The 576,716-nt window shown below is 38.6% G+C and overlaps 4 protein-coding genes, 1 long non-coding RNA gene and 1 pseudogene across 6 annotated transcripts; 4 read left to right on the top strand and 2 right to left on the bottom strand.

Annotated features, from left to right (window-relative positions):
• Window positions 1–26,755: 26,755 nt before the first annotated feature.
• On the top strand, window positions 26,756–27,910 carry LOC125228095. The gene has a single exon (XM_048132543.1). It carries the CDS (start codon window positions 26,756–26,758, stop codon window positions 27,908–27,910), a length of 1,155 nt encoding a protein of 384 aa, XP_047988500.1.
• Window positions 27,911–109,368: 81,458 nt separating this feature from the next.
• LOC125228147 (somatostatin receptor type 2) lies at window positions 109,369–410,298 on the bottom strand. Of its 2 annotated transcripts, XM_048132603.1 has the most exons (6): window positions 410,182–410,298; window positions 341,634–341,652; window positions 193,761–193,813; window positions 165,414–165,454; window positions 132,131–132,159; window positions 109,369–110,982 (listed from the first exon to the last, which is right to left on the bottom strand). In XM_048132603.1, the coding sequence occupies exon 6, from the start codon at window positions 110,939–110,941 to the stop codon at window positions 109,691–109,693; it is 1,251 nt and encodes a 416-aa protein (XP_047988560.1). In that variant the 5' UTR covers window positions 110,942–110,982; window positions 132,131–132,159; window positions 165,414–165,454; window positions 193,761–193,813; window positions 341,634–341,652; window positions 410,182–410,298; the 3' UTR covers window positions 109,369–109,690. The 2 variants fall into 2 exon arrangements, with proteins under 2 accessions (XP_047988560.1, XP_047988559.1); XM_048132602.1 differs by lacking the exon at window positions 193,761–193,813.
• LOC125228148 lies at window positions 113,992–117,351 on the top strand. The gene is made up of 7 exons (XR_007177255.1): window positions 113,992–114,126; window positions 114,529–114,643; window positions 114,844–115,012; window positions 115,521–115,664; window positions 116,253–116,330; window positions 116,464–116,590; window positions 116,970–117,351. It is a non-coding gene; the product is annotated as an uncharacterized LOC125228148 (long non-coding RNA).
• On the top strand, window positions 137,020–201,072 carry LOC125228094. Its single transcript, XM_048132542.1, has 2 exons — window positions 137,020–138,433; window positions 200,882–201,072. The coding sequence occupies exons 1-2, from the start codon at window positions 137,020–137,022 to the stop codon at window positions 201,070–201,072; spliced, it is 1,605 nt and encodes a 534-aa protein (XP_047988499.1).
• A 29,806-nt stretch (window positions 410,299–440,104) lies between the features above and the next one.
• Window positions 440,105–449,323, bottom strand: LOC125228090. The gene is made up of 4 exons (XM_048132538.1): window positions 449,306–449,323; window positions 447,167–447,244; window positions 441,877–442,033; window positions 440,105–440,286 (listed from the first exon to the last, which is right to left on the bottom strand). Exons 2-4 carry the CDS (start codon window positions 447,236–447,238, stop codon window positions 440,105–440,107), a joined length of 411 nt encoding a protein of 136 aa, XP_047988495.1. The 5' UTR covers window positions 447,239–447,244; window positions 449,306–449,323.
• Window positions 449,324–519,498: 70,175 nt separating this feature from the next.
• Window positions 519,499–520,225, top strand: LOC125228088 (annotated as a pseudogene).
• Window positions 520,226–576,716: the final 56,491 nt, after the last annotated feature.

Below are 576,716 nucleotides of genomic sequence, written 5' to 3'. Positions count from 1 at the left end.
CTGTCTGTCGAAACTTTTTGTCTCGGGAACTCGTGGAGGTATCGAGTTGAAATTACATAAAACCATATACACTTTTTTAGAGCTTTTTACAACCTGCTAAGCCGCGGTCCTTGGGTTTGAATCGCGATAAGGACATTTATTTGTGTAATGAGCACTGCAGATATTTATCCCTGTCAAGTATGTTTTCTATGTATATAAGTAGGTATTTGATTATTATTTATATCGTTATCCGAGTGCCCATAACACAAGCCTTCTTGAGCTTACCGTGGGACTGTCAATCTGTGTAAAAGTATATTATTATGAACCATGTAAGTTATCTGAATATAAATTGTTAATTTCAGCACTAGAGATAATCAAAATTAAGGAAACTAAGGGAGTGATGATGATTGAATCAAATCAAAGAGAATCGAGTATTATAGAGAGTTACTGGTCGAAGTAAAATGTGTAATCACAGTGCATAGACTGCCATGTCTTGAGACAGGCTTAAAACTTTTGAACCTCAGTTTTGACAATTTGGCCCATATTCTTAGCTTGATATATGTGTTAAAATGTCAAATATCAATATTAGCGCCATCTAGCCGAGCGTACCCCAAAGGACAGGTGTAACGCCATCTAGGCCACCATACCTTTTTCTGTATGGTACTGAGGTACGTTTTTTTCTTAGGCTTTCTCTGTCTATACGCAGTTAAATATGTCTTTGGTTATCATTAAAGTGAGGAAATATTGTTGCGTTCCCGTAAATTTTATTCCCCTGTCAGGAATATTCCCATCACTACTATTCCCAGAAACGAGGATCATACACGTGTATTATTGCGAGTTAGTCACGTAATCTAGCGTTGGTTGTGGAAGTTAATGAGACATGTAGGTACTATTAATGTCCTTATTTCTAACATTAGAAGGGTTATGTAATTTTATTCTTTCCTCGTTTCAAAACAAAAGAGGTTTTACGTGTAGTTAAGCTAGGTTTACACGGGCTTAGTATTTGTTATTAGTATTAGCGATTAGGGGCTCTCAGCAAAGTGACAAGTGGCAAGTATAGCCGTCTACACATGGGTATTAAGATAATAGTATTAGTTACAAGATATTGCCATGGCAACGAAGTGAACTAATCACTGGAGTAGTTGAACTTCACTTGTCAGTAATGTTTACACCACTTGTAATACCTCGCCACACACTCGACGAGCTTCGTGAGAAGTAGCGAGGGAAGTAGGCAGAGGCATAGTGTAGCCGCGCTACTCGTCATGCCACTCGTCATGCTCCTCGTAATGCCCACCGCTCCCTATTTTGTCAGTTTTTTGCGCGAGTCAAAGGGCCGGCAACAATCTAGTGCGTTAATTGCGCGAGTAGGGCAGTGTGTGGAAGGAGAGGTCAACATCGCGGCAGCGCGTGAAGCAGCGCGAGGGGCAGCGCGAGGAGCATAGTGTAGCAGAGGTATAATTAGTATTTTTTGCCGGGGCGATAGATACTTGTCGCTTAGGCGGCACTCGCAAGTAAGCGAGCCAAGCGTTATCAGCGCGATACCTCTTCGCCACGGGTACACTACACCTGCCAGAGTTGTGGTCATGTTTGCCGCCCGTATTGGCTTACACAGCCACGAAAAACGTTGTCGCCCCACCTGACACTGCTTGAATAGGCTATTACGGCCTAGCCACGACAATGGTCTAAGGCGTTTTGCGGCAGCGGCAAGCGGTAAGTCACAAAAACAAAAACGCAACGCGCGCGAGGCATGCCACGACTCGCGCCGCTGTTCGAAAACGCGCGCGGGTTTCACGGGCCTACCCGCGGGAGCGGCGCGCGGGGCGGCGCGCGACTCGAACAACTGTTATGTAGCGCGCCGCGCGGGCGGTGCCACGACATTGGAGCGGCGCGGCCGGCCTAGGCGGCTAGATGGGTCTAGCGATTCCACGCGAAACAAAAGATTTTGTTTTTATTATGAGCGTCTTGAACCCGAAACCATTATTTACTAAAAATTGAAATGTACTTTCGCGTGTGTAGTATGTAATAATGTTTTCAAACATATTTTTGCATAGTATTTATTCGTATTTACTCTTAATTTTTTTCTGATTGGTTATTTATATTAAGTATCATTTAACTAGCCATAAAATAATTGTCCTGTATTTAGTTATCACACATATTTTCTTGTACAAGACGTAATTGACTAATTAAAGCATTCTATGCACTTTAGAGTCATATTAGACAGTAAAAAACATGTTTTTAAATATGAAATCGTCCTGGCCGCTACTAGGCCCTGCCGCCGCTTCTAAAAGTACGTGGCATGGCTAGCGCCCGCGCGCGTTTCCCGCGCAGCCCAGCCGCCCCGCTCGCCGCCTTAGACCATTGTCGTGGCTAGGCCGTTAGAACTTCAAAGCCGAAGATGAAGAAGATGAGTAAATAAAACCGACTGCTATTCACTTGCACTCGCAGTTCCACAAATACTAAGCACTTGTACAATGTGTTTACACGTATGTGACAAGTGATAGTGACACGCACTAAGCAATACCTACTAAGCCTGTGTAAACCCAGCACTAGGGGCGGCTCACTCCGCGATTCTTTCGCCGAGCTATTATATGTACCTATATGCCGGCGGCGCACTCGCGTCCCATTCAGTGGTTACAAATGTCAAAAATTACAAAATTCACGCACGTAAGCCGCGATAGCTGGAAACCCGGGTTCGATTCCCGGCCTCGCTTCCCGGTTCGATGGCTTTTTATTTAGTGTGTGATATCTATTTCATTTTATAAGAAATTATTTTCTAATTTATATCCAACTTACCCGGGCATCCCCTAACGTCATTAAAGCCACTCAATGCTGCTCAGAAGGTTCTAGATCTAGGCGCTTTGTAAAATGTTAATGTTATATACAGTTAATAGTTCACAGATTACACAATCGAAGGAGATATGCCAAGTGTACTTGGACACTAGCTGGAAACAAAGCAAACACATTTAAAAACGATATTTTGCTTACATTTACAATTTAATGTTTATTAACAGAATGCAAGTCTATGTTTACGGTTAGGTAACCAAGTTTTCTGATAATAAATAAATAATAAATACATATTATAGGACATTCTTACACAGATTGACTGAGTCCCACGGTAAGCTAAAGAAGGCTTGTGTTGCAGGTACTCAGACAACGATATATATAATAAACAAATACTTATATACATAGAAAACATCCATGACTTAGGAATAAATATGTGTGCTCATCCGACAAATAAATGCCCTTACCGGAATTCGAACCCGGGACCGCGGCGTATAGTCCTGCGGCGCTGGCTATATTTTGGGTCCTAAGTTAAAAAAATATTAAAGTTGATTTTGTTTTCGTTTATAAATACTTTGCTAACATATAAAATTAAATATTTCGTTTTGGGTCACATTCCTAGGGTGCTTTTTCAGTAATTTGGTAATTTGTGGTTATAATTTTTAATTTCACCTAATGTGGTCAAAAAAATATTCGAGAGAAAAAATGTAACTGTAATGCATTTAGTATGACATTTTTAGCGTGTATACGTAGTTTGTGTTAATTTCCTCGAATGCTATATGACAATTTGTCATACCTAGCACAACAGACGCAAAAAAATATTCATGTTAAAAAAAATTAGTAAAGCCGCATTACCTCTTTTAAATATATCAATAAACTGAAATTGTGTTTTTCTACTCCAATGCTTTATAAAATTTGCGATAATTTAGCTAAAATAGGTTCTTACCATTACAAAAAAATATTAAAGTTACTAGAGTTCACATCTCAATAACTAAAAAGACAGGGTAAATAAGATACATGAATTTGGGTCAGTTTAATAGAATGCTTCGAAAAATAATACGGTATTAATATTTGCGTTCGATCAAGTCAAGCGGGCGCGTCCGCGCGGCCTTGGCGCGGGAGCAGGGAAGGGCAATGACCTCTCTCGACATTCGACAAACCGCACGTTGCGTACAAAACGCAAATTTATTTCAACTGTGCGCCCGAATCACGCTATTTAATGCTAAGCCTGAAAAGGTTGTATTTGATAAGACCACTAGAGTAGCAATTTTAATTAAATATACCTATTTTCCACATGCATCAATAAAATAATTTCATTTCTAAATAATAAATTTAGTATGCAACGTGGAATCTACTACTACTACTGCCAAATAATTAGTTGATTTATCTTCTAAGTACTTTAAAATTATACTTATATTAAGCGTGTCACTCACTATGCTGATTGAAGAGCGCTTTATCTTTCAATATGAATCCACATATATAAAATAATATATAATTCAATGAGCTAACACACGCACCGCCGATTATTTATATTTTATATTGAAGTACATGTGGGCATCGACGTAGGTACGTCTATGCCCACATGTACAGTCGCCATCAGATATATAAGAGCGCCCGAGGTACTCAAAAATATCTGAACACCCCTGTATTGCCTAGGCGTTAGAGGCGTGTTTAGATATTTTTGAGTACCTCGGGCGCTCTTATATATCTGATGGCGACTGTACTTCAAAATATTATATCATAAAACGGTGAGGAATTTATCTGTATAAAATACAGGATTATAAAGCAAAATACAGGATGTACTTTTTATAACCGGCAATACTTAAGGAGGTGAAGTCATATAACTGTTACCGAATACAAAACACTAAGTAAAACTCCATCACAGTAAAAAAAAAACGCCCAATGGACTTGCCTCGCGTGACGTCACGCAGTGTTTTTAACCGTCGCCTCAAATCTCTCAAGTAGGACGGTTCTCAAGTCGTCTGTATGTTTTTTATTTCATGTTTGATCCTCGATATCTCCGTCGTTACTGGACCGATTTCGAAAAAATTTTTTTTGATTGAATGAATATGCATACAGATTGGTCCCACTTTTCTCAGAACCCAGTTCTGATGATGCGATCCTGGAGAAATCGAGGGAACTCCTCAAATCTGAAAGGTGTACATATGGTGATTTTTGTGTTTTTAAAGGAACAGCATGCATTTACGTACGGAACAGTGACATTTGGTGCAGTGGAACTGCTGATGATGGCCAGAACGGAACTCTTCAAATCTGAACGGCACGCTTATAGTGACTTTGGTATTTTTCTAAGAACAGCATGCACTTACATCCAGAACAGTGACATTTGGTGCAGTGGAACTGCTGATGATGGTCAGAACCGGACTCCTCAAATCTGAACGGCACGTTTATAGTGACTTTGGTATTTTTACAAGAACAGCGTGCACTTTCGTCCAGAACAGTGACATTTGGTGTAGTGGAACTGCTGATGACGGCCAGAACCAAACTCCTCAAATCTGAACGGCACGCTTATAGTGACTTTAGTATTTTTACAAGAACAGCGTGCACTTTCGTCCAGAACAGTGACATTTGGTGCAGTGGAACTGCTGATGATGGCCAGAACCTAACTCCTCAAATCTGAACGGCACGCTTATAGTGACTTTGGTATTTTTATAAGAACAGCGTGTACTCTCGTCCAGAACAGTGACGTTTGGTGCAGTGGAGCTGCTGATGATGGTCAGAAGCAAACTCCTCAAATCTGAACATTGAGAAATAATACATAGATTACAAAACGACGTTTAAATAAGACAATTTTTAATCATGTTTCTTATATTTAAAAAAGAAACAACCCCAATGAAAGATCGATTAACGTTGCAAATCATCGTCTAAAACAACAAAGTTTTCATAATTATATTATTACTCATTTCAAAAACAATATCAGTATTCAGTCCTTTCTGAAATATGAAGAACTTCCACAACTTCCATTTTGCATTTTTGAGAAAATTTGGCCACAATAAACAGATAACGTTATTAAAAACGGTAGGCACACTGTTCAAAACTAGTCACTCGTGTATATGAAGTGTACATACACTCGTATATATTAATAAATAATTATCACAACAATACACCATTCATTCATTCTAAATATGATTTCAGAATAATTATCAAAAGTTCTAAAAATATTATTATTTATAATCTAAGTACTAATAATTATTTATGTATTTACATATTTTAATCACAGTCTTAGCTTTCCTACATCACAAAAATATATAGAGGTACCTCAATTTGTTTCATTCGCAATAATTATAAATTATTTTAGAAATATTATTATTTATTTACAATGTTTTAATAATTGTTTATATATTAATTTGTTTCATTCGAAATATGATTTTCATATTTTTTTATTTACCAATTTAAATCACAGTCTTAGTTTTCTACATCACAACAATATAGAGATATAGTATGAATTTTCTGAGATGCACTATTTGCTTCTGCCGTAATCTGTCTAACAAAGGCCGTTGTTTCTATTATTCACTGCGGCTAGATACCGTTTAAACGGCACGTGCCATAGTCTCAGTGTAGTTAAAAACAACTATCATGATAGCAATAAGGTTCAAATTTATTAAACAGTTTGCAGGTAACTTTTTTTGAAGATGACAAAACTTATTATCTCCGAAAGGACTTTTTATGGATTTGAACCTTATTGCTATCATGATAGTTGTTTTTTTAACTACACTGAGACTATGGCACGTACCGTTTCAACGGGAGCTAGCCGCAGTGAATAATAGAAACAAACGCCGTTGTTAAACAGATTACGGCAGAAGCGAAAAGTGCATCTCAGAAAATTCATACTACTCGTATACCACAATTTGTTTCATTCGAATTATTATTTCACGATAATTATTGGTTATTCTAGAAATACTATTATTTCTCTACAATGTTTTCATAATTGTTTATTTGCCAATTTAAATCACAGTCTTAGCTTTCCCTCATCACAACACAACAATATATTATATCTACTTATAATTATTACGAATGAATATTTTACAATAATTATTAATTATGAATATCTATTGGACTTCACTTTACAAGATTTAGGTATTTATGCAAAATGCTAAGCGAGCCAAAATGGCTGATTGGCTTAATTACTATTAAGCCAATCTTTATCCTATCCTACCTGTCGTTAAAACAAAGATGAAATAAAATAACTTAATTCTTTGCATGTTAATTTGGTTAAATATAACTTATATATTTTCTTTAAGAATATCATATACTTTTAAATGAGCAATTCTTGTATATTCATTTTTTTATCTTTTCTATATTCTATTTTTTCAATTTTTTCTATTTTTCTATTTCTTTTTCTATCTATTTCTATATGATATAAAGCTGCAACCCGACTGACATTTTTCCAAAAATAGCCAGAAGGAGATTTTGCAAGTGGCAGTATTTGGTGTGGCTGTGGTAGTATAGAGGTTGATCTAGCGACCCCGGAAGAATCCGACCGTCGGTCTACCGGTTCCGGGTAAAAAAATGTTGGACGGCCTGGCCAAACGGCAGGAGATAGCCTGGGGGTGCTCGACCAAAATGTCATAGAGGACCCTGGGCAGTTTTTGACTCCGCCATTTTTTTTTAAAATGGCCGACTTTTTTTTTGAAGATTTTTCAAGTTTGTCGTAGTGCTCAAATTTTGGTTGTAGAATCTCCAAGAGGCCTTGATTGGAATAAAATAAAAAAAATTGAAAAATACTACAAATGTGAGAAAACTGGCCACTTTTGTTTTGTATGGCAACTTTTAAACGGTAAGAGATAGCGGGGGTGCTCGACCAAATGTCATACAGGTATTTAAGTAGAAAAAAGTTGCATTAAAAAAATCAATATGGCAGACTTTTTTTTTGAAAAATTTTAAAATGGTCCTAGCGCGCTGAGATTTGTCACACGGGTGGACGGCCACCCGAAGATTAGCTTCTCTGAAATTTGTTATGTAGGGGTTCTCGGGGTTGGAAAATCGATCTAGCGTAGCCTTAGGTCCCGGAAAACGGCGAATTATGGAGTTTTAATGAGTTTTTCTTTCGCGTTAGTAAACGTAAAATATGGTCGCTAATTTCGCCGCGCGCGCATCGGCTCCGCTTAGCTCAGTCGTACGAGGTCGGTCTAATGTTCGCAGACAGATTGCAGGTGTCAGGGTTTCGAATCCCGGCCAGAAACTAAGTTTTAATTTTTTGTTTTGTTTTTTTTTTGTTCTTGTATTTATAAGTTTTTTTTCTAAAGACGTGATATAATAAAATAGAATCGTCCAGCTATTTTAGGATATTATTTATTGATTGGCTGCAAGGAATGCCTAGGATTATTGGCCGAACGGTAATGAACAAAAATTACGCAGTCAAAAGGTTAATTGTCGTTAACCATTAAAAATTAATGAACGCCAATTGTCATTAAAGTTAATGTATTTCAAAAAATAACAAACAAGTTATCATCGTAATTGAAGAAATCGTCACGGTGAGCGCTTGGGAAAGTAGTACCTAAGCTTTAGCTCATGCTGAACCCTGCCTCCTCTTAGCGTAGCGAGCGTATTTGGGTATCTCTTTATGATATCACTGCATGATTTGTTTTGTTGATTTTTACGGCCGAGCGTGTCAAATTTTGTACTGAAGTTGATTCTTGCCTGTAATTTTAAATATGTCTCAGGCTCTTGATTGTTCATAATTTTTGTGTTGTTGCAAATGAATATCACGTAACGAGGCATTTTTTATGTTTTGGTTGACTTCAACTTACAAAAATTGACGCCCGAAAGCTGCAAGCTGCGAGTAAAGACGGACAACTCAGTGGATTTCACTGAGTTCATTTGACACGCTAAGTAGATACGTTTGCTTGGTCTATGGTATATATGACATCAGTGGCAAAAACCATCGTTTTGAACTATGATTCTAATATATATCCATAATTTTAAACAGGCCTATCGCAGCTCTCGTTAAATATTACTTAGATACGAGAGACTAATACGATTGGTCGGCCGAATTGTGATTGATGATGATTGATGATTGAATGATGAATGATTCGCTGAGACGCTGCTGCAAAAGAATACAAATAGATAAACCTTTTCATTAAACTTAACTATCTTATAATTTAATCCGGGGGCACGGCAGTACCCCCGCCAAGTCGAGCACGAAGCCAACACTGCCGTACCATCCTTTTCTGGAACCATTTCGCCGCATTTTCAGGCCCCTATTTGAGAACCTCTGGATAAGACCAGAACGCAGAAATTTTCGTCGTCTAGTAAGCTATAATTACATACTTAAAACCCAAAATTGCAAGTCTGTACGTCGCAACACGAGTGGATAGCCGCCCCAAGATTAGTATACAAAAAGAAAATTTCGAAAAATTCAAAATGGCTGCCTTTGAAGGCCAATTGAAATTTGTAAGGAGGTTTTTTTTAATCGCCATAGCTCCGTAACGGTAGGAAAAAGGTTAAAAGTGCTTGAACTAATGTTGTACAGTTATCTTAGGTCCATCGACTGGCATTTACAAAATTTCAAAATGGTCGACTTTGAATAATTTTTTTTTTATCTTCGGTCCGAGCGCGGTAAAATTTGGCACGTGGTAAAAACGGGGGTCAAAAATAGGAATGAGATTTTTTTTTTGGAAAACTCAAAAACGGTGGCGAGAGGGGACAAAGTCATATTTCCCAAAATCAAAGTCGGCCATTTTGAAATTGTGTAGTTCAAGCTTTTTTGACCTTTTTCCTACCGTTACGGAGATATGGTTATTAAAAAAAAACTTCCATACAAATTTCAATTTGCCTTCAAAGACCGCCATTTTAAATTTTTCGAAATTTTCTTTTTGTATACTAATTCTGGGGCGGCTGTCCACCCGTGTGCCGAATTTCAGCGCGCTCGGACCATTTTGAGATTTAAAAAAAGTCGACCATTTTTTTTTTAAATGTCATTCGATGGATCTCAGATGTCTCTACAACATTTGTTCAAGCACTTTTGACTTATTTGTTCTATTAACGGAACCATGGCGACTAAAAAAAATCTCCACACAAATTTAAATTGGCCTTCAGAGGTCGCCATTTGAAAATTTTCAAAAATATTCTTTTTGAATACTAATCCGTCGGCCGTCCACTCGTGTGCCAAATCTCAGCGCGCTAGGACCATTTAGAAATTTTAAAAAAAGTCGGCCATATTGAATTTTTTTTAATACAACTTTTTTCTACTCCGAGATCTGTATGACATTTGGTCGAGCACCCCCTATTTAAAAGTTGCCATACAAAACAAAAGTAGCCAGTTTTCTCACATTTGTCGCATTTTTATTTATTTTTTTAATTTCATTCTAATCAAGGCTGCTTGGAGATTCTACGACCAAAATTTGAGTGCTCCACGACAAACTTGAAAAGTCGTCAAAAAAAGTCGGCCATTTTGAAAAAAAAAATGGCGGCGTCAAAAACAACCCAGGGTCCTCTATGACATTTGGTCGAACACCCCTCGACTATCTCCCGCCGTTTGGTCAGGCCGCCCAACATTTTTTTACCTGGAACAGGTAGACCGACGGTCGGATTTTTACAGGGTTGCAGGACAAACCTTTATATGGCCACACCAAACACTGCCACCGGCGGAACCTTCTTATGGCTGTTTTTTGAAAAATGTCAGTCGTGTTGCAGATTTATATTAGCTACTACTAGCTTTTGCGCGCGGCGTAGCTCGCGTTAGAAAGAGACAAAAAGTAGCCTATGTCACTTTAAAAAAATCACGTCAATTCGTCGCTCCGTTTTTCCGTGAAAGACGGACAAACAAACAGACATACTTTCGCATTTATAATATTAGTATGGATAGATAAATGTAAGTAAAAAAATTACATACGTATTTTGATTACCATTTTTCTAAGGTAGGGTTAAATTCGAAACCAATTGGGGTAATGTCGAAAGTCTGTAAAAAGGATTCTTATGCCATATAATGAGAATAATAACAATAATGGCTACCGCAGTCTCACCACCTGTGTTTGCACACACGCGCGCGCACACAGACACACGCGGCGGGGGACTTTGTTTTATAAGGTGTACAGATATATTATGCCGCCGTGCGCTTCGTGTCCATTATAAATGAAAATTAAGGAAAATATAGGAAATAATATTCAAGTTACAATTTATTGTTTTTGGGTTTTGTATCCAGTTGCATCCATAAATATTTCCCGTCATAAAAATTACACCATGTATTGTGTAACTAAAAACTGAAATCAATAGTTACAATAATATAATCACGGTGTATAAATAGGAGCGCCGGATCAAATACTTCAATATCGGGACAAAAGGTTCTGGAGTTTCGAGGATTTCGTAGGGAAATGTAAAATAATAGTGCATTAGGGTAATTCCGAAAGTCGTCTAATTACGAAAGTCACATAAAAATCACCATTATTTCCATCATATCAAGATTCCATTTTCGGAATTACCAGATCATTTTTGTCATTCGGAATTACCCTAATGCACCATAATAAAAATTTACGATAGTTTAGCTAGTTTACTTCGTTTATTTTAGATAGTAAACCTTTACGTGTTTTCGACATTTATAATTGGTCTGTTTTCGTTACGAATGTAATAAAGTTCTTAAGGTTACTATGTATAAGTTTTAATTGGGAAGACTTACAAAAAAATCGGGAGAATTCCGCCAAAGCCCGACCCTCTGGCAATCTTAAATTATGTATGACTGCGCACGAGATGTAGGTACCTACGCCTCGGGTCACAGCGCGGCGTCGCGCCAGCGGCATGCGCCAACCTGATTGGCTATCGGTTGCGCGCCACACAGCGCAAAAATTTAAAATACTACTCTATTGCGTTGCGTTTTATTCTGCCAAATATTGAAAACCCATGGATGAAAGTGACCCAAATTAAAAATGATGACTTGATATCATATTATAATAATATAGACGTCAACTTATTAACATGAAAATTTTTTCAGGCTTTGACAGGGTTTTTATTTAAAAAAAAAATTTTTTTTACATAAGCATTGGATGAATGCGACACACTTTAAGAATATATATATATAATAATGTCCTGAATGGTATAAGACTTCACTAACCAACTCTAATATTTTGTTAGGTGTTTTAGGGCCAATATTAGACATTTTTTAAATATCATTAAACCCATGGATGAAAATGACTCAAACTGCATATGTACATCGGCAACCATGTTGCTTATACATAGATACAAATAATTTCTTCTCGAATATTTCTTTGACTGAACACTGCTTAAAAATAGAAATACCTAAATTTCGAGCTAAGCAGGTACCTAGGACGACCCAAAATATTATTTTTATATTTGATCAATAGTCTAAAAACTATATGCAAAAAAGAAGCAACATGAATATTATCGAAACCTCAAAAGTTATCGCTACCCGACTAGTAGCAGGCGGGGTCACTATGCGCTAGGCCGGACCGGTCGTCTAATAATATCAAATAAGTATCTGGCTTTTGCAGGTCGCATTTCGTTCTTGCTTGCCCTTATCCCAAAGCCTTGTTGGCATAGCACGTGTTCTTCTCTTCCACACTGTTCTATCACCGCCATATCACCGCATTTTTAGGGTTCCGTAGTCAACTAGGAACCCTTATAGTTTCGCCATGTCTGTCCGTCCGTCCGCGGATAATCTCAGTGACCGTTGGTACTAGAAAGCTGAAATTTGGTACCAATATGTATATCAATCACGCCGACAAAGTGGTAAAATAAAAAGTGGGAAAAAATGTTTTGTTAGGGTACCCCCCCTACATGTAAAGTGGAACTGCATTTTTTAAATTACAACCCCAACGTGTGATATATTGATGGATAGGTATTTAAAAATAAATAAGGGTTTACTAAAATCTTTTTTTGAGAGGTACTGATTCTGAAGCAGTTTCACGTGCTCTGTCTACCTCTTTTTGAAGGTTGCCGGGTTATTTATGAGCTCGGAAATATAGCCGCTGACAAGGGATTCCACTCCTTGGCAGTGCGCATAAGAAAATACGAAGTAAAGCGCTTCTTGCGAATGTATATTGGGTATTTTTGTATGCGTTTCAACGATGAGTGTCACATCTGCACCAGTATTACTTAATCTGTGCCCACTGCAGGAACTCTAGATTAAAAGCAACTCCCCAGCGAGAAAATAAGCGAAGTATTAAAAAACTAATTATGGAATATGGGGGATGGTTGATGCAATACTTCGCCTGGGAAATGAGTTTTCATAATGAAAAGTAAGTTAAATTAAAAACTAAAAGCGGGTCAAATGTGGTTGAAATGTTATCAATAAGTTTTGAACTATCACGAATTATATTATAACTTTGACGTTTTAAAATAGATACGTTACTCAATGCAAGGACGGTATAATACCGGGAAAGACAAAGCCCATATAATAACCTAACCACAAAATGAAAAAATTTAAAAGACCCCCGAAATAGTGGACCGATTTTCATGAAACATGGCTCAGAACACTCCCGACTAACTCAGCTTTCAAACAAAAAAACTTAATCTAAATCGGTTTATCCGTTCGGGAGCTACGATGCCACAGACAGACATACACACATAGAGACAGACAAACAGACATACAGATACATAGACAGACAGACGGACATACAGACATACAGACAGACAGAGAGACAGGCAGGCAGACAGGCAGACAGGCAGACAGACAGACAGGCAGACAGACAGACAGATAGACAGACAGACAGACAGCGTCGGGGGTTTAAAAAGCGCCACTGTGAAAATCAAACCATGAAATAAAAAGGCATTGAAACAAAATCTTCAGCTAGCTTTTAGTTTTGTTGATCTAATTAATCTATTTATTCGAAAACCTATATAATATATGTATATACCACGTTCAAACAAAACACATTCATTACCAGCGATACATTAATCGAATCGCCTTAACGAGGCCGGACTAGCCAAAGTGACAAACATTGACGCTCCGTGGCCATCGAAACACTGTCTAGCTCTGTCGCGCCACTACTTAAGACAATACAGGAGCGAAAATGCTAAAATGGAAAGGAGCCCCCCCTTTCAACTTGGGAATTTTAGTTATATACAAGTGTTATTAACTAAATTTATCGAAAAAAAAATGTCCATTGAGAACAACTCACTTATAAGATATTTCAAAAAATCTTTGTTTTTCGAAATTTTCATTGGCTCTAGCGTCTTTAAAAATAAAAATATGAAAAAAAATCAAACAAAACAAAACGGTCCGACACATAAAAATTGGCATTTCTGCAATGCGAAACGAAAACGAAACGCCGCTAAAGGTAGTCTAGCTCTGTCGCTTCAATACGCACGAGCGACAGAGATAGATATCTACGAGTGTTTCGTGAGCGTTTGTGCCATTCGGCTACGTACATTATATAATCAGCATAATCGCATCTACTTAGCGTCCTAAACGAACTCAGTCAAAACGTCTAGGTAGTCCGTCCCTATACAAATTTTTAACCCCCGACGCAAAAACGAAGTTTTACGTGTCTGTCTGTCTGTCTGTCTGTCTGTCTGTCCGTCTGTCCGTCTGTCTGTCTGTCTGTCTGTCTGTCTGTCTGTTTGTCTGTTTGTCTGTCTGTCTGTGTGTGTGTCTGTCTGTGGCATCGTAGCTCCCGAACAGATGAACCGATTTAGATTTAGTTTCTTTTGTCTGAAAGCTGAGTTAGTCGGGAGTGTTCTTAGCCATGTTTCATGAAAATCGGTCAACTATGTCGCAGTCGGGGGTTTTTTTTTTAATTTTGTGCTGGCGACCGCGTGCCGGAAGGCGCAGCGTGGGTAAGCCCTCCACAAGCTGGACTGATGACCTGGTGAAGGTCGCAGGAGTCCGCTGGATGCGGGTGGCTCGGACAGATCATTGTGGCAATCTTTGGGGAGGCCTACCTACGTCCAGCAGGACGTCTTTCGGCTGATATGATGATGATGATGATGATGAAATAATTAATAGTTCTGTGACTGCAACGTTGGCTAGGCATCCAGCACAACAATTATCATTAGACTCGTATTTACACATGCACAAGCTTGCAGCTTACATCTCCTTATCTCCCTAATTTAAGGTCCAATTTACGTCACATCAGTTGTAGATACGAATCTCTGCGATTTGTACAATTATCCAGATAAATGGAAGCGGACAAAGTGCTCAAAAATATCGGAACACATCTTTAAGACTTTAGAACAGTATAAATAATAAAGAGTAAGGTCTGTCGGTGTTTTACAGGTTGCACTTCGGGGAGTGTGCTCAAGAGCTACAAGAGCTACACGAGCTTGTTCCACCGTCCCCCATTCTACCATCAGACTCTTAGACGCACGGCCGGTTTCCATCCTTACTTGGTAGATATTCCGCGAATTCGCACGAAGCGCTTTGCTTCTTCTTTTATGCGCACTGCCAAGGAGTGGAATTCCTTGCCGGCAGCTATATTTCCGAGCTCATATAACCCAGCAACCTTCAAATCAAGAGTGAACAGGCATCTTCTGGGCGAGCTCACTTCATCGTAGGCCACGTCTTTGCCTTTGGCTAGTCTGTGGACAAGAGTAAGCCCATTTTATAATAATAATAAAAAAGTGAAAAACTAAAAACTAAACTAAAGAAAACTAAGTAAATTAAGTAAACTACAGACCCATCACGTGCTTGCCTACACTCTACAAGCTCCTTACATCCATTTTGAGAGCAAAAATTAACGCGCATATTGTCGCTAACAACATTCTGGCCCCCGCTCAAAATGGATGTAGGGTTGGGTCCCGTGGTACTAAAGAGCTCCTCCTCATAGACATGACCATTTGCCAACAAGTTCGGCGGAACAAGGGGGCCATCTCGGCCGCTTGGATTGACTATAAGAAGGCCTATGATTCAGTGCCTCATTCATGGCTGGGAAGGGTATTGGAGCTGTATAAACTTGATGCAGCTTTAATATCCTTCCTGGCTGCATGTATGAGGCAGTGGACCACAGTCCTTCGTCAACCAGGAGGCAGAGATGACCCCACTGGTCCGCAGGACTTCATAAGGATTGAGCGAGGAATATTCCAGGGTGACAGTCTGAGTCCATTATGGTTCTGCCTAGCTCTGAATCCCCTCAGCACGCTGCTGAAGGATTCAGGGCTAGGTTGCCGGCTTCGGAGAGAGGGTGAAGTCATCTCTCACCTTCTGTACATGGACGATCTCAAACTATTTGCACCGAACACCCAAGACCTGATGGTGCTATTGAAAACCACAGAAGTTTTCAGTACCGCCATCAGAATGGAGTTTGGTGTCGATAAGTGTGCGGTTATGCATGTACAGCGGGGGAGGTTGTAAATTCAGAAAATTTACAACTTTCTGAGACGATGTCGTTCAGATCTATCTCTGAATCAGAAACCTATAAGTACCTTGGTATGTCACAGTCGTTGGGTATTGAGGATGTTGGCATTAGACGGTCGGTGAAGGAGCGCTTTTTCAGTCGGCTGACAAAAGTCCTTAACAGTCTTTTGTCAGGAGGCAACAAAGTGCGCGCCTTTAACGCCTGGGTAATGCCTCTACTCACATACTCCTTTGGCATACTAAGGTGGACACAGACCGAGCTGGACGCCCTGGATCGGAGGGTCCGGTCACTGCTTACCACACACCGTATGTTACACCCGCGCTCGTCTGTTATGAGATTGTACATCCCACGGAAGTGCGGAGGTCGAGGCTTCCTAAACGCCAAAAATCTCCACAACCGTGAGGTGTACAATCTCAGGAATTACTTCCTTAACAACGAGTGTGGGATGCATCGTGATGTGGTGGCAGTGGACGGAAACCTCACGCCGCTCTCCTTGGCGAAAGAGAACTGGCGCAAACCTGTGGTACTAAGTGCTGCGGACCGCAAGGCGGTATGGGAGAGCAAGCAGCTACACGGGCGGTTCTACAAGGCCCTCACGGGACCCGATGTAGACCTGCTCGCATCGGTGAACTGGTTACGATTCGGGGACCTCTTCGGAGAAACTGAGGGTTTTGCCTGTGCAATTGCGGACGAAGTTATGATGACGAACAACTACCGGAAATATATCCTGAAGGACGGCACGGTCGACATTTGTCGGGCATGCCGCCGTCCCGGAGAATCACTCAGGCATATCATTTCCGGTTGTTCTCATCTTGCTAACGGTGAGTACTTGCACAGGCATAATCTCGTAGCCCGGATCATTCACCAGCAGCTTGCTCTTCAATACGGCCTTGTGGACCGCGAAGTACCGTACTACAAGTACTTACCTGCGCCAGTTCTTGAAAATGGCCGTGCCACGCTCTATTGGGATCGATCTATTATCACTGACAGGACTATTGTAGCCAATAAGCCTGACATTGTGATAATAGATCGACCGCAACGCCGGGCCGTGCTCGTTGACATCACCATCCCCCATGATGAGAATCTCGTGAAAGCCGAGAAGGACAAGTCCAGTAAGTACCTAGACTTGGCTCACGAGATAACCACCATGTGGGATGTTGATTCAACGATCATTGTCCCGATAGTCGTTTCAGCGAACGGTCTCATAGCGAAGAGTCTCGACCAACATCTTAAGAGACTCTCGCTCGGTGGTTGGATCAAGGGTCAGATGCAGAAGGCGGTGATCTTGGACACGGCGCGGATAGTCCGACGGTTCCTCTCTCTGCAGCCCTAACCACCGGCAGCTTGGGCCCTGCCCCGCTGCTGGCGGCACCCTAGGTTAGGTTTTTTATAATATGTTTATATTTTTTTATTGTTTTGTAAGTGGTTTTGTATTTTACTTTTATATTCGTATTATAAATAACCTAGCCTAAGATTTGAAAGAAATAAAGAGGAATAAAAAAGTCATGTACCAGTGAAAAAAATATTTTAAGTTTACAGTATCTGAAAACGTCGAGCTAAAAATACAAATGGTAAGTTATCTTTAAATGAAAGTTATATTATGTTAAGCTGTATGTAACATTTCAAGAACGCAATACAATGTAAATTTCTGGTTTAATAAACTGGCAGCTCGTCATTTTCATACTTATATGAGACTGCATAATAAATGAAAAGTTTCGGTGTGTCTAGACGATGTTTGGTCTCGTACGTTATTCTATTAATAAAAGTATACAGCGTGTGAAGCTAGTACGGCCAAATTTATCAACGATGGTAAGTATAGGACGTAAAAAATGCTTTAAAAGTGGAAAATGTCTAGTGCCTAGTGCATCGATCGCAGACGTTTCAAATCATAAGTTAATAATAAGAAATTTAGGTGGATAACCCTGGCGGGTGTTGCCTCTGCGTGTGTTTCATGATACGGGCAAGGACAACACCCGCTCGGTGTACCCCTTACATTTCATTAAAGTGTCAAAAGGGACTCTAAGCGTTGGCTTCGGCCCCGCGCACGCCTACCGAAGGTCCAGAACACCATTGTTCCGTGATGGGAAAGACATACAAATAGAAATTTAGGTAATAACTTTTACTTAAAATAAAAATAAAAACGTGATCCATACAAAATAATTCGGCCCGCAATGTATTGCAGGAAACCGGGCTAATTCCAATAAGGCCTAGTTACCCTTCGGGTTGGAAGGTCAGATGGCAGTCGCTTTCGTAGAAACTAGTGCTTGCGCCAAATTTTGGGATTCGTTGTCAAAGCGGACCCAAGACCCCCATGAGCCGTGGAAAATGCCGGGATAACGCAAGGAGGATGATGATGATTGTATTGCAAACACACTCGCGTTAAACGTTCGTTGACGTTGACAGTTGTCATTGACTGTCCTCGCAACCATGTTTACAGTAACATTGCTGCATTAAAAAAAAATTAACTATGGAATGAAAGTTAAAAGTAATTTAAAACACCTCTCTATTAATAACAAAACGAATTCGTTGCCTAATTTAATATTTATCGCCCGCATAAACTTTACACGCTGTATACTGTTTGAAGTTGGAAACAAACAAATAACAATTAGTTTTACAATGTTAGAAGTTTACAACGCCCGGCTCATACTCCTACCAAAGGTATAGAGGATTTTTGTCAATATTCATTTTTTATTGGAACTAACGATTTTCTGTCATTTATTTTAATAAAAACGGGACCAAATCTCGTAAAACTCACATTTATATAATAAACACATATTAGTTTTTTTTTTCGTAGGAAATATTTTATTCTAACACAGATGTTCTCTGCAGTTTTGCCGTTTTAAGGATTCGTAATTTCGTATGAGTTTGCAATAAGTATTGATCGCGCACCCAATTTCTCCAACTCTAGAAGTTGGAGAAATTGAGTCGGGTACCCTGTGTCCCGGTGACCTTATGGTAAGAGAAGACGCGGGTTATAGTTTTAATATTTCTAGGTAGATTAGAGTACGCACGCACCCCCGCTACAATAGTTATTTTACACTCGGCCAGGCCTACCTCGCTCTTGGTCTCGATTTAAGTAAGGTAAACTTGCCTGATTCGATGACACGTCTAATTCGGTGAAACAACCAATAATCGTCTTTCGGAATATTCATATTCATATTATTCATATTCATTTATTTGTGTTAATTATACATCGTCAGTCTTACAATTAGGTACATAGGTATATTATTTACAAAGGAATACAAAATGTCAAAATGATGGGTGTCATAAAAAATATAGCGATGACTAAATTAGCAAGTCATCTCAATTAAAACTTTGAAACAATTTTTGTGTTCTATTATTATATTCATCCAAGAATTCAGCTACTGAATAATAGGCCTTTTGGATTAAATGGGATTTTAGTTTTAGAACAAACCCTAAGTTAATTAATTGAAATACGGTTGAATTAATTATTTGAATATGTCTCACGGAAGTTTAACGTGTATAAACCCTAAGTTGGTGCGTGCAGCTTTAATACATATTGGGATCTTATTATAAAGTTTAGGTCCCAATACATGTAAGGAAAGGGCGGTTTTTTTTAAGTCTATGTATTGGCAATTCTAAATCGTATTGCCTCTGGTCACGGAAGCGATTGCTGGTCCAATTTTTTCTTGGAAACATACTTAGATTATGCCTCACATATTTGCCTACCTCCAAAATCAGTATACAGGGTAAAGTAAGGATACGGAGGTCAATAAATAACTGACAAGCCGGCGCATCAGGGGCGGCTCGCGCCATTTTTCTAATAATTTTCTTTTGTATTAGGAATGGCCTGTCCCTGTCAGCAGCCAAGCCCCACAAATCCAAACCATACGACAACACAGAATGACAGTATGCATGGTAGGCTATCATAATAGTACTTCAAAGCTTATATCACCGAATGAGGCGAGTTTACCCTACCTACCCGCTAGTAGTTGCCTCGAGGTAACAAGTGGCCCAAAGGTGCCACGCGCCCACTGGTGTAGTCACGTAGCACGTACCTATTATCTTTCTGAGTTTTACGAAGTAAGTTATTAGTATTAAGGCATGCTGCCAGGCAGAGTGATGGCTGGACCAAAATGTTGACCGAATGGTGGCCGCTATCGGATGTAAGAAGCTCCTGGCATCCGTCGGCTCGTTGGGTGGACGACATTCGAAAAACTGCGGGGCAATTCTGGATGAGATTAGCCCAGGACCGGGATAAGTGGCCTACAGCCGTACACGAAGGGAGGCCTAATGCTCAGCAGTGGGCAATTAATGGCTGAAATGATGATGATTAGTTAAATAAAACGTAGGCATTTGTCGTTGTGGGCAAGTGAACAATCTGTTACGTCAGTAACTTATTAATAAACTGTGACTCGGCGTTAAAATACATCTGCACTCTTGTATAACACAAAACTTTTCCCCGCACTATAGCTAGGAAAGTGCAGCGCAAAAAATGCGTTTATCACAGATTCCAGTAGTTCCACAGGTGGTAAATCATCTTCGTTACTAGATTCACCCACTTTTATCAATTTTAATGCAGAAGACTTATTTTCAAGGTCACTAGTAGATAAAATGCATTTTTACCCGCTGACATCAAAGGATAAAACAAGTGTTTCGGAGATAGTGAGGGGAAAATGTAATTTTGTGTATTGGTAATTTTGTCATCACTTTGTGAAAAAAATTTGGACTGTTTCTTACATTTTGGTTATATGATCAAATTGATCATGACATTTTCTACTTATATAATTTTTAAGAAAAAAAAAACCGCCTTCCTTTGGGGTTCTGGTGATAAATACTTCCAAATGTTGGATTATGTTATCAATTCGTCTGTATATTTTTTAATGTTTGTTATTCGATATCTCCGTCATTTCTCCTCTGCACCAAATGTCACTGTTCTGGACGTAAGTGCATGCTGTTCTTATAAAAATACCAAAGTCACTATAAGTGTGCCGTTCAGATTTGAGGAGTTCCATTCTGACCATCATTAGGAGTTCCACTGCACCAAATGTCACTGTTCCGTACGTAAATGCATGCTGTTCCTTTAAAAACACAAAAATCACCATATGTATGCCTTTCATATTTGAGGAGTTCCCTAGATTTCTCCAGGATCCCACCACCAGAACTGGGTTCTGAGAAAAATGGGACCAATCTGTATGCATATACATTCAATCAAAAAAAAATTCAAAATCGGTCCAGTAACGACGGGGATATCGAGGAACAAACATTAAAAAAAATACAGACGAATTGAGAACCCCTTCCCTTGAGATTTGGAAGGCGGTTAAAAATATTTGTTTTTCCGATTAAAATGACGCGATTAACATAAACTTTACTATGGCTTATATAAAACTCTGTTTATTTATATGTATGATTCTGTAGCACAGCGAAACTTTATTTACTTACTCCTTCAATTTCCGGATTACTAAATGCAGACGTCTTCAAAACATTACCAAAGACAAGAAATCTCCATTTTAAGTGAGGTCTAAAACGTTTTTGGTGAGTGACAGAAAATAAATTGAATATCTTCAATATTCGTTCTTGAATCTTTAAACGGAATCGAAAACCATTTCCGTTACTTAAATAAATGGTGGGAGTAAATATTTGAGGCTACCTAATACCATCCTAATATGCATAAACCAATATTTAAGGTACTCTCATACTATTCCGTCTTCATTAGACTTATATTGACCGGGATATAAACCACGATTACCTTTTTAGGGTTCCGTAGTCAACTAGGAACCCTTATAGTTTCGCCATGTCTGTCTGTCCGTCCGTCCGTCCGTTCGTCCGTCTGCGGATAATCTTATCAGTGACCATTAGCACTAGAAAGTTCAAATTTGGTACCAATATGTATATCAATCACGCCGATAAAGTGCAAAAATAAAAAGTAAAAAAAAAATGTTTAATTACGGTACCTCCCTACACGTGAAGTGGGGATTGTTTTTTTTTTTTCATTTCAACTCCAACGTGTGATATATTGTTGGATAGGTATTTAAAAATGAATAGGGGTTTACTAAAATAGTTTTTTGATAATATTAATATTTTCGGAAATAATCGCTCCTAAAGGAAAAAAGAGTGTCCCCCCACCCCTCTAACTTTTGAACCATAAGTTTAAAAAATATGAAAAAATCACAAAAGTAGAATTTTATAAATACTTTCTAGGAAAATTGTTTTGAACTTGATAGGTTCAGTAGTTTTTGAGAAAAATACGGGAAACTGCGGAACCTTACACTGAGCGTGGCCCGACACGCTCTTGGCCGGTTTTTGATTTTTATTGAGGTCCCGATATTTAGACGCAGTTGCATGCATTATGATCACGGAAATCTGTAAGACGACGGGTGGCGACTAAAACTTTCCTATACCTACACATAATATATTTATACAGATTAAAAACAATGATTTCTCCCAACTTGTCTTATTTTTTAAATAATAAACATTTTTTTCTATTTGCTACTTAATACTCTTTGAAAGTAATTCTAAAATCTTGTCTATGAATGAGTACTTTTATGTACTTTTAAATTATGCATTTCTCCGACGCGAAACGAAAACGAATCGCCGCGAAAGGTAGTCTGGCTCTGTCGCGCCAACGCAAGAGCGATAGAGATAGATATCTACAAGCGTTTCGTTTCGTGAGCGTTTTGTGCCATTCGGCTACGCACGCAGAAGTTTCAATTGAAAACAAAAAAAAAAACTAAGGAATACAAAAGTGTATTTCATATTAGATATTTTTTACCATATTCTTAATAAATATACCTCTAAAATTTTGTCGAAACTGTAAATTAAGCTTACACTTTTACAAACTAAATGCAGAAAAATATTTTTGCCGCACGTGTCATAAAAATACATTTTACTGAAACCGCGTCACCAAGTTCACAAAAAACATACTATCATTGCATAGATTCGCCATAACATGTTACGGAACCAGCTTTATAGCATGTATACACGTCACCACAAATTCTTACTACACCTATGCATAAACCTTCAAAATAAACACACTCCTCACTGCCCACCGTACCACGGTGTTTTCAGTTAAAGGAAATAGTAAATCCGATACGATCCGATACTTAGAAAATTATGTTTAGGAAAATCAACGATAGAGGGCAAACACAATTATATGCCGTAGTGCAAGTTGTTCGCTAGATGTCACTGTTACCCCCGCAAACTGGCTAACGACTTGTCGTAAAACGTATATATTATGTATTTTTTGATGTCCAAATTTTTCGCTAGATGTCGCTGTACCACCTGCAAACTAGCGAACGACATTCTATGGTTAATTATATGTAATTAAATTGTAAATTCTTTTATTGTCATCGTTTTTGGCAAATAAGTCCGTGTAAACCTAGTTATTTATGTGACTGTTTGATGAATGATTACATCAAACCTATTTAAAATGCCGCCATAAATAAGTGGCGTTCCATGTTTTAAGGGCCCATATGCTTTATGTGCTATAAGGAACATTGAAGAATGGAAAGTCACATGAAAAGTTGTCGTAACTTAATAATTGATGGCGCTGCATTCGAAAATATTGACTGATAAGTCTATACCATACTATTCAACATAGAGTATGTTGCAAACTTTCCAAATAAATACACTCCTTGCTGCCCACCGTACACCTGATATATTAGTAGCATAAACCTCTACCGAACACTCGCCGGGAAAGGTACTAAGTGTAAAGGAAAATACCGGCGCTTAGGACGTTTCCTAATTGTTTGTGCAGATTGAAGTGCCATGAACTTAGCATTTGTTTGATGCGAGGAATAAAATGGAACGTTCTAGAAAATTGCTATTTCAGGAAGTTGTTTTAGCTGATAGGATCGTTGTGTGTAGCGCATTGTTATTTATGCGCGGTTATCACGATTTTTTTAACCCTTAAATGCATGAGTTTTTCTTTTAACGACATATGAATATATGTGATAGACAATGGTTTTCTGACTCTGGGAAAAATAATAAAAAAAATATTTAAGATCGATTTTTATACTAAATTAGTGTTTGAAGTTAAATAGGCCAAATCTTATTTATATAAATATATATCGCAATTGGTAAGTTTTATAAAAAAAATGACTGCTATTAAAAAGGTACACTATTTGTGAAACCCCTATGATAAAATGTTTAAACATAAACTAATTACTAACTTCGAAAAAATCAGCCTAACTCACAATACTAATAAAAATCGCAATTATCCTGTTTTTTTACACTTTTCCGCCATCTCATCTTAATCCTTAAATAATAAATAGTAAATCATTATATTATTTAATTTATTTAATTGTTTATTAAATAGTAATAAATAATGAATAATAATTAAGCAATAAATGTGATTGTGGATAGCTACATATCGAGCCACGAGCCATTAAATATATGATGCATATACTATACATCACCATGCATTAAAGGGTTAAGGATTATAACATAGATAGATAAAAAAGGGGAGAAAATAATAGGGGCCCCACTGTCTAAATTGTCTATGTAATCCATTTTGGATGTGGCAACTATTGAGTCACTTTTCTATTAAGCTAGGAACATATTACGCGGACGTCCGCCGTCGCGCGACTGCGGACGCGGGTCTAGACAATGAATATACACTTAACCGTGCAAACTATCGGTCTTCGGTCGTGGATGTGACCTTGAACGCACGGACGTCCGATTAAAATCTGGCTCGCTGGATGTTTTGGTCAGCCGAAGCCACGCTCCGAAGACCGTGCACACTGATCGGTCGTGGTCGCGCGACCGCGGACGTCTGCGTAGTATTTTCCTAGCTTTAAGCTAGCTAGATTTCGATCGGACGTCCGTGCGCTCAAGGCCACGTCCACGACCGAGTTGTTTATTTTATAATAGTAGGTATCGACTTGTATATAATCGTTACAATCTCATACTGGCTTTATAATCTTGTGCAACAAACTAACTATCTCTGTTTTGCCCAATGGTTGACTGGTAGAGAATGCCTTAAGGCGTTTAGTCCGCCATTTGTACTTTTTATTGATAATTTGTGCAATAAAGTTTAAATAAATAAATAAATAAATATATTTACCTATTTATTTTAATAGTTGGCATGGTATGGTTCAATTTTAATATTTAATATTATTCCCCTCGGCTCGGAAACACGTGTTTTGTCCTTTAATACCAGAGGGTAAAAACGCATTTTATCCACTAGTGGGTAAAGTAATTTAAACTTGAATAAAGTCAAATTAACTGCTTTAAAATTTATAAAAGTAGGCGAATCTAGTAATAAAGATGATTTACCATCTGTGGAACTACTGGAAGCAGTGATAAACGCATTTTTTGCGTTGTAGTTTCCTTGCTATAGTAAGGGGAAAAGTTTTCTGTTACACTCGGGTGCAAATGTATTTTACTTCTCGCGTGTAAAAAACTCGCACGTTCAGGATTCTATTCTCGAACCACTCGCTTCGCTCGTGGTTCAACTATAGACTCCTTTCACTTGCTCGTTTTTCAATTCCACACTCGGCGTTAAAATACAACTTTGCCCCATTGTATAACAAATAACAATTAGACATTACTTAGCTAGCTTTTAAGTTGTCTTAGTTTCACAATTATGTAAATAAAGGTGTTTTCCCCTCACTAGCTCGGAAACACGTGTTTTGTCCTTTAATACCAGCGGGTAAAAACGCATTTTATCCACTAGTGGGTAAAGTAATTTGACCTTGAATAAAGTCAAATTAACTGCTTTAAAATTGATAAAAGTAGGTGAATCTAGTAATAAAGATGATTTACCACCTGTGGAACTACTAGAAGCAGTGATAAACGCATTTTTTGCGTTGTTGTTTCCTCGCTATAGTGAGGGGAAAAGTTTTGTGTTACACTCGGGTGCAAATGTATTTTACTTCTCGTGTGTTAAAAAACTCGCAAGTTCAGGATTCTATTCTCGAACCACTCGCTTCGCTCGTGGTTCAACTATAGAATCCTTTCACTTGCTCGTTTTTCAATTCGACACTCGGCGTTAAAATACAACTTTGCCCCCTTGTATAACAAATAACTATTATTTTAGGTTGTCTATTAATTAATTGAAATACGGTTGTACTCACGTTATTATATCGCTATTGCTGCGACATGTTTCGGGCCAATCGGAGGCCCCTCTTCAGGCGTATAGGAGTTCACGCGACGGCTAGACTCCGCAGACTGAACGCGCCGCTCGCCGCTCCGCCCGCTGCGCGCGCGCTGATAGGACGGGGAGGGGGCGCAGAGCAGTCTGCTGCTGTAGTTGTTGTGTAGAGTTCTGGTAGCGCGGCTGTGTCGACCGATGGAGGTAAGCACACTGCACTCACTGTGTCCACACGATTGTCAAAACACATTTTCCGCTTCACATTAGGTATTACCGGTTTCCATGCTGGTGGCAACATCCAGCCTCCGTCCCGATTGAAATTAGGGCGGCGTCCGATTTCAATGGCCTCGAGAACTTTGCGTGGTACAAAACATTTCTCCCGTACCAACAACCTTGCTCTATCGAAGCGTATAAAATGGGACGCGCCGGTATCGTACGCGTGCTCTGCCACTGCGGAATTCCTGGTGTCCATGTTCTTCACGCTTCGTATGTGTTCCGACAACCTCGCGGAGACATTCCTTCCAGTCTCGCCGACATACGCTCTACCACAGTCACAAGGTATCTCGTATACCCCCGGGCTACCCAGTGGGTCCTTATCTTTAGGAGAGCGCAGCACCTGCCTTACCTTTGTGTGGGGGCGGAAAATTGTCCTCATGCTAAACCTACGGCGTAATAGATGTATGGGCTGCCCAAGATCCATAAAAATGACTGGCCCCTGAGACCCATTGTTAGCCAGATAGACTCACCCACCTACAAGGCGTCCCGTTTTTTGTCGAGTCTCCTGCAACCTCTAACTGGTAATACGTTTAGCTTCGTACGAGACTCTACGCACTTTGTGCAATTACTTGAGGGAGTTATGTTGCAGGAAGATGAGGTAATGGTGAGCTTTGATGTAACCTCCTTATTTACTAATGTACCGGTAGCGGAAACTATAGAGTTGATAAAACGAATGGCCGAACACGACGACTCTCTCACCGAGTACATGAAGATGATAGAGTTTTGCCTCACTAGTGGATATTTTGTGTGGCGGGGTGAATACTACTTGCAGATAGAAGGAGTCGCAATGGGTTCTCCGATAGCTCCAGTGGTGGCTAACCTTTTTATGGAAAATTTTGAGCAGAGAGCGTTGGAGAGCTGCCCACATAAGCCTAGGCTATGGTGGCGATATGTCGACGACGTGTTTGCCGTAGTGACAGGCAGAGATCTAGACCCGTTACTTGCCCACCTGAACGCGCAGCATCCCAAGATTACGTTCACTATAGAGAAAGAGTGTAATGGGGCTCTACCTTTTCTGGATGTCTTAGTGCAGCGGGACGAACGTGGCCTTTTGACTCATAAGGTGCATAGAAAGGCTACACACACCGACAGGTACCTGCAAGCTGACTCGCACCATCACCCTGCGCATTTGTCTTCGGTGCCACGCGCTCTCATCAACAGGGCTTTACGGCTCTGTGACCCGCAGTACGTGCAAGGCGAGCTGCAGCATGTAAGGCAGGTGTTAGAGAAGAATGGGTACAGTTGGAGACAGAGTCAGCGGGCGGCAAGTGCGAGCACGTTACGGCGAACACATACGGTCGAGAGAGCGCCTGTTTTCTTGCCTTTCATTAAAGGGGTAACGGATACCATTGGACGCCTATTACGCCGTAGGTTTAGCATGAGGACAATTTTCCGCCCCCACACAAAGGTAAGGCAGGTGCTGCGCTCTCCTAAAGATAAGGACCCACTGGGTAGCCCGGGGTATACGAGATACCTTGTGACTGTGGTAGAGCGTATGTCGGCGAGACTGGAAGGAATGTCTCCGCGAGGTTGTCGGAACACATACGAAGCGTGAAGAACATGGACACCAGGAATTCCGCAGTGGCAGAGCACGCGTACGATACCGGCGCGTCCCATTTTATACGCTTCGATAGAGCAAGGTTGTTGGTACGGGAGAAATGTTTTGTACCACGCAAAGTTCTCGAGGCCATTGAAATCGGACGCCGCCCTAATTTCAATCGGGACGGAGGCTGGATGTTGCCACCAGCATGGAAACCGGTAATACCTAATGTGAAGCGGAAAATGTGTTTTGACAATCGTGTGGACACAGTGAGTGCAGTGTGCTTACCTCCATCGGTCGACACAGCCGCGCTACCAGAACTCTACACAACAACTACAGCAGCAGACTGCTCTGCGCCCCCCTCCCCCGTCCTATCAGCGCGCGCGCAGCGGGCGGAGCGGCGAGCGGCGCGTTCAGTCTGCGGAGTCTAGCCGTCGCGTGAACTCCTATACGCCTGAAGAGGGGCCTCCGATTGGCCCGAAACATGTCGCAGCAATAGCGATATAATAACGTGAGTACAACCGTATTTCAATTAATTATTTGAATATGTCTCACGGAAGTTTAACGTGTATAGGTTGTCTATTGTTTGCCCGACAGTCATTTAACATAATATTCATTTGCCCGAATCTAACTTGCCTGAATTTCATTTGCCCGAATGATTTGTTTACCATAAAAATCATATGACATACTCGTTGTTTATCCGAATATTACCTTCCATAATCATACAATGCCATACTATTTGTTAGCCATATTATTAAGTGCAATAATATGGTTTCATAGAATATTCAAACGCCATAAGCAATTATTGCCATATTAATTGTTGCCCATATTATTACCTAACCTAACCTACTTTCTGATAGCAGTTTCATTTTCCAGGAGTCACAGTTCTAACCTAACCTAACCTACTTTTCCAGCAGTTTCATTCTCCAGGGGGTCACAGTTCTAACCTAACCTAACCTACTTTCTGATAGCAGTTTCATTTTCCAGGGGTCGCAGTTCTAACCTAACCTAACCTACTGTCTGATAGTATTTTCATTTTCCGGGGGTCACAGTTCTAACCTAACCTAACCTACTTTTCAAGCAGTTTCCTTTTCCAGAGGTTCACAGTTCTAACCTAACCTAACCTACTTTCTGATAGCAGTTTCATTTTCCAGGGGGTCACAGTTCTAACCTAACCTAACCTACTTTCTGATAGCAGTTTCATTCTCTAGTCTTTCTAGTACCACAGTATAAAGCAGTAATAACTCTTCTAACAAACTTCACTCCGCGCGTCGTGTCGAAAACTACTCTCCATATGCACCGAATACATGCGAAACTGGTAAGTATTGGGCTGGACAGTCGGGGCCGCGTTCGCGCGCTGTGTTGACGTGTTGAGTTCGGGAGAAAATGACGTCAGCACCGAAGACATATTTTCGTTACTGTAGTGTTTATGGGTGTATGGAGAACAGTTCTCAAAATGCGGAAATGTCAGAATGTTCTTTAGAATTCCTAGACACCCAGAAAAGTAAGTGGTTGTTATATTTTTGCAGTGTTAGGTACATTGCTTACGTAAATGGCGTAAAAGTGAGATTTAAAGCTAGAATGGCACATTAAAATCAATAAGGATTTATCTGTAACGACATTTAGGTAGATGCTGCGATCTATCTAGCTCGAAAGTTTGGTACCTACTTAAATATTGTGCAAACATCTATTCAAACATTTTATGTAAATACGATTTCGTCAGTATTTAAGAAACAAACACGTATTTGAATCTTTATTAGATAAAAAGGTAGAAAGAGCGTTGGTACTAGCATAGCGCCATACACAGTTACTACGAGTAGGACAGTAGCACAGGTACAACCCTGCGTGACCTTGCGCAGTAGTAACGACCGCGTCGCCGCTGCCGGAGATTAACTACTGATTTATCCTTATACTGTGCTAGTACCTATTATAGTAGTTTTCGATTCTGCCAAAGCACATTATGGAAATTGACTTTTCTGGACGCTAATTTGTATGACAAATGATGGTATGGAATGTGGTAATTACGGATTTCGATGATTCTGACAAATGACATTATGGAAACTGACTTTATGGGAAACAAAGTTTCTGGCACTAGATTAATATAGTAAACAATGATTATGGCATAAGATGTTATGAGAAACAATATTATGATTGTTGAATAGGATGGCAAATAAAATTATGGCAAATGAAATTCTGGCAAATGGGGGTATCCCATTATTTTAATGTTAAATTGCACCTAAACAATAATGTAATATTAATAAATGACTCATCATCCTCCTCGCGTTATCCCGGCACTTGCCACGGCTCATGGGAGCCTAGGGTCCGCTTTGACAACTAATCCCAAGATTTAGCGTAGGCACTAGTTTTAAGAAAGCGACTGCCATCTGACCTTTCAACCCGAAGGATAACTAGGCCTTATTGGAACTAGCCCGGTTTCCTCACGATGTTTTCCTTCACCGAAAAGCGACTGGCGAATATCAAATAATATTTCGCACATTAGTTCCGAAAAACTCATTGGGTGCGAGCCGAGATTGAAAGTCGCACGCACTTACCGCTACATAAATATAAGTAAATGACTATGACTATTAAAACAATAATTTACAGTAGATTGGACATACATTTTAGTTTTCAATATCTTCCAAGAGAATAGACTTTTTCATTACACTGAACCTAAACAAAGCCTTAAAATTCATCTACTTTGAAATTATATATTACTTTGAAACGCCTTTCATTTCAGCAACAATAAAGTTATTTGATAACGTCTATCGTAAAAGAATATTAAATAAAAAATTGCTGGTTATTAAATAAAAGGAAATGACGCAATAAAACTGCCTCACAATAAAACCTGTTATTTTCCCCTTTTTAGAAAAAAAGTAGGAAACAACATTAAAGAAAGAGGTTAAAAATGTACGCAATTTTGTTAAGTGGTAAATTGGTGAAATATGCTAAGAATTTTTTTATACTTTAATTTTTGATGGATGCAGTATCTGTTTCGGCAGTTTTAGGGGATATACCGTTTTTAAGGTTCCGTACCAAAAAGGTACAAAAGGAACCCTCATGGCGCCACTCTGTCCGTCTGTCTGTCTGTCACATTCCTAAATATCTCGAAAACTACTTATGGTATGAGTTTTGAATGATTCACGGTTATTTTCATTAGACTTATATTGACCGGGATATAGACCGTTATCGAATATCGGGAGCTCGACAAAAATCAAAAAGGTAATCACGGTCTATATCCCGGTCAATGTAACTACTTATGGTATCATACTAATATTAAAAATGGGAAAGTGTGTGTGTCTGTTTGTTTGTCCGTCTTTTACGGAAAAACGGAGCGACAAATTGACGTGATTTTCAAGTGGATATAGTTGAAGGGATGGAAAGTGACATAGGCTACTTTTTGTCTCTTTCTAACGCGAGGGAAGGCCTGGGAAAAAGCTAGTATGGCATGGTTATGAACATTGTTAACCTCTACAAGTTGAAAATATTATTTTTATACATTAATTTTGCACGTATAATGTTTTATTTTCAGTATTATAGTCAATTCCCTTAATTTATGTTGATGTTATGTCTTAATGTAATATTGTAAAATCCGGGTTCGAATCCCGGTAAGGGCATTTATTTGTGTGATGAGCCCAGATATTTGTTCCTGAGTCATGGATGTTTTCTATGTATATAAGTATTTATATATTGTATACTTATATCGTTGTCTGAGTACCCCAACACAAGCCTTCTTGAGCTTACCGTGGGCCTCAGTCAATCTGTGTAAGAATGCCCTATAATATTTATTTATTTAATTGCCTGTCAGTTTTAATTATTTTATAATTAATTTCAAATATATACAATGTCATATTGTTTCATGAATAAATAACTATCAACTAAAAATTTTGGTATATTTGCTTTGATGTGTTGAGTGATATCCAACAAATCTTTAGAAACTCTTTACCAACATACCTCTCTCTCTCTTTCTTTCTCTCTCTGTCTTTGCCTTTGGCTAGTCTGTGGCCAAGAATAAGCCCATTTTAATTTTAAAATAAAAACAACTATAGCCTGACAAGATTTTACTTGACCCTGAAAGAGTGTCGCTACAAACCGCTTTCATATGGCAATAATGTTCGGAAGTCATGTATAATGGGGACAGCGTGTACTGGTTTCGCGTAAATATTTGTAGAAAATGAAAACAGGGTTTTAGAGAATCAAAGTTTAATAAGCATGGTTTAAATACTCGCTACTTGTTTCCGTACAGCCTAAAATCCATGAATCTTGTGCCTTTATCCAAGTCGTCGATGTTTATTTTGTTTTTGCGTGGGACCTTGTTCTATACTGGTGTCAATGATGTAACGGCTTCCTTATTTCTATAAATCATTTTCACGGCTGAGCTACAGACACCTTAAATAAGAACAAAAAATATATTAAGCTAAATCGAAATTAAATAATCAGTACAGGAGAACTGCACTATACATTGTCAGTACCGGACATGTCAACAACCGATTTCGGAACATTGTTATCGAAATACTGTGAAATCCTTCATCCTTCTTTGTTGTTAGTAATTTATCTCGTTAAGTATAATTATTTTCACTTTTTTAAATATTATTTTGGGCATATTTGCGATGAAACCGTGAGAAAATCTAAAATATTTACTTCTCGTTTACATCACTGACATTCAATGACTTTCGACGACGGGTGTCAAATATTAATCCTTGCCAGTAAAAGAAATTAGTTCAGCTGAAAATCCGCAACGTGGCGAGGGTCAAATAAAAACTTGTCAGGCTATAATATAACTTACCTTCCTAAATGAAAGTGATGTAATTTCGTTAACAATTCATTCACACACGTGTACAGTAAATTGATTAGGGGAGTTACGTCCTATCAAATACGTCATATCAAATGAAATGAGAGCCAAGTTCAATATGAAGAATGTTGAATGAACGAATATGGTTGTTTTTTCCTCAGTGTACCTTTTCTTAATATTGAACTATTTTAACCAAATTTTTTAATTTTAACCAAAAACTTTGTTGAATGAACGAACATGGTTGTTTTTTCCTCATTCTTCCTGCTCTTTGGTTTTTAAACAAGTTAGATATTGTTAAGTGTAACTAGTACATTCTACAAGTTACTCGTCATTTGAATCAACAAGTAGATTTAAAAAAAGCAAACATGACACATATTGTTTTAAACGTATGTTTGGCTGATTCAATCTAATATTTTTTAACAAGTTTGACTTTTTTTTTAATACTACGTCGGTGGCAAACAAGCGTACGGCCCGCCTGATGGAAAGCGGTCACCGTAACCTATGGACGCTTGCAACTCAAAGAGTGTCACATGCGCGTTGCCACCCCATTAGAAACTTGTAGATTCCCTTTTGCTGTGTTAAATACACAGTAAAAAGGAGTGCACAAGTTCCAAGGAGGGTTCGGGTTGCCGACGACTCAAAGGACAATAGACGGAATAAGTCAGTTCCGTAAGTCCTCCCGTCATCAGCACACCGTACCCACGTTGACCTCTGGCAGCTTTACTCACCGGCAGGAACACAACACTATGAGTAGGGTCTAGTGCTATTTGGCTGCGGTCTTCTGTAAAGCGGAGGTACAGTCAGCAGCAGAAGTTGCTATACACCCAGGGTGCTCAAAGAGCGGTTAGCGTTTAAATTGTCAAAAAGTTGTTGACTGTCATGGTAGCATTTATTTGTGAGCGCTCAGCATGGCACAAATATCTTAACAGTCGCTATTCATTAATTGCTATACTTACAACAAGTCATTCTTACCTGAGCTGTCAAAAAACCATTGGTATCTAAGCGGTTAACGTGTCAAATATACCTAAACAATCTGGCAAAATAGACGTTTAGCGCATACAAATATGGTCAAATATTGAATGAATAATAGTTCCGGGCAAGCGTTTTGACAGCCATCGAAAGCAGTGCAGTCTTGTCATGCGATACATCCGTCTCACGTTTTTCTCTTCAATAATTTGACAGGTGCAATTTACTAACGTAAGTATTTAATTTACTTTTCAGCATGAACATTGAAACGCCTGACATATAGCGAAAGCTAAATGATGCCGAATTTCGGGACAGTTGTCAAGGCACGTTATGGTCTCATTTAAAGTTCGTTTGCTTTTCAAACCTGAGGTCACTGGTTCAAGGTGTCGGTGGAGACACACGTAAAGATAATAGTCTTTTTGGGTTTTATTTTTATTTTGTTTTTTTATTTGTTTTGAGTTTTTTTTTTGCATAAGTTTTAACGATAATTCTAAATTATCTTGAACGTACATTCCAGAACCAGAATAGGCAAAATATGCTACATGAAATATTACCGATATCAAATGAATATAGGTACGGCTGTCGGTATCGGTCCTACATCGGATATCGGATCGGATAATGTGAAAACGCACTAAGACGGAAGTATTACTTTCAGATTATTTTATTTTTTATTAGTTTAAAAATGTTTTACCACAAACAGCTAAGGTACAGCGGGACAAATCTCGACTGAGGGGTTAATGTAACTGGTCCATGTTTTACAATGTTTGCATTATTAAATAGAGTGTCCATCGGTTATAGGCGTGTTCAGTGTTTTACCGACATAGTAATTAAGACTCCAAAGCGGGTTCTTCGTGCTATTTATTATTATTTTACGAAGCGTCACAGAAACAAAGCTCACTTCTTCACAATAATTTGTGAAGTTATGAGATTCTTAATACTACGATGTTGAGCTCTACATGTATCCACTTGTGGATACATGTAGAGCTCAACATCGTAGTGTAATAATAAAAAAATGGATTAGTTACAATTGCCCCCCAGTCGAAATTTGCCCCGCTGTACCTTACATATATATCAGCACGACAGATTCATATGGCACTATGATCAGAATGAGACAAAAGTTGTCAAACGATTTACGGCTAAACTTAACCCCACACTCAGCTTGGATTTTTTAAAATATCGTATATTCTTAATGGGGAATAAAACAATAAATTTATAGGCCAATTTTATTCATCAAATTCTTTGAAAAGTTTCTTGATTATCATGCTAAGCGTTGGTACCTCCTGCCAATTGCAAAGTATGCGTTATAGCAAAATAGTTTAATGTTTTGTGAAGATTATAGGAAATATTGTTTGTTGATAACTATGACGGGAACTATTCCTTTCACTTCTTGTCACCAATAAAATTATCACTGCATTTAGTTTTCGGTGCCTTGGCGAGCTATCAATACTGAAACAGAAACGAAAAGAGATAATTCGAATTGCATTTTGATTTAGATTACTATAAAATACATTATTTAAATAAGGCTTTGTTCTTACTTTCTTTTGACTGCAACTATCTATTTTTTTATTTCCTGCAATTTTCAACTAACTTCTGGAAAGCAATAAATAAATAAATATTCGAAATATTGCTATTTACAGCACAATAACTATCGTGAACCGTTTTTATTAAAGAATACGGCGATTGATGAAAATGGTAAAATAATATGTATAATGTGTGAATATTTATCATATTTGTCAATTTTGACATTTTTGGGATTTTTTTTTAATTAAGTTGGAGCATAAGCAACTAGGCTATCGTCCACGAGCTCGAAAGTAAATAAATAATTATACGCAATATAAACGCACTACGCTCAAATAAAATTATTACATCAACTCGCTAGCAAACCGCAGCAGCTAATAAACGGCTGCAGTATTTTTTTGGTTAATCACATGAAATGTTGATGCTTAGTTACCACTGAAATAACAACTGCTTAGCAACTGGTGGCACCCTGGCTGCTGACGTGCGTGATTGACAGGGCGTGTAGGTATTAATGACAGCGGCTTGTATTCGACTGCTTAGTTACCACTGACATTCTAACCGTTATTGTCATTGTGATTAAAGAAGAGTGTATGTGTTAAAGAAAAACTCAGGTGGTAAGATATATGTGACGAACTGAAAGCCTACGTGAAAATGACAACTTAGAAGTCACTATTTTTGTGACGATTGAAAAGTATAGGTTTTCTTGAACACCCTGCCCGCTCAGGTATATCTGCTGCTGACTGTACTACCCTAGTTGGTCACTGCTCTAGATTCGAGCAAGATGATATCCGCTGTGCTGTGCCCTACCACACAACGCGGAATATCATTCGCTATACCCTACCCTCCACAACACACCTTGTTGTGCGAACAAAAATTCGACTTGTATCAATAATATTGTTATTTATTCCGTTTAAGGAGGGGCGGCTCATTCAGCGATTCTATTGTCGCGCTACAAGTACATGCTGGCGGCCGCGAGTTTGCGGCCTACTCAGGGGTGGCGCGCGTTCTCACGGAACGCACGTTCGCACTTTCTACATATTGTTACTTAACGTCGCGAGTTTTTTTTAAGGTTCATATGCGATGTCCGCGTGTGGAATGGCTAATAATGCATAGTTAAATAGACATCATGAATAAAATAAATACCATAAGTCATTTCTACACATAGGTATGTGGTTGATATTATGATAGTTTTTGAAGTCTACGTCTCATATTAACAGCATCATCTTTAAGCAAAATAGTATTTAATAATTACTTCAGAGCTCATCTATTCGTCATCTATTCTTATTTTATTTATTTAAAAGTTCCATAAGGTTTGTGATGTTGGAACTTAAACAAAAAAATATAAATATTGTATAGGTATATACCTAGAAAGTACCCAAGACATGAATATAATAATACAACATTTTATCTGAGTATTAATTCGTTTTAATCCATAGGCAACCCTATCGCCGAACGCCGCGCACGTGCGGCTCGTTTCTTTGTAAGAATTTTGTAGGCATTTAAAAAGGCGGTATTTCGTGAACATCAAAGCAGTGGGCCTTCTGTACTTGTACTATTATATATTCTGTGGTTTAAGTACTAAAATACTTTCGTTTCAAACGGATAAACCTGCAACAAGTCGACCTTTTGGCGTTGGTTTTAGAAACAGCTGGTAATGGATACTGTATCTGTTGTCCTTTTTGAACTTGGCTTGACGCACTGGTGTGCGGCTAGGTACCTAATACATCAAACGTGTCCGCCTAATTTCAAATGAAAACAGACAGGTCCGGGACTCCGGGTTGATTTAATTATACAGGGTGGATGGCGGATCTAAGCAATAAAGTTTGCTTTAGTTATTAATACTGTTGTGTTTATTAGTTATTTGTTTTACAAGGGGGCAAAGTTATTAAGGGGCTCCACACGGTTTTCGTCGATTTTTGACAATTTTTGGGTAGAAACTCCTAAAGTTGCATTACAGATAGAATTATGAAACAAATGGCCATCGGTTCTTCAAAGCTAAATTATGAAAAAAAAATTAAGAATTTATTCAACATGGTCTAAAAAAGCACTTTTATCGAAATTTGATTTTAGGGAAGGGTCTGAAAAATATGAAATCGACATGCTTGGATAAACCTTTGTCTTTTCTAAAAATTCAAAAGAAATTTTAATTTCAAACTAATTAAAACAAAATGTATGATCAAAAAACCAATTTTTGGCCCTAAAATTGTTTAACTTTGTTGCCAAATATCCCAGAAACAATCAACTGTGAAGTAATAATGAGATACTATTTTGCTCAAAGACGATGCAGTTAATATGATGCTTTAAAACTGTCACAATATCAATAAGCTAAGCCACCAAAGACGATGTACCGGCACCACAGAATAAAATCACTGCAACAATCATCTGCTAATATGTGGCAAATGATGATGTCATTGGATTCGAAGGTTTTTGGCGCAGAGAAACCCCTTAACCGCACGTGCCAATATTGATACCCGAGGAAAGACTTCAACATTGAACGAATTGAGTGGTTCGAAAGTGGAATCTTGATCGTTACGAGGGGTGTTGGAAGTTGACAACTTTAGTGTAGAAGTTACATTAGACGATAAGATAAAAGATAAAAATTCGTTTATTGCACATAAACATAAAAACAATTGTTGAAGGATAAGGTTACATCCATTTGTGCATATCCTAATTATTATTAACACAATTTTCCAGGGGTCCCCGCACTAGGCTAGGCCTGTACCGCGGGAGACCAGTATTGCATTTATTTGTGTCATGTAAGTTAGAGAAACATATTAGCTATATAATTAAAGTACAGTGTGGACAATTATTAAACATTGATTCTATTGCCTAAAATATTACAGTTTATAGAAGTTATTTTAAACTATATTTATAATTAGATATAGACATATATTATATTGACCGAGATAAAAATCATAAAGGTAATCACGATGTCAAGCTCCAGATATTTCGACTTAGTTGCATGCATCATGATCACGGAAAACTGAAGAAGGCCAGACCATCGAGTATGAATGCGACAAGAGGTAACGCTGAAAGTGAACGCGGCAAGGAGGGTAGATCGCGCGCTGTCTACGCAACTTTAACATCCACCCGCCTTTTTCAGTTTTCCGTGATCATGATGCATGCAACTGCGTCGAAATATCGGGAGCTTAACTAAAATCAAAAAGGAAATTACGGTCTATATAGGGATATAGACCGTAATTTCCTTTTTGATTTTAGTTAAGCTCCCGAGTTAAGATTTTAGTTAAACATAGGGATGTTGACCAAATGGTGGCCGCTATCGGATGTAAGAAGCGCCTGGCATCCGTTGGCTCGTTTGCTGGACGACATTCGAAAAACTGTGGAGCTCTTTTGGATGAGATTAGCCCAGGACCGGAATAAGTGGCGTTCACGAAGGGAGGCCTATGATCAGCAGTGGGCGATTAATGGCTGAAATGATGATTATGATGATATTCCGGTCAATATAAGTCTGATGAAAATAACCGTGAATCATTCAAAACTCTCAAGGGGGTTACTACAGTCAAGCTAGATGTAGATGTAGATGTAGTGTAGGGACGCCTGGCCGGATACAGGCAGGCTGTCGATCGCTGGTGCATTCATTCAGCCCAATTCCCTGGAGTTGGAGCTGCAGGTTAAAGTCCCGGCTGGCCTCCCACACTTCTCTCCTCAAATCGTCTTGTTTTCCTGCAGAACAGAAGGACATCTTTAAGTTCGACATCCTTGAGTTCATCTTCTCTCAAATTGTCTCTGCCGAATGTATCATATCGCGGTGCCACATACATGATACATTCTGCTAGTAAGTGCAAGCTAGTCTCCTCCTTACCACAATGTGGACAGGATTCGTCGCTACTGATACCTATTAACTTCATATGTCTGTTGAGAGTGTTGTGTCCCGTTACGATGCCGGTCAACATTCTTAGACTATTCTTACCTAGTTTCAAAAGATACCTAGTTCTCCTTTGGTCTCTACATTCTATCATCATCTTCGTTTGTCTACAACTGGTCTCTTTTTCCCAGTCTCTTTGTGCTTCCATCTCTTTTATCTTCTCAATGACTCCTTTCGTGACGTCAGCTGACATCGGCAGAGCCGGTTCCGGATCCAAGAATTCCGTCTCCGCCCCCGCCCTTGCCAACTCGTCCGCTTTCTCATTACCTGTAACTCCCTGGTGTTCCGGTACCCACGCAACCGTTACACTTCTATCCTTGCTTATCGAGTTGAGCTCTTCCCTACATTCTTTCACCAGGGACGAGGTCACCGATATTCTCTTCAGAGCCTTTAGCGCCGCTTGGCTATCGGTGTATATTACCACAGCTCCATCTTGTATGTCACTTTCTTTTATTATACGTGCACAGCGCGCTATGGCACATACCTCTGCTTGAAACACGCTAGTGTATCTCCCTAGTGGTATTGATACCTTTTCTCCTAGTTTTGGGATTACTATTCCCGCCCCTGCTAACTTTGTAGAGCTTCTCCTAGAGCCATCTGTGAAGCATATAGTCGTTGGGTGCACGACCCCTACCTTCCAGTTGTCTCTTTCTCCTATATGTACCCTGTACTTCTTATCGAAAATCTCCTCCCTCTTTATGAGGTCATTATTGGCCATCAGCATTTCTAGTTTTGATAGTGTCTCTCTTTGTATCAGTGCATGTCTCTTGTCCACACAACTTCCTCTCCATTCCTTACATGCTTTCATTCTGTACCACTGTTCCATGGCTCTCTTCTCTGCCTCAATCCAAAGGGGCTTTAAGCCTATCAGCACCTCCATAGCATGTGTCGGGGTGGTTCTCATAGCCCCCGTCGTCATGAGGCAGGCTAGTCTTTGTACTTTTGTCAGATTCTTCCGATATTCTCCAATATGGGTCCTGTGCAAGCTAAATACAGGGTGTAACAAAAATGGTGGTGATCCGTTTAAGGGCGTATTCAGTATCGTATTCTCATCAGGAAAAAGTAGGATAAAAATTTTTTTCGCAAAAATTTTTTTATCTTTGTATGGAGATTCGACCGATTCGCGCGGCATGGCTCATACAAAAGTGAAAATTTTTTTAGCGAAAAAAAAATTTTCTTCTACTTTTTAGGGTTCCGTAGTCAACTAGGAACCCTTATAGTTTCGCCATGTCTGTCTGTCTGTCCGTCCGTCCGTCCGTCCGTCCGTCCGTCCGTCCGTCCGTCCGTCCGCGGATAATCTCAGTAACCGTTAGCACTAGAAAGCTGAAATTTGGTACCAATATGTATATCAATCACGCCAACAAAGTGCAAAAATAAAAAATGGAAAAAAATATTTTATTAGGGTACCTCCCCTACATGTAAAGTGGGGGCTGATATTTTTTTTCATTCCAACCCCAACGTGTGATATATTGTTGGATAGGTATTTAAAAATGAATAAGGGTTTACTCAGATCGTTTTTTGATATTATTAATATTTTCGGAAATAATCGCTCCTAAAGGAAAAAAATGTGCGTCCCCCCCCTCTAACTTTTGAACCATATGTTTAAAAAATATGAAAAAACTCACAAAAGTAGAACTTTATAAAGACTTTCTAGGAAAATTATTTTAAACTTGATAGGTTCAGTAGTTTTTGAGAAAAATACGGAAAACTACGGAACCCTACACTGAGCGTGGCCCGACACGCTCTTGGCCGGTTTTTCCTGATAAGAATACGATACTGAGTACTGCCCTTAAACGGATCACCACCATTTTTGTTACACTCTGTATATGAAAAGGAGGTTATGAATAGCTAGTAAAAGTGGAACCGGATTGATTTGCCATATTTAGGGAACTTAATTTAATGAAAAGACCGGAACGCCTCTCTTAATGATTTTATACGAGACCCAATTATACAGTAGTATAATAAAACCTTCTCAACCCTTTGAGTTGGTCGTTATTGAGTTGGTCGTCATAGCGATCCTTTTGATAACCACTAATTTAATTTAGTATTATGCTTCTCCGTGTACAATAAACATGCGGAAAGTGTCAAGGGGTAAATCTGATATACAGTGTGTCTTTTCGGGAATTTTATACTTAAAAAATAATTGGTCATCTATGTAAGAAAACATTGACGATACAAAGAGGAAACGCCGCCAGCGTCATGGGGTCCATGCCGCAGTCCGACCTATTAGAAGGGGTTTTCTTTTTATAACAGGGGTATTTTTGTAGGTAAGTTTTAGTTTGTTATTTAGTTTTATTTATAGGTTTAATTTTATTCATAGGTTTAGTTTAGTTTTCATGTTATTGTTTTAGGTATTACTAGTTTATATGGTTTTGTGATTAATAAATTATTACTACTCAAACAAAAAAAAAAAGAAAACATTCGCGTTAATCCTTAAAGGCATAGGATAGTGATTTGCATAATATACCCTGTTTTTATTGAATTCCGATAACTTTAAGGGAAGGCTTTTTAGATCAAATACAATTAATTCCTCTAAGAAACAAGCGTCTTAACTTTTACGGTTACCGAGCTATAAAAAATAAAGATAATTACTGAGCACGTGTGTGACAGCCTTTACCAATTCCTAATGTTATTTGTTTTGACATGTGCCGTCAACCACTTGACGCTAACTTGAATGTTTAAACATCGACGTGTTCCTAAATGGGCGTAAACTTTTGCCTTAGCTGGTTTTTGAACCTGATTATAATATAAAGACTCATAACTCTAATTTGCATGAATTCATCAAGTTGGCCGACCAACATATCTAAAGATTATTTTCATCTTTTTTCAGTTCGCTTTAAAACTGCAGTCGCTTCTTTAATTTTTTAATTTATGTTATTTATGCCTGTGTGGTGACGGGTTAAGAATTTCACCGCCCCCTTTCTTCCCGTGGGTGTCGTAGAAGGCGACTGTGGGATATGGGTTAAATTGTGGCGTAGGCGAGAGGCTGGCAACCTGTCACTGCAATGTCACAGTTTCGTTTTCTTTCAACCCCTTATTTGCCAAGAGTGGCACTGAAACTTTAGTAGTTTCATGTGCTCTGCCTACCCCTTTATGGGATACAGGCGTGATTGTATGTATGTTGTATGTATGTATATTATTTATCAACGATAATATCTCTTTCGTAGCTATCTACACGGTGTTTCCGTTATCACTCAAAACCTCAGACACCCCAACCGATTTAATTTTTTTTAAACTTATCTAGAGTATTCATTTTTTAATCTGATGTTTATTTATTTTTTAAATTGAATGTTTAAATTTCTGTGCAGCTCTACTCGACTTTTAACTCTACACTCAAAAAAATAGTTGCTAGCTACCATCATAAACCTTAAAACTACTTATTTGTGTACGTTACTGCAACGACATAAGGTTTACCATAATGTCACTGTAAAACACTTTAAAGCTTTGTCACAGCAAACTTCAAATTGGACAGATAATCTCAGTAAGCAAATTTAAACCCAACATTTAAAATAACAAGGTTGTAATTAGGTAAGAGTTCAATTTGTTATGACTTATGACTTATTAGAGGTAAACATTAAAATTAAACTGACAAACAACGTCAAACTCGTAGCGGAAAAAATAGTCGTCCAAGTAACCAGCCAGTATGAATACCCCTAAATACTGAAAAAGGTATACAACCTCTAGCAATGCGATATGCACACTGTTGTATTACGAATTTGTAGAATGGGCACGTAAAAAATAAGTAATAATACAAATTAAAAAATATATATATTACCCCCATCAAGATATAGCTCAATCGATTCTACTCTCGACACTGATCAAACGATTTTCAGGTTTTGAGTGTTAAGTGAAACACGGTGTATATCTATTGCTCTTGCGTATTGGCACCACAGAGCCAGACTACCTTTCTGTGGCGTTTCGGTGGCGTTTCGCGTCGCAAAAATGCCATTCAGTTTACGGGGCCTGACAAGAACTGAACCACTTCTCGCACTATTAGTACGTAAAAAAGCACCATCTGTACTGAAAATACTGTACTACTCGTTGCTAAGATTGGCACAGTAACTTGAGCCGTTTCTTGTGATCTGCTCATTTTGTGAACAAGGGTGTGAGTTTATGTAATGTGTATCTAAGCGTCTTGAGAAATTCACTTGTGATTTTAGCTAGAAGGTAACGAAATGGAAGCATGGAAGTGTTCTTATATTGTTACAGTAATAACAAGCTATTACTTAAATTGCCTTGTATTCAATGTATTATCTTATTCGATGATTAAGACAATATGTGACATATGTAGGCATCTACGTCAATATCAATGTCATTGAGTGAAGAAAAGTCGCTGTTGACAGACACTGATGGACCATTTTTTTATTTGTCCCCTCCACTTTTTTTGGATTTGGAAATGTTTAATGTGGTTTCTAATCAGAATCGCGAGCTCTTAATTTTTTTTATTTCATTTCTATTAGGATAGGAGAAAAAGTGTCTCAAGGTTGTTTCCCGTTCCGTTGCCATTTTTTCATACATTTTGTATGGCGGTAAAGGTTTGAAAAACTTATGAAACCGGCCGGTTTCCATCCTTACTTGGTAGATGTTCCGCGAATCCGCACGAAGCGCTTTGCTTCTTCTTTTCTTATGCGCATCACTGCCAAGTAGTGGAATTCCTTGCCGGCGGCTATATTTCCGAGCTCATATAACCCGGCAACCTTCAAATCAAGAGTGAACAGGCATCTACTGGGCGAGCTCACTCCATCGTAGGCCACGTCTTTGCCTTCGGCTAGTCTGTGGCCAAGAGTAAGCCCATTTATAATAAAAAAAAAGTCTTGGGACATTTTTTTCCTCCTATCCGGATCGAAAGACCTCGCGATTCTGAGTGTGAATCGCGTAAAAAATATCCATGTTACAAAAAAGTGGGGTGGACAACTTTGGAAAAAAACCGGCCAAGAGCGTGTCGGGCCACGCTCAGTGTAGGGTTCCGTAGTTTTCCGTATTTTTCTCAAAAACTACTAAACCTATCAAGTTCAAAACAATTTTCCTGGAAAGTCTTTATAAAGTTCTACTTTTGTGATTTTTTTCATATTTTTTAAACATATAGTTCAAAAGTTAGAGGGGGGGGACGCACTTTTTTTTCCTTTAGGAGCGATTATTTCCGAAAATATTAATATTATCAAAAAACCATCTTAGTAAACCCTTATTCATTCTTAAATACCTATCCAACAATATATCACACGTTGGGGTTGAAATGAAAAAAAATATCAGCCCCCACTTTACATGTAGGGGGGGTACCCTAATAAAACATTTTTTTCCATTTTTTATTTTTGCACTTTGTTGGCGTGATTGATATACATATTAGTACCAAATTTCAGCTTTCTAGCGCTAACGGTTACTGAGATTATCCGCGGACGGACGGACGGACGGACGGACAGACAGACATGGCGAAACTATAAGGGTTCCTAGTTGACTACGGAACCCTAAAAATGACCCTGATATGGAGATATGGCTGATCCAATTGATCCATATGGATATTGATTCATGCTGGAATAGCGCAAGGAGGATGTTGATGAATATTTAATTTTGCTCCACTTTGAAACCGTAAACCACTGAAATTGTGTCGCTTAATTTCAAACAAGGGTAAAACCATTCTGCTTTAAGGTTGAATATTTGAAAAAACCCCCGACCGCGACATACTAGACCATTTTCATGAAACAAATGAAAATGAAAATGAAATATTTATTTTTCAAGTAGGCATATTACAATGCGCATATGAACGTCAAATAAAGCTACATGGCTAAGAACACACCCGACTAATTTAGCTTTCAGACAAAATAAACTAAATCTAAATCGGTTCATTCATTCGGGAACTACGATGCCACAGACAGAAACACACAGAGACAGACAGACAAACAGACAGACAGACAGACACGTCAAACTTATAACACCCCGCCGTTTTTGCGTCGGGGGTAAAAAAATATAATATTGATTAGAAAGATAATAAACCTTATGGCAGAATGGATTTACCCAAGTTTGAAGTTAAGCGACACACTTATAACTTAAATCTAACCTAACTGCTATAAATAAAGTTGCCAATTTTGAGACAGTTTGCTATGTATCCAATAAATCGGTTCCATTTCCAATATTATGCTACGTTGAGTTTAGTTAACAGCGCTTTGAGCTGGACAGGGCCATTCGAACACTATCAGTGTTAGACATATCAGTGACATGATTGTCATACGAACCTTCAAAATGTCTGAGTCATGGGATATGCGTTATCCAGAGTTTGAGAACTCTAAATACCATAGAGGAATAAGTAAGGGAAGAATTGAATAAAGTAAAATAAAATAAAATAAATTGTAACTCCATACATCAGTAAATACGGGTTATTTGTATAGGCATAGTTAAGTGACATCTAGCGACAATCACGCGTCAAATATCGTGAATAATCAGTACCACTACTCGATACTAGGTGGCAACTGTGTCTCGTCTGCCAAAAATTGAATATTAGAACAGTTTACTTATATTACAAGCAGAAGGAATTGAAACAGAATACTGATTAATACTACCTATATTGTAAATATTAGCTAAAAATTGGTGAGCATTTACACTCTTCGTTCGTCGCGACATCTATTAACAAGTAGCAGTACTGGTAATTTACGCTAGTTGACGCGTGATTGTCGCTAGATGTCACTATAACTATAATAATAAATAATAAATATTACAATAAATATTATAGGACATTCTTACACAGATTGACTGAGGTCCACGGTAAGCTCAGGAAGGCTTGTGTTGTGGGTACTCAGACAACGATATATATATAATATATAAATACTTATATACATAGAAAACATCCATGACTCAGGAACAAATATCTGTGCTTATCACACAAATAAATGCCCTTACCGGGGTTCGAACCCGGGACCGCGGCGCAGCAGGTAGGGTCACTACCGACTGCGCCAGACCGGTCGTGAATACGAAATCAAACCTTATCGATTTGGAAGTAGACGATGCGATGAGACGCGACGGCGACGGTCGCGCGACGGTCGCGCGACTGCCGCCCACGCAAGACACGGCGTTAGACTCTTCGTTCGTCGCGACATCTATTGACAAATAGCAGTACTGATAATTTACGCTAGTTGACGCGTGATTGTCGCTAGATGTCACTATAACTATGCCTATACAAATAACTTGCATTTACTGATGAATGGTTACAACTCTTCCCATACTTATTCCTCTTTGATATAATATAACCGAATACAATCCCACGCGTTGCGACTTGCGACGTAGCTCTAATGTAACCCCGGCTTTAGAGCCATGATCCTCTTTCAGAACACGAGTAATCAAGTATTAAATTATGTATATTGGTAAACTGTTTTCTACATGTAGAAATATATGTATAACACAAACGGAACTATAGTAGGTAATGTAAACTATTTTTTTTTTAATAGCCTATAATGGGTCCCACTGCTGGGCAAAGGCCTCCCCTGTTTTCCGCTACTCGTCACGGCTCTGTGCATGCTCTCGCCAGCCGCCACAAAATGAGTCCAGGTCTTTCCGCCATCTCATCTTTGGTCTACCTCGGCCTCTGGTAATTTGTGGCGCCCATTCGGTCGCTACCTTGGCCCAACCCTTGGCAAACTAATTAAATACTTAAAACTACAAATTACTGTTTTCACTGTTTATTTACTGTTGTGTGTTTGTTTGTTTTTTTTTTGTTTCATGACGCATTGGATTTATCTGTAATGTCATTGAAATATGTTTTCAAATAAAATAAAAATAAAATAAATGTAGTTTTGATATTTTGTACATTCGAATTGGCTAGTAACTCATTATTAGAACGTTTCAGTTAAATCGTTGGCTCGTACAGTTAATTACTGCATTTCACTTTGATGGTTAATTGATAACATGGTAAATACATAAACAAGTATTATGCAAGTAATAAATATTTTTTTTTAACCCCCGACGCAAAAACGAAGGGGTGTTATAAGTTTGACGTGTCTGTCTGTCTGTCTGTCTGTCTGTCTGTCTGTCTGTTTGTCTGTCTGTGTGTGTGTCTGTCTGTGGCATCGTAGCTCCCGAACGGATGAACCGATTTTGATTTAGTTTTTTTTTTCATACAATAGTTATTTGTTATGCAAAGGGTATTTGCAAAGTTGTATTTTAACGCCGAAGCGAGTGGTTCGAGAATAGAATCCTGAACTTAGCGAGTGTTTCAATATACGAGAAGTAAAATGCATTTGCACCTGAGTGTAACACAAAACTTTTCCCCTCACTATAGCCGCGAGGAAACTACAACGCAAAAAATGCGTTTATCACTGCTTCCAGTAGTTCCACAGGAAATCATCTTTATGTTACTATAGATTGGTAGTAGATTGGTATAGATTAGTTGATTGGAAGTAGGTGTACTTTTATAAATTTTAAAGCAGTTAATTTGACTATATTCACGGTACTTTACCCACTAGTGGATAAAATGGGTTTTTACCCGCTGGCATTAAAGGATAAACAAGTGTTTCCGAGGTAGTGAGGGGAAAACGTATTTAAAAAAAATAGATAAAAAATCTCCTACATTTTCACGAACCGCTGCTAAACGATATTACAACCAAAAAGAATAATTTTCACAATGAACATGGTATCCTGAACACGTCAAGTGTGATCATTACTTATCCTTTCATTCGAATCAGTCACGCGAACAGTCGTCAAGGCAAACTGGGCCTTATAGCCATGAGAAGTAGGTATTTTTGAGTGGTAACGTAAAATGTTCTGCGAAATATAAGTAATTTTTTTACTTTATGATATTATACGTGTTTTTTGTACGTGGAAGCGATGCAAGCCAAGTTCAAAAGAGCTGGCGAGGCAGCGGCCGTGTGTTATAAGAATAGAATATAATAGAATAGAAAATATTGATTTGGCATAGAGATACATAATAAAAACAACAAGTAGTACTATACAACTAAGTCTTATAACTTAAGAGAACGTGCGTGCGTGCGTGCGTGCGTGCGTGCGTGCGTGCGTGCGTGCGTGCGTGCGTGCGTGCGTGTGTGCGTGCGTGTGTGTGTGTGTACAACATATTATTTATAAATGTAAATAAATGCCAATGTGGCCAATTAAAGCTAATAACTTTGTAGATACTGTTTAAGATTGTGCTTGAAAGAGGTAATGGATTATACATTATACATAATATGGTGCTACCGTACTGGCTGTTATAATTGTTATCACAGTGTGACAAGGACAGCGCGATGGCATTGATATTAGTAGGAGAAAAAATTAATAGCTTTTTTGGCTCTTGGCTAGCTATCTATTGAACTAACATGATATTTTGTTTATTTATTAGACCTCTACTTTCATCAATATCATTTATTCATCGAAAATAGTTTTTTTTTAAATATTAGTAAGTATTTACTAACGTCAAATCCACTTCTTGACCCAAGATACGAGTAGAGTGACTTTAAACGAGTTTTTAAATTTTCCAAAAAGTTTTTACTGAAGTTTCTCAGCATAGGTATATTGTTAGAGTCCACTTCTGAAAATACGCCAATTACCCTTTCAGGGATGTCAATTCATTTCAATTTATAATGCGTCGGTTCTCTGCTAGTTTACTCGTACCTCTGTTGTCTTTTAAATGTCGTCATTTGTCTTACTAACTAGATCTCAATTTTTTGTTCGTGTAATTTTGAACTTGGCTCTCATTTTGCATTTATGCTTTTGATCGGATTGACATTTACTCAGAAGGGAGTGCACGATCTATTTCCAGTTCAGTTGCCCTTTTCAATGGGCCCTAATGACAGCTTGATATCCTCCAAAGAAATATCGGCATAATAACGAATTGGTAAAATAAGTAATCCCTTTTTTTATTTAACCTCCGACGCAAAAACGAAGGGGTGTTATAAGTTTGACGTGTCTGTCTGTGTGTATGTCTGTCTGTTTGTCTGTCTGTGTGTGTCTGTCTGTGGCATCGTAGCTCCCGAACGGATGAACCGATTTTGATTTAGTTTTTTTTGTCTGAAAGCTGAGTTAGTCGGGAGTGTTCTTAGCCATGTTTCATGAAAATCGGTCCACTAGGTCGCGGTCGGGGGTTTTTTCAAAATTTAAATTTTGTGGTTAGGTTATTAATAAAAATGTTTAACCCTTTCGAGCAAGGTAGATCCATACTTATATAATACTAGCTTTTGCCCGCTCGCGTTAGAAAGAGACAAAAACTAGCCTATGTCACTCTCCATCCCTTCAACTATCTCCAATTAAAAAATCACGTCAATTCGTCGCTACGCTTTGCCGTGAAAGACGGACAAACTTAACAAACAGACACACACACTTTCCCATTTATAATATAAGTATTAAAGTATTAAGTATTAAGTATAATATTATGGATTATACATGGAAAAGTGTGTGTGTCTGTTTGTTTATCCGTCTGTCACGGTAAAACGGAGCGACGAAATGACGTGATTTTTTAAGTGGAGATAGCTGAAAGGATGGAGATTGACATAAGCTACTTTTTGTCTCTTTATAACCCCCTACTTCTCTAAAATGAGTGGGGGGGGGGGGACTAGGAAGTTGGTATGGAGCAATTTCATAGTTAAATATTGCTAACGAGAGTAAATTAAATCGCGACGGCTTGCCCTCTGAGTATTTTCCATCACACTTGCAACACAAAAAAAATTGAAAATACTAGTATGTTAGTATTTAGAATAGGTTAGTTTCTAGTGAAATTTCATTTAAAAAAATATTTATATATATTTATTTATTTTATTTATATTTTAATATTTTACCGTGGAACTCAAGTCAGTCAATCTGTGTAAGAATGTCCCAAATATTAGAGTTCCACGGTAAGCTCAAGAAGGCTTGTGTTGCAGGTAATATAATTTTGCATGCCATTTGTGGCTAAACATGTATTGCTACTCAAAAATAATAATGTACCACCTAATGTATACCATGTTTATCGCAATAAAGTATTTCATCCATTCATTCATTCATTCAGGTACTTATCATTGATTGGACAAAGAAGAAGAGCTTCAGAGGTCAAGCCCGACCAGTAGCCCGTTTCTCGAAAGGTACAAGCCTTGTATTACAAGTGTGTTTCCATGACAACATGATTTGACAGTTCGCGCACTTGTAATACAAGGCTTGTACCTTTCGAGAAACGGGCCCCAGAAACATTATGAATATTGTCAGGAGTCTGATGTATGGGGTGACAGTTCAGTATAATATGATGAAAATAGTTCTAATGAAATTCTGCGACATGGCGCATAGTCATATATTTCTGGGTAGCTAGCCGAATGGCACAAACGCTCACGAAACGAAACGCACGTAGATATCTATCTCTATCGCTCTTGCGTATTAGCGCGACAGAGTCAGACTATAACAGAACTTTGTTCTGACCAGTAGGCCTAGCACATGATGGCCGCGGGAGTATGTCGCCGCGAGATAGATGACACGTCTTTGTCTAATTGTATTAATGACATAAGGACAGGTAGTCTATCTCGCGGCGACATACTCTCGCGGCCATCATGTGCTAGGCCTGCTGGTGCCGTAGCCGAATGGCAGTTCTGCGACGCGAAACGAAAACGAAACGCCGCGAAAGGTAGTCTGGCTCTGTCGCGCCAATACGCAAGAGCGCCAGTACCCCTTTTACTAGAAATTTTATAACTGCCTAAGGGAGAATGAACTCCCGCTCGGCTGCAATTGCACATTTACTGTGGTAGTGTAATGAAAAATATTTCGCTCGCAAAGCCAAAGGCTCCGTCAACAATCGAAGGCCGCGCTCGTAAAACCTTGACGGCCTCATAACGCGAACCAATAAATAAGATTCCGTTTAGTGTCCCGCAAATCGCGACACAGAAACACCTGTCACATTAGGAATTATTTAATAACTAGACCATTTTCGTCTACCCTGAACATTTATAAAAAACGAATATCGCTTACTTAGTTTGTACACAGTAAAACACATACAAATATGTGAGTGTGCACGGGAAAACGTCCCACTTTGTCGGTTGCTGTAAAGCCGCTTTGTCAGTTTATGCATATAAATGTACAAGTAAATCTCGCCTTAATGGTAACCGCCAAAGTATAGGACGTTTCTCTAAATACACTTATATTTGGGTACCTACACCTACATACATTCCGGCGGCAATAATTCCGAGCTCATATAACCCGGCAACCTTCAAATCAAGAGTGAACAGGCATCTTCTGGGCGAGCTCACTCCATCGTAGGCCACGTCTTTGCCTTTGGCTAGTCTGTGGCCAAGAGTAAGCCCAATTATAATTAAAAAAATCACGCCTTTTTCCCAGAGGGGTAGGCAGATATCACGGATTTCCATTTGCTACGATTCTGAAAAACCACTTTCGCTTCACGATCTTTTATAAGGTTCCTAGTCGGTTCGAGTACCTGACCAGTGTGCGTAGCCGAATTCACAATCGCTCACGAAACGCTCACGATAATATCTCTTTCATAGCTATCTGTCTCTATAGCTCTTGCGTATTGGCGCGACAGAGCCAGACTACGAGTACCTTTCTATGGAGTTTCGCGTCGCAGAATTTTGCAATATTTCCCCGATTTGGTCGAGAAAAGTTCGCCTAGGTCACTTCCAATTGACCTTTCCATTGTTTTTAATTTCATACAATTTCGTTAATCTGTTCGTTCCATCCGTTAGTTTGGAAATGTAATTTGGTATTTTTGTCAGTCGCTTCTCGGTGAAGGAAAGCATCGTGAGGAAACCGGACTAATCCCGGTAAGGCCTGTTACCTTTCGGGTTGGAAGGTCAGATAGCAGTCTCTTTAAAGCTAGTGCCTACGTCCAATCTTGGGGTAAGTTGTCAAAGCGGACCCCAGGCTTCCATGAACCGTGGCGAATGCCGGGATAACGCAAGGAGGATGATGATGACCGTATTTAAGTTTAAGTTTTTAAGTTTCAGAACATAATTCTCTATCAAGGAAGTTACAGAATCCTTAAAAATATTTCGGGTTTGTTATTGACCATTTATTTTTATGATAGCACTTAAACGATAGTTAAAGTTTCATAGCCATAAGAAGCGATATTTTGTAGGCGTGGAAGTAGGTAGAAGAAAACCGATTTCTTGTTTACACCGTATTTTATGATTTTTTGATATTTTTACGCTCAGTTACCTAAAGATAATAAGGTTGATGAGAAAATAACGGTATTTGTTCAGGAAAGAAAATATTAATAAATATTGTAGGACAAAAAATTACAGTATGTTCCAAAAATGTTCCACTTTCATCCCTCCGCATCCCTCCGTATTCATATAGATGATCATCTGACATGGAATAATCATATCGATATGTTATGCAAGAAAATACATAAATTTATTTATGCTTTAAAAATTGTTAAAAAGACCAGTTCAGTAGAAACAGCTATCTCAGTGTATCATGCCTACGTGTGCTCTCAAATACGTTATGGGATCGTATTGTGGGGGAACTGTTCTGAAGCTGATAGGGCATTTTCCGCACAAAAAAATGCTTGAAAGAAATCTGGGGTCATGCTACCCAATCTTCATAAAAAATAAATTGATGACGTTACCGGGCAGGTACATCTTGGAAATAAATAGCAAAATTAGTAAAGGCTAATATGTCTCTATTTAAGCCAAACGATAACCTTAACCGAAGAGCTGAAACACAGGTTAATATAACAATGCCCGCTCCAAGACTAAAATTGTACCGCAAAAATTACTACTACATGGCATGTTTAATTTATAACTCTTTACCAAAAAAAATAACGAACATGGAATTTATACAATTTTGTAAAAAACTGAATTTATGGTTGAAAGAACAGTGCTTTTATTCGGTTAAGGAATTCTTAAAAGAAACTAAGGCCTGATTTAGACGGCGTGCGAACTCGCATGCGATTTTAGTTACATTGCGGGCTGTTGAGGTTACATACAATTTTGCACCGCTATCAAATACCGCAATGTAATAAAACTCGTATGCGAGTACTCGTACCGTCTAAATGGGCTCTAACTGTAGATTTAATAACTATGGACAATAAAATTATTGACATCACAATCGAATGAATATAATGTAAAAAAAATCTATAGGACACTTATAAATTTAAAGTAGGTACATATTCATCAAATCCATGATTGTAAATATTTGTAGAATAGATGCATGTTAGAATATAAGTAATTATTGTAGAATTTGCACGCCACAAGTCAGCAGAATTGTGCTGGACCTAATAATTTTTATATACACAAAATCTGTAATAGCTGTACCATGATTCTAGCAAATAAAGAATACATACATGACCGTACCACTGTAAAGTATAGGTAATATAATATTATTGTATAATAGTACTTGTCAGTGTAGTATATTATGCCTAATTTACACTTCAACGGTCACTTGCACCATCCGATTAAATCAAGGTTAATGGGCTGTCAACTATCAAATTCCATATAAAATGGTGGGTTAACCTCTGGTTAACCCTTCATTTTCGGTGATGCAAGTGACCCTTACAGTAATTTTGCGTTACTGTCAGTAACATACATGTGATACAAGTGATGAAATAATGTGAGCAATGATTTACTATGGTATGTGTAGTTTTACTTAACCTCGATTCATGGCGACCCTGCCATAATATTATGATATCTCATCGGTTTAAAGCGTAATAATACGAGATTACTTCCCAATTTTTTTATACTACGTCGGTGGCAAACAAGCATACGGTCCGCCTGATGGATGAAGCAGTCGTCGTAACCTATGGACGCCTGCAACTCAAGGAGTGTATTAAGTGTAATAACCGTGAAAGTTTAAACCAGTATAACCTGTATAATGTGTAACATATTGTAAATATCCTAGCTTAGTAAACCCATCAATAAAGTTAGCCCAGTATTCCGTGAAGTTAACGGACCTGTGTAACTTAGCTCCGTTAAGCCACATCTGGCACAGTTGTATCACAATCATTATTGAGGCAGTATTTTATCTTAAATATTTCTGTGTAAAGGCCACTGATCTAGGCAACGTCACAATCGCTTACGGTCCGAAGCGTAGGTATTGTAGCTAGCTAGCTCTTTCTATCATTCTTTGTAGTGGTGTGATAGAGCCAGTGGGCTATTTCACAGAGCTTTTCGCCTGTGGTCCATTTCACCACAGTGACATTGTCACTTGACACTATCTCTGAGTTGATGGATAGGCAATGAACGTTGTAGTGTCACTGTCGGGCGACAAATTGTTACAGAGTTGTGAAATAGGCCACAGATTTCGTTTCGATCGCCAACGATTGTCCCTTCTACTAGGCCGACAGGTCAGGAGCCCCTAAATCCGACGAGCGTGTATAAGAAATGTTACGAAAGTAAGAGAAGCTAAAGATGTACTTAAGATGTGTAAAGATGTTTTTTTTTAAATATATTTATCTAAAAACACTTATATACTATTTTTTTTTACATTTGAACAGCGAACAAAAACCGCTAAGGGTTTATTAATATTCATATTCATATTTATTGATATTGCACATTTATACATTACACGTCAGAAACATAAACATTCATTATTACTAAGTAATTCTTATTACTCTAAGAATTAAATTATAAAATTTATAAATGTGTTCTATATAATTTAAATAATTTAAATACATTATCGCGCTAAATATTACATTTCAAGGAATTCATTGATGTCATAGAAGGCATTATCAATAAGCCATTTTTTAATTTATTGTAAAATACATTATCATTGGATATAGCGGTTATTTGTTCGGGGATACAATATATTTGGGGATATCTGCCGCCGTTGTCGCCCGTTTACATTGTATATGTAGATGTATGTGAGGATTGTCGTAATTACATAATAATTCGTGGTCCACAACAAACAAGCCCCTGACCCTCATTATGTTTTTATGAAGTTTCATAACTCTGCCTACCACCATTCGCGGATACAGACTGGAGTTAATGTAATGTACTTGTTATAATATATTAACTGTGTAATACCCGGGTGTAAAGTATAAACTAGCCGATACTCCCGGGTATTCCAGTTACTCTGGCCGGCTTCCTCAACACATTGAGGAGATTTGTCTCTCTTCCTAATCACTTTAGTTTGCGAAGTTGACATTAAATAAACATTAAATAAATGTCATATACCAAGAAAAAGTGACCAAGGCCTCCAAGTGTTCCGAGCTGGAATCGAACCAGCGTACTCCGTTAACCGGACGGATGCCTGTAAAACCACTCGGCCATCGGATCACGAAAGCAAGGGTCGAAATTTCCAAGTATATGACACAATTACCGAAGGCTTGGCGCCCCCCGCCATCTCTGAGGTAGAACCCAAACTAGTTCGACCTCCTAACTGAATCAACACATGTGATTACGAGCTAGCGAAGAGAATTAATGAGATTTAATGTTTATAGTATAATAGTAGTGTTACTACTTAAAAATACAAATAAAAATATTTTCAAATGAGAATAATTTTGCGATAGATTTGCGATTTGCGAAGTTGGTTTATATACTAGGTCAAACAAGTACACAAAAAAACAAAAAAGTACTACAAGGTTAAATTTATTATTCTCCGCTACCTAGGTTGTCTGGAAGAGACCGCTCTTTAGCGATAAGACCGCCTGTCTTAAGGGGCTCCACAAGGTTTTCATCGATTTTTGGCAAGTTTTGATCTGAAACTCCAAAATTTTTACTACAGATAGAATTATAAGACTAACGGCTATCGGTTCTTCAATAACTAAATTAAGGGCATGGTTAAGTTACATAAATAAATAAATATTGGGGACACCTTACACAGATCAACTTAGCCCCAAACTAAGCAAATAATAATAAATAAATAAATATTGTAGGACATTCTTACACAGATTGACTGAGGCCCACGGTAAGCTCAAGAAGGCTTGTGTTGTGGGTACTCAGCAACGATATATATAATATATAAATACTTATATACATAGAAAACATCCATGACTCAGGAACAAATATCTGTGCTCAAAGCTTGTAATATGGATGCTAAGCGACGACATACATAGTTAAATAGATAAAGACATACTTATATACATAGAAAACATCCATGACTCAGGAACAAATATCTGTGCTCATCACACAAATAAATGCCCTTACCGGGATTCGAACCCAGGACCGCGGCTTAGCAGGCAGGGTCACTACCGACTGAGCCAGACTGGTCGTCAAACTATGTAAGATTACATTCCTTGTGTAATTGTGTTTGATTATTGTCAAATGCGTGTAACGAAACGCAAGTACAGGCTATTATGAATGTTCCAATACTCTTTCATGTAGTGTCAATAAACTGTCAGTGATAGTGAGTGCATTTGTTTTAGTACAGACGATTATGTTATTCATATTTGGAATGAACTGAGGAACTTCTAGAACATCGATAGAGAGGCAGCCAGTGCATTGCGAGACTGACTGTGATCACAGGCAGCTGATACAAATGTAAACACTTTTTAATTCATAATAATACACGAAGTGCCCCTAAACTATTGTTTTATTCATAAACATTACACCTTGTATAATTTCGTCGTTAACTGCCCATAGAAATTATGAAAAACCTGAACACTAACTTATTATGTAGAAACCACTTTCAGAAATTCGCCGACTATCGATATGTGCCAATATTTTGACAGTCACCTGTTGTCCAACCGATCCATCATTGCCCATATCCTAATAGAATATCTACCGATCACTAACCGAAATATGTCTTTTGAAAATTGATATCACTTATATAAGAAACTAGCTTTGGCCCGCGGCTTCGCTCGCGATAAATTCGAAAATAGCTGAATGCTCCATACAAGCTTCCACCCCCCATTTTAGGGAAGTGAGGGGTTAGAAAGAGATAAAAAGTAGCCAATGTTACTCTACATACCTTCAAATATCTCCACTTTAAAATCACATATAAGGTACAGGGGGGGGGGGGGGGGGGGGGGGGGGGGCAAATCGCGACTGGGGGCAAATGTAACTGATCCAGTTTTTTCATGTTTTATAATGTTTGCAATATTATATAGAGTGTCCACGTGGTAGGCGTTTTCAGTGGATACATGTAGAACTCAACATCATAGTGTAATAATAGAAAAATAGATCAGTTACATTTGTCCCCTAGTCGAGATTTTCCCCGCTGTACCTTATATCAAATTATATTTAAAAGCAATCAGGAGTTACGATGTTTAGATCTTCATAGATCTAAAACTGAAGGACAATTGTTGGCATCTCAAAGCAAAAAAAAAATTTATACTCTTTTCAGGTCTTCAATATTTTTAACAAAAAAAAAAGGTGAAAGCCTAAAAATATCACTCTAAATGAAAAGTCCTAATTATAATTATTAAAAGAATCGCCTCAAAGACATCTTTTTGCTGGCAATTATGAATATGGGAGGGGAGACCAAGCCCCAGATTAAACAAAAGAGTTTTTAAGATCGTCTATTGTTCTAAATGATACAATGGTGGCAAAAGAGCAAGCACGGACCATTTTTTTGGCACCGATTCTATATACAAAGTTGCGTACAAAATATACATGAATGCAAGCCACATAAGATTTCTTGTTTGGCTACTGAATGCCAAAAAAAGAAGACCCAAGCGAATTAATTAAGCAAAACATACACAAGTTAAGTTTAAGTTTTTAAAATTAAATGGCTTCAGTTCAGTAGGTTGGGACTATTTTGCCAGCGTCAAGGTAATATGAGCTAATTGTTATTAAATTTGGTACGATAAGTACGACAGTGTACGGCGAGTTAGCACTTGTTAACTGATAGCTAGCTATTTTACAAGAGCACGTGGACTACCGGCCGTTGACGACAAAAAATGAATTCTTCATGGAATTCAGGAGATGAATTCTTCATCAGCTTCTCGCTAGAACATTAGTTTACTGCATAATAAGCTATCGATATTACACTTTAAACAACATTAATGAGCAAAAGAAAAACAAATTATTCACGACACGAGACCGTTAAGATGGCGCTCGAACCGGAAGTCCTTACACAAGTTATTTTATTAACCGTCGCTACTTTGTGTTATTTTAAGACGTCAATTTTTTATTATTGATAATTCAAATTTTGTACTAAATTTAGGTCTCAGAAAAAAAATGTATTAAGGGCAAAAAACTTAAATTAAAAAAATTCCGGTACCAAAGGCGATGTTTAATATATAAATAATAATAATAATAATAAAATACTTTATTGCACACTACAGTAGAAAAAGAAACATAATTCAGAACAGATACAACGTGGTAGGTAACAACAGGCGGTCTTATCGCTAAAACAGCGGTCTCTTACAGACAACCTTCAGATAGTCGAGTGGCGATCGGAATAAAATTTACGGGTGGTGCAAAGAAGAACAGAAGGCTAGTACCTAAATGTACAATATAATAAAATACATATACTACAAATATAAAAACTATGATAGACTACATATACTAATAAATACAACATGATGAGATATAACTATGGAGACCATTTCAACGACATGAAATTTCTTGGAAAACAGAAAGTTTATGAAGTAGACAAATAATGATCCTTCAACATTTTTTTAAAAATGGGTAATAAAGTTGTACGTCAAAATAATAAATAAAATAATAAATGTAATAAAAAAATGTAAAAAAAAAATTTTTCCTCGTAATTTATTCAATTGCATATTTCCAAAATTTTGAAATTCGCTCCGTCCTACTATACATTTGATTACAATCCAGTATTACTTGACCACAGATAATTTATGATTTTCCACTAACGTTGTTCTAAAGTCTAAACTAAAGCCCAGAACTTATCGCGTTACAAAAATCATGTTCCACTTCATTAGTTCCCATCTGCTTCACTGGTCCTAGTCTTATCGCCCGGCAATATTTCACTCACTTCGAAACATACATCATAAAGCCAGATGTGCCTATGATGGATAGAATTAAAAACAAGATAAAGCGACTTATCACTTTCTTACGCAGCGCGAAAGCATGAGACAGAAGCTGTTGGTATTAAGTTGGTATGATGAAAGTGCGACCATCATGTGGAGAGCGCGAGTCATTAGTTTTCATTTCGTTGGAGAAACTGTCAAGTCGGTTCGCGTTTATAATGTTATAAGCTTTTGCTTTTAAAAAGTGCTGAATTTTTAGGGTTCCGTAATCAACTAGGAACCCTTATAGTTTCGCCATGTCTGTCTGTCCGTCCGTCCGTCCGTCCGTCCGCGGATAATCTCAGTGACCGTTAGCACTAAGAAAGGTAAAATTTGGTATCAATATGTAATATGTATATCAATCACGCCGATAAAGTAGTAAAATAAAAAATGGAAAAAAATGTTTTATTAGGGTACCCCCCCTACATGTAAAGTGGGGACTGTTTTTTTTTTTTTCATTCCAACCCCAACGTGTGATATATTGTTGGATAGGTATTTAAAAATGGATACGGGTTTACTAAAATCGTTTTTTGATAATATTAATATTTTGCCCGTGTGGTGACGGGTTAAGAATCTCACCACCCCCTTTCTTCCCTTGGGTGTCGTAGAAGGCGACTATGGGATATGGGTTAAATTGTGGCGTAGGCGAGAGGCTGGCAACCTGTCACTGCAATGTCACAGTTTCGTTTTCTTTCAACCCCTTATTTGCCAAGAGTGGCACTGAAACTTGAGTAGTTTCATGTGCTCTGCCTACCCCTTCATGGGATACAGGCGTAATTGTATGTATGTATTAATATTTTTCGCCCCCCTTATTTGCCAAGAGTGGCACTGAAACTTGAGTAGTTTCATGTGCTCTGCCTACCCCTTCATGGGATACAGGCGTGATTGTATGTATGTATGTATGTATTAATATTTTTGGAAATATCGCTCCTAAAGGAAAAAAAAAGGTCTCCCCCATCTAACGTTTAAACCTTATTTTTAAAAAATAGGAAAAGAATCACAAAAGTAGAACTTTATAAAGACTTTCTAGGAAAATTGTTTTGAACTTGATAGGTTTAGTAGTTTTTGTGAAAAATACGGAAAACTACGGAACCCTACACTGAGCGTGGCCCGACACGCTCTTGGCCAGTTTTTTTAATGTAACTGTAATTTGAAGCGCTTGCCTAGGAGGGATGTTGGTCTTTTAATCTGGAGGTTGCGGGTTCAAACCCTAGTTCGTATTTTTAGTTGTTATTTACGACCGGTCTGGCGCAGTCGGTAGTGACCCTGCCTGCTACGCCGCGGTCCCGGGTTCGAATTCCGGTAAGGGCATTTATTTGTGGGATGAGCACAGATAAATTTGTTCCTGAGTCATGGGTGTTTTCTATGTATATAAATATTTATATATTATATATATCTTGTCTGAGTACCCACAACACAAGCCTTCTTGAGCTTACCGTGGGCCTCAGTCAATCTGTGTAAGAATGTCCTATAATATTTATTTATTTATTTTATTTGTTTACCGAATCCAAATAACGCCTAGTTTACCTTAGACGAGGTTGGAGGACTGCTCCGGCAAAGCAGTAGGTCGCAGCTTCGAGTCCTGCCGGAGGTGTTAATTTTTTATTTTTTCCTTTAACTTAAGTTAGTTACTTATAGTTTTTAAGTTTGTCTGTTCAGTTCTCTTTATTAGGCACTGGTCCCACCGCGAGCTAGTAAGCTATGAGCTAACGGCTATAAAAACGAACAAAAGATAAGCACTCCCGTACAAATAAAAGAGACACGGCGATATTGATAGCTCACCGCTGGGTGAGTAACTATAAACATCGCCGTGTCTCTTTTTTTTACGCGGGAGTGATTATATTTTGTTCGTTTTTATAGCCGATAGCTCATAGTTTACTAGCTCGCGGTGGGACCAGTGCCTTAGAGTGCACATAATTTCAAAGTAGTTGAAGATATGAAGTGATCTGTCACTGTCGATAATTCAAACAACTTTCTTGTCGTGTTTTAAAGTTTGCTGTCTCATTCAATATCTTGTGTTTGTATCTTGGGTGTTATTCACAATTACTGTGAACATAATCGTCTCAGTTCAGACCAAAGACTTATATAACTCCGTATAGACGGATAAAGTCTAAGAAAAAAACGTACCTCAAAACCCTAGAGAAAAAGGTACGGTGGCCTAGATGGCGTTACACCTTTAGGGAACGCTCGGCTAGATGGCGCTAATATTAATATTTGACATTTTAACACATATCAAGCAAACAATATGGGCCAAATTGTCAAAACTGAGGTTCAAAAGTTTTAAGCTTGTGTCGAGAGATGGCAGTCTATGCACTGTGAATACACATTTTACTTTGACAGTAACTCTCTATAATACTCGATCCTCTTTGGTTCAGACTCTCATCCGTTTGGGAGCTACGATGCAACAGACAGACACGCACAGACAGACAGACAGACAGACAGACAAACAGACAGATAGACAAACAGACAGACAGACAAACAGACAGACAGACAAACAGACAAATAGACAGACACGTCAAACTTATAACACCCGGTCGTTTTTGCGTTGGGGGTTAAAAATAACATGTATTTCTTGGTTGATGAGTAACATTGTTACTCAGCGTTAATATTTTCTTGTTGAACAGGCAATGAACAGCGAAGTGTCACTGTCAGGCGACAATTGTCACTATTGAGAAATTAGCGTTTATTTTTTTTGCCAATAAAAAAAAATGTTTGTTTTAGATAATTTTAGGTCAATTGTACTCAGAATCACGAGTACTTTCAATCTCACTGGGAGACAAAAAGTGTCCCAGAATTTCCATAAATTTTTGTTACTTTCCTCTTTTGTGACCCCATAAAAAATGTACTGAAAATGGTAACAAAATAAGAAAAAATCGTATGGGACAATTTTTTTAACTACTAGGATTGAAAAAGCTAGTAATTCTGAGTAGAAATAGCATTTTTTTTTTTCAAAAATATCACACTTCATAAAAGTGGCAAGAAAAAAATGCTCAAATAAGCAACAGCGATAAGCTCTGTACACAGACCTATCAATTCGCTTACGCTTAAAGACTGCTGAAGTGTGCAAAAGAGAAGCTGTCACGTATATGATCATTCTGTAAGTGGAAAAGAGGCAGACTACAAATGAATTAAAATTTTGATAAACCCCCGACTGCGACATAGTAGACCGATTTTCATGTAACATGGCTAAGAACACTCCCGATTAACCTAGCTTTCAGACAAAAAAAACTAAATATAAATCGGTTCATCCGTTCGGGAGCTATGATACCACAGACAGACAGACAGACAGACAGACAGACAGATAGACAGACAGACAGACAGACAGACAGACAGAGACGGACAGACAGACAAACAGACACGTCAAACTTATACTAAATATCTGGGCGACCGAGCTTCGCTCGGTTCTGTTTCGTATCCTTGACCTGTGTCGCCATCTAGTTCAAAAATAAATAGTACCTACATCGAGCGAAAGAATTCTCAGTCTTAACAACACAACTACTCTACACGAGATGGCGCGCGTTTCGCCACAAAAGCTCAAATAGTGTATTTTTCTATTCGTGTTAGCCTTGACCTGTGTCGCCATCTAGTCTTTGCAATAAATAGTACTTACATCGACCGAAAGAATTCTGTCTTAATAGTACAACTACTGAACACGAGATGGCGCGCGAAGAAAAACGCATGAAAACTCGAAAATTCGCGTTTTCCGGGACCTAAGGATAAGTTAGATCGATTTTTCACCCCCGAAAACCCCCACATAACAAATTTCAGCGAAATCGTTAGAGCGGTTTCCGAGATCGTCGGTATATAAATAAATAAATAAATATACAAGAATTGCTCGTTTAAAAGTATAAAATATCTGGGCAACCGAGCTTCGCTCGGTTCTGTCGTATCCTTGATATGTGTCGCCATCTAGTTCAAAAATGAATAGTACCTACATCGAGCGAAAGAATTCTCAGCCTTAACAACACAACTACTCCACACGAGATGGCGCGCATTTCGCCACAAAAACTCAAATAGTGTATTTTCTATTCGTTTTAGCCTTGACCTGTGTCGCCATCTAGTGTTTGCAATAAATAGTACTTACATCGACCGAAAGAATTCTGTCTTAACAGTACAACTACTGCACACGAGATGGCGCGCGAAGAAAAACGCATGAAAACTCGAAAATTCGCGTTTTCCGGGACCTAAGGATAAGTTAGATCGATTTTTCACCCCCGAAAACCCCCACATAACAAATTTCAGCGAAATCGTTAGAGCGGTTTCCGAGATCGTCGGTATATAAATAAATAAATAAATATACAAGAATTGCTCGTTTAAAAGTATAATAATAAATATACTAATATTAACTCAACACCCCTTCGTTTTTGCGTCGGGGGTTAAAAACGTGACCATTTTTGATGACAGGCAGCGACCGCTAGCGGCCTACTCAATTTAAATTAACGGATTAATCGGACTTTCCAGTACAAATAGTTGTAGGTATTTAGAGTATTTTAGAGGATACAGTGGGTGATTTCTGTTTCGACTAAACAGTTAGAAAAGCAAATTATTCATGTTATCATACAATAATTTCTGAATTTAATACTCCCAATGACACTTGACATTAAATAAATAAATAAATATTGGGGGACACCTTACACAGATCAACTTAACCCCAAACTAAGCAAAGCTTGTACTATGGGTGCTAAGCGACGATATACATACTTGAATAAATCATTGGTCCAGTTTTGGCCTCACTTTTTATATCCGACAGTTATTCTTTGTCATCCTACTTCTATGGCTCTGTAAGTCACATGAATAATAACCTAAGGGGCAGTTCTTGCAAAACTACTTCATATGATAACGTCTAGCTCCTAGAAACTTTTATGAAGTCTTCTAACTTCTCGTTTGTAGATACGAGCCCATAGTAATACAAGTGTATGAAGAATATAAATGTTGAGAAGTTTTAAGTGAGTTCATGAGTTCATACGGGTGTATTTTTATAACCGGCAATACCTATTTGAGGAGATGATTACATAGCTGATGATACAGAACCAAAAACAATAAAGTGTACCTTATTTTTTCCTAAGTTTCCATGAACATCAAGATCTTTAATTATTTGTAGCTGAAAAAGCTTGAAATCGCCTTAAAATTGATAGTTTAATTTATGGAAGACTTATCAATTCAGAGAGATAGATAAAGGTTCGCCAAACTGTAAAACAGTTGTGTATATTATATTATGGCTATCTATATTATGCTATGGTTATCTATATTTTGACGACCGGTCTGGCCTAATAGCGCGTAGTGACCCTGCCTGCCTCTGCGGTAATGGGTTCGAATCCCGGTGAGGGAATTTATTTGTGTATGAGCGTAGATACTTGTTCCTGAGTCATGGATGTTTTCTATGTATATAAGTATTTGTATATTATATAATTATATCGCTGTCCGAGTACCCGCAACACAAGCCTTCTTGAGCTTACTGTGGGGCTCAGTCAATCTGTGTAAGAATGTCCTATAATATTTATTTATTTTATGGCTTATACATACATAAGTTGTTGACAAAAAAAAAGTGATAACAAAAATTATGCCGAATTACGAGAAAAACTCACTTGACGACCGGTCTGGCTCAGTCGGTAGTGACCCTGCCTGCTAAGCCGCGGTCCTGGGTTCGAATCCCGGTAAGGGCATTTATTTGTGTGATGAGCACAGATATTTGTTCCTGAGTCATGGATGTTTTCTATGTACTTATATACATATGTATTTATCTATTTAAGCATGTATATCGTCGCTTAGCACCCATAGTACAGGCTTTGCTTAGTTTAGGGCTAAGTTGATCTGTGTAAGGTGTCCCCAATATTTATTTATTTTAAACTAACAACTAAGTACATATACTAAAGTATGTCGGCTTATATTTAAACTTATTGCATCTTTAATCTGTATCTCCTAGAAATCATTATAGTTCGCAGTGAGCGTGTAACCACAGCTTCACATGATAATACGAACGTGCATACTCAGCTTAATATAATAAAAGCGAGGAGCTTGCCAAAGTGAAAACATGGACGGGTTGAAGATGGAGCCAATTCTAGATAGGTTGCTTCATCACACCTCAACCAAGGCACATCGTCTCCGCTGGCTTGGCCATCTTATAAGGATGGGTGAGGATCGGGCAGTCAAGAGAGCCTATCTGGGTTGTCCAACTGGACGCCGTCCCGCTGGCCATCCTAAATATCGTTGGGCAGATAGAGTGGAAGCAGATCTCCGTGAACTCGGCGTTAACGAGGGCTGGCGAGAGGTCGCTCTGGACCGCGAAAAGTGGCGTGCTCTTGTGTTGGAGGCCAAGACTCACTTTGGGTCGTCGCGCCAACAAAGTAAGTAAGTAAGTAAGTATCACACCTCGAACAATGGCGGTCAAATATATGAAAGAGGCGCGTTCCAACGCACACAGTTTAAGCTCGTGTTGGTGAACGCGTACCATGCTTGTATTAGTGAGATAAGACAAGTTTGACTGGTCGCGTTTTTGACAGACGGTAACTATGAGAGCGGGTGGCAATTTTAGCGGGGACCCGGAGTGGTCATACTGGACGATAGCAAAAAACAGCTACAGCACAGTATAATAAAGAGGACTATCGTACAGTATGGCTACTCCCGCTCCCCGCTAAAAGCGTCGCCCACCCTCTCTCGGTTACCTCACAGTTACCGCCTGTCAAAAACACGAACAGTTGACCTGTCATATGTCACTCATACAAGCATGATACGCGTTCACCTACACGAGCTTATAATGTGTGCTAGGAACGCGCCTCTTTCATATATTTGATCGCTAGTGTCCGAGGTGTGGCTACAGTCTAAGAAAAAAACGTACCTCAAAACCATACAGAAAAAGGTACGGTGACCTAGATGGCGATACACCTTTGGGGGTGCTCGGCTAGAATATGGCGGGGCGCTAATGCTAATATTAATATTTGACATTTTAAAACATATCAAGGTAAGAATATGGGCCAAATTGTCAAAACTGAAGTTCAAAAGTTTTAAGCCTGTGTCGAGAGATGACAGTCTATGCGATGTGATTACAAATTTTACTTTGACAGTAACTCTATACCTCTATAATACTCGATCCTCTTTGGTGTCACACAGATCGACCGCGCGGATAAATCCTTACCGGACTAACACTATTAAATCATCATCCTCCTTGCGTTATCCCGGCATTTGCCACGGCTCATGGTCCGCTGGGGTCCGCTTTGACAATTAATCCCAAGATTTGGCGTAGGCACTAGTTTTTACGAAAGCGACTGCCATCTGACCTTCCAACCGTCACGGGTAACTAGGCCTTATTGGACTAACACTATTAAATATTCTGTGCTAATAGCTTTAATTGTTGATCCACTTCTAGCTCATTTTATACTGGACATTACAGAGTTAAGCATACTTAAGCTGTGACGTTCCAGTATAAAATGAGCTAGAAGTGGATCAACAATTAAAGTCCGTGATACCTAACTGTGTAACTGTGTCGCCCGTGTGGTGACGGATTAAGAATTTCACCACCCCCTTTCTTCCCGTGGGTGTCGTAGAAGGCGACTGTGGGATATGGGGTAAATTGTGGCGTAGGCGAGAGGCTGGCAACCTGTCACTGCAATGTCACAGTTTTGTTTTCTGTCAACCCCTTATTTGCCAAGAGTGGCATTGAAACTTGAGTAGTTTCATGTGCTCTGCCTACCCCTTCATGGGATACAGGCGTGATTGTATGTTTATGTATGTTATGTGTGTATGTAACTGTGTAAATTCAGGGAGCATTTTAGAGTGTGTAATTGCGTTTTCACATTATCCGATCCGATATCGGCTGTCGTACCGATATCCCATGCATTACAGGCGCTATCTTGGATTTTTTCTATTGAAATCATTCCGACATCCGATATATGTGTGTGTGTGTGTGATAATGTGAAAACGGACTAACGCCTGAGTGGACGGCTTCTAGGACGATTGCAGCGTCGACTCAGGACACTTAGTCGAGCTTCAATTGTTTGACATGCACGCCGCAAGCCCCGCCACGCTGCACGCCCGATATGAGCGTGGTATACTATTCATAAACGTTCACTAAAGTTATCAAGTCGATAAAGTTTATGGGATAGGAGGCAAACGAGCAGACAGGTCACCTGATGGTAAGGGATCACTGCCGCCCACGGACACCCGAAATACCAGATGTGTTGGAGGTGCGTTGCCAGCCCTTACGGCCTAGCCACGACAATGGTCTAAGGCGTTTTGCGGCAGCGGCAAGCGGTAAGTCACAAAAACAAAAACGCAGCGCGCGCGAGGCATGCCACGACTCGCGCCGCTGTTTGAAATCGCGCGCGGGTTTCACGGGCCTACCCGCGGGAGCGGCGCGCGGGGCGGCGCGCGACTCGAACAACTGTTGCGCGCCGCGCCCGCACCGCCACGACATTGGAGCGGCGCGGCCGGCCTAGGCGGCTAGATGGGTCTAGCGATTCCACGCGAAACAAAAGATTTTGTTTTTATTATGAGCGTCTTGAACCCGAAACCATTATTTACTAAAAATTGAAATGTACTTTCGCGTGTGTAGTATGTAATAATGTTTTCAAACATATTTTTGCATAGTATTTATTCGTATTTACTCTTAATTTTTTTCTGATTGGTTATTTATATTAAGTATCATTTAACTAGCCATAAAATAAATGTCCTGTATTTAGTTATCACACATATTTTCTTGTACAAGACGTAATTGACTAATTAAAGCATTCTATGCACTTTAGAGTCATATTAGACAGTAAAAAACATGTTTTTAAATATGAAATCGTCCTGGCCGCTACTAGGCCCTGCCGCTGCTTCTAAAAGTACGTGGCATGGCTAGCGCCCGCGCGCGTTTCCCGCGCAGCCCAGCCGCCCCGCTCGCCGCCTTAGACCATTGTCGTGGCTAGGCCGTTAAGATCGAAGGTTTGAAGGTCGTATCGGTCCGGAAGTATCGCTGGCGACAATTCATTCCACAGTTTAAAAAAAAAGTGTGAGGCCTGAGTGCACTACATACACACACTTAGACCCTATATCGCATCTATCATTTAGTTGATCGCCCGTTACCGAACATATTTCACTCGCGAGTCCCGTAATCCCGGACTTACCCGTCCCGTTTATCCCGCTGCTTATCCCGGGACAGAATCCCGCGATTCTATATTCACTTGCATTGTAGGAGTATACAAATATGGATTACTTTTTAACAATTCTCGACCAATACTAAACATAAGTGAAATAAAACCCCAATCAGGTTCTTTTCTGTAATATGAGTACTACCTAAAACATTCTGTAAAAACCGACCAAGAGCGTGTCGGGCCACGCTCAGTGTAGTCAAAAACTACTGAACCTAATCAAGTTCAAAACAATTTTCCTGTCTTTATAAAGTTCTAATTTTTTTCATATTTTTTAAACATATGGTTCAAAAGTTAGAGGGCACACTTTTTTTCCTTTAAGAGCGATTATTTCCGAAAATATTAATATTATCAAAAAACGATTTTAGTAAACAGTTCCCAATTTACATGTAGAGGGGGTTGGGGGGGGGGGGTACCCTAACAAAACGTTTTTTTCCACTTTTTATTTTACCACTTTGTCGGCGTGATTGATATACATATTGGTATCAAATTTCAGCTTTCTAGTGCTAACGGTCACTGAGATTATCCGCGGACGCGCGGACGGACGGACAGACAGACAGACATGGCGAAACTATAAGGGTCACTAGTTGACTACGGAACCCTAAAAACTAGCCAAGTTTCGATGGAGCTGCTTGTTTATCTCTAAAAAGTAATGAAATCTAGACAATGTCGTGCCAAGTCTAAGGTTCCTTACTGCGATTTCTTTATTATAATAGTTAATATTGTGTGATTTGGCCTAATTAAAATGTCAGCGGGTAAAAACGCATTTTTAATCACATTTGCTGTTTAAAGGTCTCATTGCATCTACGTGTACGGAAGAATAATGTACTATTTTATTCCCAAGGGAGTAATGGATTTAGTTTTAAAAATTAATACAATCCGTACAATACTTCAGGCAAAGGATGTTTCAATCAGCCAAGAATTTTATTTTGCACAACTAAAATTTGACTATTAAGCTATATAAAAATGTATACGGTATGAAAAATGCATTTTATTTATGTTTTAGAATTATTTCAGTGTATTTTACATTTATTTGGTAAATTTCACGTAGATAAATCGCTATAATTGGCAATCTGTCAGGAAATTGTGACGGCCATCTCGATTTGCGCTTGACCGCGGGCAACGTACAACACCGCCATTAATTGAAGGTTTTGCCTTATGTTTTTTTTTCTCTGTGCTTTCCTCTCAAATGTGATGAAAAATATTAAGTGTAACTCAGGAGGTAAGGATTTTGTAAACTCGTGTCTATAACTCTCCCCAGCTTGCGGCTGTCGCGAGTTATTAACACTCGTTGGCAAAATCCCCCTTACCTCCCTTGTTGCACAGTATATTATGCACTAGTGGATAAAGTAATTTGACCTTGAATATAGTCAAATTTTCTGCTTTAAAACTGATAACAGTGGGTGAATCTATAGTCTTGTGATGAAGATGATTTACCACCTGTGGAACTACTGAAAGCAGTGATAAATGTGTTTTTTCCATTGTAATTTCTTTGCTATAGTGAGGGGAAAGTTTTGTGTTACATAAGGGTGAAAAAGTATTAATTTTACTTCTCGTGTGTTGAAAAACACGCCAAGTTCAGGATTCTATTCTCGAACCACTAGCTTCGCTCGTGGTTTAACTATAGAGTCCTTTCACTTGATCGTTTTTCAATTCCACACTCGGCGTTAAAATACAACTTTGACCCCATGTGTAACAAATAACTACGTATTTAAAATTAAGATTCCGCGGAGCCCTAGTCTGTATTGTATAAGGTACAGCGGGGCAAATCTCGACTGGGGGGCAATTATATGAATTGTAACTAATCCGTTTTTTCCATTATGATGTTGAGTTCTACATGTATCCACTAAACACGCCTACAATAATTATATAACTGGTGGACACTTTATTTAATAATGCAAACATTGAAATAATGGTAAAAATCGACCAGTCACATTTTGTCACCCAGTCGAGATTTTCCCCGCTGTACCGCAGTATAATAAAGAGTACTATCGTACAGTATGGCCGCTCCCGCTCCCCGCTGAAAGTACCGCCCACCCCGTCTCGGTTACCTTACAGTTATCGCCTGTCAAAAACGCGAACAGTCGGCCTGTCATATTTCACTCATACTAGCATAGCACGCGTTCACCTACACGAGCTTAGACTGTGTGCTAGGAACGCGCCTCTTTCATATTTATTTGATCGCCAGTGTCCGAGGTGTGGCTGTACCTTAATAATCTATTCCTGCCGGCGTATCATGCTTCTAATTTTATCACTTATCCACGTCGATAAGACATCTGTCACGCTTTAGCAAGTATGTCAGTGTGAGAGTGACAGATGTCTTATCCACGTGGATAAGTGATAAAATTGGAAGCATGGTACGCCGGCTGTTGTTGTTATTGAAAAAATTTTCTAACAATTCTACACGTGTTCAGACATTTTTCTGATAAACACCGCGACTTTGTATCAAAAACTAGCTTAAGCCCGCGGCTTCGCTCACGTTAAATTCTAAAATTGCGAAATCCTCCATACACACTTCCCCCTAATTTAGGGAAGTGGGGGTAATAAAGAGACAAAAAGTAGCCTATGTCACTCTGCGTCCTAAACTGTCTCCACTAAAAAAAATCAATTCGTCACTCCGTTTTGTCGTGAAAGACGAACAAACAAACACACACACTTCCATTTATAATTATTACTATAGATGTAAGTTTAATATAAGTGCGTTTTTCACATTATCCGATCCGATATCGGATGTAGGAAGGATTTCAAAGGCAGACTTCCGGTTCGAACGCCACCTTAGCGGTCTCGTGTCGTGAATTTATTTTTCTTTTACTCATTAAATGTTGTTTAAAGTTAATATCGATAGCTTATTATGCAGTAAACTGTGATGCTTTTACAGTGAGAAGCTGATGAAGAATTAATCTCGAAACGCGTTTAGCCTTTTTGTCGTCAACGGCCGGTAGTCCACGTGCATGCTCTTGTAAAATCTAGCTATCAATTTACAAGTGCCAACTACCGTACACTGTCGTACTTACCGTACCAAAATCAATAACAATTAGCTTATTATCACCTTGACACTGGCAAAATAGTCCCAATGGACTGAGGACATTTAATTTTAAAACCTTAACTTCTCCGAGACCACGGGGACGACACCGTCCCTGAAACATTAGAGGTCAATTTAATAACTATGTAGTCACAGATGACTAAGTCCTGATTTTAATAGTTATTTGTTATACAAGAGTGCAAAGTTGTATTTTAACGCCGAGTGTGGAATTGAAAAACGAGCAAGCGTAAGGATTCTATAGGTTCGAGAATAGAATCCTGAGCTTGCGAGTTTTTCAATACACGAGAAGTAAAATACATTTGCACTCGTGTGTAACACAAAACTTTTCCTTATAGCGAGGAAAGTACAACGCAAAAAATGTCTTTAGCACTGCTTCCAGTAGTTACACAGGTAGTAAAACATCTTCGTCACTAGATTAACCCACTTTTATCAATTTTAAAGCAGAAAATTTGCCTCTATTCAAGGTCAAATTACTTTATCCACTAGTGGATAAAATGCGTTTTTACCCGCTGGTATTAAAGGACAAAACACGTGTTTCCGAGCTAGTAAGGGGAAAAAATAATTACGTAACCTTTTCGCAGAATAGCAAAGGAATGCTCTAGATTTTAATAGATAAGTAATAGATATCTCTCCAAATTCCTACAAGCCGTTTGAGAAAAGCAACGGCAATGATAGGTTTACACAAAGCTGTTTCGCCACACCTTCCATAATGGAACTTTTGACGTCAAGTAGGGAAACCGGGTTATGTTTTCGTGAGTTTGACGTAGATGATCGAAAACTGTAATAGTACTTCTAGCAATCGCTGAGACGTCATATTCCTCATGATTCGTAATGTATCCGTAAAAGCACCCGCAGAGATTTTTTTTTTGTATGAATAGGTAGACGTTTGACCACGATCACACCTTAAGGTAAGTGATGATGCGGTCTACGGCGGTGGAGCACGGCACCTATTTAGTTAAATTTGTTACAAGGGGGCAAGGGTTGTATTTTAACGCCGAGTGTGGAATTGAAAAACGAGCAACTGAAAGGATTCTATAGTTGAACCACGAGCGAAGCGAGTGGCTCGAGAATAGAATCCTGAACTTGCGAGTTTTTTAACACACGAGAAGTAAAATACATTTGCACCCGAGTGTAACACAAAACTTTTCCCCTCACTATAGCGAGGAAACTACAACGCAAAAAATGCGTTTATCATTGCTTCCAAATCATCTTTATTATACTAGTTTCACCTACTTTTATCAATTTTAAAGCAGTTAATTTGACTTTATTAAAGGTCAAATTACTTTACCCACTAGTTGATAAAATGCGTTTTTACCCGCTGGTATTAAAGAACAAAACACGTGTTTCCGAGCTAGTGAGGATAAATAGTTATTTGTTATACAAGGGGGCAAGGGTTGTATTTTAACGCCGAGTGTGGTTTTTTAGCACACGAGAAGTAAAATACATTTGCACTCGAGTGTAACACAAAACTTTTCCCCTCACTATAGCGAGGAAACTACAACGCAAAAAATGCGTTTATCACTGCTTTCAGTAGTTCCACGGGTGGTAAATCATCTTTATTACTAGATTCACCTACTTTTATCAATTTTAAAGCAGTTAATTTGACTCTATTCAAGGTCCAATTACTTTACCCACTAGTGGATAAAATGCGTTTTTACCCGCTGGTGTTAAAGAAAAAAACACGTGTTTCCGAGCTAGTGAGGATAAAATAATATTTCAACATTTCTTTTGCGAACCGCCAAGAAGTGGAAATAGTGGAATGCTCTGCCTGAGTCTGTGTTTCCTCATGAGTACAATCGAGGTCTCTTTAAAGCAAGAGTAAATCCACCGTAAACCGCATCATCACTCACCATCAGGTGTGATCGTGGTCAAACGCCTACCTATCATACTAAAAAAAAATATATAAGATAGCTATTAATAAAAACAACAATATTTTTTATGATTCCTTCTGGCAACGCAAACTCAATCGTAATCGGCGCCAAAGTTATGAATTAAAACTTTGGCGCCGATTACGATTGAGTTTGCGTTGCCAGAAGGAATCATCAATTTGTCTCGATTCAGTTTGATTATTCCCAGATCACGTTCTCTAGATATCTTTTAATTTTTCAATCTCTTTTTTATTTGACATGCAGTCAATTTTTTAAACAGTCAACCATATCTTGGCACTAAAATAGGCGGCAAAATTGAAAACAGTAGGTAGGGTTCACTGGTTTGTAAAAAACGCGTGACGCGTGCCTTTCTAAACCTTGACGTTGGCGGAATCATCGACGAGCACAAAAGGACGAAGGTTTAATTCACTTATCTATGTAGATATCTACCCGTCACCCTTTGATAAGTATGTCAGTGTGAGAGTGATTATCTTACGCCGTGTCTTGCGTCGCGCGACCGTCGCCGTCGCGTCTCATACTTCCTTATCGATAAGGTTTGTTTTTGTATGCGTCGCATCGCCGTCGCGCGACCATCGCGCGACCGTCGCCCACGCAAGCCACGGCGTTAGTCTTATCCACGTGGATATGTGATAAAATTGGAAGCATAATACGCCGGCAGGACAAATTTCTCAGCAACTGGACGGATGGCAGCTCTCAATCGGAAAGATTTTAAGTCTAGGGAGGCTTTAAAAAAACTGTATTTTGTACGAAATCTACTGGGTGCAGTCTTGTCTCGACCGTCGTCGGGTGTCAGCCAATCAAGTCAACATTGTCCCATGTTTTCCGCTCGTGCTTCCGACTCGATTTGGGAAGGAAATTGGTCTCTGGCGGTTGTTTTTAACTTTTCCTCGTTACATGGTAACACTGTATACTGACAAATTGGTCACTAGCGGGTGTTTTATAGGTTTTTTTACTGGTCAAGGCCCAACGGATTGCATTTCATCCACATGAGTGCAAAGTAAGTTCATAGATATTTTAACATATTTTTTTTTATGTCTTGTGTGAGAGTAAGTTTAACATAAGTAGTTTTGTGTTTAGTTTTGTCTAAAATTCAGTTTTATATTTATTATTTTCTCTATACATTGAAATAAGTTGTTAAAAAGTAGTCATTATTGTAAAATCATTTCAGGATGATATCTTAGCTATAAATCCACACTAATATTAATATGAGTGGAAAAGTGTGTTGTCTGTTTGTTTGTCCGTCTTCTACGGCAAAACGGAGCGACGAATTGACGTGATTTTTTAAGTGGAGATACTGGAGATAGTTGAAGGGATGGAGAGTGACATAGGCTACTTTTTGTCTCTTTCTAACGCGTACAAAGCCGCGGGCAAAAGCTAGTGTTTAATAAATCGATGCGTTTGATATAGTTTGATGTTTTACAGTTACTGAACTTTTACATATTAATAACACCGTAAGATTATTTGAAAATATTACATTGTACGTCCAGCGAGATCGTTGCGCACTCGCTGCGTACTCGCTGCACACACGTAGATTGGTCGCTCGCTCGCAACTTGATATTCTGCCATGTCATGACTAACTGATGTAACTATAGATACATCAATTAGTGGTGACAAGGCTATATCGTATTTTTGGTCATAATCTACCCATGTACAAAAATATATTAAAAACTTTTACTTTTCAAGAAAATGAAAATGTCAAATTGATATGAAAATTTTCCCTGTTCATGTCATGAATATTTGCTGTATCTCATAGAAAGTTATATTAGTTAAAAACTCTAGTGCAGCAAAACGAAAGCGGCACCTTATATCTAATCTGGCCCCGTAGCCGAATGGCATTTCTCCGACGCCAAACGAAAGCGATACGCCGCTGGCTCTGTCGCGCCAATACGCAAGCGCGATAGAGATAGATATCTACTAGCGCTTCGTTTCGTGAGCGTTTCGTGAGCGATTGTGCCATTCGGCTAGCCACCCTGTGCATTATATCCTCAGTCTTGTTACTTAAAAAAAAATGCAGGGAAAAAATTGCGGTAACTACAGTTACAATAGTTTGTTATGACACGGTTTGTACTATACAGTTGTCATGACTAACTGCTGTAACCGATTTACATCAGTTAAATAGTAATTAAACGGTATAAAAAACATACGGTCCTATAAAACTATATATTCGCCAAAATGTTTGTAGTAAAATCCATACTATCCATACTAATATTATAAATGGGAAAGTGTGTGTGTGTCTGTTTGTTTGTCCGTCTTTCACGGCAAAACGGAGCCTCGAATTGATGTGATTTTTTAAGGAGATAGTGGAAGGTATGGAGAGTGACATAGGGTAATTTTTGTCTCTTTCTAACGCGAGCGAAGCCGCGGGCAAAAGGTAGTATTTTATATTCATGAATAAGGTGCCGATATAACACTAAAAACGAATCAAAACTTCAAAGTCGATTTCCCACAAACTGGGTTTGTGGGAAATCGACTGTTAGAGATGTACAGCTTATAGTCGTGACACGTCAGTATTGTGATAGGGACTAAATAGCCCTAACATGATCAAACAAGTCCGCGCCGTTGTTGGCGTTGCTGATTACAGTGACGCTTTGTGTGCGGACTTGTTTGATCACGTTCCTGATCGTAGTCGTAGCTCAATTTATCTACGAGCGTTTGACACGTTTAAGCCTGTCTTATGGTGCTCTCACACCATGTTGTATGACGTTATATAACTGCCAGAGAAGTAGATATATGATTCTATGTTTTAATATCATGATATCACGTCAATACACATTAAAAAGTATGTATTTAATAGGTGTCATTAAAAAAATGAGGTACGATTCTTAAGTCTATGGAGACTGTTTAAATCCTATATAAATTATCCTTGGTTTAGTTAAAGTAAGAATCGTACGTACACGGCTAACACAAAAGAAACTTACAAAAATCTACAAAACTTGTTACAACCTTGTAAATAAATACACCTAGAAAATGTTGCCCCCACAGCATTTTATAACAAGTTCAAACACAAAGAACAAGCAGGGAAGTAAACCGTGAACGGTAAAGTAGCATAAGTTACATTTTGCATTTTAAGCGGCGGGTACAAACACCTGACTCAGACGGTAGGGTGGCCATGATTGTGTTCAAACAAGGACCCGGTCCTTAAAAGGGCAAAGCAAACGTTAAAGACCAATCCTAACGGGAATTTAAACAAAATAATATTAACATATTACAATAATATTAATATTATAGGACGTTCTGACATAAATTGACTGAGTCCCGATAAGCTCAAGAAGGTTTGTGTTGCAGGTAATCGGTCAATTATATTTATAACATACAATTATTTATAATTTTATATACCTACATAGAAAACATCCATGACTCAGAAATATTTTATAATTATTTGTGTGATGAACGCAGATATTTATCTGCGTTCATCACACAAATAAATGCCCTTACCGGGATTCGAAGCCGGGACCGCGGCATCGCAGGCAGCGTCACTACCGTGAATTTGAAATTTAAAGGTTTTTACTTTTTAAATATTTTAATTTTATAAAATAAGACCCCATACACCGTGTTTTTTTTTGTTTTCCGTTAAATTCGACATGTATGTCGTTAGGTTCGGAGTCAGGAACCACCTGTATATCACTTTTAGTTAAATTCGCAAAAAAAAATCATCGTTTTTATACATAATAAATTAATTAATTAGTGTGAGAGACCCTTAAGCATAATATTCAAGTTAGTGTCAAGTCATTGACAGCACATGTCAAAACAAGTAACATTGGAAAATGGTAAAGGCTGTCACACACGTGCTCAGTAATTATTTTTATTTTTTTTAATAACTCGATAACCGTAAGAGTGTAGACGCTAGTTTCTTAGAGAAATTAATTGTATTTGGTCCAAAGAACCATCCCTTAAAGATAACGGAATTCAATAAAAACAAGGTGTACATCTCCATGGATTTATTAATTTTATTAGGTATAATAATATATTTACGTGTGACAGACTTTACAGAGTCATTTACACCTCTAAATTATTAAAGATTTTTTTCTTTCTATTTGTTTGTGCTTTCTTTATGTATTAAGTATAATTAGTACTAATATGACATTTAGAGACCTTATACATATCTAATTAATTATATCAATGTATACCTACTTTGCATAGAATGAATATTTTCAATTGTTAATATTTCTATAATTTAATTTTAATCAACTTTTGTGTTGTCCCTATTGTCACTACTGTCACTAGTTTACGAGAAATAGGTTAATAAGATACTTTCACTTGTCATAATGAAAAATCCTTGTACATGCGGGTATCGCAATAAGAAGGTATATTAAGACCAAAGTGGCGGTGGCGCCACCCATTTCCCTGAATACTTACATGACTGTTTTCAATATCACTTGGGCACAGTAATTAGAAAAACTTACGTAATCTCCATACAAGACTTCAACCGAAATCCAGAGATAAGCACAGTATAAGGATATATCAGTAGTTAATCTCCGGCAGCGGCGGCGCGGTCGTTACTACTGCGCAAGGTCACGCAGGGTTGTACAACGTTACTATAATCGACTTCGTACAATGTAAGTTGTTGTAAATCTAATAGGTACTATTAACTGTAAGTAGGTTTTAGTATAACAATACCACGTCATGACACCACATTAGTCAGTATTGAAGATACAAAAAATCATTATAAATATATTACTCTCATACGCGCAATAGTAGATTGTGTAACAATAATTGCAAAAGCGTTAATTTAAGTGTTCATTTTATATGTTTTCTCTAGAATACACCCAATCCATCACAATAAAAAAGATTCGTTTGAACTAGAAACGTAGGTACCTACTGTCCTACTCGTATTAGTAACTGTGTATGGCGCTATGCTAGTACCAACGCTCTTTCTACCTTTTTATCTAATAAAGATTCAAGTACGTATTTGTTTCTTAAATACTGACGAAATCATATTTACATAAAATGTTTGAATAGATGTTTGCACAATATTTAAGTAGGTACCAAACTTTCGAGCTAGATAGATCGCAGCATCTACCTAAATGTCGTTACAGATAAATCCTTATTGATTTTAATGTGTCATTCTAGCTTTAAATCTCACTTTTACGCCATTTACGTAAGCAATAATGTACCTAACACTGCAAATATATAACAACCACTTACTTTTCTGGGTGTCTAGGAATTCTAAAGAATGACATTTCCGCATTTTGAGAACTTTCCATACACCCATAAACACTACAGTAACGAAAATATGTCTTCGGTGCTGACGTCATTTTCTCCCGAACTCAACACGTCAACACAGCGCGCAAACGCGGCCCCGACTGTCCAGCCCAATAATCACCAGTTTCGCATGTTTTCGCCGCATGCGAGGGGAGGGAGGGGGACACACCGCGCGGCGTGAAGTTTGTAAGAAGAGTTATTACTGGTTTTATACTGTGGTTACGGCTCTTCGATCGGGGGTATTGAATAAATGCATTTCGACATTTGAGTGTTAGGTGCTTTACAAGTTGGAACCTGGGTTCTGTCAAGTAGTTAATATAAATACGGACAAAGTGCCAAAAATATGTATACACGACTTTATTGCTTATACGGGCCATTTTTTTTTTCAGAGTTGTCCACCCCACTTTTTTTTGGATTTGGAATTTTTTATGTTATTTCCACTCAGAATCGCGAGCTCTTTCAATCCTAATAGGAGAAAAAAAGTGTCCCAAGGTTTTTTTCCCATTCCGTTACCAGTTTTTCATACATTTTGTATGGCGGTAACGGAATGGAAGGTCTGAAAAATGTATAGAAATCTAGGGACATATTTTTTCTCCTATCAAGATCGAAAGACCTCGCGATTCTGACTATGAATCACGTAAAAAATACCCATGTTACAAAAAAAAGTGGGGTGGACCACTTTGAAAAAAATGGCCCATACCACCTTATACTTATGTTACGGTTGTGGTAGCATATTTTAGACACTGTCAGCATCGCAGTCGCTTCGTAAGCGTTTCGTTGGTATCTGTCCCTCTCGCTCTTCTGTAGTAATTTTTAGTCAGAATTACAAACTTTTTCCATCAATATTATACATATATTTTAGCTTGATAAGTGTATGGGAGCCTCGTCTGCCAACAAACCACAAAGTGGTTTGGCAGAAGATATGTTATAGGGTTAAGCTTTACGTTCTGAATAAACGTTTTATTTATTTATTTATTTTTTTTTTTATCACAATAGGTAAAAAAGTGCCTCATAATATTTTTTGCTGTTGTTACGTACCTATGTGTTACCGTTTTCCATATAGTTTGTATGGGGTAACGAAAGGTGAAGTAACAAAAATGTATGAACATTCTGGGATACTTTTTTAGGTAGGAAATGTACGAGATTCCCAGTAGAACTTAACCTAAAATTCAATAAAAAGAAAAAAATATTTAGATAAAAAAACTAACAATCTTCTCTCTCTATCGTTCTTCTGTGGTGCGACAGAGCCATACTGCGTCGCCCCGTAGCGTCAACGGTTGCCACACTTGCCACTTAGGCTAGGAAAGCTGGGACAGTCGTAGAATAGAACTGAGGTGAAATAAGGGTGCAAGTCTGTGGCAGTTTTTGTACCGTTTATCGTTTCTGTCTACGACAAACAAACAGAGGAGAGTGAAACGGAACGCAACCGTGACAACAACAGTTATATACATATCGTGAAGTTTTTATTAGTTATTTTGAAAGTTACGCTTCTAATTTGTGATAATCGGACGGAATAAGTGCAATAACAAATAAATTCGCTTAATCCAACGAAATAGTGAAGTTTTTGGCACACAAAACTACATATCCGAACTCTAACCTCAAAATTTGCAGTGACTTGACATTTAGTGCCTCTACCGCGGCCGATTATAATAATAGCGAACGTTTGCCTGCCGTGTAAACTTATTAAAACATCTGATGGCTGACGGTTTAGTAATGGGCGTACAGCATTCGCCAAAGAAAAATGAAAACAAAGACGCAGGCTCGAGCGACGGCAGCGGTACAACAGATATGCAGCCAGTGCAGCATTCGCCGAGAAAGACCGATTCTTCTTTTATCAGCGGCGGCGGACATTGTCTTTCCCAACCAGATTTGTATTCCTTGTCACGCGAACGCGATGATAGATTTGTTAGCCAAAGAAAGAGGAAACTACCTGACTCAGACTATGCCTGCAAATCTGATTTCGACTCATTTCGTGATGAAATAACTTCATATTTTCAGGATCTGTCAAAAGGTCAGAAAGAACTAACTACTGAAATACGACAGAGCTTCAGTGACATTAGAGATGAAATCAGGACAATGAAGGTCGCAAATGAGGAATTAAGTGCAAAGTACGGGCAAATACATCAAGAATTAGTAGATCTCAAAAGTGAAAATGTGGAGATCCAGGAAAAACTACATAATTTAGAAGAAAATGTACATCAACTTCAAATTACTCAAACAGAAACCGACTCGACAGGCTCATCCTCACGGATTCCAGCCGACCACCTGCCTGCCTGCCGGGAGGACATCATCACAGAGTCATACAATCGATATATGCGCATGCACAACATCCTGGTGGCCGGCGTCACTGAAACAAATGACAAAGATCAGGATACCAGACAGCGGCATGACCTGGACCTAATAATGAATGTATTAAAATTAGCCTACAAAGACTGCCCTGTACCTTCAAAAACAGTAAGGCTAGGAAAGTATGACCCGAAAAGGAACCGGCTAATCAAATTGTCTTTCGAGTCACCAGACACTGTGAAATATTTATTAAAAAACAAGTCAAAGATTGGTAAAGAATATCGCTTCTACAGTGATCAGACGGCGTGTCAGAAGGCGTACCTCAAAAACTTAAGGGAAGAGCTACAGCAGCGCAGCACAAGCGGAGAACCAAATTTGACTATAAAATATGTTATGGGTGTGCCGAAGATTGTTAGTACAAAAAGTGATACAAAAAACTCCAACAACTAAACAACAGAAAACAATATAATGTCAGCGACACTAACTGTAACTATAATAGGATATTGTACTATCGTTTATTAAATTCTTGTTATTACATATATATGTGTTATTTATTTATTTATCTATTTAGACTATATTGGAAGAACCTATTGCATACAAAATGGGATCCTTTATGTTATATTATTTTACCTAAGGCTACTTTTATTTCTGGTGAGTATTATTTCCACAATGTCAAAACTGTGTTACTACTGTTGTTCTGGTCTCTAAATTGGCGTCATGCAACCTATCTAAGGATGTATATTATAAATAACAAGTATACAGAACTGAGATTTTCTTTTATTATAAAATTTAAACCGGGCAAGAAACCTCTATTATCTATCGGTCTTTTGAATCCAGGATCTCTTGGCACACGGCATGACGAATTCTTGGTAGCCATGGAACGTTATCCAGTAGACATAATGGCGATAAACGAGACGTGGCTCCGGAATGGTGAGGAGGGCCGCGCGCCTGCGCCGCCTGGGTACCGGCTGCGCCACACGCCGCGCCCGGCGGGTGAGCGTGTGCGCGGCGGTGGTGTGGGATTCTACCTCAGGCGTGGCGTAAACGCGCGCTTGCTCGCACACCCGACGGCTCCTTCCGTAGAACAAATGTGGCTGAGCTTGTGTAACAACGGTATTAAGTTGGCTATTGGTACCGCGTACAGACCGCCATGGCAAAATCCTGACATTTTTATAAACTCTATTAGCGACTCGGTTTCCTATTTTTCATCATTTGATCAGGTAATTATCATGGGAGACTTTAATATTGATATGTTGAAAACACAAGACCCAGCTAGAAAAAAACTAAATGATTTTTTATATTGTCATAATCTTACCCAATATGTAGATAAAGCCACTCATTTTACAGATCATAGCCAAACGCTAATTGATGTCATTTGTTCGTCCGCAAATCTTTCCGATATATGTGTCAATATCATTCCAGATCTTAGCAGCCATGCATTTATAACGTGTAAAGTAAACGTAACTAAAACAAAATCGCCACCGCAGCATATTATTTACCGCCCACTCAAAGACATAGACTTAGATTGCTTCAATTCTGACGTGGATCATATTGAATGGGAAAAAGTTATTTCCTTTGACGTCAATACATCTGTAATTACATTTAACGCATTTATACTAAATCTGTTTGATAGGCACGCACCCACTAAATTTAATGTAATTAGAGAGCGCTCGTCTCCGTGGATTACCTATAATATCAAAAAACTTATGGCTAAACGCGATGAGGCCCACGAAAAATATAGGCAAGGTGGACTAGACACTCAAAAAATGTACTATAAGGATCTAAAGAAAACAGTAATTAGTGCTATAAATAGGGAAAAAACGGCATATTTCGATAAATATATTGTATCTCAGATAAAAAACCCACGGGCCCTATGGAAACATGTCAAACAAAATGTAGCTAATTTTAAAAAAAGTGAGTCTGACATACCACACCATTTATTAGACCCAAACGCCATTAACAATTTTTTTCTTAATGTACCAGGTGGAGACGAACTTAGCATATCTGATTTAACACGTTTTGAGTTCAGTAGATACAGTGATGCACGTTTCGGGCTCCAGTTGGTAACAGAGGTCACTGTCAGTAAAATAATTAGCTCGATCCGTACTCAGGCCCAGGGAACGGACGGTATCTCTCTCAATATGTTGTTAATGACCCTGCCGCGCACGTTGCCTATTATTACAGCCATTATAAACCAGTCAATCACCACCGGCGTCTTCCCCGAGCCCTGGAAAAACGCTGCGGTCAGGCCAATCCCTAAGCAAACGACTCCTACCCACTTTAAAGATTTACGACCAATCAGCATTCTCCCTATGATGTCAAAGATCCTAGAGAAAGCTGTGTGCCTGCAATTAGTGGAATATTTGGACAAAAACAATATTTTACCTCCTAAACAGTCGGGCTTCAGGAAAAGTCGTAGCACATCAACTGCTCTTCTTGATGTTGTCGACGAGATTCTTGCTGCACAGGATGATGGAAATTCCACAATCCTAGTTCTTTTAGATTTTTCACGTGCATTTGATACCATCAACCCATTGTTATTATTATCCAAACTAACGTACTACGGATTCGACCCTAAGACAGTAAACTGGTTCGCTTCATACCTCGGAGAGCGCACCCAGCAAGTTGAAATACGAAACTCGGAGGGCATATCGTTGGTCTCCGAACGGACAACAGTCACCAGGGGCGTCCCCAAGGATCCATCTTAGGGCCGATTCTTTTCATTTTATACAGTGCGGACATAATAAGGCACATCAACAATTGTAAATATCACTTATATGCGGACGACTTACAAATGTACATTTCGTTTAAGCCTGAACATACTAGCATAGCTGTATCAAAATTAAATCAAGACCTAAATAGTGTTGCAAACTGGTCTAAGACAAATTGCTTGGTTCTGAATCCCTTGAAATCAAAATTCTTAGTATTAGGTACGAAACAGCAAGTGGCAAGTACAATAATGCACAACCCACAGGTCCGTATCCTGGATGAAAGCATTTCTCGTGTGTCAGAAGCCAGAAACCTGGGAGTAATTATGGACGAGAGACTGCAATTTGAAAATCACGTTCTAGAAACTGTTCGTAACTGTTTCTACCGTCTCAAAGTCCTGTATAATATTCGAAACTATTTAAGTGTAGACATGCGAATAAAGCTCTGTGATACCCTCGTATTGTCCAAATTAAACTACGCTGACACTGTAATTGGAAACTGCTTGTTATCCCGTACAAAAATCCAACTACAGAGGCTTCAAAATGCCTGTGCCAGATTCTGCTTTCCGATTCCACCAAGAACACACGTGACACCGTTTTTGAATAGTGGGAATATGCTCAAGATGGAGGCCCGTAGAAAACTACATTTTGCTTCATTGTTGTTCGGGATCATAGTTACCAAACAGCCATCTTACCTTTACGAAAAACTAACTTTTTCCAGTAAACATGTAAGGCACGCCTCCCGCCTAATCTGTCCAAGACATAGGTCGGCTAGTTTCCGTGGCAGCTTCCGTTACGCAGCCACGCGCTGCTGGAACAATCTCCCTCCACCAATTAGAAATGCCAGTTCCTTATACGTCTACCTATGCATATTTTTAATTTTATAAGTGTCAAGTAACATATCAGTCATGGTCACTTATGTTATTAGGTATAAATAATAAAATAATAATAAATATTATAGGACATTCTTACACAGATTGACTGAGACCCACGGTAAGCTCAAGAAGGCTTGTGTTGTGGGTACTTAGGCAACGATATATATAATATATAAATACTTATATACATAGAAAACATCCATGACTCAGGAACAAATATCTGTGCTCATCACACAAATAAATGCCCTTACCGGGATTCGAACCCGGGACCGCGGCGTAGCAGGCAGGGTCACTACCGACTGCGCCAGACCGGTCGTCATGTAGGAATCAATACATTATTTATTAATCAAACCTTTTAATGATTTTTCTACTCCCGAACTGTTATTCGTCATTTACAGGATTGTGCGTATCGAAAAAACTGAAAACGCATTGTTTGGTTCTGTAATCATGGCAACGCATTGCATTAACGATACTGCGTGCGTGCGCGGGAAGGCTTTGGGCAGCTGAGCTGACAGTGCAAACCTTTGCAATACAGGAAACAGTGTGAATTTCGCGAGAATTATTTAAAAAAAAACTACCTATTAAAAACTAAGTGCATGGTCTTTATAAAAGTATTGTATGCAATGGTGTTTAACTGACTCCAAAATACTCGTGGAAAGTACGCCACTCATATTTCTTGACCTCCTTTAAACGCCTGTTGAATAAAATACTATAAATTAACTATTAGAGTAATGATCATTTCTAGACACATATTTAAATTATCTGTGCTTTTTCAACAAATAATCGTTACAAAAACCAAATAATCATCTTTAAAAAAAACTACTTATCTAAAAAATACAACAAAATATTTTTTTACGCTAAGAAATAGACTAAGTCATTGAAATTAATAACTCATGACTTGTACAAGAACAAAACATAAAATATCTTTAATAAAATAATAAACTACCATTCAGGTAAGTATTCAAAAATCAAACAATATTTTTATGCATACATTAACACGTCTTAATGTAATTAGTAATTATAAAAAAAATAGTAGCTTATATTAGATTTTTTTTATATAAACACGTACTTGTAAAAAATGTTTGGAAATTATAATAACGAATATGTATATTCATGACTTAAAATGTTCAATTTCGTACTGAATTTACCATTCATGTGCAAAAATATACTAATGGACTAAGTCATAACTTATTCAAACATAAATTAATATGAACAGTTATATTTTACAATATAGTGTCATGGTACTTATACCAAAAACGAACAATTTATGACCCGAATATAATTTAACAATAATGACTTATGTTTTATATCACGGGTCGTAGCATAAAACAACGAATAAAATATCATTTTGCAATAATCATTCAAGTCTCATAGTGGGTAACTATGTCATTTTTTGCGTTTTGCAAGAATGAGTCAAGTGTAAAAAAATCGTTGAGTCAACCCTCATAACACATTATTGTAATTTAAATATGTCTTCTGCCAATTACTATAATAAGTTAAGGTTCTTGACACATTAATGCAAAACAGGCAACACACGATAAAGGATTTGTGTTAACCTTTTTTTTACTTTTGGGATAGTAAAAATTTTCAAAATGAAAAAGTCAATTTTGCAAATAGAAGTTTAAAAATCCAGCTATAACATGGCATTAAAATCTCATTTTTTTAGTTTTTGTGGGTTGACACATTATTGCTTATCACCATCCACGTTTTCAAATGTAAGCTAAAACTGCACTTACTCAAGGAACAAGCTGACTCGGCCTAGCCGACCGACCTGTATCTACATATATCTTCGCCACCAGTTTTTGTAACTCCTTAGTTTTAGAGTGTATGTAATATATTATATTATTTAACTATATATGTATTTATTAGTAATAATATATATAAATATGTATATATATCAGTTTTCATACAACTATCAGCTGTTCATTATAATGTATACTGTTTCTGTTTTGCTCTGCTTTTTACGTTTTGTGTTGTTATGTGTTTGTTCTAAGTGTCACTGGGTACACTGAAAATCAGCGTCGTAACACTATCAATGTGCCGCGACAAATGCTGAGTGTTATCCTTTTCCGAAACCACCCTCAGCACTGTAACTTCATTCATTTTCCTAGATTTAAGCCTACTTTGATGTTGTTGTAAATGTGTTTCGAATAAAGTCTCATTCATTCTCATTCATTCAGTCTCATTCATTTGTAATATGTCGAATGCTTACTCAGGAATATCACAAATGTTCCATAAAGGACACGGTAGATGGATGAACTAATATGAGCTTTTGTCGACCGTAACTTATATTTTACCTATTTGGGAAGCGAAAAGAGAGGTTACAGATATGGGTGCCGTACCTACCTAATAGTACATTACGATACAAGTGCGTAAAAAAGGAAGTTCGAAACGAGTGGCGATAAATTAAAACACGACCGAAGGGAGTGTTTTGAATCGACACGAGTTACGAATTTCCTTTTCGCACGTGTATCGTACGACGTTTTTCAGTACAGATGAGCCTCCGAAGTTTCGACCTGGCATATAATGAACCACTTCTCGCACTAGTGCGTAAAAAAAACACCATCTGTACTGAAAAATATTTTTTTTTTTTTTTTTTTTTTTTTAAATCTTTATTAAAGAGCTTTATCGCTTAGCGATTATGTCGCTCCATATAACCCACATAGTTACATTTACTTACGATTAATAAGGCCTATATTAACTAGCTTGAATAGTGCTCGGGCTTCGTCCGACAATGGAAAAGCCAGGGCACTATTACAGCCACCAACATTTGTAAAAGTATTACAGGATATTTTAAGTTGGCTTCTAAAAGGCTCATTCCGCACACATTCCATTAATATGTGGTACACATCCTCAATAACATCACAATCTGAACATAGTGGTGAGGCAACTTTACGCATCATAAATCCAAACTTATTTAACGGAATGTGCCCCGAACGAACTCTTAGAGCTGTTACAATCTCTTGACGATTAAGTGAGCAATCTATCCATGGTGTGTTTATGAGTTCTGGTTGAATCGTTCTGTACCAAATGCCTTTTTCTTTTGATCTAGCATCAAAGTACTCTTTCCATAATTGGCGACAACGTTTTTTCACTATTTTAATACACTCGGAAAAGAAAGGTAAAATGTTACATGTGGTATCACAATGACAGGCTTGCTTAGCGAACCAATCTACTTTTTCGTTTCCAGTAATGCCTATGTGCGAAGGAATCCATTGCAAGATTAACGATTTTCCTATAGATTCCAGATTATAAATGCTTTTAAGTATGCTATAGGCAATCGGCAGTCCTCGATAGCTCGAGGTACAGCGAGCCAAATGTTGTAATGCACTTTTAGAGTCGGTGAAAATAACAAATTTATCGTAATCGGTTGTTGTAATATAGGATATTGCCTCCGCAATGGCTACTAATTCCCCGTGCATGATGGATAGGTCAGACGTTATTTTTAATTGTAAATTTATTTCGGACTGAGGGTCATAAAATGCGGCACCCATTGTGTTTTCTTCCTTAGAGCTGTCAGTGAATATTTGATAGTAGTTATGATAGGTATTGCTAATGGACTGGATAATTGTGGATTTGGTTGTTTGATTATAGCTGCGCTTTGGTTCATCAACTGTATTTATATTTAGTTTAACTACTTCTATAAGATTAATGTTGTTAACCCACAATGGTAATGAAAACATTTCTAATTGGCTACTAGATTGGACAGACACTGTTTTGAATGAATTGTAAATTAAGGCTAACAATGGTAGTTTTTTCCGGAATCGCTTATAAGTTGAACTTACTTCTGATAACTCTTGTAGTTGTTGAATATTATTATTGGTATTTAATGAAATTGACTTAAACCAAAATTTACCTCCCAAAAAAAAACGACGTACGTGTAGTGGGGGCAGGGAAAGTTCATTTTCCATCACATGAATGGGCGTCGATTTAATAAAGCCGCCAATGGTACGTAAAGCCTGATTTTGTACCTTTTCTAATTTGTATAGATGTTTAGTACAACTATGATCATATAAAAAGGATGCGTAATCTATTCTACTCCGTATGATAGCTATAAATAGTTTTCTCAAATGTTTAGGATGCACGCCCCATCTTGGGCCCACTAGTACCTTGAAAATATTAAGATATTTTTGAACTTTTTGAGTAATTTCATTTATATGTTTGGACCAGGTAAGGGAACGATCCAACCAGACTCCAAGATATTTTACAGTTTCTAATACTTCTAAGTTATGATTATTCAAACTCAAGCTTATTATATCTCGACATGGACCTCTTTTAAATATACATACTTTAGATTTGCGGATTGAAATATTTAAGCCCAAGCTACTTATACATTCATTAAAAATCTGCAGGGAATTTTGCAACTCTGTTTCAGCCTCTCTAATGTTCTTACTAGTAAAATATAACACGTAATCGTCCGCGTACTGACAAATGGAAACCCTTTGAACCTGATCCTGGACAAATATTGTAGCAACATTGAATAACAAAGGAGATAAGGGATCTCCTTGAGCCAGCCCGCGATCCGTTTTACGACTCAAAACCACTCCACTGTCTGTTTTAATTGTAAGAGTCCTTTCTGACAAGAAGTTCCAGAGATATTTAGAAATACCTGAACTAATATCCAGACGGTCCAAGTTTCGTAGTAAGCTAATTACGTCAATATTATTATAGGCGTTATCGATATCTATAAAACATCCTAACGTAACCATGTTTTTTGCTAAACCTATTTGTATCGCAGTGACTAATCGGACTACACCATCTAAGCATGATTTGGTCTTTCGGAAACCGACTGTTTCTTCTGAAAACATTTTGTTTTTTTCTAAATACCACTCTAATCGTTTATTAAGAATGGAATGAAATATTTTGCATACACATGAAATTAAAGATATAGGCCGCATTGCTGAATTTGAGTTTGGATCTGTTCCCAATTTAGGAATTGGTATAATACGAATTTCCTTCCATTGACTAGGAACAAATCCTAAAATTAACATTTTATTGTATAAATCTAATAGTATTGCCTTCCCGTTACTAGGAAGTCTTTTAATCATAGAGTATGAAATTTCATCACAACCAGGGGCAGTGTCTTTAGATTTGATACACGAGTTAAGTTCCTGAATAGTAATTGGAACTGTTATCTCTGGATTTTGTGAGCTAAACGCAGGTTCCGGAGAAGCGACTGAGTCAGGAGTCAGAGTGGAAAGCAGAGCTAAAGCCTTACTCTCATCTACATGTGGTCTTGAAGCCTTGTATCCTTTGAGCCATCTCATTCGATTCCACATGTCAGACGGGGACGTCACATCACCTAAAGAGCTACAAAATTCCTGCCAGCTTTTACTCTTACTATTTCTAATTAGTTTTTGTGCTAATCTTATTTTATCCTGAAGATCCTGAAGGTTCTGTGGGGTACAATTACGTCTAAACTTGGCCAACGCTAAACGACGTTCGGCTACGGCACGGGATAAATCTGAATTCCAATAGGGTTTTGGAGTAAAAACATTTGTTGGGTTATTATTAATCTTGTACATTGGTATGTTATCATCAGCAGCTTTATTTAAGCTATTAATAAATGCATTGTAAGCCTCTTGAGGATCTTCAGGTAAAACAAAACTATTAAAATGATTATCAAGTTGCGACGTATATTTTTCCCAATTAGCCATTTTATAGTTCCTGCGACAAGTAGGACTCATGTAGGTTTTAAGCTCAGTGGAAATTTTAATTATTAAATGGTCACTACCTAGAGATTCATTTAAAACCACCCATTTCATGACTAAAGATATGTCGCTAGATGCTACAGATAAATCAGGCGAAGATAACTGCAATACACCATTCACCAGTCTCGATCGAGTGGGACTACCATCATTAATTGATATATAATTATTATCTAATAAGGAGTCGTGAATTTTAGTACCTCTACTCTCTGTCTTGTATGACCAATTAGTATGGTGTCCGTTAAAATCTCCGAGTACAAGTGTTTTTTGATGAAACTGAGAAAATAGCGAATCCCAATCATTTTGCGATGTTGAAATAGTAGACGGGCAGTATACTCCGATTATATTTTCTACTTGATCACAATTGAACAGCTTAACAGATACAGTTTCAATTCCAGCATTGCGGCAAACAAATTGATATTGTTGAGCTTTAATGGACTTGTGTGTCAAGATTGCTACACCTCCGTAACCGTCCAACCTATCTGTGCGAAACAAATTGTAATTACTTATTTTTAAATAGCTTTCAGGCTCAAGCCATGTCTCGCTTATGACGGCAATGTGGACCTTTTCCTGTATAAGTAGCTGTTCAAATGCAACCAACTTTGGCCTAAGGCTTTGCGAATTCCACTGTAAAATATTTAGTCGAATCGGACACTTCCTATTGACCTTTAAATCCATTAAAAATTGTTTTAAAGAATGATACATCACATAGATATTTCGATACATATGATATAACGCACTCGCAACATACTTGAATCGCCGATTTGATCTTCTCCACTATCGAATCTCTCTTTGAAAATATAATGTCTTTTAACTTCTTTAATAAAGTACTTATTGTATTTTCATCTTTGGTTTCGTCAGTTCTGTCTTTATTGTCAATATTGTGTTTGAGCGCTGGTGCGTCGCTCTCCACAGCAGTTGGCTGATCATTCGACACATGCCCGGTGTCTGGAAGGTCCTCCTGAGTCAGACTTTTATCCTGTTTGCTTAAACGCCGCCGCACTCGTCGTGGTTTTCGCTGATCTTGATTAGCGGGAGACAATGATGGTGGATTATGAATTTCAGCTGTAGTTATTTCCTCCGTTTCAGAAAGTAATGCGTGAAAGCGTGTGGTCTGGTCTCGTTTTTGTGATTGTTGAGTGTTTGTGATCTGAGCGAAACTAAAAACCGTGGGTACAGGAGTAGGAGGCAAAAAATCAGCGCGAGGTGGTTTATTGACAACAGGAGATCCAAGCGATTCATACATTTCGGCTGCTCTTTTATAAGTCACATTTGATTCAGACATTATTTCGCGAATTCTTTTTTCTTTCTGATATATAGGACATATTTTAGCCAATGCCATATGATTCCCGGCACAATTACGACATGTATACATAGTCGTTTCACAGTTGGCATGGTTACCCGTACATTTTGGACATGTTATTTTCTTTGGGCACAGCTTATGTGTATGGCCAAATCTCCAGCACTTCGAGCACTGAGAAACTGGGAAAATATATGGTTCCACCTTAGCCCTAATTTCAAATAAGTAAATGTATGAAGGTAAACTATCTCCTTGAAACATATCCTTATCACCTCACTCTCGACCCATCCAGACTCCTCTGTATTCCTCTTATTTAATCTCTTAATAGATACTATTTCAACATCGCTTATCATATTCTCCATTATTTCTTTTTCCTCAAGGCCAAGGTCAATGTCTCGCACGATACCGTATGATAAACCAACTTCGTAGGTACGCAAGCTCCTCCATCCATACTTCTCGACAAACACTTTGTTTAATAGAAACCGTTCCGCGCTTTCCTCTTTGTCAAATTGTACCAACACTTTGAATGGATTAATATATTTGACCTTGGACACGTTCGCAACATCGTGGTCACGAAATAACTTAGATAATGCAAAACGTTTAGGTAATGCGTTCTTGCACGTTATGCATATTTCCGTGAGACTTTTTGCTTGTCCAGATGTTGAATCCATGTTAGGTATATTCCGTTTCTTAGATTTTTTAACAGCTTTCTCCCATTTTTCGGTTTGTTCTTCTTCATGTCTAATCCTCTTATTTGTACATTCCTCCTGGTCCATGGAAGTGTTAGAAACACTAGCTTTCGTTTGGTCATCTAAGGATGTTTGCATCTCTAAATTGTTATCATCTTCTGAATTTAACTCGTGCTCGGGAATGTCTCCATTCAATAAATCACTCTCCGCCATAGTGCACAAGGCGCATTATTACACACTTGAACCGATACGCCGGCCCGCGCACAGCTGGGCCGCCTCGAGATAAGAACCGGCCAGAGATAACTAATAGGTAATAAACTCAGGTAAACTATTTGTTCTGCACAACACAATAGACGCGTCTTAACCGTACGATGTGCCCGGCAAAACTGAAAAAAAAAAAAAAAAAAAAAAAAAAAAAAAAAAAAAAAAATATTATTTCAGTACAGAGATGGTGCTTTTTGCCCGCACGTGCACATAGTCATTTTTGGTCAGATTGAAACTTTAGAGTGCCATCTGTACTGAAAAACGTCGCACGATACACATGCGGAAAGGAAATTCGTAACACCTCTTTTCCGCACTTGTATAGTAATGTACTTACCTACATTCATAGAATAAATAAAGCATTAAGTGACCCCAAAAATATTGAATTGTATTTACCAAAGACTAAGCGGAAACATAACTAGTAACGATTTCCGGCGAAGGAATGAAACATTAAAAGAATACGAATAATATTAAGCGAGCTGCGTACCTAGCCAACGTCACAACCGCTTACGAAGCGTAGTATAGCTAGCTCTCTCTATCGCTCTTATGTAGTGGGGCGACAGAGACAGACTGAGTTTCGATCGTATAGCGTCAACGATTGTTACTTCGCTAGTTCGCATCTAGGACGACAGGAAAAGATGCAAATTCGGAAAATATGATAGGCTTTTTGTTGTTGATTAAGGTCATTTATTATTTATGAAACGTTCATTTAGGCACTTTTTTTATACTACGTCGGTGGCAAACAAGCACTTGTCCCATCAAAGCGAGTAAGTGATGACACAGTAGTACAGCGGTTCTCAAACTTATTTTCCCATGGAACCCTTTTAGAAAGTAAAACATCTGACGGAACCCTTAAATTATTTTTTTTTATTGCAATCTTTATTTTAATTTAACAAGCAATCATGATAGTAAAATCTAATCACTAGATTCTAATGTGAGGTATTACATGAAACTGTTTTTTATTTTTTAACAATTGGTGAATATTTGGTTTTATGAAAGAGAGTTGTAGTTGCATATCAGGTACCCAAAATTCACACGGAGCCCCCAGAGAGGCTTTGCGGAGCCCTAGGGGTCCGCGGAGCACACTTTGAGAATGGCTGCAGTAGTATAAAGACGACCCAGTAGTGAATCTCCCGCGATCGGTGCTTGCTCTCTCGCATGCGCCGCGCGCGACCTTGGCATGTACTCTCTGCACCTCGCTGCGTGCGAGCGCTGCTCAAGGACAAACCGCGCGACGCAAAATTTGTTAGAAGAATTATTACTGGTTTTATACTGTGACGATGAGCTATCGGCTAAACGAACACGTTTGTTTCGGTGTAAATAAAAGAGACGCGATAATGTTTTCAGCGATTTATAGTTCTACGCCCAGCGATGTCCCAACAAATGCGGAGTAAGTGATGAGCGAGGTGTCTTCGATAGAAACAAGAAGACTTGTGTTGTGGAAATATTGTGGGTACTCAGGCAACGATATATTACCTATATAGTATACAAATACTACATAGAAAACATCCATGACTCAGGATTCCTGGTTCCTGAGTCAGGATCAAAATATAAATGTGATCATCACACAAAAAAGCCCTTACCGGGATTCGAACCCAAGACCGCGGATTAGGCAGGCACAGGCAGGGTCACTATCACTACGCGCCTGGTCAGACCGGTAGTCTATGGCAACGGCAAATTTTAAAGGCAAAAATCAAAGATGGCTGCTAAATAGGTAACTACGGAATATCGGTCTAACATCCGATATCGGATTGGATAACCTGCGCGGGAAGCATGGTCGCGCGATAGACCATAAAATATCAGGCCGTCCCTATCGCACTTACAAATAGTGCGATAGGGACGGCCTGCTATTTTATCACTTATCGCGCGACCATAATTGCCTGCCTGAAAACGCACTTACGCCACCAGCGCTCCCGTGAGGCTAAATCAATGTGTAAGAAACACCATTTTAATTGCTATGAATGCGAAATCATTGTGATCTAGGTTAAAAGCGTATTACAGAACCAATTTCAAAGGTCCGTCCCCTAATTTGGGGCAGTAACACGATTTATTGGCACCGTGAGTGAGGGAGTGGCTCTGGTCACAAACGTGTATTTGATAAAGACACACACGCCGGGTCGAACGCGATAAAATAACATTCTGATTCATTTTAAGCGTGGCGAGACGTCAGTCATCTTTAATTTTTGCCTTTGAAATACTTCGTCGGAAACAGATGCCTCAACCTCACCGTCCAAGGCCCTAGGTCACGCGGCCGCGGTGGGCCTAAGAAGCGCTGGCTGTACGTCGTGACAGCGGACATGGAAGAGAACAATCTCTCACCTCAGGATGCCGAAGACCGGGCAAAGTGGAGAAGGCTGAGCAGGAAAGCGGACCCTGGCGCTAGGCCGGGAAAGCGCTAGGTTGAAGAAGAAGAAGAAATACTTCCGACATCCGATATCGGATCGAATAACGTGAAAACGCACATAGCTTCAAGGGAGCGCTGGTGACCTAATGGTAAGAGAGTATGACTTTCAATCTGGAGGTCTCGGGTTTGAACCCCGGCTCGTACCGATGAGTTGGTTCTTTGAAACTTAATTGCGAAATGTCATTTGATAATTTCCACTCGCTTTTCGGTGAAGGAAAACACCGTGAAGAAACCGGACTAATTCTAATAAGACCTAGAGATTACCGTGGGACTCAGTCAATCTGTGTAAGATTGTCTATAATATTTAGTATTTATTTATATGTTATCTTATCTCTCGTCTACACAACCAAAAACCTAATATAAGACCCTCTTTGAACTTTTAGCTCCACTTTTCTTTTAATTGGTCCTAAAATGAAGGATTTGGCGGCTTTTCTTCCAAGTTCCCCTTCCTGGCCTTGTTTAGTTAATTCCGTACAAATTGCTGCCCTGTCCAGTTTAAAATTTCAATGAGTTTTCAAATTGTTGTTTAGTGAATTAAAAGTTTTTAATCAAAAATAATGAGTGGTTAGGAGTTGCTAAAATTAATGAGTGGAACACTAGATCAAGCAAACGTATCTACTTATCGTCTTTATTCGCAGCTTGCAGCTTTTGGGCGTCAATTTTTGTAAGTTGAAGTCAACAAAAACATAAAAAATGCCTCGTTACGTGAAATTGCAATTACACAAAAATTATGAACATTCAAGGACCTGACACATATTTAAAATCACAGGCGAGTAACAAATTCGATGAACTTGTTTCTTCTATGTAAACCTAGTTCTGTGGAGTGGAAGATGGTGGAAGTTAGTACAATATACCTATAAGGCAGTTTACACAAATTATATACACCCTGTTTTTATTGAATTCCGTTAACTTCAAGGGAAGATTCCTTACTTCAAATACAATCAATTTCTCTAAGAGACTAGCTTCTTAACTCTTACGGTTATCGAATTATTAAAAAAAAATTACTGAACACGTGTGTAGCATCCCTTACCACTTCTTAATTTTATTTGTTTTGACATGTGCCGTCAAACACTTTATTGTTATGATTAAGGTCCTCTCACACTAATTAATCCATTTATTATGTATGGAAACGAAAAAAAAAATTGTTTTCGAATTTAACAAAAAGCGATATACAGGTTGGTTCCTGATGATGAACTTAACTTCGTGTCGAACTTAACGGAAAACAAAAAAAACACGGTGTATGAATGAAGGTTTACATAAATAATATATTTTTCAGTAGAGATGGTGTTTTTTTTACGCACTAGTGCGAGAAGTGGTTCATTATATGATAGGTCGAAACTTCGGTAGGTCATCTGTACTGAAAAACGTCGTACGATACACGTGCGAAAAGGAAATTCGTAACTCGTGTCGATTTAAAACACTCCCTTCGGTCGTGTTTTAATTTATCGCCACTCGTTTCGAACTTCCTTTTTTACGCACTTGTATCGTAATGTACTATTATGTCCTTGCAATAACAAACAGAAGGTTTGTTGTCTTTTTTCATTTTTTTGTTTCAGTCCAACCCTTCAGGGAGAGTGAACTCCACTTCTAACCTCCAACCCTTCTGGTGCTTCGGGTGTCCATGGGTGGATGAGGTTACTTACAATCAGGCGACCTACCTGCGAAAAAAAAATGAGTTTTTTTATTCCTGTTTTTGTTTTGTAGTTATATTTTTTATTGAATGTACAAAATATTTTTCCAGGTAAATCAATATTTTAACCATGGAAAAAAACCGGCCAAGTGCGAGTCGGACTCGCGCACCGAGGGTTCCGTACAAACCTGCAAGGTTTACAATTATTAAAAAAATATATATTATGTGATGTAACTAAAAATTTATGGTTTTCGTAATTTTTCCTTTATCTATGCTATAAGACGTAGCTTCGTACCAAATTTCAAGATTCTGAGTTCACGGGAAGCACCCTGTAGGTTTTGATTCCCTTGCAAGTGTCGAAAATTTGCGGCATAAACGGCTGTATCTTTTGATTGCGTTGGCTTAGAAGTTTGATTTTTTCACAGCTTCAAGGGACAGTAGACCTGAGTAATTGATATAAATTTCAGCTTCATACCTCCACGCGTTCCTGAGAAAAAGGGTCTTGACAGACGGACGGACGGACGGACAGACGGACAACAAAGTGATCCTATAAGGGTTCCGTTTTTTCCTTTTGAGGTACGGAACCCTAAAAATGAGGAACTTTTCTTATTAAAAAAAAAATCGTCTTAAAGATTTTACTTTTCATTTTATCTTAAAAATATCGACAAAAATGTTTACTAAAGCATTTCATACGTGTCAAGACCAGTCAAGAGTACTTTAGTAATGTATTTCTTCCAAATGTTCACGAAAATCAACCATAACAAAACGTTACAAGGTATAAGAAAACAAAATAAGATAAGAAAAAAAAAAACAATTTTCGTCTTGACAACTTGACATGGACTGGCGGAATCAGTAGAGCAAAATGGCAAATGAAATCTTATTATTTTTGGACGAAAATAGTTAACCTAAAGGCGGTTACAGACTGCGACTGTCTACTTGCGAGTACTGTTGCTAGACCCCCTTTTTTAACCCCCGACGCAAAAACAACGGTATGTTATAAAATTGACGCGTCTGTCTGTTTTTTTTTCTGTGTATGTGTCTGTCTGTGGAATCGTAGCTCCCGAACGGATGAACCGATTTGGATCTAGTTTATTTTTTTGTTGGAAAGTTGAATTAGTCGGGAGTGTTCGTAGCCATGTTTGATGGAAATCGGTCTACTATACTCTGTCAACCAAGTTTGTCAGTAAATAAGAACAAAGAAAACTATATGCATCCTTTTCTTTAGGGTGCTAGAGAAAAGGATACCTATAGTTTTCTTAGTTTTTATTTACTGACAGACTTGTTTGACAGAATATAAGTCGGGGGTTTTGCAAATTTTTTTGTGGTTAGTTTATCCATACTAATATTATAAATGGGAAAGTGTGTGTGTCTGTTTGTTTGTCTTTCACGGCGAAACGGAGCGACAAATTGACGTGATTTTTTAAGTGGAGGTAGTTGAAGGGATGGAGAGTGACATAGGCCACTTTTTGTCTCTTTCTAACGCGGGCGAAGCCGCGGGCAAAAGCTAGTACAGAATAAATGTTTGGCACATGACCCGACAACCTTTCTTGGGGGGTTCGTTATGTCATTTCCCTTCTTCTCGTCCTTGGGACTTTGGTCCTAGATGCCACGGTTTGGGAGATGCGATATTTTTCCTAAATCATCCAAAATCTGATATTCGAAGCCGAAATTGATTCCAATAAATACCCGCGTGGTGGTAACATACGATCGTGTAAAACATCAGTCTGAAACTACCCTAAAGAACTATGTAGTTGACGTCAGACACCAAAACATGTATTTGAAGGGTACAGAAACATTAGTTACATAAAAACTTACTAATTTATAAATTGTGTCTGTTTGTTTGTCCGTTTTTCACGGCAAAACGGAGCGACGAATTGACGTGATTTTTTAAGTGGAGCTAGTTGAAGGGATAGAGAGTGATATAGGCTACTTTTTGTCTCTTTCTAACGCGATCGAAGCCGCGGGAAAAAGCTAGTGTATAATATTTTCTCTTGAATCTCTCTTAAACCTATTTTAGTACATAATTCAGTATAAGTCTATTCAGTATAGTACGTATACTACGTACAGCCTAGGTACCTACTAAATTATATATACGGACAAAGTGCCTAAAATAAGTATACATGACTTTATTATTACATTTTCAGAATGTGCATGTGCATACATGTTTTTGGCGCTTTTTCCGCATCTATATTTAATACTTTCACAATTCTAATATTACATAACGATAAAAGTGCGATAAATAAGAAATTCGAAACGAGCGCCGATTTAAACACGAACGTAGTGTTTTAAACCGACACGAGTTTTGAATCCATACTACTCGTAATATTATAAATGGGAAAGTGTGTGTGTCTGTTTGTTTGTCCGTCCTTCACGGCAAAACGGAGCGACGGATTGTCGTGGTTTTTCAAGTGGAGATAGCTGAAGGGATGGAGAGTGACATAGGCTACTTTTTGTCTCTTTCTAACGCGAGTGAAGCCGCGGGCAAAAGCTAGTTACTTATAATCGTAAAACGTTTTACAGTATATTATGGCCATTTATTTTTAATTTTTGACATAGTTGCGTGATGAGCACATTACCTAACAAGTGCGGTAAGTAGGTAATATAGCGAGATATCGTCACTACTTTTAAAAAATCTCGTATCTCACGCTGTTCCTCAAAGTTAAAACGCAGTAAGTCTACATGCATTCCATACATACTTACTACAATTTTCTTTTCATTGACAGACGAAGATACAAGTTTTTTTAAAAGTAGTGACGATATGTACAAAATATTTATCAAGATTTCGAACAAAATATTGGCTCACCCTTTTTAATTAAAAAAAAACTAGTAACCCCGGTTATAATAGGCCCCCGATTTACGTTCTCGAATCTTCCGCCTGAAAACAAACGGTGTAGCGGAATATGATTTATTATACACCAAGAGCTAGTTCAGGGTAACCTACATATTTCGAGAGGGATTGTGATAAACCTTAGTATCTACACGCAAAGCGATAATAAGATGTTAGATACTAAGATAGCGATATATCACCTCCACTCGTGAAGCAAGTCACTCAACCGGCACGAAGATTAATTACATATAATAAAATGTAAACTAGTATCGGAGAGATTGTTCGGAGAATAGTACGAGGTTACACATAACCCGCAACCACTATCTACCGTGTTTCCATCAACCTCCTTCCCGGCGCTACCCATACTTCATGGCGACCGTGACAGGACGTTTCTGATCCCCCTCCTCATGCGGGTGCCTTGGCTGTAAACCCGGGCAATGCCGGAGGGCGCCGTAGTGAATGACATAATGACATACATCGATCCCAGCGCGCCCTCACGAACGGCAAAGAGGATGAAACGCCGAAGTAGGTTTAGTGGGTAGGGCCAAGTTTGCCCCCTCTAGCTAAGGGGAGGGGAAAGAAACGGCGAGTTGCACACAGGTTACGTAACTGCATTCCCATTGCGTCAAAGGGGTAACCTACATATTATATCATCATTCGCTTACCCTTATCCCAGTCATTTGGGGTCGGCGCAGCATTGCATGTCCTCCTCGTCCATATCTAATGGCAATCGGCCGCCCGTACTCCTAGCGAGGGCCGATTGACCCTCACTAAACACCGAATTAAAAAAAAAAAACCTCTCCATCGTCCGTCATCTCATCATTCGCTTGATTTCGTTTAATATTATCTTTCCTTTTCCTCGGTTTTCCTTCCCCGTCACTTCCTTCCACATTCGTGCGTAACATTTAAATGTAATCACAGAACATGTGAAATCGCAAGCAGGCGGAGCGGGAGTTAAAGAAAAAAAAAAAGCTCTGGAAAGCCGTCACGATTTAATTTACTCTAATTTGCAATATTTAACTACGTTTCACAATGTACTAAAATACATTCGTCAGGACCAACATGGCTAGGTGGCGCTAATATTAAAATTTTACAATTTTAACATCAACATTAAGTTGACTAAGTGGAATATGGACCAAATTGTCAAAATGGAGGTTGAAAAGTCTTGTGTCGAGAGATAGCAATCTATGCACTGTGACTACACATTTTTACTTTGACAGTATTCCATCCACACATCTATCCATCCAAACTAATATAAATGGGAAAGTGTGTGTGTCTGTTTGTTTGTCCGTCTTTCACGGCAAAACGGAGCGACAAATTGTCGTGATTTTTTAAGGGGAGATAGATGAAGAGATAGAGAGTGACATAGGCTACTTTTTGTCTCTTTCTAACGCGAGCGAAGCCGCGGGCAAAAGCTAGTTCTCTATACTCGATCCTCTTTGATTTAAGGATAGGTACTCGTACGTATTTTTTAACCGACTTCAAAAAAGGAGGAGGTTCTCAATTCGACTGAATTTTTTTTTATTTTTTTTTGTATTATGTATGTTACTCGATATCTCCGAGAATCGTGGACCGATTTTCAAAATTTTTTTTTTTGATCGAACGGGTATAACCCCGAGATGGTCCCATTGGCACCAAGTCGGGGTCTGATGATAGGATCTTGGAGAAATCGAGGGAACTCTTCAAATGTTATAGGCACATGTAATGTTTTTAGTGTATTTTTCAAAGTATTTACGCCTGATGGTAATAATTTTATGTGGCTGAGCTGATGATGGAAGGTCAACTCCTCAATGGTTAGGAGTTAAAGGATAATTCTTTCACTACTGTACAAATATTCGGACTGATACATATAATATCACTAGGAACCACTAAAAATCAACAAATAAATTAACTTTTTAACAAAAAATAAAACCGCCTTCAAAAAAAGCGTGTTACAAAACACGGAGAAACTAAAAAGCCAAAAATAATAAACCTTTCAATTCAGATTTCTTATCGGATTGCAATAATCTAAACATCCAAATTATAAACAAATCAATTATTTTTGGAGTCGGGGCCAGCCTGCGTATGGTTGGGTGGGGCAAACAGGAAATAGCAAGGCGACGAACAGGTCTGGTACCGACTACAAAAATAATTGATTTGTTTATAATTTGGATGTTTAGATTATTGCAATCCGATAAGAAATCTGAATTGAAAGGTTTATTATTTTTGGCTTTTTAGTTTCTCCGTGTTTTGTAACACGCTTTTTTTGAAGGCGGTTTTATTTTTGTTGCGTACATTTAATCAAAATTACCGCGGATACCTCTTTGCCTATCTAGTGTTTGTTGTGCCTTTCCGCCTAGAAAGGGACTTATCCAATCATAAAAGAAGTAAATCGTGGATAAAGAATATAAGGATGTGCAATATTTCTCACCTCACGTCACAGATATGCTCTAAATCTCTCGGAGAGGTCGAAAAAATAAGGAAATTCATAACTGTCACTTTTCTTGTAAATCCGGGGTAAACAGGAAAAATGCCCGATAAGTAGTTTACAGATAAAGTTTTTCTTGGATGAATTAATGGTGCGTGTAGACCTAATTTGAATAAGATTTGAATATATTCACGCTGATCTTTGAGTTACACTGAGAGAAATTTGCATTGTGAATTTAGCAACTTCGACTTGTTGTGGGTTTGTTACACTTAACAAAATTTAACTTGTTGTTTGAACCAAAGCGCATAGGCGCTATTTTAACCAAAAAACTTGTTGAACGAACATGAAAAGTACATTTAATAATTGCGGATAAATAAATAAAATAAATAAATAAATAAATATTGGGGACACCTTACACAGATCAACTTAGCCCCAAACTAAGCAAAGCTTGTACTATGGGTGCTAGGCGACGATATACATACTTAAATAGATAAATACATACTTATATACATAGAAAACATCCATGACTCAGGAACAAATATCTGTGCTCATCACACAAATAAATGCCCTTACCGGGATTCGAACCCAGGACCGCGGCTTAGCAGGCAGGGTCACTACCGAGTGAGCCAGACCGGTCGTCCAGATCAGATGAAAGTTTTTAAAGCCTGACTATATTATGGCTATTGTCAAAAGGGCGCTGTTGTTCTGATGTATGTGGTAACAGTTCAGTATAGTATGAAGAAAATAGTTCTAAAGAAAATCCGCAACATGGCGCGTAGGCGCCCGGCATGTCTGATCTCCTTCCTTCCTATATCTGTGGATGTGACATTCTATTCTATTCTTATATCTATTCTATTCTATATAATATAAAGCTACAACCCGACTGACATATTTCAAAAAATGGGCAGAAGGAGTTTTTGCAGGTGGCAGTGTTTGGTGTGGTCGTATAGAGTTTGGTCCTGCGACCCCGGATAGATCAGACCGTCGGTCTACCGGTTCCGGGTAAAAAAATGTCGGACGGCCCGGCCAAACGGCTGGAGTTAGCCGGGGAGTGTTCGACCAAATGTCATAGAGGACCCTGGGCAGTTTTTGACGCCGCCATTTTTTTTTCAAAATGGCCGACTTTTTTTTTTGACGATTTTTCAAGTTTGTCGTAGAGAGCTCAAATTTTGGTCATAGAATCTCCAAGCGGCCTTGATTCGAATGAAATAAAAAAAAATTGAAAAATGCTACAAATGTGGGAAAACTGGCCACTTTTATTTTGTATGGCAACTTTTAAACCGTAAGAGATAGCCGGGGGGTGCTCGACCAAATGTCATACAGGTATCCGAGTAGAAAAAAATTGCATTAAAAAAAATTCAAAATGGCCGACTTTTTTTTTTGAAAAATTTCAAAATGGTCCTAGCGCGCTGAGATTTGGCACACTAGTGGAAGGTGGCCTCAAGATTTATATTCAAAAAGAAAATTTTGAAAAATTCAAAATGGCGGCCTTTGAGGGCCAATTGAAATTTGAATGGAGGTTTTTCTTTTAATTACCATAGCTCCGTAACGGTACAAAGAAGTGAAAAGTGCTCAAACAAATGTTATACAGTCACCCGAGGTCCATCGAATGGCATTAAAAAAAAATCAAAATGGCCGACTTTTTTTTTTTGAAAAATTTCAAAATGGTCCGAGCGCGCTGAAATTTTGCACACGGGTAGACAGCCACCCCAAGATTAGTATACAAAAAGAAAATTTTGAAAAATTTAAAATGGCGCCCTTTGAAGGCCAATTGAAATTTGTATGGAGGTCCTTTTTTTAAATCCCCATAGCTCCGTAACGGTAGGGAAAAGGTTAATAGTGCTTGAACTAATTTTGTACAGTTATCTGAGGTCCATCGAATGGCATTTACAAAATTTCAAAATGGCCGACTTTGAAATTTTATTTTTTTATTTTCGGTCCGAGCGCGTTCAAATTTGGCACGTGGTAAGAACGGGGGCCAAAACTAGAAATGAGAAAAAAAAAATTTGGAAAAGTCAAAAACGGTGGCGAGAGGGGACAAAGTCAAATTTCCCTACCAGTTTGTATGGAGGTTTTTTTTTTAAATTCCCATAGCTCCGTAACGGTAGGAAAAAGGTTAATAGTGCTTAAACTAATGTTGTACAGTTATCTGAGGTCCATCGAATGGCATTTACAAAATTCCAAAATGGCCGACTTTGAAATTTTTTTTTTTATTTTCGGTCCGAGCGCGTTCAAATTTGGCACGTGGTAAGAACGGGGGCCAAAAATAGAAATGAGAAAAAAAAATTTTTGGAAAAGTCAAAAACGGCGGCGAGAGGGGACAAAGTCAAATTTCCCTACCAGCCTGAGGGAGCGTTCTACAGCCCGACGGTCATTGCTCCGGTCCAAGTTTCGAGCTGCGTACAGACAGTGCTCCCAAGCAAGAAAATATAAGTAAAAGTGTCTAAAAAGCGACGCGGCGGGCCGGAGGCCGCAGGCCGGAGGTCCAACTTCCCTACAAATCCTACAATCCCCACAGTAACTACTGTCTGACACTGTCTGACAGGCTCCCAAGTACGCGAAGGCCGCAGGCCGAGCTGCGGGCAGAGTGCTCCCAAGCACGCGAAGGCCGCAGGCCGAGCTGCGTGCAGACTGTGCTCCCAAGAAAACAATAACAAAAAGTATCTAAATAAGCGAAGCGGCGGGCCAAAGGCCCGACGCGGAGCTTCGAAACCCAGCGAAGGCCGAAGGCCGAGCTCCGCGTAGGGCCGAAGGCCCGGAGCGTCCCTGATCGGCTCGCCGGCGGACCGGGAAGTTGGAGCTTAAACACGACCCAATAGTAAAAGTGTCTTAGAGAAGCGAAACGACGGGCCGGAGGCCGCAGGCCGTAGGCCAGTCGTGAGCTTCTCAAGACACTTTTACTATTGGGTCGTGTTTAAGCTCCAACTTCCCTACAACCCCCACAGTAACTACGCGGAGGGCCGAAGGCCCGGAGCGTGTCTGAGAGGCTCCCAAGCACGCGAAGGCCGTAGGCCGAGCTGCGGGCTGAGTGCTCCCAAGCACGCGAAGGCCGCAGGCCGAGCTGCGTACAGACTGTGCTCCCAAGCAAAACAATAACAAAAAGTATCTTAACAAGCGAAGCGGCGGGCCGAAGGCCCGACGCGGAGCTTCGAAACCCAGCGAAGGCCGAAGGCCGAGCTCCGCGTAGGGCCGAAGGCCCGGAGCGTCCCTGATCGGCTCGCGGATCGGGAAGTTGGAGTTTAAACACGACCCAATAGTAAAAGTGTCTTAGAGAAGCGAAACGACGGGCCGGAGGCCGCAGGCCGCAGGCCCGTCGTGAGCTTCTCAAGACACTTTTAATATTGGGTCGTGTTTAAGCTCCAACTTACCTACAACTCTTACAGTAACTACGCGGAGGGCCGAAGGCCCGGAGCGTGCCTGAGAGGCTTCCAAGCACGCGAAGGCCGCAGGCCGAGCTGCGGGCAGAGTGTTCCCAAGCACGCGAAGGCCGCAGGCCGAGCTGCGTACAGACTGTGCTCCCAAGCAGAACGATAAACAAAGTGTCTAAAAAGCGACGCGGCGGGCCGAAGGCCCGATGCGGAGCTTCGAAACGAAACCCAGCGAAGGCCCGGAGCGTCCCTGATCGGCTCTCTGGCGGACCGGGAAGCTTCTCAAGACACTTTTACTATTGGGTCGTGTTTAAGCTCCAACTTCCCTACAACGCCCACAGTAACTACGCGGAGGGCCGAAGGCCCGGAGCGTGTCTGACAGGCTCCCAAGCACGCGAGGCCGCAGGCCGAGCTGCGGGCAGAGAGTGCTCCCAAGCACGCAAAGGCTAAAGCAAAAAAGCAAACAAGCAAAGCAATAAATCAAACAAGCAAAGCAAAAAACGTAAAGCAAAGCAATAAACAATAAAGCAAAGCACAAAAGAACACCGCGGGGCCCTCGGGCCCCGCGCACCTTTAAAAAACTAGTACAATTATATATAACCACAAAATTAAAATTTTGAATAAACCCCGACATAGTGGACCGCTTTTTATGAAACACGGCTGAGAACACTCCCGGCTAATTCAGCTTTCAAACAAAAAAAAATCTAAATCAGTTCATCCGTTCGGGAGCTGCGATACCACAGACAAACAAACAAACAGATAGACAGACAGACAGACACGTCTAACTTATAACACCCCGTCGTTTTTTTATCGAAGGTTAAAAACTACTATTTACTGACAAATCGTAATCTTTAGAAATACGATTCGTTTTCGGACAAACAAAACTTTAATTACTTGTAAATTTCATCTTTCTCCCAAGCCTGGAAAGTCTGTTTTACGTCAGCAATGAATTAAGGAATGTATTAGCGGATATCCAGCTTTGATTTGGATTAATTGGAAGATTATTCTGTCTTGATTAATGGCCAGTTCTGTTATGAGTTATAAATCTATTTGGGTTAAGATTAATTTGTTTGTGCGAAAATCTGCTTCGTTACGCAATCAAGGAGTTAATGGGAGTTACAAAATACAGATGGCCAAAATGGAAAGTGCTGGTGGCCTAGCGGTTAGAAAGTACGACTTTCAATCCAGAAATCATATATCACATGCTATCGCGTAAAGTTTTAGATATACTCATAAATGCAGCGAGGCTCTCGATGCTTCCCGGTCTGAATCTACTGAAGGTCACCCAAGGAAGAAGTGTGCCAAGACACTGGATATATCTCTGAAGTTCTGTGAGAGGATGGATGCAAGGCCTATACAGTTTAGATAATCTTTAATAATTTGTTGTTGTTTACTGTTGTTGTATTGTGTGTTTTATTTTATGTAGTTAGCAGTGATTTAGTTTCGTCTGTTATACTGTTAACATGTTTAGTAAATAAATAAATATCTCATAGCTCTCAATTAGTAGACATAATTTTTTACCTTACTAAGAAAAAAAAAGTTTTTTTTTGGATTCTTCTTTCGAAAATGCCTAGTCAGCAGGAAAAATAGCGGATCAGACAAAGCTTCAGATATTTGTCTCTAGATTCCAAACCCTATGCAATATATTTATGACATGGCCCCAGGAGGTTAAGACGAGGGGAAAAATTTCTACTGCATACTAAAGTAATCTTTTTTCTTCCTGGTTATTATGGGGAGGATTCTTTTATATGTAGTATCACTCATTCCTTTTCCTCTTTTGCATACACAACCCCCCTTATTCATAAACGTCCACTAAAGTTATCAAGCCGATAAAGTTCGTTTGTCCCTTTCTATCACACCAATACGGAAAGGGACGAACAAACTTTATCGGCTTGATAACTTTAGAGTACGTTTATGAATAAGGGGGTATAACTGGACATACCAACATCAACTCGCAGCCTATCAGGTCATCGCCCTAAATACGCAGTGGAGTCCAATTCTGATTTTAAAATTTGTTCGACCTAGATTTTCATACAATGTCGGCCGCCGTTAGTCCGTTTTCACATTATCCGATCCGATAACGGATGTCGGAAGGATTTCAATGGAAAAAATCCAAGATGGCGCCTGTAATGTATGGGATATCGGTTGATCGCCTCGCACCGCCTTGTGTTGCCTGCCGTCGCCTCCCGTTGCCTCGCGTCGCCTTTTGCTGCCTTACTTATTCATTGTGAATAATACGACAAAATATACCTACTTATTCACTTATTATTACTCGCATTATTATATTTGGACGTAGTTACGCAGAAACGTTCCAATCCATCTGAAATTGTCATTGAAATTAAAGGGTTTTGTTTTTCATACAAGGTCTAAAACTTATTTAATGACAATTTCATGTGGAATGGAACGTTTCTGCGTAACTACGTCCATTTAGAAGCGTGATTGGGAAACTACCGTACTCAAAACGAAATGAAATGTATATTTTATCTTTTACTAATAATTACTGTATCATTGTATTAAATAGTTCCTTATGGAGTGAACCTTACTTATCATCTACACACCCCTGTTTTTCATTTAACGCGTTATGAATTGATAATCATAACCATTTGTGCCGGCTGTAGCTTGAGAAATTAGGGTAAGATAGAGAGACTTTCAAGCGTCTGGTAAATATTACGGCCGGCCGAAATGGTCAGGTAACGATGATTATCAAATCTTCAAATTGTTTTTTAACACATAGATAAAAATCAGCCTTGAGAATTTAACGCCTGTATCCCATAAGGGGTAGGCAGAACACATGAACTGTTCAAGTTCCAGTGCCACTCTTGGCAAAAAGGGGTTGAAAGAAAACGACATTGTGACATTGCAGTGACAGGTTGCCAGCCTCTCGCCTACGCCACAATTTAACCCATATCCCACAGTCGACTTCTACGACATCCACGGGAAGAAAGGAGGTGGTGAAATTCTTAACCCGTCACCACACGGAAAAAGTGTGTGTGTAAGGAAATTTAGTGTTCAAAAAAATGCCCGACGGGCCGAACTAGGTAATATGCAGACAATAAATGTCGATACGACCTCTACATTATCTCAAAGTTTCATCCTTGAAAAAATGAGGAAGGTCTGGCGGTTCTGGGCTCTTAGTCCATCATTTTTGGTGACGTTGGCGCTCGTCTTCTTAACACATGGTAGTCACAGTCTTTTGGTTTCATACTTACTTACCTACTTACTTACTCCTCTGGCGCAGCAACCCAACTGTGTCATGTCATGGCCTCCAACACGATTCGCAGTTTCCATACGTATGTGCACAATTTCAGCTCAATCGATTAAAGCTATTTGCTTCAAAATTGACTCGCAAGATTTCACCTGAACATACATACATACATACTTACTTACATTGAAAGTTTAAAAAAAAAATGAAAAAAGCTTGTAATAAAAACCGCTTCACGACTTGTGATTTGGGTATTTTCGCGAGAACAATCAGCGTTTTTTTGTCTAAGATAGGTAAATTTTATGTTTCTCCTACTCACAATCACGAGAGCTCTTTCGATCTAGGGCAAAAAACAGAGACAAAAAAATGGTCCCAAAAAAATTGTAATGAAGTGGAAAAATAATTTGGGACGCTTTTTTTTACCTAGTATTTTACCTAGTAGGATCGAAAGGGCTCGTGATTCTGAGTAGGAAAAACATTAAATTTACTTATTTTGGAAAAAAAAGTTTTTTAATCTTTTTTCGCCAAAAGGCCTTTTTTGAATTTTAGGCCATATCACGCAATCGAGTTTATATCTCGAGTTTGGATTCTTGAATCCGAATCGGACTATCACATTCCTAGTTATGCAGAGTCATGGTGTAATCATGTGTCTGTCGCCCGTCTGCCGTGATTGATCGTCTCGTGTCGCCTCGCGTCGCCTCCTGTCGCCTTTTGCTGCCTTGATTTTGCCTTTGAATAAGTGTTACTATTTTGATAGGGCGAATTCAGGGTTGAAAGGTTCTTCAACATGTACTTAGTTTAATCATTTTAGATGTACGTTTTTGAGAAATTAAATTACATAAGGTCAATACGGATAAGTGTGTTAGAAGGGAAGTGTGTCTAGCCTTCACATTTCACTGATTTACGGTTTGTCACTGGTGGTTTTGCGAGTTCATTCTTTTGCATCTTGCCACTTACGATTAGTGGTAAACGTATTGAACTCTTAATAAACACTGATCATCGTTTAAATACGAAATACGTGACTTAGGACTATACTTGGACAAACAACTCGACTTCAGACTTCATAATTATAACCACTATATGCAAAAAAGTTTCCAAAACACTAGGCTTTATATTTAGAATATAATTACCACATAAGTGTTTTGGTGTAAGACTGTTAACTTTGTGTAAATTTTAATAAATAAATAATGATAAATAATAAATAAATAGGCCAAATGAGAAGGCCAGACACACTTCTCCTTATGACACACTTATCCGTATTGACATTATAGAATTTTTACTTACCTACTCTTGTTTATAAGTTTCGGTATACCAACTAACTACTTCTACTAGGTTTCAGGTAGGTCATAAAATGTTCTTAAGCTCACTATATATTTCAATCCATGTAGTTATGCTAATGACATGTCCAAAGAAACTTGGCTTAATTTGAAAATTTTGCTTAATTTGAAAATTAGGATAAGGAATGGTACCTATTACAATTTCAGGTAATTGATTACAGCCTAGAATAGCCAATTATGCACGTATACCACCTCTTGCTTTCAATTCAAGGTTACTATAAAGGGGAAAAAAACAAACACAACAAATTCACAAATGTAATTTTATTACAACAGACATGTGACAAATATGAATATTTACACGATATGTACATTTTTACATCCCCACTTACGATGACATACAAAACTACACTTTAATAAATTCATCGTTACAACCCTAGGCCGAAACACCTTTTTACACGATAATGACACTAGAATTAGAGGAACAATTCGTATATAGCGGCGGTGCGCGACGGGGCTCGCGTCACGCACCCCCGCTCAATGAGTCCATCTCTCTACCACTCTAGTCTAAGGACACTATGAGTGTGTCCTCCTCCACACACACGCTCGAGGCTTCGCGGTCGCGCCGCGGCCGCACTCACATGCGCGAGGTGACCCCGTTGGGCGCCAGCAGGGGCGCGCTCTGCCCCGGCGGAGGCTCCAGCGCGAACGCCTCACTCGGCACCGCTGACCTAGTAGTCACTGCCGTCGACGCGTCAGAACGCGACGGACCTCCAACAGGCACGCAAAGACTTGCACGAGTCTCATTCAAAGCTCTCGCTTGCGCTCGCGCTGCAGCACCACCCCGCTTCCTCGGAAACACACTGTTCTCCACGTGCAGAGTCGCGTTCACATCCTTCCCTGCCGCACACGTGCACGCCTTTAGAAAACTCTTCTTAAAATTATCCGACAGAAATGCGTAGAGGATCGGATTCATAGCAGAATTACTGTAGCTAAAGCAAGCGGCTACCAAGAAAACTGTCACTGTTATGCGACTAGCGCATTCCGTGGGTGGCGAGTAGATTAAAGCCACCTGAAACGCCCAATATGGCAACCAGCAAAGCACATACACGGCAATCACCGTTAGAACCAACTTCGTCACTTTCCTGTGACTTCGTTTCTTCTCTTTAGACTTATTCTTTGGTCCGACAGTTTTTAATTTTCTGATGACGAGACAGTAGAAGACGAAAATGAGAGTCAGCGGTGCTGCAAAGCCGAGAGCGAAAGAGTAAAGAGTGAACGATGTTTGTCCTTTGTTGAACTCTCGCTCTGGCCAGACGATGTTGCATGATAGTCCGTTTTCAGTCGGTATCAGAGTTGTGTACATGAAGATAGGAGTCATAACGAGAGCAGAAGCAGTCCAAGCGGCAGCGGAGACTACTCTAGAAACGAACGGTGTTCTTAAACGCGGCGCAGCTATTGGATGGCAGACTGCTATATATCTATCGGCGCTCATGATACATAGGAAGATGCTGCTGGTGAACTGATTGATTCCAGTGGAGATCATGTAAGCTTTGCACATGAATCTGCCGAAAGGCCAGGCTCGGAGGGACATAGTTGTGATTAAAAAGGGTATGCCGATGAGGAAGCATTCGTCGGCGATGGCTAGGTTGACGATGTACATGTTGGTGACGGTTTGCATTTTGGAGTATCGTAGGACGACGTAGATGACGAGGGTGTTTCCGAGGAGGCCGACGATGCAGACGAGGGCATAGAGGACCTGGGTGACGACGTAGACGACGGGGATGTTGATGTTGGGGCAGTTCTCGAAGGCGGTGCCGTTGTAGGTGCCGTTTTCGTCGTAAGTGAAGTTGCCGTTGCCGTAGTTTTCGACGTCTTCGAGCTCCATGTTGATAGGAGTGGGTCGAGAAGTGATGAAGGAGATTTTACCTGGAAATAAAAGACAAACTGTTAGTACATGCATTGAAGTATGTATTGAAGTATTATGGATCAAATTGAGACTCTGACATTTTAAGAATGGGTCACTCACGTATCAAAAGTCGGATTGCTCGACATGTTCCTTTAGAGCATGAGAGCTGAAGATGTTATGGATAATAGGGAGCATTTTGATTGAGCGTGGGCAATGCTAGGTGGCCTGATTTTATACGTAAGCCGGTTTTAATATGATTCTTCTACATATGTTATTCATTTTGAATCTCATGGCCTAATAAAAATGGTACCTACACTCTAAAAAATGAAGGCCAACTAAGAGCAGTTTTCTCTTAGTTGACGTTAAGTTAATCACTACAATTACGATCTTATACAATTCAAATAAAGCTGATTACTAAAACAATAAAGGAATGTATGATTGAACTAATAACTTAGGTGTTTTGTTATTCCTAACCAATGAACACCTTGAATCAATTATTAACTTGTTAGGCAAAACTATGTAACATAGGTTGATTCAATCCTGAACTAGTTCATTAAAACAGATAAGTATGTTAATAGTTCTGAACATTTTTATAGTAAATTTGATTATTTTATCTTTGTTGATTCAAATAAGATTAGGTATTTGAAACAACTAAACATAGGTAGATTCAATCCTGATCGAATTCATTAAAACAGATAAGTATGTTAATGGTTTTAAACATTTTCATAGTTGATTTGATTATTTTGTCTGTTGGTTCAAATAAGATTAGGTATTTGAAACAACTAAACGTGTAGGTACATTCAATCCTGAACTAATTCATTAAAACAAATAAGTATGTTAATGGTTTTAAGCATTTTCATGCTTAATTTGATTATTTTGTCTTTGTTGATTCAAATAAGACTTGGTATTTGACATAAACTAAATCTAGGTTGCTTCAATCCTCAACTAATTCTTTAAGACAGATAAGTATGTCAATAGTTCTAGACATACAAAATTTTGAAACAACGAAGATACATTTCTCAATCCCATTATGATCAAATTGTTGTATCAATTACGAAATGAATTGAGTTCTACTAAGAATGAATTGTTAAATCTATTATCATAATAAACAAATTAAATAATTGGTAATCTGATCAATCAAGTGAATAGTAGGGGTAAGCGTTTGTACATCCGCCTTCCGCCCGCGCCCCTCCTGCAGCGCGTGCGAGTGTTGCCAACTCGGAATAAAATATACCAGATCTGGGATATTTTCACGGCTCTTTCATCGAAAATTTTTATTTAGCATTGGGCACATATTTTTACATATTTGGTCTAAGGCATCAACTTGAAAGCAACCATATTTGTCATCGCCATATGGTATTCAATTTTATTATGAATTTTCGTGTGTGGCGGACGTCGATGTAATATAACAATTTTCAAAATAAATGGAAGGGTGAGTTATTTACGGATTGCCATGCTGATCCTATTAAGCTAACCATGCTTTTCATATTTGATAGCCCACTATGAAAGTGTTGTCAGAATCGTTAAAGTTATTTAATAATCGCAATAACGCTTGCACACTGTTATCAAAAACGCTGCAGCGTTAGCATAGCCGGACTCGATATGGGTTCAGTTTTGTATTCTTCATGAGTATCCAAGTCAGGAACGGATCCACCCCTTCCCAGAAAAAATGCTATAATTGGCTCAGCTCAGACGCAGTGCCGGATAAAGCAGCGCAGAGCCTGTAGCAAGTTCTATCTAGAAGCCCTAAAGGGTGAAGCCACACTAGAGCAATTTCGGTTACGCTATATATATACGCGTGATCACGTGACTCGGCGTGGCGCGTGAGGCTTCATCTTAAAGTGCAAGGATTTTAAGCATATAATTATATAGGTACATGTTAAGGCAGAAAATTCAAGCATTCCAAGGCTAAGATTGCTTTAGTATATTTATTTAATTTGTCCTAATTTGCGAGGAAATGAGGAGAAATAATCAATAAATTATGACTTATAATATACATACATACATACATACAATCACGCCTGTATCCCATGAAGGGGTAGCACATGAATCTACTCGTTTCAGTGCCACTCTTGGCAAATAAGGGATTGAAAGAAAACGAAACTGTGACATTGCAGTGACAGGTTGCCAGCCTCTCGCCTACGCCACAATTTAACCCATAGGTATCCCACAGTCGCCTTCTACGACACCCAAGGGAAGAAAGGGGGTTGTGAAATTCTTAACCCGTCACCACACGGGCAACATATAATATATTACTTACAATATATTGACACTGGGGCTAATATATATTTTTATTGACTTATAATATAGTTTTCAGTACAGATGTTGCGTTTTTTACGCACTAGTGTGAAAAGTGATTCATTTCTTGTCAGGTCGAAACTTCGGAGGACCATCTGTACTGAAAAACGTCGTACCATACACGTGCGAAAAGGAAATTCGTAACTCGTGTTGATTTAGAACACTCCCTTCTGTTGTGTTTTAATTTATTGCCACTCGTTTCGAACTTCCACCTTTTCGCACTTGTATCGTAATGTACTATTACATAATTATGGTATGTATTGTAAAACGTTGTACGATACATGTACGAATAGAATAAGTATTATAGGTAATTCACTACTCCTGTCGATTTAAAAAACTCTCTTCGTTCGTGTTTTAATCACAACTCGTTTCAAATTTCCCACTTGTATCGTAATTTACTATTGATTACTTTACTATTGATTACTATCTATTAGTTAAAATAAAAATTCCATCAAATATATTGCTAAAAAACAACAGACTCGTAACCAAATAACAAAGGTGAATTTTACTGCACATTAGGTATCATTTGACGGCATTTCAATTTTAGATAGGTACTGAATTATTTTTAATCATTTATGAATTATTTTTAATCATTTATTTTAAGTACCTTTATGCCTTTAATTCGAGGTAGACTCATTTAAAAAAAAATGTTAACGTATTTTAGACATCTTCTATACATTAGCCTAGCGTTTTTCAAAATCGGAGTTGGCAACACTGACGCCGAAGTGATTTGTCAACGAGTCTTGTGTTAATTTTTTTGCGGTTATCTATCACATCACAGATCTAACAACTTACAAGTTCAATGGAGTAAGTGATCGAATCTTTAAAAACATGGGAGTTGGAGAACTTAATACGAAAATTCACCAGTAAGTACAATGTATTTTTTTCATTATTTAGTCAAGTTGCTAATGACACGAGGCCAATAGCTTGCTGGGCTGCGGCCCCGGCCGATAATGGATGCAATCTCGTAATAATACACATTTAAATTTCTTGTCTATAAAATACACATTTAAGTTGGCTCAATTTTCGTTGAACGTCCGGCATGTGCTGTTCGCGGCGCGAGCCGATTTAGACTTGGTATGGTAACTATAGTTCCGTCAAAATGAGAGAGACCGGAATTATTTTTGCCAGGGAGAGAATTGCGAGGGGATCTTTAGCCCGAGTCAAAATCGGGCGCAATCGCCCGTTTGAGTGAGTTTTGATAGTGATTCTGTTGTGTATTTTCTTATAGTTGGATAGTTTCTAACAAAGCGTTGCATATTTTCCAGCCCCGGAATCGGACGCTAATAAAACCATGTTCCGATGGTAATAGGCGACGCCCAGCGTGCCCGGGTGTTGAAATAAGTGCAAAACTGCTCTCCGCTCGCCTTTTGTCCACCAACGGTAAATTGTACATTCTTTAAAAACCTTGTCAAATTGTCACTTAGGTTATGTGTAATTCCAAATTAGCAGTAGGTCGTTTCACAGAACGCGTTGACGTTCGGAATTCGAATTCCGGGGCAATTCCCCTGTCCTACGGGCGATCCAAGTCTCACGGACGCCGTCTTTGGAATTTTACTTAAAGACTGGTATACACATTTCAGGGTTCACGCCGCGTCGCCTAATCCTCGCGCCGGTCGCCAGCATTCCCCGCTGTGTTCCGGTAACCTACAGGCGGCAAGCTGACGCTGCCGTCATCCACACGACACCATCTCTGAGGCGGCTGACGTGGCAGTCGTGGTGGTCTGAGGCGGCTGACGTAGCACGTTTGAGGTTAGACCTTTCCAATCACTCTTATCTACATCATCGAACCGGCATAATTATGGTTCTGGCACCCTCCGTGTTACTATACCTTTTATTTTAATATCCGCCGTACACCGTTTCTACCCGTAGTTTTAACTCAAGAGTTCGCTGATCCACGTTTGTTCCCTTAAATAATTTAAAACCTTAGTCTCATGTTCAAGTGTAGCTAGCCCTCGGCTCTGTAAACTTAGTAAATTAGAGAGTAATTTCATAATATAAGGCAAGGCTCAGTGGAGTCCTTTGTAATAGATTAATTAACAGAGAAATAATTACCTTTTGCCCTTAAGAGTTGTTTCAATTTTAAATCTTGTCTGCTAGCATAATGGCCCCCAATTATAGATATTGTAGCAATATTGAAAAATATTAACTTTGAGTTAAAAAAAGATGTAATACGGTTCCTCTAGGGCCAAATATTTTTCCACGCTGTTCATAATTTTGTAGTATGGTATGTGATATTAATTGTATCATTCATTTCCAGACCCTGATGGATTTTTCTGAGTTTAACATAAGCACAGACCTAATAGTTATAGAAACTTCAGAAAAGGAAAACTTGTCCTCGGAAAAGGAAAATGTGCCATCTGCAATTGCTGAGAAGAAAGCAGAGCCCAGTTATAATTCCAGGGTAAGCAGTTTCTAACAGACTTCTTTACCTAGAAGGAGGAGGTTCTGTATTTTATTGTAAAAAACATTATAAGAATTACAATTCAATAAATGAATACTGCATAGGCAGACCAACATACCAGAGAGAGATTTTATTCCAACCATTTTTGAAGTAACATACTCATCTTATCACAATAATATTTTTAATATAACTGCATTGTTAGGCAAGATACCGGGCTGGCCTAGCGAGTAGTGACTAAGTGACCGTCCCTACTAAGCCGCAGTTCTGGGTTCGAATCCCGGTAAGGACATTTATTTGTGTGATGAGCACAGGTATGTTCCTGAGAATCCTGAGTCATGGATGTTTTTTATTTATATAATTATTTGTTTATTAATTATATCGTTGTCTGAGTACCCACATCACAAGCCTTCTTGAGCTTACTGTGGGACCCAGTCAATCTGTGTAAGAATGTCCTATTACATTAATTAATTTATTTATTATTATGATACATTATACTGTGAGTGTATAGGTTATGACTGTAATTAATTGTATTATAATTATATTAATTAAAGAGGCAAATGAAAAGTAAAGTTTCTAAATATTTTTCAGATTGTGGAAAAGTCATTGGACTCTGCATCACTATTTTGAAAATATTCTGCTCTCAAAAAACCACAAGGATATTCTTTGGTAAATATAATAACATTAACTAGCTAAGTCACTTTTTACTATGTAACTTTAAAATAATTATTATATGTATAACTGAATACTGCATTCGTTTCTTTTTACTTTTTGTTTTTAATTGTTTGTTTTATCATTCCAGCGGCTTAACGACTTCAAAAGCACATGAAATTTACTAGGACAATTTGTTTATAAATTTTCCATCAATGAAAATAAATCTTCAGGAACAGCTGAAATACAAAAAGTCGAACTTACTGCACTTACCAATTGTAAGTATATGATAAAATTGATAAAGCAGATGTTGTCTATGTTAAAATAGTTAGTTTCACCACACCGACTGGCAAAGGCTCTCTTTAGTCTTCAAAAACAGATAGCAAAACTGCATTTTGTCCACAAGAGTGCAAAGAAATTTCATACAAATTTTAACTGGATGTCTCAAGCTTGATAGATTTGATTTAGTTAGATGTTTTACAGTTAATATTTTGTTTGTGTCGGTGTAGTGTAAAATTTTGTATTTCACTCGGTGGCAAAGTTTGTTTAACCTTCGTGGCTCGTTTCAGTTGCCCCACTGTTCACTTACCCGCATTGATCTTTCCTTATATTATATCGTTTGTAATAATATTTTACTAACTAGTCCCATTTTTATAGCGCCCTATGAGGAAACAACGAATATAGCCGGATTTCTCACCATTCCATTTTTGCTGAACACTGCGGCAGACCGCCAAAAGAAGAAGCGAGGTTCCGGTGCAAGTCAAAATTGGAAGCCCAGTAAAATGGAAGTAAGGGAAGGTTTCATAAAGCATATCCGCTCTAGTGTAGAAATTAGCCAGACCATCGAACTTCGCATAGCCACACTTCAAAAAATAGGATTGTCATGCCAGCCATACATAATTGTTGTGGGTGAGTCTCTTGAAAAAATCGAATCATTTCTAGTTGTTGTCAGCAGATCGATAATCTATGAAAGACAGTCCATTATGAACGCAGTAGATACGTGCTACAAAATATATAATACAATGAAAATATAATACATTGTACTTACTGGTGAACTCTGGTATTAAGACGATACAGGAGTGATCTATTCTCCATACAAACGCTCTCGACTATTTCCTCCCTGGTTTTTCAAGATACAGCAATGATTTTTTTCAAGACAGATTATAATAATTTTTATCTGTGTCGGACCGTTTTGATTTTTTGAGATTCTTATTTTTAAAGACGCTAGAGCCCATCGAAAATTTTCAAAAACGGTGTTATTGATTATGGCGTAAAAAAGGTGTGGTATTCAAAATTGGTAACAATTAGCCACAAAAACTGAACGGTCCGACACTGATTATTTCATTGTTATTCAGATTCTCAAATTTAGTTACGATTGACTTAATTTTGAAGGGGGAAACAGTCGAGAGCGGAACCTCGATTTTAAAGATTTTTTTCGCAATATTTTTTAACTGAGTTCTTAATGGACATTTTTTTCGATAAATCTAGTTAATAACACTTGTATATTAAATTTGAATTCTCAAATTGAAAGGGGGCTCCTTTCCATTTTAGCATTTTCGCTCCTGTAGCGTCTTAAGTTCTCCAACTCCCATGTTTTTAAAATTTCGATTTCTTCCTCCATTGAACTTGTAAGTTGTTAGGTTAGCTGTGATGTGATAACCGCCGCAAGAAAAAAACTATTTATTCTAAGTAGGTAGTAGTAGTAGGTGCCAAGTATATTATGAATAAATGTCATTTTTTTATAACTTTTGTTTTATTTATGGCGTTATTCATAAACGCATCACCAGCCTGAATTAGATATGAATCGTTTTATGTTATCTGTCAAGTTAACGTATGTATTTGTAAATAGGTATAAAACATAATTTGTCTAATTCAGTCCCGTGGTGTTTTATGACAATTATCAATAAGGGGTTGTTGTCTTAGTAAATGAGACAAAGTAAGTCATAGTACAATTGAACATGAATGATAGTACTGAACAAGCTTCTCAGTTGAAATGTATAACAAAACAAAGATTCAAATTGAACAATATCATAGTTCACTCTCACAAAGTGTGTATATCGATGTAATCATGTCCTTAATTGAACTTATTTGGTTTTAATGGTTACTACAGTAATGCCTCATGTTAATATTGACCTACATCTTGGTTGAATCGATTAAACAATTCATGTTCAAATAGAAAAATATCTTAGTTCAGTCTCACAAGGTGCGTAAGTAGATGTAATCATGTTCTTAGTTGAACTTATTCGGATTAAATAGTTAATACAGTAATGCTTCATGTTAATATTGACAGATGTCTTAGTTGAATTGATTAAACAATTAATATTCAAATTGACCAATATCTTAGTTCAGACTCACAAGGTTCGTAAGTAGATGTAATCATGTTCTTAGTTGAATTTATTTAGGTCAAATAATTAATACAATCATTCTCCATGTTAATATTGAGCAACGTCATAGTTGAACTAACTGGTTTGCGTTAGTTGATACAGTTACGTATCATGATAATAATTATCAAGTGCTTAGTTGAACTTACTAAGGTAATTTAGTTCGCCTAATTATTTTTCATGTAATTATTGAACAAGATCTTAATTGTCTCAGTTACGTTGCAAAAGTAAGAGCAATCAAAATTACCTTATTCCATTTGTCTAAGATCTTATCAGGCTCGTATGGAATCAAGATGCTTGACTACGACGATCAAAATATTGATAGGAGCAAACAAATTTTTTTTAGAGTGTAAGTACAAACGACCTAAATAATAGTTACCGACGCAGAAACGACGGGTTATATAAGTTTGACGTATCTGTCTGTGGCATCGAAGCTCCCGAACGGATGAACCGATTTAGATTTAGTTTTTTTTTTGAAAGCTGAATTATCTTAAGACCAGTTAAAAATGGTCATACCCCCTAAAATATTTGAATTTTAGATTAGTTAACTTTAATTCATCCGTATTCGTTACAAAAAAAAAACAGTTTAACTAGATTTCGTTTGCTAAGAATAAATAGAGAGAGATTTACCAACAGCTATGTTAAACTATCTGTACATTCTTCATAAAAAATGCATACAATTTAATATTGTCTTCGGTTACCGCGATAGTTACTCATAAAATAAAACTATGGAAACGGATTAAATCGCGTATAATGAATTTAAAATACATCCCGACGTTTCGAACTCTTTACAGCGTTCGTGGTCAACGGGTGACTGAGGAAAAATTAAAATGTGCAAAAGCTACCCACTTACAAGAAATATTAACGAACCATGACCACAAATAATATAGATTTCTAAGGCCAAGGGTAGGATAAGGATTTCTTGAAATATCCAAACTTTAATAGAGAGGATGGCTTTACTTTACCACCGGCTTGGGATCCAGTAGTACATCTGATAATGGAACAAGCACGACGTAGGCTGTGAGGCATTTGTGTTGTATGGTGTTGGACATTTGCAGTTTGTTTCTTTGTCAATTTTGTGTAGATTAATTGGTTAATTATTTTTTAACAGAGTAATGGTAAATTTTTTGAATATTGTATAACTAGCTTTATTAATAGTGTGTGAACCTGCCTTAGAAATCTATATTATTTGTGGTCATGGTTCGTTAATATTTCTTGTAAGTGGGTAGCTTTTGCACATTTTAATTTTTCCTCAGTCACCCGTTGACCACGAACGCTGTAAAGAGTTCGAAACGTCGGGATGTATTTTAAATTCATTATACGCGATTTAATCCGTTTCCATAGTTTTATTTTATGCATACAATTTTTCAACTTAATGCATAGCGCAGGTACTTCTCAACAAAGTGGAAAACTTGCATACTCAAAGCCATAATCATAAAATATGTTATGCATATTAACGTTGCAGCACAAGGTGTAAACATATTTATGACTTTAATAAGATGACCATCTTCGTTACGCTTGCAAGAAATTTAATTATCATCCAAGAAGGTGTTCCATTTTTCATGCAAGTTTTCTTTCAGACGGGTACCTATAGTAGTTGACCTAGAAAGAGCTAAAAAGTTTTTTACCTGTAGGTATGTTTTTGTTAGAGGTGGATGGACTGTGTGAGACATGATATGGAACTAAAACAAGTTAATGATGAGATGACGAGTGATAGAGATGTATGGAAGAGAAAGACATGCTGCGCCGACCCCAAGTGACTGGGAGAAGGGCAAGAGAATGATGATGAGGTATGTTTTAAATAATGTATAGTAACTATAGATAGCCTGGTTCTAGTGTGTAACTGGGGGCGATGTTTACTCTCTCCACACTATGAGTTTTTAGTATTGCCAGTCTTCGAAGAAATAGGGAATATTTACGGCAGTTTTGCCTCCAGAGTGCAGCACTTATTACACATACCAAACCATAGAGTAACTCATAAAATTAATACAAAAACATTTTTTTTAGTAATATTCACTATGCACTATGATATTGTTGAACTTTTCTCGACTAAATCGGGGGAATATTGCAAAAAGGCCAGGCCCCGTAGCCGAATGGCATTTCTGCGACGCGAAACGAAAACGAAACGCCGCGAAAGATAGTCTGTCGCGCCAATACGCAAGAGCGACAGAGATAGAAAGCTACGAAAGAGATATTATCGTGAGCGTTTCGTGAGCGTTTGTACATTCAGCTACGTACCCAGGGTGGCTAGCCGAATGGCACAATCGCTCACGAAACGCTCACGAAACGAAGCGCTAGTAGATATCTATCTCTATCGCGCTTGCGTATTGGCGCGACAGAGCCAGCGGCGTATCGCTTTCGTTTGGCGTCGGAGAAATGCCATTCGGCTACGGGGCCTGGTCAGAAGTACTCGAAACCGACGTTATGAAAGTGTGTGAAGCGAAAATGGGTTGTCAGGATCGTAGCAAATGAAAATCCGTGATCTCTGTATATCCCTTTGGTGAACAGGCGTGATTGTATGTTATTTAGTATGTATGTATATTGTTGAATTAAAGCTGACCGACGTTATGCGGTAGTGGGAGAAAGTAGCACCATATGTGTACTGTAAAACTATTTAAAAAAAGTTTAACTACACATTCTCATATGCAAAGGCTAACTACGAAAACGTTGTAGCCATCTCGACCTCAAAAGTGTTTACTGCAATTTTATTAGTGTTTATGCATATACCAGAATTCACGTACAGTTAATATTGGACTAAGAGCCCAGAGCCACCAGACCTTTCTCATTTTCTCAAGGATGAAACTTCGGGACGATGTAGATAGAGTTCATATCGACGTTTAATGTGCATATTACCTAGTTCGGCCCGTCGGCCATTTTTTTGCTATAAGGTTTCTTTTTAAAAACACTAACTTTCCTTAAATCCTCAAGGCTGATTTTTACATATGTAATATAAAAGACTGTAAGGATTTGATAATCATTATTTCCTGACCATTTCTACCGACCGTAACTTTTACCAGACGCTTGAAAGTCTCTCTAAGTTACCCTAATTTCTCAAGCTACGGCCGGCGCAAATGTTTAGGAAATGATGATTGTCAATTCCTTGATTTTGATCCTTGAGAATTTGAGGAAGGTCTGGCGGCTCTGGGCTAGTCCATTATGCATACCAGAATTCACGTACAGTTATAAGTGTAGGCTAGCTTTTTAGCTAGCTTGCAACCAACTTTTTAGGACAAAATTTGACGACTTCTTTCCTATTCTATAGTTACTCCCTACGTATCGCTTGCGCTAGCTCGGATGTATAATACACTTACGTGGCCAAAAATCCTCATTTTTTCGGCCTCTGGTGTAATAGGAGGTAGAGCATAGTGAATGATATTCCGCTTTGTGTGATAGCGCACAGCATAGCGGATATCATCTCGCTCGAATCTAGAGCAGAGCCCAACTGGGGTAGTACCTCCGCCTTACAGAAGACCGCAGCCAACTAGCACTAGACCCTACTCATAGTGTTGTGTTCCTGCCGATGAGTAATGCTGCCAGAGCTCAACGAGGGTGCGGTGTGCTGGTAACGGAAGGACCTACGGAACTAATTTGTTCCGTGTATTGTCCTTTGAGTCGTCGGCAACCCGAGCCCTCCTTAGAACTTTTTGCTGTGCGTTTTAACACCGAAAAAGGGAGTATAGGTACAAGTTTGTAATGGGTTGGCAACGCGCATGTGACACTCCTCGAGTTGCAGGCGTCCATAGGTTACGGTGACCGCTTTTCATCAGGCGGACCGTATACTTGTTTCCCACCGATATATAAAAAAAAATTATATATACTATTGATTATTGCATATTTGTATCTAACTAAATCGATAGTCCTCAATTGCTTGTTAACACATATTTTTATAAAGCGCTTGTGAATTTGCTCCTCCAAACCACCACGTAGTATAACGTAGTTGTGCCAAGCTCGTAAACGTAAATCTAACGTGCCGTTAACTTGTACTCGTCGCTCCGTTGTTTATTTTATGGATTCTTGCTCGCAAATGTTGTTATGATTATTATTCTGAAACTGATGACTTTATTGTGTTTATACACGGTGTAACATTAGGAAACCGAATAATTTTAACAGCGTCTTCTTCATCATATTAGATGAGTAAAATATGGTACCTATACCTAAGGTACCTAAATTTTCTGGCCTACTTTCAGAGTTATAAGTATAAAAAAAATAACAATTACTTATTATTTCTCAGAACAAAACGCTGTTTTGATGGCGATTAGGCCGTTATCGGACAAATGTAATCTATCGTCGTTGATAGATATCAAAAAGTAACAAGTGACACATTGAAAAAAAAAAGGTTTTTTTTTAGAAAAATATTTAAGTTTTTGTTTTAAGTGCCAGTTTTACGACTAACATTTACATTTTATGTAAATATACCTACATTTAAAAAAATAAAAAAAAATCAGAAAAACATTCTTTTTTAGTTAAATTTGCTTGACGTTTTAACATTTTATTTTGCCCTCAGAAGTTCGTAGTTCGTAGTAAAAGAAAGAAAGAAATAATTATTTATTTGCAAGAATATGTGCAGAAAAGGTGTGACATTGGTATAAATAGTAACAATATTCAGCCATGCGGCATGCAAATGTTTGCAGTAATCCTAAATTAAAATTAGGTAGGTAGGTAACTATATACAAATAAATCCCTGAATTCTTAGGTAATAATGAAATATTTACATGTCAAGGTACTCCTTAACAGAGTAGAAACAATGTTCCTGAAGCCATTTCGTTAATTTTGTCTTAAACTCTAAATCATGCAATAATTTAATACAGTCAGGAAGCTTATTATAAATTTCAATGCTTTTATAACATACGTTCCGTTTATAGATATCAGCACGGCAACGAGGCTGATAGAGGAGGTTTTGATATTGGGTTCTTAAGTTCCCTCTGATAACGTCTGACCGTAATCTAAAATACTCCTACTTAAATTTCTTGAAAAGAGGTCTGCATTTATCTCTTATCCAAGCGTTTGCAACAGCTCGCACATACTTTTTTTGAACTTTAAACACATCACTAAAATGAACAGAATTTCCCCAAAGAAGAAGACCATAGTTTAGTGCAGTTATAATCTTTCTGTTTCCTTATGATACACTGTGTATGTATTTATATTTAGAGCACTATCATAAATCTGTGATGCGTTTGAAAACCGCACATCAAAATGTTTCCACACAACATGGTTGCAGTTTTAAAACAATGTCGCCGGGTGAAGACATTAAAAAACTGGCAACTTTGTAGTATCATCCCGTTTTTTTAGGGTTCCGTAGTCAACTAGGAACCCTTATAGTTTCGCCATGTCTGTCTGTCCGTCCGTCCGTCCGCGGATAATCTCAGTAACCGTTAGCACTACAAAGCTGAAATTTGGTACCAATATGTATATCAATCACGGCAACAAAGTGCAAAAATATTAAATGGAAAAAAATGTTTTATTAGGGTACCCCCCCTACATGTAAAGTAGAGGCTGATATTTTTTTTCATTCCAACCCCAACGTCTGATATATTGTTAGATAGGTATTTAAAAATGAATAAGGGTTTACTAAGATCGTTTTTTGATAATATTAATATTTTCGGAAATAATCGCTCCTAAAGGAAAAAAAAGTGCTTCCCCCCCCCTCTAACTTTTGAACCATATGTTTAAAAAATATGAAAAAAATCACAAAAGTAGAACTTTATAAAGACTTTCTAGGAAAATTGTTCTGAACTTGATAGGTTTAGTAGTTTTTGAGAAAAATATGGAAAACTACGGAACCCTATACTGAGCGTGGCCCGACACGCTCTTGGCCGGTTTTTAATACTCATTTGAAGAGAACGAAAATGTTTAATTCCTAGTGAAAACTTTATTTTAATTCTTTTGGAATTTAGTGCACTACAGTATCACATCTCGGACACTGGCGATCAAATATATGAAAGAGGCGCGTTCCTAGCACACGCACACAGTGTAAGCTCGTGTAGGTGAACGCGTACTATGCTTGTATGAGTGAGATATGACAGGTCGACTGTTCGCGTTTTTGACAGGCGGTAACTGTGAGGTAATCTAGAGGGGATGCGCGACACTTTCCGCGGGGAGCGAGAGTGGCCATACTGTACGATAGTACTCTTTACTATACTGTGATAGTAATAGTTCCAGTAGATTAGGTAAGCGTAAGAAAAATACTGAACTATTCAAATGCGTAATAAAGATGTTCAAAATATTGCGCAACTAGTAGATTACATAATTCAGTAAAGTAAAAAAAAATATCTCACAACACATGTAAATTGTCGGCCGAGGCGAAACTGGGGTCACCAGCGCTCTAGCGTATTGGCGCAACAGAGCCAGACTACCTTTCGCGGCGTTCGTTTTCGTTTAGCGTCATAGAAATGCCATTCGGCTACGGGGCCAGCTTTTTTAACCGACTTCAAAAAAATGAGGAGGTTCTCAATTCGCCGGTTTTTTTTTGTATGTACGTTACTCGATATCTCCGAGAATCGTGGCCCGATTTTCAAATATTTTTTTATTAACTACCCAAGGTGTTCTATACTATTTCTCTGTTCGACAGAGCCATGAGGCGGTAGGGTAAACTCGCCTCGGTGGTGGTGAATCTTCGTTAGACACTTCCGCGCTGGACGCTGTGGGGGCTGTGTCGGGGCGCGCCCCGTCCTCGTGGAGCGGTCTCACGCCGTCTTTTTGGGGACGACTGGGCGATCCGGTGATTACTAGCCCTACCGCTACCGGCCGTTATCCAATCCCGCGGCTCATTCAGTGACACGCCTAATTCGGTGATACAAGCTTTGAAGCACTATTCCGAAAGACGATTTTTGGTTGTTTCACCGAATTAGGCGAGTTTACCCTAACTTCTATTAGCGTAGCTGCCTGAAATTTGACGATTTCCGGCAGGACAGGAAAGGATTTTGTTTTGACCTAATTCTATTTTCAGTTTTTTTTTTTTTTTCGGTCTACCCTCAGTTGAATACACTTGTGTTTATGAACTTGCTCCTTATATTTCGTTTATTTAATCCAAAATTAGTTGTTTTTGTGTAAATTCAGTGTTAATTGTGTTGTTTGAGTGTGAAACACTTGGGACATTATTATCTCCACGAGATAATAAGTGAACTATTAGATAGTGTTAAACTAAAACTTAACCTAAAAACTTGTTCCATTTAAAGTTACTTCTCGAAATGGCATCCTGTTTCCAGTGTAGTCTAAGTGTGACTGTTGATGAGAAGAACCCTAAAATAATTTGCCACGGTTGTGAGAGACAAATATGCGTCAAGTGTAGTGGGTTACTAGCTACTGAGTTGAGAGTCATACAGTTGCAGTCTCCTACCCTGAAATACTTGTGCCCGGATTGTGTCTTGGGGGTGCGTCAGCTCCCTGCATTGAGGAAATTAGTGTCTGAGTTGAAAAGTGAAGTTGAGGAGCTCAAAAAGAGCCGGAATGGTGGTGCCAATATTGAATCAGTCTTGCAAGAAATGGGAGACAGGAAAAGGAGAAGTTGTAATGTAATAGTGTTTGGAGTGCCAGAGTCTGAGAGTGCCGACGTGCAGACGCGTAAGCAGTATGATCACAATGAGGTTGAGAAGGCTTTATCATCTCTGCCCGCTAGTGACTCCAGCGGCGTGAACTTGACCCCGGTAGCTGTGCTCCGTCTGGGGAAGGCTCGATCTAACATGCCTTCGGCCTCTAACTCCGGTGTGGTTGCACCAGCTCCCCGGCCCATAAAATTAGTGTTGACGAGCAAGCAGAGTGCTGTACATATTTTAAAAAATTGGAATAGGTTGCCGAGGAGCATTAAAGTTCAAAACGACCAGACTCCATACCAGCGTGAGTACTATAAGCAACTTAAGGGAGAATTGGATCTGCGCATAAGGAACGGTGAGACAGATTTAAAAATTAAATATATTAACAACTCGCCCAGGATTATGAAAGTGGATTCAATAGCAAAAAAGTAGTAAGCGGAATTATCGAACTTACTTTCTTTTATACGAACTTGGCATCCCTAATGGCAAAACGAGATTTATTACTTGTGGAAATAGATAAATTGAAACCTACATTTATTATTATAACTGAAACGCATCTCAAACCGCAAATTACTGATAGTTTAGTGAATATTAATGGCTATGTACTATTCAGACGAGATAGAGCAGATGGGAGTGGGTGGGGAGGGGTCGCTATTTTTATAAGCTGCTCACATCTTCAGATTCCAATTCATGCAAATCCTCATCCCACTTTTAACAATGTGCCTGGAATTGAAGCTTTATGGATAAATGTAACTTATGGAGCTTTTGAACTGTTGATTGCTGGAATATATCGACCCCCGCACTATAACTATGAAGATTCAGATAAATTATTATTCGACACAATTAAAGAAGCGGCTAATGGAAGTAAAACCTTATTTATTATGGGTGACTTTAACCTACCTGATATAGAATGGCCATTAGCAAAATTTGATGGATATAACTTGCTGCATGAGAAATTTGTAGATATGTTTACAGACACCAGTCTACATCAAATTGTAACAGGAATAACAAGAAAAAGGAATGATCAAGAATCCCTTCTAGACTTGATTATGTGTAACGAGGAGGAATTATGTACAAAGGTTGATTACCATGCTAACATAGGTAAAAGTGATCACTTAGTATTGTTAGCTACTATACAAATCCAGCTTCAGGATAGAAAATGTAAAGTGATCAAACCTCCAAGGAGAGACTATTTGGCAGCAGATTACGAACAAATTATGCAAACTTTGATAGCAGATAGTAGTCAATTAAGTAATCTGGATGCGGCTTCCGCCTGGCGTGACTTTACGCATAATGTTAATAGAGCTGTAAGTTTGCATGTGCCACTAAGGCCTTCTAAAACTGCTAAAAACAATAGAAAACCATGGATCGGTCCTGCCATATTAAAAATGATAAAAGAAAAAACAAAGTTGTGGGATGCATATATGCTCAATAAAACTAATGAGAACTATAGTCGATATCGGGTAATTAATAACAGTATTACCTCAGCTATGCGACATGCCAGACGGAGTTATGAAAAAGGAGTTCTAGACCGGGGACCTAAGTCACTGTACAGTTATGTCAGAAAGCAACTTTCATCTAAAGTAGCCGTCCCACCTTCGCTTAGAGATGATCTTACCCAGCAGGTAATAAATAACTGTCATGAAGTAGCAAATATATTTGCCAAACAATTTGAGAAGTCGTATGTTCGCGAACCGCTGAATGGACTAATGCCTGAAGTAAATGTAGCCAGAGTTAACAACTCTATTGAAAATGTTGAGTTCACACCGGATTTAGTTAGTAAAGCGATCTTGAGTTTCGACGAAAGTTCATCAATGGGACCTGATGAAATACCTGCAGTTTTGTTAAAGAGATGTATAAAGTGCCTTGCACCTCAATTATCCCATATAATGACATTATCACTTAGAGAACAGAGATTGCCCCCTGATTGGAAAAATGCCAACGTAACGCCTATTTATAAGAAAGGAGACAAACTGGTGGCAGGAAATTACCGACCAATAAGCCTCACTTGTATAGCCTGTAAAGCAATGGAAAAAATTATAACATGTGAATTGAGAAACTTCATTGCAAGAGAGCAGATCATTGTCGACGAACAACATGGTTTTACGCCAAAGAGATCAACAGTAACTAACCTGTTATGTTGTGTTGACAAGTGGACAAGCAGCTGGAATGAAAAGATACCGACGGATGTTATATACCTGGATTATGAAAAAGCATTCGACCGCGTCCCGATAAACCGACTGCTCGTCAAGTTGGACCACTTTGGAATTCGCGGAAAATTGCTCAACTGGATAAAAGACTTTTTGACGGGCAGGAAGTTTCGGGTACGAGTTGGAGAGCACCTCTCGGACCCGCATGACGTCCACAGTGGGGTTCCGCAAGGTTCAGTGCTTGGACCAATGCTGTTTGGGATTTTCTTGACAGATCTCAGACAAGTTGTAGAGTCAGATTTGTTTTTGTTTGCTGATGATACAAAGATCATGGGAAACCCGCTTATCAGCCACAACATCATACAGCAGGACTTAGACCGTATTGTACAATGGACTAAAGATTGGCTAATAACTCTCAATGCGGAAAAGTGCACTGTACTCCACATAGGTAAAAACAACCCTGAGCATACGTATTGTATTGACTCTAAAAGTTTGGAGAGAGTTACTTCTCAGCGAGATCTTGGTGTCATTATAACTAATAACTTAAAATGGGAAGAACACATATTACAGCTTACCAAAAAGGCCAACTCTATGTTATACATGATTAGAAAAGCCTTTCGCTATATGGACAAGAAGCTCTTTATTAGAATCTACAAGACGTACGTAAGACCATTGCTGGAATATGCGTTCCAAATTTGGAATCCATATTTTCGAAAAGATATTAGTCTGATTGAAAAAATCCAAAGAAGGGCAACAAAACTGGTACCATCTCTTCGCAACCAACCTTATGAAGACAGGTTAAAAGAATTGGGTCTGACAACCTTGGAGCAACGAAGACAACGCGGCGACTTAATAGAAACGTACAAAATACTCACAGGACACTATAATGTACCTTCATTAAGTGACATTTTCACTCGGAGTGTGTGTGACAGATTGAGAGGACATTCCCTGAAGTTGACACGGACACAGAGTAGTAGCAACCCTAGACGTCACTTCTTATCTAACCGCGTAGTGAGAGTGTGGAACAGTTTGCCCGAAACCGTAATCAGTGCACCTACAGTGAACTCTTTTAAAAACAGACTCGACAAATATTTATTGAATGGACAAAACACAAGTGCATCAGGACATTGACGTGCACGTATCAGCTTTAAGCTGCCTGTGCATTAGCAAATAATAATAAATAATAATAATAATAAGCGGTTTTTGGTTTGATTGTGGAGAGGATAAATTATACATTCACAAAGCTTATGTACATAAGGTACCTATATATAATAATATGTATTAAATAACGACACGAGAGCGGAAGAAAGGAAGTTCAAAACGAGTGGCGATAAATTAAAACACAACCGAAAGGAGAGAGGGTTATTCATTACATATGGTCCTTTGAAAATTCTTCGAGTTTTCTAACCCTTAAATCATCATCATCATTTCAGTCATTAATCGACCACTGCTGAGCATAGGCCTCCCTTCGTGTACGCCACTTATCCCGGTCCTGGGCTAATCTCATCCAGAAGTGCCCCGCAGTTTTTCGAATGTCATCCACCCATTGATATGAAATCATATCATGGTACTTATGTATACACAAATATGTATGCGCGAAGGAGAACTAATTTACGTGTTTAAATTAAATTATGTTGTCTGAAATAAAACTATGGAAACGGATTATATCGCGTATAATGAATTTACAATTCATCCCGAGCATTCGTTCAGTGTTCGAAACGTCAGGATGAATCGTAAATTCATTTTACGCGATGTAATCAGTTTCCATAGTTTTATTTCATGAGTAATTATCGCGGTAACCGAAGAGGTAAACGTTTCCTCTACCTCGGCCCAGTCAGAGCTATCAAAATCGCTGCCAACGTAGCTTAGTCCAACTTTAATCTTAAATCTTGCACTAATTTACGACAGAACATTGTATACAAAGGTCTTGAGCGCTTTGAATTGTTGAACAGATTTCAGTGTAATCAATTGTTTGTTAACCCCAACAGTGTAGCTTTATAACCGACATTCTACCGTTGATTTACAGTTTAGCGCTTACTACGAAAACCAGAACCAGAAACTATAAGGGGAAGGGGAGTAAGGGGAGAATAGAATTAACATCTAGCTTGCCCTAATGTCAACCTCACCTGCACTGAGAGAAATTTGCATTGTGAATTTAACAAGTTCGACTTGTTGCGGTTTATCCGTTTGAATCAGCCAAACGTATGTTTAAAACAATATGTGTCAGGTTGTTTTTATAAAATCGACTTGTTGATTCAAATATATTGCCGATTCAAATGACAAGTAGCTTGTTGTTTGAACCAAAGAGCACGTAGGCGCTATTTTAACCAAAAAAACTTGTTGAACGAACATGAAAACTGGTTGTATTTTCTCTCAGTGTGCACACGCCAGTTGGCGGCGGAGGCAAACCTGCTTCCGTGGTGCTCCCTGCTGGATAACAGACGAGGCTCTGGCGACCGAGCCATGGCGGTATAACCATACACCCAGCCCGCTGGAAGAGGCATTCATCGGCCTTTCGGTTCAAATAACCGATAAATGAATGAGAGGAGAGTAAACTGGTACAAATCAAGCGTGGCGGTACGCTTTGAGGCAGCAGCCCTGCCATCAGCCTAGGGCACTATGGGCTAATAACCTGTATGCCTGAAACTGCACTATTACTGAAACTCGTACCAAAAGAAAATATGATTCGAGTCCTACACCCCAGCAGAGGGTAACAGGATGTAAAGAAGAAGAAGAAGAAACTATGGATCTCGACTGCACTTCATGATTGTAAGGCCTGAGTGCATGCTCCACAGAGAACCTCCTATAGAGTGGCAAATTTGTATATTTTGTTCGCGATACGAGTCACCAGTGTTTGGGGTGCGAGGAGCGGGCGGGGAATGTGTTAAGCGCGCTGTGATTGGCCGTTTCAAGGACGGCGGGCAGTCGCGCCAGATGAAAAGGGACAGAAGTATGACTGTCCCTCTACTGACGCGAAAGTGGCCAATGTAAGTTGACCTATGCCGGCTCTGAATAAATTATAAATATGACTTATTTGTGGAATCTAATGCCGTCTGTTTTTAAATTTGAGCTTCTTGTTACCTTTCCACACCATTTCACACTACAGGTGGACATCTTTAAGGCATCAAAATACCCTTTTCCAATTTTTTAGTGCGAAAAACACGCGCTGCTTTCGGGTCTGTTAGTTGGTCGATACTGATCGGGCACGGCGAGCGCCCGCGCTTATATCAGTGCAAATACTAGGAAGGCTGGCGACCGCGAGTCGTCTTGTAATGGATGTCTATAGGGGTTGGTCTGTGGCATGCTCATATCGGGCGTGCAACGTGGCCGGGCGTGTGGCGTGCATGTCAAACAAAATTGAAGCTCATACAAGTGGCCGAATGGTACAAACGCTCACGAAACGAAACGCTCGTAGATATCTATCTCTATCGCTCTTGCGTATTGGCGTGACAGAGCCAGACCTTTCACAGCGTTTCGTTTTCGTTTCGCGTCGTAGAAATGCCATTCGGCTACGGCATTGAGCTGAGTCGACGCTGCATAGGGTAGACGCACGCACGCCCGCCCCGCCGAACGGTTCGCTCCTGCAAGCGTCCACTGAGGGTAGTCCCAAATGCAGTAACGTTCACGATAATTCTGCGATATAGATAGATAGCTACTGTGTCGTAGCTATCTATCTCTTTCGCTCTTGTGTATTGGCGTGTTGAAATAGGCCACTGGTGTTTCGACCCAGAATGACATACGAAGGCGAAGGTACTTACATTGTGTTTATAGCGCGAACCCTCAGACCCTGAAACAAGAGAGACAATTTGTTATTCTTTTGTTATTTCGCTTTCAAGTACGGATGATTGACATCGGTCCCTAATGATAGTCGTTTAGTGAGAGCTTTTCTAGCCCCAAACTATAGACATAATGTTACGTATGTTAATAGGCATTGTAAGATACGAATTACGAATCGTTTTTGTGAAAAGTCACGTACAAACAACCATTTGGAACCCTAGGCCACTCTACAACCATGACAAAATGACCAGCAGTAAGAGATTTCTCACAATCTGATTTATAACGTCACTATGACATAGTTCTACAGTGGCCTAGGGTTCCAATTGGTTGACTGTACCTACTAAAGTTATCAAAGACGAGACTTTTTTGGTAGAAATTCATATCGATAGATATATTATCATATTTAATTTTATTTGTTTGTAAGGCTGACGTATCTAAAATCATATTTACAATTGTATGTTGTATTGTTTTGAGATCAGGAGGGCGAGATTTGAATCTTGCATACGGGATTTTGTCACTAAAATACCGGTTGAAAACGGTGTCTTGCTTATTATTTTCAGTGACATTTTTCTGAATTTGAACGCGTGAGAGTCAAAAATCGGCCCGTCGAAGGCTACAGCGGGGCAAATCTCGACTGGGGGACAAATGTAACTGGTCCATTTTTTCCATGGTTTACAATGTTTGCATTATTAAATAGAGTGTCCATCGGTTATATAATATATATGTGTTCAGTGGATATGTAGAACTTAACATCATCGTGTAATAATGGAAAAAAAGGGTTCAGTTACAATGGCCCCCCAGTCGACATTTGCCCCACTACTATGTTCTAAAATATATATCAAAGTCTTAGAATATTTTAAATATTGACAGCAAATTTTGTCAAAGCGTTGTCACTACCTAGAGAGGTCAATTAGGACTACCAACGTTTTGTTTAAATAAATAAATATTATAAACAGATTAACTAAGCCCCACGGTAAGTCAAGAAGGCTAAGTGTTGTGGGTACTTCTATACATTTCGAGTGTCATGATGCCGCTCGTTTCTATGGAACAGCCAATTTTTTTCTTCGCTATTTCAGCATTGGTCCCTTTAAAGTTGTTCAATATGACCCCAAAAGTCACTACGCAAAGTTTGAACGGTCCTTTTTATCATTCTGTATAGGGTACCTCCACCGAGGCGAATCGGATCAATTTTGGTTTAATGTCAAATATAACCTAACCACAAAATTAAAATTTTTATAAACCCGCGACCGCGACATAGTAGACCGATTTTCATGAAACATGGCTAAGAACACGCGACTTACTCAGCTTTTAGACAAAAAAAAACTAAATCCAAATCGGTTCATCCGTTCGGGAGCTACGATGCCACAGACAGACACACACACAGACAGACAGGCAGACAAACAGACAGACAGACAGACTGACAGACAGACACACACACACACAGACAGACACGTCAAACTTATAACACCCCGTCGTTTTTGCGTCGGGGGTTAAAAAAGAACATTTCTAAGCGATATGTCGTGTATTAATATTTTCTAGATTATCGAGAACGGTTATCGATTTATCAAATCAATTATTCAAAACAAATATCCGACCTTTAATAAAATTTTAACAATTAAAATACAAAAGCATTAAAAATATCCGATTCGCCCCATTGGGGGAAGGTCAGACCCAACTAGGGACGCTAATTAGCTGCCCGTGGCTAACAGCTATGATTTGAATTTCACAGAAATGCTTAACTTGATCCGATTCGCCGTGTTATCCGATTCGCCTCGGTCGACCCTATAAATACTTAAATATATAGAAAACGTCCGTGACTCAGGAACAAAGAACAGAATATCTGTGTTCATCTGTGTATGAAAAAGCAATTTCGCGCTCTACTTTCGTCTTAAGACCACCGTCTTAAGTCTAATAGTTTTTCTAAAAACAACTAAGAGGAAATCAGTTTTGCAATTTTGTATTTAAATTGGAAAAGGGCAGGTATTCTTTCTAAAACAATTATTTTGAAAATAACCTAACCACAAAATTACAATTTCGAAAAAACCCCGACATTGTGGACCGATTTTCATGAAACTAGCTAAGAACACTCCCGACTAATTCAGCTTTTGAACAAAACAAACTAAATCGAAATCGGTTCATCCGTTCGGGAACTACGATTCCACAGACAGGCAGACAAACAGACACGTTAAACTTATAACACCCCGTCGTTTTTGCGTCGGGAATTTAGACTGTCGCTTAAAGTTTATGTAATTAACACAAAAGAAATACTTTTATTGAAATTTCATGCTTAATGATCGTTACAAAACTGACAGTGAGTTAATTTTTGTTAACGACTGTTAATGCTGTTTAAAATATATATCTATGTGTGTATAGCTCACGCACACATGCATATTGTCTCAAATGCGTATTTCCCTAAACATAAGTCAGTCTTCAATAAATCGTAGAACAAGCAACACATTTTGTATTATTTAAGAAAAATTGCAAGATCCAAAATCAACCTTATTACATCAACATATGGTCCAAACTGAACCGGATAGTGACAAGCAAGTCTGGAGCTCGCCGGGCACCGAGAACAAAAGGACTGCATACCAGAGCGATAAGGCGGCCGGCAACTGTTTTTCATTGAACATTTTGTGATCTTTGCAATAACTTTGCATTATCTTTGCATTTAAATTGCAAAGCTTTGTGTTAAAAAACAACAAAGTGAATAACAAAGTAACATTTGAGTGCAACTAAATAACATTTAGCGTTTTCGTCGTATATAGAAGGATATTTAAGTGAAATTAAGTGATACAAAATGTCAAATACGGAACAATTAATAAGTGTGCTACAAGATACGGCTACTATATTACAAAAAACGCAAACAAATCTCAAGAAATGTCCTAAAGCACGACTTACAAAGGGTTACCTCGAGTCTCGATTAAAAAGCATAGAAGATTACTGGAATATATTTCAAAGCGCACATCAAGACCTGCTTAAGTGTACACCAACAGAAAAGCGGATGGACATTCCTTATTTGATTAATGAGGATTACTACGTTTATGAAGACTTGTACTTCTGCTTAAGTGGCGATATAAAGGATATGTTATCGTCATTTTCGAGTGTTAAATGCAATCATACTGTCGCTGACAGTTCTATAACCGGAGACAAAGTGAAGTTACCCCGCGTGCAACCACCAGTTTTCAGCGGCAATTATGAAGATTGGCCAACGTTTCAAGACATATTTGAGTCACTTATACACAACAACAGCTCGTTGACCGACGTCGTGAAGTTGCATTTTTTGAAGAATAGTGTCAGTGGCGAAGCACAAGCTTTACTTAAGAATATAACTGTAACAGACGCTAATTACGAAGAAGCTTGGAAGACTTTAAAAAATCGTTATGGAAACAAAAGAATAATTGTTAATGCTGTAATGAAAAGATTATTTTCACAGAAAAAGATATACTCACAAACTGCTAATCAAATCAAATCACTTTTGGACACAACAACAGAGTGCTTGAACAGTCTCAGCAACCTTAAGGTATCAGTTGATTCGTGGGATCCCATGATAGTACATTTGATTGTGCTGAAACTTGATACGGAGACGCATAAGGATTGGGAAGAATATTCCTTTAAAATCTCACCTGATGACTTACCGAAGTGGGCTGAATTGAAGACGTTTCTTGAAACCAAATTCCGTACTTTGGAATTTATACACCACACTACTTCGGCTGCTCCTGTAGTATCTCGATCAACGACGCAGAAAAACTTCCATTTAACTTCGCCAGCTTCTTCTGATGTTCAAACACCAACAACTTCAAATAGAACCTGCATCAAGTGTAATGATAATCACACGCTCAGTCACTGTAAGGATTTTGCAAATATGGACGTAACGGAAAGAACTGACTACGTGAAAACAAACAATCTATGCTATAACTGCCTACTCAGCGGCCACTCCGTGTTCAAGTGTCGTCTACCAACATCTTGCCAAATCTGTCACAAACGTCATCATTCTCTACTTCACCACACAAAGAACGAGAACATAAAGACACATCTTAGTCACGTGGAAGAAAATAGTGAAGATGACGTACCTAAGGAAGAAGTAGAAGATGACATCACTATAGCTACGCACTTCATTACTAAAAAGTCCGATGCTCTATTAGCTACAGCACTAGTCCTAGTCAAGGGTGAAAAAGGGCAAGTGCTCACACTGCGGGCTTTGATCGATCAAGGTTCTGAAGCCAACTTCATCACGGAGAGAGCCGTGCAGATGATGAAATTACACAAGACACCTGTCAGGGGTTCAGCCACAGGCCTGGAGGAAATGAAGACGTCCGTCAATAGTATGGTACACTGTGAGCTTCAGTCAAGATATGACCCCGATTTCCACCTAAATATCAATGCATATGTCTTATCTACTCGAGTAACCACTGAGCTCCCATCAAAGGCACTCACAACGACGCATCAAGCTTGGCAGCACCTTAATGGACTCGATCTGGCAGACCCAAATTATCACCAACCAGGTCGAGTAGACATGCTTCTAGGCGTTAAGATTTATGCACAAATTTTAATGAACGGCTTAATTAAAGGTCCTCCAGGCTCACCATGTACACAAAATACAAGCCTTGGATGGATTGTGTTTGGAGACGCCGAAGGCAATTCTTCAAAAAATATTGTTGTCATGCATCACAAATTAGACTTAGACCTTCTGGTAAAAAACATGTGGGAACTGGATTCAGCCGAGAAACCAGAACTTACAGCAGAGGAGAAACTTTGTGAAACTATTTATTCAAATACAACTACCAGAACAAACGAAGGAAGATATGTAGTGAAACTCCCTACAAAGGCCGATAAAATAAAGTCAATAGAAGGACAAACAAGGGACATAGCAATGAGAAGATTCAAACAACTAGAACGAAAATTTGAGAAAGACGAAGAATTCAAAACTGAATACACCAAGGTTATTGAAGAATATTCAACATTGAAGCACATGGAAGAAGTTCCAGAGACCGAAATAGAAAACTCGTCGGTATATCTACCACATCATGCAGTGATTAGGACTGACAAGGACACGTCCAAGGTTAGAGCTGTTTTTGACGCTTCATCTAAAGGCACGAACAACATTTCACTTAATGAAGAGTTACTGGTGGGTCCACAGCTTCAAGAAGATTTAAGGAACATAATCATGAGATGGCGTATGAAGAAAATCTGCTTCGTTGCAGACATACAGAAAATGTATCGCCAAATTTTAGTTACAAAAGAAGATGCAGATCTGCAACGTATACTTTGGCGTAAATGTGCAGCAGACCCTATAAAAGACTACCGACTGCTGCGTGTCACGTTTGGTACAGCATCTGCACCCTACTTAGCTGTTAAAACGCTACAAAGGGTCGCAGAAGACGAGGGACAGCAGCATCCAGTAGCTACGAAAACAATCAAAGAAGATTTCTACATGGATGACCTCATGTCGGGTCAAGATAATGAAGAAGACGCTATAGATGTTGCAAAAAATGTTCAAATGATCCTGAAAAACGGAGGATTTGATTTGCAGAAATGGTCGTCTAATAGCACCAGCTTCCTAAAACAATTTTCCCAGGAGGAGAGAAACAGTAACGTAAACATGGATATCAACCTGGATGGAACAGTACGTGCCCTGGGAATCACTTGGAACATGGGTGATGACAGTTTTAAGTACAAAATTGAACTTCCCGAGCAGCCTATCACTATTACAAAGAGAAACATACTAGCAGAAACGCAAAAACTGTTTGATCCTTTAGGATGGCTGGCACCAAGCATAGTTCAGGCCAAGATGATTATCCAGAAACTTTGGTTACACCGATCAAGCTGGGATGATGAAGTTGAACCTGAAATAAAAGAAGAATGGTTAAACATAAGACACAATTTTGAAAACTTGAAGGACATCAAAATACCAAGATGGCTGCACACAACAAATCAAAGACTGGACAAAACTACAATACATGGATTTTCTGATGCATCTACAAAAGCTTATGCCGCCGTCGCGTATTTAAGAGTAGAAACTGAAGAAGGTGAAATTGAGACGAACCTTATAGCTGCCAAAGTTCGCGTAAGTCCAGTGAAGCCCGTCTCATTGCCCCGATTAGAATTGTGTGGCGCTGCCCTACTAGCAAAGCTGCTTAAACAAGTTAGAGAAGCCATGAGAATACCTGAAAGTCAAGTGGTGGCATGGACTGACTCAACAATAGTTTTGTCATGGTTAAGAGGAGACCCTAACCGCTGGCAGACCTTCGTCAGGAATCGCGTGGTGTCCATACTGGATGACATTGGTGACAAATGGTATCATGTCCCATCCCAATCGAACCCCGCAGACATTGCGTCACGTGGCTCACCGCTCCCAGAACTAATCTCACATCGTCTATGGTGGACCGGGCCAGAATGGCTAAAAACTCATGATATCCCATTCCATACGCCAGACACCACGACAGACTTGGAAATGAAACGAACCTTTCATACTAACCTGAATGTACAAGAAGAAGATAATTCTTCAATTATAGACAAGTTTGACGATTTTGACAATTTACAAGAACTTGTTAAGACAATTACATATTGCAAGCGTTTTTTAAACTATAAGAAGCTTACTCCAGAACCTACATTCACTACAGAAGAATTACAAAATTCATTGATGATTTGCATTAAATTGGCTCAAGAACAAACATTTAAAGACGATATAACCAGACTACAAAATAATAAAAACGTAAGACGTGACAGTAAATTAAAATCATTGAATCCTTACCTGGATGAAGGTAATATACTCAGGGTGGGCGGACGTCTTAAACACGCAAATTTGGACGAAGAGAGCAAGAATCCTATAATTCTGGATAACAAGAACCGACTTACCTTTTTACTCGTGGCTGATGCTCATCAAAGAACCCTTCATGGCGGACAACAGGTGATGATGTGCTACCTAAAAAGTAAATACTGGATCCTAAAAATGAAGCAAAAGGTTAGATCGTACATCCACAAATGTCTGATATGTGCAAGACAAAACGCCACTGCCAAGAAGCAATTAATGGGAGATCTGCCCAAGGAAAGGGTTACCCCAGCACGTCCATTCCTGAACAGTGGCGTCGACTTCGCTGGTCCATATCAAACACTTATGTCAAAGGGAAGAGGATTAAGAACAATGAAATCATACATAGCTATATTTGTATGCATGGTTACGAAAGCCATACACTTAGAACTTGTCGGAGATTTAAGCTCAGAAGCCTTCATTGGAGCATTCAGACGTTTTGTTGCACGAAGAGGCAGGTGCACACATCTCTGGAGTGACCAAGGGAGGAACTTCATTGGTGCAAACAAGGCCTTGGCAGATGCATTTGAAGAGGCAAAGTTGGATTTTAATGGAGATATAGCTACGAAGCTAGCACTAGATGGTACTCAGTGGCATTTTGTACCAGTATACAGCCCAAATTTTGGTGGATTGTGGGAGAGTGGAGTAAAATCCATGAAGTTCCATTTAAAGAGAGTCCTTACTTCGCACCTTACATTTGAGGAGTTTTCAACTCTGATATGCCAGGTAGAATCGTGCCTCAATTCACGACCTTACGTTCCGATAGACGACGATGACAAAGCCGATCCTTTAACCCCAGGACACTTTTTAATTGGAGAGGCACCGATAACCATACCATCACCAACATTCAAGGATATGAAGACAAACGTTTTGTCCCGCTGGCAACACTTGCAGAAAATGTTAAATGATTTTTGGCACACGTGGCAACAAGATTATTTAACAAGACTTCAACAAAGAACGAAATGGACAAAGAGAGAACCAGAATTCGATATAGGCCAAATCGTATTAATAAAAAACGAAAATTTACCTCCTGGAAAGTGGTTACTGGGACGCATTGTCGAGAAACATCCTGGAAATGATGGGCTAACGCGAGTGTACAGTGTCAAGAGCGGTGAAAATATTGTTAAACGTTCTATTAGTAAACTTTGTTTATTTCCTGTTGATGTCTCAGCATGATTACTTTGTTTAGATATTATGCAATCATAATTTATTTAATGATAATGTTATACTTTTTATAACGTATAAAAAGTTATTTATTTTTATCATTGTTCCTAATTGTAAAGTTCTTTCCAATTTTGATGTTTAGGCAAACCTGGTTAAGAATTGTTACAAGTAGTGATAATTGTATTTTCAAATTTACATTTTGTTATAAATTTTGCATGATTATTTGATTTTGAAAAGGATAATCAATATCCTTTTGGTGGGCGGTATGTTAATGCTGTTTAAAATATATATCTATGTGTGTATAGCTCACGCACACATGCATATTGTCTCAAATGCGTATTTCCCTAAACATAAGTCAGTCTTCAATAAATCGTAGAACAAGCAACACATTTTGTATTATTTAAGAAAAATTGCAAGATCCAAAATCAACCTTATTACATCAACAACGACTTTCGCTAATTGGGGGGTCCCAATTTCTGAAAATGCTCAGAAATGCCATTCGGCTACGGAGCCAGATAATAATAAAAGATAAAGGTAGACCTACCCGTATTTGCCTTAACCAAATTACTCCTTTCAAATAACAGTTTCAGTAGCTTTTGAGATCACTTAGATTTTTGTTGGACTTCAACGTATTTACAAAAGGCGATCTCTAATAGAATCAGAGCTTTTAAATGTCTCTGGGACTATTGTGTCAATTATGGAACCTTTTTTATTGGGATTTTTTGATATATTGGACGAAATTCGGATTGATTTTAGATAAAAAGTGAGTAAAGTATGAGCTCTTAAGCGATAAGACCGTCTGTTGTTACCTCTGTTTAATTTGTTTTGTTTCTTGCGCATTACTTGTAAACTATGTGAGGTATTGTAAAGTAAAGAAAATATGCATTTTTTCATGGTCTCGAGGTATTGACGTTTAGGCACTGGTTTTACCAAAAGCACAGTATAATAGAGACTATCGTACAGTATGGTCACTGCCGCTCCACGCTGAAAGTGCCACCCACTCGGTTACCTCACAGTTACCGCCTGTCGAAAACGCCACCAGTCGACCTGTCATATCTCATACAAGCATGGTACGCGTTCACCTACACGAGCTTAGACTGTGTGCTAGGAACGCGCCTCTTTCATATATTTGATCGCCAGTGTCCGAGGTGTGCCAAAAGCGTGTAAGCGATCAGTTATCGGCGATAGACAGGAACAAAAGGTAGTCACTCCCGTGTAAAATAACCTAACCACAAAATTAAAATTTTGAAAAAAACCCCGACCGCGACATAGTAGACCGATTTTCATGAAACTTAATTGACAACGTTTCAAAATTTTCAATGTCCCTAAATCGAAAACCATTTCGAGATATACGCTTGTAGATCATATAAATCATTTTTTTAATTTTTTTTCCGCATTTTTAGTATAAACAATCTTAAAAATAGTTTAAAGGGGAAGTGACGTCAAATAGCTGATTTAGAGCTGCCACTATATCAAAAAAATCTTCCAGTTGGGATGTCACTTGAGTTTGACAGTGACACTTATCACAGTTCGTAGCAAAGATATTAAAAAAATCATGGCTTAGTCTATGATTCGTAGTCATTCACTAGTGGTTGACAGTGACACTTGACAGTCAGACATACCGGACTGTTTAAGCTGACTGTTAAAACTTTTTTTTGGGAATGATTTTGTCGTTTTCTTAGGTGTATGAAACAACATATGTGACGTCACGAAGCTGTGTCTTGACGTTTGTAACTTACGCTCTTTCTGCTCGAAGCAGTAATAAAAAGGGAATTTCTCATTAAAATAGCAGTTTTTGGAAAAATAAAAAAATACGTGTATCTTTTAGTATTGAGTTCTTTCAAACCAAACAATAAAAAGTAGTACTCAAAAATATGAAATGTTGTCAATTGGCTAAGAACACTCCCGACTAACTCAACTTTTAGACAAAAATAAATAAATCGGTTCATCCGTTCGGGAGCTACGACGCCACAGACAGACACACACACAGACAGACACGTCAAACTTATAACACCCCCTCATTTTTGCGCCGGGGTTTAAAAAAGCGCTAGCGAGTTATATTTACGTACCTCTATAGTTCGTCGCCGAGCGATCGCCCTCTATTTTATTTCTCTCTATTGTTCGTTTTCTTGGTTTCAAAGTATTATGAGAGCTACATATTATATATTATACCTGTAAACGAGCAATTCTTGTACATTTTTATTTACTTAATATATTTATTTATTCATATATATGTATGTATACCAGCGATCTCGGAAACCGCTCTAACGATTTCGCTGTTTGTTATGTGGGGGTTTTCGGGGGTGAAAAATCGATCTAGCGTAGCCTTAGATCCCGGAAAACGCGAATGCTCGAGTTGTCATGCGTTTTTATGTTGCGTCAGCAAACGTAAAATATAGTCGTTAATTTCGCCGACCGCGCATCGGCTCCGCGTAGCTCAGTCGTAAGAGGTCAGTCTAATGTTCGCAGGCAGATCACAGGTGTCAGGGTTTCCCGGTCAGAAATTTAGATTTTTTTTGTATTTATAAGAGTTTCTTGTGCAATTCCCGTTAAGCTTGTACATTTGGATCACGTCTCCGTTTTGGATAAAAATTGGTAGGCCGATAGAGCCCATGATGCTGAGCAAGATCCACTAGGTTTCCCAAAATGTCCTATGTAGTTTGTATGAAACCATCCTTTTTACCAGATTTCTATACATTTTCGGTAACAAAAAAGGAAAGTTTCATACAATCAACCTAGGACATTTGGATCTTGCTCAGCATCATGGACTCTAGCAGCCTACCAATTTTTATCTAAATCGGAGACGTGATCCAAATGTACAAACTAAACGGGAATTGCTGTTTTTATCTAAAGACATGATATAATAAAATAGAACCGAAAGAAGCTCGGTCACCCAGATATTGTATGTATATACTTACATAATATATACCTCTATAACGAATAACGGCACGTGTAAGATACATAAACCTTCATCCCCTTAGGTATATTTATAACTAACAATCTCCGACGGAAAGGTAAAGATCTTTATATCCCAATATATCCAAATCCCTGATTCCCAATCAAATACTAACTCAATCTATTCTGAGCCTCTCCATCTATACCTAGCCAACATTACAATTGCTTACTTTTCGTAAGCGTATCGTAGGTATATAGCAGCTATCTATCTCAAGTGTCATTGAGAGTACATACTAAATTCAGAAATTTTTTAAACATATTTTTTTTGCGATTTCAATTTTACACGTTAAACTTTCGTGAGACATATTCAAATAATTAATGAATCTACGGTTGTACTCACGTTATTATATTGCTATTGCTGCGACATGTTTCGAGCCAATTCGGAGGCCCCTCTTCAGGCATATAGGAGTTCACGCGACGGCTAAACTCCGTGAACTGGCCGCGCCGCCCGCCGCTCCGTCCGTCCCCGTCCTATCAGCGCGCGCGCAGCGGGCGGAGCGGCGGGCGGCGCGGCCAGTTCACGGAGTTTAGCCGTCGCGTGAACTCCTATATGCCTGTAGAGGGGCCTCCGAATTGGCCCGAAACATGTCGCAGCAATAGCGATATAATAACGTGAGTACAACCGTAAATTCATTGATTTCAATTTTGGTACCATAATAAAAGTTGTTCATTATGACCTCAGAAGTCAACATGTAAAGTTTGAATGGTCCTATTTATTTCACCGTGTACCATTATGTGAATAATTTGCATTTATAACTGTTATTCGAAACATTAATCACCCACTGGTTCTATCTTCTAAATACAACTTTTTGTAATAAAAAGTCCGATTAATGCGTTAACTTAAATTGAGTAGGCCGCTAGCGGCCTCTGCCTGTCGTCAAGAATGGTCACGTTTTTTCATTTCTAGTCTGCCTCTTTTGCACTCATAGGATGATCATATACGTGGCAGCTTCTCTTTTGCACATTCTAGAAGCAAATTGATAGATCTGTGGGTGCGACAGAGCCAGACTGTGCCATCGCCACGTAGCAAAGATTGTCACACTCCCTGCCAAGTGAACGTAGCCAAATGTACAAGCACTAACGATAATATCGTTATCGTATCACTATCACTCTTCCGTATTGGCGCGACAGAGCCAGACTGCGCGATCGGCGTCAGCGTCAACCAGTGTCATTTCGGCTAGGCGCCGGCTTAGCCTTCAGGGAAATTTAGTGCTTCACGCCAATCAAACGCTTCCACATAATTCATGACATGGCCGAGAGGCTTTGGAACTAACAATAATCGGTTCTATCCTCCTGACGATATTTCTCATACACACACATAAATAAACTCGGGCCTGGGTGGCTAGCCGAATGGCACAATCGCTCACGAAACGCTCACGAAACGAAGCGCTAGTAGATATCTATCTCTATCGCGCTTGCGTATTGGCGCGACAGAGCCAGCGGCGTATCGCTTTCGTTTGGCGTCGGAGAAATGCCATTTGGCTACGGGGCCAGGTGCCGTAGCCGAATGGCATTTCTGCGACGCGAAACGAAAACGAAACGCCGCGAATTGTAGTCTGGCTCTGTCGCACCAATACGCAAGAGCGATAGAGATAGATATCTACGAGCGTTTCGTTTCGTGAGCGTTTGTGCCCTTCGGCAGTGCTGTATTCCCAAGGTAGGCAAGCCACATGAAATTGCTGAAATTGCTAGTTACCAATGAATGACTTGACATAATACGAAACTGTGACATTGCAGACAGGCCAGCATTTCGCCAATTGAACACATAATATCCCAACTTCTACGGCACCCACGGGAGGAAATTCTTAACCTGTCAACAAATCTTTGTTATAGTCATATTAGCATAAGAATCGACAGCCTCGGAATCCGTGATGTAGCGGATAAGCTGCAGGCCATATGTTACGCTGCAAACCGGAAACAGATGCCTTAATCTCACTGTCCAAGGCCCTAAGTCAAGCGGCCCCGGTAGACCTAAGAAGCGCTGGCTGGACGTCGTGACGGACGCGGTCATGCAAGAGCAATCTCAAGCTTCAGGATGCCGAAGACCGGGCGAAGTGAAGAAGACTGTACTGACTGTGACTGTTTGTAGGAGGTAGGGCATAGCGAATGATATTCCGCTTTGTGTGGTAGGGCACAGCACAGCGGATATCGTCTCGCTCGAATCTAGAGCAGAGCCCAACTGTGGTAGTACCTCCGCCTTACAGAAGACCGCAGCCAAATAGCACTAGACCCTACTCATAGTGTTGTGTTCCTGCCGGTGAGTAAGGCTGCCAGAGCTCAACGAGGGTGTGGTGTGCTGATGACGGGAGGACTTACGGAACTAACTTGTTCCATCTATTGTCCTTTGAGTCGTCTGCAACCCGAACCCTCCATAGAACTTGTGGAACACTCCTTTTTGCTGTGTACTTAACACAGCAAAAGGGAATGTACAAGTTTCTAATGGGGTGGCAACGCGCATGTGACACTGATTGAGTTGCAGGCGTCCATAGGTTGCGGTGACCGCTTTACATCAGGCGGGCCGTATGCTTGTTTGCCACCGACGTAGTATAAAAAAAAAAGACTGAGCAGGAAAGCGAACCTTGGCGCTAGGCCGGGAAAACCCTAGATTGAAGAAAAAATTATACCAGCATAAAAAATCTGTTTTAAAGTTTCAACCAAGTCATGTTTGTATTATCTAATGTTCTCGTTAAAAGCACAGTGCGAAGGGCTTCTGTTTATCGTTAGCTGTCATTTTTTAATACGAACACGAACACATTACATTAGGTGCAAAATACACGTAACACTTACCACGAGTTTGGTTTGTGCCCGTATAAACTCTTACCATAATCTTTAATCTATTTCTTTAATAATATGAATACATACATACAATCAAGCCTGTATCCCATAAAAGGGTAGGTAGAACACATGAACGAATACTCAAGCTTCAGTGTCACTCTTGGCAAAAAGGGGTTGAAAGTAAACGAAATTGTGACATTGCAGTGACAGGTTGCCAGCCTCTCGCCTACGCCACAATTTAACCCACATCTCACAGTCGACTTCTACGACACCCACGGGAATAAAGGTAGTGACATTCTTAACACGTCACCACACGGGCATAATAATATTAAGTGTTAGTACCACGTTAGTACAGTGGCTTAACGGCCACTGGGCAGAAAGCGGTGTACACCACTCGACACCCTTAAGTTCTCACACCGGTGTTGCACTTGAGCCATCTTGGATGTCGCTTTTTGTGGGGGCTCGAGTCACAGTCTGCCGGAAATAAAATTGAATACCGTTTCATTAGGCAGGCGTCCGGTTTTTTATCCCATAGCCCAGTATTTAGTCCATCACATTCATCCAATAGCCCAGTTCATTTTAGATTCCATTAACTCTCAAATAGTCCTTACACTCTGGCGGGTGCTCTCACCTCTGCGTGTGTCCCATGATACGGGCAAGGGCAACATTCGCTCGGTGTACCCCTTTACACTTCATTAAAGTATCAAAAGGGCCTAGCTCTACGCGTTGGCTTTGGCTCCACGCACGCCTCCCAAAGGTCCGGAACACAATTGTTCCGTGATGGGAAAGACATATTAAGTGTTATATATCTCGTAAATTTGTCCTTCTGCTTAGACTTCTAATCTCGGCAGTCTTCGGTCATCTACTCAAAAGTTAAGATCCTCTACATATTTATAGAAGTTCGCCCTTCAAAACCCATTTCGCTACTGGTTTTCCCGAAATGAAAACGCTTGTGCGTCGTCGTCGTTGGCTCGTTGACATTCGAAAAACTGATGGTCACCTTTGGACGAGACTATCCGAGGACCGAGATAAGTGGGGACAAAGAGAGAGAGGCCTATGCTCAGCAGTAGCCTTTTCACAACACTGACAATCATCGCCCGACAGTCACACTTCGCCGTTCATTGCCTGTAAGGAATATTGACGCTGAGTAACAATGTTAGTTTTTTTTTCTTTAAATGGCTTCAGTCTATCATTGGGACTATTTTGCCAGTGTCAAGATGATATGAGCTAATATTTATTAGTGATTTTGGTACGATAAGTACGACAGTGTACGGTGAGTTAGCACTTGTAAATTGATAGCCAGATTTTACAAGAGCACGTGGACTACCGGCCGTTGACGACAAAAAAGATGCTAAACGCGTTTCGAATTTAATTCTTCATCAGCTTCTCACTACAATATTAGTTTACTGCATACTAAGCTATCGATATTACACTTTAAACAATATTAATGAGCAAAAGAAAAATAAATTATTCACGACACGAGACCGCTAAGATGGCGCTCGAACCGGAAGTCAACAATGTTAGTTATCAAACCAGAAATAGGCACAGAGTTGTCAGTGTCATCTGTCAATGTCAGTATGGTCAATAGCTCACAGGTGGACCAAAATATTGACATCCGTTGGTGGACGACATTTGGAAAACTGCGGGGTACGGATGAGACTCGAGAGAATGCACAAACGCCCACGAAACGCTCACGATATCTCTTTCGTAGCTATCTTTCTCTATCGCTCTTGCGTATTGGCGCGACAGAGACAGACTACCCTTTCTGCGGCGTTTCGGTGGCGTTGCCATTCGGCTACGGGGTCAGGACTCAGGACCGGGATAAGTGGAGTACACGAGAGGCCTATGTTCGGCACTGGACGATTAACGGCTGAAGATGAAACCCTTGGTAGGGGTATTATAGATTAGATTAGATTAGATTAGATTTCTTTATTTCATGATAAAAATTACACTATAAATTTGCTACATGTCAAAATTATGTTTATCTTCTCATCATGATCGTCAAAAATTACATAATAAATTCCAAATAAAAATAATTGTGTCTCCCAAATGAGGATCGTCATTTACAAAGAAAGAAAATACACATGCCAAGCTAAATAAAATTAATAAATTAAGTTACAATATCATGAAATTATCACGAAGCAAGAAAATATTATATAACAGAGAAATATAGGTATAATTATATCATCGGTCATTAAAAATTCAAATCCATGTACTCATTTACAGAGTACATGGGGTTATCTAACAAAAGGTTTCTCAATTTGCGCTTAAATGCTTCGTCACATGGCTCATTTCTCAGATCGGCAGGTAAGTGCTCATAGTAAGTAGGGCCGATGACTCGAGGGTTCTTTCTTGAAAGTGCCATGCGACGGGGGACTGTTCTCAGACGGCCTGTAGATCGAAGCTGTTTGCCCGGAAAGTCTATGCGTGCAAATTGGGATATATTATGTCTAACATACAGCAGTACGTCGAACAGATATTGTGAGTAGTGCGTCATTATACGTTGAGAACCGAAGAGTATAGTAAACCGTGTGTAGCCGAGACGAGTGATGAAACATTACTGTTTTAAAGTCGTTAAAATCACCATTAACGCGCGTAAACAAACATGGCGGGAAGGCGCCACAGATCGCATAATCAATGGATGTGGATATTTAAAACAATCGTCGCCCCCGTGCGGCGACGAATACGAAGAATTACACTCTGAATGGCTAGCAGTCCTCAAATGTGCGTTTCTCCAGAAACTTCCAATACCCCTTCAAGTGGCAGAGTTAGGGTAAACTTGCCTAAAACGTACCTGTTCCTAAATCGTACCCTACCAAGTTCTTGTGTATGGATACAACACTGGCGATTCGCCATGTCTGTCTGTCCGTCCGTCCGTCCGTCCGTCCGTCCGTCCGCGGATAATCTCAGTAACCGTTTGCACTAGAAAGCTGAAATTTGGTACCAATATGTATATCAATTACGCCAACAAAGTGCAAAAATAAAAAATGGAAAAAAATGTTTTATTAGGGTACCCCCCCTACATATAAAGTGGGGGCTGACATTTTTTTTCATTCCAACCCCAACGTGTGATATATTGTTGGATAGGTATTTAAAAATGAATAGGGGTTTACTAAGATCGTTTTTTAATAATATTAATATTTTTGGAAATAATCGCTCCTAAATGAAAAAAAAGTGCGTCCCCCCCCCTCTAACTTTTGAACCATAAGTTTAAAAAATATGAAAAAAATCACAAAAGTAGAACTTTATAAACACTTTCTAGGAAAATTATTTTGAACTTGATAGGTTCAGTAGTTTTTGAGAAAAATACGGAAAACTACGGAACCCTACACTGAGCGTGGCCCGATACGCTCTTGACCGGTTTTTTTAAATGTTAACAATCTAGCCGCAAAATATCTAATCTCATACCGGTTTAGATTGAAAATGAAATGAAAATGAAAATGAAATGAAAATGAAATATTTATTTTTCAAGTAGGCATATTACAATGCGCATATGAACGTCAAATAAAGCTACGCCGGCTCTAACCCTACGCCTCAGCCTCGAGAAGATTTCAGTCCCCCCTCAGTTGGGAGGGGGGTATCCACTATGGGACCGGCAAGAAACTCGGCGGGCAACTTCTTTTCAAAACATTACATCTTATAACTAACATGCATTAAATAACAAGATACAATTTAACATGCAAAAGTATTCATCAAAGAATATGAACAGACTAGGTACTCTATGGCAATTAATTTCAATAAATTATATTATTGCTTAATAATACGTCGTTCTTCTTCAGAGAAAACATATCAAATTGTCACAGAAGAAAAAGATAATATGAATCTCAATATCATTAAATATGTAATTTACCTACACAACATAAAATATAAAATATTTGATGTGCTTTCTTATCTGAACTGTGTCCTCTATACATAATACAATTATTTTAATTGCTATTCGTTTTTTGTAGTTTCTGGTTCGGGCCATGCATGTTTGTCTGTCAAATAGTCCTCGACTCTGTAATAAGCCTTTAACATCAATGATTTTTTTAAGTAGTTCTTAAGAGCTGGGAGGGGTAATCTCAAAGCAGTGTCAGGTAACTTATTATAAAAATGAATGCATTGCCCAACAAATGACTTCTGTACTTCACGGACACGAAACTTCTTTATGGCAAGCTTATTTTTGTTTCTAGTGTTATAATTATGGATATCAGAATTCTTAGTGAAACAGTCTAAATTCTTAACAACATAAATTATACTATCATAAATGTATTGGGAAGCTACAGTTAAGATATTAATTTCTTTGAAGAGTTCTCTTACTGATTCACGTGTTCCTAAGTTGTAAATAGAACGAATGGCTCTCTTTTGTAATACAAAGATAGTCTGTATGTCAGCTGCTTTGCCCCAAACCAGAATACCGTATGACATTACACTGTGAAAATAACTATGATACACTAGGCGAGCTGTCTCAACATTAGTCAGTTGCCTGATTCTCCTAACGGCGTATGCGGCTGAACTTAATTTGCTTGCTAGTTTCCTTATATGAGGACTCCATTGTAGATTTTTGTCCAATGTTAAGCCAAGGAACAGTGTTGTATCTACCATCTCTAAGCATTCATCATTCAAAAGTATTTTTGTATCGATTGGTTTAACATTCGGCAGAGAGAATCGAATACATTTGGTTTTCTTAGAATTAAGAAGTAAATTGTTGACAGTAAACAACTGCAGTACATCAGCTAACGTGCTATTAATTACATTGTAATCCGTAGATTTTCGGTCAACATTAAAAAGCAGTGATTTATCATCAGCAAAAAGTACTATTTCACAAAAGTTTTTTACTATACATGGCAAATCATTTATATAAACCAAAAACAGGAATGGACCTAAAATTGAGCCTTGTGGCACTCCTAATTGGACAACAGTCCCGCTAGAGCGAGTTTTGTTAACAACTACTGTTTGTGTTCTATTGCTAAGGTAAGAAGACATAAAGTTTAGGGCATTTATAGACAAACCATAATGTTCTAATTTCAAAATGAGCGTTCCATGATCCACACAATCAAAGGCTTTTGAAAGATCACAAAATATGCCAATTGCATCACAAGAATTTTCCCAAATATTATATATATGTTTAATGAGTACCGAAGCAGCATCGGTCGTGGAACGGCCCCTTGTGAAACCGAACTGTTTGCTTGTAAGTAATCTATGTCTGTTGAAGTGTCCCAGTAGATCATTTAACATTAGCTTCTCAAAGACTTTACTTAGAACAGGAAGTATTGATATTGGACGGAAATTGGTTATATCACTCGAATCACCCGATTTAAAAAGCGGTATGACTTTGCTACATTTCATAAGATCTGGAAAGGTGCCTTGTGAAATTGAAATATTATATATTACGGCCAAGTAAGGTGCTATTATATCTATGACATGACTAATTACTTTAACTGATGTTCCCCATAAGTCTTCCGTTTTCTTTAAATTGAGTGACTTGAATGTTTTAACAATATTTACAGAGTCTACTTGACTAAATTCAAATGAATTATTACATTTCTTAACATTAGCACAAAGTAATGAATGGGCTTGAGCCGCAGAAGAATGTAAACATTTTGTGGTGTTAACGGCTATGTTTGAGAAATAATCTTCGAATGCCGAGGCAACATCGCTGTTCGACATTATTTGTTGATTATCTGATACAATGTTGACTTGACAATCGCGTGATTTACATTTACCAGCTTCTTTATTTATAATACTCCAAGTTGTTTTCACTTTGTTGTCCGACACTTTCAATTTATAACTAATAAAGTTTTTCTTGGCAGTTAAACACACTTTCTTGAAGATTCTTGAGTAGTTTCTTACATAGTCCAGGAATTCTGAATTCTTGTTCAGCTCTCTCTCACCATAAAGTTCATAAAGTCTTTTTCTACTTTTGTGAATACCTACAGTAGCCCATTCACTAAACTTTGTTTTAACTTTTGACCCACTAATAGATTTCACTTTGAAATTGTTATTAAATTGATTAAGAATTACATTGAAAACTTCTTGATACAAATGATTACAGTCATAATGCGAAAATGGTATTATAGACAAACTATGTTGAATTTCATTTTTGAATGATTCCAAGCGAGATCCAGTAATGGGTCTATATGTTATTGTTTGTGGAGTATCATGAATAACGTTTAAGAAAGCTGCCCTTTGGCCGCTGTGATCGGAATGAAAACAGTTAAATAATTTCTTATCTATACATTCACAGTTACAAAAAATATTATCTAGGCATGTTGCACTAGTCACACCTACCCGGGTAGGTTCAAGAAATAAATTAAATAAATTAAATGATTTAAACAAACAGAGCATTTTAACAGTATTACTAGATGACTCGAGCAAGTTAACATTAAAATCTCCACATACAATAACATGTTTTTGGCCCTTGCACACTAACTTCAGAACATTTTCCATTGTAGATTCAAATATGCTGAAGTCAGCTGATGGTGGTCTATAAACACATACAATAATATATCTGTCTAATTCAGCACATGAAATTTCTATAGTTCTTTCTATGGAATATTTTACAACATCTTTGCGCTCTTTACACTTCATACAATTTTTAACAATAATAAGGGAGCCACCATGAACAGCAGATTTTCTGGCAAAAAAACTAGCTAATTTAAAATTAACATAATCAAATATCAACTGTTCTTGTTTCAACCAATGTTCAGTAATACACATAACTTCAACATTATTACTATCTAAAAATAATCCTACTTCTAATTCTTTGCTGGAAAAACCCTGAATATTCTGGTGAACAACGTTCATACTCAGGTGTTTTTCCGCTGTCTTACAATCTAGTTTAAATGAGGCATGGGGTCCTTGGCTTTGTCAGCTGACTGAGACTTATATATAACACTATTACATCTATTTGGCTCAATATTGAAGGCCAATAACTCCACTAAATATACAAAAAATTTCTTTGGCAAAAATACCTTCCGTGGAGCTAGCATGAAGCGCTCAATGAATTTATTTAAGTCAAAGAAATGGTACTTTTTATTAACAGCTATGGCATGGTACATTAAAGAATTGTAGTAAGCTATCTTACAATTATAGTCATATGATACATTTTCTGCATAAGGTAGTGCACATAATATAATTTTCCCCACACCAGATTTTTCAATAACATTTAGAGTGGACATCAATTTATCTATGCTAAGCTTATCTACATTAAGACTATTTCCTAATAAAATTACTAATGTAGTACTGCTATCATAACATCCCTTTGAAATAAGGTCACATAAATGAGACAAAGTAATGTTTTGATAACAGTAATTTGTCACTTGTTGCTCTAACTGGTAGCTTAATAATGGGCCCATTCCTAACCCAATCTGATCTGAAAAAACAACAGTCTTACTGACTGCTCTAGGGGGCTGTTTAACTACTGCCGCATGCCTAGTTGTGTCGTGGGCCACATCGGCTTGAATAATCTTTGCTGGTGGCATTTGGCCACAATTACAATGTTTTCCATTTAATAATGCCTTACACCGCTCCTCCAAATCTCTATTTTCTAGCAGCAATTTATTAAAAGCCTGTATGTGCTCCTCAACTTGTTTTTTAGTGGTCTCATACATGGTGGATACTGCCAAAAGCTCATCTTTCAGCCTGTTAATGTCGGCATTTAATTTCAGAAAATTTGATTCCTTGACTTCCAGGTCTGAATGACAGTCTTGAACCCTGTTTTTCATAACTGTTAATGTGTGTTTTAATTTACTATATTTTTTAATACATGCCTGGCCTTTGATCAGCTTTTGGGTTCTCCTAATATACCTATTAATCTTAATGTACTTTTTTAACTTATTACTACTATTAAAGAATACTATGTGTTTGGAGTCCCTACTCAATTGTGTTTCACCGCTTACCAACTCTTGGTACACATTCTGTAACTGCGAAGCATCATAGTGCTCCCGCTCTTTCCTAAACAGATTAAGTTCCTCATTTGCCGCACCCAGTTCTTCTTCTAACTGTGTGATGCGGGCCAAGGCCACTTCATGTGTCGAAGCGCACTGGTTGAAGGTGTCTATTGTGCCTTGCAAACGGTCCACTTCTCCGCGGGCATCAGTCAGCTGCACATCATTGTCCGCCAGCTCCCTTCTCAATTCTGAGTTTTTGTTAATTACCTTCTGGAGCTCCACTTCGCTTTCCTCCCTTTCCTCCAACAACTGCTTCGACAAGGCCCTCGACTCGTGTAGGTCCTGTGCTGTTGTTTTTAGCTGCATCTCTAGTTGTCGTGCCGTTGCCTTGCGAGTTTCGGTCGCAATTTCGGTGTCCATTGTCACTCGTCTGGCTTTCTGAAAGATGTAATAAAAAAGGATGAGTACTTATCTCAATAGAGATTGAAAGATTTGACAAGATGACGACAGAGATGAGAGCTGTAGGAATGAATAAAGTGTGCAGTGTGTCAGTAGTCGGCAGTGTCTGTGGCGAATGTGTCTTGTCTCGTCTTGTGCTTCCACTAGTTCGTCAAGCAAAGGGAAACTGCACGGTGCCAATGTTGTTTGTTTGACGTTGCTCACGGCCGCAGCAATGAGCTTTGTTTGGGTGTAGAAATAAATGATAAATAAAACGGAATACTCTCCCCGTTTCAAACGCAGATTCCAACGGCTGCGATCACTCGTTGACAGTTGGGTAGTCCTGCCTCAAAGTTCAATAAATACTCGGTGTAACGTTGCCAATTTCACCAAAACTGTATCACTGATAATACTTTACTACTTAAATTAACTAACAATGAGTAGAAGTCCTATTTAAAGCTAAAAATAGAATTAAATTTCAATATTTGAAATCAGCTGGTCACAGAGTCAACTTGACAGCTCGGCGACCGTTCGGAAACCTCACCGATGCGTAGTCTAGTTACTATAATATATGTCTGTTGGCTAACAATAGACGCACTGTAAACAATGCTATTGTTTCGCTCGACCTGTTTTAAAATAGAAACACCGACCGTACGTCATTGTCATCATCATCCTCCTTGCGTTATCCCGGCATTTGCCGCGGCTCATGGGAGCCTGGGGTCCACTTTGACAACTAATCCCAAGATTTGGCGTAGGCACTAGGTTTTACGAAAGCGACTGCCATCTTATTATTTATTTATTTATTTAATCTTTATTGCACAACAAAATAAGGTACAAATGGCGGACTTAATGCCTCAAGGCATTCTCTACCAGTCAACCAATGGGCTAAACCAGAAAGATTAAGTAGGTGCAGTGTCTTAATAAAAAGAAGGAAAAGGAAACTGTAACCTAAACTATGGATAGATGAATATTAAACTATACATATTCAAGATAAACTTACATATATACGTAATAAAAATAAACATACATATATATTTACATTGATATACCTATACTATACCTAGTGTGAATCATTAAGATGACGATGAAGAAACCTTGTCAAGGAAATACTTGCGCAACATGCGCTTGAATGCGAATTTGGTCTGTGCTTGTCTAATTGAGAGAGGAAGAGAGTTCCAAAGTCTAATTGCCTGGACAGTAAAAGAGTTGGACATAAAACCGGTACGATGTTGAGGGACAATAAGCCTTAAACTACGAGAGTCCGGAAAGTCCGGTTTCCTCACGATGTTTTCCTTCACCGAAAAGCGACTGGCAAATATCAAATGACATTTCGCACATAAATTCCGAAAAACTCATTGGTGCGAGCCGGGGTTCGAACCTGCGCCCTCCGGAACGAAAGTCGCACGTACTTACCGCTAGGCTACCAGCGCTACCGTACCGTACGTCATTGTATAGGTTAATAATAAAACGACACTAAACTGTAATTTTCTTTTCCCCTCACTAGCTCGGAAACACGTGTTTTGTCCTTTAATACCAGCGGGTAAAAACGCATTTTATCCACTAGCAGGTAAAGTAATTTGACCTTGAATAACTGCTTTAAAATTGACTAAAGTAGGTGAATCTAGTAATAAAGATGATTTAACACCTGTGGACCTACTGGAATCAGTTATAAACGGATATTTTGCGATGTAGTTTCCTCGCTATAGTGAGGGGAAAAGTTTTGTGTTACACTCGGGTGCAATAGTACATTACATCAGAGGCCGGGAAAATGAGGATTTCCGGCCAAGTGGGTATATATAGGATAGGGATACGAGGCCGGGAATCCGTTTTCACGCCGAGGCATGTATAGTGCTTTTCTCAAACATACAATGAAATAAAAAAAAAATGCTCTAAAGTACAATATTTTATAAAAAAAGTTACTTTGCAGGCCTATGCCTAAAAAATAATATGAAATCCCTTTACAGTCCTCTCGAGTTGTTGCGCCCAAAAAGCGATACTTCCCAGCCCATTTTAAGGAACGAAGGAAATTTTACTTCTCGTGTATTGAAAAACTCGGATAAGTTCAGGATTCTATCACTTCGCTCGTGGTTCAACTATAGAATCCTTTCACTTGCTCGTTTTTAATTCCACACTCGGCGTTAAAATACAACTTTGCCCTCTTGTCTAACAAATAACTATTTCAATACAGATGGTGCTTTTTATACGCACTTAGTGTGAGAAGTGGTTCATTATTTTATTGTGATCGTTTTAATTTTAGACATTTTTCTATGAAATAAATTTTATCTTATCTTATCTTATCTTATCTTATCTTATCTTATCTTATCTTATCTTTATTTTATGTCAGGTTCAGGTCGAAACTTCGAAGGGTCATCTGTACTGAAAAACGTCGTACGATACACGTGCGAAAGGGAAATTCGTAACGCGTGTCGATTTAAAACACTCCCTTCGGTCGTGTTTTAATTTTTATCGTCAGTCGTTTCGAATTTTCTCTTTTACAGGGTCTACTGTTCGCGTTTTTGACAGGCGGTAACTGTGAGGTAACCGAGAGGGGGTGGGTGGCACTATCAGCGGGGAGCGGGAGTGGCCATACTGTAGGATAGTACTCTTTATTATACTGTGGTGGCACTCAGTCAATCTGTGTAAAAATGTTCCAAGATAATATTTATTGATTAATTATTTAGTTACGCGTTATTACGTTAAGTACCTAAGTAATACTAATAAATATTTTGTTCAGATAACAAATAATAGAATAACATTCCATTGGAAGCTGAAGCCATACAAATAATTAGTTGTTTTATAATTTAAATTATTTATCTCTTGATATCATCGCATCGGTATCAATTTTCAATAGGTATTGTTAGGGAATATTTTGATTATAATTTTTTTAGGTTTTATTAGAACAAGAAATACATATATATATACTGCAAGATTTAAATTTTTGATTACGTTACTCGACAGTATTAAAAGTCGAAATTGTTTGCATGGGTTTAGTAGCATAATTTTGCATAAAACCAGCGTGACTCAGGGGACCGTAACCATGGCAAAAACAGGCAAGAAAAAGTTGATTCATCCATATATTATTATGTACTGTTTTTTATACACTGTGTTTTTTTTTTGTTTTCCTTTAAATTCGACACGTAGCTAGGTTCATTATCAGGAACCTACCTGTATATTACTTTTAATTAAATTCGCAAAAACTATTTTTTTATCGTTTTCATACATAATAAATGAATTTATTAGTGTGAGAGACCCTTAAGACATTCAAGTTAGTGTCAAGTGATTGACGGCACATGTCAAAACAAATAACATTAGGAATTGGTAAATGCTGCCATACACGTGTTGAGTAATTATCTTTATTTTTTTTTTAGGGTTCCGTAGCCAAAATGGCAAAAACGGAACCCTTATAGTTTCGTCATGTCCGTCTGTCCGTCTGTCCGTCTGTCCGTCTGTCCGTCTGTCACAGCCGATTTACTCGGAAACTATAAGTACTACAGTGATGAAATTTGATGGGAATATGTGTTGTATGAACCGCTACAAAATTATGACACTAAATAGTAAAAAAAAGAATTGGGGGTGGGGCCCCCATACATGTAACTGAGGGATGAAAATTTTTTTTTCGATGTACATACCCGTGTGGGGTATCAATGGAAAGGTCTTTTAAAATGATATAAAGTTTTCTAAAAACATTTTTCTTAAAGTGAACGGTTTTTGAGATATCAGCTCTCAAAGTCGTAAAAAGTATGTCCCCCCCCTCTATTTTTATAACTACGGGGTATAAAATTCTAAAAAAAATAGAGGTGATGCATGCTAATTAACTCTTTCAACGATTTTTGGTTTGATCAAAGTATCTCTTATAGTTTTTGAGATAGGTTGATTTAACTGTAATTTTGGTTAAGTTATTGGTTTATTATATTTGCTGCTACGGAACCCTTTGTGCGCGAGCCCGACTCGCACTTGGCCGGTTTTTTTTATAACTCGATAATCATAAAAGTTAAGACGCTAGATTCTTAGAGAAATGAATTGTATTTTCTCTAAAGAACCTTCCCTTAAAGTTAACGAAATTCAATAAAAACAGGGTGTATAATAAATACTTAGTTCTGTAATTTTCGAAGTTACTTTTTGTATCGTCATGTTCTATTTCAGTAAGTAGGTACTCGATAATATTTTCTAACGAATTCAGTCAGTTTGCGTGCTACCATTTCACTTTAATTAATCCACAAGTAATATAACAATACAGACCATCCCTCACCCCTGTTACCCCTCTTTGTTTCTGTGATTAATTACTATTAAGTCTCCTGGCGTTTTATCAAAACGATATTAATTATATACATGCAAGTATTTGGGTTCTTCAAACACGTTATAATAACCTAACCACAAAATTAAAATTTTGAAAAAACCCCCGACCGCGTCATGGTAGACCGATTTTCATGAAACATGGCTAAGAACACTCCCGACTTACTCAGCTTTCAGACAAAAAATACTAAATCTAAATCGGTTCATACGTTCGGGAGCTACGATGCCACAGACAGACACACAGACAGACAGACAAACAGACAGACACGTCAAACTTATAACACCCCGTCGTTTTTGCGTCGGGGGTTAAAAACGGACGTCAGGCGAAAGCCTGCGTGCGTAGCCGAATGCACAAACGCTCACGAAACGAAACGCTCGTAGCTATCTATATCTATCGCTCTTGCGTATTGGCGCGACAGAGCCAGACTACCTTTCGCGGCGTTTCGTTTTCGTTTCGCGTCGCAGAAATGCCATTCGGCTACGGGGCCTGGTCAGAAATAATTATAATAGGCTATTTTCCTATAATTAAAATATAACTACTTACTGTCCATATTTTTCTTCTAATTATGTGGTGTCTTACTTCGTGCACTGTATAAAATATTTTATTTTACCACACCAACTGGTAAAGGCTTACTTTGCTATTCGAAAACAGATAGCAATATTGATTAGATTGATAGATTTGGTTTAGTTTGATGTTTTATAGTCAGAATTTTGTTCGTGTTGGTGTGGTGAAAAATTTTGTGTTTCACTCGGTGGCTGTTCAACGTTCCTTGAAACCCTCGCAATGCTCAAGATTCCACTTTTTGAACCACTCGCTACGCTCGCGGTTCAATATTGGAATCTTTCGCTTGCTCGGGTATCAATATTGGCACGTGCGGTTAAACAACAACTTTGCCCCCTTGTAAAACAATAGTTATTTGTTATACAAGGGGGCAAAGTTGTATTTTAACGCCGAGTGTGGAATTTAAAAACGAGTAAGTGAAAGGATTCTATAGTTGAACCATGAGCGAAGCGAGTGGTTCGAGAATAGAATCCTGAACTTGCGAGTTTTTTAAGACACGAGAAGTAAAATACATTTGCACCCGAGTGTAACACAAAACTTTTCCCCTCACTATAGCGAGGAAACTATAACGCAAAAAATGCGTTTATCACTGCTTCCAGTAGTTCCACAGGTGGTAAGTCATCTTTATTACTAGATTCACCTACTTTTATCAATTTTAAAGCAGTTAATTTGACTTTATTCAAGGTCAAATTACTTTACCCACTAGTGGATAAAATGCGTTTTTACCCGCTGGTATTAAAGGACAAAACACGTGTTTCCGAGCTAGTGAGGGGAAAAACAAATAACTATTAAAGCATAGGAAACTAGCCTATTGTAACTCCGCACTACACACACTTAAAGTGAAACCTTTTGAAGTGAAATATTGAACTCTATCACTTTCCAGTAAATTTCAAAATCTTTAAAACAGTTTTAAGTTCTCCAGTTTAAAAGGGCGGATACATTTAATAGCCGGGGGCACGGAAGTGTAGAGCCAAGTCACTGCGGAAACGGGCGATCTTCCTCTTTGAACGAGACTTACAGGATGTAACATGTTTGAGTTTCTAGTATGAGGTAGGGTACACCGTGGCAAATCTCGACTGGGGGACAATTGTGGAGCCTGGGGTCCGCTTTGACATCCCAATCCCAAGATTTGGCGTAGGCACTAGTTTTTTACGAAAGCGACTGCCATCTGACCTTCCAACCCGAAGGGTACACTAGTCCTTATTGGAATTAGTCCGGTTTCCTCACGATGTTTTCCTTCACCGAAAAGCGACTAGCAAATATCAAATGACATTTTTTCCATTCTTTTCTTTTATTTATCTTTTCTCTTATGCTAGGTTTTTAACAATATGAGTAGGTATAAAAGTAAAATAAAAAAAAACACTTACAAAACAATATAAAAGATATAAACACATTATATATAGGGCTGCAGAGAGAGGAACCGTTGGACTATCCACGCTGCGTCTACCCTTGATCCAGCCACCTAGCGAGAGTCTCTTAAGATTTTGGTCGAGTCTCATCGCTATGAGACCGTTCGCTGAAGCGACTATCGGGACAATGATCGTCGAATCAACATCCCACATGGCGGTTATCTCGTAAGCTAAGTCTAGGTACTTACTGGATTTGTCCTTCTTGGCTTTGATTATTATTATTAAGTTAAGTTCCACGTGAATCCACTCAACACGCGTGCCATACGTATATAACCAGTGGACACTAATTAAATAATGCAAACATTGTAAAACATGGAAAAAACGGACCAGTTACATTTGCTCCCCAGTCGAAATTGTCCCGATGTACCTTATAGATAAATAGGTAAACACACACACATACGAAACACACACACACACAGAACACAGATACACGAAAGAAGGAGATCGGACCTGCCCGGCGATTTGTATTTAATATGCCTGTCGCGACTCGCGAGTTCTTGAACCTACACACACATGTAGATGGACGCTCCTAATTGGGCTAATGCGCAAAACACGCGCGTAATTTCCATGTAGGTGTCCCCAATATTTATATTTTTATATTTATGTGTACATGCGAACGACTACCGAGTCGTGTCGTCACGCACGCACACCAGGGTGCGTAGCCGAATGGCACAAACGCTCACGAAACGAAACGCTGGTAGATATCTATCTCTATCGCTCTTGCGTATTGGCCCGACAGAGCCAGACTACCTTTCGCGGCGTTTCGTTTTCGTTTCGCGTCGGAGAAATGCCATTCGGCTACGGGGCCAGGCAGTTCTCAAAAAGTTTGTACATAGCCACGTCAGCAAATTTTAATTGATCCTATTTTGACACCAACATTTAGTAATATAAGTCGACTTTCTTAAGATATATACAAGATAATTGTCATAATTAAGAAAATATAGATACTACAGAACCTTAATGACGAAATAAAACTTGCTACAATCTCAATTCATCAAAAAAAATTTGGTAACAAAATAGATTTTTTTTTTCACAATACTTTTTGAGAACTGCTGACACAACGACAACTGTATGCTCAATGAGCTAACAACTACGTCACAACCTACTAGGTCAGCCAGGTTATCAATAATCTTCCTAGATCTAAACTATGCATATTTGTAAGTAATACATTTATTTTATAAATACGATGGAGACTAGAAAAGTCTTATACTGATTATAGATACTAAAGTACATAAAAAATATAACCATGGCTACCAACCGATATACACCCTGTTTTTATTGAATTCCGTTAACTTTAAGAGAAGGTTCTTTAGATCAAGTACAATTAATTTATCTAACAAACTAGCGTCTTAATTCTTATGGTTATTGAGTTATTACAAAAATAAAAATAATTACTGAACACGTCGTGTGTGACAGCCTTTACCACTTCCTAATGTTATTTGTTTTGACAAGTGCCGTCAATCACTTGACATTGACACTAACTTGAATATTATTTTTAAGGGTCTCTCACACTAATTAATTCATTTATTATGTATGAAAACGATGAAAAAAATTTTTTGGCGAATTTAACTGAAAGTGATATACAGGATGGTTCCTGATAACGAACCTAACGACGTGTCGAATTTAACGGAAAACAAAAAAACACGGTGTATTTTACGCTTTTTTTATCACAAAATTCGTGCATATCGAATTATTTCCGCAGATTTTACGATGGTCAAATATATTCATTCATCACAATAAGGAACGCAAACAAACCCACGTTACACCCTTGTCACGTTAATTACGCTCGATAAATTAAATAATTCGGCCGACCAATCACCGTCAAGCTGAAGTGTACCGTATGCACGTACAAAATAATACAATACAAATAGTTTCTTTTCCAAAATAAATATAAATTAAAATACATATTATTAAGTATAGGACATTCTTACAAAAAGTGACTAAGCCCCACCCCACTGTAAAGTGTAAACTCAAGAAGGCTTGTGCTGTGGGTATTCAGCAAGGCTCGGAAATGGTTTATTTTTTACCGGTTAAAACCGGTTTACTTCGATTTTACTCCGAACTTTCTAAAGAACGCGAACGTTATGAGAACTTTATTTTAACCGAAATAAACCAGTTTATTCGACGAGCGGCAAGACGCACTGGCGCTGCGTAAATACCTACGTTCACGCAGTGACTTTTTTGTTTGGTTAGAACAGTATTACCTATCATACTGCGGAATAAACCGGTTTATTTTGTTCTAAACCGGTTAATCGAACGAAACCTAAGCGTTCCCCTAAAACCCGGTTTAAAAATAGCGGTTATTCGAGCGGAAACGAAATTCAAAGGTTTTGCCGCAAGTACAAATGTTCGAAAATTTTACCGGCATTCGAGCCCTGGGACCCGTTTCTCGAAAGGTACAAGCCTTGTATTACAAGTGCGCGAACTGTCAAATCGTATGGGATGTCATGGAAACACACTTTTAATTCTAGGCTTGTACCTTTCGAGAAACGGGCCCCTGGTATTCAGACAACGATTTTGGTGGGCAACCTTGAGTTAAGCGGGTGGTGCAAGTAGCCCTTAAATAATAAATAAATAAATAAATATTATAGGACATTCTTACACAGATTGACTGACTGAGGCCCACGGTAAGCTCAAGAAGGCCTGTGTTGTTAGTACTCAGATAACGATATAATATATAAAATATAAATACTTATATACGTAGAAAACATCCATGATTCAGGAACAAATATTTTGTGTGCTCATCACACAAATAAATGCCCTTACCAGGATTCAAACCCGGGACCGCGGCGTAGCAGGCAGGGTCACTACCGACTGCGCCAGACCGGTCGTCTATAAGTACAAAGAAAACATCCATGACTCAGGAACAAATCTGTGCTCATCACACAAACATAAAATGTGAATATTCGAGCTTAAACGACACGGGAAATGAATGTACATTTCAGTTCTAGTAAGTAATCGTTTGGGGTTCTTTCTCCATACAATGAATACCGTTTTCCGTGACGTATTCTCAAACTTCAAAAACTCATTATTCTAGGCTCAAGCATCAAACTCATAACAAATATTATTGAATACAAAACAAACCCCGGTTGAACCCATGTCACATTAATTATGCTAGATCGGCCAATCAGCGTCGAGCTGACATTTGTGTGTCGATTGTGATCGAAAAGTCATTATCTGTAATGTAATAAATGAACAAGGAACTAAACATGTGAGCTTATTTTTGATGAATCTGTACAGTCAACCAATTGGAACCCTAGGCCACTCTACAACCATGTCAAAATGACAAATAGTAAGAGATATCTTACAATCTGATTTATAACGTCACTGTGACATAGTTCTACAGTGGCCTAGGGTTCCAATTGGTTGACTGTACATGGTGAAATAAAAAAAACCGTTCAAACTTTGCATACTAAACTACTTTTATTTTATTATTTTATATTGGTCCCATAATAAATCGGATAACCCGGTTCGTTAGTGTCATGCATGTATGATCAAGATATGACAAGTCGACTGGTCGCGTTTTTGACAGGCGGTAACTGTGAGAGGTAACCGAGAACGGAGTTTGTGACATCTTCAGCGGGGAGTGGGAGTGGCCATACTGTACGATAGTACTCTTTATTATACTGTGGCAGTATCGTCTAAACGAACAACGAACCTAGACGGTATTTATCCCAAGCAGACGATCTTATCACTACATCCTAGATACGGCGGCGAGATAACAAAGCAATGGATAAGTACGTGCTTTTAAAGTAAAAAAGAGTCTTAGTTTAGCATTTGCTTAAAAATACGAATTTTATTGTTCCAAAGATAATATTCTATTTAAAATTGTGTTTTCTAACAATGGAGCCAAAATTGATGTTTATAGTAATATATAGTAATACCGTAAATTTAATTATAAGCAGCGATTAGTTCACGAAACGGCTAAGCATATCATATAGTTTTCACCACATTAATATGAATAAACTGCTAACTGAAAAACATCAACTTATCAATTCTTCAATGTTTATGAATCAAAATTATTATTTTATAGGTAAATTCTTTATAAAGACTTTCTAGGAAAATTGTTTTGAACTTGATAGGTTCAGTAGTTTTTGAGAAAATACGGAAAACTACGGAACCCTACACTGAGCATGGCCCGACACGCTCTTGGCCGGTTTTTGAATTATCAAGAGAGCCTTTACCAGTTAGCGGTTTAGCGCTCTCGCGCGCAAGTCCATAGGTATTAATTAAATAGGTACTAGACGTCGCGTTAGATGTATGTACTTGCTAGTGAGAACGCAAGCTGTGCCAGACCGCCTGGTGCGGTGCAAATAACTATTTAGGTTCACTATTGTCTTGCAGACACTTTATTCGCATATTTTTAATTCATATAATAGTTATCGACAGAAGTAACGTTTGGCAGAAACACCTTACGCAGAATATGCTTTGGCATAAATCATTTCCCAGATTTTTATAATACCGGATCGTATGTTGTCATAATGTTGATTAGCATAATAGTCTTCTAGTCGAATAGTACTTTTGCAGATAATATTTGTGCATAACATTTAGGCGGAATAAAGTTGCAATTTGCTTTTTCATATCGCGTCGGATGTGTTAGGGATGCCTAACACTCCTCCTCGCTTTGCTCGTCGTCGTACCTAACGGTGGCTCTGGGACAGTATTTCCTTTTTGATGTTGTATCATAATTCTGCTCTTGTAATAGTATTCTATACAATTATTATGGTACATAAAATTATGCTAAGTTAAAGTCGACCAATGTAATGTTTTGTAGAACAATATTCTGTTAAATGTGTCGTATGCGTGGTAGTAATAATGGCAATTAAGTTTTCTGCAAAATTACCATTCGAGTGTTTCTGCGGAACATGTTATGCGAAGTGTGGTTCTGATCAAAATTATTCTGCCAGATGAGGGTAACCCAACTGTTTACACATTAACACAGAACAAAGAAAGTTGTGTTGAAACGAAATGGAATCAATAAACAATTACCTCAGTGGCGAGCATCTGGTGTTCACCGGCAGCTGGAACACCTGTAACAAAAAAGCTGGTTTTAAAACGTTTGCCGTAGAGTATTTCTTGTGAAGACATGTCCTTAGTACCTATTGGTTAGAGTTTATTGATTTTAAGTTCTTACTCTTACTCAATTTAATTCTTACACACAATTCTTAAAGTCCTTTTCTGGTTTTAATTTAAAACAAATTTTAGAAATGGGAAAGTGTGTGTCTGTTTTTTTATCCTTCTTTCACGACAAAACGGGGCGACGAATTTACGCGATTTTTTTAAGTGGAGATAGTTGAAGAGATGAAGATTGACAAAGGCTACGTTTTGTCTCTTTCTAACCCCCCAACTTCTCTAAAAGGGGGAGGGGGACGGGTTACTTTGTATGGAGCATTTCAAAATTTACAAATTTAACGCGAGCGAAGCCGCCGGTAAAATCTAGTTAAAAAAACAAAAAAGTCATGGACACCTGCCTATTACCATGTCTCAGCTATGGATGCCAAACCTGGACCTACACAAAAGACATAAAACAAAAAATTAGAACCTGCCAGAGAGCACAAGAACGTACAATACTAAATATTAAAAAACTAGATAAAATTAAGAGCTCAAAAATAAGAGAAACAACTATGCTTGTAGACGCCCTCGAACATTGCATACACATGAAGTGGAAATGGGCATTAGATGGACCAAAAGAAGCACAACCTGGAAAGGACCACCTGGTAAACGAAACAGAGGACGACCACAGGTTAGATGGATAGATGACATAATAAAGCATGTCCCGAGAAATTGGCACACTGAAGCCCAAGATAGAGAGAGATGGCGCAAACTGGGAGGACTCACGAAGAGGTCCGCTCGTTTAAATAAAGTATAACATATAGATGTAAGTAGTAATAAGTTAAAAGTGAGTCGGAATAAAAGACTTTTTTATTTTTTTATTTTTATTTATTAAAAAACAAAATAAATGTTAAGTACTCAATTATCAGATTTATCAGATTTTTTTCCAGAGAGACAAATTTAATCAGCATGAACGCGAATCAAAGGTATAAAAAAATGTCACCAAATTGTTTAATGAAAACTGTCTTGAAGAAATTTGTTGTTTTGAATGAATAACTTTTGATTAACTTAGGAATTAATGTAATTAGGAAATCAAACAAAGGGCGAGTAAATTAAAATTTACTCGTGCCTGAGAACTGGGTTATTTCTATTGTGCCATTATTAAATTACTATTGGGCCTTTCCACGAGTATTTAGATTAAGTTAAAAGCGAAAGCGTCATGAAAATTTTCATTTTAAATAAATAATTATTATAGGATATACTTATTAGACAGATTTAGTCCCACTCAAGAAGGCTTATGTCGTGGGTACTCATACAACGATATTATATATTTGTAAGGTGACGGACCCAATCATGGACAGTTTAAAATGTTTGTTTTTTGCCTATTTTTTATATTTTACTGATACATGTAAAAATTCTACCGCTAAGCGTGTTAAATCCTTCTTTCTATCGTTCTAATGTCTATCCTTCTTTTATATTGCAAGCATATCGCCGAATAGGATACTGCTATTGGTTTCCTCACAGTTAACAAATTAAAACGAAGTGTTTTTTCTCCAGTCATGGACGTCAGTTCTCCGTGGATCCCCCGTTATGGATAGCGAAATATGTAAAAATTTGTACTTTTGAAGCCATTGATACTCAATGAGTCAATTCTATATACCCCAAATAAAATTAGTTTGCGTTATTTTAACATAGAATTGCTTCTTGTAAATTTTGGTATCGTAAATTGTTCCTTGTCCATCAAAGGATGTATGCAATTTTTCGGTTTCTGTTATGGATATTCGCAAAATAACACTATTTCTTTATATCTTTGGATCTTCTTATCTTTAATGCAGTAAGTAAAACTCATTCAAGCTTACACCGAGTATTATTTATTTATTATTTTATACATGAACTCAATTCTCTTAGCAATGTTACTAAAAATTCGCCCTGATGATTTTTTCAGTAAACTAATGACTTATCTTGCCGCCAAATCCTTCAGAAATAACCGAATTTAATGAAACTTCAAAATTAAGCAGCTCTATGACTTTTATTTGTGGTACAATGCCGTCAGTTTTTAGAAACTTATTTTAGATACTTATTTTTAAGGATTTGTGTTTTTTTTGTCCATAATGGCATCACTGTCCATTATAGGGTATTTTACATTATAATAATATAAGTATTAACTTGTTAGAAGTTATTTATTAGACTCGGCGCGGGCGCGGCCTTTTATTTGATCCGGTCGGCGGCGCTCGGAGTTCTTCGGGCGCGGTCGATGGCTCGACCCTGTGATACACTGAAGCCCGGTTATAATTTGTCTTGTTACAGAATACTCCGAACGAACGCTCCGGCTGTGGAATGAGCTCCCTGTCAAGGTATTCCCGATGAACTACAGTATGGGGTTCTTCAAAAAAGGAGTGTACAAGTTTGTAATGGGTCGGCAACGCGAATGTGACACCCCTTGAGTTGCAGGCGTCCATAGCTTACGGTGACCGATCTCCATCAGGCGGGCCGTATACCTATTTGCCACCGACGTGGTATTAAAAAGAATACAATTATTTACTGAGATAATGGGTTCTATGATAAATCGAATGTCCATTTGTTTGTTGAAGGAGGTTGATACTCGATATCTTGTAGCTAATATTTTCTATATCACAATATCATAAATTCCTCATCAACCCCTCAATTGCAAAGAGCATCTTTAAATTTTTTTTATACTACGTCGGTAGCAAACAAGCACACGGTCTACCTGATGGAAAGCAGTCACCATAACCTATGGACGCTTGCAACTAAAGGAGTGTCACATGCGCGTTGCCGACCCATTAGAAACTTGTACCTACACTCCTTTTTGATGTGACTGTGTACTTAACACGGGCTTAATTTCCAAGGTGGGTTCGGGTTCCGACGACTCCAAGGACAATACTTAGACGGAACAAATCAGTTCCGTAGATCCCTCCGTCACCAGCACACCGCACCCTCGTTGAGCTCTGGCAGCCTTACTCACCGGCAGGAACACAACACTATGAGTAGGGTCTAGTGCTATTTGACTGTGGTCTTCTGTAAGGCGGAGGTACTTCCCCAGTTGGGCTCTGCTCTAGATTCGAGCGAGATGATATCCGCTGTGAGGTGCCCTACCACACAAAGCGGAATATCATTCGCTATGGCCTACCTCGTAGGTTTAAATAAATGTAAAGAAAATATACCTTTAAAAGACTCCTTAAAACACTTGAATGTAAGTGAAAACATTACAACCGTTTTTCGGAATACACGTATTAGTTTATGCCTGTATATGTGTAGTACTTTTATAAGAAATTTTCGCGACATTTTCTGTGTTAACAAGAAAGCCTTGATATATTAAGGGAAAATATATTGTGACAACTGCCGGCCGCCAGTTAATGAATGTCGAGCAATTTTTCTTGACAGTTCTATGTGGCTACCATAAGTTTTAAATATGCTACTCTATATCTAAAATTCCGGTACTTTTATTTTGTGTATATATTATTAAGGTACAGCGGGACAAATCTCGACTGGGGGGGGGGGGGCAAATGTAACTAGTCCATTTTTCCATGTTTTACAATGTTTGCATTATTAAATAGAGTGTCCACCGGTTATGTGTGGTAGGTGTTCAGTGGATACATGTAGAACTGAACATCATATTGTAATAATGGAAAAAATGGATTAGTTACAACTGCCCTCCAGTCGAGATTTTCCCCGCTGCACCTTATGTCAATTTACCTATAAGTAGTGTAATTATTTGAAAAAATCAAAAAGAATATTCACAACAGTACATTACGATACAAGTGCGGAATTATTTGTATACTCATGTACTGTTGTGAATGGGTGCGCCAAAGTTCTAAAATTGTTATATAGATTATTGGTAGTCCGAAAATGTTTCTCATACAATTTTACATTATAACGATCATTATTTATAACAATTTTATGTTAATAACTATCGTAACTTCGAATGACTTATGTTCATAATGTCATTCATCATAAATACGTTTTATACTAATGTTTATGTTTATATACTTATTGATCATAACGATTGCGAGTAATATAATTTATCATTATATTATTGTTAACAGATCAGACTTTACATGTGACAGTCCAGTTAGGTGCGACAACGAGCGTAGCGAGGAGGAGCGTGTTAGGTTGACCGTGAGAATTTATGATTAAAAAATTTCGACTCAATGATTATTATGAACAGTGATAGTAGTACTATTGATAATAATGAAACAAAATTATGATAAGTAAAATTATGAGAAATGATCATTCGGAGCACAAATCGGTATAAACAATAATTTTATAACAAATAATTTTATATGAGCCAATATGGACCCGTTGTGAATATTGCTTAAACTAGTGCGGAATTCTTTACGTTGCCATCAACAATAAGAGTAGGATTGTTTTAAATGGACACGAGCTTCGAATTTCCTCTTCGTACGTGTATGGTACGACATTTTAGTTCATATGACCCTATGAGATCGAGACTCACAAGAAATGAATTACTTTGCGAAGTAGTGCGGGAAAAATTCACCCTCTGTACTGAAATATAACATTATTTGATGTTCTTTTTGTACGTCTTTCACAATGGGAACGTTACCTGCAGAATTTCCGTTCTTTCTAGCTAACCTTCTGGATAAATTCGTCCAATCATTGTTGCCAAATCATCGATAAACGAATATCGGTCCTATTATTGCCGCTAAAGGCCGATATTTGTAGGAATTCTCGTAGTAATTTATTACCCGTATATTTGACCGCCGGCCCTTAAAAGCCTGTCAAAGAAATATAATAAATCCAGGTCCGATGGCTGTCAAATGTAATGCGTTTAGACTTTCGGCATTAGTGACGGTTCGGGGTATTTACATTTAACATCTTTATTGGACTATTTTAGGCTTTATTTGACGACCGGTCTGGCTCAGTCGGTAGTGACCCTGCCTGGCTAAGCCGCGGTCCTGGGTTCGAATCCCGGTAAGGGCTTTATTTGTGTGATGAGCACAGATATTTGTTCCTTAGTTATGGATGTTTTCTATGCATAAAGTATGTATTTATCTATTTAAGTATGTATATCGTCGCTTAGCACCCATAGTACAAGCTTTGCTTAGTTTGGGGCTAAGTTGATCTGTGTAAGATGTCCCCACCACCTATTTTAGCCTCCCCAAGTTGCCCACGGCTGAAATCGAACCAGTTAGCGGGCGCCACAAGTTTTCAGTAACAGAAATGCATATGGTGTTTTACCGCCATTTATGTAATTAAGGTAGCCTCAATGACTGCCGGACAGGAAATGAGGCAAAAGTCTTTCCGTCGTGATTTTCCGGTTTTTATTTATTTATTTAAACTTTATTGCACAGTAAAAATATACAGTTACAAAAGGCGGACTTAATGCTACATGGTATTCTCTACCAGTCAACCTTTAGGCCAAACAGAGAAGACCAAAAAAGGTGCGGGATATGTAAAGAACACTAAAGACTTGATTTTATTGGACTACGTTATAGAAAAAATAGGGACTTATATAAATATAAATACCTAACTATTTAAGGTTTTTGTAGAATTAGGACCTCCTATTCCACCTGGAAGAAAGCGTCCCGCGGTAGCACCATTCTTAGAGAGCTTCGCACTTTTGCGCAGAACATCAAGTTTTTGCACTTTACCATAGTTTTCATACGGGAAATGCGGATAATTTTGATATGAGAATATTGTTGAGAAAATCACGTGATGTCTACTCGGATAAATTCCGAAAAACTCATTGGTGCGAGCCGGGGTTCGAACCCGCGACCTCCGGAACGAAATTCGCACGTACTTACCGCTAGGCTACCAGCGCTTCGCTAATATAAATATATAACCAACTCAATTATGAAACAGCCCAAAATAATGAGGAAACCATAATTTAATATAAACGACCTATTCCCCAAATATAAATCCTCATTATCCCTATATCACGTCCTTCATGCCTTGTATGCCGTATTAACTTAAGCACCTACTCAAAGAGATTCCTTAATGAGTACCACGCTGATTGGTAGACAATCGTGTTGTTATGGCAACCGAGAATGTTTGAATGCGATTCAAGTGCGGAAAAAAGGGAACTAGAGACGAGAGGAGATGAATTAAGAATCGAAATAAGATGCCATATATTAGAGAAAAAATGACGGACACCACCAGTGGCGAAGACCGGATTCGAACCGTCTTTACCGTCACAGGGGAAGCCGTCGAAATTTCTCTTCTATATGTCATCTTTGTAAGACTAGACGCCTTTAATCAAGTCTAAGGACAAGCAGTAGGTGCTTGCACCTCCTACATGAAACCTTTACAGGTTTACGATATAGATATAGTATGAATTTTCTGAGATGCACTTTTCGCTTTTGCCTTAATCTGTTAAACAAAGGCCTTTATTTCTATTATTCGCTGCGGTTAGCTCCCGTTTAAACGGCACGTGCTATAGTCTCAGTGTAGTTAAAAAGCAACTATATATATAGCAATAAGGTTCAAATCCATAAAAAGCCATTTCGGAGATAACACGTTTTGTCATCTTCAAAAAAAGTTACCTGCACACTGCAAACTGTTTAATAAATTTGAACCTTATTGCTATCATGATAGTTGCTTTTTAACTACACTGAGGCTTTAGCACGTGCTGTGGAAACGGGAGCTAACCACCGCGAATAATAGAAACAAAGGCATTTGTTTAACAGATTAGGGCAAAACCGAAAAGTTCATCTCAGAAAATTCATACTATACAGGTTTACGAAGTAGATACATGTGCTGCCATCTTTACGCAACTATAGCAACAAATCAAATTCCTATTAGTTGAGAGGAGAGAAATTGAAACACGTCGTCTGTCGAAGATTGTCGTCGTCGATGCTACAAAGACAACCAAATCTTGGCACTAAAAAAACAATCAGTCGAATTGAGAACCTCCTCCTTTTTTTGAAGTCGGTTAAAACGGCTCCGCAGCCAATTGTATTCATAAAACGAGTGCCTTCCTAATCCTAAACCTTGACGGCGGAATCATCGACGACGACCGGTCTGGCGCAGTTGGTAGTGACCCTGCCTGCTACGCTGCGGTCCCGGGTTCGAATCCCGGTAAGGGCATTTATTTGTGTGATAAGCACAGATATTTGTTCCTGAGTCATGGATGTTTTCTACGTATATAAGTATTTATATATTATATATATCGTTGTCTGAGTACCCACAACACAAGCCTTCTTGAGCTTACCGTGGGCCTCAGTCAATCTGTGTAAGAATGTCCTATACCTATAATATAAAAAAAAAAAAAAAAAAAAAAAATCGACGAGCCCACTCTCTTCCACTTAAAATTTGATTGCAATAAAAGTGTAGGGGAGAATATTTAATTCTCATAAGGTACAGCGGGTCAAATCTCGACTGGGAGGCAAATGTAACTGGTCCATTTTTCCATGTTTTACAATGTTTGCATTATTAAATAGAGTGTCCACCTGTTATATTATATGGTAGGCGTGTTCAGTGCATGTAGAACTCAACATCATAGTGTGATAATGGAAAAAATGGATCAGTTACAATTGCCCCCCGGTCGAGATTTGCCCCGCTGTATCACAGTATAATAAAGAGTACTATCGTACAGTATGGCCCCTCCCGCTCCAAGCTGAAAGTGCCGCCCACCCCCTCTCGGTTGCCTCACAGTTACCGCCTGTCAAAAACGCGAATAGTCGACCTGCCATATTCACGTCATGCTCCCCGGCAGAACCATACTGTCTTTCGGAAACATAAACATATCAGAAAATATCTATAAGATATCTATAAAATTCTAGGACCATTTGGAAAAATTCTATATGCCTAGTTTTTGTGTAAATCTAATGTCAAAGTGGTTCTGCGATAGATTTTCCTCCCAGCAGAACCACCAAGATATTCTTCCAACTACACATGCTATTTACACGTATACCACATCAAATAATTATATATTAATTCTATATTTATCTAGTTAACAATATCACTCTTTTGATTCTGAATACACAGATTTACTACATGTCAACACAACACTCAGGTGTGTTCTGATAGCTTCGATCAGACGTATGTTGATTTATGTGAGCATTTGAACTATTCCCACGACTGAACAGTTCCACGTGTGTGTTGAAACGAAACTATTATTCTTGACGATTGATTTGAGTCGTTTATTTATAATATGATCTGGGAAGTACCTTAGTTGATGGAAAGAAAAGATACTAACATGCGTTGATGGAAAGAAAAGATACTAGCCTTTCCCGCGGCTTCGCACGCGTTAAAATCGAAAATTGCGGAATTCTCCATACAAACTCCACCCTCTATGGGAAGTGGAGAGAGGGGGGGGGGAGATTATACGTTTTCTCCTCGCATACAAAAAAAAAATCAGTCCAATTGAGACACTTCTTTTTTTTTTCTTTTTTTCGGTCGATTAAAAGAAGGTAGTGCCCTTGAGCTTCGATCACATAACAGTGATTAAGAAAAACAACAGAAAAAAATGTTTTAATCAGAAACATTCATTTTGTTATTGTTATTGATGATTGATATAACAATAAAAATGGATCGGTAAATAAAAATCAATAGAAAAAAATGTGTACGCCATTTTTTTTTGTTAATTTGAACCCGAAGTCCCGATAGTCCTATAAATTGTCACGGCCACGCAAGGAAAACATGCAAAGGTTTGTTGTGGGTCATCGCGCGATGCGCGCGGGGGTTGGGGGGGGGGGGGGGGGGGTAGAAAGAGTTAGATAGTAGCTAAGTTTTATTGATATGGGTATATAACTGTACGTGTTGCCTGAAATAAAACTTTTTTTTTATGTTCCTCTCCATCACTTCAACTACGTCCATTCAAACAATCGTATTCGTACTATGTCCATTCAAACAATCACGTCTATTCGTCGCTCCGTTTTTCCGTGAATGACGGACAAACAAACAGACACACACACTTTCCCATTTATAATATTAGTATGGATGATTAAAAATGGCGAATAGTGAGTTAGAACATTAACTTTTTCAAACATTATACATACTTACTTACTAATATTATAAATGGGAAAGTGTGTGTCTGTTTGTTTGTCCGTCGTTCACGGTAAAACGGAGCGACGAATCGACGTGATTTTTTAGGTGGAGATAGTTGAAGGGATGGAGAGTGACATAGGCTACTTTTCGTCTCTTTCTAACGCGAGCGAAGCCGCGGGCAAAAGCTAGTTATTTATAACTAACCAGTCTTACAACCTAAGAAGAAAACTTTTCAACTTAATACATACAACGAACTCCTGTCATGAATTTATTCATTGAGTGAACTCAAACTTCTAACACAAACTTCGAAACACTATACTGGCGACTGAAGTCATATTGCCATCTCTATCATGCTGATAGAGACCCAGTAAGAGAGAGAGGGATAGTACTATAACATCAGTCGCCACTTGAAATTGCGGCAAGTACAAACATCTTATTCTTTGTATAGAAAACTTCTAAGAGACACTGGCTTATCCAAAAACGCGTAAGTTAATAATAAGTTGCGGAAAACTTGTCGACCAAAAAATATTCCAAAGTTTTTGTGAGTCAAAGAGTCGAACGGTTAAGAATATAAGAATATGCTACTGGACTCATATCGAATTGCCATTTTTTATTTCGATTTTTTTAGGGAATTTTAGGTCATTTGTACTCAGAATCACGAGTACTTTCAATCTCACTGGGAGACAAAAAGTGCCCCAGAATTTCCATTCATTTTTGTTACTTTCCTCTTTTGTTACCCCACACAACATGTACGGAAAATTATAACAAAATAAGAAAAAATCGTATGGGACAATCGCGGGGGGCGGTTTTTTTATCTTTATAGATTTTGGATATTAAAAGTGTATGATGACTACGTATTTTCGATTAAAAATGTGTGTATATTTTATTTTATTGTGACAAAGACCACTTTGCAGGCTAGCATGCACCGGGCCCAGGATCGAGTGGCGTGGAGACTACTGGTGAAGAGTGTCCACATTCGTCACGTCTCATTTTACACATTTTCATACCTTACCAGAGGGATTACTCGTACTAATAGAGGGATAGGCAGAGATCACGGATTTGTATATGCCGCGATTGAGATTACTTCGCCAGGAAAATTAACATTTCCATGCACAGGCATTTTGAAAGAACGATCATGATTTATAGTAATTATGATTGTTTAACAAAATGTATATTTGGCTCCAAAATAAAGTAACAGAAAAACCATAAGATTCTCATGACATTTTGTAACTAGGTTATTTCTAATATGTGAATTAATATGTATGTATCTATATAAAATAAATAAAAATGTATGTTTATAATACAACGTGTTTCCGGTAACACTCAAACCCTCAGACACCCCAACTGATTTTTATTTTTTTTAACTCTTCTTTTAATCTGATGATTTTTTTTAAATGAATTTTTAATTTTATGTACAGCCCTACTTGACTTTTAGCTCTACACTCAATAAAATAATTGCTAACTTCCACCATAAACCATAAAACTATTTATTTGTGTACGTTACTGCAACGACATAAGGTTTACTAATAGACAGCTAAGATGTCACTGTAAAACACTTTAAAGCTTTGTCACAGTAAACTTCAAATTGGACAGGTAATCGCAGTAAGCAAATTTAAACCCCATATTCAAAATGACAAGGTTGTAATTAGGTACGAGTTCAATTTGTTATGACTTATGATAAACATTAAGATTAAACTGACAAACAACGTCAAACTCGTAGCGGAAAAAATAATCGTCCAAGTAACCAGCCAGTATTAATACCCCTAAATACTGAAAAAGGTAAACAACCTCTAGCAATGCGATGTACACAATGTTGTCTTACGAGTACAATAGAATAGGCACGTAAAAAATAATTTAAATAAAAATATTACCCCCATCAAGATATAGCTCAATCGATTCTACTCTCGATTCTGAACAAACTGTTTTCAGGTTTTTAGTGTTAAGTGAAACACGGTGTATATTATTTGTATGTATATTTGTATTTATATTTGTGTATAAGTATACTTGTAATGATATGAATGTATTATATTTATGTATTATATTTATGTATTATATTGATTGTATGTAAATAATATTGCTATACTTGTCAATAGTTGTCATGCTTTCTAAATTTATATTTCTCACTGCATCCACATTCGCGAATTTCTGTTTGGCCCTATGGTTGACTGGTAGAGAATGCCTCAAGGCATTAAGTCCGCCATTTGTACTTTTTTTCCAATTGTGCAATAAAGTTTAAATAAATAAATAAATAAATATAAGTATATCGTCGCCTAGCACCCATAGTACAAGGTTTGCTGAGTTTGGGGCTAGCTTGATTTGTTTAAGGCGTCTCCATCTATTTATATTAGAGCATTTCTTTTGTTTTTGCCAATATTTTTTTTTTATTGACAATTTTTTTAACTACTAGGATTGAAAAGGCTAGTAATTCTGAGTAGAAACATCATTTTTTTTTTTCAAAAATATCACACTTCATAAATGTGGCAAAAAAAAGAAATGCTCATTAACACTAGCTTTTGCCCGCGTCTTCACTCGCGTTAAATTCGAAAATTGTGCAATGTTCCATACAAACTTCCACCACTCATTTTATAAGTGGGGGGTTAGAAAGAGACAAAAAGTAGCCTATGTCACTTTCCATCTCTTCAACTATCTTCACTTAAAAAATCACGTCAATTCGTCGCTCCGTTTTGCCGTGAAAGACGGACAAACAAACAGACACACACACTTTCCCATTTATAATATTAGTATGGAAGTATGGATTAATATTTTAATATTATTTCAGTGGCAAATCTTTTGATACGACTCAATAAGCGATCGGAACACGCTTTCAAACTTTTCGGCGACGATCCAGACAGGTCAATGACCCCTACCTATTCTATTTGTCACAGTTTCATAACTACATATAGGTCCCAAATATTGGACGAATTCTCATTTGAATGCGCGCCAAGCGAATTGTACATTTAAAATTAATGTCTTAAAACCCAATTTCCCGTGAAAATGCTGATAGAATTAATGAAACGAGAATTGCGGATCGATGCCATTGAAATTTGAGACTTAAGCTGTTTGGATAAGTTGTAGTTTTGCGTGGTGTATAAACTAGGGTTGCCACTAGTATGATTTCAATAAAAGTAGTGTATCTTGAAAACGTAGCGGATCGCTGAGACGTCGGTTGTGCTCCTTATTGAATACAGCTAGGGTTGTCACTATACAGGTTAAACTTTCGTGAGACATATTCAAATAATTAATGAATCTACGGTTGTACTCACGTTATTATATCGCTATTGCTGCGACATGTTTCGGGCCAATTCGGGGGCCCCTCTTCAGGCATATAGGAGTTCACGCGGCGGATAAACTCTGTGGACCTATTGGTATATTTTGAGACTTTCTTTTGTTATTCACAAATAGCAACCGTAATTATGATTGTTGAAACCATAGCGTGCAGTATTACATCGCAAATATGAAAATTGACAAGAATAAGGGCCAGGTTGCATCAACCACAGACACATGATTGTCACGCAGCAGATGTATATGGAACTTCCCATACAATAAAATTTGACGAACGCTTTAACAGTGACGGGCTTTTTCAGAATTTGGGACCCCCCAATTAGCGTAAGTTGTTAACAAAAATTAACTCACTGTCAGTTTTGTGATGATAACTAAGCATGTCGATAAAAATATTGTTTTTGTGTTAGTTACATTTTTTTTTTTTTTTTTTTTATGAAAATAGGCAGCAAACGAGCAGACGAGCCGCCTGATGGTAAGCAGTCATCGCCGCCCATGGACATAAGCAACATCAGGGGAGCCACTTATGCGTTGCCGACCTTTGAGAACCCTAAATACCTGCTTAAATAAACTTACATAAACTTTAAGCGATAATCTACATTCAGAATGTGAAAAAAGTAAATTTTTAGATATTATTTTATGATAATTTGTCGTCACAAAACTGACGGCGAATAAATTTTTGTTAACGACTTGCGCTAATTGGGGACACCTTATTCTTCCTACCCTTATCCCACGTTATGTGGGGTCTCTTCCATTCTCCTCTATCTTTCGTCATCTCAACACTCACATCTTTCTTGCAATAAACGATTTGATGCAACCGGCCCTAAGTCTGAAAATACACATACATTATGATACATATACTTTCACCGAAAAATAAAAACAATGAATAACACGACCTTCCAATTTCCCTTAATTTAAAGCATGACTGATTTCATTTCTGGCCTGAAGTTTGATTGATGATGATTGGTTGTTTATTTTGGTATTTCAAAGCAAATAAACACCGTATACATCATATTGGTCTCAATCAGTTCATATAAATGCGCATAACATTATGTTTTCGGACGCGGTAGGATTATTGCAATTTATTTGTGGAAAGTGGGATTAGATAGGAGATGTGTGGCGAGGTTAATCTGTTTTCAAGTGGGATATGAAATAGTACACTACGATACCATCGCCACTCGTTTCGAATTCCCTGCGCACATGTATCGTACCACGTTTTTCAGTACGGATGACAAGAAATGAACTACTTCTTGCTAAAAAAATACCATCTGTGTAGAAAAAAATGCGTGTCAGTCCCTTGAGTGTTTATGATTCTTGTGCTGTTACAATTAAATATCACGTAACGAGGCATAATTAATGTTTTTGTTGACTTACAAAAAATGACACCCGAAAGCTGCAAGCTGCGATTAAAGACGGACAACTCAGTGGATTTTACTGAGTTCATTTGACACACTACCTACATACGTTTGCTTGATCTATAGTGTATATGACATCTACGGGCGTCATGTATGTATGTATTGTAAGTATTTTTTTATGTTTTTTAAATGTCGAAAAGTATAGAATATTTTGACAACCCTATCCAGTTTTACGAGAATCGTTTTTATGCTGATTGCGTTATGGAAAACACACTCGTTGAACGAAACTCGCCAGGGACAGACGAATGCAATACTTTACGAACTTATTGACCTATTGAGAACTTTAGTGCAATGAGATTGGGGTTATTTTTGGTTAAGTTGCTGAGTTCAATGACAGATAACTTCTGTTAGACAAAAGAAATCCATACTATAAATAATATTATAAATGAGAAAGTGTGTGTGTCTGTTTGTTGTTGCTAGCAGTAAAGTTAGAAGGGAGAGGTGTGGGATTTAAGTTAGCCAGGTTTATCCATCATAGCGTTCCTACATCTAGATTTCTAGACCACAATTCATAACATTCGACCTTCTCTAGATATTTAATCAAGCAACAAAAACTAGGACACATAAATGAAACCAACTCATAAGGGACTTCTTTTACGAACAAACAAAATTAAACCTTACTATGCTTAAAATATACAGCATTATACTAACCGGGAAATGTGGGTAGTTGAAACTTTATGTGTAAAAGTTGTTCTGTTATTAAACTGCTGCAACTGAGTTTATATCAAAGAGGATCGAATATAAGAATTACTGTTAAAATAAAATGTGTAGTCTGAGTGCATAAACTGCCATCTATCGACACAGGCTTGAAACTTTTAAACCTCAGTTTTGACAATTTGGCCGATATTCTTAACTTAAAATGTGTTAAAATTGTCAAAATATTAGCGCATCTAGACGTCCTCTTGATGGTTCGGAGCTACGTTTCTGTCAACTTAGACATCTATACAGGGTGTAAACCTAATACGGGCGAACCTCTTAACGGTGGTGAGTATAGGACGTATAAAATGTAATTAGATAACTTTTACTTAAAATTGAAATATTTTTTTTATCCATACAAATTAATTCGGCCCGCAACGTAATGCAAACATACTCCCGTTAAACGCTCGTTGACAGTTGTCATTGATTGTCATCGCAACCACGTTTACAGTACATTGCTGCTGAGATTTTTTTCAAAAATTCATTATGGGGTGAAAATTAAGAGTAAATCAAAAACACCTCTTAATTAATGATAACAGTATTGAATAATACGCCTGGTTTCATTTATCGCCCTTATTACGTTTACGCACTGTATGTACAAGCCATACTTTGCTTGCAAGGCTTATTACAAAGTCGAGGACTATTTGACAGACAAACGTGCACGGCCCGAACCAGGAACTACAAAAAACGAATAGCAATTAAAATAATTGTATTATGTATAGAGGACACAGTTCAGATAAGAAAGCACATCAAATATTTTATATTTTATGTTGTGTAGGTAAATTACATATTTAATGATATTGAGGTTCATATTATCTTTTTCTTCTGTGACAATTTGATATGTTTTCTCTGAAGAAGAACGACGTATATAATATAATTTATAATATAATTAATAATAAATTATATTATAAGCAATAATATAATTTATTGAAACTAATTTCCATAGAGTACCTAGTCTGTTCATATTCTTTGATGAATACTTTTGCATGTTAAATTGTATCTTGTTATTTAATGCATGTTAATTATAAGATGTAATGTTTTGAAAAGAAGTTGCCCGCCGAGTTTCTTGCCGGTCCCATAGTGGATACCCCCCTCCCAACTGAGGGGGACTGAAATCTTCTCGAGGCTGAGGCGTAGGGTTAGAGCCGGCGTAGCTTTATTTGATGTTCATATGCGCATTGTAATATGCCTACTTGAAAAATAAATATTTCATTTTCATTTTCATTTCATTTTCATTTGCATATTGACTTGAAGGTTAACTACTAACAGCGCCATCTGTTGTCTATATTGTGTAACCTATACGGTCATGTCACTATCCGTCGAGTATTTAAAAAAAATTGTCATTGCAACGGCTTCTCGTTTTATTTCGTCATTTATATGTCTTTGGCTCATACCAAAACGCGAGTTTTAGTTAGAAACAGTGTGGTTTTTATTTATCCCGCTTGGGTCAGCTGGAAACTAGCCTTGTGGAAACTTTGAAGGTTTATTGTACAGTGAATTCTGGAATTATGTTGCAAAACTTTGTGACATATGCTGCAGGCTCTAGTTATTACCTACATTGTGTATTAAGGGCGGAAAGTGAAGGATTACGAACGAGAGGCTGTTTGAAGCCCGACGCCGAAGGGTTTTAATAACTCGAATTTGTAATCCGTCAGCCGCCCGTGATATACACAATGTTATTTATTACACTCGCAAAGTAATAACCAAATTTGAAACTAAATGTCTTGAAATACCCACGCTGACATTTCGGACATTCTTCCGCCATCTTGTAATTTTTGACAGGTCTTGGAATGCAGGTATTCACTTTACCGCCCTAGGGCGGTAAAATAGCGGCATGTAAAACACTGTTTACGAGCGAGTATAATGAAAAATAATTCTTTAAGCCATTAAACTAAAAATTTCAAAAAGTATCTCGTGTTCTTTTAATTAGAGCAAACCTTTTAGCTCTAAAAATAGGTGTCAAATTTTCCGGAAAAATGTAATTCCTAACACGAGTATCGAATTTTCGCTTATTTAATCTAAAAAATGTTGTGAGTTGAAAAATGTGTCCTTTATTTTTAATTTTCCTGAAATTTAAAATATGGCTGGATTTATTTAAAATATTGTCTTCGGTTAGCGCGATAGTCAGTCATGAAATAAAACTGTGAAAACGCTTATATCGCGTATCATTAATTTATAATACATCCCGACGTTTCGAACTCTTTACAGTGTTCGTGGTCAACGGGTGATTGATGAAAATTAAAATGTGCAAAACTAACCCACATACAAGGAAACCGAATGGAACATAAATAATATAGAATTTTAAGACTAGTTTACACAATCAGATCATAACGCTAGTTGTACAACAAATGAAAATTTTTAATTTATTAAAATATTAGAAAACTAGAAATTCGAAAATTACGGAATGCTCCATACAAACGTCCACCCCCCATTTTAGGGGAGTGGGGGGTCAAAAAGAAACAAAAAATAGCCTATGTCACTCTCCTTCCCTTCAACTATCTCCACATAAAAAATCACATCAATTCGTCGCTCCGTTTTGCTGTGAAAGACAGACAAACAAATAGACACACACACACTTTCCTTTTAACTACACTGAGACTTTAGCACATGCTGTGGAAACGGGAGCTAACCGCCGCGAATAATAGAAACAAAGGCCTTTGTTTAACAGATTAGGGCAAAAGCGAAAAGTTCATCTCAGAAAATTCATACTATAACTTTTTCCGCAACTTAAGTGTAAGTTTTATTGAGGCTGACAACCTGTCGCTGTAATGGCACAATTTCAATTGAGACTTGAGTAGTTTCATGTGCTCTGCCTCTTAGACCTTTATAGGATACAATTGATTGTATGCACGTACACTTTTGCCACCGTGACCTTGCCAGTAGAATATCAAAATACATTATTTTCTAAAGTAAGACTAACATAACCCCGTTAAATTTTGCCAAGTGTACAGCGACAAAATTGACTTTGGTAAAACGGGGCCGAGTTTTATAAAGTTTAATGAGATTCGCTCGTGCGGTACTTATTCAATAACTTTGACATCTGAGAAATCGAATTAGGAACGAACTTTTTTTAGGTTGATCATCGATTTATTTTCTTTTTATCGTTTGAGATAAAATGTGGGCCTTATTAAGATACGAATAGTTTATTATTTGGCTTCATATTTAATGGAAGACCGTTTTCAAGACGACAAGCATTTATAACACTTTAAATTCTCGCGTTTTGTGCACATAATCTCCATCATGTAGATGGATGACAGCCCTCAAACACAGTGTAATAAAGAGTACTATCGTACAGTATGACCACTCCCGCTCCCCGCTGGAAGTGCCGCCCACCCCCTCTCGGGTACATCACAATTACCGCCTGTCAAAAACGCGAACAGTCGACCTGTCATATCTCACTCAATACAGGCATGGTACGTACGCGTTCACCTACACGAGCTTAGACTGTGTGCTAGGAACGCACTTCTTTCATATATTAGATCACCGTGCGTTTCTCCAGAAACTTCCTGCCCCGCACAGCTAAACTATGGAGTGAACTATCGGAACGATACGACATTCAAACCTTCAAGGGAAGATGGGTGTACCATCTTAAAGGCCGGCAACGCACCTCCAACACTTCTGGTGTTTCGGGTGTCCATGGGCGGCAGTGATCGCTTACCATCGGCCGACCTGTCTGCTCGTTTGCCTCAAATGTGACAGTTCTAAGTACTTTTGGCGGAATTCAAAGTGTGTCTATAACTAATAAATCCGACTTCTAATGAACAAAGTTTCAGTTTATTGAATTTAACATTTGTCGAAAAGTAAAATCTGCTTACAGATTTGGGCCGGTCAAAAAGTTCATTCCCCCCCCCCTATGATAGAATAGCCTTAGCCCTAGATTCTAACTAAACCGAAATCGATCCTATTGTACAAACAGTAAATATTGTCCCAAGTGACAAACTGTCTGGACACCCTACAGGCCTTCTGTCCGTCCGAGACAAGAACAAATGAAGCATGGTCACTCTACCACAGTATAATAAAGAGTACTATCGTACAGCGTATATGGCCACACCCTGCTTCCCGATGAGGGTCCCCTACCCCGCTTTCGGTTACCTCACAGTTACCGCCTGTCAAGAACGCGACCAGTCAACCTGTCTTATCTCACTCATATAAGCATAGTACGCGTTCGCCTACAAGAGCTTAGACTGTGTGCGTAGGAACGCGCTTCTTTCATATATTTGATCGCCATTGTCCGAGGTGTTTTCAAGCCTTAGATTCTCACCATAGAGTAAATTGAACAGTTTTTCGAATGCAGCGCCATCTATTATTAAGTTACGACAACTTTTCATGTGACTTTCCATGCCTAAAAGTTCCTTAAAAGCATGTGGACCCTTTAAACTTGGAACGTCATATATTAATGGCAGAATCTTTAATTAAGTTTGATGTAATCATCCATCAACCAATCACATAAGTCCGTGTAGAAATAAGTTATTTGACTTATAATCAGCCAAAAAAGATGACAATAATAAAATTACCATTTAATTACATATCATTAACCGTAGAATGCCGTTCGCTAGTTTGCGGGTGGTACAGCGACATCTAACGAAAAATTTGGACATCAAAAAATACTTACAGAAGACCGCAGCCAAATAGCACTAGACCCTACTCATAGTGTTGTGTTTCTGTCGGTGAGTAAGGCTGCCAGAGCTCAACGAGGGTGCGGTGAGCTGATGACGGGCGGACTTGCGGAACTAACTTGTTCCGTCTATTGTGCTTTGAGTCGTCGGCAACCCGAACCCTCCTTGGAACTTGTACACTCCTTTTTGCTGTGTACTTAACACCCCATTAGAAACTTGTGTACAAGTAACTTGTGTACAAGTTTCTAATGGGGTGGCAACGCGCATGTGACACTGTTTGAGTTGCAGGCGTCCATAGGTTACGGTGACCGCTTTACATCAGGCGGGCCGTATGCTTGTTTGCCACCGACGTAGTATTAAAAAAAAAAAAAAAACTTATACATTTTACGACAACAAGTCATTACCCAGTTTGCGGGGGTAACAGTGACATCTAGCGAACAACTTGCACTACGGCATATAATTGTTTTTCACGCCCTCTATCGTTGATTATCCTTAACATATCCTAAGTACATCGGATTTACTATTTCCTTTGACTGAAAACACCGTGATCCTCACTAAACCGAAATCGATTCTATCGTAGACAGTAAATATTGTCCCAAGTGACAAACAGTCTGGACACCCTACGGCGTGCCATTTGTCCGAGACAAGAACAAATGACGCGTGGTCACTCTACTGTAACATATCTCGGAAATGTGGACGGGGACTGTCTTGCGGGATACTAGAGTGTGGTCACTGTTAGGGTGTCATTTGTCGTTGTCTGCGAGTCTTATCGTTTAAAATACAGGTAGGTTACAGGTTTTGTTGGTAGAAAATCAGTATACAGGATGATTTACGAGACGTGATCAGAATCTCTGAGATAAATTGACGTTTTAGAATTAAAAAAAAATATTATAAGGACATTCTTATACACATTGAGTGAGTCCCACGGTAAGCTCAAGAAGGCTTGTGTTGCAGGTACTCAGACACCGATATATATTCCCAAAACTGCTTAACAAACGCGACGCGTGATCATCGATCACTCCCGTGCGACATCAAAACTGTCACACATATGTGTTGTGTTGTGCGTGTGTCTGTTTGGTAACGGATTATTTTTTGTATATAATATACAAAATACATACATAGAAAACATCCATGACGGAACAAATATCCATGCTCATCACACAAATAAATGCCCTTATTATCAACAAATTTTTATGTCTTTTCCATCACGGAACAATAGTGTTCCGGAGATTTGGGAGGCGTGCGCGGGGCCGAAGCCAACGCGTAGAAGCCCTTTTGACACTTTAATGAAATGTAAGGGGTACACCGAGCGGATGTTGCCCTTGCCTGTATCATGGGCGTTATCACGCAGAGGCAGCACCCGCCAGGGTGTAAGGACTATTTGAGAGTTAATGGAATCTAAAATGAACTTGGCTATTTTGATGAAAGTTATCAACAAATTATTATTAACATCCACAGAACTTAATTTAGATAGAAGAAACAAATTCATATATTTATAGGCCGAGCGTGTCAAATTTTGTACTGAAGTTGATTCTTGCCTGTAATTTTAAATATGTCTCAGGCTCTTGATTGTTCATAATTTTTGTGTTGTTGCAATTGAATATCACGTAACGAGGCATTTTTTATGTTTTGGTTGACTTCAACTTACAAAAATTGACGCCCGAAAGCTGCAAGCTGCGAGTAAAGACGGACAACTCAGTGGATTTCACTGAGTTCATTTGACACGCTAAGTAGATACGTTTGCTTGATCTATGGTATATATGACATCTGTGTTAACATCACATCATAAGTTTTCTCTCCAATAACCTAACCACAAAATTCAAATTTTGAAAAGAATCCCGACATAGTGGGCCGTTTTTTATCAAACGTGGCTAAGAACACTCCCGACTAACTCAGCTTTCAAACAAAAAAAAAAACAAAATCTAATAATCGGTTCATCCGTTCGGGAGCTACGATGCCACACAGACAGACATACAGACAGATAGACAAACAGACAGACACGTCAAACTTATAACACCCCGTCGTTTTTGCGTCGGGGGTTAAAAATAGATTTTAAGGACATAAAACTATACAAATCCAATTTTAAATAAAGAAAAATCCAGTTCAAATAATCAACACAATAAATGTCAAAGAACTTATTTAATAACAAAAGTCAAAGCTAATACCACCAAGGCAACACAGCAGGGTTTAAAATGTCAACTTAGAACTAGTGCTAAGTGCTGTCACATAATACTCTAAAAACGTCGTAAGCACCATCTACTTTCATACGACATGTGCCCTTTTGATTTTGTTGGTAATGGACTCACCCGAGTTGGACTCGCCCGTTAAAGAGTTAATGACTTCGTTACAGTGTCGCGCTTTAGCATTACAGCTTCATTTTAAATGAGAGCTAAGTAGGTAGCTCATATTATTTCTTTAGAGAATCTATCTTATAAGTAGCGAGTAAAAATGAAAGTTTTCTCATATGTCCATACTAATATTATAAATGGAAAAGTGTGTGTCTGTTTGTTAGTCCATTTTTCACGGCAAAACGGAGCGACGAATTAACACGATTTTTAAAGATAATTGAAGGGATGGATAGTGACATAAATTATACTTTTCGTCACTTTCTAGCCTCCCACTTCCCTAAAATGGGGGGTGGACATGTTTATGGAGCATTCTGCTATTTTCAAATTTAACCGAAGCTGAGGGAAAAAACTAGTTTTTCATAATGATTAAGTATTTACCTACTTGGCGCAGTCGGTAGGTTTTATTTATAATATTATGTAATATCCAAAAGATTAAAAACTTACACAGCACACACTATGTCCTTTATTCCTTCCTGAATACTGACTTCATATTCTGTAAAAATATTTTCTAAAATGACAATATTTAAGAAGAAAACTAACGAAGGTCTTCGATTGTATCTAGAGAATGTAGAAATAATATCCTCCTAATGTTAAATCAAGAAGCAAGTTACTTGGTCACTTAGGCAATGGACCCGCCGCGAGCTAGTAAGCTATGAGCTATCGGCTATAAAAATGAACAAAAGATGAGCCGTGCAAACAAAAGAGACACGGCGATATTAATATTATTAATAACTCACCGCTGGGCGACTAGCTACAAACATCGCCGTGTCTCTTTTATTCACACAGGAGTGATTATTTATTTATTATTTATTCACACAGGAGTGATTATTTAGTAAAAACATGTTTATATGACATTACAGTTAAACCAATGCGTCACGAAACTTACATAACAAAAAAGAGAACAAAATTAAAAATAAAATTAAACAATTGATTTGGGCGATGACGTTACAGCGTGGCTCCGTTGGGTCATTTGCCCCGGTGTGGGATTCGGCAGGTTGCCCCGGAACCGCCGAAAAACCACACCTTTGAGCCAGAAGTCTGCGCTCGCGATGGTGTCCTGCAGCGGCCGCGGCACGCGCACAACGAACGAGCTGAAGTGCACGTAGTGACGCGACTGCAGCTGTTGCATTACCTTTTTTGTTCGTCTTTATAGCTCATAGTTTACTAGCTCGCAGTGGGACTAGTGCCTTGAGGCTGAAACTTTGGTGAAACTTGCGTAACTTTTTGTCGTTAGTAAGCACGTGTTTCATGAAACTTGGGACATTTATAATTACTGATAGCCTAATGAGCTGTAACATTTGGTGAAATCATCATCATTTTTAATTTGTTTTAGCATAAATCTATTTTTTATCATGCAGAAAACGTCTGCGAGCGATATACATATTTTTAAATTATAGGAAAAATGGAAAAATTCACACCGCAATTGGGAGCGCAGTTGGGAGCGGGGCTGGCTCCGGCAAAGCCAGGGGTCGCAGGTTCGAGTCCTGTCGGAGATGTGAATTTTTCTATTTTTCCTATAATAAAAAAAAAAGTATAATTTTACATAATTACATACATATATACAATCACGCCTGTACCCTATAAAAGGGTAGGCAGAGCGGCATATGACACTACTCAAGTTTCAGTGCCACTCTTGGCAAATAGAGGGTTGAAAGAAAACGAAATTTTGATATTGCAGGGACAGGTTGCCAGCCTCTCGCCTACGCCACATTTTAACCCATATCCCCTAGTCGCCTTCTACGACACCCACGGGAAGAAAGGGGGCGGTGAAATTCTTAACCCGTCACCACACGGGCGACGTAGGCGAGAGGCTGGCAACCAGTCACTGCAATGTCACAATTTGGATTTCTTTCAACCCCTTTTTGCCAAGAGTGGCACTGAAACTAGTATTTAGTAGTTCATGTGCTCTGCCTACCCCTTTCTGCATATGTATATGTATGTTGTTGGTTTCAATAATATATAATAAAAATTGTTCAAAAGTATTGTGAAAAGCAGTAAGTATGTAACACAGCAAAATAATTTCCAAATTGGGTGTTATTTCTTACCTTATAGCGTAAACAATTTTTCCCCTCACTAGCTCGGAAACACGTGTTTTGTCCTTTAATACCAGCGGGTAAAAACGCATTTTATCCACTAGTGGGTAAAGTAATTTGACCTTGAATAAAATGAAATGAACTGCTTTAAAATTGATAAAAGTAGATGAATCTAGTAATAAAGATGATTTACCACCTGTGGAACTACTGGAAGCAGTGATAAATTCATTTTTTTTGCGTTGTAGTTTCCTCGCTATAGTGAGGGGAAAAGTTTTGTGTTACACTCGGGTGCAAATGTATTTTACTTCTCGTGTGTTAAAAAACTCGCAAGTTCAGGATTCTATTCTCGAACCACTCGCTTCGCTCGTGGTTCAACTATAGAATCCTTTCACTTGCTCGTTTTTCAATTTCACACTCGGCGTTAAAATACAACTTTGCCCCCTTGTATAACAAATAACTATTAAATGACAACTCATTGTAGAGTGTCGTACAGGCTTTGAAGTATAGAGTAAAAGCTCTATGGTGACATTTTCTCTACGCTAGAGCTAAACACGTTAAGTGCTTCTAGCGCCATTATGTAAAGTTGCTTGGATAATGGCATACGTAATATTATACATATACTTTACATAACGACCTGGGACAGACGTGACGAGAGATATCTAAATACGTGAAATAAACATATACTTAATAAGGTATCTATGTCCAATATGGCTTTATTATATTTGGGCCATTTTTTAGGGTTCCGTAGTCAACTAGGAACCCTTATAGTTTTGCCATGTCTGTCTGTCCGTCCGTCAGTCCGTCAGTCCGTCAGTCCGTCAGTCCGTCCGTCCGTCCGTCCGTCCGTCCGTCCGTCCGTCCGTCCGTCCGTCCGTCCGTCCGTCCGTCCGTCCGTCCGTCCGTCCGTCCGTCCGTCCGCGGATAATCTCACTAGAAAGCTGAAATTTGGTACCAATATGTATATGAATCACGCCGACAAAACAGTAAAATAAAAAGTGAAAAAAAAAAATATTTTGTTAGGGTACCACCCCCCGTACATGTAAATCAGCCCCCGATTTTTTTTTTCATTCCAACCCCAACGTAACGTGTGATATATTGTTGGATAGGTATTTGGGTTTGGTTGGTAACGGTATGGGAAAAAAACCTTGGGACACTTTTTTTTCCTATAAGGATTGAAAGAGCTCGCGATTCTGAGTGGAAACCATATAAAAAATTCCAAATCCAAAAAAAAATGTGGGGGGGGACAACTTTAAAAAAAATGGCCCATTTAAGACAACTCGTAGTGTGATTTTTTTTATGGGATAGGAAGCAAACGAGCAGACAGGTCGCCTGTTGGTAAGCGATCACCGCCGCCCATGGACACCCGAAACACCAGAGGTGTTGGAGGTGCGTTGCCGGCCTTTTAGATGGGTGTGAAGTGAAAACCGCATAAAAATTCGGTCAATGTTTTTTGAGTTTATCGCTAACAAGCAAACATATTTAGACGTGGCGTGGGACTTGTGTTTTTGAAGCGTAGTGTTAGGGTCTCCCCAAACCTATCGGCGCGGAATCGTCTTTCGCCGATCAAAAATCCCTCCTTAGTATGAACATGCGTACGGCTGCGTTCAGCGACGACGCGTAAGCGTCCTCATACTAACGACCGATTTGTGGTCAGCTGGGGCCCATTCCCCTTTTTTTTTAGCCTATTGGAGTGTCCCACTGCTGGGCAAAAGCCTCTCCCCTGGCTCTCCATAATTCCCGATTCTCTGTTACTTCCGGCCGATTGTTTAGGAAGTCGTCAAGGTTGTCCCGCCATCTTTGCCTGGGCCTACCCCGCCCACGCTTTTTCGTGGTGGTTGGTGGTGTTGGGTAGTGGATGCCGACGAAGAAGCGTGGGCGCATAGCCATGTTAGCCCACCTATTCGGATGCATGCGATAGACGTGGCCGGCTCAGTCCCCATCCTGACGGTTTTTCTGCCAACATCACCAATGCCAGTCTTAAAGCGCAGCGTGATGTTAGTGCGTTTTCACGTTATCCGATCCGATATCGGATGTCGGACTGACATCCCATAAATTTCAGGCGCCATCTTGGATTTTTTCTATTGATATCCTTCCGACATCCGATATCGGATCGGATAACGTGAAAACGGACTTACGGACGCGATCGATTTTAACACCTAAAATGCTGCGCTTCATAGCCCGTTGGCAAACGCTCAGTTTGGACACTTTGGACTTCTGATTTTCTGTGAGCAACCAAGTCTTAGTGATCATAATATACATACATACATACAATCACTCCTGTTTCCCATAAAGGGGTAGGCAGAGCACATGAAACTGCTAAAGTTACAGTGCCACTCTTGGCAAAATAAGGGGTTGAAAGAAAACGAAACTGTGACATTGCAGTGACAGGTTGCCAGCCTCTCGTCTACGCCACAATTTACCCCATATCCCACAGTCGCCTTTTACGACACCCACGGGAAGAAAGGAGGTGGTGAAATTCTTAACCCGTCACCACACGGGGATCATAATATATGTTATGGTAAAATAAACCCGCATTATCACTTACCACTGCACAATTGCATAATAAATGCATTCAGCAAGCTGCAGCTCGGTTATTCCGCTTAGAACGCCGGTTGCATCGCGAAACAGATTATGTAAAACCCTAGCGCGCTCGCGCTTCCCAAACGCATAATAATGATATAACAGCAGCGGTTTAGTGAGAATATGTATATCATATTTTCATAATTCTATCTCAAATGTATTATTTTAGGGAAAAGTATACATTTCCTGGGAGAGAAATTTAGGAGCTGGGTACCTAGTTAAAGCACAAAATATACAACGCAGACCGGAATAACCCGAAAGATTTCACCCACGCATTTTTGATGTAAGAACAAAAAAAAAATAAGTATATGACTTTTGTAATTTCTGGAAAAAATATTGTATTTTTTTATATTTTTTAATGCATTTTCACATAAAAATTAAATTTTATTCATAAAACTGGCAGTTAAAATTAATTTTAACGTTTTTTTTCTACTTATAAAACCAATATATTACGTATCTTTTTCTCAATGAGGACCGCCTAAAATCATATAAAAAGTAGATGGCGCCACTGAAAATATCTTATTGCCATTGCTAACTTGTAGATGGCGTTAAATATCACTTTCACGCTAGGACCAAAAATTACATACATTCTCCGTGATGTTTGTCGCGAGTGATATTCCAAAATTTCAAAGACTCATACTCGAAGCCGAAAGAGATAGTGCCTTGCATTAGAAAAGGACAACAATAGTCAACCCTGAACTGCTATTAAACTTCAGTTTTGGAAATGTAAGGGCTGAGTGCACGCTCATATCGCGCGTGGAGCGGGGTGGGGCGTGCGGCGTGCATGTCAAACAATTGAAGCTCGTACAAGTGTCCTGAGTCGACACTGCATAGGGTAGACTAGACGCACGCTCGTCCGCCCCGCTGATCGCTCCGCTTTAAGCGTCTACTCAGGCCTCACTCTAAGGCACTGGTCCCACCCCACCACGAGCTAATAAGCTATGAGCTATCAGCTATAACAACGAACAGAAGATAAGCACTCCCGTGTAAATAAAAGAGACACGGCGATATTGATATCTCACCGCTGGGCGAGTAACTATAAACATCGCCGTGTCTCTTTTATTTACGTGGGAATTATTATCTTTTGTTCGTTTTTATAGCCGATAGCTCATAGCTTATTAGCTCGCGGTGGGACAAGTGCCTAAGGAGTGACTTTTCTGTACGTAAGAATATACTCTTTTTGTCAGAGCCATGATGTGAATGTGGTGATTGGTTAAAACGTGCTAAATATTACCTAAATGGACCACAAATATAAATTTACTCTCACCAAATACGTAATAAATGAGGTTAAATTTCGTAAATAATTGACATAATTTCAGTTTAATAAGTTAATTAACTCAGCTTATTAATGTAATCATGTTCATGTTTATAATTTGTCACTGCAATATCTGTTTAATTTTGGAAACTGAGCGGGAATATGGTTAGCAAATAGCAACTAAATTAGTCATTATGTAACCAGATAAGCAAAGTATTAATAAATTGAAATACCTATTTGTTTTTTTATATGAGCTTACTAGCTTTTTCCCGCGGCTTCGCACGAACTTTGGACCTCCATTTAACTCCCTTAGGAGGTGAATTTTGAAAAATCAATCCGCTGGTCCTAGAAATTCCAAATTTGGCACGTAGGTTCCTTATAAGGTGTAGAGGAACACTAAGGAAGGATTTTTCATAATTCACCTCCAAAGGGGGTAAAATGGGGGTCCTAAGTTTATCCATCTACAAGTGTGATTAAAGAACTTTTGACAAGCGTGTTTAACACAAATCACCCGGCACGTCCGATTTCCTTCTTTCCTATATTGTGGGCACAATATTCCAGTAATTTTATACCAGCAAAAAATATTACCACAAAATTGCTAGTTCTTTTCCCAACAAAAGATGTACAGCGATAATGTGGGAATGGACATTAGGAAGTACAAAACTTATGAAATATTCCGAATGTCCCTGAGTAAAGAATAATATCTCTAGTTTTAAGATAAACGAGGGAAGCGCGATGCGAGAATCATGGGCGCCGGCTGGTTGCAGATTAACATAAAAATTGTTATACGTTTTATATCCGTTTGTGACGATCTGTAGATTAAGGTACTTATTGTGAAGAGATGAAAAATTACCCGAGACCGAGGTAGGCCAAAATGAGATGGCGGATAGACCTGGACTCATTTTGTGGCGAATGGCGGGAGAATGCACAGAGCCGTGATGAGTGGCGGAAAACAGGGGAGGCCTTTGCCCAGCAGTAGGACACAATATAGGCTGATAGAAAAAAGACACATGGTCTAAAACTAGATAAGTAAAATAAAATCACGACACGATTTATTAAAAGTAATCCCCAGAACAATCATGATCATGTACTCACCTAAATAACATTACAGTTATAACTGCCTTAATGTAGTAGAAACTCTTGATTACCTGTAAACAGAAAAATAAAATATTAGGATCGTTTAAAAATATATTTCTTAACGATAAATCGAGATTTGCTAACTCAGTTTCGAATTTTAATGACGTGTCAAAATTGACATTTATAGAGGTATGTTAACAACCCTCACGATCGTATCAGCTCATAGGCGTTAAAGGATTTTTTGGTTGGTCAATGCTTCCTTCATCAAAAGCCCACTATTTCAGTGTCGTTTGCTATGTCTGGTCAATATTTTAAGACTTCTGACTACAATATTCTCAATTCTTTTGCTCACTTTGTCACTCATTAGTAACTTGTTTTGTAATTTTATAGCGCCTGACAAAAAAATAAAGGCAAATTTTTAATTTGAGCAAAATGTTCAGATCAATTATCAGGCGCAGCTAAATCATCTCAATTTTAAGCTGAATTTGCAAATTTTGAAACAAAGGTATATGCAAGAAAGAGATGCAGATATATGCCACTCACTCTTACCCATAGTTGCGTAAAACTTGCAGCAATAACTTGAAGGTGTAAATTCAACTTTAGGAAGGTGTAAATTCAAAATTAGATAATTTTTGCTCTCATATAAGATCATTTGCGGGATACATACATATTATGTCCTTCACCGGAACCGGGGCTGACACTACATGTCAGCAATTCCCGAAAAGTATGTACATTTTGATCACGTCTCCGATTTTGATAAAAATTGGTAGGCTGATAGAGTCCATGATGCTGAGCAAGATCTACTAGGTTTCCCAAAATGCCCCAGGTAGTTTGTATGACTCTTTCCCTTTGTGTTACCGAAAATGTATAAAAACCAGGTAACAAAAGGAACGTTTCATACAAACTACCTGGGACCTCAAATAAATATATCAGCGTTAAGCGTGAGGATATTTCACACAGACAGATATACATACATATATACATATAATCACGCCTGTATCCCATAAAGGGGTAGGCAGAGCACATGGACTAATAAGTTTCAGTGCCACTCTTGGCAAAAAGGGGTTGAAAGAAATCCAAATTGTGACATTGCAGTGACAGGTTGCCAGCCTCTCGCCTACGCCACAATTTAACCCATACAGACAGATATACACTTGCATTTATAATATAAATAAGATTTGAACAAAATGAGATATGTATGTAATAGTACATTTCGATACAAGTGCGAAAAAAGAGGAAGTTCGAAACAAGTGGCGATAAATTAAAACACGACCGAAGGGAGTGTTTTAAATCGACACGAGTTACGAATTCCCTTTTCGCACGTGTATCGAACGACGTTTTTTAGTACAGATGAGCCTCCAAAGTTTCGACCTGGCATATAATGAACCACTTCTCGCACTAGTGCGTAAAAAAACACCATCTGTACTGAAATAGTACATTTCGTTATAAGTGCGAGAAGTATGTCATTACTTCACGAGTCCCGAATCTCGGGACGAGTGAAGAATGACATTCTCGCACGTGTGACGAACGACGTTTTTTAATACAGTTGCGAAAAAACACTACTACTTACAACGAAATAAAACAATCCGAACTATTAATTTTCCCATGGACATTGACGGATTATTTGACAATTCAAAGGCGTATTTTTGAAGCTTTTAAACTTGCGTGCATATTTTCGAGTTTGCTATTCATCTAACATAATTTATTTCATTGGGTGCCATAAAAACATACATTTACGATTTGGGACGATTGTTTAATGTACAACTACATTTTAATTTAATCGATCCATTTATGCCCCGACGTATTGCAAATAACGTAAAATAATTATGACAAATCGCGTAACATATTGAGGTTTTTTGAACGTGCATTAAGTTAAAACATGGTAGACGCCTCTACTTTGACAGTAGAAGACGCGTTTCGTTCCAATCATGTTCTGTTTACACGACTCATTATGACCGATTTTTCAAAGTATAAACCATTTTATAAATTATGTTTAGTATGACTAAAAGTAAACAATTACATATGAAATATTAACGTTTTAAATATTAATCACTTAATAGTATGTTTATAGTTTTATTCTGTCTTAGTAAACTAGACTAATATGAAAACAGCTCGGTAAGTAGTCGTAAAATGGAACGTTTATACTTTTTACGCACTAGTTCGTAAAATACAACTTCTCGCACGCTAAACAGCCAAAAAACGGGCACTTTTTGAGCAACTGTATTAAAAATATAATTATGATTCCATGTCTGTTCATCACAAAGGGCTATAATAATCATTTGCGAAAGATTAAAGGCTCGCTGAGTTAGCTTGGTGCTGTTATGAAGGCTTGCCATGTTAGCATAACGCATATGGGTAAGATGAGTAAAATGAAATGGAGGCTAATATCAGTATAAAGGAGGGTTTAAAAAGTCATGTTAGTATCTATAACGTTTTATTTTTATGATGGTTCAAAACGATTTTTCCCCTCACTAGCTCGGAAACACGTGTTTTGCCCTTAAGTGGGTAAAGTAATTTGACCTTGAATAGAGTCAAATTAACTGCTTTAAAGTTGATAAAAGTAGGTGAATCTAGTAATAAAGATGATTTACCACCTGTGGAACTACTGGAAGCAGTGATAAACGCATTTTTTGCGTTGTAGTTTCCTCGCAATAGTGAGGGGAAAAGTTTTGTGTTACACTCGGGTGCAAATGTATTTTACTTCTCGTGTTTTAAAATTCTCACAAGTTCAGGATTCTATTCTCGAACCACTCGCTTCGCTCGTGGTTCAACTATAGAATCCTTTCACTTGCTCGTTTTTCAATTCCACACTCGGCGTTAAAATACAACTTTGCCCCCTTGTATAACAAATAACTATTATTTACAGATATATAGTGCGAAAAGGTTTTCCTTCGTATTCTTACGCCGTGGCTTGACGGCGACGCGACGCGACGCGGCGCGACGAAGTCAAATCTATGGAAGTGTCTTACGCCGTGTCTTGCGTGGGCGACGGTCGCGCGACGGCGATGCGACGCACACGAAATCAAACCTTATCGATATGGAAAGCAGACGATGCGATGAGACGCAACGGCGACGGTCGCGCGACCGTCGCCCACGCAAGACACGGCGTTAGGTAGAAGACGTCGATGAACTATCGATGATAGGCGATGCGATGCGACGCGACGGCGACGGTCGCGCGACCGTCGTCCACGCAAGCCACGGCGTTAGGTAGAAGACGTCGATGAACTATCGATGATAGGCGATGCGATGCGACGCGACGGCGACGGTCGCGCGACCGTCGTCCACGCAAGCCACGGCGTTAGGTAGAAGACGTCGATGAACTATCGATGATAGGCGATGCGATGCGACGCGACGACGACGGTCGCGCGACCGTCTCCCACGCAAGACGGCGTTAGGTAGGCGACGACGATGAACTATCGATGATAGGCGATGCGATGCGACGCGACGGCGACGGTCGCGCGACCGTCGTCCACGCAAGCCACGGCGTTAGGTAGAAGACGTCGATGAACTATCGATGATAGGCGATGCGATGCGACGCGACGGCGACGGTCGCGCGACCGTCGCCCACGCAAGACGGCGTTAGGTAGGCGACGACGATGAACTATCGATGATAGGCGATGCGATGCGACGCGACGGCGACGGTCGCGCGACCGTCGTCCACGCAAGCCACGGCGTTACGGAAACGTACGAACGTGTCATGCTATTTCAGGCAGTCTCTGTACAAGACTTATAGACTAGAGATGGGCCGAATACGAATATTCAGCCGAACATTCGGTTCAGCTGGTACCGAACCGAACATTCGGCCGAATATTCGGTTCTACTATATTTTAAATCCTGGCTTAGAGTTAAAAACTTTTCAATGATTGGTAATGGGTACTAACTAAGGCACTGGCGATCAAATATATGAAAGAGGCGCGTTCCTAGCACACAGTCTAAGCTCGTGTAGGTGAACGCGTACTATGCTTGTATGAGTGACATATGACAGGTCGACTGTTCGCGTTTTTGACAGGCGGTAACTGTGAGGTAACCGAGAGAGGGTGGGCGGCACTTTCAGCGGGGAGCGGGAGTGGCCATACTGTACGATAGTACTCTTTATTATACTGTGCTAAGGCTCTTAATGTTCCTATAATTTAGTGCATAAGAAAATTTAGATTTTTGTTTCTTAAGCTACGTTATTTTTACTTTTTTACATAATTATTGTAGGTACTTACGCATTTTTAACCCCCTTTGGTCCTTAGAATCCTGAAATAGGATGTCATTATCCCAAGAATTACGAAACAATTTACGCTATTTATTTACTTTGTTTATTCGGTAAATATTCGGCAATATAACCGAACTATTCGGCCGAATACGAACATTGAAAAACTTGCCGAATATGCCGAATACCGAATATTTACCGAATATTAGTATAGACACTGTCTGATAATACGAATGTTTCCGGAAAAATACGAAAACCTTTTCGCACTTACATCTGTACTACCTGTCCTGTATGTATGTAACGTATGCGGAATGAAATCTGGACAAAGTTTTGATATCGTACAGAGTAAGTAAATAAATAAACTAAAATAATGTATAAATGCCAGATTAAAGTTTATATATCTGTCATTTAAACTGGTAAGTTTCATGAGTATTGGATTCCTTTTCTCGAAATGATGGTCAATCGAGAAGGACGACCTAGCGAAACTGTTTGTAATTTCTACATACCAATTTTCTGTGACCGAATGCAAAAGCCCGAGGAAAGTTTTGTAGGAAGGGTTAGAAGCTAACAGTCAATTTATAATATTTTTGCGTCCTTTTTCTTTACAAAAACTACCGCAACAAAGCGTGGTTCAAGAAAACATTACAGCATTGGCAAGTTTTCTGGGAGAGATTTGATTAAAAGAAATGTCGGCCCCCTAAGGCACAAAATCTTACAGAGAGCTCGAGACAGCATTCGAATGGGGCAGAGAAAGTGATAAAAATTATCTTGAAGACATGAGTATCGATACACATTCAAAAAAAGTTAGACCTATAGTCTTCAAAAATAAAATAAAAAACTTTGAAAATGCTGCTACGCCGTTAAGTCAAAAAATGTAAAAAACAGCTGTTTTTGCATTTCTGGGTTTATGAATGACTAATAATATGTCGAGTAAATGGAATTTCATGACTAGAAAACTATTATTTTGAGAACACTAATGATCCTACGGACAAGAATGTGAAAAATGTCGAGCATACGAAGCTTCTTTAAAAAGTTATCACATGGAAGATAAATTTGAACCTTAAAAAATGCTAACATTGGTTTTGTCGACACCGATGGACATAAAGTATCACAAGTTCTGTTAGAAGCTTCACATTGGCGAAAACTAACTCTTTTATTTATCGATATTCAATACATAATTAAAATCACGAAAGATATCAAAAATAAACTATGTTATATTAATTTTATAAGACATTGAATTTTGTCCAGATTTCATTCCGCATACGTTATGTATTAAAGGTTCCTAAAGCAATAGAAACTTTATTAAGTACATGAATCCTTATTGGTATTGAACATTGGACGCTTCATACAAGTATTCATTTTTATATATACATACAACATGTTACATACAATCACGCCTGTTTCCTATAAAGGGGTGGGCAGAACACATGAAACTACTAAAGCTTCAGTGCCACTCTTGGCAAATAAGGGGTTGAAAGAAAACGAAACTGTGACATTGCAGTGACAGGTTGCCAGCCTCTCGCCTACACCACAATTTAACCCATATCCCATAGTCGCCTTCTACGACACCCACGGGAAGAAAGGGGGTGGTGAAATTCTTAACCCCTCACCACACAGGCCTTTTTATATTCATATTCATTTATTCATGCTTTCACATAAGTATACAATAATGAGTACACGTTACATCACCGTCATCATAGCAGATAAACTTATGATCTAGAACTTAAATAATAATCTATCCTCATTTACATAACCTAACTAAAAAAATTAAATTTTGAAAAAACCCCGACCGCGACATAGTAGACCAATTTCATGAAAGATGGCTAAGAACACTCCCGACTAACTCAGCTTTCATACAAAAAAATCGGCCAAGAGCGTGTCGGGCCACGCTCAGTGTAGGGTTCCGTAGTTTTCCGTATTTTTCTCAAAAACTACTGAACCTATCAAGTTCAAAACAATTTTCCTAGAAAGTCTTTATAAAGTTCTACTTTTGTGATTTTTTTCATATTTTTTAAACATATGGTTCAAAAGTTAGAGGGGGGGGAACGCACTTTTTTTTTCCTTTAGGAGCGATTATTTCCGAAAATATTAATATTATCAAAAAACGATCTTTGTAAACCCTTATTCATTTTTAAATACCTATCCAACAATATATCACACGTTGGGGTTGGAATGAAAAAAATATCAGCCCCCACTTTTCATGTAGGGGGGGTACCCTAATAAAACATTTTTTTCCATTTTTTATTTTTGCACTTTGTTGGCGTGATTGATATACATATTGGTACCAAATTTCAGCTTTCTAGTGCTTACGGTTACTGAGATTATCCGCGGACGGACGGACGGACGGACGGACAGACAGACATGGCGAAACTATAAGGGTTCCTAGTTGACTACGGAACCCTAAAAAAACTAAATCTAAATCGGTTCATCCGTTCGGGAGCTACGATGCCACAGACAGACACACACACAGACAGACAGACAAATAGACAGACAGACAGACATGTCAAACTTATAACACCCCGTCGTTTTTGCGTCGGGGGTTAAACAACGTCTGTCAGAGCCCTATAAATGCAAAACAGATAGATGTAGATAGATATACAGAGTGGGGCCTGTAACAAAGGCGAAGAATTGAACTGTAGGCTATTCTCCTTATACTGATCAACATTTGTTCAGTGACTTTTAAAAATTATGAAGTCTTTAAATTTTGAATTTTTCATACAAAATAAATATTAGGTACGCTCAATGCTACTATCATATACAGGGAAATTACACACAGCACACTGGCTAAACCAGACTGGATGCAGGCAAGCGAAAATGGCCATGCCCAGCATCAGTGAAAAACTCACAAGAACGCTCCTTCAACTAGGGAAGGTCCGTCTGAGAATGGTAACCAGTGTCATAACAGGTCATGGACTATTTAACAAACATCTTTTCATAACAGGTGCTACGGACAGTCCCCTGTGCCGAGGGTGCATGGAGACAGAGGAAACAGCTGCTCACGTGGTGCTGGAGTGCAGCGGGGAGGCTCCATACAGAGCAAAATATCTCGGATCTCCGAGAGACCTCCCCGAGGTCCTACTCAACATCAAGGATCTGGTAGGATTTCTCGAGGAGTTGGAATGGCAGGAGTAGCCAACCCCTCCCTCTTATCACGCAAAATAGGCGCTAGACGTCGAGTTGCGGAAAATCGCCCGTTCTACAATACAATACAATACAAATATTAGCTTCAATGTACGCTATTATTGTTGTCATTGACGTTGTCTGTCTAAAGTCTTTAGACTTAACAGAATTCGCAATACATTACCTCTTAGAAAAATTTTTCAAGGGTGATAAAAATCAAAATACAAGTTATTTTTAAAAGTCGCCGAACAAAATGTTGATCAGTATAAGGAGAATAGCCTAGAGTTCAGTTCTTCGCCTTTGTTACAGGCCCCACACTGTAGATAGAAGCAAATAAAAGAAATGTAAATACGGAACTATAGTACCGATATAGGATACGAGTATAACCCTATACTCGTATCCTATATCGGTACTATAGTTCCGTATTTACATTTCTTTTATTTGCTTCTATCTACAGTGTGGGGCCTGTAACAAAGGCGAAGAACTGAACTCTAGGCTATTCTCCTTATACTGATCAACATTTTGTTCGGCGACTTTTAAAAATAACTTGTATTTTGATTTTTATCACCCTTGAAAAATTTTTCTAAGAGGTAATGTATTGCGAATTCTGTTAAGTCTAAAGACTTTAGACAGACAACGTCAATGACAACAATAATAGCGTACATTGAAGCTAATATTTGTATTGTATTGTATTGTAGAACGGGCGATTTTCCGCAACTCGACGTCTAGCGCCTATTTTGCGTGATAAGAGGGAGGGGTTGGTAGATAGGTACCCACCTATCTACCTATCCAACGTCACATAGCCTACGCTTCGCGTAACTGAGCGTAAGCGTAATCTTAGCTTTTTTTAATGTGACATTTTATAAGTTTTATGTTATTTCTAGTCACAATTACAAACTTTTTCCATCGTCACCACCATCTGATCCGTCATCGGCACCAGAGGACTTGGTCACTTTTTCTTTCAATATCTGGGCAACCGAGCTTCGCTCGGTTCTGTTTCGTATCCTTGACATGTGTCGCCATCTAGTTCAAAAATGAATAGTACCTACATCGAGCGAAAGAATTCTCAGCCTTAACAACACAACTACTCCACACGAGATGGCGCGCATTTCGCCACAAAAACTCAAATAGTGTATTTTCTATTCGTTTTAGCCTTGACCTGTGTCGCCATCTAGTGTTTGCAATAAATAGTACTTACATCGACCGAAAGAATTCTGTCTTAACAGTACAACTACTGCACACGAGATGGCGCGCGAAGAAAAACGCATGAAAACTCGAAAATTCGCGTTTTCCGGGACCTAAGGATAAGTTAGACCGATTTTTCACCCCCAAAACCACCACATAACAAATTTCTGCGAAATCGTTAGAGCGGTTTCCGAGATCGTCAGTGTAAATAAATATATATATAAATAAATAAATAAATAAATAAATATACAAGAATTGCTCGTTTAAAAGTATAAGATATATGTAATTTATTTCGGTTTTAATTTATATACATAGTAGTGTGACTACTTTAAGACAGCACAAGTTGAAATATTTTCAATAGATTATAATTTAACTTGTGTTCATTAGAATTTTTCCATCGTGATAGGTAAAAAAAGTAATAAAGTAATATAATAATATTTTTTTGCTGTTGTTGCGTACCTATGTGTTACTATTTTCCATATAGTTTGTATGGGGTAACAAAAGGTGAAGTAACAAAAATGTATGAACATTCTGGGACACTTTTTTACGAGTAGGTAGGAAATGCACGAGATTCCCCGTAGAACTTAACCTAAAATTCAATAAAAAAAATGAATAAAAAAATAACAATCTTCTCTCTCTATCGTTCTTCTGTGGTGCGATAGAGACAGACTGCGTTTAGATCGCCACGTAGCGTCAAGGATTGTCACCTTGACTAGACCGGCTGTCGCAAAAGAATAATGTATTGTGTAAGGTGACAATAGAATATCATTGTTCACTACGTTTTATGAAAAACACGTATAACACGTATGCATGTGAAGCCCAACGTCCCATTTTTAGTACAATAAAATACTGGTATTTCGTATAAAACCAGAATATTCGTAGGGTATGTACAGTCAGCAACACAGATGCGAATATAGAAAAAGTGACAAAAATATATATACAGAACTTTATTGCCTGTATGTACCACAGTATAATAAAAAGTACTATCGTACAGCATGGGGTCCCGCTCTATATTTTGAAATTTTATCGAGCTATATTTTGAATTGTTAATATCTTAACATTATCACACTTCAAAAACTCAAAGTAAACGCTCTGATATTAGTCACGGTAGAGGGTCGGGACATGTTTATTGAACGAAGCACGTTTTGATGAGCTAAGAGCAATGCAAACTCCTTATTATTCCATCGTCAATCATTCCATACAGCCCCCGGTTTATCTACTATAACAGTAATACGTAAGGTGGAAAATTCAATGGTAATGTAGAAGGAAGAAATAGCACGCAGGCTTGAGAAAAAGTAGTTTTGCTCGGAGTTTTTTGAATAACATTATTTGAAATCGCTTAGCGCGTTTTTGGGGGAACGCGTTCGTTGACTGGTATGGATAATAAAGTTACATTGTATGGACAAACAGCGTCCCAAACTTACTTCAAGCACGGACAAACAAACAAACACACACACTTTTCCATTTATAATATTAGTATGGATAGGTCACGCATCTTTTGAAATATTTACCTTAGGTCACCTTTTTTAGGGCAAGAATTGTCTGACTAAGCAAGCGTTGTCACTTAGGCACTGGTCCCACTGCGAGCTAGTAAACTTTGAGCTATCGGATAAAAAACGCACAAAAAATAATCACTCCCGCGTAAATAAAGAGACACGGCGATGTTTATAGTTACTCGCCCAGCGGTGAGCTATCAATATCGCCGTGTCTCTTTTATTTGTACGGGAATGCTTATCTTTTCTGAAAACCATTAATTATTTATAGCTTATTAATGATGATATTGATAATTCAATGTATTTTTATACAATTTTTTTGACATTTAGAATTTATTCTAGAAGTTTTTAGACTAGTTTTTTTTTTAATACAATTTAGATTGATATCATTTTATTAAATCAATGTAGTTTTAAAACAATATTGTTTATTGCACCAATAAATTGCTCTGATATTTAGAATAAGATGAATATTGTACACTGTTGACAATTTAAAAGTGCTTATTGTAAGCCTATTTGAATAAAGAATATTTTGATTGATTGATTGATTTTGATTTTGTTCGTTTTTATAGCCTATAGCTCATAGTTTACTAGCTCGCGGTGAGACCAGTGCCTTATGCACACCAGTCGGCCTAACTGGTTACGTAGCCGAATGGCAGAAACGTTCATGAGACGAAACGCTCGTAGATATCTATATCCATCGCTCTTGCGTATTGGCGCGACAGAGCCAGACTAGCTTTCGCGGCGTTTCGTTTTCGTTTCGCGTCGCAGAAATGCCATTCGGCTACTGCCCCTGAAAAGACAATTTTTGACGCTACGTCCGTGTGTAGCGAGAAATAGACACGGATCCGCCCGCGGGGTAGCCGTTCGCTGCCCGTGATCAAAACCAACGGATCGGCCACGGGCCAGACACCTCCGCGCTCCGCGCGTGTGTGTGTGTAGTATCGGACTGCACCTCAGTTGCGCTCACAAACTGATGCCTGTCGCCGAAGTGTCGCAGATGCGAGGCTTACCCGGCGGACAAATCCGTACGTGTATGGCTAATCGAAGGACGGGTGAGGATTGGGCAGTCAAGAGAGCCTACCTGGGTTGTCCAACTGAACGCCGTCCCGCTGGACATCCTTAATAACATTGGGCAGATAGAAAGGAAGCAGATCTCCGTGAACTCGGTGTCAACGAGGGCTCTCGAGAGGTCGCTCTGGACAGCGTAAAGTGGCGTGCTCTTGTATTGGAGGCCAAGACTCACTTCGGGTCGTCGCGCCAACAAAGTAAGTAAGTACCTATGGCTAATCGCGGATCAGATCCGAAGTTTGCTCGGCGGACATATCCATACGTGTATGGTTAGCTAATATTATTAGTGAATCAAAATATCTCTGCTTTCGAAATCCTGCTAATAAATAAAGTGAAATAGTGCTAAACCCCTCTTGACCTCTATTAGAGGTAATCCTTTGTACATTTTTAGCCTCAATAGGTCTATTTCAGGCCTCAATTATAAAGTTCTAACCCATAGATCTCTTCGAATTTGATCCGAAATTCAGAAACTTTTAGATTAGTTCTGACATCCGGATAAACTTTTTGGTTGGTACTTATTTATCCCGTCTGTAAATAGTCCGATGAAAAGTATTTATTTGGCAACTTTTTAATTCATCTTCTTGTTTTTCTGTTATTTCATTTCACTGGGATAGTTTATTTACTTTATCAAAAACTTAAAATAATATCCATACTACTATTATAAATGGGAAAGTGTGTGTGTCTGTTTGTTTTTCCGTCTTTCACGGCAAAACGGGGCGACAAATTGACGTGATTTTTGAAGTGGAGATAGTTGAAGGGATGGAGAGTGACATAGGCTACTTTTTGTCTCTTTCTAACGCGTGCGAAGCCGCGGGCGTAAGCTAGTACATCCATACAAGAAAACGTTCCTCCACTTTTCTCTGTCTTCAGCAAGCTCTTATCAAAAAACATCGGCGTGATAAACACGATATCTTTTCGATCCCTAACTTTTTAATAAAAATTGGATCAACCGGATATCTGGATGACTTTATTAATCGGACCAAACTTCCGCAACCTTTGAGCGGGATGCAGATTTAGAAAATGTGATTTGATATAGATTATGTTATTATTCAAATTTTAATAATCGGTTCAGATTTAAAATCGGATCTGGGTGGCTAGCCGAATGGCACAATCGCTCACGAAACGCTCACGAAACGAAGCGCTAGTAGATATCTATCTCTATCGCGCTTGCGTATTGGCGCGACAGAGCCAGCGGCGTATCGCTTTCGTTTGGCGTCGGAGAAATGCCATTCGGCTACGGGGCCTGATCTGTTAATGAAAAAGACGCTTTGACGATGCAATCTTTTCCTGAGGATCAAAATTGATGAGAAAATTGGGCGTTTTTTGTGGCCATTTTTGACGACCGGACTGGCGCAATCGGTAGTGACCCTGCCTGGTACGCCGCGGTCTCGGGTTCGAATCCCGGTAAGGGCATTTATTTGTGTGATGAGCACAGATATTTGTTCCTGAGTCATGGATGTTTTCTAAGTGTATTTATATATTATGTATATCGTTGTCTGAGTACGTGTAGTACACACGTGTAGAACACAAGCCTTCTTGAGCTTACCATGGGCCTCAGTCAATCCGTGTAAGAATGTCCTTAATATTTCTTTATTTATTTACTTTTTATTGAATTTTATGTCAGTTCTATTCAAAATCACGAGCACTTTTATCTCAATATGAGAAATCCCACACTTTCCATATAATTTTGTTTACTTTCCTCATTTGTTGTCTCATACAAACTATATAGAAAATAGTAACAAATTTTACGCCACATTCTTTACCCATTATCATTTCCCACAGCTGTAATTTTATCGTAGCAAAAGTTCATTCATTAATTTTACTACAATACATAGCAAACTGCATAAAAGAAATAAGAGAAAATATAATAGGAAAAGAGACTAAAATGGCTATTTTCTCGCGAATTTCATATCTAGGTTAACTTTTTTCCTGAGTTTCTTTATTAAACAAAATTGAACAAAAAGTCATGGGATCATTCTAATTCCAGTGAGCCAGATTTGTTATTCAAATTTTTTAATCAAACTGAATTTGTATTTTGCTTTTGATTTAAGGACTTTTGAAATAAATTTGGGTGAATGTAGAGAGTTGCTGAATAGAAAAGTTTCCTGTACTTTAAACTCAATATTACTGTAATATTACAATATAACTGTATGGAAAAAGACGCTGCGTCGACGTCGCGCCGACGCGGCGTCAGGCTCTCAGGCTTTGCCATACAGTCGGCCCGACGCTACGCTCGCGAGACGCTAGATGTGGCGGGGTGGCTTAAGAGTGGCACTTGAGCATTTTCATGTGCTCTGCCTACCCCTTTTGGAAATATAGGCGTGTTTGCTTATGTATGGTAGGTGTATTTAGTTTAAAAACAGTATGAATGAAACACTAAATTCATTCGACTTAGTTGACCGGTGCAAAACTGCCGAAACCTGTTGACGTTTGGCCAAAAAACTCCCTTTATTACAATAAGACCTCAAAAATAATATTTTCGTTCATCTGAATTATCCAATTAATTATCTTTTCAAAATAATATCTGACAGGCGATCTCTGAAAACTGACCTCGTCATCAGTAACAGTAACAGACAGAATCCTTCGTAAAAATTGGTGGCTCAATTTTTCTTCCCTATTATCTTGAATGGTTTCTTGTGACTAATCGCTTTTTATTTGACAGAGTATTTTGATGATGTTTCAATAAAATGTTTCCTTAATAAGAACAGACTTTTTTACAGATTACGAGTATAAGTTGAATTTAGGTCAAAATTGTACACTTTTGACAGAATTATTTTGAACTTTTGGGGCCTTCCACGAGAATGTCGCTTACGACATGCAATTCTTCTAATACTTCGAAGACGCTAAGAAAGTGAAGTCGTGTCTGACAACCTTTCATGACTTGGTTAACCAATTGGCAGTATTTTCTCGAGCTTTACGGATTGATTGATATAGCTGCCATACAAGGTAAAAGCATGTCGTAAGCGACTTTCTCGTGGAATCCCCCTTTTATTGGGTAACAAAAGGTTACAAATTCGAAAACAAAGCAAATGCTTACAGGACTCAGGAGGACAGATTAAGACAAATTTAATGTTCATTGAACATTGTTCAATTTCATGACACAGTCATGTCACCAGCGAAGTTGAATGATGTGTAGCTAGACTTCTCTCGACGTTACATTTGGATTTTGCATCGGCATGAAATGCCTTATTTTTTTCCCATGTGCCTAAAATAAATATTGTCATGATGACGCTTTTAATATTTAATAAAGTCGAGATAGGTGCGACAACGAGCGAAGCGAGGAAGAGTGTTTTACGTTAACTATAAACAAAAAGCACGTAAGTAAGTTGCGGTACCCAATATTTATTTATTTATTATTATTATTTGTTAGACTTTTGTGTCGCACTGCTGGGTAAAGGCCTCCCTCTCTTTTTTCCAAGGGTGGCAATGTTTGGCCAATCTTTTTGAAAGACGTCAAGATCGTGCCGTCATCTCCTTCGCGGTCTGCCGACAGGCCGCACACTGAGAGAAATTTGCATTGTGAATTTAATAAGTTCGACTTGTTGCGGTTTATCCATTTGAATCAGCCAAACGTATGTTTAAAACAATATGTGTCAGGTTGTTTTTATAAAATCAACTTGTTGATTCAAATATATTGCCGATTCAAATGACAAGTAGCTTGTTGTTTGAACCAAAGAGCACGTAGGCGCTATTTTAACCAAAAAACTTGTTGAACGAACATGAAAACTGGTTGTATTTTCTCTCAGTGCACTATGTTTGATATCCATTCGGTACTTATCTTGGCCCACATATTTGGCATGCGGCAGATGTGTCCGGCCCAGTTCCATTTAAGCTTAGCGGCTGTCAGGGCTAGCCGACGAAGCTGTGGTTTTGGAACGCAAGATGGAGTTCCTAATCCTGTCAGTCAGTTTGACACCAAGGATGCTGTACTCCATAGAACGCTCATCCCTCGCCGTAGGTAAGTATAGTTTTCAATAACAAGAAATTAACTTTTTACATTCTTATATTATAGTTAAAAATCATCCTCTGTCATAACAAAGGATCCAAATTGTAATGAGGGGACAATAAAAAATACTGTGTAACTTCGTTGAAAATTATTGAAACTTAGCTTTTGCCTATGTCACTCTCCATCCATTCAACTATCTCCACCTTAAAAATCACGTCAATTCCGTGAAAGACGGACAAAAAAACAGACACACACACTTTCCCATTTACAATGTTAGTATGGATACAATAATTTGTATGATTTACGATTGATTTTTGAATGATTTTTAATAATTATATTTAGAAAATCGTTATTGGGCTGTATTCAATCAGTATCTGTTGTTTTCATCATCATAATATATTATTCAATATCAGCACTTTATCACCCACCGCTGAGCATATGCCTCTCTTGTAGTACGAAACTTATCACAGATTTATTTTATTCTTAAATAAGTTTATGCCAATAAAATCTACAGACGAATATTAATTTTGGAATGTCCTAGACTCTTTTCAATGACAACTGTCGGCATTTAGTATATATTATTTATAAATCTTTATATTCAGATTATTCAGAAACTGAAATAGATAGGTACCATACACTAAAGCTAAAGAATAACCTAACCACAAAATTAAAATTTGGAAAAAACCCCCGACCGCGACCTAGTGGACCGATTTTCATGAAACATGGCTAAGAACACTCCCGACTAACTCAGCTTTTAGACAAAAAAACTAAATCTTAATAGGTGCATCCGTTCGGGAGCTACGATGCCACAGACAGACTCACACACAGACAGACAGACATACTCACACAGATCACAAATACTCAACTTTCGTTTTTAAAAAGCAATGTCAAACTCTCTAGGGTAAAAAACTTAACACATTTTACCTTTAAGTAGGTAATTAATTATATGTAATGTATTAAGTAAACTTTGAAGCAAGTTCTAACCAAGTAGAAGTCCCAGGGTGGTAAAAGTAGCTTTGTGTGCTTGCCTCGTTATGTACTAGTATTTGAGTGCAATGAAAATGGGTTATTTTGCACGAAAATCCATAATTCCATATAGTACCTATTTGGCATGTATTGCAACCTTAGTGCGTTTTCACATTATCCGATCCGATATCGGATGTCGGACCGATATCTCATACATTACAGGCGCCATCTTGGATTTTTTCTATTGAAATCCTTCCGACATCCGATATCGGATCGGATAATGTGAAAACGGTCTTATAAGGTACAAGACCTTACAGCCCAAATAACCTGGAAATTCTCTCTGGAGTCTAGTAAGTATAGGTACTATATGTCAATCATCATCATCATCATCCTCCTTGCGTTATCCCGGGAATTGCCACGGCTCATGGGAGCCTGGGGTCCGCTTTGACAACTAATCCCAAGATTTTACGTGGGCACTAGTTTTCACGAAAGCGACTGCCATCTATCCTTCCAATCCGAAGGGTAACTAGACCTTATTGGAATTAGTCCGGTTTCCTCACGATGTTTTCCTTCACCGAAAAGCGACTGGTAAATATCAAATGACATTTCGCACATAAATGCGAACCCGCGACCTCCGGAACGAAAGTCGCACGTACGCTAGGCTATCAGCGCTTGTGATATGTGTCAATGTCGAAAAATAATGAGTAAAAGCCATTTATCAATTTAACACTTTCGAAACCGGGCTCTACGCGGCGCTACGACATTTTCGCTACATACGGGGAAACCCATGTAATCGGCTACGCTTCTACGAGCGGTGTGCCCGACAGTCGGGTTCTTGGTAGCGAAAGTGTTAAAATCCAGCTGGAAATGTCACGGACACGAAACATCCCAACTGTTTATTTTTGGATGTGTCAGATTTGCACGGGATAAGAGAAAAATGTGAAATATCGGAGTATTTTTACGCAGAAAGATGTGGGTGTTGATGTATGGACTCCTAATTGGACATAATTCACACACATATATGTATAACTGCATTCCTCAAAATACCTATAAGTAGGCAAAGAATACGAAAATTCTCTAATAATATATGTAGTTTCATGATTATTTTCTTTAAACTTAGGGATATAGACCGTGATTACCTTTTGTCACATCTTGGGCACTGGCGATCAAATATATGAAAGAGGCGCGTTCCTAGCACACATTCTAAGCTCGTGTAGGTGAACGCGTACCATGCTTGTATGAGTGAGATATGACAGGTCGATTGTTCGCGTTTTTTAACAGGCGGTAACTGTCAGGTAACCGAGAGGGGGTGGGTGGCACTTTCAGCGGGGAGCGGGAGTGGTCATACTGTACGATACTACTCTTTATTATACTGTGCTTTTGTCGATGCCGATTTTTGTGGAAGTCCCGATATTTTGACGCAGTACGCAGCACTCAAAAGAGATATTCATATTCATATACGTATTCGTATTCGTATTCGCATTCGCATTCGCATTCGTATTCGTATTCGCATTCGTATTTGTATTCGTATTCGTATTCGTATTCTTTATTCAGTATTGTTTTTACATTGTCAGGTTTTACATTCACATACTTATATACAATTTACAAAAATATATATCTAGTTTAAATATTATTTAATTCATTGTACATATTATTATTGATAGGCAGAGCACATAAAATTGACATGAGAACAAAGGGGTGGTAAAATTCTTAACCCATCACATCGGGAATATTAAATATTCTCACATAAACTCACAAATTTTGTGAGTGCCTGTTGTAAAGTGTAGGGCGATCTGTGAACAAAAGTTTTCCTTTGACATAGACGGTCCTTAAGATTTTTTTAAGAGTTGGCGCCACCAAGATATTTATTATTTTACAAGTTTAGCTAATTTTTTTTCAAGTATTATTAGCCTGTTTTAGTGTTCTACTGCTAGGCAAAGGGCTCCCCTCTTTTCCTCCACTCAACCCTATTTCTTGCCCTTTCCCACCAATTCTGATAAAAAGATTCCATTAATATTTTACTAATTTATACGTAACTAAATTATCTAGTACCTTATAACACGAATTTAACGAAAACTGATTAAACACAGCTAGAAATAGCATTAAATGTGTTTAAGACTCCAAAATATCGTTCATCAATACCTATTTCAAACTTCTGACTATACCACTTTATCACTAAATGGACACTAAGGATTAGTTCTAAAACACTATCAAAGAGAATACCAAAGTTAGAACTATCCCAATCAGTATCAGACCAAGTTCAGTCCCCGCGGAATGCAATTAGGTCTGTTTTGATTTGCACGGGGAACGCCGGGCGCATTCAAAGTGGTCGTCGTTATGTATTCATCTGCATTGCAATCTGAGACTTAAAGCTCTTGATTGCGAATAAAACTTTAGTGCCCTAGAGACAGTTTGCTTGTTGCCATCTATATCGGTCGCCATATACACCGTGTTTTTATTATTTTCCGTCAAATCTATACGCAGTTATGTTCATCACCAGGAACCACTCTGTATATCGCTTTTCGTTAAATTCGAAAAAATTTTTTTTTCCTTTCCATACATATAATAAATGAATTTATTAGTGTGAGAGGACCTTAATTATATCACTAAAGTCAGTGTTAAGTGTCTGACGGCAAATGTCAAAAAAATAACACAAGGAAGTTTTGAGGGATGCCACACACGACACGTGTTCATTAATTAATTTTTTTTTTTAATAATTCGATAACCGTAAGTGCGTTTTCACATTATCCGATCCGATATCGGATGTCGGACCGATATCCCATACATTTCAGGCGCCATCTTGGATTTTTTCCATTGAAATCCTTCTGAAATCCGATATCGGATCGGATAATGTGAAAACGGCCTGAGAGTTAGGAAGCTAGTTTCTTAGAGAAATTAATTTTATTTGACCTAAAGAACCTTCCCTTAAAGTTAACGGAATTCAATAAAAACAGGGTGTATACCAGAACGAGCGAGGTGCCCAATGCCCATACAGATATACAGATATATAGACTTTATTGGTAAATATCTATACCAAGTCAACGACCGGTCTGGTGCAGTCGGTAGTGACCCTGCCTGCTGCGCCGCGATCCCGGGTTCGAATCCCGGTAAGGGCATTTATTTGTGTGATGAGCACAGATATTTGTTCCTGACTCATGGATGTTTTCTACGTATATAAGTATTTATATATTACATATATCATTGTCTGAGTACCCACAACACAAGCCTTCTTGAGCTTGCCGTGGGCCTCAGTCAATCTGTGTAAGAATGTCTTATAATATTTATTTATTTATTTAAGTCAAGCGCGAAACAAACACTGCCGTACCATCCTTTACTGGAACCATTTCACCGCATTTTCAGGCCCCTATTTGAGAACTTCTGGATAAGAGCATAACGCAGAGATTTTCGTCATCCAGTAAACTATAATCACATACTTAACTTTCAAGTAAGTAGTCCTTATTGCGATTTCTTTAGTATTATAATTCGCTAGCTCTCACTCGCGTTAGAAAGAGACAAAAAGTAGCCTATTTCACTCCATCCTTTCAACTATCTCCACTTAAACATCACGTCAATTAAAAGACGGTAAAGTCTTGTATTCTGTACATTATCAAAATTGTTTTAATAACCACATTTTATTGAAACGAAAATTAGCACTTAAAATAATCACGTTTTGTTTCGCCAGATTTCGGTTTGGATGAAAGTTTGGCAAGTTAACTTTTAACAAGCATTTCGTTGAGCTTGTTAGGGTTGTTATTTGGAGTTGACTCGAAAACATACGTATATAATAATATGCATATGAATTCGTATAGTATGTGTGATTATACACCCTGTTTTTATTGAATTCCATTAACTATAATGGAAGATTCTGCAGTTCAAATACAATCAATTTTTCTAAGAAACTAGCCTCTTAACTCTTACGGTTATCGAATTATTCAAAAAATTAATTCAATTACTGAACACGTCTGAGGCATCCCTTACCACTTCCTAATGTTATTTGTTTTGACATGCACCATCAAACAGTTGACAATGACTTTAAAGTTATGATTAAGGTCCTCTCACACTAATCAATCCATTTATTATGTATGGAAATGAATTTTTCGATTTTAACAAAAAGCGATATACAGGAATGTTCCTGCTAATGAACCTAACTGCGTCTCGAATTTAACAGAAAGCAAAAAAAAAACACGGTGTATACTTTGACACAAAGCAGTCTATGAAAATATACAGAGTGAAATAAAAAAAACTTTTAAATTTTGCACAGCGATTTTTGAGGCCATAATGAACAATTTTTCACCATTTGTATGATAACCTGTTGCTACTGGTGGACCTATAATTAGACGCCACCGGCGACCGAAGAGCTGGCAGCTTCCTCGCTCAGCGTATTAGCTTGACGATCCAGCGAGGAAATGCTGCCAGCGTCTTCGGTACTATACCACAGGGGCCGTTTTTAGATTTACTTTAGTTTAATTTTAGATTTATTTAGTTTAATTTAATTTTTATTTTATTTTATTTTAAGTTTAATTTTAGATTTAATAGTTTAGTTTTATTGTAAGATAATTTTATGTCCTTAATGTTTTATTATAATATTTTAATAAATGATTAAACTACATTAGCTGTTTGTTACTTAAGTTATATCATGATTCTGAATTGTAAGCTGTTGGCTCCAAATAATAAATAAATAAATTTAATATTTGTACGCGATGAAGTTCCGTTCCGTAAAAATCGTGGAGGTTTTTTAAACCAAGTTTAATTCATCATTCAGTCTTGATCAAGTTCATAACTTATTCAGATTTAGCCCTGAAATTTCTCGTGTGAGCAGTACTCTATAAGGAAGGTGTATTTTAGACCCAATAGTATTCCGAACAATTTATGATATGAATGTGTGTCCTATCTCATAGAAAAACTCTCTCTAAGGGCCGGTTGCATCAAACCGTCTGACATCGTTAAATCGTTCGCTAAATTTTATTGCATGGGATGGGAAGTTCCATAGTCTGTCACTGACTGTCAAATGTGTCGCTTAACTTCAAAACTAGGTAAATCCATTCTGCTTTAAGGTTGATTATCTTTCAGATCATATTATATTTTTTATTGAATTGAATTGAATTGAATTGAATTGAATTGAATTGAATCATTTATTTCAGGTATTGTACCCATATTTGTATTAGTAACATTTTTTTTTTCTTAAATACTAATGTTAGTGTAGGAACATATTAAATCAATTTAAAATTAAATAATAAGAAATAAATTAAAAATGAATAATAAAAAACGGATCATAAATTACATTAGGTATTAGGTATTTAAAAAAATTACATTCCAAAACACTGCTACAATAAACATAAAAGTAGAATATATATTCAACATAAAAGTAGAATGGATTTACCCAGGCTTGAAGTTAAGCGACACAAATGTGGTTGATGCAACTGGCCCTATATTCTTTAAAATTCCAAATTCAAAATCAAAACTGAATGCTGCTGGGCCGTGTAGTGGGGTGGGGGGTGCGACGTGCATATCAAACAATTGAAGCTCATACACGTGTCCTGCGGCCCGATTTTTGAGTCTCACGCGTTCGAATTCAGAAAATTATCACTGAAAATAATAAGCAAGTCACCGTTTTCAATCGGTATTTTAGTGACAAAATCCCGTATGCGAGATTCAAAAATCGCCCTCCTGGCCCCGTAGCCGAGTGGCATTTCTACGACGCGAGACGAAAACCTAACGCCGCGAAAGGTAGAGAGTGGCTCTGTCGCGCCAATACGCAAGAGCGATTGAGATCTACGAGCGTTTCGTCTCGTGAGCGTTTGTGCCATTCGGTTACGCCCGCTGAGTCGCAATCATTCTCGATGGATCCAGTATTTAGATCCAAAATGGATCTTACTTACTTACTGCGATGGCTCAGTGACCCGAAGTGGATCTTTGGCCTCCGACACTATATTCCGCCATTCGCTCCTATCCTGTGCGATCTGATGCCACTCAGTCACTTGAAGGTCACACAGGTCTTTCTGGACCTCATCGATCCATCGGTACCTGGGCCTTCCAACCGGCCGTTTTTCAGTAGATCGCCACAAGTGAGCTCTGTTGGCCGCACGATCCTCTCCCATCCTCTCCACATGGCCGAGCCATCGCAGACGAGAAGCTTTACTCTCGCCGACGACGTTGGGCTCGCCCACTAGCTCTTCCACCTCCAAGTTCTTCCTGACTCTCCAAGAGCCATCCTCTCGTCTCGTAGGGCCTAAAATCTTTCTGAAGATCTTCCGCTCTGCCACTAAGAGCTTATTCTCCTCCTTCAGGGTCAACGTCCAAGCTTCGCATCCATATACCAAGGTCGGCCTTATCACGGTCTTGTAAATCCTGATCTTGGTTCTTCTGCTGATGAGCTTGGACGTTAATATTTTGTGAAGGGCTGCTGAGCATCTTAGGGCATTCTGGATACAGATGTCGATTTCGTCTGTCGGATGTCGGATGTCGGATAGAATGTAAAATGGATCTAACGAAACTTATTTTTCTTCATAGATCCAAATGTTATGTTGACAGTTAGATACTGGATCTTCACTCTTCAGGGAAAATACTTAGTAACATTAGATCCATTAAGTTCTACTATGATCCAAATGGATCTAAAGAGATCCCCCATAGAATGTACACACGCTCATCCACCCCTCTGCACGCCCCGCCGAAAGATCCGCCTCGGGCGTCCTCAGGCCTTTCAACACAGATCCACTCAATATCTATCTGAACGACGCAAAAACATGGACAAATGTCAATATTAATCCCGCCTTCTGTAGAACTCAATCATTAAATTCTTAGAACAAATTAACTTATCCTCATAAAGAATAATTTAATTTGTATTTTTAGTAGACACACTACTATATTAACTATAGAAAAAAATCAATCATTTACTCAGTAGATAAACATCTTTGGCTTTTTAACGGACCTTTTGTAAAACTAATTTCCTTAGAATAATATTTGAGAGAGCACTTCGCAAGTTTCAGTGAATACTTAAGTGCCCTAGATACTAAGGGCTTATTTTTTATTCTGATTGTACTTAGTATTTAGTTTGAAGTGTTTTCTGAGGAGGCTTCCATAGATTACTGTGTGTACTTGTTTGATCTGAGGAAAAGTAGGAAACAAGTAATCTACTTACTTATTTTTAGGTTTCCGTGGAAAGGAAAAAAAACGGAATGATTATCACTGGTGCGTCTGTCAGACTGTTTGTTATAATCAAGTTTATCTGAAACTACTGACCATTCATTGTGTAGGTACGTTAGTACAAAAAGAAGGAAATACAAAGACCATTTTATTTATAGACATTAAATGTTATCCCCGCAGATATCATATATACCGTAGATCAAGCAAACGTATCTACTCTACTTAGCGTGTCAAATGAACTCAGTAAAATCCACTGAGTTGTCCGTCTTTAATCGCAGCTTGCAGCTTTCGGGCGTCAATTTATGGAAGTTGAAGTCAACAAAAACCTTAAAAATGCCTCACAACACAAACATTATGAGCACCCAAGGGACATATTTAAAATAACAGGTAAGTAACAACTTCAGTACAAAATCTGACACGCTCGGCCGCCACACTATTAGATGAACTTGTTTTTTCTATCTAAATCTAGGGGATCCTTTTAATTTACCGAAGATTTTTTTGTCGAATTTCATTTCCCAAACGAATTTTGCCAACTACACGTTTGTCAACTCAACTTTTCCCATAATAACATTTGACAACGTTAAAATCCGTCAAATGATAATTTCCCAAACTGTTGTAATGCAACTTTTATAACCTCAACTGTTAATTTCGCAAATGTTTCACTTTGACTAGATAAGTTTGCTCAACTTTACTTTCGTCAAATTAATTACTGGACAAAATTATTTAGTCAAATAATTTGTTTAGTAAAAAAATTTTCCTTAAAAACACACCATGCAAAACCACTTTTTGACAAGTGTTTTAACATAATTGTTTTCATTTACCGAATTTCATTTCCCAAACAGATTTTAACAACTACTTACACGTTTGCTTCCCACAAACACTTTTGACGAAATAGTACATTTCGATACAAGTGCGAAAAAGAGGAAGTTCGAAACGAGTGGCGATAAATTAAAACACGACCGAAGGGAGTGTTTTAAATCGACACGAGTTACGAATTCCCTTTTCGCACGTGTATCGAACGACGTTTTTCAGTACAGATGGACCTCCGAAGTTTCGACCTGCCATATAATGAACCACTTCTCGCACTAGTGCGTAAAAAAAACACCATACGTACTGAAAATACCATAATTATGACGAGTCAAATAATCTTTAAAAACCTAAACATAGCCTAAAAACCTAAAAGTAGGTTTAGGTTAGGTTGGAACTGCGACCCCCACACAAAACTGTTGCAAAGAAAGTAGGTTTAGGTTAAGTTGGAACTGCGACCCCCACACAAAATGTTGCTAAAAAATTAGGTTTAGGTTAGGTTGGAACTGCGACCCCCATTCAAAATGTTGCTAAGAAAGTAGGTTTAGGTTAGGTTGGAACTGCGACCCCCACACAAAATGTTGCTAAGAAAGTAGGTTTAGGTTAGGTTGGAACTGCGACCCCCACACAAAATGTTGCTAAATAAGTAGGTTTAGGTTAGGTTGGAACTGCGACCCCCACACAAAATGTTGCGAAGAAAGTAGGTTTAGGTTAGGTTAGAACTGCGACCCCCACACAAATCTGTTGCTAAGAAAGTAGGTTTAGGTTAGGTTAGAACTGCGACCCCCACGCAAAACTTTGCTAAGAATGTAGGTTTAGGTTAGGTTCGAACTGCGACCCCCACACAAAACTGTTGCTAAGAAAGTAGGTTTAGGTTAGGTTAGAACTGCGACCCCCACACAAAATGTTGCTCAATAAGTAGGTTTAGGTTAGGTTAGAACTGCGACCCCCACACAAAATGTTGCTAAGAAAGTAGGTTTAGGTTAGGTTAGAACTGCGACCCCCACACAAAACTGTTGCGAAGAAAGTAGGTTTAGGTTAGGTTAGAACTGTGACCCCCACACAAAACTGTTGCTAAGAAAGTAGGTTTAGGTTAGGTTAGAACTGCGACCCCCACACAAAACTGTTGCGAAGAAAGTAGGTTTAGGTTAGGTTAGAACTGCGACCCCCACACAAAACTGTTGCTAAGAAAGTTGGTTTAGGTTAGGTTAGAACCGCGACCCCCACGCAAAACATTGCTAAGAATGTAGGTTTAGGTTAGGTTCGAACTGCGACCCCCACACAAAACTGTTGCTATGAAAGTAGGTTTAGGTTAGGTTAGAACTGCGACCCCCACGCAAAACATTGCTAAGAATGTAGGTTTAGGTTAGGTTCGAACTGCGACCCCCACACAAAATGTTGCTAAAAAAGTAGGTTTAGGTTAGGTTAGAACTGCGAGCCCCACACAAAACTGTAGCGAAGAAAGTAGGTTTAGGTTAGGTTAAAACTGCGACCCCCACACAAAATGTTGCTAAGAAAGTAGGTTTAGGTTAGGTTAGAACTGCGACCCCCACACAAAATGTTAATAAAACAGTAGGTTTATTTCGAATACATTTAGATTTGGTAATATAAAAAAATGTCAAAGTAAATGTTGTTTATTTATATTTTTGTCAACTACCTTGTTTGAGTAAACAAGGTTTGTTAAAATGCCCAAGAAATGTTTTACCAAATGTTAGATTTGGCTTTTTTTCTGTTGGGATAATATTGGTTGGCAATTAATAATTTTGATTAATTGAAGTTTGGTAAAATGAACATTGCCAAAGTAAGGAAATGTCTAAATATTTATTTGGATATCAATATTTTGGCAAATATGTATATGTCACACGATAAGTTGGGAAATCATAAGTTGCCTTTTAAATTTTTGGGATACTTTGTTTGGGATGTGAAAATCTGGCAAATAACTTTCGGTAATACATTAGTAACCCTAAATCTAGTTTATATGTTAGTTTATTAAGGCCCACTTGCACCAACCACTTAACTCAGGGTTAGTGGGCTGTCATCTGTCAAATTCTATATAAAATGGTGGGTTAACCCTCGGGTTAACCCTCCATTTTCGTCGGTGCAAGTGGCCCTTAGCGGTTATCCCTGACTGTGGGACTGTGGTATATGGGTTAAATCCAGGCTTAGGCGAGAGGCTGGCAACCTGTCACTGCTATGTCACAATTCTATTTTCATTCAACCCCTTATTTGCCAAGAGTGGCACTGAAACTTGAGTGATGTCATGTGCTCTGCTTCTCCAAAAAAAAAAACGTAAAAAAAAACTTATGATGTTTCAGACATAAATACACTTCAGGCAGGCAGGCATGGTCGCGCGATAAATGATAAACCCTTTCGCATTATTTGTAAGTGCGGTAGGAACGGCATGATGTTTTATCGTTTATCGCGCGACCGTGCTATCGGTGCTAAGGCGGAGTACTATCAGCCGTAAAAATGTCCAATTTTATTGTGAGTGTCGCCAATTCTTCTTCTTCTCGTGTCGATGGCGTCAGACTGCGCTTGCCCAAAAGTGACATTTATAAGTATAATTTATTATGTACTTGTGTGGTGACGGGTTAAGAATTTCACCACCCCCTTTCTTCCCGTGGGTGTCGTAGAAGGCGACTGTGGGATATGGGTTAGATTGTGGCGTAGGCGAGAGGCTGGCAACCTGTCACTGCAATGTCACAGTTTCGTTTTCTTTCAACCCCTTATTTGCCAAGAGTGACACTGAAGCTTTAGTAGTTTCATGTGTTCTGCTTACCCCTTTATGGGATACAGGCGTGATTGTATGTATGTATGTATTTATTATTTAAATTATCATGCAAATTGGTGACACGATTATCTACTTTAGTTTTTGTTATTTTAGGACAGACAGTCATGTTATTTGATGGCGGAAACGTTACGAAAATTGACATTGATTGTAATATTTGTAATAGAACAGCGCCCCCAGTCAGTGGTTAAAATACATTGTATTATTTACCTACCAATTTAACTTACATTCATAATCTGCCAACAGATCTAATTTTATTTCGGTATAAATATAAAAATATTGACTTTTATGTAATAATAGAAGTTTCTAAACTCTGAACAAAACAATTGCTTTAAAAACAACAGTAATAAATTTTACACCCCCATTTAGACTGTCTAAATAAAAGTTATAAAATCAACGTTAAAGTTATAAATAAACTACCTATTTTGTCTTATCTATCTACGCCGCAATATTACATTTTTGTATTAAGGGCGGAAAGTAAAGCATAACAAACTCGAGTTATTTTATAAAAACCATCCGCCTTCATCTGACCGTGACAATAACTTTTAAACTAAATGTATTGAAATACCTACGCTGACATTTCGAACATTCGTCCACCATCATGTAACTTTTGACAGGTCGTGGAAGGCCCCACCCAAGTATTCACTTTACCGCCCTATGGCGATGGCGGTAGAATAGCTCATTACGTATCAGTTATGTAGGCGTGTAATAACACCGTTTACGAGCGAGTGTGACGAAAATATTTTTTCTGACCATCGGCCGGAAAGCGTCAAATTTTGAGCCGCTGCGCGGAGCGAAGTTAACGCTTCCCGGCTCCGTCGAAGAGAAAAATAGTATACATACCATGGCCAGTAAGTTTGAAAGCCTCAAATCACATGTTTTTAGGGTTCCGTAGTCAACTAGGAACCCTTATAGTTTCGCCATGTCTGTCTGTCCGTCCGTCCGTCCGTCCGTCCGTCCGTCCGTCCGTCCGTCCGCGGATAATCTCAGTAACCGTTAGCACTAGAAAGCTGAAATTTGGTACCAATATGTATATCAATCACGCCAACAAAGTGCAAAAATAAAAAATGGAAAAAAATGTTTTATTAGGGTACCCCCCCTACATGTAAAGTGGGGGCTGATATTTTTTTTCATTCCAACCCCAACGTGTGATATATTATTGGATAGGTATTTAAAAATGAATAAGGGTTTCCTAAGATTGTTTTTTGATAATATTAAGATTTTTGGAAATAATCGCTTCTAAAGGAAAAAAAAGTGCGTCCCCCCCCTCTAACTTTTGAACCATATGTTTAAAAAATATGAAAAAAATCACAAATGTAGAACTTTATAAAGACTTTCTAGGAAAATTATTTTGAACTTGATAGGTTCAGTAGTTTTTGAGAAAAATACGGAAAACTACGGAACCCTACACTGAGCGTGGCCCGACACGCTCTTGGCCGGTTTTTTTAAACTAGGCTTCGCCTCTGTGATGACAATATACGGAACTTGACAGTACTTCAAATAAAATATTTTATAGCATGTATGAAATAAAGCATCAGATAATTATAAGAAAAACATGGACAGAAGTGATTTTTAAATCCAATTTCTATTTAATAACACAGGTAGAAATATATAAAGTAACTGAGTTGAGCGTGACGTTACTCAAATCGGTTTCATATTAATTCCATGTTAGCAGGTAATTCAAATTTGTTTTGAGAGTTCTTATTAAAAATCTGATTTGACCAAGAGGCAAACAAATGTATCCCAAATTCCCCACGTCGGGTACCAATTGTATTATTTTTAGTCTCACCCTGGGCGCCAAATGCATTGTGGTCTCACGTTGGTGCCAATAGTATTGTGGTTCCACGTTGGGTGACAATTGTATTATATTCCCATGTGGGGTGCCAAGTGTATTTTGGTCCCACGTTGGATGCCAATTGTATTGTTGTTCCACGTTGGGTGCCAATAGTATTGTGGTCCCACGTTGGGTGCCTACTTTATTTTAGTTCCAGTTCAACGTTGGGTGACAATTGTATTATATTCCCACGTTGGGTGACAATTGTATTGTGGTCCCACGTTGGGTGTCAATTGTATTGTGGTTCCACGTTGGGTGGAAAGTATTATATTCCCACTTTGGGTGCCAATTGTATTGTGGTCCCACGTTGGGCGCCAATTGTATTATATCCCCACTTTGGGTGCCAATTGTATTATATTCCCACGTTGGGTGCCAATTGTATTATATTCCCACGTTGGGTGCCAATTGTATTGCAGTTCAGCGTTGGTAGAGTCCTGTCTTGTGGTCGCACGTTGGGTAACAATTGTATTGTGGTCCCACGTTGGGTGCCATTTGTATTGTTGTCCCACGTTGGGTGCCATTTGTATTGTTGTCCCACGTTGGGTGCCATTTGTATTGTGGTCCGACGTTGGGTGCCAATTGTAATTGGTCCCACGTTGGGTGACAATTGTATTGTAGTTTCACGTTGGTTGTCAATTAGAAGGTAGTCTCGGTTTTTCACCTACAAGTCTATTTTTAAGTAGTCAGGATTAGCTACCAGCCCCATTCTAATTTTAAAAATCTGTACATAATTATAAATGGTAGGTATATGTGGCACTCTTTACTAAAATTTTTTGGAAATTTTTATTTTATTTATATCAATGAAAAGTATAATAGCAACTACTAGGAGGTTGAAAATTTTAAAGAAAATGAAATTGTGATATTGCAGGTATTATATTACAGCTTACTAGTCCATTCTCCCAATTGAACCCATATACCACAGCGCCACAGTCGACTTCTACAATACCTACGGGACTAAACATACGGTAAAATTCTTAACCCGTCACCGCACAAGACATTAAACTTAAGTGCTTTTATATCCGCTTGGGCACTATAAACCGCGTTAAGAAAAGCCTATTAGAGCTCTCAAATAGGTTACGTGCCGATGTGACGAGTAACTGACCTAAGATCGTAGACCTACGATTAGGTCTAAGAGGGCAAATGAAAGTATTTAGACGTAGGAAACTAAACACAACTCTAACATATTTGCGGAGAGAAAATAAATTTAGGTCTTCAATATAATTACCTAAGTGGCGACCGATCTGGCCTAGTAATAACCCTGCCTGCTAAGCCTCGGTCCTGGGATCGAATCCCGGTAAGGACATTTAGTGGTGTGAACAGCACAGACATTTGCTGAGTCATGGATGTTTACTACGTATTAGTACGTATATAAGTATTTACTCGTATGTATATCGTCGCCTAAGTAGCACACATAGTACAGTCACGAGCTTTAGTTTGGGGCTATGTTGATCCGTATAAGGTGTCCCCCGGTATATATCTATCAACCCCGAATGTCAGCGAAATCCAAAAGAAAAAAATAAGTCCGACGTAAAAAAATAATTACCATTTCCATAGTCCATATATTTTTATCTTTTATTCCCCAGTGGCAATATTTCCCTTATCTTTTTTCGGTTATTTTTCTAAGTCAGTATACTTTATTCTCATGAGGACACTTGGGGAATAAGAAATAAATATTACTCGGTTTCGTATAAAATACGAGAAAATGGATGTACGTTATAGGTCCAATACAAAATTTATAGAAGTATAATATTATCATTACCTAACCTTGTGCCTACATTTGTTCTACCCAAAGGACATAAGCTGGCGGTAAGTATACATATAGTTCAAAATAGAAAAGGAACAGAAGGTTAAAACCGGCCAAGAGCGTGTCGGGCCACGCTCAGTGTAGGGTTCCGTAGTTTTCCGTATTTTTCTCAAAAACTACTAAACCTATCAAGTTTAAAACAATTTTCCTAGAAAGTCTTTATAAAGTTCTACTTTTGTGATTTTTTTCATATTTTTTAAACATATGGTTCAAAAGTTAGAGGGGGGGGACGCACTTTTTTTCCTTTAGGAGCGATTATTTCCGAAAATATTAATATTATCAAAAAACAATCTTAGTAAACCCTTATTCATTTTTAAATACCTATCCAACGATATATCACAAGTTGGGGTTGGAATGAAAAAAAATATCAGCCCCCACTTTACATGTAGGGGGGGTACCCTAATAAAACATTTTTTTCCAATTTTTATTTTTGCACTTTGTTGGCGTGATTGATATACATATTGGTACCTAATATCAGCTTTCTAGTGCTAATAGTTACAGAGATTATCCGCGGACGGACGGACGGACGGACGGACAGACAGACATGGCGAAACTATAAGGGTTCCTAGTTGACTACGGAACCCTAAAAATGTGAAATGGGGCCTGAGTTTTACTTAAAAACACGAGTTACCCGTCCCGTGCCTGCTAAACGGCCACATCTCAAACAAACAATCAATATTTGACGACCGGTCTGGCGGAGTCGGTAGTGGCTCTGCCTAATATCGTCGCCTAGCACCCGTTCGTGAGCTACGACGTCACATACAGACACAGACACAGACAGACAGACAAACAGACAGACAGACAGACACGTCAAACTTATAACACCCCGTCGTTTTTGCGTCGGGGGTTAAAAATGTCGTCCTTTAATCCATTTCCCGCCAGCCATTCATTTAACAAGCCTACACTGAGAGAAATTTGCATTGTGAATTTAACAAGTTAGACTTGTTGCGGTTTATCCGTTTGAATCAGCCAAACGTATGTTTAAAACAATATGTGTCAGGTTGTTTTTATAAAATCGACTTGTTGATTCAAATATATTGCCGATTCAAATGACAAGTAGCTTGTTGTTTGAACCAAAGAGCACGTAGGCGCTATTTTAATCAAAAAACTTGTTGAACGAACATGAAAACTGGTAGTATTTTCTCTCAGTGTACAGTTGAAATTTACTTAAAATCTTCTTTCCGTGTCTTTTATCCTCAATTACTTATATAAACTCCGAATGATATACATACAAGGCTTCAGATACCATTTATCGACGTCAAACAAACCGAGATGTTACAGTAAATGTATTAAAGCAGTAGTAAAACTCAAAATAATCGGATACAACGAAATAATAATAGAACTCTAAGAATCTGAAATTCCGATGTGCAAAAGTCACAAAATTAAAGAAATTAAAAAACCCCGAAATTAAAAACCTTTAAAAAGTAGAAAATGGATGGACCGATTTTGATAGAACATATTAAGAACCATCGCTAGAAAAAATCTCTTTTAAATAAAAAAAAAACGCATCAAAATCGGTTCACCCTTTTAGGAGTCAAGGTGCCATGAATAGACATATAGTGGTCAAACTTGAACACCCCTCTTTTTACGTCGGGGGTTAAAAATATAGCGCTAGTAGTCTAGCAGTACAATTGTGGTATAGCTATAAGTACTTTCAATCCGGAGGTAGCGGGTTCATAACCCGAATCGGACCAATTACTTTTCCGAAAGTTATACATGTGCAAAATGGCAGTTGATATCTTCCAGCCACTTTTCAGCTAATTTGCATTGCTGCCATCAATTATACTTGTAAATGTCATTAGGCGTCACTTTCGACAGTGACACTTAACTCCAATCTGCAAGTAATCAATGGCAAAAAGGCATTTTTAGTGGCGCCATCTGGTTTTTGCACATTCTTAGGCGTTCGCATTCTCTTCTTTATATTTAATCTATGGTAAAACTCATAGAAACTCTTATCCGAAGTGTTATCACAGTTCCCATAGCATTTTTCAACCCATAGGCGATATAGAAAGTGCAAATTGAAAATAGAGACATGGCTGTACGAAATTCTTCCAAGTATTAACGAGTAGAATTATCCTTACTAGACTATTCGTATAAGGTACATCGGGGCTAATCTCGACTGGGGGGCAATTGTAACTCATCCATTTTTTCCATTATTACACTTCTAGGCTAAGACTAGACTTCTAGGTTTAATTTTTAAATGTGTTATGCAGTGACATGTAGATATAAAATGCCATACGATAAATAATTATTACACTATGATGAATTCTACACACGCCTATCATATATGTGGACATTATTTTAATAATGCAACCATTATAAAACATGAAAAAAATGGATGAGGTACATTTGGCCCCCAGTCGAGATTTGCCCCGTTGTACCTTATATAATGCTATTATTATTGAACATGGCTCTCATTTCACATTCATGATTTTGATGGAATGATCTACTAAGCCATGGCGACCTGCTGGCTCGCCTACTGATATTTACTATGTCCTGTGACATGGCGGGAACATTTGTCATAGCATTTGTTCAACTGACACGCTCACAGTCCCCATTTCAGCTGTCAAAGCCATAATGGAACGAAAACATCTGCCCTGGTAATGTCTTACACAACGACATCTTAAGATATAACAGGTTTTTTTTTTATACTACGTCGGTGGCAAACAAGTATACGGTCCGCCTGATGTAAAGCGATCACCGTAACCTATGGACGCCTGCAACTCAAACAGTGTCACATGCGCGTTGCCACCCCATTAGAAACTTGTACACTCCCTTTTGCTGTGTTAAGTACACAGCAAAAAGGAGTGTACAAGTTCCAAGGAGGGTTCGGGTTGCCGACGACTCTAAGGACAATAGACGGAACAAGTTAGTTCCGTAAGTCCTCCCGTCATCAGCACACCGCACCCTCGTTGAGCTCTGGCAGCCTCACTCACCGGCAGGAACACAACACTATGAGTAGGGTCTAGTGCTATTTGGCTGCGGTCTTCTGTAAGGCGGAAGGTTTTGGTTAGCGAGGGAACTTTTCCTGCATTCACGGGCGGCTCACTCCGCGATTCATTCATCGAGTGACAAGTAAAGTCAACTAATTCGAAACCTAGGCCACTGTAGAACTATGTCATAGTGACGTTATAAATCAGATTGTAAGAAATCTCTTACTGCTTGTCATTGTGGCATGGTTGTAGAGTGGCCTGGGGTTCCAATTGGTTGACTGTACATGCCGGTGGCCGCGCATTGGCCCATTCAGTGGTGACGAACATCGCACGACGCAATAGAACTCGATGTCGGCTGCTCGCGTACGGTTAGTTTGTTAATGTAGGTAAGAATTATAGGCGGCATTTTGTGAAAATCAAAGCTGTGACCCTTCAGGCCCCGTAGCCGAATGGCATTTTTGCGACGCCAATCGCCGCAAAAATGCAGTCTAGATCAGGCCCCGTAGCCGAATGGCATTTCTCCGACGCCAAACGAAAGCGATACGCCGCTGGCTCTGTCGCGCCAATACGCAAGCGCGATAGAGATAGATATCTACTAGCGCTTCGTTTCGTGAGCGTTTCGTGAGCGATTGTGCCATTCGGCTAGCCACCCTGTTGCGCATTGGCGCAACAGGGTGGCTAGCGTATTGACGCAAGAGCGATAGAGACAGATTGCATTTATGTGGCGTTGGGCATCGCAGAAATGCCATTCGGCTACGGGGCTTGTACTAAACTTGTCCTATTTATATATTTTGTGCGAATAAGTAATTCGCAACTCGTGTCGATTTGAAACATTCTCCATGTTTGTGTTTTATTTAATGTAACGCCACTCGTTTCGAATTTCCTAAGTATATTTTGTGTTTGGACAGACCATCGAGTATGAATGCGACCAGTGGTTACGCTGAAAGTGAACGCAGCCGAAGGAGGGTAGATCGCGCGCTGTCTACGCAACTTTGACATCCACCCGCCTTCTTCAGTTTTCCGTGATCATGAACTGCGTCTAGATATCGAGAGCTCGACAAAAATCAAAAAGGTAATCACGGTCTATATCCCGGTCAATATAAGTCTAATGAAAATAACCGTGAATTTCAAAACTTTCTAATTTATCGCACTTGTATTGTCATGTCATGTACCACCTTGTATAATAAAGAGTACTATCTGTACATGACAATGTACAGATAGTACTCTTTATTATACTGTGGTACTGTAATAATAAACAGATACAAATGGAATAATAAATATCGGTAATTAAAACATTTCAACATTCAATTTGGCGCTCTCCCAAAAGCGAAGCCTCTTTAACGCTACTCTTCATTCTACCGACGAATGAAGATTTATTTTCGATTTGGTATTTTGCACGAAATTCCGATATTTTTATTTATTCAGAGCTCGATGGTGTTTGCTCTGGTGTTTCGAAAACATGACATACAACTGATTTTAAATTTCATTTACTAATCCACCCCTTCCCCTTCCCTTCTCTTTATTTACGCCCCCTTTATTTTACGCCGGTTGGCAATGGAAGGCCCAGGTCCCGATGGACCGACGAGGCCTAGAAAAACCTGTGTGGCCTTCAAGTGACTGAATGGCATCAGATCGCACAAAGAAGCTCAGCTACAGAGAATGGCGAAGTCTAGTGTCGGAGCCGGGTTCCCTCTATTTGGCATAACTTTAATTGTCCGAAACGATTTTCGCATAACAGACTTCGCATAATCGATTTTCGCCGAATGTTAATTTGGCAGAAAACTTTATTTGTCATAATCTGAAATAATACGAATATTACTTTGTCCAAAAATAAGTTCGCATAATTCTGTTTACGCCGATTGTTTTTATGAATAAAATTAATTCGCATAATTGTATTTGGCATATTTCTTAAAATCAGAATATCTACCCATACTAAATGCTGTCAAGAGAGTCGGTTTGGTTAGGGTAGAACTGCTACCTCAACAAATACAACATTTTGTCAATAATTTCGGTTAAATTAGGTTAGAACTGCAACATTAATATAGTAATATTACCTATGATAAAAATTTTGCGTGGTAAATTTCGAATAAACCATATTATGCACAAATAATTTATGCATAAAGACCCTTCGTCGAATAACCTTTATGCATGAAATATATTCGGACAAACAAAAATATGCCTACTCAAATTATGCGTAGTATACTATACCATAACATATTATGCGAAAGGTTAATTATGCCAATATCGATTATGCCAAAAATAATTCTTGATTGTAAAATTGTGCCAAAACAAGGGGAACCGTCGGAGCCGTCGGAGGCCAAGATCCGCTTCGGGTCGCTGAGCCAGCGAAGTAAGTAAGTAGGTAAGTACACATACATACATACATACAATCACGCCTGTATCCCATAAAGGGGTAGGCAGAGCACCTGAAACTACTAAACCTTCAGGGCCACTCTTGGCAAATAAGGGGTTAAAAGAAAACGAAACTGTGGCATTGCAGTGACAGGTTGCCAGCCTCTCGCCTACACCACAATTTAACCCATATCCCATAGTCGCCTTCTACGACACCCACGGGAAGAAAGGGGGTGGTGAAATTCTTAACCCGTCACCACACAGGCGCAGGCAAGTAAGTATTTTACTAATAAGCCTGTATAGGTGAAAAACTTAAGAAAGTCACCTGTTGTATGTGTGAGTGACGTGTTCGAATAGAGAACAGAGTATGTATTTAAAATTAGTAACACACGTCGCCCGCGCCGCCGACCCCCCCCCCCCTTGCGCCTATCCTCAGCAGCCGCGCACACCGAGCAAGCGCCCGCAGTATGCGTCGCGCTCTCGACATGTAAAGGCGGGGTCGCTACTCTTGAGAAAGATCCTTGAAATTGGATTGAAACATGTCGAACGCTATATCGACTTAATACGTGAGTAACCCGCTTAAAATATTTTTAAATTAGTAACACAAACAAAACAAACGCATATTCGAACACGTCACTCACACATAAAACAGGTGACTTTCTTAAGATTTTCACCTATAGTACGATTTTATAGACAGTTTTGTTCACGGCTCAAAATTACAAACGTGACTTAATCGCGTAAAACTATGTTTTTAAACCAACTTCCGACGTTTCAAAGACTCCATTGTCCCCGTGGTCTCGGAGCAGACTGGCTAAAGTTGACAGCAACATCTTCTAGCTGTACGAGTTTTTAGAACTACCCGCACTTGTTCCTTTTTAACCCCCGACGCAAAAACGACGGGGTGTTATAAGTTTGACGTGTCTGTCTGTGTGTGTGTCTATCTGTCTGTCTGTCTGTTTGTCTGTCTGTCTGTCTGCGTGTGTGTCTGTCTGTGGCATCATAGCTCCCGAACCTGTTTTTTTTTGTTTCAAAGCTGAGTTAGTCGGGAGTGTTCTTAGCCATGTTTCATAAAAATCGGTCCACTATGCCACGATCGGGGGTTTTTTCAAAATTTTAATTTTGTGGTTAGGTTATTGTTCACGATGATATACCTAAATGTGCTCAGATTTTGCATTTCCATACTTTTGAAGGTAAATGTGTCTCTATTAAAGGTTCCAATCTACCTTTCCTAAATAACACGATCCATTTATGCCAAAAAATAAAGAAAAGCGATTTAAAGGGACTGATTCAGGAATTTGAGAGCAAAATTTTCATTCGGAGATACCGCGTTGTCTAGCTGCGTGCCAAAAAAGAGAAGTTTTGTACATCACCGAAATGCCACTGCCACAAAATGCTGGAATAACATTCCTCCGCCAGTAAGAAACGCTCCGTCACTTATCTCATTTAAAAACAAGTTAAAACGCCATCTGCTCACTCTTCAAGCTTCTCACTCTTAGTCGTCTGTGTCTATTTGTTTATTTATGATTTAAAGTTTTAATTGTGACTCATTTATCTCTCTTCCCACACCCCAGTTTAATAATATTTCTTTATTCTAATTTTGTCTCATGTCAGTCAATATTTTTAAATTAATGTCTTTTCTGTCTATATTTTTTTTTAACTATTCGATGGTGCTGTGAAATCATTAATAATTATGTTATTTTTATTTCTTATCATATAAGTCTAAGGGTCCACTGAAAATCAGCGGCGTGGCACTATGTGCTCCGACACATGCTGAGTGGCATCCTTTTTGAAACAACAATCTGTACATTTACCACTTATGCAACTGCCAAGATGTAACGTGTTGTTTCGAATAAATTTTATTTCATTTCATTTCAAAATGAGCAAACTCGGACTGCATGCATTTAGAATAGTATGAAGGCATTTAAAATGATTTGCAGATAATAAAATTGTGTATGATCTAGTTACTTACAGTAGATGTAGATAATTAAGTGGCTCTTTACCTGTAAAATACATTTTATTTTAATTATTTACAAATTACAAATCATTTATTAAATTAAAACGGGACTTAATAATATGAGTGAAGATAGTGTTAGTTTAAATCAATATACAAATCATTTATTCAGCAAATAGGCCACAGGGGCACTTTTACACGTCAATATACAAGTTGAACTGAATTTCCAATTGATAATACTAATTCTAAGTTCTAACTAAAGTATTACGCTACTACAATGATTAGAGAAGTATAAGGTCTCTAAATGTCGATATTCAACTAAATTTAAAGTTTTAAATTAGAACAATGACAACAGTTCATACAAAAATGTACACAGGAAAGAAAATTAGGATTCCCTTATTCCATCCATCTTAATTATAAATAAATATCGGTGGATACCTTACACAGTTCAACCAAACTAAAATATAAATAAATAAATAATTAAATAAATATTGGGGACACCTTACACAGATCAACTTAGCCCTAAACTAAGCAAAGCTTATACTGTGGGTGCTAGGCGATGATATACATAATTAAATAGATAAATACATATTCATATACATAGAAAACATCCATGACTCTGGAACAAATATCTGTTGCTCATCTCACAAATAAATTTCGTTCGTGCTCGGCTGCGTTCCGCCAGCTGTCGGTTTTTTGACGAACACAAAGGGAATTACTTCGCGTTCGCAGTACGCTCGAGGACGTGTTTAGTGACAAACATGGAAAATCATTTAATTTAATCATTTAATTATTTATTTAAAACATCAACACAAATTTTACAGTCTTACACCAAGGCACTTATGTGGTAAACATTAATTTATAATATTATTATAACTATTAACTACATCGTGCATCGTAGTTACAAAAAATAAAAAAAACAAAGAAAAGTGGACCGAAGTTATAACAAAATTCGCAGCTGGCATCGTCATGGCCTTTTTTGCTGACTACTGCTATAATAATCTGCAACAACATCGGCTGCGGCCATGTTATTAATATCATCATTATTCGCCAAGTGCCGCGAGCACACTGCAAAAAACCACGTTTGAGGAAAGGTTCGTTGTACGTCCACACTTGACGCGAACAACGTAGCCGAGCACGACTTCGCTCGTGCTTTGCTCGTGCTCGGTTCGTCTAGCGTAGACGGCCACCTTAACATTACTAACTGTGCCATAACGCACCATAAAGCTCACGTTTCAAATACGCTGACTGGCGAAAGCAGATATGAAGAATAATCATAAAATTTTAATATATTTAATATTAGTTCACTCGTGCGAGTTTACGAGTACGAGCGGAAAGTGGATCAAATAAATTGATAAATCTGTACGATATTTTATAAAATTCAGTTTTATTAAGGGTGCTTTCAAGAAAAACGTCAAGATAATGTAAAATTGATAGTTTTAGTCGGTGAAAAACAACACTTTCCGTTATCTAATAAATATATTTAATTCAAGTTTCAATTAGAACATCTTATTATCTTGATTATTATCAGACTAGATTTTTGAAAACTAACTCACTAAATTAATTATGAATTTTTCTCTGATGCACATTTAGGAAAAAGCGCGTATAGCGCTGAATTAGTCGATCTTTTTTGTAAAATTTGGACAATTTAGAATACTGAAACTGGTAAATTTATAAAACTTATATCCTGTACTACAATCATCTCAGACTACAATTTTATTATAAGGTTTTGAAAAAGGAAAAACGAGGCTAAGACGAATTCAATTTTTTTCAGAAATTACCTAAAATTAAGTGACAATTTCTTTGAAAATATACATTAATAGAAGTTATTTTCGTACTAAATTAATCTACAGCGTTTACTAAAATTGCTCTTACACCTTTGTGATTATAAATTTCTATTATATATTTTTTGGCAATTTTTTGAAAACGAGCCTTCATCGTTACAATTATTACCACTTTTGGACATTTTTTTATATTTTGTTAGAGCAAGTAGAAAAAGTCCTATATTAGGTTATATATTTGTAAACTACTCGCAAAACCCTTTAATTTCATACCACACACGGTATGATTAAGAGCTCGGTTGCGATTTCACTATTTTTCACATGAAAGCCTTCTTAATAATATTTCTATACGACTCAAGAGATAGGTATCGTGCTTTAATAAATTTTATGTTTTCGAAGTTGGTTATGTAAAACCCTTTTCAAAATCAAGTTTACTTTTACGATTTGTACACGTAAGGTACAGCGGGACAAATCTCGACTGGGGGGGCCATTGTAACTTTTTTTATTATTGCATTTTTTTATTATTACCCTATGATGTTGAGTTCTACATGTATCCACTGAACACGCCTACCATATTTAACCGGTGGACACTCTATTTAATAATGCAAACATTGTAAAACATGGAAAAAATGGACCAGTTACATTTGTCCCCTAGTCGAGATTTGCCCCGCTGTACCTTATTTTTTTTAATGATTATTTATTTGTGTTGTGTCCCACTGCTGGGAAAGGCCTCCCTCTCTTTCTTCCATGCGTCTCCATTCGCGTGCACACACAATTGAACCCATATCCCACAGTTGACTTCTAGGCAGAGTGATGGCAGTTGGTCTAAAATGGTAACGGAATGATGGCGGCTAACAAATGTAAGAAGTGCCTGGCATCCATTGGCTCGTTGGACGGACGACATCCGGAAAATAGCGGGTCACAACTGGGTGAGACTAGCCCAGGACCGGGAGAAGTGGCGTACTAGAAGAGAGGCCTATGCTCAGCAATGGGCTATTATAAAGGGCTGATATGATGATGATGAATTGATGATAGTGGACTTCTATGTCACCCACGGGAGGAAAGGGGGTGAAATAATGAACCCATCACCAAACGAGACAATATGCATTGTCAAGTAAAAACGCTCTGGCATTGAAATATGAGTACTAATAAAAAACCGAAATTGTGGGTAAAACAAGCACATTTTTTAACAGTATTTATCTTGGCTTACGAACATTAAACTGAGATATAAGAGCTACTATTAATTTTAGGACTTTTGCAATCTCTGCGGATTATGGTTCCCTGAAAAATTATGGGCTATTCAATATTTCGGTAGGTACCTCTATATCTTAATAGAGAGATATTAAATATCTCTCTATTAATTTACACTTTTCTAACTTAATATTCGGGTCTAATCTTGTAAGGCCCACTTGCACCAACCACTTAACTCAGGGTTAGTGGGCTGTCATCTGTCAAATTCCATATAAAATGGTCGGTTAACCCTCGGGTTAATCCTCCATTCTTGTTGGTGCAAGTGGCCCTAAGACACACAGATTACTCGGCTGAGTTGAAATTGAACATAATTTTATACACCATTTTTTTTTTGTTTTCCGTTAAATTCGACAAGTCACTTTCCCAAAAAAGTCATCGTTTTCATACATAAAAAATGAATTTATTAGTGTGAGAGACCCTTAAGAATTACATTCAAGTTAGTGTCAAGTGATTGACGGCACATGTCAAAACAAGTACCATTAGGAATTGGTAAAGGCTGTCACACACATGTTCAGTAATTAGCTTATTTTTTTTAATAACCAGATAACCGTAACAGTTAAGACGCTTGTTTCTTAGAGAAAAAAATATTGTATTTGATCTAAAAGAACCTTCCCCATTCAGTTAACTCAATAAAAACAGGGTGTATACAACACAATTAGCGATTATAATTATCTAGTGATCTATAGTGATATAAAGGGGTGGTTAATTCTGTTTATCGTTGGTAGAATAACTATTAAGTCTATAGTACAGAATATATAATAGGTAGTACAAGTACAGAAGATTCACTCCTTCGATTCGATGTTCACAAAATTCCTAACTCGCTGCCACCAGCATATGCTTGTAGCCTCTCTCTGTTGTAGTGTGTGTGATAGAATCGCGGAGTGAACCGCCCCTGTCTATAGGCGGGTAATCTATGTCGCTGCGCCAGAGTCTCGCGACGATCATGTGCTAGCCCTGCTGTGATGTTAAATTTTCGTCGATTGCCAATTCCGTAGTTCAGCTACGTTACAGAATAATAGTCCTTAATCGAGTCAGCTAAAATGTGGCAAAAGGCGCTGGTCCCACCAAAAGCGAGGAAGCGGTGAGCTATTGGGGATAGAAGCGAACAAAATACAAGGTGCTCGCGAGGAACCTGCATAACTTAAACCACGCGTTTCTGAGGCAAAAAGAAAAAAAAAATGTTACATGAATTTTAAAATTTTTCGCGAAAAAAAAAATTATTATTTTTTGGACGTATTTTCACATAAAAAATATTTTTTATCCATAAAGTTGGCAATTAAAATGAGTTCCTTCATTTATTTTTCTAAAAACCAAATTATTTGGAAGTTTTTCTTGTCACATTTTGACATTTATCAATGACTACTGTGAGACTATGCTCCACAAAATTGCGCATCAGCGCCGTTAAGAAACCTTTTCTACTGAGTAACAATACAGAAATGTTTTTTTTAAATTGGCAATAACTCTGAAACTAGACGAAATCTAGAAAAGTTTATATGACATTTTAGTCTTAAAATGTGACCAAGAATATGCCGTTAAAGTTATATGGGTTCCTCGCGAGCACCTTGTATAGTTGCTCCCGTGTAAATAAAAGAGCGAGCGAGCGATTTATAATTCATCGCTTGGCGACGAACTAAAATAAAAGAGACGCGATTATATCGCTCGCGCTCTTTTATTTACAAAGTTTTTACAAGCTTTTATTCAACTTGCCTTGTTAGGATGTTAGTGTGCGTCAAAACGTAGAAGCTAAATTTGACCCACTTCCCGGTTTCCGATCGAGTTGAAAATTTTGCACACATACACAAATCACGTGACAAAGCAATTATTATGGTATCATGGAGCTGATCTGATGATGGAGCAGAAAGGTGGTCATAGGAACTTTGTTATGTCATAGGTACTTTGTATAAACGTTGTATGTCCATCGAGTAAGGGGTTTTTAGAAACGTCTCAGAGAGCAGTAGATGACTGTTGAAAGAAAGGTACAGTCGGCGAAAGAAGCTTGTGCCAAAAATGAAATTTTTACAAAAGAACTTTCGTTGATAGCTCATCGCTTACTACGAGTAAGTACGCGGTTTTGGTGGGACCAGTGCCTAATGGTGCGTATTGTCAAGGAAATCACGTTCGGGGGGAACATTAGTGCCGTTGAAAGGGTATGCTAATAAGGCCTGTTTTAGCTTAACGGTTTAAAACGGGTAGAAATTTGGCTAAATTAGGAGTATCGTTATACTCCAAAAATACACTCAAAAAAAAACATCATATTACTCAAAAATATACTCGTTAGTATATTTTTGATGTAATGGGTGCTTGATTTAAACTTTTAATAAATAAATAATAAGCAGATTGAAATATTGATATTTGCCAGTCGCTTTTCGGTGAAGGAAAACATCGTGAGGAAACCGGACTAATCCCAATAAGGCTTGGTTACCCTCCGGTTTGGAAGGTCAGATGGCAGTCGCTTTCGTAAAACTAGTGCCTACGCCAAATCTTGGGATTAGTTGTCAAAGTGGACCCCAGGCTCCCATGAGCCGCGGCAAATGCCGGGATAACGCAAGGAGGAAAAAAAAAATAGATTGAAATAAATAAACACCAGTGGCGGCTGGTGAAAATTTCTGCTAGGCAACACTGAGCAAAAAGAAACCTACCTTAACATTAGGTACTTTATTAGTAATCAATTTTAGACAAGCCGGTGGGAATCGGCTTGTATGGACCAGCCGCTGCTGATAAATACCCAAGCCAAGCAAAGCTGGCTAGCTAAAATATCTACTGACAAATGAAAATATACATAAATACATACTAAACTTTTGAAGGTACACAACTAAAAATACGATTGAAACTCAACTATGTAAGTACTTAAAATATTCTTACTCCATTAATTATTATTAAGTATTTATATATTATATATTATATATATCGTTGTCTGGGTACCCACAACACAAACCTTCTTGAGCTTACCGTGGGCCTCAGTCAATCTGTGTAAGAATGTCCTATAATTTTTTTTTTTTTTTTTTTTTTTTTTTTTTTTATAACAATTTCATTGTTCTTTCAACCCCTAAATTTGCTATTCGCTTTCACCATACAATGAATTTAATCTTCCTTGACGATACGCTATCTAGTAAAAGTCTAGATATTTCCATTTAATTACATTTTGGCTACTTCCCATTGAGAGTACTTAGATTCCGAGTAAAATAGTTTATAGATAATATTATTGTTGTATCAACTACTCGGAAACTATTTCAATGGGATAATCCACATTTATTGGATAACAGACGTTTTCACATCATCCGATCCGATATCGGATGTAGGACCGATATAAATAAAATAAATATTATAGAATATTCTTAATATCGGGCTGAGTGCACGCTCTTATGCATGCATAAAAAAAACGAGCACCATGCACCATTGTTTTTTTCTAAATATGTTTTTTTTATTAATATGTTTTTTTTTTCTAAATATGTTTTTTTTTTTTTCAGATGAACAAATAATTCGACAATAACGGTTTTTCGTGAGTTGTAACATGTTTCAATAACAATAACGTACATTTTAATTCGATTAAAATTCAGTATACAAACTGGGAAATCTCCGATACGGCGTGCAGCGCGGAGAGGCGGATGTGTTGTACAATAATAAATAGTGATAACTACCAACTACAGATTTCGTAAATAACTACAGATTTCGTAAATATTACTTTTGTAAGACCATAAATTAAAGTTATTTGATTAAATTCGTTTAATACAAATAAGTCTAAAAAACCGTATAAAAGTATTAACTGCTTTGCAAATTATAAATTGAAATAGATATTATACACGAAAGAAAAAACGACGAGGCCCACTGGTGGCCGAGCCGGGAAAATTATATAACAATAATTTATAATTTATATATAGTAGTGTGACTACTTGAAGAAAAAACAAATCAAAAGATATTCAATAAAATAATTTGATTTGATATTTTTTTATAATTTTTTTTTTAAAGACGCTGGAGCCAATCATAAATTTCCAAAAATGGCCTTTTTCATTATGGCGCAAAAAAAGGTGTGATACTCAAGATTGGTAACAATTAGCCAAAAAAACTAAACGGTCCGACACAGACTATTTCATTGTTATTCAGATTCTCAAATTTCGTTCCGATTGATTAAGTTTTGAAGGAGGAAACAGTCGAGAGCGGACCTCGATTTTAAAGATTTTTTCGCAATATCTTTTAACTTTACTGTTCTTAATGGACATTTTTTTTTCGATAAATCTAGTTAATAACACTAGTATATTAAACTAGAATTCCTAAATTGAAAGGGGTGTTCCTTTCTATTTTAGCATTTTTGCTCCTGTAGCGTCTTAAAGCCGATTCTTCCGTTATCGGATCGGATAGTGTGAAAAATCTCTGGTTGTACGAATATTGTACAAGTGACTCTCAAGATGGTTTCTGTACACTCTTGTAACAATCAACTCGACGAGATAATTTGATTATCCTAACAATTTTACTCGGTTAGTCAGACAGAATATAATATACTAGCTTTTACCCGCGGTTTCGCTTCCTTAAATTCAAAAATTGCGGAATGTTCCATACAAAATTCCATCCCTCCTTTTAGGGAAGTGGGAGGTAAGAAAGCTACAAAAAGTAGCCCATGAGACTTCTCCCCTTCAACAACCACCACTTAAAAATCACGTCAATCCGTCGCTCTGTTTGTTTGTCCGCCTTTCACGACAAAACGGAGCGATGAATTGTCGTGATTTTTTATGTGGAGATAGTTGAAGGAATAGGCTACTTTTTGTCTCTTTCTAACCCCTACTTCCCTAAAATGGGGGGTGGAAGTTGGTATGGAGCCTTCCGCAGTTTTCGAATTTAACGCGAGCGAAGCCGCGGGCAAAAGCTAGTAGATTATAAAAGAAAGCATTTTGAACCGTGACCGAACCATATAGATTTCTTTTATCTTTGTATCTGTTTGCGCTGTCTTTATGTATAAATTATAGTTGGTAATAATATGACATTTAGAGACTTTATACATCTCTAACTCTATATCAGTGTATAGCTACTTTGCTTATGATTAATGTTTTTAATTGTTAATAATTCCATTAATTTCATTTGTTTAACTTTAATGAATACTCTGTAATGTTGACATGTAAAAGTGCCCCGTGGCCTATTTGCTGAATAAATGATTTTGTATTTTGTATTTCGTGACCCAATTCTTTTCAAAGAAACATGAGAATAAATAAATATTTAATCTTAAATATTTCTCTCATTACGATTTACCAAAATCATCGTTTCTTCATGTCGAATATCGAAAACGTTTAATAACCGTCGACAAAGATAAATGTTTGTCGATAAATTATGAAGTGTTTCGGATCAGATCGGGCGCAAACATTTGAGTAATATATTCAGATATTCGAATGTCTGGGGGCCGATTCTGAAGTTACAATACAATACAAAGTTATTCGTGATAAACATAAATATAGTACAATACAAATAGAAACACATAATACTGATTTAAACTTTCACGATTATTACACATAATTATTTTTAAAAACCGGGACTTAATCGCGTATAACTACATATTAAACTGACCTCCAACGTTTCAAGGACGGCGTTGTCCCCGTGGTCTCGGAGAAGACTGGCTTGAAATGACATCAACACCACAGTATAAAGCAGTAATAACTCTTCTTACAAACTTCACGCCGCGCGGTGTGTCGAAAAACTACCCTCGCATGAAGCGAAAATATGCGAAACTGGTAAATATTGGGCTGGACAGTCGGGGTCGCGTTTGCGAGCTGTGTTGACGTGTGTGTGAAAATGACGTTAGTGCCGAGGACATTTCGTTACTGTAGTGTTTATGGATGTATGGAGAACAGTTCTAAAAATCCGGATATAACATTCTTCACAATTCCTAGACTTCCAGAAAAAGTAAGTGGTTTTTATACTTACATTTTTGCAGTGTTAGGTAAAATTGATATTTAAAGCTATAATGACGCATTAATTAGCTATAAGACGCATTTTGTTTTAAATATAATATCTAAGTATAACATATAAATTACCACATACGTGATGTGAAAAGCCCTCCCCGTAAATATCTCATTTTGCTCCCTTGTTACACAATCTAGTATTGCGCGTATGAGACTAATATATGAATAATATTTTTTTGTGTATTCAATATTGACTGGTGTGGTATTGTTATACTAATAAACTTACAGTTACCTAATAGTGCCTATTAGATAACACCAACTTACTGAGTACGAAGTTGATTGATTAACTTTATAGTAATTTTGTTCAACCCTGCGTGACCTTGCGCAGTAGAGACCGCCCGCATCGACCTGCCGGAGATTAACTACTGATTATTCCTTATACTGTGTCAACACCTTCTGACAGCCGCGCGAGTTTTTCGAACTACCCGCACTTGGTTTTGATTATCAACTTGAACTGTTTGCGCACTAGGGATGTTACTCTGTCGACATACAACACTGACGATATTCGATTTAACGACTGTCGATATTATTTTCGGCTTACACTTATTAATGACAGGATTCCATGTGGATGAGATCCTAAAACCTTCGTCCCGATTGAAATTGCGATGTTTTTTGATTTCAATGGCTTCACGCAATTTTCTACTGTAGAAATGGCGTTCCGTGGAAAGGACTTTAGGACATCGCAATTTCAATCGGGACGAAGGTTTTAGGATCTCATCCACATGGAATCCTGTCATTAATAAGTGTAAGCCAAAAATAATATCGACAGTCGTTAAATCGAATATCGTCAGTGTTGTATGTCGACAGAGTAACATCCCTAGTGCGCAAACAGTTCAAGTTGATAATCAAAACCAAGTGCGGGTAGTTCGAAAAACTCGCGCGGCTGTCAGAAGGTGTTGATGTCATTTCAAGCCAGTCTTCTCCGAGACCACGGGGACAACGCCGTCCTTGAAACGTTGGAGGTCAGTTTAATATGTAGGTAGTTATACGCGATTAAGTCCCGGTTTTTAAAAATAATTAAACACATAATAGTTAAAAACACAGTGTAGTGTAGTCGTGACGTAGCTTGTTTATCATTGTAAAGGCCTGACCTAAATGAACCATAATTAATATCTATGTTAAAACAATACTTAAAGGTCAGCCTAAATGTCACACACGTAGGCATCAACTATATAAGCCTAAGCATCTTCAAATAAACCATTCATTACTGCACTGGAAGCAAGAGTATTATTTTACCACTCCTACCGCCGACCATTAGAACAGTATAAATACTTAATAATTTACCACGAAATGGGGGGGGGGTCAGTTTAATATATAGTCGTTCGCGATTAAGTCTCTATTTAAAATTAATAATCCATACTAATATTATAAATGGGAAAGTGTGTGTGTCTGTTTGTTTGTCCGTCTTTCACGGCGCTACGAATCGCGTTGACTTTTTAAATGGAGATAGTTGAAGGGATGGAGAGTGACATAGGCTATTTTTTGTCTCTTTCTAAAGCGAGCGAAGCCGCGGGTAAAAGCTAGTGTGTAATAATCGTGAAAGTCCCAACCAGTGTCTTGTGGCCTATTTCATAACAGTGACAATTCTCGCCCGACAGTGACACTTCGGCGTTCATTGCCTGTTCAACAAGGAAATGTTGCCGCTGAGTAACAATGTTACTTATCAACTCAGAAATAGGCACAGAATACCGGTAACCAGAGAGCTGGCAGCTTTCTCTCGCAACGCATTAGCATTGCTATTCAGCAAGGGAATGCTGCCAGCATCTTTGGCACCATGCCGCGGGGGCCATATTTAGACGTATTTTAGTTTAGTTTTAAATTTAATTATAAGTTGTTTTATTATTATTTTTAGAGTTATTTTTAGAGTTAGATATGTATGTATTATTTATTTGTTACTTAAGTTTTATGTCCAATAAAAATTAGATAATAAGATGCTCGAATTGAAACTTGAATTAAATTAATCTATTAGGCACAGAATTGTCAATGTCAAGTCTCAATGTGATGAAATAGTCCATTGATCGTATTCCAAATTATTTATTTGTCAAACATAGGTACAACAGTAGGTCTTAAATATATAGAAAAGTATCACTATGCTTCGCCACATGGCATACAAATACAATGTGTATACAAATACAATGTGTATACAAATACAATGTGTATAATACAATGTGTATACTGTATGTATCAAAACATGATTGAAATTTCACTAAAATCTGTGCTAAAATGTTAACACGGAATTTCCTCAAATATACGAATTTCATTTCAGCATCAACTGCTTTATTTGTAAGTGGAAATGTAATACCAACTCGGTTGAAGTATTATTTGTTTGTGAGTCGATCATATTAGCCCGTAGGTGTTTATACGAAATCAAGTATTTCATGAAATCAAACACCGACAGTTTATTGAGAGCTGACTTCAAAGAGAATAACAAACAACACTATAAATAGTATAAATTAAAATTCATTGCGCGTATGAATTAAAATATAATCATGAATCTGTGCGTATAAAGTTTACCTACTTCAAAATTTTGTTTTTTGAATATTCTGCCAGATGGCGCTTCTATCGATGCGCTACTAAAATAATTCGAATTTAACAAGCTTAACTCATATTTTAAAACCGAATGAGCCTAGTCGCAAAAAATAGCGCGTGAAGCCCCTTCGCACGGAAGAAGTGAAACTTCGTAATGTGGAAATGAAAATAAATAAATAAAAAAATAAAAATAAAAAAAGCCTTATTTGTTTCACACATACTTAAAACATGAATGAGAAACAATTAGCGATAAGATAAAAAGATAAAAATAAAATTAACTTAAAATTAATATGTGGGGACCGCCCGCCCGCCTTTCGGGTAAAAGCCTCCTCCAAGGAATTCCACTCCTCTCTGTCTTGAGCTGTCTCTGTCCATTTTTGACCTGCCGTTGCCACTAATTCGTCAGACCATCTCCCACGTGGATGGCCTCTGCCTCTCGGATCGGAAATGAAAATAGGAATGGTATTTCAAAATTCGAGTTAGGAAGTGGAAACACCGAGCGTTAAAAGTTTAACGTTGTCAATTGGAAGTCGCATTAGAATTTTCACTTCAATATTAGCATAATAATCTCGGATAAGTATGTATGTTTCTAACTCACTGTCACTTCATACATAACAAATAAATATTAACATATTTTAGACGTCCCCATTTCAAGTAATTTACAAGTCAATTGCGGTACCTTCAAACGTATAGGGGAAGCCCGGGTAAGATTGGTGAGTAAGAAATTTTGCATTGTGTGTAGTCTAAGTCTAGTCTATGTCATCTGATTTAGGTATAAAAATTTCAACAGCGTTGCCATGAAATTAAAATGTTTACCTGGTTTTAAAGATGACAATCTATCGTACTAGTTTCAGTCTATCTATCTATCTGCATCAAGCTGTATTTTTTTTATCTTACATCGTGGCTTGCGTGGGCGACGACGGTCGCATCGCTTCGCCAATCATCGATAGTTTATCGACGTCGCTCACCTAAAATCCATAGAGATTGAAGGTTTGATTTCGATGAGCCACGTCGCGTCGCATGGCCGTCGCGTGACCGTCGTCCACGCAAGCCTATGCGTTACAGTCGCTAAAGCAGAAATATTTAAATTTGATGAATTATAACGATGGTTCGATGATTCTCTTTCGATGTGTTATTACATTTTTTTATTAAGTTTTATTTGTTTTCTTTGTTAAGAATTTATACAGGCACCTGCCGCAAAAGCAGTCGTCGCTTGTTCGATTCCAGTCGTGGGCAACAGGCGGCCTTGGTAATTTTTTCTTTGTAGGTATATTGCATTTATTTAAGATTATAATTTGTGATGTTTTTATCAAATACTCATGTGTGGTTCTTACCAATTATCAGAAACATGAAGGGTACATCTTGCTCCCGCTTCCCCTATTTCATATTATCGCTACATCTCGAACAAAGCGTATGTCAGATGCATATTCTGATTACAATGAATAGTATTTACATATCATTACTCATACGAACTAGTTGGAATTGACGTAATATTGATTTTACGATATACATGTTTGGTATAATTGAACTACATACATTCAATCACGCCTGTATCCCATAAAGGGATAGGCAGAGCACATGAAACCACTGAAGCTTGCTTGCCACTCTTGGTATGAACAAGTTTTAGAAATTGCGAAGCGTCTGTTTGACGTAGCCGGTGACCGAAGAGGCGACTTCCTCGCCAAATGGCATTGCGATACAGCGAGAAAATGTCACCAGCACCCTTGGTAAAAAGTCTCAAGTCGAGGGCATATTTTATTACATACCGTTTATCATGAATTTATATTATTTTTGGATTTTTTGAGAACATTCTGCAACGTGTACGTACACTGCTAGCTAAAAAAAGAGAATTCGAATCAATCTCCATATTATCAGCAAAAATACAAATGAAAAAAATACATAAGCGAAATCGGAAACGATGACAAATAGGGAAAAATATTCTTAGATACACGTAGCCTGCAGCAATCTGGCTGAACACGTGTTCAAGAAAAAATATTGGGTGGTGGATTGGTGTGTTTTATTTGTCTACCTTTCATTCGGTAAAATAAGAAATATTTTGTGATATTTATATTATTTTTTACATTTTCATCATAGTTCTAAATTGATTACACTGATTTTGTGTATTTTTTATTTGTAAATGACGATCCTTATTGAGAGAGACTTTTAATTTAATTATTTTTGATTCATAATGTAATTTTTAACGATCACGAATTCATAAGATTCATGATGTGAAATAAACATAGTGTTATTTTTATCATGAGCTATATAAATATAAATCTATAGGATAAAAAGTTTAGTAATAAACAAATTTTATTAAAAAAAATAATTAGGTAAGTGACATTGACACTTGACACTGAGGTATGTGCCTATTTCTAGGTTGATAAGTACACAAGTACGTTGATAAGTACATTATTACTCAGCGTCAATATTACCTTGTTGAACAGGCAATAAACGGCGAAGTGTAACTGTCGGGCAACAATTGTCGCTGTGGTGAAACAGGCCACTGGTCATCTAGTTCTTATGACATTAGCCGCGTAAGTTAAACACCTGGGTTCGATTCGATTACAAAAATATGGATCTTCTTCTTCTTCTTTTTCCTCCTACCCTTATTCCACGTTATGTGGGGTCGGTACAACACGTCTTTCTCCTCCATTCTCCTCTATCTGTCGTCATCTCAACACTCACATCTTTCTTCCTCATATCCTCGTTCACACAATCCATCCAGCGTTGAAAAAAAATAAAAACTTAAAAATTTAGAAATATAAAAAAATGAAATGAAAATTGAAAGACGACCGGCCTTGCCTAGCGCGTAGTGACCCTGCCTGCTAAGCCGCGGTCCCGGGTTCGAATCCCGGTAAGGGCATTTATTTGTGTGATGAGCACAGATATTTGTTCCTGAGTCATGGATGTTTTTTATGTATATAAGGATGTATAAATTTATCTATATAAGTAAGTTTAGTAAGTATATCGTCGCCTAGCACACATAGTACAAGCTTTTCTTAGTTTGGGGTTGGGTGGATGGGAATATTTATTTTTTATTTAGTAAATTGGCCCAGCTCCGCAAAGCATTTTAAATTCCGAGATACAACAACAAATTCCCAACTTAAATACTCAAAATCCACACCTGAAGTTTACAAAACCCGGTCTAGCTAAATAAACACACGAAATGAAACAATGGAAACACTAGACCGGGATTAGCGCTTGTGTTGAAAACTGTTTGCGACCCCTGGAATCTTATTCGGGCTGGGAAAATGTAAATGGAAATGTGTATTTATTTCTTTTACAGATGGCCCTTTTTTACGCACTAGTGCGAGAAGTGGTTCAATATAATTATGTCAAGTCGAAACTTCGGATGGCCACCTGTACTGGAAAACCTCGTACGATACACGTGTGAAAAGGAAATTCGTAACTCGTGTCGATTTAATGCTACTCGTTTCCAACTTCCTTTTTTGCACTTGTATCGTAATGTGTACGTCAGGGGTAGTTAAAGTTACTATAGAGGAAATACCCGCCGTTGTAAGGGTATTATAAGAATGAATGGTAGTGAAATTCATCAAGTAAATGGTGTTAAGTTTTTAGGAATACACATTGACTCACAACTTAATTGGAAAGATGAGCTTCAGGATATAGAAAGCAGTATATGCTCAGCCTGCTATGCTATACGGTGTTTAAGGGATGAAATAGAAGTGAGACATCTTAAAATGGTGTATCATTCATTGGTAGAATCCAAATTGAGATATAGCATTCGTTTCTGGGGAAATGGGTTTAAAAACAATTTTAATAGAGCTTTTATCTTACAAAAAAGGGCAATAAGAACAATGACGCGCACCCCTCAGTGGGTTTCTTGTAGAGAGCTTTTTATTAAGCTAAGAATACTTACACTACCTAGTTTGTATGTACTCGTACTTCTTACGTCATTTGTTAAGAATTTGCATGAAACTGAGGAGGATAGACAGGTTCGTTTATCAACACGTAAGAAAAATTTTTGCAACACTTTTTTTCCGAATTTACAAGTGGCTAAACACTCTGTGCGCTACCAAGCAGTGGATTTGTACAATAGGTTACCTTGCGAACTAAAGGAAATACAAGACTACCGTGTTTTCAAGAATTCCCTCAAAATGTTTTTACTAAAAGGTTGCTTTTATAATATTAATGACATATTTAAAGACCCTAGTTCTATCTATTAATTTGACATTGCATAATTTTTTATTTAATTTTTTAATTTTTTAAATATCTTTTTTCCTTTTTGACTCTATGTATCGCTATATCTTACTTGACTTATATTCTCTAATTTTATCTTTTGCTACACCTCAAGGGGTTTCATGTGCTGTACTGTATATTATGTATAGACTGTATAGTGTGTGAATGCTAATAAAGAAATAAAATAAAAAAAAATAAAAATGTTTGAGAGTTGACGGAATATAAATTGAACTTGGCTTTTGGATGGAAATGATGGACTAAAATACTGAGTTATGGGATAAAAATTATATGCCTTCCTACTTACTTTTTATTATTATATATTTGGCCCTAGGTATAGTCAACCAATTGGAACCCTAGGCCACTCTACAACCATGTCAAAATGACAAGCAGTAAGAGATTTCTTACAATCTGATTCATAACGTTACTATGACATAGTCCTACAGTGTTCCAATTGATATGTAATTTGACTATACAATTTGTGGACGCAAGCAAATGGATTCTGAATCAAAATTTTTTGCCTACTGTTAAAGCCTTATTTTGCTATTCGATAACAGATAGCAAAATTGCATTTTGTCCACAAGAGTGCAAAGTAATTTCATACAAATTTTAACTTGATGTCTTAAGCTGTGTCTTAAGCGTAGAATTTACCTATTGTGAGTGATGATTTTGAATCAAAAATACTGAATAAATTGATGGTTTTTGATTTAATTTGATGTTTTATAGTCAGCAGTATTATGTTCGTGTTGGTGTGGTGAAAAATTTTGTGTTTCACTCGGTGGCAAAGTTTGTTTAACCTTCGTGCCTTGAAACCCTCGCAACGCTCCACTTTTTGAATCACTCGCTACGTTCGCGGTTCTATATTGGAATCTTTCGCTTGCTCGGGTGTCAATATTGGCACGTGCGGTTAAACAACTACTTTGCCCCCTTGTAAAACAAATAACTATTGTTCTTATTGGCCAGTACATTGACCTTATCTTTTGACAAATAAGTAAGAAGAGAAGTTTGAGAAATAAGTATAAGCAAGCAAACAAGAGGAAATTCCTTTCAAATTGCTGTCAAGTGAATACGCGTTTACATTTTTAAATATCATAATGAGATTCAAAATGTCGATTCTGTTGAGCGACAAAAGACCTCTTACAATGTCGACAACATCTGTTTTTTGAAGCAAATTTAAAACAAGTATGTTCTTTACAAGACTATTGTTAACGACCTCCTTTGAAGAATATTGGTACCTACTTAATCGTTTGGGATTTTTTTTAAATCTTAACTAATAACTAATATGACACTATAAATACAAGTGCGGAAAAAAGGAAATTCGAAACGAGTGGCGATAAATTAAACTAGATAAATGAAACTGTGCACTCCGGCCTCACACATAAGTTTGTTAAAAACTTAGTTATACGTTATACCTACGCGATTAAGACGATACGGTAGGGGTCAATTCTCCATACAAACGCTCTCGACTATTTCCGCCCTGGTTTTTGAAGATAGAGTAATGATTTTTTCAACACAGATTGTTATTATTTTTATCTGTGTCGGACCGTTTTGATTTTTTTGATATTCTGCTTTTTAAAGATTCTAGAGCCAATCAAAAATTTCCAAAAACGGCCTTTTTCATTGTGGCGCAAAAAAGGTGTGATAATCAAGATTGGTAACAATTAACCAAAAAAATTAAGGTAGGCTGCGTCAGGGACACAGCCGCGATGGATAACGTGAAACGTTGTGTGGACCACCGCTACTGAGGAGGGGACGTAACTAACTAGCGAAGGCCGCAGGCCGAGCTGCGGATAGACAGTGCTCCCAGGTATAACAATAATAAGTGTCTAAAAAGCGAAGCGGCGGGCCGGAGGCCCAACGCTGAGCTTCGAAACCCAGCGAAGGCCGAAGGCCGAGCTCCGCGTAGGGCCGAAGGCCCGGAGCGTCCCCGTGGCGCTCACAAGTACGCGAGGCCGCAGGCCGAGCTGCGGACAGATAGTGCTCCCACACAGAGCAATAATAAAAGTGTCTAAAAAGCGAAGCGGCGGGCCGGAGGCCCAACGCTGAGCTTCGAAACCCAGCGAAGGCCGAAGGCCGAGCTCCGCGTAGGGCCGAAGGCCCGGAGCGTCCCCGAGGTGCTCCCACCCAAGTAACAATTTCTGGTCCTATAGTGGTCGAGAGCACCAAATTAAATCACATTAAATAGTCCTATAAATAGTCTATATTGGTACTGTAGAGCCGATTTGGCGCAATTATGCAGCCATTTAGTGATATAATAGGGCTATAGCAGTATCATCCGTGACGTTTAAGGTCTATAATGGTGATGTGATGATGACTATTGTGCTAATTTGTTGACATAGAGGACACAGTAACGCTATTATAGTATCAATTTATGCTATAGTAGCATTTGAGATTCCATTATACAGGTTTTTTGTTCTGTAATAGCAGTTGCCGTCCCTTTTAATGCGAATGAATGAAATTTCTAAAATAATTTGTGTAATATTTAACAAAAACTGTTCTAAACGAGGAACTTTATGAAAAGTGGCGTGTGAACTTGTGAAGTTTAGTGTCAATCAAAATAATTTGGATTTCGTATAATTCCATCATTACTGCAAAAAGGTATGCGATGGAAATTTTACCGTTAAAAGAATATTAGTTTAATGGAGTATTTTAAGTGCGCCCTCGATTTATACCTGTTTTGAATAAAATAAATAAATATAATTTAATACAATAAAATTATTGGCACCATAGTTTCTACTATGAATCCAAGAAGTAAAACATACGCTTTTATAGTTCGACTATGTCACTTATCATACGCATTCACTGCCATAAGCCCGCCATTGTGGATTCAATTAGGGTTGCATGAGACTTTAACTATGATCCAGTTTAACTTATAAGTTCTTTATATAGAAAACAATACTTGTTTTCAATGTTTTACTATAGAAAGATCTTCTAAACAGTTTTTTTTTTATAAAACATATAGTAAACTCAGCTATAACGCTAAAATTGTGTTTTAAAAGAGATACCGAAACCATTATTCCACAGTTCTGTGATATAAAAGAGTAATTGTGACGTATACGGCGATGAGATATAAAAGGCATTAGAAAACGACTATTAACGCTTTTCAAAGCTATATAAACGTATCCTGAAAACTTCATTATACAGCAAAATAGCTCTATAATGGTATTCATATCACTACTACAGTGTTAAATACTGTAGCAGTGTTTTCCAAAGCCACTATATCCCAAAATAGTGGTATAGTTAGGTTTTAATTTCTGTTAAAATACGACTACTAAAAATACTATAAGCGGCTTGTTGGGAACCTTAATAGCGCAAATTGATAGCATAACAGTGATTCCTAACACTATTATACAATAATATTGTTCTTTAGTAGGTTATTTGATCCTGTTATAGACCAGGCCTATAGCGGCTGTATAAAATGGTGATATAAACGTTTACATCACTTCCTAATAACACCTTTTAGCTGTATAACGCAACAACTATAGCGGCTTGTCGGGAACCTTAATAGCGCAAATTGATTGCATAACAGTGATTTCTAAAACCATTATATAATAATATTGTTATATAGTAGTCATATTTGATCCTGTTATAGACCAGGCCTATAGCGGCTCTATAAAATGGTGATATAAACGTTTGCATCACTTCCTAATAACACCTTTTAGCTGTATAACGCAACAACTAAAGCGGCTTGTCGGGAACCTTAATAGCGCAAATTGATTGCATAACAGTGATTTCTAACACCATTATATAATAATATTGTTCTATAGTAGTCATATTTAATCCTGTTATAGACCAGGCCTATAGCGGCTCTATAAAATGGTGATATAAACGTTTACATCACTTCCTAATAACACCTTTTAGCTGTATAACGCAACAACTATAGCGGCTTGTCGGGAACCTTAATAGCGCAAATTGATTGCATAGCAGTGATTCCTAACACTATTATACAATAATATAGATCTATAGTAGTCATATTTGATCCTGTTATAGACCAGGCCTATAGCGGCTCTATAAAATGGTGATATAAACGTTTACATCACTTCCTAATAACACCTTTTAGCGGTATAAGCTTATAGAGCTAAAAGGTGTTACTGGAGGCTTTTATACGACAAGCGGTCACGCCGAAAACCTTTATACGACATCTATAGTAGTTTTTGGCGTCGAAAACCAAAATTATAGCACTAAAATGTTACTTGGGCAAGTACGCGAGGCCGCAGGCCGAGCTGCGGACAGATAGTGCTCCCACACAGAGCAATAATAAAAGTGTCTAAAAAGCGAAGCGGCGGGCCGGAGGCCCAACGCTGAGCTTCGAAACCCAGCGAAGGCCGAAGGCCGAGCTCCGCGTAGGGCCGAAGGCCCGGAGCGTCCCCGTGGCGCTCCCAAGTACGCGAGGTCGCAGGCCGAGCTGCGGACAGATAGTGCTCCCACACAGAGCAATAATAAAAGTGTCTAAAAAGCGAAGCGGCGGGCAGGAGGCCCAACGCTGAGCTTCGAAACCCAGCGAAGGCCGAAGGCCGAGCTCCGCGTAGGGCCGAAGGCCCGGAGCGTCCCCGTGGCGCTCACAAATACGCGAGGCCGCAGGCCGAGCTGCGGACAGATAGTGCTCCCACACAGAGCAATAATAAAAGTGTCTAAAAAGCGAAGCGGCGGGCCGGAGGCCCAACGCTGAGCTTGGAAACCCAGCGAAGGCCGAAGGCCGAGCTCCGCGTAGGGCCGAAGGCCCGGAGCGTCCCCGAGGTGCTCCCAAGTACGCGAGGCCGCAGGCCGAGCTGCGGACAGATAGTGCTCCCACACAGAGCAATAATAAAAGTGTCTAAAAAGCGAAGCGGCGGGCCGGAGGCCCAACGCTGAGCCTCGAAACCCAGCGAAGGCCGAAGGCCGAGCTCCGCGTAGGGCCGAAGGCCCGGAGCGTCCCCGAGGTGCTCCCAAGTACGCGAGGCCGCAGGCCGAGCTGCGGACAGATAGTGCTCCCACACAGAGCAATAATAAAAGTATCTAAAAAGCGAAGCGGCGGGCCGGAGGCCCAACGCTGAGCTTCGAAACCCAGCGAAGGCCGAAGGCCGAGCTCCGCGTAGGGCCGAAGGCCCGGAGTGTCCCCGAGGTGCTCACAAGTACGCGAGGCCGCAGGCCGAGCTGCGGACAGATAGTGCTCCCACACAGAGCAATAATAAAAGTGTCTAAAAAGCGAAGCGGCGGGCAGGAGGCCCAACGCTGAGCTTCGAAACCCAGCGAAGGCCGAAGGCCGAGCTCCGCGTAGGGCCGAAGGCCCGGAGTGTTCCCGAGGTGCTCACAAGTACGCGAGGCCGCAGGCCGAGCTGCGGACAGATAGTGCTCCCACACAGAGCAAAAATAAAAGTGTCTAAAAAGCGAAGCGGCGGGCCGGAGGCCCAACGCTGAGCTTCGAAACCCAGCGAAGGCCGAAGGCCGAGCTCCGCGTAGGGCCGAAGGCCCGGAGTGTCCCCGAGGTGCTCACAAGTACGCGAGGCCGCAGGCCGAGCTGCGGACAGATAGTGCTCCCACACAGAGCAATAATAAAAGTGTCTAAAAAGCGAAGCGGCGGGCAGGAGGCCCAACGCTGAGCTTCGAAACCCAGCGAAGGCCGAAGGCCGAGCTCCGCGTAGGGCCGAAGGCCCGGAGCGTCCCCGTGGCGTTCACAAGTACGCGAGGCTGCAGGCCGAGCTGCGGACAGATAGTGCTCCCACACAGAGCAATAATAAAAGTGTCTAAAAAGCGAAGCGGCAGGCCGGAGGCCCAACGCTGAGCTTGGAAACCCAGCGAAGGCCGAAGGCCGAGCTCCGCATAGGGCCGAAGGCCCGGAGCGTCCCCGAGGTGCTCCCAAGTACGCGAGGCCGCAGGCCGAGCTGCTGACAGATAGTGCTTCCACACAGAGCCATAATAAAAATATCTAAAAAGCGAAGCGGCGGGCCGGAGGCCCAACGCTGAGCTTAGAAACCCAGTGAAGGCCGAAGGCCGAGCTCCGCGTTGGGCCGAAGGCCCGGAGCGTCATCGAGGTGCTCCCAAGTACGCGAGGCCGCAGGCCGAGCTGCGGACAGATAGTGCTCCCACACAGAGCAATAATAAAAGTGTCTAAAAAGCGAAGTGGCGGGCCGGAGGCCCAACGCTGAGCTTGGAAACCCAGCGAAGGCCGAAGGCCGAGCTCCGCGTCGGGCTGAAGGCCCGGAGCGTCCCCGAGGTGCTCCCAAGTACGCGAAGCCGCAGGCCGAGCTACGGACAGATAGTGCTCCCACACAGAGCAATAATAAAAGTGTCTAAAAAGCGAAGCGGCGGGCCGGAGGTCCAACTCCCACGCAGAACAATTATAAAAGTGTGTAAAAAGTATTCTGCGTGGGAGCACTATCTATCTGTAGCTCGGCCTGCGGCCTCGCGTAGAAACACTAAAGGTAAACAAAATACAAAAGACAAGACCGTGGGGCCTTCGGGGCCTGCGCACCACCAAAAAAGTACTGTACATATAAATAAATAAATAAATATTGGACGACACCTTACACAGATGAACCTAGCCCCAAACTAAGCAAAGCTTATACTATGGGTGCTAGTGCTAGGCTACGATATACATACTTATTATACATAGTACTTTACTGAATTTTAACTACAATGAATCATTATCGCTTGATCGTATGGTATATGCAGCCGCCGGCGCCATTCATTCTGATGCATTTGAGGAGATGAATATGTTTTACTTTAGAAAATGTATATTTATTCTAATCCTTATTAGTTAGTCTTAGTATTTTTAGTACCTTTTTACGGTTATATGCATAAATTTTTGAATACGATGGCCTTTAAAAACGAATCAGAAGAGACTAGATTGCTTCGGTATGTTATATGCGATAGCGGCGCCATACATTCTAATGCATATTTGAGGAGATTAATATGTTTTACTATAGAAAATGTATATTTATTGTAATCCTTAGTAGTTAGTCTTAGTATTTTCAGTGCTGTTTTACGGTTATATGCTTAAATTTTTGCATACGATGGCCTTAAACAAATCGGACGAGACAAGATTGCTTCGGTATGTTATAGGTATGCGACGGCGGCGCCATACATTCTAATGCATATTTGGGGAGATGAATATGTTTTACTATAGAAAATGTATATTTATTGTAATCCTTATTAGTTAGTGTTAGTATTTCTAGTCATTTTTGACGGTTTTATGCTTTAATTTTAGCATATGATTGCCTCAAACGAATCGAAAGAGTCACGATTGCCAACAAGTTTCAGTACATTGCCAGCCGTTGCCGCCGCCATAGTTTCTAATGCACTATTTGATAAGATGAATAAGTTTTACTATGGAAAATGTATATTTATTTTAATCCTTATTAGTTAATCTTAGTGTTTTAAGTAAGTTTTGACAGTTTTATGCTTTAATTTTTACATACGATGTCCTCAAATATGAACAAGCACCAAATTTTTGTAAAAAATGCCACATTATTGAATTTTTCCAGCTGGTCATAAATAAATATGTTTGTCTTTTATAATATTTCGATAATTTAGCACGAGATCTATCTAACAATACCATTTTATGGTACAGCACAATACAATTTTTGTGAGTACTTGCTAAACAAACAATACAAAAAACGTAATTTTTGGCCCGAATGGAACGCTTATACCGCAAAAGTGGCGCCATCTGTATCAGCAAATTATGTATGTCCGAGTAATAGTTAGTTTCCTCTACACACTCATATTAAAATTATTTATATGGGTATTATAGTTACAGAGATATAAGCCGCCGCGCCATAACACTTTTCGTTACACCTGGTTTTCGGTCCGGTCACTCTACTACGGGTTTTTAAAGACGTTCACCTAACGTTTCACGTCAAAAACTAAACGGTCCGACATAGATTATTTCATTGTTATTCAGATTCTTAAATTTCGTTCCGATTGATTAAGTTTTGAAGGAGGAAAGAGTCGAGAGCGGAACCTCGATTTTAAAGATTTTTTGAAATATCTTTTGACTGAGTTGTTCTTAATGGTCATTTTTTTTTTGATAAATCTAGTTAATAACACTTGTATATTTAACTAAAATTCCTAAGTTGAAAGGGGGGCTCCTTTCCATTTTAGCATTTTCGCTACCGTATCCTGTTGTCCCGTGGACAATATTAAATATTTACAGGCTCTGCTTGACATTTGGTAATAACCTACATACCTAATAGTATATAACTATGAGCGACAAGACGTAAACACGAATTACAGCATTTTTCGTCTCACTAAACATTTTAATATCAGTCTCATCAATCTACGAAACTACAATAAACCAGACACAACAAATCCACTAGACTGTAAAAATACCCTTCTTACTAGCTTCGATTTAATATTTGTTTTGAAAGTCATCGTGTAACTAGAACAGGGCGTTTGATAGATGGATAGACAGATGTCGGAGAGAGATCAATAGTTGTTTGCGTTACTGATGCGTAATGAGAAGCATTCATAGTTATTTGTTATACTAGTACAAGGGTGCAAAGTCAGGGGCGGCTCACTCCGCGATTCTTTCGCCGTGCTACAAGTACAGCACGCGAGTTCGCGGCCTAATCAGGGGTGGCGCGCGTTCTCACGGTACGCACGTTCGCACTTTCTATTGTTATTTTACGTCGCGAATTTTTTTTTAAGGTTCATATGCGATTTCCGCGTGTGGACTTGGCTAACAATGCTAAGTTAAATAGACATCATGAATAAAATATGTACCATAGGACATTCTTACACAGATCTACTATTGATTAAGTCCCACGGAAAAGTTCAATAAGGCTTGTGATGGAACTTAAATCAAAATACTGTATATATACTTAGAAAGTACCCAAGACTTATATAATAGTATAAAATTCTATCTGAGTAATTAATTCGCTTTAATCCATATAGGCAACCCTATCATCCGACGCTGCGCACGTGCGGCTGGTTTCTTTGTAAAAACTTTGTAGGCATTTAAAAAGGCGGCATTTTGTGAACATCAAAGCAGTGGGCCTTCTGTACTTGTACTATTATATAAATAAAAATAAAAAAGCCTTTTATTTCTCGCAAATTAACTTATAGAATAATAATCTTACAAAAAAATAATATTACCATATAATTAATTGTATCATTAAAAATAATTATATCATTTGATTATGTGACTCTATATCATGCAGTTACAGTACTTATTTTATATTATTACACTATTTAAGATTGAATTTAATTTAAGAAATTGACTTAATAATTGACTTAATTAATTAATTGACTTATCAGTACAAGGCGAGAACCCCTCTTAGTTGAGGGTACCTAAAGGCCTCCTCCAGAGACTAGTACTATTATATATTCTGTGGCAAAGTTGTATTTTAACGCCGAGTGTGGAATTGATAAACGAGCAAGTGAAAGGATTTCTATAGTTGAGAGGTTTGAAAATAGAATCCTGAACTTGGCGAGTTTTTCAACACACGAGACGTAAAATACATTTGCACCCGTGTAACACAAAACTTTTCCCATCACTTTAGCGAGGAAAGTACAACGCAAAAAACACGTTTATCACTTGTTTTCACTAGTTCCACAGGTCAAATAATCTTCATCACTAGATTCATCCACTTTTATTAAATTTGATAAAAGTGGATGAATCTAGTGATGAAGATGATTTGACCTGTGGAACTAGTGAAAACAAGTGATTTGCGCGTTTTTTGCAGAAAATTTGACTATATTTAAGCTCAAATTACTTCATCCACTAGAGGATAAAATACGTTTTTACCCGCATTAAAGGACAAAACACGTGTTTCGCTAGCAAGAGGAAAATATGTTCGTTGTTTTTTTTATTTAACTCGCCTCTCGGCTCGTTTCATAATAATATAACATGTGTTTTTTAATGATTAATTATGTTACAGTAGCACCACATAACTTTATCTAGTATCTAAATTTTCTACATCCATATAATAATTAAGTTTTCTACAATAATATATTATCTGTTATTGATCGAATTGTTTTCAATCGCACAAAATATTTTTTTTCCATTATCATCCTCAAAATCCATTTTCTTTTTTTTCTGTTCTCTTCCCTTAAACGTCGATTCCAAAATATTGGGTTGGTAAGAAAGTAATGAGCGATCGATTGAATTCCACATAAAATTTTTGAGAGAGTTCTAGATTCTTCTATGGTCGAAAGTATATAAAGGGCGAGTCGCACAGTTTCTCGTCAGTCATTCACTAGCTGTCGCCGAGCTAATATAAGGAAGAAAATGGACGAATTAAAAGTGCATGTAAGGCATTGCTTACTATATGAATTTCAGTCTGGCCATTCAGCCGCCGAAGCAGTGCGTAATATATGTCAGCGTGTTGCTCCTGAAGTTGTGTCTGAGACCACGGCGAAACGATGGTTCCAGCGGTTTCGTAGTGGCGACTTTTCATTATCAGATCAACCTAAGTCTGGTCGACCGGTGAAGATTGATGTAGCCAAATTAAAAACCTTAATTGAAGGAGATCCGGGGCTAATGAGTCGTACTCTTGCTACCGAGTTAGGCTGCTCTCATGTCACCATAGAAACACATTTACACGAGTTGGGAAAAAACTACAAATACAGTGTTTGGATACCGCACGAACTTGATAGAGATCAATTAAACCGCCGTGCCGATATCTGCATACAACTTCTGTCTTTTCGCCGCACATTCAACTGGTTGGACCATCTTATCACTGGAGATGAAAAATGGGTCTTATATATAAATCACACACGCAAACGTCAGTGGCTAGCTCCAAACGAAAAAGGAATTGAGGCACCAAAAACAGAGCCTCACCCGAAAAAAGTTATGCTGTCCGTTTGGTGGGATATTCATGATATTATTCACTGGGAACTCCTACCAAGTGGAATGACTGTTACCGCATCAGTATACTGTAATCAGCTTGAAAATTTAAACCAAAAAATCTGTCAGAATCGTCCACAGCATGCTAAAGTTTTTTTCTTACACGACAATGCTCGCCCACACATTGCAAAAGTGACTCGGCTAAAGCTATTGGAGCTAGGTTGGAAAGTGATACCTCATCCACCGTACTCTCCAGACTTGGCACCTACGGATTACGCATTGTTCAGATCGCTAAGCAATGCCTTGAATGAAAAAAAGTTCGATGATCAAGCCCATCTACGACAGTACATAGCTGAGTTTTTTGAATCTAAACCTAAGAACTTCTTCGCCGATGCTATTCATTCTTTACCAGAACGATGGAGACAAGTAGTAGATAACGAAGGCCGTTATATTTTTGATAAATGATTAAAATAATAAATTAAATAAAAATTGTGTGGTGACGGGTTAAGAATTTCACCACCCCCTTTCTTCCCGTGGGTGTCGTAGAAGGCGACTATGGGATATGGGTTAAATTGTGGCGTAGGCGAGAGGCTGGCAACCTGTCACTGCAATGTCACAGTTTCGTTTTCTTTCAACCCCTTACTTGCCAAGAGTGGTACTGAAGCTTTAATAGTTTCATGTGCTCTGCCTACCCCTTTATGGGATACAGGCGTGATTGTATGTTATTATTTTTTTTAAATAAAAATTAGGTACAATATTGGTTATGATTCGCTCATTACTTTCTTACCAACCCAATAGAATACAAAATTATCTTTAAGAATTAACCACATTTCTTGCGTCACAATCCAATTTGTTTTCAACTCAAAAGAATACGAAATTCAATATATTTCCCTATTTATGAAATTCAATATAAGCTTCCGTAAATTTAATCTCATTTAGATTCCGGGCACCGCGCTCTATGCTGTAAACAACAAAAAATGATTTCAATTTGATTTTAATACTTATAAGCGCTTTATTCCGAAAACAAGCTTAGCACTGAAATCTTTGGCTATTACGCGATTACCTGAATAGATAACTGACTAAGGTTTAAGAATAAGAATACGCTGTTAAGATGGACTGAAGAACTTATGCAATGCCAAATTAAAGACTTAATAACCACACAAATTAAAAATTTGAAAAAAAAAACCCACGACTTAGTGGACTGATTTTCATGAAACATGGCTAAGAACACTCCCAACCCCGAACCCCGGCTCGCACCAATGAGTTTTTCGGAATTTATGTGCGAAATGTCATTTGATATTTGCCAGTCGCTTTTCGGTGAAGGAAAACATCTTGAGGAAACCGGACTAATTCCAATAAGGTCTAGTTTAGGTACCCTTCGGGTTGGAAGGTCAGATGGCAGTCGCTTTCGTACGTCAAATCTTGGAATTAGTTGTCAAAGCGGACCCCAGGCTCCCATGAGCCTATCGATATAGGAAGTCCCTAGCTGTCAAGAAGTTTCGCCCCACGGAATCCGATGTCTGAGTAATCACGGTCTATATCCCGGTCAATATAAGTCTGACGAAAATAACCGTGAATCATTCAAAACTCTTAGTGTTTTGTGTGTGCAAGGACTTGAGACAGGCCCATTCAATACAAATCGTCAGGCATGGCCGATCTCCTTCATTCCTATACCCTGGTCCCGGTGCTGACACAGGTTATGGGGTCAGCGCGACTCTAGGTTTCATTTCCGTAGTACAGGGTTCAAGTCAAAGTTCAATCGTGAGTGGCAGAAATAGAAACAATTTACATACACAAGCAGAAATCAATCGCAATGAAAAAATGAGCAGTCGACTCTGGCCCGTGGTATTCGAATCCATGTCATTGGATGTCGATGGTGGTCCAATGCGTTACCAATTCTACCAGTCGGTCTGTGACACATTAAGAGTTTTGAATGATTCACGGTTATTTTCATTAGACTTATAATCATAGAGTATATTGAATAGTATGGTATAGAGTTATCAGTCAAGATTTTCGAATGCAGCGCCATCTATTATTAAGTTACGACAATTTTTCATGTGACTTTCCATGCCTTAAGGTTCTTTATAGCACAAAGCATGTGGACCCTTTAACACGGAACACCACATATTTATGGCGTGATTTTATACCAACCGCGCACATAAATAACTATTTCTAGACCAACTTACTTGCCAAAAAAGGTGACATTGATAAAATTTACAATTTAATTACGTATTATTGTGACAATGTGCAACTTCCAATTATTAACAAAAGAATGTAGTTCGCTAGTTTACAGCTGGCACGGCGACATCTAGCGAAAAATTTGGACAACAAAAAATACTTACACATTTTAGGACAACAAGTCGTTAGCCAGTTTGCGGGGGTAACAGTGACATCTAGCGAACAACTTTCACTACGGCATATAATTGTTTTTCAGGGACTACCTACATTCCTAATGACGTTTGTTTGAAAATCACTTGGCCTAACTCATTTGGCCGAATTATGAAATGCCTAACGCTCTTTTGGCCTAACGATCATTTGGCATAATTTAAATTTTGCCCCAAAAATGACATTACCCAGAACCGATGGATCCGGTCACTTAGGGCCACTTTCATTTTTAGGCCAAGTTTTATGATCGGCCACTTCCCCGTTAGGCCACTTCCTTTAAGGGCCACTTAGTGACAACGTTCTCCGAAGGGCCACATTTATCTAAAGGCCACTTCTTCTTATGGCCAATACCTTTAACGGCCTGTTTCTCTTATGGCCACTTCCTCTCATGGCCTTTTCCTATGATGGCTACTTCCTCAAACGGCCTGTTACTCTTATGGCCACTTCCTCTCATGGCCTTTTCCTCTGATGGCCACTTCCTCAAACGGCCTGTTCCTCTTATGCCCACTTTCTCTAATAGGAACTTATGTATCTGACAACCTTCCTCGTAAACGCATTCTCAACAGGCTTTTTAATAACCACCACCACTAAAAACTCTTTATCATAAAAAAAATAAAACTGCCTTCCTGCCTATGGTTATCTGCGTATGGTTAGGTGGGGCAAACAGGCAATAGCAAGGCGAGGAACAGGGCTGGTACCGACTACAAAAATAATTGATTTCTTTACAATTTGGATGTTTTTTTTTTTTTTTTTTTTTAATGGGATAGGAGGCAAACGAGCAGACAGGTCGCCTGATGGTAAGCGATCACCGCCGCCCATGGACACCCGAAACACCAGAGGTGTTGGAGGTGCGTTGCCGGCCTTTAAGATGGGTGTACGCTCTTTTCTTGAAGATTTGAAGGTCGTATCGGTCCGGAAATACCGCAGGCGACAATTCATTCCACAGTTTAGCTGTGCGGGGCAGGAAGTTTCTGGAGAAACGCACAGTTGAGGACTGCCAGCCATCTAGATGATGACGATGGAAATGTTGTCGCGTAGGGCGATGGCGGAAAGAAGCGGTAGGGATGTTTAGATTATTGCAATCGGATAAGAAATCTGAATAAGAAATTTGAGGAGTTCCTTTCTGACCATCATCAGCAGTTCCACTGCACCAAATGTCACTGTTCCGTACGTAAATGCATGCTTTTCCTTTAAAAAAAACAAAAATCTATGCAAAATATGTATGCCTTTCAGATTTGAGGAGTTCCCTCGATTTCTCCAGGATCCCATCATGAGAACTGGGTCCTGAGAAAAATGGGACCAATCTGTATGCATATACATTCAATCAAAAATTTTTTTTCAAAATCGGTCCAATAACGACGGAGATATCATAGAACAAACATTAAAAAAAAAAAAAAAAAAAACATACAGATGAATTGAGAACCGTCCTTCCTTGAGAGATTTGAGGCGGCGGTTAAAAAGTAGCCAATCGGGGAATAGGACAAACTAGTAAATGTTGTAGTGGCCGATCGAGGAATGAAAATGAAAATGAAAATGAAATGAAATGAAAATGAAAATGAAATGAAATGAAAATGAAAATGAAAATGAAAAATGAAAATGAAATATTTATTTTTCAAGTAGGCATATTACAATGCGCATATGAACGTCAAATAAAGCTACGCCGGCTCTAACCCTACGCCTCAGCCTCGAGAAGATTTCAGTCCCCCCTCAGTTGGGAGGGGGGTATCCACTATGGGACCGGCAAGAAACTCGGCGGGCAACTTCTTTTCAAAACATTACATCTTATAATTAACATGCATTAAATAACAACATACAATTTAACATGCAAAAGTATTCATCAAAGAATATGAACGGACTAGGTACTCTATGGAAATCAATTTCAATAAATTATATTATTGCTTAATAATACGTCGTTCTTCTTCAGAGAAAACATATCAAATTGTCATAGAAGAAAAAGATAATATGAATCTCAATATCATTAAATATGTAATTTACCTACACAACATAAAATATAAAATATTTGATGTGCTTTCTTATCTGAACTGTGTCCTCTATACATAATACAATTATTTTAATTGCTATTCGTTTTTTGTAGTTTCTGGTTCGGGCCATGCATGTTTGTCTGTCAAATAGTCCTCGACTCTGTAATAAGCCTTTAACATCAATGATTTTTTTAAGTAGTTCTTAAGAGCTGGGAGGGGTAATCTCAAAGCAGTGTCAGGTAACTTATTATAAAAATGAATGCATTGCCCAACAAATGACTTCTGTACTTTACGGACACGAAACTTCTTTATGGCAAGCTTATTTTTGTTTCTAGTGTTATAATTATGGATATCAGAATTCTTAGTGAAACAGTCTAAATTCTTAACAACATAAATTATACTATCATAAATGTATTGGGAAGCTACAGTTAAGATATTAATTTCTTTGAAGAGTTCTCTTACTGATTCACGTGTTCCTAAGTTGTAAATAGAACGAATGGCTCTCTTTTGTAATACAAAGATAGTCTGTATGTCAGCTGCTTTGCCCCAAACCAGAATACCGTATGACATTACACTGTGAAAATAACTATGATACACTAGGCGAGCTGTCTCAACATTAGTCAGTTGCCTGATTCTCCTAACGGCGTATGCGGCTGAACTTAATTTGCTTGCTAGTTTCTTTATATGAGGACTCCATTGTAGATTTTTGTCCAATGTTAAACCAAGAAACAGTGTTGTATCTACCATCTCTAAGCATTCATCATTCAAAAGTATTTTTGTATCGATTGGTTTAACATTCGGCAGAGAAAATCGAATACATTTGGTTTTCTTAGAATTAAGAAGTAAATTGTTGACAGTAAACCACTGCAGTACATCAGCTAACGTGCTATTAATTACATTGTAATCCGTAGATTTTCGGTCAACATTAAAAAGCAGTGATGTATCATCAGCAAAAAGTACTATTTCACAAAAGTTTTTCACTATACATGGCAAATCATTTATATAAACCAAAAACAGGAATGGACCTAAAATTGAGCCTTGTGGCACTCCTAATTGGACTACAGTCCCGCTAGAGCGAGTTTTGTTAACAACTACTGTTTGTGTTCTATTGCTAAGGTAAGAAGACATAAAGTTTAGGGCATTTATAGACAAACCATAATGTTCTAATTTCAAAATGAGCGTTCCATGATCCACACAATCAAAGGCTTAACAATTAGACAAACTGGTCATTTTAACGATGTTCGTTCCGGAAATGGGTGGCCCCACAAAGAATTTTCACAGTGGCCATTCGGAGAACTGGACGTAGAAAGAATTCCAACAGTGGTCTATCGGGGAAATGGTCGGACAAGGAAACGGCCGAACCAAGAAATGGCCCATATAGGAATTTGCATGGTGGTCGTTCGGGGAATGGGGCCAACAAAGAATTTTCACAGTGGCCGTTCCAAGAACTGGACGTAGAAAGAATTCCACCAGTGGTCTATCGGGGAAATGGTCGGACAAGGAAACGGCCGAACTAAGAAATGGCCCATATATGAATTTGCATGGTGGTCGTTCGGGGAAGTGGCCGTAGGTGACCGGATCCGAACCGATTCGCTGTTAGAAAGGTAGGTTTAGGTTAGGTTAGAACTGTGACCTCACACAAATCCGAATCGCTTCTAAAAAAGTGGGTTTTAACGGCGTTAGGCGAAACAATATTAGGACATTTAAATTAGGCCAAATGATCATTATGCCAAAAAATATTAGGCGATCTAAAAATCGAAGAAAAAACTTTAGGAATCTAGATATACATCCGTTTTTCACGCCCTCTATCGTTAACTTTCCTAAACATATCCTAAGTACATCGAATTTACAATTTCCTTTGTCCGAAAACGCCGTGCTTATAATGACCGGGATATAGACGGTGATTACCTTTTTGATTTTTGTCGAGCTCCCGATATTTCGACGCAGTTGCATGCAACATGATCACATTATTACGGTGCTAATCATTGTTATTTAACCATAGGTATGTACGAAATCTGCGGAAATGGAGTAGGAGTAGGAGGTAGGGCATAGCGAATGATATTCCGCTTTGTGTGGTAGGGCACAGCACAGCGGATATCGTCTCGCTCGAATCTAGAGCAGAGCCCAACTGGGGTAGTACCTCCGCCTTACAGAAGACCGCAGCCAAATAGCACTAGACCCTACTCATAGTGTTGTGTTCCTGTCGGTGAGTAAGGTTGCCAGAGCTCAACGAGGGTGCGGTGTGCTGATGACGGGAGGACTTACGGAACTAACTTGTTCCGTTTATTGTCCTTTGAGTCGTCGGCAACCCGAACCCTCCTTGGAACTTGTACACTCCTTTTTGCTGTATACTTAACACAGCAAAAGGGAATGTACAAGTTTCTAATGGGGTGGCAACGCGCATGTGACACTGTTAGGTTACGGTGACTGTTTTACATCAGGCGGGCCGTATACTTGTTTGCCACCGACGTAGTATAAAAAAAAAAAAAAAAAGGCGCTGGATAGGACATGTCTTACGAAGGCCAAACAACCACCTGTCCAAGCAAGGGTTGACTTGGAATATTCCCATCCCAGATCAAGGGGGAGAGGTCGCCCGCGAACTACCTGGAGGTGCACGGTGGAAAAGGAGGCTGGCTCGGTGGGCCTCGGCTGGGCGCGCCTGGAGGAGGCCGCGTCGGCCCGGGAACAGTGGAAATCCTTCCTAAGAGCCCTATGCCCCTGATGAGGGACAACAGGATATAATCATCATCATCATCATGTACAATAAACTTAAAAAAAATGTTGATTACATCTGCTTATTACACAATAAACGAATTTTCCCCTCACTAGCTCGGAAACACGTGTTTTGTCCTTTAATACCAGCGGGTAAAAACGCATTTTATCCACTAGTGGGTAAAAGTAATTTGACCTTGAATAAAGTCAAATTCACCACTTTAAAATTGATAAAAGTAGGTAAATCTAGTAATAAAGATGATTTACCACCTGTGGAACTACTGGAAGCAGTGATAAACGCATTTTTTGCGTTATAGTTTCCTCGCTATAGTGAGGGGAAAAGTTTTGTGTTACACTCGGGTGCAAATGTATTTTACTTCTCGTGTGTTAAAAAACTCGCAAGTTCAGGATTATATTCTCGAACCACTCGCTTCGCTCGTGGTTCAACTATGGAATCCTTTCACCTGCTCGTTTTTCAATTCCACACTCGGCGTTAATATACAACTTTGCCCCCTTGTATAACAAATAACTATTATATTAAGAACTACTAGGACGCCAAACTAAAATTAATTCTCTTTAACATAAATATTGCAAAAAAACTCTGTAACTATAAACTAACTCATTAACGTAACTATAAGATAAAAAGATGTACCTAACTCACTAATTGGGCCTAGCAATATACCAGTCTATGTTTAGTTGATAATAATTATTTATTATTATTGGAGTGACATGTAAAATTACTTATAATTTTATCAATAAAAATCTCATTTCTCATTTCTCAAACCCACCCAGCGGGTTGTCCGGCATCTGAACAAACTTCACAAGTGCCCACCAGGCGGGTTCGTAAAGACAGAAACACATTAAACACACAAAAAAGTACACGCTAAAAATTACACATTAAAAAAAAAATTAACCTAACTTAACCTAGACATGAAATAACACATTACACAAAACACCTATCTATTATTAACTAATTTCATTACATTTATTAACTAACTAACTTAACTAACATCAGTCAAAAATTCCCCCCGCCCGCGTCGTTCTTAACTTAGATAGTAGTGAAAGGGGTTGAAAGATTACGGAATCATAAATTGCAAAACGGGTACCAATATTCAAGGTTCAAAAAATGCAGCACAATTCGTCCATCGGTATGGATTCGTGAACAAAATAAATGTTATATCCAAACTGCTATTCTAGCGGCCGATTCTGAATTCAAACATTCAAAACTCTGTTGTGGGTTTGATGTTATTTTAATACTTAGTCATATAAAAGAAGATGAAGCCTAGAGCTGAAGAAGAAGCGCTGGTAGCCTAGCGGTAAGTACGTGCGACTTTCGTTCCGGAGGTTGTGGGTTCGGACCCCGGCTCGCACCAAGGAATTTATGTGCGAAATGTCATTTGATATTTGCCAGTCGCTTTTCGATGAAGGAAAACATCGTGAGGAAACCGGACTAATTCCAATAAGGTCTAGTTTACCCTTCGGGTTGGAAGGTCAGATGGCAGTCGCTTTCGTTATAACTAGTGCCTACGCCAACTCTTGGGATCAGTTGTCAAAGCGGACCCCAGGCTCCCAAAATAGTAAAAGAAGATGGAGGGATGACCTACGGCCTACTTCACAACAGTGACAATTGTCGGCCGACAGTGACACTTCGCCGTTCATTGGCTGTTCAACAAGGAAATATTGACGCTGAGTAACAATGTTACTTATCAACCCAGATATAGGCACACAATTGTCAGTGTCAAGTGTCAATGTCACTATGGTGAAATCTGAAATAGCCCACTGGTTGGTAGTAGATTCAGTTTTGTCAAATTGCCATAGAGCCGCCTCAAGTGTCATCTGGGCCATTTTTTCAAAATTGTCCACGCCACTTTTATTGGATTTGGAAATTTTTATATAGTTTCCACTCAGAATCGCCTATCAATTCTAATAGGAGAAAAAAAGTGTTCAGAGGTTTTTTTCCCATTCCGTTACCATTTTTTTCATATATTTTGTATGGCGGTAACGGAATGGAAGGTATGAAAAAGGAGTATGGAAATCTTGGGACATTTTTGGACAACTTTGAAAATTACACATTAAAAAAAAACTTTTTTGAAAAAAAGGCTCATCTGCGCACTCGCGAACGAACGAATGCTCGCTAAGAACAGTGTGAAAACGCAGCTTTAGAATCGGCCTCCCATCCTGCCCCGGTTTCAACGGTTTCCGATACGCTCCAATTTTAAAACGGTTCATTTTAAAACCCTCTTTATTTATATTCATCCGATTTTTGTATCGCGATATATATGAGGACTATCGGGCTATGCAGTAGCAATATTTTGGGCTTCGAATGACGCAGCATACGATACTGTTTTGTTGGGTTGGCGTCAGTAAAATTTTAACCTAGATTCAGTTCAGTTTTTAAAATTAAATGGCTTCAGTCCATTGGGACTATTTCGCCAGTGTCAAGGTGATATGAGCTAATATTAGTAATTTTTGTACAGTAAGTACGACATTGTACGGTGACATAGCACTTGTAAATTGATAGCTAGATTTTACAAGAGCACGTGGACTACCGGCCGTTTACGACAAAAAAGAGGCTAAACGCGTTTCGAGAACAATTCTTCATCAGCTTCTCACTACACCATTAGTTTACTGCATAATAAGCTATCAATATTACACTTTAAACAACATTAATGAGTAAAAGAAAAATAAATTATTCACGACACGAAACCGCTAAGATGGCGTCCCAACCGGAAGTCTTAACCTAGATTGCAATTGTGTCTGTTCGTTTCATGGGTTAAAAAACCGGCCAAGAACGTGTCGGGCCACGCTCAGTGTAGGGTTCCGTAGTTTTCCGTATTTTTCTCAAAAACTACTGAACCTATCAAGTTCAAAACTATTTTCCAAGAAAGTCAAAGTTCTACTTTTGTGATATTTTTCATATTTTTTAAACACATGGTTCAAAAGTTAGAGGGGGGGGGACACTTTTTTCCATTAGGAGCGATTATTTCCGAAAATATTAATATTATCAAAAAACGATTTTAGTAAATCCCTATTCATTTTTAAATGCCTATCCAACAATGTATCACACGTTGGGGTTGGAATGAAAAAAAAAATCAGTCCACACTTTTCATGTAGGGGGAGTACCCTGACAAAACATTTTTTTCCTCTTTTTATTTTACCACTTTGTCGGCGTGATTGCTGATACATATTGGTACCAAATTTCAGCTTTCTAATGCTAACGGTCACTGAGATTATCCGCGGACGGACGGACGGACGGACGGACGGACAGACAGACATGGCGAAACTATAAGGGTTCCTAGTTGACTACAGAACCCTAAAAACGTTCATTAAAACAAGCGTCATTCTTGTGAAACACATCAGTAAATTGTCTAGTAATAAAAATGGATAGATTCAGTTTTATTATACAAGGGAAGCTCGCGAGACTTTATCAATTTTTTTAGAAAAAGTACCAAACTCAAATTAGTTATTTGAGCAATCCGATACCACCTGACGATGTCAAACTCTCTCAATTAAAACTTTGATGAGACATCAGTCTTCCGTGACCACGGCCAGTGCAACCAGGCTCCGTAGCCGAATGGCATTTCTGCGACGCGAAACGAATACGAAACGCCACGAAAGGTAGTCTGGCCCTGTCGCGCCAATACGCAAGAGCGATAGCGATAGATATCTACGAGCGCTTCGTTTCGTAAGCGTTTCGTGAGCGTTTGTGCCATTCGGCTACGCACGCAGGCCATAACGTCGGAATAAACGTAAAGTAATGTTATTTTATCGCATTCGAACCGTGAGTGAATTTAAAACTATATACCTACTCGTACTAGCTTTTGCCCGCAGCTTCGCGTTAGAAAGAGACAAAATCTAGCCAATGTCACTTTCCATCCCTTCGACTATCTCCACTTAAAAAAACACGACAATTCTTCACTCCGTTTTGCCGTGAAAGACGGACAAATAAACACACACACTTTCCCATTTAAAATATTAAGTATGGATTTAGTTGTTTGTTATTAAAATAAACCTGTAGTCGAGTTCACAAATATCATATATACCATAGATCAAGCAAACGTATCTACTTAGCGTGTCAAATGAACTCAGTGAAATCCACTGAGTTGTCCGTCTTTACTCGCAGCTTGCAGCTTTCGGGCGTCAATTTTTGTAAGTTGAGACTTCAACTTACTAACCAAAACACTTGGTTGACTAACCAAAACATAAAAAATGCCTCGTTACGTGATATTCAATTGCAACAACACAAAAATTATGAACAATTACAGGCAAGAATCAACTTCAGTACAAAACTTGACACGCTCGGCCCCTATACTATATATGAATTTGTTTCTTCTATCTAAATTAAGTTCTGTGGTCGAGTTTCAGAATAACGAATTCTGTTTTAAAAACCTTTAATAACCTTTTATGATGTTGAAATTTCAACAAAATACTATAAGTACTAGCAGTTAACTTTATAAACCGTTGCTGCATAATTTAAATGGCACTTTGTGACTTTATATCATGCAATTTTTGGAAAAAGCGCTTAATAAAGTTAATTGAGAATATTTTTAACCCCCGATGCAAAAACGACGGGGTGTTATAAGTTTGACGTGTCTGTCTGTCTGTCCGTCTGTCTGTTTGTCTGTCTGTGTGTGTGTCTGTCTGTGGCATCGTAGCTCCTGAACGGATGAACCGATTTAGATTTAGTTTTTTTTTTGTCTGAAAGCTGAGTTAGTCGGGAGTGTTCTTAGCCATGTTTCTATGTTTCACTATTAAATATTATTGCTAGAACATGTGAGTCATTACATGTATATTATTGTCCCAAAAGTTCAAGTGAATCGCATTAGCCAATGTTGAAAAAAATTGATATTATGTAAATTAATAAAAAAATCATATCTCAGAAAATAAAAAAGATAGAAACCTCAAACTTACAGTAAATAATATTTGTCACAAGAGCTCTTTAAAAAAAAATTACAGTGAACATTTGGCGAAAGGGCCGATTTTCTATGCAAACACGGCTACGCTCTTTGTCTAATATGTCGCAGTCAGGGGTTTTTTAAAAATTTTAATTTTGTAGTTAGGTTATAAACGACTTATTTTGTTACCATTCATTTAGGGTCACTCACGTTGACGCGTAATATTGTCAAAACTAACTTTTATTTTTTCATCACACCCGCACTTTAAATGTGCTATTGCACGCAGGCGGATCAATCTCCCAAGGGAATAATGAAATTTCTTGTTAGCTTTACCTATTTTCCAATAAAAAACAATCAAATTACAGCTACGAGATTTAATTCAAACAAGCAACGTTCTATTAAAACCTCAAATAAGGAGCAATGGAAAGCAGTTTGTATCCGCAGAGTTTAAAATGGGAAAAGTTGGTCACTTCATTGAATGTTGCGGTGTAGTCACGGTAATAAATATAGATACGGACAAAGTGCCAATAATATGTATGCACGACCTTACTACTTACACGATAAGGTAGTGTATTCATCTGTATGGCACGTTGTTCGCATCTATATTTAATAACTTGGCTGTACGCAAATAGTTTGGGATTAGTTTTTCGTTTGGTGTTTAATCGATTGAAGAATGTTAGTAAATGGTTGGTTACTAAGTATTTTAAACAGAATTAGGTAGGTACCTATGTAGCAGATAATCTACTAATATTTTAAATGGGAAAGTGTGTGTGTCTGTTTGTTTGTTCGTCTTTCACGGCAAAACGGAACGATGTATCGACGTGATTTTCTAGGTGGAGATAGATGAAGGGATGGAGAGTGACATAGGCTACTTTTCGTCTCTTTTTAACGCGAGCGAAGCTGCGGGAAAAAGATAGTAATATTATAAATGGAAAAGTGTGTGGGTCTGTTTGTTTGTCCGCCTTTCACGGCAAAATTGAGATCGAATCGACGTGGTTTTTTAAGTGGAGATAGTTGAAGGGGTGGAGACTTGGAGAGTGTTATAGATACTTTTTGTCTCCTTCTAACGCGAGAGAAGCCGCTGTCAAAAGCTAGTGAAAAATACATACATACATACAATCACGCCTGTATCCCATAAAGGGGTAGGCAGAGCACATGAAACTACTAAAGCTTCAGTGCCACTCTTGGCAAAAAAGGGGTCGAAAGGAAACGAAACTGTGACATTGCAGTGACAGGTTGCCAGCCTCAAAAAAAAAAAAAAAAAAAACAGTGAAAAATATTTCCGTTAAAAATGCAAGTTGCTATCTCGTCTATTCTCGCCAGCGCTAGCGAAAGTTTAAAATGTTTAAATATATCCTAAACTAATAATGATTTATTTCTGAAGCTAAGCTTCCCACATTTGTTCACGTCAGTCTGCGTTCGCCGAATGATGGTAAGCACGCTTACCCAGTGATGTATTCAGTATGGATAAAAACGATGAATGATTACAATTCTAAACATTTTTTACGGTACATGTGGTGCTATGTTTTGAAGCACTAGATCGCTAAGTACTTTTTCCCCTCACTAGCTCGGAAACACGTGTTTTGTCCTTTAACACTTTCGAAACCGGGCTCTACGCGGCGCTACGACATTTTCGCTACATACGGGTTTCCCCATGTAATCGGCTACGCTTCTACGAGCGGTGTGCCCGACAGTCGGGTTCTTGGTAGCGAAAGTGTTAATACCAGCGGGTAAAAACGCATTTTATCCACTAGTGGGTAAAGTAATTTGACCTTGAAGAAAGTCAAATTAACTGCTTTAAAATTGATAAAAGTAGGTGAATCTAGTAATAAAGATGATTTACCACCTGTGGAACTACTGGAAGCAGTGGTAAACGCATTTTTTGCGTTGTAGTTTCTTCGCTATAGTGAGGGGAAAAGTTTTGTGTTACACTCGGGTGCAAATGTATTTTACTTCTCGTGTGTTAAAAAACTCGCAAGTTCAGGATTCTGTTCTCGAACTAGCTTCGCTCGTGGTTCAACTATAGAATCCTTTCACTTGCTCGTTTTTCAATTCCACACTCGGCGTTAAAATACAACTTTGCCCCCTTGTATAACAAATAACTGTTATGTGGCTATGTTGAAACTTCAAAGAGAGATTTCAAAAAAATCTCTCTGGTCGTGTTAAAAGTCACTTGTCGAATCTCCTCTTTTCTATACTTATATAATATCGTAATTAGCTGTTACCTCATCTTTTTGAAATTGGGCATTTTATGTGGCACTTTTCTTCTAGGATCTTTGAAAGTGATATTATTCTAAAAGAACGCTTTTTTTGTCCTTTTGACATAAAATACCTACCTGTAACTACATTCTGTCTAAGAAATTATATATAGTAAGCCTACTTACGATTTCTTATCGTTAATTTTAGAATTAAAATTAAGAACAATGAAAAGTTGTGCAATTATTGGAAGCAGAGTGCGTCGCCGAATGCACGAACGCTTACGATAATATCTCTTTCGTAGCTATCTATCTCTATCGCTCTTGCGTATTGGCGCGACAGAGCTAGACTACATTTCTGCGGCGTTTCGGTGGCGTTTTGCGTCGCAGAAATGCCATTCGGCTACAGGGCCTGGTAACACAAACGTTCTAGCTTGTGAACCGTCTGCGCGCGCAAACAGATGCGCATTGTTTGCTATAAATAGCGCATTAGGGATCTAGTCATAATTACCGAAATGTTTTGTTGACTTAGGGCCAGTTGCATCAACCACATTTGACAGACACATCATCCTCACAGCAGACGTCTATGGACCTTCCAATACAATAATAATTTAACGAACGCTTTAACGGTGACAGACGGTTTGATGCAACCGACCCTTAGAGCAACAATACATAACAGTACACTACACAACCAGTGTGCGTAGCCGAATGCACAAACGCTCACAAAACGCTCACAATAATATCTCTTTCGTAACTATCTATCTCTATCGCTCTTGCGTATTGGCGCGACAGAGCCAGCCAGACATTTCTGCAGCGTTTCGATGGCGTTTCGTTTCGCAGAAATGCCATTCGGCTACGGGACCTGAGCAGGCAGGCAAGCTTGAGCAAACACTTTACGAATACGGCCTAATGTTTTATCATTTATCGCGCGACCATGCTTATACAATATTGCAGACATATTATGCAAATGTGGCACGGCTCCCCAAAATGTGACCACATCTCGGACAATGGCGATAAAATATAATTATGAAAGAGGAGCGTTGCTACGCACACAGTCTGAGTTCGTGTAGCCGAACGCGTACCATGCTTGTGTGAGTGAGGTATGACAGGTCGACTGGTTTTTGACAGGCGGTAACTGTGAGGTAAGCGAGAGCTGGGCGGCACTCTCAGCGAGGAGCGGGAGCCATACTGTACGATATTACTCTTTATTGTACTGTGCCATGACACACATGCTGTGCTGTCCATCGAATCTCTGTGGAAGACTTACAGGACGCGACAGACAGGGCATTAAGACGATACGGGAGGGGTCAATTCTCCATACAAACGCTCTCGACTATTTCCTCCCTGGTTTTTGAAGATAGAGCAACGATTTTTTCAACACAGATAATTATTATTTTCTTCTGTGTCGGACCGTTTTGATTTTTTTGATATTATTATTTTTAAAGACTCTAGAGACCATCAAAAATTTCCAAAAACGGTTTTATTGATTGTGGCGCAAAAAAAAGGTGTGGAATTCAAAATTTGAAACGATTACCCAAAAAAAAACTAAACGGTCCGACACAGATTATTTCATTGTTATTCAGATCCTCAAATTTCGTTACGATTTATTAAGGTTTGGAGTAGAAAACAGTCGAGAGCGGAACCTCGGTTTTAAACATTTTTTCGCAATATCTTATAACTGTGTTGTTCTGAATTGACAATTATTTTTTCGATAAATCTGGTTAATAACACTGGTATATTTAACTAAAATTCCCAAATTGAAAGGGAGCCCCTTCCATTTTAGCGTTTTCGCTCCTATAGCGTCTTAAGCGTCGCTACCTTCTGATCCCGCTTAATATAAGGAACTAAGCTAATTACTGCATATCAAACCGATGCACGTCGGACATCTGTGGTGGAACAGCGCCCTAATACGACCAGGATAATTTGCCGCGAGATAACAACAATCAGTCGCTATCAGCACTCCACGTTCTAATTAAAATGTATCTTATCTCCGTTCAGGTGAAAATAACATGCTGTACTAACAAGCTTGTTCTAATTTAACCATAAAAATCTGGCCGAAACCGTCTATTTTGTTTGTTAAGGGAATTGTGTAAGTTTGTTAAAAAACAAAATCAATTATTTGAGCGTACACGAGACAACTTTCCCAGAAATTAAAACCTAAGGAAAAGAAATAAGCTAGCTAGTACTTTTACAAACTTAAAAATAGTGAATTCTGGCCCGTATCATATGGCAGTAACAGTGTACAGTCAAGTGTAAAAATATGGGTGCGTAAAACTTATCAAAAATATGTCCCATAGCACTTTATGTCGGCGGAATAAGGTCTCGGTACATATTTTTGAGCGGATAAAATCGATACCTATTTTTGCACTTGACTGTACATACAACAACACTCCTTTAGAACTCAAACAGATAGAAAAAGAGTCAATATTTTATTCGAAACTCAAGAAGTTTCTGATTGAACTTAATAATACGTTTTAATATTTTACTGTGTGCAAGTCCGAGTCTGTAAGTGCTTACATTGCTGTGCCCCAACGGGGTTTATGCTGGAACCTAAATATGTATTATAAAATCTTGTAAAACCCAAAAAATCAATAAATGAATTATGAACCTCAATCTCAAGTTATGTCACTATTAGGAGTTGAAATATAACGAATATATGTATTACAGTGACGTTACCAGCGCATGGCCCATACCTACACTGAGAGAAATTTGCATTGTGAATTTAACAAGTTCGACTTGTTGCGGTTTATCCGTTTGAATCAGCCAAACGTATGTTTAAAACAATATGTGTCAGGTTGTTTTAATAAAATCGACTTGTTGATTCAAATATATTGCCGATTCAAATGACAAGTAGCTTGTTGTTTGAACCAAAGAGCACGTAGGCGCTATTTTAACCAAAAAACTTGTTGAACGAACATGAAAACTGGTTGTATTTTCTCTCAGTGTATCACAATGATGAACGGTCTGGCCTATCACGTAGTGACCCTGCGTGCTATGCCGTAATGCCGCGGTCCCGCGGGTTCGAATCCCGGTAAGGTTATTTGTATGATAAACCCAAATATTTGTTCCTGAGTCATGGATGTTTTCTATGTATATAAGTACTAGCTATTACAAAAAGTAGCCTATGGCACTTTCCATCCCTTCAAATATCTCCACTTAAAAAATCACGTCAATTCGTCGCTCCGTTTTGCCGTGAAAGACGGATAAACAAACAGACACACACACTTTCCCATTTCTAATATTAGTATGGATGTATTTATCTACTTATATAAGTATATCGTCGATCGGGATAATTGGCGTGCGAACTCGTGTCGGAGGGTAAGACTCACTTTAGGTGGCTGTGCCAATAAAGCAGAAGCAAAGTAAGGATTTAATTTATTTTTTGTTATTGGGGGACACCTTACACAGATCAACCTAGCCCCAAACTAAGCAAAGCTGTACTATGTCTCGCTGATGATGTTGGGTGCGATTCATTATTCACTTTTACTCAGTACTAAATAGTGTATTACATAATATTCAACTAAATAAATCTAAAGTTATACTACAATTAAACTTAAAATAAAAATTAAACTAAATAAATCTAAAAATAAACTTAAATAAAAGCTATAACAACACATAAAAATACATATATAAAACCATCACAATCTGTCATATACATTTTTTTAATAAAAGTTCAAAAAACTCTTCGCTGCTGCAGCTAATAAATGAGAACGTGCATGTTATATTTTTAACGTTTTCTTTGGGATTAGGTAAAAACGTTCTGTTTGCATTTCACAATGCTGTTTCAGCGGAGCGGTTTCGGAGAAAAATGTGCTTTTTTTAAATATTTCTTCGTTAAGGCACTGGTCACATCAGAAGCGAGTAAAGCCATGAACTATCGGCGACAGAAACAAACTCAAAGATGGTTGAGTGTCAATATGTGTAAGAAGTCCCATAATATTTTTTTTTATTATTCACAAAAAAAAACTTATAATTAACAGTTTACAGGAATCCTCGCCAAACTGTGACGTTTGATGGCGAGAGGCGCTCATTGTTCTAAACACAGAACTTAATTTAGATAGAAGAAACAAATTCATATATTTGTATAGGCCAGGGGCCGAACGTGTTAAATTTTGTACTGAAGTTGATTCTTGCCTGTAATTTTAAATATGTCTCAGGCTCTTGATTGTTCATAATTTTTGTGTTGTTGCAATTGAATATCACGTAACGAGGCATTTTTTATGTTTTGGTTGACTTCAACTTACAAAAATTGACGCCCGAAAGCTGCAAGCTGCGAGTAAAGACGGACAACTCAGTGGATTTCACTGAGTTCATTTGACACGCTAAGTAGATACGTTTGCTTGATCTATGGTATATATGACATCTGTGGTTCTAAAGTAGACATTAGTTACTTAAATACAGTTTTGATATAAAACAAAAACATAACTTCTTACTAATTTAAACTTTTTTTTTTTTTACTTTAACTATCTAAATTATCTTATTTATTTATAATTATGTGAGTGTATTCCTTTTTCTTACCCCTTCATTGCCAAGAGTGGCACATTTTGCTCTACCTACCATGTTTGGGAATAACTAGAGTACGGCGTATTTGCTGCGTAAATGAGATTGGCTGATTACATACATGCATTAACCTAATAGCGTTTGGAATCAACTTCAATGCGGTATCCTGACCTAATAAATTTAAAGAATCAATACTCATGCTATTAATTACAAACAATGCACGTACAAATCTACCTTTAAGTGAATAGTGGAGTGTTACCAATTTTTAAATACCAAATTTTTTTTACGCACTAGTGCGAAAAGTGGTTCATTATATATTATGTCAGGTCGAAACTTCGGAGGGCCATCTGTACTCCCTTCGGTCGTGTTTTAATTTATCGCCACTCGTTTAATAGTTATTTGTTATATAAGGGTGCAAAGTTGTATTTTAACGCCGTGTGTGGAATTGAAAAACGAGCAAGTGAAAGGATTCTATAGTTGAACAACGAGCGAAGCGAGTTCGAGAATAGAATCCTGAACTTGTGAGTTTATTAACACACGAGAAGTAAAATACATTTGCACCCGAGTGTAATACAAAACTTTTCCCTCACTATAGCAAGGAAAGTACAACGCAAAAAACGCGTTTATCACTGCTTCCAGTAGTTCCATAGGTGGTAAATCATCGTCATCACTAGATTCACTCACTTTTATCAATTTTAAAGCAGAAAAAATTATATTCAAGGTCAAATTACCTTATCCACTAGTGGATAAAATGCGTTTTTACCCGCTGGTATTAAAGGACAAAAGACGTGTTTCCGAGCTAGTGACGGGAAAAGTTCATTAAGGCCCACTTGCACCAAACACTTAACTCAGGGTTAGTGGGCTGTCATCTGTCAAATTCCTTATAAAATTGTGGGTTAACCCTAGGGCTGCAGATATAGATTTCTTCCCTGAGATGCAGATATAGATTTCTTAATATAGGCCTTTTGCTTATCGCTTCTAAGCATAATAATATTATAGAGAACTTACGATATGGATGTAGATAAACTGTTATTAGAATCTTAATCCGCTGTCTCATAGGCTTTGTTTACAAAATGAGTTCCATTAGCGGATCGATACAGATAATATACTGATTTTACAAACGAAAAACTGCCTCAACAGCCATTTTAAAAATCAGATTTAATATAGACATCATTATAAATAAATAAATATTGGGGACACCTTACACACATCAACTTAGCCCCAAACTAACTTAAATAGATAAATACATACTTATATACATAGAAAACATCCATGACTCAGGAACAAATATCTGTGCTCATCACACAAATAAATGCCCTTACCGGGATTCGAACCCAGGACCGCGGCTTAGCAGGCAGGGCCACTACTACTACATTGTATGAACTCTACGGCTGAAATCCATACTATTTACTATTTTAGTATTATAAATGGGAACGTGTGTGTATCTGTTTGTTTGTCCGTCTTTCACGGCAAAACGGAGGACGAATTGACGTGATTTGAAGGGATGGAAAATTACATAAGCTACTTTTCAGTACAGATTGTGCTTTTTTTACGCACTCAAAAATCAACTCAAAATAATTTATTCAGCAAATAGGCCACAGGGGCACTTTTACACGTCACATGTTACATTGGTATTTAAAAAATATTTAAAATTGAGTTGAAATTACAATTGATACTATTATATACTAATTCTAAGTTCTAACTAAAGTTAACTCTATACAATTAATTAGAGATGTAGAAGGTCTCTAAATGTCGAATTACAACCAAGAACTACACTAAATTTTAATATAAAAAGTACAAATACAAAAAAAAAGTCTAAAATTACTTTAGAGGTGCAAATGACTCTAAATGTCACAACTAAAAATAAAATGTATATCTAATTCTCCTTAGAGATGTGTAATTATGGTCTCCATGAGTCAAAATCATATATTTAAAATATTCACTAAAAGAAAGGAAACAAACGACAACCGAACAAAGTGTCCTAATTTAATAAAAATTTGAATTAAAGTTACTAAGTTATAACAGCCCCAGTAAGCTTAAACAGACCGGTCTTCACAGACGGCACCCGTTCACGAGTATGACGCGTATCTCAGCCATCGCCTCCCTCAACCTTTATTCGGGAAGGTGGGAGTGCGAGAAGTGGTTCATTATACGTCAGGTCAAAACCTTGTAGGGACATCTGTACTGAAATACATCGTATCGACACGTGCGAAAAGGAAATGTAAATTCGTAACTCGTGTCGATTTGAAACACTCTCTTCGGTCATGTTTTAATTTATCGCCACTCGTTTCGAACTTCATTTTTTACGCACTTGTATCGTAATGTACTATTTTGTCTCTTTCGACCCCCCACTTCCCCGAAATCGGGGTACAAGTTTGTATGGAGTATTTCTCTATTTTCGAATTTAACGCGAGCGAAGGCGCGGGCAAAGCTAGTATTCTCAGACGAAGGATACTATAGACTTGACGTAAGCACACCTCGGACACTGGCGATCAAATATATGAAAGAGGCGCGTTCCTAGCACACAGTCTAAGCTCGTGTAGGTAAACGCGTACAATGCTTGTGTGAGTGAGATATGAAAGGTCGACTGTTGGCGTTTTTGACAGGCGGTAACTGTGAGGTAACCGAGAGGGGGTGGGTGGCACTTTCAGTGGGGAGCGGGAGTGGCCATACTGTACGATAGTACTCTTTATTATACTGTGACGTAAGCGTACACCCGTAAGGGACATTTATATAGAATAATGGAGCGAATTTAAGAATTACTTTAAAAATGGCTGACAGTTTAACCTTAAACAACCTACGTAATTTGGGCGGATAATAAGCTTGACAAGTCACGTACTTATTGTTTGCCACAAACTCGTTTGTGGCAGCGGCGGAAAAGTGAAACTATGACAAAGACAAAACACACTCTTATTATAATTTGTATGTGACCATCTCGTTCGGTAGTGGTATTATTATTTGGCTGTCTAGTCTATAGTATACTTTGTTTAAGCTAGTAGTATTATAAACTATCGATAATTTGACGGTTTTATTGCACACTTTGATTTTATGAAACAGTGGCCTCGGTCGGTTTCCGGGCCCTTCTATTTGGAGTCGTATTTATATTTTGTGCACCTTTGATCTTCATATCCCGTTATATTTTAATATTTCCACTGTGAGTTATGAAAGAGCGATTCAATCAAGGAAAACACTATTTGGTTCTATTAACTACATTTAAGACTTTTAGGTTTTAACCTCCGGTTTTGGTTTGACGTGTCTAAGCTGTCTGTCTGTCTCTCCGTTTGTCTGTCTGTAGCATCGTAGCTCTAGAACGGATGAACCGATTTAGATTCAGTTTTTTTTTAAAGCTGAGTTAGTCGGGAGTGTTCTTAGCCATGTTTCATGAAAATCGGTGAACCATGTCGGGGGTTTTTGCAAAATTTTAATTTTGTGGTTATTTATTGAGTCTCTGGCACTTAAGGAAACGGTGTTCCTTAGTGTAGTTTCCAAACTACAATTATGAACTATTTAGGGCCGGTTGCACCAAACCGTCTGGCACCAGTAGCACCGTCAAATAGTTAGTTAAATTTTATTGTATGGGAAGTTCCATAGACGTCTGCTGCGTGACGATGAAGTGTGTCAAATGTGGTTGATACAACTAGCCCTCAGTCTCATAAATTAGTAGCTCAATGATTGCAAATAATACGTACGAATATATTTAGTTTTATATTACAAACTGAAATAGATACCATACACTAAAGAAAAAGCAATCAAGCCCACTGGTGGCGAAGCCGGGAATCGAACCCGGGTCTCCAGCTAACGAGGCTGACGTGATAAACCGCTACACCACCCCGACCGCCGAGGTACCCGTCGAAATTTCTCTAGTGTATGTTATCTCTGAAGGCTAGGCGCCTTTGACCAACTCTAAAGGCCAGCAATTTGTGCTTGCACTTTTTCAATTTGTGCTTGTAGCTTATAATTAAATTGGAATTTATAAAATAATGACATATAAACAATTTTTATTCTAATAAGTAATTATGCGTGTATATTCTTTTAAATAACACTGTATTGACATTTTATTGTTTGATGAGCAAGAAATAAAAGGCTATTTTATTTTATTTATTTATTCGTAAAAAGCTTTCGATGCATCACTTTTTTTTAAGTTTGTTAACAAGGCAATATGCACTTAAAAGTGAAATTATTTCTGTATGCAGTGAGTGCAGTTAAAAGTATCAGTATTGATTCTTTCAAATAGGTCATGATACCATGATACCACGGAGTTGCTGACAAACGCTATTACCTTTACAAATATATGCAAACAGCGAATAACCTAAATTAAAAAAAAAACCGACATAATGGACCGATTTTCATCAAACATGGCTAAGAACACTCTTGACTAAACATACATACATACATACAATCACGCCTGTATCCCATGAAGGGGTAGGCAGAGCACATGAAAATACTCAAGTTTCAGCGCCACTCTTGTCAAATAAGGGGTTGACAGAAAACGAAATTGTGACATTGCAGTGACAGGTTGCCAGCCTCTCGCCTACGCCACAATTTAACCCATATCCCACAGTCGCCTTCTACGACACCCACGGGAAGAAAGAGGGTGGTGAAATTCTTAACCCGTCACCACACGGTCCTAAATCAGCTTTCAAATAAAAAAAATCTAAATCTAAATCGCTACATCCGTTCGAAAACTACGATGCCATAGACAAACACACGTATGTGTATATACAACACAGACAGACAGACACGTCAAACTTATAACAGCCTGTCGTTTTTACGTCGCGGCCGGGGGTTCAAAATTGACACAGCAAATGTCGATTTTAACGGAAAACAAAACAAAACAACGGTGTATATGATATGTCTTTGCAAAGACTAAGCACCTACGTCGGTCGTCAACCTTTTATTGGCAATTACCATTGTTTTATGAAACTGTATGAGATTGTATGGAGTGGCGTTAAAGCGAATGGGTACTAAAGAATATTACAAATAACTTGGATATGAAAGGTTATGGCGACGATCTATTATAAGAACGTCGTTCGGGACTGTTTACTTCGAACGACGATTCCCTACGACAATGACCTTCGATTAGAACCCATTGATATTATGGTAGTTTCTAAGCCATTATATTAACAGCATCGTCTTTAAGCAAAATAGTGTAGCATAATTACTTCACAGCTCATTGTTTCGGTGATATTTGGCATCAAAGTTTTTTTTTTTATTTACTACGGAATACGGATCTTTTTATTAGTTGAACAATTTATGCCCAAAAACTGTTTTTTTGGTCATAACTTTTATCTTAATTAATTTATTCATATTTCAGTTTAAGTGAGTACTTTCCTATGGGAAATAAAAGTTTGCTCATTTTCAGGTGCCGTAGCCGAATGGCATTTTTGCGACGCGAAACGACTCTGTCGCGCCAATTCGCAAGAGCGATAGAGATAGATATCTATGAGCGTTTCGTTTTGTGAGCGTTTCGTGAGCGTTTGTTCCATTCGGCTACGTACTCGAAAGTGTCAGCTCGTCGACGATTCCGCCAAAGTATAGGGTCAGGTTTTGAAAAGCACGCGTTTCATGAAGACAATCCGTAAACTTTACATTTTTTAGTGCCAAGATTTGGTTGACTGTCTATATGTCACAGACCATTTCCTTAGCGCTTTGAATGACTACAATACGGATATATGACGACTACATAAAAAAATGGCATTCTGTTTAGTCCGTCAGTTAGATCGTCCAAAAAGACTAAACACGTATTTTTCACTTTTTCTAATTAATAAAAAAAACACAAAGATAAAGAGCATCAAAATTCCGGAGTGGGGGCTTGTGACGTTATTTCTAAGTAAAATTGGACGGTGTTATGGAATAGCGAACTAAGCGCCAAAATCCGAAAAAAAAGTTATGAATGCAGTTCGGATATAAATGTGATAATCTATAGTATTGACTATTTCTTTGTTGAAAAATCATGCTTACAGCCTTATTTTAAGGGGTAGAATCAAGCGACACGTTAAAATTTGTATGGCCCTGTGTACGAAGTCGTTACGTAAAAACGAATTGAACGCCAAATTTACTTTTACAAATTATATAAGCGTATATTCTAAATCGCAAAATCGAGTTAAACGCCATAAAAATGTTATTAATTCGTTTTGGTTTAAAGTTTTGATGATTTATAAACGCAATATCGGTTTAACCGCCCTAATAGTGTCGTTTAATTCGTTGTTACATATTTGAAATTGCAGGATATTTCGTTTAATGAGAACTAAGTATCAAGAGGTTTTGTTATATCATAATATCTTATGTGTGTAATCCTGGCTAGTACTAATGAATTATTATTAGTTACAATGCCAATTTTGCCATATATGCTGATTTTTTTGACATTTATTAAAAAAAGTTGATTGGAGAACAAAACTAAATTGTTAGACGGATTAGTCCTAATCATTGTGGAGGAAAACACTGTTGTTGATTTATTTACAATAGCACTATTTACTCAAATATATGGAATTTTATTTTATTCCAGTATTCACTTTACCTCTAACAATTTGCATTAAAGAATCAAGCGACAAAATATGTCTCATAGTACGCTACGGCGAAATAAATTAACCTCATCCCAGTATTAGTTCAATAAAGAATCAAGCGGAAAAACGTTAATAATTTCGAAACTTGAATAGGTATGGTGTTATTTTTTTTATCTATTTAAATTATGAACACTTTTATAGGTTCAATGTCAAAATTAACTTTTTTACTTTATAAATGAACTTACAACAACTGATTCAAATTTCAAATCTTTCTAGCTCATTTTCTCGATTTCAACTAACTGTCGCTTGATCGCTTATTCCATAACACTGTCCAATTGTACCTAGGCGTGACGTCACGCGAACCGTCGTCATTTTTCGTTTAATGAGTAAAAAAATATGTGTCCAAAATTCTTTGATAATCTAACTGACGGACTAATAAGTTTTTTTTAGTCGTCTCGCCTATTGATCGTCAACTTTATCTTGTAAAAAGAAATTCAACATCAAAGAAAAAATGGCGAAAGAAAATTGTTTTTTTAATCTCTTAAAATATGAAAGATTTTATCTCTAGCCAAAGCAAGTCTATTGAAATATCAAAAGAGTATTTATTTATTTACACAAATAAATTTTGAACAATGCGATAGAAAAATCAGTGCGATACGATACAGGTGCCGTAGCCGAACGGTAATTCTGCGACGCGAAACGAAAACGAAACGCCGCGAAAGGTAGTTTGCCTCTGTTGCGCCAATACGCTAGAGCGATAGAGATAGATAGCTCCGAAAGAGATATAATCGTAAGCTGTGAATTCTCGCGACACACACTGATCTGTCCAAATTATTCAATCAAAAATGTAATTGACATTAATAACGACGATGATGCTTGAGTAGGGTCTAGTGCTATTTGGCTGCGATCGGTTTGAGTAACTTTTTTAAAACACACATGCTACTCAATAATAATAATGTAGGTAATAAAATTGGATACCGTTTTATTAGGCAGGCGTCCGGTTTTTATCCATAGCCCAGTATTTCGTCCATCACTTTCATCAAAATAGACCAGTTTCTTTTTAGATTCCATTAACTCTCAAATAGTCCTTACACCCTGGCGGGTGTTGCCTCTGTGTGTGTCCCATGGTACGGGCAAGGGCAACATCCGCTCGGTGTACCCCTTACATTTCATTAAAGTGTCAAAAGGGCCTCTACGCGTTGGCTTCGGCCTTTCGCACGCCTCCCAAAGGTCCGGAATACCATTGTTCCGTGATAGGAAACACATGTAGGTACAACCTGATATGACAATGATGAGGTATACCATGTTTTTTTTTTTTTATGGGATAGGAGGCAAACGAGCAGACAGGTCGCCTGATGGTAAGCGATATCGCAATAAAGTCATTCATTAATTCAACAGTAACCAGTTTCACATTTAATCGGGATACTTCGTAATTCTGGAACCTTCTCAATCTGTTAATGTTAATTAACTATACGTGAACGTTCACGTGAACGTAAACATTAACTGAGTCGGCTGTTAAAAGAAATTACTAAGAAACATTAAGTCTGGGGTTGTTTTTCCGAAAGTTACGCTCTTTACAAAAAATAATACTAAGAAACATCTTTTGTCTTCCATACATACCTTAGATCACGCCTGTATTCCAAAAAGAGGTAGGCAGAGCACATGAAGCTGCTCAAGCTCCCAATCCTAGGAATTAAGGGGTTGAAAAACACGACATTGTGAATATTGCAACAGATTGCTAGCTTATCACTATTGGACCCATATCCCACAGTCGACTTATAAGGCAAAAACCACAAAATTAAAATTTTGAAAAAACCCCCGAACGCGACATAGTAGACCGATTTTCATGAAACATGGCTAAGAACACTTCCGACTAACTCAGCTTTCAGACAAAAAAAACTAAATCTAAATCAGTTCATCCGTTCAGGAGCTACGATGCCACACACACAGACAGACAGACAAACAGACAGACGGACAGGCGGAAAAACAGACAGACAGACACGTCAAACTTATAACACCCCTTCGTTTTTGCGTCGGGGGTTAAAAAGGAGGGTGGCGAAATTCTTAACCCTGGCAATTTTATGAAATGAAAATGAAATGAAATGATTTATTGTCATGATTGATTTATTATCTAGTCTTATCATAATATTTCTTATGAAAATAAAGTTTTAAGTTAGTAATTGACGACCGGTCTGGCTCAGTCGGTAGTGACCCTGCCTGCTAAGCCGCGGTCCTGGGTTCGAATCTCGGTAAGGGCATTTATTTGTGTGATGAGCACAGATATTTGTTCCTGAGTCATGGATATTTTCTATGTATATAAGTATGTATTTATCTATTTAAGTATGTATATCGTCGCTTAGCACCCATAGTACAAGCCTTGCTTAGTTTGGGGCTAAGTTGATCTGTGTAAGGTGTCCCCAGTATTTATTTATTTATTATTTTATTTATTTAATAATGTTTTCCGTGACCATGATACATGCAACTGCGTCGAAATGTCGGGAACTCGACAAAAATCAAAAAGGTAGGTCTATATTCCGGTCAATATAAGTCTGATGAAAACAACCGTCATTCAAAACTCTTATGAAAAATATCCAAGAGTCATAATGTTTACAACCTCAGTTAAGGCACAGTATAATAAAGAGTACTATCGTACAGTATACTCTCTCCCGCTCCCCGCTGAAAGTGCCGCCTACCCCCAGTTACCGCCTGTCGAAAACGCGAACAGTCGACCTGGTCATATTTCACTCATACAAGCATAGTACGCGTTCACCTATTACACGAGCTTAGACTGTGTGCTAGGAACGCGCCTCTTTCATATATTTGATCGCCAGTGTCCGAGGTGTGGGTAAGGCCTTAGTGTACGCTGATATTGGGCGTGCATCGGGGCGGAGCGTTTACCGTATACGGTTGCCCTTGCACGCCCGTCGCTCCGCTCCAATCGCCCACTCAGGCCTTAATAACTAGCTATTTTGGCTCAGTGATCCTAACGGCTCAGCCACGACATTGGTCTAAGCGCGACAGCGGTGAGCGGCGGCCGTACATTGAAGCGAGACACAGCGGTGGGACTTTTATTTATTTATTTAAACTTTATTGCACAACTAAAGAAACATGTACAAATGGCGGACTTAATACCAAAATGCATTCTCTACCAGTCAACCATTGGGTTAAACAGAGACATATATGTTGGCGCAGGAGAAATAATAGCTAACAGAGACAAATATAATCGTGACATCAAACATAAATTTACTAAACTCAGGTCCTACCTGGGGTACCTGGTGGTACCTTTTTGAGTTTTCATTCGCACGTATGGCTGCCGCTCACCGCTGTCGCGCAGACCAATGTCGTGGCTAGGCCGTTAGTGAATCTTGGCCTCCGAGAGATCGCCACCTATCCCGATCCTGCGCAGTCTCCTACCCACCGCCGTAAAAGAGCCGGATTACCCACGCGCTGGTTCAACACAATAAAGAAGGTCACACGCGTTGGGCTCCAGGGATCCTTTAGGAAGGCAAAAGATCGGCCTGAGTGGAGAGCACTGCAACGTACAGCGACTTATGGTGGTCACGACCCTCAGTCATGAGGTTTCGACGAAGAAGAAGAAATTTTAACTTCTGATTAGCAGAAACGACTGCAATCGATGCCACTAGGCTTAGAATAAATTTAAAAGTGGAAAATATCTGCCTTGGGTGAGACTTGAACTCACGGACTCTGGCCTCGTTTCTGCTAATCAGAAGTTAAAATTTAGCATGGTTAGCGCATCATAACTGGTGAATTTCCAATATGACTTGGAACTCCGGTTGCCGTTTAAGAAGTTTAACACTCTTACGGTAGATGTCGCTACGGGTCCCATTGACCTTAGTAGTGGAAAATTTCGCTGGCTTGGTTGAAGTCTTGGTGGCTCAGTTGGCAGAGCGCTGGAGTATCTATCCAGAGGCCGTGAGTTCAAGTCTCACCCAAGGCAGACATTTTCCACTTTTAAATTTATTCTAAGCCTAGAAGAAGAAGAAGTCTCTTACCAGTCACTGACTTGAAGCCGACTCAGGACTTACACTAATTTTAAACGTTAACGACTCATGGTATAGCCTCTTTACGTGCCTCCATTACGCGAATGTTTTTAATTAAGCTGATGGCGAGTGTTACCTACGATTACCGTTGTTTGTGAATGTTAAGAGGAAAAGCGATCGATTTCGCCATACCAAAGCCTCCATTTTCCTTCCCAGATTATCATCATCGTGCATCAACGTATCATCCCTTTGTCGTCCACTGATGAGCACTAGGCCTCTCTTCTAGTACGCCACTTGTCCCGGTCCTGATTTAGTTTCATCCAGTTGTGACCCTCAATTTTCCGGATGTCATCCACCCAACGACATTTGGTGCAGTGGAACTGCGGATGATGATCAGAACGGAACTCCTCAGCGACGCATTGCTCATGTTAGTGCGTTTTCACACTATCCGATCCGATATCGGATGTCGGACCGATATCCCATACATTACAGGCGCCATCTTGGATTTTTTCTATTGAAGTCCTTCCGACGTCCGATATAGGATCGGATAATGTGAAAACGGCCTTAGGAGATTTGTTTTTAACCCCCGACGAAAAAACGACGGGATGTTATAAGTTTGACGTGTCTGTCTGTCTGTCCGTCTGTCTGTCGGTCTGTCGGTCAGTGTACAATAATACACACAAAAGATGCATGCATACTAAACAAACAATGGACGCTAAATACACTCAGCATGATGCCACGGCAACCCGCAACGCTGATTTTCAGTTCTGCAACGACCTAAATCGCGAGTGAATCAGATCCTATCATGAAATACACACAATCACAATTTGGTGATATAATTTTTCAATAATGGTGATAATATATAATTTGTGCGGATAGTTTTTTGAAGTGAAACTTCTAATGCGACTTCCAACTTACAGCGCGTGACACTCAGTCAGTGTTACGTTGCGTTAAATTCCAACCAACTCTCACTCACTCACTCACTCACTCACTCACTCAGTGACAGAATGGTTTTGAATGGTGGAATGGTTGGTTGGATTGTGTGTGTTTTATATTTAGATCGAGTGCAGAATGAATTTGTGTTTGTTTTTTTTTCAATAATTTGAGCAATTAGCAATGTAAAATATTCGAACCAGTAAACAATTGGAAGTAACTAAACGCAAAAACATGACAGTCACTTGACAGAAAGTTTTTAGGTAATGTTACGAAGTTTCACTTCTTCCGCGCGGAGGTGTTATAAGTTTGACGTGTCTGTCTGTCTGTCTGTCCGTCTGTCTGTCTGTCTGTCTGTCTGTCTGTCTGTATGTTTGTCTGTCTGTGTGTGTGTCTGTCTGTGGCATCGTAGCTCCCGAACGGACGAACCGACTTAGATTTATTTTTTTTTGTCTGAAAGCTGAGTTAGTCGGGAGTGTTCTTAGCCATGTTTCATGAAAATCGGTCTACTATGTCGCGGTCGGGGTTTTTTTCGAAATTTTAATTTTGTGGTTAGGTTATTTATATTTATCCCTACTAACCTAGCTATCTCTATCCTCTCCGGCTGACGGCACATAACAAAAAAGTGATAAAAACTAGTAATATCTCGCGCGGCATGACACGTACTAATATAATCATGACTTTATCACATGATGACCTCAGTAACTTTCATACTCATGTACTTAGCTGTAACAGATAAATGTCCATCATCCTCCTTGCGTTATCCCGGCATTTGCCACCCCTCATAGGAGCCTGGGGTCCGCTGTGACAAACAATCCCAAGATTTGGCGTAGGCACTTGTTTTTACGAAAGCGACTGCCATCTGACCTTCCGAAGGGTAACTAGGCCTCATTGGAATTAGTCCGGTTTCCTCACGATGTTTTCCTTTACCGAAAAGCGACTGGCAAATATCAAATGATATTTCGGCCATAAATTCCAAAAACTCATTGGTGCGAGCCGGGGTTCGAGCCCGCGACGTCGAAAGTCGCACGTACTTACCGCTATTCTACCAGCGCTTGTAACAGATAAATAAAATATAAGAAAAACCTCAGAGTCATAAACATAATATTAATTCTTGTTTAGGTACGGAATGTACGGTAATGTACACCGTGTTTTTTTGTTTTCCGTTAAATTCGTCACGCAGTTAGGTTCATCATCAGGAACCACCCTGTATATCGCTTTCTGTTAAATTCGAAAAAAAATTTTTTTTTCCTTTCCATACATAATAAATGGATTAATTAGTGTGAGAGGATCTTAATCATAACATTAAAGTCATTGTCAAGTGTTTGACGGCACATGTCAAAACAAATAACATTAGGAAGTGTTAAGGGTGTGCCACACACGTGTTCAGTATTTTTTTTAATAATTCAATAACCATAAGAGTTAGGAGGCTAGTTTCTTAGAGAAATTGATTGTATTTGAACTAAAGAATTTTCCCTTAAAATTAACGAAATTCAATAAAAACGGGGTGTATAATTTTGAGGTTTAGGGCCTAGACATGCGCGCCGCTCGGAAAAAATCGGGCGGCGGCGCGCCTCGGAAAAATCGTCGGCGGCGGCGTAACGCCGGCGGCGTGAGATTTTTTTCAACTTTTTAAATATCACTTTCATGGGGTTAAATTTTAATGAAAATCTTATTTGTAGTATATTATGCAACCGTTTTTTAAGACATTGGGTAAAAAAGTGAGAGGCATGGGTACCAGCAGCAGTGTCCCTTTATATCGTTCGTGGATCTTAACAAAGCTTTCGATACGGTCAGTAGAGAGGGTCTCTACGATGTTCTCGTCCGTATTGGGTGTCCACCAACTCTATTGTCATTGATACGTGCGTTCCACGAGAATATGAAAGGTACCGTCATGTTCGATGGTGAGGCATCGGCGGCTTTTGATATGAGGCGCGGCGTAAGACAAGGTTGCGTTCTGGCGCCAACGCTCTTTGGTATTTTCTTTTCGGCACTCCTCAGGGCAGCTTTTGATGAATGCGATGTCGGAGTCCATCTGCACACCAGAAAGGATGGGAAGTTATTCAACATCAACCTCCTAAAGTCAACTAGGAAGCGGTATGATGTATTATTAGTCCGTGAACTGCTGTATGCTGAATTGCTGATGACGCTGCACTTGTCGCAAACTCGGAAGAAAAGCTACAAGAGTTGGTTAACAGGTTTGGTCGTGCATGCCGAGCTTTTTCAATGAGCGTGAACACCAAGAAAACTGTAATAATGGTCCAGGGCACCGATGTACCACCAGCAATCACACTTGATCAAGTAACGCTTCAGTCTGTTGATAATTTTTGATATCTGGGATCAACCACAACATCAAACTACTACAACAATAAGGAAATAGATACCCACATTGGAAAGGCCGCAACAACTTTTGGAAAACTCTCTAAGCGAGCTTGGGCTAATAACAAGCTTACCATTTCCACCAAGGTTCACGTTTACAAAGCCTGCGTCCTTAGTATCGTGCTGTACGCGTCAGAAACGTGGACCACCTATTCCAAACAAGAGCGTCGCTTAAATGCATTTCACATGCGTTGCCTTCGAACCATAATAGGAGTAACTTGGCCCAATGCAACAGCATAACGGCTATGCTGAAACAGAGACTACTTCGTTGGCTGGGACACGTTCACAGAATGGACCCTGACAGATTGCTTCGCGAAGTCATGCTCGGACAGATTGCCGAAGCCAAGAGACCGGTTGGGCGACCCTTTCTCCGTTTCAAGGACACCTGCAAACGTGACATGAATGGCTTTAATATTCCATCTTGTAGCTGGGAGGAGCGCGCGGAGATGAGACCGGAGTGGCGTCGTAGCTTGAGGGAGGGTATGATAAAGCATGACGAGCTTTGGCTGGACCAACTCCAGCAAAAGCGTCTCCGTAGAGCTGCTGGACCACCCCAGGAGTCAAGGCACATTTGTGATCGATGCGGCAGAAAATGCTGATCCGCCATTGGCTTGTACAGCCATCATAACCGATGTAGGCTGTAGACTGCATACTCAGAATACCTACCTCTTACTTAGTCGCTGCAAGTGCTGCAACTATCATCTGGAAAGATGCTGTGGCCAATGATGATGACTTTCTTATACTAGATAACTAGAACTAGAAACTGTTCAGAAGACCTTCTGCAAGTTTTCCTTGCACTTTTACCCTTGCCCAAACCTGATGATTCACTGGCTCATTCCTCAAAAGAGAAAGTAGACTTTCCTTGCTCTCTGTTGGTCGCTTTGTCTTCTTTTCAATATTGCCTGGGTTTAACTTAGCAAATAAGCGTTGAAAAGGGATGTCCGCTTGCTGGTTTGAAAACAGTTTTAAGTACCTTGAAGACCACCAGCTCAATATCACCCGGCAGTACGGTCTTCGCTATGGTCGAGGCGCTGGAGACCTCTTTGTAGACAAAGTGAGGTAGACCTCACTTGTCGTTGCGCCACAGCTATAGAGAGCACTGGCTGTTAGCCTGGATATCACAAAGGCCTTTTATAGGGTTTGGCGTAAGGCTCTTCTCTTTAAGCTAACCTCGTACTGTCTTCCTAAAAGGTTGTGCACATTGGTTCCTGCTTCCTGTTTAGGCGAACCATTTCAGTCGTCACTGTCGGAATAAGTATGCTTGAACTATAAGCTCATAAACGTTGGCGTATCCTAAGGATCTGTACTGTTTACCTTGTTCTTTCTGCAATTCAATGATTTATTGTCTGCTAACAATATTCACTGCTATACAGATGATAACACTACCGATAGCCGTTATACAGGTAGTGCAAAAATGCCTCCCCTGAGCAGTTGTCGGACTTGTCGGAGTATAGGATGCAACCTTGTGTTTGAGACGTTTTTGGTCTCAAAATTGGGTAATCTTAACCTAGCCCAGTTCAAACAAAGTATAGTTAGTGCGTTTTCTACTAAGAAAACACAATTTGTCACGTCGCCAAAGTTTCAGGGCATCCCTTTACCATCTCTAACTAAAAGTATACTTGGTGATAAATATTACGAACCATATCCAGTTTCGAAGTCATGTGAAACATGAAGCTAAATTGGGTTCCAACGATTGAACAGGGCCAGCCCAAACCTACCGGGTCAGCGTCAGCGACTTTTGTTATATAAAGCGCAGGTTCGACCTTAATATTGAGTACTGTCCCCATCTCTGGTCTGGCGCTCCGCAATACCAGCTCCTTCCGCTTGACTCCATCCAACGGCGGCGGGCAGTTCGGTTTGTCAGCAAATTTATTGACGGCTTAGGTTAGAACCTGTCAGCCTTCGCAGCGCCGTTGGAATGTGTAGAACATTCAAAGAGAGCGTTTATACAAAGGGGATATTAGGAAGAGCTTTTTGTATACTACCGTCTCAAATTGTTACCCACAGCACTCGCCATTTTTGACCTCTCATAAGCAACGGTTAATTGCATAAAATACTATAATGAAACTAAAGGGGCACGGGGTACGCGCGTTTCATTCGCTTGTTTATATTCAATGGATTTTAATATTATTAATCTCGTATGGCTCTCTATTTCGGCGCGAAATTCAAACTATCGGCGGCGGCGGCGGCGCGCTGGCTCCTTTCAGCGGCGGCGCGCCGCGGCGGCGCGCATGTCTTAGGGTTCCAAAAATAGTTCTACAGAAGAACATGTGTGATATTATGATATATTTTTGGCTGGTACTGTATTTTTTGTAGCATTTCTTTGTCATTTTTTGGGACGATATGATTATTATTACGTATGATAAAACATCAAACAGTGTACTGTAGGCTTGTGCCGTTTCGTTCATTGATCGGAGCGCTCCGATCTCGTTCAATCGCTCCCACGAACTAGTTCGCTCTTTTAGGTCTTTGCTCATTTAGTTCAGCCAGACCAGCGACCACTGCGGTCGGAAAGATCAGGACGAATGGGACCGAATAGTGTCAAAATGACACGAATAGTCCACAGATAATAACATTCCGGGTCAAAAGGTTGTAAGTAACCGAAGTTTAATATGAAAACTTGATGTTTTTGTGTTGCTCTGCTAAGTAGCTCTTGCTCTCGGTCGGCGCAGTCACACACTCGTTCTTGATCGAAACCGCTCGCGCTCGCCGATCTATACTGAACTAAATGAGCAAAGACCGATTCTCAGAGCACAAAAAGATTCAGTTTATTTCGGTCATTGATGGGATTTTATTCCTAACAGTTCATAGTTCATGAAATAAAACTATGGAAACGGATTAAATCGCGTATAATGAATTTAAAATACATCCCGACGTTTCGAACTCTTTACAGCGTTCGTGGTCAACGGGTGACTGAGGAAAAATTAAAATGTGCAAAAGCTACCCACTTGCAAGAAATATTAACGAACCAAGACCACAAATAATATAGATGTTTTTTTTTTTTAGTTCATAGTTCGTGAACGACACAAGCCTAGTGTACTGACAAATATCATTATTATTCATCTTCAGCGAGCAAACAACAAAGTAATTTTGATTACAAATGTTTGTTTCGGGAACTTTTTCTGGGAAATAATATTATCATTTTCGTCCATGAACCTTACATAGGACAAAGACAAATTATTTTATATTCAACTTGCCTCGTTAGTATGTTAGTTTGGGTCAAAACGTAGAAGCTAAATTTGACCCACTTCCCAGTTTCCAATTGAGCTGAATTTTTTTCACTCACATGTAAATCATGTGACAATGCAATATTATGGTACCATGGAGCTGATCTGATGATGAAGCAGAAAGGTGGTCATAGGAACTTAGTTATGAAACGTCGCGCGTATCCCCATCGAGTAAGGGGTTTTTAGAAACGTCTCGGAGAGCAGTAGATGACTGCTGAAGGAAAAGTACAGTCGGCGATAAAAGCTTGTGCCAAAAATGTTTTTTTTTTTTTTTTTACATAAAAACTTATTTTCTTCTCTTTCTCGTAAAGGCCTTTTGTGTCCCAAATATGCTCTGCTAAGAAGTCCTATTATATGTAATATTTATTTATTCATCTGTAGGATCATATTTATTTTTATCCAACAACGCTAAAAGAACATAGCAACATTTCCTCGTCAAACAAAATGTATGATTGTCCCTATATATAACTGTATTACCACAGTATAAATATACTGCAATATAACGCTTCAATAGAATAGAATAAATAAAAGAAAAAATACCTTATTCCCAGGAGGTACTTTTTTATGGAATTCTGTCTGGATTTTTTTAACAATGGGAATTTATGTTTTCGTGATAATTGCAACAAGAATTAATACAACAATTTGTTAAAAATATCAAAGTTTTGTACTACTCTTAAATAGTATCCCGATCTTAGTCAGCTACTTATCAAAAAATAGATAATGTGCAACTTTGTTACTTCCTAGCAGTGAAGAAGAACACATACCTATACAAAAAGGCTGTCAGGTATTGGATAAATAAATATGAATATCAATCAAAAAATCAATCAATCAAAATATTTATTCGTAATAAACTTAAAACTACACAATATGCAAAAAAACAGTATTACTAAAACTACAAACGTACAAGGGATTGATAAGTTTATCACGAAATGGTCCCGTCTCAGCATAATGCTGACCCGGAGGTCAGCGCTGATCTTCCGACATTTGTGAGACCACGAACGCAGCCGCACGACACAGCCCCATCGTAATTCGAACGCATCCTTACTGAAGCGATCAACGCCATCTTGTCTACTATCTATGGCAGGGTATCATTGCGTCATTTTTGACAATGGTATATTAGGGGCCCCTTACACAGATCAACTTAGCCCCAAACTAAGCAAACCTTGTCCTTGTACTATGGGTGCTAAGCGACGATAAACATACTTAAATTGATAAATACATACTTAAATATATGGAAAACATTCATGACTTAAGAATAAATATCTGTGCTCAATTGCTCATCACATGCACAAATAAATGCCCTTACCGCGATTCGAACCCAGGACCGCAGCTTAGCAGGCAGGGTCACTACCGACTGAGCCGGACCGGTCGTCGGATAAGATCAATAGTATTTTCCAGGCCAGCAGGTCAGAAATTTGCATACCTAAATAGGTATAATCAGTAAAGATACTGTATCTTTAAACTGTTATCAAGCAAGAATCGAAAGAAAGTCTTTCTATCAGCCTTGTTTCCGACTTGCGTGATTCAGTGACTTCTCTTTATCTTTGTTTTGTTTTCTTAGAATTAATGCCTTTGAATGATATATATTATGTTTGTAGGGAATAATTTGTATTTGATTTTGTTGAGAGGTACGTATTTGCTTGATTCTCTGTTTCTGTTTCGAATGAAGATACTCATTATTATAATTATAATGTCATAAAATGTATTCATGAAATAAAAAAAATATATTTGTTCCTCACATACTTAAAACATGAATAAAAAAACAATTGGCGTTAACCCACCCATCTTAAAGGCCGGCAACGCACATCCAACACTTCTAGTGTTTCGGGTGTCCATGGGCGGCAGTGATCGCTTACCATCAGGCGACCTGTCTCTTCGTTTGCCTCCTATTCCATAATCAAAAATAAAATAAACTTCCACTACTTACAACAACTACAATTACTTGTTTTTGACGACCGGTCTGGCTCAGTCGGTAGTGACCCTGCCTGCTGAGCCGCGGTCCTGGGTTCGAATCCCGGTAAGGGCATTTATTTGTGTGATGAGCAACAGATATTTGTTCCTGAGTCATGGATGTTTTCTATGTATTTATTTATCTATTTAAGTATATTGTATATCGTCGCTTAGCACCCATAGTACAAGCTTTGCTTAGTTTGGGTCTAAGTCGATCTGTGTAAGGTGTCCTCAATATTAATTAATTTATTTATTATTTACTTTAAATCAAGGTGGGTCCCTTTCGAGTAAAAGCCTCCCCCAAGGAATTCCACTCCTCTCTGTCTTGAGCTGTCTCTGTCCATTTTGGACCTGCCGTTGCCACTAATTCGTCAAACCGTCTCCCACGTGGACGGCCTCTGCCTCTTGAGCCCATGCAGTTAAGTAGCCCAGGGTGGCTAGCCGAATGGCACAATCGCTCACGAAACGCTCACGAAACGAAGCGCTAGTAGATATCTATCTCTATCGCGCTTGCGTATTGGCGCGACAGAGCCAGCGGCGTATCGCTTTCGTTTGGCGTCGGAGAAATGCCATTCGGCTACGGGGCCAGGTGCCGTGGCCGAATGGCATATCTGCGACGCGAAACGAAAACGTAGCGCCGCGAAAGGTCTGGCTCTGTCGCGCCAATACGCAAGAGCGATAGAGATAGATATCTACGAGCGTTTCGTTTCGTGAGCGTTTGTGCTACGCACGCAGACCACTTTACCGTTCGTATGGTCCATCTGTCGTCGTTGTATTTGGCAACGTGTCCTTTTTAAAACTCATCGTCCTCCTTGCGTTATCCCGGCATTTGCCACGGTTCATGGGAGCCTGGGGTCCGCTTTCACAACTAATCCCAAGATTTGGCGCAGGCACTAGTTTTTACTAAAGCGACTGGCATCTGACCTTCCAACCCGAAGGGTAAACTAAACCTTATTGGAATTAGTCCGGTTTCCTCGCGATGTTTTCCTTCACCTAAAAGCGACTGGCAAATGTCAAATGACATTTCGCACATAAATTCCGAAAAACTCACTGGTGCGAGCCGGGGTCCTTTTTGAAACTAATGGTGTGCAAAAAACTAGACAAAATAGATAGGTTACTTACACATGTCATGACAGCGTTTTTTTGAACACTGCGCTAATCTCATGGCACTTACCTGTAAAGAAAAAATAAATGTAATTAACAGTAATTAACATTTTTAAGATACAGAAACGTTGTATAAGAGCGCTCTGTGGTGCATCCCAGAGAGATTCCTGTAGGCCTCTTTTTACCAAATTTAAGATTTTGCCGATGCCTTGTTTGTACATTAAAGAAGTGGCTATGTTTGTAAAAAAGAACCTTAACCTATATCAAAGGAATGATAGATTCCATCGTAATTTGAGAAATGTGTACAAATTGGTAAATACGCATCAAACCTCAAGTCAAGTTTTTACAAAAATAGCATTTTCTCCATGTCAATCAAAATTTATAATAATATTCCAGACGTATTTAAGGACCATGACAATACAAAATTTAAGAAAGTGCTTCACGAATGGCTTTAGGATAAAATGTTCTATTCCCCACTTGACTTTTTAAATAATAATGGACAATTATAAATAAATATTTAAGTAATTATTGCACATTTACGATTTGACATAATAATAATAATAACTTTGACATATTCTGAAGTAGGTACCTATTTTTCATATTGCTTGCTTAGCTTTTTGTGACTGTGTAAATATTGTAAATAGTTTTTACTGCATGCTTTGCATGCCCCAAAATATTGTACACCAGAAATGGTAGACTGCGGAAAAGATACGATTATTATTATTTTTGACATCTTTTATATTTTTTACCTGTGGTCTGACAATAAATCATTTCATTTCATTTCATTTAATTTCATTTCAACAAATTGTTTATAACTATGTTTTTATTCTAAACGTTGTCCTTAAGTCTTAGCATGAGATACAACCACCACCAGACCCTTTAGCACAACTTGCCTTGTCACGCGCGAGTCCATACATCAAGCGCGACTTCAAGTCCATGGACTCGAGGGCGTCAAGGCAAGTTGTGCTAGAGGGTCAGGTAGCTTCTTGTTTGCTACCGCCGTGCAAAAAATATCCAATATTCTAAGAATCACCGCATACTTAATTAAACACTTATAAAGCCTGGCGAAAAAGTAGAAAATAATAGGGGTGCAACCGTCTATGTAAATCGTTTTTGCATGTGGCAACTATTGAGTCACTTATGCATGCGAACAGTAGGGGAGACCGGGGCTAGTTGACTATAGGGGTAGGTTGAATAACTATTAAAAAAATTGAGCCAAAAATCAAACTTGAGCCAACCAGTGAGGTACGAAAGTCCGTCACCTCCCACCACTCAGTCACCGGTGAGCCTCACGTACCTCATATCGTATCACTGGTTAGCTCAAGTTTGATTTTTGGCTTAATTTTTTACTAGTTAGTCAACCCCTATAGTCAACTAGCCCCGGTCTCCCCTAAGGGCCCATTAAGACGGTACGAGAACTCGCATACGAGTTTTATTACATTGCGCCTTGCGGTTTTTGATGGCTGTACAAAAAATTATGTAACCTCAGCTGCCCGCGATGTAAGTAAAATCGCTTGTGAGTTCGCACACCGTCTAAATCAGTCCTAAGTTGCTACCTAGATTCATGCGCGGATCCAGGGGGGGGGTCATGGGGGTCATGATCCCCCCCTGGAGCCTAGGTTGGCCATACAAATAGACCACGTGACCCCCCCTCTGGGGCCTGGGCCTTTACCACGTGACCCCCCCCTGGGCACGAAGCTGGATCCGCGCTTGCCTAGATTAAATATAAGAAGGTCATACCATCCCTTACATTTAAATGCGACCGCCTAAGAACGCGCATACACTACACCACACATAGATGGCGCCACAAAAAAATTCCATGTTGCTATCGATTACAGTAGAACCCGGTTAAAACGATCACGTTTAATACGATTTCCCGCATATTACGCCATTTTACGCCGGTCCCTACAATTTGAGACCTGTTTTCAGACATTTTTTCACGGTTAATACGACTCGCGTCCCCGCTTAATACACCATCTAAAACCACCCACCTTGCAAGAAAAAAAGCATTATCGTTCCAAGAAAAAGTAACCATATTAAAAGTTTACGATAAAACACAATTTTTTCACGTTTAATACGATTTCCCGTATAATACGCTTTTTTGGCTGGGTCCCTTCAGAATCGTTTTAAGCGGGTTCTACGTTAAGTGTCACTTTCGAGCCATAAATCTATGTCAAAAGTGACAGTTAACGCCATCTACAAGTATAATCGAAAGCTACAAGACATTTTTTTGCGGCGCCATCTATGTGTCGGGTAGTGTATGCGCGTTCTTAGGCGGTCGCATTTTTAAGGCTGCTTTCAAGAAAAACGTCAAAATAATGTAAAATTAATAGTTTTAGTCGGTGAAATACTACACTTTCCGTTATCTTACAGATATATTTAATTCAAGTTTCAATTAGAGAATCTTATTATGTTGATTCTTATAAGACTGGATTTTTGAAAACTGACTCACTAAATTAATTATGAATTTTTATCTGATGCAAAACGTTAACGTGCGTTTAGGAAAACCCGCGTATAGGGCTGAATTAGTCGATCTTATTTGTAATTTTTTTTTGTTAGATCAAGTAGAAAAAGTCCTATTATAATATGTTATATATTTGTAAACTACTCAAAAAGCCCTTTAATTTGATACCACACACAGTATGATTAAGCGCTTGGTTGCGATTTCACTATTTTTCACATGAAAGCTCTCTTAACCCCCGACGCAAAAACGACGGGGTGTTATAAGTTTGACGTGTCTGTCTGTCCGTCCGTCCGTCCGTCCGTCCGTCCGTCCGTCCGTCCGTCCGTCCGTCCGTCCGTCCGTCCGTCCGTCCGTCCGTCCGTCCGTCCGTCCGTCCGTCTGTCCGTCTGTCCATCTGTCCGTCCGTCCGTCCGTCCGTCCGTCCGTCCGTCCGTCCGTCCGTCCGTCCGTCCGTCCGTCCGTCCGTCTGTTTGTCTGTCTGTCTGTCTGTGTGTGTGTCTGTCTGTGGCATCGTAGCTCCTGAACGGATGAACCGATTTCGATTTAGTTTTTTTTATTTGAAAGCTGTGTTAGTCGGGAGTGTTCTTAGCCATGCTTCATGAAAATCGGTCTACTAGGTCGCGGTTGGGGGTTTTTTCAAAATTTTATAATGTATGGGATGGTACATGATCTTCTTATATTTAATCTATGGTTGCTATGATAAATAAATTTAGTTCCATTTCTACTTATCTTTGCCAAGCTGTAGTTATTTCTGTTACTGACTGTACTAACATCGTCGCCATCTTTGCTCGAACCGATTTCCCACTTGTATTGTAAATGATAGCGGATAAATTCAGCTCAAGAACCGCCATAACAGTTTTAAACCGCTAACAGCGGTCCAAGTCGCTGCGAATACAGGTGTCCCATACAAATGTACCTACTGTTTTTTCTCAGAGCATACAGTGTGTTTTTTTTTTTTTTTTTTATGGGATAGGAGGCAAACGAGCAGACAGGTCGCCTGATGGTAAGCGATCACCGCCGCCCATGGACACCCGAAACACCAGAGGTGTTGGAGGTGCGTTGCCGGCCTTTAAGATGGGTGTACGCTCTTACTAGCTGTTACTAGCAAGAGGGTTTTTTTAAAGGAACGTATTGTCCCGGATTTGTAAGAACCTCTTTTTGACACATGACAGTGTCCACAATACGTAAACACGCACAACCTAATGAAATTTTAAATAAAATCCTGTAATAATATATAAAAAAGATCAAGTACTAAAAAACAATATTTCGCTTTTTTTAAACATAATCTAGCACATGTTACATTTTTGCGGATCTTGGTTAGTGAGTATTTTACGATATTAATTTATCACGCAGGATTTACTTATTATGTCATTTATCATTCATTTTTATTTTTAAACTAGTGCTTTGGCAGTCTATCATTTCGACTCAAATGATATTTCAGTTCGTTGATAGTAGTTGATAGAAATCGTATATTTGGTTAAGCGCCTAGGACCTAATACATAGGACCTAATCGATTCAACCAATTCGAAATTAATCGTTAGATTTGGCAAACGATACGTCTTAGCCACATCGCAGCATGTGAACAAAAATGTGAACTTACAAATCCGGGACAATAATCTTACATAGTTATTTCATTTGACCATGCCCTTGATAATATATCGTTATCATCAGCAAGCAAATGGCATTTTATTACCTCTGATTTTTTAAGCGGATATAGTTGAAGGGATGGAGAGTGACATAGGCTACTTTTTGTCTCTTTCTAACGCGAGCGAAGCCGCGGGCAAATGCTAGTTAAATATAAATGCAAGTTTTATAAGTGAATTTTTCTAGATTGAGACATAAGTACCTACAATTAAACATTTCTCGTCATCGTACATTGCCATATAAAATAAGAGGAGCTTCAAATAAAAGTTTTTATATAAAAATTACATTCAATACCTTTGGCCAAGGCTGTCTGTCTATTTCATGATAAACTTGTTTGCTGCCCGAAAAATGTATTAACAAATTTGTCTAATTTCGAATAAACATAATCATTCGATAAATTTATTCATCATTCACGAATGATTCCGTTATTTTAATACATTTTTCCCATCTCCAGTTATGGCTTAGACCAGAGACTGACAACCTATCACTACAGTGTCACAATTTTCTTTTATTTCAACCCCTTAATTTCCAAAAGTGGCACTGAAACTTGAGTAATTTCGAGTGCTATGCCTTATTTTTACAATAGAATAGAATAGAATAGAATAAACATTTATTAGTGAACACAGGCAAGACAAAATACACATAATAACAACAAGACAGAAAATAATGAAGTGCCACGAAATGGCCTCATCTCATCTCAGCGTGTTGCTGGGGACTTCCAGCGCTGATCTTCCGATGAGACCATCAAGTGAGAAAGATTCATTTTTGGGACACAGACGTGATTATATGTATTGTATGATTCATATGATTACGCTGATTAGCTTTTTATTGCAGGCCCTGTAGCCGAATGGCACAAACGCTCACGAAACGCTCATAGATATCTATCTCTATAGCTCTTGCGTATTGGCGCGACAGAGCTGGCCTACCTTTCGCGGCGTTTCGTTTTCGTTTCGCGTCGCAGAAATGCCATTCGGCTGCGGCACTTGATTTAATAAAAAAGCGTTTGTATGGAGACCGGAGTTGAACGGTTCCCGGCGACTTTTAAGCCACTTTTGTTTATGTTACCGCCACCCCGAGTTTATTATTATGTTTGTATCCTCTTCCAGTTTAGATTTGTGATAAGAAAATAGAACAATAAACACAATTATTCTGTTATATAAGCTTCAGAACTGGGTCGGGTTTAAACCTCTTAACTTCTTTTTATGTTTTTTTATTTTTAAATCTTTATTTACATAAACATATTTACATAAGTAATTATATAAAAAACTAAGACTAAACTTAAAAAATAGCTAATATAATAGCATTTGTATCCTTAGTGCAGTTTGTGCGTTTTCACATTATCCGATCCGATATCGGATGTAGGACCGATATTCCATATATTTAAGCCGCCATCTTTGATTTTTGCCTTTGAAATCCTTCGGATATCGGATCGGATAATTGCCATTGAAAACCCAGTTAGTTCCAGCTTTAGCTAAATAAGGAAAAAATTGCATAATATCCTATTTTGGCAAAAAAGACTAATTTGCAAATTTTCTTTTTCTTTCCTAACCCGCGTAATGTTATTACTCTATTTACAATATCACGAAAGGCTCCCACAAAAACTAATGATCCCATAAAAAGAGCATTTAGCCAGGAAATGGTCTAATTTCGGCGAAAAAAACGCTCAAACAGATAATAAACAAACGTTATTTCTTTCATTTTGTTATGGTAACGCTTCGCGTGTTTCGATGTAGCTTTGGGTAGTACTGTCGACTAATTATAGCCCTAGGCCAACCCTAGGCCACTCTATAACCATGTCAAAATGACAAGCAGTAAGAGATTTCTTACAATCTGATTTATAACGTCACTATGACATAGTTCTACAGTGGCCTAGGGTTCCAATTGGTTGACTGTACACTCTATGTAATATAAATATAAAATATAAATATTATAGGACATTTAAGAAGGCTTGTGTTGTGGGTACTCAGACAACGATATATACAGTATGTAAACTAACGAAAACCATTTACCCGTAAATGTCCAGGTGATACTGAGAAACTTTTACTATGGGACCAACACCCAAAACGCGAAATGAAAATTTACTTTCCCATAGGAAATACTTACTATAAAATAAAACTTTCATAGGTAGTTTTGTCAGAAGATATTTTCGTGATTTCGGGGTTGATCCCATAGTAAAAGTTTCTCAGTATGGACATTTACGGGTTACAGTAAATGGTTTTCATTAGTTTACATACTGTATTTAATAAACAAATACTTATAATTATACATAGAAAACATCCATGACTCAGGAACAAATATCTGTGCTCATCACACAAATAAATGCCCTTACCGGGATTCGAACCCGGGACCGCGGCTTAGCAGGCAGGTTCACTACCCGCTAGGCCAGACCGGTCGCCAAAATTCAGTCTTCATTCATGTTGGTCTGGCAGGTCGAGGCGCTGGCCGCCGCTCATTGGATCAGCGGGGTGCCCGGAGGTTGGCTGTCCTGGACAGTGTTGCCAGTCATGGCGTTAACAACATGTTTACGATATCATCAACCTCCTTGCGTTATAGAGATAGATATCTACGAGCGTTTCGTTTCGTGAGCGTTTGTGCCATTCGGCTACGCACTCAGACCACTTTACCGTTCGTATGGTCCATCTGTCGTCATTGTATTTGGCAACGTGTCCTTTTCAAAACTCATCATCCTCCTTGCGTTATCCCGGCATTTGCCACGGCTCATGGGAGCCTGGGGTCCGCTTTGACACCTAATCACAAAATTTGGGGTACGCACTAGTTTTTACGAAAGCGACTGTCTGACCTTCCAACCCGAAGGGTAAACTAGACCTTATTGGAATTAATCCGGTTTCCTCACGATGTTTTCCTTCACCGAAAAGCGACTGGCAAATGTCAAATGACATTTCGCACATAAATTCCGAAAAACTCATTGGTGCGAGCTGGGGTTCGCATTCGAACCCGCGACCTCCGGAACGAAAGTCGCACGTACTTACCGCTAGGCTAACAGCGCTTACGATATATCTACGCTTCAACAGGTTTACAGGTTTTTAAAATTCTTAGTCTTTAAGAAAAACCACTGTACACTTATGTTATTCATAATAAATTATTTCTTTCTTTCTTTCTTACGATATATCTACACATAATCTTCAGTGAAGTTTACGCTATCAATTTACGTAGGTATATTCTATAGTGTAAAAACTCACGCTAAAGGCTCTGAGGCGTATTAGTTCCAAGTGAATCAATTTTATGCAAATCACTCGTGTTGACACAGTAATTGTACCATAAAACAGCAGTATGTTCAGTCAATATGTTTTTAAGGCTAACATTAACCAACACTTTGACCTTGTAAGTTAACTGGAACACTATTCTGACTTAAAAGTGTGTTATGGTTTTGATTTTCACTTTGCTTGTTTACTAGAGCTTGCCATCTATGTGCTATTCTTTACGGTATTCGGACTTTGATTACGGCACTTGTGGCAAATCCAGCAACTTTTGTTGTATTTTGTCATAAGATTAAATCTATTTTGTGTTACATTTGCTGTGCAACTGACGTCATAGCAACTCTGGCACAATGTGCACTTTAAATAATTTTTAGTTATTATCTCAGTTTCACACTTCACACAGATCTTTACTTTAGAAGAGTTATTAATTCGAGGAACAAATCAAATTATTTTATTAAATATTTTGCACACACGGGCACGTCACGTCAGCCACGATAGCTGGAGAGCCGGGTTCGATTCCCGGCTTCGCAACCAGTGGACTTGATCGCTTTTTCTTTAGTGTATGCTATCTATTTCAGTTTTGACTTCATTTTTAACCCCCGACGCAAAAACGACGAGGTGTTTGTTAACCGTTTGACGTGTCTGTCTGTCTATCTGTATGTCTGTCCGTCTGTGTGTCTGCCTATCTGTGGAATCGTAATTCTCGAACGGATGAACCGATTTATTTATTTTTTGTTTGAAAGCTGAGTTAGTCGGGGTTGTTAGCCATGTTTCATAAAAATATGTCCACTATCACAGTATAATAAAGAGTACTATCGTACAGTATGGCCACTCCCGCTCCCCGCTGAAAGTGCCGCCCACCCCCTCTCGGTTACCTCACAGTTACCGCCTGTCAAAAACGCGAACAGTCGACCTGTCATATGTCACTCATACAAGCATAGTACGCGTTCACCTACACGAGCTTAGACTGTGTGCTAGGAACGCGCCTCTTTCATATATTTGATCGCCAGTGTCCGAGGTGTGCCACTATGTTGGGGGGTTTTTTTTTTCAAAATTTAATTTTGTGGTTATTAGTTACTAGATTCATTTTATGATTGTAGAGAACTAACTCGTATGGGTTGTAGCTAAGGGCCCTTTTAGACGGCACGAGAACTCGCATACGAGTTTTATTACATTGCGGTATTTGAGCTCTGCAAAATTGTATGTAACCTCAACAGCCCGCAATGTAACTAAAATCGCATGTAAGTTCGCACGCCGTCTAAATCAGGCTTATGTAAACACCGTGATAAGAGAAAATATGAAGAAAATTTATAAATTAATCGAAGATAATCTGAGTTTCATTTGTGAAAGATCACAAGGACACGGAAAAGTTGTGTAGTTTAAGGAGAAAATTAACAACCTATTCGTTTTCCGTCCAATAAACATGACGAGTTTCTGAAATATATTCCATGTCGAAAACATTTCGTCAGCAAATACACAATTATAGTAAGCACCCCTGTAATGGACGTGGTACCAGTAATGGAATAATACAGACCATACCCTGTAAAATAAATAAAAAATATAGGACACTTTTACACATATATTGATTTAAACTAACACGATCTTCACTCATATTATTAAATTAAAACGGGACTTAATCGCGTAAAACTTACGTTTTATATTTAACCCGACGTTTCGGACATGACATTACGTCCGTGGTCACGGGTAGACTGGCTGGAAGTTGTATCAACATCTTCTAGCTGTACGAGTTTTTCGAACTACCCGCACTTGATTGTCATCAGTCACTTTTACGCTAGGGTTGCCACTCTGCCTACATACAACACTCACGACATCCGATGGTATGAGACGGGAAGTTTTCTCACGTTTACACTTGCTCATCACTGGATTCCACGAAGACTCCACGAAGAAACTTTTACACAGTTATATACCTGCAAATTTGAAACAATTCCATTGCCAAAAGATATGAAAAAAGAGTGGAAGGGTCCGTTGGAAGTGGAAGACCTAAGCGAACATTTCTCGACCAAATCGGGGAAATATTTCAAAAAGGCCAGGTCAGTACTCGGAACCGACGAGCGTATATGAGAAATGGTATGAAAGTGTGTGAAGCGAGAGTCAGTCAGGATAGTAAATGGAAATTTGTGATCTCTGCCTACCCCTCTGGGAAACAGTCGTGATTGTATGTATGTAAACAAAAGACACACAGTTGCATTATTTGTTTATAATTTTGGTACCGTTTTGCCCATAACTAGAGCAATAAAAATGTTTCAATTAAATATTTAATAAATGTTAATCAAATATTACATCGAAAACATTCAGGACTTAAAATCCCTCCAAATTTTCCCTTAACGGTCACAGCTGGTAATATAAATAAATCGCGCATACAATATTCGTATAGTAAATAAAAAAAAAACCGGCCAAGAGCGTGTCGGGCCACGCTCAGTGTAGGGTTCCGTAGTTTTCCGTATTTTTCTCAAAAACTACTGAACCTATCAAGTTCAAAATAATTTTCCTAGAAAGTCTTTATAAAGTTCTACATTTGTGATTTTTTTCATATTTTTTAAACATATGGTTCAAAAGTTAGAGGGGGGGGGACGCACTTTTTTTTCCTTTAGGAGCGATTATTTCCGAAAATATTAATAATATCAAAAAACGATCTTTAAAAACCCTTATTCATTTTTAAATACCTATCCAACGATATATCACACGTTGGGGTTAGAATGAAAAAAAAAATCAGCCCCCACTTTACATGTAGTGGGGGTACCCTAATAAAACATTTTTTTCCATTTTTTATTTTTGCACTTTGTTGGCGTGATTGATATACATATTGGTACCAAATTTCAGCTTTCTAGTGCTAACGGTTACTGAGATTATCCGCGGACGGACGGACGGACGGACGGACGGACAGACAGACATGGCGAAACTATAAGGGTTCCTAGTTGACTACGGAACCCTAAAAACGGCTTGAAAAATATAAAATCAAGTTCAAAGGAAGTTGTGAGCCTTTACAATGTCCCATCACTGGTGCCGGTAACTTTTCTATCGGAATTGACAAAAATAACTAAACAATCGAGTTTGGGAACACAAAAGAGTAAAAAAAAACCGGCCAAGTGCGAGTCGGGCTCGCGCACAAAGGGTTCCGTAGCAGCAAATATAATAAACTTATTATGTCAATTTATACACCTGCCAAAATTACAGTTAAATCAACCTATCTCAAAAACTATAAGAGATACTTTGATCAAACCAAAAATCGTTGAAAGAGTTAATTAGCATGCATCACCTCTATTTTTTTTAGAATTTTATACCCCGTAGTTATAAAAATAGAGGGGGGGGGACATACTTTTTACGACTTTGAGAGCTGATATCTCAAAAACCGTTCACTTTAAGAAAAATGTTTTTTAGAAAACTTTATATCATTTTAAAAGACCTTTCCATTGATACCCCACACGGGTATGTACATCGAAAAAAAATTTTCATCCCTCAGTTACATGTATGGGGGCCCCACCCCCAATTCTTTTTTTTACTATTTAGTGTCATAATTTTGTAGCGGTTCATACAACACATATTCCCATCAAATTTCATCACTGTAGTACTTATAGTTTCCGAGTAAATCGGCTGTGACAGACGGACAGACGGACAGACGGACAGACGGACAGACGGACATGACGAAACTATAAGGGTTCCGTTTTTGCCATTTTGGCTACGGAACCCTAAAAACGACGTTCCTTCCCCGTAACGAGCTCTGATTGCCTTCCTACGCCCATTCAGGTGATTTAGGGGTACGATCATTATACAGGGTACAGTCCGGAAAAAAGTATCTTCCGATATACTGTAACCCTACAGAAAACTTGATTTTTGAATATTACTCACAGCATAACAACAAGAGCTGCTAGCCTAGCGGTAAGTACGTGCGACTTTCGTTCCGGAGGTCGCGGGTTCGAACCCCGGCTCGCATCGATGAGTTTTCCGGAATGTATGTGCGACATGTCATTTGATATTTGCCAGTGAAGGAAAACATCGTGAATAAACCGGACTAATTCCAATAAGCTGAGGTTCTCAAAAGTTGAAATCCTGTGTCAAGAGATGGCAGCCTATGCATTGTGACATAGTTTACTTTGACAGTCATTCTCTATATCCTACTAAAACCATACCAGTTAAAAAAACCGGCCAAGTGCGAGTCGGGCTCGCGCACAAAGGGTTCCGTAGCAGCAAATATAATAAACCAATAACTTAACCAAAATTACAGTTAAATCAACCTATCTCAAAAACTATAAGAGATACTTTGATCAAACCAAAAATCGTTGAAAGAGTTAATTAGCATGCATCACCTCTATTTTTTTTAGAATTTTATACCCCGTAGTTATAAAAATAGAGGGGGGGGGACATACTTTTTACGACTTTGAGAGCTGATATCTCAAAAACCGTTCACTTTAAGAAAAATGTTTTTTAGAAAACTTTATATCATTTTAAAAGACCTTTCCATTGATACCCCACACGGGTATGTACATCGAAAAAAAAATTTTCATCCCTCAGTTACATGTATGGGGGCCCCACCCCCAATTCTTTTTTTTACTATTTAGTGTCATAATTTTGTAGCGGTTCATACAACACATATTCCCATCAAATTTCATCACTGTAGTACTTATAGTTTCCGAGTAAATCGGCTGTGACAGACGGACAGACGGACAGACGGACAGACGGACAGACGGACATGACGAAACTATAAGGGTTCCGTTTTTGCCATTTTGGCTACGGAACCCTAAAAAGGGGACCTAGTTCCTATCGGCTAATTGTTCCCCTAAAAAAGGGTTGAAATCCAATCCAATGCCAAGTTTAGATGCAATATAAAATATGGTGTAGTTGTGAAAATACGTAGGTACTTGGTTAAAAATATCTAAATAATAATAATACTTCTAAATTTTGGTTTTGATTACCGGTCAGTGAGTGAGTCAGTGCCAAAATTACGCCGTGTGGATGTCTTGCGTGGGCGACGGTCGCGCGACCGTCGCCGTCGCGTCTCATCGCATCGTCTAGTTCCATATCGATAAGGTTTGATATCGTATGCGTCGCATCGCCGTCGCGCGACCATCGCGCGACCGTCGCCCACGCAAGCCACGGCGTTAGCTGTTTTCACAGGGTCATATTTCAGGATCTACTACAGCTATATCTATAAAATTTGGCATACTGCTTAAGTACTAGTATATCATTACGTAGATATAATTTTACCTCTGCACTTGCAATAGACACTGAGCTAAGGGGGGGTCAAAAGTGGGTTGAAACGGTTCGTGTAAATAGTGCACGGCATGCGCGCGGCCTGTTGCTGGAACTTGGCCTGCGCACTACCGTGCGCTCAGAAATACTCGATCCTTTGGTATTAGCAAAGATATATGTAACTCCGTATAGACAGATAAAGTCTAAGAAAAGAACGTACCTCGGCAGCATAAAGAAAAAGGCACGGCGGCGGCGGCCTAGATGGCATTACACCTTTGGGGTACCAAGCTAAGAATATGGGTCAAATTGTCAAAACTGAGGTTCACAAGTTTTAAGCCTGTGTCGAGAGATGGCAGTCCATGCACTGTGATTACACATTTTACTTTGACAGTAACTCTCTTTAATACTCTATCCTCTTTGGTTATTAGGAAGATATTTCAATTTCCCTCCTTTTCAAGTCCACTGTACACGAACAAGTTCCCTAAAGTGTACTTCAGGTTTCATATTCACTGCTCCAGTTCTATAAACATGTATACCATTCTCAACCTCAATCCGAAGGAATAAAGTAGAAAGGGCAAGATTTTCGAGGTCAGAGCAATGTCAAGGGCGCGTATTTTGTCTCATGTTATACGTTGTGTCGTTATCCTTAATGCAAGGGTCATGATGCGTACAAAATCCTGTCGTTTCGCCTACGACACTTATTTTCGCCTGGTTTGTAAAAGTTGAAGTTATCACATCGTTATCACGAAGTAAATAAATATTGCCCGTGTGGTGACGAGTCAAGAATTTCACCATCTTTCTTCCCGTGGGTGTCGTAGAAGGCAACTGTGGGATATGGGTTAAATTGTGGCGTAGGCGTACCCTAAGGTGAGTCATTTTTACTTGTTTTATTTTCTTACACCGTGGCTTGCGTGGGCGACGGTCGCGCGATGGTCGCGCGACGGCGATGCGACGCATACGAAATCAAACCTTATCGATATGGAAGTATGAGACGCGACGGCATTAGGGGGCACAGTCACAAAAAGATATCCTTTTGAAATTAATTAGTGCACATGATTTTTTTTTATGTTTCATTTTTTGCCTCTGGATTTTACTTGAAGTTTTTGTATTTTGTATGGAATAGGGTGTAAAAAAGGTTTATATTTTTGAGTTTTTATTTTTTTATGTTTTTGAATCTTTATAGCAAAATTTTAAATTAGAAGACAAAACATAAATATAGATAATTATACTCCGCACACCACACAAAATGTACTAAAAAATATATTAAAACTTCAAAGTGGATCCGGAGGCAAACGATGAATTCCAATTGCAAAAGAATTTGAAATACTGTCTGCATCTGTTTGCAAGTTTTTGTAACTGTGCCCATTTAAAATATTAATACTTTTTTTAACCCCCGACGCAAAAACGGAGGGGTGTTATAAGTTTGAGGTGTCTGTCTGTCTGTCTGTCTGTCCGTCCGTCCGTCTGTCTGTCTGTTTGTCTGTCTGTCTGTCTGTCTGTTTGTCTGTCTGTCTGTGTGTGTGTCTGTCTGTGGCATCGTAGCTCCCGAACGGATGATTTGGATTTAGTTTTTTGTCTGAAAGCTGAGTCAGTCGGGAGTGCTCTAAGCCATGTTTCATGAAAATCGGTCAACTATGTCGCAGTCGGGGGTTTTTTCAAAATTTTAATTTTTTCTCCATACAAGAGTGACCCACCCTAGTAGGCATGAGCAACCTGTTACTGCAATGTCACAATCCCTTAATACCAAGAGTGGCACTAAAACTTGAGTAAATTCATGTGTTCGGCTTACCACTTTTGGGATACAGGCTATCTTGTATGTGTGTACTCGTATGTATGAAAATTATAATGCACTGTATAACTTTAAAGCTTACAGAGCCATTACTCTTTAGCTCGAAAAAGAAAACCAATTTCCTGACAAGCAGGCAATGCATCACAAACGAGAATCCGTTGGATTGATACATTGGCTCAGCGCAGTCCGACCCTCGTGCTCATGAATATGTATTAGTGGCCGTAGAAAAGAACTGTGGGTACCGTGAGTTTTACTAAGTTTGATAGCGAGATTAGCAAGTCACGGCAAACATTAATTGTACGGAGAAAAAGCGCCCCCGAACAATTATCCCCAATTTTGTGGTATAATAGCCGCCTTTACACACAGCAATCGCTTGTGAAAGAATGCGCGTGTAAAGATGGCAGGAGGGGAAGGGAAAGAACGCGCGATTGCGCCTGCCAGTGCGGGGCTGCGGGCGCGCATCGAGTGCACTGAGAGAAATTTTCATTGTGAATTTAACAAGTTCGACTTGTTGCGGTTTATCCGTTTGAATCAGCCAAACGTATGTTTAAAACAATATGTGTCAGGTTGTTTTTATAAAATCGACTTGTTGATTCAAATATATTGCCGATTCAAATGACAAGTAGCTTGTTGTTTGAACCAAAGAGCACGTAGGCGCTATTTTAACCAAAAAACTTGTTGAACGAACATGAAAACTGGATGTATTTTCTCTCAGTGTGGTTGAGGTTGTCTTTATACGTACGGTTATTCGCGCGCGCAAGATGGCGTACTATGTACGCTCGTGCGTTGCATAAAACTAACATTTACACAATCTGTAGATAGTAGTAATCGCTATTTACTGTTGGCAACACCACCGCCTCTCCACGCTCTACGCCGTATCGGGGATTCCCCAATAAACGTTCGTCTACTGAATGTTTATCGAATTAAAATGTACGTTATTGTTATTGAAACGTTACAAATCACGAAAAACCGTTATTGCCGTATTATTTGTTGAAAAAAAAACATGGTGCTTGTTTTTTTTCATGTTTTTTTTTCATAATTCTAAAAAAAAAAGTTTTTTTAGTTTCTACTTGCAACCCTACTTCGGGTTACTGAACCAGCGTAGTAAATAATTTGTGGAGCTTTGAAAGAATGTCATAATAATTTAATGGCCCCAGACGGTATCCAAACCAATGCTTAATAGTCCAAGATCCAGCCATAAATCGGCGTATCCAATTACACAAGCTAATGCGATATACGAGCTCCACATAACACGGAATTCCGGACTGAATTGCAACTCCGAATCTGCTTCTTCACAAATGAGTGCGTCTTAATGTCTCCGGATTGGGTGCGTGTGGTTTAAGTTAGTAGCGGACAGCGATTATGGTTAAGAGCGTCTTAAGGTTAACCAATCAGCAGCAGGGAAAACGAACGGAACAGGAAAATGAACGAAACAGAACACCATTTTGAGAGTTGCTCACAATAAGTACAGATGTAGTGCGAAAAGATTTGCCTTCGAATTGTTACGGAAACGTACGAACGTGTCATGCTATTTCAATCAGTGTCAGTACAAGATGTACTGACATTGACTAAACCAGCATGACAAATACGAACGTTTCCGAAGGAAACCCTTTTTGCACTACATATGTATGACCTTTTAACAGATTTGAGTTTTTTCGTTTATTTATTTAAGGTACGGCGGGGCAAATCTCGACTGGGGGACAATTGTAGGTGATCTCGATTGGGGGAAAATAGTAACTAAATAAATAAATAAATATTATAGGACATTCTTAAACAGATTAACTGAGTCCCGCACTGAGAGAAAAAACAAACAGATTTCATGTTCGTTCAACAAGTTTTTTGGTTAAAATAGCGCCTACGTGCTCTTTGGTTCAAACAACAAGCTACTTGTCATTTGAATCGGCAATATATTTGAATCAACAAGTCGATTTTATAAAAACAACCTGACACATATTGTTTTAAACATACGTTTGGCTGATTCAAAGGGATAAACCGCAACAAGTCGAACTTGTTAAATTCACAATGCAAATTTCTCTCAGTGCGCGGTAAGCTCAAGAAGAACTAATCCATTTTTTTTTATTATTACTCTACGATGTTGAATTCTAGATGTATCCACTGAACACGCCTACCATACTTAACCGGTGGACACTAAAGCATGGAAAAAATGGACCAGTTATATTGGTCCCCCCAGTACCTTACTGAATATTAGTGTACATTTTCAGAACATGCCCCATCATACCCAATATGAAATATTTGTTTGTATTTTGTTTATACTACGTCGGTGGCAAACAAGCATGCGGTCCGCCTGATGATAACTATATTGACTGGGGTATTAAACTGACCATCAGTCATTAAAACTCTTAAAATTCCATTTTCTGTCCCTATATAATTTTTTTTTTATACCACGTCGGTGGCAAACAGGTATACGGCCCGCCTGATGGAAAGCAGTCACCGTAACCTATGGACGCCCGCAACTCAAGGGGTGTCACGCGCGCGTTGCCGACCCATTAGAAACTTGTACACTCCTTTTTTGAAGGACCCCATACTGTAGTCAACCTTAAAGTATCAAATTCGCGTCTAGTTCGTAGGTATCGCCCATAATAGCGATTAATAAAAAATAATTCCCTCCCGCAGACGCACCGACAACAGAAAAACTGGCAATTTGATGAATGAATTTGAAATCGCTCCCGCTACCGCATATGCCTAAAACCCATCTAAATTAAAGTGCGCCGCGAGTCATAAACTGCCGGCGGTTGATCGTATTTCCACTTGAGCAGACTAGCCTGAATCGCTTAATGCAGAATGCAGCCACTTGGCCAAATTGGTAATACCTTTATTTGGTTTATGTCCGTCTGAATGGATGTTTTCTGGTGTAAAGCTTGCTGGCAACTATTGCATGAAATCGTTTGCTTTAATCTGAGTTATTTAACGATATACAGGCACTTGATTAAATCAGTAAAATGCCTTTATTAAATTTGGATTCATCACACCCGCACTTTAAATGTGCTATTGCACGCAGGCGGAGCGTGAGTTATAGAAAAATCATTCTCCCAAGGGAATAATGAAATTTCTTGTACCGTACTTAACTTTTTTACATCTATTTACATATTTTTTTACATTGCGAGTGTGATGAAAAACATTGTGTGTAACTCGGGGAGTATGAATATTACTAACTCGAGTCTTTAAATCGCTCTGGCAAGCCGTCGAGATTTAACTTACTCTCGTTAGTAATATTCAACTTCCTCCCCTTGTTGTACAATGTACTATTATACCGGCGACGACGGTTTGGTCTAGTCGGTAGTGACCTACGCCGCGGTCCCGGGTTCGAATTCCGGTAAGGGCATTTATTTGTTTGATGAGCACACAGGTATTTGTTCCTGAGTCATGGATGTTTTCTATGTATATAAGTATTGTAATTCCAATAAGGTCTAGTTTACCCTTCGGGTTGGAAGGTCAGATGGCAGTCGCTTTCGTAAAAACTAGTCAAATCTTGGGATTAGTTGTCAAAGCGGACCCCAGGCTCCCATGAGCCGTGGCAAAATGCCGGGATAACGCAAGGAGGATGATGGTGATATGTATTTGTATATTATATATATATATCGTTGTCTGAGTACCCATAACACAAGCCTTCTTGAGCTGACCGTGGGCCTCAGTCAAACTGTGTAAGAATGTCCTATAATATTTATTTATTTATATGCGTCCGAAGGATAAGTGTGATTGCGACTGTTTCTAGCAGGATTTTAAAGGAATCGTTTGTATCGGCACTGACTGATGCGTACCTACCTACAAATTTAGCGTTAAAATTGTCTACAAATTTAGCGTTAAAATTGTCTACAAATTTAGCGTTAAAATTGTCTACAAATTTAGCGTTAAAATTGTCTGAAATCGGTCTGCTAATTTGTACTACACACCCTGTTTTTATTGAATTCCGTTAATTTTAAGGGATGGTTCTTTAGACCAAATGCAATTAATTTTCTAAGAAACTAGCTTCTTAACTCTTACGGTTATAAAAATAAAAATAATTACTGAACACGTGTGTGCCTTTACCACTTCCCAATGTTATTTGTTTTGACATGTGCCGTCAACCACTTGACACTAACTTGAATATTATTCTTAAGGGTCTCTCACACTAATTAATTAATTTATTATGTATGAAAATTAAATATTTTTTTTTGCGAATTTAACTAAAAGTGATAATTATACAGGGTGGTTTCTGATAACGAACCTAACGACATGTCGAATTTAACGGAAAACAAAAAAAAAACACGGTGTATATTCTCCACTTAAATTTATTTTTTCCGTGTCTCCCAAAAGCTTTGCTACTGTTTATTTATATCAACTAGTTAAATCTAAAGCTACCCCCGAGTCTGAATAGTTTCTATTTCTGTGTTATGAAACTGTGAAAAATTCTAGTTTCAGATTAGATTTCTATTTCGTCCACTGCATCCCGTAGTCATTTGTATTCATAAGTATGGTAATGTATTTTATGGAGACATGAGTTGAATATAGTGTTATTTCAGGTACCTAAATATTTACTCTTATATCGAAAGAAAGTGTTATTATTAGACAACTTCAAAACATAATAAAAAACTTTTTACAAAAAAAGATATACCGAATTCAAAAAGGATTAAAAAATATATGAAATTTGTATTTTTACATTGATAAAGGAATTAAACTAATACAAATAAAACTACACTATAAACTAATAAATTAAACTATTACTAAACTAAATCTACCTATAAAATAAAACCCTATAAATAAAAAATCGAACCTAAGTCAGAGCCGGCCGGTAGAGTGCCCAGAAGGCTGGCGGCATTGCCGCGCTGAACAGCAATGCCGATAATATATTATTATTTATTTAACATATCAAATGAAATGTATGTAAGTACCTATTTATTAAACCAATTCATTAAAAATTAATACAATAAATCCTTAATTACTAACAATTACACATAATTCTGCCAACTAAATAATAATTTATTTAACTATTCCTATGCATTACCCACGGATATGTTTGAAGTCAAGTACTTAAGTATTTCAGACGAATTTCTGGGAGATCGGGTTGTCAGAAGAACGTGCTCGAGTCGACCAGCGATAATAATTATCTGTTTCGTAGCTATCTATCTCTATCGCTCTTGCGTATTGGCGCGACAGAGCCAGACTGCATTTCTGTCGGCGTCTGCCGGACAGTGTGGCAGCAAGTGAGTGACTGGCAAGAGTGGCAAGAGGCTTACTATTGATAAAATCCTAAAAACAGAATATTCAAAACTACTTCGCGTTGGTTGCCTCTTACAACAACTATATGTACTTAGGTAAATCAATCTCGCAATAGGACTGAATGCCACGCCATTGTCAGTGGCAGATAATTTGTTAACAGTAGACATGGCGTGCCGATCAGCAATCATTCACTTAAGGTGTTAATTGAGTAAGGACATGTCTTGCAAAAATAGACTTTGACGGTCAAATAGACGTCTTGCAATGTGCCAAGGCGTCTAATCGAAGGTAAGGTGCATTAGGGTAATTCCGACTGACATAATTGCTCGGGTAATTTCGAAAGGGGAATCTTGATTTGATGGAAATAACGGTGATTTTTATGAGACTTTCGAAATTAGACGACTTTCGGAATTACCCTAATGCACATTACAGTGAAGTGTAAAAATATGGGTGTACACATCTTACGCAAAATTATGTCCCATAGCATAGTCCGGTGTAATAAGAGCGTAGTACCGTATTTATGAAACGAATATTTCGATACATATTTTTGCACTTGACTGTAAGGTTTACTCGGCTAATTCCGAAATTCGGGATATTCCGAAAATTACTAATATCTACTAAACGCGGCTACATAATTTGATATGGCAACGCACCCTATGATATTTTTGATTGATTTGTAGGTATAGGTACCCATTCAATATTTGTTTTCATGTTCATTTATATGTCTGTGGATTATCCCACGCCTCGCCATTATCCCATATCTCTATAAGTAATTACTATTCGAGGCGTAAGTAATTACTTTTCGACGAGAATAATGTCCCTGATACTAAAGCCTGGACATTCGCCATTCTAGGGATAATTTCGTCTGGGTCGAGACCAAAATCGGGCATCTGTTATTGTGTAATTCTAGGTTGCCACATTTACTACCAGACAAAAAATGGCGCACTACGTCAAAACCATTACTTATTTTTTTACTTTTTTATATAATATACAAACATACATACATACATACATATAATCACGCCTGTATCCCATAAAGGGGGAGGCAGAGCACATGAACTACTAAGTTTCATTCAGTGCCACTCTTGGCAAAAAGGGGTTGAAAGAAATCCAAATTGTGACATTGCAGTGACAGGTTGCCAGCCTCTCGCCTACGCCACAATTTAACCCATATCCCACAGTCGACTTCTACGACACCCACGAGAAGAAAGGGGGTGGTGAAATTCTTAACCCGTCACCACACGGTATTTATATAATATGTAAATTGGAAAGTGAGTGTGTCTGTTTGTTTGTCCGTCTTTCATGGCAAAACGGAGCGACAAAATATAATGTGATTTTTTAAATGGAGATAGTTGACGGGATGGAGAGTGATACAAGCTACTTTTCGTCTCTTTCTGACCCTAAAATGGGGGTGGAAGTTTGTCTGAAGCATTCTTCAATTTTCGAATTTAACACTAGTGATAACGCTAGTTTATCTAAAATAAATAAATTAAAAAAAATATATTGGGGACACCTTACACAGATCAACTTAGTCCCAAACTAAGCAAAGCTTGTACTATGGGTGCTAAGCGACGATATACATACTTAAATAGATAAATACATACTTATATACATAGAAAACATCCATGACTCAGGAACAAATATCTGTACTCATCACACAAATAAATGCCCTTACCGGGATTCGTACCCAGGACCGCGGCTTAGCAGACAGGGTCACTACCGACTGAGCCAGACCGGTCTTCAAAATCTCTATCTATGCGCGCTTGTTAGCCAATCTGCTCCGAGACCACGGGGACAATGCCGTCCTTGAAAAGTTGGTGTTAAAAACGTAACAATACGCGTTTACAATTTTAATATACTAAAGCCGCTCTTAAGCTTTTGACTTAAATTTTCCTTCACAGGTTCCATAGAAACTGAAACGTAACCTTTTTGAACGTACATATTTTGCAGGAACTTCATTACCTACACAATTACTTGAATGGATGAACAGTAACAAATAAAAAATAAAGTCATTCGTTTTCTCATTTTGTTTTTGGGAGTTATTTTAATTGAAATATTTTATGAATAGAGCAAAGGTAACTAAGGTAAGAACTCGTTTCAAAAGATACTCTGTCCCGGGTTCGAATCCCGCTAAGGGCATTTATTTGTGTGATGAGCACAGATATTTGTTCCTGAGTCATGGATGTTTTCTATGTATATAAGTATTTATATATTATATATATCGTTGTCTGAGTACCCACAACACAAGCCTTCTTGAGCTTACCTTGGGCCTCAGTCAATCTGTGTAAGAATGTCCTTATAATATTTATTTATATTTCGGAAATGATATGACATTTTATATTCTTTTCTTCTCTTTCTTAGATCAAATTTACATTCATAATATTGTTACCAAAATAACATGAACAATAATAGTAGGTGATATTGTCATATTGTATTGTGACTGCAACAATTTTGTTTTCTTTCAAACCCTTAAATGTTGTAGTAATATTTACCGTTCCCTCTGCTAATGAATAAAATATCCCAATTTAAACATAAACATTACTCTTACAACAATTTATCAGAATAAGAGTTTTGAACGATTGGCCGTGATTACCTTACGGAGTTTTCCGTGATCATGAAGCATGCAACTGCGTCGAAATATCGGGAGATTAGTAAAAATCAAAAAGGTAATCACGGTCTATATCCCGGTCAATATTGTAAGCCAAGCCAAGGCTCAAGAGCTCAGCCACAGGGGTCCATAATTTAATCCACTGCTTCCAGTTTCATATCGTCACTACTTTTAAAAAATCTCGTATCTCATGCTGTTCCTCAAAGTTAAAACGCAGTTAGTCTATATGCATTTCATACATACTTACTACAATTTTCTTTTCATTGTCAGACGAAGATACAAGTTTTTTTAAAAGTAGTGACGATATGAGGGCATGTCTATGGCCCTCGAGCTCCGGTATAGGGGTTTATCATTTAAACAACTGCTTCCAGCTACATTTGCTTTATTACATTGATTGTTTCAATTACAGTGTCAATTAATAATCAGAAATATAACATCAATTAATCGTCTACTATCAGTAGTCACAATCCGTACAAAAACTATTATAACCTAAAGAGTGAAGTGCCGGTAAATCTGACATTTACTGTTGACATTCGTTAAGCCTATGTGCAGGTGAGCTGCTACAATCACACTGCTACAACCACATACATAATATTATTCATTGTGATGCTAACAATATTAAGTTTAACTTATCAGAATGTCCTACCAAATGCAAGACAAATCAAAGGCTTTGGGCCTTGGGGTTTAGACGCTCGCTCCTTTTTCAAAGAGTTAGGGCGTCGTTTGCGGGAGAGGGGCTGCGATCCTCATTCTGGGTCGTGTCTGGTCCAACAGGTCTCCATTGCCGTTCAGCGGGGTAATGCAGCGGGAATAATGGGGACTTTTGAGCCAGATACTATCCTGGGAGAAATAGATTTAGTAACGTCTATGACCTGATTTGTATTAATGACCCATTTGACATATATTAGTTTAATCAAAGACTAAAACGATAGAAGAATAACGATAAAATTGGTATTTTGTTTGGAATAAATACCAGTTTTTTTTTTATACTACGTCGGTGGCAAACAAGTATACGGTCCGCCTGATGTAAAGCGGTCACCGTAACCTATGGACGCCTGCAACTCAAACAGTGTCACATGCGTGTTGCCACCCCATTAGAAACTTGTACACTCCCTTTTGCTGTGTTAAGTACACAGCAAAAAGGAGTGTACAAGTTCCAAGGAGGGTTCGGGTTGCCGACGACTCAAAGGACAATAGACGGAACAAGTTAGTTCCGTAAGTCCTCCCGTCATCAGCACACCGCACCCTCGTTGAGCTCTGGCAGCCTTACTCACCGGCAGGAACACAACACTATGAGTACACTCTAAAAAATGAAGACCAACTAAGAGCAGTTTTCTCTTAGTTGACGTGAAGTTCATCACTACAATTACGATCTTATATAATTCAAATAAAGCTGATTACTAAAAACAACAAGGAAATGTATGATTGAACTAATAACTTAGGTGGTTTGTTATTCCTAACCATTGTACGCCTTGAATCAATTATTAACTTGTTAGGCATAACTATGTAACATAGGTTGATTCAATCCTTAGTTGAACTTACTAAGGTAATTTAGTTCGCATAATTATTTTTCATGGAATTATTGAACAAGATCTTAATCGGCTCAGTTACGTTACAAAAGTACGAGCAATCAAAATTACCTTATTTGATTTGTCTAAGATCTTATCAGGCTCGTATGGAATCAAGATGCTTGACTACGACTGTCAAAATATTGATAGGAGCAACCAAATTTTTTTTAGAGTGTAGGGTCTAGTGCTATTTGGCTGCGGTCTTCTGTGAGGCGGAGGTACTTCCCCAGTTGGGCTCTGCTCTAGATTCGAGCGAGACGATATCCGCTGTGCTGTGCCCTACCACACAAAGCGGAATATCATTCGCTATGCCCTACCTCCTACTTTCCAAACTTTCTGTCCCCTTTCGTTTTAATTCCGATGACACACAGAGTCTTATGTAAATGTACGAAACTCAAGAAGCCGCGACCAGCATGATCTAATTAAGCTTCCACTTAGATTAGTATTCAGAGGTCTAATCGGGGTCCGTAATCGCCTTACTTCTGACCTTAAGAATTCTCTTTTGCTATAGCGAGTCCAGTTTCTAATAACCAGCTTAAATTGACCTTGTCATCATCCTCCTTGCCTTATCCCGGCGTTTGCCACGGCTCATGGGACCCTGGGGTCCGCTTTGACAACCAATGTAGTGTGACAGGCCACACTCACACTACTACTCCTAACCACACTATATAAGTATCGGCACACTGTAATTCTAAGCAGAATAAACCTATATTCCATACAATCGACTTGTCCTTCAGTCCCCCACATCACATGGCGACCCTGCCAGTGCGGCCTCGCACATCACACTAATTTCCTAACTTCAAGATTGACGTAGGTACTAGTTTTAAGAAAGCGACCGCCATTAGACGAACTTCCAGCCGAAGGGTAACTAGACCTTATTGGAATTAGTCCGGTTTCCTCACGGTGTTTTTCTTCACCAAAAAGCCAAGGCTGACATAAGTTGACCTTGTATTTATGTAGTTTTAAGTCGAAATTTTGCCTGGATATGTAGCCAAATGCACAGACGCTCACGATAATACTCTCATTTGTTTCGTAGATATCTATCTCTATCGCTCTAGCGTATTGGCGCGACAGAGCCAGACTACCTGTCGCGGCGTTTCGTTTTCGTTTCGCGTCGTAGAAATGCCATTCGGCTACGGGGCCTGGTTACGAGAGTGCTAAAAGTTCTAGTGCGACTCATCAGTGCTTGATAAGCATGTCGTCAGTCCAGATAATCCGTGTGGCATTTGCAAAATGCTTATTTTGGCGCCCGGACCTTTAGATTACTTGGATCGCTGAATTGATACTCGTAAAGTAGACCACTGATCGCCGAAATGGCAGTATTTGCTGTGACTTTCTTTACTCTGTTCTTCGATGAGATGTTTAAACGGTCAACCAAATCTTGACAGTAAAAAAGGCGGCAAATTTGATAAAAGTACGGCTCATCCACTAATGAGGAGGCACACTGACTGTTTATCCCGCCAGGCGACGCCTCTGCAAGTCTGCAAGTATCAACTCACTCAACTGACATTGAGTGAGTTGGGGAGAAAAAATAATCTTCTTTTCGCTTTCACGTATGAAATTCTTTATCTGTGCAATGGCCTAATAAAGTGGCGCCATCTGTCATAACCTTCGAGTGTACCTCCTCATTGTCTGCATAAAGCGCGTGCCTTTATAAACCTTGACGTTGGCGGAATAACACTTTAAAATTGATTGGAAATAGACGCAGGTTTTAATTTCCATAGCCTTTGTGGCTATACATATGTATCTACAACTCTACTACAAGTCAAAGATAAAATAACACTATAATAATTGGACCAATAAGTAGACAAATTGTTTGTAAAGTATAATATAAAAACCTTCAAAATACTAGTATTACATTACGATACAAATGCGATAAAAAGAATTTCCTTTTCGCATGTATATCGTACGACGCTTTTTACGCACTAGTACGAGAAGTAGTTCATTTCTTGTCAGGTCGAAACTTCGGAGGGTCATCTGTAATGAAAAACGTCGTATATACCACACGTGCAAAAAGGAAATTCGTGACTCGTTTCGAACTTCCTCTTTTCCGCACTTGTGTCGTAATGTACTATTTATGGAAATGCAATCGGCCACTATCCACTTAAGGATAATAAAACCAGGTAAATTATCGAGTTACTTCAATACAAAGTGTTTCATTATTATACCACAGAATATATGATAGTACAAGTACAGAAGGCTCACTCCTTTGATGTTCACAAAATGCCGCCATTTTAATTCTTACCTACATTAACAAGGACAACAACTAGGCCTTATTGAAAGTATAGTCCGGTCTCCTCACGATGTTTTTCCTTCACCGAAAAGCGACTGGCGAATATCAAATGACATTTCGCACATAAGTTCCGAAAAACTCATTGCTACGAGCCGGGGTTCGTACCCTCTTACCGCTAGTCTTCTACCTCCTGTGTTAGTAGTAGTACTAATACTTATTCTGTGAAGATACATTATTCTAGAGTCTTCTCAACTATTAGCCTTAATGCAGAGTTGCAACGTTACATTACGAGTATAGCTTGCAGCGTGAATGCCACGGCAGCTATTACAATTTAGGTCACCACTATATGCTGCTTAAGACGCTATAGGAGTGGTATTTTTTACGGTATACTCTTGGGTCGTCTCGTTCGTTATTCGTCACGTTCCTAACTTTGTCCGATTCTGCTTTCGTCAGCCATTAGCCGCCCTTACACAGACGCTCTATCGCGCGTGATACAGCAATCGCGTGTGAAAGAATGCGCATGTAAAGCTGGCGGGAGGGGAAGGAAAGAACGCGCGATTGCGTCTGCCAGTGCGTGCGAAAATGCAATTACGCATACCACTTAGGTGACGGACCCAAGTGGTTATGTGGGACTCCTTGTTAAGGGCTAAGCCCCAAGTCTACCCACTAAACGACCCCTCCATCTCATCATCCTCCATGCGTTATCCCGCCATTTGCCACGGCTCATGGGAGCTTGGGGTCCGCTTTGACAACTAATCCCAAGATTTGGCGTAGGCACTAGTTTTTACGACAGCGACTGCCATCTGACCTTTCAACCCGAAGGGTAAGCTAGACCTTATTGGAATTAGTCCGGTTTCCTCACGATGTTTTCCTTCACCGAAAAGCCCCCCCCCCACTCCCATCTGTCGCCATTAATTGCGCTGTAGCGGTGAGCTGCAGGAACGCGCTTTTCGTCTACAGTACCACCAGCACCAGTCCGCAGAGCAGAGCACCACCTCTGGAGGCCCTACATGACCTCGTTTTCTATAGAACCGTACTCAGTACGGTCAATAATAAAGAGTACTATCGTACAGTATGGCCACTCCCGCTTCCCGCTGAAACTGTCCCCCACCCTCTCTCGGTCAGAGTTACCGCTTGTCAAAAACGCGAACAGTCGACCTGTCATATCTCACTCATTAAAGCATGGTACGCGTTCACCTACACGAGTTTAGAATGTTTGATAGGAACGCGCCTCTTTCATATATTTGATCGCCAGTGTCCAAGCTTGTTGTTTATTGACTTTATTGATTGAAGTGACATAGAACATCAGTTGGAATACATATTGTGTAAAAAGAAATATAAATTTGAAATATTGATTAGCCAGTAATACAACATACTCCGCCGTAATCAAAATAAAAATTACAAAGTTAAACCTATCCCTTTTACACAACCCTGATGCTTTATACGCCCTAAAGGCTTAGTGAGAACATCAGCCCACATCTCCGAAGTAGGAGTATAAATGACATTAATGGTTTTGTCATTCAATAAATCGCGTATAAAATAAAAACGCGTATCAATATGCTTGGTTCTATTGTGATGGACTGGATTCAGAGCCAACGTTTGGGCAGACTGTGAGTCATTATAAATCGGTATAGTAGTCAACTCACCTGTGACTTCAAACATCAACCGTCTCAGAAACACAGCATCCTTCGCCGCACTCGTCAAACATAAGAATTCAGCTTCACTTGATGAAAGAGCAGTACTGGATTGCTTCTTACTCTGCCACGAAATAGCTCCGCCGGACATTGAGAAGTAAAATCCAGTATATGAACGACGATCTACAGGACAGTTGGCCCAATCTGCATCTGCATAGCCGTGTAGATTTCCACCTCCTTTCCTGTAAGTAATACCCAAATCGATAGTACCTTTCAGATACTGTAACACTCGTTTTGCGGCAGTCCAATGACTTTTATCATATTTAATAATAATAATAATAATAAAATCATTTATTGTAAAAACCTACATACAGCGCCTTAAAACCAAATTACTTACTTTCTAAACACTTAAAACTATATACTAAATAACAACAAAAGAGAAGATGCATCAGTTACACAACAAAAAGAGGAGTATTGAAGTTAAAAACATTGGTGCTGGCGCTGGTGTAGTCGCTACAAAGGGACGCCACTCAGCATATGCTCTGGTATAAGTACCACAGCGCTGGTCTTCCGTCGCGCCCCGGGCTGAGGGGTAGCTTTATGAACTATTACCTAAGGTAATGACAAGCATATAACATTGCTCAAGAAAACAGATCTATACAGACACAGTTGAAAATATGCATACACAATCATTCAGACATATACAAATAGCAAATTAGTTAAAAGATTCCGATAGTGAGTACCTATGTATACTTATGTTTATATATTAATAGAATAAATAAATAATAGTTTTGCACATCCAATATAGCTAAAATCATTTATTTAATACAGATAGGAATATAGATAAGAAAGAAACAGGCTATACGAGTACAATAAATAAATAAATAAATATAAGTGTAGTAAGTCATATTAATATCCCAACAAGATTTCAGTAATCCACATTACGTAACGGACACGGCATCTGCAGATTAAAAAGATATTTTTTAAATTTGCATTTAAATGAATATAGCGAAGTGGAGTTACGTATAGGAGGGGGTATGTTGTTCCAGCACTTCGTGGCAGAGTAACGAAAACTGCCACGAAATGCTGCTGCGACACCGTGTCTTGGACAGATTAGTCGAGTGGCCTCTCTAGTGGGACGCGAGGAAAACTTTAATTTATCAAACAAATACGGGGGTTGTTGATGATGGATCACACCGAAAAGCAGACACGCAAAATGCAAAGAACGTCGTGCATCCATTTTTAACATTTTACCGCTGTTAAGATAGGGAGTCACATGAGTTCGTGGCGGTATGGGAAAGCAAAAACGGGCACAGGCGTTTTGGATGCGTTGAAGAAGAGCTTTAGACCGAGCCAGCAAACAACCGTTAACTACTGTATCGACATAATTAAGCCTGGACAGTACTAGTGTGTCACATAATTTTATTCTGAGGTCTACGCTAAGATGATCACGCACCTGGTACAGGACTCGTAGTCTATAAAAGCAACTTTTAGCTGCTTCAAGAACATGCTTTTCAAAACGAAGCTGTTCGTCCACAAGCAATCCAAGGTTACGTGCCAAGGGGACTCGTTCAAGAGGGTCCTTACCGAGTAGTACTCCAGGGTTCAAACTGGCGACTTTTTCAACCTGACATTTGGTACCGAGCACTAGAAATTGAGACTTTTTGGGGTTGAGAACTAGATTACATTGTCCAGACCAGTCGACAATACGAGCAAGATCCCTATTCAGCAACTCAACGGCAGCTGGAGTCTCTCGGGGAAGGAATGTTTTGTAGATTTGCAGATCGTCTGCGTACATGTGAAAGTTACAATTACGTATGCAACTCGAAATGTCCGCCACGTAAAAAATAAACAATATGGGTCCTAAAATCGATCCCTGAGGGACTCCACAATTTACAAAGGTGTTTTGAGAAAAATCTGTTAATCCGAATGAATTACGTAGCCCTACTCTTTGGGAGCGGCCAGAGAGGTAACTATCAAACCATTTTATTGTTCCCTCATCAAAACCATAGTACGCAAGCTTGGACAAGAGCAATGAGATGTTTATGGTGTCGAAGGCACGAGAGAAATCCAGTAGCACTAAGATGGATGCCTCTCCTTTGTCTTGTGCTGTAAGTACATCATCTATTACATCAAGAAGAGCCGTGGCGGTGCTACGCGCTTTTCGAAACCCAGACTGCTTGTACGGCAATATATTGTTAGTTTCTAAGAAAGCAGTCAGCTGGAGGCAGACTATCTTTTCCAATACTTTAGACAATGAGCAGAGAACACTAATTGGTCTGAGGTCCTTTAAATCAGTAGGCTCCGAGGTTTTAGGTATTGGCCTAACTATGGCCGATTTCCAGTTTTCTGGGAAGGTACCGGTAATGATAGATTGGTTAATCATTTTAGTGATAATCTGTAATGTCCTCGGTAACGTTAGATCGATCATATCTCGTGTGATGCCGTCAGTACCTACAGCGTTGCTTGTAAAAGATCGAATAACCTTGAGAACCGCGCTTTCGTCGACTGGTTTTAGCCTAAAACTATTGGAGCCAAATCTATGGAACTCATAATATGTTAGACTGGAAATGGTGATGCCTCTACCACCAGGAAGGTTAAGGAAGTGATTATTAATTTGATCTGGGTTATTGAAGTTTGTTGGTAAATCATTGCTTTTTTTAAAGTCAGCGATATTGTTTTTAATATTTTGCCAGAGAAGTCGGGGATTTTTTTGATTACTAATAATATGGTACTTAAAATAGGCTGACTTTTCATTAAAGAGGGCAGTGCTAACTATACTTTTTAATTCCTTGTAATACTGTTTGTGTGTGTCCAGGCCTGAATCGCGATATCTTGCATAAGCTTCATCTCGGAGTCGCATCATCTCCTTTACCGTATAAGTGATCCACGGGTGAGATTGTTTTTTAATAAGGGTTTTTTAAATGGCGCGTGAACGTCAAAAAGTTGTAAAACAAACGTATTAAAATAATAAAGAGTGTCATTGACGTTGTCACATTCCAAACGTTCCCAGTTAATGGATTCAAGGTCAGCGTTGAACCTCTGCTCATCGATATCTTTAAGCGGTCTGTATACAACCCATTTTGGAAGAGGTTTGTGTTTCTTAACGCTAATCTCAGTAGTTAAAAATGCATGGCTACTTAGATCGGGTATGTAATTCACTGATACATTGTTTAGTTTTTTATTTGAACAGATTAGATCTATGAGAGTTTCTGAATGTTCAGTGAAGTGGGTCGGCTGGCTAACGAATTGTGATAGTTGCGCAGTGGTCAAGAAATCCGATAACTTAAGTGTGCTAGCATCGTGTGTTCGTAAAATATTAATATTGAAGTCGCCTAATAGTAAGATATGGTCATATGACGATAGAGAGCATATCGACTCGGAGAGTGCATCCAGAAAAACGTCAACTCCCTGCCATGGGGGCCTATACGCGGTCCCAATAGCAATTTTAGTGCTATTAAGGTTGATGCTCAGCCACATTTGCTCAACAGAGGGAGCCATAGGCGTCGTAATAATACGCGAGCGAATATCCCTACTTATGTAGAAGCCTACACCCCCACCGCGTGTGCGCTGGCCGGGCGGGCGCGGCGCGTGCCGCAGTCGGTAGCCAGCCGGGGCCGGCGCGCGCGCCTCCTCGCCGGCGCGCAGCCAGGTCTCATTAATTGCCAGGATATCTACAGCATGACGGTTCAAGGCTACTAAAAAGTCGTCATGACGGGTCCCGAGCGATCCAGCATTCAATAAGCCTAATTTTAATTTTTTAATTTTAATGACGAATTCAATAACGTAGGCGAATACCAGCTGACAATACATACAATTAATGAGAAGCTGCTTTAAAATCGTCATATGCCGGCGTTCAATAGATAAATACATTTTCAGTTTTAAGCCACTATTTGATGTAAATGCTGTTAGGTGTAAAGGTTGATCTTTCTGTAAGTATATTTGTAGGATACTAATTAGAGGTATATAGTAGTTAATAACATGCAGTTTATATACAATATATATATTTAATTCATAATATACAATTAAGTCATATGTAAATATAAATAACAGTTCTAAAATATTTGCGTAGTATGACAGCCTTGATTGTATTGCCCTAGTTTTCGGAATCTTATCATTATAATAGTTAACAAATACAACTATACATATGATAATTACAACGTTTAGAACATTGATATAAGTTGACGAGGATAGTTGTCTGGTTTTTATTTTTCTTGTAACAAACTTACTGATAAGAAAATTTACATCTACATTCATGACAGTTAAGGGACTCGAAATCTGTATGTAAGCAGATAGGTATAATAATCCTGTTTGCATTTTTCCCACTTTTAAAAACTTACTATTATAAAAAATAAAAAATACAGTACATGATTCAATAGTTACAGTGCTTAAACTATAAAGACTACACAGACTACACCTATTTACTAGCCGATGAGGAGGAGGGGGCGACGCCAAAAACACGCGCAATGTCTTTCTCTGTTTTAATAGGAACAGCTTTACATTCGCCGCTATCGGATCTCCTGGCGTAGATGCGCCCATCCCTCGTCCAGACGTACTTCCAATTTGCAGCATTAGCAGCCTGTCGGGCCTGCCAGAAGATACTCCGGTTCGTTTTTGTGAGCCGGTCGTTAAGGTAAAGCTTAGTAGGTATATGATCGGGAGGACCAACGTCCCGGGAGTCCAGCCCGCGGCGGCTACGCGCACTTTTTAATAATTCGTCTCGGAGCGCTCGGCGAGTGAACCGCACGACAAGCGGCCGAGGGCGCGGCCCGCTCGCGCTGCCACTGTTGCGAATTAGGTCCTGATTAGCACTGGCTGACGCGGTCTCACTACTTGATGTCCTATTGTCCTGGTGCGATCTTCCCCCCTCAGTATTGCTGGTGCGAGGTTGGCCGACACGATTGGCACTCACTATGTCTCGCTCGTCTATGTTCAGTCCTATTTTAAGTGCAATAGTTTGGACTATATGGATAGTGGACTCTGACTTATGCTCTGGAACTCCGCTTATTTCTACATCATTGAGGAGTAATGCCTGATCCCTGTCGTTGATCTCTAACTTCATTTGGTCAACAATGTCGTGTAGTGTAGAGGTCTCTGTCATTTTGTTTTGGCTATTATTCTTCATAGAAAGCAGTTCAGCGTTTAAACGCGAATTTTCTGACGCCAGCTCCTTAACTTTTACATCCAGCGATGAAAGGTCAGCTTTAAAGCACGAAATTTGGTCATCTAAACGATCAGTGGTGGCAGTGAATTCTTGATTTATTTTTTCGATAGCAAAGTTAATTTCTTTCCTTATTTCTACAAAAATCTCCTGTTTTGTTGTGCTCAGTTTGGAGTGGATGGCCGCCAGGTCATTGTGAACTAGGCCTAATTTCTGATCAAGCATGGTAGACAAGGAATTGCTTAGAAAGTTCTTAATACTAGCCTCCATAGGGTTATTGCTGTGACACAATGAGCTATCAACCCCACTGTTGTCCTCTTTCGGCGAGTCGTAACATATTGACATATTTGTAGAATTGTGTTTAGGCGAGTACTCGTAATGTTTCCGTACTGGCGTTTCCTCACCTTTTTGACGCCTCGTTACGTTGGTGCAAGGACAATGCCAGTCCATAATTCCGTGACGAAAGTTCTTTTTATATATTTCGAAAGGTATGTTGACACAGTCGTAGTGGTACGTACCACTGCACAGGCTACATTTCACCATCACATCTTCACCAAGCGCGTGGGGACAGGCTAAGCACTTCATGTTGTCACGATATAACTTTTAATTTGAATTAGATAGTAAAACTGTAAGTATAAAACAGAAGATCGTCGAACGTTAACCGGTTGTCCTTGAACTTGATGCACGGCCGGGCCGTTATCCGTTTGCGATACCACTGTCTTTGTAAACTGATTTTCCAACACTAAATTCAACTAGACCACAGTCGATTTGAATGTATTACATTAACAGTCACTTTCTTAGTAGTTAGTTCTATATTTCGTTACACAGTTCGATCATAACTTGTCACTTTAGCAATATTATAGCAATAATTTTAACGGAGCGCAACGCAAAAGGTGTTTACGTCGCGCACGCGCATCTACCCTACTATTTCGTATTGAATTGACTCAAATACGACGTCGCGTAAGCGATATCTGGTCTGGTATTTACTGCCAAAAACATTAACGAGCCAATTAATTGCTGATATGGATAAATAGAAGTTTTGTTTACATTACCATCTTCACAGGGCAGCAATTTTTTCATTTCTAATGGTGTAGGCACAGACTTGCAATCCGACATATTGAACTTTCGCAGCAAATCCTTGATGTAAGTTCCTTGAGATATTTTAATCTCATTAGGTTTACTATTTACATTTAAACCTAAATAGTAACTTAACGGGCCTAGCACTTTCAAGCTAAAATATTCCTTTAAGTCAGTTATGACGTTGTCTAAAGTTATATTTTCTTTATAGAAAATGACAATGTCATCGACATGGAATGCGAGTATTATAACCTCGGTACCAAACTTCTTAGTGTAAATGCAGGATTCAGAAGAAGTTTGATTAAAACCTATACGAAGTAAAATTTCGCTTAATTTCTTAAACCAAGCCCTCGACGCTTGTTTAAGGCCGTAAAGCGAACGCTTTAGCAAGCACACTTTACTTTCTTGCCCAGGTTTAGCAAATCCTTCCGGCTGACTCATGTACACCTCCTCCTCCAAATCGCCGTTTAAAAACGCTGTATCCACATCTAAATGATGCATCTTCATACCTTGTTCTGCAGCTAGCGCGAACAGCATTCGCAGAGAAGAATTCCGAACGACTGGAGAGAATGTCTCAGAATAATCAACGCCATATGTTTGATTATAGCCTTTGGCTACGAGCCTGGCTTTATACTTAATTACGTCACCCTCCGCATTTTTCTTCAGCTTGTATACCCACTTGCAAGGTATGACCTTCTTATCTGGCCTGTCAACGAGAACCCAAGTATTCTTCTCATGCAAAGATTTATATTCATCTTGCATAGCTTGATGCCACATATAACTATCTTCTGCATTCATAGCCTGTATATAAGTTGTAGGCTCATCCATTTGATTGTGGGATAAAGATTGCATACATACGCAGTTGGCTTCAGGTTTAGGTATTCTTGGTCTCAAATTATAACGCGTATCTTCAGCAATATCCGTATCAGATTGTTCTTCAGCTGATGAAGGTGCAGCAACAGGATCAACCTGCTCAGCTCCGGTACTAGTGTTGTACACGGGGTCTGATACATGCGTAATATCGGGTTGAACATGTTTATCAGAGGTGACTGATGAACTATTTGATGAGTTCGCTTCTGAACTTAAGAGAAGAGGTATAAGTGCTGGTTCAGGTGAATCACTACCAGACTTACCTTTCAAATCTTGAAATTGATTTTCGAAGAAAATCACGTCTCTGCTTTTCACTATCCTTCGGGGATATCTAAAGTCCCTAAAGTAATAGCATCGTGGATCATCTGAATATCCTACGAAAATGTGTTCGGATGCTTTCATATCCAGTTTCTTCCGATGACATGCGGGGACATGAATAAAAGCTCGACATCCAAATACTCGTAGATGAGACAAATTTGGTTTCTTACCATACCACATCTCGTACGCCGTCTTGCCATCTAGAGCACGGTGAGGCGATCTGTTTTTGAGATACACAGCTGCCTCTGCAGCATCTTGCCAATAGGCCGGAGAAAGAGAGCTTTCAGAGAGCATAGATCTGACTTTCTCTATAATAGAACGATTCGTCCTTTCAGAGATTGAGTTCATTTGGGGGCTATACGGAGCTGTTGTTTGATGATGAATTCCTTGGCCTTGTAAATAGCTTGAAAATTCATTATTAACATACTCCGTTCCGTTGTCACTTTTCAGCGTCTTGATTTTGTTTCCCGTTTGCCGCTCCACAGCAGACTGGAAAATACAAAACATTTTCTTTACTTCAGCTTTTGAAGAAATAAAGTACGCAAAAGTCATACGAGAAAAATCGTCTATAAAAAATAAAGGGTAATTCTCAAAATAGTGGCATCGTACCCTGCCATCACGTTTTTGAATAGAAAGTATGCGAAATATATAATTTTCACATATAATTAAAATTTTCATAAGTAGGCATTAACGTGACACATCGAGGCCAACACATATTTTTTCTATAAATATAATACTTTTGTAAAAAAAAATTAAAGAAGACCGTTTTCTACTGTACCCTGCCTTGTCACAACGCGACACTGCTCAAGTTTTCGCTCTATAGATTATTAAATTGCAGTTTTATGATAATAAAATATCGTTTTTTGTAGAGAATAGACTACTATATTCTTAAATATACGTTGCACGGGATGTTTCGATTACTTTTGAACACTAATTTTCACCTTCAAAGTTTGTCCAGCGATATTTTCTCCATATCCTGTGCGTCCGCGGTATTGCACCTCACTCACACACAGAAAGTCTTATTGAGGCCCTAATATACGTAAAACACGTAGCCAGTATGGTTCTAGCCGCCGGTGTAAAGGTTTGTGCGTGAGGTGCTGCGGTCTTGTGGTTAGAAGTTTTCAAAGTGTGACGTTCGGAGTTTGTAACAGGTATGTCCACTTTATTCTGGCATGATTATTTTAAAATATTAATACGGCAGTTTTTTTACCAATAACATTTTAATGTTGTATTGAAGTATAACTATGTATATTAAAATTATGACAGTTGTATTATCAACAGTTTCGGAGATAATATCTAGTTAATCGGATTTTCACTACACCCTGTGTAACTTTATCCTGCCATCACTCTGCAGGGTAAAGTGACTGTTGACAGGATAAAGAAACATAAGTAAAAAAAAGCTATTTTGACATGGTTTTTACTAACTTGCAATGTATGTATGTATGTATGTTTGTATGTATGTTGAGGTCAAATCTTGCAACCCAATTTGAAGCAGAAATATTCAACCGACTGAGCTGAAATTCTGTATACACGCTGCGGATGACGTTCGCATATAAGCGCCGATATGAGGCATTGGGTCCTTCGATATTGGGCAATAGTCTGCTCAGCGCCGAAGCAGTCCCGACGAGGCTAGGAACCAATTTGATAAAATGTTCCTCGGAGTACCAATTTTGGTTTGAATTTAAGCCCAAGTACTTAATTTGGGGCGTAAGAGGGACCGCCTCAACGCCAATAGGCAAGGCAACATCCCTATCGCTCTTGCATATAGGCATTACAGAACCAGATTGCATTTCGATCGGCGTATAGCGGCAACGATTATTTTATTTATTTATTTATTTTATTTTTATTTCAAATATGTTACACAGTATGACAGTAAAAACCAAAGCACTGAGTAACTAAAAATACATAAGAGCATAAAAAATAAACACATAAAAGTAAGAAACGTCATCTAGATTTAGGTGACAACGTAACGTCGAGGCTTCGTTGCGTCGTCTGTCCGGGCGTACAATTCGGCAGGTTGCCCCGGAACCGTCGAAAGACTACACCCTTCGGCCAGAAGTCATTATCATTTTGGCTAGGTCGGCAGCAATCACTTTCTTCGGGCAGAAGCCAACCTTTCCTTCGAAAACCACGTCATCGGTCGTGGCAAGTAACACCGCAAGCCCAAACAAATTAATACGCCTAACTGTGAGCTCAGTTGCCACTGTGGCTCTCCTTATTATCCTGGTACTTTCTTCCCCTCACGGCTACTATTGTGTCATCGGCATAACAAATGGTGATCATGCGGAGAAGTTGGACTACTCTGATAGCCAAGTCAAAGCCAATGCTCCAGAGCAGGCGCCCAGTACCGACCCCTGTGGAAAACTGTGGGTAGGTTATGATTATTATGAATATGCATGTGGGTAAGAAGAAGAATAAAGAAGTCAGTCTTGATTTGAGCACGTAGTCTCATTGACCTGTCCCTATACGTTTATATGGCGCAGCCGGTAGGAACACCACACTCCATTCGTCTTTCTAGGCATCTTCCTCCTGATTCATTGAGCAGTACTCTATCTGCAAGGTAATGCCCTATGGTGAATGATGATCTTCAAATAGAAAGGCGCATCGTGGAAGCAATGCGCCTATTTTATTACCACATAAGGAGAAAGCCGAAGTAATTGGCAATGTCAAGAGATACTGCGATAGCTCCCTGCCTTTTCTCTGCTACCAGACCGCTGTATTTATGCAGCGCATCAATTGCGTCTATCGCTCCTCCCAGAACCCGATCTCTGATGTTTGGGCACGTGTCTTTCAAAATGCGTGCACAGCAGTAGATGAGACTTACGATGATGCGCTCAACATCGTGCCAGTTTCATCTAGGAGGGCAATGGGACGGTATCCTAAGGGACATTCAGCTGGACTACCCTTTTTTCGAAAGGCACAGTCTGCCCACCTTCCAACGAGAATTTATACCGTCTCGGAGGCAGTCGTCAATGTGGCCACGTAATCTACTTCCAAGATGTTTAAAGAGCCAAGGCACACCGTCCGGCCCTAGAGTGGCCCTCATTTTATTTAAATACTGACCTCATTATCTCGACATCTGTTACCAAGGAGACATCAAGGAGACGAACCAACTCTTCCACTGGGGCAGCCATTGCAGGCATTACATCCACAAGTACAACTCACATTGTGAATCATGATATGTGCTTTGTTGTTTTACAAGACTGTGATTGTAGGTACTTATTTATTTTATTCTTTATTGCACATAAAAAAGTACAAAATGGTGTACATAATGCCTTAAGGCATTCTCTACCAGTCAAACACTGCAGGCATCGTGACTGAAAATAATAATCAGATATCACTTACTGTACTTCAACTGTTTTGAATAAAAAATAATGGATATTGTTTAAAAAAATACTTTTTTTTCCTTTTGTTTCTACTTAAAGAAAAAAAATTGAATCCTAACGAAATCGTAATAGTCGATATACGTTGAATTATTAGTGGTAAACTTGTTTTTTTTATTCAAACTCTCTTTATCCTGCCACGTTTTCCCTGCTACCCTGTCTATTCACTTTCTCCTGTATGTCTAAAATTTCAACTCGCTATAAGTTCTACGTTTTTACGACTATTTCGTTCCCTCCTGCAAATTCCGTATCATTGATGCACTCAAAAACATATTTAAATCCAAAAAGGTACAAAAAACCATTTTCATTTTTTTTCATTCACTTTACCCTGACGGTGCCACTTTTTTGAGAACGAACCTAAAATATATTTGTTGCCTTGAAATGAGGTTTCAGGCAGAGGACCACAGACGTCTGAATGAATAAGCTCTAAAACTGAAGTTGATCTCTTATGCGATACGCTTTTAAAGGGTTTGCGACTTTGCTTACCTTCAATGCAAGGGATGCAGGGTTCCTTGTCTACCGCCGTGTAGTCGACGCCGACAGCGTGACCTTTCTTTAGTTGATCCATTCCGATGCGGCACAGGTGACCTAAACGTCTATGCCAAAGCTTGAAGCTAGAAACATCGGAGTTTGCTTCAAATGCGGATAATTGACGAGGTGGGTTGACGGTACAATCTAAAGAATACAGTCCACCACAAACAGAACCATGTAAAATTACATCACCTTTACAAGAAAAAGCATCAGAATCGTAAAAATTACAACCAGTTTTATCAAAAACTACACTAAAACCTTTATCAACAGCCTTCTTTACTGAAATAAGATTAGATTTCAAGTTCGGCACGTGAACTACATCCGTAATCTTCTTTACATCAGTATTGTGACCGCAACTGGTAATAGAAATATCACCAACGCCTTCGCTGGGTAAATTTTCTCCATTTGCTATTGTCACAGTCCCAGTTGAAGAACCTCTCACGTTTTCCATCCAATCAACTCTTGACGACATATGCGCCGAAGCTCCCGAGTCTATATAGAACTTGCTATCTTCAAAACTGTCATTGACATTCAGCGCGCATATAGAATTCCTGTGATTAACGGGTTTTCTCTTCTTATCCTTCTTATTTGGACAATCTGGCCGCTTATGTCCTGGTTCCATGCAATCATAGCATACTACGGGCTTCTTTTGTCTTGATTGAGAACGTTTGGTCTGGTTCATTCTGGTTTGAAGAGCAGAATCAGGCTTATCTAAGTTAGGCTTGTTCAGTTCATTCAATAACTTCGTCTTAATCAGGTCTACGGTAATGTTTATATTGGAGTTTTCCAAAGCCATTACTAAAGGTGCATACTGAGGACTTAAACCTCCTAGAAGAATTGCAGCAATTGAAGCATCTTCTATGGTTTTGCCTATATCGGCTAAATCTTGTACAGTTGTCATTACAGCATTTATGTACATCTCTATATTGTAGTCAAAATCATCAAGGCAGTACCTGTATAGCTTCCGTTCAAGACTTATGCGTCGTCCTAAGCCTTTGTCTTCGTAAGCGGACGCCAGCGCGTCCCATGCCTCCTTTGCAGTTTTGCATGACCTTACGTGCGTGATGGCCATGCCGTCTAAAGTTAGGCATATTTTCGACAATGCTTTTTGGTCATTTCGCAGCTTCTTTTCAGCTGAGGTATCGTTACCTGGTGGGTATCCAGCAATGGTCTCCCAAAGTTCCTCGTGTATGAGATACATACGGATTTTGAATTTCCACGACGAATAACCATCTCTGTTGACTAGTGGTTTAATCGCGCCGAGAGAATTACTGCTTGACATAATCACAGCTGTTTCGAACGTCACAACAACAACAAATGTTCGAATTGAAAATTTGTGAACTATTATTTTTCACGGATTTTCATAAATTATACACGCGCACATAGCTAAAACTCGCCTATTCACTTTTAAATGAAGAATTTGCAGTTTTAAACGTGTAAACTCAATTAAATATAAGCATTCGTGCTGATAACGTATGTTGTTTACTGACTTTATTGATTGAAGTGACATAGAACATCAGTTGGAATACATATTGTGTAAAAAGAAATATAAATTTGAAATATTGATTAGCCAGTAAGGTGGATGTACTAGTGCTCGACGCGGTACTAGTACTCGTCACCCATGGTTTAAATAGCGATTAATAAGATAAGATTACCGTTACATTCATCGCAATTAGATTTATTAGATGAGAAATGTTTGTAGCCTTCACATTTCATACGCCATATTATAAAATATAGAAACTTTTTTCAATTAATGAATAATATATGTGATGACATTGTCATGAGCAATCAATCTCTCAATTTTGTTAGCGATTTGGTTAAGCTTTGCTCGTATTTGCTGACTTATTTAAAATACTTTCACGGTAAGTTGTGAAGATATTCTATAATTGTGTTGGTGCTAGAATGTGCGGGAAGATATTTAAGTAATTAAATGTCGATTTCGTTCATTGTTACTGTGATAAACAAGCGTGTCATTTATTAGGACTGAAAACCGTCGCAAGTCTAAAACTCGACACGGCTGGCATTTATTGGGACTGTTACGTTATTTTCCAAGTCCCAATGTTTGTCGAGCCGTTTTTTCAGGATATCACGATTAAAGTAGCCAAAACGAATCGTTTACAGTTTCATATTATCAGCATATTTTTCTGTAAGTCACATTACTGAAAAAAACAAATTACATGCACATAGACAGTTTTTTGTATATCTTTTACGGTTTTATTGATATGTTTTCTCGTTAAATGTAGTGAAATCTGTATAATTTCTTTGGGTAGTGCTTGACATGTCATTTTTCACAAAACATTTTCCTGGATCTGTTCTTCGTGATGCTTCCAGATACAGAGGTGGATTTAAACGACGAAGAAGTGGAGCCGGCAAAGTATTGCAGAACCTGTGGAATACAATTTTTATTTTGGGGGAATCCTATTTTAGTTCATTACATAATTTATTTTGCTCAAAATGCGGAGCCGACTTATTCTATTTTATTACATAAATGTAACACGTAAAAAGTAAATGTTATCAACAGAATACGTTTTTTTTTATTAAATTATTTAATTTTGTAGTAAATTTTAACCCAAAACACTTGTTTTTTACTGTTTTTCCTGAATCATACTTAGATGTCATCTATTAGGACTGCCAGCAAAAGCACCTGTCAGTTATTCGGACAAGCGTATTGACTTACGTTTTATTTAATTTTGAGATTTTTTTATATTATCACTGTATGAAACTAATTGCATTTAATAAAGTTAAAGGTCACATCTCCCAAAAAAGATGGATATGTTTTGTATAGATGGGTAAATTATCGTAATATCACGAAACACATAAATATTTTCCCTTAACCTGTCGAGCAGTGGTACATCCACCTTAATACAACAAAGCTGTGGTACGGTCGACCTCCCAGGGACCGCGTGTGTAATTACTAAATGATAATTGTTGACACTACGTGTTGGTCGAAACACAGATTGGCTATCGTGTCACTACAGAGCGACAGGCCCCGATGCCGAATGGAATTTCTGCGACGCGAAACGCCACCGAAACGCCGCAGAAATGTAGTCTAGCTTTGTCGTGCCAATACGCAAGAGCGATAGAGATAGATGGGCCATTTTTTTCAAAGTTGTCCACCCCACTTTTTTGTAACATGGCTATTTTTTACGCGATTCGTTCTCAGAATCGCGAGGTCTTTCGGTCCTGATAGGAGAAAAAAAAATGTCCCAAGATTTCCATACATTTTTCAGACCTTCCATTCCGTTACATTATGAATGAAAAAATGGTAACGGAATGGGAAAAAAACCTTGGGACACTTTTCTTCTCCTTTAAGGATTGAAAGAGATCGCGATTCTGAGTGGAAAACACATAAAAATTTCTAAATCCAAAAAAGTGGGGTGGACAACTTTGAAAAAAAAAATGGCCCAGATAGCTACGAAAGAGATATTATTGTGAGCGTTTCGTGAGCGTTTTTGCATTCGACTACGCACACAGGGCTATGTAGGAAACGCCTACGAAGCGTGAACGTATATGACGTTGGCTAGGTATCCCCAGCGTGAATTTATGTGTGCATAAACAAGCATTGTGTTTACGCACATGTACGGGTAACGAGCTGTTGTTGGTGTTAATATGATAACGGCCATAATAGCTTATCATCGGCTTCGCCAATATTCACACAGCCCTCTCACTATTTAAGGCTCAATTTGTATGCGTTTGCATAACCTCGTCCTGCCCATTGTGATTAATAAAGAACATCATCCTCTTAGATCATCATCATCCTCTTTTCGGTGAAGGAAAACATCGTGAGGAAACCGGACTAATTCCAATAAGGTCTAGTTTACCCTTCGGGTTGGAAGCCTACGCCAAATCTTGGGATTAGTTGTCAAAGCGGAACCCAGGTTCCCATGAGCCGTAGCAAGTGCCGGGATAACGCAAGGAGGATGATGATCATCCTCTTAGATCAAATTATCAACGCCATCTCTCTTTGCTAGCTCATAATCACATGTGTTGGATTCAGTTAGGAGGTCGAACTAGTTTCGGTTCTACCTCAGAGATGGCGGGGGGCGCCAAGCTCTCGGTAATTGTGTCATATAATTGAAATTTCGATCATTGCTTTCGTGTAGCGATGGCCGAGTGGTTGAGGCATCCGTCCGGTTAACGGAGTACGCTGGTTCGAATCCAGCTTGGAACACTTGGAGACATTGCTAATTTTTTCTTCGTATGTGACGTTTATTTAATGTTTATAACATCATCCTCGTTATTCCGGCATTTTCCACGGCTCAAGGGAACCGGAAGTCCGCTTTCACAACTAATCAACGGCAACCTTCAAATCAAGAGTGAACAGGCATCTTCTGGGCGAGCTCACTTCATCGTAGGCCACGTCTTTGCCTTTGGCTAGTCTGTGGCCAAGAGTAAGCCCATTTATAATTTAAAAAAAGCCAAACCAGACACTAGTTTCACGAAGGCGACCGATCTTCGAGCCCTAAGGGTAACTACGGCTTTATGGGGGGTACGGTTTCCTCACGACGTTTTCCTTCACTGAAAAGGGACTGGCAAATATCAAATGACATTTCGCACATAAGTTCCGAAAAACTCATTGGTACGAGACGGGGTTCGAACCCGCGACCTCCGGATCGAAAGTCGAACGCTCTTACCGCTAGGCCTATAGAGAGAGAGGGGAGGGGAGACTATTACCACAGATATAGATCTGTGGGTAATAGTAGTACTACTACTTATACTGTGATACATTATTCTACAGTTTACTCAACCATTAGCCTTAATGCATCAGAGTTGCAACGTTACATTACGGGTAGCTTGCCACCAGTTGAGTAAATTGTACATTACATCAGAGGCCGGGAAAATGAGGATTTCCGGCCAAGTGGGTATATACGGCCGAGCGAGCGTCCGTTTCAATCCTTTTCTCAAACATACAATGAAATAAAAAAAAAATGCTCTAAAGGACAATATTTTATAAAAAAAAGTTACTTTGCAGGCCCAGGCCTAAAAAATAATATGAAATCCCTTTACAGTCCTCTCGAGTTGTTGCGCCCAAAAAGCGATACTTCCCAGCCCATTTTAAGGAACGTAAAGACAATATTTCATTGCATGTTTGAGAAAAATAGTATTTTCTACCTACTCCCGAACTGTAATTCGTCTCCGTGTGTTAGTACGAAGCTTAGAATAGAACGCCTACGCCTTAACACCTTAACAGTCATTATCTCATTGTGTTTGCCGAGGCCTGTTTGAGTAACGCTACCAACTTGCTAATGCAACAGTGCAGTCGCAATCTAATTTGGTGATGCAATTTCTTAGTCTAACTAGACGGGGCATGCGACTAAACAGTTTAAAAGAGGATCGAGTATTATAGAGAGTTACTGTCGAAGTAACATGTGTAATCACAGTGCATAGACTGCCATCTCTTGACACAGGCTTAGAACTTTTGAACCTCAGTTTTGACAATTTGTCCCATATACTTAGCTTGATATTAATATTAGCGTCATCTAGCCGCGCGTTCCCCAAAGGTGTAACGCCATCTAGGCCACCGTACCTTTTTCTTTATGGCTTTGAGGTACGTTTTATTCTTAGATGTTATCCGTCTATACGGAGTTAATTACATAATTATGTCTTTGAGTTTACTAAATAGTAAATACTAACGTGTACTAACATCACGGAAACCGATCTATAACACGTACAGAAAAAGCTTTCGAAGAACTACTTATTACAATTCTATAAAATACTTAGTACATAACGATACAAGTGCGAACACTTGTAACTCGTGTCGATTTAAAACTCTCCCTTCGGTCGTGCTTTAATTTATCGACACTCGTTCCGAATTTCCTTTTTTACGCACTTGTATCGTAATGTATTATTTTAGTGCAATATGATGTTTTTTCCACTAGTACCGTAATGTACTATTATAGTCATCAGTCCCAATTTCACGCTAAAATAGTCTAATCCCCTTATTCATAAACGTACACTAAAGTTATTAAGCCGATAAAGTTCGTTTGTCCCTTTCTGTCACACTAATAGGTCGGAAAGGGACAAAATAACTTTATCGGCTTGATAACTTTAGAGTACGTTTATGAATAAGGGGGTAAAACTATATCTTTACAAGTTTTTTTATAGTTTTCCAGAAACAAATGCTAACGTCATGGAAACATGCAACTTACCTCCGAGTGCACCCGTTATCTGTAACAGAGCAAACAAAACTGTTTAGTATAACAAACATACAATTAACAAACCGTTTGTTTTGCTACTATAATAGCTGCTATAACATGAAAATATTAGATATTCCACGAATCCGCACGAAGCGCTTTGCTTTCTCTTTTCTTATGCGCACTGCCAAGGAGTGGAATTCCTTACCGGCGGCTATATTTCCGAGCGCATATAACCCGGCAACCTTCAAATCTAGAGTGAACAGACATCTTCTGGGCGAGCTCACTCCATCGTCCACGTCTTTGCCGTTGGCTAGTCTGTGGCCAAGAGTAAGCCCATTTATAATAAATAAAAAATGTAGAATACAATAGACGCTGCTTATGACTAGAGAGCGGATTTCAGGTAGCTATTTAAATATGAATATGGATATGACTACTGCATTTTTTTAAATACATGTCATATGGTTTATAATAAGGTCTTACAATATATGTATGTCTTTCCCATCACGGAACAATGGTATTCCGGACCTTTGGGAGGCGTGCGCGGGGCCGGAGCCAACGCGTAGAGGCCCTTTCGACACTTTAATGAAATGTAAGGGGTACACCGAACGGATGTTGCCCTTGCCCATATCATGGGACACACGCAGAGGCAACACCCGCCAGGGTGTAAGGACTATTAAAAAATTTTGAGAGTTAATGGACTCTAAAATGAACTGGTCTATTTTGATGAAAGTGATGGACTAAATACTGGGCTATGGATAAAAAACCGGACGCCTGCCTAATAAAACGGTATCCAATTTTATTATTGGGTTGGTAAGAAAGTAATGAGCGATCGATTGAATTCCACATAAAATTTTTGAGAGAGTTCTAGAATCTTCTATGGTCGAAAGTATATAAAGGGCGAGTCGCACAGTTTCTCGTCAGTCATTCACTAGCTGTCGCCGAGCTAATATAAGGAAGAAAATGGACGAATTAAAAGTGCATGTAAAGCATTGCTTACTATATGAATTTCAGTCTGGCCATTCAGCCGCCGAAGCAGTGCGTAATATATGTCAGCGTGTTGCTCCTGAAGTTGTCTCTGAGGCCACGGCGAAACGATGGTTCCAGCGGTTTCGTAGTGGCGACTTTTCATTATCAGATCAACCTAAGTCTGGTCGACCGGTGAAGATTGATGTAGCCAAATTAAAAACCTTAATTGAAGGAGATCCGAGGCTAACGCGTCGTACTCTTGCTACCGAGTTAGGCTGCTCTCATGTCACCATAGAAACACATTTACACGAGTTGGGAAAAAACTACAAATACAGTGTTTGGATACCGCACGAACTTGATAGAGATCAACTAAACCGCCGTGCCGATATCTGCATACAACTTCTGTCTTTTCGCCGCACATTCAACTGGTTGGACCATCTTATCACTGGAGATGAAAAATGGGTCTTATATATAAATCACACACGCAAACGTCAGTGGCTAGCTCCAAACGAAAAAGGAATAGAGGCACCAAAAACAGAGCCTCACCCGAAAAAAGTTATGCTGTCCGTTTGGTGGGATATTCATGGTATTATTCACTGGGAACTCCTACCAAGTGGAATGACTGTTACCGCATCAGTATACTGTAATCAGCTTGAAAATTTAAACCAAAAAATCTGTCAGAATCGTCCACAGCATGCTAAAGTTTTTTCTTACACGACAATGCTCGCCCACACATTGCAAAAGTGACTCGGCTAAAGCTATTGGAGCTAGGTTGGAAAGTGATACCTCATCCACCGTACTCTCCAGACTTGGCACCTACGGATTACGCATTGTTCAGATCGCTAAGCAATGCCTTGAATGAAAAAAAGTTCGATGATCAAGCCCATCTACGACAGTACATAGCTGAGTTTTTTGAATCTAAACCTAAGAACTTCTTCGCCGATGCTATTCATTCTTTACCAGAACGATGGAGACAAGTAGTAGATAACGAAGGCCGTTATTTATATTTTTGATAAATGATTAAAATAATAAATTAAATAAAAATTACAATATTGGTTATGATTCGCTCATTACTTTCTTACCAACCCAATACAATATATTATTATTACATCGCACACCGCAAACTTCGCCGAACAAAAATTAAATTAATATTATTTTTGCAACAAACTACTTTTAAAGAATAGTACATTACATCAGAGGCCGGGAAAATGAGGATTTCCGGCCAAGTGGGTATATACGGATAGTAGGGTGGAGCGAATTTAAAAATTTTGGAAATATGCAATTGAATACCACTCAAAGAATGCCTAATTTGATGAAGATTACGAGAAAAATAATTTAAAAAATCTAGCAATATACTTTTGGCCCTCTACCATTGATTTAATAAAAAAATATAAATATTTTTTTGTAAAATTTAATTTTTTATTTTTACAAATTTTTATTAAATTTATATATTAAACATAGTCTTTGATGTCTGAAATGATTTTAATTTATTTTTTTTGTACTTTAAAACATTTTTTTTGGAGACCTAAATTTATATCAAAATCGGAATTTTCCAAAAATTCCTATTTACATGTATTTCGTGCTTAAAAAAATATTCTTAGCATGTGACAGAAAAGCTATCAATCAAAATAAACTCAAAGTATATTAAAAAACATATCAGTCCAACCAAAAATTTTAGTTATATCGCTTCAAAGTATGCCTAAATTGCCTAATAACGCCTAAAATGTCACTTTTGGTCATCATGTAAAAATAGGAAAAATCAAGAAAAATGCAAAAACCCAAAACTTTAAATTTATGTCTAAATATGTCCTTTCATATAAAATACAACCCAAAAAATATACTGCACGTGTTACTTAGTTTATCGTATTTCGCATGATCACGTGATTATTGAGTTAAAAATGAAATTTTGAAGTATCATTATTTACCACTTTTTAATAAATTTAAACATTATTATGGTTAAATTCACTTAATTACAGCTTCTTTTATAATATTCATTAATAATAAGAAATAAAAATTGACGTCAGACATATTTAATTTATTTCTTAATTTTACCTCATTTTTTTGCTTTTACGGCTGGTAGAGGGCCAAAAGTAGTACCTTATTTTAAATTTGATGCCAGAAATATAATCTGCAAATTTTTCCGCAACTTTTGATACCTATTCCGTTATGAATTTCTAATTTTTATTTTTCTCCATACAACCACGCTCCACCCTAACGGATAGGGATACGAGGCCGGGAATCCGTTTTCACGCCGAGGCATGTATAGTGCTTTTCTCAAACGTACAATGAAATAAAAAAAATGCTCTAAAGGACAATATTTTATAAAAAAAAGTTACTTTGCAGGCCTAGGCCTAAAAAATAATATGAAATCCCTTTACAGTCCTCTCGAGTTGTTGCGCCCAAAAAGCGATACTTCCCAGCCCATTTTAAGGAACGTAAAGACAATATTTCATTGCATGTTTGAGAAAAAGTATTTTATTCTAAATAAAGGAGTTTGTATACAGGAAGGGAATCATTTACATTTTTCTATTCTTTGAATCGTAATAGAATTTTTTACGCCCAAAAAATCTCACTTCAAAATGAATTAAAAACCTTTTCAACTGATAAATTGTTTGCCCGAACGCGCGTATTTTGTGAAAAATGCACCCTATTTTTAAAGCGAGCTAACTAAGTCATAAATCCTAATTAAAAATAAGATTACGAAGCGCCATGGCAGCTGGCGAAAAATGGCGCCGGGTAATTTGGCTTTAAGAGGTATGATCCGGTTTAAGCCAGTTTGAACCTGATTTCGGAGATTGGGAGCGGTTTATAAAAGGGAATATTTTATCACTTAAATAAATAGTAAATTTGTGATTTGGTAATAAACGTTTCCGTTAACTTTAGGGGATGAACTTAGAACATATTTTGTAGGCGGTCGAGCTAGGATCCTGTCACTATAATATCATAATTTTTCGGTTTCATTCAACCAGTTAAATTGCTTTTCTACTCACGAAAATTCGTCATTTACAGGGTCGTGCATAGATCTTTAAAACCCTACATAAAAGCACATTAAAAGTCTATTCCCCAAAGCCAGCGTCCGCCGGTTTTCCGCGCTTGCGCGCAGTAACGAAAAAATTGAATACGCATTGTTTGGCTCTGTAACCATGGTAACGCATTGTTATAATGATACTGCACGCGTGCGCGTGATGGCTTTAAGCAGCTGCGCTGATAGTGCAAACCTTTGCGTCAAAATACAGGAAACAGTGTGAATTTCACGAAAGTTATTCTAGAAAACTACTAAAAACTAAGTGCATGGTCGGAGAAAAAGTATTGTATGCAACGGTGTTTAACTGAGTCAAAAAATACTCGTGGCGTCTTTCGGCTTCGCCTCAAATTGTTACCAACGCCACTCGTTTTTTTTTTGACCTCCTTTAAACGCCTGATGCATAAAATACTAAAAGAGTGGCACTGAAACTCGAACAGGTTTCAAGTACTCGATGCCTATTAACTACCCCTTGGAAAAAAGCGTGAATGGGGTTTTGACATCATTTTACGTGTTGTTTACTCCATCGAGTACCGTAGTCTAATCGTCAATAAGGGTTTCCCAAACCTATCGACGCAGAATGGACCCTAGTGACCAAAAATTGCTCATTAGTATAAAGACGCGTCATCGTCGCTGGACGCAGAACGTAGGTAGGTTTGGCGGGCTCGTGGCCTAGCGGTTTTGACGTGGTGGATGATGCCGCAAGTGTCGTGACTGTCGTGAGTTCAAATCCCGGCTTACGCGTACTTTTTGTACGTGGTGGAATGCTTATAGTGACCCTGCGACATTCCACCCAAGGCGGAGACAGAATTCGTTGGTGGTTTTAGACGGTAGTGGTTAGTCCGTCATCGCCCCTGGTCCCCCGGACCGGAAGGCATGTGTAAATGCATTTCCCCAACGTAAAAAAAAAAGAACGCAGGTAGGTTTGGGGAGACCCTAACTCGCTGTAGATGCTCTAGTAGTAAAGAATGCGAGCATGCACCCGAGGCAACTGAATCGTTACGTGATCTAGGACACCGATGGCCGTCACTGGACCAGACTTCATAGATTACCTCCCATTAGATGAACCTTTTATTGCCGCAAACAAATATGATGCAGGGGATGAACTTTTCATCAAACATGGTATGAAATATTGTCATTACGTTCGTTGAAATAGGCTTCAACTTATCACGTTGCAGGCGGCGTAACTAAAGAGAATTTCAGATGAATTTCATACAATATTGCAGGATTTGCAAGCCTAGGCTAGTATTTATTTTAATTTTATTTAGCATTAAAAAAATATAAGGGCATTTACACACATGTCAACTGCAACTTGAACATGGCCTAAGCAATATTTGATTTTTGGTGCATTTTGACACGCTGTTTTCGTTATTTTCTTAACCAAAAGAGCAAACTTTGCGCTCCGACACCCTCATACAAAGAAGCTGGTTAAGACCAATGTACGCAGCAAAGTAGATAAATCAATATTATTTGACATTCTTACACAGATTGACTGAATTCCATGGTAAGCTCATGAAGGCTTGTGTTGCGGGTACTCAGACAACGATATATATAATATATAAATACTTATATACATAGAAATCATCTGTGACTCAGGAACAAATATCTGTGCCCATTACACAAATAAATGCCCTTACCGGGATTCGAACCCAGGATTACGGCTTAGTTAAATTAAAATTAAATTTGATTAAAATTGATATATTTCAAGTAACAAGGACTCATAAATGTACATAAAGCAAAGTGACGTGCTTTCTTGTGGGATCGTGGCTTCTCACTTTGGGTTATCGCGCCAACTAAGCAAGTATGCACTATCTAGTTATGAATATTGATTCTTGCTGGAACACGCCCGGGATATATAACGGAACATTTTGCAATTCACTGCTTCTTTGAGCTAAAGGAGTTTTCTACGTTTAGTTTTTCGAATATTCAACGTCCATGGACATGTGTTACGTAAATTTCACTGGGTATTTTTGCATAGCTCTAAACCCTGTTTTTTTTAATAATGTAGGTATACTTTAAGTTCTGAGGAGCTGTCCAAGCGCCTCATAGAGGTTTCTGGTGACCAGGGGGCTGCTATTTCGCTCAGCGAATCAGCATTGCTAATATTCAGCGGGGCAATGCGGCCAGCCTTCTGGGCACCTTAGCCAACGACAAAGACTTAGGGCAAATCTTTTATTTGTAAGATGTTAATTGAAGTTTTTTTTTTATGTTGTTTGATAAAGAATTAGACAACTTTAAGTCCGTTTAATGGCATATTCGGTATTGTGTTATTTTATATGTGATAGGAAACGAGCAGAAAGGTTGGCTGAAAATTGCAAGCGAAATACGTAAATTAATTTGAGAAATAATAATCTGTACCTACCTATACATTTGACGATCTTATGTATTCATTTTAATATTCGGGTTTCATAAAAAAAAACATGTAAGTATTAAGAAATAAAAGAATCTGAATATAACTATGTTTTGTCGTTGAAACGTCGGGAGTTAGTGTCGAAAATATAGTTGTATGGATGTAGTACGAAAAGGGTTTCCTTCGGAAACGTTCGTATTTGTCATGCAAGTTCAGTCAATGTCAGTACATCTTGTACTGACACTGACGTTCGTACGTTTTCGTAACAATTTAATTCGAAGGCACTACTTCTGTACCTGATTAAGTCCCGTTTGCAATTTTAAATATGCGGAGACCCTAAACAAAATGTGCAGCACATCGTTTTCGAATGCCCCTTAACTAAGTAAGACGTGACCGTCTTACCCCCCGGGTGACCCCTCGGTCTTCGAAAACCTCACGAGCGAGACCGCCGACTATTTACGAAATGCTAAATTTAAGATGTAATTTGCATGTAAGATTTGAAACTTGCCATATGAGAAATAAATACCTATGTGTAAAAATCGTGAAAGCCTCAATCGGTATTTTAGGTTTATATCTTGGTGTAAAAAATAGACGATACACTGAGAGAAATTTGCATTGTGAATTTAACAAGTTCGACTTGTTGCGGTTCATCCGTTTGAATCAGCCAAACGTATGTTTAAAACAATATGTGTCAGGTTGGTTTTATAAGATCGACTTGTTGATTCAAATATATTGCCGATTCAAATGACAAGTAGTTTGTTGTTTGAACCAAAGAGCACGTAGGCGCTATTTTAACCAAAAAACTTGTTGAACGAACAAGAAAACTGGTTGATTTTTTTCTCAGTGTAGTTTACCGTTTTCGCTTTTGGTAAAACTTTTACCTTAAAGTCCTTAAACCAACATATGCCTTGCAATATTACATTAAATTGATAAGAAGGATAATCCGGATCAAATGGTCCACATCTTTTGAACTTTGTGAATCTTCGATTACAGATCAGAAGAATGTTTATTTTTTATTCCTCTTAGATTTAAGTATTAGGCTCTTTAATCCATACTAATATTATAAATGGGAAAGTGTGTGTGTCTGTTTGATTGTCCGTCTTTCACGGCGAAACAGAGCGACGAATTGGCGTGATTTTTTAAGTGGTCTCCACTTAAAAAAATCACGCGTCGTCCTATTATAATATACTAGCTTTTGCCCACGACTTCGCTCGAGTTAAATTCTAAAATGGGTTAGAAAGATATAAAAAGTAGCCTTCGTCACTCTCCATCCCTTCAACTATCTCCATTTGTAAATCATCAATTCGTTGCTCAGTTTTGCCGTGACAGACGGACAAACAGACACACATACACTATTTTCCCATTTATAACATTAGTGTGGATATGGACTAGTCCAGTCAACCGACCTGAATCCTAGGCCATTGAAGAACTCTTTCACAATAAAAGTCAAACTGACTTCTAGAGGTATAGCAAATACCTAAAGCACGGTGGCAATTACGACAGGGTTGTAGAGTGTCCTAGGATTCTAATTGTACATAAGGTATGTACTAACATATGGTTTTAAGTTTCATGTTTAGTGTGCAACACATGGAAACTTAAAACGTTTCCAACCAAAAATCTTATTGACGTGAAACTTTTTAAATCGAATCCCCATCAATATCAGAACGACGGAAAGTTCGGGAATCCATGCCGAGCATTGAATATCAATTCTGAATAATCTGAATATATCAGACATTAGAGTAAACAGATTTTTTTATACCACGTCGGTGATAAACAGGTATACGGCCCGCCTGATGGAAAGCGGTCACCGTAACCTATCGCCTGCAACTCAAGGAGTGTCACATGCGCTTTTCCAACCCATTAGAAACTTGTACACTCCTTTTTGGAAGAACTTCATACTTTGGGAGAGTCGTTCGAATATTAAACTTACGACATTCAAAGCTTTAAGAAAAGAGCGTCCATCCTTGCATCATCCCGGCATTCGCTTTGACAACTAATCCCAAGTGGCGTAGGCACCACTTTCACGAAAGCGACTGCATTTGACCTTCAAGTCCGAAGGGTAACTAGGTCTTATTGGGATTAGTCCGATTTTCTCACGATGTTTTCCTTCACTGAAAAGTTGCCATACGATATGACATATTTCATGTGACATTGCTCACTTAAGTTCCGAAAACCCGGCCATGAGCGTGTCGGGCCACGCTCAGTGTAGGGTTCCGTAGTTTTCCGTATTTACTGAACCTATCAAGTTCAAAATAATTTTACTAGAAAGTCTTTAGAAAGTTCTACTTTTGTGATTTTTTTCATATTTTTTAAACATATGGTTAAAAAGTTAGAGGGGGGGGGGATGCACTTTTTTTTCCTTTAGGAGCGATTATTTCCGAAAATATTAATATTATCAAAAAAACTATCTTAGTAAACCCTTATTCATTTTTAAATACCTATCCAACAATATATCACACGTTGGGGTTGGAATGAAAAAAAATATCAGCCCCCACTTTACATGTAGGGGGGTACCCTAATAAAACATTTTTTTTCCATTTTTTATTTTTGCACTTTGTTGGCGTGATTGATATACATATTGGTACCAAATTTCAGCTTTCTAGTGCTTACGGTTACCGAAATTATCCGCGGACGGACGGACGGACGGACGGACGGACGGACGGACAGACAGACATGGCGAAACTATAAGGGTTCCTAGTTGACTACGGAACCCTAAAAAATCATTGGTACGACCTTCAAGCCCGAAGGGTAACTATTGTCCCAGATTTGTAAGAACCTCTTGACACATGACAGCGACCACAAAACGTAAACTCAAGCAACCTAACGAAACTTTTAAAAAATCCTGTAATAATATTAAAAAAAAAAACCAAGTACTAAAAAACAATATTTCGCTTATTTTAAACATAATCTAACACATGTTACATTTTTGCGGATCTTCGTTAGTAAGTATTTTACGATATTAATTTATCAACCAGCCGGCGTATCATGCTGCCAATTTTATCACTTATCCACGTGGATAAAGCATCCGTCACGCTTTAGCAAGTATGTCAGTGTGAGAGTGACAGATGTCTTATCCACGTGGATAAGTGATAAAATTGGCAGCATGATACGCCGGCAGGATTTACTTATTATGTCATTTATCATTCATTTTTATTTTTAAACTAGTGCTGTGGCAGTCTGTCCTTTCGATTCAAATGACATTTCAATAAGTTGATAGAAATCGTATATTTGTTTAAGCGCCTCCTTGTACATAGGGCCTAATCGATTCAACCAATTCGAAATTAATCGTGAGATTTGGCAAACGATACGAATACGTCTTAGCCACATCGCAACATACTTCAAAACAAATGTGTCAAAAATGTGAACTTACAAATCTGGGACAATAGGTCCTATTGGGATTAGTCCGGTTTCCTCCCGATGTTTTCCTTCACTGAAAAGCTTGGCATAATGATATGACAAATTTCAAGTGACATTCCGAAAAAATCATCGATACGAGCCGGGTTCGAAACCGCAACCTCTGGAATGAAAGTCAGATGTGCGTACTTTTACCTCTAGGCCACCAGCGCTTGTTAAGAAAAGAGCGTACCTACATATTCCCATGCTAAATGTCGGCAACGTTATATCTTATCTTATCTTATCTAACGAGCGATTTTTGGTCGGCAAAATCAGATTCTGCGGCGATAGGTTTGGGGAGACCCCGACCCTAAGAAAGCAACACGGGCGAATGATATCAATGTGATGTAACTTTATTAGTTCGAATCGACGTAATGTTGTTTGTTCAATTGAAATTTGAATAAAATTGCGATTCCATTATGTTACTCAGTTCTTTAGAAAATTGAGTGGATTTAAAGTAGCTTTAGCAATAAATTCCATTGCTTTTCTAGAATGTTACGAATAGATTTTGACATTGTTTACTAGCATGTCATTTAAAATTATTATTTTATAATTTTAGAGCTCACTGTGTCCCCCTGCTGGGCAAAAGCCTCCCCCCTCTTCTTCCAGTCAGCCCTGTTTAAGTGATTTATTTAATAAATATTTTTTCAGTATTTAATTACGTTGCTTGTTCCCCGCACTAGAGAGACAGTGATCTTTTTTTATGGGCTTACTCTTGGTCACAGACTAGCCAAAGGCAAAGACGTGGCCTACGATGGAATGAGCTCGACCAGGGGGCCGATTTTTGAGTCTCACTGTCACTAAAATACCGGTTGAAAACGGTGAATTGCCTATTATTTTCAGTGACAATTTTCTGAATTCGAACGCCGTGAGACTCAAAAATCGGCCCCCAGAAGATGCCGGTTCACCCTTGATTTGAAGGTTACCGGGTTATAGAGGTATGATAGAATTTTATTTGTGTAGCTACGAGTAACTAACTAGACATATTTATTTATTCTTCTTCTTCCCCGGTTCCTCATGGCTGAGTCAATCCCTGGTAGGCCTTCTTAACGCTGTCCACCCAGCGGGTTGGTGGATGGCCACTCCCCGTCCTCCATCCACCATGCCAGCCATAATGCTTTTCTCAAGATTTTCCAAGGTTAATTTATCTATTATAATAATTTTACTTAGATCCAAGCAAAACAAATAATTTTTATTCCCAGAATTAACAACATTATTACATACATACATACAATCACGCCTGTATCCCATGAAGGGGTAGACAGAGCACATGAAACTACTCAAGTTTCAGTGCCACTCTTGGCAAATAAGGGGTCGATAGAAAACGAAAGTGTGACATTGCAGTGACAGGTTGCCAGCCTCTCGCCTACGCCACACTTTAACCCATATCCCACAGTCGCCTTCTACGACACCCACGGGAAGAAAGGGGGTGGTGAAATTCTTAACCCGTCACCACACGGGCAACGACATTATTGCAAATAATAATTTAGATGGCGACTAAAACATGTTCTTTCTAATCTAGATTGACATCATATCAAATTAGCGAATTTCGCTATGATATTATCAGGATTAGAACTATTTCTGTCCAACGAACCAGAATAACTAATAGAAGTATGGTTAACAAGGGTTACACACATGCGCAGACATATTCTGAGTCTTAATAGTATTTTATGCAACCGTTTAAAAGATGTAAAAAACCGGCCAAGAGCGTGTCGGGCCACGCTCAGTGTAGGGTTCCGTAGTTTTCCGTATTTTTCTCAAAAACTACTAAACCTATCAAGTTCGAAACAATTTTTCTAGAAAGTCTTTATAAAGTTCTACTTTTGTGATTTTTTTCATATTTTTTAAACTTATGGTTCAAAAGTTAGAGGGGGGGAACGCACTTTTTTTTCCTTTAGGAGCGATTATTTCCGAAAATATTAATATTATCAAAAAACGATCTTAGTAAAACCCTTATTCATTTTTAAATACCTGTCCAACAATATATCACACGTTGGGGTTGGAATGAAAAAAAATATCAGCCCCCACTTTACATGTAGGGGGGGTACCCTAATAAAACATTTTTTTCCATTTTTTATTTTTGCACTTTGTTGGCGTGATTGATATACATATTGGTACCAAATTTCAGCTTTCTAGTGCTAACGGTTACTGAGATTATCTGCGGACGGACGGACGGACGGACGGACAGACGGACGGACAGACGGACAGACGGACAGACGGACAGACGGACGGACGGACGGACGGACGGACGGACAGACAGACATGGCGAAACTATAAGGGTTCCTAGTTGACTACGGAACCCTAAAAAAGCAAGTGGCGTGGGTATTAAAAAGTAAGTGTATTTTTTTAAGGTTTTAGAAAAAGTATTGAATGCAACGTGCTTTTACTAAGTAAAAAAAATCTCGTGGTGTCTTTATTAACAATTTTCATCTACGCCACACAAATTGTTATCTACGCCACTCCCCTTTTAAACACCGATGAATATAGTATATTATATGTATAATGGTAACTTTATGAAGGCTACAAAAGTTGAGTACCGCGTTTAGGCCACGAGGCCTGCCAATTGGCCTAAGTAAGGTACTAGACTTTTAGCCTTCATAATGTTACAATGTTGTGCTGGAGTAGAAAAAAGTACTAGTGGGATTTATTTCGAAATGTGACATTCAATGAAAGGCATAAAAATACTGTGTAAAACAACAACATATTGTCATAATACATATATTTAAATTACTTTCCTTTGATTGACTATTGATCTCAAAATAAGAGATCGAATTCTATTCAGCTTGAATTTTTCAATTTCACCAATATTTTAGAAGCGTCTCATAAAACTTCGGTTAAAGAGAGTTTGCGTCTGTTCAAACCACAGAAGTCAGTCTGGTGCGCTCACTCGCCTACGTCGCACGTGTCCTCCTATTAGCCTCCGCAACTAGTCTCATTGACCAGTGTTTCTCAAAGTTTTGTTATTTTTGCTTATATTAATTTCCTACATCATGCAGTGTGCTATGTGTGGTGACGGTGTTACCGACGCTATTCACTGTGGATCTTGCGATAACGATATAGGTTATTGCTGTGCTAATCAAACTGAGCAAGAATATAGAAAACTCAGCGCTAGTCGGAAAGCGGCGTGGAAATGTCTAAAATGTAAAAAGACTGTCTCTACAACTCCCAAGACCGACCTTGATTCGATTATGGCTAAGCTGAAACAAATGGAGGTTCATCTAGTGAGCCTTCCAGGTCTAGTGCAGGACGTAAAAGACATTAAATCTGATTTAGCAGAGGTAAAAGACTCATGTGCATCAAACAGTGCTAATGTGTCTGAGTGCATTTCGCGATTAGACGAAGTTGAAAAGAAGATACCCGATCTCGAAGCAAATAACGTCAGAATCAACTCCCTTGGCCAGCAGATTACTCAGCTAAAATCGGAGATAACAAATCGTGACCAATGGTACCGCCTAAATAATATAGAAGTTAAAGGTGTCCCACTCAAGAATAACGAAAACCTCTTCACTATCGTGGGGCGCATTGGCGAGATAATTGATTTCCCGATACAAAACACTAGTATAAATTATATATCCCGGATCCCGTCCCACAATCCTAAAGAGAAATCCATCATCGTTAGTTTCGTTAATCGATATGTCAAAGAGAACTTCATTGCATCAGCGAGACTGAAGAAGACTATGTTAGCGGAAGATCTCGGATTCCAGGACTGTCACAGCAGGATCTTTGTTAATGATCATTTAACACCTGATTACAAAATGTTGCTAACGAAGACAAAAACCGAATTAAAATCTAAAAACTATAAGTATGTATGGGTGAAATTCGCGAAGATTCACGTACGCAAGGACGACAACTCGAAAGTTCACGTCATTAACAATGAAAGTGATTTAAACAAGTTACTTTAATTTGTGTCTTAGTTTACCTAAATATTTTGTTGCTATTAGTTACAGTTGTGTCAATCTTTGCTAACAGTCTTGCCTATGTATGCAAAAGTTTGAGTATCACTGAACGGGCCGGCTCGGCTGGACCGGTCGCTTATCGTTGTCGGGCGCATGGCTTATCGCTATTCGCATTCCAGGCGCACCGCTCATGGCATGCTCACTTAACTATATTTGTCTCTTTCTTGCATCGACTTAAATTATGCTTAATTACTCGCTCTTTCGCACTTATTAGAAACCGCATATGTCTTACGATTTCCACTTTGTGTTGCATTTATTATCAATTACAAACGAAGTTACTTTACCTTTCATGCTTATTTAATTCAATTCACTGTTTACGCAGCTCGATTATTTTGTTGTTATTTTATTATTGCGTTGAATATATACTAAAATGGCTTTAAATAATGATGGGGGAGGGAGTTATCCTACAATTTATTACCAAAACGTAAGGGGACTTCGGTCGAAAACTTCAATTTTTTATCGAAACTTATTAGTTGCATCTTATGACATAATCCTATTAACAGAGACGTGGTTACTAGATGGAGTTCTAGACACGGAGTTATTTGATGATCGGTATGTCGTTTGGAGACGTGATCGAGATTCGCTTTTAACCGGTCAAAATCGTGGAGGTGGCGTAATTATAGCAATTCGTAAGGAACTGGCAGCCATTCCGCAGCCTACCTACCAATCATCGGCTGAGGATCTATGGGTAACTTTGACTATTAAGGGCCGGCATAACTCATCAATTAAACTGCACCTGTGTGTTTTATATTTATGTAAGCAAAATAAGGGTAATACATTCTCACAGCAGTTATCGAATTTCCTTGATAGCCTGAGTGAAGCTGTGTTGCGTGGATGTGATGATAAATACTTAATAATAGGAGACTTTAACATGAGCAATATAATATGGACACGTCAGCATTCTATTTTGGTGCCCTCGAACTATAAAACTAATGATGAGTGTTGTTTGATTGATGAATTAAACACCTTAAACTTAAGTCAGTATAATGATATTCTAAACCAATACGGAAAGTTATTAGACCTTGTCCTGTCAAATGATGTAGTACATGTTAGTGAGTGTTTGGACCCTTTAGTACCGATTGACCCGTACCATAAAGCAATATTAGTCTCGATTCAGTTCGCACAAATAAGCAGTTTAAAACCCGCTTCTCGTATTAAATATTTTTACAATAAAGGCGATTATCCCTCCATCAACAATGAACTGACCTTGATTAACTGGGAGGAAGAATTCTCGCGACGCTCTTTAGATGAGTCGGTTAACTTCTTTTATTCCATATTTAAAAAACTGCGACTTAAATATATTCCTAGTAAAATAATTCATGACGATAGTTTTCTAAGTGGTATTCGCCCGCACTAAAAAAAGCGATCAAAGAGAAAGCTAAATATTTTAAAAAATTTCGTATATATGGCAATATATCAGATCAAATCTCTTTTAATTTTCAACGGGACAGGGTCAAAAAACTTGAACAGTCATGCTTTACTTCCTATGTTCGCAAGCTCGAAAGCAACATCGTTAAAAACCCCAAGCAGTTCTGGTCCTACATTAAGTCACGTTCTAGCTCACATGGTATACCAAATTGTTTAAAGTACGAAGATAGATTAGTTAACACAGCCCAAGATATATGTGAAGCTTTCTCTAACTATTTCTATACAACATTTTCAGCACCTAGTACCGACCAAGTGGTCACATCCGTGGTTAGTCCATATTCACACATATGTAATGTAGAGGTTAATTCGGATGCTATTGTTAAGTTACTATTAAAATTGGATCCGTCCAAATCGGCTGGACCTGATGACATGCCAGCTCAATTTTTGATTAACTGTGCGGATGCTATTGTAAAACCCATATCTCTCCTGTTTAAGCGCTCGTTCACTGATTGCCACGTCCCCTCGATTTGGAAATCAGCCTATATTACACCCGTTCATAAGAAGGGTTCAAAAACTGAAGTAACTAATTATAGGCCAATTTCTAAACTTTGTATACTTGCTAAAGTACTTGAAAAGCTAGTTTATTCACAAGTATATGAGGCAATTAAGAATTATTTTAGTCCTTTTCAACATGGTTTTTTGAGATGTAAGTCTACCGTTTCAAATTTGATACTCCTTAATGATTATGTAACTACGGCCATGTCTGAGGGTAGTCAAGTCGATGTAGTGTACACCGACTACAGCAAAGCATTTGATAGGATTGACCATAAATTACTAATTTTTAAATTAAATAATATGGGTATTCATGGGGATCTATTGCGATGGTTCACATCTTATATTGATAATAGGTCGCAAGCTGTTGTCATTAACAACTATATGTCAGGCTGGGTAAGTGTTCCCAGTGGCGTTCCTCAAGGATCGTTGTTGGGCCCTTTGCTTTTTAATATATTTGTTAATGACATCAGTGACTGCTTCCAGTCTGCCAAGTTGCTATGCTTTGCTGACGATATGAAGATTTTTACCAAAGTTAGCTCAGTACATGATTCTACCCTTTTACAAAATGATCTTACACGACTTGTCGCATATTGTCAAATTAATAAACTAGAATTAAATGTTTCCAAATGCTTTGCTTTAACTTTCACTAGACAACGCAATATAATCCCGACTACATATAAGCTTAATAACCATGAGCTTGAAACTCTATCATGTATGAGGGACTTGGGAGTCATCCATGATTCTAAGCTTCTATTTGATAGTCACATAGACAATATAGTAACTAGTGCTACTAAGACATTAGGGTTTATTATGCGTAGTTGCCAACATTTTACTCAAATTAAAACTATGAAAGTCCTTTATTGTACATATGTCAGAAGCAAACTGGAATATGCGTCTCAAATTTGGAACCCTTCTTATAATATATACATTAACAGAATAGAACGTATACAGAAAAAGTTTGTTAAATATCTCTGCTTTAAACTAAACACCGTTTATAATTCATCAAATTATGAAAATATTTGCAAAAAACATCACCTTATTCCATTATATAAACGTCGTCATATTGCTGATATTTCCTTTTTACTTAGCATTTCAAATGGCAATATTGATTGTCCCGAATTGCTCGCTAAGCTTTCCTTCAATACGAGTACACCATCTAGATCGAAAAGATACTTCCCTCCCTTATCAATCCCACTTACTTCACGTAACTATAGGAAAAATAGCTTTCTATTACGAGCTGGTAAAAGCTTAAATGAATTATCGAGGAAGCGTGATATTGACGTTTTTAATAGCAACATAACTACCATAAGACGGATCTTGACAGACGAGTTACTTAAGTGAGCAAGCCACGAGCGACAACATGTTATATAGATTGTTAATGTTGAATACTATATCGGTATAACTTGTTAATGTACTTATATATTAGTTTAGTTCTAAGTTTTGCTTTTCCAAGACATGTAATAATCATTACGTGTTAGTGAGATACACGTACATAGTTAGTAATTTAGTACTAGCCACCATTTGTTTGATAACCTGTTACTACTGGTGGGAACCTATAATTGGCTGTTTGTTACTAGGGTTATATTATCTATCCTGAATTGTAAGCTGTTGGTTCTCCAAATAATAAATAATAAATAATAAATAATAATAATAAATAATTTTGTACAAGTCATCAACATTAAATTGTAGTTGCTAAACCTAATAAAAACTGAACTAGACAATGCCTTAATTGCATCGGCATATATATAAAAAAATACCTATCTACATATCTTTACGTATAATTTACATCCCTACTCTAAATACGAATACAATACTTATAAATACATAAACAAATATGTGTATGTCAAACTTAAATCCTAGCGGCAACTTTTGGAACTAAAATCACTCCATAAAACTTAACACACTGCAGTTTGGACATTTTCGAGAAGAATCACCAAAAATATTTTTTCTTAGGTAGGTATTTTTTTACTAAGTACTCAGAATCACGAGCCCTTTCGATCTAGGACAAAAAAATGGTCCCAAAAAAAATGGTACATAAGTACCTACTTTTCAGTTTGTAACCTAAGTACAAAGTTTTAGTTAGTTATTAAGTATATTATGTTAACGTTATTACACTAAGTATTAACAATATAGTATGATGTTTTATGCATTGCACAGTGCCTTAGTGTCTCACTGTAATACTGTGTAATTTGTTTTGAAATAAAATAAATAAATTAATTAACTATAAAACTCCCGTGAGACTCGTAGGTACATATTTAAAAATATTTTAAGCGGGTTACTCCGTATTAAGTCGATATAGCGTTCGACATGTTTAAGATGCTAATTCTAAGTAAAAAGTGTTTGAAAAGTAGTATTGAAGAGGAAAAATAAATTTGGGACGCTTTTTATTACCTAGGATCGAAAAGGCTCGTGATTTTGAGTAATAAAAACATAAAATTAACTTATTTTAGGGAAACGGACCCATTTGCGTTATCCATAACACGGTGATCTGGAAGCCATACCCAAAGCTAATTTCAATAAGTAGAGGGTCATTGTCCTAGTTTGCTAGAATCGTTTAATTTCCGAGTGTTGTGTGTAATTTATTCGACTGTAACACGAGTAGGTCACTTTAGTGTATTGTGTGCTTTGATGGGGAAGTTAGATAATATTATCAGGGTTCATTTCCATAAAGGGGCTTCTAATGAAACACAGAACTGAAGACCGCAGCCAAATAGCACTAGACCCTACTCATAGTGTTGTGTTCCTGCCGGTGAGTAAGGCTGTCAGAACTCAACGAGGGTGCAGTTTGCTGGTGACGGAAAGACCTACGGTTATAAATAAAATTATAAATTATAATTATGCTTGTTTGCCACCGACGAAGCATAAAAAAAACACAATTTTTCATTGCAATATGTGGCCAGTGACTATTGGCATCTTTCTGTGACTGAATAAGAGAGACCATTTTTTGCATATTAGCTAGCCATACACGTACGGATCTGCCCAGCAGATTTGCCCGCCGGGTACCCGCTGCCCGTGCTCAAAACCAACGGATCGAGTACGGGCCGGACAGATCCGTCGGCTGCCCGCCGGATCGCACCTTAGTTGATAGCAAGGATATGTCCACCTCGGGTTTTTCCGCCGGGCAAGCCGCGGTTCAGATCCGAGCCTTGCCCGGCGGACCAATCCGTACGTGTATGGCTGATCGCGGATCAGATCCGAAGCTTGCCCGGCGGACCAATCCGTACGTGTATGGCTGATCGCGGATCAGATCCGAAGCTTGCCCGGCGGACCAATCCGTACGTGTATGGCTGATCGCGGATCAGATCCGAGCCTTGCCTCGCGGACCAATCCGTACGTGTATGGCTGATCGCGGATCAGATCCGAAGCTTGCCCGGCGGACCAATCCGTACGTGTATGGCTGATTGTGGATCAGATCCGAAGCTTGGCCGGCGGACCAATCCGTACGTGTAGTCAGGGGCGGCTCACTCCGCGATCCTTTCGCCGCGCTACAAGTACATGCCGGCGGCCGCGAGTTCGCGGCCCATTCAGTGGCGACGACCTTGGCGCGGTGCAATAGAATTCAATGTCGTCTGCACGCGTGCGGTCCGTTTGTTAATGTAGGTAAGAATTTAGAATGGCGGCGTTTTGTGAACATCAAAGGAGTGAGCCTTCTGTACTTGTACTATTATATATTCTGTGGTGTAGTGTATGGCTAATCGCGGATCAGATCCGAAGCTTGCCCGGCGGACAAATCCGTACGTGTATGGCTAGCTATTGCATATTGCGGTGAATATAGGGACCGTTTCGAAACCCCATAAAGTATAGACAAATAAAACTACAAGACTGTGTGTTGGTGAAAATAAATCAATTTCCATTAATTACAGAGCCATCAGTTTTCGATGTTTTAGGATACGTCACTCGAGTCTTATAAACGTCACAAAACATTAAAATAACTGTTTAGAGTAAGTGAACAGCGTTCCCAAATGGTTCCTTGCTAGAACCAACAATTACATAAGTAAGGGGGGGCAATTGTAACTAATCCATTTTTTCCATTATTACACTATGATGTTCTACATGTATTACTGAACACGCCTACCATATACACCGTGTTTCCGGTAACACTCAAAACCTCAGACACCCCAACTGATTTTTATTTTTTTAAACTCATCTAGAGTATTCATCTTTTATTCTGATGGTTACTTTATTTTTAATTGAATTTTTAATTTTCTGGTCAGCTCTACTTGACTTTTAGCTCTACACTCAATAAAATAATTACTTGTACTATTTTATATTCTGTGGTGTAGTGTATGGCTAATCGCGGATCAGATCCGAAGCTTGCCCGGCGGACAAATCCGTACGTGTATGGCTAGCTATTGCATATTGCGGTGAATATAGGGACCGTTTCGAAACCCCATAAAGTATAGACAAATAAAACTACAAGACTGTGTGTTGGTGAAAATAAATCAATTTCCATTAATTACAGAGCCATCAGTTTTTGATGTTTTAGGATACGTCACTCGAGTCTTATAAACGTCACAAAACATTAAAATAACTGTTTAGAGTAAGTGAACAGCGTTCCCAAATGGTTCCTTGCTAGAACCAACAATTACATAAGTAAGGGGGGGCAATTGTAACTAATCCATTTTTTCCATTATTACACTATGATGTTCTACATGTATTACTGAACACGCCTACCATATACACCGTGTTTCCGGTAACACTCAAAACCTCAGACACCCCAACTGATTTTTATTTTTTTAAACTCATCTAGAGTATTCATCTTTTATTCTGATGGTTACTTTATTTTTAATTGAATTTTTAATTTTCTGGTCAGCTCTACTTGACTTTTAGCTCTACACTCAATAAAATAATTGCTAACATCCACCATAAACCATAAAACCATTTATTTGTGTACGTTACTGCAACGACATAAGGTTTACCAATAGACAGCTAAGATGTCACTGTAAAACTGCTAAAAACTGAAAATAATTAAACTGCTGTACATTAAGTGTAATTATTTTCTTTCCACCGCTAGGATGGGACCGAAACTTGAGAAGTTTGCTCTGCCTACCATATTTAAGATTTCAGGCGTGAGTTTATGTGTACATTGTTTCAGTTTTCAGTGAAGGGCTAGAATATTAATTATAGTCTCTGACCTAGCCTATGTTTAGAACGCGTCTGTCAGACATCAGCCATTACTGTTATCTTAACCGACTTGTTTAATGTACATCAGTCTCAATCGTAATACTGAAATGATATTTGGCCAGACAAACGACTGTTATAAATGATTTACATATATATGACGGGAGAAGATTAAAAAAAAACCACTGCGTTGGGAAGAAGTGAAACTTCATAACTAATGTTATGTTGTATGAGGTAATCCTCAAAAATATTTTGTCAAGTGACCATCACGTTTTTGCGTTTAGTTACGTCAATCTTTTACCGTTTTAAATATTTTACATTGCTATTTGCTCAAATCATTTTGCACTCGATCTAAATATAAAACACACGCACACACGGGCCGCTAGTTAGCGAGTAAAACAAATGAATTATTCACTAGGCGAGACCGCTACGATGGCGCTCGAACCAGAAGTCCCACATTCCAACCAACCATTTCACCATTCAAAATCATTCTGGGCATTCTGTTCTGTCATGTCTAAGTGAATAAGTGAATGAATGGAATGAGTGAGTTGCGTTGAACGAATGTCACGCGCACTGTGACAGAATGTTACGCGCTCAGTGGCATTTTATAAGTGAGAACCTGTAATTGCTGGGACTTCCGGTTCGAACGCCATCTTAGCGGTCTCGTGTCGTGAATAATTTATTTTTCTTTTGCTCATTAATGTTGTTTAAAGTGTACTATCGATAGCTTGTCATGCAGTAAACTAATGTTCTAGTGAGAAGCTGATGAAGAATTAATCTCGAAACGCGTTTAGCCTCTTTTTTGTCGTAAAATCTAGCTATCAATTTACAAGTGCTAACTCACCGTACACAGTCGCACCATAGACTAAACTAAATAAAGGAAGACGTGTAACTCAGTACATCGTTTTATATGTTTGACTCGTAAAACAATAGATGGCATTACTATACTCTCGCGACAAATGGTATTGTTCAATTCACGAAATAATTTCATTTAAATGACCTAAGTCGTATTATTTCAAAATTTGGAACATGATCGTACAACATTATCACTATATAACACCGAAATTAACAAAAACAATTAAGTCATTTTTTACCAATCGGGTACTTGAATCAGATTCAATTCATGGGAAGTGTTTTGTACGTTTGATGACTAATAGCAAACATTATAATCCGGTAGATGGCGCGTATGCAAGATGCACAACACTGCATGCTAAACAAAGTTGGCATATTGAAGATAAGTTTTAAATTCAATTTATTTATTGTTCGAATGTGAGTAGTTAAAATCGCTGTCAATAGAAATTGCCAACAATGTAAACAAACCATTATACAAAATATCAATATTTTAGCACAATTTTATTATTTCAAAGGTTGGATTTAGCCAGTATCTGATGAGTTAGAATGAAAATTAAAGACATTTTGACAACGTACAAGGTTTGTTTACATTGTTCACAAATTCTATTGACGGCGACTTTATAAATGATGAATTGATGATAGGGTTAGTATTTTGTAACATCACAATCTGCCAGAATTTGGCGTACAATACTCTTGACTCTCAATATGCACATTCATTATCATTAGTATTTGTTTTTTTTTTTTTTGCACAAGTTTTAACGATTATTCTAAATTATCTTGGACGTACATCCCAGAATAGGCAAAATATGCTACGTAAAATATTACAACCCTAAGTGCGGATGTCAGGAAGGATTTCAAAGGCGAAAATCAAAAATGGCGGCTTAAATATATGGGATATCGGTCCTGCATCCGATATCGGATCGTATAATGTGAAAACGCACTAAGACGGAAGTATTACTTTCAGATTATTTTATTTTTATTACTATAAAAATGTTTTACCACAAACAGCTACATATATCAACACGACAGAGTCAGATGGCACTATTATCAGAATAAAGATTCATCATTTCATCATCGATTTTTTTAAATATATGAATGTGGAATAAAACAATATATTTATAAGTCAATTTTATTAATTAAATTCTTTGAAAAGTTTCTTAATTATCATGCTAAGTGTTGAAATGCATTGAAATATTTATTTTCAGTACAGATGGTGTTTTTTTTTACGCACTAGTGCGAGAAGTGGTTCATTACGAGTATATGTCAGGTCTAAACTTCGGAGGGCCATCTGTACTGAAAAACGTCGTACGATACACGTGCGAAAAGGAAATTCGTAACTCGTGTCGATTTTTACGCACTTGTATCGTAATGCACTATTTCCAAGTAGGCATATTACAATGATATGAACGTCAAATAAAGCTACGCCGGCTTTAACCCTACGCCTCAGCCACTTTTTTTCAAAATACACATGCAAAAGTATTCATAAAGAAAATATTAACACACTGCTCTATGGAAATTAATTTCAATAAATTATACAAAGTACAAAGCTACTATGCTTAATAAGAGATGTTAGAGATACTGTATAGAGTCTCTAAGTGTCAAGGTATATCTAAAAAAATAAAAAAAATATACATGATGAAGAAAAAAAAAACGAACTGATACAAATAAAAAATAACTAAAATAACTTTAGAGTTTTAAAAGACTCTTGATGTCTCAACTAAAGAAAAAAATATATATAATGCCGCCGCGGGGCGGAGCGGCGGCGGGGGGCCGGCGGCCGAGGCTCAGGCTCGGCGATCAGCCACGACAGCGCCAGCTGCAGAAGGCTCGGCGATCAGCCGCGACAGCGCCAGCTGCAGAAGGCTCGACGGCGACGGAGCCGGCGCGACGGCGCACGGGCGCGGGCTTGTGGGAGCGGGGCTAAGCCGGCTCGGGCGCGGCTCGAACAAGCGGGCGCAGGCGAGTCCATGCACACAGGGTACACGCTCGATGGATCTAGAACGTTATTCACAAAAGATGTACTCGTGTAATGCTTTACTTGTCAGTTCATACCTATTATTCAGGTCTTTTAGTTTCAATTCTAATTTGTGAAATTCATCGGAGCGATGGTTCAACTCCTGTGCTGTCAGGTCAAGTTGGTATTGACAGTTTAGAAGCTCATCGCTTAAGGCAGCTGTTACATTTTGATGTATTTTGAATTTGCTTAGCTTTAGATATTTTTTAATTTTATTTGACCCTTTCAACGTCACTCTGGGATCACTGCCGCCCTCTATGTGCACAGACTGTTTTAAATCTACAGGGTCTTTCATTGGGGAGCATGATGCACTGTCATGAACCACATCTAAATCAAATATATTATATTCAGCAAATATACTTAAATTGTTTTCAGCCAGAGCGGAGTTCCCGGAGCAATACTTGCAATACCATTTTGAATCCGACTCCTGCAGTTGCTGCTCGAGGTCCCGGATGCGTTGTAATGCCTGCTCATGTATCTCTTGGCATTGCTGGAACCGATCAATGACTGCCTAGAGGTCATCCCGTTGTCCTTGCAGGTCTTAATACTTGACATCTTGGTTGGCTGATTGCTGATTTTTGAGGCTTGTGTTTGTTTCATTCTAGCCACCATCACATCCCGGTGTGTTGTAACCTTGCTAGTTTGTTCTGTAACATTATTCATCATGTGAGATATTGAAGCCTAAATGTATTGTTAAAATATATTAAATAGGGCTTATAACAGGATATAATGTGATTAAGATGCAAGAATATGGAACCACAGCCTTGATTTTGTTAACAAGATTTCATATAACAAACTTTGTAATTCACTTTGTTGCAAGTTACACGGGATAGCAGTGAGTAAGGTTTTATTATCTCGAGTTGGTTTAACAAAGAAAATGTAAATATGGAAGTTAAAATACTATTATGTACTTCAAATGTTTACAAACAGAAAACACAAAAATAACCTATGACAGTTACTAGTTCTAGACAAATAATCTGAAAAACTACACTTAAATATTAAGTAAGCTATACCCATCTGTAAAAAACGCTAATTAATTATAATTTTAAATCTTGAACGCTACTCCGTTGACGGTTGGCGTAGTTTTTTCGTCAATATTTGGCTTCTTAGGCTGCATGAAAACTTATGATAACACTTTCTCATTTTAATTAAAATACGATACATCACTGTAATTCCTTATATTTTACATTTTTAATATTTATAACACATTATTGAAATGATACACGCACGAAGCTTGAATTTGACGTTTAACCCGGTCGGTGTTGCCAGTCCAGGCGTTGGTATCTCCTGCGAATTGCAAAGTATGCGTTAGGGCCCGCACAGACGGGTGACTCAATTTTTTTGTCTGCGGAGATCGGTCTATGGGCTAGTATGAAAGTGCGCACACGTTGCGACGCAACCTTTTTGTCTGCGGGTTCGACGAGTGACGACAAGCCTGCGACGTAACTGTCTCATTCTCTATATGTTTCAATGCAAGTGCGCACACGGTGACAAAATAGTCGCCGGTCGGTTGTCATTTTGACAGTTATCACTCAACCGCCTGGGCGAACGTATGTTATTATTCGAAAAAAATATAATTTTAAATGCCGATTGTTGAAGTCGACATTGATACCTGTCGTTTAATTTCAATTCTTCAGAAGTAGAGGTAAGACCGACTTTATATGACAAGAATTTAAAAGAATAGTCCTGCAATATTGAGGAAAACGATGCCGGGTTGTAAAATTCTAACGAGTTCATCAAAACTTTTAAACACTTATTCTGAAGTACCAAAAATGTTTTTTGGGTAGGCTCTTAATTTCATGAAAAAAGAAAAAGTTGCGTCCGTAGTATCTTCATAGTAGTCTGTGGTTGCATCGCTCTCGTTCCCGTGTGCGCACCTTTGAAATTGTCGCAAGGAGTTACGACAGAGACAAAAAAGTCGTCGAGTGACTTTGTCGCCCGTCTGCGCGGGCCCTTATAACAAACTAGCTTTTACCCGCGGCTTCGCCCGCGTAATAAAAGTATTCTTATTGAAACGTTTACAAAAAATAAGATTTTCATTTGGATCCGTAGGTTTCTTTGTAGGTACATCTGTCCGCGATTACTTCGATTAAGGTAAAGCGGGACAATTCTGGACTGGGGGGCCATTGTAACTGATCTATTTGCTGTACGGTCAGCCAAGAAAGTGGTTTACCACTTTTCGACTCTATTGATCGAAAAGTGGTACTTAAACCACTTTTTTGGCTGACTGTACCTTACACATATTAGGCGTCATCCATATATTACGTCACAGTGTAAGGGGGAGGAGGGGGTCATACTAAATGTGACAATCCCTGTTAAAGGGATACAAAAAAGCGTGACATAGGAGGGGGGAGGGGTCCAAAAACCTGAAATTTGGTGTGACGTAATATGTGGATGATCCCTTACTATTGTTTTAAAAGAAATTCTTGCAATGATTGTAGAACTGTTACACAGCGACCACAGCGTAGGTAGTAGGTACGAATATGTTTGTATTTTACCTATATAAATATTTATACTGGGGAAACTTCATACAACCCACATAGCCAGTATCTCGACGCTATGGTCGGTAGGGTAAAAAGTACTTCCTTGCATTATCGCTTATACATATAAAAGGCAAGCAAACAACGATCTTCTTACAGTTCATTGAATGCAATAGTTATTATGGATGCAGGATACTCGCCGATGCCTACTTACTAATCCCTTCGAACTGAGCCACCTGCATTTTACACTGCCTAGATATCGATTGCCGACCGATTAGTCCGACCCCAATCCCTATTCTTATTCCCGTCCCTATCTCTATCCTTGTCCCCGTCCCCGTCCCGTCGCTGTCCCCGTCCTTCCCCTACCCCTATCCCTATCCCTATCCCTATCCCTATCCCTATCCCTATCCCTATCCCTATCCCTATCCCTATCCCTATCCCTATCCCTATCCCTACCCTATCCCTATCCCTATCCCTATCCCTATCCCTATCCCTATCCCTATCCCTATCCCTATCCCTATCCCTATCCCTATCCCTATCCCTATCCCTATCCCTATCCCTATCCCGTTCCTGTCCCTGTACCTGTCCCTGTCCCTGTCAAATTATCATGCTAGGAGGTGAACTTTGAAAAATCCTTTCTTAGTGGTCCTCTAAGGAACTTCCGTGTCAATTTGAAATCTCTTGAACCAGAAGTAAAGATAAGAACTAAACCTATACTTATGGCTATTTTGGATATTTTAACCCCATTGCACAACAACAGGGGAGAAAATTTCTTTTCCACTTCATTAGATTTTAAAATCGTTGTATTTATCGTGTTCAGCGACCCGATAAACCATAAAAACGATACCCATATTGTGTTTTTGACTTTACCCCCTTTGCACCCCTTTAGGGGTCAAATTAAAAAAAAACCTGAAACATGTATTTAGTCATTTGTCTTTAGGAATCCTCCTATGAAGTTTCGAATAAAATAGTCAAACTAATCTTCTTCCCCATACAAACTTTGAACCCCCATTTCACCCTTTTAAGAGAAGAATTTTGAAAAATCCTTTCTTAGTGCTCCTCTACGCCATATAAGGAACCTATGTGCCAAATTTGAAATCTCGAGGACCAGCGGTTTCGGCTGTGTGTTGATATATTATGTCAGTTAGTCAGTTTCTTCTTTTATATATTTTTTGATATTTAAACCCCATTGCACTACAACAGGGGAGAAGGTATTTCACTTCCGCTTCGTTAGATTTTAAAAACGTTGTATTTATCGTGATCAGCGACCCAATAAACCGTAAAAACGATACCCATATTAGTTTTTTGACTTTATCACCCCCTTTTCACCCTTTTAGGGTTTAGATTTTCAAAAAAACCTGAGACACGTCTTTAGTCATATGTTTTTAGGTTCTCTCCTATGAAGTTTCGAATAAAACAGTGAAACTAACATTGTTTCCCCATACAAACTTTGAACCCCCATTTGACCCCCTTAGGAGACAAATTTTGAAAAATCCTTTCTTAGTACTCTTCTACACTATATAAGGAACCTACGTGCCAAATTTGACATCTCTAGGACCAGCTGTTTCGGCTGTGCGTTGATATGTTAGTCAGTCAGTCAATATCTTCTTTTATATATTTTTTTGATATTTAAACCCCATTGCACCGGAACAGGGGAGAAGGTATTTCACTTCCGCCTCGTTAGATTTTAAAAACGTTGTATTTATCGTGATCAGCGACCCGATAAACCATAAAAACGATACCCATATTGATTTTTTTACTTTATCACCCCCTTTTCACCCTTTGAGGGGTTAAATTTTCAAAAAACCTGAAACACGTATTCAGTCATATATCTTAAGGAATCTTCCTGTGAAGTTTCGAATAAAATAGTCAAACTAATCTTGTTTCCCCATACAAACTTTGAACCCCCATTTGATCCCCTTAGGAGGTGAATTTTGGAAAATCCTTTCTTAGTGCTCCTCTACACCATATAAGGAACCTACGTGCCAAATTTGAAATCTCTAGGACCAGCGGTTTCGGCTGTGCGTTGATATGTCAGTCAGTCAGTCAGTCAGTCAGTCAGTCAGTCAGTCAGTCAGTCAGCTTCTTCTTTTATATATTTAGATAGTTTAATGTTTTGTGAAGATTAAAGAAATATTGTTTGTTGATAACAATGATAACTATGACGGGAACTATTCCTCTCACTTCTTGTAGTTCTTGTCACAGACAAAATTATGACGCGCCTTGGCTAGCTATCAATAGTGAAACAAAAACGAAAAGAGATATAAGGCTTACGGCGAAACGAAATTGTGGTCAAAAAAGCTGCACTTTATGCAAAAAGCAAGCAACTTTGTACAGTGATACTAGGGACCAATATAAATGATTTCTTCCGAGGAAACACAATTTTCATCCACTAGAATTCAAGATGGCGGACATTTTCTATATTTCGTATTTTTAAAAATTTATAAAATCACAACGGCTGCACCGATTTTGATGGTTGGGGTGTCAATCAGTTTGTATTAAAACGCTTATTTTTTTTTAATACTACGTCGGTGGCAAACAAGCGTACGACTCGCTTGATGGAAAGCGGTCACCGTAACCTATGGACGCCTGCAACTCAAAGAGTGTCACATGACGTTGCCACCCCATTAGAAACTTGTACATTCCCTTTTCCTGTTTTAAGTACACAGTAAAAAGGAGTGTACAAGTTCTAAGGAGGGTTCGGTTTGCCGACGACTCAAAGGACAATAGACGAAATAAGTCAGTTCCGTAAGTCCTCCCGTCATCAGCACACCGCACCCTCATTAAGCTCTGTCAGCCTTACTCACCGACAGGAACACAACACTAAAAAAAAAAAAATTAAAGATGGCGGGCGAATAATAAGAAAAATATAAAATTTTCAAACTTTTTTTTTCTTTCTAGTGAAATTTTCATTTTCTATGATATGGCCACATTTTTATATATTCAAATAATAATGAAAATCCGTTAAGTAGTTTTTGATCTATATATACTCGTTTCAAAGGAACGCGCGGATTTGAAAGACGTTTTTGCACGTGATGTAAAAATTTATGGAATCACAACGGCTGCACTGATTTTAATGATTGGGATGTCTATCAGTTTTCATTGAAAAGTTTATTCATATAAAAATCAAAATCATTGAAAAAATAAAAGACGGCGGCCGAAAAATGTGAAACTTAAAAAAATCAATCTCGTGAAATTGACTAGTAAATTTTCTAAGATATGGTCACATTTTTATTTATTAAAATAAAACCTGATAATGTCATCTGCAAAATAAAACAAAAATCATTTAAATCCGTTGAGTAGTTTTTGAACTATACGCAATGCAGATGAAGCGCGCGGGTTTGAAAGACGTCTTTGCACTTGATGTGATGCATCGCGTGTGATGTATCGTGGTTTTGGCTACGCAAGACGGTTTATTTATTTTGGTCACAGCTCACTGTATTAGTGTTTTTAGTATTTATACTAGTTTTTTAAAGGTGAGCGGGGCCCGAGGGCCTCGCGGTGTTCTTTTTGGGCTTTTGTGCTTTGCTTTTTTGTTTTTGTGCTTTGCTTTTTTGTTTTTTTGCTTTTGCTTTTTGTTTTTGAGCTATGCTTTTTTGTTTTTTTGCTTTGCTTATTTGCTTTTTTGCTTTAGCCTTTGAGTGCTTGGGAGCACTCTCTGCCCGCAGCTCGGCCTGCGGCCTCGCGTGCTTGGGAGCTTGTAAGACACGCTCCGGGCCTTCGGCCCTCCGCGTAGTTACTGTGAGGGTTGTAGGGAAGTTGGAGCTTAAACACGACCCAATCCCGTCGTTTCGCTTCTCTAAGACACTTTTACTATTGGGTCGTGTTTAAACTCCAACTTCCCGATCCGCCGGCGAGCCGATCAGCACTTTTAAGCTTTTTCCTACCGTTACGGATCTATGGGGATTAAAAAAAAAGACCTCCATACAAATTTCAATTGGCCTTCAAAGGGCGCCATTTTGAATTTTTCAAAATTTTCTTATTGTATACTAATCTAAGGGCGGCTGTCCACCCGTGTGCAAAATTTCAGCGCGCTCAGACCGTTTTGAAATTTTTCAAAAAAAAAAGTCGGCCATTTTGATTTTTTTTAAATGCCATGCTATGGACCTTGGATGACGGTATAACATTTGTTCGAGCACTTTTCACTTCTTTGTACCGTTACGGAGCTATGGCGATTAAAAAAAAAACTTCCATACAAATTTCAATTGGCCCTCAAAAGCCGCCATTTTGAATTTTTCAAAATTTTCCTTTTGAATATAAATCTTGGGACTACTTTCCACCCGTGTGCCAAATCTCAGCGCGCTAGGACCATTTTGAAATTAAAAAAAAAGTCGGCCATTTTGAATTTTTTTTAATGCAACTTTTTTCTACTCGGATACTTGTATGACATTTGGTCGAGCACCCCCCCGGCTATCTCTTACGGTTTAAAAGTTGCCATACAAAATAAAAGTGGCCAGTTTTCCCACATTTGTAGCATTTTTCAATTTTTTTTTATTTCATTCGAATCAAGGCCACTTGGAGATTCTATGACCAAAATTTGAGCTCTCTACGACAAACTTGAAAAATCATCAAAAAAAAAGTCGGCCATTTTGAAAAAAAAAATGGCGGCGTCAAAAACTGCCCAGGGTCCTCTATGACATTTGGTCGAACACTCCCCGGCTATCTCCAGCCGTTTGGCCAGGCCGTCCAACATTTTTTTACCCGGAACCGGTAGACCGACGGTCTGATCTATCCGGGGTCGCAGGACCAACCTCTATACGACCACACCAAACACTGCCACCTGCGAAAACTCACGCATTGCCTCGGCCGAGGCACATCTACATATCACGACTGCCGCGCGAGAGAGGATTGAACATTTGCCATAATATTGGGATATACCTACTAATAAAAATACCCAGTACAGTCGAGAAATACATTTCTTACTCATCTAAGTGCGTATTCACATTATCCGATCTGATATCAAAGATATATTGAAATATTCTATTTTCTCTGCTGATATGGACAGTGGACCTATACATCTTTGACATCCTTCGTACATCCAATATATCTTTGGTACATCCGATATGGGGTCGAATAATGTGAAAATGAAAACCCAAGTGCGAAGTGTTGAAGTGTGTTTTCCCATTATCCGATCCGATATCAGATTTCGGACCGATATCCCATACATTACAGTCGCCATCTTGGATTTTTTCCATTGAAATCCTTCCGACATCCAATATCGGATCGGATAACGTGAAAACGGATTAAGGTTTAATATATGTAGTACAGAAAACTCACCATAAGATCTAGCTAGATGAAGACGTTGCTTTGATGATGTTGATGCATAAAACATTAGCAACGCTACTAAATTAGAAACACGTGTTTAGTTTCGGACGACACGCCTATAAGCAACCTACATAATTTGGTCGAGTTAATTTGAAATGTCAAAAACAGTGCTAAGTAATTTGACATTTCAATACTAGGTAAGTATAACCAAAGATATATATGGAATAAAATAAAATATTATATACGTATTTCTAACAACGATTCAATTAAATGGGCAGGGAATCAAATTCCTTAACTGTATAGCTGTAGGTGCCTAAATAAAGATTTTTAATACTTATGGGTACCGATAAATTTATATAAATACAGTAAAGGGCGATAAAACTTGCACATCGGTCTTTGGAAAGAGACAACGTCACATAAGTGATTGGAGAGTAGAGTAGGTAGATAGGTACCTCCCTATGGGCCTATGGGTTTTATAAACACACAACAAGTAGGCGCGAACAATTCATACTTACTTTTCTATGATTCAAACACACAACAAGTAGGCGCGAACAATTCATACTTACTTTTCTATGATTCAACTTCACATCATACTTATTTTTCTAATATTCAACTAGAAAAAAAAAAAAGCGAAAAACAACAACATAATTCTTTTTAAACACATTAAAAAAAAAACCGGAGCTGGGTCTCGAACCTGAGATCTCAAAAATGCAAGTCAGATACTCTAACCCCTAAGCCAAAAAACGAGGTGCCGCCGGCTCAAAATATTGAATCATATTCAGATGTGGTTACTCGGCAATGTAATTAATTATTATCTCACTAGGTGGCACTTTTCAACATTGAAAACAGCGCCATCTGTAAATAACTCGAAAACTAAGAGGTACCAGCGACGATAACTCGCGTTAAGTAGGTCGCTACACGATGTACTGAGTTACCAATCTTTCTTTATTTAATTAATCTATGGTCGCACTTACCGTACCAAAATGGCGAAATAGTCCCAAATTATTATTGGGACTGAAGCCATTTAATTAAAAAAAACTGTAATTGGCTTTAAAATTCTATTTTGGATTGTAATTATATCTTCAGCTGTTGGTTTTCCATGTATGTAATAAAAATAAATAAAATAAATTTCACGCAAAGTAACAATGACAGTGTTACGCGATCTCATTTGACTGACCACTGTTATGCTGAAATTATAACAAAAAAAAACATTGGTTTTGCTCCAACACAACCAAATCAAGTGATGATCAAGATAATAACTTGATAATAAACATTCGAAATAACTCACCGAAATATTGTATTTCTATTCGTCGACTTTAATCTGTCAATTAGGACACCATAGACTAAACTATACATGGTGACTTTTCAGTGTCGGATAGTCTTTGACACTTAGTCAACTATAATATTTCATTACACTTCACTTTAGTTAACTGAAAAAAATTCAAGAATAGAACTTCATACAAGTTCTGTACTAATTTGCGATACCGGGCAAATTTTCTGCATCTGAAACACATTTTTTTTATCTCTCGCGTTATCGACCAATTAGAGACGGTTATTACAAAAAATTGGTTGCCAGGTAATTCGATGTTGATACAATGGTAACGACGCTATTAACATTAATTTTAACTTGAATGATGATATTTTTCGTCCATTGATGATGAAGATGATGACTCATAGAAAAAGCATTGTATACAATTAGTGATATAATTAAGTTTTTCACTCTCGTACCGTACTCAGCAAGTTTCGTGGCCTAAACACGGTACTCGACTGAAAGGCTTTGGATTATATCACGATTGTATAAAATAATATTTCATTGAATATTTTCCTCCTTTTTTGTGTGTCCGTATTCACTGCTGATTATTGGCATTGGTTCATATTATTTTTGGTCTAGAATAATAGGTATTTCTTTTAGTTATAATAATCTTCACAATCACGATCACACAATTTTCTTTCACATGACATTGATAGAAATGTCACATTATTTATTCTGTCACCATGCCGTATTTAGAAAACCGAAAAAGGTCAGAATGTAGTTACCTACTTACAGAAAAAAGGTTTAAATTGAGGCGCAAACAATGCAAACAGCCATAACGTATTAAATGTAACTTAATATAATAGTGTAAGGCCGGAGTCCAATATTGGGCGTTTAGCGGAGCGGGGCGTGCGGCGTTCATGTCAAACAATGAGGAGGCACACTCAAAGGTTATGATTATGACAGATGGCGCCACCCTATTAGCACAGTATAATAAAGAGTACTATCGTACAGTATGGCCACCCGCTCCCCGCTGAAAGTGCCGCCCACCCCCTCTCGGTTACCTCACAGTTACCGCCTGTCAAAAACACGAATAGTCGACCTGTCATATCTCACTCATACAAGCATGGTAGCGTTCACCTACACGAGCTTGAATGTGTACTAGGAACGCGCCTCTTTCATATATGTATTTGATCGCCAGTGTCCGAGATGTGCTATTAGTCCATACGTGAGAGCGAGAAGATGATATTTGTTTTCTCTCTCTCACATATGAATGACAGTGACATGCCTACACTTGCACAGGCGCCGCCTGGCGGGATAAAGTCAGTGTGCCTCCTCATTGTGTGCGTAGCCGAATGTACAAACGCTCAAGATAACATACATACATACATACAATCACGCCTGTATCCCATAAAGGGGTAGGCAGAACACATGAAACCACTAAAGCTTCAGTGCCACTCTTGGCAAATAAGGGGTTGAAAGAAAACGAAACTGTGACATCAAGCTCAAGATAACATAATTTATTTATTATTTTATTTTATTTTTTGAAAAACATACTTCAATGACATTACAGATAAATCCAATGCGTCATGAAATCAAATCTAAAAACACAGTAAATAAGAACATTAAAAAAACATTACAACTAAACAATTGATTTGGGCGATGACGGAACAGCGTGGCTCCGTTGCGTCGCTTGCACCGGTGTAGGATTCGGCAGGTTGCCCCGGAACCGCCGAAAAACCACACCTTTCGGCCAGAAGTCTCTTTCGTAGCTATATATCTCTATCGCTCTTGCGTTTTTTTTTATGAAATAGGCAGCAAACGAGCAGACGTGCCGCCTGATGGAAAGCAGTCATCGCCGCCCATGGACATAAGCAACATTAGGGGAGTCACCTATGCGTTGCCGACCTTTAAGAACCCTAAATACCTGCTTCTTGAAGAACCCCATGTCATAGCGCAAGGGGAACACCTCAGGTGCGACAGAGACAAACTGCATTTCTCTCGGCGTCTGGCGTCGACGATTGCTTTTTGGCTACGTCGGCTGAAGTGTCCTGAATCGACGCTGCTTAGGATGGACGCACGCTCGCCCGCTCCGCTCCACGCTCCGCTACGAGCGTCCACTCAGGCCTTACACACACATGCTATGTACACCAGAATGCCCTTACAATTCAATTTAAGTAACCAGGTAAGGGAAATTGCTAAATCCAATATGTTTCTTTGAGCTCTGCGTTTTGCTTCATATTACCTCTTTAAATGTAATAAGCTGCAATATAAGTATTTACTTGTTTCCGTGTTTTTGACCCCCGACGCAAAAACGACGGGGTGTTATAAGTTTGACGTGTGTGTCTATCTGTCTGTATGTCTATCTGTTTGTCTGTCTGTCTGTCTGTGTGTGTGTCTGTCTGTGGCATCGTAGGTCCCAAACTGATGGAACGGTGTATATTTAGTTTTTTTTTGGCTGAAAGCTGAGTTAGTCGGGAGTGTTCTTAGCCATGTTTCATGAAAATTGGTCTACTAACTATGTCGCGGTCGGGGATTTTTTCAAAATTTTAATTTTGTGGTTAGGTTATATATTATAACAAAGTGGGACGTTTTCCAGTGCACACTCACTTAACGCAGATATGAAAGACTTCGATTGCCTGCAGTAAAATCACGCTATGAATAAGTCAGCCATTTTTATCTTCTATAAATAGTGAGATAGTTAATGCACTGAACAAATTGACTTAAAGTGCAAATTGGAATTCTCTCAGTTAAATTATATTTCCATAATTTGCTCAGCTTCGCCTTTTGCTCGGATATTAAATAAGGAACCAAAGCAATGACGAAGAAAAACTATTTTAAAACGTCTATTTATATCTAAGCTTTGATTCTACTATTTTTAGACTGGTCTGGCCTAGTCGGTAGTGATTAAATGCCTGTGCCTGCTAAGCCGCGATTCTGGGTTCGAACTTCGAACCCAGGATCGCGGCGGCTTACGATTCGAACTTCGAAGCGTAAGACGCTGACAACACTCAATGACCTTGATGCTAGCGTACACTGTCTATTCGTATGGGAGTAAGTTAGAGCGCGAACCCACTAAAAGAGGGCGGCTAGGTACGAAAACTACGGAAAAATGTCAAAATAAAATAGAAAGATGCAATATTTGTGCAATATGTTTCGTTAGTGTTTTAGATATGTATATTTTTGTTATTGTAATTTTAATTAAAGACAACTAAGTAAGTGAATAATTGAATGACATAAAACCGTTTAATGACGAACTCGAGACCAATCTTTACAATTTATTTTTATCGAGCCGATTTCACTCAATCGTGTATCGAGTAAGGCTATGTTCGTTGAAATATAATAAATAATAACATATAATTTACTTGCCTCACTAAAACTAATAGTTTGTCTTAAAAAACTGTGCAAGTAACATCAATTTTGCGCAATTGGGTTTTGTCAGCCCCTTAAGCCCGGCATATATTTGTGTGAAGAGCGCAGATATAATTATTATATTTTTTAAAGACCTGTACCTTTTATCCAACGTTTCGTTATAAATGTTATTTTATCGCGTTCGACCCGTGTGTGTGTCTTTAAGAGGATACGGTAGCGAAAATGCTAAAATGGAAAGGAGCCCTCCTTTCAACTTGGGAATTTTAGTTCAATATACAAGTGTTATTAACTAGATTTATCGAAAAAAAATTGTCCATTAAGAACAACTCAGTCAAAAGATATTTCAAAAAACTTTTTAAATTCGAGGTTCCGCTCTTGACTCTTTCCTCCTTCAAAACTTAATCAATCGGAACGAAATTTGAGAATCTGAATAAAAATGAAATAATCTACGTCGGACCGTTTAGCTTTTTTGGTTAATTGTTACCAATCTTGAGTATCACACCTTTTTTGCGCCACAATGAAAAAGGCCGTTTTTGGAAATTTTCGATTGGCTCTTATAGAATCTTTAAAAAGCAGAATATCAAAAAAATCAAAACGGTCCGACACAGATAAAAATAATAACAATCTGTGTTGAAAAAATCATTGCTCTATCTTCAATACCTAACCAGGGAGAAAATAGTCGAGAGCGTGTGTATGGAGAATTGACCCCTACCGTATCGTCTTAAAAAATGTGCACAAAACGCGAGAACTTAAAGTGTTATATAGCGCAGATAATATATTATGTCCCTGAGTCATGGATGTTTTCTATGTATTTGTATATTATCAATGTATATCGTTGACTAAGTACCACAAGTCTTCTTGAGCTTACCGTGGGACTCAGTCAATCTGTGTAAGAAGTCCTATAAAATAATATTCGTTTTTTACTGACGTCTGAAGCAAAAAAGCAACGCAAAGAAATAATAAAAATGTAACTATTATCTTTGATTTTTATTTTATTTTATCTTTGATGAAATTTCAATTCAATTTGCACTTTAAGCCAATTTCAAAAGACTGACTTTATTTAATCAGACGGCATACTTATTGATAAATGTAATTTTCTAGTAGAAAATGAATTTATCTGTCACCTTTTGATGTAATAAATTCGTCTGAAATAGTATTTCATATTTTTACATAATTCTTTACGTAAGTGGTAATTTTACAACGCAGTTTCGGAAAAAAGTTAGGTACCTGGATATATCGGATAATTGATGCTAAAAAAAGCGCTGATGGCCTAGCGGTAAGAGCGTGCGACTATCAATCCGGAGGTCGCGGGTCGAACCCCGCCTCGTACCAATGAGTTTTTCGAAACTTATATGCGAAATATCATTTGATATTTGCCAGTCGCTTTTCGGTGAAGGAAAACATCGTAAGGAAACCGCACTAATTCCAATAAGGCCTAGTTACCCTTTGGGTTGGAAGGTCAGATGACAGTCGTTTTCGTAAACGTGGTGCCTACGCCAAATCTTGGGATTAGTTGTCACAGCAGACCCCAGGCTCCCATGAGCCGTGGCAAATGCCGGGATAACGCAAGGACGAAGAATATGAAGTGTGTGTGTGGATTGACTGAGCACCTTCCGAAAATAAAAAAAAATATGCTGATCATTTAGTAAAAGTTCTAAAACAATTGTAAAACGAATCTCTGAATTTGTAAAAAGATAAATCAAAAGATACAGCCATTAACATGTGCTCACTCAGTTCTCACAAACTACCAACGAAAACAGTGAATATATTCATTTAACATATAATATTTATATACTAACATTTAGTAAAAAATAGGCCAACCTACCTCTATAAATATTAGATCACCTAGTGACGTATTTAATTTTTTACAAATAGTTTCTTATGCTCACTCAATCCTCACACATTTGAAAAGCCGAATTTTGATGAAAAATATAAGATTTAGACCGCTATTATATGTGTATAGTTTAGTAAAAGTGAAATGGGAATTTGTAAAATACAAAACGAACCACTAACGTGTCAGGTTTTTTTATAATAAATTTTTGTAAGTGCTCACTCAGTCCACACGTTTTGAGAAAGTTAAAAATGTAAATATCTTACGATTTGTAGCACCTAAGACACTCGAAAGTACTTCAACATTTAGTAAAAATTTTTACTAAATATCCACCATCTAATATTTTATATTCATTGTCTGGTTTTAAAGATATTCAGACATAACTGTTCTCATACAAATGTATCAAGTAGGGTGACCACACTATGTCGGCTCCTGATTTTCCCCACCTTCCCATTGTCATATTGAGATTGGGGAGTTTCGTTCAATTTTGATAATAGTTTATATTAAACTAATACCATATTAATTCTCCATCTGCAAACTGTTTTTAGGTTATGTTCTTGGCCTAGTGATGATGTGTATTGTGTAATTTTTATCGACGTCAGGATAATAACCATATCGACATACCTGTCCCTCAATAATAATAATAATAATAATCATTTTATTTCAGACCAGGTCCATATACATTTAAAATATACAAAAATATACATTCACAAAATTTACAAAACAAAACATGTGTTAGTAATTAGTAATAAATAATTATAGCAGCTATGGTTAGTAGATATAAAACAGGACAGGACATAACATAAAAGACACATTTATGTACAGTATATTGGCTTGCCTGTCAGTACATGAATCATATGGCAATGATTGATGTACTGACAATCAAACCTTGACGCAAATACCCTCAGGAGGCCGCTAGAGCTGTCCCGCACCCTACGCGCCAGGGATGTGCACCGCTTCCGCATCGTGGTGTAGAAACAGTCTACTCTAGCATTGGCAAACATACCTGATGCACTGCAGTAGCGGGGCAGTCCCATCAGCATCCTGAAGGCATTGTTGTACTGTACACGGAGGGCGTTGTACTGTTTCTGGGTATAGGAGATCCACAGGCTGCTCGTGTAGAAAGTTGTACAGAAGGCTCTAAAGAGAGTTAACTTAACTTCAGCGGAGCAACGAGCAAACCTGCGGGCCACCATGTTTGCCCTAACAGACAACGCCCTTCGCTCTCGCTCAATATCAGCATCGTCCTTCAAGTCAGAGGTAACCACATGGCCAAGGTATTTAAAAGATTCTACCCTATTCAATGGAGTACCATACAAACGTATAGGAGGAACAGGTGGCAGGTCTTTACCTCTGACCTGAAAGACCATGCATTCGCTTTTTTTAACATTGTAGACGAGGCCGTGACTACGAGCAAATTGCTCACAGATGCCAAGCAACCGCCTCAGGCCACACGGAGAGGCACTCAACAGCACCATGTCGTCAGCGTAGCTTAAGTTGTTGAAACATACGTCGTCTATATGGCAGCCGACATGAGTGCTGCTGAGCTCCTCTATTAATGCATTTACATACAGGTTGAAGAGCTTGGGTGAGGAAATACCCCCTGCCTCACCCCGCACTCCAACCTGTATGGATCTGAGTATGCGTTTGACCATCTCACCACGTTGACCTGGTTAACATACCAGAATTTAAAAATGTGGTAAAGTTCAGCAGGCATATTGATGCTTTTTAACTTTTGCCATAATATATCATAATTAACCAGGTCAAACGCTTTAGAGAGGTCAAGAAAACAAGCATACACAGCCGTGTTTCGATCCGTATAATACCTGACAGTCTGCTTCAAGCACAATATTGCCGTTTCGGTTGACAGCCCCGGCCTGAAACCGAATTGGTTGTGATGAAGAACCAGGTATTTGTCAAGCTGAGTGCTAAGCAGACTGTCAAGTACCTTAGCAATCACCGTTGCTAAAGAAATTGGCCTGTAATTGGTCTTATCGCTAATATCGCCACCTTTATTTTTAACTATTGGCACAACTACAGTTTTCATGAGTGCATCCGGCAAGTAAGAATGGCTGATGCAGAGATTAAATAATAAGGCCAGTATTCTAGGAAGGTGTGAGCCAGCATGTCTAAGGTGTTCTATGCTAAGACCGTCGTGTCCAGGAGATTTTCCTCGAGCCATTGAGTTAATTACTGCATGAACGTCGCTGGCATCAAATTTAGCTTTAACTTCCTGTCCACGCGGCCATTCATCACCTTTTGTCGGCGATGCCACCAAAGGCGATGTTACGGTGAAATGAGACTTAAATATACTAGCAATACTGATATGATCGCTAACGCCATTTATACTTGCCGGAAGACTCGGCTTGCCATTTAGCCTCTTAGTTGATTTCCAAAAGCTACGAAAATCTTTATTTCTATGATGACTTGCCAATATGTCCATTTTAATTTGTTCGCTATGGTTTTGACACCACTTCAGGCGCTCTTTAAAAACATTACGACTATTTCGCATGTCATCATAGACATGTCCGGCTTTAGGTTTTCCATGCCATACCCATAGCTTAAATTTATCTCTAGCCTCCAAGTGCACCGCGCGGACATGTTTGTTCCACCCAATCACTGTTGGTTTCTTTTTAAAGACACGTTTCAAAGTATAACTACTAGTGGCCGCGTCACTTAAGACCTTTATTATATTTACATACATTTCATCTATAAGGTTTTTATGCCTGTCATTATCACAACAACGGTCACAACAAATTTCAAAATCATTTGAGTAATCAATTTGGCTAAGCCTGTCATCACAAATTTTATTGTACATATCTACTTGTTCGGGTTTTCTTTCCCCCAAATAACCTTATTAGTGACAGATTTTAATTCGTAAAATAACTCTGAACCAATATTACCAACGTTACATTTAACACATAGAGGATAGTGGTCTGACCATATTACATCATATATAAAGCTAACATTTAAAATTGTTTTTGTAGCAAATTCCGTTGTCAGAATGTGATCTAGCCAGCGCTTAGACCCATTAGCCTCACTGATAAAACTGTAGGTATTTGATCCTAATCCTAACTTATCTATGTCAGCACAGGTCCACTTTTGTTCAGAACAAAACATCATCATTTCATTATAAAATAATTCGTCCGGGTGAGCGTTAAAGTCTCCTAGTATGTACGCCGAACGGACATCCTCATTAATAATAGTAGCACTCACCAGACTAAGACAATCCGTAAATTCCACTAAATTCACCATTTTATCCGTAGGCATGTAAACACTGAACACAAGTATGGACTCACTAGGTAGGTTAATTTTTATGGCACTTACGCGCGCGTTATCACACTGTACGATAGAAACATTGGGGAACGCACTCTTATTCCACAGTAGCGCAACTCCTCCATAAGGTCTACCATGAAGAATGCCGGCCGAAGTGTCAATCGCTGAGGTTCCAGTATATCCAAATCTTGTGTCTATTTCAGCCAAGTATTGTATATCGTCAGGCCGTAACCATGTTTCTTGCAAGGCGATGACAGATGAAGACTGGCATAATTGTCTTATCGTATCAACTGACCGCTTTACGTTCTTGCAGTTAAAACTAACTAACTGTATAACTGCACTGTCATTATCACATTGTTGGTTATATGTTTTTTCCATTTCGAATGTTATTTTGTGAGCCGTCAACAGATAACTTTCTGCTCGTAGTGCCTTGTTTAAAGTGCACAAATCGTTTAAATATTATACCCTGCGGCCATATGTTAGCATTCAGGAACAGTGACTCCTTGCTTTCCGATACAAAAAACTTGAATGCATTATGGGACGTTCTTCTAATATTTAGTTTTTCTAGCGTTATGATTTCCTGTGTTTTGTCCTTGACATAGTTTATAATATCGGACTCAAGGCAATCTTTGTTTACATTCGAGATAAAAATTGGTATTTTTCTCTCGGCTGCCCTAAACTTAGCACTGTTTTCCGCATCGCATGCTAAACCTCGTTTTCCGGCATATCGGTAATTTGGTTTATTACGCTTATATGTTTTTACAATCCAGTCCCCACTTTCACTATTATTGTCGAGGTCGCGCGGGTGGCTGTTGTTTTCGGCCGCTACGGTGCGGGTAGTCGTACAATCATTTTCCGCTGGAGTACATGGCACCACGATCTCTGTCTGAGGCGGATGACTCACCTCAACGGATAATAACGGATTCGAAATTGCAATTTCGTTGTTATTGGGGCATTTATTTATTTCAATATTCTTAATTGGAGATTGTTTCTTTTCTCTCAAGGATATCTGACGACTACTTATGCTCTTATCATTACTTAGCGGTATAGTAGGCGACACTTGAGACATAAGCGAGTTTTCTTTGGAGTTTGTGGAACAATGGGATAGCCCAACTGGACCACTGTCGTACATCCACGCTCCCCGTCTCGCATTCACATTGCTGAACGGAGATTGCGATATTGGCGGTATTGACGCACATTTAACGTTATTTAACTCGAAACGTAGGTCCTCAAGTTGGCTCATTGTAGCATAAGACGATTTTACTAGTGCAATGTCATTTTGTACCTTAGCGAGGTCTTTTAACAGCTTGGTACAATCTAAATGATCGACCGTTATCGGTGGTAAGTTCTCGAGTTTACGGGCAACAAACACGGGCACTTTATCTATTTCAATAGATCGCAATAATCCCACAATGTCCTCCAAGTCTCGAACTTCCTTGCCACTGTTTTTTCGCGATATTTTACGTTGATCAGTCGACACAGATTCAAACAATAAACATTTCGACTTTTTAATTTCTTCGCTGGAAAACGACGTTTTACACAAGCGCACTAAGGTGTCGTCATCTATTACCGACAGTTTATTCTGTATATAGCACAACAGTTCATCAATAACGATGTTACACGCGTTACACTTAAGCACATTCGTCATTTTTGCGAATTTCGTCTCGAACAAGGCGATTAAATATTAACCATAGCGCACACAACCGGTACCGATCGCTGCGCGCGCGTCACATTTTAGTCTTGATCCTCTTGGCTTAGAGTGAGAACTGTAACAAAATCGGTGAAATCTTACCTTGGTAGGTATGATCTCTCTCTGAGAGATCAAAAAGGCTCAGAAGTACTCGAAACCGACGTGTATGAGAAATGTTACGTAAGTGTGTGAAGCGAAAGTGATTTGTCAGGATCATAGTAAATGAAAATCCGTGATCTCTGCCTACCCCTCTGGGAAACAGGCGTGATTGTATGTATGTATGTACTTACTTACTTGGCTGGCGCGATAACCCAAAATGATATTTTGACCTCCAACACAAGAGCACGCAACTTTGCTCGGTCTTGAGCGGTATCGCCCCAGCTTTCGCCGACGCCGAGTTCACGGAGGTCTACCTCCACTCTATCCACCCTACGATATTTTAGGTGACCAGCAGGACGACGTCCATTCCCAAAATAGGCTCTATTGACTGCCCGTTTTTCACTCATCCTTTCAAGGTGACCATGCCAATGGTAAAAATTGTTTTTACCACACCAACTGATAAAAGCTTACTTTGCTATTCGAAAACAGCAAAATTGCATTTTATTCACAGTAATTTAATACAAATTTTAACTTGAAATTACCTATAAATGATTATTTTGAATTATAAATATTAAACAAATTGATAGAATTGATTTAAATAGTTTGATGTTTTATAGTCAGTATTTTGTTCGTGTTGGTGTGGTGAAAAAAATTGTGTTTCACTCGGCGGAAAAGTTTGTTTAACCTTCGTGCCTTGAAACCCTCGCAACGCTCAAGATTAAATTTTTTGAACCACTCGCTACGCTCGCGGTTCAGTATTGGAATCTTTCGCTTGCTCGGGCTTCAATATTGGCACGTGCGGTTAAACAACAACTTTGCCCCCTTGTAAAACAAATAACTATTAATACTTAAAATCTATGTTTTAGGAGCATTTCTTTTTTTTTACGCCACTTTTATGAAATGTGATATTTTTGAAAACAAATATGCTATTTCTAAGAATCACTAGCTTTTTCAATCGTAGTAGTTAGAAAAAATTGTCCCATACGATTTTTTCTTATTTTGTTACCAATTTCTGTACATGTTGTGTGGGGTAACAAAAGAGGAAAGTAACAAAAATGTATGAAAATTCTGGGACACTTTTTGTCTCCCAGTGAGATTGAAAGTCCTCGTGATTCTGAGTACAATTGACCTAAAATTCCCTAAAAAAATCAAAATAAAAAAATGGCAAAAAAAAGAAATGCTCGACGTTGTTAAGAATTTCAAATACTTTTGGTGCGTTATTTCATGCTAACTGTGAGTTACAAAATTGCATGGCGTATCCATCAATGAATTCATTCATAATTTCTCCATGCAATTTTGCAGCTAACTGTACGTGTCGATCGCCCAAAGCTCTCGTTTGTTCGAAACAGACAATAAATAAAACTGTTAAATGCATGTGCATGTCCAATCGAGCAATTCTGCAGAAAAGTTCGCTGAATATGCAAAATCGATTACGTGGCAGTTTTTTACATACATACAGCGCGTAAACCTAATAAGGGCGATAAATGAAACCAGGCATATAATTCCATATTGTTATCATTAATTAAGCGGTGGTTTTGAGTTACTTTTAATTTTCACCCCATAATGAATTTTTGAAAAAATTCCCAGCAGCAATGTACTGTAAACGTGGTTGCGATTACAATCAATGACAACTGTCAACGAGCGGTTAACGCGAGTGTGTTTGCATTACGTTGCGGGCCGAATTATTTTGTATGGATAAAAAAAATATTTCAATTTTAAGTAAAAGTTATATAATTCCATTTTTTATGTCCTATACTCACCACCGTTAAGAGGTTCGCCCGTATTAGGTTTACACCCGGTATACATACAATCACGCCTGTATCCCATAAAGGGGTAGGCAGAACACATGAAACTACTAAAGCTTCAGTGCCACTCTTGGCAAATAAGGGGTTGAAATAAAACGAAACTGTGACATTGCAGTGACAGGTTGCCAGCCTCTCGCCTACGCCACAATTTAACCCATATCCCATAGTCGCCTTCTACGACATCCACGGGAAGAAAGGGGGTGGTGAAATTCTTAACCCGTCACCACACGGCAGTTTTTTATTTAATAAATAGTCGAATCAGTTGTGGAAAATCGTTAAATTTCGGAACCTGTTTGGTGATATTTTGCAGTTTACACAAGGTTCGTCTTCATCATCATCATACTAGCCCTTTATTGCCCACTGTTGCCCAGGCCTCTCTTCTAGTACGCCACTTGTCCCGGTCCTGAACTAGTCTCATCCAGTTGTGACCCGCAATTTTCCGGAAGTCGTCCACCCAACGAGCTAACAAGGTTCCTACTTTTTACTTACTATTTAAATAACTTCAGCACAAAATTCAAATTTTGAAAAAAAAAAAAAACCTCAACATAGTGGACCGTCCATCAAACATAACTAAGAAGACTCCCGACTAATTCAATAAAAAAAACTGAATCTATAACGGGACTATAACGGGCGTCCGGGAGCTACGATGCCAATAGGCAGACACACAGGACTGACAGACACGTCAACATTTTTTCCCCTCACTAGCTCGGAAACACGTGTTTTGTCCTTTAATACCAGCGGGTAAAAACGCATTTTATCCACTAGTGGGTAAAGTAATTTGACATTGAATAAAGTCAAATTATCTGCTTTAAAATTGATAAAAGTAGGTGAATCTAGTACTGTACTGTAGTAATAAAGATGATTTACCACCTGTGGAACTACTGGAAGCAGTGATAAATGCATTTGTTGTGTTGTAGTTTCCTCGCTATAGTGAGGGGAAAAGTTTTGTGTTACACTCTGGTGCAAATGTATTTTACTTCTCGTGTGTTAAAAAACTCGCAAGTTCAGGATTCTATTCTCGAACCACTCGCTTCGCTCGTGGTTCAACTATAGCATCCTTTCACTTGCTCGTTTTTCAATTCCGCACTCGGCGTTAAAATACAACTTTGCCCCCTTGTATAACAAATAACTATTAACACCCCGTCGTGTTTGCGTCGGGGTTTAAAAATACAAGTTACAAATTATAATGAACCATAAGCATTTTGTTTACTCCCTGAATATGCTTCCGTCATCAAGCGTTCGTTTGGAAAATGTATAATGTAAGACACTTCTCTATTAGGACCATTTAATTTACTTTAACATTTAACTTACTTACTAATATTATAAAAGGGAAAATGTGCTTGTCTATTTGTTTGTCTGTCTTTCACGGCAAAAAGGAGCGACGAATTGACGTGATTTTTAAGTGGAGATAGTTGAAGGAATGGAGAGTGACATAGGCTACTTTTTGTCTTTTTCTAACACGAGCGAAGCCGCAAGCAAAAGCTAGTACATAATAGATTTATTATTGAATAATTTTATTCAATTACAAGGCTGCCAATTTTCATTAGAGAAGCTATATTTAAGTGAAAGGAAATAGGTACATTTCTTAATATTAATTAATGTTCCTTCAAAAGATTCTTTCTAAGTTAGTATTATTATTGAAGAAGAATCCTAATATTTCCGAACTTCTACTAATTAAATTATAATCTGTTAATAGTAAGTTTCTTTTATTATTATTTAAGTACGGGGAGTAAATAATAAACATGGGAAAGCTACAGCGGGACAATTCGACTTTAGGAAATTTTCAACTGATCGGATTTCTTCCATGATTTACAATTATGTATGTACGATGAGGATATAATATATTTGTTAAATATTTAAGGATGTTTCCCATATATATGATATGTGCCGTTGTCTGAGTACCCAAAACACAAACCTTCTTGAGCTTACCATGGTCAATCTGTGTAAGAATTTCCTTTATTACTTAATCCTTTTTGTTTTTTTCTCGTTTTCTTTTAACCCCTTAATTGCCAAGAGCAGCACTGAGACTTCAGTAGTTTCATGTGCTCTGCCTACCCCTTTATTACAGGCGTGATTGTATGTAGGTATGTATGTACTTCATCATTCATTGAAAATAATTTTATTCTATTTATTACTTACTAGCTGTTGCCCGCGGCTTCACTCGCGTTAGAAAAAGACAAAAAGTAGCCTATGTCACTCTCTATCCCTTCACGTATCTCCACTTAAAAAATCACGACAATTAGTCGCTCCGTTTTGCCGTGAAAGACGGACAAACAAACAGACACACACACTTTCCCATTTATAATATTAGTATGGATTCTACAAGTGAAAACATAATCAAAAGTCCACTTTTCAAAACACTTGCTTGAATAATAAATTATATGAAAACAAATCTTCCATTACCACGCAATTGCGCCATTTTTATTTTTTTTCAAAGTTGTCCACCCTGCTTTTTTCGTAACATGGGTATTTTTTACGCGATTCACACTCAGAATCGCGAGGTCCTTCGATCCTGATAGGAGAAAAAAAATATCCCAAGATCTCCACATTTTTCAAACCTTCTATTCCGTTACCTCCATACAAAATGTATGAAAACATGGTAACGGAATGGGGAAAAAACCTTGGGACACTTTTTTCTCCTAGAAGGATTGAAAGAGCTCGCGATTCTGAGTGGAAACCACATAAAAATGTCCAAATAAAAAAAGTGGGGTAGACAACTTTGGCCTAATCATATTTATAACGTCAGGAATTCACATTTCTATATCAATTTTCCTATGAAATTTAAAACAAAATAAAAATTTTAATGCTTCCAGTCACGCTACCGGTCGTTACACTTTCATATTAACCTGTTGTTTATCCAATATAATTTGAGCTTCCACCCTTAACTAGACCAACAAGGGGTTAGGTCACTGAAATTTGGTTTTCGAACACCCGAGCTAAGTCCGTGTTTATCCAACGTAATTTGAGATTCAATCGTTCGGGTAACCAACTAAGGGATGGATCACTGAAATTTGGTTTAAGAACCAAGTTCATGTTTTCCAATAGAGATGGGCCGAATATTCGGTAAGATTTTCAATGTTCGTATTCGGCCGAATAATTCGGTAGAATTGCCGAATATTTACCGAATAAACAAAGTAAATAACTAATGAAGATCTTACGAATTCCATTGGATAATAAGCTCCTATTATAGTTGCTTTCTAAGGAACTAAAAAAAGAGTTAATTAATACATCAAAACATGTAAAAAAAACCGTAGCTTAAGAGTTGAGAAGAGTTCAGAGTTGTTTTAACTAAGTTTTAGTAAAACTAAATCATAAGAACATAGTTATAGTAACATATGTAACCATTATCATTTGTCAATCATTTAATAGTTTTGATGAACATCCTCTTCAAAAATATGGCGTAACCGAATATTCAGCCGAATGTTCGGTTCGGTAAGAGCTGAACCGAATGTTCGGCCGAATATTCGTATTCGGCAAAGTCCATATTCGGCCCATCTCTATTTTCCAACATACTTTGAGCTTCAACCCTTCGGGTAACCAATTAGGGAATGGGTCACTGAAATTTGGAGTTGAACACTTGCACTCGAGTCACAGTATAAAACCACTAATAATTCTTCAAACAAATATTGCGCCGCGCGGTTTGTCCTTGAGTAGCGCTCGCACGCAGCGAAGTGCAGCGAGTACATGCGTAACCGGTGGATACCGCCGGTCGCGTCAGTACAGGGCGCGTAGCCGAATGGCAGAAACGGTCACGAAACGAAACGCTCGAAGATATTTATCGGGTTACGAATTTCACCACCCCTTTTCTTCCCGTGGGTGTCGTAGAAGCCGACTATGGGATATGGGTTAAATTGTGGCGTAGGCGAGAGGCTGGCAACCTGTCACTGCAATGTCACAGTTTCGTTTTCTTTCAATCCCTTATTTGCCAATTTGCCTATATGGGATACAGGAGTGATTGTATGTATGTATGTATATAAAGATATCTATCTCTATCGCTCGTGCGTATTGGCGCGACAGAGCCAGACTACCTTTCGCGGCGTTACCAGTACGGGTCTGAGAGAGAGCTTAAATACCGATCGCGTCGCCGCTGCCGGAGTTTAACTACTGAGTAGTCCTTATACTGTGCTCGAGCTAAGTTCATGTTTATCCAATATAATTTGAGCTTCAACCCTTCGTGTAACCAACTAGGGGACAGGTCATGTAATTTGGTTTTAGACACCCAAGCTAAGTTTATCCTTGTGGTGTTTAAGATAGCCTTGCTGTCGCATTCGAGACCAACTGGTTACAAGATGTATTACAAATAAAAGTTTTATACGTTCTAGATACACGTAATGTGAGTTTGTGAATCCGCTGGTAATAGGATGGTTTATCAAGATTGAGGTGTGGATATCGTAAAGTTTTGGAAATCGTGTTAAAGCTAAATGGATTAATTTAGCTTTAACACGATTGAAAATATTGCCTATTAACAAGTACAAAAAGACATTGTATCAGATATTAATTGATAACTGCTTCTACAGTATAAATGACTATTTGTTGCATAATTTTTAAATGTTAACTGATATCAGAAGATCTTATCTATACACGGTGAAATTTTAGTGGTTGTTTTCCCGCAACGAAATGATTTTGCTATCGATATACAGTCAATGTGTAGTCTTTTTTTGAAATAATATTAATAAATGCCAGATTTATAAATGTGTCGAACGTAACTCGAAAGTGACCTATCACCAATAGTTGCACTGCAGCAGTACTTACCTAATTATTTTGAGTGAATGAAACAAAATAACTTAAAAGTAGTTTCGTTTAATTTTTCTTCACATTTTACGTGCAGTTAGTTGCAGATCCTTAAAGGTAAACATAACAAGTTAAAGTCAAGCTTAAATAAACACTTAAACTTCGCGATACCGCAATAATTGTTCGAACTGTAATCCGCCACGTTCAATACACAATCTGGCACGTTTAATATGATTTTGTTTCAATGATATTAGTGTGTCTCTGTCACGTCTAATAACATCGAAAGCGTCGGTTATTGCCATTATTAACGCTTCTCGATTTTCGTATTCCCTCTGGTACACTATGCGTTTTAGCTCAGACCACAAATAAAAGTCTAACGGAGTAAGGTCCGGGCTTCTCGCTGGCCAAGGCACGGGCCCAGCACGCCCAATCCAGCGCTGGGGAAACACGGCATTAAGGTGGGCCCGCACGTCGCGCTGATAGTGAGCCGGGCACCCATCATGCTGGTAGTAGAGATCTGCTAGAACTGCTAGCGGAACGTCGTCTAATAAGTCCGGGATAACGTTCTGTAACATCTCCAAATAACTTCCCCGGTCAAGTTTCCAACTATGAAATGAGGTCCAATAACGTAGCCATTGACTATCCCAGCCCACACATTTACACTAAACCGCACTTGATGAGCACACTCGCGGATTACATGTGGGTTATTAAAATCCCAAAAATGTTCGTTGTGCTGATTAAAAAGTCCCACTCGCGTAAATGTTGCTTCGTCCGTCCACAAAATGTTAGCATTCCTGTTATCGAGCAACCACCGACTGAAAACTACCCTAGCTGGCCCATCGTTTTCGTGAAGGGCTTGCACTTTCCGAAAATGATAAGGATGCAGTCCCTCTCGGTTTAGCGTTTTCCACACGTAGTATTGGTTGATGCCAAAAAAGCCGCAGCCATACGTGTACTACGACGAGGATCTTGTTCGAAGTACTCGATGATCTCTTCGTCCAGTTCTGCATTGTAAACAGCCGGCCGGCCTCTGCCCTGTGCATGTGCTGGCGTTTGGAACTGCCCGTGGTCAAGCAGCCGCTGTGTGGCGGCGACAATTGTTCGTCCGTGCGGAACTTGAGGGTTTAAAATCCCCCGAAGACGCAGCGACTGTAAATGGCCTGGCTCCGCGTAAAGTCGCCGGGCGGCGTGGGAGTCGTAGTTAGCCCTAGCGTACAGCTGCACCATCGCGACGTACTCTAAATTAGAATATTCGTAATGCCGATCCATTTTACTAGAAATAGTAGTGTTGACATTGACAGGAACTGTTATCACATTAATAGTTTTAATCATTAAGCAAAGAGGATGTAATTATTCGAATTATCAAAGTTGACGCAACGTAATGGCAAGATCAAACCAATGGAAAGGTTAACTGTGCTTGTTTATCTTATAAGTCTCATAACTGTCATCGACTTGCAGTTTTAGTGCGTTACTATTGTTATTCGCTTGTTCGAGTTTAGGTAATTTTTACGGATTTTTTTTTTTGGAAAACAGTTATTTAATATATGTTTGTCTATCACAATTCGAAAGTACTACCGATAGCAAATCGCCCTACCGTGGGAAAACAACCACTAAAATTTCACCGTGTATAACTTAGTATATTCTTAATTAGCTCTTGTTGCCTGTATTCTTTCTTCATTCAATACCTAATGTTAATTTCAATTATACTAGTGACATTTCATTAAATCTTTACACCTATTCGTTGCCAAATATACATTTTGTAAATCTAATTAGACGTAATAAAATAGTTGCAATTAATTTTAAATGACTGAGTGATCATAATATCACTGACATCCTGTTTTCACACGTCTACCTAGACTGAATATATTAAGGGACACATTATTGTAATCCAAGATCTTTTGTAACCATATGTTCATTGTGAATAAACGATTTCATTCATTCATTCGTTCATAATTAGTGGTAATGCTTTGGCTATAAAATGGTGGCTGGTGGCCTAGCGGTAAGAGCGTGCGACATTCAAATTGGAGGTCGCGGGTTTGAAATTTTCGAACCAAAGAGTTTTTTGCAACTTATTTGATATTTGTCAGTCTCTTTTCGGTGAAGTAAAATGTAGTGAGGAAACTGGGGGCCGATTTTTGAGTCTCACAGCGTTCGAATTCAGAAAATTGTCACTGAAAATAATAGGCAATTCACCGTTTTCAACCGGTATTTTAGTGACAGTGAGACTCAAAAATCGGCCCCCTGGACTAATTCCAATAAGGCCTAGTTAGTAGTTACCCTTCGGGTTGGAAGATTGATACTCGTATATTGTCTACGCCAAATCTTAGGATTCGTTGTCAAAACGGACCCCAGGCTTAAATGCATGACCTTGACAATGATTTGTTCAAATTTGAATGGAATTGAATTAAATTCAAAAGTCAAAAATATGTGATGCATATATCTACATAAAATAGGCCCTTGAAGCATTATACCTAGGATGCTAGCGACATTTCCTCGCTGTATCACAATGCTGATACGTTGTGCGAGGAAGTGGCTAGCTCTTCGGTCACCAGTTAAGTTCAGACCCTTTGCAATTTCTGCGAAAAACTTGTGGACGCTGACCTTATGGACCTAGAGTTTCAATGCCAAAAGGTATACAACAATTAACATAAGTATAATAAGTAAGTAACCTAAACACAAAATTAAAATTTTGAAAAACCCCCGACATTAGTGAACCGATTTCTATTAAACATGGCTAAGAACACACTGATTTAAATTTTCACGATTATTACACATAATTACGGCCAATAAGGCCTAGTTACCCTTCGGGTTGGAAGGTCAGATGGCAGTCGCTTTCGTAAAAACTAGTGCCTACGCCAAATCTTGGGATTAGTTGTCAAAGCGGACCCCAGGCTCCCATGAGCCGTGGCAAATGCCGGGATAACGCAAGGAGGATGATTACACATAATTACGGCGGCATAATTATTTTAGGACGGCGTTGTCCCCGTGGTCTCGGAGAAGACCTTCCTAGTCTTCTCCGAGACCACGGGGACAACGCCGTCCTTGAAACGTTGGAGGTCAGTTTAATATGTAGTTATACGCGATTAAGTCCCGATTTTAAAAATAATTATGGCTAAGAACACTCCCAACTAATTCAGCTTTAAAACAAAAAAAAATCCGTTAGTGAGCTACGATGCCACAAACAGACACACACACCGACACGTCACACTTATAAGTTCCTAGCTTTTGCCCGCGGCTTCGCTCGCGTTAAAAAAGAGACAAAAAGTAGCCTATGTCACTCTCCATCCCTTCAACTATCTCCACTTAAAAAATCACGTCAATTCGTCGCTCAGCTTAAGGTGGACAAACAAACAGACACACACGCTTTCCCATTTATAATATTAGTATGGATAACACCCCGTCGTTTTTTCGTCGGGAGTTAAAAACATGTCCCAGACGACCGGTCTGGCTCAGTCGGTAGTGACCCTGTCTGCTAAGCCGCGGTCCTGGGTTCGAATCCCGGTAAGGGCATTTATTTGTGTGATGAGCACAGATATTTGATCCTGAGTCATGGATGTTTTCTATGTATATAAGTATGTATTTATCTATTTAAGTATGTATATCGTCGCTTAGCACCCATAGTACAAGCTTTGCTTAGTTTGGGGCCAAGTTGATCTGTGTAAGGTGTCCCAATATAAAAAAAAAAAAAAAGTTCAAAGTTGTGACTATCAAAAGTTCCATCGCCTCTTAAACAAAATGTTGGATCTTACAAAATCACCGTCATCAGCGGAGGCTGCGAAACTTTTAATCCTAACGGCATATAAAGTGCCTCTTTTCGTGACTCCCGCGGAAGTGACGTTCAACCACGGAAAGTATACGGAACTTGGGCCCTTTCCGCTCAAGGGCTGAAATGTCGTTTAAGAATCACATTAGGGGCAATTGCTTAGACAATTAACGAACTCATTACAATTGTCAGCGGAGCTCCTACCACGGGTTATTGACATCTAAGAATACGTTTTTATTTATTAGGTATATAACAGTTATTTGTCATACAAGGATGCAAAGTTGTACTTGAACGCCGAGTGTGGAATTAAAAAACGAGCAAGCGAAAGGATTCTATCAGAGTCTATAGTTAAACGAGCGAAGCGAGTGGTTCCAGAATAGAATCCTGAGCATTGCGAGGTTTTTTTTCTAATAACAATACAAAGATGCTTACTACTACAATATCAATGCGTAACACAAAACTTTTCCCTTCGCTATAGCAAGGAAAGTACAAGGCAAAAAAACCGGCCAAGAGCGTGTCGGGCCACGCTCAGTGTAGGGTTCCGTAGTTTTCCGTATTTTTCTCAAAAACTACTGAACCTATCAAGTTCAAAATAATTTTCCTAGAAAGTATTTATAAAGTTCTACTTTTGTGATTTTTTCCGAAAATATTGATATTATCAAAAAACGATCTTAAAAAACCCTTATTCATTTTTAAATACCTATCCAACAATATATCATACGTTGGGGTTAGAATGAAAATAATATCAGCCCCCACTTTACATGTATTTTTTATTTTTGCACTTTGTTGGCGTGATTGATATACATATTGGTACCAAATTTCAGCTTTCTAGTGCTTACGGTTACTGAGATTATCCGCGGACGGACGGACGGACGGACGGACAGACAGACATGGCGAAACTATAAGGGTTCCTAATTGACTACGGAACCCTAAAAACGCGTTTATCACTGCTTCCAGTGATCCCACAGGTGGTAAATTATCTTGATCATTAGATTCACCCTTTTACCAAATTTAAAGCAGAAAATTTGGCAATATTCAAGGACAAATTACTTTATCCACTAGTGGATAAAATGAGTTTTTACCCGCTGGTGGTGGTGGTGGTGGGGTTTGGTGGTTGGGTTTGCCTGTGTAGTGACGGGTTAAGAATTTCACCTCCCCCTTTCCTCCTGTGGGTGTCGTAGAAGGCGACTATGGGATATGGGTTAAACTGTGGCGTAGGCGAGAGGCTGGCAACCTGTCACTGCAATGTCACAGTTTCGTTTTATTTCAACCCCTTATTTGCCAAGAGTGGCACTGAAGCTTTAGTAGTTTCATGTGTTCTGCCTACCCTTTTATGGGATACAGGCGTGATTGTATGTGCATGTGTATGTGTGGTATTAAAGGACAAAACACGTATTTCCGAGCTAGTGAGGTGAAAATATTTATTTATTTATTTATTTAACATATATTTACACAGCATTACAGTTACAAACTTTACAAAATAAAATTAAAACACTAGACTCCCTCTTATATAGAAACAGTAGACCTAATCGGTTATTTCTAATATAAAATTGACAACCGGTCTGGCTCAATATTAAAAAAAAAAAATACATTTACCGTGACATTCGTGTATCGAGTTCTAAAAAGTGTAGATACTCATGGTAATGTCTCCGTTTTGGGTGCGTATCGATCGATATAACTTTTTTGATATATTTTTAATCGTTATAACGATTATTTGATATGCTTATTGAATCATATAACAACAAATAATATACTAACAAATTGTATAATTCTTATTTAATATAATAATCATTTTTTCAAATAACATTTATTATAAAATACTTTGAGTATAATGCTTATTCCCGATAATAAATAAATTGTATAACACAAAGTCTTTCTAAAGCACAGTTAGAACAAAAAACAATTGTACAATAAATTAGACCCATCATTTACCAGAAAAGTAGATTAGGTTAGAAATGTGACCCCTACACACAACGCACTGCTACCAGAAAAATAGGTTTGGTTAGGTTAGAACTATGACCCTTAAACATATGTACTGCTATCAGAAAAGTAGGTTAGGTTAGGTTAGAACTGTGATCCCTTCAAAAAAGAATAAAATTAATTCATGAAATGTTTTATACTGTTTGCTAGTTATATTATACTAGTCGTATATCAATAGATAGTTATACCTAGAACGATTGTTATAAATAAGTGTTATTCGAAATAATGACTATACAAAATAAAAGTAGATATTTTGTGGTTATAACAAATGTTAATTATGTCAAACGATTGATTATATCCTTTAAATATATACGAAATGTTTTTATATCAAATGTTATTATACCAAAAAAAGTTATACCAATCATTACACACCCCTCTGTTTTCAATTAAATTTCAGTAAAGGAACAATTTAATGTGACAAGGGAGTAAGTGACTGCGTTTTGTATGGAGATAAACCCTTGTGTAGCCAAAAGTTCAAATTGTCCAAATTAAATCCTCGTCGTGGTGATAATTATATTTTAAATCACATTTCGTTTCTAAAATTAATTGAAAATCAGTTAGTTCAATAGCAATTAATTTGTGTATCTTTGATTTATTAAGAACCATTGATGGGTGAATCTCATTTGGCTTTGAATGGTATTCATTACCTAATCGTTTGAGCCGATCGTTAGCCGTCATCAATTCTAACCAGTATATTATTTTATATAAATGGTGCTCATCGGGAAACAGAATAATTTAAACTACGCATTTTTGAGGCCAAAAGACAAAAGAATATTACACAAATTCTCGCGTTTTGAAAAAAAAAAAAAATACAGATGCGGAAATTTGGTCAAAACATTTTGTTTTGGAATTTTCGTTTCACTACAAAAAAGTAAATGTTATTCATGAAACTAACACTAAAATGAATTTTAATCTTTTTAGGGTTCCGTAGTCAACTAGGAACCCTTATAGTTTCGCTATGTCTGTCTGTCCGTCCGTCCGTCCGTCCGTCCGCGGATAATTTCAGTAACCGTTAGCACTAGAAAGCTGAAATTTGGTACCAATATGTATATCAATCACGCCAACAAAGTGCAAAAATAAAAAATGGAAAAAAATGTTTTATTAGGGTACCCCCCTATATGTAAAGTAGGGGCTGATATTTTTTTTCATTTCAACCCCAACGTGTGATATATTGTTGGATAGGTATTTAAAAATGAATAAGGGTTTACTCAAATAGTTTTTTGATTATTTTCGGAAATAATCGCTCCTAAAGGAAAAAAAAGTGCGTCCCCCCCCCCCTAACTTTCGAACCATATGTTTAAAAGTCATAAAAAAAATCACAAAAGTAGAACTTTATAAAGACTTTCTAGGAAAAATTGTTTTGAACTTGATAGGTTCAGTAGTTTTTGAGAAAAATACGGAACTTTACACTGAGCGTGCCCTGACACGCTCTTGGTCGGTTTTTTTTTCTAAGAACCTCATTTTTGAAAACTTTTACTTATTTCAGATGAGACTACATAAAAGGTTATAAAAGGCATTTTTTACTGAGTAACATTTTTTATTTTCCAGAATCATGCTTTGTCTGCCTCTTTTGGGAATATATAGGCGAAAGTTTAATATGTGAATGAAATTTTTTACGTCTTGAATAATAAAAGAGTTTGGGTAAGAAATTCCCTAAATACCTTAAAAATGTACACCTGCCAGCCTAGCCGAAGTTACTTGTCGCTACATGGCAATCGAAACGCAGTCTGTCTCTGTCGCGCCACTACATAAGAGCGATAAGGAGAGCTACGTTAGACGAAGCGTAAGCGATTGTGGTGTCACAGTAATAACTCTTCTAACAAAATTTGCGCCGCGCGGTTTGTCCTTGAGTAGTGCTCGCACGCAGCGAGGTGCAGCGAGTACATGCGGAAACGGAGGATGACGGTCGCGTCAGTGCAATACGAGCCGCACTGCCTTGTCGCGCGCGGCGCGTGCGAGATAGCCAAATACCAATCGGAACGAAATTTGAGAATCTGAATAAAAATGAAATAATCTACGTCGGACCGTTTAGCTTTTTTGATTAATTGTTACCAATCTTGAGTATCACACCTTTTTTTGCGCCAAAATGAAAGAGGCCGTTTTTGGGATTTTTGATTGGCTCTAGAATCTTTAAAAAGCAGAATATCAAAAAAATCAAAACGGTCCGACACAGATAAAAATAATAACAATCTGTGTTGAAAAAATCATTGCTCTATCTTCAAAAACCAGGGAGGAAGTAGTCGAGAGCGTGTGTATGGAGAGTTGACCCCTACCGTATCGTCTTAACTACTAAGTCGTCTTTATACTCTGGTGGCGTTGGCTAGGTACCCTGCTCCTTTCGTTTGTTTTTTCTCGACTTATATTCAGCACTCTCATGCCCAAATGTATTTACCAAGTTCAACGTACCGTAACTAACTGGCAAGAAAAAGAAAGAAAGAATCAACACCTAAAAAGGTTGATTTACCCACTCTTCACGACTTTCGCGTAAATAAGAATATCCATACTAACATTATAAATGGGAAAGTGTGTGAGTCTGTTTGTTTGTCCGTCTTTCACGGCAAAACGGAGCGACGTATTGACGTGATTTTTTAAGTGGAGATAGTTGGAATGGAGAACGACAAGACTACATCTTTGTCTCTGTCTAACCCCCCACTTCCCTAAAAAGGAGGGTTGAAGATCATTTCGCAAATTTCTAATTTAACGCGAGCAAAGTCGCGGGCAAAAGCTAGTTGTTTATATTTCGTGGTTTGGCCTAAACTAACAATTGGTGCCGTGTTTTCTAAAGCTATCTCTTTTATTTACTAGAGCGAGAAAGAGATAGGTATTGTTTTCAAGTGACGCACTTCGGTGTTTGGTAAACACAAAACATTTGCCATGCGGTCCGTTTGAAAGGGTAGGCACATAAATATTTTTGCGGATAAAAATGGAATTGAAGTTGATGAAATTGAAACGAAATGCGTTGTAATGTTTAAAGTGTTGGACTAAGACCCCAGAGCTGCCAGACATTCCTCGTTTCCTCAAGAATGAAACTTTGGGACAATGAAAAGTTCGTATCAACGTTTGATATTTGCATATTACCTAGTTCCGCCCGTCGGCCATTTTTCTGCTACAAGGTTGTCTTTTAAAAATACTAACTTTCCTTAAATTCTCAAGACTGGTTTTTAGGGTTCCGTAGTCAACTAGGAACCCTTATAGTTTCGCCATGTCTGTCTGTCCGTCCGTCCGTCCGTCCGTCCGTCCGTCCGTCCGTCCGCGGATAATCTCAGTACCCGTTAGCACTAGAAAGCTGAAATTTGGTACCAATATGTATATTAATCACGCCAACAAAGTGAAAAAATAAAAAATGGAAAAAAATGTTTTATTAGGGTACTCCCCCTACATGTAAAGTGGGGGCTGATTTTTTTTTTCATTCCAACCCCAACGTGTGATATATTGTTAGATAGGTATTTAAAAATGAATAAGGGTTTACAAAGATAGTTTTTTGATAATATTAATATTTTCGGAAATAATCGCTCCTAAAGGAAAAAAAAGTGCGTCCCCCCCCCTCTAACTTTTGAACGCTATGTTTAAAAAATATGAAAAAAATCACAAAAGTAGAACTTTATAAAGACTTTCTAGGAAAATTGTTTTCAACTTGATAGGTTCAGTAGTTTTTGAGAAAAATGCGGAAAACTACGGAACCCTACACTGAGCGTGGCCCGACACGCTCTTGGCCGGTTTTTATATATGTGATAGAAAAGACTGTAAGGATTTGATAATCATAATTTTCTAACCATTTACGCTGGCCGTAGCTTGAGAAATTAGGGTAAGTTAGAGAGACTTTCAAGCGTCTGGTAAAAAAAAGTCAAATGTCAATGTCACTATGGTGAAATATACATACCTCGAGGCATATGGACAACCATATGCCTCGAGCACTAATAATAGTTAACTAGTAACGTATTCGAGCACTAATAATAGTTAACTAGTAACTACGAAATTTGAATTGGTCATTTGTAGTGACCAATTTCATTAAAAAATACTTACCAAACAAAATAATAATTCATCAAATAATTTTGTAATTGCTTAAATAAATCGAGATGCCCGCGGTCACGAAGTTTTGTAATACCAAAATTAATTTATAAAATTAATATTGATATTTGAGTTTACGCGGTCAACTAATATTTAACTAATTTTAATTATTTTATAACCCCGAATTGTTAAAAAGGGTCATTACTCTAAAAAAAGGTGCCCCGAAAAAGAATCGAAAAATGTAACGAGGTTATTTCGACATATTTAAAGTAAATCGCTTAATAGTATTTTATGCAACAGGCGTTTGAAGGAGGTCAAAAAAGACGGGTGGCGTGGGTAACAATTTGGGGCGAAGCCGAAAATTATTATTAAGACGCCACGAGTATTTTTTGACTCAGTTAAACACCGTTGCATGAAATAGTTTTTCTACGACCATGCACTTAGTTTTTAATAGTTTTCTTGAATAACTGAACGTGAAATTCACACTGTTTCATGTATTCGACGCAAAGTTTTGCACTGTCAGCTAAGCTGCCCAAAGTCTTTCCACGCACGCGCGCAGTATCGTTATAACAACGCGTTGCCATGGTTACAGAGCCAAACAATGCGTTTTCAGTTTTTTCGATACTGCGCGCATGTGCGGAAAGCCGGCGGACGCTGGCTTTGGGGATTAGACTTTTATGTAGGGATTTATAGATCTATGCACGACCCTGTAAATGATGAATAACAGCTCAGGAGTACAAAAAATATTTTAATATGATCGAGGTTCACGGGAGTTTTAGTGCGTTTTCACATTATCCGATCCGATATCGGATGATCATAAATGTCGAATGAAGTCCCTATATTGTGTCCTAATTCATAATGGTTCCCAGTAATCACAAATTCTCTCATTTAAAATAAACCAGACATTTATCATATCGTTCCACAAAATGTATTATTATAAAGTACACGTGTATCATATTATCATTAAGTATATTATTATAATAATAACCATTCGGTTACCAAGCTGATTTTATTACAAACAACTTAATTTTAACAACATATTTGAATGAGTATTTCTACATATTAAAGGTTGCATTTATAATGTTGTTTCTGTTACATTTGCGACTTTTTGTTGTAAAATAAGTATTGTCAGGCATATGTCGAAACACTGATAAACGCTCCGATAAGTACAAAAAAGAATTGTTCAAATCGGATCACGGGGCTCGGAGTAATCGGTGAACATACCTACATAAAAAAATTACAATTTTGAAAAAAAAAAGAACCTCGACAATTTCCACCAAATATATCTAAGAATACTGCCGACTAATTCCGGTTCAAACAAAAAAAACTAAATCTAAATCGGTTATTTGGTTCATCCGTTTGTAAGCTACGATGCCACCTCACTTTAGACGATCACTTTTAAAGCTGCAGTAAGCTTATTCACGTTGTAACACACGGTTTCCTTGCCGAATAATTTTAACAACGTATTTCTGAGCACATTTTAAGACTATCATATAAACTTTTCTGGATTTCGTAGTTTCAAAATTATTACCAACTAGCGACCCGCCCCGGCTTCGTACGGGTACTATACTTACATGTAAACCTTCCTCTACAATCACTCTATCTATTAGAAAAACCGCATCAAAATCCGTTGCGTAGTTTTAAAGATTTAAGCATTCATAGGGACATAGGTACAGAGAAAGCGACTTTGTTTTATACTATGTAGTGATAGTGATATAACCAACAACCGTGAATCATTGAAAATTTTGTTAAAAGTACCTAGAATTGTTAATAAATTGTGTTTGAAATGTTCTGGTGATAGGTGAGTGCTTTTCAGAAGTGGACAACACTAAAAATAATTAAGTAAACGAAGCGTGTTGCAGATATTGTGGTTTGTTTTATTGATAATGTAGAATAAAAATCTGACGACGCTTGGGCGGATTACATTTGTGTTTTGACGAAGCATGTGGCGGATCAGGTTTGTATTTATTTGGTTATTAATAAATTATTTGCAAGATTTATGTCACTAACTTGCAGGACACAAATAAACATCTATCGTATTAAAAAAAAAAAAAAAAAAAAAAATATTATGTAAACTAAATAATCACTTAAGTCTAGAATTGTTTTCTCGAGATAAATTCTAAAAGAACTTTTATAATTTGCCGAGACCTTTCCCTTACCGACACTTCTAATTCTTTTTCTCTTAATTGAAATTATAAATGAAAGCATACAAATTGAATCTGAATTTAAAGTATTTTCTACGCAGTTTTTTATACCTACTCTAATTTTAGCGAAGTAAAAAAGTTTCACTCAACGACTAACAATTTTATTATACTTCTTTTCACAATAACGATATTGGAATCGAATGACACTTGTAAAAATATTTTAGTACCAAAGTTGTAGATATGAAACTTAATTTGTTATGATCATCTATGTCATAGGACTTCTTGATAAAAAAATATTGATAATAAAACTTGTTCATCATCATCATCATATCAGCCGAAAGACGTCCACTGCTGGACATAGGCCTCCCCCAAAGATTGCCACAATGACCTGTCCTGCGCCACCCGCATCCAGCGGACTCCTGCGAACTTCACCAGGTCATCAATCCACCTTGTGGGGGGCCTACCCACGCTGCGTCTTTCGGTACTTGGTCGCCACTCGAGAACCTTTCCGCCCCAACGGCCATCGGTTCCACGCACGTAGAATCTTGTTCTGTGATATAAAAAAAGTTAAATAAATAAATAAATAAATAAATATTATAGGACATTCTTACACAGATTGACTGAGGCCCACGGTAAGCTCAAGAAGGCTTGTGTTGTGGGTACTCAGACAACGATATATATAATATATAAATACTTACATACATAGAAACATCCATGACTCAGGAACAAATATCTGTGCTCATCACACAAATAAATGCCCTTACCGGGATTCGAACCCGGGACCGCGGCGTAGCAGGCAGGGTCACTACCGACTGCGCCAGACCGGTCGTCAAAAGTTGACCGACTACAAATAGACTATGGCTAGGTGGGCTAAATTTTGATCACATAATAACAAAACAAACATTAGGTATAACATAGCAAAACTTGCAAAACAAACTAAGACTCGCAACTCTGTTCTTCTGACGTAAAAAGTTGTGAGATCCATCTAATACCAAGTCGGTTAATTTATTCAGTCCCTACTTAAAGGATCTTCTGCTATAAGTTATTACGTAGTTTATAACTAACCTGACAATATTATCTTATAGCGACCATTCAATATAAAAAAAACATACTTATTAATATAATATTGTTTCATAAAGAGGTAGGCAGAGCACATCAACTACCAAGTTTTAGTGCACTCTTGGCAAAAAGGGGTTGAAAGAAATCGAAATTGTGACATGGCAGTGCCAGGTTGCCAGCCTCTCGCCTACGCCACAATCCCATATCCCACAGTCAACTTCTACGACACCCACGGGAAGAAAGGGGGTGGTGAAATTCTTAACCCGTCACCACACGGGGCACCTATTCTTTTCAGGTACCTATTTTATTAAATGTGTAGGAAAAAAAACAATGTTAACTCCGGCATGGCCCTTATTATTTTTGATAAAAGCCTTGTTGCATTATAAATAAGGGTACAGACGAAAATGTTCATTAATATTCATACATAGTTTTCTCTTTTATTAATTAAACATCACAACTAAAATTACCTACTGGGAATATCCACCGAAAATTAGTTTGAAAACATCAATCGCTTACAATTTTCAGCCTCACGATCATAAATAGGCTAAGAGGTATATTTATAATCAAAATCTAGAAAATTAGTTTACTAATCCGCGAACAGATAATGTGAACACATCGGTAACTCGTGGCACTTAAGGACTCGGCAAAAGGTGCCGTTATCCATTAAAAAACCAAAAAAAGCCAACCTCCACTAGCTTAATTAAAATTTTGAAAAACCCCCGACTGCGACATAGTTGACCGATTTTCATGAAACATGGCTAAGAACACTCCCGACTAACTCAACTTTCAGACAAAAAAAACTAAATCTAAATCAGGACGGACGGACGGACGGACGGACGGACGGACGGACGGACGTCAGACGACAGAGACGTCAAACTTATCCCCTTTCCATCTGATAATGGAACAAACACGACGAAGACTGAAGATTATTGGAATATTATTGGATATTTATTTAGTAATAAGATTAATAAGTAAGTATACATGTCAATTTGGTCAATAATCTACATTTACATTGAAATACTTAATAATATTAATTAAGTAATTGTTTTTTAACATAGTAATTGTATTTTTTTTTAATATTGTATAACTCGCTTTATTAACAGTGTGTGAAGCTGCCCTAAAAATCTATATTATATAGGGTGTAACATTAATGCTGGTGATCCATTTAAGAGCATAACCGGTATCGAATAGCGGTTACGAATACCACTTCCTTTTTTAAAATAAACACCATGAAAATTAAAGGTACTATAGAAGGTAATGTATAAGCCGTAGGATTTATCTTCGGCAATTATGTTACATAGTGTATATGGTCATGGTTCGTTAATATTTCTTGTATGTGGGAAGCTTTTGCACATTGTAATTTTTCCTCAGTCGCCCGTTGACCACGAACGCTGCAAAGTGTTCGAAACGTTGGGATGATTGTAATTTTTTTATACGCGATATAATCCGTTTCCATAGTTTTATTTCCAGGGAGCGTACTTTTCGTGCCGATGACATCAATTTGACGTCACGCTCCATATAGGGTGATCACAAATTGTTTTATTGTAAATTATTAATCATTAGTCATCAATCATTTTAAGTTATGAATTTCTTTGCATGGTAATGAATGCAAGAAGGATGGTGTGCTTTACGTTAGAGAGAAATTCTCTTTTCTACGTATTTATTGTAATGTGTTGTTAATAAATACTATTTAATTAAATTTATTTATAAAAACAAATCAAATAACTTTATTCACATTTCAAGTAGGTATTATTTATGCCACATGTAAATGGACTACAGGTTGGCTAGCCGAATGGCACAATCGCTCACGAAACGCTCACGAAACGAAGCGCTAGTAGATATGTATCTCTATCGCGCTTGCGTATTGGCGCGACAGAGCCAGCGGCGTATCGCTTTCGTTTGGCGTCGGAGAAATGCCATTCGGCTACGGGGCCTGTATTTGAAGTAATTTGTACACGATTAAAATGATTGACGACTAATGATTAATAATTTACAATAAAACTATTTGGGATCATCCTATACGGAGCGTGACGTCAGATTAATGTCATCGGCATGAAAAGTACGCTCCCTGTAATTATTTCATATTGAATTGAATCGAAAAAATTGTTTAAATAAATAGAAAATGACAGTACGTATATGTTTAAATTAATATCACAAAAATACGGTGTCTTAAACAGATATATATTGCAGCTTATTGCATTTCCAAGAATTAATATGACGCAAAATGCAGGGAGTGCTCAAAGGAACATATTGGATTTAGCAATTTCTCGTCCTGGGTTCGTCGAAAGCTGGTTACTTAAATTGAATTGCAAGGCCGGTTTGGTTTACATTACACATGGATTGTAACATTTATAACATCTATATTATCAACAACATTTAAAACTTCGGGTTTAAACTGATAACATAGCGGTTAGCTTTTAACTAACGCCCTGTCGAATTTCACGAAAATCAAAACAACACGGTGTATAAGCCTGCCTGCCTGCCTGCTAAGCCGCGGTCCTGGGTCTGAATCCCGGTAGGGGAATTTATTTGTGTGATGAGCACAAATTTGTTCCTGTGTCATGAATGTTTTATGATACATCGTGTTTTTTTTGTTTTCCGTTTAATTCGACAGAATATTCGCAGTTAGGTTCATCAAACACTTATTATGCATGGAAACGAAAAAAAAAAATTTTGATAAATGGATTAATTAGTGTGAGAGGACCTTAACTAATCATAACATGAAAGTCATTGTCAAGTGTTTGATGGCACATGTCAAAACAAATAACATTAGAAAGTAGTAAGGGATGCCACACACGTGCTCAGTAATTGAATTATTTTTTAAATAATTCGGAAACCGTAAGAGATAAGAGGCTAGTTTCTCAGAAAAATTGATTGCATTTGAACTAAAGAATCTTCCCTTAAAGTTAACGGAATTCAATAAAAACAGGGTGTATATGAATTATAAGTATATCGTTGTCTGAGTATCTCCAACAAACCCATCATGAGCTTACTGTACGACTCAGTTTATCTGTATAAGAATGTCCTATAATATTTATTAATTTATATTTATCCGATGTCAATGATGTCATAATATATACACGACACGAAATGTGCTAAGACTCTTACAATACTCTTATAACAGATTAAATTATTGTCAGAAAAGATTTTTTTTCCACACCAACTGGTAAAGGCTTACTTTGCTATTCGAAAACAGATAGCAAAATTGCATTTTATCCACAAGAGTGCAAAGTAATTTCATACAAATTTTAACTTGATGTCTTAAGCTGGCTGGTAGAATTTACATTGATTTTGAATCATAAATATTGAATAGAGGTAGATTGATGGATTTGATTTAGTTTGATATTTTATTGGTCAGTATTTTGTTCGTGTTGGTGTGGTGAAAAAAATTGTGTTTCACTCGGTGGCAAAGTTTGTTTAACCTTCATGTCTTGAAACCCTCGCAACGCTCAAGATTCCACTTTTTGAACAATCAATATTGGCACGTGCGGTTAAACAACAACTTTGCCCCCTTGTAATAGTTATTTGTTATACAAGGGGGCAAAGTTGTATTTTAACGCCGAGTGTGGAATTGAAAAACGAGCAAGTGAAAGGATTCTATAGTTGAACCACGAGTGAAGCGAGTGGTTCGAGAATAGAATCCTGAACTTGCGAGTTTTTTAACACACGAGAAGTAAAATACATTTGCACCCGAGTGTAACACTAAACTTTTCCCCTCACTGTAGCGAGGAAACTACAACGCAAAAAATGCGTTTATCACTGCTTCCAGTAGTTCCACAGGTGGTAAATCATCTTTATTACTAGATTCACCTACTTTTATCAATTTTAAAGCAGTTAATTTTACTTTATTCAAGGTCAAATTACTTTACCCACTAGTGGATAAAATGCGTTTTTACCCGCTGGTATTAAAGGACAAAACACGTGTTTCCGAGCTAGTGAGGGGAAAAAAAAATAATTATAGTTGGTATATTTTTGTAGTCACACCATTATTATAGCTTTGGATACTTGGAGGCCTTGGTATTTTTTTTGTATATGACATTTATTTTAGTTTACTCTTAGTGCGGTTTCACATCATCCATTTTGAGAATTTGGGACCCCTCCAATTAGCGTAGTTTTGTGACGATAAAAGCATGAAATTTCAATAAAAATATTGTTTTTGTGTTAGTTACATGAACTTTAAGTGATAATCTACATTCAAAATGTGAAAAAAGTTAATTTTTAGACATATTTTATGCTTAATTGCCGTCACAAAACTGACAGCGAGTTAATTTTTGTTAACGACTTACGCTAATTGGGGGGTCCCAAATTCTGAAAATGCTCGGATATGGCCTATTTAGGCGCCATCTTTGCTTTTTGCCATTGATCATTCCAAATCCGTACAGTTTGTTTACAACGTTTGAATTGAACTGATCATAGACACAAACTACATATAATATAACATAATAACATATGCTTCAATATTAATATGTTAATATTTGTCCTTTGCTAATATTAGGTCTAATATTGGGTTTCACAAATTAACATATTGAAATTGTAATCGATGTAGCCTATTCCCGCGAGATCTTTGACATGTTTTCCGGGAATATTCAAGTTTTCCAGGGGGTAGAGGGAATATTGCTAGAGCAATTTGGACCCCGACGCGGCATCTTTTTAACCCCCGACGCAAAAACGACGGGGTGTTATAAGTTTGACATGTCTGTCTGTGTGTTTGTCTGTCTGTCGGTCTGTGGCATCGTAGCTCCTTAGTTTTTTTTTGTCTGAAAGCTGAGTAGTTTCATGAAAATCGGTCCTCTACTATGTCGCGGTCGGGGGTTTTTTCAAAATTTTAATTTTTTCATACAGTGGGCCCGACGCTACGTCTCGCGAGACGCTAGATGTTGGGGGACATAGATAATTTATCCTGTGAAAAAGTTGTTTCAACCCCCGACATTATTTATCCCGTGAAAAAGTTATTTTAACACCCGTCGCAAAAACGACGGGGTGTTATAAATTTGACGTGTCTTTCTGTCTGCCTGTCTGTATATGTGTGTCTGTCTGTGGCATCGTAGCTCCCGAACGGATGAACCGATTTAGATTTAGTTTTGTTTTTGTTTAAAAGCTGAATTAGTCGTCTTCGCCACGTTTCATGAAAGTCGTGTCTATTCATTTCACAGACCTCAGGATCTGATCATGGAACAAGCACGACGAAGACTGTGAGGCATTTGTGATGGTGTTGGACATTTGCAGTTTGTTTTTGTCAATTTTGTGTAGATTAATTGATTAATTGTTTTTTTCTTTAACATAGTATGGTAATTTTTTTGAATATTGTATATTAACTAGCTTTAGTGTGTGAACCTGCCTTAAAAATCTATATTATTTATGGTCATGGTTCGTTAATATTTCTTGTATGTGGGTACCTAGCTTTGGCACATTGTCATTTTTTCCTCAGTCACCCGTTGACCACGAATGCTGTATAGTGTTCGAAATGTCGGGATGAATTGTAAATTTATTACACGCGATTTAATCCGTTTCCATAGTTTTATTTCATAAGCTTGTATAGACTATAAGTACCTACTTTTTTTTATAAGCAACTAATCCTCATGAAGCTCAAAAAACACCATCTGTATTGACAAGACTCTCCACTAGCACACCTCGGACACTGGCGATCAAATATATGAAAGAGGTGCGTTCCTAGCACACATTCTAAGCTCGTGTAGGTGAACGCGTAACAGGTGTATGAGTGAGATATGACAGGTCGACTGTTCGCGTTTTTGACAGGCGGTAACTGTGAGGTAACCGAGAGGGGGTGGGCGGCGCTTTCAGCGGGGAGCGGGAGTGGCCATACTGTACCATAGTACTCTTTATTAGACTGTACCACTAGTTCACAAAGTAGTCAATTTCTTGTTAGGTCGAAACTTCAAAGGGCCACTGAAAAACGTCGTACATAGATTCTTATCCGTACGTACTTGTACCGTTATATACTATTAAACTTTATACGGCCACATGTGCCGGCTTGAAAACAAAAAGCTAAATCTTTTAGTTTTATGAAAACCCGATTATATTACTTTAGTATTTATTCTAAAGTCAAAAAGTTGCTTTAAAAACTCACTTCTTTTTCCACAAAACTTCTCTACATTTCCCCTTTTCTTAAACAATCACATATTTTTTCAATAAAACTAAATAAACTCTTAACCTGAAAAAAAAAAACGCTAAAACTAGCTTCACTTACCTCCCTTTCCTTATTTTACGACGTTCACAAAAACAATCTCAATCCAATCAAACAAGCCACAGTCACGATTCACTGACTCGATTTAAGTTTAGAGGAGCAAGAAACACGTGCTCTCACTGTGAGCGCGGAGCGCGAACTGACTACTGAGTCTGCTGACCGGAGACCGAAGTGAATGAATGGGATTGTGAAGAATGATTCGCGAATGGTCGAAGCGCGAAGCGGAACGTTCGTAGAACGCCTACGGACTTCCTGTGATAACACGCGTAGTATAGTGCGTAGGTAATATTAATATCATTGATAGCATTCAATTACCTATAGCATTCAAGACACAGACTGAAAATTTCGCTAACAGCCGCTTCGCACTTCGTCCGATCCAAAGAAGGACGGAAAGAAATCGGATGACGGAGATCGGATCTACATAATTATTTATGTAAATATTAACTTACATTTTTTTTTTTCCGAGTTGTTTTTTTTTATTGTTTTTGATATTTGGCCGTTTTGCACAACTTTTCAGAAACATTTTGAATTGGGTAAATCTAAATTATTCTGCTTTAAGGTTGATTACCAAAAAATATAATAAAGGTTGAACACGCTAAAACTGAGGCATATAAATTCATTTGCTGATTCGTTATAATTAAAGGTATAGAATTTTTTTTGATGCCATTTAAATCGTAAAAAAGTATAGTTTTTAAATATATCAGTTACTTTTGTGAAAGATTTATATATGTAGCGATAATGGAACAGGCAAAGTGTTCAAAGAAAAGTACGATCCATGGCTTATTCGTCGAGAAACCTTGACTAATTATGGTTTGCATTTAAAATACATTAAATTTGCTCATATTTAAATCAAACATCTTTTATTTATTTATTATATTTTTTTATAATAAACATTTAAGTGTGCCCCATTTTTGGCGTGTTCAACCTTTATTGTCCTGAAACAAAATCAACCTTATAGCAGAATGGATTTACCCAAGTTTGAAGTTAAGATTTTTTCTATCTATTTATTAATAAAATGTCATCACGTAACACTTGATTGAACTGAAAGTGCTCAGAAAACTTACTGACGCACAAACATGTGTCAAAACTTTTGACACACAATTTCTCGAAAAAATGTTTTGTCGCTCTTTTTACACCTCATAACTCATAATCGCGGGACACGTCTGCCGGATGCCGGATGCCCTGTGGGCACAGATAGCCACACGTTGGGCACCACAAATTGTAAGGCGTCGCGGTAGACCTCGCCAGAGATGGCGTGACGAGCTTGACGCCTTTGACGAGGACTGGTGGGAGACTTCAGGGGATAGGGATGCGTGGAGGAATTTGAGGGAGGCCTTTGCCCAACAGTGGGACAATATAGGCTCAAAATAATATAAATTAATATATAAACTCATAATCCAGTGTCTGTAGTCTGTGGCATCACTCAACAGAATCAGTAACCAAAACATGTAAAACATTTTATCAAAATTAACATAAATTAATAGAATACAAATTTGTTGTAAATTGCGTTACTCGGTTTCGAGTGGCATAATTAAATTCAGACTAAGTTTGTAACAAACATTAATCAACGTTTTGAAGTTACTTAAATAAATGAAGTTTGATCACAAAGGCTTAATACATATACAAACTCACGCCTGGCCCCGTAGCCGAATGGCATTTCTCCGACGCCAAACGAAAGCGATACGCCGCTGGCTCTGTCGCGCCAATACGCAAGCGCGATAGAGATAGATATCTACTAGCGCTTCGTTTCGTGAGCGTTTCGTGAGCGATTGTGCCATTCGGCTAGCCACCCTGTTCTACTCCCAGAGGGCAGAACAGACGAGCCTTTGGGAAGCAGTCATCGCCGCCCATGGACATAACATCAGGAACCACTTATGAGTTGCCGACCTTTGACCCAAAATACCTGCTTCTTGAAGAACCCCATGTCATAGCGCAATAGAAATACCTTAGGTAGCTCATTCCACAACTTGAACGTTCTGGACAAAAACGAGCGAGAGGCCCTTTTGTTCTTGGTTTGCCACGTGTCGAGAAAGTGAGGATGAACTTGCTCAAGTTTTACATTTTTAGTCAAGTGATATTAGTTTTGAATATCACATTTGTATTGCAAAATTATCACACCTGTTGCATATTCGAGGTTTTGAAGATACCTGGGTACGTAGCCGAATGGCAAAAATGCTCACGAAACGCTCACGAAACTTGCGTATTGGCGCAACACCCAGACTACATTTCTGCGGCGTTTCGGTGGCGTTTCGCGTCGCAGAAATGCCATTCGGCTACACCCCCACTCCCCAGTGGTTGATAAAGTTGAAATTTTATCTACTTTTCTATATGTCGGAGAATGACCAAAATGTGGTTTAAGATATGTTTTATGACGCTATATTTGACAAATAAAGCAAACAAGGGTTTTACAACTTTGTACAACCTGGCTGGTATTCGACTGAGTTCTGCCAAAACGTCAGAGAGGACGCTACTGTCTAAAAGAACAGAATCGAAAAACAGATGATGAACAGATGATTGGAGGATGCCAATCGATCTGCAGGGAAAATGGTTGAGGAGTGCTGGCGTTGTTGGAGATTCATCGGTCTAATCCGGCGGTTTGCTCGAAATAATAGGCGGAATGTATTATTTGATGTGATTTAATGTGTAATCGGTTTTGTGCAGTAAATTCTGTGAAATAGACATGGTATTTCATTGAAAGCTCTGATAAACAACTACGGAAGGTCCTGACAACGGTTCTGGTATGATACGCCCACGATCCGACATATATATATATGACACCTTAAATTCTCGCTTTTTGCACACATTTTTAAAATCACACACGGGTTGAAAGCTGGGCCATATTCAGTTTCAGAAAGGTGAGAAAAAAGGTATTATAATGTTATTTTATCGCGTTCGACCCGTGCCAAAATATGTTCTTTATACATAAAATACACATACACAATCACGCCTGTATCCTAAAGGGGTAGGCACTAAGCAGAGCACATGAAACTACTCAAGTTTCAGTGCCACTCTTGGCAAATAAGAGGTTGAAAGAACACGAAACTGTGACATTGCAGTGACAGGTTGCCAGCCTCTCGCCTACGCCACAATTTAACCCATATCCCGCAGTCGAGATGAGACGAGATGTTCTTTATGTAATAGAAAAATGGTAACATTTTGCCACCGACTTTAAAGTGCCTGCCAATATTGTATTTGTTGTTTTTTAATATCCAGCAGCGCCATCTACAGTGTATGTTTGAATAAGGAATGCAATGTTCTAAATATAATTTTAAATATGACATGATGTTCATGACATTGTATTCTTGTTGTCACTCAATAAATCATCTTCGGAGCATTTACACGTATTTGATTAACAATAGGTTATGGGCCCAGAACTCTGTGGGTAGCTCAGCATCAAATAATAAGCATCTAGCTTTCTCACAGACCACGCGATTCTGCCGTTCACATAATCCATCTTGTTCGGGTGTATAAGGATTTGTCCTTTGATGCAGTATCCCATTTAGCTTCAGGAACTCGTTGAACTTCTTACTGCAAAATTCAAGACCATTATCACTTCTTATAATCTTAATCTTTTTGTCAAGTTCATTTTCAACTCTAGCTTTAAACTCTTTAAAACAATCAAGAGCTTGACTTTTCTCCTTCAAAAAATAAATAAATGCCATACGACTATAGTCATCCACAAATAGCAAATAATATCTTGATCCTCCAAGAGATTTTACTTCCATTGGACCAGCTATATCCATGTGAATAATATTTAATAAATCCTGACTTCTGTTGCAATTATTAGGAAATGGCAGTCTGCACTGTTTGCCTTCACAACATACCTTGCAATTACTGATGTCTATCTTGCCGCCAATACTGTAGCCTTGCACTGCATCCTTCATTTTCGCCATGTAGGAGCCATTAACATGTGCGAGACGTCGGTGCCAAGTCTCGGCAGACACTGCCATAGCAACGTTGGTCGTATCTTCTGGCATATTCAATTTGTAAACGCCATTTGTCAGAGCGGCCGTAGCAACATGCTGTCCACTTCTATTGTAAATCTTACAATCCTTTTTAGTGAAGTCCACTCTGTTCCCTTTCTTTATCAGTTGGCTGACCGATAAAAGGTTTGTAGTTAAACTCGGTACACATAGAACATCTTCAACTGTTATGTCGAATTCACTATCTGGAGTCACAGTCGCAATCTGTACGTTTCCGGTACACAACACAGGCAAACATGCCTTATTTGCAACTATAATTTCACTAGTTGCCGGCTCGTACGATGCATTCATAACCCAACATTCGTTTGGTGTTAAATGGGTACTAGCGCCACTATCAATATAGTACTCGTCTTTCTTAAAATCGGCACTTAAAAACACAGCACTGAATGCATGAGACTGTTTCCGTATACCAGTTTTATTTTTAACTGAATTCTTTTCGTAATTCGGGCATTGATTTCTATAATGACCCGATTCTTTGCATCTGAAACAATTGACTTTGACATTTCTGACTTTTGTTGTCATTTCGCCGCCATCCTGTTTACCACAGACAAATTTCGTTTTGTTTTTCTTGTTATGTTGGTAACTTGACGTACTCGCGAATGCATTCTCAGTCTCGTTCCCATTCCCTGTCAAATTTGAATTTTTCTCTTCCATGTCTAAAAGCTTTGTTTTGATGGCGTCTGTCGTGATGGAAATGCCGGAATGCTCTATTGCCATAATCATCGGGGAATATTTCTCAGGCAAACCTGCTAATAATAGCGAGCCGATCCACTCATCACTAATGGCAAAACCTGTGCCACTTAATTTCTGACCATTTTCTACCATTTTTGTTACGTATTCTGTCATCGAATTTGAATTTTCAAGCCTTATGGAAATTAAATTTCGTAACAACGTAATTCTTCTGGCGAAACCAGAGTCGTCAAATAAGCTTTTGAGTTTTGTCCACAATTCAAACGTAGTTTTGACACCTTTTACATGGACATACAAGGAAGGGTCGATAGTCAAAATCAATTTCGCACGGGCTTTTTCGTCATCTGCAACTTCTGTACCCGTAGCTTCTGGCTTACGCGTAACAAACTTCTGCGTGCCTTCTAGGATAAGAAAATTCTCTGCTGCGAAAACCCACTCACAATAATTTTCTCGGCCACGTAACTTGGGCACATTCGCCACATAGTTTGGTGACGACATCTCCGGAGATTAGTCACAGATCACTTCACAATATAAATAAATAACACAATACACTGTAAACTGCAATCTAATACTTGACTAAACCCCCCGTATTGATCAATAAAATATAAGAAGAAGGACAGAAGCAGGGCAGAAGCGTGTAATTGTGCAGTTTACTTAAGGAACCGGACAATAGCTTCAGGTTTGAACAACAAAACTCCTTTTGAAATGTGGACAGGGACACAGCCAGACCTGAGCCATCTAAGGATTTTCGGCAGTACTGTCATGGTCCACATTCCCAAAGAGAAAAGGTTGAAGTGGCAGAAGAAGTCTAAAGAAGCTATCCTAATGGGTTACCCAGAAGGGGTCAAAGGATATAGACTATTTGATCCAGAAAAGAGAACCTTTTTTACAGCAAGGGATGTTAAAATTATTGAAAATAAAGTGACATATTGTCAAATTGAAGTTCAACCACAGATACAGAAAGCTGAGGTAGGATGTCAAAGTTCAGTGGGGGATGAGAGTCCAGATAATTCCAGAACTTTAACTGATACATCATATGATTCGATCAATCCTAGTGAGTATGAGGATCCAGATACCACAGCGGAAAGTGTTTCAGTTCCGGATAATGTTCCTGCTCCTGAGAGAACCGGGCCAGTCCTGAGAACAGCAGAACAAAGAAAAGCTCCTGAAAGGTATGGAATTTCAAATCTTTGTTCAGATGCTAGCCCGAGGGACGATGCCAGTGGTCTGTCACTATCTGAGGCTTTACGCGGACCAGAGAAAGAGCAATGGAGACAAGCTATGGCAGAAGAGTTGAATAGCTTTGAAGAAAACCAGGCCTGGGAGCTTGTCAGTATTCCAAAAGACTCTAGTGTGGTAAAGTGCAAGTGGGTGCTTAAAAAGAAGTATGATAGTGAGGGCAATGTGCGGTTCAGAGCCAGGTTAGTAGCCAAGGGCTATACTCAGAAGTATGGAGTGGACTATGAGGAAACATTCGCGCCAGTGGTAAGGCATACAACTTTAAGACTTTTATTTGCTCTCTCTGTGCAGTTGAACTTAGATATTTGTCATTTAGATGTGACCACTGCTTTCCTGAACGGCTACCTTGAGGAGGATATTTATATGGAGAAACCAGAAGGTTTTCCTTCGCCTGTAGGTAAAGGGCAGGTACTTAAGTTGAAGCGAGCCATATATGGGCTCAAACAATCCTCAAGAGCGTGGTACAGGAGGGTAGATGATTGTTTAACCGAGCATGGTTATACTAGGTCTAAATTAGAACCTTGTTTATATGTGAAAAACGATAACGGTTTGACTGTAGTAGCTCTATATGTCGATGATTTCTTTGTTTTTTCAAACAACGCTGAAGAAACAAAATGCTTGAAACAGGTACTGTCTTCACAATTTAAATTAAAAGATCTTGGTCAAGTGAAACAGTGTTTAGGCATGAATGTTAGTGTTGATAAAGAAAACAATGTTATAACTTTAGATCAAGAAGATTATGTCGACAAGTTGTTGCATAAGTTCAATATGACAGACTGTAAGACTGTTCAGACTCCTATGGAGGAAAGGTTGAACTTAGATAAGGGTGAGTGCTGTGATACTGAATTACCTTACCAACAACTCATTGGTAGTCTCATGTACTTAGCAGTTTTGACGCGACCCGACATTTCTTTTAGTGTAGGTTATCTGAGCCAGTTTAATAAATGCCATGGTAAAGAACATTGGGCTCATGCTAAACGTGTTTTGCGTTATCTTAAGAAAACAAAACACTATTGCCTCAGGTATAGTAGTGATTCTGATTCAAAGCTTACCGGGTTTGTTGATGCAGACTGGGGCAGTAATGTTCTTGATAGGAGGTCCTATTCAGGATATTGTTTCACTTTGTCGGGAAGTGTAATCTCATGGTGTAGTAAGAAACAGACTAGCGTGTCCTTGAGCAGTTGTGAATCGGAATTCATTAGTATTTCTGAATGTATTAAAGAAGCTATGTACTTACGGTCATTATACCATGAAATTACAAATAAAATTTCATTGATTAGAATATACAATGATAATCAAGGTGCTCTGAAGTTATTGGCCAACCCTGTGTTTCACAATAGGTCGAAACACATTGACATTCGTTATCACTTTAGTAGAGATATAGTTGCTAAAGGTTTAGTAGAAACAAAATACTTATCGACAGCTGAGATGCCAGCCGATTTGCTGACTAAGGGTCTAGGGTTTGTCAAGCACTTTAGATTCCTTGAGAAGTTAGGACTTGTGCCTAAGTAGTAGTAGTAGGTATGTTTAGTTGGTTTTAAACCTGTTTCGCTTAATGCTGATGATGCTGATGGCTATGCTTAGATATAGTGGGGGTGTTGTTTTTTAATATCCAGCAGCGCCATCTACAGTGTATGTTTGAATAAGGAATGCAATGTTCTAAATATAATTTTAAATATGACATGATGTTCATGACATTGTATTCTTGTTGTCACTCAATAAATCATCTTCGGAGCATTTACACGTATTTGATTAACAATAGTATTAAAGGTTGAACATCCATTTTTTGAATTGAAATAGATATCATACAATTACACGAAAGAGAAAACGGCACTGCCCACTGGTGGCCGAGCCGGGAATCTGAAGACCCGGGTTCAGCTTACGCGGCTAACGTCTTTACCACTAGACCACACGCCCGCCGTAATTTATATGTAGCAGTGTGACTACCTACTTAAAAAAAGAACAAATCAAAAAATATTCAACAAATAATTTGATTTGTTCCCTAGTTGTATCCATTTTTTGAATTTTTCAATACGTGAAAGGTTTCGTGCGCCTTTTTTGGAATTTCGCGTCAATTTAAAAGCCTCGATATTGAATGAACTTTGGATTCAATTATTGGGCACTTTGACAGTCGAATAAAAAAATGGTACAATTAATTTTTGAATTCTTTCTTGCGCAAATTGTTTAAGTCGCTCGGTAAGCTCAAAAAGGCTTGTATGTGTTGTGGGTGCTCAGACGATATCTAAATACAAAATATATACAGGCATCATCATCTTCCTTGCGTTATCCCGGCACTGCTCGTGGGAACCTGGGGTCCGCTTTGACAACTAATCCCAAGATTTGGCGTAGGCACTACTTTTTACGAAAGCGACTGCTATCTGACCTTCCAACCCGAAGGGTAAACTAGACCTTACTGGAATTAGTCCGGTTTCCTCACGATGTTTTCCTTCACCGAAAAGCGACTGGCAAATATCAAATGACATTTCGCACATAAGTTCCATACAAAATATATACAGGTGAAATAAAAAGGACCGTTCAAAATGCAAACTTGCATAGGTACTGACTTTTGTGGTCATAAAGTTATATGTTTTGCTTTACCGGTATCCGATGTAAGAAGCGCCTGGCATCCGTTGGCACGCTGGGTGGATGACATTCGAAAAACTGCGGGGCACTTCTGGATGAGATTAGCCCAGGACCGGGATGAGTGGCGTACACGAAGGGAGGCCTATGCCCAGCAGTGGGCGATTAATGACTGATGGGACCAATATGCTAAAATCGCGAAAAATACCTACTAGCTGTTCCATAGAAATAAGCGGCATCATGACAGTAGAAAAAAAAAAAAAAAAAAAACATTTGTTCATGTACCAAAAATAGTAGTTATAAACAGGCCATAAACTATATTAACACAAAAAGGCTTCACCATGTCCGTGCCTGAACTAGGGAGATCCTGTATCTCAGGCAGAAAAAATAACTTACAAACTAAAACAGGGAAATTATTTGATAATATCATGTGCATTGCATAGGTATTCAACTAAAAAATAAATAAATTACATTACAGATTTATAAATGGAGTAGGTTACCTACTTAAAACTATCATAATTCTAAAAGTACAGCAAAAAAAGATGGTAAGCCATATGTAATACTTATTGCTTATTAGCATTTTGATGAGTCAACAGTTGTACTTTATCGCATCAGCGTAAGAATACATAGGTAGGTGATATTGAAAATGTATCTAAATCGCTAATTATAGTTGTATTCATTGATCTGTTATAAATGAAGCTAAAGAATAAATAAAATAAATGTATGAAACAGCCAAATTTTTTTGCGATTTCAGCATTGGTACCATATTAAAAGTTGTTCATTATGATCTCAAAAGTCACTATGCATATTTCAGATTCAGATTCAATAATTTATTCAATGGTAAACACAGTTAATATACATAAGTAAGTATTATATAAAATTCTAATAAGTGATGAGATTTAAAAAAAAATGTAACTCTGGTTTACCACGAAATGGTCCCGCCTCAGCATAAATGCTGACCCGGGGGTCAGCGCTGATCTTCCGGCGGGACCATGTTAGTGGGCCACGAACGCAGCTGAACGACCTGCCCTTCTAAAACATCTGAACGCGGCCACAATTACGAGGCGGTGTTCAGCGCCATCTAGAGTGCGGGTAGGTGTACATTTTAACATAATTAATAATAAAATGGCCGGTTAGGCCCCGTAGCCGAATGGCATTTCTCCGACGCCAAACGAAAGCGATACGCCGCTGGCTCTGTCGCGCCAATACGCAAGCGCGATAGAAATAGATATCTACTAGCGCTTCGTTTCGTGAGCGTTTCGTGAGCGATTGTGCCATTCGGCTAGCCACCCTGGTCGTACAGCGTGCCAATGACTTATACTTAACAATGTGGAACATTTCACTCATATATGTACAACATTATGACAATATCTTAAATAAGAAAAATTAAGGTGCAAAGTACATATTTTTAACGATCCTTTTTATTTCACCGTCTATAAACGTCAAGGTTTAGGAAGCCAAAATGAAAAAATGTTGCAAAGAAGTGTTTTTAACACTTTCTTAAACAAATTGTTTAAGTGCCAAGATTTGGTTGACCGTCTATCCGTCTATAAATCTAATGTGATCACTGATCAGCACACTGGGCCATTGCTAGCGCCATTTATCAGCCGACTACTTGACTTGCAAATGACCACGGCGAAAAACAGTGATGGATTGAAGAATCGGGCCCTATAAATAATTTCAAGCTTTGCTATTGCTACTCACGTTTTTTCATCGTCTTTACGAGGATTAAATAGGGAAAATAATCAAATTTGTAAGGAAATTATCTAGGTGCAACCAAACATAATACGCGAGTAACGCCGTGGCTTGCGTGGGCGACGGTCGCGCGATGGTCGCGCGACGACGATGCGACGCATACGAAATCAAACCTTATCGATATGGAAGTATGAGACGCGACGGCTACGGTCGCGCGACCGTCGCCCACGCAAGACACGGCGTAAGCAGATTGAAATTATTTTGTAAATACCTGACCTGAGTTTTGGCAGCAAACAAATGTCGAATTATCTCAGTAAATGCTTTCTTAACCGATTTTGGAGTTGGTCAGTTTTGTCATACAAAATTTAAAAATTAACATACAATTAACGGGCGTAGGGATGTGACGATCCCTTTTCGGGGCGGCTCACTCCGCGATTCTATCGCCGCGCTACTAGTACATGCCGGCGGCCGCGAGTTCGCGGCCCATTCACGCAAGGCATTCAACTTGTTGATTCAAATATATTGCCGATTCAAATGACAAGTAGCTTGTTGTTTGAACCAAAGAGCACGTAGGCGCTATTTTAACCAAAAAACTTGTTGAACGAACATGAAAACTGGTTGTATTTTCTCTCAGGGTAATAGCCAAGTTCTAAGTACAATTAAAACTAAAAAAAATAGTGTAACTTCTACGTATGATTTTTTGATATGTTTGGCTTGCTCGTATTTTCGATCATGACTACATAGTTTATGTATTGTATCTGCAGCTAGTACTAAATCTGCATAATTATTTGAGCGAAAATAGCCTAAAATAACTATTGTGGAAGAGTTGAGAATCATACACATTGCGTAGCTTAATTGAAAAAATAATATCGTTCTACTATTCTCTTTTGTATACTAGATAAGCAAGTATTGTACTGTTATAGCTGAAGCTATCAAAATAATGATCATGTCAATAACAATTCGAAGTTTTATTAAGTATTTTACAGTGGTGTTGAAGACTGAGTAATTGCGATAAACGCCTTGCATATTTTCAATAAGATTTAATAATTTATAAGTATTCAAAAGTGACATTTTTGAAACGTGTTGTTACATGTAAGGTTTATTACTGAGTGGCGTGAAATTCCAATCTTATCGTTGCGAGTAATAAAATTAATTTGTGTACATTGTTTTGATCACTAGGCACGATAAAAATAATCAATTACTTTAAGTGTCGTTGGATGGTTTGTGCGAGGTTCGGAAGTTCTAAGTTTTTATCGTAAATACGAACTTAAATTCTTGCTGGTCAATCGTCAGTTAGTGTTCAGAAACGTTAAAATCTTAATTCATTTTTGATCCTTTTTCTTTAGTATTTCTATTTAATATTTTTATTTCATTCTTAATAATTGTCAAATAATGATATATTCAACTTGCACATTTTTACTTAATCAATATTGTATTCCAGTTGATATTACCCATATTATTAATCATCTCATTGTTTAAATAAAATATCAATATCGTATGTAATCAAAAATATGTAATTCAAATAATCTCAATTCAAACTATGACATCTTTAGAGCTTTCAAAAACTTAAGGTTACTGGGTACGTAGCCGAATGGCACAAACTCTCACGAAACGCTCACGTAACGATACGCTCGTAGATATATATCTCTATTGCTAGTGCATATTGGCGTAACAGAGCCAGACTACCTTTCGCGGCGTTTCGTTTTCGTTTCGCGTCGCAGAAATGCCATTCGGCTACAGGGCCAGTTCGGTTGTTTCGCTCTCCACGTCGATAATCCATTTGTACTACACTTTCTTTGTCTTCTTCACAATTTGGATTCAACTAGAATCAATTACAATCCGCTTATTATTCGTCACCATTAAGAACACTTGAGGTCAACGCAGAATTTACATTAGACATACAGACATACTCAAATATTTAAGCCTTTTAGACTGATATAACGACACTTAAGTGATCATCAACAATATATTCAAATTAATTATATTACTTCATCGCCATGACAAAACTGGAATATTACTCCACTTATTCATAAACCTTCAATGTTGAAACACGTATCAAAATGTCCATTTTTAATACTTTTAAAATATTAAATCTTATTGAAAATATACAAGGCGTTTATCGCAATTACTCAACCTTCAGCACCACTGTGAAGTACTTAATAAAACTTCATATTTTTGCTGATATCATCATTATTCTGATAGCTACAGCGATTGCATTACAAGATTTGGTTATCACCTTTGCAAAACCGAATAGTAGAACTGTGTTTATTTTTAACTTAAGCTACACAGTGTGTGTGATTCTCAATTCTTTCACAATAATTATTTTAGGCATTCAAGTCATTATAGAGATTTAGTAATTGCTGCAGATGCCATACAGAACCTTTGTATTCTTGATCCAAAATACGGGCAAGCTATTAAAAAACAGAACAGAAAGTCTTATATAGAAGTCGTATCTTTTTTTATAGTTTTAATGATACTTACGACATGGATTATAAGTGATTATTTGGAATATTTTAAAGAAATAGCGTCGATGTTTGAAATGTTATCGGAATGTTACTACGAATATCGTTTTTATTTTCAAAGTGTTGTATATTACGAATTGATTAATATTTTTGTGGTAATATTAAAATATTTGAATCAGTCTATGCTGGTAACGATAAAGGGCTTGGATAGAATCAAGAAAGCTGAGCCTGTTGAGAGCAATAGCGTTGTGGGGCGAGTCGGCTTCGAGTTGAAGAAATGGGGTGAAATTTGTTATCTGCTGGGGAATGTTTGTGACCGTCTAGAGGATATCTTTGGAGCACAGGTAAAAAAATCACACTGAAATGAGTAATAAGGATAAGTTAAGTATTAGATATAAGTTTATTGGTTGGGGACTGAAAATCAGCGGTCTCGCTGAGTCTCATCCATTTTACTGCACACACATCTGTAACTTACTAAGTTTTTATAAGTTCTTATATTTCCATTTCGTGCTGTTTTGGTAAATAAATAAATTAATAGTTTAAAAAACACTATAAAACACGCTTTTATAAATGCACGTAAAAGCCAAAAATAAATTATGGATCGTTCAAGTTGTCTCTATTTGTGAGCTGAAGTTTAAAAACTATGTGCTTTTAATTATAATATTTGATTGTAAAAGCGTGCGGGGCGCTGGAACAGGAAAGACTTTTTGTATAACTTGCTGATAAATCAAATTATGCTATGTTACGGGAAGGAGGTTACACAGATTAACGCGCTAACTGGAGTTGCAGCATGACTAGTAGGTTCTACATTAAACAGTCAAATCAATTAAAAGTCAGTGTTCAAAGTAGGTACCAGTTTGTCGAACTCAGACAAAATATGCGCTAGTAGCGAGGAGAATCGACAGTCACCGACACTTAGAACGCCGCTTTTTTCCGGTAATCAAAGTACAAAAGGGGAAAGTGTCTACAGTGACTGGATGCAGAGTTCTTGTTCGTGGACGAGATATCTTTGGTTCTCTTTGGTAACCCTCAGGCGGCATATGTAAACGTTATGTTCTTATGCAACTTCATTCGCCAGGAAGTTCGGATTAGTATTTGTTTACAAGAAAGTCTTTCCTGTTCCAGCGCCCCACGCTTTTACAATCAAATATTATAATTAAAAGCACATAGTTTTTAAACTTCAGCTCACAAATAGAGACAACTTGAACGATCCATAATTTATTTTTGGCTTTTACGTGCATGTATAAAAGCGTGTTTTATAGTGTTTTTTAAACTATTAATTTATTTTATACTTTTTAGTCATTAATAATGAAATACTTTTAACATTTATACATAAATTTATTTCACGTAGGCGGATTTTATATGCCATTTGTGGCTTAACGTGTACTTATTGCTAATTGCTACTTAATAATAACTAGCGGCTACCTTCTTATTACGGTATTATCATAAAAATGTTTATACCTAGTAAGTTATCCGTAAAAGATAGACAATATAGACATGTGCCATCGCGGACTTTTTAAAGACATTAGAGAGACATACTTTCGCCATACATTGTTTTGAAGCTCTCAGCTTACTCAGCTAGTGGGATTTTGTTTGACTCGATTAGAAAATATTGTCAAATTTCAACTAATTCAAACAAAATTGAAGTATTTCTTTTTTGCCGAGCCCCCCTTTATTTGCTCTTAAGGGTCACAGGAAAACTATTACCCAACTTATTTTAAATACAACGTTGATCTTTCTTTTATGCGGGGGGCTTCACCCCCCTTTGCTTGCTCTTAAAGGTCACAAGAAAACGCTAACCCAACTTATTTTAAATACTACGTTAATCTTTCTTTTATGCGGTGGGCTTCGCCCCCCGAGCCCCCCTTTTCGTCACTCTTAAGGGTAACAAGAAAACCCTAACCCAACTTATTTTAAATACAACGTTTATCTTTCTTTTACGCGGGGGGCTTCGCCCCCCGAGCCCCCCTTTGTTTGCTCTTAAAGGTCACAAGAAAACGCTAACCCAACTTATCTTAAATACTACGTTGATCTTTCTTTCATGCGGGGGCTTCGCCCCCGAGCCCCCTTTGTTTGCTCTTAAAAGTCACAAGAAAACGCTAACCCAACTTATTCTAAATACTACGTTGATCTTTCTTTCATGCGGGGGGCTTCGCCCCCGAGCCCCCCTTTGTTTGCTCTTAAAGATCACAAGAAAACGCTAACCCAACTTATTTTAAATACTACGTTGATCTTTCTTTTATGCGGGGGGGCTTCGCCCCCCTTTTCGTTACTCTTAAGGGTCACAAGAAAACCCTAAGCCAACTTATTTTAAATACTACGTTGATCTTTCTTTCATGCTTCCCCCCTCGAGCCCCCCCCCCCCCTTTTTTTCTGTTCTTATCTTCCGGCACTATCATTAGGCCTTGAAATCTAAGCCCAAAAACAGCTATGATACGATGTTCCATCATGTAGTTCCAGTTCATATCTTCCGGCTCCATCATCAGACTTTGAAACCTAATCGTAGTCAAAGTTCATTACAAGACTTTTCTAAAAAGCCCAAAAACAGCTATGATACGATGTTCCATCATGTAGTTCCAGTTCATATCTTCCGGCTCCATCATCAGACCTTGAAACCTAATCGTAGTCAAAGTTCATTACAAGACTTCTAAGAAGCTCAAAAACAGCTATGATACGATGTTCCATCATGTAGTTCCAGCTCATATCTTCCGGCTCCATCATCAGACCTTGAAACCTAATTGTAGTCAAAGTTCATTACAAAACTTTTCTAAGAAGCCCAAAAACAGCAAGCTATGATACGATGTTCCATCATGTAGTTCCAGTTCATATCTTCCGGCTCCATCATCAGACTTTGAAACCTAATCGTAGTCAAAGTTCATTACAAGACTTTTCTAAGAAGCCCAAAAACAGCTATGATACGATGTTCCATCATGTAGTTCCAGTTCATATCTTCCGACTCCATCATCAGATCAGCTCAACAGTACCATATTATTGTATAGTATGAATTTTTTGAAACGAACGTTTCTAAACAAAGGTATTGTTCCTTTTGTGTTGAGCGGGAGCTTCTGTATTTGCACGCGCTAAGACAACAAGAAGCGACTGTATCCTCATAATTGTAAGGTTCAAATCTGTACAGCAGCAAATTTGAGATAGATTATTTTGGAAATGTGAAGCGATAGACCACACCGCTATAGGTGCGAAAATACAGCGCTTCTAATACTTTGATACTTGGTGGTGGTGGTGTAAGTAATGAAACACGTATATTATCACTGTTATTTTTTATTAATGATTTTGTTAACAATCACCAATTGTATATAGCAATATATAAATAGTAATTACATAAATATTAGGTACAAGTCTTGATATATAAAATAACATAAATAACTAAACAAACCGTAAACCGTATTTATAACAAAACATAACAATGGCGGTCAGATTGAAAAACCTTATCAGTGTTTATTGTCACTTTGCGATGACACCTTAAGGTGCCAGGTGCTTATCAACCTTTTAATCTGGCAGTTTCGCTGTTTAAACGTGTTATTTTTATTATACAGACTGACATATTACCGATGATTATTATAACTATATGTACTATACTTACACCATCAAGTATCAAAGTATTAGAAGCGCTGTATTTTCGCACCTATAGCGGTGTGGTCTATCGCTTCGCATTTCCAAAATAATCTATCTCAAATTTGCTGCTGTACAGATTTGAACCTTACAATTATCAGGATACAGTTGCTTCTTGTTGTCTTAGCGCGTGCAAATACAGAAGCTCCCGCTCAACACAAAAGGAACAATACCTTTGTTTAGAAACGTTCGTTTCAAAAAATTCATACTATATTGTCATCGGAACTACATATAGCTGCCAATTTTCATTACGCTACGACTCCTGGAAGATGGTTAAATTAGCTTCCTTAGATTCCATTACATACATAGTTACATACACGACGACCTAATAAAAGCGTGTTAATAGTGCTCATTAGACATTTTATTAACCGAAATACACTCAACTTCGTCGAAATCTCAGTATACCGTCAGACATTAAAAAAGGACCCATATTCATTCACGCTCTATATCCCGGTCAATATAACTCTCATGGAAGTAACTAGCTGTGAATGATTTAAAAATTCTTTAATAATAGTTATTTGTTTCTTTAATTTATTTACACGAGAAAATTATTAAACAAATTGTTTGTTTTAGATTTCGCTGTCGTTTTACACAATGACTATAAATTACATAGGTTACGCGTATCAAGCAGTGATTTACCTAATGTACCAGGTGAGAATACAGCACGGGAAGCATGGTCGCGCGATAGACGATAAAATAGCAGGCCGTCCCTATCGCACTATTTTTAAGTGCGATAGGGACGGCCTGATATTTTATCGTCTATCGCGCGACCATGCTTCCCGTGCTGGACACTATAATTTGGCTTAGCAGCATGTTTATACTATTTTACTGTCACACACTACAGGCCAAAAGTGATATTACTTACGCCGTGACTTGCGTGGACGACGGGCACGCGACAGCGATGGGATGCGACGCGGCGCGTCGAAATCAAACTTTCCATCTCTATGGAAATGTTTTTTAATAAATAATAAATAAAAACCTTTTATTTCAGGCATAATGATCCCATAGGTTACAACTATGTAGCTTAAAACTAAATATAATAAAAATCAAATTAAGTGTCTTGACACTGTAAAGGGGTGCCACTCATTTAAAAATTAAAATTAATAATAATATAGCACTAGATCAGTGCTGTGTCATTTTTTCTTCTGGTCCATGTGAATGGAATTCCAGTGTTTAAACACCGGACTTCTTATATCGTCAGAGACAACCACAAGTATTTTGTTGCTAGAGTGGCGCAGCCTTCTTCAGAAGGATGCAACGCGGGTTCTAATTATCGCGAAAAAGTCGGGAACTCCCGCGTCTGCGAACATGCTCGACGCACTGCAGCATCTAGGCAGCCGCATAAGAGCTCGGACTTTATGTGAGGGACATCGATGAACTATAGATGATAGGCGATGCAACGCGACGCGACGGCCGCACGATCGTCGTCCACGCAAGCCATCACTATTTTATTTTTATTTCTTTTCTTTATTGGAGAAACAACAGAAGTAAGCATAAACAAAATTTCATCAGATACGATATACACAGTTCAAGAGATGTGCACCTACCTCTTAAGACGCTCTCACTGAGAACTATTCAAAATATTATAGATAAGACACTTATATTACTACAGTAAATTAAGCTTAACGCACTTAACGGCTAAGTAATGATGGAACTAATGAGGTATCTCTATTGTATATAAATACAATAAAGCTTGTATATAAACACAATAAAGTGATTAATACTACTAATACTAATTAAATTGTACAAATAAAGTATCAAGTTGTCTGTGCCAAACACAGAGAACCTCCTATAGAGTGGCAGTCTTGTATATTTGGTTCGCGATACGAGTCACCAGTGTTTGGGGTGCGAGAAGCGGGCGGGGAATGTGTTAAGCGCGCTGTGATTGGCCGTTTCAAGGACGGCGGGCAGTCGCGCCAGATGAAAAGGGACAGAAGTATGACTGTCCCTCTACTGACGCGTAAGTGGCCAATGTAAGTTGACCTATGCCGGCTCTGAATAAATTATAAATATGACTTATTTGTGGAATGTAATGCCGTCTGTTTTTAAATTTGAGCTTCTTGTTACCTTTCCACACCATTTCACACTACAGGTGGACATCTTTAAGGCATCAAAATACCCTTTTCCAATTTTTTTGTGCGAAAAACACGCGCTGCTTTCGGGTCTGTTACTTGGTCGATACTGATCGGGCACGGTGTAGTAACTATGAGGTTACACACACTATAAAATAAACGATTGAATAAGTTTGTCAATCAATTTAATTAACACTTTACAAAATGTTGTATAGTAAGTCTTATTACTATTAAGCACTATATATTATAATATTTAGGGCACCGAGTCGTTACATCAAGTAGGTACTTAACATGCGCATCGAGCTGCGTGGTCGCGTGGTATCGTAATGGCGGGCGAGCCAGGACTGGTTGTGCGGGAGAGCGGGAGAGGCGTTCCCGGCGCGAGCGCCGCTCGCCGCCATTGCTCTGTTTGCGGCGCCGAACGTTGACGCTCTTATAAAACATAATATTTAACTTTAAAATGGAAATGTTAAGTTTGTGATGTATGATAATTTACATAATATATTATTATGATTTTTACATAAGTAAATAAATAAATGTGTATCAGTTAGGCCACACCACTCCCCCCCAGAGACCGTCAAGGGCGATAATAATCATTGTAATGATCTGGGAATCTTACCCGACGACCGGAACGAGTGACCTTATTTTCTGCTGTTACTGTAGGTGTAGGAGGCATTACCAGCTGATCAGGTTGCTGAGGTGAAGGTCTAAGGTTACTATGCTGCTGAGAGTCCTGATTTGATATCGTAGGCGGCACAGTAGGGTGATCGCTTCCAACTTCTGGAGATAGTGTGAAGGCCGGCTTAAGTCGGTCTATGGACACTGTCTTCTCTGTGTTGTGGAGAAGAATCTTGAAAACTTTGTCATCTCGAGATATTACCTTATGAGGTCCCGAGTATGCTGCTTGCAGTGGGCCTCGTGACGGGTGCTCTCTAAGAAACACGTATTCACAGGTTGAGAGATCTTTGTAAACAAATACCTTAGGCTTTATGTGGCGAGAAGCTGGTATAGGTCTTAGCTTTTCGGCGAAGCTCCTGAGCCTGGCGGTGAATACAGACATGTCTGTTGTACCTGCTGTTGAGTGGAAAAACTCCCCAGGAAGTCTTAGAGGTTCTCCGTATACCAGTTCGGCTGAAGATGACTGTAAGTCTTCCTTGAAAGCTGTTCTTACGCCAAGTAGGACCCAAGGTAATGATTCAGTCCACTTCTCATTCGCGTGACATACGATAGCGGATTTAAAATGCCGATGGAAGCGTTCTACTAACCCGTTGCATGCCGGATGATAGGCTGTTGTTCTTTTGTGTTCGAATCCAGCCAACTTTGACAGACTTGAGAACAACTCAGATTCAAACTGGCTTCCGCGGTCGGTTATGATGTCTGTTGGGGAACCGAATCGAGCTATCCAGTTTGTGACTAGGGCTTTAGCGACAGTTTCTGCAGTAATGTCCTGGATCGGTACTGCTTCCGGCCACCGGGTGAACCGGTCTACGGCTGTTAGGCAGTACCGATAACCATGCGAAGGAGGAAGTGGTCCTACTAAGTCAATATGTACCTGTTTAAAACGGACGCGTGGTAAGTTGAAGGTACCAAGCGGGGCAGTCACGTGTCGATTGACTTTGGCCCGCTGACACTGAATGCATGCACGCGTCCACTCTCTACAGTTCTTCTTGACGCCGGGCCACACAAACCTTTCAGCAACTAGCTTAGCTGACGCGTTGGACCCAGGGTGACTAAGAGAGTGCAAACTGTCAAAAACTTGCTTACGAAAGTACTTACTTACGTATGGCCTGGAGTTTGGAGTACTGACATCGCAGTACAGAGGTACACTACTGCCAGGTACATGTAGCTTTCGCAGCTGCAACGATGAACCTTCGCTTAGGAGTTTCTGCAGCTCAGGATCAGAAGCTTGACCTTCGGCTAGAGCCTCGAGACTTACCGGTGCTCCCAGTTCTTCGATACGTGACAGGGTATCGGCGACAACATTATCCTTTCCGGATATGTGTCGGATGTCCGTTGTGAACTGGGAGATGAAGTCTAGATGCCTGTATTGACGCGGCGAGCAGTTTCTTTTTCTTTCATGAAATGCGAAACTGATCGGCTTGTGGTCTGTATATACGACAAAATGTCTGGCTTCAAGCATATGCCGAAAGTACTTTATGGCTTCATAAATGGCTAACAGTTCTCTATCATAGGGAGAGTACTTAACTTGAGCAGGTGTAAGTTTCCTCGAAAAGAACGCAAGGGGTTCCCATATGCCTTCGTTTAACTGCTGCAGTACCGCCCCGATCGCCTTGTCTGATGCGTCTGTGACTACGGCAAGATTTGCTGAGCAGTCGGGGTGAGCCAGCAGCGCAGCATTGGATAAGCTCTCCTTGCACTTTTCAAAGGCTGCTAGGGTATCTCCTTCTAGAGTGATGGACTGCGAACCCTTTACCGAACCAGTCAGTAAAGCGTGAAGAGGGGCCTGGGTCTGAGCTGCTCGTGGGAGAAATCTCCTGTAAAAATTTAGCATGCCCAGAAAGCCTCTAAGCTGCCGGACGTTTGTCGGAGGCGGGAAATCCTTAACTGCTTGAACCTTGGAGTCGAGCGGTTTGCAGCCTCTCTCTGAGATCCGGTATCCTAGAAATGTTACCTCTTTTTCGCCAAAAACGCACTTGGCTGCGTTTACCATGAGGCCGTAGTCCTTGAGCTTCTGGAAAACAATGCGGAGATGTTCCTCATGCTCAGCTTCACTTCGTGAGTAAATGAGGAAATCGTCCAAATAGGCATAAACGAAATCTAGACCTCTGGTGACTTCATCAACAAACCGCTGGAAAGTTTGTCCAGCGTTTCTGAGGCCAAACCCCATATACGGAAATTCGTATAAACCGAAAGGAGTTGTTATAGCGGTCTTTGGTATGTCTTCAGGGCTGACAGGTATCTGATTATACGCTTTTTCTAGGTCAATTGTGCTAAATACATTACAACCTGTAACACTATGCGTAAAATCATGAATGTGTTTAATCGGGTACCTGTCAGGTACTGTGCGAGCATTTAACTTACGGTAATCGCCGCAGGGGCGCCACCCGTTGTTTTTCTTCGGCGCCAGGTGAAGTGGTGATGACCACGGGCTTTCCGAAGGTCTAGCTGTGCCATTGGCCAGCATAGACTGGAATTCCTGTCGCGCGATCTTAAGCTTGTCGGGGGCTAAACGGCGGGGCGGGGAGGAGACTGGAGGGCCTGGCGTTGTTCGTATGTGGTGTACTGTGTTATGTGGTACTGTGTGGTGTACGCCGGCTGGTCGTGTAATTTCTGGAAAATCATCTAATATTTTATGATATTGAGACTCGCCGGTCACTACTTTTACCGATGCAATATTGCACCCGTGGGCTGAGATGGCGGCAGCCGTCAGTAATGTCGTATTATCGATTAAACGTTTGCGTCTACAATCGACAAGGAGATCATAGAAATTCAAAAAATCTATCCCGATTATTGGTTTAGTAACGTCTGCCACCACAAAGCGCCACGGGAACACTCTACGCAAATTAAGATCTAATGCTAAATTCACATAACCATATGTACTTATATTAGTGCCGTTAGCGGCGCACAAATTATAATCAGTTTTAGAGCGACGCTCGCGAAGTGCTAACCTTGGGTAGACGCAGAGATCGCTACCTGTGTCGACCAAGAACTGCGCCTTCGAAGATCGGTCAGTCACGAACAGGCGGCCTCTTGATGGTGGAGGGCAATCGTCGGCCGCATTTACAGACCGCCCTTCACGTTTTCCGCCGCGGCGTAGTCACACGGCCGGTTGCACTTGGTCGACTGGTCTCCGAATTTGCTATGGTACCAGCACACTGGATACTTCCTGTAGTTGGACTGGGAACGACGTCTAGAGGCAGAGCCGCTGCGGTCGCGTCGCGACGATGATGACGCGCGGGACCTGGGGGCTCTCGTGTGCCCCATCTTCATCTCGCGCAGCTCTCGCCGAAGCTCCGCGACCTCCCGGGCGAGATCACTTAACGCCGAACCGGGGACTGGGTTGCTGACGGCGGCGACCCTCGGCGCGGCGGTGGCCAGGTCGTTGACCCGGTCGGCCAGGTCTGCGAGGTCCTCCAACGTCGAAGTGTTGGGCTGCCCGGCGAGCACCGTCTGGATCCCGTGCGGCAGGCGGCCAATCCACAAGTTCTTCATGAAGTCGTCGTCCACGCTGACGCCAGCCAGCCCCTGCAGGTGTCGCAGGAACTCGGACGGCTTCCTCTCTCCAAGCTCCTCGTGCATCATTAGCTGTTTGATTCTCTTTTCCTTCGAGTCACTTAACCTCCGTATTAACTCTGTTTTTAGCTTTTCATATTTTCGCTCTGGAGGTGGCTTGACGATAATATCTTTCACAGCTCGCGAATGTTGGTTATCTAAGTGGCTTATAACATAATTGAATTTCGTCGAGTCACTTGTTATTTTCTGCAAGTCGAATTGGCCCTCTATTTGGGCGAACCAAATGTCCGGTTCCTCCGGCCAAAATGGCGGCACCTTAATGCCCACCCTGAATACATCGCCGGTATCCCTCGCCAAGCTTCCTTCAGATGCAGGCGTTTGTGCACTTGCCTCGTTAGAAGGCACACTTCCACTTGATTCGTCCAGTTTCGGTCCCATGTTCACGTCGGATTTCACCACTGTAGTAACTATGAGGTTACACACACTATAAAATAAACGATTGAATAAGTTTGTCAATCAATTTAATTAACACTTTACAAAATGTTGTATAGTAAGTCTTATTACTATTAAGCACTATATATTATAATATTTAGGGCACCGAGTCGTTACATCAAGTAGGTACTTAACATGCGCATCGAGCTGCGTGGTCGCGTGGTATCGTAATGGCGGGCGAGCCAGGACTGGTTGTGCGGGAGAGCGGGAGAGGCGTTCCCGGCGCGAGCGCCGCTCGCCGCCATTGCTCTGTTTGCGGCGCCGAACGTTGACGCTCTTATAAAACATAATATTTAACTTTAAAATGGAAATGTTAAGTTTGTGATGTATGATAATTTACATAATATATTATTATGATTTTTACATAAGTAAATAAATAAATGTGTATCAGTTAGGCCACAACGGCGAGTGCCCGCGCTTATATCAGTGCAAATACTAGGAAGGCTGGCCACCGCGAGTCGTCTTGTAATAGATGTCTATAGGGGTTGGTCTGTGGTGCCAAAATATCAAGGACTTGTTTCTGGAAACTTGTTCTACTTGTATTGAAAATAAATATCACAGCGTTATTGCTGTTATTTATTTTTGACACTGAAATATCTGACCCATATTCATCGTATCTTATATTGCATATATGTATACTTATTAACATTGTTTGGTATCACAAAAGCGTACGTAAATTCATTCGGTTTACGGATCCTCAGTATTTTTTATTCGGTGTAAATATTTATCTATGATACAATAATAATTATGTGTGATTGTAGGAATTGTTTTGGGGAGTCGATATCTGGAATTTCCTGCTTTATATGGCGCTGAACATGATGCTAAAGTTGCTGATCATCTCCAGCGGACAACGTTTTCAAAACCAGGCTCATTTACTCGACTGTAATCTGAGCAAGTTACATAATATATTAATTAGAAGTAAGTGGCTTGATTATAATCATACATTGATTATCATCATAAATGTATTTAAAAGTTTAATACTTTAATATATAACATAATAAAACATTAGGGACATAAAATTATCTTACAATAAAACTAACTATTAAATCTAAAATTAAACTTAAAATAAAATAAAATAAAAATTAAATTAAACTAAATAAAACTAAAATTAAACTAAAGTAAATCTAAAAACGACCCCTGTGGCATAGTACCGAAGACGCTGGCAGCATTTCCTCGCTGGATTGTCAAGCTAATACGCTGAGCGAGGAAGCTGTCATAAATTGATTATAATCATAAATTGATTATAATCATTATAGGCCGTCAATCAAATCTTGGCACGAAAATGAATTTTTTTATGGGAATTAAACCTTCGTCCCTTCATTTTCTATCAAAGTTTAAGTGTTGTGGCTCGTCAATGATTCCGCCAACGTCAAGGTTTGGGAAGGCACACATTGTATGAAGAAAGTTGGTCGGTGAGACACACATTTTTCAAATTTGACAACTTTGTTAGTGTCTAGATTTGACTAACCATCTATACTAAATTAAATATGGACTATTTACAAATTACTATTATCTACTTAATTAAGAAACTGAAATATGTGTAGGTATGTGTTTTGTGAATCAAGTGAATGCGCTAAGATACGATTTTAAAATTATTTCAAAGTGTAATCGGGGGTGTATCCAAGTCGATACTATTTTAGGTGTGAGTGTGTCGGTCACTAGGCAACCTAGGCACTTACAAAAATTAACTAGCATGTTTGACAAACGCGAGGCAGCCATGTTAGTTGCAGTGAAAATGAATACAGTTGATAGCCAACTTCACAATCGCTTACGTCGTGGTTTGCGTGGTCGACGGTCGCGCGACGGACGCGGCGTGATGAAATCTCGATGTCTATGGAAGTGTCTCAGTCCTTTAAATATGAGCTGATACGATCGTGAGGGTTGTTAAAATATCAATGTCAATTTTAACATATGGCATTAAAATTTGAAATTAAGTTTCCAAATCTCGATTTCTCGTTTTGAAAGGATTAGGTGGGCGACGTCGTGATCGGCGATGCGATGCGATGCGACGGCTGGCGACGGTCGCGTGATCGCCGTCCACGCAAGCCATTGCGTTCAACTTCATAAGCGTTTCGTAGTTAGTCGCGGTAGTGGCGCGACAGGGAGCCAGACTACGTTTCAATCGGTTAACCCTTGAATCGCCGACATACACTTGTTCGAATATTATTTTAAAGACAACGTTTCAAATAATTTCATTTCATCGACAGTTCATATCGTAGAACAATCGATACAAGTAAAATCAGACCGCAGACTTTTATTTCGTAGATAAGTTATTCCAAGTATACTTTATATATCGTGGTATTTCGTTTCCTGTTTTTCCATTTCATTTTCACATTAAATATAATGCATTACGCAGAATATTATTTCAATTATATTTTTTTTTAAATTTTACAATTTGTGAACTGTTTGTCTGATCACAGTTCTAACCTAACCTACTTTTAAAAAAAGTTTCGTTGTTGTGTAGGGTCGCAGTTCTAATCTAACCTAAACCTACTCTGTAAGCCGTTTGTTTCTGTGTAGGTAATCACAGTTCTAACCTAACCTAAACCTACTATGTAAACTGTTTGTTTTTGTGTGTGGTCACAGTTCTAACCTAACCTAGACCTACTATATGTATAGACCGTTCGTTGATGTGTAGGGTCGCAGTTCTAACCTAACATAAACCTACTCTGCAATACGTTTGCTTCTGTGTAAATCAAAGGTCGAACCTAACCTACTCTGTAAACTATTTGTTTTTGTGTGTGGTCACAGTTCTAACCTAACCTAAACCTATTCGGTAAGCAGTTTGTTTCTGGGTGATCACAGTTCTAACCTAACCTAAACCTACTCTGTAAGCTGGTCGTTTTTGTGTGTGGTCACAATTCTAACCTAAACTAAACCTACTTTAAAAGCCGTTCATCGTTTAACCTAAACGACATCGTTCTAACCTAAACCTACTCTAATATAGGATTTAAGCCAATGGTCATAGTTTAATTATGGACGTATGTGACGTGCCACGATAAAATAGTCAATTTGAAGTTTCCTAGAATAGAAACATCTACAAATATGTAGTACGACAAATGAGACAGTTTTGTAATAATACGTCTAATAAATGAATTGCGATGTTTTGTAGTTCTGCTATTTGAAGTACTTTGAAACAAATCAGCGATGAAGAAATATTAGTTGAATAGTATTTATAACACCTAAGAAAATTTCAAATAAATAGTAGTTGAAACAAAATTACTCGAAACAATTTTACTCGAACTAAACGGTCGATGATTTGTTGTCGATGAAATGATACTCGATGAAAAGTTTGTCGGCGAAACAAGGGTACACCGTTTCAATCGTTTGCCTATATCATAAAACAATCATATTCTTTGTTTTTAGTTCCGGGTGGCGAGGCGGAGGCGTGCGCGCGGTGTGCGCGTGCGCTGTGCCGGCGGCTGCGCGCGGCGCCGCTGCGCGTGCGCCTGCAGCGCGCGCAGCCCGTGCGCGCCGCGCTTATCGCTGGAATACTCTCTTTCGTCGTAAACTATACCATCGTGTTGTTGCAATTTAACCATGTTATTTAATGAGTTTCATTCGACTACACTGTTTACTGTGCATTTAAAAATGGACTACTTGTTTTAAAGTCTAATTCCTACCTATATTATGTACAGCTTGGCAAAAAAAGAGTAGATAGTAGGACCACCACAGTCTATGTAAAACGTTTTGCATACCGTGGCAACTATTGAGTCACTTTTGTATGAGAACAATAAAATAAGTGTTGTTATGATAAAACTGTCAAACTTTAGTGAGATATTCAAATAAATAATGAATCTACGGTTGTACTCACGTTATTAAGTATATCTGGTCTGGGGACTGGTCTAGTCCACGGACTTTAGCCGCCGCGTGAACTCCAATATGCCTGAAGAGGGGCCTCCGAATTGGTCCGAAACATGTCGCAGCAATAGCGATATAATAACGTGAGTGCAACCGTAGATTAATTAGTTTCATTTTTACTCATTTTTGTCAAGCTGTAAGCCCTTACCTGGATTTGAATCCCAGACCAACAGCTTCATAGGCAGCTCATCATCATCATCCTCCTTACGTTATCCCGGCATCCGCCACAGCTTATGGGTGCTCCAGGTCTGCTGTGGGAACTATTAACTTCGTAGGCAGGTCACAACCTACTTAATCAAGCACTGGGCTATTTTACCACAGTGACATTGAAATTTGACAGTGACAATTCTGTGCCTATTTCTTGGTTGATAAGTAACATTGTTATTCAGCGTCAATATTTCCTTGTTGAACCGGCAATGAACGGCGAAGTGTCACTGTCGGGCGACCATTGTCATCGTGGTATACACAAGTCGTAAATATATGAAGCATTTCCATATTTGGTTAGTCCTAATTTAATTGATGGTCGAATTTTTCTTTTGATTACCGAAATTATTTACTTATGAAGCGGTAGTGTGGACTTTCAAAATATTTACCAGTCTTTCCTTACTTATATCTAAAAATATAAAAGAAGAAACTGACCTTAACTGGCATATCAACGCACAGCCAAAACTGCTGGTCCTAGAGATTCCAAATTTGGCACGTAGGTTCCTTATAACAGAGGAGCACTAAGGAAGGATTTTTCAAAATTACTAAGGAAGGGTGAAACGTGAAGGGTGAAATAGAAAACAAGATTAGATTAGTACGCGGGCGAAGACGCGGGAAATAGCTAGTCAACTTAGGTATATTTCTCTATGTTAAAAACGCATAGATGTCGCTCAGTCCTCGACATAAGAGATGATCTATCAATACGCCACTTGTCAATGCATGGGCAGGTTTCGGGTTTCGACAACAAATCAAAATAGTGCTCCGAATCGTACACGTGCTGCATTTTAATGTAATAATCAATGGCTGGATAGATTCCGATATTGTGAAACAAGTGTGCCCTCTACCGGGCGAATATCACAATTTGAAATAATTTTGTTGCTTACCATAAGGACACGTGGAACCAGTTATTCATAAAGAACAAAGACATATATCTGTAAAGTTGACACCTGACGCGATCGGGTGGTTGCGTAACCTGAATGGCGACTTATTATAACATTGTCTTTGTTTTAAATTATACGCCATGCAGTTAAATAAATAAATAATCTCTAAAGATTAATACAGTCAAGCAATGTACCTCGGAAATTATGAAAATGAAAATCTAGAAAAATGTATCGTCGTCTAGATAGCGCCTTACCTTACACCTTTGGTTGATAAATTAATATTTGACAATTTTAAAACATATCAAGTTGAAAATATGGGCCCATCATCCTCCTTGCGTTATCCCGGCATTTGCCACGGCTCATGGAAGCCTGGGGTCCGCTTTGACAACTAATCCCAAGATTTGGCGTAGGCACTAGTTTTACGAAAGTGACTGGCATCTGACCTTTCAACCCGGAGGGTAACTAGGCCTTGTTGGAATTAGTCCTGTTTCCTCACGATGTTTTCCTTCACCGAAAAGCAACTGGCAAATCAAATGACATTTCGCACATAAGTTCCGAAAAACTCATTGGTACGAGCCGGGGTTCGAACCCGCGACCTCTGGGATCGGAAGTCGCACGCTCTTACCGCTAGGCTATGGGCCCATTTGTCAAAATTGAGGTTCAAGAGTTATAATCCTGTGTCGAGAGATGGCAACTGATATTATAAATGGGAAAGTGTGTGTGTCTGTTTGTTTGTCCGTCCTTCACGGAAAAACGGAGCGATGAATTGACGTGATTTTTTAAGTGTAGATAGTTGAAGGGGTGGAGAGTGACATAGGCTATTTTTTGTCTCTTTGTAACCCCCCACTACCCTGAAATGGGGGGGTGGAAATTTGTATGGAGCATTCCGTAATTTTCGAATTTAACGTGAGCAAAGCTGCGGGCAAAAGTTAGTTCTCTATATTATTCGATCCTCTACGAGATACAGGCAAATGTAATCTATGGGTAAGTTACAAAGTGGGACTTGCCACGCTAGTATTTAGAGACTAGTGGCTCTGTGAACTATAGACCTCGCGATGCTTAGGGTCCCCCCACATCTAGCGTCTCGCGAGCGTCGCGTCGGGCCAACTGTATGGAAAAAGACGTCGCGTGACGCGGCGTCAGGCTTTGCCCATACAGTTGGCCCGACGCGACGCTCGCGAGATTTATTTATTTAAACTTTATTGCACAAAAGAACAACTTAATGCACAAAAGGCGAACTTAATGCCATGAGGCATTCTCTACCAGTCAATCTTTGGGCAAAGCAGAGAAGATTGTAGGCGGTGCATTAAGAGACCAATTTTGAAATATCAATCAAAACCATATAGACATATAATATATTAACGTACATACAATTACATACTATTTTACATAAATAACGATAGGTTAAATAATATATACTCATATATATAAATATAATTATATATATATGTCGGAGAATGACCAAAATGTGGTTTAAGATACGTTTTATGACGCTATATTTGACAAATAAAGCAAACAAGGGTTTTACAACTTTGTACAACCTGGCTGGTATTCGACTGAGTTCTGCCAAAACGCCAGAGAGGACGCTATTGTCTAAAAGAACAGAATCGAAAAACAGATGATTGACAGATGATTGGAGGCTGCCGATCGAGCTGCAGGCAAAATGGTTGAGGAGTGCTGGCGTTGTTGGAGATTCTTCGGTCTAATCCGGCAGTTTGCTCGAAATAATAGGCGGGATGTAATCTATAACGTGTTTTAATGTGTAATCGATTTTGTGAAGTAAATTCTGTGAAATGGACATGGTATTTCATTGAAAAGCCTTCATAAACAACTACAACGGGTCCTGACAACGGTTCCGACATATACATATATAAATATTACTAACCTGTCAGAAAGATTTATTCATTATTATACAGCTAAAAAGATTAGCACTAATCAAAACCCTATACAACATGGTTGAACTGCAGCAGTATGATGGTGTAGTCGGTGGTGACGACCAGCACGGTGGCCAGCAGCGACGCCTGCACCGGCCGCGCCACCAGCCGCACGCGCAGCGGCGCCGCACGCAGCCGCCGCATCAGCGCGCGCGCAGAACGCAGGCAGCTCCTGGCAGCGCCATCTGTTGCTGTTAACAAAAGTTTGATTGTCCGCCTTTCACGGCAAAACGGAGCGACGAATTGACGTGATTTTTTAACCCCCGACGCAAAAACGACGAAAGGGTGTTATAATTTTGACGTGTCTCTCTGTCTGTCTGTTCTTCCGTCTGTCTGTCTGTCTGTTTGTGTGTGTCTGTCTGTGGCATCGTAGCCCCCGAACGGATGAACCGATTTAGATTTAGTTTTTTTTTTGTTTGAAAGCTGAGTTAGTCGGGAGTGTTCATGAAAATCGATCCAATATGTCTGAGTTTTTTTTTTTGTGGTTCGGTTATTAAGTGGACATAGTTGAAGGGATGGAGAGTGAGTTTTCAAATTTAGTGCGAGCGAAGCCGTAGGCAAAAGCTAGTTATACTGTAATGGCAAGTGTACGGCGCGCACGCTCATATTGGTAGAAGTCAAGACGTCATAAAAGACACTGCTGTCAAAAAGAATAGAAATACAAATCAAAAAGCCATTAAAAAAATGGCGGAATCATGTCAATCGATGTGAGAAAACGCGCGAGAGGACTTGGCGACGCTAATGATTGGGTATATACTTAATATAGATAAGGAAATAAGAAAAGTAACGTCTAATCAATGTTTTTTAGTAAATACTAAGATATAAAGATAATTATTTCATCGACACACACGTCACACATGACATGACATGTCTCCGGTACTATATGCCCACAATAGGCTAGTTTCCTACTAGTCAAATCAGCTTCTTTTTAAGAACTGTTCAAACCGATTTGCTAATATGGAATTACTATGAAATACTGAGGAGTGACGTCACGGTCAATTCATTTACTTTATATCGTTCTCTTTGACTTATTAAATGGAAATCATGTTCAAACATAACTGCTGTCCATATTTTTCTTCTAATTATGTGGTGCTTTATTTCGTGCACTGCATAAAATATTTTATTTTAAGTACCTATAGGAAACTAGTCTATTCCTTACATACAAAATTATTAACTGAAATAAATAAATATAAGACATTATTACCAGAGATCGGACGGATTTGCGACATTCTTAGTGACTTACGTCATTTTAATGACTTTTGGTAGGTATATTGAGATGACGCACAAAAATCCGATCTAATTTATTTATTACACAGATTGACTGAGTCCTACGGTAAGCTCAAGAAGGGTTGTGTTAAATAAATGTCATATTATTATACAAAGAAAAAATTACCAAGGCCTCCAACCTCCAAGTGTCCACAGCTGGATTCGAAGCAGCGTCCTCTGTTTTCGCGACGGATGCCTGAGCCACTCAACTCGAATGGTGGCAAGGGTCAAAATTTTCAAGTATATGACAAAATTCCTGAAGGTTTGTGGCGCCAAACACAAATTAAAATATTTTCTATGAAGATAATTTAATTTTGAATGATTTGCACGGTTATTTTCATTAGACTTATATTGACCGGGATATAGACCGTGATCTGTTTTCCGTGATCATTGATGCATGCGCATGCAACTGCGTCGAAATATCGGGAGCTCGACAAAAATCAAACAGGTAATCACGGTCTATAAGTCTAATAATTTAATTTTTTCTATGATTTTAATTTCTGTAATTAACTTACAACTTGCTATTGTAGTTGTGATTAAAGCCAAAGTGGCGTCCAGTTTTTCTGCCTGGTTGCGCACGCGCTGACCACTCGCCACGATCAGAGCCAGCACCATAACGTAGTTCATCAATAATATTATCAGTGTCTGCACGTTCACTTGCATTGACTCTCCCTGAAACATGCATGAAATAAAAAACCGGCCAAGAGCGTGTCGGGCCACGCTCAGTATAGTGTTCCGTAGTTTTCCGTATTTTTCTCAAAAACTACTGAACCTATCAAGTTCAAAACAATTTTCCTAGAAAGTCCTTATAAAGTACGACTTTTGTGATTTTTTTTCATATTTTTTAAACATATGGTTCAAAAGTTAGAGGGGGGGGACGCACTTTTTTTCCTTTAACAGCGATTATTTCCGAAAATATAAATATTATCAAAAAACAATCTAAGTAAACCCTTATTCATTTTTAAATACCTATCCAACAATATATCACACGTTGGGGTTGGAATGAAAAAAATATCAGCCCCCACTTTACATGTAGGGGGGGGTACCCTAATAAAACATTTTTTTCCATTTTTTATTTTTTGGCACTTTGTTGGCGTGATTGATATACATATTGGTACCAAATTTCAGCTTTCTAGTGCTAACGGTTACTGAGATTATCCGCGGACGGACGGACGGATGGACAGACAGACATGGCGAAACTATAAGGGTTCCTTATTATTATTTATTTATTTATTGTTATTAATATACAGTGACAAACTTATGTCTAACATATAGTCCCACAAAACTCTGGAACAGAACGAGTTTGTCTGTGGGATCAACAGTCTCTCAATTACATAAACAATTAAATTAACTTAAAGAAAAATCATTAAACTTCTTAAATAATAGATAATATAAATTATTGTAATATATATAGGAAATGTTTTTTTAGCATAGTTTTAAATTTGTTTGGGTGCTTTTCACTTCGGATGGCTTCAGGTAAGCTATTGAGCAGATATGGAATACGCTTTTTTAGCGATCTGTCACCAAAATAATTATGAAATCTAGGCACAGATAGCTTACCTGTAGCCACCGACTTAGTGTAATAGCTGTGCCCTATAGGATGTATTGGCGCATTAGAAGAGTTAGGGGGGTTTTGCACTAGACAGCCATGGTTATTGACTGCGAGCAGGTATTTATGTTTAAGGCTGACTGGTAATATTTTACATATTTTGAAAAGTAACCTATAGTTTCCTTTACATTTTGCTTTGATTTTATTGTTAACTAGTAATTTTAAAAATCGAATTTGAATGTTTTCCAATTTATCTATGTTAGTCTTGGTGGTTAATCCATAACTGTCTAGTGCATAACTCAATATAGAATCTACCAGTGATAGCTATTTGACTCCTAAAAAGGACCGTACAAACTTTGCATAGTGAATTTGAGGTCGTAATGAACAACTTTTATCATGGGTCTAATGCTGAAATCGCGAAAAAAATATGGATGTTCCATAGAACTTAGCGGCATCATGGCAGTCGAAATGTATGAAACCGACATTTTTTTTTGCGATATCAGCATTGGTCCCATAAATTTTGTTCAATTCAATTCAAATCTTTATTGCGATCATGTTCATTTTCATTTTATACAGGTGTTAGTTAGGTAGTAAAATAGTTGGTACATGATACCCTGTTAGGGCACAGCAAAATTTCTTACATACTAAAGTACATTACATTATATTATATTTTTATAGAAATTTATATAAGTAATTATAGTAATATCTTTTTTACATTTTACATTATTTAATCTTTCTCATTTATATTATCATCATTTAAATATTCGTTGAGTGAATAGTAACACTTGTCTATCAAAGGAGATTTAATAACGTTAAACATTTTTTTATCATTTTCTATATTCTTAATAGCATCTGAATGCTGAATGCTGTCTGAATTCCATACCAATAATTGAGCTACGGAAGCCACCCCGGACGCCAGTCTTCACAAATCTTTAAGGTGTATGTACCGTCCACAACGCAGCTTTAAATATAAAGTGCCAAAATTATGTATACACACCTTAATGTACAGGCAATTAAGTTCTGTATACATAAATATGTTTGGCACTTCGTCTTTATTCACAGCTGTGTTGTTGACTGTACATAAGGAAAAGCATGGAGATATAAGGAGAAACGGGTGCGTATCGATCGATATAACTTTTTTTGATATATTTTTAGTCGTTATAACGATCATTTGATATAATTATTGAATCAAATAATATACTAACAAATTCGATCATTTGTTCGAATAACATTTATTATAACATACTTTGAGTATAATGCTTATTTCCGATAATAAATAAATTGTATAACACAAATTCTTTCTAAAGCACAGTTAGAATAAAAAACAATTGTAAGTACAATAAATTAGATCCATCATTTGCCAGAAACGTAATAGATTAGGTTAGAACTGTGACCCCTGCACACAACGCGCTGCTACCACAAAAATAGGTTAGGTTAGGTTAGGTTAGGTTAGAACTGTGACCCTTTAAACATATGTACTGCTATCAGATAAGTAGGTTAGGTTGGGTTAGAACTGTGATCCCTTCAAAAAATAATAAAATTAATCCATGAAATGTTTTATACTGTTTGCTAGTTATATTATACTAGTCGTATAACAATAGATAGATATACCATATAACGGTTATTATAAATAAGTGTTATACGAAATAATGATTATACAAAATAAAAGTAGATATTTTGTGGTTATACCAAACTAGCTTTTACCCGCGGCTTCGCCCGCGTAATTAAAGTATTCTTATTGAAACGTTTACAAAAAATAAGATTTTCATTTGCATCCGTAGGTTTCTTTGTAGGTACATCTGTCCGCGATTATTTAGATTAAGGTAAAGCGGGGCAATTCTCGACTGGGGGGCCATTGTAACTGATCTATTTGCTGTAAGGTCAGCCAAGAAAGTGGTTTCCCACTTTTCGACTCTATTGATCGAAAAGTGGTAAACCACTTTTTTGGCTGACTGTACCTTACACATATTACTATTGTTTTAAAAGAAATTCTTGCAATGATTGTAGAATTGTTACACAGCGACCACAGCGTAGGTAGTAGGTACGAACATGTATGTATTTTACCTATATAAATATTTATACTGGGGAAACTTCATACAACCCACATAGCCAGTATCTCGACGCTATGGTCGGTAGGGTAAAAAGTACTTCCTGGCATTATCGCTTACAATTTTTTTCCATTTTGCTTATACTTATTGCAAACGTAAACATATAAAAGGCAAGCAAGCAACGATCTTCTTACAGCACATTGAATGTAATAGTTATTACGGATGCAGGATACTCGCCGATGCCTACTTACTAAACCCTTCCCACTGAGCCACCTGCATTTTACACTGCCTAGATATCGATGGCCGACCGATTATTCCGACCCCAATCCCTATTCTTATCCCCGTCCCTATCTCTATCCTTGTCCCCGTCCCGTCCCTGTCACCGTCCCTCCCCTATCCCTATCCCTATCCCAATCCCTACCCCTACCCTACCCCTACCCCTATCCCTATCCCTATCCCTATCCCTATCCCTATCCCTATCCCTATCCCTATCCCTATCCCTATCCCTATCCCTATCCCTATCCCTATCCCTATCCCTAACCCTATCCCGTCCCTGTCCCTGTCCCTGTCCCTGTCCCTGTCCTTGCCCCTGTCAAATTATTATGCTAGGAAGTGAACTTTAAAAAATCCTTTCTTAGTGCTCCTCTAAGGAACTTCCGTGTCAATTTGAAATCTCTTGAACCAGAAGTAAAGATAAAAACTAAACCTATACTTATGGCTATATTGGATATTTTAGCCCCATTGCACAACAACAGGGGAGAAAATTTCTTTTCCACCTCATTAGATTTTAAAATCGTTGTATTTATCGTGATCAGCGACCCGATAAACCATAAAAACGATACCCATATTGTGTTTTTGACTTTACCCTCTTTGCACCCCTTTATTAGGGGTCAAATTTTCAAAAAACCTGAAACATGTATTTAGTCATATGTCTTTAGGAATCCTCCTGTGAAGTTTCGAATAAAATAGTCAAACTAATCTTGTTTCCCCATACAAACTTTGAACCCCCATTTCACCCTTTTAAGAGGAGAATTTTGAAAAATCATTTCTTAGTGCTCCTCTACGCCATATAAGGAACCTATGTGCCAAATTTGAAATCTCTAGGACCAGCGGTTTCGGCTGTGTGTTGATATATTATGTCAGTTAGTCAGTCAGTCAGTTTCTTCTTTTATATATTTTTTGATATTTAAACCCCATTGCACAACAACAGGGGAGAAGGTATTTCACTTCCGCCTCGTTAGATTTTAAAAACGTTGTATTTATCGTGATCAGCGACCCAATAAACCGTAAAAACGATACCCATATTAGTTTTTTGACTTTATCACCCCCTTTTCACCCTTTTAGGGGTTAAATTTTCAAAAAACCTGAAACACGTCTTTAGTCATATATTTTTCGGATCCCTCCTGTGAAGTTTCGAATAAAACAGTGAAACTAACATTGTTTCCCCATACAAACTTTGAACCCCCATTTGACCCCCTTAGGAGGTGAATTTTGAAAAATCCTTTCTGAGTGCTCCTTTACACTAACCTACGTGCCAAATTTGACATCTCTAGGACCAGCGGTTTCGCCTGTGCGTTGATATGTCAGTCAGTCAGTCAATATCTTCTTTTATATATTTTTTTGATATTTAACCCCCATTGCACCACAACAGGGGAGAAGGTATTTCACTTCCGCCTCGTTAGATTTTAAAAACGTTGTATTTATCGTGATCAGCGACCCGATAAACCATAAAAACGATACCCATATTGATTTTTGACTTTATCACCCCCTTTTCACCCTTTTAGGGGTTAAATTTTCAAAAAACCTGAAACACGTATTCAGTCATATGTCTTAAGGAATCTTCCTGTGAAGTTTCGAATAAAATAGTCAAACTAATCTTGTTTCCCCATACAAACTTTGAACCCCCATTTGACCCCCTTAGGAGGTGAATTTTGAAAAATCCTTTCTTAGTGCTCCTCTACACTATATAAGGAACCTACGTGCCAAATTTGAAATCTCTAGGACCAGCGGTTTCGGCTGTGCGTTGATATGTCAGTCAGTCAGCTTCTTCTTTTATATATTTAGATGTTAATTATGTCAAATGAGTGATTATATCCTTTAAATATATACGAAATGTTGTTATATCAAGTGTTATTATACCAAAAAAGTTATATCAATCATTACACACCCAGGAGAAACATATTAAGGTGATACTACTCGTATACTTACTGTTTGCACAAGGCCATGAACGAATTTATATAGAAGTAGTATATAGTATATTGTAGATGAAAATAGCATCATTCCAATCTGTAACAAAAAATATTAATATACTATTTATAACATGATTATTGACTCGTAAGAAAAACAAAACTATTCACTATTATTTTTCATTAAGTAGATAAGAAGCATCCTTGCGTACTCAACTACTGCGTGTGTAATTTTATTTTATTTAGTATTATTACTTTACTTGAAATTAACTTGTCAGTAATGCAGGAAAGTTTAGGCCTAGATTTATATATCTTTTTGTAAAACTAATTCTAAATGGCTTTTTATTTTCTTAATAAACTAAAAAAAACATTCGTTTACTGATACTACCTATTCAAATAAGTTCTGACACCTTTTACGTATCGGACTCGAATTGCTCTAAAGTGAAAAGTGTCGGACACCAATCTTACTACACTTATTGCTCTAGGGTCATACGTGTCGGACACTTTATCTTGGACACGAATGGTTCTATCGGGAATTGTGTTAGACACGATACGCTCTATCGTGGGAGACACCTTGTGCTGGAATGAGAATTCTAGGACACGTATAGTATAGTGTAAGTCCGTACCTGTAGTCCAAACCCCGAAGAAACCTGTTCACAGCATTCAAATAGATTTCTAACGACCACCCACCAAAGTTCCAGCTTATGTTCTAATGCCACTTTTACAAGTTTCTCTTGATTATTCATCAACATTAAATTAGTGAATTGGATAGATTTGTTCAGATATTTTAAGCAAGTAACAATTACTTCAATTAAAACAAAGTAAGTCAACGCTTCCACTATATGACGATGATGATAATTAGCAATAACAAATGAATAAATTACGTAAACAATTAACGACACGAAATGTTTAAAGTTTTCATAAAACTCTATCATATTAATTGCGTTGAATACAAGTGCGAAAAATATGACTGTTACAAATATCTTCAGTACTCGCTTGTTAAGTTTATTTATTTCGTTTGAGAACAGTAAATCACTTTTACACAATTCTTGGATATTGTCGATGCAATTAATATATTTTTTAAAAGGTTTCACTTTGCGAGAACTATGTAATATTGCTAATAAAGAGTTTATACACAAGAAACTGTGGTACATTATGAAAGAAGCACCGTTCATGGGATCTAAAGGTGATAGTTGATTTATAGTAATGAATACTTCAAAGGATATTACAGAAGCAAAGATATGCAAGCATAGAACTACAAAAATGGCAAATTTAATGAAAAATCTCCGTGCTGGTTTGAAATGTGAATTTCTGAAGACACATAAAACATTTTCAAGAAATATGATTCTATTGATCACTTTTAATGTAGACATGTCGGTTTCTCTTGCTAGACCGATGGCTAAACGGACACCACTGAGATACTGATATGATATGAATTCAACCATTTAAAATTACTAATTGCCTATTGCTAATTGCTTATTGGCTTTTAAGTTTATTAAAACATCCCAATTAGGCAAATGCAGAGAAAAAATTGGTGTGTATTGAGGGTAGTTTTCATCAATAATTGCCCCAATTAAACCGACTTAAAAAAGTAGGTGTTACCAATGCTGCTACCATATTTTTGTATGTTTTTTTTTTTACTTCAGAACGTCGTCATTTATCAATCGATTTTATTTTGTTTGAAACTTTATAAAGCCACAGTAGGTCCTATTTTTGTCACCTATTTCTAATGGGATTATATGAGAGATCCAAGGAACTGTTAAAATTATGACTTACTGTTAAAATGTTACAGAACGGTTTTAGTATTGTTAAAAATAAGCTAAGTATTTTCTAAAACAGTGCAATTTGATGAAGTGGAACTGCTGTAAAAATTATTTTCAAAGATGAAGGGGAAAAATATACATACATACATACATACAATTACGCCTGTTTCCCAGAGGGGTAGGCAGAGATCATGGATTTCCATTTACTACGATCCTGACAAATCACTTTCGCTTCACACACTTTCATAACGTTTCTCATACACGCTCAGAGTGGAAGGGTCAGTTGGAAGTGGAAGACCTAGGTGAACTTTTCGTGTTCAAATCGGGGAAATATTGCAAAAAGGCCAGGTCAGAAGTACTCGAAACCGACGGGAAAAAATATAATTTTGGATATATACTTATTAGCCTCTTTGTAAGCAGGTTAGTTCTGAAAGAACATGAACCGGCGCTCCGGCTGTGGAATGATCTTGCGCTCTCCACCAGGCAGGCCCAGAGCAAATTGTCTTTCAAGCGCATGTTACGCAAGCATCTGTTAGACAAAGTTCAATAGTTGTCCTCATGATGTTTCACAATGGATATTTTATTTTATATATGTATTTTATGTATATTTATTATATTTTGCATTATTTATGTATGTATATGTAGATATAACTAGTTGGGCTTTAGGATATATTTCACTACTTAACTGTTTTATGACCCTGCACCAACACGATCTCTCGGTTGACTGGTAGAGAATGCCTGCTAGCATTAAGTCCGCCATTCGTACTTTTTTTAACTGTGCAATTAAGTTTAAATAAATAAATAAATGTTCATGAACATTCAGGTTGAAAATTCTTATTATTTTTGAAAACCTTCTCGGTGTCTTTAGCAATTACATGTTTTTTTAAAACGAAAACGAGGATTGTCTTCAAAACTTTTATTATTTCAGTTGTTATATTTGTATTTCTATGTTATTTATTATTACCACATATTTAAAAAACTAAATACCTACGTCAACTGCTGAAGAGTTGATGAATGTTTTTTTTTATTTAACCACTCTCTCAATCGCAACGCTTGACTACGATAATGATGATGATGTTGATGATGATGATTATGCAGATGTTGATTCTGTTGATGATGATGATGATGATGATGATGACAATGAAGACGATGATCATGATGATGATGGTGATGATGATGATAATTATGTCGATGTTGATGATGATGATGATGACAATGAAGGCGATGATCGTGATGATGATGATGATGATGATGACAATGAAGACGATGACAATGATGATGATGGTGATGATGATGATAATTAATTATGTCGATGTTGATGATGATGATGATGACAATGAAGACGATGACAATGAAGACGATGATCATGATGATGATGATGATGGTGATGATGATGACAATGAAGACGATGACAATGATGATGATGGTGATGATGATGATAATTATGTCGATGTTGATGATGATAATGATGACAATGAAGACGATGATCGTGATGATGATGATGAACAATTTGTATTTTCCAGTTCTCGGGACCATGGGGTCCCGGACTTTTGGGAGGCGTGCGTGGGGCCGAAGCCAACAGCGCAGAGGCCCTTTAAGACAGTTTAATTTAAAGTAATGTGACACTAGCCGGCGATTGTCCCTGTCCGCACTATAGAATGCACCCAAGGACAAGCCCCGGTTAGTGTAAAACTATTGCAATGAAAAGAAACAAATTATACTGGGCTATTGAGTTGAAATGTTAGTGTGCTAGTGACCGGTCTATGGAAAGGTCTATGGCACCTGCCTTAATCATATGTTTTAAAAACACGAAAAAAATAGGCAGGCGGTGACTCGCCAACTCACTATATGGGTCCCCGAAAACGGCCGCTCGCACGGAGCGACAAGGGGACAACATAGCGTGAGCGGCTCAGGGTGTGGAGAGGTGTGCGCCGCTTTCTACCCAGTCTGTACGAAACAGCCACTGTGCCAACTCGCGTCTTATGCATATTTCACTTCCACCCTGCGAGCATATAGCTCTGGCACCCCACTCTGGACGGCCGGTTAAGGCAAGCCAGAGGTGAGAATCCTGCGGCCCCTGCTCAGTGTTCACTCCGGCCGGCCAGTAAAGGCAAGCCGGAGGGAGGGGCCTGACCGACTCTCGGGGGCATGGGACCCAAGGGACGTCACTTCCCATTCAGCTCGCCACAAGCTGCCCTGAATTATTACACCATTCAACTTCCGCCCCATGTTGCACAATGTACAGTGAACCAATTGGAACCCTAGGCCACTGTAGAACTATGTCATGTGCCGTTATAAATCAGATTGTAATAAATCTCTTACTGCTTGTAATTTTGACATGGTTATAGAGTGGCCTAGGGTTCCAATTGGTTGACTGTACTATTAATCGTTCCAATCTCCAGTCTCCTAGATAAGGAGTCTTAAAACAAAACATACTAACTACTAACTACCTTTTTTTAAAATTAAAAATTACCTAGTTTTTAAAATTAAATAAAAAAAAAACTAGTATAGTTCGGAAACGACTAAGCCAACACCATTCTCTTTGTGGGTGCAATCAGAACATAGATTACCTACAAGAAGATCAAAGCATAAATAAGATAAATAGTGAATATTACGTCAGTATTTTGCCTTCAGAGTGCGTGTCACTATCACACAAAATAAGCCATAGAGTAGGCTTAATAATACATTCTAACACAGATTTTTTTTACACAGATTTCGTTTATACTACTTCGATGGCAAACTAGCATACGGTCCGCCTGATGGAAAGCGGTCACCGTAACCAATGGACGCCTGGAACTCAGTGAGTGTCACATGCACGTTGCCAACCCATTAGAAACTTGTGCACTCCCTTTTGCTGTGTTAAGTACACAGCAAAAAGGAGTGTACAAGTTCTAAGCAGGGTACGGGTTGCCGACGACTCAAAGGACAATAGACGACGTAGGTCCTTCCGTCACCAGCACAACGCCCCCTCGTTGAGCTCTGACAGCCTTACTCACCGGTAGGAACACTAGGAACACAACAGGTAGTGTCTGTCGGAGGTACTTCCCCAGATTGAATGAGCCTCACGGTAAGCTCAAGAAGGCGTGTGTTGTGGGTACTCGGACAACGATATATATGATATATGATATACAAATACTTATATATACATATAAAACGTCCATGACTTCAGGAACAAAAATAAATATCTGTGCTCATCACATCACATCACACAAATAAATGACCTTACCGGGATTCGAACCCAGGACCGCGGCTCAGCAGGCAGGGTCACTACCGACTGAGCCAGACCGGTCGTCATTTACATTTATACCGTCATTTACATATACATACATAATATCGAAGTCGTAGTATAGTCGCAGGGAAATGGCCAAAACAGAGATTTGATCAAATCTCTAAGGGATATGATCAAATCACGCAGGATGACAAAAAAACGAATCAATTTCGTGATTTATCTAAAAAGTTTTAGTTATTTGAATAAAAGCGCCATTATTCGTCATTTCACTTGATTTGTTTAGGGATTTGATAAAATCCCTGAACCACGACAGTATACAACTAGTGAACAAACCAAGTTATTTTATTGAAAATTTCTTTGATTTGTTCTTTTTCTAGTAGTCACACTACTAATCAATTATAAATTGAAATAAATATCATACACGAAAGAAACGACAAGGCCCGCGGCTGTAGGCCGAGCCGGGAATCGAACCCGGGTCTTCAGCTTACGCGGCTAAAGTCATTACCACTAGACCACCCGCCGCCACGCCATGGTGTGGTGGCACGATACTATGTTGACGAAACGAACTTATAAACTCATCTAGTTGGAAGTAATCGATGCCCCAGAAAGCTAGTCTAGAAAACTAGTTTGGTTGCAATGTGTCAGTTCATTGTAGTCAGACTTTAATCAGCGTCGTAGCGAAAGTAACAAAACTCGTGCTAGCACGTCGCATCTAGTAGAAAAAATACGAAAAAAAACCTGGAAACTAACCTAACCACAAAATTAAAATTTTGAAAAAACCCCCGACTGCGACATAGTTGACCGATTTTCATGAAACATGGCTAAGAACACTCCCGACTAACTCAGCTTTCAGACAAAAAAAACTAAATCTAAATCGGTTCATGCGTTCGGGAGCTACGGTGCCACAGACAGACACACACACAGACAAACAGACAGACAGACAGACAGACACGTCAAACTTATAACAAAAAAAAAAATGTAGGTACGTAATAACGTAGGATTATTTTAATTAGACTTATATTGACCGGGTTATAGAGCGTACGTAGCCGAATGGCACAAACGCTCACGAAACAAAACGCTCGTAGATATCGATTTCTATCGCTCCTGCGTATTGGCGCGACAGAGCCAGCCTACCTTTCGCGGCGTATCGTTTTCGTTTCGCGTCGCAGAAATGCCATTCGGTTACGGCATCTACATAAACTGACTGTCACATGGGACTTATATTGACATACGCATACATACATACAATCACGCCTGTATCCCATAAAGGGGTAGGCAGAGCATATGAAACTACTAAAGCTTAAGGGCCACTCTTGGCAAATAAGGGGTTAAAAGAAAACGAAACTGTGGCATTTCAGTGACAGGTTGCCAGCCTCTCGCCTACACCACAATTTAACCCATACCGCATAGTCGCCTTCTACGACACCCACGGGAAGAAAGGGGGTGGTGAAATTCTTAACCCGTCACCACACAGACTTACACTTAGACACAGGCTTAGACTTATATTGACATTTTTGATTTTTGTCGAGCTCCCGATATTTCGACGCAGTCACAGTATAATAAAGAGTACTATCGTACAATATGCCCACTCCCGCTCCCCGCTGAAAGTGCCGCTCACCCCCTCTCGGTTACCTCACAGTTACCACCTGTCAGAAACGCGAACAGTCGACCTGTGATATTTCACTCATACCAGCATAGTACGCGTTCAACTACATGAGTTTAGACTGTGTGCTAGTGTCCGAGGTGTGACGCAGTGTAGGATATTTGGACAGACCCAAGCGTATGATTGCGACCTGTAGTAACCTTGAAGGCAAACGCAGCTGGCGTTTTACTAAGTTTTAAAAATAAAATAAAGCCTTCTTTCAGCAATTTTTTTTTTATTGTAAATTGGCTTACTCTTGACCACAGACTAGCCAAAGGCAAAGACGTGGCCTACGATGGAGTGAGCTCGCCCAGAAGATGCCTGTTCACTCTTGATTTGAAGGATCCATGAATTGTCGCCTGCGGCATTTCCGGACCAATACGACCTTCAAATCTTCAAGAAAAGAGCGTACACCCATCTCAAAGGCCAGCAACGCACCTCCAACACCTCTGGTGTTTCGGGTGTCCATGGGCGGCGGTGATCGCTTACCATTAGGCGACCTGTCTGCTCGTTTGCCTCCTATCCCATAAAAAAAAATGATTTTTAAGGTAGTTTCCCTCCATTGTGGCATAGCTGTGAGACAGCATCCATCCTCCTTGCGTTATCCCGGCATTTTCCACGGCTCATGGGAGCCTGGGGTCCGCTGTGACAACTAATCCCAAGATTTGGCTTGAGCACTAGTTTTAAGAAAGCGACAGCCATCTGCCAGCCTTGCAACCCAAAGGATAACTAGGCCTTATTGGAATTAGTCCGGTTTCCTCACGATGTTTTCCTTCACCGAAAGGCGACTGGCAAATATCAAATGCCATTTCGCACATAAGTTCCGAAAAACTCATTGCTACGAACCGGGGTTCGAACTCACGACCTCTAGATTGAAAGTCGCACGCGCCTCTTACCACTGGGCCACCAGTGCTTAGGCTGTGAGACAGCCTGTATTAATATATTATATATTGTTTGTCTTATGTATTGTTAACTACCAAAATTTCCAAAGTCAAGTACCGAGTTTGTTAAGGATTTTACCATGAGTCAAGTACCAATGTCACCTAGCTCCTAATAAAATCCTTAACAAGTGCTGCACTCCCCATCACATAAGGTCTAGTTTCCTCGGCTATAAATTCAACAACGGACGAGGTCGAGAGTATCTTCAACCGTATTTCACACTTGAGTAGTCTGTGAGAATTGTGAGGAATCTGAATATGAATATTCGTATTGTATGGCTTCCAAGATAGAATAAGTTGTAGAGGTGGTCGCAAAATGCCAAATTCGTCGGCCTAAATCGCATACCTCGTAACTCCAATTTTTTTGAAAATCATGTTTTGACACTTTTAGATAGTACTATTCTGAACGCATCTAACGGCAAAACTCTTAAATACCAAAAATAAACCGTTTATGTTTAAAAAGCAAAATAGAAAACCTCGCAACTCCCGGCCGCCATTTTGTAAAAGAAATACCTCGTATCTCCCTCCCCGCCACTTCCGTCAGTACAGCTTGCGATGGCGTTGTTACTGCACGTCAGTTTTGCGTAAATATTTAGGAAGAAAACGAGTGCTGGATAACAGGTATGTGTAATAAGGTTCTACGGTTTTCTGATTGTGTATTCTTGATAGATATTTATCATTTTGTACCTTTAGCCCGCAAATCAAAGGTGTTTTAATAAAATAACACTGAAATCCTGTCACAAATCCTAGTGTTTTTGGGCGGATCCCAGGCTACTAGTCTCCTATCGAATTTAGCACATCAAGTTATTGTTTTCTGTAGTATTTGACTTAAGAAATCAATATTTATAGCTTGCGGACATTAAAAGTGCGTGATGACTGCGTATTTTTAATTAAACATGTGTGTATGTTTTTTTTTAATTATGGACTCCGAAAACGGTGTTGGCCAATGGAGTGACGTCACATAATTCAGATCAACTATGGAAATTAGAGGTAGTAGGTAATCTGATCTCCATATAGAAGCAACCTCTATTGTATTAAAATTCATAGTCGTTGACGGGTGTGACAAAGTGAAATATTTTTTCTAAATATACTGACGTCATGTCATAGATATTCTATAGATTAATATGGCTGATGTTGTTTTTGCCTGATCACGTAAAAGTAAACTTTAGATAATTTTTTTGCGGGTTTTTAAGTCGTAATAAAATATGGTACTATTTTTTTTCGTTTAATTAGGCAGTAATTAATAATATAAGACGTACTTTGAAAAAGGGTCAAGTAGCCTATTCCATGTCGTATCTGACAAAATTCTCTTATGAGCACGTATATGGCTCGCAAAACAAAACTTCGTTTTAAATATTCGGTCGCACTGTGCGCAATAAAGCTGCCCTTGGTTATATGTGAAGTTGAAGGCTCTTTTGGCCAAGTTCTCCACTCGAGCTTCCTCAAAGGAACCTACACCTTTTCCTACTTTACGGCGCCATTCTGACCTCTGCACCGCAAGCTCCTTTCAACGTTCACATGAGATGTTGCAAGCCTTAAGATGGCGCTTCAGAACGTCTTTATAACGCAGGAACTGTCCCCCGTGGCTTCGTTTTCCATACTCAAGTTCCGAATAGAAATTGGAAGTCATAATGTAAAGATGCCAGATTATCATTAGTCATAATTCTGAAACGGTGAACTTTCATAATTTTCATTAAGGTACGTTAGGCCTCGTTTCTGAGAAAAACCAAATTATGACCAATGACGATATAACACCGGGACAGACAAAGGTCATACAAAAAAGTGTACCCCTGAAATATATGGGCCTTTTAGGCATAAAACTAGATGGCACTGTTTCGCAGCCTGGAAGTGGCCAATATCATATTTTCCCAAATATTTTTGAATGTTTTTATTTTTTAACCCCCGACGCAAAAACGACCGGGGTGTTATAAGTGTGACGTGTCTGTCTGTGTGTCTGTCTGTCTGTGTGTCTGTCTGTTTGTCTGTCTGTCTGTGTGTGTGTCTGTCTGTGGCATCGTAGCTCCCGAACGGATGAACCGATTTAGATTTAGTTTTTTTTGTCTGAAAGCTGAGTTAGTCGGGAGTATTCTTAGCCATGTTTCATCAAAATCGGTCTACTATGTCGCGGTCGGGGGTTTTTACAAAATTTTAATTTTGTGGTTATTGTAAGAACAAATGACATTCTTCTTTATTTTTAATATCATAATATCACGTCAACAAATGCTGCACTACTCCCATGACATCAAGTCTAGTTTCCTCGGCCATAAATTCAACAACGGACGAGGTCGAGAGTATCTTCAGCTGTAAAGACGTGTCAAAGACGCCTATATAGTCTTACAAAGATGACATATCGAAGAGAAATTTCGACGGCTTCCGCTGTGGCGAGGTGGCCTAGGGGTGATGGCGTTTGGCCCGGATTGTTAAAAGACGCCGGTTCGAATCCGGCCTTCACCACTGGTGGTGCTCGTCATTTTTTCTTTAATATATGACATCTTATTTCGATTTTTAACCCATTATCTTTGTTAAACATAAAATTAAATATCAAAACAAAAAGAAACATTCAAACTGAACTAAACCTTACTTTACCTAGTGGGACTACATTGTATCCACAGATGTTTCCCAAGTCGCTGACAGTACCTAATGTACCCATAAGACTGGCCGCGTTTCCTCGCTGGATGGCAATGCCAATGCGCTGAGCGAGGAACAAGCCAGCCAGAACAGGTCACTAGTGGTCTTAAAAAAAAACATTTGAGCCGTTGAAATAGTTGTTTGTCTGGTTCTTGTTTATTTTTATGGGAAATATGTTTTCTGTCCTCTGGCCGGAAAACTTCAATGCTTGTGTGTGTCTGTCTGTGGCATCGTAACTTTCGAACGGATAAACCGATTTAGATTTCGTTTGTTTTTGTTTGAAACCTGAATTAATCGGGAGTTAATACCAACTCGCTGCTTTGGACTCAGTGGAGCGCAGAGCCAGGAGGATGATTGGCGACAAGAAGCTAACGGCCAAGCTACAGTCTTTGGCCCATCGGCGGAAAGTCGCTACTTCGCTAGTCTGTCGGTGTTTTACAGGTTGCACTTTGGGGAGTGTGCTCAAGAGCTACACGAGCTTATTCCACCGCCATCCCCATTCTACCATCGGACTCTTAGACGTACGGCCGGTCTCCATCCTTACTTGGTGGGTATTCCACGAATCCGCACGAAGCGCTTTGCTTCTTCTTTTCTTATGCGCACTGCCAAGGAGTGGAATTCCTTGCCGGCGGCTATATTTCCGAGCTCATATAACCCGGCAACCTTCAAATCAAGAGTGAACAGGCATCTTCTGGGCGAGCTCACTCCATCGTAGGCCACGTCTTTGCCTTTGGCTAGTCTGTGGTCAAGAGTGAGCCCATTTATAATATAAAAAAGGAGTGTTCTTAGCCATGTTTGATGAAAATCGGTCCATTATGGTCCACTATGTTGGGGTTTATTCTTTCATAATTAAAATGGTTCAAATATGTAAACAAATACCCTTCTAATCCTCGTTAGTCTTTGCCCCCGAAAAGCACTTGTTAGCGGTCCATATAATATTTCATAACGTACATATAAATATATATTTGGTTAACTCAGACCATTGTCACACGAGTCATTTCAGCGAAATATTTTAATCAAAAGGAATAACCATGTATTGTCCAATGTCGAGCAAGCGTTACTCAAAATAAGGTTCTAATTTTAGTAACTGGTTAAAATTTTGATCTTGTAACGCCATCACCGCAATACACCCAACAACTGCACTATATGGATGATTAGTTCCAGTGTCACCGCTAGATGGCGCCAGTGGAAAAAATAGAACACGCTAACGTTTGGTCAACGTAGAATCATGACCCCCCGGCGTCGACCGAGTATCGTTGTACTCTCACAGTAGGAACTAGCTTACTGCACGCTCTATGCCTTAACCTTTGCTTAAGCATACGAGTGTCTTCTAGCTAAGTAAACCTACCTAGCCATGCTTGCATCCACCTTTGCTGGGTCATGCAGGTTCAGTGAGGTATCACTAACTTGTAACCTTGTCAATAAAGTCTAGATTCGTACACTCGGCTTTCTCTTCACTTCGCGCCCCGCCACCCCCGTTCTACAGTGGCGCCCAACGTGGGGCTAGTCTGCGTGACGTCATCATCGAGCTACGGAGCCCGTGACGTCATTGGCGTGCTACGACCTTCGTGTTAGAAGCTACGCAAGACAACCTACTTAAATGAGCGGAAAAGGCGAGCCTGCGAAGCTAAAGGATCCGACTTTTGTTACTACGCGATCTGGACGCGTTACAAGTTCGACACTCTTTCTAAGGAACGGCGGCGAATTATTCTCCCACCCTGGAAATTCTTTATGAAGACGCAAGAATCACCCTAGAGGATTACGATGCAGAATGTGATTTAGAAGGTCTCGATGATACACTCTTCCCATCGACTACATTCTCATCGCTTGACGTCACAGCATAGGACGGCTGTTGAGTAGGAAGCTAGGACGACTTCATGCCCACCGGAAAACAGGTAAAAGCTTCGAACATGTGATCGGGATATGTAAGCACAAACCTACTTTTGTGCCATCTTACCGCCTATCTTCAATGAAGACTGATTAGTTAAGTATATTAGATGTTGTAGAACAACGCTTCCCAAGAAAGCTACGCCTGCAGTAACCAAACTGTGTGGCAGATCATGTTCCAGCCTACACACAGACTCTACTGATTTATGTCCTACTTGTCGGGACGCCTGCGTGGACATAGGGGGAGAGTTGTAACGCCATCACCGCAATACACCCAACAACTGCACTATGGATGATTAGTTCCAGTGTCACCGCTAGATGGCGCCAGTGGAAAAAATAGAACACGCTAACGTTTGGTCAACGTAGAATCATGACCCCCCGGCGTCGACCGAGTATCGTTGTACTCTCACAGTAGGAACTAGCTTACTGCACGCTCTATGCCTTAACCTTTGCTTAAGCATACGAGTGTCTTCTAGCTAAGTAAACCTACCTAGCCATGCTTGCATCCACCTTTGCTGGGTCATGCAGGTTCAGTGAGGTATCACTAACTTGTAACCTTGTCAATAAAGTCTAGATTCGTACACTCGGCTTTCTCTTCACTTCGCGCCCCGCCACCCCCGTTCTACAATCTGTATTTTGTTTTGTTATGGAAATGATTCATTTTGAAGCGCTGGTGGCCTAGCGGTGAGCGTGCGACTTTCAATCCGGAGATCACGGGTTCGAACCCCGGCTCGTACCAACGAGTTTTTCTGAACTTATGTGCGAAATGTCATTTGATATTTTTGCCAGTCGCTTTTCGGTGAAGGAAAACATCGTGAGGAAACCGGACTAATCCCAATAAAGCCTAGTTACCCTTCGGGTTGGAAGGTCAGACAGCAGTCGCTTTCGTAAAAGCTAGTGCATACGCCAAATCTTGGGATTAGTTGTCAAAGCGGACCCCAGGCTCCCATGAGCCGTGGCAAATGTTGGGATAACGCAAGGAGAATGATGATAGAAATGATTCATTTCACTGAAGGGAATTAAAATTCTAATGCGACTTTCAACTGACGTTAAAAGTTTAACGCGTTAATTTTTTTTTATAGCCTATAGATTGTCCCACTGCTGTGCAAATGCCTCCTCCCCTAGATTTCCAATCCTCCCGATTAAGTGCAGCATCCGTCCAGTTGTCGAGAAAGGAGTCCAGGTCATCCCGCCATCTCTTTCCGGGCCGCCCCGCCGGGCGTTTGCGTTTTGGCACCCACTCCGTAGCTAACTTAGCCCACCGCTGTGGATGCATACGCTGTACATGGCCTGCCCAGTCCCACTACAACCTGGCGGTTTTGAAATTATATTTTACTTATTAATAGTTAATCTACGCCACAGACTCGATAAGTTTCAGACGATATTAACGAAGGTGTCTAATTGGTGTTTAGTTTCAGTTTAATTAACGCAAGAAATTCGGCAGACATCTTGATTAATGTCTAATTACTCTCAGCTTATATTAATATCAGAAATTGTGATGCCTATCAATATCATAAGTTAGCCATCAGCAGCGGCTGGTTCATACAAGCCGATTCCCACTGGCTTGCCTAAAATTGATTACTAGTAAAGTGCCTAATGTAAAGGTACATTTCTGTGGGCCTAGTGAAAAAGGGTATAACTCAAATTGACTCGGTGAAAAAGGGCACAAGTCCCACCTCGGACTTGTGACCTTTTTCACCGAGTCAATTTGAGTTATACCCTTTTTCACTAGGCCCACAGATTTTTTTTGTGCTCTCTCAGTGTTGTCTAGTAGATATTTTCACCAGCTGCCACTGCTAGCCATACACATACGGATCTGCCCGACAGATGTGCCCGCGGGCACATCTGTCCGTGTGTGGTGAGGAATCGACATGGATTTGTCTGCCGGGTACCCGTCCGCTACCCGTGCTCAAAACCAACGAATCGAGCACGGCCCGGGCAGATCCGTCAACTGCACGCGCGTGTGTGTGTAGCGCGGATGTACCGCCGGATCGCACCTTAGTTGATAGCAAGGATATGTCCACCTCGGGTTTTTCCGCCGGGCAAGCCGCGGTTCAGATCCGAGCCTTGCCCGGCGGACCAATCCGTACGTGTATGGCTGATCGCGGATCAGATCCGAAGCTTGCCTGGCGGACAAATACGTTCGTGTATGGTTAGCCAGACAGAATATAACCTAACCACAAAATTAAAATTTTGAAAAAACCCCCGACCGCGACATAGTGGACCGATTTTCATAAAACATGGCTACGAACACTCCCGACTAGCTCAGCGTTCAAACAAAAAAACTAAATCGCAATCGGTTCATCCGTTCAGGAGCTACGATGCCACAGACAGACACACACACAGTCAGACAGACAGACAGACACGTCAAACTTATCCGTCGTTTTTGCGTCGGGGTTTAAAATACTGAGGGGTAGCAGAATCTGAATAACTTTTCACCACACCAACAGATGGTATAAGGCTCTCTTGAGTCTTCAAAAACAGATAGCAAAATTGTATTTTATCCATAGACTGCAAAGTAATTTCATACAAATTCTAACTTCAGGTTTCGCTCACGAAACGCTCACGAAACGAAACGCTCGTAGATATCTATCTCTATCGCTCGCGCGTATTGGCGCGACAGAGGCAGACTACCCTTTCGCGGCGTTTCGTTTTCGTTTCGCGTCGCAGAAATGCTATTCGGCTACAGTACCAGGTCCTCAGGGCTGGCTGGTAGAATTTACCAATAAATGATAATTTCGAGTTAAAAAAATAAAATAAACACTTACTTAATAAAATTAATGGATTTGATTAATTTTGAATTTTTACAAAACACGGTGTGTGGTGGTGGTTTAGTGAAAAATATTGTGTTTTGGCAAAGTATGTTTGACCTTCGTGCCTTGAAATCCTCGCGATGATCAAGATTCTACTTTTAGGACCACTCACTACGCTCGCGGTTCAATATTAGAATCTTTCGCTTGCAACAACTTTGACTCCTTCTAAAACAAAATAACGAATTCTCATGAAACATACAATATACTGAAAGAGACAGACAGATATAGCTACTCTACTCGATCTTCAATCAGTGCCATATCGCTTTTCTCTCCAACTTTATGAAAATTATAACATTATTTTATATGTGCAGCAATATTGTGATTTTGTGATATAGAGGTACATTCTATATGAACAGTTTTAGTTCCGCGATCTCATCTAAACTAATATGATCGAGCTAACATCTAATCTCATATCTAATCTCTCTTTCGCACTTACTTAGTAAGAACGAGATACGGACAGCAACAGACGATTAAGAGGCCAAATGTGGTTTGATGTATGTGTGCCTTGGCTTCATAACTTGCGAGATACGTTGACTTATTAAGCCAATGCATAGATACATACATAAAACCACGACTTGTTGGTTTACATTATGTTTGCCTCGATTAGGACAGAAATTGGTAGCTATCTTACAGCGCTAGTTGGGTAAGTAATTAAACTATAACCTAAATATATTCTTCCCCTCACTAGCTTTTGTCCTTTAATACCAGCGGGTAAAAACGCATTTTATCCACTAGTGGGTAAAGTAATTTGACCTTGAATAAAGTCAAACTAACTGCTTTAAAATTGATAAAACTAAAAGTAGGTGAATCTAGTGATAAAGATGATTTACCACCTGTGGAACTACTGGAAACAGTGATAAACGCATTTTTAGCGTTGTAAATAGTTTCCTCGCTATAGTGAGGGGAAAAGTTTTGTGTTACACTCGGGTGCAAATGTATTTTACTTCTCGTGGTTCGACTATAGAATCCTTTCACTTGCTCGTTTTTCCATTCCACACTTCTTGGCGTTAAAATACAACTTTGCACTCTTGTATAACAAATAACTATTGCCCTTTGAAGCATTGTACCAAGGATGCTTGCGATATTGCTCAAGCGCGCGGAAGCTGCAAGTTGGTGATTCTTTGTTACGCATGGCATGAGTGCTTGCGGTGGCTATACTCCGTGTATCTGCTGCTTAACATGGCGCTTACGGCGTTATGAGCGATGTTCGTATACAATAACAAAAAATAAAACCGCCTTCAAAAATAAGCGCGTTACAAAACACGGAGAAACTAAAAAGCCAAAAATAATAAACCTTTCAATTCAGATTTCTCATCGTATTGCAATAAGCTAAACATCCAAATTATAAACAAATCAATTATTTTTGTAGTCGGTACCAGACCTGTTCGTCGCCTTGCTATTGCCTGTTTGTGGTCCAAGAGCTGGCAGGATTTTGGAGTAGGTCCTTGAGGCAACCTGGAAAGGTGCTCAGATGCTTCTCTGATCATAGCCAACATCAGGTCTGCAAGTCTGGCAGCTGGGGAGCGGGGCTTTATCGAGCTATGAATTTTTAAAGATTTAATTTTTTGAGGCCCAAAAAAGGTGTTTGAGGCAACCTGGAATTATTAAAAAGTGAAAATAGAGTTCCTCAGAAGTCGCATAGTATTTATGCCAGATCATTTGGCCGGGTCCTTCACCGTGCCAGAACGGTACAAAGTGGTAAAAAAAAATTCCAAAAAAGGTTCTTGAGGCAGTCTGTCATTTTTACCAGTGAAAGATGAGGGTCTAAATAGCCATGGAAAAATAATGCCATGACATGAGGTGGGGTCCGTACCCTGCCATTCGATCTTGAAAGTCAATTTTTTAGTTTTTCGTAAATAACTCGTAAACGGTGGCCCACAGCAAAAAAATATGTTAAACAGAAAATATCTACATAAAATTTCCTACAAGAAAGGTTATGTACGTTTTTTCGATAGGATCAATATATAAATGGATAATTTAGTAAGAAAGTTTTTTTTAATCGATTACATGCTCCGTTTTTCGTCAATACCTCGTAAACAGTGGCCCACAGCAAAAAATTATGTTAAACAGAAAATATCTACATAAAATTTCCTATAAGAAAGGTTATATAACTTTTTTCGCTAGGATCAATTTTTTAGTTGGAAAGTATTTTTAAATAGATATTTGGGCCGTTTTTTGTTGATAACTCAAAAACGGTGGCTCACAGCCAAAAATAATGTTAGACAGAATTAATCTACATAATATTTCCTACAAGAAAGGTTCTATACGTTTTTTCGCTAGAATCAATATTTTAGTTGAAAAGTATTTTTAAATACATTTCATGGGCAGTTTTTTGTTAATAACTCGAAATCGGTGGCCCACAGCCAAAAATAATGTTATACAGAATTAATCTACATAATATTTCCCACAAGAAACGTTCTATAACATTTTTCGCTAGAATCAATATTTTAGTTGGAAAGTATTTTTAAATAGATTACATGGGCCGTTTTTTGTTAATAACTCGAAATCGGTGGCTCACAGCCAAAACTAATGTTACACAAAATTAATCTACATAATATTTCATACAAGAAGGGTTCTATAACATTTTTCGCTAGAATCAATATTTTAGTTGGAAATTATTTTTAAATAAATTTCATGGGCCGTTTTTTGTTAATAACTCGAAATCGGTGGCTCACAGCCAAAACTAATGTTACACAGAATTAATCTTCATAATATTTCCTACAAGAAAGGTTCTATAATATTTTTCGCTAGGATCAATATTTTAGTTGGGAAGTATTTTTAAATAGATTTCATGGGCCGTTTTTTGTAAATACCTCGTAAAAGGTGGCCTACAGCTAAATAAAATGTTCACGAGAAAAAATCTACATAAGATTTCCTACAAGAAAGGTTCTAAGTATACGTTTTTTCGCTAGAATCAATATTTTAGTTGGAAAGTATTTTAAAATGGGCCGCTTTTTGTTGATAACTCAAAAACGGTGGCTCACAGCAAAAAATAACGATATACAGAATTAATCGTCATAATATTTCCTACAAGAAAGGTTCTATAAGATTTTTCGCTAGGATCAATATTTTAGTTGGAAAATATTTTTAAATAGATTTCGTTAGCCGTTTTTTGTAAATACCTCGTAAACGGTGGCCCACAGCTAAATAAAATGTTCACGAGAATGAAATCTACATAAAATTTCCTTTAAGAAAGGTTCTATACGTTTTTTCGCTAGGATCAATATTTTAGTTGGAAAGTACATATTTTGAAATAGATTACATGGGCCGCTTTTTGTTAATAACATCAAAAACGGTGCCCCATTACCAGAAATAATATTAAACAGAAATAATCTATATAATATTTGCTACAAGAAACGTTATGTAAGATTTTTCGTTAGGATCAATATTTTAGTAGGACAGTATTTTAAATAGATTACACGAGCCGTTTTTTTGCAAATAACTCGAAAACGGTGGTCCACAGCTAAATCAATCTTCAACGGGAATAACAAACATAAAATTTGCTACAATAAAAGTTTTGTACGTTTTTTCGCTAGGATCAATAATATTTAAATAGATTTATTTATTTATTTACACAAAGAAAATTACACAGTATGACAGTATACAAAACTAAAGCACCGTGAATTTTAAATAAACATTACAACAAGTAACACAAAATTAAATATTAAATAAACAGCAAAATCAAAACATGACGCTCGTATAGCCCGGTCTACTGCCACGAACCATATCTGTTTTTTTGATTACATGTTGGAAAAGATGGACTCACACCACCAAGTAGATGCGATATACTTCGATTTCAAAAAGGCATTCGACTTGGTCGACAATGACGTACTACTGCAGAAATTTGCAGCACTCGGTTTCACCCCAAAGCTCTTGTCGTTTTTTGCTAATTACTTGAAAGATCGTAGCCAATACGTGCAAATGTCGAACTTCCGGTCTAGAGAATATTATACGCGTTCGGGAGTTAGCCAGGGGAGCAACTTGGGTCCGACACAGTTTCTTATTATGGTAAACGACCTTTGCAGTAGTATTGTTGGGGCGCATTTTCTCCTCTTTGCTGACGATCTCAAGTTAATGTTGCCAATAGATAGTTCCTTGGACTGCGACTTTCTCCAGCAGATGGTGGATACAGTGTCACGGTGGAGCGCTAAGAACAAGCTGGAGCTTAACGCTAAGAAATGTAAAGCCATCACGTTTACTAGGTCAAAAAACCCGATCACAGCGAGCTACCATCTTTCTGGCGTTCCGCTGGAGCACGTTTCCGCCATCCAAGATCTTGGTATTGGGTTGGATACTAAGCTCAACATGCACGATCACATCATAAGCATTTGCAAGAAGGCTAACAAGACGTTAGATTTTATCATGAGAACAGCCGCACAATTCAGTGACGTGAAAATTGCCCTACTATTGTATAATGCGTATGTCAGAAGCAAATTAGAGTATAATGCGATATAAACGCGTATAAACGCCCATCTGCTCGCAAGAATATCAACATTAAGTGCCACGTCTAAAAACTCATTCACTATTTGCAGTGCACGAACTAGTGGTTACTTGTGGCAAAACACGGTTCGAGCGGCCGGCACCGCCAGTAGGGGGTGCTTACATTCACGAAAAGCATATTTCGTCACAGAGATAACAAATAGACGGACCAGCTGGGATACTAAAAGAGGGCAATCTGACTCCCCCTTCAAAATACCACATGCAACAGCACGACATTACGCCTAACTTCTAACGAGAAGAAACCCAACGTCCCCAAAAGGAATTTTGTTGGGTACAAGAATCGGTAATACCCGTACATTTTTTTATAAAAGAAACGCAAAAATGTTTTTTGGGCGTTTCATGGGGATTCCAAACGGCTGAGGCTGTCTCAAGCTTACTTCTCACCAGGGTAGTATAAAGAAGCTTTATGTCCCTGGGATTGTCAAATTCTTTGGCGTTGCGGACAACAAACCCAAGCCTGCGGTAACAGTCTGCAGCAAGCATTGTCATGTGCTCATGAAAGTTAAGGTGGGAATCTAAAACATAACCGCACAGTTGTCAACATTGAACTGAAGTTTCAGAAGTTTGTTTACAAGACTCAATTCATAAACCCGATCAATATCACTTTGTAAAGATTGTAAGTCAGAATCTTCCTGGACCCTGTAAATTAGTTTCAGGTCGTCAGCATAGAGTAGGCATTGCGCATGCTTAGGCACCAAGGCAAGATCATTGACCATAACACCAAAGAGCAGAGGACCCAGAATAGAGCCCTGACTGACCCCGGAACGGGTGGGGTAGGCACTCGACACAAAGCATCTGTGCTGCACATATTGCCGTCTATCACGTAGATAACTAGCAAAAAGGCAAAGCAGTTTAGGCGAGAAACCAATGCTGCATAATTTGCTTAAGAGTACGTCGTTATCTACGCGATCAAAGGCTTTTTTTAAATCAAAGTACAGCACGTCCACCTGCATCCCTCTATCTAAGTAGCGCGAAACGGAATCAACCAAGGTTAAGAGGCCTTATTCCTAAAGAAGAGCGTTTTTTTGCAAAATGTAACATTTTTCATTCAAAACTATAATGAAACTATACTTAAGTGATTATTAAAAAACTGATAATGTTTCTAAAAGAACATATCTTAAGCTAGTTAATCATAATATAATATTTTAAAATATGTTTTTTTATACTTAAAACAAATCAGTTTTTTCGGTAGACGTTTTCAAATTTCATAGTGGGATCACTCGTTTAGAATCGTGATTGTGCTGTTAAATATGTTATTTGGGGTAATAAATGATCACAAATCACAATCCTATTTGTTATATCCAGCACGGGAAGCATGGTCGCGCGATAAACGAAAAAATATCAGGCCGTCCGGATATCGCACTTACAAATAGTGCGATGGACGGCCTGCTATTTTATCGTCTATCGCGCGACCATGCTCCCCGTGCTGTACGAGGTAATCATAGTTTGACATTTTAAGATTTATTTGAAATGGTGGATAAATAACCTTCCGTATCTTCGCCCCATTTTTTCGATAAAAAGAGGTTTACATTATGTATTTTTCCTGCGATTCCTGCATTTATTGTAACTCTTAAATAATATTATCCTAAACTAGAACTTCTTGTTGACATATAAGAAAAAAATTATACATATAGGACATACCTTTCTGTCGACAGACATTTTTTTAAAGCACCTAAAATTCGAATAAAATACGAGTACACTGTTGATACGGGCCCGCTCAGTCTGCGCCGAGCGCTCGTAGACAACGGACTTGCGTTCGATCGTCCGGCGCTCCTTGCTTTCGTAAGTAGCTAGATAGTTCCGAGAAATGCTGTATACCGCGACTTAACAAATCTTGATCCCGTGGGTGGCAAACAGGCATACGGTCTTATATATATAGCTGCAACCCCACTGATTTCTAACCTCTCCCTATATCTGGAGAACGGCTAAACCGATTTCGACGGTCGAAGTGTCTTTGTATAGAGGGAGCGGGGAGACGTGTGGGAAAAATATGGAATTTGGTCTGCGACTCTTGGGTCAAAAAATGTTGGACGGCCTGGCTAAAAGGGGGGAGATATTGGGGGGGTGCTCGACCAAATGTCATAGAAGACCCTGGGTAGTTTTTGAAGTCGCCATTTTTTTTTCAAAATGGCCGACTTTTTTTTGTCGATTTTTCAAGTTTATCCTAGAGTGCTCAGATTTTGGTCATAGAATCTCTCTAGGGTCTAGAATAAAATGATATAAAAATTTTTTGAAAAATGCTACAAATGTGAAAAAAAATTCCACATTTTTTTGTATGGCAACTTTTAAACCGTAAGGGATAGCCGGGGGGTGCTCGATCAAATGTCATACAGGAGCCCGAGTAGAAAAAAGTTGCATCAAAAAAATTCAAAATGGCCGACTTTTTTTTTCAAGTTGGTCCGAGCGCGCTGAAATTTTGCATGCGGAGAGGTATGGGCCCCTAGAATACAAATGTCAAAAAATTTTTATCGAAAATCCAAGATGGCCGCCGTTATGGCAAAATAAATTTTTCTAGTATTTTCGCGAGCCCGAAGGGCGAGCTTCAGGGTGGGAGGCCGAAGGCCGACCCCGCGGAGGGCCGCAGGAACGGAGCTCACCTTTAGGCTCCCACCCGGGCCAAATCCAAGTAATTTCACTGCGGGCATAAAGTGCTCCCATACAATTTCCTTACAAAAGTGTCTTAAACAAGCGTAACCGGCGGGCCGAAGGCCCGACGGTGGAGCTTCGAGCCGAGCGAAGGCCGAAGGCCGAGCTCCGCGTAGGGCCTAAGGCCCGGAGCGTCCCTGATCGACTCGCCGGCGGTCCGGGAAGTTGGAAAAATACTTTCCAACTAAAATATTGATCCTAGCGAAAAATATTATAGAATCTTTCTTGTAGGAAATATTATGAAGATTAATTCTGTGAAACATTAGTTTTGGCTGTAAGCCACCGATTTCGAGTTATTAACAAAAAACGGCCCATGAAATCTATTCAAAAATACTTTCCAACTAAAATATTGATCCTAGTGAAAAATCTTATAGAACCTTTCTTGTAGAAAATATTATGTAGATTAATTCTGTCTAACATTATTTTTGCCTGTGAGCCACCGTTTTTGAGTTATCAACAAAAAACGGCTCAAATATTTATTTAAAAATACTTTCCAACTAAAAAATTGATCCTAGCGAAAAAAGTCATATAACCTTTCTTATAGGAAATTTTATGTAGATATTTTCTGTTTAACATAATTTTTTGCTGTGGGCCACCGTTTACGAGGTATTGACGAAAAACGGAGCATGTAATCGATTAAAAAAAACTTTCTTACTAAATTATCCGTTTATATATTGATCCTATCGAAAAAACGTACATAACCTTTCTTGTAGGAAATTTTATGTAGATATTTTCTGTTTAACATATTTTTTTGCTGTGGGCCACCGTTTACGAGTTATTTACGAAAAACTAAAAAATTGACTTTCAAGATCGAATGGCAGGGTACGGACCCCACCTCATGTCATGGCATTATTTTTCCATGGCTATTTAGACCCTCATCTTTCACTGGTAAAAATGACAGACTGCCTCAAGAACCTTTTTTGGAATTTTTTTTTTTACCACTTTGTACCGTTCTGGCACGGTGAAGGACCCGGCCAAATGATCTGGCATAAATACTATGCGACTTCTGAGGAACTCTATTTTCACTTTTTAATAATTCCAGGTTGCCTCAAACACCTTTTTTGGGCCTCAAAAAATTAAATCTTTAAAAATTCATAGCTCGATAAAGCCCCGCTCCCCAGCTGCCAGACTTGCAGACCTGATGTTGGCTATGATCAGAGAAGCATCTGAGCACCTTTCCAGGTTGCCTCAAGGACCTACTCCAAAATCCTGCCAGCTCTCCGTCTATTGCCCCACCCAACCATACACAGGCTGGTACCGACTCCAAAATAATTGATTTGTTTATAATTTGGATGTTTAGCTTATTGCAATACGATAAGAAATCTGAATTGAAAGGTTTATTATTTTTGGCTTTTTAGTTTCTCCGTGTTTTGTAACGCGCTTATTTTTGAAGGCGGTTTTATTTTTTGTTAAAAAGTTTATTTATTTGTTGATTTTTAGTGGTTCCTAGTGATATTATATGTATCAGTCCGAATACATGTACAGTAGTGAAAGAATTATCCTTTAACTCCTAACCATTGAGGAGTTGACCTTCCATCATCAGCTCAGCCACATAAAATTATTACCATCAGACGTAAATACTGGTGTACCTTTGAAAAATAGACTAAAAACATTACATGTGCCTATAACATTTGAAGAGTTCCCTCGATTTCTTCAGGATCCCATCATCAGACCCTGACTTGGTGCCAATGGGACCATCTCGGGGTTATATTGTAAATATTGGTGAATGTGACTCTAACCCAATGGCATTACTTGCCGAGCTTAGCGCGTTCATAAAAATGCGCTCTGAAGCTTTTATTATTGTCACTGGTGTGGAAAAGAGTACACACTTAAACGAACGCATGCTGAATAACACATTGAAATCGCTTTGCCAACATTTTAAAAACTGTACATTTTTAGATACCTCAGACCTCACATATAATATAAACTTTCAGTATAAGTTATGCTCAAAAATTAATCTTATAATTGACTTTCGGGACTATTCGAATAAATATTTAGGTTACAATTTTAAACGAACACAGAACAACCAAAGTACAGATGCTTATACATCACGTGCAGTTGAGCGGCGCAATAAAAGTATTATTACTCCATATTATACCAAATACTCGTCACGTGATGCAAACGACAGCAACCGGACAAGGTTAACACAAAGATACATCACTGATTACTTCCCAAAAAGCTATACACGAACTAATATACCGCAACCACAAGCAACAAAACAAAACAACAACCATTTTTTTCGTCCCTCAAAGTAACTGTTTTTCAATCTTTCACCAAAATATAGCAGGTCTTTTAAGTAAAATAGAATTACTAGAATTGACACTAGACGAGTTGGTTGAAAATAAGCGAAAGCTTGACGTGTTATGTCTTACGGAAACATTTATCAGGCAAGGCAATGAAGGAAATTTGCGTTTATCTGGCTACCGGCTAGCAGCGTCCTACTCTAGGTCGCATCAAAAGAGAGGTGGCGTTTGCATATTTTGTGCTAGTCACATTCAATCTCGTGAGCTCTTACTTGTAAAAGAGTTTGCTGAAGACTACGTATTTGAAGGCTGCGGCATAGAAATACCGTCAATAAAAACTATAATTATTTGTATTTATAAGACTCCAACTGCTTCCTCGTCATCCTTTCTTCATAAGCTGGAAGTTCTTATGAGTAAGTTAAAACATAAATTAAAATATAAAATAATTATTGCTGGGGACTTTAACATAGACCTTCTAAAGACCACAGACAATTCAGCCGAACTTAAAAGAATTGCTAATAATCATAATTTTGCTCTACATATACTTCGCCCTACCCGTAAAAATTCATGCCTCGATCAAATACTATCAAATATCTCGAGGGCTCGAGGCGAGATCCTTGATTTAGGCTTGTCAGATCATGAAACTGCCCAGACCTTAACTTTTAATGTCGATAATATACAAAAACCGCGCCGGCATTTATATCGCTACAAGAGAGACTACAGCCTAGATAATATTGCAAAATTCAACGAATGTCTTAGTAGTTTAACCTGGTCAGACGTGTACTGTAAGAGGTTTCGCATTCAGAATGAAACCTTTTACAGCAGTCATGGTCGCTGACTGGCAGTCCCTGATTTAAAATTGGAACAGTATAAGAACGTCAAGGAAAACAGACACTTCAATGGGGCATTCATATAGAAGCAGCGATTGAGAGTGAACGGTTGTACTTAGCTCCTAAAATATAAAAAAATATTGATTCAAAGCGTTGTTTAAATGTTTGGATGCTCTCCACTGATAGGCCGACTCTCTTACATGGTGGAGGCACTAACGTCTGAAAGTTTCCCCTAGTTTCGGTTTCAGAGTTTTCAGACAACGAACCCCGACCTCACAGAGCGAGGAAGCGCATGCCAAGCGATAAGCCAAACGCGCTTTAAGAAGAAGGAAAACAAAGTGACCATCGTCGCCAATACGAAGAGCTATTCCGGGTGATATATTTCTTATTATCTAATACTCATTATCACCCATTCCGTAGTTAAAATATAGCTGTGCAGAATTTACGTAAAAATGGAATGCGAGACATTCAACAGAGCAACGGGCGCTCAAGATTGTGTCGTTCAAGAAACTCTACGACTCCTCTTCGGTGACCATGGGCGTCGACGCAAATTGCGTGAACATCAGCTCCATCATACCTATATACTTAATCATACACATATGCAGTAAATCTTCCTAGATATGTAGGTTACATTAGATAGGCAATGTAAATTTAGTTTCAATCTTTTAATTATACATTATATTGTAGAACTTACGGAATAATTGTGATTAGTGAACTAAAATGTACATTATTTCAAAGGAAAAACGACTTGTGACAGAAAATGTCATTTGCCTATCCCTAATGTTAAAAAGGATAATTATTTGTAAATAACCACATAGAACTAATTATTTTGGCGCAATATATAACATGTAGAATACTATACATATTATTTATGCAATGTTTATATTAGAATAAAAACTATTAGATAGGCTTATTTATTCCATAATGTTTTCCTATAGCTACCAATAAGGTTAAGTTATATGAAAATATGTAAACTGTGGAATAAAACACACCCCAAACTGTAAATATTTAATAAATAGATACAATCGTTTAAAGTTATAGAGTAATGTCACAACACCCTTATAATTTCCTGACTACAAAGAACAACGTTCATACACATTTCTTTTACATGTATCAAGACAAGGCCGACTAGATGACCAGATGATCCAGCTGCTCACGGTGTGGCGGGATGGCTGGCGGTCATATGCAACCCCCACTTCGTCGTCATCACCAACGTGCAGCACACTACAGCTGTAGCAATCTTCATGAGCCCTTCGGGCTCCACTTCACTTCGCAACCGGCGCGGCGGGAAGATTGGCGGCCATGAGAAGCCCCCACTTCAACGCCACCGCCAACAAGAATCGGCATCTTCAAAATTTATTATGTTTTTTCATGTGAAATAAACGTTTTGCCTTGTTTTTTTACTTGAAGTTAGGTGAATTTGCTAACAGCTGTCATGTCAATGTCATCTAGTCATGGCCACAGACAATTAGCTGTCAGAAAGTTCAAAATAAAAGGGTTTAGTCGATGGGCAGGGGTTAGGTTTTTGCCATTGGTTTTCCTAACCATAGTCCATATCTGACTAATTTGCGAGGACCTTGGCTATAGTCCAACTATCCAAATTATGGCGGTCTCAACCGTGGACTAGGCAACCACGCAAAGAGCGTTAGATGTTGGCTACCTTGAATGAGGCTGTCACTATTGGGTGTTAGGAGATTTTTTTTTTTTTTTTGTGTGTAGGGGGGCCTGGCTTAGGTAGGGCCAACCGGTAGTTAGGGTAGAATAGGATAGGATAGGGTGTAGTATTGTGAACAATGGCTGCTTCTAACATAAGGGGGAGGGATATGTAAGAGGTTTCGCATTCAGAATGAAACCTTTTACAGCAGTCATGGTCGCTGACTGGCAGTCCCTGATTTAAAATTGGAACAGTATAAGAACGTCAAGGAAAACAGACACTTCAATGGGGCATTCATATAGAAGCAGCGATTGAGAGTGAACGGTTGTACTTAGCTCCTAAAATATAAAAAAATATTGATTCAAAGCGTTGTTTAAATGTTTGGATGCTCTCCACTGATAGGCCGACTCTCTTACAGTACGCTGAAGTCGATGCAACAACGGCATTCTATTACTTTTATGATACGTTTGTTTTATTCTACAAATTATGCTTCCCGATTAACAAAGTAAAACTTATATTAAAACCTAAAAACAATTCGTGGTTTACAAGAGGAATTAAAAATTCTGTTAAAACAAAAAGAATACTGCGCTACAATTATTACAGAACACCGAAAAACCAGGCCAGCGCTTTGCCAAGTAAAACTAAATTTAATAATTACTCCAAGCTTCTCAAACGTTGCATAAACCAAGCCCAAAAACTTGCTAATACTAACCATATAAATCAGTCCAAGAACAAATGCAAGGCAACATGGGATGTAATCAAAAATCTAACCACTAACAACGTAGGAGGGACAAATATTGAGAAACTGGTTGTGGAAGGTAACTCTATTTTAAATCCTACGGAAATTGCAAATACTTTTAATGACTTCTATATAAATCTGACAAATGTAAATAACGATCTGAAAGCACTGCCTGACATGTCACTAATCAATTCTAATAATGCTAATATGTTCTTATCGCCGACAGATGAAAATGAAGTTCGTAAATTTATAGACTCATTAAACCTTACTAACTCAGCAGGCTTCGACGAAATTCAAACTAAAATAATAAAGGTGTGTAAATTAAGTATATCTGGAGTCCTAAGCTGTCTGATAAATTTGTCATTTGTTAGCGGAGTTTTCCCGGAGCCTTTAAAGCTCTCTCTTGTTAAACCACTCCACAAAAAAGGTAGCAAAGAGTGCGTTGAAAACTATCGCCCCATTTCGCTAGTTCCAATTTTCTCTAAAGTTTTTGAGAAGGCTTTTCACGAACGCCTATTGTCATTTCTCAATAAGTTTAATATATTAAAATCTGAACAATTTGGTTTCCAAAAAGGCAAATCGACGTCACTAGCTGCCTTTACGCTGACAAACAAGATTCTAGGTTACATGAACCAGAGCTTACCAGTAGTGACAATTTTCTTTGACATGACTCGCGCGTTCGATTTTGTGTGTCATGATTCACTTCTGGCTAAATGCGAACTCTACGGTATCAGAGGTGTTGTTAATGAATGGCTTCGAGATTATTTACGCTGTAGGACTCAATTTGTGGAAATATCTCAAATTAACACAGCTGACACGATTGAGGTTTTTAGGTCTTCCACGAGAGTAAATAAGGTCGGTGTACCGCAGGGGAGTATATTGGGTCCACTCCTTTTTTTGCTGTACATCAACGATCTGCCAAATGCGATAAATGTTGAGTGTGTACTCTTTGCGGATGATCTATCTGTGGTCATACCATGTAGTGATGACAAAAAATATAATAGTGACATAAATAAATCAATCGCTGATGTAGTAAATTGGTTGCATAGAAATAACCTTCAAGTTAATCTTTTAAAAACCACGTATGTCCAATTTATTAACAGAAACGCCAAAAAGAAGCAACTGACTGTATCTTTCACAGATCACATGATTACAGAAGCAAGTCAGACAATGTTTTTGGGTATTTGCTTGGATGAAAAAATGTCCTGGGATGAGCATATTACTAAATTATGTAATAAAATTAATTCCTTTGCTTATGCCCTTTGGAAATTAGTTAAGATTAGCACCAAGCAGACCGCTATTCAGGCTTATTATGGGTATGTTTGCTCACTACTCAGATATGGCATTATCCTCTGGGGTAATTCAAGCCATGTCAAACGCGCACTTTTAGCGCAAAAGCAGTGTGTAAGAGCGATCTGTAACGTAGACTTTTTAGCATCTTGTAGACCGCTATTTAAAGAACTGAATTTGCTGACTGTGCCATGTATCTATATATATGAAGTTTGTTTATTTGTCAAGACTCATCCAGAACTCTTCAAAACTTTTAAAGACATAAGTAACTTTCCTACAAGGTACCCAAATCGGCTTGCCGGTCCCGGGCGGATGACACAATTGTACAGCAATAATGCATATTGTAAATCCATTGACATTTTTAATCGCCTTCATGATGACATTAAAGATTTACCTATTAGTTTATTTAAGCGCAAACTAAAGAACTGGCTTATTCAACAATGTTTTTACTCGGTGGAAGAATATTTTGATTATTATAGACATCAAACTTGACATTCTATGAAATATTTATTAATTAGCTGAATGTGTAATTGTAGTTGTGTTATTTTAGTAGCAATATAATTGTAATTTGGACATTTTTAGTAAATACGTTAAATATGACTGACCTTATTTTAGATTTAAGTACTTAGAGTACCATTGCATGCCTTTTCTTATTTAGGTTGTATAATAATTTTGCATGCCAGTTTCTGGTGGAATGTGTGTGACTACAATATATTATGTGAACATCTCCTGTACCACATTTTAAAGCGAAATAAATATTTGATATTTATTTGATATTTGATATACCGGTTCGATCAAAAAAAAAAATTTTGAAAATCGGTCCACGATTCTCGGAGATATCGAGTAACATACATACAAAAAAAATAAAAAAAAAATAAAAAAAAACATTCAGTCGAATTGAGAACCTCCTCCTTTTTTGAAGTCGGTTAAAAACGACACCGCGGGACGTAAGCGCCATCGACAGGTCCCTTTACCAGGCCCCCGTCACTCGCTCGCGGTCGCTCGTTAAGTAACCTACACGCTAGCCGTTCCGCCGGCGTAACAAGTGGCAGAGGGCCGCGAAACGCCCGCCTGTGTAGTACTAGTGATCTTTTTTGTTTCTGTTTTATAATATAGGTAACGGTGGATATTAGTGAAAACATACATACATATAATCACGCCTATATCCCTTGCGGGGTAGACAGAGCTTGCATTGATATGAATACAAAGTACGTTCACGTATATGTATACAAATACCTCTAGGTAGGTACTTATTAATTTGAATAAAAATATATGTACTTGTACGTCAAAAGTAACTGAATAAACAATCTGAATATGAATTCCAAGCCTACACATAAATACAAAGAATACCTATTATGATTAAAATACGTTGCAGATTATTCTGATTCTTACTATGCAAATTGCAATAAATTAATTTTATAATTAAGGGTCTATATATTTTCCTATGCTAGAAACTGTTCGGAAAGTCAAGAGTCGTGGAATGTATTGCACCCCATACGTTTCACGACTCTTGAATTTCAGAACAGATTCTATTTATAAAATTACCTATGCACGTGACTGTAGGTACTTAAAATAGGTACACATTACATTGCCATGGCGCATGCCATAGGTGATGTATACCTATATGTACCTACCTAAAGTTTAGGGAAGGTAAAGAAGTAAATGACCATTTTATAAAAGTAAATCATAAAATATTTTTGCATTTTATTTCATTGGACCGACCGACCGGCGCGGCGACCCTACGTATTATCCACAGATTACTAATATGTAGCTAGCTACAGATAGGACAGTGGCCTTCTGTTAGTTCCCTCTCTTGCAGTTGTGGCGCTGTTCAATTATATAATCTGTGGCGCTGAAATGACAGCTCTAGGGATGTGAACAATTCGATATACAGAGATCGATATTCTTTAGTGTTGTACCTACGATAGAATAGCACGATAAACGGCCACATTCATAGGGAAATGTTATTTTACTAAAGGTAAGAAAAAAAAACAAAAGATTTTTTAAAATATTTATTCGTCTGATTTAGTACATTTCATTTTCAGGCGGTGCGCTTTATATTTTTTCAATGCGGCCATATGAAATGGCTGCATTTTCGATACGTATTTTTCCTCAACCTTGCCTTTTAATATTTTATTAACTATGTTTGTCCAATTGTGAACTTGTAGGCGAATCACTAGGTCAAGGAAATACTGGGTTACCGGTATCTGGTGGTCTCTGCAACCTAACCAAGACAAGTTAAATCGAGATTTTATGATTTGTGTTATTGTCTTTTTCACATTATTCAGATGGCACGACTTATTTAAATAATCATGAATTATTTGCTCACACTCCCTATACACTATCAAAAATTTTCCATTGGGATAACTTAAATTATGATTTTTTAATCTTTTGTATTCCCTGTGACGTATATATTCATGGATCCCTTGGTGTTCTTTGGTGGTATAAGATTTGGAGCAAGCATCACAATTTATCTTTTTTGTTAGTTTTCTGCATAAATACCCTGCAGTGTATGCAGATATTTGGACTTTCATTCTTTCCGTGTTCGCAGATTCTCTTGTAAGTGAAGACGACGACGGCGTAATTACATTTTTTGACGCATTTTCAGTTTCGCTTTGAGCTGGGCTTTTCGGTTTTTTAGTTGTTTTAAATAAGTAATCTAACTTAATAATAGTATCGCCGTCATCGTCTTCACAATTCATTGCTTTTGATTGTGGAGCTATAATGTTGCTTAAAACTAAAGACTTAAAGCTATATATAAAGGTGTTGGGTTGGCGTCTGGATTAACATTTCTATAATTAAGAGCTCTTATACGACCAAAGAAGTTCTCCAGGGGATCCTGATTCAGGAATCTGGTATAAAAGTACTCTACTTTGTGTTCGGTAAATAGAAATTTGGATAGGCCCAGAAAACTATTCAACGTCGTGATCCACCCTTCTAAGCAAGGAACTCTCACTTGTCTTGGTTGAAGAAACCGTTTAGCCAGCTTACTATTCTCGTCTATGAACGTTATATTTTGTAATATGTGTAACGCTCTTTCCCAAAATTCTATATGATCTGAATTTGCTTTGACAGCGCATCGAAGTTTGCCTTTTCCTTGCCCTGGTGATCCATTCACAGAGTCAAACAGTTCGTCAAAAAAGGTTACAGCTTCAGCTGTAGTCTGCATGGTCTCCATCGGCATATTCATTCGTTCGTCTGAAAAATTAAACATGATTTTATTATTCTCTTTATTTATTTTGACTATTAATTCATTAATTATATAATAGTTATTTGTTATACAAAGGGGCAAAGTTGTATTTTAACGCCGAGTGTGGAATTGAAAAACGAGCAAGTGAAAGGATTCTAAGTTGAACCACGAGCGAAGCGAGTGGTTCGAGAATAGAATCCTGAACTTGCGAGTTTCTTAACACACGAGAAGTAAAATACATTTGCACCCGGGTGTAACAAAACTTTTCCCCTCGCTACAGTGAAGAAACTACAACGCAAAAAATGCGTTTATCACTGCTTCCAGTAGTTCCACAGGTGGTAAATCATCTTTATTACTAGATTCACCTACTTTTATCAATTTTAAAGCAGTTAATTTAACTTTATTCAAGGTAAATTACTTTACCCACTAGTGGATAAAATGCATTTTTACCCGCTGGTATTAAAGGACAAAACACGTGTTTCCGAGCTAGTGAGGGGAAAATATTCATATTCGTACTTAATATAATTATATTATATTTGAGTGAGTTTTTCTAAACTTATGTGCGAAATGTCATTTGATATTTGCTAGTCGCTTGTCGGCGAAGGAAAATATCGTGAGGAAACCGGACTAATTCCAATAAGGCCTAGTTACCCTTCGGGTTAGAAGGTTAGATGGCAGTCGCTTTCGTAAAACTAGTACCTACGCTGAATCTTGGGATTAGTCGTCAAAGCGGACCCTATTTCGTGAAACTTAGATATAATTTGGCAAACTTACGAATACTGGCTGTATAATTGAGCATGGCAGCAGTTCGGGCGCTTAATACTTGAGCGGCCATTTTCACCTTCATCTTTTTAATTCTCTTCGGTTCTACGTGTTCTGCCGTTAATGCTGGAAGCGCTCTGGTGTGGCCTGCTTGCATATCCGTATCGTACACATACAAAATGTCTTTCCATGAAGCCCTTTTCCCTTCAAAGACAATATCCTTATCCATGAAATTGTTCCTGATGGATTTTAACAAATGCGGCGGATCGTGAAACATAAACAAGTCATGTCCAGCCACATGCACTGTATCTGAAAAATAAGGAGAATAGTATTAATCATTGTACGAACTAAAATATTCCTAATTTATTTATTTATTTATTTCAACTTTATTGCACAAATTATCAATAAAAAGTACAAATGGCGGACTTAACGCCTTAAGGCATTCTCTACCAGTCAACCATTGGGCAAAACAGAGATAGTTAGTTTGGTGCACAAGATTATAAAGCCAGTATGAGATTTTAACGATTAAATACAAGTCGATACCTACTATTATAAAATAAACATACACAAATACAATAAGTAAACCTACATATATATTAGTATAATACATATATATGAATAAAATACACATATACATAAATAAATAAATAAATGTACCTAGTGCGAGAGTCAAGACATCAAGTAGACTTTAATCTCGAATGTTTGCAAATAAGTGCTTACGCACTTATTATCACAATCAAAGGAATATTTCGAAGCGTAATTGCGTCGTCCTGTCTTATATTATTAAACAATTATGAACTATCACATAAGAACAATATAATTGGGAAAACACTGCCCACGCCAAATGTCATTATTGACGTTTTTTCGTCATTATTGAAGTCAAATAAGAATTTCAGAGTATAGGTTATAAGTATCTACGTCACTAGCGACGGGAAGCGTGATTTTTACCGTCGGATAATTAACCCGTCGTCTGTTTCCGTCATTAAATTGCCATAAAATAATTAACTTTGACATAATTTTTTTAAAGTCCAACGCCATATCGCTCCTTGAAAAACATAGTGTCATTAAATGAAAAACGTCTTTTTTGGGTACAATGGTTTAAAGTTTTGAAATTTTTGAATTGTCAAAAATTGCCATTTTTAGAACAAACTTGTAATTTTTTGGTAGATCTTGTTAGTTTTGTGACTAAACCTGATAGATATAATAGAAAGTTGTATTTTTTTTATTTTGTTTCTAAGATAATTAAGCTAAAACAAAATGGTAGTGACACTTTTCCATTTATTTTTGTTTAGGGACACATGACAACTTTATATCTTCGTTTTACTTTGTGGAAAAATGACACTATAGCCATTTTTTATGAAATTTACCTTTTATTTCAATGAATAATTAGCAATCAAACCACCTTTTATGTATATACATTAAAATTTATTGAATTAAATGACATTCGGGCTCAAACCCTGTATCTATTTAGCATTACTGCCCTTAAAAACTAGTGTAAACACTCCTAGCTTGCCCTCTTAAACAATAAAATATAACTAAAAAAATATTAGAAACAAAAATCACTTTCAGTCTTGACATTTGCGTTAGTAATACAACATTTATTTTAATATCCATAAAATTCATGACATTTTATACAAAAAATTAAAATTGTCAGGAAAAAGTAACTTTAGTTACTTTAGTGCATTCAGGTTAAAATTAATAAAAAAAAACAATCGCAATAAAATCAACAAATATCGAAAAAAATCCTCCCTCTGGCCCTTCCTGTAGCTTCCATGCGATAAGTTATCGACCTGGGTGGCTAGCCGAATGGCACAATCGCTCACGAAACGCTCACGAAACGAAGCGCTAGTAGATATCTATCTCTATCGCGCTTGCGTATTGGCGCGACAGAGCCAGCGGCGTATCGCTTTCGTTTGGCGTCGGAGAAATGCCATTCGGCTACGGGGCCTGATCAGTGTTACGATCAGTTTTTGAGGAATATTTTCCCATTCCTCAATAACTACGGCTTCCAGCTCGTTGAGGGTGGCTGGAGCAGGATCCCGTGACCAAACAAGCAGTTTTAACTCATCCCAGAGATGTTCGATGGGGTTCAGGTCGGGGCTCGTTGCTGCCACTCCATTACGGTGCATTCCGACCTCATGCATCAGGGAGTCCCGCACTATCAAGGCAGTATGGCAACGGGCGTAGACGTGCATGAATTGGAAATCAGGTCCAAAAAATTCAGCGTACGAGACCATACGTTCTTCTAAGATCTCCATAATGTAACTGCCTGCAGTTAAGGATCCGTTTTGCCGTCGATGGAAATGCCGCCCCAGAACATGCACGAGCCGCTCCCGTAACTGACTGTTTCTTTGGTGAAGACTGGTGTGAACTGCTCTCCTTGACTCCTGTACACCCTTTTGCGTCTATAGTTGGTGTAAATGATCTCCTTCGTCTCGTTGGGGAACAAACTTTCCTCTATTGCTGCAACGTCCAATCCTTAAGCCTTATAGCAATTCGATTGGGGTATTGGCTCTGGCTTCAATTGGTAGCCTCTGTCAGCTCTTCGGGGTAACACTTTCTTCTCCCTCAATCTTCTTCTGATCATGGAGACACTCACTACAGTTTTTAGAGCTGTTCTAAGCAGTATCTGCAGCTCAGGAGCGACAAGAAAGCGGTTCCGCAAAGAGGCCGATACAAGGTACCGGTCGTCTCTAGCGGTGGTGCAGCGTCTTCTCTCAGATCCTGGCCTCCTGATGTAGCTACTGGTCTCCAGAAACCGCAACAAGACTCGTCGCACCCGGAAACGGATGCTTAGGCGTTCAGCAACTTGCTACTGCCGTAGTCCGTTTAGGAGCAGTACCACCACTTGAGCTGCTTTTTCTGGTGTTTAACCCCTATTGCCTTCAAGGTTTTTTTTTTCTGCAGGCGTTCGTCCTCGGTGACTTTTGGAGTGCAAAAGATCCACATGACACCTTTACAGCTCCTTCTAAAACCGTCTGGGGTAGCACACCTAGAGTCCCATTAAAATCGCATCAATACCTTTTTTTTAAACAACGGCAGATTGGCGATTATTGTTTTTAAGAAAGTTGTACACCTTTTCTCTTAAAGGGGTTTAATTATACTTTGAAATGATACAAATATTGATAGATTACAGTCAATAAGATTAGATATATTTTTGCTTGAAACGATTTTGCGCGAGGTGCGATTTTTTTTTGACGACGTGGTATACCCTAACTTATGCGAAGTTTAGTCGGCCGCTTGAAATGTGCATGCGATGGCGTGGCGATGTAGCAAATAGGTGATCTGTAGATGCTGGTGTGTTTATACTATTGATGATTGCTTTGAATTTTTGAGCCTTGAATATCGTTGAGCCATTTTTTACTGTAACAAACAAATATACTTAATTATGGCTAATAATTTAGTTATATTAATGCACAAGAAATTTATCCACTAGCAATCATAGTTTTTATATTGTATCTTAAATTAGTAATTGTGTCTTGTAGATCACAAAAATAGCAATTACTTCGTAAAAAATAATTATACAAAAAATAACCTTAATTTTTATTAGCGCTGTTTATAGGTATTTTACAAAAAAATAGAGTAAAATGTCTTTTTCATAGAATTTCATCAAAATTGTGTAGGTTTATGTGCTAAACTTAAATGGAACAATGGTATTAAACGTAATATGTTTAGAAGGTAATTAATCATTTTGTAATTTTAATTACCGCAAAGCATGACATAAAACTTAAAGTGACAATAATCAGTCAACGCGCTTAAAGCTACCATTACCAGTTAAAGTGGCTTTAAACTCATAACAGCGGTATTCCATTTCTTTGCAAGCGTAATTATGGTAATTCATACAATCAAAAATGACACTAAACAGATAATGACGATTCATTCATGCAAATTATTTTTAGCGAGTTAAGACCATAACGTCATTTTAAGTAAAAGTGCAGTACAACTTTATTTTTAACCTGCATTAAGCCTAATAGTTTAAAGCCAAACCGTCATTACGTGCACAGTGTCACTATACCTATCTCAAAACGTTTAGAATCGTTAAAGTACTAGTGTCATTATAGCAAAAATGACACTGTTACTTTAAAATGAAACTCAATATTGAATAGTTATTACAAGTTCAAAGTGACACTTTAAGGATTGATACAATGTTCCATAAGAAAATTGTCATACTTACCATTCAATCTCGCGGAACACCGTCACTAAACACAAAATGACAACTTTCGTCTTAGAGTTCACTACATTTTGATCGGCGTCCAGGTCATTAATGCAAACATGACATTGTTCCCGTCCCCCACGCGTCTATTCCCACTATTCGCCATAGTGACATTAGCGCCCCCTGTCGCTTCTAAGCGAGCTAAATCGATAGGTGTCTTTGCATTGCGTTCGTTATGAATGCGCGACCTAGATGGCGTTGTTAACTAAAAACCTATGTTTTTTGGATAGTGTCACTATGTTTTTCAAGGAGCGATATGTTAAAATCCTTATCAAACACAGACGAAGAGTTAAGCCCAGTTTTAATTACAATGAAGTGAAGAGGGATCATCTGTTACATCCGGTTATCACATGAGTCAAAAGTAAAACAGCGCCATTTTAAAGTAAAACTTACCGTATGGTCTTTGATCCGGAGTTTGTAACCGTGCTGTTGTAGCTTTAAGGTTTTTGAAGCATGATCTAAACGTTGAACCCTGGTCACATACCAGGGCAACAGGTTTCAAGCCAGCCTCAGAAAGCCTTGGAATTATTTGTTTGAAGATTTTCTCCAACTCTGGCGCAGAAACAGTTCCAGCACAAAAATAGTAGGCAATGCTTTGTCTCCATGATGAGCAAATGCCTCTGACCATAAAAACCAAGGCATGGTCGGCAAATTTTTGTTTGCGCTCTTCAGCTATTTCTTCAAACCCGTTTATAACATCTTTACTCTCATTGTATATGAGATGTGGCGTCAAAGCCACTTCATCAAACACCAACGAGCACAATCTTTTCTTGGTGTCCCATTTTTTAGTGCTGTGTTTGATGTAATTGAAAACATTTTCATTTATTCCACATTCGAAGACAATTTTTTCTGCCATTCTTGCTAAAGTTCTCTTTGATGGTAAGGCAAAAATATTTTCCAACAGCTTGTATCCTTTGGGGCTTTGTTTCAGCAAAGTGAGCGCAAATAATTTATCTTCTTCTGAATACGTTCTTGCCATCTTGTTCTCCCTTGCAAGTCTTAATTGCAATAATAAAAAGTTCCTGGCTTTTTTGTTGAGGGATTCAAAATTCAACATAATATCTTGGCTAGCAAGTTCATGTGCATTTTTTAACCTTTGCGCTGCAGTTTGACCAACACTGTCTACGGCAATTTTCGTAGTCTGCCTTATGAAGCGCCGCGTTTTTGCACTTAATTGTTTCATGGTTGAAGTGCCTGAAATAACATTGAAAATATAAGAATAGTACTGCCTAGTTTTTTTTTTTTAAATAAGAGGTCTGTATCGTTTGTTGAAAAACAAATAAATTCTAAAAGTATTCAACTGGGGAACAAATCAATTTATTTTATTGAATATTTTTAGATTTGTTCTTTTTTTTCAAGTAGTCTAAAAGTATAGTTTTGTATTCTGAGGATATATAATAGTGTTTTTTTTTAATATTATCACAGAATATAATAAAAGTACAAGTACAGAAGGCTCACTGTCAACTGACTCCTACGACATATTGAACAAAATAAAGTAGTAATAATACCTACATTGCGTGCTGATTTATTTCGCATGAAAAAAAAAACTAGTATTTTTTTATTAAACCTTATCAAAATACAGGGTGCCCGCTAATGAATGGAAAACCTTTTTACCACCAAGAGGGCACTTCATACTGGTCCAGAAAATCGATGTAAAGGTTTAGTAAAAGTCGCCTGGTTTTCGAAATTTTCACACTTAAAAATTTTAGGTTTTTTGATTTCCAATTTCACTCTAATGATCGTAGAGGCCACAAATAAAAAGATTTGTATGTTCTGTTTTTTGAAAACTATTCCCAAATAGTGCTTCTAACTAACTGACATTAACATCTCATCACAATCACTGCATTTTTTTTTGTAATTAGGCCTTGATTAAAAAAAATAACTCTTAGACTAACATTTTCTGCAAGTTCAATCGCCTTTGGTGAAAAAAAAAAATGTATAGAAATTAAAGTGGCCAACTTCCAGGATAATAGCTTACTTAATACTGAATCAGAAATGGTACAATACATGAAAGCTGTTATTGCACGAAAATGATTTTGCCGTTAATAATCATTAAGAGAAAGTTTTAAGTATCAGGACATACCTTTAGGAACGGTGCGGGGTGCCGCACTGCGTTGACTTGTAACTTTGACGTTGTATTCATGGCTAATGTCTTGTAGTGGTTTCTTTGTGCAAGAAATTCCTGCAAACAAAAAATATGAGTGTAAGTAAAATTTTACACAGGACATAAATGTCATAATTATAAGTCTCAGTATGCTATAGTGTAGTGTGGTTTCTCTTGAACACGATTCCATAGTGGATACCCCCTCTAACTACGAATGCTTACCATTATGTGATTTGGAGTTACTTATATTTTTCAGTAGGTACATAAGGTTTATGTTAACAATAATTATAGAAACTTTCTCCAGTTAGTTAAACGAAAAATTTAAAAGTCAATACAAACCTTGAATTTTACGTTTGGCAGGAACTAATCTGGGATGTTCAGGTGAGACAGCATCATCTGCAAAGTTTACATAATATTATAACTCTATAAAAATATTCTTATATGTTGAGATAATTTGTCCTTGAAATAACAACATTGCGGAATTTACACATCTTTTTGCATTTGGTACTTCATAGAGGCATACTGTACATTCTAACAAGACATGTAATGATGTACGCTAATTTCTGATTTCTAAATTAGTTTTCTTATCAATCTTCCACGTTAGTTGTATATAGATAAAATGACTGCTGGCCTTAAATGTCTTCTATTATTTAATTAACACCTAAACACCTTTAGACATCCAACAACTAACAAAAATATGTAGTTGCTAAAGATAAGAAACAAATTACAATTAATTAAGAATTTGGAATTATTTAATTAAAAACTTATATACCCACCTTCAGGTCATTTTTATGACCAATATTAGAGGTAATATGTATTATTTTTATTTATAGTATGTCTCCAAATTTAATTTTAAGGGAATACTACTGACCTATGATGCCATGATTCCCGGTAGATGTTGGCAGCGCTGATGTTGAAGGAACTGGGTTTTGAAGTTCTTCTGGAGAGACATCCGCTGCAAAATAAATTTATTGCTTATTGAAACACTAGAGTCACAGCAACATGTTTCACATGTTTATGAAACTGAAGTTTCCAGAAATAAAGTAATATTCTTTTTAAACAATAAACATCATTTTTGATACAAGCTTTTATTGCTGACTTTACTTTTTAGGGTTCCGTAGTCAACTAGGAACCCTTATAGTTTCGCCATGTCTGTCTGTCCGTCCGTCCGTCCGTCCGCGGATAATCTCAGAAACCGTTAGCACTAGAAAGCTGAAATTTGGTACCAATATGTATATCAATCACGCCAACAAAGTGCAAAAATAAAAAATGGAAAAATATGTTTTATTAGGGTACCCCCCCTACATGTAAAGTGGGGGCTGATTTTTTTTTTCGTTCCAACCCCAACGTGTGATATATTTTTGGATAGGTATTTAAAAATGAATAAGGGTTTTCTAAGATCGTTTTTTGATAATATTATTATTTTCGGAACTACCTAACTTTTGAACCATATGTTTAAAAAATATGAAAAAAATCACAAAAGTAGAACTTTATAAGTACTTTCTAGGAAAATTGTTTTGAACTTGATAGGTTCAGTAATTTTTGAGAAAAATACGGAAAACTACGGAACCCTACACTGAGCGTGGTCCGACACGCTCTTGGCCGGTTTTTTAAGAAAATTATTTGCCAAGACAAATCAAACAAGATCACACTTGGCCCAGGTCCTATGGCCATCTTCCAGGTCCATTGTCAGATTTCATAATATTATATTATTGTCACACAATATACATATGTGTATACATGTTTGTGTCGTAATCATAATATTGATACTAGCAGGAGCGGCTCGCTCCGCATTTCTTTCATACATTCCAGCGGCCGACAGTACGCGGCCAACAAAGTTTGACGACCTTCTCGCTATGTAATAGAACTCAATGTTGCACGCAGTCCGTTGACATTGAGTCTTCTGTACTTATACTTTTACATACTCTGAGATACTAAGTAGGTATTTTTTACTTTTAACTAGTAGAGAAATACTAACAAATAATAAAAATATGTAGTTACTAATGATGTTAAACAATTTTTTTATATACCCAGATACCCACCTTCAGGCCATAACTTATGACCAATATTAGGGGTAGTATGTATTATTTTTATTCATGGTTGGAATGTCTCCAAATTCAATTTTAAGGAAACACTACTGACCTATGATGTCATGTTTCCCGGTAGCTGCCGGCAGCGCAGACGTTGAAGGAACTGGCGGGTTTTGAAGTTCTTCTGGAAGGACATCCCCTGCAAAATAAAGGCTATAAGTAGTCGGCCTTTCATACATTTGCGACCTTTGATTGTAGTTTATGCTTGGCAGTTTCTGACTTAGGTATATCACTTATACGGTTTTAAGAAAATAATGATTTTCTCAGAAACAACCAAAACAATTTTTTTGAAATTATTAGTCCATATTCTATCAACTAAGACCCATCTTTACAGAAAATATTAATATCACTTGTTTAAAAAAAGGAGGAAATAAAAGTAATCGAAAAGTTAAAACTTTTTTTTATGTGTTACGAGCTAGTTACACCTACAGCTTTTGTTCATAAGTGGTTGTCTTGTAGACAAGTATAAAGTTTCAACTTTTTACATTTGGTACTTCATACCTAAAACCTACAATGTCTGTGCATTAGGGTTGCAAAAAAACGGTTTTTTTTCTGGCTTGAAAAAAAATATAAAAAAAAAACCGTGAAATAAACCAGTTTTTTTTCTGGAGTGTGTTTTTTTCCCTAAAGTACGAAATCTCAAAATTTGCAAAACAGTTAATACTTTTATATGTTAGACTTAATGTTAACTATTAAACGAATTTAATCAAATAACTTTAAGTTCTGATTTTATAAAAGTAACATTTACGAAATCTGTAGTTGGTACCTATAGTTATCACTATTTACTGTTGGCAACACCACCGCCTCTCCACGCTGCACGCAGGCTCGGGGATTCCCCAATAAACGTTTGTATACTGAATGTTAATCGAATTAAAATGTACGTTATTGTTATTGAAACACGTTACAAGTCACGAATAACCGTTATTGTCGAATTATTTGTTCATCTCAAAAACAAACCATATTTAGAAAAAAAAAACATGGTGTTCGGTTTTTTTCATAATTCTGAAAAAAACATTTGTCTTTTTTTCTATTTGCAACCCTACTGTGCATACATACTGTACATTCAACAAGACATGTAATTATGTACACAAACTTCTGATTTCTTCTTAGTTTTCTTATCATTCCTTCACTTTAGTTGTACCTCTATATAGATAAAGTTACTGCTGACTTTAAATTAAATATCATAGGACATTCTTACACAGATTGACTGAGCCCCACGGTAAGCTCAAGAAGGCTTGTGTTGCAGGTACTCAGACAACGATATATATAATATATAAATACTTATATACATAGAAAACATCCATGACTCAGGAACAAATACCTGTGCTCATCACACAAATAAATGCCCTTACCGGGATTCGAACACGGGACCGCGGCGCAGCAGGCAGGGTCACTACCGACTGCGCCAGGCCGGTCGTCAAATGTCTTCTATTATTTAACACCTTTAGACATCTAACAACTAATAAAAATATGTAGTCGCTAAAGATAAAAAACAAATTACTTATATACACACCTTCAGGTCATTTTTATGACCAATATTAGAGGTGATATGTATTATTTTTATTCATGGTATGTCTCCAAATTGATGACCTGTGACCCTTGCTTTTCGGTGAAGAAAAACATCGTGAGGAAACCAGACTGATTCCAATAAGGTCTAGTTTACCCTTCGGGTTGGAAGGTCAGATGGCAGTCGCGTTCGTAAAAACTAGTGCCTACGCCAAATCCTGGGATTAGTTGTCAAAGCGGACCCCAGGCTCCCATGGGCCGTGGCAAATCTCGGGATAACGCAAGGAGGATGATGACTACTGACCTATGATGCCATGATTCTCAGTAGCTGTCGGCAGCGCTGATGTTGAAGGAACTGGGTTTTGAAGTTCTTCTGGAAGGACATCCGCTGCAAAATAAATGTATTGCTTATTGAAACACTAGAGTCACAGAAACACGTTTCACCTGTTTATGGAACTGAAAATTGCAGAAATAAGTAAAGGAATATTTTTTTTTAACAAAAATCATCATTTTTGATACAACCCTTTATTGCTGACTTTACTTTTTTAAAGACAAATCAAACAAGACCAAACTTAGCCTGGGTTCTATGACCATCTTCCAAGTCAATATTATATTATTGTCACATGATATACATTTGTGTGCAAAGTTTTAGCTAAATCAGTGGAAACTATGCTTCGTAATTGAGTTGCAAAATGTCACCCCAGCCAATATAAAAATATTCTGTAACAAACCTTTGTCCATAGACTTTGATCTGACATCTGTTTGACTTGGCGAAGGTAGTGCATAAAGATGTTCTTGCAGGTGAACAAGACCTGCAAAAAAGGTAGTATGTAATTATTGTAGAAAAACCGCATTCACTTAAAGAGAGGCACATCATGAAGCATTGTGCAAATGTCCAATGTAGAAGTTCCTCGGGGAAGGCGGGTTGCTCAGCCGAGCAAAATGTGCTCACCTCTTAGCCGAGGCATGTCTACATAGCATGTTTGCCGCCCTAGGAAATTGCCTCATGATGTGCCTTGCTCTGCGTGGACCCCATATTCAGATCAAACAGTTGGTGTGTATAGAATAATATATTGATTTTATTAAATCTTCCAATTGTTTTCTTACCTGACATGCCCATTAGCGTAACTGGCTCTTGTACTGTGGTGTCATCCCCTTCTTCTTGATTCAAACAGTAGTTATGTTCTTTAAGAACATTGTACTCTGAAATGCATAATAGGAATTTATTGCCAAGCTTATTAATAGTAACTTATTACATTCAGTAGTATAATTAAACACCACGCAAAAGATTATACGAGTTGCGTAAACTTTACAGGTGTTAATTAACTTGACAAATGTAAAAAAAATACCACGCTATAAGTATGTGCAAACTTTCTGTAAAAAGAAACTTACCTTCGCAAGAGAGAGGTACACCATGTAGAATTTCCTTTTCCGTAAAAAGGCAAGGGTAAGAATAGCGAATTCGGGTCCCTTGGCTAAATTGTGTTTTGTCAAAATGTTTTTCACAAACACGTTTAGTCATTAACTGTCCCTTTGAAAGTCCCAGTAAATACGAACTAACTGGTACTAGTAACGACATCCACAAATTGCGCAAATTATCATTCATGGGCATGCAAAATAGTCTTTGTGTTTCACTGGTAGAGTCACAACCGAGAACACAACACCTTACCGGTGCCATATTCGGTAGTCAGAGCTCGGCCGCTACAGGAAGACACTATATCGTTATGCAAATCAGAGGAGAAGGCTTCTAGAGGAACTCAACTCAACCAAGACGGGAGGAGAAACCAAGATAACCAGTGCTCGACTCGATGATCACAAACCGACAGCGGAAGAAAAGTTTTAAAATTTACTTTGACACTTTTGACAGCAGTAAGACCACAGATTCGCTAATAAGTGACACGACAACAGCGCCAATACCATAGTAATGGAACTAAGGTGTCAGACCCCTGGTATTATCACACCGGCCGCAACGTCGCGCGTTGTGCCACAGAATATATAATAGTACAAGTACAGAAGGCCCACTGCTTTGATGTTCACAAAATGCCGCCTTTTTAAATGCCTACAAAATAAGTAAATCTGTGTAATATTGTCCTCTTTTATTCATGATGGCTATTTAACTAAGCATTAATAGCCATTCCACACGCGGATATCCCATTTGAACCATAAAAAAGTATTTGCGACGTAGAGTAACAACGGAAAGTACGAACGTGCGTCCCGTGAGAACACGCGCCACCCCTGATTAGGCCGCGAACTCGCGGCCGCCAGCATGTACTTGTAGCGCGGCGATAGAATCGCGAAGTGAGCCGCCCCTGGTTGTGCGCTTGAAACGCTTCGTTGAGTCAAAGCCGTTAAGTTCATTTTTCTTGACCGCTAGAAAGTTTAGGCAAATAAAGCGTAGGTATTTGTCGTTTGCGGGGAAGTGAAGTATCTGTTACGTTAGTAACTTATTATTAATCTGTGCCTTTACCCACTCATATATAATAAACGATAATTGACTGAGTCCCACGGTAAGCTCAAGAAGGCTTGTCTTGCTGGTACTCAGACAACGATATATATATTATACAAATACTTATAATATATACATAAAAAACATCCATGACTCAGGAACAAATATCTGTGCTCATCACACAAATAAATGTCCTTACCGGGATTTGAACCCAGTACCGCGGCTTAGCAAGCAGGGTCACAGCGCGCTAGGCCAGACCGGTCAGTTGCTCTGCCAAAAGTAATTTGAAAAAAAAAATACTTTGATGAAGTCAATACTTCTGAGTAAAGATTTTTTTTTTCCAAGTAGGCATATTACAATGCGCTTATGAACGTCAAATAAAGCTACGCCGGCTCTAACCCTACGCCTCAGCCTCGAGAAGATTTCAGTCCCCCCTCAGTTGGAGGGGGGTATCCACTATGGGACCGGCAAGAAACTCGGCGGGCCACTTCTTTCTAAAGGCTCAATTCTAAAGGCCTTTTAGACGAATAATTTCCATCAAAGATAAATTAAATTAGTCTAGAGTGTTAAATGTTCATACCCTTATAGCGGTTTTAACCAGAACCAAAAGATTAGTAATGTTGCCAGCTTGATTCTGAGATTAAGTAGCAAATATTGGCGTCGTTGGCACTGATTGCCGGGGTTCCATTCCCAGCACGGCTACATCTTTTTGTATTTCGTTTTAATATAAAATTGCTTTTTAATTATAATTTTTATTTATATGCGTAACTGCGCATAAAACAAATGAAGTCTAAGGAATGTCTATGGATCGTGAGACATTAAAACTCTTGTCTACAAACTGTGACAAATGTACTGATGAATAGTGAGCACTCTATACTTATTTCTCTATGGTTCCATCAGGAAAGATCAAAGGTGGCCCGTTGAATATCCTTATCACAGCGTTTACTTTTTTCGAGCGGATCGAAAAAACATCGGGTTTGATGTACGATGGGACGGTGATTTCGGTTTATTTTTAAAAAAGGTTGTAGCAAAACCTCGGTAACACGAATCACTTATCGAAAATGCTCTAAAAACCACAAAATTACTTACTATTAATTATAAACGAACATTCGTACATACATAAACCTAATGGCTAATATTAGTCATCATATCCATAATAATATTATAAATGGGAAAATGCGTGTGTCTGTTTGTGTGTCCTTCTTTCACGGTAAAACGGAGCGATGAATTGACGTGATTTTTTAAATGAATATAGTTGAAGGGATGGAGTGTGACATAGGCTACTTTTTGTCTCTTTGCAACGCGAGCGAAGCCGCGGGCAAAAGCTAGCTATTTTATAATTTTACTATTTATTTGCTCTAGATGAGATTTCTAAAATAAATTATTTTAGAATACAATAACGCGTCTAATCATTTTACTTCCTTTCTAATGACAAAAAACGAAGTATAATAGAGACGTTTTTTTTATTACGTATTCTGAATTTATTTTTTCAAATATGAGATAACCAGACATCGTCGTCGACGAGGTGGTGGACTACGTTCGCCGGAAGACTGGCTACACGCTGAGGGTGCAACAGCTGCAGTCGCGTCACTACGTGCACTTCAGCTCGTTTGTTGTGCGCGTGCCGCGGCCGCTGCAGTACACCATCGCGAGCGCAGACTTCTGGCCGAAAGGTGTGGTTTTTCGGCGATTACGGGGCAACCTGCCGAATCCCACACCGGGGTAAACGACGCAACGGAGCCACGCTGTTACGTCATCGCCCAAATCAATTGTTTAGTTGTAAACTTTTATTGTTTGTTTTTCTTCATGTTATTGTTTACTGTTTTTTTTTTTAATTTAAGTTTCATGACGCATTGGATTTATCTGTAATGTCATTGTCAAATATGTTTTCAAATCAATAATAGTAATCGTAACTTTTTCAGCAATTTTGGTGCAGCGTTAAAGGAAGCCTTAATTGATTATCATATACCTAGAAAACTCATTGTTTATGGGATAGGAGGCAAACTACCAAACATGTCGCCTGATGGTAAGCGATCAGTGCCGCCCATGGACACCCGAAACACCAGAAGTATTGGAGGTCCGTTGCCGGCCTTTAAGATGGGTGTACGCTCTTTTCTTGAAGGTTTGAAGGTCGTATCGGTCCGGAAATATTGCTGGCGACAATTCATTCCACAGTTTAGCTGTGCGAGGCAGGAAGTTTCTGGAGAAACGCACAGTTGAGGACTGCCAGCCATCTAAATGATGGAGATGGAAATGTATGTGTGTGTGTACAAGTACACACACATATATGAATTCATGTATTTCTAGCATGCTGCACCGAAATTGCTAGAAAAGTTGCGATATGACTGTCTGGATATGACGCAAGCTTTGGAGTTCATGTTCATATTTAGTTTTGTGTTAGTGTGGTTCAATTTATCGAGGTTTCACAAAATCCTGACATTTATTGGTCGGCAAGTTAGATGGAGGTCATTTCCGGGAAACTTAACAGTGCCTTCAGTCAACATTATTAAAGTATTTTTTTTTATTCTTGCCAGGGGCAGAATGTACATTAATATTTTTTTGAAGGAAATTACATTACAAAAGCATTGTAAGTGTAAGTATCTGCAAACGGGGTGAAGAAGTAAGGCACCAACAAGTCCATGGAAGCGAGATATGAATGCTACAACATTCAAATTCAAAACTTTTATTTGCTAAAATGCACGTACATCATTATAATGGTGGAAATATATATAATTATAGTATCAGTGCATTGACCCATATGGCATGCAAATCATAAATAAGTATACCTACCTAAATTAAAACATTACTTCCAAGGTGAGGGGCTAAGGATTTCACTATCCCCTTACCTCCCGTGGGTATTAAAGAAAACTACGGGATATTTATTCCATTGTGGTGTGAGCGATGGGCTAGCTACTACAACCTTGACAGTGGTTGACAGACTACCTCTCGATCGTCAACGATTGTCACTTCGGCCAGGCCGAATAAAAAACAAAAAAAAATAGAAGGATAAGACATCAGATATGCCAGGCGTATCTATCGGACGAATTTATTAAAAACCATAAACCTGAGAAATGACAAAACGATCACCTATCTTGAGCTGTTAAACTCGCGTTTACGAGGCTTTAAAACTTAGGGCGTTACTGCAGAGACAGAAGGTGAAGGCGAATATTTATACCTACAGGTCGAGGACTACCGTTACAGGGAAGAGGGGTCCAACCTTAAGGTAATCGTCCCACCAAAAGAAAGGAAATATATGAGCTATCGGTCATAGAAACGAACTAAAGATAGTCGCTCTTGTGGAAATTTCTCGTTTGAGAGACGCGATGATAGCGAGAACGATAACTAGTTCGCTCTCTCTTTTATTTACAAGGGAACGTCTATTTTGTTATTTTCTATCGCCGGTCTCATCCCTTCTTTCTTACACAGAGTGACTGAGACCCACATCCCACTGAAAGCTTACCGGAAAATATTTCCACATTAATAACACAATTTGGAGAAACTTAATCATACACAGGACAAGTTCGGCAGTTTTCTGTTAGCGCATAGGGATTGGGTTTGCTGACTCGGTCGAGTCTTATAAGATACACATAATATAGAAATATTATTTTCTAGTCTTGTCATTGTGTGTAAGAAAAAAAATGACCTGTTACTATTGATGTTGAACTGTAACAGGTCCTTCGTGCTACTTTTTTACTACAAGAATTCAAAACGCAACGGGCCTACTGTGTCCCACACTAGTAAGCACACACGTAAAACGAACATTTAATGGGTGTCGAATAAAGACGCTAATCTGTTTTCCGGAGTGAAGGTATCAAGTGAATGCGATGGCCTTGCCTTACCTTAATGTATATAATTCCGAATAAGATAAGAATAAAAAACGTATTTCGGATAAAATATGCTCTTTTGGATGGCGTCTCACCTTTACGGCCCAGCCACGACAATGGCCTAAGCGCGACAGCGGTGAGCGGCAGGCACACGTGCGAATGAAAAGTCCCGTCGCTGTGTGTAATAATAATCAAACATGCCAATATCACTACCTCTGATATCACACCAAACAATAATATTATACGATACCTACAATGATTTGAATACCCAATTCCAATTACTGATGTTCAATTTAGGTTTACACCATCATATTATATAACATATCGGGTGTTTCCTGGTACTTGAGCAAATAATGAAAATATTGATTGTACTCCATAAAGGAAGATAATTTTGTACTGACGTTGCCTGTCCCTCTTTATAGAGGTAGTGTTATGATAGCTTATAAGTATTAGCGATGTGAGCGGGACTGCATTCGTGGGTGGTAGTCGGGAACTTCGACGCTCATTTGACGACGCTACGCCACAGTTCGCTGCTTCGGGGAAAATTAACTGGTGATTCACCTCGCCGTTGGCGCCTTTCATGGGTGGATCCTGGGAGAGGCTTGTGAAGAACGTGAAGACAGCACTCAAGGTGACTCTAACTGAATAAGCTCCATCGGATGAGGTGCTGAGAACTCTGTAGGCTGAGCCGGAAGACACCGTGGAAGTTGATTTCATTAGATTCTCTCTATAATCATAATAATCATTTTAAACTTAAGAGCTGGGCTCTAATCTGTCAAGCAAACGTTCTCTTTTTCCTGCACTTTTTCCATGTATTGCCCTTCTTCGCTTTTCCCTATTTCGTCTTCCTTTTATGATTTTCTCGATAAGTAATTGTCTAAAAACGTGCTGAAAATATATTTATGTTCTAGAGAGCTTGAAAGGGATATTGTAAACAATAGAAGCTGCTTCCTACACGGACTTTGAACGGCATTCACTAATTTCCCTTTGTATTGCCGTTGTTGTTTATTTTAAGGTACCGTTCACAAATGTCGAAACACGCCTCTATTATCAAGACTTTACAGTGCGTATTTCGATATTTGTGAGAGTTTTAGTAGCTCCAATATATCTGATGCAGTACAGTGTATATTTCGTAGAATATACAATATTATATAATTTAAGTGTACATACGTTTATGCGTTGGTGAAACATGTTTTGTGTTTTTCACATCAATTTTTCACATCAAGCAACATGTTATTTGAAGTGAAACTTCTAATGCGACTTCCAACTGATAGCGCGTAACACTCAGTCAATGTTACGTTACGTTAAACGCCAACTCACTCAGTCACTCACTCACTCAGTGACAGAATGGTGGAATGGTTGGTTGGAATGTGTAAGTTTTATATTTAGATTGATTGAAGAATTACTTTATGTTTTTTTTTTTTCTTTAATGATTTAAGCAGTTAGCAATGTAAAGTATTTAAAACAGTAAAAAGATGGAAGTAACTAAACGCTAAAACGTGACAGTCACTTGACAGAATGTTTTTGATTATTATGATACGAAGTTTTACTTCTTCCGCGCGGTGGGACTCCACAAACAATTTTTTTAGTTTAGTAAGAGAAAAAAAAGTTTTTGTTTATAGATACGTGTATATTGTACACGGCTTAAACATGTAAAATCGGGTAACTCACGTAAAATTGTTGAAGGTCGCTCGACATTGTACTCCTCGTTATGAAGCGAAACATGTAATGTTTAATATGTCATACGGTAGTTTTATCCATAATAATATTATAAATGGGAAAGCGTGTGTGTCTGTTTGTTTGTCCGTCCTTCACGGTCATACGGAGCGACGAATTGACGTGATTTTTTAAGTGGAGATAGTTGAAAGGATGGAGAGTGACATAGGCTTCATTTTGTCTCTTTCTGACGAGAGCGAAGCCGCGGGCAAAAGCTAGTTATTAATATTACACGTGTTTTTAAATTCGGGACTTCCCTTAAATAGATATAACTTTACGCAAAGTTCCTATAATGTTTGCTATTCGGTCCCAGTTTGGGCGTCATTGTAAACTAAAACAAAACAATTTGGATAACCAGTTTCACTTTACCTGTTTGTTAGGTAACTTACGACCAGATAAGAATATAGATGGAATATTAGACACAGATACAATAAGTAAGTATAAGTTAATAATTTGACTTACTTTCTGAATCCTACCGATCCCGCTTAACTCTCCCTCTATCTTAAATTGCAGATATCAATTCGCCTTGTAGCTTAGGCATCACGACTACATAAAAAATGGCATTATTTAGCCCGTCAGTTAGATTGTTCAAAAATACTAAACACATATTTTTCGCTTCATCCAATTAAATAAAAAATTCAAAGACATGTAGCATCAAAGTTCCGGTGTGGAGCTTGTTACAGTTGTGACGTCAGCGAAATTTTTAAAAAGTAAAAATTGTATCTAGGCGTGACGTCAGTGTCACCGCAAACTTCACCGCACTGTACCGTCGTAATTGTTCGATTACGAAAAAAAAAAGTGTCTAAATTTATTTTGATAATCTAACTGACTTACTAAATTTGTTTTTTTTAGTCGTCTCACCTATAAAGGGTGGCCACTTACTTCACGGTCCTTGGCCACCTGGAGTCCTCTAAAAATCCTACCGACTGCGCCAGAAAAGTTGTGGTGGTGTTGAAAAAAAATATCGAGTTCTACCTATACAAATACTTGCTAAATCAAAATAAGCAAAAAAATAGTATATATTGTGCATCGTTAGGTGGTAGTTGAATACTGCAAACGAAATTAATTTTAGTTGATTTAAAGACTCGAGTTTGCAATATTCTTACGCCTCGAGTTACACACAATGTTTTGTAGTTTATTCTCTAATGTCATTTATTCTCGCTAATGAGATGGATGAATCGTTAAACGATAGGCTGGGACTAGTGATGTGCCCATTCAGACAATATTAAAATAATAATAAACTTATTTTTATATTTTTTTTTTGTTTTATTTTTATATACATATTGTAAAATACCTAGCCTAAGAAGGAAAATAACTTATAAATTTAATAGAAAGGCACCAAGGGAAGCGTTGGTGGACTAGCGGTAAGACCGTGCGACTTTCAATTCGGGTTCGAACCCTGGCTCGTACCAATGAGTTTTTCGAAACTTAAGTGCGAAATATCATTTATTTGTGTCGCTTAACTTGAAACTTGGGTAAATCCCTTCTGCTTTAAGGTTGAATATATAAAGAAATATAATATTGATCTAAAAGTTAATCAGCCTTGTAGCAGAATGTATTTACCCAAGTTTGAAGTTTCCAGTCGCTTGAAATCGACACATTTGCCAGTCGCTTTTCGGTGAACGAAAACATCGTGAGGGAACCGGACTAATTCCCTGAGGCCTGGTTACCCTTCGGGTTAGAAAGTCAGATTGCAGTTGGTTTCTTAAAATTATAGCCTACGCCAAATATTGGGATTAGTTGACATAGACAACAGTTCGAAGCAGTCAGTGAGTAATTAGTAACACCTACACTAAATATGCTCAGACCTACATACATACATACATACAAACAAGTATTATTCCGTTCACTCAGTTCAATCGGCACATCATTATTCGAGACAAAGAGTTGTCTTTTATAGCTGTCGTAAAAATTACGGGCGCACAATAGAACACTTACCCGTTACATTATACATAAGAGCTTCTGACACGAGTATTTGACGTCTATTTGTTATTTCAGAAGTCATCATCATCATAATCAAGCTTTTATCAGGGCATTGTCAGAATTTGGGTCCCCCCAATAAGCGTAAGTTGTTAACAAAAATTAACTCGCTGTCAATTTTGTGACGATAATTAAGCATAAAATCTGTCTAAAAATTTACTTTTTCAAATTCTTAAGTAAGTAAGTAATTAAGTAAGTAAATATTCTTTATTGCACCACAAGGATAACAGATTACAAATAGCAGACATTAAACATAGGTAGCAACAGGTGGTCTTATCGCTGTAAGCGATCTCTACCAGACAACCTTAGGGTAGCAGGAAATAAAGAATAGACATTTTGAAAATGGTAGTGCAAGATATAATTAAAGGAATAGGAAAATTACACATACACTAAGTTAAATAATTATATACACCAATATTAAAAATAAAATATAAAAATAAATAAATAAAAATAAAATATCATGTACACAAACATACACATATAAGTATTAATACATACACAAATGCATACACACATACATACATACATAACATAACATACACAGCAGCAAATTAAGGCAGAGATAGGTAATGATTCTTTAGTAAAGTTTTGAAGCTTTCAAGTGATTTAGCACACCTAATCTCTAACGTAGTCTTAATGTAGATTATCGCTTAAAGTTTATGTAATTAACACAAAAACAATATTTTTATTGAAATTTCATGCTAAACTATCGTCACAAAACTGACAGTGAGTTAATTTTTGTTAACGACTTACGCTGATTGGGGTGTTCCAGATTCTGAAAATGCCCATCAGCTACTGATAAGCATAGGCCTCTATACAATGACTCCTGAGCGTAGTTGCTGAGAGATGGGACAGTGGCCTCATCAAGCACTGGTCCTCTCTCAATCAATCAATCAATCAATTATTTATTCGTGATAACTACAAAATACACAAGTAAGGAAACAGAAACAGCCAATAAAAGAAATTAAACATATAAGTTACCACGAAATGGTCCCGACTCAGCATAAAATGCTAACCCGAGGGTCAGCGCTGGTCTTCCGTCGGGACCATTTTGCTGCATTTTGCTCTCCACTTATCTCTAGTACCCTAAGTTAGTTATTTAAGATTATTTTTAAGTTAACCATAGTTGTATGTTTTTAGCTTATACCACTCTTGTTTAACTCTTGTACTATAACACCGACTGGGTCAAACCCATAGAGGAATAAGTAAGGGAAGAGTTCTGTTGTAATTCCATACATCAGTAAATGCGAGTTATTTGTATAGGCATAGTTATAGTGACATCTAGCGAATCACACGTCAATCACGCGTCAAATAGCGTGAATTATCGTCTAATTCCGAAAGTCGTCTAATTTCGAAAGTTGCATAAAAATCACCATTATTTCCATCATATCAAGATTCCCCTTTCGGAATTACCCGAGAATTTCTGTCATTCGGAATTACCCTAATACACCTTGCCACTACTCGATACTAGGTGTCTGTCTGCCAAAAAAAAGAAGAAATTGAAACAAAATACCGATTAATACTATTGTAATATTAGCTAAAATTTGGTGAGCATTAGACTCTTCGTTCGTCGCTACAGCTATTGACAAGTAGCAGTACTGATAATTTAATCTAAAAGCAAGGGATAGGTACACGTTACACGTGGCGGATACCATCCAGGTGCAAAGAGAGCACTTTTGTACTGCTATTATTATTATTTTTTAATTGATTAAGAGTAATGCACGGATTGCAGAAGATGCGGGTTCAAGTCCGGCCGGAAGCGTAAATTTTTAATTTTTTTCCTTTAATATAAAAATGTTCAGAGATATACAGCCAGTTTGTTAGTACATCTAGTTTTCGGTCCGACCTCTGTTACTATGTGTATTAAAGTTCACCTAACGTTTCACGTCAAATGCGATGTACCCGGTGTTTCCTATTAATGGACCTAACTGCGTGTCGAAAAAAAACACGGTGTATAAAACGTGAAAACTCATGGTAAGAATACTCAAATTATGGCGCAGCTGTATATATTTTTGAGTATCTCGTAAATTAAGTTGAGCGAATATAATATAAGTACTCCAAAAATTAAGTAATTATTAAAGTGTTTTTTGTCAACATTCCTCGTCACTCGAGAATTTGAATAATTTTATTTTATGTAGGTACGTAAAATTGTCATCAAATTTAATGTAAATCACAAAAACTCGTAGGTACAGTCTAGTTCATAAATATGTGTACATTTTTCTTCACCTTGCCTCGTTGCAATAAGGAGAAAAAATGTATACATATTAATGAATTCGACTATACTTACCGAAGCAGAGATGTTTCCAAAATTGAGAATGTTCTTATAGAAAGATTTAGGTAATATTTTTCACACATTTATTAAGGTGACTTTAAAAAACGTTATTTACATGAACATATTTACGTAATCCATACTTAATATTATAAATGGGAAAGTGTGTGTCTGTTTGTTTGTCCGTCCTTCACGGCAAAACGGAGCGACGAATTGTCGTGATTTTTTAAGTGGAGATAGTTGAAGGGATGGAGAGTGACATAGGCTACCTTTTGTCTCTTTCTAACGCGAGCGAAGCCGCGGGCAAAAGCTAGTTATACATCTACATCTACAAAACTAAACTTAAAAGCTAGCTAATGTCTAAAATAGGCCCTTGAGGCATTGTACCAAGCACAGAACTTAATTTAGATAGAAGAAACAAATTCATATATTCGTATAGGGGCCGAGCGTGTCAAATTTTGTACTGAAGTTGATTCTTGCCTGTAATTTTAAATATGTCTTGATTGTTCATAATTTTTGTGTTGTTGCAATTGAATATCACGTAACGAGGCATTTTTTATGTTTTGGTTGACTTCAACTTACAAAAATTGACGCCCGAAAGCTGCAAGCTGCGAGTAAAGACGGACAACTCAGTGGATTTCACTGAGTTCATTTGACACGCTAAGTAGATACGTTTGCTTGATCTATGGTATATATGACATCTGTGGTACCAAGGATACTGGCGACATTTCCTCGCTGTATCGCAATACTGGTACGTTGTGTTACCTCAACTAGACGCTTCGCGATATCTGTGAACAACTTGTTCGCGCTGGGACTTAACACTTAAGGGCCAATTTCTCAGGCATTTGATAAGTTAAGTAATAAAGTGAGACCTACATTTTTAAGATATGCCGCCTTTTTTAGGGTTCCGTACCTCAAAAAGGAAAAACAGAACCCTTATAGGATCACTCGTGTGTCTGTCCGTCGTCACAGCCAATTTTCTCCGAAACTATCAAACCGATTAACTTAAAATTTGGCACTTTCGTTAAATCTAGTTAATAACACTAGTATATTTAACTGATTTCCCAAATTGAAAGGGGGACTCCTTTCCATTTAGCATTTTCGCTCCCGTAGCGTAGGCCGCGGGGTTCAAACACCGAAAAAGAGATGGCGGGATGACTTAGACGCATTCTATCCACGCTGGCAGGATTTCACACGTGGGTTGAGTGGAAGAAGCGAGGGGAGGCCCTTGCTCAGCAGTAGGATACCACACCAGGCTGGCAAAAAAAAAAAGAAAATTACCCAATCTGAGCACAAAAAATTACGATCACTTTTTCACAGCCAGCTTAAAAGCTAAGTGGTAAATTGCCCTGTTATTTCTTACAAAGCAATTTTCAGAAATTACTTGGTATAAAAAATATTGCTTTGTCGACAACTAATTAAAATCTTTAGAAGACGAAAAATCTAAATTAACGAAGCAACGCTGACATTTCAATATAATGGAGAAATTGAAAGCTGAACATTTATGAATTAAGGCAAGGGAGAAATAATTAAGATTGCCTTTTTTCTTAAGTGTCTGATTTTTTCTCGACAACATTTGACGCGGCAGTCTGACTTGATGTAGCCGAATGGCATAAACGCTCACGAAACGCTCACGAAACGAAACGCTCGTAGATATCTATCTCTATCGCTCTTGCGTATTGGCGCGACAGATCTAACTTTCGCGGCGTTTCGTTTTCGTTTTGCGTCGGAGAAATGCCATTCGGCTACGGCACCTGACCTAGATAAAGTATGACATTCGTCGGGAAAAGGTATCTTATAGAGTTGGTGTTATGACCAATATGTGGAACCCGATAGATTTTAATCATTCATTTTTGAGGCCAAAACGAGGAAAAATTTGTTAGAATAAGTGTTGTCTTTTTTGTTTAATTTTTTTTGGCACGTATTTTTTATTCAAGTCTTTTTTTTTTTTTCAATGTTTTGCTTGACACACGCAGGGTAATAAGACTAAAATGTAATTTTTTTCTGTGTGTTACAAAGCGCGTAATGTGACATATGTATCGTACGACGTTTTTAGTACAGATAGCCCTCTAAAGTTTCGACCTGGCAAGAAATGTACCACTTTGCGCACTAGTGCATAATAATGAGTGGTTTACTTTTTTTAATCATCATAACTTTGAAACTCGGCGTGAAATCCAGAAAACTTTATATGACAATATTTTTTCCTCATATATTATGGAGTCTGTTATAAATTTTATAAAACACTGTATGACAGGGACAGCGCGATGGCATTAACATTACGCTGTCCCTGTCACACCGTGCTTGTCTTGCTTACCTTTTTACTACGCTCGTGTTGCTCATATTTTAGTAGTACGTTTCAGAAGGAAGTCTTTTGTAGGGTTTTCGCGACCGCAGCGATGTCAATTTATCAAATTATTTGGATTTTGTGGGCTTTGGTACGGTAGAGACGAAATTACTATACAGATAGAGTAAATAGGACACGACTCATTCAGGAAATAGAGTAAGGAAGGGGCATTCATTTATGAACGTCTGTTTACAAGAAACTGGATAATATCGTAGAGTATAGCCACTACCGCTCTCCACTGAAAGTGCTGCCCACCCTCTGTCAAAAACGCGAACAGTCGACCTGTCATATGCCACTCATACAAGCATAATACGCGTTCATCTACACGAGCTTAGACTGTGTGCTAGGAACGCGCCTCTTTCACAATTATATTTGATCGCCAGTGTCCGAGGTGTACTCAAGTTTAGATTTGTAAATTCCATTTGAAATTTTTAATATTTTTTGATGATTACTTTTCCAAATTGTATCTTGTTTATTTTAATGCATGTTAATTATAAGATGTAATGTTTTGAAAAGAAGTGACCCGCCGAGTTTCTTGCCGGTCCCATAGTGGATACCCCCCTCCCAACTGAGGGGGGACTGAAATCTTCTCGAGGCTGAGGCGTAGGGTTAGAGCCGGAGTAGCTTTATTTGACGTTCATATGCGCATGGTAATATGCCTACTTGGAAAATAAATATTTCATTTCATTACTATAACTACCCATTTTTACTTACCGTCCTATGCCGGGGTCGGTCGTTAGTTTTTTCCATGTCTTACAATGTTAGCATTATTAAATAGAGTGTCCACCGGTTATACAGAGTGGGCCTGTAACAAAGGCGAAAAATTGAACTGTAGGCTATTCTCCTTATACTGATCAACATTTGTTCAGTGACTTTTAAAAATTAAGAAGTCTTTAAATTTTTAATTTTTCATACAAAATAAATATTAGCTTCAATGTACGCCATTATTGTTGTCATTGACGTTGTCTGTCACACTTTAGACTTAACAGAATTCGCAATACATTACCTCTTAGAAAAAACTTTCAAGGGTGATAAAAATCAAAATACAAGTTATTTTTAAAAGTCGCCGAACAAATGTTGATCAGTATAAGGAGAATAGCCTAGAGTTCAATTCTTCGCCTTTGTTACAGGCCCCACTCTGTATATAGTAGGCGTGTTCAGTGAATATATCTCTCAACATCATAGTGTAATAATGGAAAAAATGGCTTAGTTACAATTGCCCCCCAGTTGAGATTTGCCCCGCTGTACCTTACAGCAAAATAAAGCAGAGCCATCATCCATCTTATCTTAACACTTTCGCTACCAAGAACCCGACTGTCGGGCACACCGCTCGTAGAAGCGTAGCCGATTACATGGGTTTCCCCGTATGTAGCGAAAATGTCGTAGCGCCGCGTAGAGCCCGGTTTTGAAAGTGTTAAGTATTGCGTGACCACGCAAACGTAATCGATCGGACTGAAAGACGATAATTTACAGGATTCCTCATAAATTCCGGATAGATGCCATATTTTCAGGAAACGGACCCTCTAACAGGAATTTATTATAACTTAGCTAAAAGTGCAAACGTTGAAGGTCCGTAGTGTATTGTCACAGTATAATAAAGTATATCGTACAGTATGGCCACTCCCGCTCCCCGCTGATAGTGCCGCCCATCCCCTCTCGGTTATCTCACAGTTACCGCCTGTCAAAAACGCTACCATTCGACCTGTCATATCTCACTCATACAAGCATAGTACGCCTACACGAGCTTAGACTGTGTGCTAGGAACGCGCCTCTTTCATATATTTGATCGCCAGTGTCCGAGGTGCGCTATTGTGGCTATCTCTCTATATCGCTGTTCTGAATTGATGCGACACGTCCTCTAAACAACACTTGTTGAAGCTTTTTAGCCCGCGTGTATTTTTGATATTACCACATACTTAAAGCACGCCTCGGACACTGGCAATCAAATATATGAAAGAAAGGCGTCAGAATTTTATTGTCAATTAGTTCCGTCATGTTAAATAGGTGCACAAAACACATTGCTGCTCAATTTTTTTTTTAATGTATTACGCTAAACTCGAGTGGCCGGTATGGCCTAGCGCGTAGTGACCCTGCCTGCCTGCTAAGCAGCGGTCCCGGGTTCGAATCCCGGTAAGGGCATTTATTCGTGTGATGAGCACAGATACTTCTTCCTGAGTCATAGATGTTTTCTATAGATATAACTAGGTATGTATTTATCTATATAAGTAAGTATATCGTCGGCCGTCGCCTAGCACCTATGGTACAAGCTTTGCTTAGTTTGGGGCTAGGTTGATCTGTATAAGGTGTCCCCCAATATATATTTATTTAAACTCTTGGTTTCGGGCCATTTTGTATTAACTAGTCCATTAGAGTTTATAATAGGGTCAGCTGAACGAGAAAATCAAACAGTAAAAGACAAATGAAATAATACTATGGGAACGGATTAAATCGCGTATAAAGAATTTACAATTCATCCCGACGTTTCGAACACTTTACAGCATTCGTGATCAACGGGTAGCAATGCACGGTCGAGAAGTTTCCAAAGTTGTAGAACATTCCTCATGAGAAATTTCGGTAACTTCTGAGAATGTTCTCGAGAACGAGAATTTATCAGAATACTTAGTAACTTCGTAGTTTATACCATAATTTCGTCGAACTCAGCAAGTCAAGACGTAGTCCCGTGGTAGTGCGCTGGCTTCGTATGCCGATGTTCTCAGGTTCGATCCTGACAGCGATCTTTTTGTTTTTATTTTGTTTGTTTTTTTTTTGTATATATGGCATGACCAAAAACAGGCATCGAGAAATAATAGTTCGGTACCTAATTTAAAAAAGTCAGGACTAAAACTGTGAAGTCTGAAAGTCGAAATGTTCCCTGAAGTATAGTGAGAATTTAAGCAACTTATAGTGAGAATTTAGGTAACTTATCACTTATCAACAAAATAGCTAACTGTAATAGACAATATTATACCTATAATAACATATAGTTTTATATTATGCCCATTTAAACATTATTTCAAGTATATTCTCTTGTTTAAATAATAAATTGCATGTTGCGGGAATGTTCTGCGAACATTCTCAAGAATGTTTCCGCTTTTTGGGAATGTTCTGCAAGTGTGCAAAATTTCCGCTCAATCGGAGACCGGGAAGTGGGTCAAATTTAGCTTCTACGTTTTGACCGAAACTAACATACTAACAAGGCAAGTTAAATAGAAGCTTGTAATTAAAACCGTGACCCTTGACCGTGTGGTGACGGGTTCAGAATTTCACCACCCCCTTTCTTCCCGTGGGTGTCGTAGAAGTCGACTGAGGGATATAGATTAAATTGTGGCGTAGGCGAGAGGCTGGCAACCTGTCACTTTGATTTCTTTCAACCCCTTTTTGCCAAGAGTGGCACTGAAACTTGAGTAGTTCACGTGCTCTGCCTACCCTTTTATGGGATACAGGCGTGATTATACTTACGTAAGTTCTTTGTATGTAAAATAAAAACACTTTTGTTGACCAAATGGTGGAAATATTACAAAAAGGTACATAGCCAAATGCACAAATCTGTGATCTCTGCCTCCTGCTGTAATAGACTAGTTTCCTACCTACTAGTCAAGTTAGTTTTTTTTTTTTTTAATTTATTGGGAGCATTGGCAACTTGGCCATCAGCTCAAACATACAATATTTAATAAAACAGAAGAAACAATTAAGTACAGGTATAACAATTACTATGTTAAACATAAAAGTAAACTTATGACTATTTAGTAACTACACAATACAATTTTTTATCAATAAGAAGTAGTCTAGTCAAGTTAGCTTCTTTTTAAGAACTGTCAAAACGATTTACTAATATTGAATTACTATGAAATACTGAGGAGTGACGTCGCGGTCAATTCATTTACTTTTTATCATTCTCTTTAACTTATTATATCATAATTATGTTTAAACTTAACTACTGTCCATATTTTTCTTCTAATTATGTGGTGCTTTATTTTGTTCACTGCAAAAAATATTTTATTTTAAGTATAGGAGACTGCTGGTGGCGAGGTGGCCTAGGGGTGATGGCGTTTGGCCCGGATTGCTAAAAGACGCCGGTTCGAATCCGGCCTTCACCACTGGTGGTGCTCGTCATTTTTTCTTTAATATATGACATCTTATTTTCGATTTTTAATTTATATATAGTAGTGTGACTACATAAAAAACACAAATCAGAATATTTGTTAAAATAATTTGATTTGTTCCCATAGTTGCGTATAGGAGACTAGCCTATACCTAATTAAATACTTCTTCTATAAAACTTTGCAAAAGTTACGGTTAAATTGAGTACGAGCTATTTTGACTCCGTTTGATCGTATGAGATCGTAATTACTCCATTTCAGGCTCTATTTATATTGAACCTTCGAATTTCCTGCCTTTACTAAAATTTGCAATTAAGTCTGGTTTCCAGGTAGAGGTTTTGATTAAGTTCTAGGACTAACTAAAAATACAATCTTTATTTACATGAACATATTTACATATTCTAATGAACACAAGTTAAATTATAATCTATTGAAAATATTTCAACTCCAAAAATATAAAAAATTCCAAAAAAAAATAAAAATAATCCAGCCTCAGGCACCAGAGGACTTGGTCACTTTTTCTTTCATATATGTAATTTATTTCGGTTTTAATTCATATTTACATAATTATATAAGAAATTAAGACTAAACAAAAGCCAGCCACCAATGATACTGGCGACATTTCCTCGCTGTATCGCAATTCTGATACGTTGTGCGAGGAAGTCGATTAACTTAAAACCTAATTCAGATTATTTGACTGATGGCTTACTAAAATTAGATCCTGAAATAGTACGAATTGTATTCGGTGCCATGAATGATAATGGTATGTAAAAGAATCGCATATAATCGATGGAATCAGGCGTTACTTTGCGGAAATCCATGTTAATCGTAAACTAGAACATTCCTTTGCTAATCCGCGAATTGACGACGTGCAAGTCAATCAGTGCTAACCCTAATATACTTACTTGCGTATTTTTACATGCAATTAATTTGTTATATTTATTTGCGTATTTATTTTTATTTTTGCGGTGGGAGGGTGGGAAAATTAATTAAATACGCGGGTTAGCACTGATTGACTTGCACGTTATCAATTCGCGGATTAGCAAAGGAATGTTCTAGTTTACGCATCGCATAATTATAGTCTTACATTTTGGCATTATCCAATCCGATATCGGATTTAGGATCGATATCCCAGATATGTGAGGCCCATTCTCCTCTATCTTTCGTCATCTCAGCTTTCACTTCTTTCTTCCTCATTTCCACTTGTTTTTGTTTGTTTTGTTTTGTTTTTTGCAAATCAACCTTCTTTAAACGTCAAATTGTGCCCCTTAGACGCCAGACGCTTCGGGCCTTCGGCCCTATGCGGAGCTCAGCCTTCAGCCTTCGCCTTTAAACACAATAATCCTCTATAACACCCATTCTCTTTGCCACTCCTTATATTTCAGTAGGTTTATCTCAGACTTCTAATATTCACTTCAAAGTAAAAAGGATTCGTAGTAATTTCTACATCATGAACTTGAAAAGTTGATCTTCTGACGGGTGAAATCTCTTTTAGCAGTAAGTCTGCTTTGTCATAATCTCACGTACGGTCACATGTCGAGACGCACTTAAGGTCTGTGTAATAAGCGATATTTCAGGGTTGCCAAAAAAGTTTGGTGCGAAAAAATAAAAGTAAATAAAACCGGCCAAGAGCGTCTCGGGCCACGCTCAATGTAGGGTTCCGTAGTTTTCCGTATTTTTCTCAAAAACTACTGAACCTATGAGGTTCAAAATAATTTTCCTAGAAAGTACTTATAAAGTTCTACTTTTGTGATTTTTTCATATTTTTTAAACATATGGTTCAAAAGTTAGAGGAGTGAGGGGGGGGGGGACATACTTTTTTTTTCCTTTAGGAGCGATTATTTCCGAAAATATTAATATTATCAAAAAACAGTTTTAGTAACCGTTATTCATTTTTAAATACCTATCCAACAATATATCACACGTTGGGGTTGGAATAAAAAAAAATCAGTCCCCACTTTACATGTATGGGGGTACCCTAACAAAACATTTTTTTCCACTTTTTATTTTACTACTTTGTAGGCGTGATTGATATACATATTGGTACCTACCTAATTTCAGCTTTCTAGTGCTATCGGTCACTGAGATTATCCGCGGACGGACGGACGGAAGGACGGACGGACGGACGGACGGACGGACGGACGGACGGACGGACGGACGGACGGACAGGACAGGACAGACATGGGGAAACTATAAGGGTTCCTACTGTTCCTAGTTGACTACGGAACCCTAAAAAAGGGCATCGCTTTCTCCATGACTGTCAGATTTTTGAAACAATAGGCTAATTTCCTACTAGTCAAATCAACTTCTCTTTAAGGACTGTCAAAACGATTTGATAATATGGAATTACTATGAAATACTGAGGAGTGACGTCACGGTCAATTTAATTTATATCATTATCTTTTAATAAGAGTTTTGAATGATTCACGGTTATTTTCATTAGACTTATATTGACCGGGATACACAAACAAAAAGGACAAAATATCTTTTAAATACCTTGGCCATGTGGTTACCTCTGACTTGAAGGACGATGCTGATATTAAGCGAGAGCGAAGGGCGTTGTCTGTTAGGGCAAACATGGTGGCCCGCAGGTTTGCTCGTTGCTCCGCTGAAGTTAAGTTAACTCTCTTTAGAGCCTTCTGTACAACTTTCTACACGAGCAGCCTGTGGATCTCCTATACCCAGAAACAGTACAACGCCCTCCGTGTACAGTACAACAATGCCTTCAGGATGCTGATGGGACTGCCCCGCTACTGCAGTGCATCAGGTATGTTTGCCAATGCTAGAGTAGACTGTTTCTACACCACGATGCGGAAGCGGTGCACATCCCTGGCGCGTAGGGTGCGGGACAGCTCTAGCGGCCTCCTGAGGGTATTTGCGTCAAGGTTTGACTGTCAGTACATCAATCATTGCCATATGATTCATGTACTGACAGGCAAGCCTATATACTGTACATAAATGTGTCTTTTATGTTATGTCCTGTCCTGTTTTATATCTACTAACCATAGCTGCTATAATTATTTATTACTAATTACTAACACATGTTTTGTTTTGTAAATTTTGTGAATTTTTTGTATATTTTAAATGTATATGGACCTGGGTGGCTAGCCGAATGGCACAATCGCTCACGAAACGCTCACGAAACGAAGCGCTAGTAGATATCTATCTCTATCGCGCTTGCGTATTGGCGCGACAGAGCCAGCGGCGTATCGCTTTCGTTTGGCGTCGGAGAAATGCCATTCGGCTACGGGGCCAGGTCTGAAATAAATGATATTATTATTATTTTTTTTTCTTTATTTATTTTGCTTCTTAGGTTAAGCTTTTTATAATATGAATATAAAAGCAAAATACAAAAACACATACAAAACAATATAAAAACATATAAATATATTATTATTATTATTAAAAATCAAAAAGGTAATCACGGTCTATATCCCGGTCAATATAAGTCTAATCATTATCTTTTACTTATTAAATAGAAATTATGTTGATACATAACTACTGTCCATATTTTTATTCTAATTACGTGGTGCTTTATTTCGTTCCACTTTATTAAAGTACTAAAATTTTAAGTTGCTATGTAATTAATTATTTTTTGATTACAACAGTTTGACTCTAGACTACCCTTTCAAAGAGTAGAACAATAAGCACGCGATACGAGTATACTGTTCATTAGTGGTAACCCTACGTGGACGTCATATCGCACGTCTGGGATAATGCAGCACGTAGAAATGCACCGTACAATCGTACTAGTATGTTGCAGGCAGTACTGTGCAGTTGTGTTTTAAGAAATGTTCAGTTTGTAATAACTATAATAAGTTATCGGACCCTAGGCTGACATGAACCGTGGCGAATGCCGGGGTAACCCAAGAAGGATGATGTTCAAAAGACGTCAAAATTGTGTTTTCGGAGAGTTTTATTACCCCGGGGTAAACTGCTACATCCGAAATATAGAAGAATAAAATAAAACTATAGAAACGGATAAAATCGCGTGTAATGAATTTACAAAGCTTTTGCTGTAAAGTGTTCGAAACGTCAGGATGAATTGTAAATCCATTTTACGCGATTTAATCCATTTCCATAGTTTTATTTCATAACTATCGCGGTAACCGAAGACAATATTATAGAGGAATAAGTAAGGGAAGATTTGTAACTCTATACATCAGTAAATGCAAGTTATTTATAGTGACATCTAGCGTCATTCACGCGTCAAATAGCGTAAATTATCAGTGCCACTACTTGACACTAGGTGCTAACAGTTTTGCGCCTGCCAAAAATGTAATGTTAAAACAGTTTACAACAAGTATATTACAAGCAGAAGGAATTGAAAACAGAGTACTGATGAATACTATTGTAATATTAGCTAAAAAATGTTGAGCATTAGACTTTTTTAGATTTTTAGACTTTTTTAGACGCTCACGAAACGCTCACGATAATATTTCTTTCCTAGCTATCTATCTCTATCGGTCTTGCGTATTGGCGCGACAGAGCCAGACTACCTTTCGAGGCGGTTCGGTTTCGTTTCGCGTCGCAGAAATGCCATTCGGCTACGGGACCAGGTGCCGCAGCCGAATGGCATTTCTGCGACGTGAAACGAAAACGAAACGCCGCGAAAATAGTCTGGCTCTGTCGCGCCAATACGCAAGACCGATAGAAATAGATATCTACGAGCGTTTCATTTCGTGAGCGTTTGTGCCATTCGCCTACGTACCCTGCCGGCGTATCATGCTGCCAATTTTATCACATCCACGTGGATAAGACATCTGTCACTCTCACACTGACATACTTGCTAAAGCGTAACGGATGCTTTATCTACGTGGATAAGTGATAAAATTGGCAGCATGATACGCCGGCTGGTCAGACATTTCCAAATCGAACTAGTTCCCATACTCCCGCAACACTGCCCACTACGAGCGCCATCTAGCGGTATTATTACCAACAACAGCAATATACACTAACCCCCATACACCTTATCTCCTTGCCCTATAGTCCAAGATACAACTGTGTAATATTATGTCCGTATTGCAAAGACAATGAGATACACGTCCAGTGTTGACTGCAACTTTGGTACTGGCGTAGGCAAAGTGACTATCGTTGACGCTAGGTGGCGATCGAATCGCAGTCTCTGTCACGCCACTGATAAAGAGCAATAGGGAGAACTCTGAAGGACTTCCGGTTCGAGCGACATCTTAATGGTATCCTTGTGAATAATTCCTTTTTTCTACTCGTCGACTGTAATCTGTCAATTAGGACACCACAGACTACCATAGATTGGCAACTGCACAGACTGCCATAGAGTTATGGCAGTTCCGACTCAACTATAATAATCTTATTATAGTTGACTTTAGTTAACTGTAAAAATTTTAAAAATAGAACTTCATACAATTTTTTTACTAATTTGCGATACCTGGCAAATTTTTCTGCATATGAAACACATTTTTTTTATTTGTCGCGTTATCGGCCAATCAGAGACGGTTATTACAAACAATTGGTTGCTAGGTAATTCGATGTTGATACAACGGTGAACGACGCTATTAGCATTAATTTTAACTTACATGTACTTGGTGGTACCTTACATAGCCCAAATGACAATCATCCACGCTAGACGCCGATCGAAATGTAATAGTCTGGCTCTGTCGCGTCAATACAGAAGAGCGATAGAAATAGCTACGATAACGATATCGTTTGTGCATTTGGCTACGAACCCAGTGATGCACGTTCTAATGGTATCCGATTTAATTGGGACGTGGAATTGTATTGTTTGCTTGGGCGTAAGCGCATTGTGGCGAATTGGAACGACTTCGGTTGCGAGTTGCAATTCTGTGTGAAAGTGCTTTAAGTTCATTGGGCGGTGACTGTTGTTGCGAAAGGCTTTATTTTCTTCTACTGTGTCCGGAATTTTTTTTTTCCTCCTTGCGTTATCCCGGCATTTGCCGCGGCTCATGGGAGCCTGGGGTCCGCTTAGCGTCTTCAAAAATAAGAATATAAAACAATCAAAACGATCCGATACAGATAAAAGTAATTGAATGAATTGAATTGTTTATTGAATAAGCTTCCTACATGAACTTAAAAATAAATACAACGTCCCCCAAAACTGTTTACACAGTTTGACTGTGGGATCCACGAGATCCAATGATAATCTGTGTTGAAAAAATCATTGCTCTATCTTCAAAAACCAGGGAGGAAATAGTCGAGAGTGTTTGTATGGAGAATTGATCCCTCCTGTAACGTCTTAAGACCCTTCGCGACGCGTGTGTTATTGCAAATAGTTGAAGCATTAGACAAAAAGCAAATTGTTTAAAACTGGAAGCGTCCACAAACTATGGCTGCTGCTTACCATCCATAATAATGGGTTATTTGTAACTACACGCGGGAACCATTGGAACTAATTTGACTCCACAAAAAAATAGAAAAGCCTACAATGTTAAAGCAGCACTATCCATGTTCAAAACGCCATCGCCCAGCGTGCGTATCCGAATACACAAACGCTCACGAAACGAAACGCTCGTAGATATCTATCTCTATCGCTTTTGCGTATTGGCGCCACAGAGTCAGACTACCTTTCGCAGCGTTTCGTTTCCGCTTCGCGTCGTAGAAATGCCATTCGGCTACGGGGCCAGGCTAGACCAGTCGTATTTTTAGATATTTTTGTATCAAAATCAAACCTCTGTCTGTAATATTATAAATAGGTAAGTATTATAATCTCAGATACCACTAATTAGTCTTAAAACAATTTGTATATGTTTCAGAGCAAAACCTCAATTTTCCAGCGATTATAAATTTAATTTATCGCGACTTGGAATTCCTTTATGAATGAAATTACTCAAACGCCAAATTTCTCGGTTCCCGATCACGACCACAATCTTGTCTTAATCTGAAATACAAAGCTGTTTGAAATCAAAAGTAAGGAGTTCGCATTTGAAAGCGTTTAACGAATCGGCTGTTCCCATTTCATTATAATGTTGAGGTTCATTTAAAAATATTTTAAGCGGGTTACTCACGTATTAAGTCGATATAACGCTCGACATGTTTCGCTCCATTTCCGAGGAGCTTTTTCAAGAGTAACTACCCCGCCTCTACACGTTGAGAGCGTCTGAGTCTCACGGGACTTTAGTAAAAAATGTTGAGGTTTAACCAACATTGTTGATATCTATAGAAAAATAGCAATCAATGCAATATGAAAAACTGATGAAGACCTTGTGGCCAACAGCTGGAATCGAAACAGCGTCCACTGCTGCCGCTGTAGCTGTAGATGCCTTGATTTGTTTATAATCTTTTGAACTTGGAGTGGAATTCCTTGCCGGCGGCTATATTTCCTAGCTCACATAACCCGGCAACCTTCAAATCTAAACATCTTCTGGGCGAGCTCACTCTTTGGCTAGTCTGTGGCCAAGAGTAAGTAATAGAGTATTTATAATAACGAAAAACGCGTTTCATCATTCACTTGCCCTTATTCCAGTCACTCACTCAGCATGTCTTCCTCTTCCACACATCTCTGTCAGCTATCATCTCTGTCAGCTATCTCTGACACAATCCACCTTTTCCTCGACTTTCTTTTTCCGTTACTTTCTTCACTCGTTATGACGCGTCTAATAGAAGATGAATACTTTCAGATCAAGCGAAGGGTACATCGAGTACAGAGTTATACAGACAACCAATTTGAGCCGCTTTAAAACCTTTAAACAGTAAACGTCAAACTGACTTCTATGACAAATACAGCACGCTGTCAATAAGATAGGGTTCTAGACTGGCCCAGGATTCAAATTAGTTAACCGTACATATGCGCTAAAATCGCCAGACGTTTAAGCTTCCAACTCATAGTTTCTTGGCAACCTTATGGTAATGGCACTTGTCCAATGCAGTAGCAGTCTTCTAAATGCAAATGGACTAACAGCGGTAGGTATTGAGCGAATTATGAATACAAATGTGCAATTATAGAGTAGGGATGCACTGTACACCGTGCAGAATATTTCCTACCTAATCCATACTAATATTATAAATGGGAAAAGTTGTCCGTCTTTCAGGGCAAAACGGAGCGACGAATCGACGTAATTTTTTAGGTGGAGATAGTTGAAGGGATGGAGAGTGACATAGGCTACTTTTTGTCTCTTTCTAACGCGAGCGAAGCCGCGGGTAAAAGCTAGTACCTTATATATTATAACTGCATACGACGTACCGGTTTGCTGAGTTAAGTTATGCACTAGATAGCTACGGATTAACCACCAAGACCAACATAGATAAACTAGAAAACATTCAACTTAGATTTTTAAAACTATTAGTTAACAAAAAAACCAAAGCCAAATGTAAAGGCAACTATAGATTACTTTTTAAAATATGCAAAATATTACCAGTCAGCCTTAAACATAAATACCTGCTTGCAGTCAATAACCATGGCTGTCTAGTGCAAAACGCTTCTAATATATCAGTAGATCCCATAGGCCATAGCTACTATACTAAAGCGGTGGCTACAGGTAAGCTATCCGTGCCCAGAATACATAACTACTTTGGAGACAGATCGCTAAAAAAGCGCATCCCATATCTGCTCAATAGCTTACCTGAAGCCATCCGAAGTGAAAAGCACCCTAATAAATTCAAAAACCAGTTAAAAAAGCACTACCTGAATACATTACCTTAATATAATTTGTTCTATTTTTGTTAAACTGTTATAATATGTGTCATACTGTAAAAATGTTTATAAAGTAAATTATTAAGATTAAGTATTATACATATGAGAGACTGCTGTTCCTGCAGTCAAACTCTTTCCAGAGTTTTGCGGGACAATATTGTAATCATAAGGTTACCGCTGTATTCTAATAATTAATAAATAATTAATTAATTAAAGGGTACAGTACGAGTATTTCTTTGTGCGATGAGCAGACATGTTTTTTTGTTCCTATGTCTTGGGAGTTTTTTGGACATATGAGGATTTTTATATTATATTTATCGTCGTCTAAATACTCACGGCGCTGGTTCGCGGGCTAAAATCCTGGTTCGTGCCAGTGTTTTGAGAATTCATATACGAAACATGATTTGATTTCAAATCTGCATACATCTGCGAAGGAATTCAAAGGTGTATTAAATATCATGGAAGGGAACGTTTTCCATGTTTTCGTTGACTTCTACCACCACCTACAAAAGTTGAGGCACGAAAGCTGTGAGTAGGACGTGGGATGGTATGATCTTCTTATATTTAATCTATGGTTAAATAAACGGCATAATATCATAGAATTTGACTTTTGAAATAACTGCCAACTTATGTAGCTTGGTTGCATACTTACCGGTGTGACAAAATCCATTCTTGAATGCAAATCGTGATTTCTCTCGCAATGGCATCCCAGTCTTAATGTCACATACTGCTTCTTTTAAAATGGGTTAAACGTTTTATAAAAAAAAAAAAAAAAATTTAAACTGTTTATTTCAGTCATTTTTTATAGAATTTTTACAAACAAAACTCTTAATCTATTATTATTTAGATTCTAATTGAGTTAGGTCTAATTGAGATCATGCATTACATTACAGTTTCAAAGTTAGTATTATAATAATATACTTACATTTTAACTACATTTATGTCAATTCAGAGATTAGGTAGATTGCAAACGTATACAGTGTGCAAGCCTTATACGGGCGATAATTTAAACCAACAAATTACATTTGGGCAGAATTCTAAGGACTGAACCCTAGCCACCCTGTTTTAATAAAGTTTTCGTATGATGTTTCCAGGTAAGGGTTTTACTGGAATTTTCTGGGGAATATCGGTTAAACTTTGTTTCTTTTCCTGGCAGTTGAAATTGCTCTGTCTAATACAGGTAAAAGTGCAAATTTAATAGGTTTCGAAACTGATTCTCTGAAAACTTGCAGAATGTAAAAGGTCAATTTTCTGCAGCTTACTTGATTGTCAATAATTCTTCTAACTATATATAAGCTCGTGGCTTCGCTCGTGTTAAATTCGAAAATTGCGGAATGCTCCATACACACTACCCCCCCCCCTCCTCAAGTAAGTGGGGGGGCTAGAAAGAGACAAAAAGTAGCCTATGTCACTCTCTATCCTTTCAACTATCTCCATAAGTATGAATGTTATATTTGTTCCCGAGTTATGGATGTTTACTTTGTTTATAAGTATTTGTATATTATTTATATCGTTGTCTGAGTACCCACAACACAGCCTTCTTGAGCTTACCGTAGGAGTCAGTCAATCTGTGTAAGAATGTCCTATAATATTTATTTATTTATTATCCTGACTATCAAAATTATTGTCAACTTATCTCGCTCTGAGTGCGTTTTCACATTATCCGATCCGATAACGGATGTCGAACAGATGTCACAGGCAAAAATCCAAAATGGCGGCTTAAATGTATGGGATATAGGTCCTACGTCCGATATCGGATCGGATAATGTGAAAACGCACTAACTCTAAATACTAAAAACATTATTATTTTTTATCAACAACAGGACATATATCCAAACTTGCAATTTTTACGCTCAGGCGCAAACGCTACGCAATTGGCTCTGTTGCACCAACACAGAGTGATAAAGAGAGAAAACTACAAAACTATACGAAGCATTAATCGCACACTTTTCAACAATGCAGTCAGACACTTTGTATAATTATATTTTCGGCATATCCTAGAACTTACTGATAACCATTGCACTGAGAGAAAATACAACCAGTTTTCATGTTCGTTCAACAAGTTTTTTGGTTAAAATAGCGCCTACGTGCTCTTTGGTTCAAAAAACAAGCTACTTGTCATTTGAATCGGCAATATATTTGAATCAACAAGTCGATTTTATAAAAACAACCTAACACATATTGTTTTAAACATACGTTTGGCTGATTCAAACGGATAAACCGCAACAAGTCGAACTTGTTAAATTCACAATGCAAATTTCTCTCAGTGTCCGAAATACATACCTAATGCTCTTATCAACATTATACAATTAGATAAGACATCTTTATATAACACCCGTTGCTACAAAAAATTGCAGTCAGAATCACTTGGAAGGAAAAGCAATGACTTTCACCGGTAAAGTGGTCATCGTGACTGGTGCTGCCTCCGGGATAGGAGCTGCCACAGCTAAAGCTTTAGCTAAAGAAGGTACCAATGTAGTCCTGGTAGACAAGAATGAAGACAACCTTAAAGATGTTGCAAAGAACTGTGATGAATACGGCAACAGAGCTCTAGTCATCAAAGCAGATGTTACTAAAGACGAAGAAGTCAAAAACATCGTAAAAGAAACAATCAACAACTTCAAGCAGATAGACATACTGATAAACAATGCGGGTGTTGTTAATAAAACAACCATATTTGATGAAAACTGTATGGAAATTTTCGACCACGTTATGAACACGAATCTGCGCTCCATGGTTCATTTGACGAACATTGCCGCTCCTTACCTGGTAGAAACTAAGGGGAGCATCGTCAATACTTCAAGTCTGTTCCATGCGAACCATTAAAGGACTTCTGTCGTATTCAGTTTCAAAGGCGGGGGTAGACCACTTCATCCGCTGCGTAGCTTTGGATCTAGCTCCTCATGGAGTCAGAGTAAATGCTGTGAATCCTGGACCTGTTAATACCAGTATAATTGAAGATAGAGAAGCGTGGAAGAGTTGTACTGCGTTGAAAAAGTTGTCGGAGCCTGAAGAGATAGCGGATTTAATTCTATTCTTGGCCAGTGATAAAGCTAGGAGCATTACTGGGTCGACTTATGTTTGTGATAATGGAGCGCTTTTGACATAATATAGTAATATAGTCCTCCTCACCGATTTCGGCGATGGCGACCTCAGCAACTATGGATTACGCCTGTTATGGGCTCTAATATGGCTGGCCAGGCCGAATTTCGTCTTATAAATGTCATTTTTCGATGCCCAGACGCCCGCGGTTAGGCACCTAGGTGATGGGTGAGACGGGCTATGTTTGGGCCACCTTTTCTAGGCCCCTCCCCTGTGCAGAGGAAAGCAGAGCGTTCCTAAATAGGGCTGCTTTGTCGCCAGTCGTGCTGCCGAACTCAGAGTCCCGCCTCGGTCGACTCCGTGAGCGATCACTCTCTCCTGGCCGCCTACGTGCAGAGTGTCAACTAAGGCCTCGGTACATCGATACCTTAACCCCACCGCCGACACTCCATCGCCGTAGGACTTCTTAGGAGCTCAAATCCAAAATCAGTAGCCGAGGTCATCTGCGCGTGAACTTATTTATAGTGAACGAGCGGTTGCGCAGGCGCAAGTCCACTTTACTCGTCCCTTGCTCTGTGACCCAATGGACCGGGAAACCAGTACGATTGGCAGAGGTCGGGATGCAGCGAAAAGGCCGCAGACCACTATATGGACTCTGGCGAGCGCCCTTAGGGATTTTCGCTTTGCCCTGCTACGTCGATGCATGGCAGTTAGTATCGATATAGACTTTTGATCACAGGAGTCAACCGTTAACTGCACTACCGATGGTCGTAGATGCAGTCCCCTTCTTCAGGTTTAGCCCATGCATTAACATGGTTTACCGGAGTGTGGCCGCTGTGACTACAGCTTCTTGGAGCCAATGAAGAAGAGATTATGGAGGTTATTTATCTAGAACACTCCACTACTCTCCGAACATTTGACATAAATCAGTTTCCGAGGGGCATTGCTAGAAGGCTTCAAATTCTGTTGGATAGGCCGCAACATGCCGAATCCTACGCTGAGTCAGACGACGCAACGGAGCCACGCTGTTACGTGCCCAGATCGATTGTTTAACTACTCTTCTTCTTCGTTTTGTGTCATGTTTATTTTGTAGTTTTACAGTGCTTTGGCGTAAACTATAATGTTATTTTTTGATTGAATAAATAAATAACAGTATACAGTAATTGAGTTGCAATACCGTCCAAAGTGGACTTTTCTTCTGATGGTATTTACGTCGCAATGTATGCATTATAAAATTATTAGACGGGATATAATCCGTTTTCATAGTTTTATTTCATGTTATGAGTCGTACTACGTCCTATCTGAATCCGATCCAAACCCGTGAAAATAAGATCCGTAGTACCCGTTAGAACCAGCCGGGCTATTACGATTCCAATTTTATCACTTATTCACGTGGATAAGTATCTGTCACTCTTACACTGACATACTTGACGGAAAGTGACGGATGCTTTATCAACGTAGACAAGTGATAAAATTGTAAGCATAATAGGCCTGCTGGAATGGTAATTTATCAGTAGATCCCAAGAATGACGGAAAAAAATCTGATGACGGAGATCGGATCTAATGAGTAAATTAAGATATAAATAGGCGAAATATAACGATTAATCTTAAATCTAAATTACAAGTCAAATCAGATTCATGTTTTTAATCTTCAAATTCTCCTCAAGGCGGGGCACCCATACACATTGATTAACTGTATACCCGTCGGCAATAAGCCAAAGAGGGGCCAAAATGTTTTCCTTTTGCGGTTTCGGAGCTAAAAGGGTGAGGAAAGAACATTAAAGTAGGTCGGTTTGCCTTTTCAATCGTGTAAAGCGTGTCACACTTTGTAAATACGGTGAAATATATGTATCTAAGCGCACTTTATACGTAACTTTATTACCTTACTAGCTATTGCCCGCGGCTTCGCTCGCGTTAGAAAGAAATAAAAAGTAGCCTATGTCACTCTCCATCCCTTCAACTATCTTCAGTTAAGAAATCACGTCAATTCGTCGCTCCGTTTTGCCGTGAAAGACGGACAAACAAACAGACACACACACTTTCCCATTTATAATATTAGTATGGATTTAGAGAACGGCAAATAAATAATGAAAAATATACACGGTGAAAGAAAAAGGACCGTTTAAACTTTGCATAGTAACCTTTAAGGTCATAAATGTCATAATGAACACCTTTTATTATAGGACCAATGCTGAAATCGCAAAAAAATTTACTGTTTCATACGTTTCGACTGTCATGAATCATCACACTAATAAATGCCCTTACCGGGATTCGAACCCGGGACCGCGGCGTAGCAGGCAGGGTCACTAACGACTAGGCCAAAACGGTCGTCGTTAGTATGAAGACGCTTTCGCGTCGTCGTCGCTGAATGCACCCTAACGGCCCAGCCACGACATTGGTCTAAGCGCAACAGCGGTGAGCGGCAGCCATACGTGCGAATGAAAAGTCCCATCGCTGTGTCTCGCTCCAATGTATGACCGCCGCTCACCGCTGCCGCGCTTCAATGTCGTGGATGAGCCGTAACGAGTGATTTTGGTCGGTGAAGGCCTCGATAGGTTTGAGGAGACTCTTAACAAGTGATTCATCATCCTCCTTGCGTTATCCCGGAATTAGCCACGGCTCATGGAGCCTGGGGGACCCCAGCCTTCTTTGACAACTAATTTCAAGATTTGGCGTAGGTACTAGTTTTTACGAAAGCGACTGCCTGAAGGGTAAACTAGACCTTATTGGAATTAGTCCGGTTTCATCACGATGTTTTCCTTCACCGAAAAGTGACTGGCAAATATCAAATGACATTTCGCACATACATTCCGAAAAACTCATTAGTGCGACCCAGGGTTCGAACCCGCGACCTCCAGAACGAAAGTCACACGTACTTACCGCTAGGCTACCAGCGCTCTTAACAAGTGATTACCTAACAAATGTGGCTTAATTCTGTTTTAAATTCAGTAATCGCCCCAAGCTGGTTGCGTAGACTAATTACTAAATAAACTGTCATTTAGGTTAGGTTTAGGTTTGGTAATGGTTCAACTTTTATGATTTTCACACATTATTGTCAAATTATTTCATATTAATTGCTGTTAAGTGAACATATTTTGTGTAAGTGAGATACTCGTACTATTGCTTTAAAATACCCCATTAAGTATGATTAATGTAGCATGTACTTGTACCATTGTCCTTAATTGTATGTAAGGTACAGCGGGGCAAAATTCTGACTGGGGGGCAAATGTAACTGATCCATTTTTAGGGTTCCGTAGTCAACTAGGAACCCTTATAGTTTCGCCATGTCTGTCTGTCCGTCCGTCCGTCCGTCCGTCCGCGGATAATCTCAGTAACCGTAAGCACTAGAAAGCTGAAATTTGGTACCAATATGTATATCAATCACGCCAACAAAGTGCAAAAATAAAAAATGGAAAAAAATGTTTTATTAGGGTATCCCCCCTACATGTAAAGTGGGGGCTGATTTTTTTTTTCATTCCAAGCCCAACGTGTGATATATTGTTGGATAGGTATTCAAAAACGAATAAGGGTTTACTAATATCGTTTTTTGATAATATCAATATTTTAGGAAATAATCGCTCCTAAAGGAAAAAAAGGGCGTCCCCCCCCTCTAACTTTTGAACCATATGTTTAAAAAATTTGAAAAAAATCACAAAAGTAGAACTTTATAAAGACTTTCTAGGAAAATTGTTTTGAACTTGATAGGTTCAGTAGTTTTTGAGAAAAATACGGAAAACTACGGAACCCTACACTGAGCGTGGCCCGACACGCTCTTGGCCGGTTTTTACAATGTTTGCATTATTAAATAGTGTCCACCGGTTATATGTTATATCGTAGGCGTGTTCAGTGGATACATGTAGAACTCAATATCATAGTGTAATAATGGAAAAAATGGATTAGTTACAATTGTCCATAAAGTCCTAATCCATACGAATTTTCAAATGCTGTACTTTTCAGACTTCGCGGAAACTTCGCAAAGGCCAATGTTAGATCATTATCTCAGCATTTGCCACAGCTCATGGGAGCCTGGGGTTCGCTTTGACAACTAATCCCAAGATTGGGCGTAGGCACTAGTTTTTACGAAAGCGACTGCCGTCTGACCTTCCAACCCGAGGGGTAAACTAGACCTAATTGGAATTAGTCCGGTTTCCTCACGATGTTTTCCTTCACCGAAAAGCGACTGGCAAATATCAAATGACATTTCGCACATAAATTCCGAAAAACTCATTGGTGCGAGCCGGGGTTCGAACCCGCGACCTCCGGAACGAAAGTCGCACGTACTTACCGCTAGGCTACCAGCGCTTCAACATGATCATAAAATGTAAACTTCAAAGTTAGAAAGTCTTATTTTTATGTCCTGTCGCACATTTGAACCCTCATATTTACTTTACAGCACTCTCCAATCTCTCCATACAAATCACGTACACCATTAAAGTCTTTTACAACCATACTCATAACTTGGCATTAACGCAATTATTACGGTCGTAACTATACAAAAGGTCGTAAGCACCACACTCAATTATAAATATGTATACATTTTTGCTCATAATTTCTAAGGAATGTGTATACATATATTTGACTGCATCGTATTTTAAGTTTTAAGCTTGCGAAGTGTCCTCTTAGTCTGAAAGTATAGCATTTTGAAAATCAGTTGGGACTTTATCTTAGCAAAATATATCCCACAATCGACTTCTACGATACCTAAAGGAGGAAAGGGGGTGCTGAAATAAAATTCTCAACCCATCGTGTATTTAAAAATTTAAAAAAATATTACTAAATAAACTTGAAAAAAAAAGTCATATATTATGTACAAAGAAAAAGTGACCGCAGCCTCCAAGTGTCCCGAGCTGGAATCAAACCAGCGTCCTCTGTTTACGTGGATGCCTGAACCGCTCGGCCATCGGGTCACGAAGGCAAGGGTCGAAAATTCCAAGAATATGACAATTTTCTAAGGCTCGTGGCGCCCTCTCGATACTAAATATCTATTTTGAAACAAACTAGTGAATTCTAGTCTGCTCAAAGTAGTCAAACACCGGCCTCCCGCTCTTTCCCAAGCAAAAGATCTCTCTTCTCAGGGACGCTCCGAGCCTTCGGCCCTACGAGGAGCTCGGCCTTCAGCCTTCGCAATATAGTTACTGTGCCCTCCTCAATATTGGTGGTTCACACAACGCTTTACGCTAACCATCGAGGCTGTGTCCCTGTCTACCCTAATTTTTATTTTATTTTTGCTATAAGGAATCATATTTTTTTTTACTTCTTGTCTTAAAATCTATTTTTGGTTGAGGTAACTGGTGACCGAAGAGCTGGCGACTTCCTCGCACAACGTATCAGCATTGCGATACAGCGAGGAAATGTCGCCAGTATCCTTGGTACAATACCTCAAGGGCCTATTTTAGACATTAGCTAGCTTTTAAGTTTAGTCTTAGTTTCTTGTAAATAAAAATATAATTTTTTTGGAATTCGATATTAAACATCTATTTTCAAAAGAAGTAGTGACCATGCTTCCATAGTGGATTCTATTCAGCTCAACCTAGTTAAACATGGATGTAGCCCAGAGGTAAACAGAGCAATAACATCGTAGAGGCCGATAGTAGTGATGCAATATTGCAAATCTGGGAAATATTGCCAGCAATATTGCCCAGTGAGTAAATCTGTCTAGCCGCCCTTGAAGTGAGAGTCACGTTATGTAGTCACTATTACTATTGGGGCGTGTTTAAGTAAGGTGCATTAGGGTAATTCCGAAAGTCGTCTAACTACGAAAGTCGCATAAAAATTATTTCCATCATATGAAGATTCCTCTTTCGGAATTTTCCGAGCATTTCTGTCATTCGGAATTACCCTAATGCACCTTACCAACTTCCCGGTCCGCCAGCCCGCCTCTCAGGGACGCTCCGAGCCTTCGGCCCTACGCGGAGCTCAGCCTTCGGTGTTCGCTGTCTGTCCGCAGCTCGGCCTACTTATAACAATAAAATTTTACACAGATCCAGACTCAAACAAAGTGTAGCTCACTAACATAGATAAATGCAATTTATTTCACAGACGTACAGACAACCGTGCGATAAAAAATGTCAAAAAACCCGAATGAATAGAATACAATATTTATTAGTATTAATTGTAGATACATCACACAACACAACACTTTAGCATACAACTTTCACGGCACACACCTGCCCATGCATGACAACCATTTGGCAATATTGGCAATATTTTCATCTTCGGCGATATTCCCGAGCACGGGGCAGCACTACGCCCCGCCACTGACCCTAATTCCCCTTATTTACTGCCCTTCGCCCGTGCGATTGATTTCACAGGGCCCTTTTTCAATTACGCCTGTTTTAGTGTTCTATAGCAAAAATTATTTATGTAGTTCCATAGAAAAAGGTACATTGCATATCACCCATGACACAATACATAATACATAACTACATGCATAATCTACACAAATTAACATGGCCACTCATTATCATACATCGGGGTTTTGGGAGCGGGAATGATTTACACTAGCCCAAAATGGTGAAAACGATAAAAGATAAACATTACTTTAACATTTCTACGTACATTTGGAGCCAGTTACATACTTAAATATATATTTCAGTAATTCAAATGACTATAAACAGAGTTACAAATACACGCATTCATTCCCGCTCCCAAAACCCCGATGTATGCTCATTATGCCAGACCGGTCGTTTTCACACGCATCTATTGTCCGTTTTTTAAAGATTAGAGCCATAACGGTCAATTTTACCTGAATTTCATGAAATATGAAATATTCATCCCTAGAAAATATAAATAACATGACTTGGAAATGAGTTTTCATGTTATGATTTAAGAACCCTAAAAATGATTCAAATACCTATTTTTTAAATTGTTTTCATTTAAATCACACGAGGACAATAAATAAATAAATACTTAAATAAATCCGTACTGGGCGGGAAGAAGTTGATAACTCTAAAATGACAACTTTACAGGGCGGCAATTTTAAACTTTGTGATTTTTTCCTAAATCCATTTTTAATTAGATTTTAGGTTTGAAACTAGATTTAAGGATAAAATTATACAATCTATCAGATAATTGTATGTAAATGGGTTAATTTATTACAGATTATGAGATATAGGACTTATCAACATGTGTACCATGGACTTGTTATGTTCTTCCCCATACAAAAGCGAAAAAAACGTTAAAAATTAAATTTAACTTTATCGCAAAAATCCATTTTTCTGGCGATCATGAAGACAAAAATTGATTTAAAAATAGTTTTTAGCAAGTTTTCATATTATATGAAGACATATTAAAAACTCGTAGTCATCTTCAAGATATTAGACATATCAACAAATGTACCAACAACTTATCTATATATGAACGGATTGTCATTAGATAAATGATGAAACAAAAATCAAGTTTTGACCCAATTTTATTTACTTTTTCTATATTCTATCTATAAAAATAAAAATCTAATGATGTTCGTTAGTCTAGCTAGAACTCGAGAACGGCTGAATCGATTTGGCTAGGTAGTTGTGGTCTTAAAATATTCGTAGAAGTCCAGGGAAAGTTCATATGGAAAGAAAATAACTATGGAAAAATTTCGAGGAATATTGAAACAAATACAATAATTTTATTATACTTCCATACTAAGGGCCACTTGCACCAACGAAAATGGAGGGTTAACCCACCATTTTATACGGAAATTGACAGATGACAGCTCACTAACCCCGAGTTAAATGTTTAGTGCAAGTGGGCTTTACTGTTACAGAACAAAAGTCGATAAGGCGATAGTTTGATACAAATTATAATAAAAATAGCCCTTAATACCTGAAATACTGTATAGTGACAAGTGACAGTTAAGATTTGCTACTTTAACCTATAAAGGGTCGCATACACGGTACGATTCATCTTTGCTTTCCACCCGTTACAAATTAAGGTGCGACCACAGCGCTGCTTAAAAAACGGTGACGGTACGGAATCGCAGTGACGCATCGTATCCGTACCGTTTTTACCGCATGGTCCACAGACCGCTGATTATAATACGCAGACGGTAGGTACGGAAACGCAGTGACTTTCGTATGGGACACGGTGTGGGGAGCATGCAGTAAAAATGGTACGGATACGATGCGTCACTGCGATTTCGTATACCGTCGCCGTTTTTTAAGTCACGGTGTGGTTGCACCTTTAATCGAAACGACCTACTTGGTACCTACCTACTTGAAATTCTCTAGAAGCCTCTGATTTAGGAGCAATTTTTAACATACTCTGTTTTAGTTCTTTTTCTTTTTATCTTTGGATATAATCGTAGCCGAATGAAAGAATATAACGCAACATACAGTAGAAAAAAAGTTAGTAAATTATAAATCCATTTTTAAAATTGAGTACTTAAAGTGACTTCATTATTCCGTTTCGTAGGAGTAAATGATCCATCGTAACGTGTATTGCTTCGTGTACGGCTCGAACGTAACGATAAATTGCTTCGTGTATGGCTGGCAATTTCAATGCGATCGATCGCCACGATATTCGTCCAGCCAGTCGATCAAAGCGATTAATCGTACCGTGTATGAGGCCTTTAATAGGGACTGCACTGTCATATTTTTTGCAATATGTTAAATTGAATCTTATCACTGAGCCATAAAGTCGTCTGTATCGAAAACGGTCCACGTGAGAGGGCGACGAGATTGGTCTGGTGCCTCACTCGCACAATGTCTATAATGAGCATGTGAGACACCAGCCCAAACTTTGTCCTCTCATGTGGCCGAACCTGGGACCGGAGATATAAAATCTATGGACCAAACAAACTTTTTGGCCAATATTCTCTGTCCGGTTCGCCAAAAAATAATTTGACATTTTTTTTTGTAATTTTATGGCCTGGTATCTAGACCTAGACTACTAGACCTTTAAGCCAAGTCTTTATTTTTGATAGTGACTGTCACTAATAAAGTTACCATTATGTTACCATTATTAATAAATTAATTTAGTTTATATTAAAGTAGCTAACAAACCGCCGCGCTAACATCTGTTTATAATACTGACAGTTGATGAATGACAGTAATTAGTTGTGGCAAAAATGTCTCATATAAAAGACCTCGTGATTCGTGCTTTTACGTTCTCTCTAATGCTAAAAAAATGAGGTATAATGGTAATCGCAGGTAATAATCGTTTCAGCTTAAGACGAGAGTGAGCGGCATCATTTGCCATTTCTGTCTGTGATTGCCAAGCGAGGTGCGTGCGCGCAGGAATAAAAGGTACCTCATCTCTTTGAGACGCCGCCTTAATCTAAACAAACAATACTCATATCTTGTGAAACACGAATCCAAATTTACATTCACAGCATGAATATTTATATATTGAAGCTTTTACGTTTGTTGAAGAAACTTAAATAAAACAGATTATAACTATGGCAACATTACTTCCATATACTTGTATCTCTATTCCTACAAATTGTATATTTAGACTGTTGTACACAATACAGTAATTATTACTACTACTACTACTACTATACTTTTTGTTCAGGTTTTTGTAGAGGATTATTTGGAACTTATTTACAGACCTTTTATCTTTTAGACCTTGTATATGTCTACCAATACATCTGCCACCAACAACATGGTAATGCCAAGGAATGACACTGATTCCGTATTGTTAGGAACGAGAGCTCGTGCGCGCCTAAGAATAAATCAGATGCAGTGGTGTGGTCTCATCTCAACACAAGAAGTCTATATGGCTTGTTGGGAAGCTAACCGATGTCACCGGGGCCATCAGCTACACGTATTAAGATAGTTAAATATTTTGCATACATAATAATATTTTAGGGACTGCTTGATAAATTATTTATAACTATAGATATTGCACAATTATTGATCAATCCATCATTGATAACTCATTAAATATTATTTGTACATAAGTATTTAATTTGATAACTAGAAATATTCAACTGGCAAAAACATTATTTTGAAGTATTTTTATAACATGTCTACAAAAGACTATGAAAATAAATAATTTTGTATATGAACAACTAGATAATTTGAAATATTTATTTATGTTCACAGTATTACAATCAGAATATGTGGACATATGCAGTTACTCAATCCTATCAAGTGATGGTACTTAATTTGATATATGGATCTATTCAATAAGTTTCCGTAATATTTTACCGTGCTAATGTTGATAACTTAAAATATGCAATATAAGACATTTGTTTACCTAAAAGATGTTATAAGAGGAACAAGTTTTTCTATTGATCAATTGAGTAAAATATTAAGTAACCGCTTAAAATTAGCTCGATGTGATCTTAGCTGCACTTACAGTTAATAAAAAAAGTTTTCTGCATACACCGAAACAAGATATTTATACATTTTAGGCTTTTATTTTCATCTTTTTTTCAGATAAGTATGGTTTATTACACAATTAAAACATTAAGGCGGTTTATTAGATTAATAGTCATGTTCCTATCAGTAGAGGTTTATTTTATTGGTATGATCATGACTGACATGATTTACACTACACTTGTTTATAAGGAATAAGTGATCATCTTGGAAGGTCAATATAAGTACACTTAGTTGGTTTTCAATAGATATTTTGACATAGTATGATTAACATTTGATGTTAATAATTAATTACAATTGAATACAGTTTTACTAAAGAGTTTACACATAGGCTCAGGAGTATGTGTAAATTGATAACTTGATTGCTCCATAATTTTAGTTTGAACCTCATAATGTCCTTCGATGTTCAAATCCTATTACGCATTTGATTTCTATTTTGAGCGCCAATTGACATTTAAATAAATATTCACATTTTAACAGAATAGCATTGAGGGCTACGCTTTGATATCTCAGTTTATCATTTTTTTTTATTCTATTCAAACAATTTACTATTTGATGTACAAGTAGGTTTATACGATTATGCACTGTGATTCGCATTTGAACTTTATTTCATATAAAGACATGTTCAAATGTTAGCGGAGGAGCTTAATAAGTCCATTTTGATATCTTAATTTGTTCGGTTTTGCACGCTTAGCACAATATTTCACTTAACTTGATATGTCGTTATATCATAGCATAACATTTCACTAAACTTGATATGTCGTTATGTCAAAATGCAAGTTAAGAATACAATGATTGTGACAAAAAGCATAAGTAAATATGTCAAATGATGTACTATGTTATAAATTTTAGCGAAGTTTAACAGTAAGACATGTTCATGTATGAACCGAGAAGTGATAAAACAAAAGGCATAATAACTCGATTCGTCAAATAAATGTCGTTCAATTTCGAGATATTCACTTGATTTCAAAACCAATAACTTCAAAATTAATGTATTAAACTGGCTGTCTTTTTTATACATATAAATATAGACCCATTGGAATCGATTGCGCCAATAAAAAAAAAATAACGTAAGTGAAGATGTCAACTTCTTCCCGCCCAGTACGGAAATATTACAGGACATTCTTACACAGATTGACCGAGTCCCACGGTAAGCTCAAGAAGGCTTGTGTTATGGGTACTCAGACAACGATATATATAATATACAAATACTTATATACATAGAAAACATGCATGTCTTAGGAACAAATATCTGTGCTCATCACACAAATAAATGCCCTTACCGGGATTCGAACCCGGGACCACACAACTTTTATAAAATAATATGACTTAATTAGTACTAGTTATTGCCCGCGGCTTCCCTCGCGTTAAAAAGAGACAAAAAGTAGCCTATGCCACTCTCCATCCCTTCAACTATCTCCACTTAAAAAATCACGTCAATTCGTCACTCCGTTTTGCCGTGAAAGACGGACAAACAAACACACACACTTTCCCATTTCCCATTTGTTATATTAGTATGGATAGTATATTATAGTATAGTATAAGTATATAGTATGGATATGACATACTTATTTAATATGACATCGGACGCTGAGCGTTATATTTGATACTGGCACCCATTTGGGTGCCGAGCGCGTTAATAGGACCATAAAACCGGGACTGCCAAAATTAAGAAATACGACCTGGTTATTTAATATAGGTCCCTACTTTATGGAAAATGGAGACTTATTTATTTACTAGCTTTTGCCCGCGGCTGTGCTCGCATTAAATTCTAAATTTGGCGGAATGCTCCATATAAACTTCCACTCCCTATTTTATTCTATCTCCACTTAAAAAATCACGTCGATTCTCTCTCCGTTTCGCCGTGAAAGACGAACCAACAAACAGACACACACACTTTCCCATTTATAATATTAGTATGGATTTAAACTTTGTTGCACACGCACAGTAAATAATATAGTTACAAAAGGCGGACTTAATGCTACATGGCATTCTTTACCAGGCTAAACAGCACTACACCCTATAAATCGAAGTCCCCCGCTAGTTTCAAATAATGTAATAATCGAAATATTCAATTAGGTATCTCACTACAAGATTTAACTGTAGGTATCTAAAATTCTTTAAAATCCCTGTCTTTTTAACTGGTACCTTTTGATTTTCTTTGATGTTAAAAAGTACGATCAAGCTTTTATATTATAAGTACAGATGGTTTATAGAAATTATAACTGATGACGTCCTTTTAAGATTTTGAAAGGTTATTAAAAAGTTAAAAACGCAAATTAAAAGAAAAGTGAAGTCTTTTTGAAATGCTTCTAGTTGTTCTAAATATTATAGGACATTTTTTACACAGATAGACGGAGTCCCACAGTACGCTCTTTGTATTGTGGGAAAGACAACGATTTATACAAGGTGCTCGCGAGGAACCCGCATAACTTGAACCACGCGTTTCTGAGGCCAAAAGAAAGAAAAAATGTTATATGAATTTTAAAAATTTTGGCAAAAAAAAATTTTTTTTTTAACTTTTTTGGACGTATTTTCACATAAAAAGCAATTTTTATGCATAAATTTGGCAATTAAAATGAGTTCCTTAATATTTTTTTCTAAAAACCAAATTTTTTGGAAGTTTTTCTTGTCACATTTTGACATCTATCAATGACTACTGTGAGACTATGCTCCACAATTGCGCATCAGCGCCGTTAAGAAGACCTTTTCTACTGAGTAACAATACCGAAATGTTTTTTTGTAATTGGCAATAACTCTGAAACTAGACGAAATCTAGAAAAGTTTATATGACATTTTAGTCTTAAAATGTGACCAAGAATATGCCGTTAAAGTTATATGGGTTCCTCGCGAGCACCTTGTATAATTAATAGGTATACAAAAAGAAACACAAATATAGAACATCCATGACTCAGGAAAAAATATACAATACAATACAATACAAATACTCTTTATTGCACACCTCAATACACGAAACAACATAGCAAGTATAAACAACAACTTAAGAGGTAAAACAAGAGGCGGTCTTATCGCTAAAGAGCGATCTCTTCCAGACAACCTAGGTAGTGGAGAATAATAAATAATAAATTAAGTGGAGAAAATATCTGTGCTTATCACAAAAATAAATTTCCCTTACCGGGATTCAAACCCAGGACCGTGGCTAGCAGGCAGAGTCACTATGCACTAGGCCAGACCGGTCGTCAAACAATTTGGCCCTGAAATTATTAGTGCCAGCTATACTCCTATTTGAATTAGCCGGAATTATTGTAAACAAAAGTGTGGCCGGTGCTATAAAAAAATTGCACCATTCGAGGTATTAAAAATGCCGATATTTTACATGTTTATTAAAAATCTTTACATATTCCATTACACAAATAATGACTCTTTTTAAACGAAAATAAATTTAAACACTAAACGTTTTGGTATATTTATTGAAATTAAAAAGCCGTTTTTGTCGGGTAGTTTGTTTATTGCACTGGTATCACTGTGGAAATGTACCTGGGTGACCAAGTAGCGGGCCGCTAAACATTATTTTTTAGCAACATTTTGAGACTAGGTGGCAGTGATTTTTAATTACTAATTAAAACCGTCTTCTTCAAATGCGATTGTGATAATAAGGTGGTTATATATAAATTTAATTATTGGTTTTGCAAGTATCTGATATGACAGGACTTCGTCTACTTTGGACCGATTTTTATATTGATTTGCATTGGATCATAACATAATATAACAGTCATTGACGTCATTGTGTTCGATTGCTTCACGATTTTAAGTATGTAATAGAGTGATCGTTAATAACTGGTTAAAAGTAATTTGATTTTTTCTCGCCCCTTACTTTGAGAACCCCTGACTTGAGCGGCACGTGTTACTTTGACAGTGACAGCAGTTTGTTTACGTTTATTCCGTTCAATTCGTAATGGGAATATAGCTGAGAGTCTAAGGCGTAGCGCCATTTAGATCATACATTTTCCTTGATGGTTCCGAGGTACCTATGTGTTTTCTTACCCCTTATTCATAAACCCCGGCTCGTACCAATGAGTTTTTCTCAACTTAAATGCGAAATTTCATTTGAAAGCCAGTCGTTTTTCAGTGAAGGAAAACATCATGACGAAACCGAGCTAATCCCAATAAGGTCGGAACCCGAAGGGGGTTGGAAGGTCAGATGGCACTCGTTTTTATAATGAACTAGTGTCTACACCAAATCTTGGGATTAGTTGTCAAAGTGGAACCCAGGCTCCCACGAGTCGTGGCGAATGCCGGGATGACGCTAATAGGAGGATGAGGATGATGAGTATACGTTTATGAATAAGGGGGTTAGACTTTATCTGTCTATACTCATACTCATACTCATTTATTTATAATATTGTTACATATTACACGTCAAAATTTATTTACATCATTATTACATGGTGTATTAAAATTAATAATTATATTAGTAGTAATTGGTAGTAATTATAGTTAAAAATGTCAAAATATGCCAATACATTATCAAACGAAATCAAGGAATATTAATATTAAAAATAAAATGCATACAGTAATTTAAATAATGTAAAATTCGTTCATATCGTAAAAGGCGTGGGTGAGAAGCCATTTTTTTAAAGTATTTGTGAATTGATTTAAAGATTCTATGGAGGATTACCTCCATAGAATCTTTAAATCGAGATATTAATCTTTGGGTAGTTTGTTAAAAATCTTGGGACCTTGTACCTGCATAGTCTTGGAGGACTTAGTCAGTCAACTGGGGAGGAGCAGGCGTTCAGTGCTTCCTAGACGGGTTGTGTTAGTTTGCTTGTTTGAAATGTGTGTCTGTGTTTGTGTACGTATTTGGCGATGTTAAAAATGTATTGTGATATACAGAGTTATACCTATACATATGTCATTGCTCGCACTCACATGGTTTTTACCCGACGAAATATTATTCGTCAGTCGAGCTATAACTCCCAGCTTTATTCGTCCTTCGCTAACGAGCCACTCTTCCTGTCTAGACAAATGGCGAACGCCCTTTTGCTCACGTCATTTAAGAGGCGAAAGGAGCTATAATTCCAAAATCAAAAAGTAACCTCTTTTGATTTGGGCGTTTTGTAAATGCATCAAAAAACCGGCCATGTCCCAGCACGAAGGATCCCATATATTATGAATCGCTATTTATAAAAAAGGCAAAAAAACATGTGTGTTGTATGGAAGTACTTATTTGTTATTATAGTGGCAAATAGCGGCCTTACGCTTGTTTGCCACCATATATTACGGTATAAAAAATAGAAACATATTAAATTGTCTATCACGGTTGAACCTTGTAACAGACGGACAGACAGACAGACAGACAGATGGACAGACAGACAGACAGTTCCCGTTTATATTGCAGTGAAAGGTTGCTGATCCATCTCCCACACAATAATTATACCAAAACATACTATAGTCAACAACTACGATAACCAAGGAACAAAAGGGGCGAGGCAATTCTTAGACCATCATTTTAGGGGAGGGGATAGCAAATTAGTTCCGAAACCTACTTTAGTGCTCCAGCTTTAAATCCTAAGGAGGAAACAGTTGAAAACATTTTTATAGAGAAATTCCTGTTGTATCTTAATTATTCGAGACGCAGGTGAAAGGAAAGAGTTTTATTGGTGCTATTTAAGAAAGGTTCGTAAAACAGAAGTAAAATGTAAAGAGACATTGTCTTAACGAAAGCTTTCTCTTACTTTCAATGGTTTCCTTTATCGTCTTTACTTTAAGTTTTTTCTTATGGACTGCCTAGCGTCCCAGGGTAACTACTTAGCTAATTTCAGAATCGTTTACGTGTTTCGTAGCTAAGCTAGCTTCTATTTATTGTTCCAGATTTGTAAGTTCACATTTTTGACACATTTGTTTTGAAGTATGTTGCGATGTGGCTAAGACGTATTGTTTGCCAAATCTAACGATTAATTTCGAATTGGTTGAATCGTTTAGGCCCTATGTACAAGGAGGTGCTTAAACAAATATACGATTTCTATCAACTTAGTGAAATGTCATTTGAATCGAAATGACAGACTCTGCCACAGCACTAGTTTAAAAATAAAAATGAATGATAAATGATATACATAATAAGTAAATCCTGGGTGATAAATTAATATCGTAAAATACTCACTAACGAAGATCCGCAAAAATGTAACATGTGTTAGATTATGTTTAAAGTAAGCGAAATATTGTTTTTAAGTACTTGATTTTTTTAAATATTATTACAGGATTTTATTTATAATTTCATTAGGTTGCGCGAGTTTACGTATTGTGGACGCGGTCATGTGTCAAAAAGAGGTTCTTACAAATCTGGGACAATAGTGGGTCGACCATAGAAGTAGGATGACAAAGAACAACTGTCGAATATCAAAAGTGAGGCCAAAACTGGACCAATGTCAAGTGTCATTGGGAATATTAAACTCAGAAATTATGTGTGATAACGTGAATAATTTGTTTTTCTAATTGTTTAATCTAAACGCAAATCACTCACTGGAGGAAACCTCTAAATACAACTTTTTGTACTGAAAAGTACGATTAATCCGATTAACTTAAATTGAGTAGGCCGCTAGCGGCCGCTGCCTGTCATCAAACATGGTCACGTTTTTAACCCCCGACCACTCCCCGACGCAAAAACGACGGGGTGTTATAAGTTTGACGTGTCTGCCTGTCTGTCTGTCTGTTTGTCTGACTGTGTGTGTGTCTGTCTGTGGCATCGTAGCTCCCGAACGGATGAACCGATTTGGATTTCGTTTATTTTGTCTGAAAGCTGAGTAATTCGGGAGTGTTCTTAGCCATGTTTCATGAAAATCGGTCTGCTATGTCGCGGTCGGGGGTTTTATCAAAATTTTAATTTTGTGGTTAGTTTATTACTGTGCAATAACGTTTAAATAAATAAATAAATCCTCAATCTCAGAGTTCTTACAGATTGTACACCTTCCAAATGTGCAAAAATAAAATAAATCAGGGACAGAGGGCAGAATACCTACCAAGAACATCAACCAATCTGAAAAAGTTTTATTTAATGCCTTTTCATCGCTCAAAAATGCAAAGACGTCGGTAAAAATATTCTATTTTCAATGGCCTGCCGGCTTATTGTGCTTCCAATTTTATCACTTGTCCACGTGGATAAGACATCTGTCACTCTCACACCGACATACTTGCCAAAGCGTGACGGTTGCTTTATCCACATAGACAAGTGATAAAATTGAAAGCATAATACGCTGGCAGATCTAAATGGTGGAATTAAAAAAGTATTTTATTGCAACGAGCTTTCAGATTCCTGAATGCATTGAACGAATACAGTCGAAGTATTTACAGTACCTATTTACACATCACTACAAAGGCACAGTGTTCTGAAAACAATTTAATAACGTGGCGTGGGTGCCTCGCGTTGAGTAGGTAATTTTCTAATGTTTCACATTACTTCGATAGAAAATTCCAGATTTTTAGAATTGGAAATGAAAATAATGGAAAGTGTACGAGGAAGAAGCAGGAGGCAGGAGCAGCCGGCGTATTTAGCGGCAACCCACACTCAGGCGACGGATGTCTTAAGACGCGGAACGGACGCTTGAGGCGCGCGCCGCGTCGCCTGGGGGCGCGTCTTACGTCCTTCCTATACAAAATGTACTAGACTACAGTCGGTTCATCTTTACTTGTCCTATCATGTAAACAAACGAAACGTCAAATATGATCAAAGACAATTACTAGTGATTGGAAATGTCGATAAAATGATGTATTAACGATAATTTGTAAATAAACGCTGCTAACGTCATCAGAGGATTTTCAATTTTACGTCACACAACATCTACAATATGTAAAAACCAAAATTTATTTAGGTTTCGTCACATTTGCAACAATCCTATGGAAAAGGATAGTACAGTTATTCATTTTATAGTACCTGATATTAACATTAATACAACAAAAAAATATACTGATAGTAAAATATTTATAAAAGGTAGGAAATAAAACGTAACGAAGTCGGTTAATAAATCTGATAAATTATTGCAGTTAATATCAACGCATTTTTTCCAAGCTATACAAACTCAAACGTTAATATCGATCGTTCATAACGATAAGTTGTCATCCCAACATTACGACTCATAGACAATCTAGACTTCGTAATGTAAGGAGTTTTTAATGTCATCCGTTCGTAATTATAATTATTGATGAAAATCGTTTTAGAAATGATATTTTTCAGTGGTTTTTTGATTAATTTCAATACTTTGTGAGTTTATTTGAGTGCATAATAACATTTTAAGTGATGGTTAATGTGCAATTCCAGAGAAAAGTGAGATAATGTTTTCCAGCAGTGTTTGTTTTAGCATGATTGGACAAGTAAGGTTGAACTGAGTGTACGCTAGACCGACTACGATGGACTGATCAAACATGTAGGTGTATGTTGTCGTCAAATATGTAGGTAGCTACAAAATGGCTAGAGTATATTATTAAAGGTATAGAGATGTTTTACATTTTTGTGGGAATGTTTTCAGGATTTTTACAAACTAAATTTTGAAAAAAACCAGACCGATTTCATGAAACATGGCTAAGAACACTCCCGACTAACTCAGCTTTCAAACAAAAAAAACTAAATCGAAATCGGTTCATCCGTTCGGGAGCTACGATGCCACAGACAGATAGTCAGACAGACCGACAGACAAATAGACAAACAGACAGACAGACACGTCAAACTTATAACACCCCGTTGTTTTTGCGTCGGGGGTTAAAAACAAGAAACAAAATTAGTTAAAATTGAAATTGTTACAAGGAAATCCGTTTTCCGAAACCATTGCAATTCTCCTTCAACCCTTCGCCAAAACAAATAGAATTTCAGAGGGCAAAGTTACAAAGAAACAAGGAATATTAATAATGCTCTTTGTACGGGATCCGGTACGAAATAAATAGCTCCTAAACAAAGGGAAGGCTAAGTATTAGGGGCGCTTATTGTTTGAGAATAGGTAAATGAAGCAAGATTATTATTTATTAGATTGTAGTCATAATGAATACGTATAGAATATTAATATATTTTATATATTCATAATTATATAGGTATAAGAAATTAAGAAGAAAGAAACGAAGAAAGTATATGAAGAAAGAGTGGAAGGGTCAGTTGGAAGTGGAAGACCTAGGGGCCGATTTTTGAATCTCACGTCGTTGGAATTTAGAAAATTGTCACCGAAAATAGTAGGCAATTCACCGTGACAATTTTCTGAATTCGAACGACGTGAGATTCAAAAATCGGCTCCCTAGGCGAACTTTTCTTGTTCAAATCGGGGAAATATTTCAAAAAGGCCAGAAGTACTCGAAACCGACGAGCGTGTATGAGAAACGTTATGAAAGTGTGTGAAGCGAAAGTGATTTGTCAGGATCGTAGTAAGTAACTGGAAATCCGTGATCTCTCACCCCTCTGGGAAACAGGCGTGATTGTATGTATGTATGTAAGAAATTAAGACTAAACTTAAAAGCTAGCTTATATCTAAAATAGTCCCTTGAGGATTTGTACCCAGGCCGCAAGGATGCCGGCGACATTTCCTCGCTGTATCACAATGCTGGTACGTTGTGAAAGGAAGTCGCCATCTCTTTAGTCACTAGTTACCTCAACCAGTCACCAGTCACACAAATAAATTCTTTTAACGGTTTCGCGATTTCTGTGAAAAGCTTGCTCGCGCTGCGACCCCATGGACCTAGTTTCAACGCCAAAATTGTGTACCTATGAGCATAGATAAATAGTAAGGGTAGCGTTGTAACTCTATGTTACATCAGTATAAATGATGGTGAATTCGAGTTATTTTTATTGGCATTGTTATAGTGATATCTATAGACAATCCACAGAATTACAGTTAAACCAGAATGAGTAGTTAGACGTTTCACTGAGAGAAATTTGCATTGTGAATTTAACAAGTTCGACTTGTTGCGGTTTCCGTTTGAATCAGCCAAACGTATGTTTAAAACAATATGTGTCAGGTTGTTTTTATAAAATCGACTTGTTGATTCAAATATATTGCCGACTCAAATGACAAGTAGCTTGTTGTTTTGAACCAAAAAGCACGTAGGCGCTATTTTAACCAAAAAACTTGTTGAACGAACATGAAAACTGGTTGTATTTTCTCTCAGAGTTGACGTCATCACTGTCATACATTGGGGATACCAGTCAATTTTCAAAGTTACTACCAAATCTACTAATACCCATTTGAACATATTTTTTAATCATACAAATCTTTGATTTATTGGCATCAAAATAATTACATTATAATTATTTTCCAATTCTTTGAAGTTGTCGAAACCCTAGTTTGAATATAACACTAAAATAATATAAGAAGTTATAAAGTAAGGTAATATAGACATAAAAATACTACTACTATGGTAACCTCATTAACACTGGCAACACGTGCGAGAGGGACACCAGCCCAAACAATGCCCTCTCATGTGGACCGTTTTCGCTAGTCTGATACGATCACCTTTCTGTCTCAGTGATAAAGTTCAATTTTGTATGGCAAAAAATGTGATTCCACAATCTAGTCTAGTAGTGTTGTATTGTTGTATTTTATCAAGGTGTGCAATAAAGAGTATTGTATTGTATTGTATTGTATTGTCTAGTCTAGTTTAATAATTCTAAATCTATGAGACAATCACGCGTCAAATAGCGTGAATTATCAGTACCATTGCTCAATACTAGGTGTCAATAGTGTCTCGTCTGCCAAAAATTTGATATTAGAAAAATTTACAACTTATATTACAAGCAGAAGGAATTGAAAACAGAATACTAATTAATAAAATAAAAAATAAAAACTAATTAATTAATACTAACTAATTAATACTATTGCAATATTACTGATATGAAGCGAAAGCAAGTGAATGATGAAATGACGGATGATAGGGAGGTATGGAAGCGGAAGACATGCTGCGCCGACCCCAAATGAATGGGATAAGGGCAGGCGAATGATGATGACTATTGCAATATTACTTCAAAATTGGTGAGCATTAGACTCTTCGTTCGTCGCGACATCTATTGACAAGTAGCAGTACTGATAATTTACGCTAGTTGACGGGTGATTGTCGCTAGATGTCACTATAACTATGCCTATACAAATCACTCGCATTTACTGATGTATTGAGTTACAACTCTCCCCTTACTTATTCCTTTATGCTATGAGGTTGAAGTGACAATATGTATTATAAATAGAAATCAATGAAAATTCTGTTTGTCTGTCTTTCTGTGTGTTATCTTATCACATACATGGTAAAGTGTGTGTGTCTGTTTGTTTGTCCGTCTTTCACGGCCAAACAGAGCGATGAATTGACGTGATTTTTTAAGTGGCGATAGTTGAAGGGACGAAGAGTGACATAGGTTACTTTTTGTCTCATTCTAACCCCCATTTTCCTAAAATGGGGGGTGGAAGTTTATATGGAGCATCGAATTTAACGCGAGCGAAGCCGCGGGCAAAAGCTAGTGCACATATAATGCAGGATTCGTATCAAAAATAAAGTTTAAACTTTTGTTTCACAAATAACTATGAATATCAAATCAACGCAGTCAGTCTGCTTGCCAATTAACTAACTTGTATTCAAAGTTGCGAGTTTGGAGTTGACTCGCGCAACCCACGACAATACTATTATTAAGTAGGTACTAAATCTAAAGGCATTCTGAAGTTATGGTAGAACAAAGAAACTCACATACATAATATTTACTTATATTTTTATCTTACGTTGTAAACTGACGACCGGTCTGGCGCAGTCGGTAGTGACCCTGCCTGCTGCGCCGCGGTCCCAGGTTCCAATCCCAGTAAGGTTATTTGTGTGATGAGTATCTGTATATTTGTTCCTGAGTCATGGATGTTTTCTATGTATATAATTATTTGTATATTATATAATATATATCGTTGTCTGAGTACCCACAACACAAGCCTTCTTGAGCTTACCGTGGGCCTCAGTCAATCTGTGTAAGAATGTCCTGTAATATTTATTTATTTAAATAATACTCTGGTCACCAGATGCGTCTATGAGGCGCTTGGACAGCTTCTCATAGAAGCGACGCGCACTAGGCCCCCACGGCCACAAGGTTTCAACCCCAAACGCCGCAAATATGTAGCTACTGCCGAGGTTGGCATACTTGCGACGTTTGAGGTCTTCAGCCGAGGATGCAGCCGCACCAGCACCAACTTTAGTGCTTGGAATATGGGACGGAGCTAGGGTGTCTACACATGTAGCATGCCAGACAAGCGGCTGACCCATACTCCAAGGCACCAGCGTCATCCCATCAGGCCGCTTGCCATCAACCCTGGCCAGGCCGTCGTTGGGTTCGAGGTTCATTTTCAATTAAATGAAAAATGGGAAAATTGACACCTCCAGTAGGACTCGAACTCTTCGGTACATTCTGATTAAAAAAATATGATACTACAGTTGATTGTTTTTTTTAAATTAAAATTTTGAAAAAACCTCATATTTGATTTTCATGAAACATGATGAGAACACTCCCGACTAACTCAGTTTTCAGACAAAAAAAACTAAATCCATATCGGTTCATCCGTTCGGGAGCTACGATGCCACAGACAGACACACACACACAGACAAACAGACAGACAGATAGACACGTCAAACTTATAACACCCCATCGTTTTTGCGTGGGGGTTAAAAACCGTTATAGGCGTTATAGTCTAAATAAGACGGTAAACCAAATCTCGGCACCAAAAAATCACGCACCCTCGCCCCTACATTTTTCAATCAATTTTTAAGTTTAGGAAGACACGCCTTTTGCATTATACACGGTGCTCGGGAGCATTGCGAGAGATTTTAAGAGCGTATTCCTGATCCCATTTTAAGGCTAAAATGTCATATACACTTTTCTAGATTTCTCCTAGTTTCAGACTTATGACCAATTGAAAAAAAAAAATCTTATTGTTACTCAGTACAAAAGGCTTTTTTAACGATGTTGATGCCATTATGGAGAATTAGTCTCACTATCCTCATTGATAGATGTCCAAAAGTACGAAACAAAACCTTTCAAAAATGAGGCTTTTAGAAAAAAAAACGTCAAAATTCATTTTAAGTGCTAGTTTTATGAATAACATTTACTTTTTATGTGAAGATACATTCGAAAACAGTAAAAAAAAAATAATTGGCAAAATTTCCTCATGTGTATTAAAAAAAATCTTTCCTTTAGCCTCAGAAATGCGTGGTTAAAATTTCTCGCAATGCTCACGAGCACCGTGTATAATGAGGAGACACACTGACATTTTATCCCGCCAGGTGGCGCCTGTGCAAGTGTCTAGGCATGTCACTGTCATTCATATATGTGAGCGAGAGAAAAATATCTTCTTCTCGCTCTCACGTATGAAATTCTTTATCTGTGCAATGGACTAATAAGGTGGCGCCATCTGTAATAACCTTTGAGTGCATCTGTCATAATCTTGCATTTTTTCAAACCTGCCGCCTTAGTGCCAAGATTTTGTTGACCGTCCATTCATACTCGGTATAATTTTAATTGAAAATTCCGAAACGCAACTATCCTCAATGTAAACACCCATCTCTCTATTTACAATTTACATGAAATCCATTTCGAGGAGGTTCCAATCAAATTCGAAATAGCACGACTGTTTGCTACGAACTAACTTATCTGTGGTCATGGTTTTGGATATACAGGGTGAATAGGCGAGACGACTAAAAAAAACTAATTAGTCCGTCAGTTAGATTATCAAAGAATTTTAGACACGTATTGTTTCTTTTTTCTCGTAAACGAAAAATGAAGACGGTACAGTGCGTTAAAGTTTCGCGTGACGTCACGCCTAGGTACAAGTTTTACTTAGAAGTGACGTCACAAGCCCCCCACTTGGACTTTGAAGCTTTATATCCCTGTATTTTTTATTAATTAGAAAAAGCGAAAAATATTGTTCAGTATTATTGGACGACCTAACTGACGGACTAAGCAGAAAGTCGTTATTTTTATGTAGTCGTAATCCCTATTATATTATTAAAATTAAACGGGACTTAATCGCGTAAAACTTACGTTTTATATTTAACCCGACATTTCGGACATGACATTACGTCTGTCATGTGGTCACGGGTAGACGGGTGTCTACTCGGTAGTTGAATGTTTGTCAGTGTGCGAGTTAAGAGAACTCTGATTATTAGCAGTGATTTAATATTGCAAGCAGATTTTAAAACGGTATACTTACTTATAAATGTGTTTTAAGTAAATTGTACAAAATTCAGACATATGATTTTCTCACCCTGTATCGCACATAACAGTACGATACAAGCAAAACTAATGGATGCGATGAACTGGGTCATATGGAACCAACTATTAATAGCAATATGCTGGATTTTTCAGCTGCAGGGTGCCTAGCCAACGTCACAATTGTCACAGTCGTAAAAGCAAGGAGGACTTATATAGGATTTACAATTTTCATACTAAGAGTCGTACCTAAATTTATTAGCGCCACCTAATAAATACTATTGTAATCATTCGGAGGGCCATCTGTATTGAAAAACGTCGTACGATACACGTGTGAAAATTAAATTCGTAATTCGTGTCGATTTAAAGCACTCCTTTCGGTCGTGTTTTAATTTATCGCCACTCCTTTCGCAATTCCTCTTTTCCGCACTTATATCGTAATGTACTATTATGAAATTCGACGACCGGTCTGTCTCCGTCGTCGGTAGTGACCCTGCCTGCTGAGCCGCGGTCCTGGGTTCAAATCTTGGTAAGGGCATTTATTTGTGTGGTAAGCACATATTTGTTCCTGAGTGATGGATGTTTTCTGTGTATATAAGTATGTATTCATTTATTAAGTATGTTTATCGTCGCCTAGCACCCATAGTACAAGCTTTACTTAATTTGGGGCTAAGTTGATCTGTGTAAGGTGTCCCCAATATTTATTTATTTACACATACATACATACATACAATCACGCCTGTATCCCATAAAGGGGTAGGCAGAACACATGAAACTACTAAAGCTTCAGTGCCACTCTTGGCAAATAAGGGGTTGAAAGAAAACGAAACTGTGACATTGCAGTGACAGGTTGCCAGCCTCTCGCCTACGCCACAATTTAACCCGTATCCCATAGTCGCCTTCTACGACACCCACGGGAAGAAAGGGGGTGGTGAAATTCTTAACCCGTCACCACACAGGCATTTATTTAGATATTTATGAAATTTAGGTGTGAAAGAGCAGAACATTACCTTTCATTCCTATTATGAGACGAATGGGCTTCCAAAATGTCTTTATTGAATTCCTGACACGCGTAAACATTCTGAATAGGTACACGACTCGTCTATTCTCGTTTTACAATACAAGTAATTACGTACTCGTGCGGAAAAACAGGCTTACAAGGAAAGAGGAATGATAGATTTTCCATTCAAACCACAGAGAACCTCCTATAGAGTGGCAGTCTTGTATATTTGGTTCGCGATACGAGTCACCAGTGTTTGGGGTGCGAGGAGCGGGCGGGGAATGTGTTAAGCGCGCTGTGATTGGCCGTTTCAAGGACGGCGGGCAGTCGCGCCAGATGAAAAGGGACAGAAGTATGACTGTCCCTCTACTGACGCGTAAGTGGCCAATGTAAGTTGACCTATGCCGGCTCTGAATAAATCGTCCCATTAATGCAAATACCGACTAAGTGACTTTTTGACGAAATCGAGTTTTTAGCACCTATAGAATAAGGTTTTCAAGGGCTACAATATGTTAAAACCCATGTATTCATACGACGCTGCATTCAAAAGATAGCTGTCGCATAAAGTTACTTAATGGTCAATTTTTTGCATTATAAACTGCCAGAATGTGATATGAATATTTAATATAAACTTTTATGCTTTATCCACCAAGTAGAACATTTTAATGGTGTATAGTGTTTTTTTGCATTTAAACATTTTGTTAAAGTAGCCATCTTATGTTCTATAAAAAAGTTTAATGTGTACATATTTGATTTTTGCAAATAAAACTATCAACAAAATTATTTATTTTAAGCCAGGCTAAATACACCAAATGTCTTTAAGATATTTTTCCAGAAGATGTTTGTTTACAAACATCAGCAATGTCATACTACCAAAAAGTTGTATAGGGACTATAATTGGTTTTGCATGTGATGTGACGAAGGAAAGGATAACGGTCTATTACTGCAAATACCGACTATGTGTAAATAGGCGATTTTGAGATAATGCGGTTTTAAAGTTTGAAGGCACGTTTTATATGAAAACATGAAGAAATGTACGTTATGTGTATGGCATTTTAAAACCTATATTTTTTTGTTTATTACTTTGTCGTATATATATTCAGAATGTATTTAGTTGACGATCAAATACGATTTAATGAAACAGTCGAATACCTACTTAGTTGGTTTTTCCTGTAGAAATAAATGTTTGCATATTTCTCTTCTTTATACATATAACCCATTGTTTGTCTTAAATTAAGCTTCGTTTTTCATATGATGTTTTCGTGATTAGCAAAAAGTGCGTTGAGAACCTCCTCCGTTTTTTTTAAATTGGTTAAAAATACACTAACACAAACGGTTTAAGCTGAAGTAATCGAATTCAGTGTAATTTTATGTTTCATAACTTCGATGACCGTTACTAATTACAGTGTTACATTTAAATCAAATCTTTTTGCCACTTCACCGACTGGTAAATTCTCTCTTAGTTCTTCGAAAACGGACGAGAGAGTTGCATTTTATCGACCAAATCTTGTGGTTTGCATTAGTGCAAGGTTATTTCATACTAATTTTAATTTGGTAACCCAAGCTGGTTGGCAAATAACCTTAAATTAACCTTTGAATTACGATAAATAATACAAATCGGTTCAGACGTCTGTGAGTAATCGCATAACATGTATCGTTGTTTTAACAACTCGAAGTGGAATTGGCCTACGAAACTAAATTCACTGCGCCAAAGTCACTGTATTGTAGACGTAGGTAGATGATATTCTTATTATTAATAAAATAGTGATAAAGTTATTAAACGTCATCTTCATCGCTGTTGATTCCCATACAGCGACATCTAGCATCTATTTTTAACGCCTTACCAGGTGAGCGTCGAATCGAGCCCTGCATACATTTACAATGAACGGTGAATCCGATTCGACGCGTCGCTAATGGACGTAGTTTTATAAGAAATTCAGAAGGCGGTTAAGTTCATGGCGAGATCTGGATGTAGCACAAGGCAAGGAAATCAATGCCACAAATTGAACTCCAGTTCAGTAGAATCACCTCAAACCTCGTAACGTATCATACCATATTTCTATCTCGGTCTAAAGCTCGATAAACAACTAGCTATCTCTGCGTTCAAGAAAATGGACTTATGCAGACGTTTTGACAAAGGTATCATAACTAAATAGTACCATGAGTGCTTCCAATCACTTAATACCTAGTTAGTCTAGCATTGTCAGCCGTGTTACGGATGTGTTTGTATCGAATTCCACCAGCGATGAAGATGTTGTTTAATAACTTTTTATCACTCTTGCGCAGTAAGTGTGCAATCGCACGCAGGCGTATCAGGAATTCAGGAGTAAAAGAAAAAACTTTTTCCCAAGGGAGTGTTTAAATTTGTATTTTGGACTACCATAAATACTTTTTTATCTTTTTATTGCAAGTGTGATGAAAAACACTGCGTGTAACTGGGGGCGTAAGAATATTGCAAACATGATTGCTTTAAATCGCCCCAGAAACCTATGTAATTACCGTTACACATTACTTTTTCTTACTTATTACTTCATCTACGCCTACATTTTAGTGACTTTGGCGTAAATGATTACTAGAAAACTTTAAATAAACTATTACTTCAGGTTATTGTGCGTACAAAAACTATTTACCTATATTAAATGTAACAGTGTAGATAGTGAAATTTTGAACATAAATTATGGCGGACTTCGGATTGCTGAGACAGTGAACTAGTATGTAGTAAGTACCTATGCATATTATGCTATTACCCAAAAACGCATTAACCGATTTGTAAAATTCTTTTTGTGATTTCAAGAGAATGCTATTGCGTTACTTCTTGTTAAATTTTACTGAAATCGGTTAAAGTATTTTGTGAAAAATCTCCTAAAACCGGTTGAAGAGGATTTTTTTCAAAAATTTTTTTTGAGAATAATCCTTCAAAACCTCAAATAAAGTATTATTAATGGTTTAGTAATGTTAAAAAACTTTTTATTACAAATGTACCACTTTAATTAACAATGATAAGTGAAGTTTTGTAACATAAAATTAGAGCAGCTATACTTCCTGCAGCTAAAACCGCCTATGTCATTGAGAATATTTAATATATTTTGAAATAAGTTCAAAACTTTTGTATATTTTTTCTTTTTTTGCAAATCATTAGTAAAGTGTATGAAAAGCAAAGCTTAATCAAAGGGAAACACTGCTTTATATGTATTAATAAAAGAAATATACACATTTTTATTTCTACAGGAAAAACCAACTAAGTTTGCTACTATTTTTTTTAAATCGTAGTTTTATCGGTAATCAAACACAGCCTGGATAATTTTTACGATTAAGTATTAAACAATACAATACGGGCTGTAGAATGCTGTATACAAATAGTAATTTTTTTCATGTTTTCATATGAAATCGTACCTTCAAACATTAAAATCGCATTATCTCAAAATCACTTTTTTGCACATAGTCGGTATTTGCAGTAAGGGGACGAAATTATAAATATGACATGGCATTTTAGTGGCACTATCTAGTTTTTGCGCGTTCTTAGTCTAAGTACGTTTTCACATTATCCGATCCGATATCGGATGTCGGAAGGATTTCAATAGAAAAATCCAAGATGGCGTCTGTAATGTATGGGATATCGGTCCGACATCCGATATCGGATCGGATAATGTGAAAACGCACTAGGCGGTCGCATTTTAATATTTTTAATGTATGGGATAGTATGATCTTATATTTAATATCTATGCATTTTCGGAAACTTATAAATATACACCAAGTTTTTTTTTTGTTTTCCGTTAAATTCGACACATCGTTCGGTTCATTATCAGGAACCAGCCTGTATATCACTTTTAGTTAAAATCGCAAAAAAAATTCATTATTTTCATACATAAGAAACATTCAAGTTAGTAAGAGTTTTGAATGATTCACGGTTATTTTCATTAGACTTATATTGACCGGTAATCACGGTCTATATCCCGGTCAATATAAGTCTAATTCAAGTTAGTGTCAAGTGGTTGACAGAACATGTCAAAACAAATAACATTAGGAACTGGTAAAGGCTGTCACACATTTTTTTTTTTTCTTAAGACCACTTGCACCTACGAAAAACAAGTGGGTTAACCCACCATTTTATATGGAATTTGACAGATGACAGCCCACTAACCCTAAGTTAAGTGGTTGGTGCAAGTGGCGCTTAGAGAAATTAATTGTATTTGATCTAAAGAAGCTTCTCTTAAAGTTAACGAAATTCAATAAAAACACGGTGTGTATATACATATAGAAAGTCACGTCTGTATTTCCAAAAGGGGTATGCAATGTGGCGGGCAAGCGTGCACTCGGCCTTACGTCTCAGCCACGACATTGGTCTAAGCGCGACAGCGGTGAGCGGTGGGGTCGGTGGCCATACGTTGAAGCGAGACTAGGGTTATAAAAAGAAAAAAAACCAAATGTTTTTTTTTTCAGAATTGTGAAAAAAAACATGAAAAAAATACCGAGCACCATGGTTTTTTTCTAAATATGGTTTTCTTTTCAGATGAACAAATAATACTGGTTTTTCGTGAGTTGTAACGTGTTTCAATAACGTACATTTTAATTCAATTAACATTCAGTATACAAACGTTTATTGGGGAATTCCCGATGCTGCGTGTAGCGTGGAGAGGCGGTGGTGTTGCCCACAGTAAATAGTGATAACTACCAACTACAGATTTCGTAAATGTTACTTTTATAAGACCAGAAATTAAAGTTGTTTGATTAAATTCGTTTAATAGTTAACATTATGTCTAAAAAATCGTATAAAAGTAGTAACTACTTTGCAAATTTTGAGATTTCTTACTTTAGAAAAAAAACATACTCCAGAAAAAAAACTGTTTTTTTTCATGTTTTTTTTTTCAAGCCAGAAAAAAAACTTTTTTTTTGCAACCCTAAGCGAGACACAGCGATGGAACTTTTCATTCGCACGTATGGCTGCCGCTCACCGCTGTCGCGCTTAGACCAATGTCGTGGCTCGGCCGTTACACTTAGGTACTTAAAGCCTTCAAGAGCTTTATAATATAATTATCTTTTATAAGTTCATTAAAACTTAACCCACATCTTCACTCACTTAAATAATTTGGTCCCAAGACGAAACAAATCCATTTAGATTAAAATTAGTACTCCGACAGGATTAACGCAATTTTCTTATTTATAACAGCCTTTTAACACAAACGAGTACTTATTTAAAACAAATATTGGTAAAATGATGGTCTAAAGATGCGGTATAAGAAATCACACTCCCTCATACCAACTCATACGTATTAGTTATAGAATAATTTATTTACATGAACATATTTACTTACATAATAGGCTAGTTTCCTACTTGTCAAATCAGCTTCTTTTTATGAACTGTGATAACGATTTGCTAATATGGAATTACTATGAAATACTGAGGGAGTGGCGTCACAGTCAATTCATTTACTTTAGGTATATCTTTCTCTTTGACTTATTAAATAGAAATTCATCATCCTCCTTGCGTTTTCCCGGCATTTGCCACGGCTCATGGGAGCCTGGGGTCCGTTTTGACAACTAATCCCAAGATTTGGCGTAGGCACTAGTTTTACGAAAGCGACTGCCATCTGACCTTCCAACCCGAAGGGTAACTAGACCTTATTGGAATTAGTGCGGTTTCCTCACGATGTTTTCCTTCGCCGAAAAGCGACTAGCAAATATATCAAATGACATTTCGCACATAAGTTCCGAAAAACTCATTGGTGCGAGCCGGGGTCGCCGCCTACGCTCTCAAAACGCTTATGTGTATGTGTGGCCGAGCTTTTATCAAAGAGGTACAGGTACACCGCAGCATGCAAATGAAACTTCACTCGTTTGAGTGAAGGATTCGCAAATTCGGTTAAGTCAGTCAGACATTTCCAATCACGCACATCGAATGCAGTTCAACCAATTGAATTGTGTGGCTTTATTTTATTTACTGATGTGTGCGTAGCTGAATGCAGAAACGCTCACGAAACGCTCACGATAATATCTCTTACGTAGCTATCAGTGGCGGCTGGTGAAAATTTCTGCTAGGCAACACCAATGCAAAAAGAAACCTACCTTAACATTAGGTATTTTACTAGTAATTCATTTTAGGCAAGCCGGTGGGAATCGGCTTGTATGGACCAACCGCTGCTGGTACCTACCTACGAAGCAATCAGTTACAATTAAACATTACATATTTTAGTTTATGGAATTGCGAGTGACAGCTAATTCATAAGTCATATCGGTGGGGAAATATCGCTTGCAACTATCTATCTCTATCGCTCTTGCGTATTGACGCGACAGAGCTAGACTACATTTCTGCGGGGTTTCGGTGGCGTTTCGCGTCGTAGATGCTACGGGGCCAGGTCACAGGCAAGCACATGGGGGTCGCATGATAAACGATATAACCAAAATCTAGAAAATTCCTTTGCTAATCCGCGAATAGATAACGTGCAAGTCAATCAGTGCTAACCCGTCATACTTGCGTATTTTTACATGCAATTAATTTTCCCACACTCCCACCGCAAAAATTAATACGCAAATAAATATAACAAGCCACCAAAAACATAAAACTCAAAGTTGCGTTGTGTTGAATGTTCTAGCTTTTGATTAACACGGATTTGTGCAAATGAAATGCACACTCAAAGATTATGACAGATGGCGCCACCTTATTTAAATAATTTTATACGTGAGAGCGAGAAAATGATATTTTTTTTCTCTCTCATACATATGAATGATTAGTGACATGCCTAGACACTTGCACAGGCGTCGCTGGCGGGATAAAATGTCATCGTTTAATAGTTATTTGTTATACAAGGGGGCAAAGTTGTATTTTAACGCCGAGTGTGGAATTGAAAAACGAGCAAGTGAGAGGATTCTATAGTTGAACCACGAGCGAAGCGAGTGGTTCGAGAATAGAATCCTGAACTTGCGAGTTTTTTAACACACGAGAAGTAAAATACATTTGCACCCGAGTGTAACACAAAACTTTTCCCCTCACTATAGCGAGGAAACTACAACGCAAAAAATGCGTTTATCACTGCTTCCAGTAGTTCCACAGGTGGTAAATCATCTTTATTACTAGATTCACCTACTTTTATCAATTTTAAAGCAGTTAATTTGACTTTATTCAAGGTCAAATTACTTTACCCACTAGTGGATAAAATGCGTTTTTACCCGCTGGTATTAAAGGACAAAACGCGTGTTTCCGAGCTAGTGAGGGGAAAACGATTATAACGTCAGGCCGTCCTTTTCGCACTATACAACCTATTTTTATTGAATTCCGTTAACTTTGAGGGAAAGTTCTTTAGATCAAATACAATTAATTTATAAACTGAAATAGATACCATACACTAAAGAAAAAGCGATAAAGCCCACTGGTGGCGAAGCCGGGAATCGAACCCACTCTCCAGCTAACGCGGCTGACATGTTCGACCGTTACACCACCCCGACCGCCCAATTAATTTCTCTAAGAAACTAGCGTCTTAACTCCTACGGTTATCGTACCATGCTTGTATGAGTGAGATATGACAGGTCGGCTGTTCGCGTTTTTGACAGGCGGTAACTGTGAGATAACCGAGAGGGGGTGGGCGGCACTTTCAGCGGGGAGCGGGGCAATACTGTACGACAGTACTCTTTATATTGTGCCCAAAGTTATAAAAACACTCATGGTTTTAGTAAAATTTTCAAACATTTGTGTTTTTCGTATAAACAGTTATAACGATCTTTAATTTGATTACTTAAGAAACAATGATTTCTTCAGTCTTTCTTCATAAAGATAACGTTTATTCAGTACTTCAAAAACAAATTGCAAAGTTATCTTTAAAATTGAAGAAAACATTACTTCAGCATAACATAAAACCTCGTCTTATTTTCTCAGGCAATATAATTAAAATTGTTAATTATGTAAAACTCACAGGTGATGTGAAAAGCAGTATGTGTGATATGGTAGCAATAGTTATTTGTTATACAAGGGTGCAAAGTTGTATTTTAACGCCGAGTGTGGAACTGAAAAACGAGTATGAAAGGATTCTATAGAAAATAGAATCCTGAACTTGGCGAGTTTTTCAAGACACGAGAATTAAAATACATTTGCACCCGTGTGTAACACACAACTTTTCCCCTCACTATAGCGAGGAAACTCATCATACAATCATACAATCACGCCTGTATCCCATAAAGGGGTAGGCAGAGCACATGAAACTACTAAAGCTTCAGTGCCACTCTTGGCAAATAAGGGGTTGAAAGAAAACGAAACTGTGACATTGCAGTGACAGGTTGCCAGCCTCTCGCCTACGCCACAATTTAACCCAGGAAACTACAACGCAAAAAACGCGTTTATCACTGCTTCCAGTAGTTCCACAGGTGGTAAAACATCTTCATCACTAGATTAATCCACTTTTATTTATTTTAAAGCAGAAAATTTGGCTATATTCAAAGTCTAATTACTTTATCCACTAGTTGATAAAATGCGTTTTTACACGCTGGTATTGAAGGACAGTAAGGGAAGAGTTATAACTCCAGTCATCAGTAAATGCGGGTTATTTGTATAGGCATAGTTAAGTGACATCTAGCGACAATCACGTCTCAACTAGCGTAAATTATCAGTACTGCTACTTGTCAATAGATGTCGTGACGAACGAAAAGTCTAATGTTCACCAATTTTTAGCTAATACTACAATAGTATTAATCAGTATTCTGCTTTCAATTCCTTCTGCTTGTAATATAAGTTGTAAACTGTTCTGATATTACATTTTTGGTAGACGAGACGCAGTTGCCACCTAATATCGAGTAGTGGTACTGATAATTCACGCTATTTGACGCGTGATTGACGCGTGATTGTCGCTAGATGTCACTTAATTATGCCTATACAAATAGCCCGCATTTACTGATGGAGTTACAACTCTTGTCTTTAACTTATTCCTCTACGTTCAAAAGTGACTCAATACTTGCCACATGCAAAGCGTTTTACATAGACGGTGGCATCCCTAGGGTTGCAAAAAAACGGTTTTTTTTCTGGCTTGAAAAAAAAAACATGAAAAAAAAAACAGTTCTTTTTCTGGAGTATGTTTTTTTCTAAAGGACGAAATCTCAAAATTTTGCGAAACATTTAATACTTTTATATGGTTTTTTAGACTTTAAGTTAACTATTAAACGAATTTAATTTAATAACTTTAATTTCTGATTTTATAAAACTAATATTAACACAATCGGTAGTTAGTAGTTGTCGCTATTTACTGTTGGTAACACCACCGCCTCTCCACGCTCCACGCTGCATCGGGGATTCCCCAAAACGTTTGCATACTGAATGTTTATCGAATTAAAATGTACGTTATTGTTATTGAAACGTTACAAATCACGAAAAACCGTTACTGTCGTATTATTTTTTTCATTTGATAAAACCATATTTAGAAAAAAAATCATGGTGCTTGGTTTTTTTTTCATGTTTTTTTTTTCATAATTCTGAAAAAAAATCATTTGGTTTTTCTTCTATTTGCAACCCTAGGAGCCCCCATTAATTTCTCCCCTTTTTTGCCAGGCTGTAGTACGCTAATATGATGTGTTCCAAGAACTAAGAAGGGGTATTCATATTAAAGGGTTTTCTTTCTATGACTTTTTTTTCCTTATTTAGTACCTCCTTATATAACTGTTAGTGTCATTTTTATTGATTAGAAGTGTATTTTTAAGTATTAGTTTAATTCGTTTTGTATAGTTATTATTACGTTTTATATTGTATATATATTTAAGTTATGAAATAAAATCTTTTCATAAAGGTGTATTCTGACTATAGGTCGCTCGGCTTACCACGCATGCCAACTTTGCCGACTAAGTTTTAAGGCAAAGTTTAACTTATAGGTACTTGTCTGTAGGGGACCTAATCCACTGGTGAAGAGATGCTAGGATATCGTATTAAGTATTACTGTTGATAATTTTATTTGGGTATGGATATGTACATTACATAAAATCACGCCTGTATTACAAAGGGGTAGCCCGAGCACATGAAACTACTGAACTTTCAGTGCCACTTTTGGCAAATAAGGAATTGTAAGAAGACGAAAACTGTGGCATTGCAGTGCCAGGTTGCCAGCCTTCGGGCATACGCCACAATTTGACCCGTACCCTATAGTCGACTTCTACGACACCCACGGGATGAAAGAGGGTGGTGAAATTTTTAACCCGGCACCACACGTTTGTATTTGTTTTACTATAAATGAGCTTACAAGTTTAAAGTCACATCACACCATCTTACAAAGGTAATTGACGACCGGTCTGGCTCAGTTGGTAGTGACCCTGCCTGCTAAGCCGCGGTCCCGGGTTCGAATCCCGGTAAGAGCATTTATTTGTGTGATGAACACAGATATTTGTTCCTGAGTCATGGATGTTTTCTATGTATATAAGTATGTATTTATCTATTTAAGTATGTATATCGTCGCTTAGCACCCATAGTACAAGCTTTGCTTAGTTTGGGGCTAAGTTGATCTGTGTAAGGTGTCCTCAATATTTATTCAATATATTCATTAATAATTTCTCGGTGGTGGAACAGCCATTTAATTAACACATGAGTTTGAAAGTACCCGCTCGTGTGCATGTCGAATACACGTAGGTACGTGAATGTCAAGTTGTATGGCGCTCAGAAATGTTAACTTACGGAAGCGAGTATAAAAGCTTTTCTTTAACTTTGAAACTCCCGTGAGACTCAAACATACGAGTACCCATACTTCCATACTAATATTATAAATGGGAAAGTGTGTGTGTTTGTTTGTTTGTCCTTCTTTCAGTGTGTGGCAAGTGGCAAGAGGAGAGACGGTAGACCCAACGCAAGATGGTCGGACGACCTATGCAAAATAGCCACAGATTGGCCAACTGTGGCAAAAACCAGAGACAGATGGCTGGAGCTGGAGGAGGCCTTTACCCGAAAGGGGTCCAAACCAAATTTTTTTCGGTTTCGGAATAAACAGGCTTTTTATTTTATTTTATTTTATTTATTTATTATTATAAATAGGAAAGTGTGTGTGTCTGTTTGTTTGTCCTTTTTTCACGGCAAAACGGAGCGACAAATTGACGTGTTTTTTTAAGTGGAGATAGTTGAAGGGATGGAGAGTGACATAGGCTACATTTTGTCTCTTTCTAACGCGAGCGAAGCCGCGGGCAAAAGCTAATAGAGGTATACAAATATTTTAAGCGGGTTACTCACGTGTTAAGTCGATATGCGTCGCGCTCTCGACATGTAAAGGCGGGGTCGCTACTCTTGAGAAAGGTCCTCGAAAATGGATCGAAACATGTCGAACGATATATCGACTTAACACGTGAGTAACCCGCTTAAAATATTTTTAAAGCTTGCTGTGGAAACGCTATTGTAATGTAATTATGCAAGTAGGTAAGTACGTATAACTTAAATGTCAATTGACAACTTTTATAAAGAAATAAAGTCCGTTCAACCATAGAGGCATAAGAAGGAAAGAGTTATAACTCCATACATCAGTAAATGCGAGTTATTTGTAGTGACGTCTAGCGTCAATCACGCGTCAAATAGCGTAAATTATCAGTACTGCTACTTGTCAATAGATGTCGCGACGAACGAAAAGTCTATAGGTTAACAATGTTTAGCTAATATTACAATAGTATTAATCAGTATTTTGTTTCTGATTCCTTCTGCTTGTAATATAAGTTGTCAACTATACTTGACTATACTAATAAAATGTTTGGTCACTACCGATTGAGCCAGACCGGTCGGCAAGATCTTCGAAGTGAGAAATATTCGTTAGAAGTGTTGAGTACGCTCTATGAAAACGGCGGCGCGAGCGACGTCACCGTGGCAAGATCGGAGCTATACCCTCTATGTTATTCTTGTCAAAAGTAGGATTGCACACAACACTAACTACGTCACTTGTTAAGGGTGCGTCTACACTGGGGACCGACGCAGTGCCCAGAACCGTTTTCCAACTTGGTGGCACTGACCAACCACTGTCACGATTGAAATTGGGATGACGACTAATTTCTATTGCTTCCCGTATTTTCCGCTGAACGAAGAACTTTTCTCGCGCTAGTACGGTTACCCTATCAAATCTTATGTATCCGAATCCAATACGTGTTCTGTCACCGCAGAACTGTGGCTATCCCGACCCTTCATACTAACGTATGTGTTCAGAAAGCCTTGACGAGATGTTCCGGCCGGTCTCTCTAATGTATGACTTCCCACAAGACCCACTTCCCACAAATCAATATCGGTGAAAGTGTCTTTACTATATTGTTACTTTGTTCCTCCATCCTATCTAGAACTAAAATCTGGGTACGTAGCCGAATGGCACAAACGCTCACGAAACGAAACGCTCTCTATCTATCTCTATCGCTCGTGCGTATTGGCGCGACAGAGCCAGACTATTTTTCGCGGCGTTTCGTTTTCGTTTCGCATCGCAGAAGTGCCATTCGGCTACGGCACCTGATACTCCATACTTGAAGTTGTGTTCTAATGAAGTAGTTCGGGTCAGGTCAGAGTATCTGTTGCAGACCGCGTCCGCAAAGCTTCCTATCGACGGCTCGAAGTGGAGAGAATGTGCTGGAGCTCGTGCGACTCACTCTTTCGTCCCGGGCCTGTACCTTGAGCTTCGATGTCGTCCTCAGCAATCAACCGTACCGATTATGATTTTGGAATACACTAACTAAAAAACGAATCAAATCAAATGGTTTATATTTACAAAAATCAACGACTCTAATTTTAACGCGGTTATAAAAATACTCCTAAGCTAATATCCTAACGAAACGCTCGGTACGGACGATACGTCGCGATGCTGTCGTTTTCTGCTGCTGCCGCTACCCGTCGTGGAGGGTGGCTGGCTGCTGGCTGTAGGCTGCTAGCTGCTGGCTGTAGGCTGCTGGCTGCTGGCTGTAGGCTGCTTGTAGTAGGCTGCTGGCTGCTGGTTTTCCTTGGAGGCTGCTGGTTCTTCTTGTTCCGGTCGAATTCGAATGTCCCATACCGAGCGATCGTTCCTTTTATACCCCTTTTCAGAATGCGCCTACGCTTCACGGAAAGAAACATTTCAATTTATTCGCCCAATCACGACTCGGCTGAGCGCGAGGCTCCGTGCGATAGAGAGGTAAATAATTGCGCCCGATAGGCGACGGATGGCGCGTCGTGATTGGTCGAACGCGTTACGGCGCTCGATTACGTGAATTTAACGCTATCATTTTTCGTTCAAATCCTAATTACTTATAAACTAATTAGGCTATCGCTTCGAAATTACGTAACAATGCACCTGACACTAGGGTCATTCACCTCGAGTGGAATGCACCTGCGTTTGTTTACGTTTTTACACAATAGAAGAGGTGATTAGCCGTCCGGGCCATACAATAGACTGGTTTCGCGGCTCGCCTTGAGCTCCATTGTTATCGATAACGGAATATTACTATGGAAATGTAGGTTATCGTGTTACGTAAGTTCCCAGCTACGTTTTAAAACTATTTACATCTTCATATGTCTTATAGTTATCGAGTTATTGGCTTGGATTCGAGTAATCCTAAGGCAATTTTCGGGTGAAAGGAAAATGATTTCGGAACTTTAAGGAAATATTTTTAGCCAATCAGAGGAGAGTTCGGTTTTCTCGCTCTAAGCCTCTCACGTTAGTGCTTATTGGCTATTAATCGTAGTCCAATGGACAGTCTGAGTTTAGATTGAACTTTGGACTCGGTTTCCGCGACTTGGGAAGGAAGGAATATGGGAATTGCCTGCTATCGAATACATCACATATGAGTCTTATTATCATACTTAATAATCGGAATTGACAAAATTAACTTAACTAACGCAGTTCTACCCGTTTCCTACCTACGAAATAATCTTTATTGCGAATACAGTCTTAATCGAATTCTTATGCTATTTTACATATATTTCGACGCGTCGCTAACATTTTGTCCCCGCAGTCGAAGACTCCTGGTGCATGGGTTGCGACGCGATGACCGCCAGCCTGCAGCTGGGCCTGCGTAGCGTCCCGTGTCTCGTTCTGATGTCAGCGGAGCGGACCCGTCCATCGGGTCCCGGGTAGGTAGTCTCGACGACGCCTCGGGGCCACACGCTGCGTGGACCATTGGGTTCAGCGACGATGACCACATCGCCTGGTTGAAGTTGCCGCCCTCCGTCGTGGGACGACTTCCTCGGTGCCAGTAGAGGAAAGTACTCTTTGGTCCAGCGCCGCCAAAAGTGGTCGGCAAGCGCTTGGGCCATCTTCCATTGCTTCTTCTCGTTCTCGTCGTAAACGCCAATCATCGGTAGGTTAGCGTTATGAAGAAGTAGAAAGTGTGCTGGAGTCAAACTTTCTTCGGAGTCTGGATCGACGTTGACATGTGTAAGTGGTCGTCGGTTGACGATATTCTCTATCTCGGCGAGTAGAGTTTCGAAAACTTCGGGTTTCGGTGCTCGTTCGTTGAAAGTGTAGGACATCGCTATCTTAACTGTCCTTATCATTCGCTCCCACGCGCCCCCGGCCGAAGGATTGCCAGGTGGGATGAATTTCCACTCCATTCGGTTCTGAGTGGCGTAAGTTTGCAGTACAGGCAGCCATTGCCGGTACGCCTCACGTAGTTCCGTCGCCGCCGCCCTGAAGCACGTCGCGTTATCGCTGTACATCGTCCTGGGCCATCCTCTTCTCGCGGCGAATCTTCGTAGTGATAGTAGCGCGCTGTCGGTTGAAAGACTGTGCACGCTTTCAAGGTGAATAGCGCGCGTCACTAGGCACGTGTATAGACACACCCAGCGTTTTTCTCTGCGCCGTCCGATCGTGACGAACATCGGTCCCATGTAGTCTTGTGCGGTGTGAGTGAAGGGACGTTGATACGCCTGTAGTCGCTCGGGCGGGAGATCGCCTAAGGGCTGCGCTCTCGGTGTTGCTCGTCGTAGTGTGCATAGCGCGCAGTTTCGAGCTACAGACTTCACGGTCGGCCGCAGATGTAGTATCCAATATTCTTGTCGCAGTTCGTTGATTACTGCTTCGTTGTGAATGTGCGCTGATCGTCGGTGAGCTCGCAGGATGAGTAGACGGGTGAACGGCTCGCGGCCATCCAGTATTATCGGTTGTAGCGCGGTGTACAATACTGGAGCGCTGCCCAGCCTCGTCTTCATGCGTAACACGCCGTCATCGCCTAGCTCGGGTGCCAGGTCGTATAATCGCGATTTGCGATCGATGAGCCTATTCTGGCTTAAGGCTCGAAGCTCTTCGGGAAAGCTTCGTCGTTGACTGTATTGCAACCACATGTGTTCTGCCTTTCTCAAATGTCTGACTTGTAGCTGCAAGGCTTTATTCTTCGTTCTCATTTTCTCGATGAATAGCAAGACGTTCGCTGTCGCGTTCAACAGTCTGTCGTAACTGCTAAACCGTCTCACGTCTGGCAGTACGCTCGAAGGGTCTGGCTTCGCTGAGATGATCGCCAGTGATGTCGCGGTTGACGGCCTCGCCTTCCTCTCAGGCAGGTCGTCTGTTCGATTCGATGTGTGACTAGGCCATGATGTCTCGGGTCCATAGAGAAAGCGCGGTCCTTCGTACCACTCGTCCTCGATGCGCACGCTCTGCGCTGGTTGACATCTCGTCGCTCGATCTGCGGGGTTCTGAGCGGTTGGTACATACCTCCACGCGTCTCTATCTGTTTTCTCGGCGATCTCCGCAAGTCGGTGTGACACGTACGGACGATAGTTTCGCGCGTCATCGCGAACCCATCCGAGAACAACCATGGAATCTGTCCAATACGTCACCTTTGTCACAGGATAACGCTGCTCGCGTAAAATTGTCTCCGCCAGCCGCACGCCGACGACTGCTGCGGTTAATTCGAGCCTGGGAACTGTCATTACCTTTAGCGGGCAAACTCGGCTTTTCGCTATAGCTAAGCTCACTTGCGTTTCCTCCTCGTCGTTCGATACTCGCCAATAGGCCGCCGCGCTGTAGGCCTCGGTCGATGCATCACTGAAAATATGCAGTTCTCTTCTAACTGCACCGGTGGGCGTGGCGTATCGTCGGGGTATTCGCAGCGCGGACACGTCGCTCAGTGCCCTCAGCCACCGGAAAAAGTCCTCCGCTTCCTCCGCCGGCAGCCGCTCGTCCCAGTCCGTGCCCTTTGTCCACACACGTTGGAATATGATTTTAGCGCTTATCATATACTGCGCTATGAGGCCTAATGGGTCGTAAACTGACATTACGGCACTCAAAAGTTCCCTTTTAGTGGGCGATCGCTCGTACCTTTTCACGTCGTCTGGCACTCGTAGCATTTTCGTGTTGTACCCCAGCGTATCCGTCTCTGGGTCCCACGTCATTCCGAGGACGGTCTGTTGCTTTTCTCCGAGATGAGAAGGTCCCGTCGCTCGCTCCTCCGGATCGATGTTTCGCATTAACAACTCGCTGTTGCTAGCGTAGCTGCGCAGCCGAAAGCTAGCCTCCGCGTGTGCTAGTCTCACCTGTGTCGCTGTTGATATGAGTTCCCGTTCTGTCTCATATGATGCCACATAATCGTCCATGTAGTGATTATTATGGATATCGTAGACCGCGTCCGGATAGCGATCCTTGTTGTCCGTCGCATTCCTATTCCGCACCGAGTGTGCGAGAAAAGGAGAAGAGATGTTACCGAAACATACCCGGTTTAGCTGGTACGTCCACGGTGTCACGTCACGCCGCGATCCCCTCCAGATGAAGAGCTGACTATGCCGATCCTCTCTTCGCAGCTGTATTTGAAGGAACATTTCCTGTATGTCCGCGGTGACGGCGAATTCCCACTCACGGAATCGAAGTAGTATCCCCAGCAGGCTCTGTAGTAAATCCGGTCCCGCGAGGATGAAATCGTTCAATGCACATCCCTGACTTTTCGCGGCGCAATCGAATACAGCGCGATACTTTCCTTTATTTAAATTGTAGACGCTGAAATGGGGCAGAAACCACATCCGATCTGACTGCGGTGGTTCCATGATGCGCTCTGCGTACCCCTTTTCCAGAAGCTTGTGTATCTGTGCTTGATACTCGTTGGCGAAGTCAGGATCTCTCGACATGCGGGCTTCTAGATTGCGTAATCTCGCCTTCGCCATGTTGAAACTCGGTGGCAGCTTTATGTCGTCGGCAGCCCATAGTTGGCCGACTTCGTATCTCTGTCCTACCTTTTTTACTGTTCGTTCGAATGTATCGATCGCTCGCTGGTCGTCGGGTCGAATGTTGTCCTTTGCCGTTATGCCAAGCGCCTCGACTGCCCAGTGTTTCTTGACCTGCTCCACGAGATCACTGTCGTCACTGTGGCAGTGCATCACGACCTGCTCGTTATTTGGTACATACCTCGGCATTCGCCCGAAGAAAACCCATCCTAACGAGGTTTTAACTGCGCACGGCTCGTCCTCGCCGCCCTGCCTCACCTCCGTCGGGTTTATAAGATGACTGAAGTCTCCGCCTATTAACATCTGCGGCACGCCCATGCCCGTGTAGCACTCGTCGCCCAAGTCCGCCAGATGTTCGTATTCCAATAGACGCTTCTTATTTAATGACTGCGAGCGTATCCCTAGTCCGTCTACCGTTTTTAGGGATATATCGTATGTCAAGCCGCCACGAGCGGGGCTTACTTTAGCCTTGACCGTCTGTGTCACTGAGCTAAGTTTCAACCGCTGAATACCTCTTATGCATAGCGGCTCGTCTTGACCGACCGCGCCGATCTCGTCCGCGACGTCCTGGTCGATCATTGACAAGGTGGATCCATCGTCAAGGAAAGCGAAGATATGCGCCGTTCCCTTTGGACCTGATACGGTTACGGGTAGTACCTTTAGCAGCACGCTGTAGTCCGGTGTTGACGACACGTACACGCGGGCGTCGTTCTCGTCGTCCGCAGCTCGCGGCTCCGTCGTGTCCGCTGGCTCGGCCGATGACGTCACTGCTGACGATGTAGGTACTGACCTGATTTCTTGTGTTAGCACCATAGCCGTATCCTCACGCACTTCCTGCGGCGAGTCCGCATGAAGCAGTCGATGGTGTACGTGAGGACAGCCTGCAACGCCGCACGCTTTGGCCTTGCATTGTGTTTTCATATGCTTCGCGTCGATACAGCGATAGCATATACGATTTAATTTCGCCCACTCCCATCTAGCGCCCACGGATTGGGCGGCTAACTTGCGGCAGTCCGGCGTCAGGTGACCGCCACCGCAGAACAGGCACGTCGTCGAACGGGATGTTGTGGCTTGACGTGTCGCGTACGTCACTTTCTGCACCTCGTGTTGACGTCCTGTGGGAGCTCTCGGCGGGTTGTGCGTTGCGGATATTTTCACGCGAGCGCCGGCTGCGCGCGCGTGCGGCACTGATAACGGCGCCTGCGCTCGCCTCGGGGCGGCGCGGGCGTGACAGAAGGACATCTCCTGTTCGCTCTCCTCCATGAGGAAATCCGCCAACTGCAGAATCTCCGGGTCCTTGCTGTCTCGATGTTTCTTCGCGTAGTCGCACCATCTGCTTCGAAGATGCGGCGACAACCTGTCCGTAACCTCTCTGATGAGCATGGGGTTATCGGCATAGTGCCTTCGATCGATATCCATAACTGTAGATACCACGTTCATTATTTTTATCGCGAAAGTGTTGAGGTCGTTCGCGGTAGGCCCCAACTGCGGCAACTTTCGCAGGTCGTCAATCGCCTTGTCTAACAATACCTCGCTGCGTCCAAACTGCTTTTTCAGTATTCTCACGATCATATCGGGTCTGGTGGCTGTCGATAACACGTGAGACACACACGTCTTTGCGTCCCCGCGTAAAGCCATCCTGAGCCGCGCCACGTTCTCGTAGTCAGTAAACTTATACCGCTTCGATGTCTCTGCGTAGGTATTGTAGAAACTTCTCCACTCGCTGACGTCTCCGTAGAAATGCGGCAGCTCGAATATATCCTTCGGGGCTGGACGGGCCGCCATCTGCATCCTCTCGAACAGGTGCAGCATGGACTCTGCTACAGTACCTTCGGTGGCGCGCGTGTGCGCCGTGTGCGGAGTACGCGCGTCCAGCTGTGGCGACGTCGATCGCTCGCGACGCGCCGGCGGCGTCGTCGATCGCCTGCGTCGCTCCGGTGGCGATATCGATCGCCTACGCGACTCCGACGGTGGCGATATCGATCGCCGATATACCTGGCGGTCCGGTGAGAGGCCTCGAATATGCCGCTCCGCCTGCGCAGGTCGTCTCGGAGTCTCGTACTTGGGTAGAGGTTCGTCGGTTAACCTCTTACAAATGGGTTTTGACGTCGCGTCTCGCGAGTTCTCTAGCCATTCGTCTAATCGATCTTGATTCGAATTCCGCACGCTACCAGCAGATTCGTGCTCGTCTGCGCTATCCGCATTAGCGCGGATCTGCAGTTTTCTGGCGTCTAGCCGTTTACGTACCATGTCCGCTTCTAGCTGCAACTCCCTCCGGGATATCTCCGCTAGCCGTTCGCTGGCCTCGAGCTCCGCCTGAGACAGCTGCGCTTCTATCACAGTGCGACTGCTCGCATGTGATCTGACGGACTGAGCTTTAATAATTGGTTTATTTACCTCCTTGGTAGTTTCCTGCAGCGACTTTCGTTTCTCGGTAGTTCTGTCTATGACGGCAGCCTTGGGATGTCTAGCTGGGATCGGCGTGGGTCTGGAACGACGCCGTAACCGCTTGGCTAAATCCCTTCGCCATAGCAATGTCGTGTCGTAGGACGGTGACCTCGGTGTCTCTACGGTTAATCCATACCTGAGCGTGCTGTTAGCTGTCGCCGCGCCCATCGGTTGCGCGCCGGCGACGCTAAGCCCTTCCGTTACGCCAGCGGGTCCGGAGGGAGGTGAGGGAGGGCGCGCCGCGTCGGCGCCCATCGCCCTCTCAGCGCTTGCGCGTGCGGCCTCTCGTTCGCGGGCCGCCGACGCGCCTTCGTCGAGTAGTTGCTGCCTCTCCTCTTCGCTCGTCACTGACGCAGCTCGGTTGGACCTGGACCTCGTCCTTACCATCCTGTCGTCGCTCATGACAGGTACGTCGCTGTAGACCCGTAGTCCGCACGAAGATCCGGCTCGAAGGACCAGAAACTGTTGCAGACCGCGTCCGCAAAGCTTCCTATCGACGGCTCGAAGTGGAGAGAATGTGCTGGAGCTCGTGCGACTCACTCTTTCGTCCCGGGCCTGTACCTTGAGCTTCGATGTCGTCCTCAGCAATCAACCGTACCGATTATGATTTTGGAATACACTAACTAAAAAACGAATCAAATCAAATGGTTTATATTTACAAAAATCAACGACTCTAATTTTAACGCGGTTATAAAAATACTCCTAAGCTAATATCCTAACGAAACGCTCGGTACGGACGATACGTCGCGATGCTGTCGTTTTCTGCTGCTGCCGCTACCCGTCGTGGAGGGTGGCTGGCTGCTGGCTGTAGGCTGCTAGCTGCTGGCTGTAGGCTGCTGGCTGCTGGCTGTAGGCTGCTTGTAGTAGGCTGCTGGCTGCTGGTTTTCCTTGGAGGCTGCTGGTTCTTCTTGTTCCGGTCGAATTCGAATGTCCCATACCGAGCGATCGTTCCTTTTATACCCCTTTTCAGAATGCGCCTACGCTTCACGGAAAGAAACATTTCAATTTATTCGCCCAATCACGACTCGGCTGAGCGCGAGGCTCCGTGCGATAGAGAGGTAAATAATTGCGCCCGATAGGCGACGGATGGCGCGTCGTGATTGGTCGAACGCGTTACGGCGCTCGATTACGTGAATTTAACGCTATCATTTTTCGTTCAAATCCTAATTACTTATAAACTAATTAGGCTATCGCTTCGAAATTACGTAACAATGCACCTGACACTAGGGTCATTCACCTCGAGTGGAATGCACCTGCGTTTGTTTACGTTTTTACACAATAGAAGAGGTGATTAGCCGTCCGGGCCATACAATAGACTGGTTTCGCGGCTCGCCTTGAGCTCCATTGTTATCGATAACGGAATATTACTATGGAAATGTAGGTTATCGTGTTACGTAAGTTCCCAGCTACGTTTTAAAACTATTTACATCTTCATATGTCTTATAGTTATCGAGTTATTGGCTTGGATTCGAGTAATCCTAAGGCAATTTTCGGGTGAAAGGAAAATGATTTCGGAACTTTAAGGAAATATTTTTAGCCAATCAGAGGAGAGTTCGGTTTTCTCGCTCTAAGCCTCTCACGTTAGTGCTTATTGGCTATTAATCGTAGTCCAATGGACAGTCTGAGTTTAGATTGAACTTTGGACTCGGTTTCCGCGACTTGGGAAGGAAGGAATATGGGAATTGCCTGCTATCGAATACATCACATATGAGTCTTATTATCATACTTAATAATCGGAATTGACAAAATTAACTTAACTAACGCAGTTCTACCCGTTTCCTACCTACGAAATAATCTTTATTGCGAATACAGTCTTAATCGAATTCTTATGCTATTTTACATATATTTCGACGCGTCGCTAACATTCACTAATCAGCGTCATCGACCCCACTTTTTTTGTAACATGGGTATTTTTTTACGCGATTCATACTCATAATCGAGAGCTCTTTCAATCCTGATTGGAGAAAAAAAATGTCCCAAGATTTCCATACATTTTTTCGAACCTTCCATTCCGTTACCGCCATACAAAATATATGAAAAAGTGGTAACGGAATCGGAAAAAAAAACCTTGGGACACTATTTTTTCTCTTGTTACGATTGAAAGAGCTCACGATTTTTTTTAGATTTTGAAATATCTATGTGTTTTCCACTCAAACACATAACTATTTCCAAATCTAAAAAAGTGGGGTGGACAACTTTGAAAAGAATGGCCCAAAATCGAACGTTTGAAATTAAAAAATTAGAAGACACTTCCATAGAGATCGAACCAGGCTTGGTTTCGTTCAATTTTTTTTTTTAAGTCAAACTCGTAATCAAAATCGTAACCATTAGTGAAATCTGAATGTTGCCCGATTGAGGTAATGTCGTTTGCTTCTCAGAAACACTCGTGATGGGATTAGGACGACATCTTTATTCAATTGATTCGATTTTACTCTCAAGGGAGTTATCTCGCACCCGTGAATAAACTAGATACTTAGTTTGAGAATTTTTATACAAGCTTTAGGGAATTTAAAAATAATGCATGTTTTCTATGCAATTGATTTGCTGTGGGTCAACGTGATTTTTTTTCTTATCACAACTAAAATAACCTATTACGAGGGTAGATGTTACTCATTCAGTATCTCCTTCTAAAACATAAACTTCACTTTTGATCTCGAAATCCCACCCATAACGTATTTAGAGCAAATTTTTGACATATCCAATTTCGATATGGGCTATTAACTGATTCAAAGCGTGTTCCATTTTCGAAAACTTCACGCTGTGGCGGCGAAAACTTGCCGATTTTAAAATGACACGCCGCGGTGTCATACTGGAGGCGTAGCCGAATGGCATTCCTGCGACGCGAAACGAAAACGAAACGCCACGAAAGGTAGTCTGGCTCTGTCGCGCCAATACGCAAGAGCGATAGAGATAGATATCTTCGAGCGTTTCGTTTGTGCCATTCGGCTACGTATTGGTACGCCACACGAAAAAACGCAGACGCACGCTCGTGTTATCCGTACAGAAATTAACGCCACATTTCGTCGCCGTATCAAATCGTTATTTTCTTTTCTTACATTTATTTCTAAGCTAGATAATACGATAAGTATTTAAGTAATTAGTTCTTTCATTTTGACCATGTAATATATCACAGGTACTTTCATGAACTTTATCTACTCTAATACAGTAAACGTAGTGAAACTTATTCGCCAAGACAAAGTCAGTTAGTAACGAAGTTCGTAAAGGTGGCAATTCTATTTTTAATGTTTGGTAAGGTTTTGATAGACATGTTTTATTACACTACAATATATTTTAAGAACAAAGGATAACATTACGTATCAAAATAATATTTAGGAACAAATAGGCTGCTTGCCTCCTAGTCAAATCAGCTTCTTTTTAAGAACTGTCAAAACGAATTTTAACGACTTGCTAAAATGGAATTTATATGAAATCGAATTGAGTGACGTCACGGTCAACTCAGTTACTTTATATATTTCTACCTGACTTATTAAATAGAAATTGGATTTAAAACTAACTGCTGTCCATGTTTTTCTTATATTTATCTGATGCTTTATTTCGTGCATGGTATAAAATATTTTATTTTAACTACAGTCGAGTTCCCTATTAAAACTAAACTAAACCTAACTTAACCTAGAAGTCTACACTGTAGGTACCTACAGATTACAGATATGTCTCCCAAGTCGCTGACAGTACCTTATGTGCCCATAAGACTGGCCGCGTTTCCTCGCTAGATGGCGATGCCAATGCGCTGAGCGAGGAACGAGCCAGCCTTACGGTCACCAGTTGACTTAATTAAAAGATATTTAAGCCTTTTAAATAATTTTAAGGCCTCCGGCCCCCATGGACCCAAAGTTTCCATGGCAAAGGCTGCAAAAACGTAACCTAACCATCGCCCAGAGATGCGTGCCAGTCTTTCAAAAAGAAATCCATGTTACTAGAGATGGGCCGATTATTCGGTAAATAATCGGTATTCGGCACATTCGACAAGTTTTCCAATGTTAGTATTCGGCCGAATAATTCGGTTATGTTGCCGAATATTTACCGAATAAACAAAGTAAATAAATAGCGTAAGTTGTTTCATAATTCATCGGATAATGACATCCTATTTCAGCATTCTAAGGAACCACCAAAGGGAGTTAAAAATGCATTAAAATATAAGTACCTACCTACAATAATTATGTAAAAAAGTAGAAATAACGTAAGACTTATATTGACCGAGATATAGACCGTGATTACCTTTTTGATTTTTGTCGAGCTCCCGATATTAACAAAACCGTGAAAATAACCGTGAATCATTCAAAACTCTTATTAGAAATAACGTAGCTTAAAAACAAAAACCAAAATTTTCTTATGCACTAAATTGTAGAGCATTAAGAGCCTTAGTAGCCATTACCAATAATTGAAAAGTTTTTAACTCTAAGCTAGGATTTAAATAAAATATGGCGTAACCGAATATTCGGCCGAATGTTCGGTTCGGTAACAGCTGAACCGAAAGTTCGGCCGAATATTAGTATTCGGCCCATTTCTACATGTTACCATCATCGGTTTGACGCATGAGTAGCGTGCGAAATTTTACACAGAAGGTAATGGAGTCGCCTAGTATTTTTTATGATTAAACGAATAACGATTAAATAAATTCTTTTTCATAATAATTTATAGGAATTTATAGAAATTATCTTGAGAGCATACATTATATCCCAAGTTACCAACAAAACTATTTCTAAATCTTGAGCAAAGAATCGGACTCCAAAGTTTGCCTGTTCAGGCGCGACCTGAAAGCGAAAGTGATCGTTTGATCAACTCTTTTATATCAGTCGGAGACAGGCTGTTATACAAAGATTTACCTGATTGTGTAGACCTACCACCTACCTAAGTAATATAATATACCTAGTCATCATCCTCCTTGCGTTATCCCGGCATTTGCCACGGCTCATGGGAGCCTGGGGTCCGCTTTGACAACTAATCCCAAGATTTTGTAGGCACTAGTTTTTACGAAAGCGGCTGCCGCCTGTCCTTCCAACCCGAAGGGTAAACTAGACCTTATTGGAATTACTCCGGTTTCCTTACGATGTTTTCCTTCACCGAAAAGCGACTGGCAAATATCAAATGACATTTCGCACATAAATTCCGAAAAACTCATTGGTGCGAGCCGGGGTTCGAACCCGCGACCTCCGGAACGAAAGTCGCAAGTACTTACCACTGAGCTACCAGCGCTTTAATTAAATACTAATATAAGTACCTAGTATTTGATTAAAAATTTAGTCTGGCAAAAAAGAGTACACAATAATAGCGGCGCCACCGTCTACGTAAACCGTTTTGTAAACTATTGAGTCACTTTAATAAACAGTAAGTTTTGCTATGATTAAAAAAAATAGTTTTATTTCTACTCCTTTTTGCGAAACTGTACAAAATTCACCTATGTACCAAATCTTATTCAAAAAATCTAAATAAGTATATAAAAATTAAAATTTTGAAAAAACCCCCGACTGCGACATAGTAGACCGATTTTCATGAAACATGGCTAAGAACACTCCCGACTAACTCAGGTTTCTGACAAAAAAAACTAATCTAAATCGGTTTATCCGTTTGGGAGCTACGATGCCACAGACAGGCACACACACAGACAGACAGACAAACAGACAGACAGACAGACAGACGGACAGACAGACAGACACGTCAAACTTATAACACCCCTTCGTTTTTGCGTCGGGGGTTAAAAAAAAAGAAGAGACTGACTGACTGACATATCCACGGACATCCAAAACCGCGGGTCCTAGAGATCCCATTTGGCACGTAGGTTCCTTACAAGGTGCAGAGGAGCACTAAGAAAGGATTTTGTAAAATTCACCTCCTAAGGGGGTGAAATGGGGGTCCAAAGTTTGTATCGGAAAACAAGATTAGCTACGTACGCGGGCGAAGCCGCGGGGAAAAAGCTAGTACTTTATAGTTTTCGAGTAAACTGCCTGTGACATACGAATGGACAGACAGACGGATGAACACTACGAAACTCTAAATGTTCCGTTGGATACGGGACCCTAAAAGGAGTATAAATTGAGTTGCGAAATTGCATGGAGAAATTATGAATGAATTCATTGATAAATTCTCCATGCAATTATGCAGCCCACTATACCTACCCCCACTGTTTTGCCCACTAGTATGTAGAACCGCAGGTGCTAAATATTTCTACGACATTTTATATGAGCCAGCGGCCTCACTAAGTGGAAGTTATCCCAAGTTCTCCCGAGAGGGCGCCACATTCTTCACACTAACTTAAAACATTACGTGTTAAGGCGTTAATTTATTACTCGTATTTTCACGGCCTTTGGGGTCTTTGGCTTTGATAAATCTTACAAATCACATACCTACTAAAGTGGGTAAAATAGAGAGAAACAATATTTGTCTTCATTATCGCATGTTTACTACAATGCGTTAAGTGCCTAAATAAAAATAGAATTCTAACAGCATCAACACAGCTTTTTAGGTGTCAAAACAGTTCAAAATTATTCAATTAAAGTTCTTAAAGGTCGGCAACGCATAGGTGACTCCCCTGATGTTGCTTATGTCCATGGGCGGCGATGACTGCTTTCCATCAGGCGGCTCGTCTGCTCGTTTGCTGCCTATATCATAAAAAAAAAAAAAATTGGATTTGAGCAACGATGTTTATTTTTTACGTTAAAAATAACGTATTTGGTAAATTTTGAACACATGGCATGGCATTCTCTAAGAGTCAACTATTGGGGCCAAACAGAGAAGTTGTTAGTGCACGCAAGGTACCTATGAAAAACACTAAAGACTAGATTTTAGTGTACTAGTATTGTATGTAATACTTAGTGTTTGTAACATGTCCCCAAATAGGTATTTATTTATTAATAATATAACTCACGCAAGAGACACCACGTCCCTTATTGGGATGCTCTTACAGATTATTCATATAAAGTTACGAGCAAGTTTCGTCCTTATGACAAGCGACAATAGGATACATCTTGAGAACATCAAAAATTGTCATAGCTTAAAAACGAGTTTTTAAGAATTAATTTTTGCGCCATCTATTGCAACAAGCGAGAACAAACGAAACTGATACCAACTGCAGCTTGCTTTGTGCGAACGATACTTCGGGTGTCTTTATCCGCTTGCGTAGTTCTGCATAAAGCCGCTAGATGGCTCTAGTAGTAGTTTGGAACAAGAAAGAAAAGGTCGTATCAAAACCAGAGGGGTTACCATGACGTACTAAAGACGTTCAGTTTAGGTTGAGAGAAAGGGACACAGCTATAGCAGTTACATAGCTCCGTCCCTCTCTCTCAACCTAAACTGAACGGCATTAGCACGTCATGGTAACCCCCCAGTTCATAAACCAAGTTGTTGAAGATCTGATGGCGCTAATATCAATATTTATAATTTATAACACATGTCCAGTAAGATATTAGGGTCTAATTGTTAAACTGGCGTTGAAAAATCCTTGTTGAGAGATGACAGAATAATTATGCATTGCGACTACAGTGATACAGTCTGACCAAAAAGAGCAGAAAATAAAAAGTGGCAACATCTTAGTGTCGTCCTGTTTTCTCACACCCATTGATTTGAAAGGGATGACACTACATGTTCCCATTTTTCTTAATTGCTAGTATTTTTGGTCAGACTGTACACATTTTACTTTGACCACAGAATATAATAATAGTACAAGTAAGAAGACTCACTCCTTTGATGTTTACAAAATGCCGCCATTCTAAATTCTTACCCACATTAACAAACGGACCGCACGCGAGCAGCCGACATTGAATTCTATTACGCCGCGCAAAGGTCGTCCCCACTGACTGGGCCGCGAACTCGCGGCCGCAAGCATTACTTGTAGCGCGGCGATAAAATCGCGGAGTGAGCCGCCCCTGCTTTGACAATAATTATTTCTGTATAATACTCGATTTAAGCATTAACTAAAGAAGTGAGGTGCGTGCATATTTTACAACATTAATTCATTATTATATTCAAAACTATTTAAACCTATCTCAATATAAATGAAACCACAGACCACGATTCCGGAAACATTGATAAGGAGACGGTCAACCAACACTCTACCGAGTTTGATAATCACAATGTTGCAAAAACTTAAAATACCTACGTAAAACAGTTGAAACGAAACGAAAATCGCTTACCATCAGGGGCCCGTTTCTCGAAAGGTACAAGCCTTGTATTACAAGTGTGTTTCCATGACAACCCATACGATTTGACAGTTCGCGCACTTGGCTTGGCACAAGGCTTGTACCTTTCGAGAAATGGGCCCCAGGTGACCTGTCTGCTCGTTTACCTCCTATTGCATAAAAAAACCAGAAGAGGTTATTTTTCTTATTTTAATTACTAAAAATTGTTATTAAAATAAGATTTAAAACAGTTATAAATGTAATTAATGAATCTACGGTTGTACTCACGTTATTATATCGCTGTGGCTGCGACATGTTTCGGGCCAATTCGGAGGCCCCTCTTCAGGCATATAGGAGTTCACGCGGCGGCTAAACTCCGTGGACTCACTCCGTGGATAGCGATATAATAATGTGAGCACAGCCGTAGATTCATTAATTATTTGAATATGTCTCACGAAAGTTTAACGTGTACAGTTAGAATGCATGTTTTGACTTGGATGTTTATACAATACAATCCTTGCCCCAAAAGTATAATTATCGATATTTTGGCATCGCTACAGGACCCATGATAAACAGAATAAGTATAGACAAAAAACACTTGTACAAGGACTGAGTGGACGCTCAGAGCGGAGCGTTTCGGCGGGGCGTGCAGCGGAGCGGGCGAGCGTGCGTCACCCTATGAAGCGTCGAGTCAGGACACTTGAATGAGCTTCAATTGTTTGATATGCGCGCCGCACGCCCCGCCCCGCCTGAACGCCCAATGTGAGCGAGCACTCAAGCCTTATACAAATACATATAACCACACCTCGGACACTGGCGATCGAATATATGAAAGAAGCGCGTTCCTAGCACACAGTATAAGCTCGTGTAAGTGAACGCGTACTATGCTTGTATGAGTGAAATATGACAGGTCGACTGTTTGCGTTTTTGACAGGCGGTAACTGTAACCGAGAGGGGGTGGGCGGCACTTTCAGCGGGAAGCGGGAGTGGCCATACTATACGATAGTACTCTTTATTATACTGTGATATAACTCCGTATAGACAGATAAAGTCTAAGGAAAAACGTACCTCAGTACCATACAGAAAAAGGTACGGAGGCCTAGATGGCATTACACCTTTGGGGTACGCTCAGCTAGATGGCGCTAATATTAATATTTGACATTTTAACACATATCAAGCTAAGAATATGGGCCAAATTGTCAAAACTGAGGTGCAAAAGTTCTATTAAGCCTGTGTCAAGAGATGGCAGTCTATGCACTGTGATTACACATTTAACTTCGACAGTACCTCTCTATAATACTCGATCCTCTTTGCCTTAAATAATGTATATCTATGTCAGATACTTTGCTCAGTCAACAACTAAATCATCTACAATGTATCTATCTGACTTATCTACTACATATTGTCTCAAAAATCTCCACCAATCACTAGGCCTTATTTATTACCATAGATAAGATACCGCAGCTCTAAAACAACTAGTCAATTGGGTCGCTCGTAAAGTATTGAGACCTGTGACCTTACTCGATAAGACGATGCAGCGCAGGAATTATGTTATGTCATCAGACATAACATCATTTAATATTGTAAACCCGCACTCGTACTATACATACATACATACAATCACACCTGTATCCCATAAGGGGTAGGCAGAGCACATGAAACTACTCAAGTTTCAGTGCCACTCTTAGTGCGTTTTCACATTATCATTATCCGATCCGATATCAGATGTCGGACCGATACATTAAAGGCGCCATCTTGAATTTTTTCCATTGAAATCCTTCCAACATCCGATATCAGATCGGATAATGTAAAAACGGACTAAGGGTTGCAAGTAAATGAAAATTGTGACATTGCAGTGGCAGGTTGCCAGCCTCTCGCCTACGCCGCAATTTAACCCGTATCCCATAGTCGATTTCTACGACACCCACGGGAAGAAAAGGGGTGGTGAAAATCTTAACCCGTCATCAAAAGTATCATGCCTACAGTTCGCGGTCTAAAATGAGTTTAATTATTATTTTTATGAATAGAAACATATAGGTATCTGTTCTTGTTTAACGCTTACAAAATAATAGATATTTTGGGAAACTTAGTGGATCTTGTCAATCTTGCTCAGAATCATGGACTCTATCAGCCTACCAATTTTTATCAAAATCGGAGACGTGATCCAAATGTACAAACTTTTCGGGATTTACTCAACATGTAGCTAAATCGACCTGGCGTCGTTCAGTTCAGCAGGAGCTCAGGGTCCTAGGCATGGGGTGGGGGGAGGTTACCCAAACTGCCCAAGACCGGAGTAAATGGAGAAATATGATTCGAGCCCTACACCCCAGCAGAGGGTAACAGGATGCAAAGAAGAGAAGAAGAAGAGTAGCTTCGAGAAATGGGCCACTGGTCGAAGTTTTAGTGCATCCAAATTAACTACTACTTAAAGAAAAGGTCAAAGCTGGTAACAGTAAGAATATGGCGAGAAGTAACGAACCTTATCGGCACAAAACGTCCCCTTATCGGATTCTTATTTCGAATTCTTGCCGAGCATTGGCCTACGTGCTGACCAGTGAAGAAATTGATATATTCAAAGAGGATCGAGTATTATAGAGAGTTACTGTTAAAGTAAAATGTGTAATCACAGACTGACATCTCTCGACACAGGCTTAAAACTTTTGAACCTCAGTTTTGAAAATTTGGCCCATATTGCTAGCTTGATGTGTTAAAATGTCAAATATTAATATTAGCGCCATCTAGCCGAGCGTTCCCCAAAGGCGTAACGCCATCTAGGTCACCGTACCTTTTTCTCTATGGCTTTGAGGTACGTTGTTTTCTTAGACTTTATCCGTGTATACGGAGTTACATATGCCTTTGATATATTTAACATTTTAATATGTAAAATCGGGTTACTCACGTAAAGTTTTCGAATGTGAGGGTAGCTTCGCATCGCCCCTGCCGCCGCCGACCCCCGCACCGAGTCAACGGTCGTTCGCGTGTGCTCAATGAAAATAATGCTCGTTACAGAGCGACACATGTGATCTTCGACAATCTTACGTGAGTTACCCGATTTTACATGCTTAATATGTCAGTGTCTCACGGTAGTTTTATTAGGGTTACCGAACCCTAATAAAACTACCTCAAAAAGGAAAAACGGAACCCTTATAGGATCACTCGTGTGTCAGTCTGTCCGTCTGTCACAGCCGATTTCTCCGAAACTACTGGACCGATTTACTTGAGGTACACATATGTAAACCTGTGACCCAAAGACGGACATGTAATTTAATTGAATGAAATTTAATTATGGGGGCCACTCTTGGGGAGTAAAATTGAAAATTAATAATCAAAGTTATTAAAACTATACATATTGTGTTACATATCAAATGAAAGAGCATTTTATGAGCACCTGAAATATAGTAAGTAGTAA

The sequence above is a fragment of the Leguminivora glycinivorella genome, chromosome 7, assembly GCF_023078275.1.
Source record: "Leguminivora glycinivorella isolate SPB_JAAS2020 chromosome 7, LegGlyc_1.1, whole genome shotgun sequence".
Lineage (NCBI taxonomy): Eukaryota > Metazoa > Arthropoda > Insecta > Lepidoptera > Tortricidae > Leguminivora > Leguminivora glycinivorella.
This window is presented reverse-complemented; position numbering and strand designations above follow the sequence as displayed.

Bases quoted from the DNA above. Each gene is read 5' to 3' on its own strand.
- LOC125228147 (XM_048132603.1), bottom strand. From the start codon at position 110,941: ATGGAGCTCGAAGACGTCGAAAACTACGGCAACGGCAACTTCACTTAC.
- LOC125228095 (XM_048132543.1), top strand. From the start codon at position 26,756: ATGTATGGGCTGCCCAAGATCCATAAAAATGACTGGCCCCTGAGACCC.
- LOC125228094 (XM_048132542.1), top strand. From the start codon at position 137,020: ATGAGAAGATTCAAACAACTAGAACGAAAATTTGAGAAAGACGAAGAA. The intron at 138,434-200,881 runs GTGACAAATGGT...TTTTCATAACAG, and splicing joins GTCCATACTGGATGACATTG to GTGCTACGGACAGTCCCCTG.
- LOC125228090 (XM_048132538.1), bottom strand. From the start codon at position 447,238: ATGATGCTATTTTCATCTACAATATACTATATACTACTTCTATATAAA. The intron at 442,034-447,166 runs GTAAGTATACGA...TGCATGTTTCAG, and splicing joins TTCATGGCCTTGTGCAAACA to GGAGAGTCAATGCAAGTGAA. The intron at 440,287-441,876 runs GTAAGTTAATTA...TTTTGTTAACAG, and splicing joins CACAACTACAATAGCAAGTT to CAACAGATGGCGCTGCCAGG.